This window comes from Acanthaster planci, linkage group LG13 (assembly GCF_054643075.1).
Source record: "Acanthaster planci isolate LZ-2023a linkage group LG13, COTS_SCS, whole genome shotgun sequence".
NCBI lineage: Eukaryota > Metazoa > Echinodermata > Asteroidea > Valvatida > Acanthasteridae > Acanthaster > Acanthaster planci.
The window spans coordinates 1395856-1954869 of NC_141789.1; the positions used below are offsets into that span (position 1 = coordinate 1395856).

The 559014-nt window shown below is 42.9% G+C and overlaps 45 protein-coding genes, 1 long non-coding RNA gene and 2 other non-coding genes across 82 annotated transcripts; 21 read left to right on the top strand and 27 right to left on the bottom strand.

Annotated features, from left to right (window-relative positions):
- The first annotated feature begins 5661 nt into the window (after positions 1 to 5661).
- On the top strand, positions 5662 to 10811 carry glrx3 (glutaredoxin 3). The gene is made up of 8 exons (XM_022236177.2): positions 5662 to 5796; positions 6587 to 6695; positions 7030 to 7104; positions 7259 to 7423; positions 7513 to 7687; positions 8295 to 8422; positions 8540 to 8714; positions 8950 to 10811. Exons 1-8 carry the CDS (start codon positions 5732 to 5734, stop codon positions 9081 to 9083), a joined length of 1026 nt encoding a protein of 341 aa, XP_022091869.2. The 5' UTR covers positions 5662 to 5731; the 3' UTR covers positions 9084 to 10811.
- Positions 9634 to 15253, bottom strand: rnf145 (ring finger protein 145). The gene is made up of 2 exons (XM_022236173.2): positions 14605 to 15253; positions 9634 to 14303 (listed from the first exon to the last, which is right to left on the bottom strand). The coding sequence occupies exons 1-2, from the start codon at positions 14795 to 14797 to the stop codon at positions 12670 to 12672; spliced, it is 1827 nt and encodes a 608-aa protein (XP_022091865.2). The 5' UTR covers positions 14798 to 15253; the 3' UTR covers positions 9634 to 12669.
- A 51-nt stretch (positions 15254 to 15304) lies between these two features.
- On the top strand, positions 15305 to 20858 carry rnf139 (ring finger protein 139). 3 transcript variants are annotated; one of them, XM_022236170.2, is made up of 3 exons: positions 15305 to 15408; positions 16811 to 17086; positions 17323 to 20858. In XM_022236170.2, exons 2-3 carry the CDS (start codon positions 16882 to 16884, stop codon positions 19089 to 19091), a joined length of 1974 nt encoding a protein of 657 aa, XP_022091862.2. In that variant the 5' UTR covers positions 15305 to 15408; positions 16811 to 16881; the 3' UTR covers positions 19092 to 20858. The 3 variants fall into 3 exon arrangements, with proteins under 3 accessions (XP_022091862.2, XP_022091864.2, XP_022091863.2); XM_022236172.2 differs by having other exon boundaries at positions 15379 to 15519; XM_022236171.2 differs by lacking the exon at positions 15305 to 15408 and adding an exon at positions 15526 to 15905.
- LOC110979958 (uncharacterized) lies at positions 19663 to 31836 on the bottom strand. Of its 2 annotated transcripts, XM_022236169.2 has the most exons (10): positions 31683 to 31836; positions 29620 to 29808; positions 29155 to 29259; positions 28808 to 28881; positions 25725 to 28684; positions 25180 to 25592; positions 23244 to 24991; positions 22821 to 22982; positions 22433 to 22650; positions 19663 to 21999 (listed from the first exon to the last, which is right to left on the bottom strand). In XM_022236169.2, the coding sequence occupies exons 2-10, from the start codon at positions 29708 to 29710 to the stop codon at positions 21930 to 21932; spliced, it is 5841 nt and encodes a 1946-aa protein (XP_022091861.2). In that variant the 5' UTR covers positions 29711 to 29808; positions 31683 to 31836; the 3' UTR covers positions 19663 to 21929. The 2 variants fall into 2 exon arrangements, with proteins under 2 accessions (XP_022091861.2, XP_022091860.2); XM_022236168.2 differs by having other exon boundaries at positions 25180 to 28684.
- A 474-nt stretch (positions 31837 to 32310) lies between these two features.
- Positions 32311 to 37569, bottom strand: LOC110979961 (uncharacterized). Of its 3 annotated transcripts, none has more exons than XM_022236174.2 (7): positions 37073 to 37569; positions 36422 to 36608; positions 35772 to 35885; positions 35346 to 35406; positions 34879 to 35052; positions 34585 to 34740; positions 32311 to 34446 (listed from the first exon to the last, which is right to left on the bottom strand). In XM_022236174.2, the coding sequence occupies exons 1-7, from the start codon at positions 37380 to 37382 to the stop codon at positions 33745 to 33747; spliced, it is 1704 nt and encodes a 567-aa protein (XP_022091866.2). In that variant the 5' UTR covers positions 37383 to 37569; the 3' UTR covers positions 32311 to 33744. The 3 variants fall into 3 exon arrangements, with proteins under 3 accessions (XP_022091866.2, XP_022091867.2, XP_087001265.1); XM_022236175.2 differs by having other exon boundaries at positions 34909 to 35052; positions 37073 to 37568; XM_087145139.1 differs by lacking the exon at positions 34879 to 35052.
- An 84-nt stretch (positions 37570 to 37653) lies between these two features.
- ubox5 (U-box domain containing 5) lies at positions 37654 to 41379 on the bottom strand. The gene is made up of 4 exons (XM_022236088.2): positions 41297 to 41379; positions 39119 to 40715; positions 38865 to 38984; positions 37654 to 38151 (listed from the first exon to the last, which is right to left on the bottom strand). The coding sequence occupies exons 2-4, from the start codon at positions 40602 to 40604 to the stop codon at positions 37934 to 37936; spliced, it is 1824 nt and encodes a 607-aa protein (XP_022091780.2). The 5' UTR covers positions 40605 to 40715; positions 41297 to 41379; the 3' UTR covers positions 37654 to 37933.
- Positions 41380 to 41411: 32 nt separating this feature from the next.
- Positions 41412 to 48891, top strand: cfap206 (cilia and flagella associated protein 206). Of its 4 annotated transcripts, none has more exons than XM_022236085.2 (16): positions 41412 to 41540; positions 42025 to 42267; positions 43130 to 43220; positions 43771 to 43959; positions 44302 to 44460; positions 44603 to 44695; positions 45098 to 45210; positions 45469 to 45588; positions 45798 to 45902; positions 46004 to 46090; positions 46438 to 46542; positions 46696 to 46838; positions 47080 to 47179; positions 47276 to 47419; positions 48016 to 48104; positions 48271 to 48891. In XM_022236085.2, the coding sequence occupies exons 2-16, from the start codon at positions 42076 to 42078 to the stop codon at positions 48410 to 48412; spliced, it is 1872 nt and encodes a 623-aa protein (XP_022091777.1). In that variant the 5' UTR covers positions 41412 to 41540; positions 42025 to 42075; the 3' UTR covers positions 48413 to 48891. The 4 variants fall into 4 exon arrangements, with proteins under 4 accessions (XP_022091777.1, XP_087001264.1, XP_022091778.1 ...); XM_087145138.1 differs by having other exon boundaries at positions 41426 to 41484; XM_022236086.2 differs by having other exon boundaries at positions 41437 to 41548.
- rnpc3 (RNA binding region (RNP1, RRM) containing 3) lies at positions 48447 to 54628 on the bottom strand. Its single transcript, XM_022236093.2, has 13 exons — positions 54487 to 54628; positions 53799 to 53993; positions 53458 to 53505; positions 52958 to 53070; positions 52607 to 52753; positions 51866 to 52046; positions 51654 to 51769; positions 51228 to 51481; positions 50570 to 50800; positions 50268 to 50362; positions 50122 to 50180; positions 49643 to 49775; positions 48447 to 49362 (listed from the first exon to the last, which is right to left on the bottom strand). Exons 2-13 carry the CDS (start codon positions 53958 to 53960, stop codon positions 49285 to 49287), a joined length of 1617 nt encoding a protein of 538 aa, XP_022091785.2. The 5' UTR covers positions 53961 to 53993; positions 54487 to 54628; the 3' UTR covers positions 48447 to 49284.
- A 100-nt stretch (positions 54629 to 54728) lies between these two features.
- On the top strand, positions 54729 to 58466 carry LOC110979875 (uncharacterized). The gene is made up of 8 exons (XM_022236004.2): positions 54729 to 54875; positions 55220 to 55307; positions 55634 to 55756; positions 56077 to 56385; positions 56511 to 56790; positions 57014 to 57153; positions 57376 to 57552; positions 57718 to 58466. The coding sequence occupies exons 1-8, from the start codon at positions 54856 to 54858 to the stop codon at positions 58054 to 58056; spliced, it is 1476 nt and encodes a 491-aa protein (XP_022091696.2). The 5' UTR covers positions 54729 to 54855; the 3' UTR covers positions 58057 to 58466.
- A 4-nt stretch (positions 58467 to 58470) lies between these two features.
- On the bottom strand, positions 58471 to 73414 carry LOC110979874 (transcription elongation regulator 1-like). 2 transcript variants are annotated; one of them, XM_022236003.2, is made up of 18 exons: positions 73253 to 73414; positions 71413 to 71635; positions 70873 to 71058; positions 70410 to 70734; positions 69498 to 69851; positions 68921 to 69145; positions 68213 to 68343; positions 67916 to 68007; positions 67492 to 67655; positions 66840 to 67051; positions 66101 to 66309; positions 65549 to 65699; positions 61205 to 61372; positions 60714 to 60884; positions 60199 to 60378; positions 59960 to 60043; positions 59744 to 59844; positions 58471 to 59310 (listed from the first exon to the last, which is right to left on the bottom strand). In XM_022236003.2, exons 1-18 carry the CDS (start codon positions 73384 to 73386, stop codon positions 59106 to 59108), a joined length of 3315 nt encoding a protein of 1104 aa, XP_022091695.2. In that variant the 5' UTR covers positions 73387 to 73414; the 3' UTR covers positions 58471 to 59105. The 2 variants fall into 2 exon arrangements, with proteins under 2 accessions (XP_022091695.2, XP_022091694.2); XM_022236002.2 differs by having other exon boundaries at positions 67916 to 68010.
- Positions 73415 to 74062: 648 nt separating this feature from the next.
- On the top strand, positions 74063 to 115248 carry LOC110979850 (dedicator of cytokinesis protein 1-like). 4 transcript variants are annotated; one of them, XM_022235963.2, is made up of 49 exons: positions 74063 to 74199; positions 78684 to 78790; positions 80036 to 80119; positions 82761 to 82801; positions 84427 to 84482; positions 86471 to 86570; positions 87521 to 87669; positions 88296 to 88428; positions 88659 to 88807; positions 89253 to 89334; positions 89515 to 89578; positions 89825 to 89975; positions 90360 to 90480; positions 90723 to 90804; positions 91017 to 91141; positions 91546 to 91648; positions 91827 to 91901; positions 93008 to 93111; positions 93674 to 93899; positions 94399 to 94496; positions 94665 to 94754; positions 94853 to 94953; positions 95091 to 95225; positions 95563 to 95674; positions 95925 to 96102; positions 96247 to 96374; positions 96626 to 96727; positions 97002 to 97195; positions 97470 to 97649; positions 97830 to 98040; positions 98609 to 98694; positions 99335 to 99494; positions 100206 to 100337; positions 100884 to 100997; positions 101129 to 101218; positions 101337 to 101441; positions 101672 to 101813; positions 102223 to 102304; positions 102811 to 102895; positions 103035 to 103121; positions 103260 to 103436; positions 103835 to 103918; positions 104195 to 104326; positions 104983 to 105149; positions 105988 to 106086; positions 109763 to 109919; positions 110127 to 110217; positions 110537 to 110703; positions 111325 to 115248. In XM_022235963.2, the coding sequence occupies exons 2-49, from the start codon at positions 78748 to 78750 to the stop codon at positions 111442 to 111444; spliced, it is 5694 nt and encodes a 1897-aa protein (XP_022091655.1). In that variant the 5' UTR covers positions 74063 to 74199; positions 78684 to 78747; the 3' UTR covers positions 111445 to 115248. The 4 variants fall into 4 exon arrangements, with proteins under 4 accessions (XP_022091655.1, XP_022091654.1, XP_022091656.1 ...); XM_022235962.2 differs by having other exon boundaries at positions 91546 to 91644; positions 91823 to 91901; XM_022235964.2 differs by lacking the exon at positions 105988 to 106086 and adding an exon at positions 107909 to 107932 and having other exon boundaries at positions 91546 to 91644; positions 91823 to 91901.
- Positions 115249 to 115256: 8 nt separating this feature from the next.
- Positions 115257 to 128454, bottom strand: LOC110979849 (lysyl oxidase homolog 2A-like). 2 transcript variants are annotated; one of them, XM_022235960.2, is made up of 13 exons: positions 128010 to 128454; positions 125125 to 125447; positions 124785 to 124948; positions 122396 to 122592; positions 121500 to 121941; positions 121033 to 121228; positions 120263 to 120417; positions 119997 to 120152; positions 119470 to 119629; positions 118657 to 118888; positions 117957 to 118203; positions 117513 to 117621; positions 115257 to 117109 (listed from the first exon to the last, which is right to left on the bottom strand). In XM_022235960.2, the coding sequence occupies exons 2-13, from the start codon at positions 125411 to 125413 to the stop codon at positions 117087 to 117089; spliced, it is 2370 nt and encodes a 789-aa protein (XP_022091652.2). In that variant the 5' UTR covers positions 125414 to 125447; positions 128010 to 128454; the 3' UTR covers positions 115257 to 117086. The 2 variants fall into 2 exon arrangements, with proteins under 2 accessions (XP_022091652.2, XP_022091651.2); XM_022235959.2 differs by having other exon boundaries at positions 124755 to 124948.
- A 1493-nt stretch (positions 128455 to 129947) lies between these two features.
- Positions 129948 to 134238, top strand: ublcp1 (ubiquitin like domain containing CTD phosphatase 1). Its single transcript, XM_022236204.2, has 7 exons — positions 129948 to 130130; positions 130829 to 131006; positions 131136 to 131251; positions 131340 to 131438; positions 131633 to 131769; positions 132584 to 132697; positions 133100 to 134238. Exons 1-7 carry the CDS (start codon positions 129971 to 129973, stop codon positions 133250 to 133252), a joined length of 957 nt encoding a protein of 318 aa, XP_022091896.1. The 5' UTR covers positions 129948 to 129970; the 3' UTR covers positions 133253 to 134238.
- A 7058-nt stretch (positions 134239 to 141296) lies between these two features.
- On the bottom strand, positions 141297 to 146753 carry tmem129 (transmembrane protein 129, E3 ubiquitin ligase). 2 transcript variants are annotated; one of them, XM_022236192.2, is made up of 5 exons: positions 146597 to 146753; positions 145108 to 145362; positions 143631 to 144102; positions 142984 to 143146; positions 141297 to 142454 (listed from the first exon to the last, which is right to left on the bottom strand). In XM_022236192.2, the coding sequence occupies exons 2-5, from the start codon at positions 145316 to 145318 to the stop codon at positions 142200 to 142202; spliced, it is 1101 nt and encodes a 366-aa protein (XP_022091884.1). In that variant the 5' UTR covers positions 145319 to 145362; positions 146597 to 146753; the 3' UTR covers positions 141297 to 142199. The 2 variants fall into 2 exon arrangements, with proteins under 2 accessions (XP_022091884.1, XP_022091883.1); XM_022236191.2 differs by having other exon boundaries at positions 146593 to 146727.
- A 1012-nt stretch (positions 146754 to 147765) lies between these two features.
- Positions 147766 to 154674, top strand: LOC110979858 (uncharacterized). Its single transcript, XM_022235979.2, has 5 exons — positions 147766 to 148490; positions 149029 to 149296; positions 149864 to 150165; positions 150655 to 150722; positions 151334 to 154674. Exons 1-5 carry the CDS (start codon positions 147781 to 147783, stop codon positions 152374 to 152376), a joined length of 2391 nt encoding a protein of 796 aa, XP_022091671.2. The 5' UTR covers positions 147766 to 147780; the 3' UTR covers positions 152377 to 154674.
- LOC110979856 (potassium channel subfamily K member 18-like) lies at positions 154591 to 164937 on the bottom strand. Its single transcript, XM_022235977.2, has 2 exons — positions 163691 to 164937; positions 154591 to 156571 (listed from the first exon to the last, which is right to left on the bottom strand). Exons 1-2 carry the CDS (start codon positions 164085 to 164087, stop codon positions 155796 to 155798), a joined length of 1173 nt encoding a protein of 390 aa, XP_022091669.1. The 5' UTR covers positions 164088 to 164937; the 3' UTR covers positions 154591 to 155795.
- Positions 164938 to 169351: 4414 nt separating this feature from the next.
- LOC110979855 (potassium channel subfamily K member 18-like) lies at positions 169352 to 184658 on the bottom strand. The gene is made up of 2 exons (XM_022235975.2): positions 182594 to 184658; positions 169352 to 174748 (listed from the first exon to the last, which is right to left on the bottom strand). Exons 1-2 carry the CDS (start codon positions 182985 to 182987, stop codon positions 173844 to 173846), a joined length of 1299 nt encoding a protein of 432 aa, XP_022091667.2. The 5' UTR covers positions 182988 to 184658; the 3' UTR covers positions 169352 to 173843.
- Positions 184659 to 186368: 1710 nt separating this feature from the next.
- LOC110979857 (potassium channel subfamily K member 17-like) lies at positions 186369 to 206337 on the bottom strand. The gene is made up of 2 exons (XM_022235978.2): positions 205560 to 206337; positions 186369 to 187858 (listed from the first exon to the last, which is right to left on the bottom strand). Exons 1-2 carry the CDS (start codon positions 206083 to 206085, stop codon positions 187356 to 187358), a joined length of 1029 nt encoding a protein of 342 aa, XP_022091670.2. The 5' UTR covers positions 206086 to 206337; the 3' UTR covers positions 186369 to 187355.
- Positions 206338 to 214916: 8579 nt separating this feature from the next.
- On the top strand, positions 214917 to 223728 carry spon2 (spondin 2). 2 transcript variants are annotated; one of them, XM_022236139.2, is made up of 5 exons: positions 214917 to 215192; positions 216828 to 217024; positions 220505 to 220719; positions 221058 to 221490; positions 221915 to 223728. In XM_022236139.2, the coding sequence occupies exons 2-5, from the start codon at positions 216829 to 216831 to the stop codon at positions 222202 to 222204; spliced, it is 1134 nt and encodes a 377-aa protein (XP_022091831.2). In that variant the 5' UTR covers positions 214917 to 215192; position 216828; the 3' UTR covers positions 222205 to 223728. The 2 variants fall into 2 exon arrangements, with proteins under 2 accessions (XP_022091831.2, XP_022091830.2); XM_022236138.2 differs by having other exon boundaries at positions 214922 to 215192; positions 216825 to 217024.
- LOC110979923 (LIM domain-binding protein 2-like) lies at positions 223556 to 258942 on the bottom strand. Of its 7 annotated transcripts, none has more exons than XM_087145098.1 (11): positions 258783 to 258942; positions 250737 to 251140; positions 247192 to 247267; positions 239513 to 239615; positions 239209 to 239381; positions 234903 to 235025; positions 232491 to 232580; positions 231989 to 232112; positions 231382 to 231542; positions 229459 to 229557; positions 223556 to 225541 (listed from the first exon to the last, which is right to left on the bottom strand). In XM_087145098.1, exons 2-11 carry the CDS (start codon positions 250775 to 250777, stop codon positions 225284 to 225286), a joined length of 1248 nt encoding a protein of 415 aa, XP_087001224.1. In that variant the 5' UTR covers positions 250778 to 251140; positions 258783 to 258942; the 3' UTR covers positions 223556 to 225283. The 7 variants fall into 7 exon arrangements, with proteins under 7 accessions (XP_087001224.1, XP_087001225.1, XP_087001226.1 ...); XM_087145099.1 differs by lacking the exon at positions 258783 to 258942 and adding an exon at positions 254264 to 254460; XM_087145100.1 differs by lacking the exon at positions 258783 to 258942 and having other exon boundaries at positions 232491 to 232568; positions 250737 to 250870.
- Positions 258943 to 259734: 792 nt separating this feature from the next.
- On the bottom strand, positions 259735 to 262719 carry LOC110977119 (uncharacterized). 2 transcript variants are annotated; one of them, XM_022230960.2, is made up of 2 exons: positions 262413 to 262719; positions 259735 to 261736 (listed from the first exon to the last, which is right to left on the bottom strand). In XM_022230960.2, exon 2 carries the CDS (start codon positions 261665 to 261667, stop codon positions 260363 to 260365), a length of 1305 nt encoding a protein of 434 aa, XP_022086652.2. In that variant the 5' UTR covers positions 261668 to 261736; positions 262413 to 262719; the 3' UTR covers positions 259735 to 260362. The 2 variants fall into 2 exon arrangements, with proteins under 2 accessions (XP_022086652.2, XP_087001382.1); XM_087145256.1 differs by having other exon boundaries at positions 262338 to 262719.
- Positions 262720 to 264224: 1505 nt separating this feature from the next.
- LOC110977096 (protein Skeletor, isoforms B/C-like) lies at positions 264225 to 284542 on the bottom strand. Its single transcript, XM_022230915.2, has 16 exons — positions 284357 to 284542; positions 282409 to 282489; positions 275692 to 275835; positions 275369 to 275441; positions 274347 to 274455; positions 273364 to 273529; positions 272782 to 272851; positions 271845 to 272043; positions 270867 to 271115; positions 269823 to 269958; positions 268977 to 269087; positions 267860 to 268033; positions 267270 to 267463; positions 267067 to 267094; positions 266292 to 266464; positions 264225 to 265901 (listed from the first exon to the last, which is right to left on the bottom strand). The coding sequence occupies exons 2-16, from the start codon at positions 282443 to 282445 to the stop codon at positions 265791 to 265793; spliced, it is 1974 nt and encodes a 657-aa protein (XP_022086607.2). The 5' UTR covers positions 282446 to 282489; positions 284357 to 284542; the 3' UTR covers positions 264225 to 265790.
- A 508-nt stretch (positions 284543 to 285050) lies between these two features.
- LOC110977133 (protein Skeletor, isoforms B/C-like) lies at positions 285051 to 296576 on the bottom strand. The gene is made up of 16 exons (XM_022230984.2): positions 295054 to 296576; positions 294682 to 294740; positions 293524 to 293670; positions 292286 to 292358; positions 292058 to 292175; positions 291431 to 291602; positions 290802 to 290871; positions 290130 to 290319; positions 289639 to 289872; positions 289086 to 289218; positions 288462 to 288575; positions 287809 to 287988; positions 287360 to 287556; positions 286853 to 286880; positions 286323 to 286486; positions 285051 to 286071 (listed from the first exon to the last, which is right to left on the bottom strand). Exons 2-16 carry the CDS (start codon positions 294716 to 294718, stop codon positions 285958 to 285960), a joined length of 1971 nt encoding a protein of 656 aa, XP_022086676.2. The 5' UTR covers positions 294719 to 294740; positions 295054 to 296576; the 3' UTR covers positions 285051 to 285957.
- Positions 296577 to 296716: 140 nt separating this feature from the next.
- On the bottom strand, positions 296717 to 303300 carry psmd4 (proteasome 26S subunit, non-ATPase 4). 2 transcript variants are annotated; one of them, XM_022230989.2, is made up of 11 exons: positions 303195 to 303300; positions 301664 to 301804; positions 300667 to 300778; positions 300433 to 300519; positions 300112 to 300180; positions 299521 to 299582; positions 299153 to 299318; positions 298745 to 298850; positions 298318 to 298455; positions 298040 to 298125; positions 296717 to 297729 (listed from the first exon to the last, which is right to left on the bottom strand). In XM_022230989.2, the coding sequence occupies exons 1-11, from the start codon at positions 303218 to 303220 to the stop codon at positions 297544 to 297546; spliced, it is 1179 nt and encodes a 392-aa protein (XP_022086681.1). In that variant the 5' UTR covers positions 303221 to 303300; the 3' UTR covers positions 296717 to 297543. The 2 variants fall into 2 exon arrangements, with proteins under 2 accessions (XP_022086681.1, XP_022086680.1); XM_022230988.2 differs by having other exon boundaries at positions 296717 to 297732.
- A 129-nt stretch (positions 303301 to 303429) lies between these two features.
- On the top strand, positions 303430 to 308267 carry LOC110977134 (serine/threonine-protein kinase Nek8-like). 2 transcript variants are annotated; one of them, XM_022230986.2, is made up of 6 exons: positions 303430 to 303752; positions 303943 to 304206; positions 304372 to 304525; positions 304664 to 304785; positions 305095 to 305718; positions 305831 to 308267. In XM_022230986.2, exons 1-6 carry the CDS (start codon positions 303527 to 303529, stop codon positions 305998 to 306000), a joined length of 1560 nt encoding a protein of 519 aa, XP_022086678.2. In that variant the 5' UTR covers positions 303430 to 303526; the 3' UTR covers positions 306001 to 308267. The 2 variants fall into 2 exon arrangements, with proteins under 2 accessions (XP_022086678.2, XP_022086677.2); XM_022230985.2 differs by having other exon boundaries at positions 303435 to 303752; positions 305828 to 308267.
- LOC147796909 (uncharacterized) lies at positions 306130 to 316877 on the bottom strand. The gene is made up of 10 exons (XM_087144890.1): positions 316636 to 316877; positions 313888 to 314166; positions 313010 to 313285; positions 312557 to 312829; positions 311860 to 312135; positions 311451 to 311661; positions 310739 to 310873; positions 310300 to 310380; positions 309754 to 309882; positions 306130 to 309340 (listed from the first exon to the last, which is right to left on the bottom strand). The coding sequence occupies exons 1-10, from the start codon at positions 316801 to 316803 to the stop codon at positions 309162 to 309164; spliced, it is 2007 nt and encodes a 668-aa protein (XP_087001016.1). The 5' UTR covers positions 316804 to 316877; the 3' UTR covers positions 306130 to 309161.
- A 622-nt stretch (positions 316878 to 317499) lies between these two features.
- On the bottom strand, positions 317500 to 325057 carry LOC110977131 (uncharacterized). The gene is made up of 11 exons (XM_087144891.1): positions 324651 to 325057; positions 323959 to 324228; positions 323315 to 323590; positions 321039 to 321314; positions 320735 to 320927; positions 320491 to 320628; positions 320117 to 320203; positions 319889 to 319960; positions 319604 to 319651; positions 319020 to 319106; positions 317500 to 318494 (listed from the first exon to the last, which is right to left on the bottom strand). Exons 1-11 carry the CDS (start codon positions 324804 to 324806, stop codon positions 318325 to 318327), a joined length of 1773 nt encoding a protein of 590 aa, XP_087001017.1. The 5' UTR covers positions 324807 to 325057; the 3' UTR covers positions 317500 to 318324.
- Positions 325058 to 325389: 332 nt separating this feature from the next.
- Positions 325390 to 348003, top strand: LOC110977121 (tudor domain-containing 6-like). 2 transcript variants are annotated; one of them, XM_022230962.2, is made up of 24 exons: positions 325393 to 325502; positions 328677 to 328805; positions 329022 to 329129; positions 329380 to 329487; positions 330034 to 330109; positions 330521 to 330612; positions 331116 to 331200; positions 331560 to 331774; positions 332116 to 333722; positions 334199 to 334307; positions 334672 to 334834; positions 335220 to 335369; positions 335586 to 335762; positions 335873 to 336044; positions 336229 to 336523; positions 336660 to 337644; positions 337826 to 338557; positions 338854 to 339678; positions 339882 to 340056; positions 340534 to 340659; positions 341133 to 341237; positions 341605 to 341775; positions 341895 to 342052; positions 342754 to 348003. In XM_022230962.2, the coding sequence occupies exons 2-24, from the start codon at positions 328726 to 328728 to the stop codon at positions 343000 to 343002; spliced, it is 6963 nt and encodes a 2320-aa protein (XP_022086654.2). In that variant the 5' UTR covers positions 325393 to 325502; positions 328677 to 328725; the 3' UTR covers positions 343003 to 348003. The 2 variants fall into 2 exon arrangements, with proteins under 2 accessions (XP_022086656.2, XP_022086654.2); XM_022230964.2 differs by lacking the exon at positions 328677 to 328805 and having other exon boundaries at positions 325390 to 325502.
- A 10-nt stretch (positions 348004 to 348013) lies between these two features.
- On the bottom strand, positions 348014 to 392105 carry LOC110977066 (uncharacterized). Of its 2 annotated transcripts, none has more exons than XM_022230861.2 (18): positions 391710 to 392105; positions 359980 to 360089; positions 359472 to 359610; positions 358938 to 359064; positions 358185 to 358354; positions 357209 to 357393; positions 355162 to 355234; positions 354963 to 355009; positions 354382 to 354536; positions 353943 to 354198; positions 353390 to 353464; positions 352931 to 353010; positions 352552 to 352635; positions 352302 to 352340; positions 352007 to 352126; positions 351350 to 351491; positions 350849 to 350999; positions 348014 to 350403 (listed from the first exon to the last, which is right to left on the bottom strand). In XM_022230861.2, exons 1-18 carry the CDS (start codon positions 391793 to 391795, stop codon positions 350325 to 350327), a joined length of 2118 nt encoding a protein of 705 aa, XP_022086553.2. In that variant the 5' UTR covers positions 391796 to 392105; the 3' UTR covers positions 348014 to 350324. The 2 variants fall into 2 exon arrangements, with proteins under 2 accessions (XP_022086553.2, XP_022086554.2); XM_022230862.2 differs by lacking the exon at positions 391710 to 392105 and adding an exon at positions 361701 to 361851.
- On the top strand, positions 362578 to 384411 carry LOC110977067 (SH3 domain-binding protein 2-like). 4 transcript variants are annotated; one of them, XM_087144892.1, is made up of 15 exons: positions 362578 to 362766; positions 369709 to 369933; positions 370404 to 370623; positions 373245 to 373362; positions 375932 to 375993; positions 377110 to 377315; positions 377854 to 377928; positions 378241 to 378411; positions 378716 to 378905; positions 379363 to 379435; positions 380015 to 380107; positions 380594 to 380727; positions 381224 to 381287; positions 381514 to 381576; positions 381960 to 384411. In XM_087144892.1, exons 2-15 carry the CDS (start codon positions 369807 to 369809, stop codon positions 382086 to 382088), a joined length of 1725 nt encoding a protein of 574 aa, XP_087001018.1. In that variant the 5' UTR covers positions 362578 to 362766; positions 369709 to 369806; the 3' UTR covers positions 382089 to 384411. The 4 variants fall into 4 exon arrangements, with proteins under 4 accessions (XP_087001018.1, XP_022086558.2, XP_087001020.1 ...); XM_087144894.1 differs by lacking the exon at positions 362578 to 362766 and adding an exon at positions 365417 to 366083; XM_087144893.1 differs by lacking the exon at positions 362578 to 362766 and adding an exon at positions 368721 to 368869.
- On the top strand, positions 384549 to 388861 carry LOC110977068 (uncharacterized). Of its 2 annotated transcripts, none has more exons than XM_022230870.2 (2): positions 384549 to 385659; positions 387725 to 388861. In XM_022230870.2, exon 2 carries the CDS (start codon positions 387889 to 387891, stop codon positions 388651 to 388653), a length of 765 nt encoding a protein of 254 aa, XP_022086562.2. In that variant the 5' UTR covers positions 384549 to 385659; positions 387725 to 387888; the 3' UTR covers positions 388654 to 388861. The 2 variants fall into 2 exon arrangements, with proteins under 2 accessions (XP_022086562.2, XP_087001021.1); XM_087144895.1 differs by lacking the exon at positions 384549 to 385659 and adding an exon at positions 386515 to 387047.
- A 344-nt stretch (positions 392106 to 392449) lies between the features above and the next one.
- Positions 392450 to 407059, bottom strand: LOC110977129 (C-type mannose receptor 2-like). Of its 2 annotated transcripts, XM_022230976.2 has the most exons (26): positions 406870 to 407059; positions 406411 to 406446; positions 405935 to 406141; positions 404567 to 404749; positions 404074 to 404244; positions 403613 to 403785; positions 403328 to 403488; positions 402795 to 402973; positions 402478 to 402525; positions 401882 to 402074; positions 401427 to 401551; positions 400950 to 401060; positions 400581 to 400709; positions 400025 to 400182; positions 399322 to 399448; positions 398633 to 398821; positions 397824 to 398066; positions 397079 to 397105; positions 396697 to 396807; positions 396358 to 396477; positions 396007 to 396177; positions 395002 to 395253; positions 394539 to 394712; positions 394199 to 394317; positions 393624 to 393813; positions 392450 to 393291 (listed from the first exon to the last, which is right to left on the bottom strand). In XM_022230976.2, the coding sequence occupies exons 1-26, from the start codon at positions 406904 to 406906 to the stop codon at positions 393020 to 393022; spliced, it is 3906 nt and encodes a 1301-aa protein (XP_022086668.2). In that variant the 5' UTR covers positions 406907 to 407059; the 3' UTR covers positions 392450 to 393019. The 2 variants fall into 2 exon arrangements, with proteins under 2 accessions (XP_022086668.2, XP_022086670.2); XM_022230978.2 differs by lacking the exons at positions 405935 to 406141; positions 406411 to 406446; positions 406870 to 407059 and adding an exon at positions 405535 to 405599.
- Positions 407060 to 409829: 2770 nt separating this feature from the next.
- LOC110977069 (allatostatin-A receptor-like) lies at positions 409830 to 412865 on the top strand. Its single transcript, XM_022230871.2, has one exon. It carries the CDS (start codon positions 410928 to 410930, stop codon positions 412041 to 412043), a length of 1116 nt encoding a protein of 371 aa, XP_022086563.2. The 5' UTR covers positions 409830 to 410927; the 3' UTR covers positions 412044 to 412865.
- A 16248-nt stretch (positions 412866 to 429113) lies between these two features.
- On the bottom strand, positions 429114 to 435346 carry LOC110977057 (M-phase inducer phosphatase 1-like). The gene is made up of 11 exons (XM_087144686.1): positions 435185 to 435346; positions 434899 to 434993; positions 434454 to 434505; positions 433618 to 433828; positions 433289 to 433399; positions 432836 to 432970; positions 431811 to 432146; positions 431423 to 431548; positions 430857 to 431015; positions 430515 to 430751; positions 429114 to 430124 (listed from the first exon to the last, which is right to left on the bottom strand). The coding sequence occupies exons 1-11, from the start codon at positions 435343 to 435345 to the stop codon at positions 429987 to 429989; spliced, it is 1761 nt and encodes a 586-aa protein (XP_087000812.1). The 5' UTR covers position 435346; the 3' UTR covers positions 429114 to 429986.
- Positions 435347 to 435455: 109 nt separating this feature from the next.
- zdhhc16 (zinc finger DHHC-type palmitoyltransferase 16) lies at positions 435456 to 448685 on the bottom strand. 2 transcript variants are annotated; one of them, XR_015427451.1, is made up of 10 exons: positions 448570 to 448685; positions 447449 to 447738; positions 446565 to 446759; positions 445722 to 445839; positions 445105 to 445238; positions 444107 to 444172; positions 443705 to 443929; positions 443384 to 443454; positions 443007 to 443186; positions 435456 to 435566 (listed from the first exon to the last, which is right to left on the bottom strand). XR_015427451.1 is itself a non-coding variant. In XM_022230852.2 (9 exons), the coding sequence occupies exons 2-9, from the start codon at positions 447704 to 447706 to the stop codon at positions 443078 to 443080; spliced, it is 1176 nt and encodes a 391-aa protein (XP_022086544.1). In that variant the 5' UTR covers positions 447707 to 447738; positions 448570 to 448685; the 3' UTR covers positions 441375 to 443077. The 2 variants fall into 2 exon arrangements, 1 of the variants encoding a protein (XP_022086544.1); XM_022230852.2 differs by lacking the exon at positions 435456 to 435566 and having other exon boundaries at positions 441375 to 443186.
- On the top strand, positions 437290 to 442144 carry LOC110977060 (uncharacterized). Its single transcript, XM_022230851.2, has 6 exons — positions 437290 to 437654; positions 438254 to 438379; positions 438607 to 438792; positions 439106 to 439237; positions 439456 to 439605; positions 439982 to 442144. The coding sequence occupies exons 1-6, from the start codon at positions 437437 to 437439 to the stop codon at positions 440625 to 440627; spliced, it is 1458 nt and encodes a 485-aa protein (XP_022086543.2). The 5' UTR covers positions 437290 to 437436; the 3' UTR covers positions 440628 to 442144.
- A 48-nt stretch (positions 448686 to 448733) lies between the features above and the next one.
- Positions 448734 to 453005, top strand: LOC110977063 (WD repeat domain 54-like). The gene is made up of 8 exons (XM_022230858.2): positions 448734 to 448961; positions 449477 to 449539; positions 449891 to 449957; positions 450088 to 450141; positions 450336 to 450543; positions 451007 to 451169; positions 451548 to 451616; positions 451895 to 453005. Exons 1-8 carry the CDS (start codon positions 448734 to 448736, stop codon positions 452027 to 452029), a joined length of 987 nt encoding a protein of 328 aa, XP_022086550.2. The 3' UTR covers positions 452030 to 453005.
- Positions 452455 to 482230, bottom strand: snrnp200 (small nuclear ribonucleoprotein U5 subunit 200). Its single transcript, XM_022230845.2, has 41 exons — positions 482137 to 482230; positions 480439 to 480602; positions 479829 to 480000; positions 479220 to 479412; positions 478872 to 478930; positions 478585 to 478686; positions 477724 to 477876; positions 476926 to 477025; positions 476195 to 476415; positions 475510 to 475683; positions 475264 to 475401; positions 474800 to 474955; positions 474283 to 474453; positions 473755 to 473813; positions 473225 to 473483; positions 472126 to 472275; positions 471744 to 471929; positions 471425 to 471586; positions 470045 to 470326; positions 468867 to 469019; positions 468292 to 468372; positions 467982 to 468065; positions 467041 to 467147; positions 466607 to 466898; positions 465484 to 465554; positions 465000 to 465100; positions 463740 to 463913; positions 463118 to 463278; positions 462129 to 462356; positions 461121 to 461312; positions 460441 to 460680; positions 459925 to 460127; positions 459533 to 459606; positions 458994 to 459073; positions 458545 to 458692; positions 457897 to 458183; positions 457107 to 457250; positions 456300 to 456476; positions 455396 to 455556; positions 454604 to 454685; positions 452455 to 454121 (listed from the first exon to the last, which is right to left on the bottom strand). Exons 1-41 carry the CDS (start codon positions 482179 to 482181, stop codon positions 453858 to 453860), a joined length of 6450 nt encoding a protein of 2149 aa, XP_022086537.1. The 5' UTR covers positions 482182 to 482230; the 3' UTR covers positions 452455 to 453857.
- LOC147796910 (small nucleolar RNA SNORA57) lies at positions 457393 to 457528 on the bottom strand. Its single transcript, XR_015427573.1, has one exon. It is a non-coding gene; the product is annotated as a small nucleolar RNA SNORA57 (small nucleolar RNA).
- LOC147796911 (small nucleolar RNA SNORA57) lies at positions 477317 to 477452 on the bottom strand. Its single transcript, XR_015427572.1, has one exon. It is a non-coding gene; the product is annotated as a small nucleolar RNA SNORA57 (small nucleolar RNA).
- A 431-nt stretch (positions 482231 to 482661) lies between the features above and the next one.
- Positions 482662 to 485420, top strand: LOC110977064 (sepiapterin reductase-like). The gene is made up of 2 exons (XM_022230859.2): positions 482662 to 483041; positions 483534 to 485420. The coding sequence occupies exon 2, from the start codon at positions 483574 to 483576 to the stop codon at positions 484378 to 484380; it is 807 nt and encodes a 268-aa protein (XP_022086551.2). The 5' UTR covers positions 482662 to 483041; positions 483534 to 483573; the 3' UTR covers positions 484381 to 485420.
- ttc1 (tetratricopeptide repeat domain 1) lies at positions 485299 to 491798 on the bottom strand. Of its 3 annotated transcripts, none has more exons than XM_022230854.2 (7): positions 491704 to 491798; positions 489523 to 490193; positions 488705 to 488765; positions 487907 to 488019; positions 487310 to 487346; positions 486958 to 487106; positions 485299 to 486363 (listed from the first exon to the last, which is right to left on the bottom strand). In XM_022230854.2, exons 2-7 carry the CDS (start codon positions 490087 to 490089, stop codon positions 486169 to 486171), a joined length of 1122 nt encoding a protein of 373 aa, XP_022086546.2. In that variant the 5' UTR covers positions 490090 to 490193; positions 491704 to 491798; the 3' UTR covers positions 485299 to 486168. The 3 variants fall into 3 exon arrangements, with proteins under 3 accessions (XP_022086546.2, XP_022086545.2, XP_087001185.1); XM_022230853.2 differs by having other exon boundaries at positions 491604 to 491780; XM_087145059.1 differs by lacking the exon at positions 491704 to 491798 and adding an exon at positions 491394 to 491527.
- A 4057-nt stretch (positions 491799 to 495855) lies between these two features.
- LOC110977058 (cystine/glutamate transporter-like) lies at positions 495856 to 504293 on the top strand. Its single transcript, XM_022230850.2, has 10 exons — positions 495856 to 497245; positions 498692 to 498817; positions 499421 to 499514; positions 499653 to 499697; positions 499850 to 499973; positions 500530 to 500633; positions 501099 to 501195; positions 501739 to 501888; positions 502096 to 502273; positions 502587 to 504293. Exons 1-10 carry the CDS (start codon positions 496732 to 496734, stop codon positions 502646 to 502648), a joined length of 1494 nt encoding a protein of 497 aa, XP_022086542.2. The 5' UTR covers positions 495856 to 496731; the 3' UTR covers positions 502649 to 504293.
- Positions 504294 to 505542: 1249 nt separating this feature from the next.
- LOC110977082 (uncharacterized) lies at positions 505543 to 508944 on the top strand. Its single transcript, XM_022230889.2, has 4 exons — positions 505543 to 505681; positions 506514 to 506601; positions 506914 to 507062; positions 507483 to 508944. The coding sequence occupies exons 2-4, from the start codon at positions 506562 to 506564 to the stop codon at positions 507702 to 507704; spliced, it is 411 nt and encodes a 136-aa protein (XP_022086581.1). The 5' UTR covers positions 505543 to 505681; positions 506514 to 506561; the 3' UTR covers positions 507705 to 508944.
- Positions 508945 to 512927: 3983 nt separating this feature from the next.
- Positions 512928 to 522092, top strand: LOC147796912 (uncharacterized). Its single transcript, XM_087144953.1, has 4 exons — positions 512928 to 513070; positions 519776 to 519863; positions 520092 to 520240; positions 520618 to 522092. The coding sequence occupies exons 2-4, from the start codon at positions 519824 to 519826 to the stop codon at positions 520837 to 520839; spliced, it is 411 nt and encodes a 136-aa protein (XP_087001079.1). The 5' UTR covers positions 512928 to 513070; positions 519776 to 519823; the 3' UTR covers positions 520840 to 522092.
- On the bottom strand, positions 513083 to 519769 carry LOC147796913 (uncharacterized). Its single transcript, XR_015427496.1, has 3 exons — positions 515603 to 519769; positions 514831 to 514957; positions 513083 to 514605 (listed from the first exon to the last, which is right to left on the bottom strand). It is a non-coding gene; the product is annotated as an uncharacterized LOC147796913 (long non-coding RNA).
- Positions 522093 to 525116: 3024 nt separating the features above from the next.
- LOC110977085 (uncharacterized) lies at positions 525117 to 545068 on the top strand. The gene is made up of 7 exons (XM_087145115.1): positions 525117 to 525274; positions 531120 to 531207; positions 531440 to 531588; positions 531967 to 532183; positions 540331 to 540420; positions 540693 to 540808; positions 542852 to 545068. The coding sequence occupies exons 2-7, from the start codon at positions 531168 to 531170 to the stop codon at positions 543074 to 543076; spliced, it is 837 nt and encodes a 278-aa protein (XP_087001241.1). The 5' UTR covers positions 525117 to 525274; positions 531120 to 531167; the 3' UTR covers positions 543077 to 545068.
- A 3029-nt stretch (positions 545069 to 548097) lies between these two features.
- On the top strand, positions 548098 to 554296 carry LOC110977084 (uncharacterized). Its single transcript, XM_022230891.2, has 4 exons — positions 548098 to 548295; positions 550572 to 550657; positions 551036 to 551148; positions 552883 to 554296. The coding sequence occupies exons 2-4, from the start codon at positions 550618 to 550620 to the stop codon at positions 553096 to 553098; spliced, it is 369 nt and encodes a 122-aa protein (XP_022086583.2). The 5' UTR covers positions 548098 to 548295; positions 550572 to 550617; the 3' UTR covers positions 553099 to 554296.
- The last annotated feature ends 4718 nt before the right edge of the window (positions 554297 to 559014 follow it).

Below are 559014 nucleotides of genomic sequence, written 5' to 3' on the forward strand. Positions count from 1 at the left end.
GGCCAAGGGGGACAGCCAATAACGCGCGAGAGTAATCTTGCTCTCAAAGAACCCCCTTCTCCTGCGAATAACGGTAAAGCGAAGAAGATTGGCAAGGTGTTGATCAACTGCAAACCGACGGACTCTTTTCGTTTTCCTTTCCGGCTCCTTATATCTCTTGAGAATATGTGCCGTCTTTGCATCGAGGTCTCGCCAATATAAATCGAGTTATTAACACGCCCCGACTGGGCCCATAAGGAGACGGCATAATGAAGGTCCATTTAGCGAGCACCTGCACAGCAGATTTCCCCACAATTGATGGCAAGGGATAAATGGCCACATTTTCACGCGATTTGTCTATCTGCAAATTAGCTCCTTTATCATGTGTGTCTTCGGCGGGGGAGCGTTTGCACAGTTAAAATAGGTGTGCGTATTATGTGCGATCGAGGCGCTCTGTGTATTCCATCGATTTTCCCTTAGGTGTGGATTTGCGGTACACCACGGACTTGCCGTAAGGAGAGTTGGTCCTGACATCATGCACGCACATGTATGTGTTGTGATGCTTGAGCCTGAAATCTAACCCGGTACATTCCGACTCTAGTCTAGTTTCGTCCATGTTGCTTTCTGCAGCTAGACAAATTCAAACTAGTGAGAGATATCCACGACACCGTATACGCAAGATACAGAGTGCACGTACATGTATTTATCGTTTGCCTTTAATTGTGAACATTTTAGTCCACGTGGTTCATGTTAATATTTATGCATGTATTTTGGTGCACAAGGATTGCATATTATCGACCGCTGACGCATGGATTTTAAGGACCGACGTCAACTATTCGGTCGATACAAACATTGCACCCCAAAAATTGACCAGACCTCGCTATTGCCCCACAGTCGATTTATAATCATCAAAACTCTGTTTAGCTCTAATGAAACTGAAATAGAAATTAACAGCACTTCATCAACAACACATAATTATAGAGACCAGCTCCACAGCAGCCCGAGTATGGTTAAACTACTCAGAGTGAATTAGATGGCGCCTTACCTCTTACTGGCAAATTCAATTAGAAATCAGACCACTTATGTGGTGCGTGGGGCCAAATTAAAATCAGACCTGTTTGCGAGAAGCCTGTGGCTATCCATTTACAGAAAATATGGGTTAGTGGGTATGAAACAGTAGTGTGAGTAGATTTTGTGAAGAAGTTTGGCTTTCCAAGATGTGGAATTCTTAAGACAAAGTTCTTGACATCTAATTCCCCAGGCGACGTTTATGCAATGCTGAAATGAAGGGTGCGCCCTCTCTTGATCGATGGCGCTCAGGTCGTTTGCACTGACGTCCGGTCACTAACAGGGGTAGCGGTTAATTGAAATGGCAACGAAATCGAATCTCAACGTTGATTTAAGATTTCTATAGCGTACCGCGCCAACATGTCCCTTCAAGCAACCGGGAGCTGTAATTTCACCGCCTCCTACAGTCCTACTCCTTCTCCGTCCCCCATTAAACCTTTGACGTTGTCGGTCTAGGATGCCATGATAGCTGAACGATTCATTAGGTTTGTTTTTTTTTTTAAAAAAACATGGAACGGAACATGAAAGGATTCGTAAAAGGGTCGAAAATGCAAATTGGATCCAACAGTCTGACCCGCGCACACGTAATGTTGTATATCCAATTTGTTTTGGGTAGAACTAGGGTGGTGGTGATTTCTCAAAACGTGGAAGAGGACTGAACTGGCTTTTCGCGTTTTAAGGGTTGGTGACAGTAAGACACAAAATGGCATGCCATTCAATTCCTCGTAGGTCAGCTGATCGAATACACTCTAGGTGATTTGCTCACTGCGTCTTCTCCCATCTGGCGTCTCAGTAGGTTGGTTGCAATGGTCGGCTGGCTCGCGTAATTGATTCTTTCCTCTTTCTGCGCCTCACGTGACCCAGGTTCGATTCCCACTCGGTATACACCGCGGGGCTCTTGCTGTCATTTCCTGCTCGGGCGGGTCTTTTTGCAGCCTACAAAACTCTCTCAAGTCTTCCGAACGTACTAAAAGTCCCTCACGGTAATTTTCTTATCTCTCTTAGATTCGAGGGGAAATCAAAGCGACTTCGACCCCTCGAGAGCCGTTTGTCCCTGTAAAGTTTTAAACCGACCCCAGTTCGTCGTTCAGGTTTGGGGCGTTGTACGAAAGAGTCTGTTATGGCTTATCAGGCTCTAAAAGCCTTTGACTTATCCTGCCGACGAGATTCAACACAACCATGAATCACTAAGAAGTTCCTTCCCAGAGCCCCGGCACGTGCGCTTATAGCAACATGGTACACGTAATACATGGGCCGCCCATTAAAAGCCCGATTTGTCTCTCGGTTATATGGCGCAGTATAGCGGCCGAAAGTTGTCGGGATCGGTGCTTCCTTTCATCCAAGCAAATGTTAAACCCATGCACGTCAACATGACTACAAGACCCAAATGCCAATTAATCCACCGGCACACAGCGATTTGACCTTTCTATCTTTTCAATCTTTGGCTATGGGCAAAAACTCTTGAGGAAAACTCACTTCTCCTGAAAAAGCCCCCTGTGCTTAACCCGTCAAATTGTCAACTTCACGCGGCTACACCACTGTCTTGTTCCACTAGGAACGCACTACCCGAACCTTTGCCACCCTACAGACTTCACGCATGGATCTTTCTTCACCCTTTGATATCAGGGGCCGTTGAAAGCAGGAAAGAGAACGAGGAAAAAGTGGGTAGATATTTGATTTGCGTTAAACAAAAAAGTACCGCGTTAATCCATGATCGAGCGCAGCTATCGTCGCGACAGTGCAGCGTGCGGGTCGTCAGTGGAGCGTCTAGAATCCTCACACTAGTTTACAACCCGATGATAGAAAATGCCACCGTTCCCTGTCAAGACACGACTTTCGATAAATAGCCCTACGCTAAAGTGCAGTTGCACTCTGACAAGACCAACAGTGCGATATTTCTTGCTTCGGCTTCTCTTGGAAATTGATGAATAATAATTGCAATGCAAACGCGGAGAACCCAAATCCTGTTTAGTCGAGTTGGGGGCGGCTTGTAACAAAACTGCAAGTTCAATGACCTTGGCAAATTAACTGATCACTTGTATTCATGTTATAAGAGCAAACCTATAGAGGCGAAAAGAATAACATTAGGCCCTATCGTGATAAATTCCACTAAAGTGGGAGGGGTTGTTTTGTTTCAAAGGGGCGTGACCTCAGTGCAGAACAGTTTAAATTGTAGAATCTTTGTGAGAAGCTCACACCTAGAGCCGCATATTGGGTGCATTCGATTAGCTTCCCTGAATACACCAGTGTTATACGCAAGGGAAGCCTCGAAATGAGGCTAATCGATTTCGCCAAGGCATTCTGGGAAAAAGGTCAAGTCCCCGCCACGTTCCTTCCACCAGGGTGCAGACCACTAATCCAAGTGAGAATTTCTGGCCAGCTTATAAGCATTAAAAGTGTCCCCACAGTATCTTTTGAAAAAGGAGATTGTTTGGCCCCCAAAATGATGAGATTGTGTAAATCGTTGCCGGGATCAACTTCCTGGGTCTTTGAGCTTTCATATGAGAGCAGAAGGGCTAAAAATTATGGTTGAAAAATGGTCCTAAGTACCCGAGAATGTTGAGGGTTGCCACTTGAAAAATGGCTGCAATCAGACTTCGGAAAAATAACTTTTTGGGGGGTGATTTTGTTTTGTGGGAATAATTAAAAATGTAATTGGTTAACCCACAAAAAATTGAAAAGAAAGTGAAAGATAAGTGACCAGACAAGAATTTAATTTGTGTTTCAGAAATCTCAGGGATGTAGGCGTGCATGTTATTGGGCCCTGAACGGTGCTGATTTTACACTGTTTTCAATGGGGCTTGAATTAGTGGACCCATCATGTCCATGCTCGAACAGTCCATCCGTGACGTCATTACACTCGGGCAGCCTCCAGAGACCCACTCGCGAGCCAGGGTAATGGTAGCTGACACCAGGGCAGGCACGAGGATCACGTGATGACTAAACGAACGCTCTTGCGTAAGTTTGACTTACACGTGTAAGCTAATCGAACGCACCCAGGGATTTACATGCGTGTGTGAAAACGGCACGCACACCAACAGGTTCAGCGCGTCACCGACTAAATGGCCGACAGGTACAGTGAACCCACTGAGGGCGTCCCACTTCACAAGGTAAATGGAACCACTACAAGATTTTTTTTCCCAAAAATGCAGCTCGAGATTAGATCCGCTGGGGAAATGTTAGGACTTAGAGAATGATCCGTGACTGGAATACCATTATAAGCAAGGAGCGTTTGATTAAAATTTCCGTAGTCACTGTAAGGTAAAAAAAAAAGGGACACAGTTTCCCAGCCAATAACTATCCAATTTTCAAGTGGAGAGGAGTTCAATAGGGCACTAATTTTTGCAACGTGATAATATTGATATCGCCAATGGCCATATGCGCTTAATCACTGGTACAGTTTCAATCACTATGCCTAGGGGCATCAACGCGCAAACACTGGAAAGAAGCTCAACTATATACGTTGTATGCTCGGTGAGTCTGCTAATGAAACGACGGTGAAGTGCTTTCGAAGAAGCCTCCGGAGATCTGGAGAGATTATATGTTCCACTGCAGGGACCGCAGGTGGTTTTTTTTCTTCGATTATGCTCAGCGCGTGCCAGGCTCTTGAACCGAGGAGGCCGTGGCGAATTATTGGCCCGGATTCTGAGAAGGGAAGATGCGTTGACGGAATGCCTGGATTTGGCATGTTGAGCTTTTTGAAGCCCCCCCCCCTGTTGTTTTCTATCGCAAGATTAAGTTGGTCTAGAGTCGGTCTCGATTGAAGCTTGGGAGATGGAGATAAACGTACTGAAATCACATTCCAACCTTATTTCGAGTTCTCAGTGCGCCGGTGTCACATTTAAAGGGGGGCCTAAAGACAGGGACTGTCCGGTAGGTATCATTGGTCTACTGCCACGCAAGAGGTCAAAGAGGTCAGGCTAAAAATTCGGCCTCTAGTGATCTCGTGGTTAGGGCTTTTACTCCTGATCTACAGAGTAGGGGCTCGGATCCAGCCGCTGGAGACCGTGGGCGAGCTACTTTAATCTCAAGTGCTTGCCCCTCTTCATCCAAGAGTATCAATGGGTAAGCCAGATATTCGCTGCTGTTGACTGAAACCTCCAGGCTTGTCCCGGATTTCCGAGCAGAACTAGGATAGCAAACCTTGAGCATCGTGTGGCTAGTCAGGCTTGTACTTGTTACAGTCCACTGATCAAAAGCTGCGACGAGATAATGTCGCAAAATGGGGCATATGTGGCCTAGCCCAGCTGGGAAGGTTGATTATAATACGGCGCATATAGACGTTATAGTATTATGCACTTTATAAGAACTGTTGATTGAAATGAAGCTAAAAGCCGAGGGAAACCTCTCCAGGGCAGGATCTTCACAGATGAATAAAACTTGAGCAACTAAACTCTGTCGTGCAAATTACAGTTCTTTCAAACTGTAATGCCAAATGCTTTATATTAAGGCTAGATTGTTAGACAATTGGCAATAAATCGAAACTGTGCTTAATCGACTGAGCACAGCATTCCCGAGGAGCCGCACCAGAGAAGTTACTGCCTACACATACGGCTCAGACAGTATGACAGAGGCACAGAGTGCACTGAAAGTTGTTTTAATGTGTATACCGCCCTCTTGTGACCGAGAGAGGGCGCGGTGTACGTATATATTGAACTTTTCTCTTTTGCACAAGAATAGAAAGATGTCGAACTTGAGCGACGTGAAATCTCTCGCCGATTTTGATTCTCTTGCTGAGGCCACAGGAAGGTAAAAGCTCTTGTTATTTTGAACGGAGTTACGATCTACACCCTAATCATTATATCTGAGCAATCGCTATTGATTTTCCGGCTATGTTTGGTGTATTAAATTAAATTAAGAGAATAAGAGTAAACTAGCTTCCTATCACGCCTATGCTATATTAAGACCCCCCTGCGTGTGACGTCACGTTAGAGGGTATTTCTTTCTTCCTCAAGGATAGGCTCGAGTAAACCTTTCGTACATTCATTGTCATTAAATCTAAATAACAAAACAGGTCCTCTGGGAGGGCGCTCCAAGCAGGTCCTCTCTAGATTCACCATCAATGTTTGTTCGTGTAAGTTGTATCATGCGGATTTTGTCCGTCGCCAGATCATGGCAGTCTGGTCAGGTTGCAGTGTCTCATTATCAACGTGAATAATATCTATTCATAATATGCCCAGACTGTGAACAGAGTGGCAAATAACAAATAGGCCTAACAGTCAGTGTGATTTTAATGAGTTGAAGCCTACAACATACATGTATGGCTTGCCTAACATTATGGTGTCTTGCTTTCACAAAGTCGTTAGTTAATCATAAATCCGGTTCATGTAGGTTTAAATGTACGTTGTCTACATGCTTGTTCCAGAGTAGCATGAAAAGTGAAAGACCTCAGACTCGGGCTCATGAGTAAATAACGTCAGAAAAATTAGGCATGTGCATGTACGTGCACATGTTAAGGTACATGCACGTAGCATGCACACATCACGTAAACTGTTCTGTGATCACTTTGTATACTGTTATGTTTTGGTCCTTTCTTCAGTGGTCTGTTAGTGGTCCACTTCTGGGCTAGTTGGGCCCCACAGTGTGTCTCCATGAATGACATCATGCAAGAAGTGGCCAAACAATTTCTGAATGTCCACTTTGTAAAGGTGAGATGCACGTCCCGCCAACATAAATCAATAAATGCAAACATGCATAATATTCAAATGTGACCTAGTGACAAAAAGCCATCAGATTGGCCAAAATGCTCAACTTTAAGACCGTTTCATTTCAATTTCACCTTTTCTACAATTTGCTGATGTATTTTATGTTTTGTAAACTATGTTTAATTGATTGCCTTTTGAACTTAGAAAAATAGGTCTGAGTCATTGGATGACAGTTGCACATTTTGTTATCAGCTCTTTATATCACAAATTACATATATGTACATGTAAGTATCCAAATAAAAAGTTCATCTTGCTTTCCCATTTTTTTCATCTCAAGGTTGAAGCTGAGTCTATACCTGAAGTATCCCTCAAGTATGACATTTCATCAGTACCAACGTTTGTCTTTCTGAAGGTTTGTCTGTAGTCCCACTTTTTGTTTCCAAAATGAAAGTTGATTGTGGTTTTCTTTCAAATGGCATCTTTGAGTACTGTACACCGCCCCCTTCTCAAAGTCGAGGCACATCACAAATAGCGATAATTGTAATTTTGTCTGTGTGTCTCAATAGAACAAGAAAGTGGTGGACACACTTCATGGTGCCAATGGGCCAGAGTTCAGCAGGAAGGTCGAGTGGCACTCCAAGGCCGCCTCTAGTCAGGCCCCGCCTCCAAATGTCCCACCGTCCAAGATAGCTGAAGCCCCAGAGGCCAAGACAAATGCTTCAGCAAAAGAGGCAAGTCACAAGAATCATCTACAACCCGGAATTAGAACAGTGTCATAGATTGTCCCTTGCTGTTTACAAGAGACCTCTTGTCTTAACAGGATCTGAATGCAAGGCTGAAGAAACTCATCAACTCGGCGGCTTGCATGCTGTTCATGAAAGGGAATCCAGGAGAGCCACAGTGCGGCTTCAGTCGAACCATGGTGGGGATCCTAAATGACAAGAACATCGACTACAAGACGTTTGACATCCTGGGAGACAGTGAAGTCAGACAAGGTACAGATCCAATACCGTGCACGATATGGGGCCGATGGGTACCCCCTATAAGTCCAATCCCTATACACACTCTAGACTATTGTTACCTAACACATCCCCCCTACAAGTCTGTAAAGCATTCCAGAGATTCCAATCAAACAATGACCAACACAAAGGCAGGGGGATTCTCTTGGCCCCATATCTTGCATCGTATGACAGATCCATGAGGCCTAGTGGTCTGGTGTATCCAAAATGAAAACACCGCTGGCAGTTCTAAGAGCCGTGGGTTCCAGTTTAGTTGTCGCACATGCATTGAAGCAAGATGCTTCTCAACGGAATTTAGCTCTTTCCACTCTGGGGTTAAGGTCATCTCTGACCACAAAAGAAGAAGGATGTTTAAGTTCTGGAAATGTACTCCTTGTGCAAAATGGCAGCAATACATGCTTCCCTGAGAGTTATAATGGCCTGAGGAATACTTCATTGGCATGATGAACAGGGGTAGTAAAGGCATCATATGGACGAGCATAACTGATGGATGATTCACACTACTTTCCTCAATTTTCCATGCTGCCTTGCCTCCTAATTGAACTGTTTTATGTCATACCTGTTAATATTTACTCTTTTGAAGGTCTAAAGACGTATTCCAACTGGCCCACCTATCCCCAATTGTACCTTAACGGGGAGCTTGTGGGAGGTTTGGATATTGTCAAAGAAATGAATGAGAACGGGGACTTGGATGAAGACTTCCCTAAAAAGGTGAGTAAATGGGCGTAAATCCTCCAAGCCTTTTCAAATATTCTCGTTGGCGGTTGAACTGTTGGGGATTGACAATTATTGAGCTCACTGTTCAGGTTTTTCTCGATCTGTTGACAGGATCTGAATGCAAGGCTGAAGAAACTCATCAACTCGGCAGCATGTATGCTGTTCATGAAAGGGAATCCGGAGGGGCCACGATGCGGCTTTAGTCGAACCATGGTGGGGATCCTAAATGACAAGAACATCGACTACAAGACGTTTGACATCCTGGGAGACGATGAAGTCAGACAAGGTACACAAACTTGTAGAAATGTCGAGAGCGTATTAGTTGTGTAAAATAACGAGGTGTTCAGATAACCTTATTTTATGTAACTTCATTTGGTTTTCTTTTCAAAGTTCTTTGGAAATTTTTAAATAATGATTTCCAGCTCTACCCAAAAACTCTGTGGGCTTTTTGTGTAAAGCCAGAGTGTGTCTCAAATTTTATCGTCACCGGTATTTTGGAATTTTTTACTTATTTGCTTCAGGTCTGAAGACATATTCGAATTGGCCCTCCTATCCCCAGCTCTACCTGAAGGGAGAGCTGGTGGGTGGGTTGGACATTGTCAAAGAGATGTTGGAGAACGGAGATCTCGACGAGGGATTCCCAACTAAGAGCTGATTGTTGCAAGATGTTTGAACGTTGAACTTTGGTGTAATAGCAGATGGACATTACAAAGGTCTTATCAGGCTCAACTGTTGACTCAAGTGAGTAACACTTCTTGGATTGGGGATCTGAGCCTGATATCATCGGAGTGTCACTCAAGTCCAGTTGTTCCATTCAGCCTCATAAATTTGTGTTGCACATCAAGAGTCCTCTACCACCGTCCAGCAACTATTTGAGCTTGGAGTCAAATCCCTGCAGATAAGAAGTTGGGAAACGGCAGGACAGAGAGTTTTCAAAAGAATATTTGTAAGTTTTAATTTCTTGAGACAATTGTAGATTGTTACTTCCACTTTCAGCATTTGGGAATTTCGCATCCTTCTAAAAGTAGAATTTCGTTTAAAAGTACTTTATTTCTGTTTTGTAAAAGATACAATAAAACTTCGTTTGTTTCACTAACTTCCAAAGCTTGTCCTATACTGTAGGGGCTGGTAAAGTAGAGGACGGTGTATGTCAGATTTTATCTTGGGTTATTGACTTCGGAATGACAAAACCACTCGGCCAAGAATTTCAGAATTTCATTGCATTGCCACCTTTATTTATATTGCACAAATTTAACGATTTCAATTAGACATAAACTTACACAGTGTCGGGGATGAACACAATCGCAAGAGATCCTTTTAAATGCAACATGATTGGACAGAATGAAATGAATGTGCTGTCTGTCGATGTACATGTCATTCCAAATGCTAAAAGGCCATTACAGCAAAAATGTAATTTGGGAAAATATTCTTAGGGCTTTACTCTAAGCATGAAAGGAATCTCGTATTGAAACAAACTACGTTACTTGGTTAAACTAGTCTTCTTGGGCCAATATACAAGTATTTACATAAATATCACCAAATTTTCTTGCTTGATTTCATGTTTACAATAATATTTTTCAATAAGAACCTTTTAATGCACTTTATCAGTGAGGGCCTTTTACATGTAGCACTGACATAACAACATGTGTTAAACCTGGTCCTTTTCCAAAACCTCAGCTTCGTCAATGATAGTGGCTTCCTGCTTAATTTTCATGAATTAACTCTCCCGAGCTGCGACCAACCAGCTTTGTGTAAGCCCAAGCCTGTACTTTAGGACTACAGTACTTTTGTTTGGTTCCCACGGTAAAACATTTAGAAATCATTCTGCAGCTAGCGGTGAGGCGGACGTCTCGGACAAAGACAAATGGCCCATGGACATTTTTATTAAAGCCCAATCCATTAAGCCCCGCCCACTGTGCACATGGGCACTTGACAACACATTCTTCCCCAATGCCACACTGCATGTTCCATCCACGGGCATCATACACGTGGGCACGCATGTCAAATTTTTGTGCATGCATGTCGGACATAAATCGCAGCTGTGATTGGTCCTAACACAAGGGGGCAGGGTTTAAAGGATCAATCTAATAACACGACAACCACTGTCATTTACATCTGGCTTTACAGATGCTCCATCTACCCTTGGTACTCCATTGAACATGTACATGCAAAATGCATTGCGTATGTGAGCAGTGCTTGAAGTTGTAAACAAAAAGTGGAATTTGATTTTAATCTAAAGAGCCTTAAAGGCAATAAAAAGATGTATAAAACTAATACTAAGTGAACCCAACAAAAAAAGGTGAAGTATGCTGTTATTAGACAAACGTGTATGTTTGAACATTCTTACAAATAAAATTGCAATTAAACAAGCAACCAGGCAGTATGTTGAATGGTGTCATACCTCGTGGTGTGTTTGTTCTAAACAACATGATGTTGAATTTATCATACATGTAGTCAAGAGTAAACAAACTATTGATTTTTGTGCATGGACAGGCCAAATTTACTTAAAGTAACTGTCGAAAGGAATAAAAACTGATCAAAGCGAGTGCACAAGCACTGCATTGGCAGTATGAAGACAGGGAGGTTGAATCTTAAAAACTGATCAAAGTTTGTCTGTACACAGGTGAATGATCTCTTACAACTTTGGAATTTGCACCGTGAGTGAACAGTGACAAAACAGACATGGAAATCCTCACTGAACTGGTCACCTTTGACTGCTTTGAACATAACGTGTTACAACCAAAATGGCAATGCACTTTGTACAGGGATTTGAAGTCTGCCAACACAAACAGACCCAAAGCAATTTGGCAACAAAAATGGAGTTGACAGTGATGGGAAAAAACATGCTAAGTTTTAACTTTAGCTTTAAAATGTACAAGCACAAGTGCGACGCCCAAATGACAGGAAGCTTTCAGCTTGCAACACCTAAATAAATCATAATCATCATGAAGCTACCAGCGTAAAACAGTTGGTCAAGATTCTGGGCATTTTTACAGCATGTGACATGATGTTGGAATGTGATTTGAAATAGTTGACACTAAACCTACAGGTCTATAAAACATGCAAGTCCTTCAGCATTATTATTGAGAGCCTTTTAGAATATTCCACCAATGAAAGGCAGCTTCTTGTCTTTTTCTTTTTCAAATATAAAGTTAGGGGGATCTTTGCCTCCCTAAGTCTAAGTGTTAGCAAACAAGTTCGACAAAATTGCATGGGAACCTGTATCCAATTTTCAGGTGCTGATGAGACAAGTGGTTGACCACGCAAGTGGTGTTCCCATATCAAGACTAGCTAGATGTGGATATTTGAAACTAGCCCACCAAGTGCATATTCCAAAGTCCTCCTACATCATCCACTGTTCATGATAGCCCGACCTTTCTCAATCCTGCAAAATTCTCCAAAACTCCATGATGAATTTTGAAGGACACAAGGGTCTAAGACTCAATAGCAATGAAAACTATTGCCTCATATAATAACAATAATTATGGTTTGGTCCTTAACAAACCTGTTATAAATGTAATACTGTAACAGATCTATATTTTATGACATGGACCACTTAACTTGTTCCCAAAGCTTCAAATGCCCAATTTGGGGCAAGACTTGCCCAAATTCCGTCCACCTGACCGTTTCAATTAACTGGCAAAGTGTACTTTCTTTTACAACCAAATTTCAAGTTAGGAAATAATTTTTCAGCTGTAAAAGAAGACTGTACCAATTCATGCAGGTTCACACATGCATCGAGTACACTGTTACTGGCATAGCACTTGGCATTGTTGGCAAATGTGCTGGAAAAACTTTACAAAATAAAAAAACTCTTTGCTGAACTTTATGGCAATACATACAACAGGCACGGCTTTTCCTGATCACGAAAATAAAATCATACTTTTGACAATCAATAAAGTTTCTTGATATATACACTCTGGCAATTATAATGTCTGGAATCAGACAAGAACCTGCTGTCAATCATCCATTCAAGTTTATTGAAAGAATAAATGAAATGCTCATGATTTGATAGAAGAAAGAACAAAACAAAATGAAGGAATCTTTTTTCCTCGTAGATACAACTGATCATCAAAACAAGTTAGACAAATTCAAACATGCTAACTGTACCCATTAATTGTTTGGTACACACTGATCAAATGACCTGATTTTTCTCACATTCATTTCAGAGGTACATGGAACTTCAGGTGAAAATTTAAAAAGTATGAAAATGCATGAAAGGCATGTTGATGGATTGGTTACTAAAGTGCCATCATAGCATCTCCTTGTCCAAGATCCTGATGTGGTTGCCGTGGTAACTCCTCTTCCGGGTCTCCACCTCCATTAGATGGCTTGGGCATCTCTGGTATGATGGTCTTGTGGCACAGCGGACACTTGTCCTGCACGTACAGCCACCGCCGCAGGCAGACGCTGTGAAAGTAGTGTCTGCAGGGAGTCACCTTGGCAAATGCCATCTCCTCAAAACAGATGGCACAGACGTCGCGGAGGGAGGATAGCTCCTCTTGGGTAGCCGTGGGCAATGACTTGATCTTACGGACCGCATCCCTGCGGTGGAGAAAACTCTGCCAACCGGCTTGGGCCCGTTGGAGGACGTTAAAGTAGCAATGGACGAGGATGACGGCTGCCCCAAGCAGATTGTAGTCGCGATGAAAGGACTCCATGCCGCCGTAGAAGAGTACCGAGAGCGCGATGCCAAACTCCAGGACATGACACATGGCGTGTATGCCATACACCACGTCGTCCAAGCTCTCCCAAGATGTGGAGCGCCGATGATCCGCCATAAAGAGCAGGTAGATGGTCAGTGAACCAAATGTCTGGACAGTGGTGAGCAGACAGCTTGACACAATGATCATCAGCCACAGTTCTGCTTCGAACATGGCGAAAAGCATGTAGCTCAGGTAAAGAGGCGTGGCCATCAAAGCCAAGCACATGCTCAATGCCTTGAAATGTTTCCAAGGGCTACGGTCATTGGATGCAGCTAATGCCAGCAGCACAGGGTCTAAGATCTCGTACACTGACTGGATGGTTGACGACAGAGCAATGTACATTAGCACACTCAGGAGCAGGATTCTCTCCAGCTTCTTCAGCTCCAGGAGACCGGTTTCCATGGCGAGCAGCATCACAGTGATGCCTTCCGTCCAGCCACGATGGAGGAAGGTCTCTCCTCCCAGGCTGTTGAAACCTTTGAGATACATCTTGCACAGAAGCAGCACTAGGAAGGCCGTGTAGGACACTGTGTAGCACAGACCAAGCAAACTCCAAGGGCTTTCACAACAGTCCGCGATAGCTGCAAAGATCACCAACGCCCAGCGCTCCCCAAAAATTTTATGGTCCTTTGTTGAGTAGTACACGTAGAGCCGATGGGCAAATAGCACCAGCCAGAAAATGAGATACAGCATCGGCACAAAGAAGCGATTGTACAAGGCAAAGATGACACTGATGATGCCATAGAGTTCGACGTACTCTTGAAGCGTCTTGTATCCAATCAAGGCCAGCCGGTATGGCACAAGAACGTGTCTCAGCGTGAAGACAGTGACCTCAGCCAGCGTGACAGCTTGGGCCACGCCATGAGCCAACTTTTGGGCGTCCAACGGTAGACCGCTCAGGTTGGCAATCTGAGGAAGCACGTATGCAGCGAAGGCCCACACGTGCTTCGTCCCCATTAGCTGTGCACACATGAGGCTGATGACCCCTTGAGCGAGAGCAAACGTCACAGCTGATGGGAAGGAGCTGTGGGAGTCTGTAGCTCTGACAGACAGGGAGTACGCAGAGAGAAGATGGGCAGCCAGAAGCATGAGACCAACAACAATGAACTTGTAGAGCTTGATCAGCATTCTCAGGGGTAAAGCATGCAAGAGAAACACAACGAAGTAACCTGAAAGTGAAACCAACAAAAGAAAATATCAATAAAATCTACTAAAAAGAGGCAAACACTGAAAGAAGTGATTTAAATTACTGCTAAGAGTTGCGACCTTTATGCCTACTTATGCGTTCCCTGTTTAACAGACCTTAGAGTTTCGTTACATGTTCCAAACAAATGTTTTGGAACTTGCTATGGAGGATTTCGTTTGTGCCACAGTCATGGCTAGAAGTCTACTTGGTTTAGCCGTCTTCAGACATGTCAGATGAAATTTACAACACTACAAAAATAACAACACAACTAAACAAAAGCCTACCCAGATATTGCGATCCAATCGTCACCGTCTCCGGTTCCAGCCCCCAATGGCTGGCCAGGCTCTCGGTCGAGCCACTGAGGCGAGACTTGGACCGTCTCGACTGATGAATAGCCTCCAGTATGAAGACGCTCGGCAAACGAAGAACCACGTTTGAAAACCGCCAAATGCGGAGATTGAGCTGGCTGATTTCCATTTTCCGTTGGTTAAAAGCCCTCTCTACGAGTCAGGGAATGTAATGTTATTCACACACGCGTTCAAATGGCGATATGTGTGTAAATTCTTGGTATATTCCTCCCCATTGATGACCGCTGCCGCTGGTCTCAAGAGACAATAAGCTCTTGTGAAAGAAGAAAGTTCATTGACCTACTTTTATTGCCGTGATTGCGCCCTTTCACTGCACGTAGCAAGCACCAAAACTATGCATGCACGTAGTCACCATTTTCCTTTTTTTCTTAAATTAAAAAAGAAAGAAAAATCGACATGAAGCTATACCTCTTTTTCTTAAACGGTTTATACAACCATAAAATATACAATTTTACAAACGCATTGATCTTATCATATTTCCAGCTGCAGATTATTTACAGGTTTTGATTGCACAGACAAAATAAAGGCGGACGCAACGTCACTGGCGAGGCAAGGCGCTTATGGGCCGATCCGTCTGACACCCTTCAAAGCTTTGCTTCAAAGTGCACGTTGAACAGACCAATGTGGGCCAGGAGACCAGACCAGAAAACCGTGGCGAAATTTCGCATTCGGGAAGTACCTGCTGTAGGCCTGCTGCTAGCACTCGTCATGCTTGCGGAGGTTTGTAATAAGTCGGTTTTGTTTACAGTGAAACACTTTTATGACTTCAGTATATACTGCTTTATCGGTTCGTTTTACATTGCCATGTGAAGCTGTAACGTGTTTAATTTGGTAAGCAGTTGGACTTTTTCTGAGGCATGTTTTTGACCATGGAGGGCGACATGATGGAGGAAGGAATTCCTTCCTCCATGTTTCGACAGACTGGCACCATGGAGGCACTGGCATGAACGAACATGACGAATTCGGACATAGTATTGCCATGATTGTCGGAGGCCGTAGGCATAGCACAGGATTTTAGACCTGTACCATGTGACCATAGAGCAAGGAAACAAAGGACGTACGTCATGGTGTGATGTAAGGCAGATAGTGCTAGAACGGTGGATACAACAATCAGGACATTGACAGTCCGGACAGTGGAGCATGCTTATCGGTTCATGTTGATAACACATTGATTAGTAATGATACTGCCCAGCTGCATTAGACAAGGCGTAGCCATGGTAGGCCTATTGCACTGGCATGACTGGAGAAAGAATTCCATACAAGGATGTCACTTGACATGTTTGACACCCTGTGCATAAACCCTAGGAGATTGTTCTGAAAACTTTAAAGTATTTTCTAACTGAATACTTCAATATTTCTACTGCCATATTTGACTTTTGGGGACATTTTATCACTTTCAGACGACTACTAACACTTCACATCAGGGGAAAATTGGTGGTGTCGATATTCAGGGTAGTTGGAATTCTTTCTTTGACTTTTTACGCCTTATGATACATGTAATTATGTTACACCCCAACTATGACTATAGCATCAGTCCCAACTATAGTTGGTCCCGTCCCAACTAGAGTGCTGCAGTTGGGCCAGCCCAACAACAGCAGAGAGGTCCTGTGTGCATGATGTGCCCAGCATGTGCCAAAGTCATTGTTTACAAATGTCATGTCATTGGTCATAGGGCTAGATGAACAGATAAAGTGTATTAATTAACAGATAATTGTGTCAAGTGTGAGACACATTGACTTGGATAATGTCGAGACATTTCCCACAGACACTGGTCAACAATAGTTGGGCCAGCCCAACTGCAGCACTACAGTTGGGACTGTCCCAGCTATAGTTGGGACTTATGCTATAGTTGGGGCGTAACAATTATAAATCAGTAAAGGCCTGTTATGATTTGTGTTATGCAGCACTTGCCAACACAGCCATGACAGTTTAGAATAACAATTAGTATATTTGCCGAGCTTGAGTGTAACTCCATGCTAAAGATAACAGACAAAATTGTGGACATTTCCCAGAGTCACAGAATAACCCAAGGATGCCATGCTAGTAAGTAGTCAAGTTGTGGGAAAATGTGGGAACAGACATGCTTGATTAACTCAACATTGATTCGCTCTGTGTTGCTCAGTTTCTGGTGTAGTCGTCTGCTGCCCGTTTTGGAATGGACTTCCACACAGCCCTTCCTCGTCCAGCCAAGTAATGATGCACCAACTCTTCTACTATCTTCTCCAATACCCATACGACAAGATGATGTTCAAGCTTGGGAGGAAAATACAAGCTGTGTTGGGCGTGGCCCTGAGGGTGCCTTCCTTGTTTCTGATCGATGCCATACTAAACCTGCGGATTGACACGGGACAGTTCGGGGTCGACCACCCAGTGTGGTGCAGCATTGTTTTAGTCATTTGTAAGTTAAAGAAAACAAGAACATGATACTGTTGAAAGAGCGACAGTCAAACATATTTAGCTCGCAGTTTTGCAAATAATTAATACACACTGTTTTGGCTGCCATCCCGCTAAGGATCGTGCTGTGCTACATGTACTATGTGAGTTTATAAAAGCAGGTCACATCATCATTAAATGACATTTGATGATGTAACTGTTGTCTGTGGGGCATTTATCTTTTCTGTGTCATTGTCGCAGGTCTCTTTGTGGCCATGATGATGTTCTGTCTCACTACCAGGACTCTCTTCAAGATCTACATCCTCCTCTTGTGCATCGGCACCTTGGCCAGCGTGGTCTGGTGGAACAGCGTCATGCTGCAGAAGGTGGATCAGGACAAGAAGGTGTCCGACTGGGACGTCTTGATGTCTGTGCCAAATGCCGGGGAGCCCTCGCGAGTCACACCGGTCCAGATCCTGTTGAGCATGGAGTTTGTGCTCTACGTCCTAGTGCAGATGTTCTACGCCTTTGTTTACGTGGCCTGTATCACTCTTCTGCCAGAGCGCTTCACCCTGACTGTCTGGCTGGCAATGTGCGCCTATTTCATCTCGCCAATGATGATTCGACTCTGCCTGATGTATTACACTCCAGACAATCCACTCTACACAACCGTCAACACTCTGAAAGCATTATCTGTTCTAGTTCCTTCGCTAGAGGTGGCGGCGATATGCGTATCCAATATTGTGTGGGGGGTCATGCGTGTACCACTGTGGTACACAACCTATCGATTCATGCTGCAGAACCTAGGTTTAAATTCTCTCCTGGAGAACGCGTGGGTGGAATTTCAAGTGCCTAACGTTCTGCGAAGCTTTTGGCTGCTCCGGTTTGCCATACACATCGCGCAGATCTTTTTTGCATTTGTGTCCAATGCTGTCCTCCCTGGGGTGATGGCAAGAAGCCTGGGTTCCTTGAATGGTACTCATGTTGTAGGGAGTCACCCAGATGAGAACTTTGCCTGGATGGCAGTGCTGGAGTTGGCAACCCACGGTTGCGATTCGAACCTTGCCGTCCTGGGTCTGACGGCCGTTGTGTCGTACCTGTCATACTACCTCGGCAAGTGGGCCGACCGACTCATGGGCGGAGACTCGGACGAGGTGGCCCACATCGGCACCGTCACGGCCATCCTTTTTTTCATCCTGTCCCTCCAGACAGGACTGCCAGGGCTGGAACCGATGAAGCGCTTCATCCGCCTTTTCCGCAACTTCATCCTACTCATCACAGCCTTGCTGCACTTCATTCACAACATGCTCAACCACGTGATGATGGCGCTCAGCACATCTCACACAGCCTCCCTGTGGAAACACGGCCGTGCACTGGGCATGTCCGTTGCGCTCATTCTCATACCCACTGTAGTCCTCAGTTACCTGTGGATGACCATAGCAGTGGGGACGTGGTTGCTGGCAGTGACTGCCTTCTGCTTGGAACTCATCATCAAAGTGACCGTCACCCTCATTATCTACACGCTGTTCCTCCTGGACACGTACAGTGACCAATTCTGGGAGAATCTAGATGATTACGTTTACTACATTAAAGCCACCGGTAGTACGATAGAATTCCTATTTGGTGTCTTCCTCTTTGGCAACGGTGTGTGGATCCTGTTCTTCGAGTCAGGGGGCATCATTCGCGCAATTATGATCTGCATCCACGCCTACTTTAACATCTTCCAGTTGGGCAAGAACGGCTGGAAGAAATTCCAGAATCGGCGCATGGCCGTGCACAAGATCAATAGTCTACCCGTGGCGACAGACGACCAGCTAAGGCAGCATAGCGACGTCTGTGCCATTTGCTACCAGGAACTCACCACGGCAAGGATCACGCCCTGCCAACACCTGTTCCACGCCCTGTGTCTTCGAAAGTGGCTCTATGTCCAAGACACCTGCCCCCTGTGCCACAAAGAGATCATGCAGAATGTGAAATCGGACAAAGAAACAGGACAGAATGACGAGCATGAACTCGTAAACCAGCACTAGATACATGTACTCATGGAAGCATATTGAAAATTTTCATAATTTATGTTTATCTTGGTGCCTATCACTTGAAGATTTGAAATAATTGATAAACAATGGCAGTTTGTTCTGATCGCACTGCAGAATGAAGACACTTTGTAGGTTGTATATGTATATGTTTTGTTGACTGAAATTTCCCTAAGAAAATTTGATGCCTGTACAGACTGGGCCCATGCTTTAATCGGATCCATTGTAATTTTGTTTTTTCCTATGGGAAATTACAGACCTTGGTTTTGGCAAAAAGTGTACATGTAGTTTGTCGTACATGCAGATGCTTAACGATTAATATGCTTCATATTTTCCAAGGTTATAGAGTACCGCAGTGACTACGTCACACACACAGTTATGTGTATAAAAGACATGAGCATCAAAACAGGCACATGAACCAACTCGTACACGTACTCCATTCGTTTGCACTACACACTACACTGACTCAAAATGACATCAAACTTTGGTACTCTATACAGACATAGGAAGTGACGGCCTTGAAAACCGCACACACACACACAAAATAAACACCAGCGGTTTCAACACCTTTCAGTTTACATGTATGTCTGTATTTCAGAGGGATATTTCAATGATGTTCTACGGATTTCTTTCAAGTTTTTACAAATTTATGCATTACAAAATAAGCTGAACTGTTGGAAAACAATGGTACTATTAAGGTTAAGTTCATGTATGAATTTTCTTTCAGGTTTGGATAAATTCATAATTTCTTGCAGTTGAGCACGAATAACTAGTAATTAATCATTTATCCACCTTAACAGAAGGTGCTATACATCTCAAATGCATGGTCTGTGTGCATACACGTGTACATGTTTATTCATCATGCTCATGAGTATGCATATTCAAAGCCACAGATCACATGCATGTATTTTGTTGCCGGTAAATGTACGTACGTGTATGAATGTACATGTAGCAATGCATGTATCACACAACAGCAGCAAGGCACTGTACCCGAGCAAAGTTCAGTCTGTAAGAGGTGTCTGCTAATGCAAAGATTCTTCCCATTTCTGGCATGGTTAACCTTTAGTCTACTTTGCCGTATAATGTAACCGAGTTCAAACTTCACAAACATGTACATTGTACATGTAAGTACACGGCTAACGGAAAGACAAAAAAATTGGATCGCGGTCAAATGCTGCACGAAATAGCAACAAAGAAAATTATTTTGAAGTTGTCAAGCAATAGCTTCCTTGACATGTATTTTTGTGATCAATCATGAGCCATAGATGTAGACTGTATTGCCAATGATAAGTGAAAAAAATGTCAAGAAACCCCTAGCATGGAATTCTAGGGCTCTGTGAACAAAACACCGGACCGGAGGTAACAATTCAAGCATCGACAACCCTCTCTTCTGTTGCTCAGACGCTGTGCATTGTTTTAGATTTTTCTTTTTTTTGTTTTTGGGTTTTTTTTTTTAAAGTGGCTGTGGTGTATACTTGGTAAACTATCGTATACAAAAATCTGATTTTATGGGAACAAAGCAGATTCATCTGCTTGTTGAATTTTTCAATGTTTTAAATTGAAATGCTTCTATTTTTAATCATATGCCTTGTTTCTTAGAAATAGGCTATCAGATTAATTTAAGAGGAGCTATGAAGGAGTGCAATGATATTTTTAATGGAATTTTGCCAGAGGGCTCACTCTGAATTCCCCATGATTCAAAATTGTTTTGACCTGGTGAAGCATCGTCATTAAATATGGAACATGTCAAGCTGTGACTTCAGAGTCATGAGAGTCCTGTTTCCATCTAATTCAATCAAATGTCCCGTGTCCCCTTTTGGCAGAAAAAGGAAGAGTAGAGCCTCCAAACATACACAAACTGTCTTCAGTAAGGCACTCTTTGGGGAAAAAAACCATCTGGTATTGAACCACACTGCAGTCTACAACCAATATGCACAACTATTTGGCAGCAAGTGGAAAAATAATAGAATCCACATCACAAATAACATGCGTAAACGTGTATCAGATTTCTGATACATAAAAGAATGCAAAGTGAAACGCAAATCTACATGTACTGTACATTCTAGGAATTGATCAAGTTTCAATTTGTTCTTCTGCACTGACCATTAGCAGCCTTTTTGTCTCTTATACAGACACAGTTCATGATACCAAGGGTGATGTTCGGTTGCTTGGATGCATATTACGGCAAATTCTAAAAATTCCTGTTCAAATTTAAAGCTGTGTTGTAAAGTGTAACCCACTGAAGTAGTCTGTAAGTTAATTTTGCTGACTGATTCCTATGTGATATAAGAAAACTAAGAAAAGATTTCACCACAAATAAACTTTCTGCGATCAAAACGTCAAAGTAATTGAGTTATCCAAGCTAAGTGAAGACAGCATCACAATGCTGTAAATGAACATATTATGCAGCAGAGTAAAATGTAAAAAAAAGGGGTTTTTTCACCCCAGTGGCAAGTTAAAGACAAAATATCCATCACAAAAACTAAGACACACGAAATCTAACACAAACAACACAGCACAAAAAAAGGACTGACTGAATATTAAAATTCACCAGAAACTGAATTGGGTCATAATAGTTTCCTGCTATTCAGCAAAATTCCAGTGGGATCCAAATTCCAAGTTGAAACCACTCCATGTTTACCATAAAGCTTTTGTACAAGCACATACATGTACATGTACCTCTGGATTACATTTGAGATTCATTACATGTGCAAAGTCTGTTCTGAGCAAGGTTAAATTACGATGAAACATATGAGCTGCTCTTGTATTCTGTCCCATTCACAAGCTCTGTACAGGAGAGATATTCTCATGAAGTCTTGATGATGTTTCTGTCTTTTACTTGATGCCTTTTGCCTCAAGCTCTGCTCTCACTCTCTGAAGGTACGTAGGATCCGGGTATCCATGCCTGAAAGAAAACAAAATGACTGATGAACAACAGATTTCCAAGGCTCAATGAACTGAAATGTTTCATTAACCATAAATGAGCCAGGCTTTTTTGGACCATCTCATAGTCAGAGAACTAAGCTAGATCTTTTTAAACTTGACGTGCATGTAATGACACTGCATTCTATACAAATATGAAGTTTTCAACTCAATCCAACTCAGGGTGTAGTTTCGGCCATTTGAAGTTCTGATGTCAAAATGATCACAAGATTTTATTAAAAAAACCTGAAGGCTGGGCATGTGAAAAGAAAAGTACTGTGATGATATCAGAGAAAATATCAAGGCACCCTTCCATCCGGCACTCTTAGAGTTAAAGAACATGTCTGAAACTATCACTCTATGCCCAACTGATATCCAGTATACTTCCTCCTTTCTTTAAGCCTACATTAACTTACCTCTCTGGTCCACCTGTCTGTCTAGTCTTGTGGTGTATGTCGTTCCACACAACCCTGTTGGCCAAGCCCGTGGTGACTGACTGGCCGACGGTGAACAGAAGACGGGCATCAAAAGCCCTCTTCAGGAGCGTCAAGACCTCCTGGCCATGTCTGTTGTTGGGCAGGTAGGCCTGGCGTTGAGTGCCGTGGTACCTTTGCCCTGGGTTGGGATGTTGCTCCTGAGTGGATGGACAGTAATAAATGAAGTATCAACTGCAACTTTCCAGGAAAGTATTTGGTCCAAAGAGCTGGGCTACAGGCCAATGTCTGTCTTGTGACATTAAAGCCCTTTTCTTCCTATCAACACTTTCCATGTATTAAAATATTTGGTGACTAAGATTTTACTCACGTCTTGAATTCCATCCAGAAACGTGTAAGTGACGATGATAGTTCCACAGTCTGGGTATCCAGGCAGATCTGTGGAAACTGTCCTACAGTTCATGCTGCCCTCTGGCTGGTCACCGCGTAACTGACCATAGCATGCACCACAGACCGGGCAGATTGGCTTGAACTACAAAAAACGTTGCAAAAAGCTAAAGTCTCCTTTGGCAACAACTGGACAAAAGTTGGAAAAACCTGTAAAGCATTTATTGGCACCAACAAAACTTAAAATTCTATCCAGCATCTTTCTGCATCATTCTTTTCTGACATTTCTGTGCAAAAATGTACAGAAGATCTGAAAACATTCCACTTTACATAAACATTCAAAATACCCTTTGAAATTAACAAAGGGCTTTTTAAGGGAAAAAACTTCAGGAACCTATGGGCTTACCTGAAATTGCTTTTCAATGCAAGGGGTACAGAATGTATGTTTGCATGGAAGTGATTTGGGATCCTTGATCTTGTCCATGCAGATAACACATATTGGTTCCTGTTGCCTTGAGATGGAAGCCGAGCTCTGGCCAATAACTTCAAGATCATCCGTTTTACTAGCATGCTTCTTTGACTGCCTATGGTTGGTCAGCAAGCTCTCTGTGACTGATGATCGACTGCTAACTGTGTCTTTTGGAAAGATCGGATGTCTCGCTTCTTGCTCTCGCGAGAGACGTCTGAGAATTTCTTCGTGAGGGGCCTCCTCAGCCACAAACTCCTTGGTGAATGCCGAGTTCGTGGAATGGGAAGAGTGTGCTACTGCCAATCCGTTCATTCCAGCGGGGTTTGAATAACTGTACGCGACAATGTCCACTGGCTGGTTCAACCCCAACATAGGCTTCCTCCGAGTGCTAGCCGCACCTTTGATGCTTGTCTTGATGCGGTAGTCATTTTTGGTGTCCATCAAAGAGGTTCGAGCTGCAGTGATTGGCCGTCTGACTTTGGGTGGCTTTTTCTCTGCATGTCCCTCAGAAACTGAAGAGTGAATACGTTCGATACAGTTTTGACAGGTGTCCAGTCCTTTTGCCACGCATTTTATGCATATGGCATTTTCACAACCCTTGCAGTTGACAAGCAAGTGTTTGGTGGAGCAGAGGCAGTGATCGCACCTCTTCTCTGCTTCCTTTCCAATCTTTGATTTGCTACACTCTTTGCATCTGCCGACGTCCAACCGTGCACTCTTGCAATCTTCACAGATGAAGTGCTCGCAGGATTTCCGCTTTAACAGGTTCCATGTGGAAGAACAGACAAAGCATTTTTGGCGTGGGCGTGACCTGTCCAGACTCTGGGCGCGTCGAATGGGCCTCTGCTGCTTCTCCCTGGCTCCTCTCTCCTGTTCTGACAACAGGCGATTGAGCTCCCTCTCAGTTTTTCTCGAGAGCTCAGGGGAGGGCGGGGCTTTGGAAAAGGCATCAAGAAGCTCGATGACTTGCTTCTCCTGTCTTGTTTCAGTATGTGAGACGGCAGGTGCAGTTTTGGCTCTGAGTGCCTTCTCTCGTACTCTCTCTCTAGGTAGGTCTGACTTCCTCCCATGTGATGACCGCTCTTGACTCTTCAGTTCCCTACCCTGAGATGCATTCGGGCCCGATGTTCTGTATGCCCAGTGAGTCCTTCTTGGATCATCATCGTCATCATCCCTGGGTAGGTATGGTAGTGAAGCACTTCGAACTATCGCTGGCCGGCTTGCAGGAAGGCTGTAGTCCTCCATCCGGGCATACTTCAGGTTTTTATGAGGTGCATGAACGTCTTCGCCCGAGGAACTGCTGCTCCCCTGCTGTGACTCTGACAGCCTTGCTGATGCTCCTCGTTGCTTGCGGCTGCTTTGGCTCTTAGTCGCCCCGTCTTCATTGCCCACAGGAATGTCTCGTTTCCTTTCATAACCTCCACTTCCACTGGCCCCAGACTCCAACAAAGTCTCCCTTACACCAACCTCTTTCATTCCTTGAGCAACACCTGAGCCAGCACTTGCTTCTTGACTGAGCATTTTGATCATGATGTCCTGTGCCTGCTGGATAGTTACACCGTCCAAGTCCACAATGTGCACCTCTTGTAAGACACAATGAGGGGAAGCTACTCGTCTCCGGTTCACATCAAGCAAAGCCTTGCAGATCTCTTCAACACAAAATTCAAAAGGCACTCCAAAAATTCCTACAAGGACAAATCAAAATGTTAAACTGTCATTTTACTAAAATCTACACGTGACAGGTGAGGTTTCGATGGCAATAAAGCTGACCAGTCATGCACTATACATTTTTTCCCTTTTTTTCTCAGGTTTGTGGTTTCATTATTTCAGTTACAGGTAACAGTGATTAATAAACACATCAGATTGAACCAACCTGAGCTGATGAAGGGCATGGCTAAGGTTGACACTTGAAGCTTCTCATCTGCAGTGCGCAAGCACTTCACGACTGTGGCTCTCAAGGTCTGACGGCACTGCTGTTTGTTTGGGTAGTCTTCCCACATCGGCCCCACAGCGTGAAGCACAAACTTGCAGGGCAGGTTCCCAGCACCTGTGTGGATGACCTTGGCTGGGTACAGCAGGCCATGTTTGGCGATGTAACTGTTGCAATCCGCTTGCATGACTTCCCCTGCAACACGGCGGATGGCACCAGCAACACCAGCATAATTCGATAGTGTCTCGTTTGCAGCATTCACAATGGCATCCACTCGAATCATGGTGATGTCGTGACAGTAAACCCGAACACGAATGCCTGAGGAGAGCTTAAATATCAGACGGCCATCTTGTAACCTGTAAGTAACATTTCCAAGGGTTCCGTTTGGATCTCCAGAATTTCTCAAATGGGTGAGAGTGTCATTTTTATCATGAGAGTTTGCATTCTTACTATTAAAGGAATGGAAATCACTGGAATCATTTAACAACCTGCTATATTCGTTCTGTATCAAGGGCTGCTCCTTTCGCTCTGTATACTTCTGTTCAACAACAGAAGTGGAGGGATGTTGGGAGGGCAGATGACCCTGACCATTTTCTCTACTCAGGTGCTCTTGGCTGTTCAGCATCATCCCACCTGTATCACCAGGCCCATTCACCACTGGAGTATCTCCATTGTGTAACAGTGCCCTCATCTTGTCAGCATCTGGAGATTCAGGAGCGAATGAGCTGTATCTCAGGTGATACAGTCGGTTCACCATGCTGTCACTACTGAGGCTTTCAAGGTCTGTGTCATCACCATGCTGCTGCACCTCTGGAGACAACATCGGACAGCCACGCAGCCGCCTACACATCATGTCTTTGGCCAAGTCAACATTTTGCCAGCCCTGACCATAAATCAGCACCTTATTGTCTGCGACCCTGAACAAGAGGTCACTGAAAGAATGCTCCATCTCTTCAATGATTCCTGCCAGGCAATCAGTGGATAAAGCCTCAAAGTCTCCAAGGCTAATGGCACGATGCTCCAAGCCTACAAACACCTCCTGGTAAAAATTGGCAAATGCCTCTCTACCCTGCTGAGCAGCTGTTTCTGAGTCAGCTGTCACGGATTCCACTTCAACCATGTACACGTCACTGTCAGGGTCCCCCTTCACTTTGAATTTAACACCATAGTTTTGCTCAATGTCGCAGAGAATGGTGTGCTTTTGTGCATGAATAAATGCAAACACCCCTGGATCAACAGGTATAACATTTGCCATACTATCTTCCTTTTGAGAAAAACTCCTCCTGTCTTGCTCTACTGTGACCTCTCCAGCTGACCTTGTGATCTCCCTAGCTGCCCTTGTGCTTTCAGCTCTCGAGTCAGTCATTTCAGGTGATACCACAGGCTCAGCTTCTGAAGCAGTGCTTGGATTCAGAATTCTGGGGCCTCCAACCTGTTGATAATCTGCTGCATCATCTTCAAACCGTGCCCTGGCTCCAGTGAGCCTCCCACTGGGATACGTCTGCTTGAGTCCATTTCCAACTGCTGGCATTTGTGGGGAACTGTCTTCTTCAAGATCGGAAGAGCTTAAATTGAGCCCTTCCCTGATAGTAAATTCTGGCTCATTTTCACGGGCTTGAGTCTGTGTCTCAAGGATGCCATCAATGTTATCTGAGCCACTGTGCTCCCTTCTGGCAACAGAATACCCTCCCTGACCATCTCCTTCAGGGCTGTTCTCATCTGGGCTAACTTCTGAAGTTCGCTGAGCACATGCTAGATCAGCGCTTCTCATGGCAGAGGAATAATCTCTATCATGCCTTCTAAATCCAGAAGGACCTTGTTGGCCTGATGGATCCACTGGTGTTTCTTTCAATGAGTCAAGGATCAACATTTTTGCCAGACGAACATCAACCTCACTTGGTCCATATATGAGGACTTTGTGATTAGTCACCGTCACTAAGACGGTTTCGTACAATTTATGGATCATGTCAACTGTCTTCATGAGGGTTTCTGAATCAAATGCCTTATCTGTCGTTGTAATGGCCCGGTGGTGAAGGGTGGAGAATATAACAGAGTAGAAGTTGATAAACCCGTCATGAGCTTGAGCTATGTCAGTTGTTTCTCTGGTGGGTGTTATCTTCAGCAGGGCACTTTCAGCATCACTATCATTGGTTTCTCTGGTTGCGTGCATTGAGAACTTGACACCAAACCTCTCCTCAATATCACGGATGGGGTCACTCTCCTTTAACAAGATGTAACTGAAGACTCCTGGATCGACCGGCAGGGATCCAATACCTTCCACTATTTCATCATCATCACCATCCATGACTCTATCTTCAGTGACCGTAGAACTTGATTGAAGATGCTCTGTGGAGTTTGTATGCAGGTCATCCCTGGGTGACAGGGTTTCTTCATCTTTTTTACTGACAGCACTCCCAATCCTGAGGGCAGCTGTTTCAGATGATTCTTGGCCATGGAGCTCTGACTCTAGACTGGCCAGAGGTGTTCGTGGGACCCTCACATGCTTCAGGTAATCTAGACTGGAGCCCACAGTTATCCTGTCCTCACTTCTCTCTGAGGACACAGATGCAACAGCTGTTGGACCCAAAGAGTTGGGGGTAATCAACGATCTCCAGTCATCATCTGGTCTCCCACAATCTCTGTCTGATGCAAGAGAAGACGTACTCCCTTTGGCAGTGCCCTCCGCTAGTGGGTCTGATGAAATCCCTTGGTCTTTTGGTGGAAGGGTGAAGCTGTCTCTGTCATCCTCTGTAGTTTTAGATGTAGGGTGTGAGGATTCAGGAGGCTCCTGGTGATGTAGAGAACCTCTGGATGAAGAATTGTCTAGTGGCATCTCATCATTTGACGGGGGTGAGTGGTGACGATCTGTTGAATCAATGCCTTCACCATCAGCTCCAGGACTGTTGTGATCCGACAGTACTTCAAATGAGGCTGCAACATTTCTTCCTCTTAATTTGGGCTTTCTCTCATATTCAGACCCTTCACTTGCATCCGTTGTATCAAGGCCCTCCATGTTGGGTCCAGAAGCATACTTTTCTTGAAGCCCTGTCCTATCGTGATCACCATGTTCACAAGATGAGCTTCTAGTTTCTTCCTCTGGGCTTTCCTTGGATCCACCGATGAATGATGGCAAAGGGACATCTGCTGCTCTCTCGTCGTTTTTTCTCAGAGCTTTGTCATTTAACTGTGCCCTGTTGGTCTCGTCAACCATCCATTCTTGCAGGAATTTACGAGCGTTCTGCAACTGGTACCAACTCCCTGCGAGCACATACTGCTGGTCCAACAGCTGGGTCTGAGAAGGATGCCTCAAGCCACAGCTGTCTGCAGCCTCCATTTTACGGCACTCCACCCCTGATCGTTTCTCCAGGAGTCTGCAGAAGCCTTGAGAGTTGAAGGGAAAGAGTTCTGTGATATCTGGGTTGATGGTGGCCATCACAGAGGTGAAAACCTACATGTATGACAAAGGAAGGAGACACTTACAGGGCATGAGTTAGATGGAGACTAAAACACATTTTGAGTCAATGTAGTTCTTATACCAATATTCACTGTATTAAATATTTCAGATACTTACATGCGACAGGAAGGGATGTGTTACCAAGTGCTCTCCATCAAAGTGGAGTCTCTTCCTCATTAAGGCAACCATAGCTGGTTCAAATATTAAAAAATGATTAAATTTGGCAAATTAATAACAAAAACGTTACGTAAACTTCCTTTGCATTCTTTCCAAATCTTCAAAAGATCTTCCCAAATCCAGCAAAATGAAATACTTTAAAGAGTAATTCAACTAGTACACTGTTGATGACTAAAAAGGGGCATGATGCCCTAAGTAAAAGTGTTAATTGTTACAATACTGAATCTCTCAAAATCATGCAGAATGAGGTGCTATATTTGACAATTTTTAGTGACAACAACACTCACCCTTTTCATCTTGAAATGTAGCCAATGCCTGATGTGGACTGGAGGAGCTCACCGGAAAGATAACTTGGACAAGTTGACCTCTGTCCTGTCCACATGACTCCAACTCTGCGCGAACATGAGACAGACAACAAAACCTAAGTTTTTTTATGCCATTTGCACAGCTGTAACAATAACAAAGTCATGGGTGTACAAACTGTGATACTGGAAAAGAAGAAAGTACCATACACAGTTTCATGACAAACACTTCTTACGACTCAAGAAAATTTCAACTGTCAGCATTGTTCTCACAATGACCAAAATTATCACAACAAAAACTTTCATTGTCGGTATATTTGCGAGACAAGCACTCTAAACTTGTGAGCGGTGTGTTGCCACATTAAGTGTCGCTCCAGCTTTGTTATTATGATTTTTCGTATTGTTTGACAATTTACAATAATTTCTTTAAAAATCCCTTCACTGACCAACCTTGTCGGAGAAATCCCTCCAGTGCTTCTACCGAGGAAGCTGGTGGAATGTTGCAGATGAAGATACTCCGTCGTTTAGCAACATCTGCCATACTGAATCACAACAATTCACAGAGCTAACATGAGCCGAGTGGTTCACTTGTCTGCCCCCACTGAATGACCATACACTTGAATGCTTCACACTATAGGCCTACAAATTAACAAAAACCAAGATTTAAAGGTTTTATTTTCATGGACCATGGAAACTTCCATGAAACAGGATGTGAACCTTTAACTTCTACCAAGTGCTATTTAAGTATTCTCCCAATAATCCAGTACCATTTGCCAAATCACCTTAACTGAAAAACTTTCCTTTCAGTACTTCTATTTTGAATTGCACAGCTTTAACATTAAAAACAAGATACCAACTTAATGTAATTCCTCATGGAGGTACATAATTCCATAGACACAATTTTACAGCTAGGGATGGTCACTGTAGGATGTAAAACTTTTTTATCTAGTCAGTGCTAGTGCAAGGCCTGCTCGTGCAACAAAAGTTGAAAACAAATGTCTTTTGCCCACAGTTCACATGAATTTGATAATTAGACTGAAGCCTGTCCATACATGCTTACATGTCTACAATTGTCTTATACACTGTTGTACTGTACATTGAACCTAAACCAATATGAAATCAACACACATCCAAATAACGCTCTTTAGGTAAACAAGCCTCAATGCCTTTGGAATAGTGCCAAACTACAGGCCAATTGCAAGCACATGACAAGGTCAAAAGGCAATCAGGCAGGCACGAAAGCCAGGCGACTCGTTGATGAAATCCCAAACAGGTACTCCAGACAAGAAATACGAGCCCTGTCTATTGGATCTCCAAGCGTTTTGTTGACACAGTCGATACTATTCATATTTACAGACCATTGTAAAGTGCCCTCTAGAGTCATCATGGTGCACAAGTTGCTATGGATACTAAACAATGCAACACCTGACTTGATTTTTTGTGGCAATAACAGAATACATTTGTACCTAATCTAACAAAATGAAAAATACTTTTACAGTGAGCTTACAATCTACATTTATGCAAGTTTTAAACGTACTTCACAATAAGATGATGAAGCCATTGAAACACTTCCAATTCATTTAGTTAAAAATTGGTACTAAAATACCTTCACAATACAATGTACACATACATGTACATACTGTTGAACACTGTGAACAATTTTAGAGTTGGGAAAGTTTGTCCAAAATTAAAAAAACAGTGGTGTCTGGAAATTGGAAACGAATTCAACTGAGTGTCCTTAACATGGTGCACTTTACACAAATCGGAAAATCTCACATCAACACAGTTCCATTGATAAACTTTGATAAATTATTAACCTTCACTCACATGCCCAACTACGAGTCTGTAAGGAAATTATATTTTCTTATTTTGGGGGAACAATATAAGAGTTCATTGTGCATTAAAAAAAAAAATCACGCCAAAATAGCATTTTATTGGAACTTTGTAATTGGCAAGTAACTAAAAATTTATTAAATACGACCGAGAAAGTTGAGAGCTTGATGAAATTCATTGTATTTGTACAGCAAAATTTGAGGTAAAAATATTGCTCTAAAAGGCTAACATGGCAACGGTATTTGAAAACTTAAAGTGCACCAACTTAGGCGGGGCTGAGCCTTGTTTTGGGATTCATCAAGTTTTAGGGTTAAACTTAATAAAAAGACTAAAACTTTATGCCATTACTTTTTTAGGCCCCCTAATCCCTGACGTACATATATGTACAGTCACATTTCCACTGAGACAGATTTTGCACACTCGTACGTCTCATGTACACCACTCCAGCAATTGGGTCAAATATGAACTTATTATACCAACAGCAATGACTTGTGCTGAGTTACAGAATCTTGCTTTCTGAGTTTCAATGTTGTGCCCCCCCCGGCCCTTCGCGGTTAGGGCCTAATCTTTTTATGACTTGTCCGGAAATTGGACGTCTGGCGCTCTGCATCATTTTTTAATACACTCAATTTTTACACCATTTCGATATGCTTAATGCTCATTGGGTATGTGTTACTTACCTCGGAAGATCTCTTCACATTGATCTTGCGCAAAGCATGAACAATGTCACGAAAAATCCAACAACCAAATGCAAAGTTCCACCGTGCCGCCAAACGCCATTTGAGAATGACAAGGGAATGCCCCTCGCGCCTTTTTCTAATCGTGCAGATGAGGTTGTAAACAATCCGCTGCTGGTGCGCGTACACTTGCGGGTTCGAGATACACGTAGCGAATTCAAAACACTGGTGAGAAAGAGTGTGGTGCGTTCATCTCGAAGTGTGGCGTCTCCAACTACTCCCCCTCATTTGCATAAGTTCGCTGCTTCCCGTGAAAAGTTGGTCTTCTACGCAATTCAACCGTTCGTGCAGTGCTTGTTTCCTGACGTATTTGTCTCAATGCAACCAAAGTCCTCTTCTTACTCACTCATGACAAATTCCAGGTTTTTTTCAATGACCTTAAACCGAAATTTCTCTGCAAAGTTAGCCAGTTCACAACTCCAATCTCCAGGTGTCAATCCACTGGTATTCTGTCTTGAGGTGCTTTTATAGTTATCCCATATATACCACACATTTTTTTCAAACTATTATTGATGCAAATGTCGCTGATCTTTGAAGAGCAAAAACCAAAGAAATTACAAAGCAAAATTGGTAACATTCAACTATCTTTTACTCGACTGAAAGTAAAGTTAAGCTAATCCTTTCAAACAGAATAAAATATCAAAGCAAACATCTTTCACTGGAAATTCAAGAAAAACGTTTAAATTCTGGCTGTATGCAAAGTATAAATCTCAAAAACAAAATGAGGATACAGCACATACATTTGATAATCCTCTGTTACTTCTTTGGCGGCTTGTTAAACCAACTTTGGAAAGCCGTACCTTAAATTTGCTACACAATACAGACCTGTAACCCCAAATTGACAATTCTTGATGGTCAAATCATTTTTCAATAAATTCCAAGCACAAAACTGTAGTCACGGTTATAAAACCAGAATCTGGCATTTCAAGTGTTTCTTTTTAACACAACTGAATCTATTGCTTTAGTCTTCAGCACAAAAAAGTAGTCACAAACACAGTAAAGATATTTGCCTAAATGAAGTCTTGATAAATTTTTCAAAAGCAAATACATGTACGTGTACATATAAAACTTTAAAATGTCCACACATGCCTACTGTAACATTAACAAGACAAACTAGAACAAAGTAAAAAAAAACAGTGCAGTAGTGCATGCAGATTCATTCTGGTTTCAATGGAGACCTCTAAACCTGAAAATACCTACCACAAAGTCATCTTCACTCAAACATTCGCTCAATGTTAGATCAACTTTTTCTTTGTCATCATTCACAATCCAGGTTTCAGCAATTAAAGAATAAAATTTTTACTTCACTCAATTACTTTGTAAAGAACTCGCTTGGCTATTTGCCAGTAAAGTAGCAACACTCTTTGTCTTTATTGCCGATGACATAAAATATTCTGTCTTTCAGTTATCAATTTCAGACCGCATCAAATCTGGAACTGTCAAATTCCAATTCTCATGAAACACATTGTGCTAACGTTTGCATTTGATATAACAGAACGCATGCAACTCTTTACGTAAAATTTAGTATATAACTTTCTCCGTAACTTTTTGGAGAAAAATAGAAAATACAGTTTATACAAAATAAAGCAGTTTGTTCCATTTCAATCTGCATACAAACTCTAATCTCAAACTTCAAAGTTTTTGTTTCTAACAACAAAAAAACAACCAAACTTATTTGGAATAATATAAAGTGAAAATATACGCAAGATTCTTTTTTTCTCTCATACTTTGTAAGACCATGTTCAAAATAAGATGTTAGATATATATATAAATCAGCTTTTACAAAACTAATCTCTTTTTCTGATTCTGAAATGTCATTGTATCTCTCTGTAAACAGATCTGCTTAACTGGAAAACATTTTTTACAGTTTTCACTGCATTTGCCAATGTTGCAGGCTGTCCTGAACTGACACAAAGACTCAAATGTTGAAAATGCCTAGAACATACACGTAGATAAAGGGGTCTCATTTCAGGGGGAACTTTTTTATTCATGTTGGAAGATTTCCCTACTGGGGAGGTAACGGTGCATGCTCATGTGCGTAGGCTTCAAAGGTTGTTTCGGCACAGTGTTGTACGGGTACTACACGCACAACCCGAGGGTTACCGGCTGCGTGGCAATGTGGCTGACTGGCAGGAACTTGTAGGTCATGCATTAATTGGCCACTGTGGTAGGTAGGGCCAATGTACCAATCGTGGTTTAGACTGGCTACATTCTGGCATTCGTGACTGCGATGCAATGGCATGCTTTCTTGGAGGGAGCGGTGAGCGTGATAGGGCAGGCGGTCGGTGCGACGCAGATTATCAGCCGACAGAGGCCTACACTGGCTCTCTTCTGGTCTCACAGAGAGAGGGGGCCAGGCATCTCTTGCCAACGACCGCTGATTATCAAAATCAGCTGATCTGGGTCGCGGAGGTCGGTCAGCATCGAACTTCTTCAGGGGAGGGATCTGACGCAAATCCGGCAGCAGGTGAAGACGAGTGGACACCTTGGTGCTCTGAGGAGCTGCACTTCGGTCAGGCTTGAAATTCTGTAGGTGGTGCTCCAGCACCAACTGCAACAACCTGCAGAGACTCTCCAGCACCCTGGCTTGTTCCTCCATCTTGCCTCGGTCCAGGCTGAGCTGTCTGTACATCTGCTTGGTCTGGTGCAGCTCGTCCTGTTGTTGCTGTTGCTGGCTGTGAAGCATCTCTTGCATGTGATCGTACACCTGTAAAAACAATAGCAGCTCTGTCAATCTACACCTTAAAGTGGAGAGTAAAAGATTTCACAAGTTCCTAAACCAGATGGGCAGGCATTAATAATCCTTCCTGAATCCATCTCAAGAAACATGGATGCGAGAGCCAACCTGCCGTGCTTGATGGGCTGCATACTGCTTCAGTTGCATCTCAGTCCGCTTAACGTGCTGCATCAGCGACTGCTGCTCTGCCTCCTGCTGTAGAACTTTCTGCTGCAGTTCCACTAGATATCGGGGAGGGGAGTTCCCCAGGATGACATCGCCGTTCTGTCCCGAACACAATAAGGGGAAAATGAGACTTCATTTACTATATTATAAGCAAGACAATCTGATGTGTATATGTTGGGTGCATATTGACCGATCGCACCCAAAATATACACGCCAAACCTGTTTCTTCTAACTTACACTTGTTTCAACGAGTAGCACATCACTTACTGACATCCTTCTATGTCTGTTTCGGGCTGCACCATTATCCTGGTGGGGTGGGCATGGGTGGAGAAACGGGCAGGAGGGACGGAAACAATTGCCATTTTTGACAAAATTGAAGCATGGCCTCTGTAATTCACAATCAGTCTGGTCCTACAATCAAAAACAACACTCTAATTTAAAAAAAAAATCAGTAAATGAATATCTAATTTTATTACGGTATGGTGACTGTCACCTTCCCAGAAGAAAATCAAATTCTAAAAGGACAAATTCCCACCTGTCCAACAAGCACAGCACATTATTGGTTTTGTAAATTAAATAACAGTATTGCCTCAATTTTTGCCATCTTCTTGTCTACCGTAAGGGGCAGCAGAAGAAATTATAAACACGAAAGAGTCGCTAGAGACTGATTTTTTAGACAGAAAGGTTACAAAACGCATCTGAACCTGGGAGTATTTAGGTCTGCCAAGCCGATCTTGAAAGGAACCAGCTCGTGTCTTCCCATTCCTTTATAAAAGAAAAACACAAAACCGAGGTAACTTTTGGTCACTTCTAACAAAGTGATGACGGAGTTGTTATACGATGGTGATAAGGTAGAAAACAAAGAACCAATTTTCCATCCATAGAAAAATGAACATTGTCTGGTTTCGATACTTCAAACCTATGATTTAACCCTATCTCTAACCACCCAATAAATCTAACAATATTCTACATGTATATGATTTACATCGAGAAGGTTGGGCTACTTCAACATACGTGTATCACAAATGACTGACCAGTTTTAATTTTCAGGCTGATGAGGTTCGCTTTGTCTTTAATCCTACTTTGCTCAGAGAATGAAGTTGAAGGATTTGGAGCCATTTTTCACTTGCCTCGGTGTGGGAGTCTTGGGCATGGAGCGACTCTTCTTTTTTTTGGCACTTTTAGGAACATCGGCAGAGTCCTGCTTCCGCTTGCTGCTAAAACTGGAAACGGAACTCCAGTCTCTAAATTTCCCGGGTAAAAACAAATAATTTCAAAACTTATTTGACAATAATGGACCGCTTGAAATTCACTTCTGCAACAATAAATTCAAGTTGGACAGAGAAGAGCGAACATTTTGGGTTTTTGCACGATGGCATTTAATTGACTCAGGGAACTTTCAAGTGAAATGTAACTCAAATAGTTTATAGTACAAAAGCGTTCTTGCATGACCTTAAACCTAAATGTTGTCATTCTAATTTATCAAATGTATAATCCTATTTTATGTAATGTTACTCAATTTAATGGCCAGATATATTCAGTACTTGAGTAATGTAAGCATGTTTGGTTGCATGTTTGGTTAAAGAATGACAGCATTGAAATAAATGTTTCATCATTCATTCAGTTTGCCTGGAGTTCACAATTTTCAACTTTTTGAAACTGGCGGAGGTGGTACGTGGGTTATGGACTAGGATGCCAGAACATCTTTAAATCAGAGAAATATTGTACATGAAGATTTCCTACTTAACCTGTGAAAGATAATGCAAGTTTTGGCATGTACCTCTTTTTGGAGGTATCACCCCCATAGAAATCATCGTCCTCGTTGTCATCACACATTATAGACAGGATGTCGTCATTCAGCTCTGTTGACAACTTGTCCCCTCCACTCACTGGGCTGTTCAAGGCTCCCAGCTTGACATCTACCTCAGGTTGGATGTGATTCATGACATCCGGCCCTGGGTTTACTCCTTGCGAGGTCAACGAAAGGAAAAACTTTACGGCTACAAACTTCAGCATTGATAGCCAAATACAAGTGGCCTACATGTCAATTGGCTGTAAAGCTATTGTATATTATTTGACACACAAAGGGGGGGGATGCTAAAAAAGTAGGGTCTCACAAATCACCAAAGAAGAAAAGGACGAACAGCGATAGAAATGACTTAATAACTTATACTATTGGTAGTTTTTGTTTCATTTTACGAGATTTTCTTTATTATTAGATGCATTAATTCAGCAAAACTTTCCGTTATTGTTGAACTCCACTCAACAGTCACATCAAATCCTTAAAAATCTGACTTGTTACTGCAACTGCTTGCGACTGTTATCAAAAACGATCCTTGTTCCCTGAACCGCGATGGTTCTAGGCTGACCTAAGAAGGCGTTTGGGTTGCAGAAGGCTCGGCAACCAGAGAGTAACAAGTCTTAGGCCTACCTGTTTCAATATTCGGTGATTCATCTTCGCACACGCCAACTTCGTCCAGCACCAAAATTTCCGCGGGGCCTTGAACAAGAATATCATTTATCGGAGGCGGGGGAGTGAGCCTCATTAAGTTGAAACCCGCCGTTTGCTGCAACGATTCGGTGTCCGAGTTTGCCACGCCAGGCACAATCACCGTGGCCGAGCGCTGGTCGGCAGCGCCGCCACCGAAGGATGAGATGGATCTATCGTCGGCCTCATCATCGTTTCCAAATTGCGGTCCCGCGCTTCCCGCAAGATTCACGCTGTTAGCGCCCAGGGACATCCTTTTCTAGCAGCCTGCAGTGGCCTGCTAAGTAACTGCTGCTTATGTGAATATTGACAGAGAAAAGGTTCTGGAGTACGAGGTTTTCATCCTCAACAAAAATATTATTTCTTTAAACCGCGTGCGCACCTAATAAATAAGGCGACAGATTACAGCACGTGGCTGAACATCGGCAGAACACAGATCCGACTCAACACGGCCTCAGAGGGCAATACGCTGGGGCTCCAGACACAGGGCTGTCAAAAGGGGGCGGGTGGAATAATCACCTAACTTTTGTCATCACGGTTTTAATGTTCAAATCATCTGTCACTGACAAATTTATTATCACCAGGAAAAGGATGTACAAATACATAACCAAAATATTGAATGTATTTACAGTAAACATTCAGAGAGTTAAACAATTCAATAACTTATTTGGGAGTGGGGGAGGTCAATAGTGGGGAGGGGTCAATTATTGATGCTTTTGAGAAACAATAGGAGTACATAATAGGGAACTCTAGTCACAGTAGATCCTTAAACTCGAGATTCTTATTGGAACAGACAGCTGAAGTTTACACGTGTACTTTTGTCACTTCTGAAGTCAGGAATTTTATGCCGCAAACACTGCACTGGCTGTTCGTCCTCCCACTGCTTGACAACAGACAGTCTCTGCATATGAGATGGGAGCACGGCAGACTGTACATGTTCAGGGGCCCGTTGACATGGTAACCATCCTTGGTGGCCAGTGTCTTGTGGCACGATGAGCATGTCCATTTGTTGTTCGCATCATCTGCCAAAGGAAAATTCAAAAATTCCCCATAAAATTGATGAGACCTGTGAATCTGTTCAGGGATTGCAAATCAAGTAAAAACGCAGTTGGAAAAACGGTGTGTTAGATGGCCTTTATGGACTTTGTACAAAAATTTAACTATTAATGCCCTGTGCTGTGTGGTAAGAAGGCCACGTCAGACCAATTTAATGCCCTTTCTGTAAAGACCTTGTGTTGAGATGATGTCGTCAGATGGATACACCACAAATTTGTACGCATTCAGTTAAAAACTGGCTTTGTGGTGCATGCCCTTTACACCTGTGTGCACATATCTCGTGTCCTTTCATGCCAGGTTTTCTAAATCTTGTTTTTGTCTACATTTTTGACTTCTGGGCTTTCACTATGAACATCTAACAAAAGAAGTACAGTGCAAATAACAATGGACACTCATTGATAGTGCACTGTGTTTCTTTTGTTAGATGTTCGTAGAGTTAGTTTTTAGGAATTCTGTAACCGTGAGTTAATACTGTGGTATGATTTATCATCTCTTTCAGCAATAGGTGTGTGAAATTGATTGTTTTACTCAAGAGGAAGTCTCAGACACGGACAACACCCAGGATTATTTAAAAAAAAGGCTGTTTTCCTCTTGTGAGCTGACTACGCAGGGCAATCTCTGATTCAAGCATTCCATCCATTCCGGCATTTTAGACCAGTTGGGGGCTTGTGTCTCTGACCTGTAAGGCTGCCGAGTTGCTGCAACGGTTTCTTGTTGAAAGATGGTAAGGTTGAGAGGGCATTTTCCAATGCTGTGTCAAGACTCTGAGCTAACAGGTCCTCATGACAGCTGGTGGAAGCTGAATTGGACGAAAGAAATAAATGAGGATCATAGAAAAATTGTGAGAGCAAGCGTACCCATCAAATCAAAGTGTAAGGTGTAAAGCTGTCTACTGACACTAATGACTGATAAGTATAAACTTTGGTCTTGTACCTTGAGTTGATGGTGATGAACTGGAAATGAGAGGTGATGCCTGTCTGTGCTCACAGTTGGAAGCTTCTTGATCGTGCTGCATGCCAAGAACTGGTCTTTTTTTTCTTGGCAACTTTTGGCCGAGTCTGTCATTTTTGGATTTTCTCTTGGCTTCAGAACGGAGGGTCTCTGTTTGAAGCTGTGGTTGTACTGCAAATGGACTTGAGGATGTCTCACTGCCATCAAGGCATTTGCTTTCCTCCTTTTTGTCAAGCTGTGCTTCCCGAAGCCTCTCGGCTTCTGTGTTGGTTGAAGACTCATTTTGTTGAGTTCTTAGTCTAATAAGTGATGCCGGAGCCACCTCTGTCTTGCGGGCAGCTGTGCCGTTTGACCTCCCAACATCCCTTGCAGGAGGGGTGACATTCCCACCCCCTTCCAGCAGGTAGCGATCCAGCCTCTCCTTTAGTTTCACATTTGGGAGCGGCTGCCTGCTCTTCGAAAATGGCACCCCCGTGAATGGGTCATTGGGAGGGCGCCCCCAACGGGCCTCAGCTTCACTGTGCTTGCGCAGGGTCTCACTGTCAACAGTGTGCCCCGAAGGAAGCAGCAAAGGTAAGACGAGCATCTCGTTTGTGATGGGGTCAATGAACTCGTCAGGGCAATCAGGCAGATCTACAGATCTAGGACAACTTTCTGAACTTTTACATCCAGTTAAGGCCGCACTCTGGGATTTTCCACGTTGTTTCCCATCCGCCTCTACGATTTCTTTCCCCTCCTCCTTAATCTCAGGATTCTTGATAGACTCGACCACTTGGAGGAACCAGTGTACAACTGGCTTGGAACAGAACTGCGAAGGCTGCCCCCAGATCTGAACACTCCTGAGTGCGACCGATCCACTCAATGCGCGGTTGACGCGTACAGTCACGTGGCTGACATTAGTCAAAGCACCCGGGCGTCCATAACGCAAAGGTCTTGTGACCACTTTGGGTTTATCCTCTCTCTGACAAGGATCTCCACTGCCCATCTGAGGGTACAGTGATCGATAGCTGTGATTGACAAAACAGAATGTTGATGCATTAGTGTCCGCTGAAAAAGCTTTTTCAATACTTGAAAACACCGCACTCTCTTTCTCAGACAGCATTTGACTGTGGCTGCGCAGAGTGGGCTTCTGGTCAACATCGGACATCCTGGTCTTTCCTCTCCTGGAGGTCTGACCATGGCTTTTTGGGCAGGGAGGCATTGCTAATGAGGCGGTGAAGATTTCGACAGCAGATGACATCTGACCCCCAACTTTGGAGTCGAGCACGATTTTCTGGATCCACAGGTTGAAGGGGAACATGAAAGTGACGTCGATCGGGGGTTTGACAAAGCATTCAGCCACAAAGCCCTTAGGTTGTCCCCACCTGTCAGTAACACCCAGTAGATTCTCCACCTCGTGCCCATCAGCACTTACTGCACCTGTGGTGACGGAGGTGCCAAAGTCCCGACGGCAGACATTCACAGCCATCTCCCATCAATTCTTAAACATCCATTGTTTTAAACACACGTTGATGCAGAAACAGAACTATAGTCTCTCATTAAAGTTCCAAAGGTCATGAAGGTTTTCACCCTCGGCCTTCTGAGATGTGAGAATGGGGGAAAACAAAAGTTAAATGTAATTTTTCTAAAATTAATTTTTGAAGTGTTCATGTCATTAGCAGGCATTGCCTTTACTTTTCCTGGCTAAAATGTTGCATCCTGACTCCACTTTTCTCATTATATATCATCTCAATAAAAGTCGGTCATTACAGAAATACTGGAAAGACACGACTTCTGGACTGAGAAACATTTATTGATGTTGTTGGGAAATACTTAGAAAATTCTCTTCACTCCTCATAGACTTTGTACACAACTGCTGACATGGCTGAAGTGGAGTCAGGATCCAACATTTTTTCCCTTTTCCCTACAAACATGGAATATGTACAGGAAAGGAAACAAAAGATCTTTGTGTAAATTAGGCCACAAATAGCGTGACATTCCCCATGCACGTGTCAGCTTTCCGTTTAACGTTAGTGTTTTCACTGACAACTGATGATGCATGCCAATTTCAGATCAGAGGGGATATCAAACAAAAATATCCCTAAAACTGTAAGCTTTCTTTATACATTAATGACAAACGATTTGGACCTAATCTTTTTCACTACCTGTCGCAACATTTACCTGTGAACATTTTGTAATCAAGCGGAACTCCCGGTCCCAAATCCTTCTGTAAACATGGCTAACAACACCGCCCTCTGTAGTTTCCTGCTTGTCAACTTCTTATTCAGCCAATCATATAACTTGTTTGATGTTTCCATGGGGTTTTGTCGTCTGATAGCACTCGCTCGGATAGCGGAAACTATACTCGAGTATGAATTTTTCCTTTCTCATAATGATTGCGTGAAAGAATTTCTACACTCATCACGTAAGATTGTCAGTTGCTTTTCTCTTTCATTTTTGTGCTCAATTTCTGTTTCTTTCAAAGAAGCCAGCGTTCAAGCTCGCCTTGTCCAGCTTGTCGTCAGTGTGTTTGGTTGCCCAATTTACGGACACATACTAGCCTACCTGAAAATAAGCTAGGCTAACCTTCCAAACATAACATCATTCTCTTACTGTCCTTAGATTTGGCAGCACAGTCTGAGGTAATATCTTTAAACTTTGTAATTACCATCACAATATGATGGTTTAAAATTGTGAACGACTTTGTTTGTATATTTGTTGAGAAATTTTGCCATGTTTGCAGCAGTGGTGCTGATACTGATAGTGGCATTTTTAATTGGCACAGGGCCTATCGTGTTATTCATAACGTTTGGCCTATTCTTAAAATTGGGCCAATATTAATAACAGTATGAGCTAAAAAGGATTTCGTAATTTCTGTATGATTAATCTGTATTATTCTTTCTTTTCAGGTTTGATTGAAGATAACATCATAACAAAGACCCGCCACACTTGATAGCATTATGTCTCGTGCTCAGGCAGAGAGCGTTATCAAAAATATCATCAGGGAGATTGCCCAAGAATGTGCCAGCAAAGGCCAGGCAGTCTCAGAGACACTGGTGGCATTCATGGTCAAGGCAGTGGTGTTGGATCCAGCAAATGAATTCAACGTCGACAGAACCCTGACCAAAGATGACGTGCAAAAGCTTATAAAGGTTTGTTGCACCCTTTCTGTTGAGGGCTGGGAACCCTGCATTTACACTAAGGGTGGGGATTTACATTTAATTTGAAACACGTTTACAAAACCTTCCCCAAACATTTAAACATTTAGCTAACACTTTACAGAGGCCACCGCCTACCTCAGTGTTTTCATGCATAATTATATAGTTCAACAATGCACATAGTCCAACCAATGTAAAAATGTAGATTGATGTTGGGGCATTTAAAAGAAGCAATGTTTATTGCTGTAGAATCCACTTTTTTTCTCAAAAAGTACATGGATGACGAAAGGGAAAAAAACAGTATACATGTAACAGGCATCGTTTACAATAAAAATGAATGCCAGATTGCGTCTATCAAAACATTAAACCTCTAATAGGGACGGTTCTGTTTAAACGTTTGGTAAAATCTGTGAACAGATTTGGAACTTTTTTTGTTTAAACGTGTAAATGTCCAACCCTTAATTTACACATGAGTAATTTCCTCAAGTTGGTCTTGTGGATAAGGTATTTTGTATCCTTTTTGATGACAAAAGGTAACATTTAAAATGCAGAAATGTAGCGATCATATCCTACTGAGTGATAGTAGCAATACAAGAAGTGCTAAAATTGCAAAAAGTGCAAACGGAATAGCCACCAAGCTCAAGTAGAGTGTTTGCGACAAGTGTAAAACAAACAGCCCAGCGAAAGTAGATCACTTCATAATGTTTCTGCAAACTGATCCAAATGCTCATTTCTGTCAGGCAAAGCCTCAAATCTTATCTAATGTAGCATTTTGTTTCAAAGTGAAGTACCTGTTAGGACTTTCAGTGTGGAACTATCTTTTTGTATTTCAAGTGGTGCTTATCTGTTTTCCTAGATCTGTGTGGATCGCCTGTTGGACACCCGATCTGCAGCTTTGGACACAGTCAAAATGCAGGTGTATTTTGATATGAACTACACTTGCCGAGGTAAAAAGTTTTCAACTCAAGGAGGAATTAAGTGTAATAATTGCACATGTTAGATCCCGCACTGATTCACTTGCAGTTAATCGTAAGCAGAGGGTTTGAGCACCAGAAACTTTACATAATAATAGTAATTAATTCATGTACAAAGTGCAGATTTCTCACAGATATGTTCAAATGCCCTATACAAAGAAGACATTCAACGTCGTCGAGCGAATGGCGCACAAGGGCGCCTCACACAACTGCCACTAATCAACCCCAAATCCACTACGTCTATAGAGAGGAGACAATAAGAAGCAGTAGCAGTTTTACATTACCAATGTTGGATAAGAATTTTTTGCCAAATTATAGTCTGCAACCTACTGAACTAACTAATTCCTAGACGAGAATGAGTTTGTGGGAATTGAAAATATTCTCACCCTTCATCTCCTAAGAATGCCCATTGAAATCTGGGCCATAGCCTTTTATCTTCGAAATAAAATGCGGGAATCATGATGTAACGCATTGACCATTTCTCTGGAACCGGTCACTCTCCATCCTTCTCTGCTTGCAACAGCTGACTTCCTGGACGAGCATCGTCGCGTCCTGGAGCAACGCCTCCAGCCGGTCATCCGGGAGATCACCGACAGCCGGGCCCGTACTCGGGAGGAACTGGAGAGTCTCTACCGCAAGATCGTGTCTGCCGTCCTGCTGCGGTCGGGCCTGGGTTCACCTACTGATATCGCTGTTGTAAGAGAGGCAACAGGTAAGCAAACTGGGAACGTCTGTTATCTTATCTCAGATTTGTACATCCATGTTTGTGCATTGTCCAGCCCACAACGGCAAAAATAGTGATACATGCTGTAATGGTTTTCCAGAAACAGCAATGCATCTTGAACTTTTCAAAAACATACACAGTTCGATAAACCATTCTCATATCCTTTGCACCAAGACACAGTTGGGACTTTGAGGCCCTATCTAAGCACAGTCCGAAATTCTTCAGTGTGTTAATAGTTACTACTGCAGAACTAAGTGCTTGAGTCTAGTGGAACGAGGTACTTAAAAATATTTGCAATTTTGATTTATTTTTTTTCTTAACTATTGCCAGCTGCTCTTCAGAGCGTCTTCCCGCAGACAGAGCTGGGGACCTTCATGTCCCTCGTCAAACGAGACAAGGAGAGGCAGCTTGTGGAGTTGACACACATCGTCACCGGTATTCGGCTCTTCAACAAGGAGTGCGGCAAGGGAGGAGAAGGCATTGACGACTGTGAGTCGGGAACCGGCCAGTTTTTTCATCCCAGCATTACCTGTCACTAGAGTTTTAAGTTCTTGTTTTTCTCAACTTATATTCAAGCAGTTTTGAATATGTATGTGGCATGATTTTTCTTCAAGAATAATTTTTTTTCCAGTGCCAGCCATTTTGAACGAAGCTGTTCCAGCCACCACACAGAATGTAGATGGTGCCATCCAGCGCTCGTGTGACATCGCTTTCAAGTACACAGGTAGGGGAAAATCACTCTGCACATGGAAAACTTGTTACATGGGGTTTTATGTTGGAAGTTTTTAACCTACTTATAATTGTTACAGATTTGACCTGGTGACGTTGAACGTGACATTGTGAGAGTGTTAATACCCGTAATTGTTTTATTTTAGAGATTTGAAAGAGTATAGCCCCCTTTATCACATCGTGAATAGGCACTGTATTGCTCATTGTATTTCAAGCACATCCCACCCACAATAACACTTCCAGGCCCCACCCCCCTCCGAGATGCTTCTTCTCTGAAGATGCCATTTAACACCCCCCCTTAACAAATCACTCGGTCTATGCATGTTCCTGCCTTGCAAATCAACCCAGTAGATCCTCAATCAAGGTCTTGTTTTCCCGTTGACTTTTTCTTGAGTAGCCCTGATCGAGAGGATTATGGGAGGAGAGGTCAAGGAGGGGCCCTCCATCAAGGCTCTCAAGGAGGCCTTGATTAACAGCCGTCAGCACGAGTCCTTCCTCCGCATTATCCTGGTAAGTCAGTCCTCCACATCGATGAATATATTACAGATGCCAATAAGCCATACAAGATTTACCCTTGCTTCTGGCTTTTAACAGAGTATGGACTCAGGAACAGTGAACACTAGCCACGTCCAAATCATCTGGTTATGGCTAGGTTTAACATACGCATGTATGGAAAGAAGCTTCAGCCAGTAGCTTATGGCCATAATGTTGACAGAGCCATAGATGAGGCTTTGTAAAATTCATCGCTTCCACGTGTGCTGTTTACAGAATGACGTGATCAGCTGTGCCCAGCAAGTTGAAATGTTAGAGGCTCAACTGGGGTCCAGACTGGAGCAACTGCAGGCTACAGTGCAGTCCAAGACAGCCGTGCCTACAGCCCAGGTCTATGTGAGTATTCTTGGAATCGATCTGCCCTATACGACGGATTGTCCATCCTCACTGTGACAGAACACCGTAACTTGAGAGCCTACAAGAATGACACTGCAGAATTCTTGCTATATATTAAATATACATCTGTGAAGCCATTCAAACTGGACAGCTTGGTCTTCACGTTGAGTTACTGTTTCCAAGCTCTTGTATTTGTTGCATTATTCCAGCCTCAATTCATCAACTTGGCCCACATCTGGAGTGGATTTCAAGACGAGATGGTTCTCCTGAGCGTGCTCAGTAACATTCTAGCAAGCCTGGAACCTTTCACAAAGGTACGCACATGAACATCAGCATTTGTAGAGCTCTGACGCAAGTGTGGATTTTCTCTGGAGCATCAAGATTACATTTTCTGTCGTTTTCTTTTGAATGCCAGGGTCATAAGGAGGTTTTCACGGCTGAGATGATGGCGCCATTCTTGGAGGGGATGCACATCAAATCTGACGAGGAAAGGATCAGAGAAGTAAGAACACCAGGGAAATGATTTCTTAATTCTTTTGCAAGAGTCATTGTCTGCAAACGTTGTGCTCGTTAGCGGTTCATCTTCAACTTTATTTTAAGGGCTTACAGAGCTGCATTATATATTGTGCTGCACTTTTTATCTGAAGAGTAACATTTGAGAAAGTTAGTTTCACTGAGGAACAGAATAGACAAATATGTTTTTCAAATTGACACAAAAGGGAAAATACTGATTTCTAGGAAGAGTGAATGCAGATAAGCCCCATGATCACCAGTGAGAGACAACCATGTAGTCCGATAATGGGCCCTTGAGATTTGAAACTGACCTATTTAAATCACGTTTTGTTATAGACAACAGCCGAGGAACACCGTGTGAAGCCGTCAGACTTCAAGCACGTGGAGTGGCTGTTTCCAGAGACCACCAAAAACTTTGAGCGGCTCCCTCTACAGTACAGGGTAAGATCCAACCAACAGACAGACAAACACATCTCTCCGTGTACAGCCCCCCCCCATCACTTAACCAACACATCTTACAATGCCTGTCACAGTTTTCAGTCTTGTTCATGTCTTGAATCCCCTAGATTCTTGTCTCATTCTCTCCCCTTCCAGGGCTACTGCGGCTGGGCTTTGGTCCACTTTGACCGCCTCTTGCTCCCTGGCAATCCAGACATCGGTGTGTTACGTTACAAAGATCGCTACTACGTCTTCTCGTCAAAAGAGGCAGCCTACGAATTTGCCAGCAACCCTGACAGGTGTGATTCAGTGCACCCATGCAGCATCCACAAAGCCATGTCACCACATCTCTCAGACTTAGCTTAACTATACCGCACTCGTCAAAAAAAATGATTTCTTGGAGGAAGTGATTCGTTGGTATGGATGACCTGTTCATAAGTATCAATGACTAGCAGAAAACGCAGGTAACGTGTGCAGTGGCACGAAGATTTGTTAGTGATGATGGAAGAAGTTTTGTCAAGCCAATCATTATTCCAACAGGTTCATCATGCACGTTGCTGAGTGCGCCAAAGTTTCTCCAGAACTGATCCAGCTGCTCGAACTGCACGCTCAATTCGCCACCATAACGCCGTACACGCAGGTACGTTTTTGAACACGAAACAGTTTGAAACCGGAGATTCTGGGACCTTCTGGACATGACCTAGTTGACCCTTGACCTCTCATCACCACCCCACAGGGCAAAGACCAGGGTCAGATGATAGAGAAGCCCATTACTAAGTGCGACATGGGCGTGCAGACAGAGGTGCACCCCATTGAGTCCAACATCGTCAAGTCCTACGAGTGGAATGAGTGGGAGCTGCGAAGGAAAGCCATCAAGTTGGTAAGAACATCATCTCCAAACTGCTAAGTAATTCAATTCCGTCCCAACGCTGTTTCCACTGGGAGTAGCCAGAGAACACCAGGATCTTTTCTTTTGTCAAATTGCAGCGGTATCTGTCCTTGGATTTATCTTAAGCTTCACAATTACGTACATTTACTGTGGAATACAAACGAACATTCCTCAAACTGTGACCGCATGTTGAGAAAAATCAATATTTATGCAGCAGTGCATGTGGTGTTGAGTTGAGGGATCCCAACCAAGGGACTAAATTCATAAACCTAAAGCCAAAGACAGATTCAAGCCAGAGGTCTGAAAGATCCTTCCGGATGTTTCGACTCGGAATGGATTTTTTTTCCTAGGCTTGTGCGCAGCCTGTCTCAGTTGAGAATACCTTGGAACCACATCTCCATCCCAGAACATGCCATGTGTGCAAGAGGATTATTCCAGTTAGGCAGTTAGACAAGGCATGCCAATGTTACTAGTCCGTTAAAAGTTGATGGGACCAATGTGATAGTGAACGAAGCCTTGTGGAGCTTGTTGAGAATTCCCTGCAGGATTCTCAATAGTTTTTAGTTCTGCCATGTTTGGTATTTCAGACCAACCTGCGTAACAAGGTGACACACTCCATGCAGACCAACTTGAGCAACCTGAGACGAGACAACGTGACCCAGGTCTACCTGCCTAAGTAAGTGACCCCCCCTTCCTGGTACTGTCGGGATTAATGCCCAGGCTTTGTTCTAGTTGCGATAAGCACTCATCCAATGTCCTGTGTCACTGTCGTTTGATTTCTTGGATCCAAGGCCAAGTGGAAGACAATTCATTCTCAGTCATTTCACCTTCTGTGATTGCAGAGATACGGCCAGCCAAACCAAGACGGACGGCGCAAGTAACGTCCCAAAGCCGCAGACATTCCTGGCCGGACTGCGAGGCGGTCAAACTAAGACCACCGTCATGACCAAAGTGGACCTCACGCTGGACGTCGATCAGACCTAAAAAAAAATCCTGAACATTGCCTTTGACACAAGAGTGAGCTTTTCCAAATCACTTGTAATTAATCTAGAGATAACATGAATACAGCATTGTTCCATACCAAAATGCAGATCCGTCCTTATGTAGAAATTGTTGTTTAGGGGGTTATTCAGGGAAAATATGATGAAGTATTTCTTCATTGAGTAAAAGATGAATTTTTTGTTTACTAACAATGTTTTCCACAGCACTCATAAAAAGGATCGATAACCATTAACACTTGATGTCCCTCCACTATGTACATATTATTAAAATATCACATTGACTTTTTTAAGGAAAATAGACAGAAAAGAAAAGGATTGAATTTTTTTCATTTGAACTGCAATGTATGTTCGTTTGTTTTTTCAGATGTATAAAATGTGTGGGCATAACAATAGTCACTTCATTAATGTTGTGTTTATTGAAAGTGGCATATAAATAAAAAGCATGGGTTTATCATTTCACGAGTTCTGGTTCATTTCTGCTGTTCCTTTTCTTCCAACTGTCAAGTTTTCATCGTGCATACAAGCAACAAATCAAAAGATGGCTGTAACATTAAAGAGTAAGTTTGATGTGGGGGGAGGGCTGCAATACATTCTCATGTAGTTTGAATTTGCCATTGGGTAGAGCAGCTTAACTTGTAATCCAACGGTCCAAGGTTCGACTTCACACAACCAGGTGTGGCGTGGCAAGTCCTACACAGCCCTGACAAGCTGTAATTGAGATCCTGTTTGAAGTACATGTATTGGGGATACTGATCATATCTGGTAGAGCCCACTGACTTCCGTTAGACTGGTCCAGAGTTTGAATAGTTTAGGATTCACATTCAGCTTATCCAATGTGCTCATCACTAATGGTCATCAGATCTCCCTCCTGCCTTTCTTCTTGGGGTCTTTCTCTTTTTCTTTCTCCTTTAACTTGGCTGATCTTGCAAATTGCTGAAGTTCATCAGTTAAGGAAAATGAATGCTTCAAACGTAAACTGTAGAGATCTGTCCAGGCATAGGACAGAGGCGGAGCATACAATCTAGGAAACTCCAAAAAATGTACTGGTCTTCCACTTTTGAAGTTATCTAGCCCTATTTTGCTGAAGTTCCTAATCCTATTTTTTTCACTGAAGTCGGAATTTAGAATTCACTAGAATGAGAAGTTAAGTTTTTCCATGAGACGGCTTCCATGAATAAAGCAACCGGACAGTGCCAGAATTAGTTAAGGATACCACAACGATGGGTTTGCCTTGCAGAATGTATGCATTGGTGTCGTGTAGAGCCTTCTGGGCTGCAAATTCACTGGGCAGACCGATAAAGGCCTGGCCCTTCATCCGTCCCTGGGTCATCAGCTGAATGGTGAACCTGCAAAGGGGTTGGACCAACATGAGATGTGAGATTACTGTGAATAGTGTTGATTATGCACTGCTCGTGAGTGGATTGTTGACAGTTAACTTGCTGCATTCCACAGGCGTCGCTCACTTATCCATTTCTGTCGATTGCCTGTGAAGTCCATTTCTAAATCCCTACAACCAACTTACAGCTAGCCTTGAGAATCCACTCAATTTCTCAGACTTATATCCACATTGTTTACCAGTCTATTTTACACACATCTCATGGGTAAACTGCATCGCAGGACAACAGCGCCGTTTTGGTTTGCGTCTGCAGTACACAATCTTACACACCTTTCCAAATAGCTCAGACTACTTACATGTCCCTGTCCAGAGGCGATGACCAGTCCACATACCGTCCATATATGTACTTTAAATCCTGTCATCAAAACATAAAAAAAGAGATTACAACATGAAGTTATTCTAGCTTCAATGAAAGGACCTGATGCTTTCAGCAATTACTCACTTTTTCTTCCACAGTTTTAGCCAGGTTCTTGAGGTACAACCGCGTGGTCGGTTCTCCAGGTTCGTAGTGCTTAAAAACTGGATGCCGCTTGATATCTGTAAAGGATAACAGAACATGAGCTGTGAAATGTCAACACCTGCCCTACAGAGCCAGATATAAAGAATTAACCCTAACACTCCTCAGTCCTCCAACAGGTGAAGCATTGAGGAGGGTTAGAGTTGAGCTATGAAACGTTAGCAACTTGGCAACTCTGAAGATTCAAATGCTAAGGCTGCAGCAAATAAAGTATGTGAGCTACTTACCATGTTCTGGGAGTCGGTTTCTCAGCTCTCGTCGCGAGATGAACTCTGTCACCTTTCCTTCATCTTCATCTTCGTCCTCCTCTTCTTCCTCAAGGCCCTTCATGGGAGGGGCTACTTCGTTCTCCACTGCAGGAGGCTCAAAGGTTCCAAAACCAGACACTTTGATTGAAGATTCTGGGCTGACTTCGGCTGGCTGTTCCAGGCTTGTTTTGTCGCGCACAACAATCTCATCTGCCGTTACAAGAAGGCACATCATTGAGAATGACCAAATTGAGCAGAAACAAGATTGTAATTGCACATCACCATCTTAACCGCAAGACTTCTGTAAAGCTGCTCAAACATTCCACTGATGGGCTTCAAGCTCACTTAAGGCTGTGAATTCAAGATGTGGCATACCTAGGACTGCATACTTTCACACTGACACTGTTCTACAATGAGATTAAAGTAGAGATGGCTAGTTTCCAGCATTTTCTATTATTCTCAGTATTTGAAAAGTTTGGGAAGGAACCACTTTACAAGTGTAAATTTTAGGGCTTAGAAAAGAACACAGACAAATGAGAAAAGTCTGTTAAATGGACAATGCAATCGATATCAACTCATATAATTTCTTGGGACAGAAATTTAGTATCCTTAGTTGTGGTGTGAAACTTTGACTGACCTCTTGCCGCAGCCATCTGGTTGGGCTCCATTGCTCCAGAGATGCCTTCTGTCAGCCGGAACTCGATTCTCTTGCCGACAGGAGCTTGTGGCTGTTCAAAGACGTCAACTGCTTTGGTGGGCTGAGAGGAGGTTGTGGCCCCGCCCGCTGTCGAGACCTTTGCCGGAATGAACGATTGAAGTTTCGGGCGCTTGGGGTGGCGTGGGTTCTTCCTCTTCGTTGGTCGCTTCAGCGACACCTGTGCCGTCTTTGTCCTACGTTGTTGAAAAAGTTTGGCCATTTTGTAAAAAAAAAAATCTGGTTTATCATTGCTTTCATTCTCCTCAAATGCTTTGGTACAAAAAAAAAAATAACTGCATCTTCAAAAAATTCCTATCAACACTTCTCTTTGAGGAAAAGTGGAGAGTGACAAGTTGTGCTGCTTACTTTTCTCTTTCTTCAGGGTCGCTCTCGATTTCCGACTCTTCCTCACTGGAACTGGACATCTCCATAGCTGTGACCGCCTGATTGTTGTCAACAGAGAGCGCCTGCTCATCCTGGATCTAGCATTACGGGAGAAGAAATGGCAGCGATCAGTCCCCCTGCAACGGTTTACTTATAGGGGGCTGTGAGATCGTCCTGACTTCAAGCAAACCTACCAACGGTGGAGCAGGGGTGAGAGGGCCGAAGGGGGCCGGCAGATTCATCTTGTTCATCAGATGCAAGACCTGGGTGTAGAATTTGGGCACCGAGGCCAGGCAATTGACGATGTTGGTCAGGACGCTGACAGTCGGTGTCGGGTAGCGGTAGCGAAGCACTGGATTCAATGGAAAGTCAATCCTGTTGGAAGGAATGAGATTCGGAAAAAAAATGAAACTAAAAGAAATGCAATCAATAACACTGTTACCCATGAATTTCATTAACCTCTCTCCCTTGTCATTTTGATGAGGAGGAAACCCAAAGGTACGTTTCTTGCACCCACACTTTCAAGAGACATCATATCTCCAAGACAAGTTAAAGTGGCTGGGCTCTAACTTCCTCAATCCAACAAATTCCTCCAAAAAACAGTGGATTTTGCAGATTCTGGCAGGGTTAGGGCTAAAGTGGCATCTCCTTCTGGATCCCAATGTTTCAACAAGTTTTCCATCATCAAAATATAGCCACAGACTCAAGATGTTCAACTTACAGTACATATGCACTCAACTGCTACCGAGACACACTGTATGCAAAGTCGAACAGCACTCAATAAACAGCTTCAGGAAGTTTAAACTGCTGCCAGAAACTAGACAGACTGGGCAGAGAGAGAGAGAGCACTACGGCACCATGGGTCAAAAGAGATATTAAAGGTTAGCTGCCTACATCCTCATACAATTGACATGTCTTAAGACGGATCAATTTACCCATGACCAGATGAGATCCTGATATCTTGTTGTACTCCTCTCGCTCCATGGTCAGCCAAGGCCAATTTTCTTGGGGGTTCTGCTGCTGATGAACGTCTTTGGTCCCGATTACAATCCTCAGTATTTGGATCAATGTCATCTCCATTTCTCATGAAAAGTAAACAGAGTGAAAACAGATCAGAAAAAAGCTGCGAATTCAGGATTATCGAAACACTGCAGAAAAAAATGGGCCTGAAATTAAGATGTACGTGAATAAAATGACAAGAACACAGGCTAGAGTCAACACACTGTCACTAACTTTTGGTAACACTCAGGATAGTCCTTATAATGCACTTCAAATGCAATCGTTACCTCATCTCTGTGTCACTAGAATTAGCGGTGATCAGCGATGCAACACTATTCCTTGCATACTCCACCACCAGAGTATGACCCAAGACTTTCAGCTGATGCAGTCGTGCAAGGGCCTTAACAAGAAGAGTGGCATTAATAACACAAAATTAAAGCTCCAATGCCTTGGCACTATCTCGGTAAAAATATTGCGCATGCCATTTGACAAGATGAGTAGATTCAATAACATACATACATGTAGATAAGACTTGAAGCCTTGCATGGCAGAGGTAGACATAAGAGAGGGATTGCGGTAGATCTCTGTTTGGAAGAGGTATGGTACTGATACGAACCAGTGTCATGGGTGCTATGTAGCCCCAGAACTGTGGGTCTGACATCCGTCCCGCTCCCACAAATTAGATGGGTATGTGGGTACGGGTACATGCTCTCATCGTCCTCAGGGTGTTATTATGCAACTTTAGCATTTCCCTAATTTTGATTGACTAGACTGTGTGTATATTTACCTGTGCTGTGGCACTCTGGTCTGTGAAAGTTGCAAATGCTGTATGTTTCTGAAGGTTAAATCGTAAACGAGAACAAACAATGACATTGACACTTTGATTGATGATGTTAAGTTGGTCAAAGGTCCTGACCTCCATTCAAAAGATTTTCACAACTGAAAATGTACAGAAAACAAATTTGTCATTGGCTTCCTTCCCATGCTTGTGAAATTAAACTGTAATCTACTAGGCCTACTAACGTTAGGCCTACAAACATGACAAAGTAAAGTACAATCAACTGCAGACAGTAAGGCAAGCACGTGTCCGGAAACTGGGCAGCATTTTGTGAAAGGTCTTTGCCTTACCATTCGTCCAGAGTTAGATAAGACCCTCACATGCACCGCCCCAAAGTACTTGAGGAAGTCTTGCTTCTCTGCAGAGCTCAGAGAGCTCGGTAGGTGACGGACTATCAGGGTATTCCTTGCAGAACCGCCATCGGCAATTTCGCTTTCCATGGACGCCGCCATATTGGTTGAACTTCAGCTATTGGTGGCGCTGGTCTGACCACAATGGCAAACATTTCGTGGTATCGATTTCAGTCATTCATGAAAATGACCCCAAACAAGTACAAAATATATTTGAAAAAATGAACTGTCAAATGCTTAGGACTCCTTCAATTTTTTTAAACAAGATGAGAGCCGAAAAATTGTCCTTTAGTTTGTTTAAATTTTTTCTAACCGATGGCCCCCCTCCCCCCAAAAAGAACAAAATCTTTTCATGCGGCCAAGGTTCTGGAGGACTGAAGCCTATAATTCATGAACTCGCCTTAGGAATAAGTGGCGACAACAAATTATGGCACTGCAGACGTCTACAGATATTTTAAAATGGCGCTCGAATGCACTATTCATTTAAAAAAAAAACACAAGTATCAAGGTCAATAGTTTTTTATCGCCGCACGCCTGGCCATAGCTGCACTGAGTTTGTTGAATATTGCTACACTTGACTAGACTCGAAGTTCTATACGCCGGTGATGTACATCAATATCAAACGAACCGTAATTCCATACATCTGTGGCACCGAACGTAATCATTTGCATCCCCCGCTATTGGGCCTAAAAAGGGAGTCAAAGCGGCATTTTTCAGAGAAATGCATGTGGTTCAAAGAGCATTATTTAAAAACTTTGCCAGTCGAAACGCGCACATACGCAACAATGAAAGGAAGGTAACGCAAATTGAACACATTGTGACGCATTTGTAGTAACAGCTCAACGCGTTGTTTTTGTTTACCGTGCGCAGCTACGTTGCTGTAGATGTATGTAATAGCCATAGGTTCATTATTTTCAACATCTGAAGCATAAAAGCATCAAAAGAAACGAGGTTTTCCGGAAGAAACTCAGACGGTGCTCTCAAATATTGGAACAAAATGACTGTCACACAAATGAAGTAAGTAGTCAGTTTTAGCTTTATCTTAATCGCGAAATTATCAGCAAAGAAAACTTACGAAAGCTGAAATGACATTTCTAATTTCTTTGGGGGGGATACCCGAGTATTAACTTCAATTTGGCATAAAATGATATGAGCAAAATTTTCATGACCAAAAAAGTTAACCCCCTCAATTGTATTTTTAATTTTTTTCTATAAGAGAGCAGTTCTCACACGTAATTATGCCATTGTGCATAAACCCTCTCAAGGTATTTTCTTCAAGTATCCGTCTAAACTGAAAGATATAGTGATCATTTTAAAGTTACTGCTGGAGTTAACTGTTTCGAATTTGTTTGATTTGGCAGTCGCAAGGTTCGTACTCTGAACAAGGATATCAGCAACATCCGCGCCCGTCAGATCCAGACACAGGTGAAATTATCCGAATATCAGGAGGTAGGCGACGTAAGAAACTCAGTGTCAATTCAAGCTCACTGTGGTAGAGTTTTCAAGGAATATTGTAGAATGACCATCCGAATGAGATCGTCATGTTCAGTCACTGAACAAAATCTTGACCACTGCATTTAGCCTGCAGTCTAGTCTGTGAAGTCTTTTTCAAATTGCTGCAGACTGTCAGACTGCGGAAATTTTTTCTTGAATTTCAAATGTAGCTGAAAACTGTATTCATTACTTACACCAACCCGAGAACATTCACGTGCGTTACAGAATAGTCATATAGTCGTCTCTCACAGCTCAATTAACGACGATTTTCATCATTTTAGGCGTATGTAGCATGGCCATGGCAGCCGCGTCGGGAGAGCATGCGTCCAGTCGCCAAGAAACCGGTCCCCACAAGCCGACCAAAGCTCAAGACCACCAACCAGTGCACCTTTGTGGCTCACAAGGTCTTTTCTGGTGTTTTTAATTTTGTTCAAGTTTACACGAACAAGAACACGATTTTGCAGAACAAGGTATAAGAATATGGAAACTTATTGGGAAGGGAAGGAAAGAAAACAGCAAATAATTCAAAAAAGATGAAGTGGAAAAAAATAGGACTTATCCGAACACCTAGGACCTCTCTCCCGCAAAATTTACCTAAATGAGTGAAGCTGGTATAAAGATGTAAATGGACGTGAAGACCTGGTATAGTTGTTCACGGTTTCAGGACCATTACGGTAGTGTTTTAAAGAAATCTTCTTTATCAATCCACTTTTTTGGTATTAAGACTACGCAGCGACCAAAGGCGACACTGAACAGGAAGGGCTACCATGCCCCGTCCGCCAAAATGCTGACGGAGACGACCTACGACACGGATTTCACCGAGAAAACCGCCAGCCGGCCGGCCGCGTGCAAGCCCAAGGAGGCGGCGCTGTCCGCCCCCAGCCCGTTCGATAGCAAGACGGTGTACGAGAAGACGTACACGGCCTGGACCCCGGAGCAGATGAAAGAGTGTAAGGTGCAAGTGAAAGTAGTAGAAGACAATCTGAAGACTGGAAATCCCGGAAAGAAATTTCAAGCGACCACTACTGTCAAGGTAAGAAATCTAAAGTAGGCCTAATCCTAGGTTAATTTAGGTTACGTCTTACATGTACATTTCATCTTTCACATAAAATTGTATAAATATGTCTCCTTGAAAAATCCCTCAAATTGCTATTCCAGGAGGACTACATAGACCACGGAAATGTCTCACCGGCCAAGTCCACCAAGCCGGCAGAGAAACCTATCCAACCCACGGCACGCTTCGCCGATGAGACCACTCACCGGGCCGACTTCACGCCCAAGGCGCCACCAAGCGTTGAGGTCTTCAAGCCCAAGGAGGAGTACAAATTCAACAGCGCCCCGTTCGACGATTTGACCATCTTTCGGCGCGACTTTCCGGAGCACAGGGGGGTGAAGAAAGAGCAAAGCTACAAGCCAAAGAACGACTACTCGCCCAGTGGTGAGTCTGATGGCTCTTCTGATGAGTGGAATGTCGCATCAGTGTCCCCCCTTAATTAAACAAGTTTACAGACTTTCAATTTCCTCTATCACCTAAGTTCAAAGAATTCTTACCAGCAATGCTGTAAAAAAAAATTCACGCTCGTTGTCTGGAGTGAATTAAACTGTATCGGATTAAGTTAAGTTCTGATGTCGCATCTGGACTGATTTATACATTTCTACAGCTTCAGAATTTGACGATCGCACCACCCAACGAATGGCCTACCAAGCTTGGCCAATACCTAAACGAGAACATCTACCTTGGGCTGAACGCCAAGGCTACATACCAAATCGTGGCAAACTGCAGCTCGTGACGTCATACCAGGTATACAAACTGTGTCATAATGACGTCATATCAAACTATGCAAAAATATACGAAACTATGCCAAAATACACCTAGGACCAGAAAATTCGATTAGGCATTACTTTTTCAAAAATCTGATATACATTAAGTAAGCGAAAGATTTAATGATCGATCGAAAGATCAAATGATAACCATTTTGAGATCTATACCCATCCATTGACTTACTCCTTCCAATGTTAATAGAGTGATTTCGAAGATCCCAGCTATCTTATGCCCAAGGCCCTATTTAAGTGTCGTGCCACGCCCTACAAGTACGACAACAACCTGGGTGCAGGCGAGTCAGGCCCATTCGATGATCGGACCGAGTACCGATCTACCTTCATCGCTTGGGATGGGGTCAAACGACCAGCTTCGTACAAGGTAGAAAAATATGGAATGTTGTTTTCAACCTAGAACTTATATTCCTCGAAGTGATTTTTAAACCTATCCGAAATATCATTTCTCTCTGACGTCTAATACACGTATATGTATTGTATTGTGCATGTATCATTTATATTTAATGCTCATTGATAAATGAATTTGCAGATAATTGAGAAGTACAAATATCCCGAGACCCCGTTCAGCGGCGAGTCGACCTTCACCAGCCACTTCAAGGGTGTGCAGGGCCCGCCCGCCAAGTCCTGCCGCCCGGCCACCCGTCCACACTCCTCCTCCGCCGGTATGATCAGTTTTGACACCACGTACCGCGCCACCTTCGACACCTCTGCGGCCAAGTCCCAGGATAGACCAAAGAGCTGCCCCACGCAGCGCTGCAGCACGGACAGCAAGGCAGCGGAAGATGAGAAGGGGGAGGGGCCAAGTGGGGAAGGGGATGTTGGAACGAAGGACGGTGCATCCGAGGGAACACAAATTGTGGAGGAATAAACCACTGCAGTGAAATTTGACTGGAAAACAGACCAGGATTCGTGATCGAACAAATTCTTTGAAACTGCTTGATTTTCACAATATCTAATGAATGTTTTACGAGTACAGCAACTTGACTTTTCTACAATATATTACTGCAATTCGCGGCTTCGCACATCAAAGTGGAATTTATTATTTGAAAACTCGTGCTTGAGAGTCCAAACTTGAAGAAATTCCTAAAATTTCACATTTACGATTGAATACAGAGAAAAAAAAATATGGAACAGTTTGGTTACATTGAACCAAACCAACTTTACATTTTTAAAACTAGCAAGACATTTTGAAATAACATCATGAAGAAACTCAGCAATTTTTTTTTCTATTAAAAAAGGAATCAATCGCAATGTGATAATAAAAAAGTCAACAATGGGCATGTTCTGTTTCTCCTTTTATTCATTAAAATGTCCCTTGTTCAGCTCAGGTACCGTCCAAGTTACTCTCAAATTAACAAACATTTGATGATCTCATTGACTGTCTTACCTTTGTAAATAAGCCCTCATCACAATGCCATTACAATTACTGTTCACCCTCCCTCCGAAATGGGAATGCTCCAAGATATAGCCTCCTTTTTCACAACCGAAATTAAGAGATAGGAAAGATAAACACACCACGAGAAGTGAGGCTAAAAAAGAGGATGGTGTCTGGTTAACCTAGGGGATTACTGGCGGAAAACAATACTTCAGACCCACCTCAAAATAGGTTGGACAGCGAGTGAACGTAAGGAGCATGTCAGTACAACATAAAAATTCTAATCAAAGGAAGCTGCAGGTGAAATCTCAGAAGGCTTCCTTCTTTCAGAAACTGCAAATATCGCTAACACCATCCAGCTGGCTTTCATACATAAAAAAAAAATGAATTGCTAAATTCTGAATGAGGCTTTGTAAGCTATGTTGGCCTCAGAGCGAAGGAAAACATTTCTCTCCTGAATAAGGCTGTTACTGATTTAGATCATCAAACTTAAAAGTAAAAGCCTCCTGGAACAGAAGTGGGTGTTTGAACTGTGTCGTCCTTTATTTGGGGATGAGTCGGCGGGAGGGTTCAGAGGCCGTAGGGGGTGGGGGTATCCCCTTTTTGTGCAGCTCTCGGATGTAGGACATGATCATCTCTAGACGCTCCTCAGGCACGCAGTCAAGTACCAGGTAGCGCTTGTCCTTCTCCAGGACCTTCTCGATGTCTCTCAGGTGCTGATCCGAGTCCTGGATCAGCTTCTTGGATCTGCACAGGAGAGGTTGGAATAGAGTCGGATAGAAACTATGCGTGATCATAGCTAGCGCTGTATTCAAGTACTTTGATCCTAATGCGAGCCAGACTCTATGCGTATTTTTGTACAGGTTATCATTTGCCACTGTTTGTAGTAAAGTAAGTGTGACAGTGCTTGTGATGATTGGCGAAAAACAAGTCCAGTACTTGTGAGGTACTCGACTGTAAGAAAACTTTGCGCAGTGCTATGAAACTTGGTAGGTTGCTGAGCGGCCTCAAGCACTGCAATTACATTTTTTGAGTGCTATTCTGTACTTTTTAAAAAGAGCAGTCTATAAATGCCAACAGTTGTTACTTTTACAAGAAGTAAATGGTAGACTGAGCCATGAAGGGATAGATTTTGAGACGTACTGTCGCATGGTTAGTCCAATGGCAGGGAGCAACTTACTTGTAGGTGATGATCCTGGTTTCGGTCAGCAGCGTTCTAAAGTCCATCTTGGCTTGAAGGTACTTCTCCTTGATGTATTCGCTGAACTCTCGTTCTCTTTTCTGTTGGTGTGGGAAACAAGTCCAATGATTTGGGTCAAGAAATGTGCTCGCATCACACGAAGGTGCGTATCGTAGTCAAGGGAAGTTTTCAGTTCATTTTACACATTCTACTCACTCTGTCGCTTGACGAGAACTTGGTGTAGCGAGGGTCCTCCTTAATGAGTCGTCGCACTTCCTTCCAAGTGGAGGTCAAGGTCACCTACAGAAGTAAGGATTGGCATGACAATGGAGTTGAATTCAGACTTCAGATGCCCACCAATAATCATGTCTTGAGAAGTCATTCAATAATAATTCTAAAAAAAAAATCATATTCATTCAAAATTTGGACATCCTGCTTCTCATGAAGTGCCTAACCCCTGGGGTCTCATTCAAGAGTTCGTTGAACTTCTCCTTCTTGCGGTAGACCAGGGAGGAGGTGTGGCCATTGAAGAGGCGTTCCCGCTCCTCCTTGTCTAGCAGGGAGGCCAGCTCCCAGCGGTGGTCGCGCTTGAGCTGCTTCCTGGCATCGCGCCAAGTCATCTCCGAATCCCGCACCTATGAGAACATGTCAAAGAAGCCAGTGAAGAATTTGGTATGGAATCTGCCATGGAATCCATTCGTGGAATTATGTCGCTTGCTCTTTCAGAACAAACATCTGAAGATATAGCAGCAATCCGTGCATCAATCTCAGAGGATCGAGTAACACTATGACAATGGTTCCAATCCAATCAAACCCCGTATTCACAGAATCGAACCAAATTCCTAGATCAAGTCTGACAACCTGAACTCTGCACCCTAGTGTGAAACAACACTTTGGCAGAGCTTCAACGTCCCTCCTCTTTACAGCATCGTTTGTGATAGATCTCCAAGTCTGCGGTCAGTGTCCTTACCAGATCGGTCAGCAGGGCCTTGAAGTGTTGCATGGCTTCCTCCTTCTTGAACTGTCCCCTTTCTCTCTCCAGCTCCTTCTGCTGTTCGTTGCGGGTCCGTTGAACCTCCTTCTCTCTCTCCCTCAGGCTGGTCTCTACTCGCTTCTGCTTCTCGGCATTTTCGTCCTTCACCTGCAAGCACAGAGCCGTGCGTTAAATGACCTCTGAAGTGCTTACTGTCACACGGCGGAACACTCTTGTGCAGGCTCAGTGCAGCTGAGAACATAAGCAAGGTACGGGCATTCTGTGCGCACATAGCGTGGCACACACGAAAAAGGTAACCCATGCTGTCGTTCATACAAACTGTGGGCAATGAGGATTGGGGGAAATCATATCACGCTGTCCACAGAAATTAGCCCCACCCTGCAGCCTGTTAGGGTGGTAGAGACGAGTGAGCACGTCACGCTGATTTTAAACAGGAAGGAACCACCAAGTACATCCATCAAGCCTACCTCTGATTTTCTGTTGATGTACTCCTTGAACAGGTCTTCTCGCTGGGAGCTGTGGTGAACGGCCTTGTAGCGGGGGTCGTGGTGGATGCTGTCCTTGACCTTTGACCAGCGCGACTTGCTGTCCAAGTTCTTCAGTTCGTCCAGCAGGGAAAAGAACTCTGTCCTCAGCTGCGAGAAGAGATTTAAGGGAAGGGGAAGGGAGAGGGGGGAAGATATTGAGAACGTTAACCAGATGTATCTAAAAGCTGTCAGACAAAGTAACATACATGTAGTAAAGATGTGGATTAACAGTCACTCTTTTTCACGTGGCAGCCATCTTGGTTTGGTTCCCTGAACCCATGGTGTATAATACATGCAATGGGGTACTTAAACCCATGGACTTCTATAAAAAATTCACACTTGGCATCGATAGGTACAATGGCAAGTGAGCAAACCATTGCCTTTGCATTTGGTACAGTAAAATTGCCATTGGTGACATTTCATCAGTACAAAAGTGATGCAGGTTCAGAATTTTGTAAACGATGTCCATGCTTGGACCATGGTGTATCTGGCTCAAAGTATGCTGGGAAAATAAAGAACAAAATGGCTGCCAAGTGATAAAATAGATTACGGATGTTTGAAAACATATAAATTTACCTTCACATACTCAAAGGCATTCAATAAAAAACAAAGGGTAATAAGCATTCTTTCACATAACTCAACAATATGTTCCCGAAATCTGATTAAAAAGGCTCATCAAATTCTCATGTTCAGTAACCTTTATTTGAAACACACTGTTAGTAAAAGTAACGTTCATTATTTCAAGCAACAGTGTGATACACGGCATTGGCATTTTTTCTCCTTAATTTCCTGGCAAACATGAATGAATAGAAACAATTGGAAGACAGATGTAGGAGAGTGGTTCTGAATTTGTGACGAATACAGCATAGTGAAAATCAAATCATTTCCCAATACATCATAACCACACCAAGCAGTATCAAGTAGAAGACTTTATTATAGTTTTGCCCAATAAATCACCCTAGGAACTAAACAAAATATGAATTAGTCCATTTCAAATGACATGAATCTGATAATTGTGTCCAGATATCAGTGAATCTTAACCCTAACCCTCCTCAATCCTTCACCTGTTGGAGGACTGAGGAGTGTTAGGGTTAATGTCCATAGTTGGCAATTCTTGTAATGCTCCTTTGTGGTTGGCAAAAATCCCTCCCCCCCCAAAAAAAATGAAAATAAAGAGCTAATATGACATTGATTTGAAGTTGGGAGAACAAACCACCCTCATAGTAGAATCTTTTAACTGTTGTAACTACCAAAATGATTAATCTACTACTCCCTAGCCACTCCCACAAAAAAAGAGAAAATATAATCTTAGCGTGACAATCTTAAAAACAGATGTGTTTTTAGATGTAGCATGAAGACATGCCAAGCAGATGGACCAAGTTTTTACAAGAATATTTCAACTTTCAATTACAGTTTTGTTTTAACTGCATCTTAAAAAAAACAACAACCCTTTCTTGTCTATATACTTATTTTGGTTTAGAAAAATGCTAGTCTGTATCATCTATCATCTGATTTTACCGATGCAGTCCCTGGTCAAGATCTTGTATTAGCACTATCTGCTTGTGGCATCCTATGTTGGAAATCTTCGATGAGATCTCCATGGTTACCATCGCTATGGGAGCCAAGTCCTAAACTTGGAGATGCTGCACACACAAGACTCTTAAGTGTCATCTTGCATTTACAAAAATGAAATTACATGTACAAATAGTGAGTCAATTTTTCTTGGGGGACGACTTTGACTGATCTAAAATTTGTGACTTTAGACAACGAAGACCTGTGTTTTAAGGCATCACCAGTTTGCCATTTTTAAACATTTTCTTGGCAAGCTGTCAACTTTAAGAGTCTTGCGTGTGGGAAACGTTAGCATAAAGCACTGTCACAAAGGAAGAAGGAAAAAAATCAGTACCGGCTCAATTGCATCGAAAGTGCCGAATTGGATGAGAGCCTTAAACGCCCACAATGCATTGCACGCTTGCTTTCTCCCCCACAATGCACCTGGCAAGGACAATCCACTCGGGCGACTCTATACACAGGAAGGCGGCTAAGCTCTTTAAAAGGCTTGTGTTTGGATAAAATACACAAAGGAGAGGTCAGAGAGGTCACGGGGAAAGGTCAGGGGTCACAAGTGAGGACAGAATCTGTTTTTTTGGTTAGAAATTGTAAACAAACATTGGAAATGTGTTCTCACTGCAACAGGGAAAATCTAATGAAAAGATCATTGGAATGGCAAAATAATATTCCAGCTTCATAACTTGTTTCTGTAATTGTGACACATGCATTTTCCTTGAATAAAGTTTAATACCATTGCATTTATTGGTTCATTTTTTTCTTCTGTTACACAAGGCATCCTGGAACATGTTGCTACAGAAACAAAAACATCTCGAAATTATTACCAGTTTGACAATTTGATATTCACATGAATTAAATATGAAAACAAAATCAAGCTAATTTATCAGCCAGGGGCATGAACATTCTCATAATTTCATTCAGAATATTCACATGCGTACAAATGTTTGGAGAACCGAGAAGCAAAAGGTGAAAACATTTGATGTTAGAAATGCAGTATTTCACGTTTTGTTTCTGTGATTGGTCATTTTGCCTGTAAATAAGAAAACAGGTTACATGGAAGAACACTCCACAGAGGGACATTTGTAAAAGTAATCTCAACAATCAAATGTGGGTTATAAAATCTGCAAAATGAATAATGGTGGTTAGACACACATCGCAATACATGATTGATCTCAAAGAATTTGCATAAAATTAGCATAACCTTTGAACCTGTAACAATCAGTATACCGGCATTCATCACTAGTAACACATTTTTTTCCATTATTGGGTAAAGCTTCAGTGACAAAACTAAGTCGCACATCCTGCAACAAAGGTAATGTTAGTGGTACTTTTTAAAATGCAACTGAACGAAAGGTGAAATAATTATACATTTTTCAAGAAATCTGTTTGTGTTTACATCAAACAATATGACAGAGAACCAGCAAATATTTGAATGCATTTGACACTGACGAAACCTGCAAAAAATTCTGGGTAAATGAAATTGCAAAAGAAGTTACCAATGAGTTCAAAACTCATCGGTGTGATGAAAAGAATTTCATGATCACACACAATCGTCATTAAATCAGTTTAAGAATGCTGCATTGTGTAAGGCAAATTTAACATGCAACACCAGAGGATATTGAAATGGTCCATTACATTCGTCCGCAGATATGGAATTGAACTTTGTCTTTGAGTTTTCAATCTACTTTCCGCCAGGGCTTTCGTTGTTCCACATTTCTAGGGTGAGAAATAACTCTTGGGCAAATACAGCCAGTCTTTTCAAGCTAAGCAAATGGAATATGTTAAGCTTTTTTTCAACCAATGTAAAATTCGAACCTCTAAGACTGGATTCAGGCGTTGTGAGCAAAAAGTATCTGAAATGTAAGAATCACTTATGGTGGAAACACATTTAAATCGGCCATTTATGAATCCGTTATTACTTCAAAACCATTTCAGTACCCTCTTGAGACAAATGACAGTTTGATGAGCAGCAAACCAGATGGGCCAAACATACATCATTTCAAGTGAACCGCTTGCAGACTCAAGTCGTCGATTAAAACAACTCAACAAGGTCCAGTCAGGCATGAGGGCTCCTTGATGAAGTGGTTACTTGCTCAAGGCCATCAGTTGACAAACTCAGCAGTGTAAGTGCGGCTAGGCCACTTGTTTGACTCCTCAACGCCAGAACAAAATGTTTTATATATTCCTCTAAATTGATTAGGGGTGGGGGAGAGCTTCAAATCGATTGCATAAATGTTTGGCCCACACTAGCTCATAAGCCAATTTATATTCTGTTGGCCGATGGTTCCATCTCAGCGTTTAATCACAGTTTGGTTGAATTATCATTTCCCACTTACATGCAACATGCCCTGCTAAAGCTCAGCTAAATCAGCAGAGTCAAAACAAAACAGACATAAGGATATCTTTCTGAAGCTCTTCAAGTTTTTCTGGTACTTTGATACATATTTGACTTCCTCATTTCAATTTCATAATTAATACAAAGGCCTTGTTTTCAAACACTTAATGAAAATGTCAATGACAAGCCATCGACCACATCAAGTTTGTAAAATCTAACATAACAATGGCATTGTGCTTCTGTTTTTCCCATGTGGTCAAATCACAACCTCTTTGAGTGCCCATGGCACAACTGATTATAAACTGGCTCTCTGCTGCCCAAGCATGCTGAACACCACACATGACACACAGGCTCCAGACAACGGACAAGGGAACGCTTACCTTCTCGGCCTTGTGAGAGCTCTCCTCTTTGGCCTGTTTGCGGAGCTGGACGATGTACTCGTTGAATAAGCTCTCCCGCTCACGCATCTTGTCTATGCCCTTGAATCGGGCATCCTTACCGTACTTCTGGCCAAACTCGCTGAAGGAAGTCCTGGTTTAAGAAACGGGTGTGGAGGGGTGACATGAAAGTTAGATTTGTGGAGGCAAATCCAAACTTCTGACAGGCGAAATGTGAGTCTCCTTGGCAAACTCTTCTTGATGTAAGATGCCCACATCTAAGAAAATTTGAACAAGTTTTGAAGTGATGTTTGCGACGGGATAAGCACACTGAAGAAAGAACACACTGAGCTGGAAACTCCACAAATTGCCTCGTTAATCTGACTTGGATCTGGGTTTAGCATTTTGGCAAACTTCTAGTGACATCAGTCGACTTAAGTCGAAGAAAATCTGGTCAACAACTGCACCCAATTGCGGGCCAGGAAGTGGCTAGGAACACAATAAAGAAACTGCAAACCGGGATATTTAAGAACTGAATCGCCTAGCTGCACTCACTTGGGTCCGAGCTTAGCATCTGACAAGAGGGCCTTGAAGTCTTCTTTGCTCTGCTTGATCTTGGTGGCCCTCTCCTTGCGCTCCTCCTCCGCCCGGTTCTTGACAAAGTTCTCGAATACCTGCTTGCGCTCCTTGGGGCTCAGGAGGAGATAGCGGTGATCGAAGACGATCTTGTGTAGCTCTTTCTCCCAAGTCGAGAAGGCCGACACCTGCGTGAAGACACGATCAATGAGAGCGCTATCTCATCACTTAAAAATGCCATCAGAACATGAAAACAATGATGTAAAAACATTCTTAAAATATGCACAAGCACCTGCTGTCCAGAAAACCTCTTGGACAAATACTAACATCAATATGCTTTTATTTCACTACGGCTCGCGGAAAAAGTGGGATGGTTTACTTTAATATTCCTCAAAATCCCTAAATTTCTGGAGAAACAGTGACCAGTTTTAGCCTTGCAAATTGTCAGAAGATTCAAAACAATTAAAAGCCACAGAGTTCACAACTCCCATTCAATCGCATGTGAAGAAAAGGTACAACGACCAAAAGCCATTCAGTGAGCATTCAGCACAACTGTTGCAGCGCGTTTCCCGGATCACTGGCCAAAATACCAAGCTGCCTTCCTCCCAGGGGGTCCTCAACTGACTTTTCTCTTAACCAATGTGCTCCGAGCAAAGGGTTGTTACTGATCACATCTGTGAAATCTGGCAATAGGAATTGGGAAGGACCGTTAACCTACCCCCTTTTCCAGCAGCATGTCCATGAACTGTTTCATGCGGATCTCCAGCGGGGTGATGGCCCTCTCCCGGGCTGCCTTGATCTCCGCCTCCAGGGCAGCCTCCTTGAGAGGGTCCGCCGGCTCGGGGGATGACTCAGAGGTGGACGCCTTCTTCTTCTTCTTGGCCTTGGGCTGCTGGTCCTCCGACACAGAGTCCTCCGCTCGCTTCTTGGCTGTGGGATAAGACCAGAAAGGGCATGTTTTGCGAGATCAAATGCTCCTCCGCAGCTGCTTCCATAATTGGCTCCCAGAGCTATGGCTACGTCTATGTTCAGTGTCTCCTGATATATTTCCAATGGAGTAAACGCACAGACCTAGCCACACACAACAGATTCAGCTGCAGCCCATCTATCAGAATACTCCACTGAAAAAAATGAAAGACTGACGAAAGGAGCAAACAATGTGGAACCGAAGATGGAGACAAAGTCCACATTTGGAAAAATGGTCCAAGTAGAACTTTCAAAACATGCAAAATTACACTCTTTAGAACAAGGCCTCTGCATTAAAACTCGGTTCAATTTGATAAAATCTAGAAGCTGTTCCATTCCCGGCAGCGGCAGAAAGTGGCAGAACCTAATCTCCCCAAGTCAGACCAACGGAGGTCAGTTTATACCTGCATTCTCCTCTTGTTTCTCCTTCTCCTTTCCCGGCGGGGGCTCCAGGATCATCCTGTCCACGTCGGCGCGGTTGTACAGGTCGTCGGGTCGTTCCCATAGCGACATCCTGGTAGAGGGGTTGAAGAAGAACACCTTGCTGTCGCCAGTCCAAACCAGGCACCTGTGCAGACAAGAGAAACGTGTCCAGCTATGTTTCAGGAAATATTCCAATGCCGCATCCATTGTTGAATATTCGTTGGTTTTCTTGGTCACATAAAATGAAAACCTTGTCTCCGGCAGTGTGCATGATCAATGTTATGCAGATCAGACAGGGACCTTGTTCACATTTGGGAAATTGGCAGGTTTCAAAGATGGGGAGAGTGCTTGAACTTTGAGCTGACCGAGGAGCCTTCCCACGACAAAAATCTCTGAAGAGCTTACCAGGGTGTCCCGGGGATGGGCTTAGTGGCGATGGGTTTGGACTTGTCCACTGGTTCCTCGTCTGTTTTCTTCTCTTCGACGACCGTCTTCTCCTGCTGTGAGGGTTGAGAAAAGCATCACTGGTGATTAATTGCCTGTATCAAAATGGAATGAAATGTGAAGGAACCAGGCACAACTGGTTGGGGCGTTATAGCTTGAGTCAAAGATAGGCAAAGTCATAACCGGTCGTGATGGTCAGAGCAGTGACGGTGAAGACAATGGTGGGAGGGGCACCTGGGGGCGGGGCACATGACACACCTTAGTCTCTGCCTCCTTGGTCTCTTCTTTGGCGTCCTCCGTCTCCATCTTGGTCTCGTCTTCCTTTTTCTCTTCCTGGTCTTCGGCCTCCTCCTTGTCTCCTGCTGCTCTGGCTGCGTCCTTCTCTTGGGCTGTTGAACGGAATAGTTTTGAAGACAAGCACGAAATGAACGGGACCAATTCAGTACAGCACCGGGCCACTGTGTTACTTCACTTTAAAAGTAAATGGGTGCAACTTTATAAACTTTTGCACTTGCCGCTTTCAGGGTTGGGATTGGGTGATGAAAAGAAACGCAAGCATCATGCAACAGAGGAGTTGTAACAATGAAATCAAACATACTGTGTGTTTTCAAAGCTTGAAACAGATTTCAGAGCATGTGTTCTCTCTCGAATAACTCCGATAATACACGTATTTCAATCTTCAAGCATGAACTTGAACTTGGACGAGGAAATTCCGATCTTGAGAAGACTACGTACGGTGTTTTTTATTTTTCAGTGGCATAAGTGTGAAGTGAAAAACAAGGAAATCAGCTGATCCGAGGAAAAGTTACATGCCTGAACCTTGTACTACTTTTGCATAGAGCGTGAAAAAAGTAGCAAAAACCCTGATGATCTTGAAAAATCTTGAAGAATTACGCATCCGAATTTTGGCTTTGTCTTGAGGACCATTTCCAGCAATCTCCCGCAAACCGGACACGAGTGTCTCACCCGGTTCCTTCTTGGCCTCCTCTTGGTCCTGTAGCTCCTTGGGTTTCTCCCATGTCGACTCCATGGTCCGGGTGTTGTAGTAGTAGGGCCGGCCGTCCGCCGTCTTGTACTCCGCCCAGATGCTTTTAGGGGCTGCGGCAGCAGCCGGAGGGCCTCCAACTGGGGGCTGGGCGAAGGGGGGTCGGAACATCGGATTGCCACGTGGAGGGAAACCACCTGGAATACCTGCAGGAAGTAAGATTTCATTCACTGTGAAAATCTTATGGGTCCACAGAATACAAGCATATTGGAAAGGAAGAGTTTATATTAAAAGATTCATTTATCTTTAATCCCTTGGAATTTGTTGGAAACCCTCCCAAACCCAACAAAATATTCAACTAAAGCAGAAGCCAAATAGTACATTCTTTGAACTTTTTCTTTCCACGGCATCATGCCTCATGTTATGAACCAGAGACTAGGCTTTCCTGTTTTCAATCCAACAATATCCTCCCAAAACCATCTCACAGATTTGGAAGGTTCAAGGAGGGTTGGGCTCATCTAAACCAAACTTAGGAAATGAAGCCATTCTGACCAGTACCTGGCAAAGGCACAAGCGGAGGCATTCCAGGCAGGGCACCGGGCACCCTCATGCCCCCCATGTGGGCAGGGAAGAGGTGGAACGGCGGAGGCGGCATGCCGGCTGGACCGGGCCCGGCAGCAGGCATCCCGGGACCCTGGCCGGGTACGATGGGGGGGACCATCCCAGGGAAGGGCATCAAGGGAGGTGGTTGCTGCTGCTGCTGCTGTTGCTGCGGCGGAAGCACTGCCTGCTGCGGCTGTGGTTTAGCTGTTGTTGGTGAAGCAGCGATGTTAGCCACAGTGACTGGGGTTGGGGTGGTGGCACTGGGTGTGGCTTGGGCGGTAGAGGCTGGGGAAGCCTGAACTGGGGAAGCTGTCCAGATCAGAAAAATTCAAAAATTAACAATTCAACTCTGCATCAGTTGTTGTTTCTGAGATGATGTTTCAACTAACAGTTGAATGCTGGTGGCTCCGTGCAGAAGTTTGAAAGCCTGCACGAGTATAAGCTTTCCTGAAAAAAATCTCATTCAAATCTAATTTTTCCAACTGAAATCTTGATTTCAGAAAAAATGTCATGCAAAATTTAGTTTTAAGTGGCTTTTGCTGATCACTTTACGATTACTTTCCTCCATACTTGAGCAGCCCATTATTTCACGGATACTGAGACAAAACATATCAACAAGAAATCATTGTACCTGTTCTGTATCACTTCAAACAAACTTAATGTTTAGTTCTAAAGATAAAGAAATAGACAGAAAGTTAAAAGTTTCTTCTCCACCTTCTTTGAGAGAAAAATTAAATTAAAAAAAAAACTGATTTTGAACAGTCTCTGCACTACTGAACTTAAAAAAAATACAGAAATATTTCAAGAAAGTGGATTTTCAGCCCGATGAACCAGTATATTTTTGTGAAATTTAAACCTTGAACATACCTTGTGGGGCATCTGCCACAGGAGTCACTGTCACTCCTGCCGTCTTTGCCGCTGTGGCTACGGCCACGGCTGCTGCAGCTACTGCTGCTGCTGGATTCCCGGGGTTTGCTGATGCACCAGCAAGAGCCGGCACCGTCCCAGCAGTGCTACTGGTCACAGCAGTCACACCCGCCGTGCTTGACACTGTGGCGGCTGCTGATGTGGCAGTGGTCGTCGCTATCCCGGCGGCAGCCGCTAGCGCCTGCAGGTCGGTCTGCTTGACGATCTTCACATTCTCCGGCTTGGTCCAGACGGACTCTCGCTTCTTGGCATGATAGTAGTATGTCTAAACAAGGAAGGAAAGGCCAAGCATTAGAGAATACTCCCTACGACTCACAGCTGAACCCACGAACTGTCCACCTTCTTATTCCATGGTTGTTCATCAACTCGTCGTACCCAGGTGGAAATTGGTAGATCTACCCACCTTGCCTTCGGGCGTGGTATGCTCCACCCAGAAGTCCTGGTTGGGATCCAAGGCAGCCACGGCGGCGGGACTAGCTGCTGCCGCAGGCGTGGCCGGCTGGTTACCTGCTGATGCTGCTTGCGGCTGTTGGAGGTTAGCCATCAGGGGCGGAGGCATGCCAAACGGGGGCGGTAATAGTGGGGGCCTCTGTACCAAAGGCAAAGGAGACACGTTAAAACTTAAGAAAAATTGCCGCAGTAATCATTGGAAGCAACATGGTTAGTTTCAAAAGTGTTGTTTATTTCAAAGCTGAATAAACACTACAACAATGTGCCACATTTAATGAAAGAACAATAACATATGAAACAGAGCTCCTATGTCTAGAGCTCCTTTGGAAATTACATGTACATTTGGATTGTTTGGTCACGGCAAAAAATTGGTTTTGTTGGATTCAGAAGGTTCAAACTCAGAAGCAAAGCAAAGAAGATGATCAAAACGTGCTCTGGTTTGATGGGCAAAGTACATGTATATTCAATGTGGAGGGCTTTCTTTTTTACTCACATTCATGAATGGAGGCATACCCATGGGGCCCTGGGGTGGGGGACCCCTGGGCATGTTCTGATCAAATGGTGGCGGGCGGTCCGGCCGGAACATCCTGTCCGGCGGAGGCCTGCCAAAGAATGGACGCTGGGGCATGTTGTTGGGTCCACCTCGCATGTGCTGTCCTGGGGGACCTTGAAACCGGGGAGGGAAGCTGCGAAATCTTGGACCAGGTCCTGGAAACCTGTTCAACATGGAATTGGAATGAATGAACCTTTTGTCATCACGATTATGAATTTAATGAAGAATTCATAGATTTTTCTTGATAGATGTCAACTGGAAATATTGATTTGCCTTGTATCTAATTGTAATGGTGACACTAACGAGAATCTGCCTTCGAATACCACCAAAGACAGAGAGCAGTTCTTACTTAGTTGGAAGGCCATTTTTATAGGTTTAATGTAGGCAGTATGACAGTTTGACCAATTACGATGCAGTTCCTATACTTTTCTTTTTATGTCCCTCTCACCCTCAAATGTAAGCTGTGCTATGATTGGTCACTGGCATAGAGACACAATTTGACAAATTGCAGCATGGCCTTCATTTGAGGTCAAGAGGGGGAAAAAAGGTGCCACGTTGTAATTAGTCAACCTGTCTTAACACTGTAAGTCCTTACAGTTAAAAAGCTGAAACATTCCTATGGTGAGCCATACCATTGTTGTCTGTTGTACATATTTGTCTATGTTCGTATAACCTGAGTTACAGTACACTTCTGGAAGTTCGTTTGCCAGGCTTGCAGAGAAAAAAAAAATCATGATCAAAATCAAATGATTGGATTCATCTGTTCATCATGTTCATGCTTCAATGGCAACTCAACATATTCAACTTCAACTTTCCAGCTACAAACTCTTGTTAATGTTATTACATGACCAACTATGTAACCCTGATCATGGCCAATGATGGACATGATGTAGGACAATGACCTCTATTAAAACTTTCTAGAGCCTTAAAGACCAACGTCAACGATGCTAAACTTTCTCATATTGAATCTTATTCAGAAGAGCTAAGTCTAATATAAAAGGCACATATATATCTCCCTTGCAATACAAGTTTCTGTGTGAAAAAAACACAGTTTTTGTACCCATTTTTCCTGCCAGTCCAGTACTGTAAAAATGGACATGTCACGACTCATTAGCATCTAATGAATATTGATGTCTGTGATGTATTACGGTGGAGAGGAAATACTGCATTGCGTATGCTTTAGGCACGCATAGCACGCGTAGCCGCGGACAACAGCACAAACTTGAAGAATGCTCCATGTTCATGAACATTGTATGTACATGTACCTTTGTTGTGAAACCAGTCGTGCCATGGATACCACTTAGCCTAGGAACCAGTTTCAATGTATTCTCCAGAATGACATCATACAAATTTTGTTTTTCTACAGACATGACAGAGCCACCTGTGGTCGGATTGTGGAAATTTTTCATAAAACTCGAAGACAGCGTTCAAAGGTTTTGGCAAAATTACAAAAAGCACAGTCGCAATACGAACATGATTTGGTAATGAATAATGATTTATCACCATGATCACACATTCAACACAATTTCAACACTTTTAAAACAGCTGGAGTTCGTCTTTAATTTAACGTCATACACGTACATGTATGTACATGTATGCAGAAGGGTGTCCCTGCAGAAGACATCTTGTGTCGGAAATACACGTAAACGAAGTTCAGAACACAGGACCAATCATATAGCGCCGCTTCGCGGCGCCATACGATCTCTGCGCCTAAGCCCGAGACGCGCGCAATACAAGTTTCTAGCCTTCCCATGCAAGTAAGTAGTAAACCCATTTATACCTTTGCCTGTTACTTTCTTGAGATATTTCCCTGTTTGCCCCTTCATTGTTCATCGCAGGCTGATGCTGATTCGATGAAAGGTTTGACTCGTTTTCCGCAAGGTTTTCATTTTCGATAGCTTCGCTGTCCGCCATGTTGATCTCTCGCTTGTGCAGCGCTGGTATCCGGCATTCTCATAGCGGTATGGAACCGGCGAATTTGCACCACTCCAACCTTAATCCCAAAGATTGATTGAAGAAAGCCTATGCAAATAATGCAGTTCGCTAGTAAAACCTCATGGGAGGAAGTTTGTGACTCGGGCGGATGGGCCGAGGGCTCGACGACTGTTTATACAGGGGCCTAATTAATTAAGCACTGTCAATTGATTAGTAATTCCATATGTAAAAGAATTTTAAGGTTTAATTTCTTTTTCAATTGTTCTTGTATTATCACTGCTGCATTTACTTTACGGCTAACTTTCCAACGATGACTTTTCGGCTTTTTAACTCCATAGTTTAATCTGATCTAGCTATTTACACATGGTTTTATGCAATCATTCCACCAATCACGCCAATCATGATAGGCCTAAATTAAGGAAGGAAAAACAATCAAACCCAAGATGGCAAATTAAAAACCATTTGCGTAAAAGGTTTTTTCTTGAGATAGTGGCTCAAAGGACGTTACATGATATTTTCAAAATGTTCAACGAAAACAGGTAAATTCGAACAATTACCCCTTTCCCACCCCTTCCCAACTTTGCTTGACTAAACGCTCGTCAACTACTTGTTAAAATACGAGGGGCACGACCCTTAGTCTGGCTACCGGCTCCAACATCTGTCAGGGTTTTATATATTTTTATGCAGCCCGTTAGGGGCAATGGTTACGTCGATAGCCAGACTAAGTGCATTGTGCACATTGAGTCATGGCAGCGGCGCAAGTTGATGATCGACTGACAGAAGAATAACTAGGTAATATTTCAAATCTTCCCTACATTTTCTTACTTATCCTAAATTTTCTGTGGTATTTTGGAAGATGCTGTGGAATTTTACTCGTAGATTTGGGATTCTCCGCTGGAGAATCGGTGAAATCGTCTGTCACATTTTTACCTCCGTGACCGGACCCAGCCTTCGTCAATTCTTGTCAGTGTTTTTCACAATGCATATTTGTGGGCATGCATCACTAGCTTTGCGTGTTGTGGCACTGTCTGACAGTGACATGTTTGTGCGTGCGGTTAGGTTGTGTTCTGATTGGTATTTGGGGGCCGGTGTGCGGAAGTGGAAAATGTTTTCATTTTGAGATGTCTAATTTTACCCAGAAGTTTATAGAATGGTGTGTAGTTTTTAGTTTGATGAATGTACACAATTACAAACGTTGGGCAAAGTTTGAATATTCACCATGTTCACAGTTACGAAAAATTTTATTTCATGCAAAAACATGTGGGCCCACACAGAGGTCCACACGTGAACTTGAGATTAATTTTCCCATCTTTATTGAGAATGTCATAATTCTTAATCAGTCGTTTCAGTCCCTGAAAATATTTTGTCAAAGAAATACAAATTGTATATGTAATTCTCAGCATGCTACTTCATTGATTGTGCACATAATCCATGAGGAATATGGTTTTAAACATAATCTAAAGCATTTCACAGTGAATTTCAAGTCACTTTTGTTAAACATTGTCATTGTATATTCTGTGAGGAATGTTGTTTTAACTGGGAACATTTCTCAGTTTCAATTTTGTTTTCAAAATTCATTGATTGTGTACAGAATCTATGGGAATGATTTCGAACCCCCTCCCAAAAAAGTTTCATAGCTTCAGTTTTGTGTAACATTTGAGTGACTGATCATCAGTTACATGTAGGTCGTGATATGAAATAGTATGTTCTTTCCCAAGTTACGAGACTTGGAAACACCCAAAGGTTGTTAGAAAATAGGCCCGTAAGACTAAGTACACATGTGTTATTACAAAGTGCTGTATTACCCAGCAGCAAGTTAGGTGTCTTATTACTTGGAACGGTACATGCACATGTATTTGTAAACCAGTTGCTGTTAAACAATGACTTTTTCCGTGCCACATTTACCTAGACTTCTGTCTGTCTGCCAGGAAATTTGGGATCACATGAAGGGAATTTGTGCCTGTCAACTTTTTGCACTGGATTGTATAGTGCCTTAGAACCGGTTGACTTAAAAAATCTATACACCTGTCTGGTCCTTCACATTGCCTGCAGCAGGTACATGTATGTGTACATGTACTTCCAGAACAGTAAGGCACTACTCCGTAGGCCTTACTGGGGGCCATGGTTTTGATGGTTCCGTACGCTATGACCTTTTGAAAGCTACCCAGCAATCGTACAATAATACATCCCTAAATTACATGTACATGGAAAACAGAGACTTTACTAGTCTCACAACGTCACAACCGTATCTTTGCCAAATATTTTCACTCCCTGAAGTACATATTTCTCAACATTTTAAATATTGCCGCCCCTCACCCACTTCCAAAATGGTTGAGCCGATATGTGATTAGTCGATCCTCGATCCAGATGAGAGGTGAGGATGGTAGAAAAATCCTCATTTTTTGCCAATAATATTATAGGTTATACGCTACAAAATACACTCGAGAAAGGTATTTCCATATTGGTCAGCTATTATTATAGAGTCTTTGGGGGAGAGTTGCTTTTAAAAGCAAGCACAAACGGATGTTTTATCTGATACTATAACTGGGCAGCTTTCAAAATGCCACAGCGTACGGAACCATCAAAAAGATAGCTCCAGTGAGGCCAGCGGAGTAGTGCCTTACTTTTCAGGAAGTAGTGGACCGGTACATGTACGTGTACCTAGCAAAATTTATTTTGGAATGTTGCCATTGAACTTGATATCATGAAAAGAAAGAGAACTTCCTATAAAGGGTAGATTTATGCTCAGTACATGTAAAGGCACATACATGGTACCTGAATGTACTCTCAGTGGGGTGCATACAGTTGGTACATGTAGAAACTTGGCTATTAGCCGGGAGAATGGTATTCATGACATTGTAACCCTAAAGGGTAAACCCACCTTGACCTTTCAACAAACAACCTGGAGGTTTCAGAGGATTTTGCAGGATTATGGAAGTTGGAGTCCCGACTCCCTTTCCACGTGACCTTGTCGTAACTTCACGGTTTGGTTCACAGAATATTGGCATACATGTAGCTTTCCTGCACATTATGTATGTTTATAGTATTTCAGAAGGTTTCTTGGAAAAAATTGCTGGCTTGAGAGAAAATAGTTCAATTAGCAGCAACATTATCCTTGTAGGTCGCACCGTGTAAAATTGAATTTGTCCGCTGCTTGCGGAAACCAGTCTGTCCAACCAATAGCAATTTCTAAGAAGCCATTTCCAATACTCAGCACATCGTAGGTCTTGAGTTGTACTTGTACTATTGCTATCAATTTAAGTCGCTTAATTCATACAAAGATATGGCATCGAGAGTGTAATCATGTTCACAGCTTTACTGTGAAACAGGTGCGTGTCAAGTTGAGACATCACAATGCAAAATGGCCAACAGATCACAGCAAATGTTTGTACTTTTGAGGACCATTCGGAAGCTGAAAGTGAGATAAAAATGTGGCCCTGGTATAAAAAGTCACATTCATGTTCTTCAGAAAGTTTTACAAGTCGGTGGAGGAAACAGTCACATGTGTAACCTACATGTCTATGTACATGTACATGTAGGTTAAGTGTTTATGGGTAATTCCAGAAATTAGGAGTCCAAAAGTGTGACATTTTTGTGTCCCAGTTACATCTGACCTTTGTTATTTGACATGGAAATATCACCGGAATTGTTTTCAAACTGTTAGTATTCGTTTGACAGGTATATGTACAAGTGTGTTCTGGACTAACAAAATCATATGTCAGATGTAACGGACACGAGAAAAATGGACTTCTAATTTCTGGAATCACCCTTATGCATGCAAATCTAAAATAAATACACGGAACATAAATATTTGCTAAAACCATACAGTGTGCATGTACATGTATGTGACATTTCATAGTTACCGGCACTTGATTTCCTACTGTGATAAAACAGATGCAGATTCCCGAGTGTGCAGTCAACTATTTCTTATTAAAGGGTGTTTCTTTTTAAGTCAGTTGTTATGATAAGCTACATGATTCAGTTTCTGGTATTGCTGCATGTTTTCAAAACACAGTTGTTCTGTGAGTGTTCAGATTAAAAGCTAGGGCATAATGGTGTGTGGTAAACACACCCACATGGTTTTTCATCAGTGTCTCTTTGTCCGCTGCTGCTGGCTGACCAAGTTGATTGAATGCAAATTAAAAAAAATCCCTCAGGCGTGGGATTTCAGTATTGCCCAGACACCCACTTTCCCAGATCCTGAATTGGGTTGTTTTGTTGTCTAACAGTTGTAAACAACTTCATGCTCAAAGCTTCATTATACGATACACGTACATGTACATCGTAAGGCTGTTTGAGGTCAAGCGCATCATTTTCATGTTGAATCGTGTTTGTGCAGTTTTAATTTAATTAATAAAGCCTAAGCTGGGTAGCCTCCTGTCGATTATCAAAACCCTGTTCCATTTTTTCAGGCCGGCTACCCGTAATAAATTCCACATATGGTATAAAATGTTTGTAGTGAACTTTAAAAGTAAAGAGCAGAATCGCAGAAAAATCATTGTGCCACCGAAAACCCAGTCCCGCAGTCGTAACTCCAGTTTAGAGATTGACAGAGCTACTTTTGTTACAAATTAATGGTTACACTTTGTTTAATAAAAGGTAGGGGTGATTCCCCTCAAATGTTGTGAACAATGTGCGACTTCCTTTGTACAATAAAGGGCGCTGTTTTGTGCACATGGTCTGCCGGGATTGTGTTTCTTTATGTTTTAAGGGTACCCAGTGTTGACATAAAATTGGTACCCAGTTCCAGAAATACCTGTAAATGCTTACCCTACTAATATGTGACTTCAGTCAGCGGAGAATTTGGTTTGAAAACTGAAATAATTTGTAAGTTGAATTGTCTGTTTCAAATAATAATTTTTCTCATCCCCAACTGTGGGAAAATTAGCACTTTCTAAAAGCTTGTAAAAAGAAAATTTCAGGCAGCTTCAATTGAGACTTCTGAATAAGAACCTTATTTGTGAGCCTTCTGTTCATGTCAGTTACCTGACGGAAACCAGTTCATGTGTACTAATTTACGTACATGTACAGTGCATTTTGTTTTTAGAGTCAAGTAGGCATGAACGGTAAAACAGCGTCATAAATGTGACTTCATGTGGTGCATCTCTGTCATAAAAGTTTGTTGTGTAGAGTGAGTTACATGTAAATGTGTAAAACGGGGCATACCATACTTGCAGTTGACTGGAAAACATGTTAATGGGTTGACATTCTTTATAGCTTTGGAAATAAGAGTGTTTTGGGTTGTTTTTTTCCCCTCATTCTCTGTCCTTCTGAAGTCCTGCATTGTCCCCACAGTGAGAATGTAAGTGCCACATCTGAGAGTGTATAGGAACATCAGCCATGACTGGTTGGGTGCCAACCATTGAAGCCAAATATGCAGTGGGTGAGTTTTTGTTCCCTTTTTTTTGGGGGGGGGTGTTATGAATATCAGTGTTTGAATGTTTTATCAAATTACGGCATGTAAGTGTTAAGCTCCAACTACAGCATCAGTCCCAACTATAGTTTGGACCGTCCCAACTAGAGTGCTATAGTTGGGCCGGCCCAACAGCAGCACAGAGATCCAGTGTGCATGTGCCCAGCATGTGCCAAAGTCATATTGTTTACAATGTCATCTCATAGTCTTATGCCATATTTTAGATAAATTGTGTCAAGTGTGATATGCATAAACTTGGACAGACGCTATACATGTAGTACATTTAGTTGGGGTCTAACATGAGCATTTGAGTGAGTTTAATAGGAAGGTTTGAGGGAAAATCTCTGTGAAAAATGGAGGGTTTCAGACGGGGGGGTGGATTCTAGTAAACGAACACATGTTGGTGACAATTCACTTGGAGAATGAGCTCTGTGGTTTATGTTCAAGGTGCAGTCTGTCATACATCCTTTGAAGAAGTGCTCAAAATCTAAAGAAGGGTGTTCCACAACTAACCTTATGAAGTTTGAAATCAGTGAAGGCTGTACATTGTGAAGAAAACAAAATTCTGGGATCGCCATTTCAAATCAAAAATTGATGAGTCATATTTCAAAATGTGCCCAAACTCAGCATCTGGGACTCCCTCGCCTTTAGCCGATTGCAGCTATGTAATGTGCACTGAACCTGCCGATAGCAACTGAGCATGTGCATGTGTATCATGTTAATGCTTGCGCATGCTTTGCTGAATAATAAACGAACCACTACTATCCAAAAATTGGGTCTTTAGACAGCTTGCCGAAAGAATTACTTCATAGGGAGTTTTGTCCCATCACTATCTTGAAACCATGCGTGCTTTTCAACAATTATTTTCCCTGGTTACTCTATGGACAGCAACAAATGTCGGACTGTACCTGTGACGTTCCCTGACCCTTCAAAGGGACCCGATACTCCTGAGCTACATGTACATGGAAAATTCCCAGGATGCAAGGGGGAACTGAAATTCTAATTACAATTGAGGAAGTTAATAAGTCCAAAGGAGATAATGGTCAGAGTGTGTACAAGTCACAACCGGATATTTCTGCAGTGTTAATTGTACAGATCCAAACTCCTCGAGAATGGTATACAAAAAATCGTCATCTACCGCTAAACTTTCCCTACAATCAAGGGCCTTTCAGGACTTGTGTTTATGGCTGACACGTTCTTTTTCCTTCCTTACAGCTATTTATAACTTTGAGGGGAGTAATTCCTTTGAGCTCAGGCTGAGCGTGGGGGACACCGTCCAGATCCTGGAGGAGTGTTCAGGTCAGTTGGAATGAGAAAGAGGTTAAAAAGATTCACAGGATTCCTAATTGTCTCTGTCCGTATTTTGGACATCAGATACTTTTTAATTGATTTCAGTTCTCAGAGCAAAAGTTAATGTGCTCGTTCCTAAAACCATCATTATTTTTAATAACATGGAACAGATAGTGTATTGTACAGGTCTAGCCATTGCACCGAAATATTCAAGTCTTTGTCAACCTCCATCCTAATAATTTATGACACTCCTCAAATGCCAGCTCATATCATGTCACCCTGAGATACATGTGTAACAGTGTGAAAACATGTGTTCAAGTATACATACATGTACATGTCCAAAAGTGTGACATTTTTGTGTCCCTGTTACATCTGACCTTTGTTATTTGACATGGAAATATCACCAGAAGTGATTTCAAACCATTACGACAGTATTTGTTTGGCAGGTAATTTGCATTAATTCATCAGTCTTGGAAATTAGAAAATGTGTTCTGAACTTACAAAATCATATGTCAGATGTGACGGGCCCATGAAAAAAAAAAATGGACCCGTAATATCTTGAATTGCTCAATGGCCTACATGTGTATGTACTGTTTTTTTTCTTATTTTACCCTCAGTGCCAAATACATGTATGTTTAAAAAGGGGGTTCTTCTGTTTTCCCTCCTGTGAAGTGTATCGAAGCAAAGTTTGCATTCACTCCATCATTTGATGTTCAAGAATATCAGTGCTGTCTCTGACAACAATTGATACTCGTGCCTTCATTAATAACTTTAAAAGTTGGGGTTTAATCGGTTGTTCTGTATGCCTCGGCTGTTTTTGTTTTTGTCTACTTAAACTTTGCACTGTACACTGTGTTTACAACGTTGTAATTTCATCCAGTACATGTGTTTCAACTGAGAAATCCACTCACTGCGGGGAAGCTAAACTTGTCATTGAGGTGGGCATGCCGTTGTGCATGGCCAGGGATTGGTGCTGTGCTGTCGCATGTGCAGAGCTGAGCTCTGACGAAGAAGATTCACAGGAAATGAATTAAACCATGTGGGCAAGAAATCGACATCTGGGCCAACTGCAGGATATGCAGACTTGCCAATTACACAGGCAACTTTTGCAGGTGCGGAATCGAAAGCATTCCGGTTCCCGGCTGAAGCACACTGCTAACATCAAACATTGAAACTGTACAGTGCATGTGTGGTAAGGCCATGTGTTTCCTATGGTACATGTACGTGCACCTTACATGTACAATGTACATGTACAGTGTACATGGCATATGCATAAACAAGATCTGGGTGCACATGGTGGAAATGTTGGTAGGGCTGTCTGGGACTGCTTGATTTATTCACCAGGGATTTTCTGTTGTCTTGATCACAGCTGGTTCTCGTTTTAAGTGAGAGTTACATGTATACACAACTTGCCTTCTTGTGTACTTCAGATGGGGGTTTGTAGGTTATGTTGTTAGTGGGATTCTACTGCCTAGAATCACAGACCAAATGGGCTCTGCTGGAATGAAGCTGCTGGCCCTAGTATAGTGGGCTTTTTGGCATAGTGTTTCAGGTGGACAAGTACATGGGTTCAGGGAGCACGGATGTACACTGTTACCATGGCTGAAGCAAATCTCGCAAGTTTGATCCCGTCGTCAATCCCTCCCTCCCCCACACCCGCGCAGGTGTAAAGTACCTGTTCTTTTGTACCGACTAAGACATTAGGGGATGGTTGTCATACATGTAGTTCAGATGATTGGTCTCATCGGATGCCTTCATCTCTTTAGGGGGCAGTTTTCATAGTGTGACCAAAAGTGTGCACCGTACTGTATTAGATAAAATACGAAAGGACAAACCAATTTGGAAAGTAACTGTTCTTTGGAGTTAAGGTGCAGGATGTACATTTTCAACCACAGGTCCTCTTTTTTTTTTTAATTAAAGTAGTGTTGATGCGGCCTCAATCAGCTTTCAATATTAAGGGGGCCTAATAGTTTGTTTCTGCCCGAGAAGTTCTAAGGAGAATCTATTTGAGGGCTATCAAGTCTTAGTCATGGCTTACAAGGCCCATTCTAACACTTGCAATCATCCCAGATCTGTCTCTTGTGAATGGAAGCCTGCTGTGAGGTAGATTTACGAGTTCATTTTTAGCCAGACTTGTCATTTGGGGGAGGAACTGGATGTTCTTGTTTTTGTTCAGCAGTTAGTGTTGAATCAACAACCAAGAAATTTTGCTTAGGAAAGTGAACAAGCTCAGTATATGCATGTGAAGAGCTACATTCTTCAGAGATTTTGGCCAGACTATTCTCAGTGGTATTAAATACTACATTTGAATACGTTTATTTAAAATACATATAGAATAGCAATTTTGTAGTAAATACTACATTCGCCTGTGAATTTAAGATACAATTTTTATATTTTAGTAGCCCTACATGTAGCATATCAACTGAGAACCTGTTGTTCAATCTTTGAGCACTTTTCTGGAACAAAGAGCGCATACCTTGATTTAATTTCAAAAAGGCTGTATTTTGTGGGATGTTTATTGGACAGGGCTTGTGATTGTGACATGATGTACGGCATTATATTGTACATGTACGGTACATGCAGGGCACCGTGTGCTCCCACAGTACCTAGAGTATAACTTGTTCATGTCCTTACCCTTTCTTCCTCTCAGGCTGGTATAAAGGTTTCACAACGAGGAACCGGAGGTTCAGGGTAAGTTTCCTTGTGGGATTTCTCTTTCCAAAGCTCCTTGCTAGTTGTATGCACTCACTCATAAATCAGTTTGGCACGATGGAGTTCCATCCTACACACATGTATGGTATCATTTTTACCAGTGCCTGTGAAACATTTGTAGCATGTCGCCAGTATCCTTGAATACCATTTGATGGCGATTACATTGAAGGTACTTCTGTTGAGAGATTCACTCTCTTGATGCCAGATGCAACTTGCCACTTTTTCAGAGAGGGGTAATTCCAGAAATTAGGGGTCCAAAAGTGTGACCTTTTTGTGCCCCGTCGTCGTGCCTTTGTTATTTGACATGGAAATATCACCAGAACTGATTTCAAACTATTACTAGTTGTTTGGACGGTAATTTTCATTAATTTCTCACTCTTGGAAATTAGAAAATGTGTTCTGAACTTAGAAATTCATGGCAGATGTGACAGGGACACACAAAAAACATGGACCCCTAATTTCTGGAATTACCCAGAGGCAAAAAGAATAAAAATTTGTTTGAGAGCCATTTTATTCACATCTGGTTTCCATCAGACTGTGTTTACAATAAATTTATTATAATTTCCTGGCTGCACCACTGTATATGTACGAGTACATTGTGCATGTTCGCAAGCCTGTATTTTCCAGTGCATAAATATAAAGCGCTGAACAGTTACACCATATCTTTGCCACATGTGCCTGCTTCTCTTATTAACTGTCTTTGCTACAAACGCATACATGATATTCACACCCAGACTTTCAGGAACCCAGAAGTTGAAATTAAACAACAATGGAAAAATGATCTGCAACTTGATACAAAAGTAATGTACATGTTTGTAATGTGTAGCCTCCATGTACATAATATTTTTACTTCATCTTCAGTTAGAGTTTGTTCCAATTGACATGTTTGAAATGTTATTCACTGTTGTGTGTTTACATTGCCCATTATGATTTTGTCAGCTCCTGTGAATGTTCATTTGAGCGTCCAGCCTAAAACAGAGCCAGTTTATAAATGTATGCAGAAATGGACAGAATTTCCTGTTGCAGCTTACTCTATGCTCATGGCTTTAAATCTGTTCAAAAAAATCAGTGCAAATTGGTTGTTTGACTATCAAATTTTCTATCATTTTCAGCATTAGATTCCTGACTTTTCTTATAAATATTCAGTCATGTGGTTTTTACTATTGGAGTTTAGCTCTCAAGTCCATGTTAACCCTAACTCCCTAGGGTATGTGCAAAATCATATTAAAATTGGAGGATTCAGGGCTGTTGGGGTTAATACATTCATATCTAAACCTGAAAGAACTCAAGGATGTGTACAACATCCACTTGATGTTCTTGAAGTGTCGTATTTTCCAGGTACCGGCTCCACTTTCGTGTCATAAGTTACCCTACTTCAAATGTGCACAGTGCATAACTACGGTACTTTTATTTTTGCCTGACAAACTTCAAGTCTAACGGCCGCATGGAATTTGGACATAATTGAATCTATTGTGACTAGTTGACTGGAACTTTCCGCGGGCAACTTCAAGACTTGTGCATTTGGGGATGAGTGGTTTCTGACTTAGAAGTCTGGTTCCTGGTCTCATATTATCGTATGTCTTTGTTCACCCTTGTTCTTGCAGGGTATTTTCCCAAAGACTTATGTGCACGTCAAGGAGGCGTCTGTTGAAAACCGGGGGTGAGGACATTGACCTGTTTATGTACCCTTTTGCTCCTTGTAATAAGGGAATAAATACGTGCTGGTTCCGGTCTTAAATGTGCATTTAAGACTGGCTAAGGAGAATGGCGGCTTGGGCATTATCAGTGTTCAGTCTCCTCAGCCGGTCTTTAAACTTTAAGACCAGCCTAGTACATACATGTATTTATTCCCATTCATAAATACCTTGTTTAGTCAGAGTGTCAAACGAAGTCAATATACGTGTATGACTGATTTCAAATGATTTTGTTCTAAAATTTTACTTTTCATTTTCCGAAAAACAACCCCGTCCATTTTAGTTTAGAATCTCCTTACATGGACTTGGTGCGCTTGTGGCGAGCAATGTGCACCCAGACTCTTGACCAATTAGAATTGATTAAACTCTCTTGTATCCGGGCACCAGTGAGTGAATTACGCAGCGGATATTACCACTTTTCAGCTGGCATTATCAGATGTTAATACACAGTCAAGTTGCTAGTTGTTGAATAGGGAGACTGTCTGAGGTATTTATGAATTGCTGATAATTTGCCATGTTGCATCTTGTTCCAGGGAGAATTGCATGTACCCAAACTCCACTCATTAAACATGAGACAAGATTATGTTATTTTAATCAGAACAGAATAATACGTTATCAGCATACATGTGCATGTGCATTGTACAAGGCAGCAGCAACAGATCCACACAGAGTCCACCGTACTACGTGTATATGCAAGTGTAGGTTTCATGCTCAGGTACATTTTCTGTAGGCATGGGGTTACGCACTGACAGATGGCAGGTGATTTCCAGCTTAAGATTTTCCTTACCAAATGAAAGGGAAACACTTAGGTTGTAGGACTTTGCTTGTTAGTTTCGTTGTGATCTGGCAAATGATATATTCTGGCCTGATTGATTGTGGGTGTGTGTGCAGGCGTGCCATACACAGTGTGGACCTCTGCACAAAGGAAGTCCACATAGTGTAGGGCGTGATGGCGTTGTGTGGACTCGCGCACATCCACACAATGTTTTCCCCTCTCTAAAAAACAGTTTCAGAGGCATTTTGGGTCAAGGTTATCTGTGGCAAATGAAAAGGAACAGTCCAGGAAATCATCATCAAAAATCCAGCTCGAAGGAGTTATCCGAGTTGGAGAAAAAGGAGCATTTTCCTCAAGTTTCCTTAACCATGTTAACCACAGGAGAACAAAGGATTGTCCACACTTTCTGTGTAAAGCACGTGTGTGTGTGAGTTTGTTTCTGCATGTAATTGGGGACCCTGAACAATAGAGGACAATAAGGTCCCCGATTGACAGAGGGTCCCCGATTGACAACTGTGTACAAAACATATGGGTGGTCTTCTAAAAAGGTTAAAGTACCAGCAAAAGAGGAACAATAGGGGGTCCCCAGTTGCAGGCGAATACACACTTGTGTGTGTGGGGTCTTAACCACGGGGACAATTTCTTTCGTTCGGCAAACTGAGGACCAAGTTGTAGGGACGTTTCTCTTTCACCAAATTTCCGCGCTTTTTGGTCCCCACAAAATAGATGAAATAACATAAGACGCCCTACAACAGAACAAGTGCACTAACCTTACATACATAGTGTGGCCTTGTGAACAAACAGGATGCGGGACAGGAAGGCATTCTGTGGACTTACCCATGTCCACAGGACATTTTCCCTTCTCTTAAAAGAAGTATACCGGTAGAGTCATTTTGGGGATAAGGTTCATCTGTCATGAAAGGAAGAGGAACCTTCAAGCAAAATGAGTATTTTCTTTAATTTTCTTTTACATCACGTGAACAAAGGAAGGTCCACACAAGGGATGTAGGGTGAGTACCTTGGTGTCTGCGTGTTTAAATTCTCACCCTTTTATTTGTTCTTAATAAATTGTTCTGTGATGGCGTCAGAACTACTCTCAATCTTGTCAACTTCCCAGGGAAGTGTCTTTCTGTCTTCCCTTGTGCTTTATTTCTGGATTATTGTTCACCCATCCAATAGGGATGTCCTGGAGACAGTTACGCCCAAGGAAACACCTGTTGTGCACGAGCTGACGACGGTGATCCGAGAATGGGGTGTGTTATGGAAACAGCTCTATGTGGTAAGTCTGCCCATCATTTGAAACAAATGAACCCTTTTGTCTTTGCACTGTCCAGAGCAGCGGCAGCCCCGCACGACTAACGGTAATTATCCAAAGTTGCAGACCACAAAAGCATTTTCTAACAGAATTCCAGAGGCTTACATGGTGTTCCAGGTTCATTGGCTTGTTGTGAGCACCCCTCAAACAATGACACTGACAAATGGGAAGAGCCACCAACGTTGGACTGGACAGTTCAGTTGGTGGAGCACCGGTATCCCGCACCAGTCAATTTCTTTATTCATCTTCATGACCGCAATTCCTGAAGAATTGAATAGAGCACCATATCACATCCAAGATTTGCCAGCGCTGGCCCCCCTCCCCCACAAATAAAATGTCCAAGACCCATATGTTGGGTTTATTATCCTTTCAATTTTGCATCTTCAGGTAATGACCTCCTTGTCTTTGCTTTTCTGTCGCTGGTACTTTGATACAATTAAGAGGACCATTTTAGTACGCATTTATTGTTACTGTTTTGATACTCAAGCAGTACAATGAGGTAAAAACCTTGTTGTTTTCCAGGGTTTGGGTGAAGCAGTGTCTGCTAATACTTATTAACCCTATTGGCCTAACTCCCTAGGCCCTTTTTGCCAGGGACCCCCCCTCAATCCTCCCAAATCCTCCAAAACTGCCAGAAGGATTTTGGAGAAATGGGGAGGGTTAGGGTTAGTTTGCCTCTTCAGTTTGTAAGTAAAATGATCATCAGCAGCACCTGTGGGGTCATTAGATTTCAATTATTCAAATCGCATCATAATGCCAATGATTTTTAATTGTGGCGAAAGTCCACCGTGCATTTCAAGGAGGTTTTCCATGTCAGGACCAGTCATTAGAACGGCGTATGGATACTGCATCCCGCGTTGGGTACCATCAGACTACAATGGACGTATTGTTCTTTCTCTGACCTCACACTTCAGAAGATAAACAGGGAACTATTCAACACCATCCACAAGATGATGTACGAGCTGATCGACAGCCAGAAGCAGATTGTCTCCGGCACCCTGCCCGTGGACGAACTCAAGGAACTCAAGCAGCAGGTCACCTCCAAGATCGACTGCGGCAACAGGTAGGGTCGACGGGCCTGAAATGACTCCGAGCGCGGTGACTGAGAAGTACAAAGCGAGTGTGCCTGTAGCGTGTCTGTCAGGATGACAAAGAACGTAAAAAATGCAGTTGTGAACTAATGCAGCAGCAGGAAGTCAGTCGTACAAGTAGGTCTTAGGTCCGCAGGTCTTACAAATGGGTTTAAATGTCTCCCTCACCAATCAAATGCTGTGGCCATCCAAACTGCTCCGGGGCCTCAGGCTTACTAAGAACAAGGATAGCAAGTGAAGGAGCAGTGGTGACTAATGTAGTAATGCCATCTCTTTGAATAAGCAAATACATTGAATATTTCTGCTGAATGTCGTTGGTACTCGCTTTCAAAAGCCCAAGGTCCATTTCTGGTCATGTGATTGTGTTAACAGCTGTTTTACGCTTGATTTCTTGCTCATCAAATTGCAATCAACCTCAGACCCGAGGGCTGACCTCATACACAGTCTCCAAATCTCATGAAATGAATCTTTCAACCCCCTCCCCTGTGTCTTCCCGATGTCCTCCACACGGAGATTTACCGGAATGGGCACCATCGAGGAATGGAGAGCCCAACCACAATTGATTCAACAAAGCTTCGCACATTTCTTTGCATTACAGGGCTCTCGGGCTAGACCTGGTCATCCGAGATGAGGAAGGAGGCATACAAGACCCGTTCTCTATCAGCACAGTGGCACTCTTCAAGCAGCATGAGACGGCAACACAAAGGATAGGCCAGCAACAGAACGAAACAGTAAGCATACAAGCACACAATCCCATAATCACCTCAACTCCTCCAGAAACCATCAAGGTATGAATTTCCAAACCTACGTGTAGCATTGGTAAAGGCCCAGTTTCAGCATACTCAAAATGTACCCTAATATCCCAATGTTGAAACTTGTACCAAGCCTTTAAAGTTTCGCAGACTGGGGTTCCTCTCATTTGGGTGAAATAAATGACGATTGTTCTCTGATCTGCCTCCAGTTCAGTCTAGGGTTGCCCAAGATCCCTAAACAAGCCAACGTGTATTCCTACAATCTGTTTGTCAACTTGAAGAACGTCGTCTGCCGAATCGGTGAAGATGCCGACGTCTTGATGAGCCTATATGACGCCAAGGAGCAAAAACACATCAGGTAAAAACCTGTTTTTTATCATCCATTTCAAAGCTGTCAAGAAGAGAATCATTTCTAAGCCATTTAAACAGCAAGACGGGATCACGCTAATTTATAAAATTACAATGTAAAATAATACTCTAACCTTGCGCCAGATTTGCATTTTTTTTCTCCCCCTGCTCATCAAGACAATGAATTGTACTCCTACGAATGCAGGAGTACGTGGGGACTTAGAACAATGGGTCCATTCCTCCAGTGCACTTGCATCAGAAGGGGAAAAATACGTTTGATCCTTGCCCTAAATGTCTTGCTCAAAGACACAAGTGTTTCAGTCTCTCCTAGCTGTCTCTAGTATTTTAAGACTGACACACTAGGTCTGTTGGCCAGAGCGCGGCATAAAAAACTGGTCAAGAGAATTGGAGAGACTATACTAGAAATTTCTGTTCTCACAATTTTACTTTTCCAGTGAGAGTTTTGTCGCCAAATGGAGCAGCAAAGGCATCCCAAGAGATATTAGTCTCTTGTACAGCCTCAAGACGATCTTCACGGTAAGATTGTACAACATGGTCTTCTTCAAAGTTTCTCGAGCCCATGTTCTTCCAGAATAATTACCATATTTTATGAAAGTTTCAAATGCATGAAAACAGCACAGTTCTATCGTTTTACAGGTCCGTCTGTATCTTGACAGGGGGTCATTTATTTCTTCTTGGGCTTCTTTTTCTTTTCAGGATCTTGGTGCTAAAGATCTCCAGAGAGAGAGAGTGTTCCTGGTCTGTCAGATTATCAGGATAGGTGAGGCACCAGAACCAGATTAGAATACAAATTGGCAGTTCTCTAGGGGATGTAAATGCTGGTTCAACTCAAGCTCTTCATAATCCATCCAATTTCCAAATTGCTTGGTTTTGTTGGACCCAGACAACATCTGGCAAACTATTTCTTGCATTTCATTTTCCCCTGTTTGACAAATCTGTCACTGCCACAATTTCTGTCACCTTCCCCCCCTTTACGCCTCTCTTCATTTTGGGGGACACTCTTCAGGTAAGATGGAGCTTAAGGAAGGAGATAACAACAAGAAGTACACCACAGGGTTGAGGCGGCCGTTTGGCGTCTGTGCCATGAACATCAGCGATATACTGTCGGGCCGAATCGAAACGGACGAGGACAAGCAACACTTCCTCCCCTTCCAAGCGTAAGTCAGCTTCACTGAAAGGCTCGGCGTGCTTGAGGCCGCTCCACTCTTGATGGGAGAATGTTTGCTTGGTGGTTAAGGTTGGTGACTCCTGAGCAGGGGGTCCGGGGTTCAAATCCAGCTGCTGGGTTAGCCACTTCACTCCTGCTTGCCTCTCTTCACCAAGGATCATGAATGCTGACCACCATCATAGCCGGGCAGCCACCTGAGATGAACTGGCATCACATCCAGAGGGAATAGAAAATAATGTCCTGCGTTATTTCATGCTGTGAATCTGGCAATAAACATCAACCTGATGGACCACAGCGGCTTGCGACGGTTGCATTGAATTCTTTGTCGATGGTTTCTCCTTAATATTGCATCTTTGGCTCTCCATAACTGCAGGAGTACCGGGGAAGATTCACTGGATAGTATGGTGCGCAAGGTGGTGGTCGCCAGGGAGATCAACCACAAGGGTCAAGGGATCTGGGTGGGCCTGAAGATGATGCCAGGGGACATCAAGCAGGTACCTGGCTAGACGGGAGTTCAAGTCTGAATCATGCCTCACATTATGCCTGTGTGTTTTGTGGACTTGCCCTCAAGTCTTGTACTCAAAAATGATTACGCAGTCCTCAAAAATATTTTCGTGAGGAAAAGTTTGGGAATAATTTGTCGCAAGGTAATTGATAATCTTTCTTAAGCTTGATTTTATATTTGGAATATTCTGGCTTCATAATGGGATTGCGTCTGTTTTTTTTGTTTGATTAGGTCTGGAAGGACTATCCACATCTCATGGACAGCAAGACGGCTATTGCCAAGAAGATGGGCTTTCCAGAGGTCATCATGCCAGGTCAGAGGTCATGGTAGATTATGTCATAGTCTTGTTTACCTGATCAGTATCAAGCTAGATCGATCATGGACTATGGTTAACCTTTATTTGGCCCACCCACATCAACTGCGTGCTAGTTGGCAGTTGTTGGAATAGTCAGTGCCAAGTTTGTCATGCCCCTGTCTTCTGGTGTCAGGTTCGACCTCCTAACGTTGACCCCTTTTGACTTTCAGGTGACGTCCGCAATGACGTCTATGTGACCTTGTTGCAAGGGGAGTTTGATCGAGGCAACAAACCCAAGGCTCGGAACGTGGAGGTGTCAATCGAAGTGTGCTCCAGCAATGGCATGGTCCTTGAGGTGACAGAATAATCATGAGAGTCTATCCTCCGATCTGCCCCAATGTTAGGACAAATCAAAATTGTTAACTGTTTCCATTTGTTCCTGCATGACCTGGTTGACAGCGTTGTATTTGAGTCCATCGCAAGTTCCTTCACAAGTCCAGTCACAAGTCCCTTCACAAGGCCAGTCATAAGTAACGGGGTGAACAATGACAAAGGAATGCTTTTGTCACAGCTCATTTGAATAGCTTGTGAATTGGCTGAAGACTGAATGACTTGTGATGGACTCAAATACAAGACTTGCTTGACACCACATGCTCCTCAGTAAGATGTCAGATCCCTTCTTGTAGTCATTCTAAGATCAGATTTCAACAAGTTATCAAGTAAATTCTCCAATTAACCTTTTATCCTTGATTTCCCCAGGATGTTATCTACACAGCAGCAGGGGAGCCACCAAGCAGTAAATATCAGTCTGTCGTGTACTACCAAGTCAAATCGCCCAAGTTTTACGAGACAGTCAAGGTGGGTCGTCAGGAAATTCCTGGAGAAAGTTTGCATTGGTTAAAAAAAGGGAGATGATTAGATTAAATCTTGAATTGTGCCTTCACTAAGGACAAACTCTTTCTTTTTCATAGGATTTTTCAGTTGTTCAAAAACATTTTTCTAGTAGAGTAATCAGATTATGTTGGATTTTATGCAGGTAGCTATACCCATCGAAGAATTCTGTCAGTCAGACACCCACGTGAGGATAACATTTAAGCAGAGATCCTCATCAGAAAGTAAGCACAGACTCTCCTGCACCACTGTCTTTCTTGTCGTTTTATAGCTGTATAGGTCGCTGTCCTGGTGTAATAATCAGAACTGTAAAACAAAGAAGTTCATTTGAATCTAATGATGTAATCTGTGCAGCGCCAAATCCTAACCTCGAGCTGTGTCCCAAACAGGCTTCCAGTGGCTATGGCTAGGTCTATTGTCAGCAGGTCTCTGTGTATTTCCAAAAGAGTGGATACCTAGACCTGGCACTAGACAAGAGATTCAGATTCAGCCTCAGTTGCCACAAGGAATTTCTCTTTACAAAAACGTTTTTCCCCTTCAGTGGTCTGTACCAGGGTTTACTGTGTTCTGGGAAATTGGTTGCTCTTTGTTCATCCAGTGCCATTCCCAAACATTTACTTTATTTGCTAATCAGTCGTCCGCTGAATCTGGGTCCGTTTACCCAGTGCCATTCCCAAACATTTACTTTATTTGCTAATCAGTCGTCCGCTGAATCTGGGTCCGTTTACCCAGTGCCATTCCCAAACATTTACTTTATTTGCTAATCAGTCGTCCGCTGAATCTGGGTCCGTTTACCCAGTGCCATTCCCAAACGTTTACTTTATTTGCTAATCAGTCGTCCGCTGAATCTGGGTCCGTTTACCCAGTGCCATTCCCAAACATTTACTTTATTTGCTAATCAGTCGTCTGCTGAATCTGGGTCCGTTTACCCAGTACCATTCCCAAACATTTACTTTATTTGCTAATCAGTCGTCCGCTGAATCTGGGTCCGTTTACCCAGTACCATTCCCAAACATTTACTTTATTTGCTAATCAGTCATCCGCTGAATCTGGGTCCGTTTACCCAGTGCCATTCCCAAACATTTACTTTATTTGCTAATCAGTCATCCGCTGAATCTGGGTCCGTTTACCCAGTACCATTCCCAAACATTTACTTTATTTGCTAATCAGTCATCCGCTGAATCTGGGTCCGTTTACCCAGTGCCATTCCCAAACATTTACTTTATTTGCTAATCAGTCATCCGCTGAATCTGGGTCCAAGCATTAACTCAGATGTCACCGTTTTCATAGTCTTTAAATATACTTCGCTTTAAATTGACACCCGTTTCAGCCAAAGACAGACAAGAGAAACCGTTTGGTGTTGCTTACCTCCGCTTGATGACGGATATTGGGACCACCATCGTCAATGGGGAGCATGACCTGTTGGTGTACAAGGTAATGTAAAATCACCTAACTTCAACCTCTTCAAGTTTCTTCAGTATTTCTGATTGTTTTGTCTCTATCTTTCACATCCCTTACATTTAATTGATACAGAGCCTAGTGTGAATCCCTGAAATGTTGTCAAATTTTGGTAAAAAATTTCTATTTCCCTTTGGATAGGTAATCCTGACCTTTTCATCTTGGCCAATTGGGGTTAGCCTGCTCATTAATTTGAATGTTGCCAGCAATGTGGGGGGGGCCCTTTATTCAGTCGTATGCTCAAATTTTGTCTTGGTCTTCAGAGGCTGCCTTAGGTCAAACCAGCAACCACTGATATTCTGTGGAGTAACCCTGGTCACTGCTACCAGTCGAGGGGCTCTCCAGGCATAGATGTGCAGCATTTCGACCAAAACAGAGGCTGTCTGAGAATTAACTTGCTGTGGCTTAGAGTGATACTCAGGTCTATGGCAAGCCACTTGCCAGTGGCTTCCATAGGCTTATATGTTATATCCAGCCTCAGCCATAGCTTTCAGACATGGCCTGACTCTTGTACGACTCTTCTCCACTATCCCCTAAGTGCGACAAGCTGCAGGACACCATCAGCACCCACTACCTGGACCTGCCCTCCACCCGGCAGGAGCTGGAACGACGCCACCAGCACCAGACCAGCAGCGGCAGTGGCGGGAGCTCCAGCAGCCTGGGGAGCACGGGCAGCCTGAGTCGAAGCAAGGGTTACGGCCTGAGCTCCAAGGACTCGCTGCAGATTGCCACACTGGTCTGCTCCACCAAGCTGACACAGAACGGTAAGCACTGGCAATATATATATCAGCCATTCGTCATCTGGTCATCTTTGTGACAGCACTGTCCTTCTGATAAGATACTAGATTTTACACATTGAGCTACTGATGTCTTTTCAAGATCTGAACACACTGACCCTAAAATATTGTAACTGATAAAATCCTGGATGGGTTTGATGTTTGGTTTCTGTAGAGCCTGTCCAGGAGGCGGTCCTGGTAGTCAAACTGTATTATACGTCAGATCAATCTAGTCAACAGATATTTGGAATATGACTTCTTCTGTCTCAATGAAATAATGTGCTAGCCTTGTGTTATTATTAGGAGTGGTTCTGTTGTTAGTAACTGTTTGGGCATTGCTGTTCACTTGTTTCTAAGTTGTCTGTGCTGTACCTCAAACACCAACAGCTTTGCAAACTGCGGTAAGCGAGGGTTTGAACATGGAAACTTAATCAGTGTTTCCAGTTATGGATTTCTGGCACACTGCCTTTTGTATTTGACTTGACAGTTGACTTGCTGGGTTTACTGAAGTGGAAGTCAGACCGGAGTAACCTGCAGGCCAACCTGGAGTCCCTCATGAAAGTGGACGGCGAAGAAGTGGTCAAGGTATACTCACAAGTTGTTGAAGAATTTCGGTCCCAACCGTTTGGGTTTTCCCTGATCCAGCAAATGTATGTAGAATTGAGTCCATTTACCTCCTGCTTAAAAAGAAATCAGTTCCCTGATCGTTGTCTGTCAGATTTAAAGCAGGGATTTTTCTCATCTCTTGCGTAGTTTCTTCAAGACACCCTGGATGCACTATTCAGCATCTTGACAGAGTCGCCACAGTCTAACGAGTACGACGAGCCAGTCTTCAATGCCTTGGTAAGTCGTGGTACTTCCAGTCACCCACATGAATCTTGCGGGGCCGGGCCTCTAGCCACATGCTCTGATCTTTCTCTTCAAATCTTGCCTGTCTTCAGATCTTCATCATCGGGCTGATAGCAGATCGGAAGTACCAGCAATTCCGACCAGTCCTAGATGCCTACATCAAGGAACATTACAGCGTAACCTTCGCTGATGTGTAAGTAGCGGCCGTTACGCTTCTGATGTTATCATAAAAAACCTTGCTGCAGTTCAGCTGGTATTTCTGTCGGTCTGTCTGCCTCTCTTGCTGGGTTTCCTGTAGGTTAATCTACAATACATATTTTGTACTTTCAGCAAGCTCATGAGAGTCTTCAAAAACTACCTGGACAACGCCGGGGAGAAGGGGATGCAGGATCAGCTGCTGAAGACCCTGAAGGCCATGGAGTACATCTTCAGGTTCATCATGAAATCCAGGATGCTGTTCACCGCGTAAGTGATGGGGGGGCTTGGCAGAGAGAAGACCGGTAGATAGGGATAGGACCAGAAAATGCCGAGGGCAGTGCATCCCCAGATTATGAAGTCAAGGATTTTGTTTTAATGAGGAAGTGAAGTGGAGGTAGATACACTGATGAGGATATGGGTACGAGGACGGCCTTGAAGGAGCTGAGGACAGTGCAGCACACCTTTAAATTTCACCTGAAACTAGAGGTGCTGTTAACTGTTGATGTCACGAGGATACTGGTTCAGGAAAGACTTTTGATCCAAGAATAAACAATGAATTCAATCTTTTCCCTGTCATATAGATTTACTTGTTTTTCTTGTGCAGTTTGCACGGTGACAACACCGGAAAGAACCAATTTGAAGCTCTTCTGAAGGATGTCTTTCAATCTCTTAAATGGCTCATGACGTATACAGCCGACAACGTTCTCCTTTGCCAGGTTAAACTTTAACAGATTTTCTCTGTAGTAATCTGTAACCTCACCTGTGCCCAAGCACACTTTGAAAAATATCTTCATGTTCCCCTACTGTGCTGCCTTTATTTATTGAACAAGAGAAAAACTAGACGAATTTGACTTGGGCCATCCTTTACATGAAAGAAAATTTTAAATTTCCGTATGGACGCTTTGAAGATCTAACCTTTGATTATTAAAACTGGGTCCTTCTTTACCCTGCTGTCTTTTCTTTCAGGGTGCTTCCATGAAGTACTTGCCCTCCACGCTGACTGACACCATGACCATGCTGGAGCCAGAGGAGCTGGCCGCACTGGTCAAGGAATTCCTGGTCAGCCTGCCGCCCGAGCGTCTGGTCAAGCAGAAGCTGGACTGCATCCGGGACGTGGTGCACAGCGAACTCTTCAAACTCAGACGTGAGTGGTCCCTTGTAGAGCTCGTCACATTGTCTCGACCGGTGGCGGATAGACTTGGAGCTTGGCCAAACTCCGTCAGGAATTCCCTTGAGGGATTGAAAATTTAGCCCCTCTGGTGACCGATATTCTGTTGTTTGTTCTCAGAATGTCGAGCGATACTAGTCCCCATGATGGCCGAATTCCTCAAGAATCTCCTGACCAAGAAGGAAGACATGCGGTTGGTGGCGGACGTCCTCAGTGACATCGTGGACACGCTGTGGAGGAAAGACCTGGTGAGTGGCAGTTGTTCCAGAGACATGACCTCTTTTTTGTGGGGAAAATTGCACTTCTTACCCCTTTCTCCCTTTTCATGAATTTTGCATTCAAATATTCAGTTTCGGAAAATAATATTTGAAGATTCAATAATTGATCGAATATTCGGCACAGCCCTGGTTCAAATCGATGTTGTTGTTAATCCATCAATTCTTGGTGTCTTATACCTCGTCATATAGTTCGTTACATTTTTTTGGTTGTTTATTGGCAGGGACCAACACACGGGGACATCTCTGAAATCATGCACACGTTACTACGGACCGTCATACAGTCAGTCGTCTTCATGTACATTGGCAACGACGATACTCTTATAGTAAGTTCTGTGACTCATTCTGTTTCATTAGTCCACAAGTTTTAAGCGTGAAATTACCTGTTTCTTGGCTCAGCACATTTCTATACATCCAGGAAATGAGCCCTTTTTCTCACTGCTTTCTTGCAAATGTTTTCGCATCAGGAATGATGATGTTATAACAAGACAGGAAGTGGAAAAGCTTTTGTTTTTGAACCGATTTTTTTTTTTTTTAGTTTTTTATTTTCTGCCCAAATCCCACAGACTTTGTTGACTTGTAATTTTTGTTCTGTCACAGGGCAGGTTAGTCAGCTGCCTGATCTCCATCCTCAACCAGATGACGGAATTCCACTACCAGGAGTACATCAACTCCTTTCCTACCCGCACCGACCTCCTGGACTTCCTGATGGAGATTTTTATGGTCTTCCGAGACCTCATCTCCAAGAACGTCTACCCACCTGACTGGGCCACCATGATCGTGCAGCAGAACAGGTGAGTGTCGTCCAAAATCAACTGGCTGCCAGCCAGCGGCTGCCATAGGGGCGTGTGTTAATTCCAGCCGTAGCCATACCTTGTGGACAGAGAGTCTCAAGTCTTGGCTTAGTTTTGTCCTCAGTATCTGTTCTGCAAGTAGATGGTGAGATGATCAATTCCTGTCAAAGACGCCCAGCATATTTTTGGCACTTCATGGCATTAAAGAGTCATCAGTTTGCTCATCTTGACACTGTTTCCCTCCTCCAATTTCCCCCTCTGCCCCCCCCCACAGAGTGATCCTCATTGCCATGAAGCAGTTTGCCCGTGTGCTGCACCGCTCCTTCGTCCGCATCGACGACTTTGAGTTCCAGCTCTGGAACAACTTCTTTCACCTGGCTGTGGCCTTTGTGACGCAGGAGTCTCTGCAGCTGGAGAACTTCAGCTCCGCCAAGAGGAATAAGATCTTAGAAAGGTGTTGGAGGCTGTAAAAATCTCATCCTCTTGCTTTCCTTGCTTTCTGTGTAGTTTTCCAAGATCAATATTAGTGAAAATTCCCATCTTTTTGCTGTATTGCTGATTCCGCGCTTAATTGCAGTCGGTCATCCACTGAACTCACTTGTCTGGTATCTTATCTCCTCCTTTTGTCTGTCAGATACGGCGACATGCGTCGGGAGGTGGGCTTCGCCATCATCCGCACCATGTGGAATTACCTGGGCAAGAACAAGATCCGCTTCATCCCCGAGATGGTGGGTCCGTTCCTGGAGGTCACCCTGGTGCCCGAGACAGAACTCCGCAAGGCCACGCTGCCCATCTTCTTTGACATGATGCAGTGCGAGTGCAACATCCGTGGCAACTTCAGGGAGGTGAGAACTCCTGTCCCCTTGAAGGAAAAGACTCCTGAATTTGGAGGGAAACCCTTTTTTGAAGTCAGTGTCGTCGCTCAGTTTTATTGAGCCCTGGTGATTCTTTCGAGGGACAGTGTATGCTGCAATTTCTGTCTTGGGTAATTGCTCCTCTACGTAGGCAGTGGTCGTGTTTGTTTCGCACGGATCTAGATCACAATGAGTGATCTGTGGTTGGTTTGCAGTCACCATAACTCACCTCATGGAAGGTGTGAACCAGCATTAGGATCACTGATCGGGATCCAGATCCATGTGCAACAAACTAGGCCAGTTATTGGCTCCATTTCTGTTGGCGCTTTCCTTGTGATCAGGGAAAATAATGATTATGCATTGATTACGCTGACTAGCAGGAATAAGATTAAATGAAATAAATGTTTAATACGAAGATCATTTTTTGGAAGGTCTTGGTTAACGATGAAAGCTCAGGAATCAATCAACATGAGTATTGTGGCATTTTAGAAAGTGAATATGCAAAGGAAAGTGTTAGATAATGAATGAATCGCTCTTTTATTTTTTGGGTCCTCATTAGTTTGAGCGGGAGATCATCACTCAGTTAGATGCGTTAGTGGAAGGAGGCCACGGTGACCTACAGTACCGGGAACTCTTTGGACAGATGTGAGTAGCATACAAATCGAAACTGGCATCAGCTGATTCATCTGGCTGTGCAAAATGAATTTGGATATGGTATCTCTTTGTTTGCTTTAAAATGTTGTCACTCGTGTTTAATTTTCACGAGATTTTATCCTGTCATAGCATAGTACAGTCTTGTTGTTACCGTTTTTGTGAAGATTTTTTATTGTGTAATATTTTACCACTTAAATTTCACAAGTGTTGTGCAGGCCAAGAATGTTTTATCACTGTCGTACCTCTGTCTTGAATGCTGCTTTTTCATTGGACCAGAAGGATCATGTGATGGGGACATAACCGCATGTCACACTCACCGTTAGACATCACATCGGCCGGCGTTTTATGATATCACTCTGCATGCAAGCACGTATGCATGCACCCCTGTCGTGTACAGGATAATGCAGGCACCTGCCAGTGTTCAACAGATTCTTTTGTGATCCTTCATTGCCCTCAGAAAAACAAGTTAAAGACATCAGCAAGAGATGTTGACTGCCGTGATGTGACATCTGACATTTTTAACACGCTCCGTTATTCATGTTCACCTCTCGCACTGTGCATCACGTCTCGCATCACAGCAGTCATTGTTAAATGTTACTGTTGTCAGTTTCTCTGGGTTTTTTTCTGACAGCATTGGTGAGTACTGCACGCAGAACGTTACCCGATTAGGCAACGAGGGACTGACATTCATCAAGCTAGTCCGGGAACTGATGGGGCGGTTGCTGGAGTATCGTGACGTCATCCACGACGAGAGCAAGGAGAACAGGATGAGCTGTACCGTCAACCTGCTGGTAATGCCGCCGAGAGAACAAAGAACTTTGTCAGTGTTCACACGGTCATGGAAAAATCCTGGAAATATCTAGGCGACAAAAGCTGTCCTGGAAAGTCCTGGAAGTTGGTTTTCAGATGTCTGTGGGAACCCTGTTTACAGTTTAACCATTATCACCTGCACTGGACTGTTTTGCATTGCATTAGTGCACTGATAAATTCAGAAAACAGAGTGCTAGGGCAACTCTGGGCAGTTTAAGGGAGTAATAGGCCAAGCAGTTTTGACAGTATAGTGACAAATGAGTTTACCCTAAAGCAACTGGTTTTTTTTAACACTTCCTCCACCAGAGTATTCCAACCTTCTCAATCTTGGCCAAAAGGGGACAGATTGTTTTGAAATTGTAGCATGAACCAAGATATGTTTATTTTTAACCTGCCTTCCAAGTTTCAAGGTCATATCTTTGCTTGAAATTATCTTAGTTGGAATTCGTGTTTGCCTGCTTTCTGCAGTACCGAGAGTTGTTCCGTTACGAGTTTTGGGTTTTTTTTTTAATTCTGTTATTCAGCTTTCAGACTACTGAGGTTGCAAGTTTCCTAGCAGCCCTCTGCAGCAGGGCACATGAGTTGAGTTACTAAAAACTGTCACATGTTGGAGTTCATGCACTGAGTAGCAAAGCCCTGTTTGTAAACAGGACACCACAAAACACTGATTTTTATCACGTCGTCATTTCCAGAACTTCTACAAGGACATTGACAGGCAGGACATGTACGTTCGTTACCTGTACAAGCTGTGCGACCTGCACTTAGAATGCGACAACTACACGGAAGCCGGCTTCGCACTGCAGCTACACGCTGACAGGCTGCACGTGAGTAGTAATGCCTCATTGGCTGTGTGCCTTAACGATTGAGGGCGCTCTCCGTCATCATTGCTTGATTTTCTAAAATCTGAAAGTAGGTTTAAGTTTCCTGGGTTTGGGTATCTGGCTCGCAATCCTATATCTAGAATTTTAGTCTCAAAGGGGTAAAGCTGTCCTTATTCATTTGAAATACCAGAAACTAAAGAATTACATTTGAACATTTAAGAGATGCCATTTTTAAATCTGGGAGTAGATTTCACTGAGCTGCTTAAGTTGAAAATTCTGGCAAGCCACAGATGAATATCACAGCTATAAAAACCAGTCACCTGCCAAAATTTCATTCGATGTCATCCGCTGCTGACTGGTTCTCTGCTTAGTTCGGTGAAATATGTAAATCTGCAATTTAGCAGCTTCGTTAATTCTGCCTTGGTCCAACGAAGACCACAGCATGTCCGAAAGTTCCTAGACTGCTGGAGTCGAGTCTTCACCCATAGTTGTTTGGACACAGAGTTCAGGATTTGATTTTGATATGTTGGGTCTCTGCTTTTGTTTCAGTGGTCCGAGAGACCCCTGATGACACACAGTGACAAATACCCTGAGGCACAGACAGAGAGACAACTCAAGGAGCTCCTGTATTATGACATCGTGGATTTCTTCGACAAAGGAAAGGTAAAAAAAAAAAAAACAGGTGTCTTTCCCTAAAAGGATTTTGATTGGCACTTGGACTGGTGCTATTTATGAATCATAGCGTGGTTTGGATTTACATCAACAACTTAACTTTTTCCTGTGTTGTCTTTCAGATGTGGGAGAAGGGAATCTTGTTGTGTAAAGAGTTGCAGAATCAGTATGAGAAGGAGTTGTTTGATTACATTCAGCTCAGTGAATTGCTGGTAAGTTGCTCTGACAATTTGGAAATTCTCCTTCCGTGAAGGTTTCGACGATTTCTTTTTTGGTCTTGATTGCCGAATTCTAAAGTCGTTTTTTTTTCTCTCCTGATGCGTGATGCAGCAAAGAATGGCCCACCTGTACGACAAGATCATGAAGATCCCTCGCCCTGCCCCCGAGTACTTCAAGGTCATGTACATCGGCTGTAGCTTCCCCCCATTCCTCAGGGTGAGTTGAGCAACGTCAGTAACCCGCAGATGGAGACGTTGCGCCAACTGAAACAAAGTATCACCAGTAATTATTTATCTGCATTGAGAGAATTTACCCACTGAATAGCTTGTCTTAATTTTGTTGCTTGGTCAAAGTAAGTTTGAAATCTCTCTGTTATATCAGGCTCTTTCTAGTAGCATAAACTGTTTGTTTCGTTTCTTGTTACACCCCTCGGGTCGGATCTCCAGAACAAAACTTTCATCTACCGGGGCAAGGAGTACGAACGGCTGGCTGACTTTGTGGCCCGGTTACAGCAACAATTCCCCAACGCATCGATGATGAACAAGACCACGCCGCCAGACAGCGAACAGATGCAATCCAAGCAACAAAGTATCCTTGCGATGATAATTACACGTAGCACCAGTGTCCCTAAGCAAGCCTCTTTACAGTGATATCCAATCACTTCATCCAGATTACACCTGATCAAATAGACTTCATTATAATGTGTAAATTCGTATGGCCACCTCTGATACATAGATGCGTAAAGCAAGTTAATTTTAATATCAGAACTCCTTATTGGCATGCCAGTCAGGGGTAATAAGTATTTCTCAACTACTTTGATCTGTGTTCATGTGAATGCTGATTGGTTCTTCTTCAGAAGAGATATTTCACATGGTGCAACTGCATACCTACTGCTTGCTACTTTCACCTGGAAAAAAACTTCAAATCTCAACATTTTTGAAATTTTATGATATTCTGATTCCTCATTGTCGATCTTCCTTGACCTGCATCGCTGCAGTCCTCCAAGTTGTCCCAGTTCAGCCGCTACGAGAGGAGAGAAAGGAGTTTAAGAACAAGACGATCTGTGATCAAATCTTGAGGTAAGACAAAAAAAATGAAAGGGATCGGCTTCCCCTGTGACCTGATTAAACCCATGTCATTTACTCAAAGATTTTTAGCCTCTGCTTCAGTGTGATTATTGCAAAGATGAAAAATTACTACACCAACCACCTTCTTGACTGATTTTCTGGTAGTGTGTTATGTAACAGCTGATTTCCACAACTTACAACCACTGGGCAGCGTAAACTATAGACTTTTCACCCACGTGACTGGATTGTGCGAAATGTAAACAATACCACCACGTGGCCACACTGATAGCATATATTCCTACGGGCAGCTTCAACAACGTGCAAGCGCACGTGAGAATGCTGCATGCTTGACTAGTTTATCTTGAATAGGTAGATTACCATCACAACACATCATAGGTCCAGCACGATCGTGACATCACTGGAATAAGGTCTATAGGTAGGACATGAACATAATCACTCATGCTCATGCATCACCTCACAAGGTAACGTTCTTTCATTTGGACACTATCGGCGTCTAGTTACTATGCAGTGAATGAGGTACAGAGGTTCTCCTACTCAAGAGCCTTCCACAGAGAAGCGAAGGACAAAGACAACGAATTTAAGGCAAGTACTGAATCAATGAATCCACCTTTGACCTTTGACTTTAGATGATCCACTCTTTTCCGTTGCCCCTTTTGAGATGTGTGAAGGTGAGTTGTGCTTTGTTTCCCTCTTATTCTCATGGTCTCTGGTTTTTTAACAGACGATGTGCATCGAGAGAACCTACTTCACCACTGCCTACAGGCTGCCGGGCATTCTTAGATGGTTTGAGGTCATTAAAACATCCTCCGTAAGTCAGGATACCAAAGATTTTGTACTTGCCATGAGTGTCAAATCTTTGTAGAGGGAAGTTCAATGTCTTTTATCATGTAAGATATTCGGTTCATGAGATATACTGACGTCTGACCCTTGACCTGATCCCATGCAGGAGGAGCTGACCCCCATCCGCAACGCCATCGACACCATGGAGGATGCCAACAGCAAGCTGAAGCAGATGATCGGCCAGTACCAGGCGGACTCCAGCCTTCCCATCAATCCCCTGAGCCTGCAGCTGAACGGCGTGATTGACTCGGCCGTCATGGGTGGGCCGGCCAAGTATGAGCAGGTGAATAACTTGTCTGGAAAGGAAAAAAGCGTTGGAAGTTCTGGACTGAAAACATCCTCGAAAGGAGGCTGAAAAATAGTTTGAAATGATTCATTGTAATAAGGATCTGCAATTCAGACAGTTAAAGAGGGTTTTCTGGCAGTTTTTGTAGGTAGGGGAATCGTTTGGAGAATTTTTATGCAACATAAAAGAATTATTAATGATGTGGAGTGCAGCTAGACAGATATTTAGGGGTCATAGACCTACTTTGGGGCATCAGACTTACTCTTGCAAGCGTAGGATTCACATAAACTAAACTGAGCTCCAGTTGGCATGCTTATATTCTTACCCCTGCTCGTCAAGCCACTAAATCATTCCCATGATGCCTCATGGACTAGATGTGTTTTGTTTGACCTTAGGCTTTCTGCACTGATGTGTACGCTGCCGAACACCCTGAGAATGGCATCCACATCACGAGACTAAAGGAGCTCTTTGCCGAGCAGGTGAGTACGTGATGCCATGCGTTTAAGACCCTGACTTCAGCTGCCAGTGACCCTAGCTTTATTCCCTCAAGCCCTACCCTGTCAGTCAGTCTTGATATATCTGTGAATCTTGCGCTCTGTTTGAAACTTAAATCTGCTATTGCCTTCCCTGTCGCTTCTCCATCTTAAAGCAGGGTCCCACGAGTGAGAGCAGTACTAAAGAACTGATCAGACTCTTCATAAATTTTAGGAAAAGAGCTTTTGAGTTTGACCCTTGTGAATTATTTGCGACACCAGGTAGCGTTGGTGGAGGTGGGTCTGATGCTCCATCGCAACAAGATGAAGGAGGACTTGAAGCCGTTTCATCAGAAGATGGAAGTGATGTTTGAGAGGAGGAAGGAGCAAGTGGAGGAGCGATACGGCAAAAAGGTAGTGACTAGAGACCAGTATTGTAGTGGAGACCATCTCAAGACCAGACACGAGACCATGCGTAAGACCAGACACAAGGAACAGGGTGACTAAGAGACCATCTCAAGACCAGACAAGAGACCATGCGTAAGACCAGACACAAGGAACAGGGTGAATAATGAATAAGGAATGCTTTTGCTGCAGTTCATTTGAATAGCTTGTGACTTGAAGTCAGACTGGAGGTCATGTGGGGTCTTGTGATGGTCTTGTGGGGTCTTGTGATGGTCTTGTGGGTCTTGTGATGGTCTTGTGGGGTCTTGTGATGGTCTTGTGATGGCTGTTTTGGCTGTGATTTTAGAGTGTCATTTGGGGGATGTTTTTCGTGTCCATTTTGCTATACAATAACTGTCTGTTACCTGACTTCTCTGGAAAGATGCAAACTTTGACCCTCTGTGTTTTTGATTTTGGAAACCAGAGGAAGACTCTAATCTGATTATTTATGTCACAGTGTTTGAAGGGATTCAAAATTAACAGTGTTTCTGACTGGGAGTGAGTGTAGAAGATCGTTCCATGATATGAGTTTATGCTATTTTAATTGGAATTTCTTTTTTTACAAAGAGTTAGTAGGTGCTGTTACCAGGTTTTTGATAAGCAACGTACCATCATTTTGTTTGCAGCTTGTGGAAGGATTTGCACTGACCCCTAACGATCGCATGATCCAGTCCTACGCCCGTCGTTTCTCCAGAGGTCGGGCCGACCGGCCGCTGTCCACCATGTCCAACTCTTCGACCTCCTCCGACACCCACGGGTCCCGCAGCAGCATTGTCTCCAACCCGGACATGATGTAAGTCCCTCCGATCCAAAGGAACACCAACCCTCTCACCCCCTCAGGCCTCTGTGCTGAGAACTTTCCTCCGAGGTTCTCCTTTGTGCAGTTTATTTTTGATCCGCCCTCAATCCTACGAAATCCCCTAAAATTTCCTCTTGGATCCTGAGGGGTAAGGCAGGGTTACGACAAACAAGAAATGTGCGTTGCAAGTTGGTTCTTATGCAGACTTCAAAACTTGTTGAATTTCCCAGACATATCAGGTTCATGAGAACTTACACCAACGCAAGCATATTGCGTTTCCCCCATCCAGTCGTGGAACAACTCGAAATAAATTCCTCGCAGCCATTTGGGGAATGGGCATTCTTCTTTTTTGTAGACCAAACAGGATGTTTCCCTGAGAGCAGTGTGATGTTGGACGTTTTGCATTGTCGAAACATTAATAGAGTAGTGTTGGACTAATTATACTGAAAAGTTTATTTTCTGTGTTATGCAGTTTGTATCACACAGATGTCAAATATACATCTTGTTTTTTTTCATGTGTATTTTTGCTTTGTGAGTAAACTGTCTGATATTCAGACAGGCATTGAATTGATGAATGTTTCTATTCAGATTTTCCAAATCCATGATCTCAGATTCAAATTTGAAATCAATTATTCCTAGTAATTTGCATCTGAACTACACCAGTGTGTGACTCGATTCCCCCGTGTGGGCTAGCGAGTTTGGTTAGTTGAGCACCGAATTGCCACTGGATGGGTCTTAGGTTCACATCCCGTACCAAGTCTCACCCGTTTAACCCCTCCCACCCACCCCTAAATTCAACCCTGTGTTCTTCTCCACACGCACCCTCCCCCAGGAGCTACTTGCAAATAGTCAGTTCCTCTGTGTCGCAGCACTGGAATTTTAACCTCTCCACGCCCCGACGCATGAGCGACTCAGCCACTTTTATCAAGGGGTAAAGTGAACCAACAACCAAATCTGCACATGAGACACACACAAAAATTATCCAAATATGCAGGACTTGTCATGCTGTGCCGTCCATTCCAACCACATACATCATCCAGGGCACTTGTAGATGGTTTTCTTTAGCAAACAAGCACTTTGATTGGGTTTCGGACCACTTTAACTTATCTCACACGGGGCTTGATTTTTTCCTAATCGATTGCTGTAAAGAGTGGTGTGTTTTTGTAGTTTATCTGCCACGGCTTCAGAACTAGGCTATTATTTTTCCAGTGCGTTTCCCCTGTTGATTTAAAAAATATTGCCCATTCAAAGGTTATTTCTGTAAGTTTTTGTTTGGGGGGTTTCAAATGTTTGTACAATTAAAATGCCATTGCTGATTATATTATTTAAGGCAGGATGCAATGAGTGTTCTAGTGACTAATGAATTCAAATGGGGTCGCCAACAGACTTCCTAAAGTAATCAATATTGGTCTACTTTCACCCATTTTTGACTCTTGTCAAGTAGAAGGGGGTACCTCATAAAAATTTCTTAATCAATTGCAGTAAGAATTTTTATTTTTTTGTTCATGTTGTCACCACCAGAGTGAAATATTTCCCTATACATCACTTTCTGATGTCTGTCGGCTGATTTCATCAAATGATCTCTAACAGAGAAGAGAGAATAATATTTACAAGAGAACCAAATTCCTTTAAGTTTACCAACTTCGACATTACAGAGGCCTTTTAATAATAATAAGAATAGAGGATATTTAGGCTTACATAGCGCACATATCCATCACAACTGATGCTCAAGGCATTATCATTATCCCTGCGCACTGGGCTCACAACTGAACATTCCTGAAACCATCTCAGCTCCCTGGGGAGTATACTTGCTAATGCTGCCATATCAGGACTACATGGCTAACATAACCAGATCTGCCCTCACAGGTACCCATTTACTCCTGGGTGGAGAGAGGCACATAGGGGTAAAGTGTCTTGCCCAGGATCGTAACATGCTGCCACCAGCTGGATTCAAACCCCTGACCCTATGATCAGAAGCTACAAACCCTTACCACTAGACCACATGCCTCCTGTCTGCCCTCACAGGTACCCATTTACTCCTGGGTGGAGAGAGGCACATAGGGGTAAAGTGTCTTGCCCAGGATCGTAACATGCTGCCACCTGCTGGATTCAAACCCCTGACCCTATGATCAGAAGCTACAAACCCTTACCACAAGACCACATGCCTCCTGTCTGCCCTCACAGGTACCCATTTACTCCTGGGTGGAGAGAGGCACATAGGGGTAAAGTGTCTTGCCCAGGATCGTAACATGCTGCCACCAGCTGGATTCAAACCCCTGACCCTATGATCAAAAGCTACAAACCCTTACCACAAGACCACATGCCTCCTGTCTGCCCTCACAGGTACCCATTTACTCCTGGGTGGAGAGAGGCACATAGGGGTAAAGTGGCTTCCCCAAGATCACAACATGCTGCCACCAGCTGGATTTGAACCCCTGACCCTTTGATCAGAAGCTACAAACCCTAACCACTAGACCACATGCCGTTATTATTTGAAAGTAAACCAAACTTTACTTACAAGCCTATTCCCACTTTCTCTCTGATGTCTAGAATTGCAGTGGTTTTGTTGTTTACATTTTTTCAACTGTCAAACCCTTCCATAAGTACTTTTTTCACAAGACCATCCTAGTTGCGATTTGAGAGTGGGATAATACTGCCATTCCAAGCACCTGTCTAAATCAAGCACACACCCACACGTTGGTAACCTTTGTAATCACTGCTTCTTTTCTCTCACCGTCTCACCTCCTTCCCAGCGACACTTCATGTTTGGATGATGGGTAAGACAGTACTTGGTGGATGAGCTGGTACATGTATGCATTGGAGAAGAACCGGGCTGAGATTTTTAAGTTTTTGTGGTTGATTGGGAAGTCAAGTATGGTTTCTGTTTCGGTACTGTGCTTGTGGGTCTGGGCAGCTGCCATCTGGTCAGAGAACAGTCTATTTGTGTGTGCTTACAGCCAAAACACTTCACCAGGAAAAAGCTAATCCCTTGGACGTGATGTTGACTAAAGTTGGCGCAAAATGCAAACAAATGTCTCTGTTACAGTTAGAGATGTAGGCATTAGACGTGTTTGTAGAAGGGAATTTTTGGTTGTTTTTCTTTTCTCTGGGGAATTTTTGTTTGTTTTTTCTTTTCTCTAATGCCCCCCTTTTTGTTTTATTTTTGTTGTTGGTTGCTCCACTCCTTTGGAAAGAAGAAAGCAGACAAAGTATGGTGCCAGGCTGGTGGATTTTTACCCAAGAAAAAGTCATCATTTAAGAGTGCATACCTAGCTTAATTTCATCTCCGTTCTATCTGCACACCTGTCCATCAAACATGTTTGGATTTTTTCAAACTGTTCATTGACAAAGGAAATCCTACATGTTTATTCCTTTTTCCTTGTCATCACTTGCTGTTACCAGTTCACGTTTTACTTCATGTACTCTTTGAAAGCGATTTTACCAGAGTACGAGAATTTTCATCACAGCATCACGGTCATGATTCATGTCAAGTATCCATTACAGCACTAGCTGCTCTGAAATCGCTGCCTCCAAATCCACCACTTTCCATTCTTGTGAGGTTGTGCACATCTTAGCATCATTTCCATCAATTCAGGCATGAGTTGTTGATCTGTTAGCTCCATCCTTCACGTAAATACTTCAACTTTTTTGTGAATTTTCCTTTTTTGTTATTCTTCTTTGTTGTTAAATTAAATAAATTTATTTTTATCGTTGGAGTGTCAATTTTTTTGCTTGGATTCTGTTACAGAGAACAGCCTTTCAAGTCAGTCAATTTCCCAACTCTCTTATGGTCATCAGCATCATGTCAGACCTCTCTTTTAAAAAGAAATTACCCGCTCAGTTAAATCATTTTGTAGCCTTTCTCTGTGGCAATACCTTTGAATGTCATGCATAAATGGGTTCAAGTGCGTAGAGCTCTTGAAGCCAACATCATTGCTAAGCACATTTCAGTGCCAGGTAAGACTGAGCAGAGTGCCAACCTCAATAAGCTCTGCATGGCACTTTCGCTGGTAACCAGTTTTCCTCTATGCTAATATTTTCAGTGCTTACAAGCTCTCTATAACTTGTCTCTGGTCTGGTAGGTGGGCGTTTACAGTGAGCACTGCACAAAAACAACCACCAAGGTAGTGTGCAGCCTACTCAAGCGAGGTCACAATGCGCCAAATATCATTGTTGTCACTGACATTGACTTTGAGCTCAAGGTTTCTGGCTCCTGTTTTAACTACAGATATGCTTAAAATCTACAGAGCTTAAGTCTGGAGTTTGTCCATTTGGCTGGAGTGTCACTGGCATGTGGTTAATAGACCAAAAGATGAAGTCATAGTCAGAGATATACCAGTAGCCAAGATTTTTAAAAAGCCTCTGACTGTGGGCTTGAGTTCATCGGTTTGCCTTTACCAAACTGAAGGAGAATAAACACGCAGCAAAACTGAAAATGGTAGTGAAGTGCCGTGCCCACTGTATCCATTCCATTTTGGCCTCAAGAGGGCCTGTAGTGCACAAAGACTTGAAGCCACAACTTCCTTTCCCCCTCCTCCCGCAAACTAATGCCGATTCAGGCTCTTGATTTCTTACCGACCTCTCTGCTGGTCTTTGGCCATTCTCAGACAAGGAACGCCAAGCAGTAAGACCGGCCAGCACAAGGAGAAAGGGTCAGGCAGTCCGGCCAAACGGAACAGCAAAGACTTGTCGGCCGAAGACTCTGGCTCCAATGCCAGCACACCATCCAAGGAGGCAGCCAAACCAATCATCCTTGATGAGAAGGTTACATACATAGACACTTCTTAACGTTAGAATTGAATCCCAAACTAAACATTGTTTTTTTAATTTTCAAATGCAGTGTGTCTTCGGAAGTATCATTTTCAACTGTGTTACTCATGGCTACCGCAAGTTTTTACTGTTTGTGGTAAAACAAAAAATCCACACAAACCACTGAATTCAAAATTTCTTGGAATTTTTGATCCTGCACAGATATCAAGTGCCAGGCCTCTTCGCAAGGACATGAAGAAAGCCAACGCCTCTCCCTTACCTAGGCCACTTAAAGCTATGTCCATGCATGTCCGTAAGTATTCATTGACGCCCGTGTCCTCACTCATCAAATCGTCGGTGTTTTACATTCCTTCCAAGCTCAGGATATTTGACCGACGACATTTAAACCCAGAGACAACTTCCGTGAGGTAATGTCAACTCCAAGAAAGCAGCTACTTTTACAGTTTGGTTTGAAAAGTAAAGAATACAAGCCTTGCAGGAGTTGATTTGATTCCAAAGTGATCATGACCGCAGTGTTCAAGGTTGGTGCAGTCATCATCACTTTAATGTTTGAGTGGAAAGCATCTGTAGCTGCTGTTGTTTATCGGTACGTTTCCTTGTTGATTGCGCAGCCATGGTGACAACTTCCCCCAGTGATGAACCTGATCTGCCCCCTAAGCTGCCCCCGAAGCACGCCTACAGCGACTACTCCAGCCTGCCTCTCCTCGATGCGGGGCCCAGCCCGCTCCCGCCCAAGAAACTCAGCCTGCAGCTCGGTGCCTCACCACTCAGGGACAAGGTACAGACGACGACGGTCATGTCATCCAGGGACTCATCAGTGAATCTTTGTTGGTCTGAGAAAACTGGCGTTAAACTCGGCTTTCCTTGGCATGAAACAACTGAGAATATTTCCATTGCCCCCCCCCATAGGATGCCAGTCTGTCGTAGCTTGCTCCCCAGCTAATATCGTCACCTGTTTGTATTCCTGGGTGGAGAGAGGCCAGTCGGGGTGAAGTGACTAACTCAAGGCCACTACTTCTAGCCAGCCATTAGACTCAACGCTGGCCCCTCTGAGCATGAGACACAAGCCAAGCAAGTGCAGATGCAAAACGGGCGTTTCCCAATAGTGCGCCTCCAAAAGTTTGCAACTTGTGGGCCGGTCACAATGTGTGAAATCTGTCAACCCAATGCGCATTTGGAAAGGGTCAACAAAGTTCACGCGTTGCGATTGGCCAATGCGTTTCAAACTCTTGGAGGCACACTATTGTGAATCACCCGTGTTATTGCTGGATGGCTGAGCTTGTCCAACCCACCCACTTCAAATGCCACGTCCAGTTGTATTCACTTGTAACTAACATTCGTAACTTTTGATAAATGCGGTGGTGAAAAAAAAAACACACTCTCTTGATTTCTGTTTCAGCCCCCTCCACTACCGGACAAGGAGACAAGCAGTACCACGACCCCAATGCCTCAGATGAAGGAACCTCTCCTAGTCCACGGATCACCGTCCAAAAAGCCCACCACCAACAATGCCCACTAGCAGTTGACCTTGACCAACCAGCATCAAAGCCCTCCAGCACACTGCTTTGATGAATTGACCCCAATCAGTGAGTCCTTTGGACATCCAAATAGTGCAGGTACAGTAATCTGGTGCGATATGCTAAGTTTCCAATAGTGCCATTCATTCGGTCTACCCATTCCGTAATCCGTACACATTCACCTTGCTGAGGGCAGTGTTGTAACGAGTCACTAAATTTAGTAACTCGAGCCGAGTCGAGTCTTTTTAACATTGTGACTCGAGTCAAGTCATTAGGTCAAGTAGTCAAGTCGAGTCACTGTAGTCGAGTCAAGTACCAAGCTTGAGTCAATATGAGTCACTAATTTTTGAAAAAATGCAGTAGAAACACAACTACATGTAAGTCATATTTTGGTATTTTTTATTTTCATTTAAACATACTGAAAATAAATTAGGGTGACAGGTATCTAGCTAACTAAAAGTTTGCTTTTAATTTTTTTGAGACTCAAGTCTTATAAGCTTGTACTTGAGTCCAGTCTCCATGAAAGATTCGAGTTGAGTCATTTAGTCACAGAGACTCAAGTCAAGCCGAGTCAATACTTGTCGGGACTCAAGTCGAGTCACCATAACTTTTGACTCGAGTCGGACCAAGAGTCATTACAACTCTTGAGGGCACCCTCATCTTTTCACTGTTACACTTGCACTATTGCCTGTACCTGCAGTTGTTGCAAGGTACCGATGAAGTTGATCCTGTCCTGCTCGTCGCACTCAGGAGAGTTGTGTGTGTCCTGTAAAAACCTTGGTATTTTTTGCTACAGCCATATGCTGTAAGATTGTAAGGTTCAAATTATAACTCAATCTAAGAATCAGTGCGCGTTTGTACTTAACACTAAAAGCAGTTACTGATGTGTTGAGGGAAAGGCAGTGATGTACTTGTACATCAGATATCCTTGAGAATTCTGTCTTTCCATGTTTGAATATAAAGAAATCCTATGCACAAATTATTAAATGTCTGTAAGTAATTGCAATCATTGTGATCATGTTAGCATACTGGTGCTCAGTGCTCTCCAGAGGAGCCCACAAGTTTCCATTCAACCTGAGGTAGGTATCAGCCTTTTCTCTCGAGTCCCAGGCAATTAGAAAGGTCCATTCATCACCTTGCAATGTGTCTCACTAATAGCCATGTTGATAACTTGATTCAGTACTTAAGAAATCAGTTTCCGAAATTGATCGGAAACTGTTATTCGCCTGCGTGCTATTTATTTGGGTTTTTTCCTTAATTATTGGATGATTTTGTGAGTGTAAGAGTTGAAGTTGTGTGCAGGGGGAACAGTGTATAATCTTCTAGGCCAGTCGGCAACATTTTGTTGTAAAACCCGGATGCTTGCAATGCCGACAGACCCATTTGGTGAACGTTACAAACTGTGAAGTGTACATCGGCTGTACAATCAGCCGTGTTGCACAGCTGTGTCTTCATGCTGACGTTCATTCTAATTCTGTTATGCCTTCGATTGGTAACAAAAAACGACAGAAAAATAGCTGGACTATTTGTTGCTTTCTGTTTGAAGGTATTTCATTGAGTTTCCTAGGCCGGATAACACGCCACCCTTTGTGATTACGATTGATTTGGCTGCTTGGATTAAGCTTGGCTCTTGTCTTTCCTTTCACAAGTTGTGATACGAGTTTTTCTGATGTAGAGGGGAAAAAAGAGAGAAGTTAGGGAGTAGAAAACAAGATGCACTCAGTAGGTTTGTGTTGCTGGTTTCTGTTGAGAATTATAATGCTAGGGAGTCACTGTTTTTGGTTTGTCAAGCATCTACATTATTAAGGCTGTGTAGGACTCTGGAAATTATAGGATTTTTTTTTGTTTTTACAAAAATGGAATTTAAACAGTCCAAAAAGTAAAATGAAACGGAATGAATTAACCACATGATCAGTTGGTTTGGGTTTCGTTGGCTAAATAAACATCTGGTAAAAATTGTTATTAATCAAGAAAAAAAATTGCTGCAGATCTTTCTTTTCTCTCTGAATGAAGTGTTTGGTTTGGTTTGGTTTCTCTTTTTAATCTGAGTTGTATGTCTTTTTTTCTGTTTTTGGTTTTTAACATAGTGTCTTCTGTACATACGAAAAGATGAAATATACCATAATTTTGTTTTGGTTTGTGTTTGTGTAAATTATTGTAAATCGGGTAGAGACTATGTAAGCGTCACGTATGTGAGTAGTTGCAATAGGTGTGTATAACACTGGATATTGTATAATGAAGTCGGAACACTAGTTCTCAAAAGTACTTGATGATTTCTTCATTTAATACGTAATAATCTTGTTGATATACTGGCTCAGTTTTCTAACAAATGTCCAAAAGTTGTGATTCATAGGGTGTGATATTGCTCTCTCAGGTGTTTGTCGAGTATGATCTCGTGGAATAACATGAGAATTCGAACTCGCCCAAATCCAGTCTCGAACTCAACTGCTGCTTTTTGTGAGGGAAAAGAGCACCCCACCCCCAACTCTTATTGTGCCAAATTTTCCTTGGAGACATAAGACAAAGTGTTCCTTTATTTGACTGAAAGTTCATTTCCCTTCTCCCTCCAGAGAGGAACGTTTGGGGGAGAGATGTTGAGAAATCTCTGGTTTTCTGATTTGCATGTCATTGAAAGTCAATTATATCATTTTTCTCCTCTCCATACCTTTGTCCTCATGGACTGCATGTGTTCTTCTTTTTTAAAGTTATTAATTGGAATAATTGATCAGATTTAGAAATCTGCTGGGCGTGGGGTGTTAAGTGTTGGATGGGGTGGGGGAATCAGTCTTTTTTCTCCCCCTATGGGTTGGTTTTTGACACCACCCTGACTCAAGTCCGTAATCAACTTGGCTTCAGCAGAGATCACTGTGTATAGTAATTTCTTTTGTACAATTATTTATGCTTTGATACTGTGATTATAGAGGTTAACAAGTATAGGATGCAGTTGACTTCAAATAATGCAAAGGGGGCTTGTGGGACAAGTAACAGGTTATGTTTTGCAACTGGTAAGAAGCCAGAGTCATTAACTGCTGGGCACTCAATTTATGCAAGCCCTGTCTACAATTATGCAAATGATACTACCGAAGCCACTCCCACTTGAAATTTACATATTCATCACTCTTGTGTCTGTTTCCTCGTGTCTGATTGTTTGCTTTCCAGTGTGGATTGTTTTCATTGGAATTAGAAATATGGTGCTTTTGTTTTAAATTTGAACCTCTTCACCCGCCATGGATCCTCATTGTACATGTACATGTAAAGTATCTCCCAAAACAGATCTTTGTTACACAGGCATATTTTGTTTCAAAGTTGAAACCAAAGTTTTTATGTTCATTGCAGCTCAAGTTATCCATTAGTAACTGATAAATTTGAAAACAAAACCAGCAACTTTCACACACGCGGTGCTTGTCTTTTTCCCCCACAACTATGCAGTGTATATTTTGAATATTTCTCATTTGTCCTGTTCGTAGGTCCCTTTTTAGCTTTTGCCAAGATCAAAGAAAAAGTGACTTTTTACGTATGAAATAACAATCCATTTTAACTATCCGATCATGAATATTTGCCGTAGGTATCCTTGTTCCATTTTAATGCTTAATCCTACCAGTGTAATTTGACAAACAAGGAAATAGACACTGGATTACGAAAAAGGTACTTCCAATTTTTTTTAAATACAGCCATTCATTGCAAAAAAGCTGTTTTGACTAATTTCAAGCTTTTTGATGACTCATTATATGCATAGGTATTATGTACTGAATGATTGTATTTCATATTACACAATGTTTTATAAAAATAATTGTTCCAGAAACGAAGCTAGAGATGTTGTACTCTTTTTTTTTTCCTTGGGCATTTATTTCTACTTTCTGTATCACTTTTCATGTTGTGACTGTCACGGAGAACAAACCAAGATTCAGAAAAAAATTGGTATTTATTACCGAAAATCAACTAAGATAACTGGATGTATCTTGTGCAATGCCATTGGAGGTTTGCATCTGAAATTGCATCTGATCGCTAGTCCTCAAATTACATCAATTTTATGGGTACTACTTTTAAAATGACAAATTCAGAAGTAAAGATAAACGTTTTTTCATGGCAGAGAGAACAAAAGAACAATCGTTGAACCATGCTTTACAAAACACTGTATGGACGTTGTCAATAGTTCATGCAGGTGGCCTGTTTGCAGGCAGTAAATGTTAGTTACACCACAGTAAAATATCAAAACTACTTTTGGTTTTGAAACATTCAGACTTGCAACATACCGAGAACTGTGCACAGCTTTAATTAATCTTGGATTTCCCTCTGAAAACTGTGAAAATTTCAGTGACATGTCTTATAAAGTTGAGCAAGAGAGGGCGGTTAACGTACATGTACTTTCTACAAAGCTCCACTCTGCACAAATGCTGGTTGCCTCCACCAGTGTATTTAAACTGACATCAACCTAAAATTCTCTCCATGCTAGTTGCAAAGAAGTACTCAAATGCATCAGCAAACAGACTGCTCATCCATGAAGCAGTAGAAATCAAAGAGTAAAAAAAGGGGAGTGGCCCTGTTGATGCTGACAACAAATCTCATCCCCTCCCTCCTATAAAAATCTAATTCACGACAGCAATCTTCTTGGAATATTCTTGGGAAAAAAACCTGTTAGCAAAAGGATAATATCCACCGATTATTCCTTGAACCATGCTTGCACAGACTGGTTTCCCTTATTTTCTCAGCCATAGAAACACTTCTCTTAACTTAAAAAACAGTCATGGTGGTTGCCAAAATTCATGGTGGTTGCCAAACTCCACTCCACCACACTTAAGATGTAGAGGCGACGTACGATTACGCCCCTTCCCTATACACAAGTTGAATTCTTGGACACAAAGGGCTGACGTCCTTGGGCAATGTTCCATTTTGGTTCCATTTTGATACATTTTTTCTGCCCGTTTTTGATAACTGTTTACGACAAGCATCTTTGACGGTGTTCATTTTAACATATATAATCACATTTTATATCAACAATGTGAAAGCACCATACGTGAAACAGTAACATGGCCTAGTTAACACTACTTGGACTACAATTATTGGATGAATTAAAATAGAAATTATATAGTTACATTATACAATTGAAAATTCAACTAAAAGGACTACACGGCCCACTAAGCTTTAGCTACTTACAACATGGCAAAATACAGGAACAAGATGGTAATTCTTATAAAATAACCTATAGTATGTTCATAACGAGGGTACGGTATGAATAGGGATCTGGTTTTAGATGCAAAATCAGAATCAGTCTCTTATTGGATTTGTTTCTTTGACTTGTTGGGCAGCCATACCGTAACACACCAACAAAAAGGGTGCCAAAATGTAGAAACCACCTGTTGAGTTTGACCTGAAAGTGACATCCTGAGATTGATGACCTAAACAACTGTAACACTTCTCCAGGAGCCTATCTTTGTCTTTTACAAGATTTCTCCAAATAACTGCAATACAACCTTCGTATTAAAGATAACAGAGAGCTTTTAACAATCATTCCGTGATCCCTCCAGGTGTTCGGATATTAGTATCCACTGTTGACAAATTTGAATGACGTCCACAATTCTTTCTGTGGGACCTTTTACACATATGTGGAACTTTGTTAACTGAAGCGATGACGTCGTTCAAACCACTAGTTAGTCATTCTGTCCGTTACTGAAAGAAAAATGAGAGATAATGCATGTATTACTAAGACTATAGCCCACTGCAGCCTTGGCGAGAAATGACTGGGATTCGTGTCATTTGTGTTACAAACTGAACTGAAATAACCTGGAAAACTGGGTAATTTACACCTGAATTCTCTCCTTTTGCCGTTTGTTTGAAAATACTGCGTTTGTTTTGGTGTTTGGTTTTTTTAGGGGAGGGGGAATTTAGTTCAACTTTCAACTTGCGCATTAATCTGGTTCGTTGGGTTTTGTCATCCATCTCCCTGTGGCTCTCTGCACGACAGCTTAACTGCTTAGCTGATAAAGTTGGGTATGTTTGTCCGTGAGTTGGTTTGTTCTTGGTAGGTTGGTTTGTTTGCTTGTTTATTGGTTGCTTTTTTCTACAGTCTTACCATACTCGCAGTGGCCAATTGTGATGGTTCTGCCATAGTACAAGTCACACTCGATCAAGTTGTTCTCGTAATCCGACTCTGCCACTAGATTATCCGGATTGATATGTATCTGTGAGCAATAAAATTGTAGGGACGTATATTGTTTCCACAGCCAATCCATTTGGTGTCTGTACAGGTTAGTCGACATTTAGGTGTGGCAGATGGGCACGCCCTTCAACACACCTACCCTGATCAAGTACACAATCTTCTCGATATTATGTTATTCACTCTCTGGCATCAGGGTGGCGCCAGACTTGGGCATGGCATACGGGGCCACACCCTCCAACAAAACCTAGCCTAATCATGCACATTGTCTACAGATACCAGTGCCGTTCACTCACTGGTAATAGGTGGGGCTTGGCTCGGGTGTGGCAGCCAGGAGCCACACCCTCCCACAAAACCTACCCTGAGCGTGTACAGGTCGGTCCTGACCCCGGTGATATCCACCCACTGACAGTCAATGTTGCTGGCGTAGATATCAATGCAGTTGACCGAGATGCCTTGGTCGGTGTTGCAGGAGAACTGGGGCGAGACACCGTCGTCGCAGTGCCCGTCCTCCAGGCAGAAGCTGGCCTTGTGACCCTGGGCTACCCTCTCCCCCTTCCTGTTGATCAGGTCGTAATGGCTGAACACCTCCATGCTGTGAAAATGCCTGAAGTGGGACACAATATGAAGCTGGCCTCAGATATCATCGAATTCTAGGCGGGAAAACCATTTCCTTTTTATCAACTGTCCTTTCCTGCCATTTCTTTTTTGGAACCTCTCTCTTTCCTTCACGTCTTGTAATTGTTTAGACAGCAAATCTAAGGGTTGATGAAAGGTGGTGTGCTGTCTTATTTGAAATTAAAAATAGATAGGTTTAATTTCATTTAAATTAAAATGCAGTTTTTGGTTGGGGACATGTTCAAGTTACACTGGTGTTAATTTTATACATGTACTGGAAAGTTCAAGATAAAAATCGAAACATTTCGTTATCGGTAGTTCTAGGTGAAACCCTTTTAAACCATCCAATTTCATAGTTTGTCCTGTCAATAAAATAGGCATCCAACAAGAATTTTAATCTCTTGTTCATTAATTTCACCTTTAAAACCCCTGAGGACCTTACCTGTGGCAGCTGTGCCATATCCAACTGTACCGAGACAAGAAGGGCCGAAACTGTTCCATGCCTCGGTTCATGATAGCACTGGTGAAGCGAAGCAGCCTTCGCAGACCCCAGTTATTGGGGACATCCGAGAGGCACCCCTCCTCGCGAGCGCATGTCATGAGGGACTCGGGCCAGTCCTGGACCCGGACGGACGACTGCAGAATGTGGAGATCCATGAGGATGTCCGGTAAGGCTGTGTGAGGGGAGTGCATGAATGAGAGAGAGGTTACCGATGGGTGCAGCGGAACCGACAAGGGCTTGCAGCAACACAGGCAGGCAACGTCGGCCGCTTGAGAAACGTGCGCAGCATGCAACTCCAGTCACTGTCGCCTCAAGCGTCAGGAATTGGCACGAAACAGTAGCCCTAACTAGGAGTTCCAAAGCAGCGCAGCTAGCAGTGACGACACGAGCAACGGGACCACATGGGTGTCAGTACCCAGCAAGAGTAATGACAGCTAATGCAACGATTGCCTCAGTCTCAGTCCCTGCTGGCATACTACCCAAAGGAATGACAGCGTGAACCGTTTTATTAGCATGAGCCTTTGCCTCAATCAGCAACACTGTGTTGCTAGGACTAGTTCACTTGAGAGCAAAACTCGGCCCAATTTCCGTCTAAAATCTTTCTTAGTTGAAAGATCTACACTTTTTCCCTCCATTTTCCCCTCTTAAAACTGACTTATTCGAGTCAGTGGGTTTAATAATCACGCCGGTTTTGAAACTCCAAAATTTTCCCGCACTAAAACACGCCCCCATATAATTTGAAGTCGATCTTACTGTCGACGCAGACGACCCCTGCTCGAAACGCCCGTATGCAGGTGTCGGTGTTGGAGGGACGCGTGTACTTGCACTCTTTGATGGTTCTCTCGTTGCCTGTGCACTGGACGTCCAACATGAGGAAATTTCTCTTGGCTGCAGACCCGTAAGATAAAGTACTCTGGGAAAAAGTTTACAGAGAAAAAAATTGTATGTAAGAATGATGATTCCTTCGCAAGACTGCTTTTAAAATGATGAAATAGCCTACGATTTCAAGTAGTGATATTCTGGCTTTATGAGTCTCGATCTGTCAAGTTGTTTAAGATCTGTCTTTTTAGGCTCTTCAAAATGAATAGAAAAGTAACCAATATTGAAAACATGGCTTTTTTTAAAAAAGTTCCTATGCTTTATACGGATGATCTTTCATGTCCCAAATTAAAACTACGGTCACTACACAAAATCTCATAAAACTTCATCGATTCTTAATTTTAGGGAAAGGAAGGTGTAAACACCAGTCTCCTGGGAATAAACTGTTCCACCAGACTCACTTCGGGTGCGTAGCGAGCGTGTCCCATCCCCAGCTGTCGGCAAACCACCTTTCCAGCCAGGAGCCCCCAGTTCGCCCCGCAGATGTTGCCCCATTCCCCGTTGACGTAGACAGCCACCCGCCCCTCCCTCTCGTAGGTACCCCCTTCCAACCTGACCTGGGATTGAGAATGTACAGCATCATCACTCTCACGTGGATGAAGCAGAACTTGTAAGAGAAACTAGTGAGAAGTGAGTGCACTGTCGAGCATTGGTAATGCTCGTGTACCTTGCTGGCGGCGTCGATATCGGGCACCACGCAGCGCACGCTAGCATCCTGGGCGTGAGTGCACCTGCTACCGTTCAGATAGCCGTGGCTGCAGTCAAGGAGCGTCTTCTCGTGTCCCTCACACCGAACGCGCCAAAGCCAGATTGGGCCAACACCTATAGAAAAATAGAAACAGATGAGGCAGAAAAATTGCAAAATCGTGGAATAAATCTTCAAGTCACAAGCAACAAAATGGTTTCATTCGTGAGGAAAGAGGCGTGCATGACAGAAATTGAAGAGAAGAATCATCAATCACCGAATATTATTGTCTTGAAGGCTACTTCAGTATTTTGGAAGGGTCGCTTGCAGATTTAACTGTTTGAGTCTTTCTGTGCCTTACTTCACCATGAAAAAGTCGTAGACTTTCTCTGGGAATATGCTAAGGCATGTTTATTATATACATGTACATTAAACTTGCAACAGACAGTCAAAAAGATGACAATGTACAATTTCATGAAATAAAAAAAATGAAAAAAAAACCAGAAAAATTACTATATACAGAACACTATGATTCCTTTTTTCACATCATCAGAAACATAAAAATAAATTGAATATTATCATAAATTGTTAAAATTGTTGTTAATCTTGAAAACCAAACACAATCGAACAAACTTAAATAAAAGCTCAAAAAGTAGCACGACAAATCTCATTTTTAAGCTGAGAAAATCTACAGAAAAATGGTAAATTAAAATTTCATAAAACACTTTCTTTGGGTATCTGTGTTGGCCTACCTTGTCCGAACTCCGAGTTGGGTATAGCCTCCTTAGCTACCCCGAACCCGAGTTGTCGGCAGGCCACACTGGCGCTAACCTCGTCCCATCCCTCGCTGCAGATGGTCCCCCAGTATCCATTGACGTGCACCTCTACCCGGCCCTCGCCGTAGTTAGCCCCGGACTTCAGCCGGATGGTGGGCTTTTGTTTCCAAACCTAGGTTGTAAAATAACGATGTCTGTATTCACTTCTCTTTTCAAACTTTAGCGATAGGCGTACCGGCACTAAAATGTGACGGTAAACCAAATTATCTGCATTTCCTTAACAGGCAAATCAAATTCAATTTGATTCCATTTTTGGACGTGAATGACCCTACTGTAATAAAACACAAAACACAATTCGGTCGCTTTGCCATTCGTTCAGAGATTAGATGCCGGACGCCGGATGCTTCTAAGTTCTAAGAGACACCTTGAAGAGCAATCTTTACCCTTGGTGCCGCCTGTTTCTTTGCCGGTTTTTTATTCCTCCCCTTTCTTCTCTGCGCTTGCTCGGTATCGTCGTTCAGGACTTCCGGAGCCTCCGTCGCAGGCATGTCCGCTTCGGGTAACGTGGCGGTGGTATTCATCCATTGGTCACCGCCTGAATCCGTGCTGGTGTCTCCTTCATCACCCGCTGACACCACCTCAACAGGTTGTTCTGCCGCTTGCTCGTCACTTTCCTCCGCCGTACTCTCCAGGGGTTCTCCGCTCTCGTCGTAGGGGGTGTCGAGCACAAAGTCTCCGCGGTGGCAGCGAGCGTGGGCCACCGCGTCGGACAGGCAGTCCTCTGCGTCTTCCAGGTCGTCGAAGGGGCAGGTTCCGATGATGACTTCAGATCCTGTGCATTGGAAGTTGCTGAACCGCATGCTTTTTGGCCGCTTGAAATCTTTCCTGGCAGGTAGTTGGAGCGAAAATGTTTAGAGAGTGACATTCAGGTACAGAATAAAATCTTGTGGTTATTCAACAAGCCTTTCACTGCTGAAGTTTTCTTTTCTCGATGAGAAATATTTCCATTTGAGGAAATTTTCCCTTTCAATCCATGGGTAACCGCAAAGCTTGAACTTTACAAAGTAGTCTGTTGATAACCGCACGTTAAGTACTCCAGGTCGTCGTGTGCCTACCTTTTTCACTAGAACAAAATAAAGAGCGTTAAGGGCTGAATGGAGGTTAAATTGTTCATTGAGAACATGCATGTATCTGCTTCACACTGACTGTCGTTTTCTCAGTAGAAACGACTTCACATTTAGTCTTGTAATCAGGTATACTGTTTCGACCATTTATTTATCAAATGCTGGGATCGTAAATAATGAGGTATCTCTTTCGTAGCCGTGTGGATCCTACTTACGACTCTTCGTAACCTTCGTTCAGCGGCAGCGAGTCTTTGAAGCCGAGCATGCCACACACTACCCGTGAGTCCTGGGTATCCCAACCCTCCCCGCACACGGTGCGCCACTTGCCCTTGTAGAAGAGCTCCACCACGCCCTCTGAGATGGGTCGGAGCTTGGACCTTCCCACAAGGCGAGCTTTTATCTGTTTCCTTTCCTGGAAGTATAAAGCGACCGACCGGATTAGCGCTTTGGCAAGGGAAACGAGAGCGCCACGGTGGGTGGAAAACAATGTAGTCATTTTCAGTCTTAATTCAGCGCCATGTCAATTTATGATAATCAAATACAATTCTCCCCACATAATTTTTTTTGTTCTTTTTGACCCCATTAATATAGTCTACTTGTATTAAGCCTAGATACAGGACCATCACTGTTTAGACCCATGTAGAAAGGCACCTGCCAAAACAAATGGGTATGTGACTAGATAGAGAACCATTACTGTGTGAACCCATGTGCAAAGATACATCAATGACTGATGGGTGTGTGACTAGACACAGGAATATCACTAACTGGACCCATGTAGAAAGACACGCCAATAACAGATGGGTGTGTGGATAGACACAGGACCATCATTGTGTGGACCCATGTAGAAAGAGATGCCAATAACAGATGGGTGTACGACTAGACACAGGACCATCACTGTGTGGACCCATGTAGAAAGACGTGCCAATAACAGACCCATGTGACTAGATACAGGACCATCACTGTGTGGACCCATGTAGAAAGACATACCAATAACAGACCCGTGTGACTAGATACAGGACCATCACTGTGTGGACCCATGTAGAAAGACATGCCAATAACAGATGGGTGTGTGGCTAGACACAGGACCATCACTGTGTGGACCCATGTAGAAAGACATGCCAATAACAGATGGGTGTGTGGCTAGACACAGGACCATCACTGTGTGGACCCATGTAGAAAGACATGCCAATAACAGATGGGTGTACGACTAGACACAGGACCATCACTGTGTGGACCCATGTAGAAAGACATGCCAATAACAGATGGGTGTGTGACTAGACACAGGACCATCACTGTGTGGACCCATGTAGAAAGACATGCCAATAACAGACCCATGTGACTAGATACAGGACCATCACTGTGTGCATGGACCGAACCCACATGGAAAAGACATGCCAATAACAGATGGGTGTGTGACTAGACACAGGACCATCATTGTGTGGACCCATGTAGAAAGAAATGCCAATAACAGACCCGTGTGACTAGATACAGGACCATCATTGTGTGGACCCATGTAGAAAGACATGCCAATAACAGATGGGTGTGTGGCTAGACACAGGACCATCACTGTGTGGACCCATGTAGAAAGACATGCCAATAACAGATGGGTGTACGACTAGACACAGGACCATCACTGTGTGAGTTGCCATAATTAGAAATGTTATTTTATCGACAATACGTCGGCTAGTCTGACCGCAAGGGTCTTGACCCTTGAATAGGGTACCGTGCAGCTGCTTCCATGGTGCATCTCCATTTTTCTGCCCGTTTTAAAAATGTACGGTTAATAGTGCGGGAGTCAGCAAAGAGGAGACTACTGCAATTATGGTTAGGTATGAAAAGGCCATGCATGAAAACAAATCCGACATAGAAGGGGGTCGTGTTTTTGGAAACATAAAACAGGATTAGTAGAAACAAAGGCGGTACATCTATAAAGCAGGGAGATAAGAACAAAACAAAACTACGAAAACGACAAGAATTTGGTTCCTCGTTCAAGTGAAGTGGTCTCCAGAAAAATCCAAATTCAAGTCAATCGGCAAAGGCACCGTTTTCTTTTTTTTTTCAAAGAAAAGGACGCATTCCATAAATATCTCCAGTATTGTGCCAGACACGCCCGTACAGTTACGGCGACAGGTACTAAGACTATGCATAAACAATAAATGCCAATAGTGAGGCAAACAGGATAAGGGTTGGAATGGTATGCGCCGGGGGGGTTCGCTCTCTCTCTCTTAACACACTCTCAAGACATTCGTTATCTATGTCGTTAGTTTCTAACCTATCGCAAAAACTCTCAAGTTATTCTTCACTTCGTGAAAATCGACACTTAATGTCATGCCACCATCATCGACATCACCACTGTGATCGCATCTACGTCGCTTTCGATGTCATCGTCGTCATAACCGTCGTAATCGTCACTGTCATTCTTCCTCTCATAACCATCTCCGTCACTGCCATCGCTGTCCAATTATCACCCTTCCAATCTTTTGGCGAGGCTGCCCGAAGTGAGATAAGCTACAGGGTCTTCCAAGAACCAGGATCCAAATTCCTGCCGGTCTTGCCACGGACTCGACTACTTACTTTCCGGATCTTGCTCCTACGAATACTTACGGCGGCCCTCCTTGCCTCCATCCGCTCCTGGATAGTGTCCTGGCTGCAGGTCAGACCGATGTCCTCGCTGTGATGACAGTTGCTGACGCCAAGCTTGGCACGCTGGCATTTGAACAGGCTAGGCTCATCGCCAGCACACCGAACATCGTCCAGTACGATCGTACCTTGGTTTGAACCACAAAGCTTGTTTACTCACCCAGATGATAATTCATCCACACGTATGACTTAACCACTTTTGACATGTGGTAATGACCCCTCCAAATCGTAAGCGTTAAATGCCCAGGTCAATCAGTGACCGATAAGGTGACAGTGACGACTACGTCAGTGACTGGAACCTTACCTTCCCCAGCGCCGAACACATTGCTGAAGTGGTAATTGACCGCGTCGGCGTACCCCATCATGCGACAGGCTACGTGCGAGGCGTTCATATTCCAGCCGTCATCACAGACGGTCCCGTATGCGCGCTGTCGCTTGAAGTACACCTCCAGACGGCCGGACCAAGGGTTCTCCCCGCCCACCAGGCGGGCGGCAGGCTTGGGCTCGCCGGTTACCACGGTGAAGATGGAGGTCACTGCTAGTGAGTAGATCGCCAAGCGAAGTGGATGAACGTAGAGTGCGTCGAGCGTCATTTTGAAACCGGAGCACGAGATCCAGCCACTTAACCTGCGTTAGACAATGTAAATTAAGAGATTATGATGAAACGAAGGGCTTAAGTCATGTTAAAAAGCCTCTTTAGTGTCCTCTTGAAAAAGCCAAAGCCACGCCCAAGGTTGAAAGAACCCTCGCCGAAAGAGGTTTGTGCTCCAAACCACTCACTTCATCAAAGTAAACGTAATATATGAAAACCCAGATGAAATGTTCACTTTTGTTTTGATAAACTTCCATTAGGGCTTGTGTCTAAACAGACAACTAGCCATTCCAAATTTCGTTTTTCATTTTTTGGGGCATGCCATGGCTGTTTTATTTCTGCGTTCCTGATTTTGCCCATTAAAAAAATAACATTGATATAGCCAAAAGGCGAGGGTGCGGATGGTGTTGACATATTTATTTACGGTTTCCACAACGAACACGTGGTAAAACGGTCGATTGGAACGAAATGATCTGGCAGGGGCCACTGGGTGTCAAGGACGAATGGTGCTGTTGAGGGTCCACATGTGGTATGTGTAGAGGGTATAGAGGGGCCACACATGGGTAAAATGGAACGAGAGCTTTGTTGTGAGCTGTGAAAGTTTCGATGTATACATATATACGTCTTTTGATAACGCTATTTGAGCGAAGAGATTAAAAATTGTTCTGGTAAGTCTTTCGAAGTCTCACGGGGAAACAGAGCTACACAAAAACGCTGGCCAGCGTATTCCAAAGAGGTGTCAATTGTCAATTTAGTCTAGCTCCCATCTTCACATGGACGATGAACCATGCCTATTTGACACTCGATCTGAGAAACATGCTTCTTACATACAGCTGGAAGAATGAATAGGACAAACGTTTTAGCAAGTATTTCGATGAAACTATCCAGTATGATGTCAACTATCTTTTTTTTCCAACTTTATGGATAATTTTGCAATGACAGGAAGCAAGTCTGACCGTCTATTTCGGATAATTGTTGCAAGACGTAACTTTGCATTTGTCTTAATTGTTTGTCAGGTACAGGCAAGGCTGAGACGAAAGAAAGCACAAAACGTGAGCCCTCTCATCGCCGGATTGCGTTCCACAGCCACTCCTGACAGAAACATTTCATGGCTTCGCCATCTGTGTTCCATTGACCTTCACTTCCAAAATAACCATCTCCAAAGTATTCCTCACGTAGCCCACGTACAGCGATCCACCACAACCATGCCCTGCGCAGTCGCGACAGCAGGGACGGCCGGAGAAACTCAATGTTCAGGTACCCCGAGTCTAGGTCGTGCCACAGGGGGCTGAGGGCAACCACTTACCGCACCGAAATTCAAATGAACCGTAAATGATGCGCATCAAGTCTGTCTTGACGCCTTTACATCCAAAACAAACGTGACTGTATCGTAAAAAAATAGTTCTTAAGTCAATTCAGAAAACGCACTCGTACTTCTATTGGAGTGATACAGAGGTTTCAACATTTTTTAGACATTACACCTAGGCTATGGTATTGGAACATACAAAAATACCACACTTGTCAAAACATCGGCTTTTGTCTTGAAACACAAAAGCAACACTAAAACCACACTGACCACAACAACTGTGCGGTCCGCCGGCTCAAGCTGTGCATAAACCACACGTCCAATGGCATTCTTGCCCTTTACGTCAGTAAATATGAAACCGGACTTGACTTTCACGCTTTAAGAAACATGCTATTTTCAGTGGCAAATTGTTTTTGTTGGAAAGACGTGAATGGTATTTCATGCGTGGGAGTTTGTATAACTCATGGGAACTCGGATATAATTGGTGTACAAATTGTAGGTGATTTAATTCGCGCCATATTTTTATACATGACATTTATGACATGGCATGTTGGACAAACTATTTTGGTTTGACCCAATCCATAGAACTAATAAGTAATATGCCCCCCCGGTATATACGCCTTTCTCAGTACAAACACACCGCTTAATCATGTGCACAAAAACTACGTTTACATTCGTTTCAAAACCGAAGACATTTACGATCATCAGCTGGCGTTGATCTTCGACGTACCATTTATTATTTTGGATTGTGCAATGTGCATGTAGGTGTTGGTGGGCCTTTGTTACTGAAATTGTGGGTGTGGCCATTGGATATTTTGCACCTTCTGATTTTAAAAAACAGTTTCATAACATTAATTTTGCTTTTGTAGTGACGTGTTATCGTGCTGAAAATAACAGTACATTTGTCTAGGGCAGAACGTCAGTATTTAGCCTATCTGCTTGAAAAATAAACAAATACACAAAAAGACTCCAAAATCGATTGAAAATAATGCGCTTGGAATGACTTTAATAACATGGACAGTTTAGTACCAACAAAACTTTGTTAATCCCGTCGTCGTTGCAAACATGATTGGAATTATTGGCCCATGCGTAGATTGAAATTTATTTGAACTACAAGAAGCTATATCATTCAGTTACAAATCTGAGTAGTAACAATTTTATTGTCAGCTTTTGCAACAATAACAGGTCATCTCAAATGGGTAAACTACAAAGCCAAGTAAGAGATGTGACCAAACTCATCATTTAAGGACATGCAAAGGCAATGGTTTCATCCTACACATCAGCATCTTACCTGATTTCTGTGTAGAGGTCACTCGGTTGGCGTCTTGCAAATGGTGCTGGTCTCAAGTACCGTCTGTCAACTCGTCTCCTTTTCCACGAGGTCGTACAAGTCAATGTCAGTGTACTCAACGTCTACCGCTCAATAGGTGCAACCAAGGAGGAATTCACACCTGACCGTACCGTCAAATAAGCTCTTGGCACCCGTCAACCTGCCTGCCTCGACGCAGTACGGTCTCGATCACCTCTCTTCGACGCAACCTCAGGGTAACCCCTCGAATTAACGGCCTACTGTTTACCTGGTTCCAACAGATTTACAACTCGACCGAGACTGCGATGAGTTGGCACTCAGAAAAAAGTTTCTGAAGTTGGTGAGCCGATAACTCTACCGGGCAATCTTTGCCAACCTGTTACCCCTAAGTCGACGTGAGGAATGTCGCTAACCCGAAGCCACTTCGGAACACTACGATTAAACAATGTTATGAAACTTACCTTCGGTCGATCGTGGCAAAACTATTTTTTTCTTTACGTTTATGGGTCGCTTATAGTAGCCCCAACTTTTTTTTTACCCTTACATTAACCTTCCGAAAAATCAAATTAAAACTGATTAAAAACGACATTCTGTGATTTTGGACTTAGCTAGCTGATTTCTTTTTTGTAAGTATACCAAAGTTATGTCAATTTTTTCTTAGACGATGCCTTGACGAAACATAGCCGACATTTTCTACTCTTGAAACAAAAAGTAATTTTGGAGTGGCCTGGGACTCAACCACTCAAGGACAGGCAAAACAGCTGACGGGGCACGGTTTTTGTGTGGGAAGGAGACAGATGTGTTTGTGTTAAGGTTCGCAAGACGTCGACTGCTTGAACTTGTCACTTTCGGGAGAACATTAAAGAGAGAATTCAGGAAGTCAGATTATAACGCCTTGATTTATTGGCTGTGATGCCGGGTCCAAGCAATGATCAGGAGACATGGACTCGGCACGGATCGAAAATTAACGCACAGTACAGATACAGCATACGAATAGGGCTCAAAATAGGCTTGCCAAGTGCGCGTCACTTCACTGCGCAGAGATAAAAACAGGGTAACGTAAGATTGGCGAGAAAAAAAGAGACAGTATATCACGGAGACTAAATTTCATATGACACTGGACTAGTGAGTGGCCGAGGAAGACAAAATTTAAACGAGGCAATTAATGTAGTCTCTGCGTAATTTGAGTCACCGAAGCGACAGTAAACTGGGCCCTGGGCCGATGCCCTTGTTAAGACATTTCCTGCCTCCCGTTTCCCCATGTACATTCCCTAGAACTTGAATTTGAAAACTCCATATGTAGTCTAACTCAAATTCACTGCACCCCTAACCCTGCTAGGGCTGAGGTCGGCACGTATTTTCGGTAGTCAGTGTGCACGTACGCCGGAACATTCTGGCGATGAAAGGACCCTTCCGCGTCATTGACCAATTTTCAACTTTCATTGACGCAACCTCGATCTCCTGGGAGGCGACCAATAAAATTCTGGATACTCGGTCTGAGGTTTCTGACAGGCGTATGCGAAACTGGGACAAACAGGTTTCTTGATTTTATCACGAATTTTAAAGGTCCAGCATTTCCAGGAGAAAATTTCAGCAAGTTCACAAGGGGGTATATTTCCATTTTAAATAGGGCTTTTTAATCGGGCCGATGTATAATTTTCAGAGACTGACGCCAGTATTCTCCCTTAATCACATAAAAAAAAGTTAAAGAAAAAACTTCCATTTGTACAGTGTACTTGATTGAAGAAGATTAAAATGACTTTGGATATCGATTTAGACTGTGTGGGTTGATCCACAAAATCGTATTTATTAACAAAAACAGAGCATAAACAATCACTGAGTGCTTTTATTTTCAGAAATAATAGGCGCGCTTGGATCAATAATAATCTTCGACCAGTTCTTTGCTGATTGACTCTTGAGGGCGCTTTACTTCTCGCTTGAAAATGGCAGCACCCACGAATGTAGTTGTGAAATGGAATGGCAAAGAATACACAATTTCCGATGTCGGGGAATCTGAGACTGTACTTGACTTGAAATGTATGATATCGAAGCAAACAGGTGTTCTGCCTGAACGGCAGAAACTTATTGGTCTGAAGTTAAAAGGTACGCAAATATGGCAAAGTGGCGAATCTTCATGCATGAAACTCTGTGTTGGCTATACGTGTCCAAATAGGGCTAACTGAAGTCTAACTCTAAGTAAGAGGCATAGGCAGATAGGTTATGCATCAACACGTGTGGAGATCAAGTCGCCAATACAGCCATACACATTTCAATTGGAATTGCTTGTTAGAAACAGGAACCAGATCGGTCTGCAAGTCATGCAAGCGCAACGAATTTAACTGGGACTTTATTTCCCTTTATTAGAAAAAATCTCATGGGGTATGAATCGACCACCAACACTGACCACAGGGCCTACACTGGCGTCATAATCATATGTCAATTGTCATGTATGTACGACACTCATCAACCACTGGAAATTAAAACCTCTGTTCCTTGTTTTGTGGATCAACCATATACAGGCTTTATACGTATGATGCTCATCAACCATGAGAATTGATCTTCATACATCTGATTGCATATATCTCTTCCGAATAAGCCAATTTTCCATTCCCTCACCATGTTGATTTTAGCACCCCTGCACAAGTCTGTGAACAAATTGTCTGCAACAATAATGATCGTGAGCATCCATTCGCCAAACATTACGCAACGCTTTTGTCATGAATTTGTTCCCGTCTGTTAAGTTTTCTGGGGAAAAAATGAAAACAAACTGGCAAAAAGGTTGTCTGTCTCCCCCCCCATAGGAAAAGTACCCCCTGATGACACAGTCATATCAGCCCTACAGCTAAAGGCCAGCACCAAGTTGATGATGGTGGGTACCAGGGAAGAAACAATTGCTGCCGCCAATGAGAAACCCAAAGATATGGACGAAATCATCGACGATTTTGATGTGGAAGATGAGGAAATTCAAACGGAGCACAGGTATTTGGAAACTTTTACGTCCTCTCTGCCTTTTAAGTCAGATGTCGATGCAAGCAACAGGACTTGGATTGTTAGCATTGAGTAAAATTCAACAACCTGTAGTCTCTCTCTGTATTGTGTTTCCTGCAGAGAGGAATTTTTGGAGAAAATTCAACGAAGGGTGAGAGACTATGAGATCAAAGTTCTGAATGATCCGCGGCCGGGCAAGAAGCTACTAGTGCTGGACGTGGACTACACATTATTTGGTGAGACTTGCAACAAATTTGTTTGTGCATCGTTGTTTGTAGACTCAGCTTTCTTCAGCAGTTTCACCCAACTCCTAACTGTCCTCAGACCACAGATCTGTAGCGGAACATGCCCTCGAGTTGAAGAGGCCGTTTCTTCATGAATTCCTAACCTCAGCCTACAAAAACTATGATATAGTCATCTGGTGTAAGTACAGAACTTTTGTTTGTAAATCAAGTAGACACCAAAGTTCCATTCACAATTTATAGTAGGTCCTTTACTAACAAAAAAAGACTGCCGATTGTCTAAAATTCCGTGGCATTTTTTTCTGTTCACAAGTCTGCAAAAACCAAGCCTGTGATCTCAATTTGTATGACACGTTAGTTTGCTCAATTTTCCAGCCGCCACAGGCATGAAGTGGATCGAAGTAAAGATGAAGGAGCTAGGAGTTGCCTCCCACGAAGACTACAAGATCACGTTCATGGTGGACAGTGGTGCCTGCATCTCGGTGCAGACCCCTAAATACGGCATGGTGGATGTACGTTGTCCATTTTCATTCATCGTTCAGTCTTTCCTCGGCATCGATGAAAGAAGCTGAATTTTTTGTGTGCCTTCCGGTTTATCCTTTTCTGTTTAGGATATATTGCAGAAACACTCCACATACGCGCATTCCAAAATTTGTATCCTTGTGGAGACATGGCTTTGTTCCTCACGGCATGATGTATGGTGCCTTGTGGAGACCCAGGAGAATGGGTTGAATAGGTCTCCACAAGGAATTTCTGAAGGTGTACAGGTCTCCACAAGGATTTTACGAAACTGATATTTGGAAATCGCTCAAGAAGGAGAAATGTGAATGTGTATGAATCTGTGGCAAATTGAAGTGTTTCACATTGTAGGGACATTTGGTCAAAACTTCAGCCCAGAAGAGTGATTCATGTTGAAATGGGAACATTTTGAAAATATCATTTCACACGCAACTGTGTTTGTACACTGGAGCATGGTTGGTGTATGCTGATGATATATGGTGGTGTTACTGAGGACATTTCTAATTGTTACTGAGGACATTTGCAGTTGCTTTCCTATCCATGTAAATTCTTTGGTTGCCTCCCCAAATCCTGTCATTTGATTTACATGTGATATCCAAGTTTGGACATTTGGGAAACTGAGGACCTTCATGTCCTCAGACACATTTTGTCTTGTCCTCAGTTCCTAGAGTTTACAGTGTGCACACCACAAGGACTCGCTGACCCTTAACCCAGATTTTTGGCAAAAGAGGCCCCAAAAGGGAGAACCAGCGCACATTTTGTATATTTCAATTGCTGAAAAAGAATGGATTTTGTGTATGTTTGCAGACCAAACCCTTGGGTGTCATCTGGGGCAAGTTTGAGCAGTACACAAGCTCCAACACCATCATGTTTGACGACCTGCGTAGGAATTTCTTGATGAACCCGCAAAATGGCCTCAAAGTATGTTGCTACTCGTTTATTCCAGTCACCAGATTGTTGCAGTCAAGTTCGTTAGAAGTCCCTGTGCGTCCATCATCAGGCATTCCAGTCCCAAGTCAAATCTAACACTGTTCATGTGAACTGAGACAAAACATTCCCAATGTCATTGCTCACTGGTTGAATCTCAAACAGGACTTCATGCTTTTGTCCAATGCCCATTGAAAATATTTATGTGATCATATTTCATATAATAGACATCATTAAGTGTAAAATCTAGCAACTCTATTTCTTACTTACAAGATTTAGTTTTGGAAATGAATGCCGTACGCTCTGTCAAGAGTTAAGTCTCTCAGCGCAAGCATAAGGATCTACCAACATACATTTTTGAACGTTTGAAGCAACTTTTATTGTGATCTGTTGTAGATCCGGCCGTTCCGCCAAGCCCACAAGAACCGCGACAAGGACAAGGAGCTGTTGAGACTGGCCAGGTATCTGGAAGACATCGCCGACTTGGCCGACCTGAGCCACCTCAATCACAAACATTGGGAGTCCTACAGACCACCCAAGCCATCATGATTCGCGCAAACTCAGGGATTCCATCCTTCTCTTTGAAAAAATGAGTATATTTTTGTCTGTACAGTTGAGTGTTAAGGAGAATCTAACTTAACTTACATTGCTCTTTTTTTGGCTGTAGGAGTTTTGATACTTTCAATTTTATTTTTTCATTTTAATTTCCGTGCTTATTACAATCTTAACAAACTTAAGGTTTAAAATTTTATTTTCAATTTTTATGATTTCTCAGACTGACACACTCTGTCAAGACCACAGCAGACATCTGTGAAGTGAGCATTGGGGGATGTGTCTATTTTGTCAGGAAAGATTCCAACAGTAAATCGGCGAATTTGCTCTGGTTGCAAATGATACATTTTTCACATAATGTTCCAAGGCTTACAACTTCTGACAGCTAAAGAGCTGAATGTGCACAGTTTGATTTGAATGTGATGAAAAGTGAGTGTTCACCTCACAATTTGGACTGAAGGACTTTAAGAAAGGTTGGAAAAGTCGCTACATGTACTAAGTCAAGGGTTTATTTTTCTCTTGTGTTGTGTGAAGTGATGTTAAAATAAGTTCCCCTCATTCTGAAACTAGAAACATATTAAATTTTATGGTTCTGATGAAGTTCATTCAGGAGCAAAGCTGTTCTTTATTAAAGGTTTCATCGATTCTTTACAAGAATTTTTCTCCTTTCTGGAATTATCATTTCACTGATTTGCAGCAATTCTCCAATTCACTATTTACAGAATTCCAATCCCATTCACAGCCTGACCTGAACATTATTTCTAAGCTTTGTGCACTGACCTTATTTGCGTAGACATGCATATTTCCCCATGTCCTTATGCATGTGTATATTTTATTTTTTTTTAACATTTGGTTCTGTTTCATTTGCCTGTTAAATATCCCTGGCTTTTTTCAAATTCATGCGCCATTCTTTACAGATTGCATTGTGGAAGGACTGACACGGTAGAAAAATAAATGCAATAAATTTTCTTGTGTGCAACAAAGGTTTCCTTTGTGTCAATTTTTTTCATAATCATTATGCACGCTGAAAATGTTATTGCATTTACAAAGAATGACTGTTTTAGGCCTTCACAAGTCCCGTCACAAGTCCAGTCACAAGTAACAGGGTGAACAATGACAAAGGAATGCTTTTGTCTCAGCTCATTTGAATAGCTTAAGAATTGGCTTAAGACTTGTGATGGCTCGAATACAACGCCACAATAAGGTCATGCTACTATAAAAGGACTAAAAATACATTTAGTATGCACAATCTAGGAAGGGTTTAATGAAATTAACTTTAGACAATCAATATACTTTTCTTCTCAACTCATGCAAATAATTCTTAAACATGACAACTCTGGCCAAAGGCATTTGACCATTCAGCTAGTTTCCTGTCTCGTCTGCTAGGTTAGCAAAGATAAGATTGTCTCTGTTCATCCTGAATGTTGTTTTTCATTCAGAAAGTACATCTAATTTATTTCAAGAGAAGTCAAATTTAACCCTTAATTTGATTAATTATCAATTTTTAATCAAAGTATCAAATCGGTATTTTCTTTTCATTCAAAATGTATTTCTCAGTGTTTTGCAGAAAATGAAAACTTTGACCCACATTTGATTATTTTGCAATGATTACTCCTTGCATATTTTTAAAAAATGTGAACTATGTTTTGTCTGGGAAATTTCAATCAGAATGACTCCTAGACATCCAAAATATGTTTCTTTTCATTCCAAAAGAACTTCCTAGTGATTTGCAGCAAATTCAAATTTTGACCAAAATTTCAATATTTTGCAAGGGTTACCCCTTGCCTATTTTTCAAAAATATGAAATCTCTATTTGTTCTGTAAAACTGCCATCAGATGACTTCCAGATATCCAAAATATATCTCTTTTCATTCAAAAAGGATTCTCGACTGATTTGCGGAAAATTCAAATTTTGACCAAAATTTGATTTTTTTTCCAAGGCTTACCCCTTGCCTATTTTTCAAAAATATGAAATCTCTATTTTTCTGTGAAATTGCCATCAGATGACTTCCAGATATCCAAAAGATATCTCTTTTCATTCAAAAAGGATTCTCGACTGATTTGCAGAAAATTCAACTTTTGACCAAAATTTGAATATTTTGCAAGGCTTACCCCTTGCCTATTTTTCAAAAATATGAAATCTCTATTTGTTCTGTGAAATTGCCATCAGATGACTTCAAGATATCCAAAATATATCTCTTTTCATTCAAAAAGGATTTTCGACTGATTTGCAGAAAATTCAAATTTTGACCAAAATTTTATTTTTTTCCAAGGCTTACCCCTTGCTTATTTTTCAAAAATATGAAATCTCTATTTTTCTGTAAAACTGCCATGAGATGATTCCAAGACATCCAAAATATGTTCCTTTTCATTCAAGACCTATTTTCCAGTGATTTGCAGAAAATCAAATTTCGACCCAAATTTGAATATTTTGCAAGGCTTACCCCTTGTCTATTTTTCAAAAATATGAAATCTTTATTTTTCTGTAAAACTGCCATGAAATGATTCCAAGACATCCAAAATATGTTCCTTTGCATTCAAGACCTATTTTCCACTGATTTGCAGAAAAATCAAATTTTGACCAAAATTTCCTTTTTTTGCAAGGCTTACCCCTTGTCTATTTTTCAAAAATATGAAATCTCTATTTTTCTGTAAAACTGCCATGAGATGATTCCAAGACATCCAAAATATGTTCCTTTTCATGCAAGACCTATTTTCCAGTGATTTGCAGAAAATTCAAATTTTCACCCAAATTTGAATATTTTGCAAGGCTTACCCCTTGCCTATTTTTCAAAAATATGAAATCTCTATTTGTTCTGTGAAATTGCCATCAGATGACTTCAAGATATCCAAAAAATATCTCTTTTCATTCAAAAAGGATTTTCGACTGATTTGCAGAAAATTCAAATTTTGACCAAAATTTGATTTTTTGCAAGGCTTACCCCTTGTCTATTTTTCAAAAATATGAAATCTTTATTTTTCTGTAAAACTTCCATGAAATGATTCCAAGACATCCAAAATATGTTCCTTTGCATTCAAGACCTATTTTCCACTGATTTGCAGAAAAATCAAATTTCGACCAAAATTTGAATATTTTGCAAGGCTTACCCCTTGTCTATTTTTCAAAAATATGAAATCTCTATTTGTTCTTTAAAACTGCCATGAAATGATTCCAACACATCCAAAATATGTTCCTTTTCATTCAAGACCTATTTTCCAGTGATTTGCAGAAAATTCAAATTTTCACCCAAATTTGATTTCTTTGCAAGGCTTACCCCTTGCCTATTTTTCAAAAATATGAAATCTCTATTTGTTCTGTGAAATTGCCATCAGATGACTTCAAGATATCCAAAATATATTTCTTTTCATTCAAAAAGGATTTTCGACTGATTTGCAGAAAATTCAAATTTTGACCAAAATTTGATTTTTTGCAAGGCTTACCCCTTGTCTATTTTTCAAAAATATGAAATCTTTATTTTTCTGTAAAACTTCAATGAAATGATTCCAAGACATCCAAAATATGTTCCTTTGCATTCAAGACCTATTTTCCAATGATTTGCAGAAAATTCAAATTTTGACCAAAATTTGATTTTTTTGCAAGGCTTACCCCTTGTCTATTTTTCAAAAATATGAAATCTGTATTTTTCTGTAAAACTGCCATGAAATGATTCCAAGACATCCAAAATATATTCGCTTTCATTCAAAACCTATTTTCCAGTAATTTGCAGAAAAATCAAATTTTGACCCAAATTTGATTTTTTTACATGGTTTACCCCTTGCCTTTTTTTCAAAAATGTTAAATCTTTATTTTTCTGTAAAACTGCCATGAGATGATTCCAAGACATCCAAAATATATTTCTTTTCATTCAAAAAGGATTTTCGACTGATTTGCAGAAAATTCAAATTTTGACCAAAATTTGATTTTTTTGCAAGGCTTACCCCTTGTCTATTTTTCAAAAATATGAAATCTCTATTTTTCTGTAAAACTGCCATGAGATGATTCCAAGACATCCAAAATATGTTCCTTTTCATTCAAGACCTATTTTCCAGTGATTTGCAGAAAATCAAATTTTGACCCAAATTTGAATATTTTGCAAGGCTTACCCCTTGCCTATTTTTCAAAAATATGAAATCTTTATTTTTCTGTAAAACTTCAATGAAATGATTCCAAGACATCCAAAATATGTTCCTTTGCATTCAAGACCTATTTTCCAGTGATTTGCAGAAAATTCAAATTTTCACCCAAATTTGATTATTTTGCAAGGCTTACCCCTTGCCTGTTTTTCAAAAATATGAAATCTCTATTTGTTCTGTGAAATTGCCATCAGATGACTTCAAGATATCCAAAATATATTTCTTTTCATTCAAAAAGGATTTTCGACTGATTTGCAGAAAATTCAAATTTTGACCAAAATTTGATTTTTTGCAAGGCTTACCCCTTGTCTATTTTTCAAAAATATGAAATCTTTATTTTTCTGTAAAACTTCCATGAAATGATTCCAAGACATCCAAAATATGTTCCTTTGCATTCAAGACCTATTTTCCAGTGATTTGCAGAAAATTCAAATTTTGACCAAAATTTCCTTTTTTTGCAAGGCTTACCCCTTGTCTATTTTTCAAAAATATGAAATCTCTATTTTTCTGTAAAACTGCCATGAAATGATTCCAAGACATCCAAAATATATTCGCTTTCATTCAAGACCTATTTTCCAGTAATTTGCAGAAAAATCAAATTTTGACCCAAATTTGATTTTTTTACATGGCTTACCCCTTGCCTTTTTTTCAAAAATGTTAAATCTTTATTTTTCTGTAAAACTGCCATGAGATGATTCCAAGACATCCAAAATATATTTCTTTTCATTCAAAAAGGATTTTCGACTGATTTGCAGAAAATTCAAATTTTGACCAAAATTTCATTTTTTTGCAAGGCTTACCCCTTGCTTATTTTTCAAAAATATGAAATCTCTATTTGTTCTGTAAAACTGCCATGAAATGATTCCAAGACATCCAAAATATGTTCCTTTTCATTCAAGACCTATTTTCCAGTGATTTGCAGAAAATCAAATTTTGACCCAAATTTGAATATTTTGCAAGGCTTACCCCTTGTCTATTTTTCAAAAATATGAAATCTTTATTTTTCTGTAAAACTTCAATGAAATGATTCCAAGAAATCCAAAATATGTTCCTTTGCATTCAAGACCTATTTTCCACTGATTTGCAGAAAAATCAAATTTTGACCAAAATTTGATTTTTTTGCAAGGCCTACCCCTTGTCTATTTTTCAAAAATATGAAATCTGTATTTTTCTGTAAAACTGCCATGAAATGATTCCAAGACATCCAAAATATATTCGCTTTCATTCAAGACCTATTTTCCAGTGATTTGCAGAAAAATCAAATTTTGACCCAAATTTGATTTTTTTGCAAGGCTTACCCCTTGCCTATTTTTCAAAAATGTGAAATCTTTATTTTTCTGTAAAACTGCCATGAGATTATTCCAAGACATCCAAAATATATATCTTTTCATTCAAAAAGGATTTTTGACTGATTTGCAGAAAAATCAAATTTTGACCCAAATTTGATTTTTTTGCAAGGCTTACCCCTTGTCTATTTTTCAAAAATATGAAATCTCTATTTTTCTGTAAAACTGCCATGAGATGATTCCAAGACATCCAAAATATGTTCCTTTTCATTCAAGACCTATTTTCCAGTGATTTGCAGAAAATCAAATTTTGACCCAAATTTGAATATTTTGCAAGGCTTACCCCTTGCCTATTTTTCAAAAATATGAAATCTTTATTTTTCTGTAAAACTTCAATGAAATGATTCCAAGACATCCAAAATATGTTCCTTTGCATTCAAGACCTATTTTCCAGTGATTTGCAGAAAATTCAAATTTTCACCCAAATTTGATTATTTTGCAAGGCTTACCCCTTGTCTATTTTTCAAAAATATGAAATCTCTATTTGTTCTGTGAAATTGCCATCAGATGACTTCAAGATATCCAAAATATATTTCTTTTCATTCAAAAAGTATTTTCGACTGATTTGCAGAAAATTCAAATTTTGACCAAAATTTGATTTTTTGCAAGGCTTACCCCTTGTCTATTTTTCAAATATATGAAATCTTTATTTTTCTGTAAAACTTCAATGAAATGATTCCAAGACATCCAAAATATGTTCCTTTGCATTCAAGACCTATTTTCCAATGATTTGCAGAAAATTCAAATTTTGACCAAAATTTGATTTTTTTGCAAGGCTTACCCCTTGTCTATTTTTCAAAAATATGAAATCTGTATTTTTCTGTAAAACTGCCATGAAATGATTCCAAGACATCCAAAATATGTTCCTTTGCATTCAAGACCTATTTTCCAGTGATTTGCAGAAAATTCAAATTTTGACCAAAATTTGATTTTTTTGCAAGGCTTACCCCTTGTCTATTTTTCAAAAATATGAAATCTGTATTTTTCTGTAAAACTGCCATGAAATGATTCCAAGACATCCAAAATATATTCGCTTTCATTCAAGACCTATTTTCCAGTAATTTGCAGAAAAATCAAATTTTGACCCAAATTTGATTTTTTTACATGGCTTACCCCTTGCCTTTTTTTCAAAAATGTTAAATCTTTATTTTTCTGTAAAACTGCCATGAGATGATTCCAAGACATCCAAAATATATTTCTTTTCATTCAAAAAGGATTTTCGACTGATTTGCAGAAAATTCAAATTTTGACCAAAATTTCATTTTTTTGCAAGGCTTACCCCTTGCTTATTTTTCAAAAATATGAAATCTCTATTTTTCTGTAAAACTGCCATGAAATGATTCCAAGACATCCAAAATATATTCGCTTTCATTCAAGACCTATTTTCCAGTAATTTGCAGAAAAATCAAATTTTGACCCAAATTTGATTTTTTTACATGGCTTACCCCTTGCCTTTTTTTCAAAAATGTTAAATCTTTATTTTTCTGTAAAACTGCCATGAGATGATTCCAAGACATCCAAAATATATTTCTTTTCATTCAAAAAGGATTTTCGACTGATTTGCAGAAAATTCAAATTTTGACCAAAATTTCATTTTTTTGCAAGGCTTACCCCTTGCTTATTTTTCAAAAATATGACATCTCTATTTGTTCTGTAAAACTGCCATGAAATGATTCCAAGACATCCAAAATATGTTCCTTTTCATTCAAGACCTATTTTCCAGTGATTTGCAGAAAATCAAATTTTGACCCAAATTTGAATATTTTGCAAGGCTTACCCCTTGTCTATTTTTCAAAAATATGAAATCTTTATTTTTCTGTAAAACTTCAATGAAATGATTCCAAGAAATCCAAAATATGTTCCTTTGCATTCAAGACCTATTTTCCACTGATTTGCAGAAAAATCAAATTTTGACCAAAATTTGATTTTTTTGCAAGGCCTACCCCTTGTCTATTTTTCAAAAATATGAAATCTGTATTTTTCTGTAAAACTGCCATGAAATGATTCCAAGACATCCAAAATATATTCGCTTTCATTCAAGACCTATTTTCCAGTAATTTGCAGAAAAATCAAATTTTGACCCAAATTTGATTTTTTTGCAAGGCTTACCCCTTGCCTTTTTTTCAAAAATGTGAAATCTTTATTTTTCTGTAAAACTGCCATGAGATGATTCCAAGACATCCAAAATATATTTCTTTTCATTCAAAAAGGATTTTCGACTGATTTGCAGAAAATTCAAATTTTGACCAAAATTTGATTTTTTTGCAAGGCTTTCCCCTTGCGCTTTTTTTAAAAATGTGAAATCAAGGGGTAACCCTTGCATTGTTTTCAAAAATATTCAAGCTGTATTTTCTGGGAAATTTCAATCGGAATGACTCCAAGATATCCAAAATATGTTTCTTTTGTTTCAAGGGTATTTCCTAGTGATTTGCAGAAAATTCAAATTTTGACACGAATTTAATTATTTTGCATGACTTACCCCTTTTATATTTTTCAAAAATGTGAAATCTTTATTTTTCTGTGAAATTGGCATGAAATGAATCCAAGACATGTAAAATATGTTTCTTTTCATGCAAACACTATTTTCGACTCATTTGCAGAAAATTCAAATTTTGACATTCAAAAAGTGTATTCCGAGTGATTTTTGCACAAAAGTCAAATTTCACACCAATATTATTGTTAGGCAATGCTTATCTCTTTTTTTAAATATGGAATCTGTCTTTTCTGCGAAATTGCATTCATAAAGCATTTTTAGTAAACTGGAGTGAAGTCCAAAATTTTACCCACATTTACTTGTTTTGCAAAGCTAATCTCTTGAAGTTTTTCCAACATATAAAGCTGTATTTTCTGTAAAATTTTGATCTAGCTGAATCCAAAACATTCAAAATATTTCATCAAAACAGGATTTCTGAGTGAATAACACAAAAGTCAACATTTGGCCTAATGCAATTTTTTTTCCAAGGCTGACCTTTTATTTTTTTTTCAAAATATGAAATAGGTATTTCCTGTAAATCTGAGATCTAGATGCCTCAAAGGCATTCAAAATATTGTTGCATTTCATTCCTAAAGTATTTCTGAGTAAATCTGACGATTTCTTTACTTTTCAGTCCAAGCCATTTACCTGTTAATTTTCTCTGGCTTTTTCCAATTCCAGTGTCATTCTTTACAAACTTTGATTAATTATTTGAGAATACTAATAATATTACTGTTCTTACACAGCACATATCACCATTACATCCCCGTGAACTATAACAAATAAACCGTCACAAATGGACAGCATGATGGAAAAATCAATGTAATACATATTTTTTTGTGTGCATCAAAGGCCGTCTTTTTCTCTCTTTTCATAATTATTGTACAAGCTGAATACGTTATTGTATTTACACCTGTTTTAAAATAAAATTTACAAGATAGTACATTGTAGAGTTGAAGGTCGTCGCTCTGGGGAATGAGAACAGTTCGTGTCACTCTGGATGGATTAAGCAGACATCCAGCATGCAGAATTTAGAGCGGCACGTCGGGCAGGGCGACTTGCTCGCCATCCATGACTCCGGTTGGCTCTGGTTCTGCCGGCTGGCGAACCACTTGCACATGCACTCCAAGCACCACATGGGCCGACAGAAGCACTGGATGCAATCGCCCTGCTGCCCCTCCGCGCACTGCTTGACCAGCTTGATGTCGGCTCGAACCTGCAGGCAGCCGATGCAGTTGTCGGGTGCCTGCGAGACAATGGCAGACAACAACCAATCTTCAAACTCTCTCAATGCCAGAAACCTGCATCCGTGCTCCAACAACTGAACATCAATGCCTCGTATTGCTTTCAAGGAGTATTAAAGAAAAATCGTCATGGATCTTCATTCCTTAGTCTGGTGGATTTTGAAGGACATGGGAACAAACTTTCAACTTTGACAGTCAACATATTTTAATTTGCAAATACTGCAAGTAGTTTTTTTAATGACAACTCGGGCCAAAGTCAAGTGGTCATGCGGCTAGTTTTCTGTCTAGTCTACATGACAAGGAAAAAATCATATCCTTCCAGCCTAAATGGGATACAAGTCCATCCTTGGCTGCTCTCCTGCTAACGTCGGCCACCATTTTTTATTCCAGGACAGAAACTCGACTGAGGATGAAATGATTAAACCACATCGCTTACATCAAAAGCATAACATGAGAACATTGAGGGGAAATTTTACTAAAATTTAGAAGGCCCCTAATTTTTTGAGCTAAGATTTTATTTTTTTTGCTTACTGGGGATCCCGGGGCAGGGACAAATAATGGATTGCGGTGAACTTGTTCCCTGAATGCTTCCAGAAAGCGATCTGTGAGGGTCTGTTGAATGACCACATTACGGGCGTTGACCACAGGGACGGTCAGCTTGTCTCGTAGGTCCTTGTAATCTGACGAGAGTAACCTGTCAAGAAGGGGAAAACTAAACGAGTAAAAACCTGAATTTTTTGGCCCTTGGTAGAAGATGATGTATAAATCCAGCTTCCAGTAATGGAAATTCAGCATAGCGTGACAGTCAAACGCAAAAAAACTTGCTGGGAGTGTGCGCCCATCCTACAGGAACTATGTTGGGGGGGGGGAATTTGGTTTTCTTTTCTTTCTAACTGGGTTTCACTACTCAAAGAAGATAATTTGGTTCTGTGACACAAAAGAAATTGTTGCAATTGACAAAGCAACATTTTTGCCATTTAATGACTGATAAAAATTGAAAAAGTAACTTTGACTTCTGATTAATATGACATGCACATATCTTTGTGGTGAACATCAACTTAGGGAGACTGTAACTAGAACATTCAGTGTGTTAGGTGCAGTTAAGTGACTTACATGCTTGGCTGAATGAAAAGACAATTGGAAGCTAGTGTCGGAGTGTATCAACACAGGATACATACCTTATTTCAAATGCCTTGATGTGGGTGTTGGCGCTGATGACTTGCATGGCCAAGTACTGGACGCCAGTCCTGCTCTCGTGCGAGATGGCATGGTCCTCAGTCCGCAGGAGGTTTAGGTGGCAGTCAGCTTGGTGGGCCACATTGACCCCATACGCCCATGTCTTTATCACCCACGAGTCCGTGACGATGACACGAAGGTCCGGCGGCCCCGTGGTGAACTTGTCGATTCGCCGGAATTCCTCATTGATTCTGGCTGCCACATCCGTCCAGGGGCTGTTGTTACCTTGGTGATGCAGGGCCCAGGCGATTGGATGATTGCCAAACTTGTTTGTCACCCAATAGCAGCTGAGCGCACAGGCTAACAGGTGGATTGCTGCTGCGATGCCTAAATAGGCAAGCCACCCATAACTAAGTTCACTGATTTGAAAGAGGTTCAGTTTAGGACAAGCAAAGCCAAGACCGATGTAGTAACCTACCAAGAAAAGGTCAAATAAGCAAATTAGCAAGCCATTGATGTCTGAATGAAGATACTACAGTAATAAGTACAACGTTTTTACTTCAACAAAAAACTTAGGTTCCAGTTAGTTCTGAAAAAAAAAACCAGATTTCAATAAACAAGGATAATCTTGACATATACATTAATTTCCTGCAAGTTCATAAGTCATCACACAAGTCATCCACGATCAAATTCAAGTCACTAGCTTTTCAAATAAACTGTGACAAAGGAATTGCTCAGCCATTTTTCATCCTGCTACTGTACTTGTAGACGGTCTTATGACTGGCACTGCAAAAGCACTTCTTGTCAGCTTGACTACGACTCTGAATTTACTATCAAAGAAAACGTAGTTGATGTCTTATTTTGTTTAAGTCGTTTTGTGTTGCTGTTCTCTTTCAAGGGAAGGGGGATCGGTGGGTGAGTTAGTTTTGGCATTTATCTGAGGACCTTGAACAATAGAGGACAAAAAGATTCTCTGAGTGACAAACGTGTACAAATTAAGACTTAGGTCCTAGGTCTTCAAAAAGAGTTGAAGTACAAGCAAAAAAGGAACAATAAGGGGGTCCGCTATTACAAGCAAATATTCACTTGGGTATGTGGCTGGGTGTGTAGCTGGTTGGATATGCCAGTTTGTTTTTGCATTCAATTGGGGACCCTGAACAATAGAGGACAATAAGGTCCATGATTGACAGAGGGTCCCCGATTGACAACTGTGTACAAAACATATGGCTGGTCTTCTAAAAGAGTTAAAGTACAAACAAAAGAGGAACAACAAGGGGTCCCCAGTTGCAGGCAAATACACACTTAAGTGGATGTGTGGTTAAACAAGCAGGTTGTTTAGTAAATAAGGATATTTGGGTGTGGTATGGAAGGAATAGTTGGTAAAGCACAAAAGTTCCACCGCCTATAATCAACACTCCAATAACCAAGGTTTGGCATCCATCCCATCCACTTCTGCCACCATCACTCCGTGCCTCTTACCTAGGGGTAACAATGAGTGGAGCCAGGCTGCCGCCGTGGTCCTCTTGATGTGGTACTGGATAAACTGCATGTCTTCGCTGCCCAGCCAGGCCGACAGCACATTCTGCAGGGTCAGTCCTGCTGATCGGACCTCAGTCGGAGGGAAGATGAGGCATAGGCAGATCAGCAGGTATACGAGGGTGAAGACAAACTCTGACGACATTTGTACCATGTTGGCAGCCTAGCTCTGAACACCCCTGCTCAGTATGCGTGACACTTAAAAAGAAGACATGATATTTTATGTTTATGACTTCAATATGGATTGGAAAGCTTTCTAGCAATAGCAGCAAAAGGGAGAGACGTTAACATTTCGGTTTTAACCCTAACCTTCCTCAATCCTCCAACAGGTGAAGGATTGAGGAGGGCTAGGGTTAAGCTAATAAAAATATGAGCCAAAGCACCATGTCATCGAAAGCAGAAAAGTAGCCTCTCCATAGTTCTGAATACAAAAAGCTCTATACATGTATATCACACTTCTCAAAATTTTTTTTAAGTTCCATTTTGTCATTGTTTGTCATTTAAAACCCTCCAATGCTGAAGTCACTCTTTGGGTCACTTGGTTAACACCTCAAAGAAGCACAGCTGTGTTGTGCACTGCACCAACATGCAAGAGAGTGACCTTGGGCACTTGTGCATATTTGTGCTGTAAAACCAAAGGAGGGTTGAGCAGCTTATTTGGACAATGCACGTAGTAATGGCCAAATTTTCTTAGTTGGAGGATATTTTGAAGGATGAATTTTTCCACTTTTTCATGAGCGTTTTTGACAAGAAATGCCCTGTATGACTAAAGCAACAGAGCGCCCTCTAAAAAGGAGCGGTGAAAGGGTTTCTACCCCCCCAAGTACCCCCTCTTTGTCACGTTCAATAAAAAGAAGTACTTAGATCTTGGTTTTGTTCTGGAAATGAGCAAGCAACTAATGTACATGAAGCTTACAAATTGAGCTAAATGTATACTGTCTGCTAGTCAGTTTAGTTTAACTGCCCTGGTTGCTCTCTGCAACCAGGGCAGATCTACTAGGGAAGGGGAGAAAAGGGGCCATGCCATCCTTATCTCAATGAAAGAGCCTTTTGTTTTGAAACATAATGAAAGGAATTTTTTTTTTGAAATATTATATTGTTCTTCCTTCAACACCATGTAAAAAATCCAAAAGCATTGCTTTGCCTCTCAGAAAGGCAGTAAAAGGTAACATGAAAACATTTCCAATTCCCCTGCCCCCCAAAGAAATTTCACTTGCAAAGCAGAATCCCTCCTATTTTTGCAGTTTAAAAGCTCAGCATGTCGTTCTGAGTTAATGATGGTAGTTTGGGCAGAACCATACATGCCATAACTACTCTAACGCTCTAGGCACTGTTAGGCCTACCATTAATGATGATAATCCAGTTAAAAATATTCATTCTCCAAAGAGAAAAAGAGATCCTAAATAAAACTAATGCCGAGGATCGTACCTACATGTGCAATATTCTGTCACTCTTGCCTGGCCTTGGTCGAGAACTACCTTTTTGTCGATGTTTATTTCGCATAAGAAAGACACGTCACTTGCATTTCCGAGCTCGATGTGCGCTCGTATTCTACAGGGCGCCCTCCTTCGGCAGGTGGTGTGTAACATCTTTACTCGTTGAAGTTAATTAACGAAGCTCAACTGCCTTTTCTGAAAGGTTTCCCTCCTCTCTTGTCAAGGCAATGACCAGCAATAATGCATGACTTTGGACGCCTCCACTTGCCGCTAATCATGTACTACGCTGACAATGCTCGGTCTCTAGTCCTGATGAGCGTGTTCGATGATTCGGCGCCTTCGGTGTGAAGACAGTCCTCCAAGATTTCACCTCATCTATTCCGGCTTGTTCGTAGCGAAGACACGAAGCCCTTTTTTCTCACGGTTCGAGGTGTGCATTTCGCCACCCTGGAATGGAAGGGTGTGATCAGGTCGAGAGGGCTAGGCGTTGATTGCACCCCACAAAGAGTCAATAAGTAACACACGAGGATTAAAATACAAGCAGGTAAACACCAAGAAGACAGAGGGAACTGTAACGTCCTGGAGAAGACACAATTTGGACATCCCCCAGTGAATAAATAAATTTTCTCAAACAAATATAATGTAATAAAATTTCGCTATCCATGATATTGTATTTTATTTATCTTTTTTTCTGTGGTTTTCAATTTGTTTTACCATCACTGATCGTGTCTCTCTCGAACTGTACTCAAAGGAACCGTCCTTACAACACACTTCTTTTTCTTTGAAATTATAGCTTAACCTCCAAACATCTCGTGCCTCAATCATTATTATAACAAAACTGTTGCCTGTTACTTTTTTCGGTTGGAAGACATAAGGTTTCATTTCCCAGGTCCAAATGATGATGAAGCGACATAATGGGAAATGAAGGTTTTCGCCTTTAGTGTGTGGTCCCACGCACATGATAATTAAGACAAAGTCCTCGAGAGACGGAGTACAAAATATCCCGATGGTGTTGTGAGGCATCCTCATTGGTAGCAATGGTGACAAATGACATAAAAGCTGCAAGTATGCTCGACCTCTTTCAGCATACCGACTGCATGCACAGTGTTGAAGAGCCATCTCAGACTTTGGGTTCAGTTGGTACTTACTGGGAGTGTTTGACTCAATCGCTACTGCAGCTATGGAACTGTCGGAGAAGGCGAGGGCATTTTCCATCGAGTCTTTGATGTCAGGTTCCTCGCAAGTGGTCAGAGATGATGACAGCAGCTGTTCACCCGTGCCCAAGCCAGAGCCTCCGCGGACGGACAGCATCGATGATGGCACCGCTGCCACCAGATTCACGCTCTCTGATCCCGTGGTTGACTCCAGCGCTCAACGTGCAGCCTCTCTCCTGCGGAAAATCTCGATAAAAGGCAGTGAGGAGCCAGAGAACGCAGAGGCCACCATCGCGTCATCCTCGGGGGCTTTCCCGGAGTGTCTAGAAAATCTAGGCATTGTCGGACAGCAATCTGTCCGTCCGAAAATCAAGAGACCAACCGGCGTGCTCCCAGACGAAGGGGGCGTAAGCTTTGGCTCTGAGCCGGACGTTGGAAGCATTTCTCCCAAAGAGAACCGCAAACGCCCCGAAGATATGCGCCTTCTCCTCGGTGCCGACTACATGCTAACGGAACACCCAGCTCCTGTCCGAGATTCACCCGACAAAGACGCGGGTCCATTATCGGGGAGACACGGCTCGGCGGCAAGTGTCATGGAAACTAACGAAGGTGGTCTCTTGTTAGACGAGCCTATTTCGCAATGCGTGGACGGCATTCAAGTTACCTTAGAGAACTCAAGACTTTGGAAAATGTTCAACAAATGCGGCACCGAAATGATCGTGAACAGGATTGGGCGGTAAATATTCTCACCTTAATAAGGAAACACTGAAAGATTTGTGTGAGTTCTGCTTGTACAAAAGTTTTTTTAAAAAGGAGCTAATCTTTTTTTGCATAAGTGCCCGAAAATCGTGCGTCCTAAAAAAAAGAATTGTGTACTGACAGAGTTTCTTGTCTAGATGATAACATATCTGTTATCAGGTTTTTAGGCCTTTGATGAACTTTGCAAACATGAAACTATTTTTCGACGGTGACTTTTTAAAATTCGGTGGTTTTGTTTTCTTTGAATATCCATTTATTCTCGTTTTAAAGGAAAGATCCTTGTGGTAATTAAATTTAAACAAGAAATGAAAGCAACGAATACTGCTTGTTATTTTTTAACAATGCTAGATTCAAAGACTGCAGCGTTGAGAGAATGTTTTAAGTTTCAGATATGGAGCAGCATAAAAAGGTGGGAAAAGCCGAAATTTCCAGAACTGGATTGATTCAATTCTCCCCAGTAAGGAGGAGGTGACCAAATATAGCATTACCCAAGCAATTCTTTTCTTTAACCACAGGCGAATGTTCCCATGCATCGTGACAGCGATACGAGGCATGGACGCGACCGCCATGTACCGCGTTCAGATGGAACTAGACGCCAGCGACCGTCGACGCTACAAGTTCATCAACGGCAAGTGGCTGCCCGTGGGTAAAGCAGACCCCGAGACCAGTAACCAGCCCTTCGAACACCCCGATTCCCCCAACCTGGGCGCCTTTTGGATGCAAGACAGGGTGTCCTTCGCCAAGCTTAAGATCACCAACAACAAGGAGGGTGGAGGGGATAACGTAAGTGGCAAGTCGGAGACCAGTCAATCGTCGCATTGTTTAAAAAACAGGTTGAAACTGAAAATCACGAGAGCGTTGGACAAGCATGACATTTACTAGCTCTGTTGTATCTTTGGCCGATCAGAAAATTTAATGAAAGATCTGTTTTTGTAGTTATAATACCTGAATTATTTTACTCTCGCCATTTGAGAATTTAGATTCAAAGACGCGACTTGAATCAGTCAGTCATTGTGCCTGTCCTTTAATCGGAGAAAAACAAAACTTGCCGGTTGCCATTTTATTCTTTGGAAAATTTATGCAGCTCTCAACACTAATTCAGTGATAATGTAGCACAGTGTTCCTCTTGTTAAAGATGACTAAACTAGGCTATTCAGCATCTACAGAGGTACAAATTAACAGAATGGTTTTCCATTTGGCCGAAAAAAATTTAATTACGTAATTAGAAAAAATTGGATCCCCAGTGTATTAACTCTGACCGCCGCAAGGTTAATTTCTGTACACATTTATCTCTCCTCCTGCCCGACCAAAACTGAGGATGAAACTTTTTTCTGTGAAACTTCCACACAGACTGTTCTCCATTCGATGCATAAATACACACCTTGCATCATCATCAGCAAGTTGAGGCGTTGGCCGGCCAACGTGAGGGGCATAGGGGCACCGTGTTCCGATCCCAATCTGCCGACGGACGGCAGTGTTACGAAACACCGTGAGCTTGCGTCTTTGCCCCCTGTTGGTGGCCGGCCGGCGCGCTTCGAGTTCAGGGAGACGTCGTTCATTGCTGTGACAGCCTATCACAGCGAGCAGATCACCCAGTTGAAGATCCAGAACAACCCGTTCGCCAAAGCGTTCCGTGATGCTGACGTCACCGCGTGAGTATGGTTAGGATTCTACTCGTAGTGGCATGAATAAATGGGGTGGGCAACGCCCCAACTCGTAGTCTGTGCTGCTTGCGTCCTCGCTCAGATATTGGAAGTTTACACAGAAGATTTTATTCTTTGACAAAACACACTGGGTGAACATCTTCAGAAATTGCCGGCCCTCCAAGTCCCCTCCCCTGCGAATGTGCCAGTTCGGTATTTCCAAAAGATAAGGTCATTCGAGAACAAAGCATGCGTGCAGGCCAATGTATGGCCGTACTGATAGGGCAGACCTTACGCGCACATACTGCTGTTCCCGAATGACCTCGGACGCGCTTCATTTTGGGCATGCGCTGTTGGGATACCAAACTGACTCATATTCGACCCCACACCTCCAAATGACCTCTCCATCACATTGCCAAACAAGTCGCGAACTTAAGGTTTTCAGTGTCAAACCCCTTTGGTGTCACGGCTCATCGATATGTCTGCTTATCTCAACAGGATCTTGCAAGGTGCATTCATGCTCTCTGAACCCAACGAACTACACTTTCCATCGATGTCCTCTGGAGGTAAGCGGTTTTGTTTTCACTCGTTTGGTTCCGCGGCTCGTTGTGCTGGTCCATGTAGGAAACACGCAAGTTTACGCCCGTGACAGATATCAAAGGTAACGCTCTAACGAGCAATATACATCGCGCACCATTTTGGCTGATGGGCAATTTTTTGCTTAGCATTTATCATTCCAGCTTCAAAAACTCAATTCTTAAAGATTCCGCCTTGAGCAGAAGCACCCCCTCATAGGTTGAAAAGAGACATATTGGTCGGGAGTGTTCGTATTCTTGGTAGCGATGCGACCGTAACGCGTGCGTTTCCTAGTCGTTCGTGACCCATGCAGGGAAGTACAGTTCCAACAAAAGGAGCGTCTGTTGCGGAGAAAATTGCGCCCCCTCTTGTTCCAGCTCGAGGCTCATAGGCCAGGAATATGATTTCTATGAAAGAAACCAAAGGAACCAAAACAAACCCTTTCTCAGAGATAATCTACGGTGTTACACTCACACAAACAATATACAGCCGGTCTTGACTATATGCCAGACGTGCAAAATAAATATCACAAAGTGTTATTTCTACACCATAGTCTCGATGCAATGCACGGAGTTTATGGGTGTTTACATCTTCCTTAAAGGTCTGATGCCATCAATGCATCCGGGATGCCACACACTTCCAATGGACTGGCAGACTACATCCTCTCCTTGTCGAAACCAGCTAGACCCCAACATGGCCGGGTACGGGACATCTCTGGACGACGCCCTGTACTGGCGCGGGGGACACGTCAGGGTTCCCGAATTCTCGGACTCGCCCTGGAGCTTCGATAACGTGGCTGCCTTGCACCCGTCTGGTACCCACCCTCACGATACAGACTCCAGCGTTAGGGCCATCAATCGGAGACAGGGACTCTTGCCGTATCGATCCCACCCTACCATGGCCTTTGACGCGGTGGGCCGAACGCCGATGACGTCATCGGGCCTTTCCAAGAGACATCGACACAGTATCGGAGCACTTCAAGACGCCCTGCAAGTGCCGAAAGTCAACCGAACCCTATCCCACCCAGAAATCAAATTTGAGCCGACGGCCTCGGAGCCCCTCGCGCTCCCAACGACCAACGCCGCCTTTGAGTTCTCCGAATTCAGGCAGACCCTCAGCGAGGGTACATACCACCCACTCCGCCGAGTCTCTTCGGCCGCTGTGAGCCGCTCCATCAAGCGACACTCGCTGCCTTATTTCAGTCAGAAGAAAGCTGCCACTATCCCGCGGTACCGGTCTGCGGAAGACACATTCGGGAAATCCCTTGACCTACACGGTCACGTCCCTAGACGCCATTCAATTGTAGAAGGTTCTCCTCTGTTCAGGGCATCTACCGGAAATCTTCGCGGCAAACTGGAGACGGAGCCCACCGTTCAGGTTTCTGGCGATTTCTTGTTGTCACCGAGCAATGTGTCAGGGGTAGCTGCTTCGCGGGCTGACCACATTTCGGGATCTTTTCCAGCGGTTACCACTGACGCAGTCTCTGCTGGCGCTTCGTCCTCGACATACGCTCCAACTTGCCTCACTCGGCCTCAAAGAGAAAAAAAGAACACATACAAGACCAAAAAACAAATTAATGAGCAAGATTCCCTCCAGCCCGACGTGAATCCAGGCCCCAGGAATCTCGAACTTACCAACCCTTAAACCAGGACAAATAATCAATATCATGCAAAATTCCAGAAAGCAAGCGGACTGTTATTGGTTGTCAGGTACGGAGCTCTTGCAGTGCCAACTGACCCATAAGATCCCGAAACATTTTATCATAGAATATACAGGCACGTTCTGTGACAATTTATCAAAGGGAGACGACACCCTCATATAATTTGGGGGGGGGGGCAGTTTGGTGTAGATCTCAACAAATCGAACAGACTTGAATCAAGTCGGACTTACTTTGCTCTTCCCAGTCAGCCATCCCTTCAGCCTATATACAGTACACGTCCGTCGCGCTCGGCAGTTCGCATATAACCCTTATACGGCGCCCTCATTTGATAGCCCTTTTTGTACAACTGTGTCCCATGTCAGCATTTGTAGCTCCCGTCAGCAACTCACAGTAATAAGTAGACACAAGCGGGCGCGAAGCAAGTAACGCCGACAAATGTCACAGAGGATCCCGACTTGGTCAAGTCTACAAGTCGAATGGCACTTTCAGAGCTCCGTGGTCAAGCTACAGCTGACGTCACTGCGCAAAAGTCACTGACACAGGATGCCTAATTCGTGTCGTTACAAAATGAAAAACGCCTACTATCCCTCGTGATTCCATCCTCAGCATTGCCGGTACAGTCTATATTACCCACAGTGCCCACGGTGAGGGCGCTCTCTATATCAACAGACCACAGCTCTGCCGCAGCTACCCGGTATGCGGGAAAAACAGTTGGTAAGATCACCGCATGGTTTGTAAACATTCTTTTTCAACGAAGGAGTAACAGACGGAACCTTTTCAGGCAGTCCTGTCTTCGACAGTGCGTATCCTCCGTTCTTGTGAACAGTTTTGGCTGTTTACTACAAATATTAATAAAAATCTATTTGTTAAAAATGGAAAAGGCAGTGGTAATCTCGCAAGGGCAGCGAGTCAAATCCCAACCTTTAGATTCAACGTGTTCATATCCCGTCAGCATATTTATTTTCTGTGTTGATCATACAGGCGTTTTACACTAGTGCGCCTGCAAGAGTTTGCAACGCGCTGACCAATCACGGTGCGCGAAATCTGTCGACCCAATGTGCGTTTGGAAAGGGTCGACAGATTCCACGCACTGTGATTTGTCAACGCGTTGCAAATTCTTGGAGGCGCGCGCAATATTGTGAATCGCAATAGTCAAGGTATTTCGGTCACCAAGAGGATCATCTTTATAATGTTCAGGCCTCCATTTCATATGAATCACCAAAAGTAAATGATTGAAAAGTAACATGGAATAAACGTTTCCAATCGAAGTGAAAGCTGGAAACTTAAAACTCGGTATTAAAATACTGAGATATGTCGATGGAAATTCAATGTCTTGTGTAAACTGAATTCGTGTTGATAAAATGTAGTTTATTCTGTATAATCAAGTTTCGTGAGAGATCCAGTGGTGCCCTGTGCCAATCAGATGTGCCCACCTTTTTAAATGATTGTCGAGTTTGAATTGTATTAATGCGTTGAAAATGACATAAAAAATTAGACGTTCATAATAACAAAAATAATATATGTAAGGGCACAGCACATAAATCTTCGCCCATCGGTCTAGCTGTAATTTAATTGTAATTTAAGCATTAGGGCAGTCATTATCACGGTGAATGTTCTCCACGTTAACAAAGGGGTTTGAATGAATGGACGAAGAACTTGAACAAAAAAAGGTACAAACCCGACGCTGTCGAGACTACCAAAAATACAAGAAACGTCACCGGATTTTTTCACGGGATTGAAAGTTGATACCTGGGGGGGTTCATGCTCATGATCAACAAATTAAAACGGACTCTGCGACTCGTGATGATGTGATCAAGATCCCTGGCGTCTTGCTGTGATCTAGTTGTAGCCACGTTGAGTCCAGCCTGCAACCTCACCAGATGTACCGGTGACGCTTCTGAAAATGCCCCGGGGGAAAGCGGATGTTAGCCCAATACGAGTAATCTGACATCAGTGTGTGTGTAATAATTAAGCCTGCCGACTACGTACCAAGACCATGAAGACCATCTGTGTTCTCACTGTATAGGAAGCAGAAAAATCGGTTACTGATAACTTTCAGTCTGTTTTCCGAGATGGTTGGTTGATTTTTAGTTTTTTTTCTGTTGTAAGTGGCATGGGGTGAACAATGACAATATTGTGAATCCATTCGAAGATAATAAAATCCATTGAGAAAGAAATGGGAAGACAAGTACATTAAATAAAGGTATTTGACAGTTCTCTTTGAATTTAGTTTGAACAACTAGAATAAAAAGAGGAAGAAATAACATAACTCACAATAGTAATATTAATGAAATTTGTGTACAATCTTTATGACTGAAACTGAGCAAAATGGAAATAGTCACAACCTTTTAATGTACATTAAAATATGTATTTATGTACATTGTGTAACGTCAGAGTCTCAAAAGCCTCAGAAATGTCAACATTTTGGTTCCACATTTCCCGCCCAAACACCGCAGAGTATCAACAGCTCATTACGCTCGGGCTTAATGTGAGCACATCGGTCTTCCAGTTCATTTATATAGGATAGGCATCTCCCTTGGAATCTACTTTTAGCACTTGAGTACAGTGACGTCTGGGTGGCAGTTCAAATAAGAACAAATACTATCGGAAACATAGATCAAAAAGTGGAACCATTTTGATTATTTACAGCAATTTCATGAATGAATTTTGATAACACATGTTCTACATGACGCAATTTCTCAAAAAGATAAAGGAACATCCTTGTATTTCCAAAGTATTCCTGACGGTTTCGTTAGAGTTCAAAATAGTTATGATCTATACAAGATTAAGAAGCACTTTGCCGCAGGTTTTGCAGGGCTCTGCAGCTCGACGACCCTTGCATCCCTATCTAAGGCGAACTTTCCATATTCAGAAGCCCCTTTAAAATGTCAATTTTCTTGTTTTTATTACAAAGCCTCGGCGAACTGCCATTAGTCACGGCCAATGGAAGTTATAGCGTGGGGAGATAATGTCTTGACTCCCCTGGTGAGTCTTGCCCGCAACGGTCAAGTCGTATACTTGCTCACCGGGCTGCGAGCCGGTGAAATGATTGATACCGCTTATAAATCGCCTCTCTGTCTGGTCTACCGTTGATGACTTTTCAGTTTGACATCCCGCAATATTGTCAAACAAGACAGTGCGTACTCCTTTCTTATGTTTTGTTTTCTTACTGTCATAACGATCCCTCTTACTCTGGAGAGTTTGTTTCTAAGAGACTGGGGCAGGTTTTTTTTCCGAGAATATTTCATAAGAAAGCTCAGAAGAGCTCCAAAAACACTTGTGTTTTATGGGCTCCAGAAAGATCCGGGAGGGCGATTTTCCTTCCACATGGTTCCGCATATCGGACTTGTTTCCCGGGTGTGGTTGAGTGTACAGTCAGGCAGCGACCGCCACTTCGAGTAATTTATCTCTGTGTTTTGGAGCTACCACAGAGCACCTGCTTGATCTCCTTGGTCTTCTTGCCAAACTGGCTGATGACGATGGAGATGCCCGCCGACAGCAAGATCATCCCTAGGACGGGAATGACGATGGACAGACAGCCGACGAAGTAGTAGCTTAGCTGATTCACGTCCGGGTCATTTCTCGTGGTGACCAGGTCCCCAAATCCGATGGTGGTGATGGTGATGATGATGAAGTAGAACCCGTCCAGCACGGTCCAAGTCGGTTGGCTGAGTTTCATGAGGACCGCGAACACACAGGTGTACAACAGTACCAGGAACACAAACACCCAGGCCGGGGAGTCCTCTTCATGTAGGGCGTCAGCCGAGGCGTCGACGTCTGTAGGTGCCGTGCAGGACCGACCATCGTCCCCTTCACCGTCCCGGTGCGTCCTGGCCGGTTCTACGGTCGACGACGACAAGTCCCGATGACCCCAGTCTGTGAACTCACTGCTGTATGACAGAGTGCGTAGGTGCGTGCGGCCCCTTGAGCTTCTTTCCCCTTCCCCCTTCGACTGGGTCCTAGGCGGGATCGAGCCGCCCGTCTGGGGCCCCACTTTCTTCCTCCAGAAAGCGCACCTGCCGAAGGCTCGTTTCAGCCAGCCATTGGCGGACCGACTACCCCGCGCTAAAGCCTTACCAGCCGATGCCATGACGATGATATTCAGTGGAATACCGACGAGAGCGTAAAGGATGCACAGACCTCTTCCCAGCTGTGTCTGAGGTGACAAGTACCCATAACCTACAGAACAAAATACAATGGAGTCACAAACCTTCCTTAAAAATATACTTGAGCCGCACAGAATACCGAAGTGTGACGTCACAGTGAACCAGAATGTGCAGTACAAGCGAACGGAGTATGCGCGCGCGTTGGTTCACGCGCTGGCTCTCGCGCTGATGCCTTTTACACAGTAATTGTGCGCGTGACGTATTCGCTTCGGTACACTCTATACTAATGTCACTGGTCCCCACCCCGTTAAGGTTCAAAAATATTGTCACGATCAATAACAACTGAATCGCCGCTGAGTGGCTGTTTAGCTTACCACGGCCCGAATGAGCCGTAAAATTATAGGTGGTCGTGCAAGGACATTCATATAGACACGTTCAGTGCATATCGACCTATGACCAGTCTGTCTCCAGTGTTATCAGTAAATGAGGTGCACGGGTAAGACCCTTAAGAGTTGATAACTGAAGGATCTTACATTGCAGGTTATCACCTTTTTGCCCGTGTTTCTACTCAGAGTAAAATCTTGTATTTGACCCTTATAAAGAGAAGGGGCCGGAATCCAACTCAATGCAGCGCACCTTTTTTCGATATCGTCATCTTTTTTGTGTATTTCGTGCCAAGCTTTTAATTTGGTATAGAAGAACACCTTCGAAGGCTTTGATACTGATTATGCGAAGCACCACGTGAGAACGAGTGCTCAACCCGCCCCCCCCAACACATTCCACTTGGAGGCGAGACCGAACTTGTGCGTGAAGACAATTTCTTAGGGGGCTTCGTTTATTGAGAACAGACTATAAGACCACGGCTCCGGCCGTTCACGATTTAGCTATGTATGGCAACCACGGCGTTCGGTGGCGACGCGTCGCCCCACCGAACGCGACGGGCCACGTCGTGCGTGGACTGGAATTGCTTGGAGATTCCACGTGATTTATAATGTCATTTTAGATAATTTACAGCGAGCCATCTCTCGCGGGAGATCTGGGAAACATGAGAAGGGTGAAGTAATCAAAGCAACTCGGAATCCTGTCAGTGTCTGAGACAAACAGAGATCATAAATAACGCATCATCGGAAATGAGGGGAATATCTGTCCGCTGAATAATGGGTCCGGGCGATTGCCGGTCATACCAATAAAGAAAAAATAGCAAGGTCTTCTCGGCAAATGAGATATCAAAGCAACTCATTGTTATTTCCTGCAATGCTAAAGAAGATTCAAACGAAAAGAATCGTGAGCGTTTATTTCAGATTTGATCAAGGAAGGTCTGAATAATGAAAGGCTTGATAAAGTTTGTAAAATCTCAACCCATAGCTCATGATTAAGCATCCGTCACCTTGCAAGAGCTTAATAATGGGTAAAGGTCTACATGATTTTGTCGATATTGAATTTTTAACCGATAAACACTTGCCAAATTGTCGTTCAAACCTATTTTTTTTTTGGTTAGCATTCACGAAAAGAAAGGTGAAAATACATGTATACATCCATAACGAGTAACAAATCTTCACTGTCCACTTGAATGACACAAATGATAACGTGCATGTACGTGCAACACTGAGCCCAATCAGTGCAGTTTCATTATATTCTGAGCATGTTACCTCGAAAGATCTAATTATCATTAATGGAGTCTACCCTCACGTCGACACGATGGATCAACATGAAGGACGAAAGGATATTGTGGTTATAATGTCTGTAATGAACAATCGTCTGATCTCCTTTGTTAATTGATGAGATAATGACAATGCAGTCAAATGACAGCGTCCTTTCGTTTGCCGAGTTTTGTTTCTCTATTTGTTCCGCAGTGGAGCTTTGAGATCTGTGTTTATCATTAACCAATCCAGTGGTGGCGGGCTTACGGTGTCGCACGATCTTGCCCCGTATGTGACGGCATTAAGAACATGCCCGTCTCTTGGACGCCACTTACTTACGTAATTAGGGCTCAGCCAGCCTACCTTGCACATTAATACCTAAAACTCCCGCCTGCCGGCTGAGTGTTCGACGGTTCGATTGGAGCGAACTAAGCGCTCGTTACGCCAGTTTACCCGTCAAGATTGTCCACATTCCAGATAAAATAACAAACCAACTAGTTCTACATTAAAACATTTTCGTTTGACTTGTTCAGGTTATGTTTTTAAGCTAATAGGGCAGTTGGTTGCATGTTTTGGCATTGATCTCTTAAAATTATGATCCACCGTTATCAGGAAATGATAAATTTTTGACGTTTTGACATGACAAAGAGGGGTTTCCACCCAAAGTAACTGGCAAACGCAGCGTGTTCAAGGCCAGGACCCAGCAACATCAACATCCGACTCATCTTGAGGATTTTTGGCGACGTTATTCTGGACACAGAATGAGATGCGATTCCATGATTCTTATACAATTATGCTTAGCTTTGTATGACGATTGACCAGTAGGTATACAGCAATCAGTCGCATGTGCGTCGATTGTCTGTCATGTTGGAAGGAAATCAACGCCACTCGACAACTTTTCTTACAACTTAAACTGGACACTATAGTCGCAAAAAAGTCAATAGTTATCCGTTCTCGCTTGACGTTTCGAAATGTTGGAACTCCACACCTTTTTTGTTTGCCGACGGTTAGTGGTGTTTGAGGACTGTGGGGAAAAACACACACACAGTGTTCTCGTGTCAATCTCTCTGCAGGAACAAACGCAAACCACAAAGCTCGAGAAAATACAGGTTTTAATTCATTGTAAAGGTAACAAAAAACCATTTTGTTGTGAATTATTACGGACAGTGCCACGTGTTCATTGCTCAATGAGTTCATGGCGCACTCAAACGGCTGTTTGCCTAACCGACGCAGCACAGTTAACAAAAATGCGTCATCTGGATGAAGGGCAAATATTTTACGGTCGTGCCAGCTCAGAAATCATTTACTTCTCAAAGGCCGAGCGGTTTGTTGGATGGCACAACTTAGTTGGAACAGACTCCCAATCAGCGTCATGTCAAGTTTGCTATGACAGGTCTATTTACAAACTCTGCCGAGGCGCACGGTGTGCATGCATGCTTGGTGTTGCTGCGCATGGTGCACGCGGGATTACATTATGGTCTCGACGTGGACCCACTACAAACATACATGTACAAATCCCTCACGAATGAAGGATGGGATATATACGGACATCAAAAGGCTTGCCATCGGGAGAGTGCTGCCCTGAACAATACACATAATTGTCAGCTTAAGGTACTCGACTGAGGGTTGAGTGAGACAGAGTGAGCCAGTCACCCAACCAACGACAAGTTGTGACCCTGCGATCATTTTATTTCCCTTTCAAAACGTTTGCGAGCAAATGTGCAGGCGGTTGACATTAATTGTGACATGAAATGACGGAGGCCGAGAGTGGTAAAAGAACAAAACGTAAGCAGGCGCAACCGGAGAAAGGATTTGAATGATTCGAGGTTGTGAAATGGCGGATGATGCACAGAATTAGACATATGTCTGGGGTTTATTGGCAGAAGAAACGTGTAAAGTGATTAGAAAAAAAAGATCGAAAACGTAGTAAATGAAAAGAAAATCTTTGTCATCATTCAGATTGTTACAAGCCAGTGGGAGGAGCTTAAGAAAGTAGGGGCGTATACTTGGCTTTAAGATTAGGTGCCCCAAGTTGATTATAAAGAGACATGTGACGAATTCGTAGAATAGACATTAGACAGATCAAATGGTTTTAAATTTGATCCCGCTAAGAATTTGAACTCCTATCCTATGCAACTCAGCATGCGCGCGCAGCTGCCAGAAAAGAGAGATAGAGGCGCATGCGCCCCTTTACGCATTCAGCACGTCACACCAAATCAGGCACACTCGTGCACCTTACAAATGTTACGTTATGTTCATACATATACTGTTCAGGCTTTGCGCATCAAATGAAAACAACCTTCCATCTTGACCGCTGGAACGAAATGCAATATAGCGGTTCCTCTGCCCTGTAACATTTGCATAATTGATTAAGTAAACTTAGTTTTAAGGACGACTAAATATGGCAAAGGTTGATCGATACGTCTAAAAGCGACGACAGGAAAGCTTGCAGAAGAGACGCGCGTGTTTCTGTCATTAACCGATGAAGCCTGTAGGCCTATGTAGTTTACGAGAAAAACGGCTTGCACACACATAATACGAGACAGAGAAATGGCGTTTTATTGCTCACTTTGATGGAAATCAGAATAGGATTATAAACCTGATCGAAATCGTATCGCCATGTCAAATAAGCTGATAGAGCGAAAATAATCCAATATTTTCGTTTGGACTATTTGGCTAAAACCACGGGCTTTGGTGAAAAGTTGTCTGCAAACATTGTTGTTACGACAAACTGTGGCTGAAATTTCGTTGTCACATTCTGTTTCCACGATCATGAATAGCGAGAAAATCATTTGAAAACAGAACGTAAAATTACATTTTGTTCATAGCGATTTCGGTGATCTTTTCAGTTTTGACGAGCGACTCTGAAAAGAGGAATCTCTTCTCAATAAGCAATCTGCACATCAACACTTGCGCCAAGTGTTGCGTATCCGTAAAATCGCTCCTGGGGCGATATTGACGGCTGAACGCAATGCACACGTCTGTTATACTAATCCTAACACTCCTCAATCCTTCACCTGTTAGAGGACTGTTAGGGCTAATGGGGTCGATTTTGGTGTCCATGAAAGTGAAATGCAGGAACGCATCGCGTACACAACGCACCCCAAAAACATATCTATGGAAAGGCGCCTTGTAGAGAGTGGTTAATATTTCAAAGCGCCTTAAAGAGACACGGGTAAGTGGTTAGTGTGGCAAAGCGCCTTAAAGAGACACGGGTAAGTGCTTAGTATGGCAAACATCTAATGACCCAGTGAGGGTCCAATAAATAGCAAGATAAATTGAAACCTTTTACGGTCCATGGAAAACAAGAGAGCAGAAAGATCCAAAATGTGGAGCCACACTTCGGCAGTTGTGATACGATGATGTGCCGCAGTTTATGTCACGTACACTTCGTAAGCCGTACATGTACAATTTATATCTGTCTGTAAATCTGTACACGTCCGATTCGGAATGCGTTTGGTAACTTGCCACTGCAGCTTTTCGCATTTATTTTCAATGAAGCGAGACAACCTTTTTTCTTGCCGACGACAAATTTCGTGCACTGAATCTGGCGTCAAGGAAAATGTGGTTTTAACATTTGCATGTTGTTGCCAAATACACCCTCAATGCGATCAATATAAAACTTCAAGATACATGTGCTGGCGTCCACTTATAACAGGTTAATTGGGGTTTTCCAGTGCGGAATCGATTTCAATGACAGTATTTGCAGACGGCTATATGGAAATAATATACAAACAAAACATGATAAAGGACGACAATTATAGACTTCAATCATTCTGCTCGTAGAAAATGTCGAGGTGGATGCTCTCGGTTTTCACATCACAAAACTGTTGATAGTCATCACAGAAGAAACGCACCAATTAAAACGGCGGACGGTGTCCTCATTGCCTGTACGACAGATACACATGCACGGAAAGAGGCCTACTTCAGCACGTCGCGTCAGGCTAACGAACCTGTCATTTTCACGCGATCGGCCTGCGCATTATAGCAGCGGCCGATGGCTAGGCAACGCGGGAATATACCCCCTTCAAAAGCTAGACAGCTTGGTCGAGTAGTCGCTGCCGCGGTCCATAGTTCGTTCCCAGTAAGAGAGAGGGAGCACACGAAATCTCCATTCGACAATCCATTTCACGGTAACTTAACCACAGCTACATTACGGGGCTATGTGCGTTCAATTGATGTCTGCAGTTCTTTGGCAACACATTCGTGTCGATCCACACTATATTAGGTCACGCGTTACATATTGCCCATAATCAGCTCTCGACTTTGGGTTCAATTTCTGAACGCCAAGGTATTTCAGGTACTTGCAGAGTGGAGAAAAATTTGTTGCTCAACTGTTTATAGAACACAAGCCACATTTACAATTTGTTTAGGAAGGCCTGGAAATAAAGGGCATTACAAAGAAGCTCCGTCTTGTCTTTTTGAAAATGGAAGTAAATAGCCAGGGTTTATCGTCCTACGTGATAGTTTACAGTCCGTCTCTAATGTCATCGATTTTTAAAAAAATACATGTATTTATTATGTTTTTCCTTTTGGGGCAAATAGATCGAATGCCTGAGCCAATGACAAGCCGGAGGGAGGGAGGAGATGACAGGTAATCGTTTGAAGCAGAGCCGGACTTGTGACAGCTCAAAAGCTTGCTGTGTTTGACCAGCTTGCCATGCCGCGACCTGCGGCGAGACTTTACCGCAATGTACGGGGCGGACGAAGGCCGTTCAAATATGAGGATGGTCGGCGTTGTCCGTGGGCTTTCGTCTTACGGGCACATTTCGGAAGGTAGACAAATGTCAAAACAGGCATTACTGCTTTTCTCCGCGTAAAATTGATGGTGTCCCCCGTTTTCTTCCCGATAAAACAATCTGTCTGATTCAGTTTAGTTTTTCTTTCAAACATTTCTTCATTGAAAATTTACTTAGCCTTTACAACCTAAAGGCCTTAAAGGCCTTGGGGAACACCATGTACGGTAAGAATACGCAAACGGTAAGGTTATATTAGCGCAATTCTTAGACCGATTAACACGTTAAAAGTCCATGTCGTGACTGCTATATCAGGCCTCTCGACCTTTCTTGCCGAAAAGCAGTTTAGCAGCTACGTTGTAAACTGATTCTAACAATCAGTTCAACAATGAAATGAAAGAATGAGTTCCTGAGTAGCTTCGGTCGCTATTTCGGCCTTTGGGTTCCTCACCCTCTCTGTCACACGCCACAGTGCATTTTCTACTGTTGCTTTCACCCAGCAGAGAACGAATTAATGGCGGAGGAATTGTACGGGTTGTACACTTTGAGCTCGGCGTTTAGCCCGTGATTTTTCTGTAAATCCTTGAATTTGTTGGTGGCACACAGAATCGTGAGGTGCAGATTGGAAATACTACTTCAAACTGGGAGTCACTGAGATTCTCAGCTCCTAATGCGCCCGTTTCATCCCACGTTCCCCCTTAAGTTTACCTCCGCAAAAGAGGCTCTTGATTCACCTAATTTCGATTCACCTCTGGAAACTCCTGTCAACCTGGGACCCCCCAATGGATTCACTGAGGTTTCAAGCCTTGGTCTTACCAATAGTTGATACCACTGTCATGCAGAAGAGCGCAGAGTTCACAAAGTCCCAGTGGGTTAGGTTTTCCGTGTTGTCATAGGACCTTATCTTCAGAATCGTCAGCAGATCAGTCAGCATCCTCTCCTTGTCGGTGGAGTTCATGGTGTCTGTCTTATTGTCCAGGAGATCCTTGAAAAGCCGGATGATGGAACGATTGGTGGTCTCCGTCAGGTTGGCCTGTATCTCCCGGCGCAGCTCGGCCTCTGGGTGCTCGACAGCCTGGAAGATGGCCGCACCTATCAGGAGGTACCCGGTCCACAGCAGCACCGGCAGCGAGCCTCGTAGCCAGCGGACCAGGCGCGGTGCGCAGCAGTTGGCCACCACAGTGTCCTCGCAGACTGCAGAGCGGCTGGACATGACACTAGACTGGCCAGACACGGCCCGATGGATACCTCAAAGCATCAGTAAGGTCGGACCACCCCCCGGGTTGGTTATATCTGCGACCAAATCCCTCTGATTAATGACGTCTCAGACCAGACAGCATGGCCAAAAAAGAAAATACGCAGCAATGTACCGATTCTTCTCTCATGACTACAGAGTCCGGCCCAACCCTGCTCCTACACTCGGATGCCCCTCGGGAAATTAAACTCCAAAATATTGAAGCTGAGGTTTTAAACGCTTCTCGGCTGGCCGATTTTTTGTGCATGTGACGCCTTGCTCTACGCTAACACGACTGCGATCAAGCGAAGGGCTTTTATCGAGGAGAATGACTTTCAACTTCCACATCACCGACCTGCACTATGTACGCATCGTCTTCCACCTAAATGTACTGGCTGGGCCAGTGATTGGAGAACCGTGGAGTTACCAATAGCTCCATAGGAGAACGAACGTAAACTCTCTACTCAGCCGCGGGCTAACGGGTCTACTGCTGCTACGTGTAGTGATAGTAGTCTCTCCTCCAGTCGCTGCAGCACGCAGCAACACTTTCCCGAAAGAGACTGCACAGCAATTTGCGCATGACGCCATCAATCATTATCCTTGACTGCACCAAAACCTGGAACTGCGGCTTTCACAGCGTGTTAATTTTAGTCCATGTCCAATGTTATCACTCCACACGCGTGATGACTGGTTAGCCCATATTCACGGTTTATTTATTTTGTCTTTTAAAAATTTTCTCAGCAGGGCTCACAGAAAAAAATTAATGGATCGGGCGCCATTAGAAATGCATTAGACCGGTGTGTTAGCTCAGCACGCAGATCGTTAAAATGAACAGGAAGTCGACACAGATATATCTCTTCGGTTTTCAGCGACTGAAATTAACAGCGACAGGTTTTTTGTTTTTTTTTCCGAGGAAAATGGGGAGGGTAATGCTGTCGGGTTCAGCTTCAATTATCCATCAGTGAGGACGTCTTGGCCATAAATAACCTGTCTTTGTTCTGAACAGGATGATTTATGACCAGAAAGAGAAAAACTCTACAAAATGGAAAAAAAATCATGTCATAGGTCTTCAATTTTCTAAATACTGACGAAAAGAAACAAAGAAAAACCAAACAGGTCGCTCCGTCTGTAGAATCAAAGTGCCTCGAGAAAATCAAATTTCTACCATAAATCTCAGGCCGACCGTCTACAAACCTAACGCAAATACCCTCCACTGCACCTGCTTGAATAATGCCAATATCCCCTCTCACATCCCTTACACGCACTCATCAATGGCCACCTCATAACTACAGCCCTGCATACCCCACTTCATTTTCATCCTGTGAACAACATCAACAATTCGCGAGGCAAGAGCTTAAATTATCTGGGCACAAAAAGGATAGCACATCTAAAACTGGAAGACAAAATGAACATCAAAGCAAAATGTAGGCCTACTCTGAAAAAAATCCACATTCCTAAAAGGTGTGAGGCATTTCGTATGTGCACGTCCCCGATAGAGATTGACATGGCCGTGGACTCCAGGAAACACGGCATCTAGTTTAACCTCTCCAAATTCTGCTGGTAGATCATTATGCACTGTATAACATGCAGAAGATGATTAATAATTATAGACGGTTGGTATGATAATAGATTCAGAGTCAACAATATGACGACGTATCCCCCCCGCAAAAAAAAATGAGAAGCAAAGTTCTCAGCATGATGGCGTTTTTCCACATGTACGTTTTTGGGTGTGTTGCGTACACGATGCGTTCGTGCGTTTCTTTTTTACGGACATTAGTATAACACCATTATAGTAAACACACGTGTGGGTTGCGTTTGGCAGTCAAAATCTCTCCGGGAGAGATTTTGACTGATAAACAATGCTTGGTGCAAGTGTTGATGCGCATACGCATATATGGAAAGGCGCCTTCACAGTGCAGGACCAACTAGACTGTATGTTTCTTTTACCGCACACATTAGGTGCTAGACTCCACGCCTAGACCAAAGTCTTCAGTAAATGGCTTACAAGCGAGGCCTTCTAGCAGAACGGCATAAGTGAAATAACAGTACGTCAGCAGAAATGGAGAAGCATCGACTTATAAAGCGTTCTCAGTGATCCGACTAATTACATGAGTTCCCATTTGGGACTTGAAAGCAAAGTTGTGAGCGGAAAACTAATCATAACTATGGTATGCTGATATTAAAAAAAAAGAACGAAATGTTAATGTTATTTCTGCTGGTATGGGTAATGCTATAGCTTGTCAAGCATATACTTCGCGGTAATACTTTAAGGTTTACTTTGTTTTATGATTATATTTCAAAACGAAGACTGTAAATATTTGCAATTAGTAAGGCCGGTCCATACCTCGCGCGAAAGCTAAAACGAACGCGAATTTGTGACGTCAGAACAAACATTTGCGTAACTGGAACGCTTTTGCATTCGCTTCGTCTGTAGCCCGTGATGAACTGGCTTACATTTACGCAACGTGCTTCAAAACATAAAAAGACGGGCTTTTTCCTATCACTTGGCGCTTCATATTGAGTAATCCGACAATTAGAACTACAAGTCATTACTGCCGTGGCACAACGCTTGTAGACAGGTGACATGCGCGCGTCACATGCCTTTTCAACCAATAGCGAGTCGCGATTTATCAAAAGCTTGCGCTATTCAAGCTGACGAATGTGCCTGTAAGTGCGGTGTTAGAGCGTCAAATCGGATCAGTCTATAAAACTCGTATTAGTTTGATAGTTGCTGATCACAAGAGAAAATAAACGAATGCGGAAAATAATCAACTCGGCTTTTTGGCCAGAAACTACTTAGCAAATATTTCCCCATTTCCCCAGCTGAGCACATTTCTGTAGTAAGCGAACTCTAATCTGTTATCTAAACTGTAATCCCGCCGATTTGGTACCCTTTAAACTCATCCGCATAATTATCAGGCATGCGAAATAACCAGACTGTTCTTGATGAGAATATCAGAAAGTTAAAGATCATTTGTCAGCATGGAATCTAGTAATCAATGCACCTTTTTGAATCTTTCGTTGCGCTATGTCTATGCCAAGGATGATACTGAGCTAATCTAACAATCCAATTCATTTTCCAACCTAATTGGAAAGTCACAGGTATGAAATTTCAGACCTTCTCGTGACACTAACGACCGTAATAGTAAATACCGCTCTCATGTCAAGATCCTCGTAATTAAGTCAGGAAAAGGCGCATGACTTAATGGATTTCGCGACTGTTTTTTTTATTTAGTTATTACAATAACATCATACAGTGACTTGTAATTTTCTTTTTCTTCATTTTTTGGGTTTAGTTGCTGAGTTGGGCCGTAGCCTTTATTTTCCGGCCATTTATTTTTCGAGTTCATTCAAGTTTACAACTCCATCATCGATTATGAAAATTGCGCCAGAGCAGCAATTTGTCTTTAGTAACCGCGATAAACAAAATAACCAGTCCCTAAACCCCGACAACCCAACATAAATAAAAAAATTGGTCCAGGAAAGGTACAAGAGGGCTTTGCTCTCAGAGGAAGGCTAAGGATTTCAGTATCAAGCAAGAGACAACCAGAGAGACGTCTTTTCCTTTTTGTTCACATTTATATTTTGTGATTTGCAAGCTGCCAGGCAAAAACTGATAATATGAAGTTCAAGCAATGTCTGGTGCGGCTTCTTATAGGGTAGTCTTTCCCCACACAGAAGCAACGTAATCACTCCAAGACATTTTTTTATAAATTGCACTTAAAACAAACAAACTGGCGGAGGGTTAACCCCCAACTCGGTACAAAGAGACAAGCTGGTGACAACACTGAACATCCAATTTGTCTAACGAGCAACGCTGCTGCCATCAAGGCTCTACGGTTTTCGAGTTCCAATTTGAAGGTTCTCACTTAAATTCCAATTTGTCGTCGGCGGGGTGACACGTCGGAGGCGCTGGGGATGATCGGTGTTTGCGCCCGGTTGGACATAGGCTTGCTCGCAGTTACGCACGGACTCCTTTCCCCATCCTCGTCCCCAGTACACGTATAAAGAAACTGGTGCGGTCGTTGTGTCGACACCTTCAACCATCCGGGACGTAATATCTACCGCTGGATGTAAATATTTCATTTTACTGAATGTCCCCTGCGCGCGCGGCAGCCGCGCTATTCGTGTCAAGGGGCGGCCGGTCCTTCGCGTGAATTGCGTCACTTGGCTTGTATCTTACCGCATCGCTGTCCCCATGGAAGCCCAAATCAATTTGAAACCCCATAGTATCACGACAAAAACGAACTGATGCGTGTATGTTGCTGCCAAAAGTAGCATGCTTAAGAACATCCTAGACTGGCTACTTCAGTAAAGTCTACTTTTCAATCTCACATTTAGTTTCCTGTTCGCGGAGTTTGTTGTAAATGACATCGAGATTGTCACGTCGTGAAGTGATTCCTACAGGAGATAGTACAAGAACTCGTCAGCATTGGTCTTTTTCGGTCATAAATGCATAAGGGTATTCTCGAAACGCACACAAACAAACGAACCCGACTATGCAGCTAAGCTTGCCCAAAACGCCATCACAACATGCCCTCATTAGCCTCGTCTGCCACTGGATTTTGAAGCTCTGAAACCCAAAGGGATGACGGAGGGATATTCCGCGAGAGCGCAACGGCCATCTGTCGAAAACGACGTGAGACAGAGCTGAAAAGGCCAGCCAGAATATCACGGCAGACTCGCCGACAAAGACGCAAAGACGAGTCTCATTCAGTTCCAACAGACAACCGCCTTGTTAAATTTCTTCACATCAAGTTTGATCGAGGACCTCCGAGTGTCGCTGGAGAGAGAGACACTTTCGAACGCGTGCGCTGAACGCGTTTCAAATTAAGGGCTGGCAGCCACTGAAGATTAGTCGGTTGGTTGAATCGCACAGAATGAGGATCTGCGGGGGTAATGACACGGATATCTAGGATGACCAAAGCTCCTGTAAGGGGGATGAAGTAGGAAATTTGGGATGCGAGGAGACATCATGCTCGCCAGGATTAAAGGTGCCCCGAGACTAAAGGATCTGGGTTTATATTATGGACCCTTGCCACTCAAGTTGAGTGTGTCTTGTACATTTCGTGTTGGTGCGATGTCCTCCCTTTCATCTGCTATTACTTTCGCCTCGTCCCCATTATTAAAAGGCCTTCATTTGCATCATTTCATTTAGCTGAAGCAAGGTATGAATAGGTTATACAAGGTGTTGAAAATTTTCACTGCAAAAAAAGGTACACAGCAGAGGACCATGCCAACACTTGTCACCGGTGTTAATTGTTTGGTGTTATTTCAAGACTGTTGGTGGTACTTTTAACAAACTCCAGTGCACTGTAGCACTTGTAGATGTGTAAAGTAACATTAGCAATGTTAAAGCAACACATTTTGGTGTGGTCATCTTAGAACAGCAAGAAGTGTTGTTTTTTAACACCAAAGGGCGGGGTTTCTATGACTGCCTGTAGGCCTAAAGTGAGAAAGTATGACAAACCATAGATCATTTACACAATGCTTCACACAAAGGACACATTTACACACTCGAGCGGTAACGAAAAGCGGTTTATACAGAAAATGGTGCGCGACACGATATTACATAAATACACACAAGGCGGAAACCCGGCCGCACGGTATGCAAATCGTTACGTCACTGACTCATTAATAATAACAATTACGTCGCACAAGAACAATAGTGCTTCACAGGGAAGAGTCGAACTCAAAATAAGGAAGCGCTGAATCACGTGACGTTATACCTAACGAGAACGTAGATTGGCTAGAATGACAAACCTCAACGCGGTTTCTTTGAAAAAATATCACTCTGGTTGCTCGCTCTTGATGTCGGCGACCAACAGAAAACTATGTGTTCTATTTTTATAGCACGGATTCCGTCAATGCTCGCCTATGTAAATGAACCTTCAGCGTCAGGTGGAGCAGTCACGGTAACTATGTCCGTACACTCACTCAGGTCCCACAAACCGACCAGTCGATGGGAGCTCGACAATCCTGAAGGCCACGAACCAAAAACATTGGAAGGCGGGATTTGAAGGGGGCAGACGTCACGCGCAAACCAATTAAAGGAAAATTAAATGACAGATGGCACACTGATTTAATAACAGGCTGATTCTTTTTTTTTCGATACAAGATACAAGTCAAGCAATGCCGTGAACCATGCTAAAGTGGACGAGCTCACACTTGCCGGCAAAGACAGCTGGGAAGTTCAAGTGTAAGTCCTCCCCGGTCTACATACCTGGACCCGCTTACAGAAAAAAACACAGCTGGTTTAGTGGTCGGAATGGATAAATCTTACACTAACAAGAAACAGGGAGCGAAGCACGCCAGCAACGAGTGGAAAGTTTTCATCGAAAAATTCCTTTTACTGTAGTGGAAACATATCTGAACCAAGGTTAAAACAAGACTGAATTGAGTATTTCTTCTTCAACCCCCGTGCAACCGACTGCGCATGTACATGTTCATGCGAAAAAAAAATCATTTTTGTGTGTACGAGATTTTTTTACAAAAGTGTTTTTTGTCTTCGAGTGGCACTGATCATTGAACTTGTTAAGGACATTGGGCCTATAGGTTTCCAGCGTTTAAAAAAAAAATCAACTTTTTATTGCCTGCAGAGTGTGTGCGTACGGGCGTCATGCAGTCTTCGAAGTTGCGCCATGATTTTGCAGACAATTAATTTCATAGATGCGCGTCATGATGTTGGCACGGCATATTAAAGATAATCGTCAACGCGGTTGCCCTGGCAACTCCGTCTCGCGGTCTGGGGGGCATTGGTGGGCCTTTGTTAAAGAGCACCTCTAAGTGAAGCATGTTTTCTCTGATTTTATCTGTTCAAATAAATATGGAAGCATCCAAATCGAATGCAGTGTCATTTGTCTTCGGAGTTCAGCTATAATAAAGGGGTTTGTTTCATGCCAAACAATGGCTACATGCATTGTTTGGCATGCACAAGGGTTTATCCACTACCAACACAGGGCGAGGATTCCCCTCGTTTTCCCTGCTTTCTCAGAATGACGCAATCTACATTCAGAATTCGCATCTTGGCATGAAAAAACCCTTTAAGCTTGTTATATTTGGGCTATAAAGACAAATGGCACTGCATTCGATTTGGATGCTTCCATATTTATTACAATCATCGAATATGCACAGGGGCTATACTTAAATCATGCGGCACAAAGTTAAACCGACTCCATCCATTTTGATTCCAGTGTTGAAAATCATAAGTATGCAGTCTTACGTCATTTGACCATTCAAACGCCCATTCTGATCACAAGAAAAAAAACAGGAACACGATTTTGTAATTTTTTCTTTCTATACATGGGACGCGTTTGTCCACTGTATTCACCGTAGGCCGTTTCTAACGAAGAGATTTTGTTCTTTAACGGCAGTCAGAAAAGTTCGGCTAAGTACTCCCCTAGTGCTATGATACATGTATACGTAAAAACCGGTTTAATCGACACTGTAGCGGACACACGACTGTTGACGACAACCGACTTTAGTCGAAAAATACACGGTGATGCGCAGACAAAAAGGGCAACCCGTAACTCTCAAAGCCCGTTCCGGACACTGCCTGAAGATTTCGAAGTTTGCCGTCTGCCGCGCGAAGTGTACCGTACCGGCGAATATCGTCTGACAAACAGCGCCCTCGTGTGCCTTTGACCCGGACAAAACCTACTGCTACCCTGCGCGCAGTTCAGGGCGTAGTCCACTAATTCCAGCCCCATTGAAAAAAGTGTAAAATCAACACTGTTCAGGACCCAGTATCATACATACCAACATTTCTGAAACACAAATTAAATTATTGCCTGGTGCCTAATCTTTCAATTTCCTTTGAATTTTCTGTGGGTTAACCAATTACATTTTGAGTTATTCCCACATAACAAAATCACCCCCCCGAAAAGTGATTTTTCCGAAGTCTGCTTGCAGCAGTTTTTCAAATGGCAACCCTCAACTTTCTCAGGCACTTACATGTCTGCATATACAGTGTACTATAGGACCATTTGTCGACAGTAGTTTTTAGCCATTCTGCTCTCAGATGAAAGCCCACAGACTCAGGGAGTTGATCCTGGCAAGGATTTACACAATCTCACCATTTTGGGGGGCCAAACAATCTCCTTTCTCAAAAGACACCTTGGGCAGAACTTCTCACTTGAATTAATAGACGGCACCCTTCATCTAGCCTGACAAAACAATTGCCATGGATACACATTCACACAAACGGGGGAAAATACCAGAAGGCCCCACTTCCAAAACAAAGCCTCCAAGGTTATGTAGTGGGTATCGAGAAGGTGAATTGACTAGCCATTTTTGCTCTACTTGCTTTTGTTAGCTTAATATGTGAATCGCTATTTTATAATTAAGGGTGTCTGATACATAAAATAATAACCACTCGAAAAATTGATTTAAAAATGTACTGCAATAAATGACAATTTTAGTTCAAATACTAAAAATTCCCCATATCCAGCAAATCCTTACAGAAGCTTCTTAACCGCTCATGAATATGATAAATCTCTGTTATATCTTGACGGCACAGACTTAAAATCACAAGCTATTTATTACAAAATTCAACGTGAACAGGAAAGTTTTTATCAGACATCCATATGATATTTGACCTCTCACCTACTCCAAACCTTTAACTTAGTTGGAACTTTTACTAGGTTACGCATGGACCTCATAATTTATTCACATTTAATAATTAACTCAACTTCACCCTCAACTCACCACTTTTCTGAGTACCAAAAGCGACATGCATGTACTTTTTTTCGGTTTGGCAACCACCGTACAAAAAGAACTCGCCGAAAATTGGCAAGTCTGTTCAACACTGCCAGGGAATAACAAAATAACTATAACATATAAATGGCACACAAATCGGAACAACACACCACGTCGGAATATCACCCTGCCACATTCGAGTGTGAAAACAACAAAAGCGACGAAATTTATCTTTGGTGCGATAAAAAGAACATCAATGTATTGTCTGAAAGCACACAGTTGTACATTCGTTACAGCACAAATTTGCTGTTACGAGGTTTGTGATTTTTAAGTGATAGTTTATCAATAAAGAAGTCGATCTCATATAATTTATTAAATCAACACTAAAGGAATAATCGTGCCAAACTCGTTGCTACATTACAAAACATAGCGTTCTTAAGCTCGGCAGAATTTAATTTAAAAAAAAACGCTGTAAGAAAGAGTATATTACAAAAATTATAAAATAGAATGTGATAAAAACATTTCTTTGATTTCTGCTGTACTGGCTAAGGTCTAAATATATAATTAAGTGCACATCGACATGGTGATTGTCAATGGATGCGAAATATTTTAAATGGACTAAATATTTAAAACTTTGAGGCACTATCGAAAATACTTTGCCATCTTTGACCAGAGAGCCACCAGTGGATAATCGACATGCACCAACGGTGTGACAATTAACACTGGCTTTATTTTAGTCCCAGTTACTGCTCAGACAGGCGATTGGGGTTGCCTGATACTTGGTAGAGCAAGTCTGTCCACCTTGGGTGCACACACCGGTTCTAAGAGCTCACAGTGAGTCTGGGGACCACACAAACCGACACGAAATGGATAGCTAGCTGTAGCTCCAAAGTCGACAAGGCGAGAAAAAACGTGCGTGAAGTTCAGCCCTGAAGCTGAGTTTGTGACGACTCGTCCAGTGCACTTAGTGCATAGTGTGAAAGGTGAAAGATTGGTGACTTGGGGAGTTCAGAAACACTACTTTTCCGGTATCTAGTTTCAAAAACCAATTTTACCGGCTACTTTGGACATCACGCTAACAACTTTGGCCTGCACCAGAGCAATGCACATGGACATCACAGACAGTCCTACGATGGTGTATACCAGACACCCGATGAAGGACGGGATATCCATGTAGTGTTTGACGGGCACGAAGTCACCGAAACCAATGGTGGTCAAGGTGACGAAGGTGAAGTATAGCGCCTCCCCGTAATACCACTCCTCAACATAGGCGATCATGAGAGCACCTAAGAACGTGTAGATGAGCAAGATCGCAACTACCAGGAGTACGGGGACTTGACGCTGCATCGAGTCCGCGTAATCCGTATCATCCGCTGTTTCCTGGGCGGTGTTGTCCGTGTTTGCCCCTGGACCGTTCGGAGTTTTCCTCTCCTCCTCGTGGGGACCGTCGTCCGGGGCAAATCCTAGATTCGTACTCCCCGCAAAGGTGCCGATGCCGCGTGGCGTGGCGGTGCTGGCCCACTCCGTTACTGCCTGCTGCGTCGTCTCCACGTCCAAGGAGTTCCGCCTGGAGTTGGGCTGACTGCTCCTGACGGGGTCGGCCGAGTCCATGAAGACGCCCAGGGACAGCCGCATATCCGTCAGGTTCCCCTCGTCTTCGGCTGGCTCGTGGACAGCGGGAAGGGAGTCGGCTGACGGGATGGACAGCCCGTTCTGCCGAGGAAGTTGATCCGTCTTAATATTGTCTGGAACGAGCGATTTTTTCCTCGGTTGCGATGATACCTTAGGCCGTGTGCTGCATTTCCTTGCAATCAACTCGACCATACGGGCCAGAATGCCGCCAATGTCAGCCAAGAAGGTAAGGGTGAGCGGTATCCCAATGAGGGAGTAGATGACGATGACAACTCGTCCCCACGTCGTGACAGGCACAGCATCGCCGTAGCCTAAACGAAGGAAACAACGACACAGACAGCTGAATTAGCGAGGGTTTCGCACGCTGTAATACCACAAGAGGGCGCGCATTGACAATTGTGGACAATGCCAAAACGAGAGATACGGCGAACTGTGGTCCAGACTGTGTTTGGATGCGATGATCGCGTGCCTTTTTGCCTTGGGCTGCATATTAAACTGAATACAAGAACACTTTCGGTAAGTAAAAGCCTTACCAAACTTGGGGCACGTGCTATATCCAAACTTGGCCCGAATGTTATGGCTGCGGCTGAACCGTGCATGTATGGAAGCCGCAAGAGTATTGGCGACAGTAGACGCGCGTGATACTATCGCCTGGCCACAGCCAGTTGATTTCTTCACACAAGAGGGCGCTCTTTAATATCCTAGTCAAAGAGCGACTACTATGAAAGAACATTAAAAAAACTACATGAGCACACGCGAAGTGCTTAATGATGCAAGATATGGGGCGGAGAGAACCCAACCCCGCCTTTGTGTTGGTCATTGTTTGATCGGAATCTCAGGAATTCTTTACAGACTACAGATGTGTTAGGTAACAATAGTCTAGAGTGTGAATAGGGATTGGACAGCCCCATATCGTACACGGTATCGCGAAGTGAATTCACCCCCACCAGACCCATAAACGTACACTTGCATGTCAGGCAATTCTCAAAGGCCTCACAGTCTTGTGTTTATGCAGTGCACTTTCCGATACCATTTACAGTAGGCATAATTCATTTAGAGTCTCTGCTTCGTCTGATATACATGTACGTTACTATTTTTAGCTCTAGCTTTTCATTCTGTCGTCAGCGTGCAGGCTTTACAGGGAATCGTATTCCACACATAATATGAGCGTGAACTTATACAAGCTGAGTGAAAGGGTTTTGTTGACACTCTTTCCAGACGACGGAAGGTTTTTTTTCTCTCTCTCTCTGTACATTGATCACCTCGTTTATAGGCTCATAATGGGACTTGCAATTTGGAATTGCATTTCAGCCCCCAAGTGTTTTGACTCCATTGCTTGTCATTCGTGAAGATGACAATTACGATGTCTTTGGGGGATGCATACGGACATCAGTGGAAACGTTTATTATTACAGTAACCAGCCACTATTGGGTCGTTATTCTAGCTGGTCAAGGTGAGATCATCAACTCAATGGGTCTTACGTGGTCGTAGTCAAATTGCGTGTATTTTACACATTTTTTTTAAAAACAGAACACAACGCCTGCGGCTAATGAATCAAAAGAACAGATGTTGTGTCTGACTGGCGTCAGAAGTGACACCTGTCAGCATTACAGAATCCCAACATTTGCGGTTTTGGTCGTTAATGAGAGTGCCTTGGAAACAGGAACGTCATCAAACCCAAATTAACCGCCAGAAATGATGAATTTATTAATTGAAAGTATCGACCGACCAGCCCGCACTTTTTTGATCTGAACTGAAATCGCTAGGTACATAAACCCCGATGAAAGGTTTATCGTTATGCATGACCGTTGTGACCGCAGTAGTGATACGCGTCAATTCTATTGCAATTTAATTGAAAACACCCACTGCCGTTTCAAATGACACTGAATAATTGTTTCATTTCGTTTGAAGGTACAAATTTAGTCTCGGTTTTGCCGTCTGATTCCTCTAACCCTACAACCTGCCTACACTCAGTCACATGGGCAGCCTTTTTCCTTCGTTTGTTCGATGTGCTTTTATTAAATTTTCAGGACTGCTTGTCTGAATCTGGGAACGTTCTGTCCTCATGCGGTTAAGGATTAACACGAGACAAATTTAAAAGGTCAGAACAAATTGAAAAATAATACAGTGTCCAGTACCAGGGAACACAACCAGACGACAAAAAAGGGTTTTTTATTTATTTTTCAAGAAAAGCACCATACCGAGAAATTGAAAGGAAAATTACAATGACACAGATGAGTAAATTATTTACATGTGGACAAAAATGGCACTGCAGTGCACCAGCATAAAGATTGAAGATTCAATTTCTGTATCACGCTCCACGAATCCGAGTGAGTTATATATAATACTTTGAAATGGGAAGGCGCCTGATGACTATTTAGCAAGAATTAAAGACAAAGTCTCAAATTGGGAAATATTTTTATATACAAAGTAACGATGATAATTTCCACCTCATTTGCATCTGTTACATCTTCTTCCTTCCCACATTTTTGGTATTATTTTAAGGGATTGCCTCGCTTTCAATTGAATATATAGCCGACCTTTGAATGAGGCCAGTGGCACAGAATTGTTACGATTATTCAAACTACTTTGGCAGTGTCTGAATTACGTGGCTGCGGCTTGAGCTTACGCACAGGTCAACGTCGATGGCTGCTGCCATTTCCCATAGATTCCTGCTTAATTTCAAGCCACAACCAATTCATTCGGCAAGGCCTGTGAATCGAGTGAAAACGCAGCATCTGGCAATAATGTGTGAGATATTGACCAGTCCCCCACTGTGCCTGAGACTACAAATTCGTCAATTGTTCACAATTCATGACTGATGGCACACTTCCATGATCATGATAACGGCGGCCTTGCACTGAATCACCAAAGGGAAGAAAAAATGTTCACCAATATATAATAAAAACCGCTCGAAACTTGGCCTAAATATATAATGCACATGTTGCGCTCTTCCATTTACGACAGGCCCTTGCGACCTGAAAAAAAAAATGAACTATTTATCATGGCAAGCGCAGTCCAAAGAAAAACGGTAAAGCGGGAGACACTGCACAAGTCCATGGGCGAGCACCCGAGAGTCGAGATTCTCATTTCGAGGCCCCCCCCCAAAAAAAGTCAACTGCCAATTATCGGGCGGTAGACAAGTAATGAGGATCCCCTTGAAAATATCGAACGTCCAACAGGGCGTTGCGGTTACAATGAGCAAAATGGTTTGGGCCTGGAAAAACTGAAGGATTGGTCAAATCGTATTATAAACGAGTTAATTGTGTGAAACCATTACAATGTATTCACCAACAGTGCGACAGGGGTCGCCATATCGCTATCTGCACCAGCTAACAGGTTAAGCTTAGATTTCAAAACACTAGAGTTCCCCCTCACATTGCAAGGGGATCCCCTGTCTGTCTGACAAGAAGAATTTTGATCAAAGTATTAAAGAAACAAGTCAATTAAGACGAGCACTGAAGACAATTTAGAGGGGCAGTCCCGTAAGCATATTCGGTGTATTTTTCCCGGAGGATGACTAGATTTTCACGCCTTTTTGGTTCATAATTTTGTGTCATAATATATGTTGTCAAGAAAATAAATGTCAAAATACGACGAAACATTATCTAAAAAGGAACGAATTTAAAAGGGGACAAGACAAGAACCTTTTACATGTTTTTCTTTCTTTCTTTTTTTTACTCGGCTTTATTACGGGTTCGCTGGGAATCGGTAAGCTTGGTTTTTTATTATTAAAACACAATAAGATTCTAAAATATTGTGGCTTTCCTATGAAAACACTCCAGGGACACACCCAAAGCTGCCAGCGTAACAAACAGGGTGGAACTGAATTTTACGAATAATGAATTATAGTCGTTTGCTGACTCACAGAACGGTAGCTGGCGCGTATACGAGTCATTGGCACGTATACACAATGTTATTTACGAGAAATATTTTCAGCAATGATAATCGATCTTGCAGAACGATTTGATAATGCTGGTGACAATAATCTAAATGGTAGTTCGGGTAACCTCTAGGGAGATTGACTTTGTAGATTTCCTTTTACGAGTATCAATGATACAGGCAACTTATAAGGAATACAAGTCATCTTGTAAAATGAGAGGGCATTGCTCTGTATAAGTGTTGCTGTACATTTTAGCAGATTTTAAGTAAGGTCGTTGGCAAAAACTGCAGTAGTCTAACTTGGACTACTGCATCCACTGAAACAGTTCGGGTTTTACGACTGAGAGGCTCTGAACATTTTTTTTCCAAAAGGAATGTTAATTCATTGTGACGATGACCAATGCTCAGTTGCTATATACCCTATTTAATAAACACTTTGTTCTAAACAACTTTGCAAAGAGCAGGGAATATAAATATCATTAGCTTCTTGGCGAGACATGATACTACAAGATCGAACTACGATAGCAACACTACATAACTAAGTTTTGAAATTACCGGTCCTGTTCAGTATCCAAGAATATTGAGCATACTACCTTTGCGCGTAGCGATCACTGAAAAGATATTCTTTGCGAAGGTCAAATACAGAGCTGTTGGGATTTTCTACTGACACAATTTCAACAAGGATATCTATTTCAGTTTCGGCTGCCACTAAAGCTGCAACTTGATACCTCACAATTTAGCAGCAAGTATTTATTACTGGGGCTCAAATAAACCCATGTTCGAGGTATGTATCCAGATGCATGAATGTCAGAACAGCCGCGTGGACGCGGCTACACCGCTATCACTAGAACTAATGGTGGCGCATTTATATGCGGGTCGTTCAAACGCCACGGACATGATTGGACCCGAACATTATGCATACACGTGAGTGCGTCTCTGTAAAATAATCTCGTCGCTTGGTCTGTTTACATATCTGGAAGTCAGGGATGTTCGTTACAGGACCTCGTCCGAATTCAAGATAAAACAACAAACAGATCTGTGTAACTTCCTCGTACAGGGTATTAAGTTGGCATTGTATGTGACAAAATGTGCCAAGATACTTCCTCTTTCCTTTTTTCCCCGGTTGTTTAAGAAAACCCTTCCTGCAGATGTTTACACTGTTGCGTTCAGGTCTGGGTTTCGCTTTACAATGAAGGAAGAACATTGGAGTGTTAAGATCTGTAACTTTGAATGGTGTAGGCCAGACTATAAGAGAAGGTTTGCGGGTCGATCATGTGGATTCAATCTCTTCTAAGTAAAAGTAAAGGTTATGAGAAGAACCGGTAAGTGTGAACTCGACGTTTCCACCAGGATGCTGTGGTCGCCCTGACCAGAGAGAAACTCTGCGATACTGCAAGTATTGATAGATAAACAACGTTTTGTTTTCGGTTTTTCTTTCGTTTACTTCATAATGGGCAGACAAAATTGGACAGACAAAAGCCTCGCATGTCAAGAAATATGCCAGTTACTACAAACACAATGGTTACAACGAAAGGTCAAAGTTGATTTTGCTTGCGCCATTATAAAAGCATGGGATTCTTCACCAAGTGTACTTGAGAACCTCACGGAGGGGTCTTCCTTGCCGCAAACGCGCCTTTATAAAACGGTTCGTCCCAAAATCTAGACAAGACTAGTGTATGAAAATTGAGCAAGTCCTCCCAGTGATTGATTAAACTAGACTATGGTCAATGTTTGCCATTGTTTGGCATTACAATAATAGGAACGGTTCCATGTTCCGTTGTTTCCGAGTGTACAGTGTTCGATAAGAGCTGAGGATTGAATAAAAATGAAAGTCCGTCATCAACATAATGCTGCGTCAACCGTTCCGCAGTTGGCCGTTGCTACTTTTTTTTTACCATGATCGGGCAGTCGCCGAGCCGGGTGCCTGTTTCCATAACTACCTTGCATAAAATGACATTTTCATGCATGTTGCTAAAAAAGACTGAAGGACATCATCGAAGATTATGCTTGCGCAATTATTCAGTCGTTATTATTCTCAATACTAAAAGAATACAATGGATTCAATACATTTGCGATATTAACCAAAACGGGTGCCACTGCATTTATTTCAAGAAGATGGACGGTAAGGTGTAAGTGGATAATAATTTACCCTTGAAAACGCAACTAGCAACAATCTTTCTTTACCCCAAGCCCCCGAGATACGAGACTTTTAATGTTCAGGGTAGTGAAAGGGTTTCGGTCACGTGAATACAAATATTCAATAGCTGTGCGCAGACTTCAAAATGTTGTTTACTTTGCTAACCTATGAATATTCCAACAGAACATGGCCGCCCAACCTCCTCCAACATAAAAAAGAATTGTATTAAAATCGAGGCAACAGAACCCACATTAGAAAGTATTATAAACAAGTGCACCGCTATTGTGGTGCCGATCAAGCCAGAGAGCCGGGCTAAGTACAGGAACTTTGCGGAGTTCCGGACTTGAATATCTCGCTATGAGTATGTATATTGCTGCTGTCTTGCCCGATGAAAGGGTCTTCCGTCACGAGTCAAAATGTATCCACTAGGTTGGCGTCACATACAGCAGAAAGGAAACGGGGGAACGACGGGGATGCTGAGTCGCCTTAGGAGTGTGTTCCTGTGACAGCATCTTCGTTAAAGACGGCAGACCGTTCCTCGCCCAGTGGGGACATCTAACGCTGGCTTGTCTGGATTGAGTTAGAAAACTCCCCTCGAAAATTACAAAGATCGACATATTAGCCCGAGCTACCAACAGTCGTTGTTTCACAAACAGTTGTAAAAACACGTTGTTTCACAAACAGTTGTAAAAACACAACCTCCACATGACCACGACAAATAATGATCGAACCAACTCTGGAAGTGTTTTTTTTTTTATCTAGAACTGGTTTTTTTTCTAACAACCTTCTTAAGCAGCTCTCAGATAAGACACGATAAGGGACAACTCTTAATTACACAGAGTCATGAACCCCAAACTGGGGGATTGCATGGCTGCCATTTTGCAGGTCAATGCTTTTATTCCACAGGGTGTGCACAACGGGGGTTTCCCTGTGGAAGAAAAGAACTGCCCTGCAAGATGGCTACCACAAAAAGCCCCCATACCCTCAGTAGCGTGACAAGGCGTGCACAGTTGGGGGTGAAGACTTCTAAAAGTAATATCGCAACGCTGATAGCTGCAAAAACGGGGACGGTGAAAATGGCCGAAACGGGACGAAAATCTTTATATGTTTTACTCGGCAAGGCTCCTGAAAGCTACGCGCCTCAAATCCCCTCATACAATATAGGAACTCCAGGAGGACGGGCAATCAGTTATGGAATGAATTGTGGTGGCATATCTTGAAGCCTAAGAAGCTAATTAAATTATATGCCCTTATTTCCATAACTTCAAAGTAGTACCGACAATTTGGAGGTCACGTACATTGACAGCCATCTCGAGATATGCATCACCACCCACACAATCTACACACACAATACAATACACGAGTGATCTTTTGAAAAATTTAAACGCACGGTTCGCGAGCGGAAGAATTATTCTAAGAAAAAAAAGCACATTAAACTTAAAAGGAATCACGCAATGACAATGTTCCAAACATTCCGAACAGGGCAATAATTATTCTGAGGAGAAAGCAGTGGGTGGCTCATTAAATTGGACGGACAAATCGATAAATTATCTTCCCTCCATACGGTTGACCTTCGTCACCTCATCATCAGAAAAAAAAGCTGGTATTTGCATTGATATGGAATGGAAAATTACATGTCAATTTAGGGAGATACAACAAAATGATGACCGAACGAGATATAACAAACACTGCGATTCAACAATGGTGAAATTTATTAATCTACCATTTCGATTTGATTTGGAATTACTTTTTTCACCATTTAATATTTTCGTAGCAACAGTGCAGGGGCCCGGTGCTTCAACGATAAAATTCACGCGAGAATATCATTCCAAGTTTCCAATGAAAACCCCTGAGCAATGCCTCCAGCGTTTATAATTCAAGTTTAAAAAGAAAAGACAACAATCGCATTGCAAAGCGCCACGAGAGGAAGTTGACATTTAATTTCAAGCAAAGTACCTGGTTGATCAGCCAAGTACAATTTGGAAATTCTTGCAATGTGTTAAATCTACGATTTCAATTCATTTTTTAAAGATAACATAAGTGATATTATAAAGTAAAAAGGGAGACCGTACATCTAAAAGTGTTGGATAGTTTGCACAAATGATAGTTTGTAACAAAAAAAACTAAAGTTACTCACCAATTGTGGCGATACTTGTCGCACAGAACAGCACACTCCCAGTGAACGTCCAATCCACTCGGCTCAAGTAGGTCAGTTTGTCGAGGTAGGGAGTGTTGACCAACGCCGTGTACGTCTCCCAGAGCTCCGTTAAGTTCCCTACCGTCACCTCACGGCCCTCTGTGACGTTCCGGACCGCTCCAGAGATCTGGGCCTTCAGCGCCTCGTACTCGGCCACCTCGCGGGAGAAGTCCGACGGGCTGCCCCCCTCGAGGGCCAGGAAGATCCCCCCTCCAATTCCCAGGTAGGCCAGGTAGACCAAGAGCAGGACGAAGTGGGGCCAGGAGGTGCGCAGACCCCGGGTCAGACAGCCCTCCTTGGGCTGGTTCTCCTTGTTCGGCATGGCGGCGATCATGGGGTTACATTATCTCCTGCGTTCGCTCCCAACGACATGAACTTCATACAAGTTACACCCTGAAGTGTAAATACAAAATGCAAAATCTTCCCCAGCTGCCAACTGTGTAGAGAATTCGCCTGTTTGTCCTCTCCCGAAAAAAGGTAGTTTATTACCTTAAGTGACAGCTTAAATTCTAATCCAATTTGTCAAGACATGCCACGATTTCCGCGCGGTCATTCTTACGCATGAACAATGCACCGCCGAAAATGCGAAATTCGCACGTAGACACTAAGCAAGGAAATGACTCGACGGTTCTGAAGCCCGGCCTGTTTTGATCTAACAGGGTGGAAAGTACTTCGTCTAATCATGGAGGTATACCTATCCCAACGATTCATATGTGCGGTAACGGGCGTAGCCGACTAGTTTATTGCCTTCATCGAAAATGATCCTTATTCCACGTATAACGAAGTTCGTCCGGGCAATTCGGCTATCACTCATTCTAATTCGGGACAGTCACTTGCCTCAAATCAGCACTGGACGGTCAATGTACTCGACGTGCGCTCGTTGACGGGAGCCATGCATGTGCGCTTACAAGCAGAACACAAAGGCATTCCAAAAATCGATCGCACGGTGTTGCATGTGCACTCGTCCAACCCCTTGGGTGTTTCCGGGTTGAAGTACATCCTGCCATCCATCCATTGGTTTCGAGTAGACAGCTTCAAGGGTTGTTGGCTTCTGACGAGGAAACCGTGGAACTGTTTTCGGACTTACGAGATAATGATTAATGATTAGGTCAGATTAATATTTGGTGGTTTTCGAAAGAACGAATGAACCAACTTCAACAAACGCAGCAATGCAACCAGTTTGATTATAATGATAAAAGAGAACAGCTTAGTCATGCGTGTGCGTGAATCTTGAACCAAGCACGCGTTTCTTTTCACATTGGTTTGCTGAGCAAGGACTTGTAGTTGGCTTTTAGACAAACAACCTCAAATGGTGCAGCTTAATACCAAACGACAATGGGTTATGTGCAGAGATTGTGTTCGTGGTATGTGTGATGTCCCCGGCACACGGAAATAAAATGTCACAAAATAGTTGGTCATAAGAATTATTGAAGCCGTCTGAACTTTTCAAACCCGCCAGAAATTGTCAAACTATTTTGGCCAGCCAAATTTGACATTTAGTTTCTCGAGGGAATCATCATTTCATGCGATAGGGACCGTTCCTGGAATTACAGCGGAACAATTTAAGTTTCGAAGATAAAAGAAGTGCAAAGAAAATGACTCGATTTGGCAAGATTCCTCCGCACCTCTAACAATTTTTCCCTATTGCCAGAGTATTGTTTCCTGAGGAAGTAGTTGAAACAATCTGAACACTGCAACCGAACTGGGTGGACAGAAGCAGTGCATGCTCTTCAAAACACTGAGCAAGCCAAAATTCATCACGTGACAAACACTGATCGAGACTGATTCCCATCAGCTTCGTCAATACAAACGCTCGAATCTCCACGAAATTAGATTGCACCGGTGGGAGCGAATCGTCCAGCAAATGGCAGTCTAAATCCTCGTACATCAAGACATCATCAGCCCATCGGGATAATGAGACACCAAGCCAAGCATACAAAAGAAATGAATGGATGAAGAGTGGAATTCTCATGTCGCGCCAACGCCTTATAATAGAGAGCAAAGTAATGATATGCTTCTCTGTGTACAGATATATGCTTTAAGCAAACGTGAAGGCTATGCTATCTTCAATAGTGCTTTTAACAAAGTAATGAACAAATCACCAAGGTCTGGCCTTCGCATTGTCCGTGGGAAAAAATTAAAGTGAATATATGAAGAATTTGTTATTCTGCTGAAGCGTGTTCACACATTACCGTTTACTCGGCTGAAACAGACTGATATAGTCTTGAGTGTTTATACCAAAATTACTCACGTCACATGGGAATAATTGACTTTTTTAACTTTCACTTTTTATTCTGCAATAAAGGGTATTAGCAAATGGTACAGTTCTCTGGACAAACCATGCCTTTACGGCAGTTGGAAGCTTATTCCAATGGTCGCTTTCATTTCGGTTGGTCTTGCTTATAACACCAAGGGCTTTACTTGGGTCAATCACCATGGTAGTAAATAGCGCTTACTTAAAATAAAAAAAACACTTGTGCTCTCCATGTGAATGAATTCAGTGAACCGTATTTTAGTGGAGGGTACGTCAACGGTAGCCTTGGACTGCAAAAGCGAGATTTTTTGACAAAACAGTGAAGCCGCCACCCTTATCACAATGAACTTTTGATGACCTGACCGGTTTTTAAAGTTCACTTGCAGATTTAAAAGGGGGTTTGAAAACATCAATTTTAAACACCGAACAGTGTATTCTGACCAGAATAAATTGGATGTAACTTTCTGACACGTTTCTTGTTGCTTAATTAATGAAACGATCTAAATTACAGTGGCGACCCTGATGCTGTATTTCCCCAAGTAAGTCGTAGATTCAATCGGTTTTTGGTCGTAAACAATCCAATCCTTAGAATTAGCTCCGACTTACTGGGTACTATTGGTCCATCTTCATTTTGCCCTTCCCGCCAAATCCAAAAATTCTTGATTTGTTTCTCTTGATTCAGTCATCAGGCAAGAGGGGAAATATGTGCTAAATCGCTCATCGACGAAACAAGTTTTTGGGCTATCCTTGGCTTGATAATTAGTTTTTTATGTTTTAGCTTGCCCGTGTTGTTTACATTTCCCGAAATAAACAAATGAATAAATTTAAAGGGGGTGAATGCTGAGAAATGCACGTATCGGTCAGAAATTAATTGAAACAGACTCAAAAGTTACAATGATGGACGTCCGTTGTTGGTGAGGATGCCTCAAGGGCGCGCGGCCACCTGCCAACTCTCCGAATGAGGACATCGAGTCAAATGTACAAATCTCGGCGACTGCGAGAGAGACTGCGTCCGCTGAGACAAGTTCAAACTTGGCCTGCTGAGGGCGCCATGACTCCATGTTGGGTGGTACATGGAGCTTCACTGCTTCACTAATCATTTCTGTGAAATTTTTGTAAATACAGTGTAATGTTTTGGCATGTGCCTCGACACTTCAAGACCCGTCACTTGACTTTGCCTATGAACATTTACAGGTTACTTAAGTACTTTTTTTCGAACAGCGTCTTGAAAAATGATTATCCTTATCGCCGCACATTTGAGTTGAAAACGGGAGCTTTGAAAGCCTGAAAAACGCTGTCAGGTCAGTTTTGGTTTGGATAATCACTGGCGATTTCTTGCAGAAGGTTGCCAAGAAAATTTCCACGTCTATATAGGTAAGCCCCTCTATACGTAAATCGTGAGGAAGCGATCAAGCTTATGTGGGGAAACAATATTCCCTGAAATCAAACAATAGGCTCGACTTCCAAAACCACGTCCTTTATTTAGATTTGAAATTTTTCTGATTTATTTGGTACATATCTAAGAAAAAATGTCTGTCTAAATAGACGAAACACACCTCTGTGTGACTTTATGTTATCAATTTTCAAACAAAGCTCGAAAGGTGACCCCAATGTTAAAGATTTGGGGAAAACTTTCGAAATCTCAAATAGCAGCAATAAGGAGTGAGGCGTCGTGTTGTAAAAAAAAAAAACTGTTTTCATTTTCTAGAGAAGTTTTCTAGAGAACAGATCCGTTCATGATATATTGAAACTCGTGCATATTGCTGACGAATGGATACTATTTAATTTTGCCTTAACTTCCAAATCACTCATTTTCAAATCAACAAAGGCACTGTTTGGTGCCTGTCCCTGATGACAGTTTCATTACACACATTTCACGCCGTCTACTCATAGCTTTTTCATTGCAGCATTGCCTTAATTACAAGACTATGATCACGATCAAAAAACAAAAGCAGCAACAGATTAAAATGCAACATTTGTTAAAATGTGGGGAAATGATTACACTGGTGAAAAAAACTTCGAGATTTGGAAGAATTCAAAAGGTGAAAAGTTAGATCCATATTACCTACTACGAGTAAATTGGGATTAAATTCATAGCTGTCAATCTGTGACAGATACGTGACAGGTCAGTAAGTGGCGCTATTGACAAAACACGGATATTGCATTTGGAGGTACTGACGCCATAAAACTATACAAACAAAATAAATTACAAGAACTACAAAACGCTGAAATGTTTACTTACTCAAGTTTGACAATTTCAGACTAACCAGGTGGCTATGTCAAACTTTGCCTACACTAATTAGTAACTACGTGTACTTCAAACTGTCCTTAACACCTCAAACAGGTATAACTGTAATAATTAAAATGCCACAGTGTGGCTTAACAACCAAATTTTTTTTGGGGGGGGGGCTCTGCACCTTCGCCGATTCTTTTCATTTGCTTTTAGTTTCAAAATCCGGCTTTCTCGGCCACCTGATGGATCAGCGCCATGACTTTGGGTAGCAACAGGACGATACTCATGGCGACCAGAGAAAAACCGAACAGGAAAAAAAGCAGGAGGATGACGAATGACGGCACGTGATCGTAGTGGCTGACGGGAACAATATCCCCGAAGCCAATGGTCGTGAAGGTGATGAAGGTAAAGTAGAGGGCGTCCGGATAGTACCAGCCCTCGATCAGGGCTATCACCATGGCCGCCAGGAGAAAGTAGAGAACCAGGATGATTAGGACCAGAATGGCTGGAGCTTGGGGCTCGGCTGGGTCACTGTCGGTGTGTCTCTTGGGGGCTCCTCCTCCCCGGTTGCGCCACTTATCGACCAAGGAGGCCAAGCCTCGGGCTAGCAGTTTACCGATGTCGGCGTAGACCAGCAGGGTCAGTGGGATGCCTACGAGCGACAAGCAAACCACGAGGACCTTCCCGCCCGTGTTATTCGGTACAGAGTCGCCATTACCTAGGGGAGGCACATAAGTGACTTATGGTTAACTTGTCGGTTACAAGTAGACAAACGAGGACACGATTACGTCTAACTCAGGAGATTTGAACTACGGGCCACGGTTTTCCCTCCAATATATCCAACCTGTCCCCGTCCTGGACAAGTCACTTGTCACTTCAGTTTAAGTAATGAGGGCGCTCTTTTGAGATAAGAGTAGTAGAGAACTGACAGTTCTGGATCACACGCCCTTTTCTGCCGTTTTCAGCAAAAACCCCTGGGTAGTACATCGACTCAAAAAATCGGGGGAATCCCCTAAAAATCTGGAATTCCAGATTTCCCCCGGTACCTCATCGACCCAAAAAATCCGGCTCTAAAATACCAGGCGAATATTATACATTTTGAGCCAAAATCTCTTTTACCCATCACACGCAGTATTCCCTCCGGTCGTACTCGCTACGCTCGCTCACCTTTTGACCCCGGCTGGCTAAACAACTCGTGACTGGTACTGACTTACACAAACAAAAAGGGATTTCCCCTTGCGAACAAGTCTCGACTTGCCCGATCTGAACTCGTGACTGGCTTATACAAAATTGGATTAATTATTAAATATGACGCTGACGTCGAAATCCCGCCTGAATAAAAATGATAAAAAATTTAAAAAACCTAATTATAAATAGAACATGTCAACTCAAATGTATATCGTCTCAAATGACCACAAACGTCTAAATGCCGGCAACAAAAACCCAAAAATTACCTACGGTCCCTTTGACCCTGAAAACTTAGTCATTTTAAGACCCGCAAAGAATTCTTCTAAGATTCTCTATTCTCACGAGGGCCAACATAAACGATTGTTGATTAGGCTCGAAGACCCTTGTTACGGTATAAACCCGGTTTACAAATATGGTACTAAGGAACCTACTGACCAAAAACAAATTTGTTATCAACTGTCTCCCAATACTGAATCGCTGCTATTACGTATAAATGATTCAGTTTACAGACATTTTGAAAAATTAACAGATGAGGCCCTGGAAGACCTCCCCGTGATTACGCGTAACTCTTTTAAGGTGTCTCAAAAACTAGATGACATACCCGATCAAATTAATTACTTAGTTAAGCCGGCTTATACCGATAAAAGTAGGATGTACGTTAAGACAGCCTATGACGCCTCTTTGGTGGATAAATCGTTTAAAGAAATTGATCGCTCTCTTTTTGCTAATAAGAAATGCCAAGCGATCTCTTTGATCTCTCCTAAAGATATTTACTACGGCGCCCACGGTTCACTTTCTTGTGGAGCGAGTGTTAGGTATAGAGTTATATCAGCTATGCTAACGGTTGAAGAGAAACCTTACCTTTTGGACGCGTTTGATTAAAAGCGAGCAGAGCGAGCGAGTACGACCGAAGGGAGTTAAATAAAAGTTAGTGAAAGTCAATTTAACCTCGGTTATCCCGGGGTTAAATTTTTTTTTTTTTGCTTTAAATAAATAATCTCTTTATATAAAATGACTGATGCGGAACTTTGCCACTTGCTGAATCTAAAGGAAGTACACATAATTGGGGCAACGAGAAATGTACAACCGAGGCCACCTTGCGATCACCAAATACTTGAAACGGGTGAAAGATACACGTGTAAACATTGTGGTCAAATTTTTGGGTGGGTTTCTTCGTTTGACGCTGCAGAAGTGGGAGATCGGTATTACAAGCATCACGTTTGGAAAAAACCTAAGCCGCCAAAATCGAGAAAAACGTTGCAGAAGTATAATATCTGTTTTCAAAACGGTGAAGCGGGTGAAATAGAATATCGATTGAACCAAGTTTTAAATGGTAATATCTCTCGAGGTAAACCGTTGAAGGCTTTAATTGCAGTCTGTTATCAAGACGTCACTGGGGGAACCGAATCTAAAGTTAAAGAACTTTTTGGTGTCTCGGATAGGCACTGGGAAAACGCTATGGAGAAGTTTAAAAATAGTTTAATTTAAAAATGGAAACACATACGTTTTACTTGACTGAAAATCCTCAAACGTTTGAATTAAAAAACGAGATTAACAACATTAAAGGCGATAAAGTAGTCCGAGTCAAAAACATTCAGTTTGAAGCTGAATATTTATACGTGGCGCAAGACACCGACATTCAATGGGATACAAATTTGGACAGAAACGAAAAAAGAAGAAAAGAGACGGCTCTAAAACTTATTTTGACGGGAATGAAAGAACCTATATATGCTTTGCTAGCTCCAAGTTTGGCTCAACCGTTGCCCGAGTCGCAAAGAGGAAGCATCGTGGTGTCTACCGGGTACTACGGAATCGATTGGTTTGATTTTATTTTAAACGCCATCCCTGGAGTAAGTTTTAAGGTGCACTCGGAATCAAAAAGGGTGACCTTAACCATTACGGATCCCAATCTCAAATTGCGGCTCAATAGAGAGGTGGCTAACTTGCTAAACTTACCCGAAAACAAACTTTCGCCCAACGTTATTTATATAGGTGAGTATAACTCAACTCCTATGTTTATTCACTGCCAGCAATTGGAGCACTCTGTAAATTTTTATAACGGAAAGTCTTCTAACCTGCTCGGCGTTATCCCTTATGAATCAACGAATAAAACACCTAAAAAGCTATTATCTCGGAACATAGACGAACTCACCTTTTCTTTGAGAAACGAGCGAGATGAACTCTTAAACAACGTCGGTAAAATTTTGATTGAATTAGATATCTATTAATAAAATGGAGAAAGATATTGAGACGCATACATTTCACTTGACTAATAATCCACAGACATTTAAACTAAAAAACGAGATTAAAAACGAAAAAGGGAGCAAACGTATCTGCGCCAAAAACATTCAGCTAGAAAAAAAGTTTTTTAACATTATGAGAGAGACAGAGATTGAGTGGGGGGTAAAAGAATTATCTAACGAACCCGGTGATGATGGATCAATCAATCAAGCCTTGGTGCAAAAATATAGTGATCTATATATAGGTGAAAAATATGAAATTGAAAAACCAAGTTTACAATTAATAGATGTTTTTTTTGGATTTTATTTTGCGACTCAAAATTTTTTAAGAAACATACAAAAATACACTTTAAATTGGGAATATAATGTTATACGAATAAAAGTATATAAAGCACACATGTTATCTATAATAAGTGTAATAAAAGACAAATTTACTGATTTTTCTTCTTTTTATTTTGGTGCACATTATAAGCCTTTATATTTTAATCTATTATCTAATGATACTTTACGACAAGAAATGGGAAAAAAGTTAAACCTTCTTGACAGCGGTTCTTATGAAGACGAGCTTTTTGTAATACAAATGCTAGATGACTTTTTTTACCCAAGAATGATTACTGAAATAGATGTAAGTTTGATCATTTCTTTGTCTTTTCAAACGACACTAGCGGGCATTATACACGCCCTCAATCAAATTTTTGATAGATTAGACTATGCAAACCATCTAAAGGGCAGGCCACCACCGACAACTGAAGAGAAACAATTGTTCATTTGGGATACTACGTCTTCTACTGTACAATCTATTTTAAAAGGCCAAGCAAAACCCATATTTAACCAACTTTACACAAAGCAAGCGTTTGAGTCTATAAGTATCTCTGGATTGACTGGCAGCATCACCTTAGAACCCGGGTATTACGGAATCGACTGGTTTGATTTTATTTTAAACGCCATTCCAGGCGTGAGTTTTAAAGTATATGAAAAGTCAAAATCGGTGACTTTAGTCATTTTTGACCCTTATTTAAAACTAAAACTAAACACGCACGTGGGTCAATTGCTCGGCCTGCCTTCTGTTGAATTACAAAACTTTTTTATATACAAAGGTAAATATGACATCGATAGTATCAAATATCTGTTTATACACTGCGAGCAGCTCGATCCAAATTATAACTTTTATGACGGGAAGTCTTCAACTGTACTCAGCACCAGAGACACAGCTCTGTGCAATTTAGAGGTAAACCCAACCTGTAAAAGACTCGTAGATCGGAACATAGACGAACTCACCTTTTCTTTAAAAAACGACAAAGGTAGGTTGGTAAGCGGTGAAGGAGATGGAATTTTGCTCGAGGTGAATATCGTTTAAAAACTCTTAATTATAAGATGACGACTAACATATATCCTGATTTAAACTCGGTGGAAGCGAGCGAGAACGAGCGAGCTTCAACCGAACAAGCGGAGACAAAGATTTACAGACTCAAAAAGATCGAAGAAATTAAATCTCAAATCCAAAGAGAACGCGACGCGCGCGAAGCTAGTTACAAAAAGATCAAACGACTCTTAACCGCGCTCGGGTACGTAGAATATGGCGTGGAAGCACTAGGTGCCACATCGGCAGCCGTAGGCATTCCCGCTATTTTGGGAGTGATCACTGGTCCCGTCGGGCTCGTGATGGAAGGCGTCGCTATCGGTGCGTTTGGCGCTTATGCGGTTCTAAAGTACGCATCTCGTAGACTCACCCACAAAACTAAAAAACACGATCAAATTCGAATGTTGGCAGACGCTAAATTAAATACAATCGAAGAATACGTATCTCACGCGATTGAAGACGGCGACATATCCCAGGAAGAATTTGCCCTTATTTTATCTGAGCTGAAAAAATTTAACGAGATGAAAGAAAAGATTAGATCGCGTACATCTACAAAATTGGAATCGAGCAAAGCTCACAGCGAGCAAGAATTTGAACGTCGAGTCAACGAAAGAGCAGAAGCGCTAGCGGCGGTTTTAAAAAAAGATCTTATGAAAAAACTTGGCGAATAAGTTTTACAAAGTCGGTTGGGTATGAGCGTAGCGATCCACCCGCGTACCAAAACTTGACCCTTCCAACAGCGCCCGTAAAAGACTGGTAAAGATTATTTTTAAAATTCTTTTAAAATAAATGGGAACCAACTTTAGTCAGTTAAACGTTGTAGTCAACAAAGACAATTCTTTTATGGTAGACCTCCTTGACATGACAACACCTTATAAATTACCTAAAATTACATATGAAACTAAAGAGCTGATTGAACGCTGGAAAGAAGACCAGATGTCGTTTTATCAAAACCAATTAAATTTTGCAATCTATTGCGCGACGGCGGCTTGTGGAGTCGACTTTGGGAAAATCGTTGTCACGGATCCATATATATCCGCCTTGTACAACTTTCACATATATTACACGGTAAGAAGAATCTTTAAATCGTGTGATTTTTGTTTACCAACCGAGAAAATCTTTGATCTGGTTAATAATTATTACGATCATGGGAAGTTTTTAAAGGTTTGCAAAGACTTTGGAGTTGACCCAAACCATAACTTTAGGCAAACCGTTGACCCCCATACAAATGGCCTTGGCACTGCTTATTATTTTGACCGAGCTGGTACTGGTAGGTGGTTGCCCGTTCCAGGTGGTAACTTTGATCTAGACGCGCTTTATCCTATGGGTAAAAAGTATGGCCAATATAAAGTTGTAGAAGAGATAGCGGAAACCGTGGGTACAACTCTAGAAGATGCGCTGGGTTATAAGGTTAGCCTCGAGCCAGAAGATCACAAGGTAATGAGTTGGCATTATGCGCCAGTTAACTCTGGCAAAACGGTACAATATGTAGTAGGTTATATCGAACAAGACCCAAAAGTCGCTACTACAGGATGGTGGGGTTTTATACCTCGCAAAAGGACCCAGTTGACGGACGTGGGAATTAGAAAAGTGAATGAATCTATTCGAGCTTACGTCTACGCGTTACTCGGGGCACAGGCAAAGACCAAGACCAGCGTTTTAGCCGGCAGCACTGGATTAGACGCGCAACAACAATTTAAAGAAAATATACAAGCATTATTTAACGCAGCTCCTGACCTCGGAGAATCGATCAACCAATTTCAAGATTCGTTACAGAATGCTAAAACGCCGTTAGATTATGTAATAGCTCCGGGGTTATACCTGGTGCCCTCGGACATGGACTTACGCATCGGTGCGTTTGAGGGATATAACAACAAATTAAAAATCGCGACAGCAGACATGCAGACTGGATACGTACAAGGTCTAAACTTAAACCCGGTGGCTGAAGACAATTTTAACCCGCAGACTACCACCACAACATCCCCAACCCCAACCTCAACCCCGACCCCGACCCAGGCCGCAGCGACCAAGCCGCTCGACGCACACAACGAAGAAAAACTGTCCTTAACCATCGGAGCCGTTGCCGTGGGTGTCATCGGTTTTACGCTGTATAAAATTTTAACTTAAACGGTTTGATGTAAGGCATAAAAAAATTCACCTCAAATTTGGGGTGAATTTTTATCTTATTTTAAAATCTATTTTTACCCTTTTTGCACATACGTTAAAAGCAAAACACCCAAGCCTACAAACAAGGTCCATAAATGTTCTGCCACCCATCCAACCGCTTTACTCGCTACGTTAAAAATCCAACTCAAAATGCTACCGATGATCCCGGGCAAAGCTCCTAATGCGCTCAACCCGAGTTTCTTTAATACGTTGGCTAAATTTTGTAATTGACGTTTGATCCAATCGGTGACCCCGCCCTTGGAAGGAGGAGCAGGCGTTGGTTTAGGTGCGGGTTCAGGCGTTACGCTAGGAGTTCCAACAGCTCTGACGCTAGCCACGATACTACTAACGATGGTGCTCACAGCTAAACCAATAGCCGTTAAAATGCTCACGACCGTGACGCCTTGCTCTCTAAATAAAATATTAATTCGTTCGCGTAAAGTCAAATCTTTACCTAGAGCCGTTTGGATCGTTTCTTTTAACATTTTAAGTTGGTTTCTAAATCCCGAGGTTAAATTTTTTTGTTGGGTATTCAATGCTTCTAACTCATCTTTACATTCTCTAAGAAATTTAAGCTCTGATTCTTTTTGTTCTTGAGTGATATCTGGTTCTTTTAATGCATCTTCAGTTGTCTGAATATTTTCTTTTACACTCGCGATCTTAGCTTCTACAAGTTTTAATTGCCCTCTTATTGTTTGTAAGCTTTGGTCGAGTCCTCTAATCTCTCTGAGAGTAAATTCTGAATTTGTATCTTCTGGGTCTAAGTTATGAGACTGTCGTGCTATTTCTTGAAGTTGATCGAGTGCCTCATCTAATTTGTCTACAGATCCGTCTTCACTCGTGATCTTTTCCATATTTTCTGAAACAGCTTTTGCCTCTTCAATTAATTGAAATCCAGGGTCTTTGTAGCCTTTTAACCCTAAAGTGTGTCTAATAAAATTTCTACCAACTCCTTCTTGTTCTAAGCTAGACAACGCGAGAAACTTTCGCCCACTTTTATCTGCTGTTAATTTAGTCAGACGGATTTCTTTGCCGTTATAGGTTGCATAGAGTCTTTCTTCTGAATCGAGGCTAAATATATTTGTCTTTTCTAAGTCTATGGTCGATTCAAGTCCAGTAGTTTTTTTAATCTCGTTATAAAAACTATACACCTCCTTTTTAGTTTTATCGCTAAGCTTATCTTCATCTACCTTCTGTCTTAATTCTTTGAGACTAGACTCTGGTCCAACTACAGGAGGGTTTGGGGCGTTTTTTAATATACCATCATCAAAGGTACCGTCCCATTCTCGTTCATCTTGGTAGTCTTGCTCAAGTTCTTCTTGTTCACGTTCTTGGCCCATGTCGTCCGTTTCAAGTCTCCCTTCTTCCATTTAAAATAAGAAAACTTAACTCGGACTGCCCATAGGAAACGTTGAGGGTAAGATACCCTGCCCCACCAACCAACCTTGGGTAGCCAATGCGCCGCTGGACAAAGCGGTTAATTTTAATGCATCTTCGGCAGACAACTTATTGAAGTCCGGTGGTTTAATTTTAAATAGCTTACTCGACAGCATGGCGTATCCGAGTGAGATTCCTGAAACAACTGCGCCGTGGTAAACCGTATTGACGATTCCGTTTACGTCGATTGATTTAGCGTTACTCATATTTATATATAAAGAACTTTTAAATAAAGCGAGCAAAGCGAGCTACGACCAAAGGGAGTATTTATTCCATATCTAAATCCGGTTCTTGTTTGGGAATATTCGAGCTTTGCTTTGGTTGAACGCTAACTTGTCGTGAACTGGTCGACTTATTTTTCCAAATTAAGTAGAGAACCACAACACCAGCGATACCCAATCCACCGAGTATCAAGCTTCTGTTTTCAAAGGCCGTTTGGGTAAAGCTAGATTCTTCACTCGGTTCGCCCGCTAATTTCATCTTAACGAGTTGTTGCTTCATCTTCTTGTTATGTTCCGCCAACTTCTTACCTTGTTCTACGCGCTTCGGATTTTTAGCTCGCTCTGCTCGCTTAGTAACTGACTTAACTGCTTTCTGAATTTGGTTGCTCGAGTTCGCTTCGTTGTTGCTCGCTTCTGTTGGGTTCACTTCGTTTGTTGACATCCTCTTTTATAATAACAGAACTTTTGTTAAACTCCAGGTGTTTTGTTGTAATCAGCATTGTTGTAAGTGGAGAAAGATAAACTCCATACTTGTAACAGACCTCTGTAAGTAGTCTACCCATCGTTTGACTGATGATCGGGTCGTCGTTGAGATCCTTAGTCAGCGCTTCCTCTGATTTTAAGTTGACGTTGAATCCGAGTAGATCGATCGGGGTAGCTATTCCTAGTAGGCGAGAGTAGAGGTTCAAAATCGAGTGACCGAGAGTTTTGACAATTTCTTTGCCAAACTTAACTTCGTAGAGGTTAAACAGTTTTTCTTGTTCTTTTGGTGGTAGAGCTTCGATTTCTTTTATCGTGTATTCTTTCCCGAGATACTTCTTACTTTCGCCCGAGGCAGCTATCGCGCAAAGGCGGTCTTTTACGTTTGAGCTGATTGCTTCGCTTTTTGGTTCAGTGAATATGCTTTTTATGTCGTCCATTTTAATAATAAGTACTCTTTAAATTTGTTGTAGGTATGCTTTAGTCGTATGTATTCAACTGTATAATAAGTCAAGTTAGCTGCAATAACTAGCTGAATAACTAGCTGGACGTATTGTAGCATTGTTATCTATTTACTATAACTAAATTAAATTTTATTATAGCACAGCTGAATTAGCTATGCTCAAGCAAAGGGTAAGTAATTATCAACAAAGTAAAACAAATAAATAACTAGCTAAAACGTATTATAACATAGCTGAGTAACTAGCTAAAAAATATTGTAACTTGCGGGCGCTTCGGTATTTAACACCAACTTACTAAATCTCACGGTGCGTAGATGCCTTTTAATTTCCCCTCTCTTTTCGTCTGGTACAACGTCGTTTTCATCCAAACATTGATCAAACGAATTACGATCTTTACAGTGGAATATTGCGGTCCAGGCAGTATTCTCGCGAAAATCTTTTAAAACTGAATTGTACTTTTGCGTCAAAAGCCAGCAGCTGTGAAGGTAATGTCGACCGCTAAAAGCCATTTTCGACAACGCGCAAACTGAACCACTCTTAGACTTCTTACGATACTTGATGAATTGATCAGCTGCACAATCGTCGATAATAAACAATGTATTTATCCCGTCAAATACTCTCTGATAAAGTTCTATTGCCTCATTTAATTCTAGTCTTTCTCGATCCAGGTCACATAGGTAAACGTTTTCATCGGTGTACACCCACAGTCGTTCTAAATACGTTTTATTCTTAAAAAGCGTTGGACATATAATGACGATAGCTTCAAAGGTGAATCGGTATTCTGTCTCTAAAAGATTTAAGATCCAGTTAGTCTTCCCGCTGCCAGTTTTGCCCACGATCAAGGCGCAGTGGGGATTCTTAAACATTTCGTTCTCGCTTCGCTCATAACTCGCTCGCTCGTTCTCGCTTCGCTCGTAGTTCGCTCGTTCCACTCGCTCGTTCATTTTTAATAAACCAGACTTTTAAAATTTCCGTCCTCCACCGTTAGTTGAGAATCCATCACCAGGAATACGTACATCGTCAGCGGTCCTGCGGTTTCGGCCGTTCGTTCCATCTGTATAGATATGTCCCCGCCTCCACCGAGAGGTCTGCCCGATCCATGGGCGGAATTGTCGTCAGAACTTCGGAAGTCGAGCCAAAGCCCGTATTTATCTTTTAGGTAGTCTGCTAGGTCTACTCCCAACAAGGATAAGTCCGAGACGACTCCTCTAGCCAATTCTTTATCCGAGTCTCCGAAATATTTTGTAACTTCGTTCCAGTGTTGATATTCAAACAGACCCTGTGAGTACAATTGATTTGGTTTTCCTTCGACCGTGACGACCGTTTTAGTGATGTGCGGATTATAAAATTTTTGTGGGTTCTGGGTCGTCGGGTCTTTAAACAGGATCAAAATTCCTTTTAGACTTTTAATACTCTGGTCTATGCTTATATTCCATAGCGTATCACTCTTGTTTACCGCTTGCTTCTTCCACGAGTGAATACGGTCGAATAGATAATACATCGTCTTCTTATTTCTCAAGGTTTGGGCTAAGTCTCGGTTGGTGACTACCTCGTATTCCAGGGTCAGATCTGAAATTTGATATTCAGCCGCGGTATCTGACGAATTAACCACTTTGTCGTGCCTGTTAAAAGTTAGTTGATACGTTAGAGGCTCTTTAAACCACGAAGGATAGAATGGGGTATGGTCCGTCAACATAGGCGTGTCTAGTGGAATCGCGTACCTGTTTTTAAAAGCGTCAGCAATTGCTTTGTCCTTACCATCGTTTGCGGCGGCATTAGCATCGTCAGCCCCTAGACGTATCTTAGCTACGTTTTCTCTTTCCAAACCAAAATACGCCATATTTTTAGCCTGCGACGGGGGTAACCAATTGTCCTTGAAATTGTGAAATACGTCCGCGTCATAGTAACTTACGATTTTGTTTCCCTGGAGACTCACATTTATTTCTGACACCAGGTTTCTCGCCACGTTGTTATAGACCGTCCTGTTGTCGTCCGAGGCACCGTCGAGATTGAGTTTAAAAGCCAACTTTGCAGTACCGGGTACCATGACTTCGTCCATACCTAAAGAGGGGAATTTTACGTTTAACGTGTGACCCGCGTCTACGGTACTCGGGTTGTGCGTAATGGTGACTTCACGCCGCTCACCTTTGATCGCGCGAGGAACTTTAAGTCTGCGACTCGGGTTAAGCTTTTTGGTATACATCTTACTTTTATATAATACAATTCTTATTTTATAATTTTAAAAAGAAAAGAAAACACGACTAACGTTAAACCCGCTGCAAAAAACAGATCTTCATATTTTTCACCTTCTAACATATGGGCGATTTCGTCGATCTTTAGCTGAGTTTCTACCTGTTCGGTTTGAATCTCGATTAATTTATCTTTAATTTCGGTAACACTCGCTTCGCTCGTTGCTCCCTCTGGTCGCTTCGTTGCTCGCTTCGCTTCGCTTCGCTCGTACTCCATATTTAATTTAACCTTATTTTAAAAATGGCTAGTGCTTTAATGATGGTTGGAGGAGCGATAGTAAACGCCTTGGCCTTCGCGGGCTCAAATTTTTTATTTGACAGTTTATCAAAAGATAACAACGTCGACGAAGAACGAAAGCGTCACGACCGCGCGTTAGAGCAACTGGAGCGAGCAAAACAAGAGTGGGAACAAAAACGCACGCACCTGCTAGACTTTTTGAACGAACGAATGCTACAAGAACGCGCGAGTCAGCAAACATTTGTAAATGTGGACGAAGCGTTGCGGGAGTATTCAGAATTGACCGGTAAGAGTATTATCCCGTTACCGCCAGAGCCTAAGTTGTCCGATTTTTACGAGCCTTCCGAAGATCAAAAAATTCGCGAGTTTGTTTGGATTATAGGTGGAACTGCGATAGTCGGGTTGTTGGCTTACCGGTACTCGCTACGGTAACACTCGCTTTGTGTAACTTATTTTAAAATGGAGAGAGAATTTTCAAAATTGTTTTACAGCCCGCAAGGCTACTGGCGAGGAGAAAGTGCTGTCGATCGTCTACACGAAAAGACCGGTGCGGACAAATCAGTTATTAGGAAGTGGCTAAAAAAGCAGGCCGTTTGGCAAATATACTTACCCGCACCACATTACGTACCCAGACCTACAATGTTGCAATCAGAATCGGTCGAACCTAATTACGCGCATCAAATGGACGTTTTGTATTTACCCTGGGACCGAGTTAAAAGGAAAACGTTTAAGTACGCTTTGACCGTGGTAGACGTGGGTTCGCGGTATAAAGAGGCAGAACCGTTGACCAGTAAAACCGCCGAACAAGTGAGTGAGGCAATAAATAAAATTTTCAAGCGATCACCTCTGACCTGGCCCAAAGTCATAATGGTAGACTCGGGATCTGAATTCAAAGGCGAGTTTAAAAAGTTAATGACAAAAAATAAAGTACAAATTCAAGTGGGTGAACCTGGGGTACACAGATCTCAAGGAATTGTAGAAAGGTTTAACCGTACTTTAGCCGAAAGGTTATTTGGCCACCAATACGCTCAAGAAATGTTAAACGTGGGTGTGCGTAACGTGGAATGGGTGGAACGTTTGCCTCAGGTCGTGAAATCGTTAAACGAGGAAAAAACGCGGTTAATAGATGCCGTTCCTGCAGAAGCTATAAAATCAAAGCGAGTGAACCAAGAACCGAGTACACCTGTAAGAACTACCCAAAGAGAACTTCCTCCAGACGCAGTCGTCAGGTACCTCTATTACCCGGGTGAGCAAGAGGGCGGCACCGTCAGAAGGGCAACAGATCCGATATGGTCCGTGGACGTCTACCAAATTGAAAAGCGAACTAGTCAGTTTAAACGAGTGAAAGGAAAACGCGTCAAAACGGGCCCAACATTGTACTACCTTTTAAACGGCCCGAATAGGAGTTTCGTCAAAGAGGAACTTCAGGTAGTACCCGAGGACACCGAATTACCGGAGTAGCTCGCTCGCTTATGCCCGTAAGCCAACGTATCGATTCCGTTCGGCAATATGTAACGCTTTGTGTCCAACGGCGACAAACTAAGTTTATTTTGTGAAATAGTGAACACCCGATGTTTATCCGATCTAAATAGTTGTTGTTTATTGAAATGAGAAACCCTTTCAAATAGGCATCTTTTATACATCTCGTGGGTCAATCGTTTCTCGGTTACTACCTTGGAGACCCCTTTCGCCTTCTTTAAAGAAAAGTACTCGCTTCGCTCGTTGCTCGCTGGCGCTCGCTTTTGATCGGTAGTTAAGATTGAATACATTTTTGGCCTAATACAAACGGCTTCTAAAATTGTTTTACCACCAAACTCGTCTTTCATTTTGCCTATGACTTTTTTATTTTTGACGCTGTAAAGCGGATGACCCGGTGGATAATTACTAAAGTCAAACAAATGGCGCTTTTCGTTTAGGTAACCAGTTAAATCGTCGGAGCTTTGCTCGATTTGAACTAATAGAGAATCAGTGTCCGTATAAAGTAAATTTACTTTTTCACCAAAAGTTGATTTTAGTTCGTTGTAGTAGAAATCGTACATTAACGTTTTTGAGATATCGAGAATACTTACACCGCAATAGATTGGCTTATTTAATTTTGTTTTGGTTCGGTACATCTCCACAAACGAAAGAGAACAGTCCCCAAATGGCACCGTCGATTTGTAATTCGGTTTATACGTTAATTTTTTGTATTTGGCGGCGTCTTGTTCGTCCCTTAGGAGGTGGCCGTCAATTCGATGTCTTACATTTTCCATCGTCTTGCCAAATACCGAATTGTTCATCAATTTGAAAAAGTCTTTCTCAAAATCATTTTTTGCTTTCTTGCGCAATTTTGTGTTTTTATCGATGTAGCTTTTCATCCACGGTTTTTGACGAAAACGCAGTACCCGGTGAACTTCTTTGATCCACAACCCTAGTTTGAGATATTTTTGTAATGTACGATAGTGAACCACGTATTTTCGTTTGGTGTCCAAAGTAGCCACGAGTTTGTCTACCGAGGTCACTTGCTCGCCATTACCAATTAAATCCTGTTGGTAACTCGAAAACCATTCGTTCGGCACCGACATGTTTTCGGGTGCAAGTGGAAAGTCATTATGTTTGTCATGGTGACGTTCCGGGTAATCTAAAGAGATCTCAAACATGTAACCGTAGTCGTCAGTTAGCCGTAACTCTTGGATATAATAGTAATTAAATTTTTCTAAGTCTGTTTCCCAGGTAAATTCCCCTACGGGTAGATATTTGCTCATCGCCCAGCCATATAAATTATTTGCGTCTAGGTACATGATCTGTGACTCTGGCTTATCGGGGTCGTAATCGGGTAGTTCTGGACTATTAGCTTTCGCATATCGCTTTGCGCCCACACTCGAGATACCGCCTCTTTTTGCCCTTTCAAAGAACAAGTGCTTGTCGATGTCTGTCAATAGTTCCAATTGTATACCCGAATGCTTTAACAATGCATCCCACGACAGGCCTGGCGCAGTATAATAGTTGGCTGGGTCAAGGCCGTAGTTCTTCTTGCATACCTTCCGGAAGTTCTCAAATACACCCGCTAACAATAGCACGTCCGTTTCCACGTATAAGTCGTGGTAGTCGCCTAGGTTTTGACAGCCAAAGGCTTCCCATACTGTTTCCGCACGAGCGTATTCTTGCTCGGTTATCCCTCCCTGCTTCAGAGAACTATAGAAAGCGTCTACTGGTGGGAGTTTTGTTTCTTGAAATCGATCAAAGGAATCGATATACTCATAAGGATAAATTCCCTTTTCCAAAAGTAAACTCGTCCTCGCTGGAAACCTTTCACAAAGTAATTTAAAATCATCTGGTGAACAATTTTTAACCAACCGATCTAGCGAAGCCGCCATGAAATGAAATGAGTCTAAAAATCTGAGTTGGCCAAAAGAAAACGAAATGTAGTTCTCGGTATTTTTAGCGATCAACTTAATTGATTTCCCATAAAATTCGTGAGCACCCTGCATAATCAAGTGCGCATCGTATTTCTCCAAGTTGTGTAAGATAACCGGAATAGGTGTTTGGCCGGGCACTATTCTTAACTTGAGATTACAACTAGCGTGCGCTGGGCCTCGGTACTTCCCCGTCACGTGACAATGATCGCGAACTTTTCTAAAATTGTTGATGGGCTTTTCACAATCTAAACATTTCCACTCTTTGAACCCAGCTTCATTTTTATGACAGAAAGCAATTTTGTCAGCTTTTGTCTCAGGTGGTTTTGGAATATCACATTGACAGTGAGATTCATCCGCTTTTGCTCGATCTATCAACTTTTCGCAGATCCAGCATCTATTACATTTTTCGTAAATTTTTTGTAATTGATCGTCCCAAATCAACGGCTCTTTGTTTTTAAACGTTTCATTTATTTTCTCTGTTTCCTGAGAAAGTGATTCTACAAAATCTACAGCCGCGTCTTGGCCTCTATATGTTTTTCGGCTAGTGCAAACTCCATCGCATCTGACGACTGCGTATGAGTATCCGCAAGGCCTGTGAATCTGTGTTTTCACCGTGTTTGTGTCAGTCAGCGGTAATTTTTCTAAAACAGACTCAAAATCGGCGTAAATGACAAAAGGCGCGTCTTGCTTATTTTTATAATTTTTGAACTTGAGTATATTCTCGCCTTTGACTGGCATTTCGACTTTACATGTAGGAACGTTTAAGCCTTGACAATCTTCTTTGTGGCTGGCTAACTTTTCTTCAGTTAGGAAATGTGTCATGCACTTGAAACACCAGTATTTTTGACCGTCGTGTTTATTGATGTCACCCGTCAACCGAGAAAAGTTTTTAATCCAACAGTAGTGATTATCTTCATCTCGGGTAAAATAAAGTAAATTGATCGGTTCTCGCTGCGCTCGTAGTCCGCTCGCTTCACTCGCTCCTTCTTCTGGCCGCTTGCTTTTGTGCAGAATGTAAATACCGTCTTTTTTGGTATAACCAAACACATTGATCGCCAAGTTATTTTGCGATTCGATACGTGGAATTTGTGAAATCGGTGTTGGAAAGCTTATGTTTGTAAAATTTAAACCATCCGATTCTGACCGGTAAGTCGAAGGTCGCTCCTTATTTATTTTATATTTTGGATTTGTTTCTAGCTGACTTTTGACTCCGTCTGAATACAGCTTCAAAGCTGCTCTCAACGCCCATCGGATACATTCTTGATCTTTATTTTGGACGTTTATGATTGCTTTTTTGTCTAACAGTTCCTTAGGCAACGGAATGTAAGAAGAACCCACTGGATTATATTTAACCACGTTGATGTAAAAAGCGACAACTTTGTCAAAGATCCACCCCGAGCCTTTTTGTGTATGGGCCTCCACCTGTTCGATTTGTTCTTCGCGTTGCTTAGCGAGTGCATTTTTAACGCTTGGTTTACTCGTTACTACGTCTTGATCACTCTGAAAGGGAAAGGTGCCGTAGTCAATCGTTCCGTCAATTTTTTCCAATCTAAACTGCACTTTAAGATGTGTTTGTAATTTGTAACTCCCGATTTCTTTGAGTTCAACTAACGCTGTTTTCTCTATCAACTGCTTATAAAAATCAAAAAAATGTATTAAATCGTCTTCATAGAAGCGAGGAATCAACTCCCAATTACGAAAATTATCTTTAAAACGCCTTATACGTTTAATGTCTACTTCCTCCAGTTCTTTAGGTTGTGTATAAGCTTTAATCGCATCAATAAAGTCCTGTTTGACGTATCTGTCTTTGTTTGCATAAGGAATATTATATTTTTGTACCGTTTTCAACAGCTGCCGATATGACTGACGCGGGAGATATCTAAATTGTTTTTGATCCTCTCTGATAGCTTTTATTAGCTCTGATCGTGTATGATATTTGCGCCTAGGTGACGGTAATGGGATCTTATACCGTTTAATAAAATCTTCCAAAAACACCTTCTTAAATCGAATAAAGTTCGTTAATATAGGTCGATGTTGTTGATAGCTCATGTCTCTTTTTATATATAGATTTATAAAATTTTTATCATTTTTTCTGACGCCTTGACTCGACATGTTTTTATATATAGACCATTTACTTAAGGCGGTTGTAAACATAGCGTGTTTTGCTTTGAACAGAGCCAAGGTCACAAGTTCAGATCGGGCAAGTCTCGACTTGTTCGCAAGGGGAAATCCCTTTTTTTGTTTGTGTAAGTCAGTACCAGTCACGAGTTGTTTAGCCAGCCGGGGTCAAAAGGTGAGCGAGCGTAGCGAGCACGACCGGAGGGAGTACTGCGTGTGATGGGTAAAAGAGATTTTGGCTCAGAATGTATATATTCACCCGGTATTTTAGAGCCGGATTTTTTGGGTCGATGAGGTACCCAGGGAAATCTGGAATTCCAGATTTTTAGGGGATTCCCCCGATTTTTTGAGTCGATGTACTACCCAGGGGTTTTTGCTGAAAACGGCAGAAAAGGGCGTGTGATCCAGAACTGTCAGTTCTCTACTACTATAAGGCAGTTGATTGTGACAGTTATTAAAATTGGGTTCATGGTGCAACGGAAGATGAGTGCAGCAACAGTGCATCTGTGTAATACAAAGGACATATTTACGATACTCGGTAGCATATATAGAGGATACACGTACAGGATTTTACTCTTAGAAGCATTTGTTTATTACCAATCCCAGGCCAACTTTTATCTCCGAAGATCAGTGACTGTCGTGTTTGACAAGATAAATTGTCACCATAAATCGGTAAATCCCGAATTAAAACAGAGCGCTTGACTAAAGTCCTGTGCATCGCTTTGGTAAAGGAAACACTTAACTTATACTAAACTATACTAAAATATAAAGTTCTTCTCCTACACAATAGAGCATGTTTCTTATCTGTATCACACCAACCATAGATTAACTGCCTTTTCAAAATAAAGACCAGTCCTACTCACCGATAGTGGCCATCGTTGTTGCACAGAACAGAACACTCCGGCCAAACGACAGCTCGTTCTGAACCTTATGTCCAACTTTCGGGTCGAACCCAAAGCGCTTCTCCACGAACTCATTGAAGGCACCCCACAGCGCCGACCAGTTCCCCGTGGCATTGGTCCCTTTCTCGGTCAGCTTCTCGTGCTCCAGCGTCATCTCGATCTTCGTTTTCATCCACTCATACTCCGAGTACTCTACTTCCTCACTCACGTCCAAAGCAACGCCCAGCTTTCCCTCCAGGAGGTAAAAGAAACCGCCCCCGAAGAGGAGAAAGACCAGGTAGACGGTGACGAGGACCACGTGGGGGGCAGCGGCGCGGAGGCCCCGGGAGAGGCGGCCAGACGCCCGGTCACTGCTACGGCCAGAGTACTTGACCCTCCTGCTCGGCCCGTACTCGTCCGACGGACCGGTGTAAATATCCGCGTCATTCTCCAGTACAGAGTACGACAGAGCAGAATCGACAGTTTCGCCCCCACCACGATCCGCCATTCTTTTCTACTCTGTGAAATACTTGTCAGTGTTTCAAAATAAGCCCGCCAATACCGTTTGAAACAGTCCACGTAACACCTGAAGGACTTCAGGCTCAAATCGCCACCATGACGGGCATCAATAGTAACAATACGCTTTTACAGCACACGGTTACATAACACTGTTTAATTCCGGGGAAAATGTTTTATGCTCTTACATGCATGAGCGACGCGGTATAGTGGAAAGTGCTTTTATATTCCAGCGCACATTATTTATGCACAACACCGCCCATCAATTCTCCCAAAGGGACTGCCGTTGCATTGTTGTGAGGATTGGCCTCGCTGCGACGATCCACTATCGTGTTTTTTTCTCACAGTGTGCGAGAGACGGGATGCATAATTCACTAAGCCAAAGAATCTGAAATATAGCTCCTATAAATGGTCATAACTATGCAAGGAATATCAACCGTCAAGGTTATATAAGGACCCAAAGTACACACTACAAATGCTCAAATTTCTCGTTCTTTATATGTCGGCAATTTTCAGAGCGATCAGTGCGAATTTAAGTATAAGGTTTTAATTGTAATGTTAAAATAACCGCCAAGAATCCTCCAGATCTCATGCAATTTTTCATCGACTTTGTTTATTTATATAGCTATTTTGTATCTTAAATCTTCAGATATAAAAAATAAAAGACACACATGGGACTTGGAAGTAAAAAATTAAAAAAAAAACTGTTATCCAAAGAAGTCTATGACCAGACTCCGTGACAACAATATATAAAATAATAATAACTTAAAAAAAACAGAATGTGAGATGTAGATACAAAGCCAAAAATACGAAAACAGAAAACAAACCACCCCCAAAAAGTGAACAGAAAAAAAATTAATTAAGCAAGTCAACATCCAAAAGAAAAAGGGAAAAACAGCTGACAAAAACACAAAACAAATCGAAAAAATAAGAGAAATGAAACCATATAAACTGTTCGTGCAGTTCGCAACCCGCGGAATGCTAATGTTGCCTATTACTTGAGGTGACGTATCTTTTTCAAATAAACTGCGATAGTAAAAATAACATTCTTCGTATAGGCCTATATGCAAACTTCGGCCGCCCATACAAGTTGTAGGCAAAATAAGAGTCAACAGGGGTATTGTCGCCTGCGATATCAACAAGGGCGCCCTCTGTTCGAGACAACAAAAATAATAATCGAGAAAGGATGAATATCCCTAATGGCCCTGAAGGGACATCACCAATTGTCAATACTGACGCCGATATTTGTGACCAATTTTACGACCCGCTCTTCGGTCGCGAATGTTGACGCCAGTATTCACGACTTAGTTCACGACTCGCTTTCTGGTCGCAAAAATGTAGATCATTCCACGAGCGCGTCAATGCTTCATTTCCGCCTAGCTTGCAGGAAAAAACACTTCGCGGCAATATTTGCGACCAGCGATACAATGAGTCGTAAATTTAGTCGCAAAGATTAACGTCAATATTCGCGACCAGAGAGCGAGCCGTGAATTTTGGCCGTGAATATAATATTGACGTCAATATTGACGATAGGCGATGTTCCTCCAGGGCCACCATACCCTGCTCGACGCAAATCAGCAATATCACGCTGCGCTATCAAACGATTAATTTTCCAATTTTCAAAACAATTATTCACTTCCGTGAATTTGAAAGAAAAGGCTACTGATGGATAGATGGCGGAATTTTCGGCAAATCATTCGACAAGATTGATATCAGAGTTATGGCTACAGGCTCTTCGTTCTATGGCCCTCATCGCAACTTTCTTTTATCTCGATTTTTATCTTCAGCTTTGACGGAAGCTGCTTGTCCTAATCCGTCCCCCAGCCCTCCCCATCCACGAGTATAGGGCCGTTTTCCAATACTCAACTTCCTCTCCGCCATGGTCTTCTTTGCTGTTGTGAGTTGATCAGGCTCTCTTTGTCCGTGACGAAAAGCGCCCTCTTTTGACCCCAACTGAACAAGAAAAAGTTTGCAGTTCAGACCAATTGGTAAAATAATGGTCCGTGGTAAAATTGAACGCGTACAGCACTCATGATATTAGTGTTGTGTATAATGGTGGAGGCTTGTCAAATCAGGACTGTTTTCCGACATAGTCCAATTGCAACCATGCTAAACGTGAATGCCCTTTTTTCTTTACACTGCGCAACCGTAGAATTTTAAGCGCAAAAGGGCAAGCCTTGTCACTCAAATCTCACATTGCAGACCACGTGGGAACACTTTCACCGATCATTCTGTGAATAGTAGGCCATACAGTCTGTATCTCTTCTCTCCAAGTAGAGGGCCCAATCAAGTCCAGGCAAGCGCACCTCCATTTTCTGTCTTTCTGGTCCCGCCCCCCTGTAGCGGATCCCCTGGGTGGCCTGAGCCCAAATCGAAGTACTTTCTCAATACGCAAAACTCTCTCCTCAGACTGCCAGTACAAACTGATCAGAAGAAGTAAAAGGTACGACGTGGACCTATAGTGACCTGAACCCTGGTTAACAAGCAGAAATGGTCCAATTGCGGCATCGCTGTATGCATCACACGGGAGCAAGGATTGTCTTTCATCTGAAACAGTTTTTTGTTACTGGCGGCCCAATTACGAGGAATTAGGCTGTCGGGGGTGTTTACTGTGGGTGGCGAGTGTACGGACTTTACAGTCACCGTGTGCCTTGCCGCGTCCGCCGGGGCTCGTCCCCACCGTTTGCCGCTTGGCTGCCGCTGGGCCTGCGACTACTCAGTTGTCCGGGCCGATCAAAGTGGTCACCTCCAGGTGAATTGGTTTTTCAGATTCAATCAAAGCCAGCGGGCATTTGACCCACTTTAAAGTTGGGAGACCGCTGCTAGGCCCGATTACTGTGGGGCAAAGTTGGTGCTTAGTGTGAGCAAAATTTTTCTCTTCAAATGTTTGAAGACTAAAATGACAAATTTATCTTACCACTACAAAAAGGCCGTGACAACTTTTAATTCTCACAGAAAGTGTGTCAAATGGAATGGTTTTCAACCATATTTTCCCAAGGACTACATTTTTAAAGTCACCTTTCCAAAACTGTGAAAACTCGGTGGAAGTGTATCACGTCAGTACAGTGTCCTGGTGGTCGCAGGTTCCAAATCATTTCGAATCGCTGTCTTTCTTCGTGATCATTACATATACGCACCTAGCCATGCAGTTTCCCTTCATGGGTTATTTTTGACGAAGAAGAGCGTCAACTCGAGTCGAAGTTTGCAAAACATTTGCAGTAGAATTTATGCTTGTATAACAAGCTGTGTACAATCACAGCTCGAATATCGGAGGTTTTACAACTCCTTCAGGGCATAGCGAAAATATGGGTACCGGTACTTGGTTCCTAGTTATGTCAACAAAGCAGGGGTGAAAGTAAGACCAGTTGGACAATTGGAGGCATCACCTGTATAAATGATAAGCTTTGATGGGAAAACACGCTCCATTTTTCCATCCGACAAGCACCAGCTTCCGATCCGCCCCTCGAGGTCTTCGGAGAGCAGGGAAGTCTTTGTTTATATTTTGGTGCGGTGTTCGTGTTTTCTGTGGTTGTTTTTAGTGGGTGCTGCTATCACCTCGGGTTCGACCACAAACAGACCAGCGGCATCGGAACCGCCAAAAGCACGTGGTGGGCGGCGGTCGGCCGGGCGATGGTGCGATCCCGCTGCTTCCAATGACGCACGCGTCCCTGGTCTGCTAACAACTTTCACACTTTCACACCTCCATCACCAAGCGATTTGGCACGCTTCCAAACTCTGAGTCATGAATCAATGTAGCAAGTTCTATCAACGACAAATTGTCAACCAACGGTCGATTTTGACTACTAACCTATGCATAGCGCATGAAATATGTATCGGGCACCGGGCAAAATTGACCAGTGGTTTACATTTGTCACTGATTGCACTCGTTTCTAGCAAGGAATGTACATACGTTCCTTGAGCACAATAAAGCGATATCGGCAATGCATGGATGAGGATTCTTCTCAAATTTCTCCAACACCTCATGTTAAACCACCCAAAAGGCAAAAGAAAATCTGCTTCAGGAGGCATAGCAAGGTCGCATGAAGGTCACATCCGGGCTTTTGTTTCACTCACCGGGAAGTATCTTTAATTAGCCACGAAAAACTAGTGACGCATCTGTGACCCGTTTTCGTGTATGCAATCAAATCAAGAATTTCCCTCAGAAACGTTTAAGAGAAAAAAAATCTTGACAGTTTTTCTCCGAGGTGTAATCAACCATTTCCTGTCCGATCTTGGCCTCTGCCTGGGACACCCTCGGTTGTCAGCGCAGGGGTACATCAAGTGTATCTGTCACTCAGCGCGGCTAACCTTGGTATAATAAAACAACTTGGCGCCCAAGGGGATGGAGTTGGAATGTAAAGGTACAGCTGGGTTCATAACACCTCCAAATATGGCTATACAGGAATAAAATGATGTTTTATTCAATTGCAAATGACAAACGCAATGAGTCATGTTGAGGTCATAGTCATTTCCTCGTGCCAAACTAACCATGTGTGTTTTTACATTTTGAAACAATATACTCTATTAGGATGCATAGTGTTTGCCTAGGCGAGAGCCACAATTAATTCGGGCCGGAAATATAAGCAAGAGCAGAAGCTTTGAAAAACAACGGCGACATACTGTTTGCATGTTCAACTTTGAAGACGAAGGATAGAAAGAATGTGGCGAGGGTTGTGGCATCCCACCAAGACCGCGGTCGGCGCTGAATGAACCCTGCGGTGTCGCTACTCAGGCTAAAAATGTCCAAAGCGGTTACCAAAAACTGACAAGAACTTCACTGACTGGGGTTCCCAACCCCCTGCACGATTGGTGGGGAAGAGGTTTGAATCAAACGTGTAGGCTTTATTTGTTTACGATACCACTTCGGACCCTTTCTTTGCTTCTCCCGAGCAAGGGAAACAACGCTGTCCGCTTCGGGACACCAGACCAGGGCAACGCTGTTACGACAAACCTTTTGTGACATTTAAAAGACTGCGCTTGCGTAAAAATAGCTATACGGGCTGGTTTACATAATATTTGTGGTTAAGAATTCAATTCACATCCAGCTTTCAAAACATCGTTTCAAACCCAAGTTATGATATCGCGTGAATTGACATTTAGGCCCAAAACCCACGCAGAACAACTACATTCAGCGAGCTGATATTCAAATTATTGTTACAGCTTTCGTGAATGGTGATCCCACGGTTTCGAAACCCATTTCGCGGTACCCAGTTTAGGTATAATTCCAGCCTAATCGGGTTATCCAGACAACCCTCCAAGAGACCCCTAAAAATGGGTATATACCCAGTCCTCATGCCAATTAGGGCCGGTGAGCGGTCCGTGCTCGGACGAGGGAACCCAGCCCGGTGACATTTCAGGGCCGCTGCCGCCCCTTCTTGATCCCAGCGGTGGCTACGAGGGGAACAGGTGGGGCGAGCGTGGGGCGCATCGTTCACACCGTGAAAACTCACCTCTTCCCCTGCGACCCGGCTGCCCAGCTCACGGCGGGTGCTAAAACCGCAAAGTTCACCGGATCGACGCGAAAAAAATAATGGACCCATTACGCGAACGCCCTTATATGACAAGCTGCCAGTTAACACATAACTTTTTCAAAATATTACACGAAGATAATAGTTCTCGGATTAAGTGAGCCAAAACTTCACCCTGCTGAACAGCGATAATTCGCGTCTACAATGTCGCAGTCAACGATCCAATATGTCGTGTGGAGTACACGTATATCACGTGTAAACATGTACTTTGCTAAATTCATTCATATCAATGAAAACCAACCAGTGATTGAAGCAAGTTACGGCAGTTTCACATAGTATACGACACAGAATAAGTAAACGAAAAACGTAAAATCTGATCTACCAAGAATCCAGCAAGATTCCCGCACGAAAAAAGGACCACTAGCCCCAGCAAACCTCTATAGTGTCAAGCCATCGTTTCCCCAAAATGTGAAGCTAGCAGGCACGCATAATCTTCGACCTGTACAGAGTCTAAGAACAGGTGGATCTTACTGGTGCCCCGACGGCCCCGGCGGCGCCCTTTGATGTGTCAAATTGGGCACCGTTGATGCTCGCTTTCCCGCTTAGTCTACACGTCAGTCCTCGCTACGTGACGGCGGCTGCAGCGCTCCAACTACGAACCTGTCCCACGAACACACTCTACAGATACCTACAGCTGCTAGAGCACTGACTCGGCTTGTCATTGCAGGCCGTTCGACAGCTCCATGGTAGGACATAAAAATCTTCATGACACAAACTACTCCACTATATACCTGTACATAGACTGCTCGAAGAAATGGCAGAATGAGGACAGATCGCCCCATTTCGCCACTCAGTCAGAGTCTTACAGTTTCGTCTGCAACGACATTCAGAAGAAAAATAAAACTTATTAAGAGAAAATGATAGCTCCATATATTTGAAAATGACCACTTTTAGAGCGGAAAAGCTTCGAAGCTGGTAAAGTGAATGTGATTCTGCAGATAACGCCCCGTTCAATTCAAACCTCGAACACTCAACTCAAGTACAGTTTGCAGAAACACTTCAGGCTCATTGCTCGGCAAATAGCAATAACCATTATCAGTGTATACGTTCTGATAGTCAAAGAGCACTTCGTGCATAACGCAAAGAGTACAGAATTAGTCTTATAAGTACAATCCGTCACAGGTATGAAATTGTGTCTTTGCGAATTAAATACATAAACTCTATTTCGGGAAATTCACACAAGCACAGCTTTCAACACCAAAAGCCAAGGTTCTTGCACACCATGGCTTTCCGCCTCCATTTCCCCATACCCGGGACTTTCTCAGGCCAGATGAACTTCAACTTGACCCCAAAACTATCACACTGATATGTCTACAAACGACCCAAGTGATTGCTAAATTGCCACTAATCTAATAAACTCTCAACTTGAGGTAGAGCCTATGATCCCTGCCGTACTAGCCTGGAGCTATAGGCCTATAGGTTTAGTGGTAAAAATGTAGAAACCGTCAAAAGGGGGGTCTGCGCGATCCTTTCCAAGTTCTGCTGATTTTTCCTCCGTGTAGCTTACCTTTAAGAACTAGGAATTCTTTCCCTGCCAAAAGTCAGTTTTTATCAAGTGACACTTTTACTTGAAGTCTGGTTATATGATACATGTGGCAAACAATGCTTGTGAAATCGCCGAATCTGAACCAGTTAAAAAGAAATGAAAGTCCCATTGGGCCGTGGTTGGCAACAATAAACCATTTGGCAAAATATAACAGCTTCCACATAAGGTTAGTTCAAACTAAAACACTAAGAGATTCGCCCGGCTTGAGATAATGTAAACATAATTTATCAAAGGTGGGTAGACACTGTGGGCGGAGCTTTGGAGCTTCTAAGGGGGTCTTTTGAGGACCTTCAACGGCCCAAGCGGCGATCATTACAAATCTCTAGCTGTGCCTCTTTTTTTCCTTTCATTCTATGGGGAGTACAATCTCAGAATTTTGGCACACTTTCAAAAACAAACGACAACATGTAATTCTTCGATACCAACGACGCAATAAGTTCCTAAGGAGGTAGGTCAGACTTCATGCCGAGTTCCTCCTACAAGCCCAATTCTAAAATCAATTACTGGAAATAATTCTTTGTTTCTGTTGTAGCGATGGCAATGCGTGCGTGTGTAAGTTCACGTATGCATCTATTGGGAGGCCATTTCCATGTAGTGAAAGGTTGAGCAACTTGAACGATCTGGTTCAATTACCATCAAAATTAGCACGGTGTATTTGAAAAACAAAATCCCTTGCTTATACAACTGCGTCTCGACACAAGAATAGGCATGGGTGCTTTATTTTGTTGGTATTACTATAACAGCCAATACGTAAACTGATGCACTGCGACCGGGAATGACGTCATCTCAAGATGCAATGACGGCTTCGAGTGGCTTTGGTCTTCCGTCAGACGGGTTCACCGCGTCGCAGGCTCCCATCCCTCCTCCCCTGAAGACACGAATCGAAAACGAAATCTCAGAGCTGCACCAATGGCTGAACTTTTGAATTCCGAGTTCTTTTCGATCTAGGGGAGAATTTATTTGCCTACGGGCCCTGGGGCCAGTTGGTTTTTATTGCAGTGAGACAATTTCTCAACAAAATAAACAATCAGCCATCAATCATTATAGATGGTGTTCTAATGCCGAAGAGAATCCTTTGTATAGATATTCAATCTATAGTAAGGTTATAACGCCTCATAGTTTAATTGCATGAGGGAAATAATCCAGACCATCCCAATTTCCCCGTTTGTTACAAGCGTATAGTATCTAGCACAGCTATCCCAGGGAATTGCCAGTAAACCACTGCAATATTTATCGACGGTCTCAGAGAATCTTTCCTTGTTACGGTTGTTGTTTTCTTCTCGTCGCAACTCTAGATCTCTGCTACTTATTACTTTCGAAAGGATTCCATAACAAAGTTTCCACGAAAAATGTGCACTTGTTTAAGCTGGCAATTAAAAAGTTCTGGTTGTCCTCAACTGCGTACAGGAAGTTTTGAAAACAGCGGCCCGTCGCTTCCTCTTGTCTCGTCCCCTTTGAACCCGGACTCTGGAACATGCTGCACTCTTTCCCAAGAACCTCAAAAAGGCGAAAGCGATCATGAATGCACCCCGATATAATGTTACCTCATCACGTAAGGACCGCCCAGTCGATGGGCTCACCCACCCCATGAGTTCTTTTGAAGACCGGCAGCACCGCTGCGCGGTAATGATCCCTTCGATTACGACAAATTTGATATTATAGCAATCCTGCCAGCGCACCACGGACTAGCAGCAAGTCCACATGCGAGGCGAAAGAGGGTGTAGGGCCAATAAAGACTGAAGTTGATGTACAACGAGAGCGTCCCTGGATCCGGCCGGCCGATACGCGGCTTGACACCGCGGGTGGGCGTAGCGAGTTTAGCATAAAGGATAGACGCGTCCGCACACCAGCCTCAGACACCATCACAACCCCTCTACCGTCCAGACGAGGTCCCTGAAGCCGGCTTCCTGTTGGTTATCAAGCTCGACTTCGTCTCAGATCCAGTTTGAAATCGACTAGTCAGTCACAGTCTGAGATTTGCAGTTCGTGACACCGTTCATCCCACGAAGGCAATCTTCAGAGCAGGTAAGCCGTAGTCAATATTTTTCCTCCATCGTTCCTACTTTTCAGCCAGATTTAGACATTCATTTCTGGCTAGTAGATCTGATTTCAAACATCCCAAAGTGCTTCACGCATAATTTGAGTAAACACTCTTTTCCCCTAAGTATCCTGTTCGGAACGTTTAAAATTTAGCCTATCCCGAAATCAGTTATATGTCACTCATAAAATACAACGCCATTCTGTCGTTTTCCGTTTTTCCTGTGTCGTACGGTGACCATTTATAATGTAGCTTTTTCACTGCAGCTATACTTAATCAAAGAAAACTGTCCAGCCAAGAATTTTGACATAATACTACCGATGAAGTTTTCTTTTAAACTTTGTCTCGGTGGCCGCAAACGACCTGTAATGAAAGCCACTCATTGTGTGAACTTTGTCGAACCGTGAAAAGACGCGAAGGTGGTTTTGTTATAAAAATATCAAAGGAAGGAGAGACTTCGGAGTTCACTTATTATAAGTATGATCATACTTATAACTTGAAGATGGTTTCCATGGAAACCGTCTTTGCAGATATCTTCATCGGTTGATACTTTGGGTTATTCAACTCGTCACACTACTTCAAGTTGTGCTTTTGAGGTTTTTGTTAGTGATACTGGATTTATTTCTTGACATTAAACGAACAGACTGTTTCATTTCCTGGGAGTTAGTTTAAGTCTTTTTGGCTTAGGTCGACAACATACGCTACTTGACTAATATGCAAACTCCTAACCTTCAGGGAAGGAAAATCCCGGCTGTAAATGTCAGGTGTGAATCCCAATTATCGCAAATTAATAACGCAACGGCCTGGCCATATCAGTGACGTCAATTTAGTAATCGAATACCTGACGTCATTCCGATGGCACTAGTCTCGTACGAGCGATTTTCAGAATGAAAGTGACTCGAGTGGAGACTACTGTGTTTGTTGCTCGTGGTGTGGCTTACATTTTGCGCCACCTATGCGTCACAGAATGCATATTCTGATTATGATATTAGGCAAAGGGTGAGCTTGGATGTCGTGAGCGCTTGCGGTACACCGGCTGAGATGCGGCCAATTTACTTCGAATCCCCGATGGCGTGTTGGCCCTACAGTCTCGAATAAATTGAGTTACTTAGCCACGTACGGTACGACCACACAAGGGACAAAATTTAACGCCCACGGGTGTTGGTCAGGGCCTCACTTGGCGGCACTTTTCAAAACGTTGGCAAGGGATTTCATTAAACGACACTATTACACACTATTTTATTAGTGTTCGACTGTGGACAACGGGGCTAGCTTCGTGTTTCAGTCTCTCACTCAAAACGGCAACTCAGTTTGAAATCGCTTAAACTAACAACAAAAAAGGCGCTATGAAAACCAAGTCGACAGGAGATCTGAAAAGGGTTGAATATGGTTGATTACAATGCAAAATTATCCCGTTAAACGTTCGCCTGTGTGCAGAGTGGATTGGTGCAAACCATGATTCCTAAGGAGTCGTCAAAGTATATATACAGTTAGTTGTAAGAATAAGAAGCCAACTCGGCAGCAACAACATCCCTAACAGACAAGGCTCCACAATCGGAGTTAAGCCAAACTGATTCTCACAGGTAGAAGTTAATGGTATTCTACCCTCCCTCTGATAGCAGGATGGCCCAGAGAAGCAGACTACAACTGGTGAGTTTGCTGGTGTTCGTCGGGAGCTTCCAGGTTGACGTGACCACGGCGTGTGGAGGTGAGGAGAGGGCCAGCTATCGGTTAGAGTTCCAAGGACTATGGAGTGAGCGATCTTTCCCCAAGAGCTACCCGAAATACCGCAAAAGCGCACAGTGGTCTACGCTGATCGGTGAGTCAGACATTCATGAGCTCCTGCGGCTACACTGGTTCTTGGGGATTCCTCTCCGATATTGCTTGATGGACCCTCTTAATGTGGCTTTATGAGTGTACAGTAAATCTTTGACTATATGATTTTAGGATAGGCTTTGAGGCGAGTCTGTAAACCTCAGAAATGCTTCCCGAAATTGATATCCGAAACTGGGGGCAGACTGGTTCCAGAGCAGTCCACAAACTTTAAATAAAATGGACATTTAGGTGTACGACCTTAGAATAATGAAGTAAACTTTGCTTGTTCACCTTTCAAGAGATTATGCAAAACAATTTTCGTATCCTCTTAGGCGGTAAACGAACCAAAAAAGCTACATGACACAAGATCAGGCCTGTTGTAAACAGTGTTTGTTTCGTGAAATGTCAGAATTACTCGCATAGAAACACCTGGGCATAATCCTGACGAGGTTTGCGAGTTATAACCGATTGTAATTGGACACGTTTGAGTTCCAGATAAGCGACTGCGCATCTGCAGATCTCAGCCACGTGCGCCAATTGTTGATCAAAACTCCCGCCAAAACTCATAAGCGTGGCTATGGCGTGTCACGGATAATACAGATCGCTGATGATATCTACCTGAAGGCGAACATGTTTTGCAAATACCAAGAAACTTATTGGGCATTTTGTTTTTCAAAAATTCTCAGACAGATCCCCGGTACCTTATTGGCCTACAGGTTCCAGCTATCTCGTATGTTCAGATCTGTCATGCCTAAACTGGTGGTCTTCATCAACTTGTCCCTGAACAATTTTTTTTTATTAGGCACACACCGGGGTCACGTCTGGTCTAACTTCGCCGAATGCACCCGATAGATTTGCAGGGAAACTAATACCAAACACATTTTGCTCATCCAAAGTAACTTCAACTCAAACCGCATGCTCTCGAGCGTCCCTGTACGCGCTCCAGATCTCGATGGAGTTGTGGTCGGCGGTGGATGGTCCGGGTCCGTCGCTCCATGCACTGGAAGCGATTCGGGGTTTCCCGCTGCGTGCCTTAATGCGAACTTGGCCTTGGACCTACAGACTCTCTACACGCCTTGAACTTTCGCATTGAACTTTCTTGTGAATGAGAGTGGTTTTCCGGGCTAGATGCCCAGTACCATTAAAACTTTACAAATGATATCGTTCATTGCTTTCGTGTTATGAGCGTCTCAACTTAACTAAGATAATAATGGAAATCACGTGGGATATCAATACCAAAGTTTTTACATTATGGCCGAATCCAAACCAATAATGCAAAATTAGGGTCCGAGGGAAATCAACTAATCTACCTGAATGAAATTATCTCATTCTTATTTTACAGTCACTGATTTTATGTAATTATTTATCTTACTGCGATCTTTTACGATGTCTGTCTTTGTTCTCTCGGTTTCCAAGTTGACTGTGTAACATGTATTTCTAGCTTGTGCAACGCTTTAAGTATTTTTTTTTTCTGGATTGTGGATGTCCTGTTTTTCCTTCCACACGATCGAACCCAGTCTTGTCACATTGCGTTTACTGGTAGATCTTCGTCCAGCCTCCGTCGGGTTCATTCGCGGCCATCGCTTGCCGCCAGGAGCCGATGGCATTTGGGACTCGACGCAGAGGAGTCGAGGGGCGGGCAGCGGACGAGAAGACAATGCGCTGTCGACATTTCTAGACGGCCTACGGCAGGGTGAGACGCGGGTCCAGGCCAGACAACGCGCCGCTCGACGCTTTGCCCATCTTCATCGATACCCTGTCTGGGCAAGTTGAGAAATGACAGGCTGTTAGTATCGTAGCGGGTTGCCGATTTTACGGCATGATGATAGCGAGACGCTCTGTCCGGTGTAGAATGTAAAAGGCGCGGCGATGAGCTGATGGGAATGTGCAGGGATGAAATAGACACCGGTTGAATTATTATCATTTCATTCCTAGTCTTTATACTATAGGTTGGACGGATATGATATGCCTGTTACACGCGGTGCCCTTCACAAAGTGCAGTCCCGGGACCCGCTCAGTAGCAGAGGTCAGAGGCTGGAAGACACTCGGTACCCGGCAGGCCAGCCAGCCTTGCTAATTGTCGGCGGAACGCTCAGAGAATCACCGTGTTGTTCTACCCTAATTTGATCATGTCGTGCCGGCCCGGCGCGCGCCAGGGGGACTTGGCAGTCGGTGCAAAATCGGCAGGGCCCAAGCCCCGGCCAGCCCCGCGTATTTGTGACAGAGAGTCGCACCGCTACGCTGTTGTGGCGTCCCCGAAAAGGCTCATAGGTACCGTCGCCCCTTTTGTCTCTCTCTCACATCTCACACGCACCCTATCCATTTCATCTTAAAACAACTCTTTGTTTAGGAAGCCCCTGTCAAAACTTCGGCCACGTCTTATGACAATCGCCCTGGGGCTCACTTAACTCACCCTCAACCCCTTCTGAGTGCAATTGGCGTCCCTGACAAAAATACCCGATTCCCCTGAGAACGAGCGAGCGATCAGGGGCCCACTGGCTGCCGTATCTCCCACAAGACGGAGACACGGTTTGAAGCTAGGATTTCCCACCGTAGTCAAATACAATTAACCCCTCGGGTAGGGGGAGAAAGTTTCGGTGTCACCCTGTCCGGCTACCGCTGCTCTTTCCACTCTCGTTGAGCGATGTGTGCAGACGGCAGACTTTCACAAACACCGACCGATACCCGCCAAAATTAATATGAAAACACTTTCCTCCCTTTTGCTGACTTCAATTCGCTCCCTCGAAGTAGGAGCTTGTTAACAGACCCCTGCTCACATCTGTTGCGACTGTGACGGCAATCGAAATGGACACCTGCAAACGGTGCGGTGAAAATGACCAGAAAGGGGAGAGGCAAGTTTTAACTGAAACCATCGCATTGCAAAGCTCGCGGCGCGACTGATCGAACATTTGGTACAAAAATCTAGCCACATGTATTTCTGCGTTCCAATCACTGGCACTTCTCCAGTTTCGTCATAAACATCCATTTCAACTTCGACAGCGTACCCTAAATTAATCTCAAATAATATTATATTTAGGGCCTACCTAAATTATGGTAATTACGGTCCATGACGGTACAGCCTGCATCCCCAAAAGCCACAGGAGATAACGCTGCCAGGGCGCCCTCTGCGGAGAGGTGTCCTCTTCTCATTTGCCATCTGGACAATCCTGATTACTGATGGTTAATTTCTATTCATCTAAAAATCATAATCGCTACCAAGGGGTCATCAACTCCCCACACTAGTAACTGACATACCTAACGGTTTATAATGCGCAATCGTAGGCAGAGGGGGATGTGGTCACAGCCATTTTATAGTCTTAATGTACACCTCTACCGGTTGAAAGCAAAAGGCAACAATGACAGCAGGAACATGAATGGTCCCTCATCACAACCACTTCTTGGGCGCCTCCGATCGGTCCATCCACCAATCGCTTTCTGAGCGACACTATGCTCACTTGCTCCATATTTTCTCCCTCCTGTCCAGGGCTATCCCACAATGACCGCTACACCATGTGGGAGCCGGGCCAGTTGGTCAGCCAGCCCTTCAAGGACTTTGCGGAGGGTGAGGACCCGTCCGGCAAGCAGATGCAAAGCGAGATGGTCAAGCTACAAAATGGGTCTGTCTTCGCGGCCAAGTCGATCGGCAGTGGTACTGGACGGTCTACCACCACCGTGTTTGCACACAGAGACTACACAAAGGTAAGGACAAATATCGATTTGAGAGCAAACTGGTCATAAGGAACTGAGGATAATTTTGTACACAAATTTGTGCACAAGAGAACACTACTGTACACTGCACGACCCAATGCACTGGACAAAAGTTAGATTCAGCAAGATTTAAAATTGGTGAGAGTTTAAGAGTCTCAGTTGGGAATGGGGGGGAGGAGCCAACAGAAGGAAGGCCTAATAATATCCCCCAACAGAGAATTTGGTCGTCAAGCCAACACTGTGTTTAGAGAAAGTCTACATCAAACAAGGATGTATACATGTAGGAGAAAACAAACCACAGCATCACAGCCTGTCCATATTTCTGGCAGATATCGTTTGCAGTTCGGCTCATCCCGAGTCCGGACTGGTTCGTCGGAGTCAGTGGCTTAGACCTCTGTGAGGGGGGCTCCTGGCGCAAGGACCCCCTGCAGTTGGAACTACAACCCTGGGACGCAGGCACTGACGGTGGGTTCTCCTTCACCTCACCTGACTACGTCACCAACCCCCAGGAGCCCATCACCCAGATCACCTCGCAACGCCCCAACCACCCGGCCAACTCTTTCTTCTACCCGAAGCTGGATGCACTGCCGCCCATCGCCCGGGTGACACTGGTGTGGCAGCCAGTGGGCGACGACAACAGTGCCTGGATGGGCAAGCTGGTCCCCGTGGCTACGGGGCTGGACAAGGCTGGAGAAGATGTTCAGATGCCCGGTGACAGCCCAGAATATGTCTTTCCAGGGATAGACCTCCCTACAGAGCCAGGTGGGTGTAACTAACAACCGAAGACAGTCCCCTAGCTTCTAGGGTCTTTCTGGTGTATCTCATTCTACCGCCGTCAAGTTCTTCAATTTGCCTTTCTGTGGTCTTGTGCATGTTAACAAATGGGTTCACTGCCAAACCACAGAGGGCGCTATGTAACAAACCAAGAGGGGTGCATGATGGGTACTTCCATTTCACTGGTTTACACACACCATTGAACAGTTTCACATTTAGAAACAATGTGTACCAGGGCATGCTTGGCTTGGCCCAAGTTGTGTAAATCAACTGAATGTAGCCTGGAGTAAAACATTCCTCCGTGAGACTTAACTGCAGGTGCAAGCCAGTGGTATTTTCAGTCACAACATTCCGAAGCGGCCTGGTTCTAAACTCCGTCTTTATTTCTCCCCTTTCCCGTCTCCTCCAACAGAAACAGTCATACCCTACGACTGTGAGGTCACACCCTGGGGGTCATGGAGCCCCTGCGACACCCTCTGCAAAGTGGGGCTGCGACGACGCTTCCGGTTGGTCATCCAGCCGCCCAAGAACGGTGGGCGAGACTGCCCAGACCTCATCGCCGTGGAGGCCTGCCAGGCCAAACTGACCAAGCCTCAGAAGAGGTGCTCCAAGGCCCGCATCAAGAAGGAGATCAAGAAGTACATGAAGATCCAGCGACGGAACTACATGGGCAAGAAGAAGCGAAATAGGTTCATCGTCTAAAACAAACAAGATACAGAAACTTTGCCAATGTGTCAGTTAACACAGCTTTGACCAGGCAACTTCTGAAATAGAGAGACTTTTTTAAATTTCTTATTAAATTTTTTCTCAGTTATTGACGTCTAGTGTCTGCAGTCCGACTGGAAAATATTGGACACATCAAATCAAAACAAATTCCAAATAAAACAAGAGCTGTTTGGGCTGAATTGCTGGAACAGCTAATTATCAGTCATAAATTCTTGTAAGAGCAGCAAAACAGCGGAGACAATAGAAATAATTTCACTGCTTTGAATTTTAAAAAGCCAACAAGAAAGCAGGCAAATTGTTACTCCATCCCTTAGTCCACCTATCTTAGCTCCGATTGAATTTGTTGTCTTTCTGCAAACTTAACAATTGTAGCTAGGCCCCCTAATGGCCACATTTTTTGTATTTTTTGTAAAGTTTTAAAATTTAGTGCTGAAATTGTGGAGATGGTGATTGCACTTACTTTCTGTGGTCTATCCGGCCTTCTCTTGCCCGTGCACAAGTGAAAATGTATAATTTAATGTAATGTGTAAATAGATGTATATTCTTAAATGTTTGTTGCGATCGCAATAGGAAAATACGCCCAGAAAAACAATACAAAATGATCAACAAAAATACAGTTCTACTCCCGTGCATAAAGTGCGGAGGAAGTTAATGGTTCTAGTTTAAAACACACAAATTTCAGAAAATGACAAAGGTATCGCACTCCATATGAATTTTTATTTACGAACTCTTCACTTTTTGATTGAAGACATTTTTGTCTCGCAACAGGAAAAACCCTCTGCACATCCCAATTCATTCATACAAATACTTATTCTAGCCTATACTGTATAATATATACAGTAAAAATAACTGAGGTGTTTGTCAAATACTCGTCTAAGCTAGTCCAATAAAACTTACAAGAATCCCTTTGTTTTGAAATATAAATAGGAAACGGAGACCGGCAGGGGGAAAGGAAAGATATAGTTATGAAATATGTACAAAGGCTGATGCCACGTTTTGTTTTACAAAGGTTCAAAATCTGGCATTGTCAAATTCAGGTTTTTAAAGAAAGAACAGTGACCACGTTTCATGTTGCTTACAACACAGTTAAAGTCCAGGTCCTATGAAGTCTGCTTGATTGCCGACTGGAGGTTATCAGAATGTTCCACAAACAAAGAACTTTAAAGTTAATGCTCTGCATTTGACAAGAAGACTCTCTCTATTCAAGTTACCATTGTGTCTTCTGGCTCTCAAGCCGACACCAAGTCTGAACCAGTGTGGTAATTAACGCTCTGTAAAAATACCAAGTTACTAGATTTAAAAAAGGAGAAAGAAGGTGAGACAGAAGTTTATAGTTCTCTTTTGTTTAAAGTTGGGTTGGAAGTACCCATAGAGCTGCATGACGTGACTTTATCCCAAAGTACATGCAGTAAGTGCAGTGTATATAGAGAAATGCTTTCAGTGGAGTCAATGTACATAGGTGTAATAAACAGAATCCCAGCTACAGTGAGAGTAACAGAATCTTTTGTGTTTGTTCAGTTTGTTCGAGGAAATGTTTGATGCTTGTATTAGGATTAAGACCTCTTCTGCAGAGCCCACCAACTTTCACAGTCCAATTACAATTGAAACTTTGCAGTACATGTAACCACCAAGCACAGACCAAACTATCGCAGACCCACACAGATATCAGTTTTTAGTCTAGGGATTGGGTAAACTAGCTTTGGTTAGGTTTTTCATTTGCCCTCCCTCATACAGGTAATTTTGATATTACATGCTATATGTGAGAACAGGGTAGGAGGGCAGGATTTTTCTTCACTGTTTTCTCTTCTTTTTCACTTTTTTTTGTGCTGGCTCAGTGCGCAGCGAAGAGCAAGAAAGGTCAGGTGGCACGTGTTTTCAAATGGACAGAACGACACTTTGATCACTGGCAACTGATGTCGCATTCAACTGGTTTCCACTGACCAGCATGTATGACCAAAGAGTCCGGTACACATTCTCCCCCAATCCCCTCCAATCAACTTCAGAGTTGCGCTGTTAACCAGAAACAGAACATTTCACTTTCCCTTTCCCTATCCTGAAATGCGATGTAAGATTCAGTAGAAACAGACTTTGCAGCAAAGCCCCAAAATTAAGCATGCAGACTTGGAGCAGGTGGATCCAAATTTGGGGGAAAAAACACCTCTTTTGATACAAGAAACACACACAGAAACACCCTAGAGAATAGACAGAAAAATAGCAATAAATCCAGGAGTAAAACTAAACTTACATAAACTATCACCTCAAGTATAATAAATACGAAAAATGATATACGCATAAAGTAACGTTTGGCGCCCTCTGTTGACACCTATATTTCTTCGGCAAAAAAAAAAATAAAAAAATTAGCAGGCTACAGAATGTCTTTACAGCAGTTTTGCCCTACCCTTGCCCTAGAAGCTTTAAGGTTAGAAGAGACTAGGCACTGTCAGATTTCTTAAACAAATACACTAATGTTTCGAAATGCAGCCCACCAATGCGCAGTGTACACAAATGTATTTTGTACGCCCACGATGGTATATTCAAGCCAGAGGGCAGCCAAAGGTGGGTAATGGGTCAAGAAAAAAAGAAACAAATGAACAAAAGGATAACTTTCTCTTCTTCCATTTCCTTCCATGGCCACTCTCCCTCAGAAGAACAGAGATTGAGCCTCTTAGGTTCAAGGTCGGAACTTTCTTAGGTTCAAGGTCGGAACTTGACTTCCAAGAGTCCAGGCTTTCAACGTTAAAGAGACAGCCAGGTGATGCTGGGCAAAGGAAAACTCGCATGCGACTACTCCCACATCTCTTTGGCAAAAGACCTGCCCACTTAACCATGCGGGGATGTCTGACATTGAGGAATCCCACAAGGTACTGCTACGTTCAGGGTTTTCCCAGCAGAGAGGAAGGATATTTTTGAAGGATCAAACACCTGTGAAAGTGCCATCCATTTTAGCAGCAACAAAAAAAACCTCAGAAAACGAAAAAGTGTAAAGTGAAAGATACTGGAGGGGTCCAACTGGCTTTTGTTTTTTTTTGGTTGAAAACTTTTTGTTTAATTTTTTTCAGTTTGAATTTGATGGGGTTGCTTTCTCGTCTTGGCCCTGGGAGACAGGGGGAGGCGGCTTGACATCGGCGGGGGCCCAGGACCCCGGCCCACTGGAGGACGATGGTCGCTTGCCGCTGCCAGCCTCGAAATCTTCCTCGTTGTCCATGCCACTGTTGGAGTCAAATTGCTGGTTCTCCAGGCGCGTGATCAGGCGCTCATCCTCGTCGCCAAACTCTCCGCCCATCAGCGAGGGCTCCCCGACAACCATCACGTCCTGGGTCAAAGGGAGGAACAGACAAGCATTGCAAACAAATTTTATCACCTCCATGATGCACTGTTGGCTTGTCGAGCGACTAATGCCTCTCAGTAGGCCAATGTTTTAATTCCGTTAATTGTAAGGGGTCTGGCGTGAGTAAAAAAGGACAACGGATGGATTTCATCTTGGTTGGAGGAAATTAACAGGAAAGTTGACGATTAGAAAACAATTTGCAGTAGATAGAAATAAACCACGACCCCCAAGAGGCAATCACAAGAACACTGAACATTGTTGCATTTAGCACAGTCAAGGTCAAGCGGCCACAAAAAAAACGTAAATAAAATTGCACAACTTAAATTTACTGAAAAGAACTTCTGTATGTATGTGCATACAAGTACGCTTCCAAAACAGGCTAACAAAATAAGGTATCACTTGATATGCAGTGCAATTCCCATTACTTGCAACAGCATTCAAATTGACATTGACAAACAAGTTCAACCAATCCAATTAAGTTGAACCATGAATGATTCATCACACATTAGCAAATTGGAACATGGACAGATAAAAGAGAGGAGGTGGGCAGGAGGGGGAGGTGAGCGATTCATGAATTAATGAGAGCGTCGAGCCAGCCAAATCAATAACACAGAGCAGTTGTCAAAATGTGATCGTACGCAGACCATCACAAACACAAAAGCCATCACCGCCACCGCATTATCACTGTATTATTCACACAGGAGAGAGCAAAACTAAACACTGCAAAGTAGAGCAAGACACTCGAGAAAAACAGGTGGGAAGGAGACATACAAAAAGAAAAAGGACGACAGACAGAGCCTGGCAAAGAAATTGGAAAGCAAGCCCCAGAAAGTAAGCAGATTAAGAACTGTTGATGAGATCAAAAGACAAAGCAGCATGTACATGTACCATATTTTTCTAAGTGGAAAAAAAACAAATCAGGACCAGTGTTCAAGCAATAATGTGACACTGTAGGTGATGTATTTTGTGGTTCCCAGAAGTCTGCTAGACACATTTGTGTGTGCGCTTCACAGTTCAATGAATCTAAACCGCACACACATAAAAGACACGCTGTATGCTTGGTAACTCTGTTTTTGGTTAAAACGTGGACAATTAATTTGGGGGGGGGGTTTTCTCACATGTGCAAAATACATGTAATTGCAACTTCACAGGCACAAATTGGAATTTATTTTAAGTCTCCGAACTGGAAGGTATCTACTCAAATTCTTTGCAATGGACGAAACTGTATATCTGCATTAGTTTTCGTGCACACAAAGCACCCCTCTCTAATCACTAATATAGAGGATTCGTTTCTCAGTGGCAGGAAATTAATCACTTCCCAATTCTCCTGAAATTCTCAGGTTACAGGGGTTTTTTTTTAGGGGGTGACAGCACAAGCGAGGCATGTTGGGTACCAGACAAAATGACAAGCCAGTGGACCAGACAACACCAGCCCTAAAGGAGCGTTCTACCACCATACCACCACAGCATGACACGGCACAGCAATCAGCACAGTACGATGCTGTGCGAGATACTCATGTATCCATCAATACTAAATTTCTCTTTGAAAAGCAGCAGAGAACACTGCTTCAGTCTTGCACGGAGGAATTTCAAGAGAGAGCTGAGCTCACAGTAAATTTGAATAATGTGTGCCTCAACATCCCAATATACAGATACCACTGCGTAGAAAACAGTCTTTGCTTTTAAAAAAAGATCTGGTGCTTGTACTTGAACTGCTTGTCTCTACCAAATACTAATCAAAATTACTAAATAGAATGCTCACTTTTCTAAAATGTTCTCATTTTTCGGCATTACAACTTCCTAGAAATATACCAGACTGCCACGTTTGACAAGGCAAAGCCACAAGTCTCCAACAAGGCCCAAGCAAGTGTAAAGGAAGTCAAATTTAAGAAAAATAAAAATCCAAATAGGGAGCAATTCAAAGCCTAGCATTCCGTTACCGAAAACCCGGCACCCCCTCGAGGGGAAAAAAAAAAAAACTCAATCGTGTGGGGGGGAAAAGGAGCCAGTGCTCAGGTGAAGTTGAGTAGTGAGTTGTGATTGAGCAGCCAAAGGGCAACTTTGTAGAGAGCCTTCGGCCCACTCAATTATCCCCTTCGGTCCACCTCACAGAGGAGAATATTTTACCTGTCAATGGTCATGCAGGAATAGGATAAAACAAGTAATTTTGAGGTCTTCAAATGGATGTGATTTAAGACATGACAAAAAGTCCACTACACAATGTATTCTCTCATTTAATTTGAATGTTTTAAAAAAGGTAAAGGGATTTTAACTGGAAATTTTTTCCCTTGAATTCTGTTAAATGTGGTTGCTGAAAAAAGACAGTTCCTTTAAAGACAGATAGGGCAGTGTCAACGCCTTTTCTTCTTTGTTCGAGTGAAGGTCACTGCTACCTTGACCAATGATATATCTATTTTTTTTCTCTGTATAACCTAGGACAGAAGAATGGACCAGGCCAACACACATGGACGCATCTGGGTGGATAGACCAGGCACGGCGGACCCAAAAGAGCAAAAAGTAACAGGGGAAAAAAAAAAAACCGACTTGTTCCTTCGGAGGAGCTGTTCCTGTACACTGCATGCAAGGCAGCTACACATCGGCATCATGCTAGAGGTTAGTAGGTGGAGGGTAAAAGCAAGGCATTACAATTGGCTGTTTAATCATGTCAGAGAGTTAGTCAGCTTCAGACGTACCGGTACCTGCCTGCCTCCCTCCCCCCCACGTTTCACTGGTACCCTCCTTCAAAGATCTAACAATGGTTTTTTGGCTTGGCTCCGCATAATCCCTCATCCGAGCAAAGGTGCTTGTTCTGGTTCAAAAATGTTACTTCCTTGATCCCTGCTACAAGGAAGAAACTTTTACATGTACCTGCCATACTGAGGCTTCGCGTATCTATGCTCTTCGCCCTATTTCTGCGAACGAGTCCATGTTAACAATCAATGTTAGTTCAATATCAAGCTTACGTTATTATTAGGCTCATGTTTATATTTCCTTTAGTTTGTCAAGATGCTAGAATTGAACAAAACAGAATCCAACTGCCAGACAGTATGGGACTCAAACTAATACACCGTGCTTTTTTCAGTGGAATTATGGTGACTCCTTTTTCCACGATTTATTTTCTTAACAGAGCAGTGCTATTCTGGGTCAACACAACCTCGGGTTGATTTGACTCTGTCATCTTCTGAAACCTAGAAGATGCCAAGATTCCTGCCAAACCCAATCCATTTATTCAACCCCCTTGACAGCATCGACCTCCGACGCATGTGACGGTTTGCAGGTTTATCCAATGGCTTTCTGGCAAAAGCCAGTAAAAATTTCAACTCCAGCACGTCCAGTTTCTACAGTTTTGAACGGATGTCTTCTTGTACTGGGGAAATCCCCAGAGTAGGGTGAGAGATGTGTGACTCCGACAGGTCAGTCAGTATACGTTTCACCTTTCTTGTAGTATTTCCTTGGCAAGTCTGCCCGTTGTGTTGACGCTCTGTTGGTGATTATGTGTTTGAACGCTGATGGCCAAAATCATTGCAAATGCACCCGGAGAAAAAAAAATAAAATCACAGTAAAAAATGGGGGTCCCATACTGTCTATCTGGTCAATTCATGCATGGTTTGTTGGGCTGCTGCCGAACTTCAAAGCACAACACCAATACCATGCAGACATGCAAGCGATCATGCATGCATAAGAAAATAAAATGCCATCACAAATCATCCATAGTTAAAAGTTAAAAACAGAAAAAAATAGCAACAACAATGAAAAAGACAACCAAAATCTGGAGGAACAAGTCGTTTTTTTTTCTCTTCCGGTAACTTTTTCAAAATTGTTTGCTGGCCGTCAGGCTCTGGGACAGAACGAGGCAAAGAGAGAGAGAGACAGAGAGAGAGAGAGGTGGTGAGATTGGCTACCTCCGAGACGGACTCATGAATCCAAGGTGGCATGGGAACGGGCTGAGGTGAAGTCGGACGATTACGTTTGCTCTTGTGTCGGCCCGCCGGCCCGTTACGCTACAGGAGGGAAACAAAGAAAGCATTCGAAGGAAAAGAAGGAGGAACGGGGGGGGGGGAGGAGGAAAAAACAAACAAAAAGAGAGAGCCCTGAGATGGTTTGTCGCCGTCGGTGATGGAGGGGGAAGTCAGGGATGAAAGTGAGAAATTTACTTCCTACGGAGAGTCCCAGGAAGCTAAATTTCTTAGCGGTCGGGGTAAACAACATGTCTAACTTCTTGTGCTCTGTTTGTACTGGGTATGTATCTCCCTGTCAACAATGCAAGTCCACTTTTAAAGAATGAACAGTTTTTTCCTCGAAAAACAGAAATATCACGGCAAATTACCAATGAAGATCAATGCCAGAAATAGCTGGTTTTGAGCTATGGAATTGTGGGTCTAAGGAGCATTCGCTTCAAATGTCTTCACAAAATGAGGCATCTGTATCTCTGGAGTGCAAGAGAAGAAAGTTTGAAAGTGCCTTGCTAGAAATTTTCTTCTAACTTTTTTTCTTCCAGAACTTGAATATTCATACATCAGTTTTTTAAAACTGACGAAAAAGTGTCATCTCTAGGATGGTGGATGGAGCATGCAAAAAAATGAATGAATGAATCGAGGACTTGGTGTAAACACGGGGAAAAATTCCTCTTTCAAACACAGACGAGAGTGTTGACATTCAAACGACAAACGAGAGACAACTGCATATCTCCAGAACTTTTCCACATCCACAGCTGTGACATTGTGGATGTTCTTGTTGAAAGGACCTTGCTTTGAGGCAAAGGCTCGGCCTCCAAATTTGCAATGAAACGCCTTAGTCCTATTGACACAAGCCCATTTGGGAAAATAAACAAAAACAGTTCGACAAATAAAATATGATTTTACCAGGGGCAAGATCGGGATAATCAGTGGTTAGATCAAGCTAGTCGGACATGCTTGTTAGTCCATGCAGAGGCTAGGCGGTGTGGGTTACCAGTGGTTTTTACTAATCAGTGCATTCCTCACACTGAAGCATGCTTGAGTACATGTAACTTCAATGCAATCACTGCTGTATCCGGGGTGTATGGGGACCAGTGAACTACCATAGGTATGTTGCCTATAGATGTGGATAGAGGACCAATATTCCTACAATGTATTCCTCGTATCAAATGGTAGGTACGTTATGTCACCGGTGATGACTATTCTAACACCCAGAAGCTCACAAGAGGGGAAATGGAGCAGGATTCAAAAAGGTCTCCCAAGGGATATTAAGGCTGATCGAAAAGTACATCTGGACAATTTGTTTTTCAAATGAAATCTGGGCCACATGAGCAAAATGATTTTTTAAAAAGTAGGGTGCACGAATAATATCTTGGAAAAAAGTTACAGTTGTACTATACATGTACATTTTTCAGAGGCGTGTATCTTGAGCGTCCGTGGAGGGGTTTGGTGATGGACAGGATTCCTGATGTACATGTACGGGTATGGTGTGTCTATTTCAATGACACCGTTCACTAGTTGAAAGGGAACCAGACCAAGATTATGCGGCCAGTGCTGCCACAAGATGGCAGAACACGAGTAACATATTTCCCAGGCATGTGTTACGAAACCTACAACTCAACATGTCGTGGCCAAACAAATGCAACATGATAAACTGAAGATACTTGTATTCAAAATGTACCCCTGGGTGCACTTTTTCCAATGATCAAAGTCTACAATGCTGGAAAATAACGCAGAAAGAAAACCTCATTTTTAAATCAACATTTTGAATACTTCATACGTTTGTTTCAGATGGAGTGGGGAGGGTGGTGGAGTGGTGGTGGGGGGGTGTGTGGAGCCATCGGGGGAGGGGGCAGGTTGGGTACTTACCGTGGGCACACCTTCCGGCGTTGTGGACATGCTGTAACTGCCAGGAGAGGATTTCTTCTTGGACCCGCCCGACATGTTGTTGGGCATGCTGCCGCCCCCTGCAGGCAAGCTGGTGGAAGATTTACGCTTCCGACGCTTCGGTTGTGTTCTGTTCGTTTCGGCTAGAAATGAAGGTAGAAACAAACTCTCGGTCAAGTGCCAAACGTGATCCATTCCGTGTCACAATTTTTTTTATGTTCTTCATTGGTAAGTGAACTGTCGACGGAATCTACTGGTGTGTGGGTATAAAAAATCAGTCAATCAATGTACTTGCAGAACTCTAAATGCCCCCAACTCCCCGGGAAATGTTTGGAAGAGGCATCTCACATTTAAAAAAAACCAAATCTGGCCAATGACAGGACGGCACTATTTTGATTAAGAGAAGTGAAAGGAGAAATTCAAGCTCCCCGTAAAATGATCAGCATTGCTTAACATTCCATTAAAATTACATATATGCCCAACCCAACAAACCTCATCTGGAACTTGTCCAAGTTTAGAAAGATCTGGTGAGGAATGCAACAGTTTTTGCCAATGCCATTTTATCTGAGTGTCTACCTTATGTACGTACCGGGAGGTGCAACCATTCGCTGCCATTTCTGGAAGAGGGTCGCTTTCAGACAGTCCCTGGGATTGAGGTTGTAGGCCTTGTGACGCGACATCAGCTCCTGCATGGGCTCCAGGATCACACACAGCTGGAGGCACAGACAAACCAACCAACCCAACAAACCTGAACATCAGACTCAGCAGATATAAGCAGCAAATTTGAAAACGTGCACAGACAGGATTGGCCTTGAACAAATTTCTTTTTTTTTTTTCTTTCAAAATTCACACACGGAGGGAAAAGGTGTCAGCAACAGACCGATGAAAAAGAAATACCTGACAAAAGAACGGATCAATTTATATCTTGCTTAAATTTGTGCAGCAAGTTTGAAAATCCATATTCATCCGGTGTTCAAAACTGGAAAGGTCTATGTACCGGTAACTTCTCTCTGATGGAATGGGGATGGGGGTCAGGATCTTGACAGATGTGGTGGGGGAGGAAAGGGAAAGGGGGTTAACGACAGACTTACCCTGAGATAGTTGAGGGTGACGTTCGTCAGCCCTTGTCTGGTGATGTTCTTGGACAGTTGTTCCATCATGCCAGGGTCCTGAGAATGGTACTGCCGTCAAAGGAGCACAGAATGGAACCGGGCCACAAATGGGGATTGAATCAAAGAAAGAAACACGGAACCTTAGCTAACTTGTCAAAGGTAGTGCCAGTTTGGAGGCTGGGAGGGATAATGTTTACCTCTATTTGTTCAGCGCCGTTTTCCAATCTCAAAACGGATGTTCAAATATGTCCTGCATTGGAACAGGTACAGCACAGAGCTGACACCCTAATATGCAGTTTCAACAAATTCCAATTGTCAGAGGTAGTAAAATGCATTCTAGCAGGCACACCACTATCCACGGTTTGGACTGTGTGCCCAATTGCACAAGGGGGATCATTTCCCCGTTTGCAATTGACATTACCCAAGTACAGGCACTTGGCCCACCTTCAATCTCTTTTTAATCACGTTGAATGATTCAGGGAGGTCAGTCAATTAGCTTGATGCCCACCACTTAGGAAGATTGCAAGGAACTCCATCGATACTTGCATTCACTCTACAGGTCCACTGATGTTTGTTAACCTCCCCCCCTGCTTTCTCTTTTTTCCCTGTTCACCTTAAACTCCAAGAACAGACGTTTTAATCCAATAAGTCAGAGAGAATCCAATTGTACCCATGTTAATACCCAATGTAAGGAATGAGGTTTTTTCATCACTGAGAAAGCTGGCATGATCTGACTGTATTGTACTTTGTGCCAAATTACATCACTCCCAACCAGGGGATTTTTTTTTTTTTTACGTATTTTAACAGAGTGCTTCAATGCAGGAATTGCTTTAATCACTTTAATGCAATGAATTTAACATGGTGAAAGATGCAAGTACATGTATACTGTTAAGAAAAAAAGCCTTGTGGGACATTGTCTAGATAATGCAAATCTACAGGGGGCCTGGGAACATTGGACAAACGACTTTTGAAAGGAAGCAAAGCCCCAGCTTGACAGGAGCTTCATGTTTGCAGCTTACTGCTTCTAAAATTCAACAATTTTCATCACTATTTTATAAAAAGAATCAATTTCCTCAAATTACTCAGATTTTTTCATATTAGGTTCTCATAGTCAGTTCAAACCTGTTCAAAAGATTCACAATGCCCAAACCTTTTCCAATTTTTCCTAACGACTGGAATCCAACAAATGCATCATGATCAATGGTTGTTTTGGTATTTTAAGCACCTTTACGGGAGACGTGCCCTCAAGGATTGTGATTCTCCATCAGAGAAAGAAACCAATGACTTTCTATGCACACAAGACCCAGTTGAGGAAGTTTGCATTTGGTTCCAGTCTTGACTCGGTACATCTTCAAGGTGGCACAACTTTTTCTGGCAATCCCTGCACTCTATTCACCCGCCATTTTCACCCCTCACGTACGGGGACAAGATCAATCAAATCTGAAGAGGTGCATTTGGGGGTGTTCTCGTCGATATCCCTGCGCTCCTGTGCACTGCAGTTTAATCCCCAAATAGAATTCCTCTGATTTGATTTCCCAGACTTGAGGGAAGCAGAGAAGTACATCAAATATCACTCCATTTGATTACCGCGGTAACGGAGAACGAAGAGGCATAAGAAAAATGAGAATAGAAGGAAAGAAAAAAAAAAAAAAAAAACGGCACCCACAGGAAAGCAAGCCCCATTGATTGTGCGAACTCATCTCACTAAAAGCTCACCAGTTTCCAGTAAGTGTTATACAGGGGGGGAAAAAAAAGTTCCTTTCTCTTCTCGATCATCGACTCCCCTTGTCTCCTCCCCCCCCTTTCCCTATGTCTACATAATGTATGAAGGCCAGCTTGTTACTGGATTAGGCTCATCAAGGCAAAATGGACTGCAATCAAGAAATTGCCGCTGATATCTCCCCAAGTGGTGAATGCACACGCGTCAAGAGCTTCCAAAGTAAATGCCGAGTGCGGACGATCCTCGTTGAACAAAAAAAAAAAAAAAAAAAAAACAACTAAAGATTTGTCATACTGAGGGTTCGGAGTCCCAGAACTTTGCACTTCATTGCTGAATATTATACATCACCATCTCTGTCCAAGTTGTAAGGTTACAATGAAGCATCTCTTCTGACCTACTGTCTACACTGCTCATTTGACAGACCATGTCAATTCCTGATAGGCAATTTGAGAGAAACCTACATGCAACTAATGGCAGTTCTTTTCCCGGGGGGGGGGGAGAGTGCATTCACACGTTACCCTTTACTGACGCTTTTGTTTGTAAGCAAATATTGACCGAGTATTACCACAAAATGTAACACTTGTAAATTCAATCAAGGATTTAATAAGTAACACAATTTTCAAACTGAAAATGGATTCAAGAAAATGTACAAATAGAACAGGGTGAGATACCTGCATCGCCACCACACTTCTGGGAATGAGCTCTCTGTGCTGGCGGATGAAAAAATGCCAAGAACGTATGCGCATCAGGTCATCAAATGTGAACTCAACAACCAATCGACCCTCCGTGCAAACCTGGCACCAAAACAAATCAATCAATAAATATTATTATAAAGATAGCAAGAAAAACAAGACGAATCAATTATTTATCTAAAACTGTGAACAACTTGGAAGGATCTTGGTTGTCCTGTAACTCAAGCACGTGCAAACATTTTTTATTTCAAACTTGGGCTTGCAAAAAAAAAAAAAAAACAACAGGAAATGTGCCTGTGCTGTGATAAGGCCAGTCTAACTCTGCCAAATTCTTCCAAGTTTGGATTCTGACAAGCTTTCCTGCTGATAAGTTCTTCAAATTAAAAAAGTACATTCCAGAGATATGTGCGTATATCCTTCAGACTCGCGTCTCTGTTTGAATTAATTCACTTAGAAAAGGAATTCCGACAACGAATCAAGCTTTAAAGAGGTTCAAATTGCCGGTAAAGTAATAACATGGGCCTGTCTGCTAGCTCAAGTACAGTGTACATGTACGGTAAACCTCACTCACAGAGAGGTCTTTGAGATGGCAACACCCAATACAGACTGAACTAGAACAATGGCAATATACTCCAGAGGCAAATCTAGAATTTTATTCTGGGAAAAACGGCTCATCGTAGTTCCTCATTTGAAGGAAAAAAAAAAAAAGTAAAAATCAGTGGTGCCAGCTCTTCAGCATAGCTCGAGTCTTTCTGAAAACTCACAGGGTACACACAAATCAATCATCTCCACTGCGGTTTCTTGAAATTCATGTGTGTGAGATCAAATGGTAAGGGCAAACATTAAGTCTCCTTTTTTGGGGGGGGGTTACATATGGGGCACAAGGGGAGATACCAGGATACTAGATCCCTTAATACAGAACCCCTCCCCTATAGTACCGGTACATGTACATTTAAGGTTAGTACTTGACGTTATCTCTTTGGCACATATTACCCAAAAAAAAAAAAATTCAGGAGGGAAGGGAAGATAGAGATGAACAAATTTGTAGATCAGGGATGCATTACCCCAGGGATGACTAACTGTTGATTTGTGACTACTTCGGCCTTTTTTCCGCAGCATGCTTTTAATGTAGGGAAAGAGTTTACTGTGTGGAAGACTTGAGAACCTAGTACCATAAGTTCTTTCCCTTTTCTCTTGTAATTGCAGGTTGGGGCACTGTCAGAAGTCTTGGCCTTGAGTGGTTTTTGTCTGAAACATGAAATAAGTCGCTGAATGAAATTGAAAACAGTTGAATTCCAATGCCACACAGGATGGGTCGGTTTTTTTTTTTTTTTTTTTTTTTGAGCGCGGTGAATAACATCCCGCGTCCGCAGCCCTTATCTCTCTCAACCGGCTGTACAAGGCAAGTCCTCCCCCCCCCTCCAAATAACCAGGATGCACCTTGTGGAAACCGATAAATTGGCTGCTCGATGAGTCACCAAGTTATCAATTAAGTATCGTTATTCGTTAACCCCCCCAAAAGGAACACTCATTGAGCGTGCCTTTGTTTTAAGCCGTAAATTGGGCACATGTACCTTTCTGGTATTTTTTCGTTAATTTTGTCACCACACATTTAGGGACGACAACAATTCATGTAACGAGGACAACAATATAAAAGTCGCACTGCATGGTGGGGATTATAACAGAAAGTCTATTTTAAATTGGCAAGTAAAAGGATGTGCACAAGAAGATCATATTCACTCAACAAAAAGTCCTCGCTTATTTTTTTTGGGGGGGGAGGTTAATAGCTGATATCTGTGTACTACTTGAAAGCAAAACAGTGAAATGAAAATCACTGTTAAATGTCTAAGAACAGTTTCAGATAACCAGCAATGGAGGATTAGGCATATCTGAAATTGGAATATTCCCGGTTCTGCAATTTCTAGTCATGTCAGGCGCAGGCACGTCAAACTCACTGATGGATGAAAACGCAATTAAGCGTGCTCTCTAAATCCACAAAGTCGCCTTAAGCACCCATTCCCCTCCTCCTGCAAGACCTGTTAACTTTGCTCCTTACACACAGAGGGCTGTCGACTTCTTCTGGTGACCCTCCCACCCCACGGCCTTAACTCAACAGGACTCCAAGGGATTTAATGTGATTAATGCGAGTTCTTCCTTGCTTGTTCATATTTGCCTACTCTGGGAGATGAGCGCGTACTGCTTGCACAGGCCTGCCGGTGAAAATCTCCTGACAATTTATCCTTTTTTTTTTACAGCTCTGACCTTTTGGCACGTAAAAAACAAGCACTTTTCTCACCTCAGCCAAAAAATGAAACAAATTTCCAAGCCGCTTTTTTTGAGTTGATGTAAAGTATCTTCAGAACATATGGTTTCACTTTTTAACCCTGACAACCTCGCAAGATACACATCACATTGTCAAACCACTTTCCAAAGAAGTTCCTACTGACCTTTTTGAGCAAAGACACCGACACTGCAAGCTTCCAAAACTGATTCTGCACCCCAGCCATATAAAGTGACATTCCAATCAGGTCTTCGTACATACTGGCTTTTTTATGTGGCATGTCTTCTGCGCACGTACGCAACGGGCAGCCATACAGAGTACCGACATGACCGATTACGTGCTTTCAGGATCGACCAGGAACCTCTTTTCTCCTGATGTGCAGAGCATTACACAGATTTCCCACAGGATTATTTAGAGAAATTGAAGAAATATTAAGTTAAGCATGCATTACGCTGATTACGTCGGAAGGCATTTCAGCACCACAGCTATATTTTAATTTTTTTTTTCCTTTCCTTTTTTTTTGGTCACAAGAAGTGGGATAATAAACCACTCATCTTGACTGTCCAATCACTTTAAGTGACGGTCCTGAACTACCGTCCGAGGATTTGTCAAAAACAAAATGATAACTTCACTGGAATTACATTTTTTAAGAAATTTCTCCAGGAAGTCAAATGACAAAATTCAGGCTTGGAATGATTCAATGTCAGTGTTGTAGCCGAGTCCATCACAAGTCCCTGTGAGTCCATCACAAGTCATTCAGTAATAAGCCAATTCCTTGAGTCGTTGTTCACCCCAGTCTTGTGAAAGGACTTGTGATGGACTCAAATGTCATACTGCATTGAATGCACGTGCATTGTACAGTACTGCTAGACATGTAGCTGGAAGAGTGCGAAGGGTTTCTGTGCGGAGAGGATGGCTAAAGCTCTGCTGAAAAGTTCCAATTGATGTTTGGATAATTCAATGACTACAGATTTATTTTCCATGTATCTACAACTACCTGTGCATCGGTGACTTATCCACGCAAAAAAATAGGCTTTTTCTTAACCGAAATGTGACTGCCACTCATTCTAGTTAATTCCAAGTACCCATGGAAACACGTTTTGGGCCCTTCGTTGCTTTTGTTTTGTTTGGGCTCTTTCTAGGCAAACCTTTCAAGAGGTCAAACAGGCCAGCACATGCGGGCAGCCCTATCTGACAATTTTTTGTCTCTTTTGGGAGAAAATATTAGTCCGTATTTTAATCTATTTTTTCCATGCGGATGCTTCTAAGAATTACATTACCGGCAACCTTTAAAAGTCCGCATATTTTCCTAAGCATTTACATTTCACTTTTACGCAGGCCCCAAAACACAATTTTAACAAACTGCAGGCTGTCCACATCGCAACAACTGACACTGAGGGTCATTGAAAACATCTGGGGAATTTCCTTACTCTGCACCTGTATAAAATGAAGGCAAAAGAGGTGCTCCGTTGGCTATGTTTTACAAGGTACGAGTACGTACATGTAACTCGGCATCGATCATGTGTTCTCACAGATGTGGCTGAATCCAACAATACGAGTCTTCAATCCACTGGCTGAGAAGATTTGGGGTTTTTTAGCATCGGATGGAGAAAAATAATTACTCAATATGGCGTACTGATGAAAATGGGTCCTATGTAGGTGAAAATGTTGACCATACCCATATACCAACTCGCACGCAAGCTTCATTCCCATGTGACCTTGCCTTTTTAAAATACCCAACTGGCTTGCTGCAAGAAAAATCCTTTTCTGAGGGTGTTTCTGAGGAATTTTTATTAAAGCTGGAAAAACTTGTGAAGTTCAGCAACTCCGAGGAACAAAGTGAATACTAACGGTCAAGTACACTGTACATATATAAATTTCCAAGCACCAACATCGAAATTTTTGATTAAAAAAATTAGCCCCTGGGTAATCAATGCAAACCTAGGCAAAACTCTACATCCACTGGTTTTGGGGGTGGGGATTGAAGCCTTTGTGGGGATGTACCTTTGTGAACATGGGTTTGCCGTGGTGTGTCACCATGGTTGTCTGATCGCAGTCCAGCGTTATGGTGGTGTTATGGAACGACTCCTTAGGGTGCTTGAGGAGGTAATACAGATCGGTGACCCCGCCCTCAAACACCGTGCGGAAGTACCGCGGGATGAGGGTCCTACCAATGGCTGCAGTGGGAACCAAATTAAAAAAAAAAGAAGCCATACGGTACGGTCACCATGGGAACTGTCTGACAAGGCATTATTATCGGTTAAGACAAGCGTCTGCCAAAAATTGGCCAGAAGTGGAGTGAACTTACCATATTTCTTGGGACCATCTTCTAAACAGAACGAGAGAGTGAGACTGGCGTCATCTTCAAAAAACTCGGTCGCAAAAGCATCCCACCATAAATTGTCACTTTCCTGTGGCCAGGCAAACCAAAGCAGTATAGGAAATCAATCAATACCTGGAATGGGGATTGGGTAAGTCCCGAAATTAGGAGTCCACTTTTTTTCGTGTCCCTGTCACATCTGACATATGATTTTTGTAAGTTTAGAACACATTTACTAATTTCCAAGAGAGCTGCATTAATGCCAATTACCTGCAAAACAAATAGTAATAGTTTGAAATCAATTCCAGTAATATTTCCACGTCAGATAACAAAGGTCAGATATAACGGACACAGAAAGTCACACTTTTGGACCCCTAATTTCTGGAATTACCCAGAAATAAGATGTTGGATTCAAGTGAGCTGTGCAATGAGTAAAAAGCGCTGAGCGCTGACTCACGTACAAAGTGATGCCTGCTTGGCGCATCAATGCTTGTGCACAAACCTATGGAAAACTCAAAATTTTGTACGGCTTTTGTATGGCTCTTTGCATATCTACAGTACATGTACATGTATGTCTGTATTCTAAAACAATACATCAACAAAGCCAATACACAAAAAACAAATTTGCAAAATCAGTAGACGAGCGTTTTATTTTGCTCTGCACAAACAACGCAAACGTGCGGGCGTATGCGCTTCAGATTATTTTGCTGTGACTTTTTAAATCAGATTTTATTGGTACTTGATGCGCATTGCAGTCAGAGTACATAATTCGATAAGCATTCTCTCTGATTTTGAATGTTCTGCAAGCAGGTACATGGATTCAAAATGTCTGCGCCCAGGACAGCGTCGAACTTTGTCCATACGGAAAATGAGAACTCAACATTCTAATAATTAAATACAGCTCTACCCATGGTTTGTATACTGTCACAGCAGATATGAGTTTGTCAGAACTCAGCTTGTAACTAAGCCTGCTCCGACAAGTTGAAAAAAAACAAATTCAGCGAGAACACAACCTTCTTTCAACCAGGTGTACCAATCTTGAGTTTTCCCGGACCATTACAAGTTAACCAAGGGGTTGGGGGGGATTTTGAAGGATTGAGGAGGGTAAAGCCCAGGGCCATGATGCCCCTTGAAAGTCCAAGTGCAAAGAATGTCAAACGAGTTTGGCACATACATTGTAAATTTTACCCAAAATATTCCTGGCAGTTAGGAAAAAACCTTGAATATTGTAAATTCCTGACAATGCCGGATGGGTGATTTAACATCACCTAAATTACCCTTAGGCAAAGTTGTGAAATGAAAATATATCTTTGATTACAGATACCAAGGGGGAATTCTTTATGTTGGTTTTTTTTCTTGTCTACACCAATCACAAAAATCTCACATTTCACTACATGAACAGATCAAATTTACAGATCAGATTTTGTAATCATTGTTTTACAACCCTAACCCCCATGGGTGTATGTAGCATCCTATTGAAATTAGAGGATTTGGGACTGTTAATGTTAACCCTAACGCCCTAGGGTGTATGTAGAATCGTACTGAAATCAGAGGATTTGGGACTGTTAGGGTTAACCCTAACGCCCTAGGGTGTATGCAGAATGTATTGAAATTAGAGGATTTGGGACTGTTAGGGTTAAACCTAACCCCCATGGGTGTATGTAGAATCCTATTGAAATTAGAGGATTTGGGACTGTTAGGGTTAACCCTAACCCCCATGGGTGTATGTAGAATCCTATTGAAATTAGAGGATTTGGGACTGTTAGGGTTAACCCTAACCCCCATGGGTGTATGTAGAATCCTATTGAAATTAGAGGATTTGGGACTGTTAGGGCTATCACCTTTGCTAGAAGGATGTGATGTACATCATCAAATCCCAACCCATCCCCCCCCCACAAAAATGTTCGGTCCTTTGGGGAGGGGATGGTATCTTATGAAATCATTCTGTACATGTACATGTACATGTATACTTCAGCCATTCTGGCCTACCTGCAACTCTCAACCAGTGTCATCTGTGGGAAAGAGTTGCCCGTGCTACAGGGTACCCACATATTGTGATCTAGTGTTATGCTACATGTCACTTGACCTTTTACCAGAATTTCAGGCAGTTTTGAATCGAATAGGCACGTTTTCTATCTACATGTATAAATGCACATGTGTGTACATGTACATAAATTTATAGGTACAATATACGCGTATACACACACGTACATTCTGAAAGAACACAGGCTCTCTCACTGGAAAATGTCAAAGGGACGTGTCGAACAAAACTAAATTCTATGCATGAGGATAACAAAAATTTTTAAATGAAGAGACCCCTGAAACCTACATGTAAATAGACCGTATTGTGTGCCCGCAAGTACTTTATGCAAACACACTGTGCGTTTGGCCACATCTCAGGTCTAGAATCATCTTCAGACGGTCTCATGCATTTGTGAAATGACGCCGGGCCGGCTGAATCTAGAACCAGACTGCATCTGTGTCAAGGACCCTTGAGTTAATTCGTGCATTGAGCTGGACGAGGAAGGAGGGAGGGAGGAGGGGTTCCATACCAGGTGTTGTATAACGGCTCGTAATCAAACAGGTGGCTGATCGTATTGCACATGTGCAAATACAACGGCTCTGTAATGTCATCTGCATGCATTGAAGCTGCCCCTCCATGAAACCTGCTGACTTTTCTCACTGTACACGCACATCTAGTAGGCCTACCGGTACATGTATGGTCTTTATGTACTGCACTGTGGTACATGTAACCTACTCCAACGAGCTTCAGTAAACTTTGACCAAAATCATAGGTCACAGGTCATATGTAAGTTTGTAAACAAAGTGTACATAACACTGCATGTATGTGACAAACTGAACATGCCAGTACATATATATATACAGTACATGTACGTACATGTACATGAACTTTCACAGATACGGTACGCATTGGGACACTCACAGATAAGATTTAATACACGTAGGAAACTGCACGTTTAATTAACATTCCCCTTACCATACAGGGCTAGCAGGAAGGAAAAGGTTATGTTCCATGCATTTTGAGAAAAAAGGTTTGTAGCAGGATTGTACATTATTTACATGTACATGTAGGTACATGTACATATACAGTGGTGTGAAAACTTATTTGAACACTTGATATATAATAGGTGCTTTTGTTGTTTGTGATCTAATGTCAATCAATGTAAATGTACATGTACCCATCAAATGTTTTGCACGTGTGCAAAATTATTTGAACACTTGGCACATGGAGACCTGAATGAAGTTCTTTGTAGTCAAACTAAGCCATTTGACCAATGTTTTTAAATCTGTGGACATTTTAGATTTCATCCAAATAACCCTAGTTACCAGCTATCCGTTCATCTCTCACAATTATTCGGTAGTTCTTTTGGAATGGATAGTACACAACATTTCAGACAGTATGCTCTGTCCGTCGTCAGGAGACTGGCAAGGTTTGACAAGCTTTGGTGGTCATCAGCGGTAACCTTTTGTCAAGAGAGTAGGCAAAAATTTTAAATACATTATGAAAATCCCCTATTTAGGGGAATGGGTACATAAAGCAACCGAAACTAGCCTAGAGTACAGATCACCACAGCTTGAACAGGGTAAGAGCAAAGAAGGAACTTACATCCGAGCAAAGGGCAAAAATGAAGACCCTCTCTGGTGCTGGATGGAGCTACATGTACCAATCAATAACCAGGGACATAAAATGCAGCCCAAGCTTTGCAAAACACACTTTGGACAGGTTTAAGGTGACCGATTCATGCCCCAAAAAATGCTACGGGGGAAGAAGGAAGAAGAAACTTTTGGAGAGACATGTGAATCACTTATAATTAAGTCTTGGAGACCTGAGAAAAAAAACTAAAGAGAATTTTGAGATGACATTAACACCATGCTGACTCATGGTGTTACAGTTTCTTCAGTAACTGTGCCTTGGACGTTGATAGAAACAGGACTTGTAAACAGAGTAGCATCTAAGAAGCCATTGTTGAGGAAGAACATTCAGAACGACAGAGTGAAGCATCTGAATTTGGTAAAGAAACACAAGCATTGGACAAAGGAGGATGGGTATCACATGACTCTGCTTACATGTAAGTTGGAACAGTTGGGAACCAAACGGTGAGTGTAAGTACGCAGACAGGTGAAAGGTACAGGTACAAGACTGAACACCTGTTACCAACTGTAAAGCATGGTGGGGGAAGAACATGTACGCTATTAATGTGAGCGACGCTCACAATTTCGTTTTATTATTCAATACAAGTGACAAATGTAAACCAGGCAGTGTAAGGGATTGGATATCAATTTCTTCAGGAGTGTTAAGTGTTGAAATACTTTTCCACGTGTGTAAACACTACATGTATGTAATGTTGAAAATAAAAACATTTCATGGATAAAGACTGTTTTGATTGCCATTTCATCACAGGGAAGTCAAGTAGGCCTACATGTACATGTACCAACAAAATATGTCACGTCCATATAATTTTGCACACGGCTGTACGGGTGTGTACTGGTACTTTTAAAAATGTGAGAAGTTCCTGTGTTTTCTTTGAAATTCATGTCCAGATACTTGTAGGAATAGTCGGAGCCTTCACACACTAGTACATGTATCCGGTGACATAATGTAAAACCTTCAGTGTAATTCTACAGTTTGTACAAACTGAGTGTACATGTTCATGAACATGTGTATGCACTGCATGGCACATGTTACCAAACCAAGTGTATACATGTACATGTGTAACGGTACTTTTTTTCAGCACTCTACTCTACACATGTATATGTATGTATACTAACATGCATGTGTATTGAACATCAGAAACCAAAATTCGTTTCATCCCAGTTTGACTCAACATTCCGAATTCAGTCTCCATGTACCGGTAGTCCATAGGTCAAATAATGGCCGCTGAGAGGTCACTCTCTTTCTCTGCCCCTAGATTGTGGAATGACCTCCTATCAACCCTAAGGGAGCCCGCAGACATTCAAGCTTCTCCTCCAAACATGCCCAGCTTGGTTGATCTCTTTGGTTTGGTTTCCCTCATTTTTTTTTTTAATCTGGTAAATTTTTGCTGTTACTTTTGTGCTATTAGTAGCATTTTCTTGGAATTTATCTGTGTCAAATGCAATGATTAGTACAGTGGGTTAATCTGTGCGAAGGGATTTTCCTGATTAATAAGTTCACATACTGTACTAGGTTTACGGGAACAGATGTGGATATTATGGGGGCCAACAACTTTATGGGGACAAATGTTTGTCCCCACAAGGCAGCTTTGACTTTCCTGACGAAAGAAACTGTCTCCTACAATGCCAGGAACAAGGGAAGGCCAACCCTGTACTGACCTGTAAAACGGCTCATATTAGTCCATACATACTGTACATGTACATGTACATACATGTACCGGTACATATACATGTACCAACGGAACAAGGACTTGTCTTTTTTCATGAGCATCTGACTGCCCACGAGTTGTTAAATTATTCACCAACCGAGTCTACATTATTCACATTTTGTCCACCTTCCAGATAATAGGTTTGAGTGCAAGCTGGTGGCATCAGTCTGATTCTGGACACTGCAATTGCAAAGGTCAATGTACATGTATACTTAGTGCCGGTACCTGTTTCATTTGTATAAATCAGTCACCAATTTGAGGCTTTCTTCTTGAGTTTTGTAGACACACAAAACAGAAGACCTTTAATATCATCAGCTGCAATATATACCTGCAAAACCTGCAGAATGTACATGAAAGTACAGTCAGTATAATACTTATGGTGAAGAAAGGAACTTCTTTTGTGCACATTCACATGAATTTGCATAAATTTTGCATAAACTGCTTTGCTCCCCCTGGATGTACATTGTACATGTAATTAGAATCCTATTGAAATTGGAGGACTGAGGACTGTTCTAAAACAGTGCATATATGTGTGTGCAGTACCAGCCATACATGTACATATACATTGTACATTGATACATGTACCGGTTCCCTGTACATCTATATGTACATGTACACATGAATAATATCAACGGTACTCTTTTGTATATATACATATGCCAGGGCTTCCGTTAGCGTGGGTATTGGCGTATTTTACGCGATGAAAATGGAGAATACGAAAATAACTTCCCATCGCATTCATTTTGACCCTAGATTCTTTAAAATGTTTTTACTGTAGGAAGTCAAATACGTTGTAAGGGAAACTGTTTAGCCGTATCATGCCACTAAATCAAGCCGGTACTTCGTCCTCACGCTCGCTCGATGTCGCTCAGCAAAAAAGCACGGCGACGTGCACGATGTCTCACTACAGCGCGTGTGTACGTGTACATGTGCAATAAGGTGTGCTGCGGCGGTATGGAATGCAGCTGTTCATGTAAATGGCGCCTGCGCAGTGTGCACGTTGGATTCGATTACATCAAATTGGTACCGATCAAAACATTGTTACGCCATGCATGTAGCACAGGCCAGAGCAGCATGCAGCGCTGTCCGATGCATTGATAAAGTGATCGATGGTTCGGAAATAGCCCTCTTGCGGCGCACGCGGCGGAATTAGTGTTGTCAAAACTGTCGGAGCTCTTCAGCAAAACTAGCCATGACATCGACAATGACTCGCCTTCCAATGTCGTAAGGAGCATCCTCGCTGATCTTATTGAGAAGCTGCCCATGCAAGCTCGACCTAACTTGTTTTATGTTTAAGATGACAATGTAAACCAAATCTCATGTACTGAGTTTGATTTCATAATTATTTACTAGAAGACATAAAAATACTCCTTGCTTTAACTCCAGGGAGTGAAATACTTCCAGATTTCTTACGTCAGGAGTTGCAAATACTCCTTTTTACAAAAGAAGTGAGTACAATACTCCTTTGTCAAAAAAGTTAATGAAAGCCCCGATATGCTTGAACATGTACATGTATGTGTACATGTGTGTACGATGTATGTACCGGTATATTTAACTAATGGGACTATCTTCCTTGTTTCCCTGTACAATGTGTGATGAACGAACAGTCCTTTTCAGAGAATGCACTAATTAATTTTCGCGAACAGTTTCAAAGAATAAGCACACAGAGGATACCGCAAATTATGCATAAATGCATGATAATCTAGCAGTGAAATTTCACTTGCTTGACTTCACAGCCTACATGTACCCCACACAAGAGCAATGGGCAGTCATGTATGGGGCATTAACATTTGTGTGACCTTTACTGCACAGTAAATATGCAACTACATGTATCCGACTATGGAGACTTCACACATCACAAAGACAGAAATGAACGACATTTTACCACATATATGATCTACAAAATTTTTGATTTTTGATCTAAAAAAACTAATAATACATGTAGGTGTATGGATTAGCAAATGTACCAAAGAAAGACAGTGCAGAATGTTGAAACTAAGGAGGCCTTGGTTAGACCTGAAAATTTCTCCAACTTCAGATTACTGAGTATGACATCATGATAAATTATTGCAAATTAATAAGAAAAAAACAACACAAAAACTCTACAATTTCCGACTTGAATCTCACAACAAAATTTATCACAATCCGCACTGGTTTGTGACCACTCGAATATCGAATCCAATAAAAAAGATCCTTCCCTGCCGTTCCTTATAAATCTAAGCAATGACTACGGTTCATTTGACCATCCCCCCTTAACTAACCCCCCTCCCCCCCTTTCCTCACCTCTGTTCGCTGCTGTAGCCTCTTATTCAGCTCATAAATACGGTAGTCCGGTTGGCTGACAAACGGCGTGTGCCTCCTGTAGAAGGGGAGAGAGTTGAACATGGGTAATTCGGGGCCGGCCATGCCGGGAGCGCACTGCATGTTGCAGGGGGTTGGCGGAGGTGGAGCAGTCGTGGCCATGGTCAGGGAGACAGAAGACGGAGGGACAAGACGACAGCAGCGCCTAGTGTCAATACACCGTGTACATGTGTCACTCAAACTAGACGCACGCACACACACACACACACACACTGTAACGCAGAGACTTTTTTCTGCTCTCCCCTTTGCTAATTACACATATTTTATGTCACAGACGGTGACCCAGAGTGGGTAGTGCAATGTGCGTACAGTTATGCTCAGCTCTAAATGTACAGTGACTACACTACAGCCTCCATATAGTGCATGTATTTAACAGGTTGTGTGATGTGCTCATGGAACCAAGCCATGCAAGCACAGACCATGACAGCTACAGGGAAAAGGAAATAACAGTACAAGTAAATATGCTCTAGTGGAGCCCTCGGACCCCCAACCACTGACAAAAATCCTGCGTGGGAAATTTCTCTGCAAATAATTTCGTGCGCATTTTTATCCTCGAGGATAATATACCGGTACATGTACAGTTTTATGATCAAGATTCATAATTGACACTTTCCAAGAACTGGGATTGGACAACAGGGAACGTGTCCCCCTTTGAATACAATGAACTTGCCCACTCAGCAAACCCCTACCGGTACCTTCAAATGGCCACACAGGCCTCTTTAATATGCCGCTAATAAATCATTTGACAAACTACATGTACATGGTTGTAGGAAATAATGTGGTAATGTTACTCTCCGACGACAATGTGTTTTATACTGTACCGGTAGCTCTGGTATTTTTCTTTTGGTTTTCCTCCTTTGCGTCTTTCATATCGTGTAAACTATGTACGTTCCAAAGTTGGGACAGAGGTAGAAGTAATGTGCCTGTTTTGTAATGAGAATTGTAGTTCAGCTAATAGGTACATGTACACCTGTAACAGTGTGTATGCACTTAAGCAATATACTCAGTACACGTAACATGCTCTTGGCACACTGGCCATTCCGTGGGCATACTTTCAATTTACTGGATCTCCGTGCGCAGTCTGGGTAAATGTCATTATGCTAATTATGCTAAGCTATTTTGCAATAATCCCGTTTGTAATCAACACAAGTACTGCTCCCATACATGTGTATGTGAAAGTACCGTACATACATGTACATGTACAATACCTGGCCAGTTTGACTGATACATGTACCATCGGTATCTCCGCCCACTGACTGCACAGTAGCTGGCCAAGATTTAAAAAAAGAAAAAAAAGCAGCATTTACATACATGTACGGTACTTGACTTGTGTGATTTGTTTATGAGAGGAGAATAACACTGCAAATCGCATACATGTACATGTACCATTAGTTTGTACTGTGAGATTACATGTACATGTACCATTAGTTGGTACTGTGAGATTACATGTACATGTACCATTAGTTGGTACTGTGAGATTACATGTACATGTACCATTAGTTGGTACTGTGAGATTACATGTACATGTACCATTAGTTGGTACTGTGAGATTACATGTACATGTACCATTAGTTGGTACTGTGAGATTACATGTACATGTACCATTAGTTGGTACTGTGAGATTACATGTACATGTACCATTAGTTGGTACTGTGAGATTACATGTACATGTACCATTAGTTGGTACTGTGAGATTACATGTTCATGTACCATTAGTTGGTACTGTGAGATTACATGTACATGTACATGTAAACCCAAGTCAACTACTGGAACTAATTGAAAATTCCCTTTGTGTGCATAGTGCCAACACTCTGTAAAATGTCATAAATATGAGGACTTGTTCTTCAGTTAAAATAAAAGAATTGCTAGACAAGACACAGTTACTGGCACTTGCTTTACACAGTACATGTGCAGTACACCAGTGATATGCCTTTAACACAGTTCAATATATGTGTATTGTACAATTATGCTATCTCCTCGTACACCTTGCTGCACAGTCACAGTTTGGCCACATGGGATCCGGTAGCCCGGCGAGATTCAATTAAACAAAGCACTATCGCTGCCTCACAGGTGAACTAACAAGGTGAATGGACGGTTAGTCAGCGACAGACGCCCCAATCGAGCCAAACGGCATACAGAAGTTGGCCACCTACTGCAACCTCCCCCCCTCCTCCCGTCCCCAGCAGCCTCTCTCCCCCACCCACTCCCCCCCTCCCCTAACCGACCGACCAACCACCAGCTTCGGCAGCGTGGCTGTCAGGTGGAATGAATAACTTCTTATCTCCTCGGCCCGGCTTGATGGGGGGCTTCCTGACCAATATAAGGCAAAGGCGGACACACCCTGACGCAATGATCACTTATTAGAATCTGTTCAGCTGGAATGCGTTGGGGAGGGGGGGTGGGTGGGGGGGTGTTTGGGAGGGTGGGAGAAACAGAGCCGATGCAAGGGCGCACAGATCAATTGGCCAAAAAAAAAAAGAGCTACAGTGAGGGAAATATAGTGTACTCATGCATTGTCATGCAATAACGCAAGCACACCATGGAGCTACACGTACATGTATATGAAACATATACGGTAACCAGTGCAATTCAATACATTGAACTAGTACATGTAGCTCAGAAGCACTACCGGTTCCATTTATGTACCGGTGCATGCAGTTCATTCAGAAACTTAGTGTGGCTACCGACACAAAAACTCATAATTAACCCCCTCCCCCGGCCCTTTTTGCTAGGGACCCTCCTCAATCCTCCAATTTGGGGGATGAACAAATGGGATTCTCCCCTCAATCTTCCAGAATTTTTTGAAAAAGGTTACTTGGAAGTGTGCTTACTGCCTCAATCCTTCGAAATCCTCTGACAATTCCTGTCTTTACATGTACATGTATGTTGAGGCAATGCAAACGGCAATCTTGAGCAGTGCGGTTGATTCAAAAGAAATATTGGGCTGAATTTATGCATGACTAAGCAAAAACAACACAAGCTCTAACCAACAACCTTCATGCATGGCATCCTTCGCAGTAAGCCATCCACTTTTGCCATTCACCCTCAATCCTCTAAAATCCTCCAAAACCGCCTGAAGGATTTTGGAGGATTAAGGAGGGTTAGGGTTAATTAATCCATTTTTAACTCCATTTGGATGGCAGACCGACGTTCAAGCACACAATGTATCATCCACTGGCTAAACTGTCATTTTGGCCTGAATAGGATTGAAGAAATTTGATTGATTTCAAACAGTAGAATTCAGCCATTATCAGAGGTGTTTCATGCCAGGATTTTGCAATATGGTGCTTGTAAGAAAAACTTCCTTGCAAAATTTGATGCTTGAAATGTGAATGCATGTGCATGTAAATGGTGAGCGAATGCGAATGATGTCACATGCATGCAACATGTACATGTACCACTGTTGCACAGTGACAATGGTTAATTTTTCAGTGGATAGTGAGTAAATATAATGGGTGGTGACTTACGGCATGTAGCCCTGCTCTCGTCCATCCATTGGGACCGGCATTCCGGGTGCTGGCACGCCAAAGGGGAACCGTGGTCTCTCCCCTGGACCGTCCAGGTTTCTGCCTTGAGCCACGGCCTGGGAAACGCAGTGGAGCTAAGCAGTGGTGAGAACAGCCTTCCCGTGTTGGAATGTCGTCACTTCAGCGTCTTCGGCCGAACCACTGGACTTTTTCTTCACCGGGCACAGTACCATACGCACGCAGTGGTTCCCGATTTGGAGTGACGGGCACGACAAAACTAGCTTTTTTCCCCCTCCTAGTTGTAATTTTGCAAAGTGCTCTCTCGCACGCCGAGGGGCGGTTGATGATCTGATGTCCGGCTCCAACTAACTGTATTAATGTACCCGGGACTCTCTGGCTCTTGGCTGCAATGATATTGAGAGATAGATAATCACGATTAACGTCAATTGATGGTCACGTAGGTGCAGGAACAATTCCGGCTGAAGCCCTGGAGAGGCAGCATAATCTGTCAGCACAGCTCACATTAACAATTGCTTGAACTGCAACTGGACTGAGCTTCCAGATACGTAGCCGACCAACATGACAACTGGTTTCAATCTATCAAGTAATTGTAAACGGTTGTGAATTTAACCCCGGTAAGCCTCATCACTTTGCTACTTAGCTTAACTATCATTTGAATAGGAAAATGTCTAACTCACTCCATGAACCACCGAATACTGTAAAAGTATTCCCCAAGTGCACTGTGCACGCAGTGTGTACTGGTGTGAATACCAAAATGTGTACACGTAGGAAGAACTCCAGAAAAATCTAACCATTCTTCTTCTCAACAAACAATTCTTTATTGAAAAATAATACATGTAATTTGCTTTCAATAAAGAATTCCATTTCCCTTTAGCAAAGAATACAAACTGTATCATTTGTTTTATCATGACTTACAGAATTTTAAAAATATGAATCAACATTTACTCTTTGAAAATGTTCAATTTTTTCGCTTTTTGCAAGGAGCATCAGTTGTCTGACTTTTTTTGGTGACATGCAGAAAACGAAATCACATTTAAATTTATGAATCACTGCTGGGTTTTGCAAGTGATGGCAAATTATGCACTCAATGCATGTAATATTTGTGCAAAGTACAACTTGGCAAAATAACCCTGAATGTGTGAAGTAGGGCTGAGTCAATTCAAATAATTCACTATTCGAGTATTGGACCTCCAATTCGATCGAATATCCGAATATTCGGTTGTACCGATACAAACATGCAGGTTGTTGATGGACAAACCATATATACAAAATCAGTTGCAGTAACGTGCACAATTGTACATTATGATCAATATACATGTAATAGCTTTTCACATCTGGGAGTATCTCCAGCCGCGAAGTAGCAAGATTTAAGGGATCAACAATACTTCTTGCCCTGTTGAAAATTTGTGTTCCTTATGGAAATTGTTTAATGAATAATTTACTTTTTGAATCATTGCAAGATTTCTGTCACTTTTCATTTGAATCTGCTTGAAACAGGCCTCTAGAGTGTAATGTTTCTAATTTAAAACAAAACAAAATTTTCCCTTCCTTTTCATGAATTTTACATTCAAATATTTAAATTCAGAAGATAACATTCGAATATTTGATAATCGATCAAATGTTCGATTATTTGGATATTGGGCACAGCCCTAATAGGAGTCTTAAAAGGCTTAGTCGATTTTTGTTTGCAGTTAATTTCCTGTGACTCTACATTATAAAGGGGAAAATCTACAACTGGAGTTCTGAATAAAACCTTGTTTGTGGTGTCTGTACCGGTAAGTCAAATAAAATTACCAGATTAAAAAGGGAAAATACATGTACAATGTACATGTAAATGCATGAAACTGATCACGCTCTTGCTCTTGGGTATATAGTATCGCATAAATGCACCACACTGTCATCTGAATGTAACAGGTCAAAGGTGCCGCTTGCCTTACAGTGCCGACTGCCACGGTAAATTTCCACTGCCAGAAGAGTACTTTGGCAAGCACACAACAACTTGTTTACAGGATGAGGGCAATGAATTTCCTTAACGAGACACGGAAAGCTTGCAGCAGGACTTGGGAGTTCCTTCCTCATGCTGAAGCTACAATGAAAGGAAGCGGCCCTTGTCCAGAGATAATGATGGTCGTTTCCCAAATAATGAAACCAAACAAAACCAACCCTCCCAAAAAAAAACAAGAAATCAGGTTGACGTAATAATATACCACACTTTCAGTCAGTGGGCCTGGCACAGTTCCATCACTATTTCATAAGCATTTATGATGGTCCTGCATATTGCTCGACTATTCGGTCAATAATGGAATATTAATTATTTTCGATTTTATGTAAAACTTCAAAGATGAAAATCGATCAAATAAAAAGGGAAATTTCAAAAACAATGCGTTGGTTACAAAACTCTTTTCTAAAAGCGTATTTCAATTCCTATAATGTGAATAAACTAAAAAACACATGTCTGACGAAAAAAGGCCCAAAACAACTTTTCTTCACAATTTTTTTTTTACCACTTTTTGTCCGAACTGGAATATTTTATTTCTGCTTTTGGGGGGAATAAAGTGCAACGGAATACATGTATTTGAACATTCGATAAGATGGAAAGTCAAATATTTGAATATTCAATCATTCAAATTCACCTACAGGTACATGTACATACATGTACACCCTTGGCTGACTCAGTTCATGTACAGCACCACACATGACCACAGTACATGTATGGTTCCTGTACATTTCCACACTTTTTTTTAAGTTAGCATATACACCCTGTAAGTAAAAAATAATATGGACAACAGGCAGAACTCACCAGATGTAAACAAATGTGATCTAGTCAATACAGTCAGCAAAATATCATTTGCATTTTGTGCACAGTAAATGTAGTCACATCACGCACCAAACTGACGATAATTAATCATGCAAGTTGCATAAAACTCACGGTGAGGGTATACATGTATTGGGCATTGGGTCATCAAGGTTCTTTTATCCCATGTAGTGTACATGTAGTGTACCACAGAGCTTCAGTCTGCTACACATTAACCCATGGTCTTTGTTTCACCATGTACACATTATGCCACTAAAGTGTGCATAAGCCTATCTTTAGCATGTACACTGTACATGTACAGTACATGTCATATTTGCAGATGCATATAATGTACAGCACATGTACATGTACATTGTACAGTATACATGTATACAGGTACGCACTGTCCTTTTACACGTCCACATGTCCACATGTACCAGGCCTGAAAATGCCAGACACATGTATCGGTAAATTTACAACATGTACATACAAAATCTACACGTCCAGTGGGCCCCTAACTCTATGTGCATGCTGTCAGCCGAAACCATGCCGGTGTAACATGAAATTTGGACCAAACGAAAAAAGGACTCGTTAACTATACTGTGCAATGTGCATGACTGCATGGATTACACTGAAAACGGGCCAACGGGAGGCCCGAGTCCCTGTGGGAGAGACCGGTTTTCAGGGAAGTCTAAATCATGTCACATCATACCCAACAAGATCACCGCTGGAGTCTCCACTGGACCTTGCAGACCTCGACACTCTTTTGTCCTAAATCTCCAATGCTGTTTGATTCAGCAGTCCTCAAAACCTCAATTGCTGTAGGGTTAAACTAGATAGAGACCCGAAGCTGGTACTGGCAGACACAGCAAAACATGGTTAAGGCGACTGGGTATAACTACTTGACAGCCTTTACGCTAAAACTGAGCAAGCTGACAAGATACATATATACAGTGCACCTGTACATCACGGATACCTGCTGGTACCCATGATTTCTGCTTTGTGATAGGCCATAGATGATCGCTGACCATTCCATGCAGCTTCTTAAGGCCTTATTTGGAGCACAATCAGCCATCCACATCCATGAACAATGCTGACCACTGAATGATATTCAGTGGAACAACTGGATTTTGAAATTTGAACTCCAGTTAGAGATTCCTTTCCCCGAGCCGAATGCACTGAGGATCCCTTTCTAAGCGCAGCCTGTAGGAAAGTCTCCTCAAGTTTCTTAGTGTAAACAGTACTTTTTAATAAACCATATTTACATGTATCTATGGATGCGGGCACAATACACACTTCTCAATGCCCAAGTTTTTTCCCTCTGTCAATAAAACGTGAGTGACAGTTTTCTTATCGATGGGGGATTCTTTGCAAATATACCTGAACAAGCACTGATTACAATGATAAGAGAAAATGTCTTTAAAAAGGGTGGCTCAGTCTCTTTGACCTGGTTTACAGTGCTTTTAATAACAGCAAAGGAGGGGACAAGACACAATCTACAATGTACATGTACTGGTACCAGGCAAAATGTACACATGACGTGCACTGCATATCAGTAAAGATGTTTGACAGGCCTGTATGCAATCAGTATGCAAAAAGATCCCTGTTGCACGAGATACACTTTCCGATAAAGGCTTGGGTACTCAAACATGTTTAAATTGGAGCAATTCTGCTGGTATTAGTGCTGCATACAGCAATTCAAAATGTCAATGAGACCCACCGCAAACCCTTGAGCTTTGGAAAGCTGTAGACAAATCCATGGTTCAGATAAATGGGTCACGGAGTAGATTCAGAGGGAGGCAAATGTACCTGTTACACCAGGATATATGAATGTTTAGGTACAAACATAGATCAGGTGCAATGTCAGATCCTGGTAAAACGTTAGCTCAGGTACAACATTGGCTCAGGTACAACGTTAGCTCAGGTACAAAGTTAGATTCGGTACGACGTTAGCTCAGGTACATGTACAACGTTAGATCAAGTACAATGTTAGCTCAGGTACAACATTAGCTCAGTTACAACGTTAGCTCAGATACAACATTAGGTCAGGTACATGTACATATACAACGTTACATCAAGTACAACGGTAGCTCAGATACAACATTACAGCTTAGGTACAATGTTAGATCAGGTACATGTACAATCATACATGTATAATTTTAAATTAAGTACAACATTAGACAAGGTACATTAGATCAAGTAGGTTTGATCAGTTACAGCATTACATCAGGTCCAATGTTGAATCAGGTCTAAAAGTCCGAGGATGGTGCGAAAAATTGTGAAGTTCTAATTCTTGGAAACAAATGAGATACTGTACATCTAAATCAGAAATAGCAAAAACGTGATTTTTATGACTTTGACTGAAAACCTGCCAGATTTGAAAACAAAAGACCAGTGAGAAAAAGTGCAGCTCAAGTTTATTCATTTCCTTTCAAGATGTAACACTTTTTTTGACTGTATACACTGTATGTCAAATATTCATTTATGTCACTGGTGCCTATAATGATGCACAGTGATCATATGAAGAAGGTCCAACTACCCAAATGGATCGCGTCTGAGGTCATTCAGGAAAACCAATCCAGGCGTGCCAGCTCTGCCCTGTCAGAGTGGCCACATGCCCACTCGCCTTTCTGAAATATCAAACTGAATGAACTAAGGGTAGGACGTTTACACATTTTTTTTTGGCAAACGATGCCTGCAAAATGTAATCTGATTTTCGGAACACTTTTCCCTTTCGGCATCCCTGTACTTTTTGAAAAAAAAATGATTCTAAAACAATAAACACTGCTTGTTTTAAATGGCCTGACATCAACCTACATTTTTACAATTGTTGGACTATGTGCGTTGTTGTATTTAATTATGCATGTGTATAAGAACACTGAGGTAGGCGGCGACAACCTCTGTAAAGTGTTGGCTAAACATTTAAATGGGATGGGAAAGTTTTCTATATACATTTTTCAAATTAAACGTAAATTCCCACCATTACTAATGCTTTGTTTACAGGATGGTCCCTTTACATGTGATCTTAAGGAATTTATCCCAAGAAACAAGCTCTGAATTTCAGAAGACGAGAGGCCTACTGTCAAACTGTACAATTAACCTACAAACAGACATAAACAATATCATCTGCACATGCACTGTTCCCTCACATCCTTTATTTGTGTCAAGTTTAATGTGAAACTAGTGCGGGTACGAGTGAGTACATGTAGTCTGGTTAGCGGTCCCAGTATTACCGGTACCTTATACGCTGCAGGGACGGGAATGAGTCTGTTATACGAGTCCGATCATTGATCAAATTTCCTGGCAGCCTATGCACAAAACGTATCATGGGTACCACACAAAAATGACTAAAGGAGCAGAAATGTCTCGAGCACGTGCACGTACTATCGGCAGAAAGAGAGAGCTCACGGTGAGTGTGATATGCAAATATATCGCCCTGTCATGTGATCCTTCTGGGCCAATAAATGGTGGGCTTAGGTAAAAAATATCCACATGCTATTTTCGTTTTTTCCTCCCATATTCTCCGTTCATATTTAGTTATTTTATGAACTTTGTACCATGTTACTTGATTGAATATATCATAATAAATTGATTTTCAAAAAATTGTTTTGATGGGGTCTTTTCTCCACCCTTTATTTGCCATTGTAGACTCCTGCTTGTAATCCTACAAGTAAACAGTATCATTTTTTCAAATGGCAGTTTTGAGTGGTTGTTTTCTGCTGAATCCAATGAAACAGTTACACATATCGTTTGGATTACAGCACTCAGTACTACAAAATACTAAGTAGTAGCCTGAGCCTGAAGGACCTAGCGCTACAGATTACTACTTTTGGCTAGGGCACCCTCCATTGTTACTTGTACAGAGAACAATAAAGCCATGCATTCATAGTGCCACAGCACTGTATGGTACATTGTCTTATCTATTGTATTTTATGGCTTCAGAGAAAACAAGGTCATGTCTTCTTACAGGTGACAGCAATGAATAGTACATGTTACTATAGTATTCAGGGCTGTTAGGGTCAAGGCATTAAAAGGATCCCCAGGGTAATGGTCGGATCCCCCGTGCTCCCTTGAAAAAAAATTGTCCCTATATAGAGGGGCATTCTCTCTTTCCGGGGACTGATTTTGTCCTCGAATAAAGGGGCTTCCCCAAACACAAGGACAGTCACCGAGTTGAGATGTGCGCCTCTACTCTCTACTGATTGTGTGTTAACTGATCACATTTGTCTGGGATACACTGTTTTTCCACGCGAGTCACAAATTTCAGGTAGGGGTGGTGTACAGATTGGTTGCTCGTAGCTTGCTACTGTGTGGAATAAAAAAGGTTGGCAAGTACATGTCAAATGTAATTCTCATTTTACAAAGCTAACGTCCATGATGGTATAAAATAGGCCCTCTTACATTGTAGATAGTCGCCAGGCCCCTGATTTCACCACTTACTGTGAAAACCAATCAAACTTTACAAAAAGTGTCAAATTAGGGACCTGGTGACTACCAATACCATCAAGGAGGTTCGGTCATGTATCACATGTTTGAATTTGAAAAACCATCAACTCTTTTGCCAAATTCCAAAAGATAGGCCTATGGCTCCATTGGAATGGACTTTTGACATGTTTGATGAACGATTTGATTGAGACTGCAACCTCAGATGATGGTAGGCATTACATACATGACATGTACATGTAGGCCTAGGACTCCATCCAGAATAGCTTAATTAATAATAGTGGGGTTTGTCATCCACAAGCATGGCGGACGACAAACCCCACTGCACGGACTGGGCGGGTAGTCTAAACCTTAGCCTTCATTTGTTCGGCTAGCAAGTAGCACGGCTAGGCTGGATTAAAAAACCAGTCCATTGACAGCATCAAAATTTAAATCAGCATGATCAGTAAGACTGCATACGAGTTTGGGGTGCCATCTATTCAAGTCATGCAAGTTCTAAAGGAACTTCTAGTTTCTTGAAAGTAAAACTTACTGCAGTGCAATTTACCCCCAGAACTACCCCCCCCCTCAGTTCTTGGAGTCGGCGACTTACGAACTTACGATTTACACAGACATCGGGACAATTACTGTACATGATGCAGCCTACTATGCGTCCGGAAATTGGGCAATACCCTTACAACACTTGTGCACTTGCAGATTGCCCCCACTATGCCGTTACAAAGCTTCTACATACTACCTTTCATAGCAAAATGAAAACATTTCTTTATGGGCCTTGGTGAGTTACCCACCTGAGGATTAATTTCAACGGCTTTTGCTACCGATCATGGCCACAATATAGCTCAAGATTTGTCCTCTTCCGTTGCTTTTTGTCCGCTCCTCCAGCGACCGATATTTACACCGCCATGTTGATAACTAGTTCGCAATGATGCGGCGGCAGTAAAGAATCAGCTGGTGACAATACCAGTAATTTGTTATTTATGCAGGGGACCAACTGTGCCTTTTCACGTAGTTTGCATGCCGTCAATATGTTATTCATCCGCTTCTCAACGTAGCTAATAAAACAGTATTTTAGCTAGATTAATGACCCTATATGAAATATATATTAATTTGGAAACTATGTTCACGGCTAAGAGGATAACAATTATGTAACTGTTAATTTCATAGCCATTTAATATCACTGCGGCCGCTTATATTTATGTGATGTTTAAGAAAAAAGCTTCAACAGAGGGCGCCATCACGCAGGAGTGGTAACCACTGGGGAAAAAATAGGCGCGTCTGTCCAAAACATTTTTCAAATGAAATAGACATACATGTACTTGTGTGGAGCATTGATGAAACTTTTGAATTTCACTACACCGACATTTCAATATGTTTGGTGATAGGTCGATAATCCAGTATGGATCGCTCCTTCTTGCAGATTTATTATACAGGTATTATTGTTTCACACTGGCAGAGCACTTTCCGAGAAGCTTAACTTAAAGACAAAAGAGTTTGACAGTAGTGAAAAAGGTGCAGATAACAAGTAGATGACGAAGCATCACAAAGAGACAGTTGACGTTTGGTGGGATGTTCCATCAATATAGAATAGGTCCGATCCTTCCGTTGCCATTTTTTCCTTTCCATTGCACGAATGTGAAACATTCACTGTTTGTTTTACCACTGTGACAATACCTTAAAAGATACCAGCATGTATCACCTAAATAAATATGAGCAGACTTCTACTTCACCTTTGAGTTTTTATTACTTCATGAAATCGTTGAACAGCACGTTCCATTTACCGTGGAATAGAGCTAATCAGATGATTGGATTAATACAAGCTTGTACAAAGCAAACATCGTACGTCTTGTCACAGTTTTTCATTAACAACCACCAACTACAGATGGTATTTGGTGCATGCTGAAAATTTATACTTATACAAAACCCTTTTGTTAATTAACACTCGTGTGTAAAAATATCTCGGACAATAACACTATTACATGATGTGAAAGATTACTGAAGTGAAATCATCTACTTTTACTGAAACGTGCATTATTCTCCAGAAATTTTCGTTTCAAGCTTTCCATGGTTCATCTAGAGAGGAGTTTCAGGAGTATCACAGTTTTTGCCCTTTTAGAGAACAAGAAATGTTCAGTTTCCCCAATCCGTATCATGAATCCCAAATATTAGATTTTCTTTATTCATAAATATTTAGAAATTATATATACATAAATTCAAAATCTGATTCCAAAAGCTCATGAATAGTAAATGTTTCGATCATCTTTAAACAGTCTTGAACCAGGGAGTTGCCAATTACGTAGTGTCCAAAATATTACCACAAACATTTTTCTTGCTGTGTTTGTGCCATTTTTACATGCTGTGGTGTTCGGACTTATCGAATCCAGTAAGGATGGTGGAGATGAATGGGCCTACGTCTCTCGAATCTCGGCTCCCAGAAACACCGTATGGCCTTCAACAAATCTCGGCTCTCGGATCTGAACTGCCTGCTAGCGACGGCAAAGATGACGATATTGAGAGCAGAATTGACCACGACTAGATGGATGCACATTTCCAGCCAGACGTCGAGGAAGCTGAAAATGAAATGCTCCAAAGTCATGAAGATGATTACTGGAATCCAGGTCAGGGAGAACACGAGCATCTTTGCGAACATCATGCGTGCCGTATTGGAATCTGAAGTCGTTGGTGACGATGATGATGGTGAGGAACTTGATGACTTCAGCCCGGGTAGGGGATTTTCGCTTCGTCGATCCGTCCGCGACCAGGGGTCGTCAAATCGCACCTTCTTGGGCGGGGCCATTCCATCTCTCAGCTCGTGACATGCCGCACTGCTAGTTTCTGAAACTAGATTAGCAGCCTTCGAACCGGAACTAGAACTGCAGCAAGGGGGTTCGTCTTGGGATGTTATTGCCACTTCCTGGTTGTAAGCGGAGGGCCTAGGTGGAAGTGCGGGTGGCGGGCTATCCATCAGACTTGAGATTTGCGGCACGGTCAGGCTCACTTGAGTAACCCCGCTTATCAAGCTCAAACAAGATCGGTTGCTGCGCCCGTCATTGCCGACTCTCACGCGGTGCTTGATGGCTCGAGAAATGCCAACATACAGCCAGGCATTGACAGAGAAAGCCACAGCGCTCAGGCCAAGAAGAAAGTAAAACCTGAGATCGCTCAGCCATCGCAGTGAAGTTACCCGGCAAAAGTGGCTCTCCTCGACGAGTTCGTATGTGGCGAACAATGGCGTGGCGGTCGACAGTGCCAGCGCTGCCAGGAAACACAACGCCAGGAGGAATCTTGTCTTGGGGACAGTGACCCTGAGTTTGATGATGGGCCTACAAAAGACGGCATAGTGGTCGAGGGACACAGCCGTGAGCAAGAACATTGTCGTGCAGACGGAGAAGAAAAGGGACCCATCTGAGATGCGACAGCGCAGAGCAGCCAGTCCGTCTTGGAGACTAGAGTTGTGGGCCAGGGAGAGGTACAGGATGACCATGCGGCACAGACAAACAAGCAAGTCGGCAGCCAGCAGACCAACAAGCAACACATGGGAAGGACGGTGGGACTGCCTGTCGGAGAAAACACGAAGAACCACAAGGTTCCCCGGGAGGCCTATTGCGAACATTAACCCATCGAAGAACGGCAAAAGCCATCCGGCGAACGCATGAACGGCGCCTGATTCGGCCATAACGCCAGAGCAGTGAAACGGTTGGATTGTTGTTAGTTGCTAGCGCTCAGTGGGGTGCTATGAAGAATCCTGCAATGCAGAAATAGACATAATTATGGTCGTGTTTGAGATGTAAGAAAAATATTACAAAATCCTCGAGCGAAAAAGGATTATAGAGTTATGGTTCACCAAAAGACATTCTTTACTGGAACTTACTTCGACACAAGTGTTGAAGTCCAAAACAGAGCAAATTGTGTAATCTCCTGACGTATCAGCTTCATGAACTTAGGGCCATGAATGTTTAAAACAACTTAACCCTAAGGATGCTACAAAGCCAGGAAAAGAACGCACAAGGGTACTTTTTACGGTTTCGTGAATAGTCATAACTCGGGTTCATCTTTTAACGACGCAGCGTTCTATTATTTACCGGCTGACGGCCAGGTACCTTGGCCAGACTTCACCGTGATCCCGAGAATCTCACAACCATAGCAAAAAATGGACGGACTAAATTCACGTGACACTGTCGAACTTAAAAAAAAACTCCATCGCGTCATGCAGGCCTACCGTGCATGTTCTTGTTATTACATATTCGTGTTGTTACGTGCGCGATGTAACTTCAAGAAACTCATGCAAATAATTTTATGTGCAGGATGAAAATCTGACTTTAGCGAAAAGTTCACACATTACTCACGCGACGGTCAACTTCTGAAGGTTCTGCTATCAATTCACAGTTTTCGATCTTCCAGGTATGTGGGAAAAAACGTACCTCATTCATTTGCGGCGGCTGCGCAGGGCCTGTAAGCAAATCCTCGCCGCAGATCTTGATGGTACGTTTAGAGACGGCGCGAGTCAAGCCGACAATAGCGATCTTGCATGCCGATTATTATTTCCAATTGTGTTAGGGGCCCGGCGAGATCTGCCTTCGTCACTATGACGACGAGGAATCTAATTATTTCCACTGGCTTCTCGCGGGACACTCATCAGTACGGGAGCGCGCCCGTGAGAGATTTCCTTGTCGAGAGGACGGACGGGGATGACGGTGCAGCCTGAGTGAGTTGTTTGAAGACGAGGCTGACAAGACGACGGCCATGATAAATTTAAACACCATGCACATGATGGTTTTTTGTATTTAATAAAAAAAACTGATGAAACTGTATATGTACAAGTAACCGAAATTTGGTCCGTTTCATTTCCTTCCCCTCACAGGCAAAATTTGTCACACAGTAATCGAAGTCTTTACCATCTATTTTGTACCGTATTCGGGGGGGGGAATAGCTTCTTATCAGCTCTAGTGTTGAATATTTTCCAAAGGTAACAAACACACTGTACCGTACGGCACGAACTGAAAAAAACAAACAGTGGAGGATAATGCCTCTAAATTTTGGCATTTTCTGCGTGTAGAGTTTGTAACATAAACTTCCACGCAAAGGCGACATTCACAACACAGCATCAATTCCCTGCGGCTATTCCTTAAGTCACGGGGAAATCGCCGCACACGGAACAATCTAAAAAAACAGACTTTTTCACTTAAAAATTCATGATTTGCACGTATGCGCACAAATGGCCTTGGCGGCAAGAAGTGTGCGCTGTCCATTGAAAACGGATAGGGGTGCGATTTTGATCATTTTCTCTCGGGTTTTCTGGCTTTGTTCATTTTCTTTCTTCAGAAAATCCCATTCAATAGTTTTTTTATATGAAACAGCACGAAAGGAGAACGGCTTAGATACAGCAATCTCGTGCGCCCAGGAAATATCACGACTGTAAAGTCTTTAACAGAACACTAAAATCCCGCTTAGATTAGAAACTAACAGCAAACACGATTTCATGGAATTTTCTAAAGATAAAACTGAACAAGGACAGAAAACCTGAGACAAAATCGCACCCCCCCTGTACGTTTGCAATGGCCCGTTCACGCTTCTTACCGCCAAGGCCAATTGTGCGCATGCGTGCATAGTTATTAATTTATTAGTAAAAAGTCTTTAATGCCAAAGATCAATAACCTGCTTACTTCCAGCACATCATAATAATTCTCTATATACCGTCAAGTCATCCATTAGTATCGTATTTTACTGAAATTCAACGTCAAGATGTTTACTTATCAGTTCACAGGAAACCTCTTGAAAATGCTAGTAACCTTACAATTTCTGAATACCAAAATAAGATACGTATATAGGCAAGGACTCTCGCACAAGTAGAAACAACCCTTCGTGTCGATTGACCGTATAGTTTTCACAGTGACGTGTACTGGCACATGTAGATTTTCACAGCATGTGCACGTACATTATACATCGGCCACATTCATGTACATGAATTCACAGCACGTACGTTATCCATCGAATGTTTACGTTCGCTGATGAAAAAAAAATAGCAGTTCTATGCGGGCTTTTTTGTACGCGTTCCTAGTCATACCCGGAAATAATTGTGCACTCGATGTATTTCAAGCGTAAAACCGGCTGGGAAAATAACATACAAACAGTTCTAAAGTATCCACAATGTGAAGTAGGTTTCGAATTTACGGGGACAGAACACATACACACTCTATCTGCAATACTAAAGAGGCAATGGCGGGAACTGAAAATTAAAAAAAAACTTTTACAGGCTTCTTTTTATTTTGTGCAATAAGACATATTTTTATTAGTACTGCTTAAATCACACAAAAGCCCATGGGTCTCGCGACACAAATGAAGTGAACTCTATCTTATCGATCTTACTGGTGTTGATAGTTGGAAATAAAATCTTGAGTACATTAAAATATTCTCATTCTAAGAAAAACACACACACACATAAAAGTCATGAGGAAATATAAAAAATATAGAGATTCTAGTCAGTCAAATACATTTTTGCTGATATGTACCCGAAGATAAAAACGGATTTAAACATTACAGATGGTACCCGAGAGCAGGAAATTCAAATATATACAATTTTCAGTAAAGCACTGATTCTCTTTTTCAAAGTTTACTCCTTTTTTCATCATCCATTACCATTCTACTCAGAAAATTAAAGATGTCCACCAAAAACACATCAAGAAAAACCCCTAATTCTACCCAGGCAGCAGTGCAGTTCAACATATTCTACCCAGGCAGCAGTGCAGTTCAACATATTCTACCCAGGCAGCAGTGCAGTTCAACATATTCTACCCAGGCAGCAGTGCAGTTCAACATATTCTACCCAGGCAGCAGTGCAGTTCAACATATTCTACCCAGGCAGCAGTGCAGTTCAACATATTCTACCCAGGCAGCAGTGCAGTTCAACATATTCTACCCAGGCAGCAGTGCAGTTCAACATATTCTTTTACTAAAGGTACCAACAAAATAGATACAGGAAAGTGCCTTTCATGTCAATATTTAAATGTTAACATACTTTACAGACAAGGAAATAGGATATGTAAAAGAAGTTATATCTCAGCTCCAATGATAGCTTGATGCTAAAATTGACAGAGGCAAAATGAAGCTGAAATTTAGAAAAGTCAACACGTATCTTCTCACAAGCTCTGGTACAAAAATACAGTATTCTGTTACAGCTATCAAAGCTAAATACCAATGAAGGAAATGTACACGTCTTGGTCTACTTAAGACTTGTAGAAAAACATGAGTGAGAAAATATAGACTGTCAAAGGACGCATATGAAAGACTTGATATCATAAAAACGTTACTTTCAGACCTTGATACTTTAAAAGGTTGCATAAAATGTTGGTGATAATGTGGGTAATAATAATCCTGAGTTTGGCATAGTCTGGTGCCAAGATAACTGGACTCACAAAGGTAATGGTTTGCACAAGACCTTCAAAGGGTCTAGACAAAGATGGCCGTGACATCAAGGGCCCAACCCAAACTCATTTGCACTAGAAGTACTAGATAAAAAATCAAAAGACTGTTGAAAAACAACACACCTGTGGGAAAATAAAAAATGGTGCCCAACTCGCTCAGACCACAACTATTAACGTCACAATCACCACGCTACGATTTATACTACAATTTTCCCGATTTCAGTTATTGCTTGTCAAAGAGACATTCCACATTTCTCTGAGTTTTCTACATTTCCATGTTACTAGTATAAAACAAAATGAACCGAGGCACTAATGCACTTCTGCATGATTCATGTAAATTTATCAGCAGTCACCGTTGGTTCAAATGAATCCTGTGAACTAGAAAAACTTAACAAGGCCCAGCATGGCCAAGATGAGGGCCAAGGATGTCTGAAGTCCACTGGCGGAATTGACGTTGATCTTCCACCCCAGGAAACGGTGAGTGTAGCACTGTGATGAAAGAAAAAAACAAACACCAATAATAGATCATGTATTTTGATTGGCAGAGAGCCAGTCATGTGACATTTACTAATTTTGCTATCTTACTTTTCGCGGCCAAAAGAACCATACCTGTAGCAACCAAAGAACTATACGCAAGATCGCTGGCAATGTACGCAAATGCATACTGATGAGTGCACGGGGTGCATTCAGAGGTATTCACACGACAAAGTATTCGTGAGTAAAATAATCCTCACATCCTACCTAAACCCAAAATCTGCTCGCAGAGAGATACAACTTGGTTCAGCCTAACTCTGCCCAGCAGAAGAAAGAGTGAGCCCAAAACCACTTCCCTCAATCTTCAACATTCAATTTCCCGAGCCGAAAGGCTGAACTCCTCACCTGGTAGTAAACCACGTTCGGTGTGCTGTCATCTGGGGTCCAAGTGAACGTGTTGTTGTTTGCGCTGGTTTCTACACATGTGCGCTCCAGTTTTGTCTTGTAAGCCTCAAAACTGTCAAAGTCATCTGCGTTGACTCCCCGTTCGTTCTCCCCCCAGTTGCAGAAAGGGCCCTCTGCATCAATCACGCAGGAAAATTGAGGTGAGGGTCAACATAGGAGGAATAAAGCCTTCCTGATTATTTAAACAAAATGCCGGTGGATACCTTTGAGCAGTTTTTAGACGAAAGCTCAGGTAGGAGACCTATTTGGCATGCAAAACACTGGTGAGTTGAGCTCTGAACTTTCAAATTTTGTTTTGGGGATTTTTGAAAAAAGTACAGCGACACGCTATGTATTGGAAATTGCAGAAAGTCAGCCATACTGAATTAAATCAGAAACCTGAGAATAAGAAAAAGAACAATGCAATAAAACTCCTTGAAAATTAATGCCATTTATGCCAATAAATGATTTCAAATTTGTGATTAATTGCATCTTACTGTCTTAAAAGACGCAGGTTTCGAAAACTGGAACTGAGGCTAGGGACCAAAATGGTCTGGCACAACCCCATCGAACAGATTACATTGAATAAGATAGATTCAGGGAACCTAATAAAACATGGCATCCCTGTGAATAAGGCAAATGTAAAATTCACTTAAAAAAAGAAAAAGAAACAAAACATTAACAAAAAAGAAGCAAATGATGCCTTTAAAAATGACGCATAAGAAAGATTACTCACCGACTGGTCCTGCGTATATAGTCACCCCCTGGTATCAGAAAGTAGGAGGGAGGAACAAAAAAATTACAACTTTATCATGAACTCCAGAACCCTTCAACGTGCAACTTTGAAGAAGAGGGAATTTTTGCTCTAAGAAGTGATCTATATTGAAAAACAGAAAACCCACAGCGTCATGTGAATAATGGACCATCATTATCCTGTACCACTTTCTGTGCGTCCAGTTTCTGGGCGTAACCTCCCTCGGGATCGTCAGTGATGTAAAAGGGATGATATTTGGCCGAGTCCTCGCTGTTGTCCCCACCGTAGACCTCGAAGGTGTACTGGACGCCCCTCTCGACGGTGATCTCTGGGATGAGGAGATCGTTGACGTACCAGGCAATGCCCCAACCTGTCTTGCCTGCCAAAGGGGGGGGTGGGGAGATTGGAGGGGAAAAGAGCCGCTTGCATAATCCGGTCAAATATGCTTCCCTCCTCTTCACCAATACCAAAATAACAGATTCTTAAGAGTTTGTTTTTCAACAATGCCAGAGTCTTTCAACTATAGACAAGAGGGTGCCCCATTCACAGGGTGTCCTTGATTGACAAAAACACATGGGACGTCTTCCAAAAAAGTGAAGTATGAACAACAGAGCAACATTAAGGGGTCCCCAATTGCAGGCAAATACACTGCTAGGAGGGTACCCTTTAAGCATTTGAGATGGGAGAAAAATAATTCCCTTATTATACGGGCAAACAAAGAGCAAAAACTGTGTTTCTTTTGTCTTGTCGAATGCGAGTACAAGCAGTAACTTACCTGTTATGCCCGTGTAGCCGCGTTCTCCCCCAGATTGCCCGATCTCAACTCTAAACTTTGTGGCACCTCTGAGAGTCGTCGGGGGCCATGGTGGCAGCCTGTTACCCCCACCGGTAGATTCCTTAAAGGCCGGGCAGGTGGATGAGCCGCGGCCAAAGTTGATCTGGACGTTATCTGGAAAGGATTTGGTGATGTGCGCAGGTGAGACAAGAATCGTGCTCATTAAAGAGAGCATGACACACAGAGTGACGAATGGGAGGGCCTGAGTTTGTTTCTGCATTCAATTGGGGACCCTGAACAATAAGGTCCCCGATTAACAGAAGGTCCCGATTGGCAACTTTGTACAAAACATATGGGTGGTCTTCTAAAAAAGTTAAAGTACGAACAAAAGAGGAACAATAGGGGGTCCCCAGTTGCAGGCAAATACACACTTGAGTGGGTTGGTGCAGTGATTTTTTCCTTGCTTTCCATCTCTGTGACCCATGGGCTGGATCCAACCTAGGTTGCCATCAGTGTCGTAGTCAAGACCATCACAAGACCATACTCAAGACCCCGCACAAGATCATGTACAAGACCAGTCATAAGTAACAGGGTGAACGACGACGAAGGAATGCTTTTGTTGCAGTTCATTTGAATAGTTTGTAACTTGCAGACTGGAGGTCTTGCGTTGGTCTTGTGTGGTCTTGAGAAGTCTTAAGTGGTCTCGACAACAAAACTGGTAGGCATGTGGATTGGGTTTCTCTGGTCCCTATGTGGTTCCTGTGATTTTCCTCATTTTTTTATCAGGGATTTTTCTCCAACTTCTAAAACTGAATGTTTCTTCCCTGTGTTCTTCACTGTCACTTGTAATCATCCAGTAACTGACACTCAACAGAAATAAATACTGATACGTACCCACACTTTACAGTTCAATCATTTCAGATTTCATGGGCTAGTTTGAAATCGTAGACATTGCTTGCAATACGAATTTCTTCACCCATTCTCTTCAGATGAAGCCATCCCCCTCTCAAAACTGGTACAGCCGTGCATTCTGACAGGTCAAAGTACCTATACAAAGTGGAATCCATGGTTTTGTTTTCTAGAATCTGCAGGACAGGAAGACACCAGTGGAAGTTACCTGTCGGTGCCATGATGTGCTTGGCAACCCGTCCATCTTGGTTGATGGGTCCAATAGCCCAGGAGATGTAGACCAGACGATCTGTAGGAATTACTTGGTCGATGGGATCACCTACAGAAGACAGACATTTTACCAGAATGAGAAGATTCACTGTTCACAAGTTATCAGGGATGAGATTGACCAATGATAAAAATAGCTGAAAAAGACATAAAGAAGCTGAACTGTGAAAATCTCCTCTACTTTTGTACACAGCCAGTGAGGAAAAAACCTGAAATCCAAAACCAAAAAAAGCTGAAATCAGCTGAATAGCTAAGAAATCTCACCCCCGAGTTATCATAACCCAACTACTTCCTTGTTTAGATTAGACGGATGCTCTCTTTAAGGAAACTTTCAATTTGGGAGAATTTCTCTTTCTTAAATGTGACGAGAAAAAAATGCAAGAAACCGACAAGACCGAATGACTTTTGAAACTTGCTCACATCTTCTCCTTTATTTAATGCCACAACAATCCCAATGCATAGTTTCCCAGCTTTTGTCGAGTCCCATCCTGCCCTGCTGAAGAGACCTAAATGCCAGAGGTTTTGGAAATCAGACAGCTGGACATTTAACTTGAAGACGTCAGTCTTGCATGTGATAGCCAATGCAACTGATGAAGCTCTCCCTCAAGACAAACATTCTCATCTTGTGAGCGCAGTAACAGCTTTGTGCCCCAAAAACCTGTGAGTGTCGGGCCTGGATAAGCATGGGAACAAAAACTACTGGACTTCCCTGAAGCGGGTAGAAAGTAAAGACGAGACCGGCAAAGAGTGTCGGCATCCTGCACAGCATACTCAGGCTGGTACTCACTAGTGTTGAGGGGCCGCGTGTAGGAAATTCTGGTAATTCCATTGCCAAACAGAACGTCTCTCAGTTGGACATCGTTTGTTCCTCCCACAATGTTGAGGTCATCTGGGCATGCCCCTCGACCATCATTAGTTGAGCACTTTGAACATAAAGGAGCAACGTGTTTGAGTTTGACTGAGCATTAAATTGTCAACAACGGGGGACAAAGTAAATTTATGAAAGAACGCTGGTGTTACAAGACACAGCCCGTTAACAGGACTTGGTCACTGATGGAATGGTCTGTTGATTACTCAAAAGGCCTCTCCCCCTCAAAAAAATGTCAAATTCAAAATGTCTACAAGTACTCAAATAAATACAAAAGGAAGCATTCACTGATAAGAACAGCTTAGAAATAAGGCTTGTCATAAGATTAAAATAGGTATCTATGGCTGAGATGGAATGATAAGCCAGCTCCATATTCAAACAGCGCACACCGTAGCGGGGCCCAAGGCTATTTGGGAACAGAGGCACCCACAACTCAGTGCAGCAACATGCCGACTCACAGAAGTGCTTTGTTCCCGAAAGATCATCAATTTTACAAATTATGGAACTAGTTCACATCCCCTTGGTCCTGATCTCCCTCGGATCCTTCTGGTTGAGGGTCGTCCATCCAAGCAACAAGAAAATTTCACATGGTGCTGGATAAATGGTCCTAAGGAGCTGAAGTCCAGGGAGCGCGCTGGCAAGTTTGGTGGACCCTGAGCGAACCCAGCAAGAATTTAGGATAATACTGATAAGCTTAGAATCTTATATGGCTCCGATTTCGGCTCCAAAGTATTTATTGAGCTTTCCTAAAATATTACTAGCTGCTTCAGCAGACCAGATGCATGAAACAATGTCCCTAAACTATAAGAGAGTGCCCAAAATGTCTGTGAAAAGTGAGTTTGACCTCAACGCCGAATGCACTGAAAGATTGCGTGTAACGTACTGGTACTACATCCCAACCTAAGGAGAGTGTTATGAACTATGGGAGATATCCAGTTATTCCTGAGAGTAGACGCCACTCACCTGTGCCTTGGACTGCAAGTTGTAATCCACCACCATGGGGCTCATGCTGTTTTCGTCCATCCAACCCACTACAACATCCGAGCCGTCCATTAGGGTCCGGTCGGATGCCCCACTCAGCCCAAATGAAAGGTAGTTGCCGGCAGTGACGCGACCAGCCAACTCAACTGTGATGCTGTCCTCCTCGCCAAAGTCCACCCGCCACTGCACTTGGAACTGGTCGTCCACAAGAACCTCACAATTTGGGAAGGTCTTTAAAAATACAGGAAGGGGAAGGGGGTGAATGGAGCTTCTACGTAAAACTCTAGCTCATTTCAGGTTTATTATGCTGATTCAGACTCATTTCACATTCATATGCTAATTCAGACTCATTTCATATTCATATGCTAATTCAGACTCATTTCACATTCATATGCCAATTAGACTCATTTCACATTCATATGCTAATTAAGACTCATTTCACATTCATATGCTAATTCAGACTCACTTCACATTAAAGATGCTAATTCAATCTTATTTCATATTCATGCCATTTACATAAGGACACAGGAGTGTTATTCTTCGTCCTGATTTCATCTAACCATGACTTCTAGCCTCCTGTTTCAATGGGCAACTTGTACAATAATATTTCTTATTTTTGAGAGTTGGCTCTGTGACGGCAAGTTAGCACTAATACTTTTGAACCCAAATCAAGTCCACCAGCAAACAGAAACACTGATTTCAAACTCACATTTACCTCTTTTGTAAGCAATATGCTTCTGTGTACGTGCAGGCAGAAATAAGCATTAGTGGTTATGCATGAACTGGGCACTGAGTTAACACACAGCATGAACACTGCATGTTCCACGCACAACCACCTAAACAATTTTTATCTTTTTTGACTAAAGGTCTCACTGTCAGACAATGGAATTCCACTGGCCGAGGCAAATTAGTTACTGAGAGATATGCTTGTTACACTTCAATGTACAACAGTTACATTACCGGTGGGGGTTCCAACACAGCTGGGACATTGATGGTTGCCGGGTCAAAGCTGATACTGCCAAAATTCTGTCTTGCGGCAACACACCACAAGCCAAAGCTCTGGTAGTCGTAGATGGTCATACCTGGTGGCATGGTGACCGTGAAGTCTTCCCCGTTAAAGGGCCTGTCAAGTCTCTGATTTCGTCCGGCATTTGTTAGGCTACAAGAGATCATAATTACTCACTCATTCAAAGGGTTTGATGGTAGACTGTCCAGAGGTTTGCTACATTTCTCACTACAAAAAGTCTTCCTGTTAAAAATGTTCTAGACTTGAAGTACTGAATCTTTGGGTGAAAGAAGACAAGTTTGGAGGTGAAAACGTCTTTGACTACAACACCACACCCAGGACTGGATATCTGAGAACTTAAGACTGTTTTTTTTTTCTGGATATATTTAGACCTGCTTCAGGCTGTCTTTCTTACATCCATGAAGTTACATGTAGCTTCTATAGATGTAAGCCATTATAAATAGATGGGAGAGTCACTAATTATGGAGACCCATTACCCATTGTGTTGCACAAACTGGCTGTCAACACACAAATCCGGACGTGTTTTACGGTGACTATATTCGACGATTTGGAAGGTTGCGACAGAACTGCTGGTGAAGCAGAGCACATGTTGAGGAACACTGTGACTGTTACATTGCTACAGACGGCAGAGACATTACTTGAAGAGGAATAGGACTGAACTGTGAACAGTCCATCATGTGGGTACAATTTATATAGGTGTGAATATACAAGGAAAAGGACTGAATAATGCATCTAAGAACTGGCAATTAGGACTAATCATGGCTTAAAAGTTCTTCACCTTAAAGTGATAACTGTGAGGTGCTACTTGACAACAAATTAATGATACATGAAAGGTTGAAGTTACTGTTTAGACAATGTTACACCACATACCCCGGCTTCCAAATGAGCTTTGTCCCCTGAGATGTTAGGGATCGTCCACTGTTAGCCCAGAAATATGCATCTGATCAAATGAAAGACAAAAAATGTCAACCTGCAAACCAAAGGCTCGACATTTCATTCTTTTCTCTTTCGGAGTCAGGGGCAGTCGTAGTTTTCAATGGTGATTGAAAAATCGTCAATAGAACCAATCTCCAGCTGCAATGTGGGAGATTGATCAAAGATGGCAGACCGGGGGGGGGGGAGAGTACAGCAGGGAGGAGTTTTAGAGGAGGTAGGGGAGACTGTCTTTCCAACAAATCGGGGGTTTAGTAGAAGTACTTGAAGTTGGACAGGTGCTTTTTAAAGATAACTTGACACAAAGTTCAAATGAAGATCGTTTGTGTTTTCCCATGACCACCAATCATTTCGAACAATTATATACAAATCACATGCGGTAATCTAAATAATTCTTGACCATGTCAAAAAGCAGGAGTTGTAAAACTTTTCACAAGTGTGAAAATAAAGGATCATATACATGTAGTTAAAGACCTTACAATCCACAGCCTACATGTATGTATACATGTACACAGGTACCTGGTCCGTTGCCATCATAAAACAGGTTTGTAAATTGGAGGGTTCTGGCGTCTACGATTCGCACGTTGTCTGCCTCGACATCATGAGCAAACATTGGCAATTTACCCAAGTCGTGGGGGGCAGGGTTGGCAAAATTGCCAGGAATGAAGACCTCACCAAAATTGGCCTAAGGACACAAAGAGAAAAAAACGGCAATAGTCAGAAGGTAATATACTGGTTTTTGCTGACAAAACTAACGGGGTGATTCCATTAATTCAAGATCCAAAAGTGTGGCCTTTTTGTGTCCCTGTTACACCTGACCTGTGTAATTTTACACGGAAATACCACTGAAATTGACTTCAAACTTTTTTTTTTCAGGTAATGGGCATCAATTCATCACTCTTGGAAATTGCAGGATGCATTCTCAACTTACCACATCATATGCTAGATGTGACAGGGACAAGAAAAAAAACTGGACCCCTAATTTATAGAATGACCCTAATAGACATATGACACTGGAATACAACCTGAAATGTTCACACAAACTCAATATGCAAATAGTGAAAGGGGTCCATAACTGTTGAATAAGTTGACCGCCCCATGCAACGAGCACTCTGCACAAGATTAACTTCACCTACTCATGTGTGCCAGCAACAACTCAACGACCAAGTATTATTATTATTACATGTTATTATTAAATTATGGTTTATTTGACTGTCCATAGCGGCCAGCAAGCTGAATTAAGAACAGCTTACACAAGATAATATAAAACAACAAAGGTTACAATACGTAAATTAATATTCATATACCTGTAATATTACCATAAAAATTGTCAAATAAAATGCGATTGCTCATAAAGAAATGAAAGAAATACATTTACAGTGTTACGGGATCAGAAAGTTAATATTCAGCTGGATCCAGTGATGTTAAAAAAGGAATAAAATTCACTTCTCACAGCTTCAACTTGATTTTGCAAGAGTTTAATCCTCTTCTTTTAGACTTACAGTAGCCATTCGACACCAGATTGAGATCCACTTGTAGTCCTTTATGGTCATGGGACCTTGTAAATAGGCGACCAGGTTGCTTCCCCTGTATTCGCCCAGCTTCGTTTCACTTCAAAGGGGTTCATGTTGGAGAGAAGAGAGGGAATCACACCAAATGAAGTACTTGTAACTCTGTGGTTTCCTGTTAACACATTCAACCACAATGGAATGGAGCAGTCCACACAAATCCTAACAACACGTGGTTCTTTGTTGGAGAAGTTACATGGAGTTGGCAGGAATATTATGATACACATGTAGAGAAATTGAAATGATTTGTTTTTATTAACATGACACGCTGGAAATAGTAATGTGCAATTTTTCAGGAAGCATTCTGAAAGTTGGAATTTTAACGACATCCTTGTGTGGCTTCCTTGTGGCCGATGTTCGGCTTGCACGGGCAGTGGGCACTGCACGCACTGTAGTAATGCCAGCAGGCGAGGGGCACCTCCGATTCACTGGTCAACACAGACAGCAATGCCTGTTCACATTTTGGAGGGAACTGAATGGTTACCTGGGGGAAGGCTTGGCTCTGCCTAACATGAGGTGAGCAGGCTGCAAGGTTGCCAATCCCTAAATTCGACACTTACAAAAAATGGGCGGGAACCAGGCCTTACTTGACACCTCAGCATGCTCTCAGTGGTAGCATCGTGAGTGCTCATATCAGGCAAAGGTCCAACAGGGAAAAGGGTAGAACGAAATTACTGGGTTGGGGGGAGGCAAACTAATCATTTGGAGAAGGGGCAAAGTTTGGTTTCATGTACCTTTTACGGACTTTCTGAGGGGTGAGGCCAACTTTGAGGGCTTTCCACAAACTTTTGAAAGGAAATGAAATGCACCAGAAATATCTTTGGGAGAGAGGGCATGGCCCAGGATCCCCCTTCCCTGGATCTGCCCTTCAACAGAGAGGAGTGGATAAGTGACACATCTATAGACACCAACGTCCCATTTTTGTCAGATAGTTGGGACACAGTAGCAGAACTCACCTTCCAGGGACAGTTGGGACAATGGTACCTGTTGCATCAGGTTGAGCTGTCATCCCAATCCAGACAAATGAATCTGACCAAAGAGGAATAGTTCATGAAAATGCATTACTGTAAAACACAACACCAACATGTACATGCAGTAGTCATTTTTGGATCACAGTATGACATTAAGTAGTGTTCCTGTTTTCACCTCGGCAAAATAGTGCAAACTCAGCGATAAAGTGAAATCAACTGTGCTGAATATGGCGGGTCTATTGTTAACTGGAGTCCATGCTTTGGGGAATTCTTAGGGCTTGATAGTTTTATCGGATGAGAAGACGAACCTGGTGGAGTGCCATCGAAATGGAAATTTTCGATGACAATTGTCTTAGCATCTGCAGCTCTGACAGTCCCTTGGACGTCATGACCTCGGGATGACAGGTCGCCAATCGTCCGACCCAAGTATGGTGCAGCCACACTGATGCTTGCTGCCAAGGGGAAGGGGAGACAAATACCAGACAAATGATGTCGGATCCAGTCTAGACAGTAACACAGGTTAAAGTTTGCCTGGTCATGGTATACCCGTGCAGTATGTCCCGGGTACCAGGGACATAATTTACGCACGGGTTACCCAGGTTCAATCGAACAGAACAGTGTACGGTAGTTGACAAATTTTTACATAATGAATGCGAAATTGTGAGGGATACTGCGACTCCCTGTGACACCCAAGACCCATCCCCCCTCAAAATGACTGTCTTCAAGCAGTGATGAATCAACTGACTCTTATGTTGGGGTCATCCACCATTAGTTAATTTAGTTGGCTGGTATACCCGATTCATTTTTTGCAAACTACCGTACCACGGACAATGAGCCAGTGTTTGATGAACGGTAGATGACTGAATTTATAGCCCAACTACTGTACGGTTGTACGGTACATGTATTTGGGAAAGAGTGCACCTCCTCTTGGTGAGTCCTGCTCTAAAAAAATTCCACTGCTTCTGCCTGCTGCTGTAGTTTGGCTTGGGGTACATGTACAGTATGTACGATTGTAATACAGACGATTCATAGAAGTGCACTTCCAAGAGTTTGCAATGCGCTGACCAATAACGTGTGAAACCTGTCGACCCTTTCCAAATGCACATTGGGTCGACAGATGTCGCGCATTTATGATTGGCCAACGCGTTGCAAACTCTTGGAGGTGCACTACTGTAAATCGCCCACATTGCTAGGATATTGCTGCCACAGAGGTCACATCAATTATTAAATGAGTAGAAATATAAATGAACAAGTGTACACATGTACTTGATATCAGGGACCACAGTGGGAAAGTACCACTTCATTGGGAATATTTCAACCCTTCCAAATTGTTTTATGGCATTATAATGCCTAGATCTTGGAAAAAAATCAACCGAAACAGCAAGCAGTCAACAGAGATACATGCACTTTGTTTTCTATAAATACATTAACAACCCAGGACGTTTTCAAGTACATACATGTACATGTAGGCTTTATATGCAGAGCCGGGGAGCCTGGAACTGGGACAAAAGAGTTGGGCTTTATAACAAAAGACCGTGCTCAGCACAAAAGACTGAGCTGCTGGGCATTACCGACATTTTTTCACTCTCAATAGTGGAGATACATGTAATCCAGCCTTGTTTTGAAACAGTATACCACAGTTTGAGGCATTTAGAGGAGCGGATTACCACCGGGGACAAAAGTGGGTGAGGGGGACAAAAGCTCTAACCACCGCAGGGATGAGCCACACAGCACCGCTGCCCGCAAGTCTGGCCCCTATTGAAAAGAGGTCAGCGGTGCAATGTGATGGTTTCGGGAACAAAAGAATGTTACGTAATACTGCACAACAATGGGCTCTTTTTCCAAGGCTGCAGACCTGGCTGAAATAGTCAAAGGTCAATTCATTACTGTCAGCTTTAGAGTAGTGCCCAGTATAAAGGGCCATTAAATGAAATGATGAATTTTTGAAGAATTTTGAAAACGGAAAATCTTGAAAAGGAACCGGCCTCTTGTCTTGCTCAAGAAAAATCCACCCGGCAGCAAGTGGTTAATGGCATAAAAGGCCCGAGGCAGATAACCTCCAATAACTTCCTTGTAAAAAGCAGGCGCTGTAATTGCACACACCAGTGTGTTTATAAATGTATCTTGGGGGTAAACACGAAGGCCTATGTACGTCATAAAGCTGTTTGTGATTGATTCCAGGTTTGACATAATGACAGGCTAAGCTTGAATTTTGTTTGTTTGTTGGGATGTGGTGCATTTCGGTTTTTTGTTTGTTTAACGAAGTCTTCTTCCAATTCACTGGTGCATGTCAATTCACACAAAGTTATGTACATTATGCTGACAAAAACAGTCTAAGCAATACATACACGTATATTGAACACTTACATAATGTACATGTACATGTATATTGTTCAAGTAATTACGCATACATTAACGGAAGAACCAGTCCAAGGAAACTACACATACAAAGGCAAATTACGCCCACGCTAAGCATATTTAATCATAAATTGGGAGGGGGAGGTGAGTGGTAAACAAGCTTCCTGTTCATAAGCAGGTGTCTAGCTAGTCATGCATAAGGACACTGACTTCCTGTTGTCTCAAGTGACCACTGGCAAAAGCTGTCTCCGGACAGCTCCTCAAATCAATTACGGTGCCATGACTACCAACTGGCTTGTCCTGGCAATGGTTCTTGAGTTGTGAGTTCAGTCATTATTATTTTCGGTTACTCAGAATTTCTTCAGTGAGAGTTTTGTGGATTGAGTAGTAGCATTAGCAATATACCGTATCCTACTCAACGGGGCACTTTGGCAACTAACTGCAAGATGTACATGTACGTACATGTACATGCCGGTACATGCAGCGCACTTTAAGTGGCAGCAAAGTTTCACTTTCATTCAGTAGTGTTTCCGCATCACAAGTGGACTCAGTCAGGATTTGTTTCCACATCAATTAACAAAATGCACAGAACTCAATTATCACTCCAAAGAAAAAGTGCCCAGACTCTCATTCTCAAATGGTTTTCATGGTGCTCTTCAATGGAGAAACCACATTTTTTTTCCTATGCACGTGACGCATGCCCGTGGCCGACAGAGCGTAAAACACACAATATACTGCCAAGGATACGGCAAAGCGCACTGCCAATGGAAATGATGTTTGCCAACTCTGCACACCTGGTACCTGGTGGCACAAATAACCTGAACACTGGCTGTGCATTATGCCACTAGACTTTTCTTCACCTCACTTTCATGTGCTTTCAGTCACTGAGAAGATTGAATCGTCTCTCAAACTGTGATAATTCACACAGAACGCAAAGCTGCCTTTGAAATCCCATTTATAAATGAACTCCCATCAATTCCAAATTCACATCTAAAAATTAAATCAATGCAATGGATGTCCATTACATCTGGATTGTTTTATGAGTACTAAATTTTTCTGGCCAGAATTTTTACTTTTGATAAATAATGGAAAAAAAACTAAGTACGGCAATTCTTAACACTTCCTGACATGCTTCCCACAGCAGGATTATGCCCCAATCACCTTGTACATGTATGTACTCTACTGACACTGATAATTAATGCACGAATCAAATAGGTTTACACAGTACCTGTAACTCTATGAACTATCCTTGAACTGTCAACCTTTTCATCCATAGCTCTACAGTAAAGACGTCATGGATGTGGCAATGACAAATCTCCTTTCCCATGTCCTTCCTCCGCTAAGCGGCATTCACTTCGCCATTTCAACCAAAACATACATCTAGGGCACTGTTCACACCCTTTGTGTGACATTTCTTTGCAGCATGTTGGCAATTTATGCAGAGGTCAGTTTGATCATTTCACCAACAGGTAGTCCAAAAGTGGCACTACATGTACTTGGTCGTTTTTCCAATTGACAGTTTTTCAAAATGGCTGCTTTTCTAGGCAGGGAGATTTATTCATTTTAGGGGTGGTCTGCTTCTGGTAAAAATTTCTCCAAAATTCATTGGTCAACCCCCTGAAAAAACTGAAACGATCATCGTTTTTCTGTGCAGCCTGAACACTTGTGAGAGTTGTGAGTAGTTTTTTAAGTATTTGTGAAGTATTGGGATTTATCTTGCTGTCTATGGGAATTTATTTGCTGTGCACCCATAAAAAGTGTTTCGTTCATTTCCTTAACAAGGAGGAGCCAGAACTAATATACAAAAGGATTTGCTGGCTCTTAAGCAGACTGTATATATGTCAAGTCTCTGTGTTTTATTAAGTGTGTAATTAATTGGTGTTTATTTTGATGTTAACATTATAATGATTGTAACCTGGAAGTCAAATTTCCCTTTTTTATCAATGTGACGTGACCAATAACAAGTTGAATAGAATTGAAATGACTGCTGAATTCGAAAGATTTTGAACCTCCATTTAGAAGGCTTTAAAATTGGGTTTATAAGAGATAAAATTAACCAAACTAAAGGAACTATAAACAAGAAGTGGACTTGGAAAAAGAATGCAGGCAAGAACAAGAAATATTCATTCTTTTCTTGGCCTGGGGTTTGATTTCATTAGAAAGAACTGCTATCATTAAAACCATGAAGAATTTTGTTCCTGAGTTCCAATGAACTTTGAATGATCTAATTCATGCAGATAGAATATGTCAGTTTTCAGGGGGGGGGGGAAAGGACAGCTACAACGAAAAAAGGAAGAGGAAATAACTAAGAGCTGCATGAATTCAAAGAATTGCTTGTGAGCATGCGACGGTCAGACAGGAGATGAAGTGTTATCCTTGGACTACAGGCACGTGCAGTCATCGAAAGCATCATCAACGTAATAAAGGTACTGGGGATTTCCAAATTCATCGGTGCATTTTGCAAAAAAGATTTACTGGCCTTCCAACATGTACAGACACATCCTGGAAAAAAAACGAAATGTTTTATGCCGAGTCATCAACATGCGCAGCACCGGCTGGTACAAACTTGGTTTAAAGGGACTATGAAATAGAAATATTTTACTAAATCCCTTGAAATTGCACCTTTCCGTTTCCGTTTACCTCATTTCAAATGTTTGTTTTCCAATTTTAACCCATATTTTGGCACTTTTCAGGCTTTTATTCTTACGACATTTGCATATTCATGAGCAAAAACTATGAAGTCATCCGAGGCAATGAGCCTCAATGTTGCACTGATTTGTGCACAGGAAACTTCTACTTTTTTCTATTTCAGTCCCATTGGCAATTTATTGTGTAAATATATGGCAACAAGCAAGCAAGCAACATTTTCATAGAAATCATTTCAAATAGCAAATTTTGAGTTCACAATGTGAATATAAGACAGGCAAACTGAACCATGGTTTCCTGCATTTACATCAAATCAAAAGTGACCTCACTTGTCCAGAAATGCCTCAATTTTGAACGTTTACAAAGTGCGCTTTCAGTTCACAAAACTCAAAGAACGGTCACACCGTCCTCATACACTGAAGAAGAGTACAGAGAAACATAAAAAGTGATTCTAAGAGAAATTCATTTCCTGGATCTTTGGAATCATAACCTCTCTACAGTTGGCATGTACCAGTACACACCGGTACAAGTAAACACATGTAATCAAACAAAAAGATGAACTTTGTCATTCTCAACCAAATGTACAGTGTACATGTACTTCGTGAACCGTGTTGACAATGTGTCATCAGTATTGGCAGTAAATGCCAACATCCTTGATGACACAGATAAAACGTGAAAATGTGAAAAAAAAAACCTAGTAACTACAGGTAACTCGAGGAGTGTTAATATTTCATGAACGCACGTAGCTGGCAGCAGAATGGAGCTAAAACCTTCTGTTGAGTGAGAGTTGATTTATTCATTAACAACAAAGACACCCATTTTTGTTTACTTGAAAATACTTTATTTTACCTAAATTAATATGTTCAATCCTTTATATAACCAACATGTAGTTATCAATCTCTTACAATGTACCATTAAAATGTATTGATTGGAGTTTGTTTTGACTTTCAGGGATTTATAAAAATAACTGTTAAACAAACCAAGAGTACAGTTACATGTACATTTATGCTCTATACTGTCAATAGATACATGTATTTCTTTTGTTTATAAACATTGCCTTCTGGGGGCCAAAGTTTGCAGAGATCACCAAGACTGGAAAAAGCTTTTGCCCCGGGAGGAATTGAAAGGCAGATATTTTAATTTCATATTTTAGGTCTAGTGAGGTTTTTTTAGAACACTTTATGTACAATTTTTTGTGGTTTCTGTAATAAGGCCTGATAGAGCAGAACTTTGCTCATGACTAACGGCAGGCAAAAACCACAAGAATGACACAAGCAATAATAATACGTGTACTTCACCCAGAAATTCTGCATCTTGGTCGGCCAAGATCCCGTCACATGGCGTTTGCCGTTTTTTCTATCTTGCTTTTCACCGCCAAAGGCTTTATTAAGCATGTACAGGTAAACGCAGGAAGGTTTCTTTGTATGAGCACGCCTCTGCCAGAAGATTTCCTATTGACCGTCCTATTAATGTCAGGTACCGAAATCGGGGCAACCAAATCATCCTACATGCAACACATTATTGTCCATGCAGGGCACCCACAAAGGCCCAAGAGTACCGATAGCTCCTGTATTATTTCTCTCAGAGTCAAAGTACTTTGCCCACAACAACCAAATATACATGTATATAAAGATCATTACTCATGAAAACCAGCATTTCAGGCCTTTTGAAGTGCAAGCACAACAGAACTAGGTTGCAAACATTTCATGAACAGGTTGTTTGGAAGACTGCTGGTAAATTATCCAAATAAATTCTTATTCAAATAGATGTACACTCCCTTTCAATGTACTGAGATCAAATAATACAGTTATTATTTGCAAGTGTGGTGTTATCAAACAAATAGTGACTACTGCATCTCGTGGTATAGTCAAAACTAACCTCCCTCGGTGAACCATGGAGCAGAATCTAGTTTCCCTGCACTTTGCCACTGGAAAAAAGAACAGTTTTACTGCACCACTGGAAAGCAGTCAATATTTGTTTACTAGATAAGGGTCTAGGTAGAAATATAACTGAAGGCTTACCATAAGCAAGCAACAACACCCCAGCAAACCACTGCATGACTGCAACACTCGATGCTCCTCTTCAGAATTAGGCCCTGATGTCTGAACAAAATAAAATGTCCGAGAGAAGCAAACCAGATTAATTGTCAGGTTGGAAGTAGCAAATGCGCTTTTCTGATTCAGTCGGCAGCTAACTTTTGGTATCGGTGTTCTGTCTTGATCTTTATGGACTGAGCGAAATTATGTTTAAAGCAAATACTATCACAACATGTTGATTGGAAATGAAACTGATGGCAAGTTGAAGCCTGGGTAAAATCTCTCAAGTGGAATTCTCTTCTCAGCATTGAGAGATTTCATAATGCAACTGCATCACGCAGTCAAGTGGTAATATAGGCTCATTCAACATCATGAAAAACACAACCTTTTGCTTTGAAACTGTTCATTTTTTTTGCCTTGACTGGCCACGCGTTTTTTTTTCAAAACACACATTGATCCAACATTGACCAAGGGAACACGGGGGGGGGAAACGGTTAAGAGAACAGCCTTGTCAAAACATGATGTCACAATTTTTTGTAATCACTTCAACTTTTTTCCTGCGCCATGATTATGCTTATTATTGTTTTCAAATCAAACCCACAGATAAATTACAAAATTTTTCACTTGTTTTCGTAATCCATGGCTCTAGAGGAATTTTTAATGGAAAAAAGACTAAAATTGCACAGCATATTTACACAGTCCTAAGTTATATCTCATGAAAATGAATTCAAAAAGACAAAGTAAGCATGGCATGATGGAACAAGAGAAACATTTGTCTCGGCTACAAATAGAGTATCCAAAACACTTCACCTGTGCATGGTTTGTAGCAGGAATGGGCCATGATTCAATGTTCACTGCCTTTAGTTTTACCGACACCGTGAAGTGAGACACCCTCGAATAGTCCCCGTACTCTTAGAGCCAGTCTGAAAGACTACCTCCATATCCTTGGAAACAACCTGTAGACCAATCCATCGGACTGGTCGGGGCCAGTTGGGGACTAACTCTCCACAAACTCAACTTCCGCACAGAAGAAAAACAGTGGCTTTGTACAAGTAGCTAGTCCAGAAAACTCCACAAATTGCCTCTTGGAGAGTCTCAATTCCACATAGGTCAGACAACATGTACTTTTCCCATAAAATGTTAACACAGTCGTCAGAAAGTGATACATGTATGTCTTAAACAGTGAAATTTAGCTCAGAAAATTCCAAAACATTTACGTAGAAAACACTTGGCTTAGACAAGTCTCATAGGTTTGTGCACTGGAGCATCAAATGATACTGTGATGCTGTTTTTCTTTGCCTCTTTTGCATTGGTCACGGTCAGGCAGTTGAAGATCATGTAAAAAGTGATTTATAGATGCATGTTCACACTGTACATGTCATTCACTTGCAATGCTCGGACTAACATTAGATTTCAGCCATATAATTTCATTTCAATCTAGTATAGGATCCTCGAAGGCAGAGTCAACAATGCTCAATACATGTGATGCAATTTGCAGTTAGCACTCAGTAAACCCATGGATGTAGAAACAACCTTAGCTTTATCCATTTGACATGCTCACAGCTGATCTGGTGACGGCATGTCATTTTCAGGATTAATTTATTTCGTCCATGATTGCAGCGATTAGGCATAGGCAAAATTAAAACACAAAATCAGTCTGCAGGGCATTTTTATTTTATTTATTTCATTTCTCGGGGAAACACAGGTAAACAAAACAGACGGTAAAACATAAATGTATGATGGAAGAAAGGACAAAACCCAACCAGTCCCCGATGGATTGCCCAAAAGAAAAAGATCCCAATTTCCAGTCGACTGGCTCTCTCCAGGCTGATATGCCGGCTTGTTGCTGTACATAAAACACTTAAATATTATACTAAAATATAAAACCCTACAATTGTTTTTCACTGGAGAAAACACAACCTTCTCTACTTACCACGCTCTCCAAAACAGCCACAAAAGCGAGGATACCGGGTGACAAGAGCGCAGCACCAACTATGACTTTGTTTGATTTGAATCAGTAGGCGAGGCGCGTCTACCCAAATTTTAATCCAAACCTGACCGCAAAAACACAATAAATGAACGTGACTAGGCGTTCGAGTATGTTCAGTCTGGGCGCGGCCCCTCCTTCCGGCTCCATTCTCCGTTCAACTGTCACTGTACTGTGCGTAGTATATAGTATGGGTTCGGGTTATCGTCATCACGCGGTCGCGGTACGCGTGGACGTCATCAGAAACCGCGCTCAAGGACGAATGCCGCTGGCGGAATTGACGATGTCCTTCGATGACTGAAACGGACAATACTCAGCGAAAGTGCCATTAAATTTTACAAAGCCCTACAGACATGCAGGGGTGGGGCGATGAAAAATACATGAAATTGAAACACGAGACCTTGTTGAAACAAAAACCAACTGATGTGCTAGCAAGGTCTAGCACGTGCGTGCCGATAGGGGCTTTTCCGGCAAGTGCAGGTTATTTGGAATCCGACTGAGCGTGAAACACTCCCCCTAAAAACTGCTGACAAAATCCGTGAGACAATTATTTCCCAACATTTAATTGATGTGCGCATATTTTCACCCCAGCATTTAAAGGAAGACTTCAGAAATAACGACTTCTCTGTTGGATGTACAATTATTGACAATATACGATGACTAATGCCACTTTTTATTTATTTAAAACTCGTGCAAAAACACACTAAATATTTAAAACAAAAAAAATAATACGAATAGGATTCATCCCTGGACTTTCATTTCACATCCACAAAACGGGATTGCTTCCATTAAAATTTTAATCCTTAATGGGTAGAAATGGGCCATCAGGAAAGCAAATAAATGACACTAAAATGAATTCACCATAACAAAAAAGTAGGTGGGAGTTGAGCCGTGCAGGTGCACTTCTAGGCCAAGAAACATACTGTGATCTTCCTAGGTTCAAGCCATCATGTACAACACAGGATTCCAAAGCCTATTTCAAAAATACAGTACTGTGAAGATTACATTAAATGCTTGCAACGGAGAACGATGCTCAAAATCTCAACTGCTCATTAGTTAACTATGATAAACACTTCCAACCAACTTGTACATGTGGCCCTTTCAATGCAACAAAATCTTCAAACTGCACCACAATCAACATTGCTTCAATGCAATTCACCTTTATCTATAAAAAAACCATTAAAATTGTGAATTTGTTAAATTTTTGTCATGTTCTTGCTTAACATTTCAGCATTGAAATACATGTTAGTCAGGTGCAGATCGCCGGGGGGGAGGCAAACCTCCTGCATTAACACCAAAGTCAAAAAAAAGTACGAATAAAAAAGATAATTAAACATCTGACAGGCCTGACCCCTCCCTCCCCCAAAATCCCTGGATCTGCCCCTGTAAAGACTGTAATATTTGTTTTAAAATCACTTTTATATAGGTAGTCCATAAATATATGTAAACTACATAGTTTGTGTCAAAAGAAAAATGTGGGCTATTTGTGCTAACATTTGGTAAACTTTATGCCGCTTGTAAGCGCCAACGATTTTTTTTGTTAGTAGCTATTTCAGCGTGGCGGCCAGAAGCAAACCTATCACCAGCCTAACAGATACTGTGGGAACTGTTGCAGAGGAGCTTATGTCGATCCTGAAGCCCATGCCAAAGTGGGTGTAACTCTGCAAAGCACAAATCATCCATGCCAGCGTTACTTCAAATCAAGATCAAGTTGCAATGCGTTCGAATTTAACCAGTCTGATTTAAGAATGAAGATCAGTGAAGTGGGCGCTTCTTAAGACAATACTTCCTGACAGTTCCAAGCAAGCTGTCTATGTTTAATTGTGCCATAAGTCTAGTCCCTTAACTTTTTCGGCTTGAACAGAATATAATGGGGACCATCTGTGTTCCATTCTCTGAACGGTCAGCCTACCTGGTAATACACGGTGTCTGGCGTCGAACTGTCCGGTGTCCACTCCAGAAGTCCCCCGATGACCCTCTCATTGCAGTCCAGTGTTAGGTGAGCCTGGTACCCCCCAAAGCTCTCAAAGTCGTCAGGGTGGCTGCCATCATCAATGTACCGACACAGTGGACCAGCTGGGGAGACAAAACTTAATGGTGTGACTTTCTTCTATCTTGGACGTTAGAGCGGGGTGAACCGATGAATCGTCAATGTGCTTTTAAACTCTTGTAAATTGTGATGAAAAGATGAACAAATTACAACCCTCCAATCATGACTTCAACAAGTAAATAACTCTGCATTTGCACACAAATGCCACAAAAGTAGAACGAGTCCACAAATACAGAGAAAAATCTGTAAAAATGACCTGACAGATACCAAGATGCCATAGTTTGTATCTTAGAAGCACATCACGTACAATGCTCATATACGGAGCTTAAGGAGTTGATTTGCATCGATGAACTGACACCTGCGATACTAAATAAGTCATCAGTTGTACTTACTTTGTTTATCTGCATATATCACCTCTTCCTGGGGGTGAAAAAAGAAACACAAATAAATATAGTTAACAAAAAATGACCTTCAACAGATCATCAAACGCTTTAACTTGACACCCTAAAAATCTATCATGTTTCAGGTACCGAAATGCTTTGCAACATTTCTTAAAAATTTAGGCAGTTTATATCCAGAAATAGAAAGCATTCATGCAATATAGTACCAAGCCCACTTCTAGGTCCTCTGTATATTAAATAAATGCCTCTCCAACTAAACATTGATGATCACAACTTGTAAAACTGCACAGACTAACCTTAAATTAAGATTACATCTCTTTGCCATCTAAGTAATTTATTTTTCAGGTGTTGAGAACATTGACCCTTTACGGGACCCAACATCTCGAATTGAGAGACCTGTGTTCGCTCATCAGGGATGCGTTACGTCATTCGTCTTATTTTAAAGGTTGTTTGTTTGGGGGCGGAGGGCGGGGGGCGTTGTTTTTGCTATTCACCAACCTTTTTCTCTTCCTCAGAGAGTTGGGTGTAGCCCCCTCTGTCGCTGCTAGTCAGATACAAGGGATGGTAGTGACCTGGGTCTGTCGGATCATTACCCCCGAAAACATTGAACACATATCTCTTCCCCCTTTGAAGCTTGATAACGGGAACCAGAAGGCCGTCGACGTACCAGGAGTATTTCCAGCCACCTCTCTTTCCTGTTCAAACGGAATCCTAGCGATCAACTCCCCTGACAAACAACTCATGATGACCCTCTTTACAACAGACGTCTTCACTAGCTGCAAAGCCACTTTGTGTCGACAATACACCCTTATCTATGATTACAATCATTGTAGCAAACCCCGTCAAACGACCAGCATTACAAAAACACAGCGTTTGGTATTTGGATGCTGGACGCTCACATTTCTTTCTTTTTTTTCTGGTGAGAATGGTGACCTATTAAAACTGACCTGTAATCGCGCTGTATCCTCTAACGCCACCAGCCGGCCCAATATCCAACCTGAACTGGTCTCGGTCTTGGATCTCCAGGGTCGGCCAAGCTGGTGGTTCCTCAGCCCCATAGGGAGGAATGTTGATGAGTTCAGGACAGGTGTCGCTAGGAGTACGGCCAAAATTGATCTGTGTCGAGGCTGTCCAGCAAATTTCAATATGGTGTTATCATGAAAATGGAAACATGTGAGATTACATAATGACTACAAAGGCTCTTCAAGTCTATGAGATAAAAAACTTGTCCCATTATGACAGTCCTGAATGTCTTCATCAAAACGAAATTCAGGACAAATCTGGGTTTGACTGAAAAATAACTGTGTCTAAATCAGTGTTTTAGCCATGTCCAACACAAGTCCATCGAAGACAGATGAAGCGCACAAGACGAATGTGTTTGTCACTGTCCACCTACAAAGCCTATGACTTTACTTGAGATGACACAACTTGTGAATGACTTGCAAGGCCCCGTGATGGCCTGACTAGCAACCTGTGCATGGCTGACCAATGTTCTTTTCAACACCTAGGTTGAGGACTATTATTTTACAGTTCCACTTTGAAGATAAACGGCTGAAGCCCAATTTTGAGCAGAACATAATTAAATCACTCACAGCCTTACCTGACATAATGGTGTCTTGGTTAAAGAGAGCAGTGTGACCGTCCTTGACTGGTCCAACGGCCCAGACAACGTAGACAGACTTGTCTGTGGGAATCACCTTATCCAGGGAATCACCTTTCCCAAACAATTCCAAAACATACCACATGAATTAGAATTTGATATATTTATCCCCTCAAAAGTCATACAAAGAGATTTACAATAAACATCAATGTTGTTTCTTACAAATAACATTTGTCCAAGATTCTGATGTCCTGCTCCAAACCAGTAGGCCTACAGAGACTTTCAATGTCCCACGGTAATGATCTGTATACTACTTATGGTACCCCAATATTAATTATTAAACTAAATGTTCCAGCTGTTTATCTTTTGGGAACCCAAACAGCTTGAAATCAAATGAAACCTGCTTCAGAGCTTTTGCACTAGGAGTGGCTCAAGGGGAGTGGCTACACAATAAAATGGGCGTATACCTCCACAGCCTAGTGGAAAGAGGTTGTGTCCATGCTTTCCCCCAACGTGACTTCTTTTCACTTTTCGAATTTTGATATCCCTAAGGTCGTCAATCCCTGTATGTATGTATGTGGGGGGGGGCTACTCTTTGTCCTTGTGCGTGGCCGGCTGACCTACCTGTGTCTAGGTAACGGGAGTAAGAGATGCGTGTGACTCCGCCCAGCGTGGAGGATGATGTCAGAGCGACATCGGTGGTGCCTGCAGTAGGTTTAGCGACATTGTCTGGACAGGCCCCAGATCCCATGGAACACTGCAAAAAAAGAGACACCAGACATAACATGAAACAAAACTTTACAGAATTGGAAAATTGTGTGGATAGATGTGAGTCAAACGCATCACTCAAGCAAAACACTCTTAGGTCTGAATTACACAGACACACAAAAAGAAAGACCAAGTTTGGCAAAAATTAATAAAATAAGTGCCGATAGCTAGTTAGGAGTGGGGAACTTTGATAAAAATGTAAAAAAGACAGGAAAGACCTCAAATATTCTCCGGGGCATACTTGAAAGTTCTTCTCTTCGACAGATACAAAACATGACCTTGATGATCTGGGCAACCAGACCAGACGGAGGCCTAGAAAAATCGGTTGCATGAAGAAGAAATTTCTGATTTCAGTCTATGACATTATCCAACAACCTACTCTCCAAAGACCAGGATATCTCACTCGTACCTGTGACTGAGTCTGCATGTGGTAGTCCACCACCGTTGGTGTCATGTTGCGTGAGTTGACCCAGGCCACGGCAACATCGGAGCCCCTCACTTCAGGAGTGCCACCACTCACACCGAACGCCATAAAGGAGTTAGGGGGAATCTTGCCGCTGAGTTGAACCTCGATGACGCCCCCCTTGACAGACCAACGGACCTGCAGATGGTCCGCTGACAAGACTTGGCAGTTGTCATAAACCTAGGAACAAGTAAACTCAGTTTGGGGAAACAAATACTCACCCTCAGTGTTCAGAGAAGCCAACTTAATTCCCTCATTTTATCAAGTTGGTTTATTTTTGCTAACTCCAAAAAGTCACTGGTGGATTTTGTCAGCCCTGTAATTTATGACAAAAGTCAAAAAGAAGGTGAGACTGTACATGCTTGGCGAAAACATGACAGACACATTAAGAAAAAGGCTGTTTTTTTCTGTTGTGATAAACGTTTGCATATCTATACCCGAATGGTGTCGGTCGATGGTGGAACGTTCCAGGAACTGGTGTTGACAGGAGAGAAATGCCCAAAGCTGACGTGGAACTTGCTACACCACATGCTGATGTAGGAATAATCAGGGATAGTCGGGTTGCCTGGCAGGAGGCTTACGGTGACGGTCTCAGCACGGAAGATCTGCTTAACCAGCTGGCTAACGCTGGCGAGGTGAAAACAAAAGCGACTTTGGAACTTCTCAGGGGGACATATAACAGAAATGGATAACACGGGGGACAAGTAGATGACCCTGTGTGGCTTGCTTTAACCCTAAAAGAGCCGGACTTTTTGGACCATCTCATAACCAAGGGGCAGCACCCCCTCCTTACGTATTCAGCTGTCCTATGCACGATCTTTTCGAAACTTGACATGCGTGTAAAGACAATCCTTATCAGTACATCTACAAAGTTTCAATCCAATTGGACATCTTTGCTTTGTTGTTTCAATCGTTTGAATCCAATGCTTTACTCGTGTTGACCCATGTGCCTGGAAAAAGGATAGAATTTTGGCTGACCTGGGCATTGCGCAAAAACGGTATGTCCAATTTTCACAAAATTGGCACCAAAATGACCGTGGGATGTTACTAAAATCTCTTTTGAACTGCAGTAATGATGAAGGTTCTTTTACTGTGCCTACGATACGTACGTATCTCTCCACAGCAGAGCAGTTCCATTAATGTCTGGCTTGGCCGCGTGACCCGCCCAGAAGAAAACGGCTGAGGAAGGAGAGGGAGCAGATATGAATAAAATAGACACAATGGACTACGGGAATTGGGACAGGCAGATTGGGGAGGAGAAAAGGTGAGGGAAAGAAATCATAAATGGAAAAACACAATAGAAGTAATACATGAGGCTCAAAGTAGACAACGAACGTTGAACAGAGGGCAACAAATACCAAATAGAGAGTGGAATAAACAGAAAAAAAGAAAAACAAAAACAAAGCCTTAATCTGAAAAGAAAAGCTCCTGGCCAATTTGGAAGTAAATGTAGTAATATAACCAACCAAACGTATACAACACAGAAACTGCTTTAAAACTGCACTGGTACGGTATTCCAGGGGTCGTAGGTTCAAATCCCGCTTCTGTCAATTTCTTTGTTCATCTTTATAATACACTGTATATACAAACACCTAGTTAGTTTCCCTGTATAGTTTGTTTCATGGTTTATGTTCAAGAAGCCGCACCCACTCTGAGTGATCCCCGTTCGCCACCTCCTAAGTTGACAACATCTACGCCCTGCGATTCACGGAATGACTTACGCACGGTCAGCACTAACCTGGGCCCAGTCCATCGTAGGATAACCCAATGAAGCTGACCGTTTTGGCGTCCTCCACGATGATGTTCACCACTGACATCTTGTGTGACTTCTCCACCAGGACGTCATCTCCCAGGGCATGAGGGGCAGGGGGAATAAAGTCATCCGGGATGGCGACAGAGCCATAACTCTCCTGGAGAAGATGGCGGTGTTAACCCTTTTCACAAACTTTTCAAATCAAATACAGAGACACCATGACTGGGTTTCTGTGCTTTTGCTCTGTCCACACACAGACGCTGCTGATTTTCCTGTGCAGTGGTTTTTAGTCATCAGAAAGTGATGGCATATCCTAAAATGTCAAATTTAGCAATGAGCACGTTGAAGTGTTTACTCAGAAATGCTTAGCATCCTTGACCACATAATCGCCAGGTCCCTTATTTCATCACTTACTGGGAAAACCAATTAGACATGACAACGAGTGACGGAATTAGGGCCCTGGCGACTAAACAGCCAGAGATAATTGAATTTCTCCGACCAGTCTCATAGGGTTTGCCCACAGGGTTTCAAGTGATGTCTACATATGGAACTCCTTCCAAACCTCAAATTCACAACATTTGAAGTTACCGTCTGCCACAAAATCATACTTACTCCCTGGTTGTCTCTGTTCCAGACTGCAATGTACTTATATTCAGAGATGAAGTCAATGCCTGGAATGACTAACACCAACAAGTCACTGAGGTATTCTCCTAGGTCACCAGCTGCTCCTCTGTAAATCAATAAAAGTAAAAAAGAAGGTATACTGGATATACAAAAATAAGAAATTTAAAAGAACAGCGAGTTACAAAAAGACCATAGTGAGTTGAGACTAATCCTTACCCAAGGGGAACGACGGGAACCTCGGTGCCGTTTGTTGAAGGAGTGGCTGTTTTGCCAATCAAAAACACAGTATCTGAAGATTTAATAACATGAATACACATACAAGAATTACTTTTAAACTTTTTTTACATGCATCACCAAGAGTTTTAACAACAGTGGTCTGACTGTGCTATTTGCTATGCAGCCACGTGACAGTGACAACAAAAGACCAACCTATCTACGACGGCAAATAAAATTGTCAGCTAAAATAATAGGGGGGTCCTATGTAACTAAGCATGCTAAGTGCTGAGTGAAAGAATACGTCCAACTGACATTAAAATCAGCGCATATTCATCTGCAGGGGGCTGACATTGACAGCAGTTGAGCTGCAAGAGTTCCAATTAATATTACAGACTGTGCCAACCACTTCACACCATTTATGACGCTGGGCACAAACCCCATCATGCCCACGAGCAGATGAGACTGGTTCCGGTCTGACATGTCTGTAAAATACTATTACTGACCTCCCTGATGGTACAGACTGAGTTGCCAAGTCCCTTATTTCACCAATTTGGGCGAAGCCCTAAAAACCAATCTGACTTGACAGTGGTGAAATTACAGACCTGGCCGCGACGGTTAACAACAATGCAGCGATACAACGCATTAAAACATAAGGAAGGTAAGAGTTCCACATACGGACAACTACTAGGGCCTAAGTTTCCAAAAATGTTATAACAGCCGTTGGCATGGTTAGAAAGGGATAACATTAACAGGCTTAAAAACTGAAATTTAGGCCCTAGATAAGAAAATTCAAAAGCATTAACTTAGAAAACTGTTTTTTAGACAAAGTGCACAGGGCCTCAACTCATTTCCAAACGTGAACTAAGTAACGAATGCCACCAGCCAATAACATCATTTATCAAGTAGGTAATGATTTTTTTACCAGCAGAGGAACTGGAAAGTAGGCCGTGCTTGGTGCTAATTGCTGATGAGTGTGCTAAATAAACTATGCGATGAGAGGCCGAACTAAAACCGCCCTCTATTGGTAGAGGTCATGAAAATATTGGGCGTGGTTTGAGCGATTAGTGGGGGTAGTAGTAACCTTGTTAATTGAACAATGATTATTGTATATTTTTATTTCCATGGTTTGGTATAATTAGTTAAGGTGTCAACGTGACTATGACGGTTGGTCTTAATCCCCCGAATGATGCTTTGCCGGGCCATCGGCTTTCTCACCAATAGGTACTGAACCTACTTACTGGCGGTTCCATCGAATGAAAATCGCTCAATGACAATGGTCCTCTTGTTGGCAGCAAAAACTGTTCCGGACACGCCGTGGGTTGATTGGGTTCCGAATTCACCAATCCTTTTCCCATATTTGGCCCCAAATGTCGAAGAGATCAGAGCTGAATCAATAATCGAAAGATATGTCAATTATTGTAAGCAGTATAGCTTATCCGGCTTCCGGGTGTGTGGGGTCAGTCTGTGTTGGGGGGGGGGATTCAAAAGTGAATACGGCTTCGGGCTGGCCTTAATTATTTGACATGATGTTGGGAGAGAAAAAATATCTAAAGCCTTACTCACGGTCCCGAAATCCTAGCTTTTATTTCATGGTGTTGCTTTCCTAGGGTTTTGGTGCTAATATTTGATACATAGGTATCAAAATAAAATTTGATAACTAAAATTAAAATGAAAAAAGTGAACAAATCCGGGGGGCAAGTATACTTGCCTCCATGCCCCCCATACGCCACTGATTGTAAGGCTAGGTTAAAACTGAGGTTTTCCCATAGAAAAGTTACGATTTTTTGCAAAATTAATAAAGACATAATTTTTGTGGCGAATCGGCATGGTCCCATCTGGTTTTTTTTTCCTGAGATGACCTCCGTACTAAACTCCTAATTGAATTGGATTGCATGTATTGTGTTTATCACCTTAACCTTGACTACAATTTTCAATTTTAGCGCTTGAAGCACTTGAAGTGCTTCTTGAGCGCTGCCCCAACAGTAGATCTCCCCTTAAGTTCAGAAATTATTTATTCATTTCTCATTTTGTGCTTGAGTGATGTTTCCAGAGCTCCCACGTGCACGAATTCCCTGGAGGTGCACTCAAGCCTCTTATAGAACTCTGACCAGGTGTGAACGTAATGACATTATAAAACACTTTGATAACAGCACGGCCCACCTCAGCCGTGCTACGATCCACACTTCCTTACATCAAAATATTATCACAACTATTCACAAAACAAAAAAGTACGACAACGTAAAAGCTTTTCAATTCATACCAAATTACTGCAGCGACTGTGATGTCTTCTAAAAATTCCACCACGGAGGTAAAGGTCCTTGAAAGGCGTAGGATTTATTTATTTATTTTGGGGGGTTTTGGAGTTTAACCATAATAAACATCACCAAAGAAATTACCTGATAAAACAATGAATGTTATCCACGTCTTCGCCATTTTTTTCAGTCGTTTATACAAACTGTTGAAAAGAAAATTTGGGAGGAATTATGTGCAGGAGAGCTAATAATTATAAAAGATCAGCAGTTGCTATAAAAGGACCCTATAAGCCAAGAGTCTGCAACGATTGATTAAAGAAAGTAGATCTTCGCTAATTAAAAGGTAGACCAACCAAGGCACACAAACACTACAATAACACACACACACACAAATACCGACAAAAAAGAGAGAACAACTCATTACAAAAGCTAAATCATCTTTTTCACCTCAGTTTCAAGTGGTAGGAAGAGATTTCGATAAAATAGAATTTCAGATGAATAATTAAAACCACCTACCTTTCCCTGCAGCTCTCTTTTCGGTTCGTTACTGTTCCCTCGATCTTCGGTCTGTCGCGAAAAAGAACCCCATGAGATCCACTCACTATTTATAAGATTTATCTCGTTTGTGAGCAGTGGAAATTAATTCAAACTTGCAATGCGATTGGCCAACGGTCGAGGGATGGACCCCTGCGAATGATCATTACATCTACTTACCATTGGTTGATGGTAGTAGTTATAATTGCAAAGATTTGCATATACCCGCTGATTGGTGATGCACAGTAGTCCAAAGGGTGGAAAAGGGCTGGGCTAATAGCGCGCTGGGCCAAGAGAGGCACATCGACGTAAAGGTTTCCTGATGTAAAGGCCTTGACTCAGGACACACCTACCGTATCGCAATTAATGTGGACGTGCCGTTCTCGCATAGTGTCAAACCAGTGGGCGTGAATGCTGGGGGATGGGATACTATCTCCCCGCTTTTTGAGATGGGGGATGGGCTATTGCATCATCTCCCCTTTTTGTGGTGAGCAAAAAACTAAAACAGATTTTAACTTAAGTTTCAGACTTTTTGACGACTAAAATGCATTCAGTATCACTCAAAGAGGGAAGACAATTTTTTTTAAAGCCATAAATACATGTATGTCATTCTGAATGCATATCACAGATGTACATCACTGTCACGAACATCGACAAAATCGAGTCATGCGGTGTCTCACACCCGTGCGGGCCACAATGTCAAATTTTGAGGGCCGGGCAAGTTAACCCCCCCCCCATTTCCGGCACAGATTTACGCCACTGTGTCAAACAAATTCAAACATCATGCGAGTCAAACTTTGACTCGGCTTGCCAAAAAAATTTCACACTTTTTCAGGAAAAAGGGCTGAGCCTAATTGACGAACAAACGGTGTGAAATAGAAGTCTGTTAGGGTTAAATAAAAGTGATGCCGAATCAGCAGCTGCCTCGGGAGCGATCGTAACCTAGGCCTTGCAACGTGCGGGTTAAACCCTCGTTAATTTACACAAGTACATCTTGAAATCAAAAGTCGTTCCCGACACGATAAGCAGGTTCGTGTTCATCGAGGATTGTAGTATACGTTGTTCTGCTATGTCCCTGAGGCAGAGGGAACATAATGCATTTTGGCAGGTGAAAATCAATTCTTCAGAGAGATGTATGAACTTTGTGTAAAAAACAGGTTTTAACAAAGACGTCTGCTATACGCAATCCTGTCCTGAAAACGATACAGAATACCGCCTCATAAGTCAAACACAAATCATCGCAAGTGACTGAGACCAAGTGGCCGGAAATATATTTCACCCCTCCCTCTCGAAGGGTGGCGCTTTGTCTGAGCTGATATGCATGTATATATTCAGAAAAAAAGAACCACGATGTGCCCCGATTTCCAGGCGACCCTTTCGGCCTGAACACGCCACCACAAAGCAGGATATAACAAACACTTTAAAATGTGGCGGCTCTGAAAAGACTCCTTGTGGTCATCTGAAAAGATAATGCAATTATAAAATTGCACTAAATTGGTTCATTCTGGCGGTTTCAAAACTGTCCAAAATCCCACCCTTTGCAGGCAGTACAGAATAACTCACCACGGTCATAATTTCGCGTTTATTTCTTTTACTGAATTAAAATAGGCGAAAAGAATTTCCTGTTCAGACTACATGAAACGGATTGCCTGATCCGATGCACTAAATTCGTCTGTTATTTTTTTTTCTGCACGAACACCAGTTTTGTCATCACATTAAATACAAGCACGTGTAGTGTTTCATGTACAGACTAATACTAGACGGGAGACATTGTGCCTTCCTATGCTACGAACATCAACTGTCTTCGTCATCAGCACGACTGAACTTTCTTGGTAGTTTTGATAAATGAATGGCATGTTTGTAGAGCACAATGTATACATGAAGAACTGCATGTCGATGCACCAAACCTGAATAATGTACAGCTTCACTGGGAAACACTGGAAAAATGCGTGTTACATCAAGTTTACAATCTAGCAAAGGGGAGACAAGGTTATATCAAGATGAGTTTCAAACTTTCTACTCTAAGAAGTCTCAGACTTGGGTTATCCTGGAAATTTACTACCCTTCCTTCTTTCCCTAATTCTTGCCGCCCAAACCCTCTGTATCTTGTTGCATGTTCGTAGTTTACTGAAATAATGATTTCAGGTACACAAAACCTGAAGTAATGGCCATGTGGCAGATAAATGAATGGGAACTCTGGAATGAATTGTCTCTCATATCACATGTACTAACCAGAGAAGAAACCGACTATTAAATGACTTTTAATTTTTTTTTCTTCTACCTTTGATTTTCCACCAGTTACACACCAATACAACACAGTATGTATTGCAAACCGCAAACTTCCCCATTCATTGTTTAGTGTTATTCTGCTTTGTTTTTTTTTTAACGGAAGGTAACCACTCATATTTTTACTTGAACCAATTTTTGCTATTTTCAACTCTTGTTAATGCAGACCCTAGCAAGTGAACAGCATCATTTCTTCTCGGGCGACTTGTTGTCTTTCTTCTTCTCTTCTGTCTGTGGTTGCTGGGTCAGCGTTCCCATGGCGTCGCGGACGGCCTCGCTGGAGATGTCCACGCCCGGTAGGTTCTCCATGACGCTCTGAAGAAACGCCGGATCCGACATCAGCTCTGAGAAATCCTCGCTTTCCCCTTCAGCCTGCTGAGGAAACAGCCAAAACAGGTTTTGTTTTTCAATTCTTCAGAATTCATAAAGAATATGTATTCAAATAAATATTTTGAAATCTACGCATTCAACTCGAAATCCAGATGAAAGTAAGGAGGAACTTCCAAACTCTGCAATTTTCAATTTGCAAGGAACTGGCAATCAACTGACACTCTGAAGATAAACCACAATGCCTGCAACTCGAATGCTTCCATTCCGAGGGTTTGAGCACAGCTCAGATAACTGAACGCCGCCAAGGGATAATGAAATGAAAGTGGGACGGGGCATGGTAAGGAGGTGTTACCTTCGAGTCTCCTCCCTCCATACTGGCGGGTGTGTCCGTCTCCATAGGGATCTCACTGGCTGCACTGTCACTCAGTCCGGAGAGCACTAGGGAAGAAAAACAAAAACCACAAATCATTCAGGTTGCCAGTCTAGGGCTGTGTCGAAATCCGCCGGTTGTGGCTGAGGGTAACATATTTATCTATGCACAAGGGCCTCAGTCACTAGCCAGTGGCTTATATGGACCCCCATGTTACGGTTAGCCGCAGCCATGACATTCTCCTCCAGAGGTTTCATTACCTGAGCTTTGGGCGAGAGACATCTGCATGGCGAAGGCAATCTGTTCCTCTTCCGTCATGGTGCTGAGGTCCGGCATAGGGGTCTCCATGGCGCCGGACATGGCCAGAGCCTGCTCTAGTAATGCTTCCTCCGAATCAGCTGTATCAAACACAACATCTCATTAAACAAACCCCAGCTGTGGTCAGTTTCACTTATCAATAACAGATTAATACCTACCTCCATCTCACTGAAAAAAGTACGCTCATTTGGCTGGTGCTCAGCTTTTTAACAACTTCTGAAGAAATTAACCCCTTGAAACAGCTGACTGGATGACAATCTCATCCACCGGCATTTTCTCATCCAGCTGCTGCTTCAAAATGAGCCTCACGACCGAGAAAAATAGTCTGGCCGTCTTTTCAGGGGTTCACAATCTGCGTGAGATTCTAACCTGGGGCACTGGTGGGCTTGGGCGTGGCATCCGTGGTGGCCGACTCGGATGGCTGTGAGGGCGCCTCTTGCCTCTGTCTTTGCTCTTCCATGGATATACGTAATGCCTGTGAGGGGTGAATAAATAGCCGAATTGAGAATCATGCCCAATTGAGAATCAACATCAAGCAAGATGGTTGGCACTTTTTTGGGGAACAGTTTAAACAGTAACAATCAAACACTGGCTGATCTCTTCAGCTGTTGATGACCTGTTTCCATTTTCAGACAGGCAACTGCAAGTCGGAAAAACACAGGGCAATTCCAACTTCCACGAGACTTTGTGGCATGTGGGAGACTCAATAACAGGAAATTGGCTGATCCCCCCCCAAAAATGCATGCCTGTGTTTGGTCTTGGGATATTATATATTACCATGGCGAGTTCTGGATCCGTGGACGGGTCAAAGCCAAACTCGAATTCTCCCCCTGTGCCAGGTAGGCCGGGCACGGCTCCAGTGCCATCCTCACCGACAATGATGGGCGAGTTCATCAGGGCGTCGGACAGGAGAGTTCCTGGTGGGATCGTCACTAGATGAGACCTGCCATCGAACCAAATGGTGTAAAAAATGCAGCGTTACTAAACAAGAAGAACAACTGTATTGATGTGCATCTCCAATTAATTTGCCAGGAGTTTGTAAATTCCTGTAAATATATTTTCCAGTACATAGTGGTATTTCATTTACAATTTAAACATAACTTTGGTCGACACAGAAAGGCAAGGTGTAGTTTGTTCAAGCTTACCCTGTGCCATCGCTACCATTGATGGTATCTATAAAAGCAGTCAATTTCTCAGTGTTGAGTTTCTGCAGAGAAACAACATGGAAACTGTGGGCGATCTACGTTCAAAAGCCTGACATGTTTCTGGCAACACCGACGATGACATTCAGACGAAATTTAAAAGGGAAAGGAGGGGATTTAGAGTGTAAAGCTTTCTTCGTTATCCACCCCGAGTTGAATTGCACCTCCAAAGAGCGAAAGAAAGACAGAGGGTTGTAAGTTTTCCAAGCAGGTTCTTGCATGTGTTCTGCTTGTACGCAAGGATCATACATTAAGGAATTAATTTGTTACGTGTACTCAGCGTGCTCGGCATCAAATGTGCCATTGATCTCCATTACGAAAGTGTGCTTATGCAGTGAGTAGCAAAAAAACATGCCCTCTCTTGTTGCGCTCGGAGCGGATTGCTGTCAACACGCTGCCATCAAAAAACCTTCAGACCAACATTTCTCAATGTCCTAGCCATGACCACAAGCCCCAAGCCTTCCTTTGATAAAATAAACATTTTCTCCCCCTTTTCATCTTAATGAAGCCATTTTGATAGGTTGACTGTCTTACATCTTCACCAAAGTTGACGACGTCTACGTTGACTTTTTCCTTCTTCAGTTTTTTTGCTAGTTTGACCAGCTGTAACAGACAAAATGTGAGAGTGAATAACAAGATCAAGAACTTTAAATCAAACACTTAGATCTTGACACAACAATTCAAATTTCCTCGGTGCTTCACATCTCACACTTAATTGTATAGGGGAAAAGGAAACTCCCTTTTTATCTATTCTCAGAAAAAAAAAGGGATTTCCCTCCTCAAAGATGAATGATTTCACATTGCTGTCTTATAGACTTTGACAGGTCTGCCAAAGGAAAGACTGAATGGACTTACCTCCTTTTCTTCATTTGTAATTGGACTTCCTACGAAGGCAATGATTCTCATGCGATGGTTCTTACCCATCCGATGTTTTAGGGCCAACTGAGAACAGACAAAGATCACCAAGTTTGTTACACCTCTGAGTGAAACAGGACATTTCTGACCCAAAACGTAAATGAAACGATTGTCACTTGTGGTAATTCTCGGAGAACTTGGCTAGCACTGCCAAACAAAGAGGGGGGTGCTTACATGTGCCACACGAATGCCTGTGATGAAAGTCAGATCGCCGTTGGGTTGGGTTTGGTGGAGGCTAGCCAGAATGCGACCGACATCACTTGACAGCGTAACCAACACCTTGACACTAGAGGGGCACCAAACAAGTAAAACTGTTACTATGAAATCAAAACTGAACAAGGTTTCCAGCCATATCATGCAATGGGATCACTACATGACAAACTACTAAATAGGCTCTTCTGCCTTCAAAAGAATTCTTACAGGTTGTGGGATAAGTTCAAGAAACCGCATAGGTAAGAACCACAGACTAGTAAAATCTGCCAACTTTTGCTACTGTGACTAAGGCTGTGTCCGAAACGGGATTCCAGAGCTACGGCTAGGTCTGTTTTCTATGCGTCTCTACACATTTCCAATGGAATGAAGACCTAGACCTGGCTCTAGACAACAGATTCAGATGCAGCTTTAGTTCTTTCAGTATTATTTCAATTTGATGCAGTGGCAGGCTCGACAAAGACAGCACTGAGAGTCTGTCACATAAAGCCAGACAAAAAATTAGTTGTGTTTCCTATTACACTGAAAAAAAAAATTAGGATGGTTGGTTGGGTAATTTTTTTTTTACTCTAAATTTTTATAGCCCCAAAAAATTGGGTCGGATGATGGTCTGTATATTTAAATTTTTTTGGGGGGGGGGGTTGAAACAGGTACTAAGTCAGTGTTAAATAAATACTGTACATGTGAACGTCAATATTACATATCAGCACTGTGATTAGCAGCTGGTTGTTGAAATACAAACACACAAGAGCCATCCATCTCATTCAAAAAAAAAAAATAGAACAATACAAAGTACAGGACGATGTACACAAAATATGACTTGGGGCAAGGCACCACAAGTTTTTATATTTTATTGATTTCCTGAATAAAAAGATATAGGTTCCGCTTGATTTTCTAGGTTGGGTCGGGTAACCGGAAACACGGCTATTTTTTTGTTTGGCCTAAGAATCAAGCAACATACTTGGATAGAGTGATGAGTCCCACATTGTTCTCGACGTTATTTCGTGTCTTGGAGAGGCAGATGAGATTGACAGCATCCTGCTGAGCTTGGATGCGGGTCGGTATGAAGTCCCCATTCCTCATGTATTCACTGGTGTCAACACTATCAACAACGACAGGCAGAGAAGCAAACCATTTTTTTAAAAAATAGGCCCACTTTTTTTGCTTCCAAAGTGTAACATTTGAGCAAATTGAACCAACCTCTCCCTGGACCTTCCTCATGCAGCTCTGCCAAAGGTCTTCACTGAAAATCTCCAAACTCATTCAGTTACAAATTGGTACTATTACCTTTGTTCATCGCAACTTTGTTGAACTTCTGTGAATAATTTCAACATTAAAATTCATAAATGCTGAAAGAAGTCTTGAAATTGGGCACATTGTCAACAAATCTAAGAAAATCCCACATTTACTTTTTAAAAATTTTATTAAGTTGATAATGCCTATAAATAATTATCACAATTCATTTACAAGTAAGAAGCCTACCCAACTAACAGTTTATAAGGAAATTGCATTTTTCAAAAATTTTTGTGCTGCATTTTAAAAAGTTCATAGTGCACTTCTGAAACTGAAATGGAAAACATCAGAAAATGAAACCAAAATAGGAATTCAATTTTCATTGGAACTTAAAATGTACTTTTTCGTAGTGGTCAGAAGGCCTGCGTAATACCCACCATAGATAAACCTTTTCGACGTTCGTAATGCATTATGGGGTTTGGATGACAAACAAGCCATGCATTTTTATGCATAAACCTTTGGGGGAAGTGAACCAGTCAAAATCCAATTTACAGTTTTCTTTTCAATATTTTGTATGTATCTGTTCATCACAGATGCATGCGTATTATACAAGAAACATTTTCAAAATAACAAATAAGTTTTCAAATGTTTGTAAAAAGAAGAAATCACCCTGAATTGTCTTTTTCAAGGGCATCAGTCACTCTACAGGCTGAAAATGAACGTGACTGGTTAAAATATCCAGCAAGAAATGAGACCGTGGGGTACCCCCCCCCCCACATGTCTAATCGCTATACACACTCTAGACTATTGTTACCTAACACATCCTCCCTAAGTTTCTGAAAAGCCCTGGAGACGTTTTGCAGGTAGGCATGGTAGCCTAGGCCATGCTGTAGGCCTACACACAAATGTTTGAGGTGCATGTAAAAATATAACTCTAGCAAGGTAATGAGGGCTAAAACTCAAAGTACGCCAAGGCCGCGTCAGGGGCCGCGCCACGTTAAGGTACATAAACAACAAATCATTGCACATGTATCGTTGCATGTGCAATCCGGAGTTCGGACATTGTCCGAACATGCATTTTTTGTTTAGTCACACTTATGACAACATTTAAGTTGTTGTTTATGGATACAGTAAGAGCAGTAATGACACGTTTGAGAAGACATAGTGCAAATTGATATTGTTTATTTGTTCCGATGTAAATAAAATGCAATACAAGTCCTGTATAATACGTAAAATTACGAAAATAAGCAACAACTTACCACACCATCGTACTTTCGAGCACCATTTTGACTGCTGAATTTATAGACAGGTTCTCTATACACTATCACCTCCAATTTGCTAATAATGACGGTTAGTAACAAGACCATATCAAGTGGCTATGATTCTCCCTTAACGCAAAGATAAATATTTCTGATTGGTTCAAATCCGGGAATATTTCAATAGTTCCCCAATTATAGCCAATCAGAGTATATGTTGTAAAAAATACTACAAGCAGCCCATCATGCAACTCCAACGGAAGTAAACAAACTAGCAGACGACATAACTAGTGATTAACAGATGGCTTGTCATCATCGCAACAAAATAAAGTACCATGGAAGTCTTCGGCTGTGGATTCAATGGTTTTGGGCAATTACTTCCTGAAGTATCGAAACGGTGCCTTCTCTCTCCTGTTAAGATTTTTCCAGATTGTCGAAAACTACCAAGAAAATCAGCCAGCCATGCCAGTGAACACGTTGAAGAACCCCGATCTTCAAGATGTACTTCAGATAATTTCAGAACATTGGCTTCATCGTGGAGTGCAGTATACGTCATTAACGGTATAATAAGTTTTCTTTTAGTGTTACTGTTCGGCTTTGTAAGTTTGTTGCATTTGACGAATGCAAAGCACGTCATTTTGAAAGTTTTAAACATATTAAAAGTCGAATTATTCTATGCAAGATACATTTCATTATGGTTTGCTACCGCTCTTCTCCTGACTGTTGCTTTTTTCTTATCTCAAATTTTCAGATTCAGACATCTGGTTGCAAGGATTCTCCATTGGACAGAAGTCTGCATTTCAGATTTTGAAAACATCGAATGAAATGCAGTTGCCCCCTGTAATGGATATGGACTCTGCTGGTGAAAAGTTATATTACACAACAATCGCGGGGGAGTGCATTGAAGTGGACATAGGAACAGGTCAAGAGATGAAGGTCAGAGGGAATGAAACTACAGCAAAAACAAATTTCTTGAAGGTCGCTTCTGGTGACTTGAGTAAGGTGGCTATCACAGGTGATTTTCTTTTTTCTTAACTGAAGAATAGATCTGTATTATTACTAGTTTGGTAGTTCCAGATCTTTTCCATTTTCAGAAATACATGTACACGTTTTGAAACTCGATCAAATTGGTATTTTGTGTAACTTCTCTGATCTTTTGTTTTCAATTCACTGTTTGCAGGTGAGTTTTCAGCTGGTCTCATTTCGAGTGAAAATGGTAACCGTGTCTTTCGTCCTTTTGACTGTGCTGTTAAGTTCTCCCAAGTGTGCTGCGGTAAAGAGCATGTGATTTTGCTCTCTGAGATTCATCAAGTCTACAGCTTTGGGCTTGGCAGGTACAAAGTACAAACTTTCTCAGCCAGATCACCAAATAACAAACAAAGAATTCTGTATGTCCTCCTGGCTTTTCATCGAGCTCTGTTTCCCTGAAGATGAACATTTGACAAATTATTCAAAACTCTTTTTGCTTGTAGTCGAGGTCAGTTGGGTCACGGAACAACAGATGGAGAAAGCCAGCCAAGACTCCTAGAAGCCCTTGGGTGTGTTCCTGTGGAGTCAATTGGGGCAGGAGGATGGCACTCAGCAGCAGTCAGCAGTGAGTTGGTTTCTCGCTCTGGAGCAAAGCAGGCTTGATGAATTGGGGATGGTGGGCCACGGTGTTAGGATGATTTTTACCAGTTTGTGCAGCTGTGGATCAGATAAACTGGATTTGTTCTCTTTTTGGGGGGGGTGCAATGGGCCGAGATAACACAGTGGATACTAGTCTTATACTTACCTGATCTATCAAACCAAACAGGCCAAAGTGGTGCAGAAGTACTAATTTGACCAATTTTTGGAAAGTTGTTGGGTTTATCCTGTGAATCGCTTAGTTCTTGAACTTGATTTTGTCCTAATATCATTTTAGCTATTGGAGATCTGTACATCTGGGGCTGGAATGAATCTGGTCAACTAGGATTTTCCATGCAGAGAAAATCACAGTGTACCTCTGGGGGTGTCTATCAGGATGCGATTACAGGAACATGTGAGAGTCACCCCGGCCAAGAGAAAATGCATCCTGGAATGAAGAGGGCGTTTCAACAAGACACAGGCCAAGAAAGAACAACAAAGAAGAAAGTTCCATCTTTATCATCTTCTGAAACTTGCCAAGAGTCAACTCAGTCGCCAGAACAAGAAAATAATTTTCCTACAGAGGATACAGAAAGAGAACAAAGATTAAGGGCAAGTCAACTCCATCAAGCGGCTGGGACTTCCCTGGAAGATGCTCAGCATCAGGAGCAACCCTCAAATCTCCATTCAGTACAACAGAGAAGTATCCAGAGAGGAGAAGCTGGAAAAACAGAAACTCTCACTAGAGAAGCCGCTGGTCATAAATACTCCACAGTTGGAAGTAGTTGTCTGGGGAGTGAACACTGTGGCAGAAGAGATGATGTGGTACTCTTCCAGCCATTACCTCGCATACTTGACCTCCCTGACAGGAAGGAGGTGTCAAAGGTCAGCTGTGGGTCACGTCACACAGCTGCCATCTCTGGTAACCACTGGGAAATGTTTACTTTTCACAAATACTACATGTTATTGTCGTAAAGTTGATTCCTTTCAGAACTTCTTACAGAAACTACATTTTTGTTTGGTTGTTTCAGAAGATGGATGCCTTTACACCTGGGGTTGGGGCCAGTATGGTCAACTAGGTCTTGGCAACACACAGACAAGGGATACCCCTACCAAAGTGAAATGTTTCAGGGAAGATAGGCAAGTGGTGGACGTTTCGTGCGGAGGTTGGAATACGCTGATCGTGATCGCATCCCGTCAGTGACAAACAGTCACGCTCCATATTTTCCAGCTCATCAAACCCCCACTGGATGTTACATTCGATACAGCTCTTCCATGGTGGAGGTCAAAACCGTGCTGGAGAACAGAAAGTTAATAAAAAAAAAGCAAGATATCCTTTTCTGGACTCTGTCGTTTTAATCTGCTTGCAGCATTAAAATGCAAACGAGTCCTGTAGTGGTTAAACAGTAGTACTTAAGTTTCCAAATGAAAACAGACACAACACAACGGGTGGGAGATACCAAGGGCGGATCGGGGGAGGGGAGGACAAGGGCCATGCCTGAAGCAAACAACTCTAGCCACGGTGGGTGGCGCCGGGCGGCACAACCCAGGACTGTAAAGTTCCACCTGGCTCTTGGGTTCAAATTGGCTGTACCGCCCAGCACAGATATTCCAAAAAATCAACTGAAATATTGCTGAAAATGTACCAATTTGATCATATTTCAAGCTTACAGAGTCAGAGTTTTACAATGTTTTGCAAATGTTAACAAGTAAAGACATAAGAAATATATTTCTCCTTTTCTTCGTATCAAATCAGCCGCATTATTTAAACATGCCTTCAAGATGATGTAGGGAGAAATCCCTTCTGGGATTCCCCTAAAAACCCAGCTATGGGCTGCAAGAGCTCCGCTCACTGCGCTTGGTACGCTTAGTAATCCAAAAATGTTTACCAGACACTAAAATGGTCCTAGCTAGAACACTGTTTTTTATGGTCTGTGTCCTTTCCCTAAATATAGCTTTAACCCAAAGAAAGGGCTTACAAAGTTTCACGTAACAGAATTCATCCAATGTTATAGCCCTCAAAGCAATTCCCCCCCCCCAAAAAAGGTTCTGGATCCGCCCTTGGTTAGGATTGTTTAATAACCAGCACTTCAATGATCAAAGGACATAGAACATACATTAGAGGCTGAACCACACAGTGTATGAAAATATGAAAATACAGACATGTCTGGAGTATCTAACTACATTTTGAAACAGTTTGTTCAGAAATTCTTCAGTGAAACAAACGCAGGGAAGTGCTGGAAACAACCAGTGCTGTCGTCAAGACCCTTAAGACCATCACAAGACCCCTTAAGACCATCACAAGAACCCGCACGAGACCTCCAGTCTAAATTAAGTTGCAAGCTTTTTATAAAAAATGAACTGCCAAAGTCAAAAGCATTCCTTTTTAACTTCTCACTCTGTTGCATGGGTGTCTGGTCTTCTGAGGGTCTCAACAACAGCACTGCTGTTGAACCTAACTATACGGAACGCATACGGTGAATTTCTCATACGATATCTGCAGGAATCGTATGAAGAATTACATATTACATGGCCACATATACACGTATCTGGGACTAAAACGGACCTCAAATTGCAGAAACTGATCAACTAGATTTGATAGTTACTAAGCACATCAGAAGCTTTTACCTCAAAATTTTTTTTTTTTTTTTTACAATTCAGTTTTTTAACAGCTTGCAACCCAACTCTGCAAAATACAGTATATGTGTCCATTATACAGTGAGCTGAATGTCACAGTCTGACTTCTCAATATTTTCTGCAAAATCTCTTGTAAATTTTCTCCCTGAATCAGTCACATAATTACAGTTGAACTCCGTTAACAAAAGCACTGTCAATACAAGATTCTACCTATAACAAGGAAATTTTTCGGTCCCAATCTTTTCTTCTCCCGTTTTCATTCCTGATAATAAAAGGTTCCTGTTATAGCAAGGTAATTTGCCAAGTCCGAAGGCCATCTCATCAACGAGGTTCGACTGTATTATGTGGTGGGCTGCTAGATGAGGTTTTGGTGAAAAATTTTGTACATACCACACAGTTGTGATGTAAGTGACACTTCGCCTCTGAGAGTTCATTATAACCAGAGCTTCAAAAAACTTTACCAGCTCTCTAAATACAATTTCTAGTCAGAGTGGTGTCTGTTTCATCAACTTACAAAACACAAGATCACAGGAATTAGAAACATTATCCAACTTTGCAGTTTTGGTCTGGCAAGTCGCACTGTGCACGCTTTGTTCAAACAGAACTTATTTCTTGTATTCTTCAAAGCCCCCTCGCAACATATGTTGACGTCCAAATAATGATTAAAAAATGGTTGGAATGATGAAGACATCAATTTTGAATGAATAAATCCTTTCATTTAAAACCTGGGTTTCCCAGTCTCAAAACTTTGGGTACTGCAGTCCAAGCAACGCTTTCATGTTTGGAGCCCATAACTAATAGTTTAACAAGAATAAAACATGGACTGGAACTGTCTGGGTGAGGTCTATTGTCGTATTTCTTGTTTTCCCCTCTGCTGTATGGGACATACTCTTTAGGTTCTACAACACCAGGTACAATTTCTACAATCTACAATATACACAGATTAAAAACACAAACAAGGGTTTGTACATTCTATGCTCAAGTCCCAAACCTATCTCAAACTTTTGTCCCATCCTAAAAATTCCTGCGTGAATGCAAGCGACGGGAATATCATACGAATTCTGCATGTTTCACCAACCATCACGTCACTGCTCATAAATAAAATGTAAACCCTTGTTGGAACACGACACAAGCCAGAATTTCACAAGCACGTTTGGCAACTGGAATCACTCATCCTTGCTTTCCCTGTTTGAAAATGTATTGATTCTCTCTCTAAAACTCCCGTCTTTTCCCTTTTGCTTTTCAGGCCAGCATATTTTCTACCGTGATCAATGAAATGATCTTGGAGTTGATAGAAATCGTACAAATAACAGATGGCTGGTATAAATAGCTGTGAAAACCTGTCACTAGTGTTTCATTGTGAATGCAGCATGTGTTGTGGCAAAAGCAGGTAACCATGGTAATAACGTCTGTGATGCAATAGACTGATTTCCCGGAGAGAGACGCTCCCAATAGTTTGCGATGCTGATTGACGTGCAGAGACCATCAGTGATGTCGCTGTAGCAAAGAAAGTATTCTTTTCCCCGACGCAAGTTCTGCTGCTTACTTGATGTTGCAACCAATTCGCTTCAGCTGATGTGACGTGGTACCGGAATCGATCGCAGGCCATCGTGAAAGACGACTGAACATCTCCGGCGTCAATAGTACAACTCTCTGTCCTTCATCACTAATGCACAGTCCAATGGCACTTTAAAGTATGCAGCTGACATCGATGTCTGGGTCGCATGACTAATACGGCCGGCCTCTCGGACCCCCTCTCCCTCGCCATGGAGCTCGGGGGCCCCTGCCCCAGCCGTTACCGAATCCTCCTCTCCAGCCGTTGTCAGCGTAGCCGTCACCCCATCCATCAAACCCCCCACCGCCCCATCTGTCGTGATTGCCAAAGCCTCGACCGCGCCCTCGGAAGCCTGTTTGGAGCAAACGTAACAAAAATTGTGCACATAAGTTGACCTCGGAAATGTACACGACTGTGCTTGGATAAACGAAATGCTGGCTGTATGTGAGCCAGGTCTGTTGATTGGACAAGTTCACGGAACAACTCCTGAGAAATAAACCTGGGGCAAAGAAATAGGGAAATGAAATGTCCTGAAGAAAACACCGCCAGCTCTGTCGGCTCTTGTGTAAAGGCCAAGCACTGATAAAGAAAAACAAAGGTTAACTGGAGGTCACGTGCAATGATCTAACCGATGAATTCTGCTGAACCCACATGCAGTTTCGTATACTGGTCTCCTTTTGAATTTGAACCCAACCAAACACCATGGAACGAGTACAGGCTGTGGACAGCTCAAGTAAAGACAACTAAATTCAGTCAGCTTCTCACCTCTCATCGGGCCGCAGCTGGACTCCCAACCCTGGTAATATCCATCACCATATTCACCAAAGTTGTCCCATCCACCACCTCCGCCACCCCTCCAACCACCTCGACCTCGACCACGCCCCCGAACTTGACCTAAGATACACCGCATTCAATGAGACAAATTTTGTGAGGTTGCATTTTTGGACTGAAAAACCAGAAAGTTGTTAACACAAATATGGACAATGGGCAAAAGAGACAGTGACAATTAACATTCCTACTTCCTAGATCCCACTGGAAGTTTGAAGAGCGTTTACAAACCATTTTAAAGTTACATCAGAAATTCCAAATTCAGTTGGTCATTCTGATTAAATTTTCACGGAAAAGAAATTTTGCATTCACGGGAAGACGTGCACAAAAGATACCTTGACGTTCCCCCCACTTTACTATAATATCCCTCTGGCTGAATGGTATGATCCTCTGTTGGTGTCTCTACACAATTACTGTGCATCTGTATTGAACTTTGAAATAAGTGTTTGCTATCATCCGTCTGTTCTTCCAGTTTGCGCTTACCTCCTCCCCTGTTCCACTGTGGGTGGCCCCTCCCTCCACGAGGGGGACCACCGCCACCCCGGCCACCACCCCTTGGGAAACCTGAAGAATACGAAGAAAACGAAAGCATGAAAACATCAGCGTGTCACTGCGACGGGTAAAACGATGGAGATCTATGATCAATTTTTGATCACTGGGGCTATTTTGGTGAGAATGCTGTCTGAGGGCTTATGGTATTCTCGGCAAAACTTACATCTCCATCTGAACCTAACATGAAGATCTGCCAGTTATTAACAGGGACACCCCCCAAAAATCACAATTTTAAATCTTTCACTCAACGGACTAAGAGCATCTCTCAAAATGGACTGAAGTTAAAGAGCTGTCCCCTCGTGCAAATGACAAAGAAACAAAACTCCTTCCAACTTGGACCCCAAACACCCTCCCAGCAATGATTCCCTACCTCTTCCCCTTCCTCGGTTGGCTTCCTGCCTCTTCTTTCTCTCCTTCTTCTTGAGCTTCGCTCTCTGCTCCGCGTCTTTCCTCCGGAACTTGGTCACCACACACCGGTGATCCCTGATATAATGCTCGTGCATAACTGGAAGACACCAGCGAGGAAAAAAACCCAACAGGTTTAGTTTCACAACTGAATACACACTTACAACTGTCTTTGGCCAATGAGGTATATTTGTGCCGTCTTTGTTTTCCTCCCTTATTTTGCCCGTGCTTATAAATGTTATCCCTCTCAAGGTGAGAACGCTTAGGTCACCGTTATGTGAGGGCGTATTGGTGTAGCCTTCCAACATGCCAAAACGTCTGAAATTTCCACGCTAATGGTCTGAACATTTTTGGCAAGAACTTTCTTGAATGTTCTGAACTCTACCAAAGTCTGAAATTTGCGGATGCATTTTCCGCCAACAACCTTTTTGAGCCGCATCAAAGCCCTACGTAAGATCGGAGAGGATCTGGGAGGGTAAGGGTTGGACGGGGCTGTTGTTTGTTGCAAGTGAAATGTCTAGTGTAGGTCACTTCACTAACCTCAGTTTGGCACTCACCAACAAGACCAGACTGCCCCAGAAGGCCATATACTAGCCTACGCAGAAAAAAAGCCAGCACTAACTTAGGCTAAGTATGAATGTTACGGGCCAGCAATGGCCAAGACTCTGTGATCTTACTGGCCAGTTTCTCCACGTCGTGATGGCTGCCCAGCTCGATGACGGCAAAACCCAGTTGCTTGCCTGTCTTCCTGTGAACGGGTAGCTCGATGGACACGATACTGGTGTGGCGGCTGAAGTATTCCCTAAGGTCATCCGCTGTTATTTCCGAGCCCTTAAGGTTTGTGACATTCATCTTGGTGATGCGCTCTGTGATCATGGCACGATGTAACTGTTCAGAAGAAAAAAATGACAATGCCATCAATCGACTCATCTCCGTGGCTTTTTATCAAATTTCCCAACCTTCAAGTCATCGAGCCAACATCCAGGATTTCAACTGAGGCATCATTTCCAACTTTGTCAGAATCACAAGAGATTCTGAGAGGCGCTTACATAATTTTAGAATTTGACTCGGACTTTAGCAACCTACTGTGTGTGGGGATGCCCTGTTGACGACCAGCTCTTTCTCATGTAGGACGTGGGGCTTGGGATGCTTCAAGATGGCATCCACCTCCTCAATGGAGGACATTAATAAGAAGGCGTAACCCTTGGATGCGCCCTCCTGACCTTCGACCTCCGAGGTCTCCCGGACCAGGGTGCATTCTACGATGGTCCCGAAAGTACCGAAGTATTCCTTGAGGTCAGTTTCGGCCGTCTTCTCCTTGTTCAGGTCACCAACATAGAACTTGCATAACTTTTCATTATTCTGCAGTTTTTGAATGGCAAGAAAATTTGACAGATGCTCTGTGTTAGAACTCAAGTCACAAACACTTGATTTCTGAGTGATGAAATGTAATTCTGGTTCAGTGAAGTGTCTTGTTAGAATACTGCATCGTACCAAAAATGAAGAGATGAAGGTGCAACTCGCAAAATTTTCATACGCCAAAGAAACTGTAAACAACAGCGATCTTGACAACTAAGTTTCTAAACAACAAAAGTGCATCCTCAGTTTCAAATGAAGAAAATGCCAAATAAAAAAGAAGCAATGACATGCATACTAAAGCTCGACTCTTGATATGCAGGAAATAGTTCTATCACTCAACATTTTCATTTGCAAATCCACAATGCAGAACTTGTACAGCTCCAGCTAATTTGACTGGTACCCTACATTTTCCCCGGTCCCTCACCTCCACAATCCCAGCTCTCCTCACGTCCAGGACCCGGTCGTTTATCTTGTGCTCATGCTCGCCCTCATGGGACTTGATGACCTTCTCGTAGTCCTCCTGATTGCACATCCGGACGAAGGCATAGGCCTTGTCGGCCGCCTGGGTGTCCCGCCCCTTGCGGGGCATTTTCAGGTCTTGCACGGGTCCAAATTGACTGAAGTACTCCCGGAGGTCCGCCTTGGTGGTCTTCTCCGGGTCCAGGTTGCCCACATAAATCTGCCGCCTCTTCGCTCTCTGGTGAAGTCACAAGGAAACTCTGATAAAGAACTTTGGCTGCCGTGAGAGTCGGTCAAATTTATATCAGAGCTCAAACAGTCGACGGAAAATATTTAGTATTAAAAAGCTAGCATGAGCTCAGCAGCCAAAGGGGCCGGACTGCACAAGCAAAGCTACTAGGCATCAAGGCTCACTCACACTCAGGTCGACGTGGACCTGTTTGACCTCCACCTCGGTGCCGTCGATCAACTGCCGGCCGTGGGAGTTCTCGCTCAGGATGGTGTCCACTTCCTCCTGCAGGGCCATGGTGACGAAGCCGAAGCCCCTGGACACCATCCGGCCCTCCACCTCCTCTTTGCTGATGGTACAGCTGGTCACGGTGCCAAAGCGGCTGAAGTAGGCCTGCAGGGACTCCTCCGTGGTCTTCTCCTTGTCCAGGTGCGACACGATGAGCCTCAACTTGCGCTCGGGGGCCTGCCAAACAAACAAAATCCTAATTGAGTGGAATTGGCACAGCCTTCGACAGCTTTTGCAGGGATGTTCAGTTTAGCTTGTCACCATCTATGACAGGATTTGTCAGTGCTTTTAAAAGCAGATCCTAGCAACTCTGTGCCCAACAAAACTGGTCTCCAACCACTCTCTTCTTCAAAAGATTCCAGTTTCATTCAAAGCATTTCTGCACAAAAGAAAACATATCCCTCTCAATCAGTTAGCAGAAAGGTAGTACAAAAAGGTGACTCCCTGTCTTCTGGAAATAAATGGGATTTGCTTGACATGTGTGTGGATTCTCCGTCACTGTTGACTCAAGTCTTCTCAAGAACATTCCCTTGAAAATCCCTTTAAATTGCCAGCATTTCCCAATATTTTTTTAATCTTACAGCAACTCACAAAGCAGTGCTCTTTGACATAGAGAAAGGTTTTTCCTAATATCAAGCTCTAAAAACAGTATTTTATTTGGGTAACAAGTTGTTCGCAGTACAAACAATTGTGAAAATCTTACCATATTATGAGTAACTTACATTTCAACTTGCAGCAAGATCGTACCCCCGGTACCTAGACCAACAACGGCTACTTACGGTCAATGGCTTTGATATCGTGACAGCCACCGATCTCCCATGCAAGGTGTGCTTGTCCTTCAGCACGGCTTGTGCCTCCTCGGCAGATGACATTGTGACAAAGCCGAAGCCCTTTGCTGCAGAACCCTTTCCCTTCCTGTTGGCAAACGACTTGTCTTTGGCAACCACGCAGCTCTCCACCATCCCGTAGGCACCAAAATGCTCCTTCATGTCGTCCTCTGTTGTCTTGGCGTGCAGGCCGCCAATAAAGAGTTTCCTCGGATCTTCAATCTCCTCATCCTATGGGAGAAGAGAACAATTATTTCTGATTAAGATGATGGTATGGTAAGAAAAACCACAGAAATCCACAGGGACAAGTTCTGTGTCAGGTGACCATCATTTTTGAGGTTGTAATGCCACAAACAGTTGATTTATGTCGCTTTCCATTCGAATCTGCTTGAAACGTGCCAACAATTTTACTCATTTAAAACAAATGAAAATTCTGCCTTCCTTTTCATGAATTTTTACATTCAAATATTCAAATTTGGAAAATAATATTCGAATATCAATATCATCGATTATCTTTTTACTGTAACATTCGAATATTCAGTAATCGATGGAATATTCAGATATTCAGCCCTACTCTCTCCCACATTTGAAGAGGCTTGTAACACACTCAAGCACTAATGGGGCGAAGTGGAAATAGGCCTACGCCCATTTCCCGTTCCGTCACCATGTTGATTTTAGTGCCCCCGCACGAGTAAGTGGGCAAAGCAAGAGGGGAACATAAATTGCAACGTTGTTGTCATGAATTTGTTCCCCTCTGTTGAATCCTCTGAGCATGCGCGCATGAAACGTGAAAAGGCTTATGCGGATGAGGGGAAGTGACGGTGGGGCGAAGTGGCGGCGGGGTGAAGTGGAAATGGGGTGACATGACTGTAAAGCGTTAATTAGCATAGCTTTCGGGAAGAGTTCTATTCTATATCCTGATGCCAGTAATTCTTCCCTAGGTCACCTCATTTTTCCTTTTTTCCCATGTGTGCATGTTGCTGTTTCTATTTCTTATGTGTTTTTTTAGCTGTCTTGAAGTTGTACAAATTTGTGGCGAGAATATCTGGTCCAAATCTGTATCAGGGACGGAAGAGGCTACAAGGGGAGTACCTCAAAAATCATTACCTTCCACTGTTGCAAACTTATTTCCTCAGTGATGAGGATACATCATCATCTGTCCTCGGGGAGTAAGTTTTTCAAGAAAGTCATCCAGGAGTGTAATCAAGTAGTAATGTTCTTTGTTCGCTGTCTGTTGGTGACACTGCTTGTCTTCCTAACATTCGTTGTGATGTACCACAGACATACAGTATGCTTGCTGCTCATATCAAACACTTCCTTTATAGGCATGAGTGGTTGAACCACAACCCCTCATTGTGTGATTGCATAGAGTAAAAGAACACGGATTTGGTCCAAAAGGGATCACATGAGTCAGTTCGATAGGCCTATACGAAATGACTACGTTGTTAACAATTAATAGTGTTGCAGAAACACATTTGCTACAATCTGAGTTTGTTTTCCGAACATTCCACACACTAGAGTATACGTTCGTGACATGCAAGATCGGAAACATGGCAGATGTCTCCACATCGTTATCAACCTGACTGAAAAAGTAAAATATGTGAAATAGCTGAAAGGAACGTATAAACCTTGTCTATTCCATTTCAGTGTAGTTTTCATGGTCGAGAGTCACCCATTTGCCTCATGACGGTAGCTATTTTCTCTGTCTCCTCCGTTGAATGAAAAACTCTTGATGGGCCCGCCAAACTTAGTAACAATTAAACTTCGGGCAAAATGCAGGGACGAATTCGCTTATAAGTGAAAGCCCTAGTAAAAACAGCAGGCAAGCCGGAACTGTTACAATAATAAAGTTTCTTTATGGTGAAAGAGGTTTTTTATTTGGGTTATTTAGGTAAAAATCGGGAAGTATTTTTCAATGTTCCACACACTGACTTGTAAAACTATATCATCCCAGTCTTCCCAGTATAATAACGTCAGGATCAGGTCGACGCAACATAAATACTTGAAACATTGTCCGATTAATAATAATAGACACATAATATAAAGACTAGATCTGCCATAAATAAAATACGCACATTATGTGTGGGACAAAATGTAACTCCATTTCTGTGGTCTGCATGAATGTGCCAAATCTGCTCGTGCACAAGGTGTTTTCCGGTATTTAGGGTGTTTTCCTTTGTTTAGGGTGTTTTCCGTTGTTTAGGGTGTTTTCTGGTGTTTTGGGTGTTTTCCGGTGGTTGGGATGTTTTCGGTGTTAAGGATTTTTTGGTGTTTTGCGGTTGTTTTTCGGTGTATTCCGGTATTTTTCGGTGTTTTCCAGTATTCCAGTACGATGTAGTACAGTGCACTATACAGTGACTTAATAAAACTAATATTAATAATAGCCATCAGAAAGCAAAAACATGTCTAGAAAAGTTCAATTTAGGAGGAAAAAAACCAAGACGTAGGCCTATACTAAGAAGGAAAAAGGGTCAATGTTTGCTCCTTTTTCCTTCCCACAATGCCTTTCTACCATAAGGCTGATAAGGCTTATAGGGTTTGCGTGCCATATGTACAGGCTGACAGGGTGTCAAGTGGCGTCCGTATACATCATCATGATATTGATTCTTGTTATCTTGTTATGGAACTCTTTCCTAATCCTAGCTTTCTTTGTTCATCAGGTAAAAAAAAATAACAGACATGACAGAGGCTCAAAATTACCAGCTCGTCCCTGTCTTCGTCTCCTTCTTCACCATCAGACTGCCCTTCATCTCCAACCTCATCCTGATCTGATTCTTTCTCAGAATCGACGTCTCCTTCTTGCATGTCATCTTCCTGGAATTCTTGTTCCCGTCCGTCATTCATCACAACATCTTCTTCCGACTCCATGTTACCGAGAAAGACCGTGAAAATGAAGGGCAGTCTGGTGTCCTCTCAACCAGTGCACAAACAAATTATGATATACGCAACACGCAACAGGAACTGGCTATATTGAAAAATGAATAGCGTGTAGAGAGGGCGCTATACTAAAAATGCAATCAAAACGGGATGATCTGCATGCATGGCCGTTTTCCAATACTCGACTTGGGCTCCGTCATAGGCTTCAACTGTTTTTTACTTCCCGACTTTGAGACTATAAGTGCAATAGTTAGTCTGATAGTGCCACAAAACATCAAATAAGATGCAAAAGAGCTAATACATTACAGTATTTCAATTTAAGTTAAACGCTTCAGGCCGACAATCGAGGATTGGTTTCCTACACGAAGCCTCAGACGCAGACGAAGTAGAGCATTGGAAAACGGCCCTGGTCGTCGACAAGCCTTGTCAAATAACAAGCACTACTTTTGACAGTTTTATCAAGTTCCTCCCCAAAACAGACTGTTCTAACGTAATATCAACTCTGACTCAACAGACGCGGGACCACGCTCGATGAGAAAAAAAATGTATCAGTTAATTCTTATATCAGACTTATAATGATCAGTTTCAGAGAAAACCCTTTCAAAAACTTAAAAAGATCATTTTTCTAAAATCAATATACAAACCTCAAAATGAAAATCACAATCAGAAACTCCAATAGAAACACAATTTCAAGACAATCAGTTTTTTGTGAAGTTGTTCTGCCTTTAATTTCGCTTTCAACCAGTGGCGTAACTAGGGTGCTCCCTGAGGGGGTACCTTGGGGTGCGCAATTTTTTTCAGGGGGCACTGAAAATAATTGAACTAGGTGCCTGTCTAAATGCCTACTTATATCAACCTACCTACCACGGACGTAAATGCCCATTTCAAAATTTCAAATGGGGGGGGCACGTACCCATGGGGGGGCACAGGCCTCCGTTGGGGGCACATCCCCCCCCTCGTAGCTACGCCACAGCTTCCAACAGTACGGTGCTGGTACAGCCCTGAAAAAACTATGAACAATTCAGTCAATGCGGTGCAGCCTGTGAAAACTTTCTATCTTTCACAATTTTTATCAAAGCTAAAATACTAGGTTTTAAAAACATACATACGTCAACCATCCAACCCAAACATTTGGTAACACTAAGCCCAGAGTAAATCTTTTTTCACCTTTTTCAAAAATCTGATTAAACAAAACATTAACATATGTAACTTTCAAAAGCAAAATTGGTATCTTCAAATAAAAAACAAACAAATGTTTCATTAACGACATCTCACTTTTTTCATTTCCCGACTCGAACCTGACCTACACAAAAAATGAATTAAAGAAAGTTTTGTCTTTTTGTGATGCAATCGGTGTACAAAAACTGCTTGGGGCAAAATTTAAGTAAAGGTCCCTTGTGTAGCTTGTAGATATGCCAAAACATCTGAGAGCAAAATGGAATAAACTGTCACCCAACTGTAAAGGCTGCATCAATCTTTTTCTGCAAGGTTCAATTAAGATGGTTCCTGGTTTCAGTATGGCCACCCCCTACTATGGCCTCGGCCCCGCCCCCTCCTCTTATTCACAGGGCCTGTCTCCCCCCATTCGTCACTGTATCCCCCACCGAGTCCAGCAGCATCTGTGAAGCGGCCCCCTCCCTGGTCACTGTAGCCTCTACCACGCCCCTGCTTGCCTCTGAATCCTGATAAAATTGGAAAGGAAGGACTTCAAATCAGCAGCAAGAGCAGCAAGGAATTGCATATCGTGATAGTTACTTGTCAGACAAGTTCCTTTACAAGTTATGGAAATCATTTCATATTATGTCTTGTCAAATCTTTCAGACGTATCTTCAAGAACACTTTCCTTGCATCGTGCTAAAGCCATAAATTCCAGAGGAAAAACCAATACATTTGAGAGAAATGTACCCCAAATCAGTTTCCTTGGAGAAAACGAACCGAACACAAACTGTAGGACACTTTGATTTTTGGAGAAAAATGTTAATGAAGTCAAGAATATGAGGGATTATGAGAAACCAAGAGAAATGGGCCAACTGTTTACTGACTACAAGTTGGGGACTTAATTATGGCCATTTTTTTTTCAAATTACTTATCTGTAGAAATCCCTATCATTTCAGCAAGGATTTTCAGTCTCCATAATCGCTCACAGGACGGTGACACTCAAAGGTTTTTGATGCAAGGTTTGGTCAAAGTAGAAGGTGACACCCTACCTTTGGGTGGGCGCTTTGGGTAGAAGTCTTGCTCCGACTCTCCATACAAATTCTCCACAAACACCCAGCCGCCAGTGTTTCCACCACCTACAAAACAACCATCCCAGCCCTTGTAAACATTAATAGATTTTAAGTAGCTCAGTTGAAACGTCACCTGTATAATTTCCACATGAACTTACTTTGTCAAGTAGACTCCTACAGATGAGACACGTCTTAACATGTCTTTATCAGATGGTAATACTACAACACATATCAATATGTACCTCATTTTACCAGAGATAAGTTGACATGCATTCCAAGAAGCATACCATGGCATTCCTTTAATATGTAAACGACAAGTGGCCAGCCTCTATTATCATTTAACGCACTGTCCAAGTCACTCAATTTGGGGATTTGGTTCCAAAAAGCCAGCTTTGGCATTCTCCAATGCACCCCATGTCACCAGAACTGTGGCGTCTGGCTGAGGCTGACTGGCGAGAGTTGTTCACTCAAAATTAAGAGGGATAACGTAAATTACTCTCAGTGAGCAGGGTTGACTGATGACAAGTACTTTTTTTTAAATTGTGTTTTTATTAACTACTCACCGCTTCCTGGTATCCGTCCCCTAGGAGCATGATGCGAAATTCCCCTCCCTGCAGAAAGACATATAAACGTAAATCCAATGGATATATTTACACTGTGACCGGCAATGCCTCATGAACTTAAACTAGCTGCATGTCTGAATACGCATTACAAACCACTATGTCATTTGTGTTAATGCTAATTTCCACATGCATGAGCAAAACACTGGTATCGCCAACACCAGAAGCTGTGCATCACAGTGCAAACAAAATAAAGAATTTTAAAGTTCAGTTCAGATAACAGCCCACCTCTGATGGGTCCAAAGTGAGACGGCTCTTCCTCAAAGTAATAATCTTCCATCGCTCCACGTCCATACCCACCTTAAAAAAAAAACAAAAAAAGCAAAGGAACTCAAGAGCTGAAAGGACTCAACAAAGTTTTTAAGGATTTACTTTGTTGGTCAATCTGAGTGAACTAACAACCTCCATGCAGGGTCTGCATGTAGCATCAAGTCTATCAATTTATCTCTGACACACCTTGCCCTGGTCGCGTGCCTTGGGATGGATGCGATCCTCGTAACGGGGCTCCACGGCCTCTGGGATGATTCAATTTATAACCAGAGCCTGAAGAAAAAAGAGACCAGTGAACACAGAAAGCCTATTAGGTGAGACTGACTTTTGAAATGAGTTTGTCATAAATGACTCTGGACATTTATTTGAAAGTCCTTCTGCCAAATGTTTGTCTGATTCACGACAGTATGGCCACGTTTCAGTCTTCTATGGATTGAGGTTCACAACAAGAGGTAAAAGATTTCACAAGAGATTTCTCTTTTCAGACAGACCTTTTCCCAATGAAGAGAGCAAATATCTTTGTAGCAGGAGCTAACAGTTACCCTTGCAAGGTTTGGTACCTTTCTTTTGAAAGCTCTGCTTCAGTTTGGCGGTGTGCTTCTTGGACGGGTCCTGTTTCTCAGACTGAGGCAAGGGTGACGGCTGGTCCACCATACTCACAGTCAACCAGTGCCTCTTTATGAAGTGATCGTGCATTTCTGGGCAGGAGAGGAACAGTGGAGAATTACTGAACGAAAGTTAGAAAATGGCAGCATGGGGGCCTGTAAGACGGGTCTCTGGCCGTGGGATGGTTTGATGACTTACGTGCGAGTTTCTCAGCATCCTCGGCATTATCCAGCAATATTCTGGCAGCGCCTTCTGGCCTGATCATGGTGATGTATTGCACGTTGGCATGAGTGTTGAAATAGGCTCTCAAATCATCCATCGTAAGTGTGGTGTCTCGAAGTCCAGAGACATAGATTTCTTTGATGGGATGGGACTCCAAATGCATCCGTGACTGTGGAAGAGAGATGATTTCAAAAGGGTTAAAATAACATGTCTGGAGTATGATAGAATTTGTAAGGATCACAGAGGTGTTTTTATATCAAGATTTATTCATTTAACTCACTGGTCGGTGGAACACACGGTTGAAGACCATTTCTTTGTCGTGGATCCTGTGTGGTCCCTGATGATTCAAGATGGCACTGGTTTCGACAATGTTAGCCATGCAGATGAAGCCATAACCTTTGGACTTGCACTCTCCGGCCTCCGTCGCAGGCGGGTCTCTGATGATGACGCAGCTAGTGACGGTCCCGAAGGCGCTGAAGTAGTCCTCTATGTCAGCCTCCGTGGTTCGGTCCTTGTCCAGCCCGCCAAACCAAAGCCTGCGAAACTTGTCGTTGAGCTGTCGCAAAAGGAAGAACAGGATACGAATGACAGTGGTTTCGCTCATTAGCAACAGCATTTCCACAACAAAATGAACAAGCAATCGCGGATTGGCCAGGGTTATTAACAGTCAAGTTTAACAAGTTCAACATGACATATTTCTGGTGATTGTTTTTTTCTTTTTGCTCTGGAAGGCATAGAGATTTTAGAAGGAATATGTGGGTCACGGTAATCATTCTTTTCTGGTAATTAGCCAAGAAAATAGGCAGGACCTGTTAACGGAAGAGAACAATGAATCACCCACAGTGTCGGAGGGGGGGGGAGGCATCCCCAATAGCAGTCAAGAGTCTCACGAGATCATGACTGATGACCACTGAAATCAACAACACAGGATGGCAGGGTATCCAACCATTGGAGGGTTTGAAATCTTGCCTTCAAATGATCTTAATCTGTAACGTTGGGCATGGAATAAACCCATAGTTGGAACAGCCAATAAGACCAGACTCTCCGACAGAATGGAGTCCTCTCTCTGCGACAGAGAGGGCAATGGAGTCCTCTCTTTGCGACAGAGAGGGAGAATTGAAAGAGCAGACCTGATCAAACAGTTGCCGCTAAAGAGGCAATGCCAGCTAACTCGCTCTACTCAGTTCATGCCTGGAAAACCAAGCGCCATCTTCACATCTGTTCAGGTTTTACAGACTACAATCAGAGCACAATTGGCCTTGGACATGGACCAGACATGAGAGGTAGTGATTGCACTGTTGTGACTCCTTTTATAGAGTCGGCAGTCACATATCTCTGCCTCAGCATGACTGAGACGGAAACCACTTGTCAGTATGCTGGAGATCGTTGATGATGAGGAAAGCAAGAACGGATACCCGCTCTCACTGCCAAACAAAGTGAGCGAAGTAAAAGGCAAGTGGGTGTTCCAAACACCCCTGTATCTGTGCGTCAGTTGTGTTGAGGAATCACCTGCCAGGAAGCAATTATGACTTGTTTCAGTTTCCCCTCGTGCACATGTCAGAGAACACACTTGAATGCATAAGTGGGCCGCAACAGTTTCTGGCATGGCTGTGAGTTATTCAGCACAATAACTACTATATCACCAGGCTACGGCCAAAACTGCCAACAGAGAACCAGTTACGTTTGAAGGAAACAACAAACCATGGCCAAAAAAGGCCAAGAAACTGCGGTCTCTTCAAGCCAACACCTGAACAGTTTGCCAATGCTGTCTCATTCTTCACATCACTGGATCAAATCCATGCTGCAACAGCTTGGGTAGTAGTGTCCCTGGGGTGGACACTTTACTGCAATTTTGCCTGCTTGCCAGTGCGAGCATCAAGGCCCACGCAACGCCAATGGGGTCGAGCTTTGTAAAGCCACCATCAGGTCCTTGATGGATTTAGTCTCTGCGTGAGTCAACCCTGATCAATTCAACTATTACCCTGGAAATCACACCCTGGTCAGTCCAACGCCATCCTTCACCTTCTGACAACCTTGACACAGTTCCTAAGGTTCCTTGGCGCTTTTCAACATGAATACCTGCAAATTTCATCCACAACAAAATGTATGAAATCTAAACTACATGAGGAAAAGGAGTTACTGTCATTTCGGCTTTTTTTCACCAAAACTAGCAATTACAAAGAGGGCATAAGAGAACAAGATCGAACCACGACACTATTACTTAAAATACCGCGCTGGTGATTGCTTTAATTGGTGCGGAAATGGTGCTTGTGACCAAGCCTATTTGAACCAATAAAACTATCATCAGCATTGTTAAAACTTGTTCCCACTCAGTTTCAAAATGTGTTCATTGATGGAAACATTCAGAGTTGACCCCCGATATAATGCTTTTGAAATTGAAAAGTCTACAAAACATTTTAAGATTATTTTATCACAAAGCTTCTCACAATCAGAATTATTCCTCGATCAAAAATTGTAACGAGGTCGAGATGGGCATGAACAAAATTCCCTTCACAGCTGGAACGATTGGAGAAATCAAAATGGAAAACCATTTACTTGCTTATCGCTAACGGCCCGTTTGACTTGAACCGATTTTCCGTCCACCGTCTGACGGCCGTTGACGCATGCATTCAAGACGGCCTGTACATCCTCCTCCGTTGCCATAGTGACAAACCCGAGTCCCCTGGATACCATCTTGCCATTCACCTGCTCCTTGCCGATGGAGCAGGAGCTGACGGAGCCAAACTGACTGAAGCGAGCGGCGAGGGTCTCCTCCGTGGTTTTCTCAATGTCCAGGTTGCTGATGCAGAGGCGGAGTTTTCTCTCTGGTGCCTGATGGATGGAAGGGGAGGAGAGAAAAACCAAAGGAAAAGATCGAGAAAGGTTGCGCTGTAGATAAATAAGTCCTTCGATCTACCCTGGCAAGCCTGAAGTTGTAGTTATTACAAATACAGAACAGTCCATCTAAAGACAGAACAATGTTTTGTTTTAATAAACAATTTGGTGGTTCATCTCGACAACAGCAGTCACATTTCTTACGACATTTCTGAGAAGTCTGTGAGCACACGTATACATGTAAGTCGGATGAATTTTAATCATCACAACTTTTTTTCCATCTCAAAATTTACACCAAAATCATCTAAGACTTGGTCAACAACAGTCTTAATTAGAGTTTCAACATGACTGCTTTTTCTACTCACATCCAGCGGTCGGGAAACGTTGAGCGAGACCATTTTGTCGTCGATCATGTGGCTGTCTTCCAAGATGACCTCTGTCTCCGCCATGGTCGCCATGGTGATGAATCCAAATCCTCGAGATCTACCCTCCTTGCCATCTCTTCCCTTCTTCCTGGTGATGCTGCATTCAGTGACCGTGCCATACTTTTCAAAGTATTTCCGTAGGTCACTCTCGTTTGTCTTTGCGTTTAGGCCACCAATGAACAGACATGGGCCAACATCAGATGCCCTGTCCTTTAAAGAGAAATATCATCTTTTTTTTTACTTTCATGAATATCAGCGAGTTTAAAAAGGGGTCAGACATGTCAAAAATTGCAGGTTTGCTGTTCCCCTTGCGTGCCCTGGGAATGAACCCACTTTCCTTGCTAATTCTCCCCAAAATAAAAGAGACACATCTTAGACTTTATACAGTCTCTGGTGTTGATAAAACTTGACAATCATGGCAGTTGAATGCAAAAGTCTTTCAAAAAAATCAAACTGCTCAGTTTACAGAATTTAGGGGCCTAACATGTACTTTGAAAGAGGGTCTGAAAACAACTTGAAAATAAAAATCTTCATGAAATTATGTTTGGCTTGTTAAGTCAGCCATGCCTATTGTTGGCCATAAAGGAAGAGCTTGTCTGCTTGTGCATTGCAATTCAAAAACTTCAGCTTACTTCTTTTTCTTCATTTCCAGCCGAATCATGATCTGCTTCTTCCCCTTCCACTGGTTCAAGTTCTTCGTGCTTGTCTTCATCATGTTGTTCGCCCTGTGCGCCGGCTGAACGTAAGTTTTCGTCGTTCACTTCTGCCACTTTTGCTTCATCCATCATTCCCTCTGCCGTAACCAGGACGTAACGTCTGTCAGCAACTGGCTGCTCCAAAAAACCTCCTTAACACCCGCCCCTAAACAACTCTTTTTTCACTAATACAACAAACCTCTTGGAAAGCAGAGACCTTCAGAGCTCAGAGTCTGAAATATAGATGCCAAGACAAAGAGCTTAATGCAGCAAAAACTTATCTTCCTTGATACTTGCACTGATCAGCCGTCTCGTCAACAAGATTCCACCAAAATAAATTGCGCCCTCTGTTGACAGTCTCATTTGTTTACAATCAAGCCCGCCGCGCTTGCATGCTTGCCTGGTATCTTTTACGCTATAGTTTAAAAACATGGTATTATTTTCTATTGGGATTCAAATTTCCCCTCATCTACCAACTTCAGTCGACACGTTTGGGTTCATATCAGATCTAAAGCAGACTATTTTATTTAATACAAAAATAAACAAATTTAAAATATTTTACATCTTTATCCTCATGACGTATTTCATTTTGCTGGACTATAAGAGGCGCGATAGAGCCTATATTTTGAAAAAGGCCTAGATTTTTACCAAACAGCACTTGCGCCCTCTGTTGGTATTTCCTCTAAACACGTGTCGAGTCTGCGCAAAGCTAGCTAGCTGAAGTCATGTCTCGTATTATCGTGAGTTCACTATCAAGGTAAAATTAAATCCATCTTTTCTGCAGGTTAGGTAAGTGCATAATTCTACCGTCTTATCCCTAACGATGGCTTTTTGGCTAGTTTGCAACTATCCCATTTTTCTTGACATTGTCACGGAACAGGTTGGTCAGCTGGCTTGCTAATTGTTGCTCACTTTCGATGTCATAACTTCTGTCCGTCAGCATGTGAAGTCAGACACACTGTCAAAGCATGTCACACTCACAGATTGTTATGAAGTTTAACCATGCCGTTAGACAACAGTGTTAGACTCGTAATCCAAAGGTGCACAAACATGACAAGCCGACACTTTAGGCCGTACAGCTTTAACACTAGACCTGATCCTGTTTCCTGCTGGGAAAAAAAGATGAGACCTGGGGATTATAGATCTTCCAACAGATGTGTAGGTCCATCTCTCAAGATTCTCTAGGCTGTGCATGGCTGTCAGAGAGACTTTCTTAATCTTAGTCATGCATTTGTGTCCTTCCTCCATGCTCTATCCACCTAGTACCTAGGCCGGAAAGAATTCCATATACGAAGTTCACTTTTTAGGAGAAATTTTTGCTCCAGGACAGATTTAAAAAGGGGCGACATTTATTTTTGGGGGATAGAGATGTGAAAGGGGGTTCAGTAACTTAGGGGGACAGGTTTAAAAAGAAGGGGCCCCACGCAATAAAACGGCAAAAAAGTGAGTCCTTTTGCCGTTCTTTTTTTCCCTACTATATCCTCTACAGTTTCCTCTTTCCTTCACTATCCCGTCCTATTATTTCTCCACAGTTTTCCTGTCATTAGTACAAGGATTATTACAGTTAGTATACACATTTAAGACATTTAATCCAAATTGTGTCGTAAAGGGGAAGCGAACCTGCAATGAAGAGAACTGTTAGGTATAGAAATACAGCAGTCTAACTGACCACGCCACACGAGCGCTTGTTGCCGGAGAAAGTCGATATGTTCCATATAAAGTTACGGTTGAATTAAGGAGAGGTCAAGATGAGGTCAAGATGAATATTTAAAAAAATTAAATATTTATGAAACTGAATATGTAATTATTCACGAATATTTGTATAAATTAGAATATTTAAATATTAATAAATGTGGCTATCCGTTGTTAATATAAGTAGGTTGTGCCAAAGGAAATCAACTAGGTAAGGTACATGTCTGAGCACAATTGACTGTATGACGTGAGTTATCTCCGTACGTCGTATTACGTAAACCAAGAGAGAAAGAACAAGTAGAAATGCAGTCGGCCGTACGAAAGAAGGAATTTCAGTCCAATGCTGTATAAGAACTCAGGCTAGGTGGAGTGTTGCTTCATCCATTAGCAATACATGCACTATGAGCGAGAATTGGAGTCGCGCAATTGGTGAGAGAGGTGACTATCCACACCATACAGTGGAAGCGACCAGTTTGGGTTCTACCTGGCCGAATACATGTGGCGCTGCCGACATGCAGGAGTAAACCACTTCAATCAAATCCTTAAGGATGTTCTTCTCCTGTACAAGCCTCCCCTCACATTTTAGAGCGCAGATAGCCACACAATAATCTAAAGACAGGTTTCAGCTCCCTTTTCCCCTTCCCTCTGTATAAATATAGAAAAAAACTCCTCCAACTGACAAGCACTCTCTAAAAGACTGAAATTTGCCCCTTTTTTCCTTCTAAACAAATTGTCCAACTTACAAACTGTCTGTAAAAGAAATTGGGCCCATTTTTCCTTCTAACCAAATCCTCCAACTTAAAAATTGTCGCAAAACACGCACTATTTTCCCCCAAGTAAAAATTGTACATGTACAGTAGGGCACATTGCGCGGCACCTCGTGAACTGTGTAGATCCATCCAGACAGATGACGGCCCTCTGCACTCCTCGTGTTGCGGATTCATGCATAAAATTACCTCAATGCTTGTGGCAGCCCAACCCCTTCCGGATATGATTCGGTTCATGCGCACACGTCGTGCGCATTCGCCATGTTCTTCAGAAGCAAAGATGGCCGCCTGTCGATGTAAACCTGGTCCATGTGTAGCTCCAAAAGTGTGCCCAAAACTCCACATTTCTGTCCTATGATGTTCAGCTCTTCAATGCCTATTGGAATCGTCTTCATTCAGCGATCAAAGTAAGGATACTTTTGTAGTAATTACGCGATATTACAGTGGACTTCGTATGTGGAATTCTTCCCCCTAGGCCTACTGGAACTGAACTGCAGTGCACTAGCACTGCATGCCAATGCAATGGATGTCAGCAGGAATTCATTTTTGGGGGCATGTTGGGGGTGGGGGAGTGGGAAGGAACCACTTTTTTGAGGGGGGTGTTTTGTGGGGGGACACCAAGTACTCAGTAGCTAAAATGTGAAAAGTACAAGGTCGGTTTTGAGGTTTTTAAGCTAATAAGTAATTGTTATCCCTTTTCATCCCTTTTTAAAATTTTGTTTGCTTTTCTTTTCTGTATTTTCAAAATTTTTGGGGGGAGGGACAAGCACCTCTGTTAGCCTTGACCCCCCTTAGGCACTCAGGCAGCGTGCCCTGTTCAGTCTGTAGCATAATTAGCCGATTTTTTCCTTTGTTTTTATGCCAGTCTTTGCCTTGCAGGTATTGGGACACTCTGTAATGTGATTAAATGGAGTGGATTTTGGAAGAGCTTGGAGAGTTTAGTTCAAACTGTTAGCAGTTTTGAAACTTTCTTGAAAATAAATCAGAAAGAGTTCCGTATATGGACATCACTTGACACCCTGTGCACAAACTCTATAAGCCTAGTCTGAAAAAGTGTTTTCTAAGTAAGTAAATGATTCAATATTGTCATTGCTAAATTTGACTGTTTGGGGCATATGATCACTTTCTGATGGCTTATTAACCACTGCAAGGGAAAATAAGCAGTGTCCGCATATGGAACTCTGACCAATAAATCTGCCAAACAGTAACTTTGAAAAGTGAAAAATGCTTGAAAAGTGGACTTTGCTGTTTGAACTAAAAAATTCGAGAATTGGAAGAGAATGTGGCAAACAACAAAAGAGCAAATGGGATTCAAAGTCAGGGTTGCTAGCTCAATGACTGTCCTTGCTTGCGCTAAGGCCATGATTGATGCTTGCCATAATGGTGATAGCTCTTGTATAAAACTTAAAATCCGCTGACTGCTTGTTGAGAGGAAGTGCTAACTCCCTTCTCCTCCTCAAAAATGAGCCTGAAACTTCAAACTTATTCGCACAATTCTCCGCAGGCCTTGTGAAAGGAGAAATACTCAGTCTAGTTCCCAAGCCTCTACAGTTATGGCATCAGTGAGGTCTGGTTCGGGGGTGAAGCCCAAATGGCCAGGCAGGGAATCTCACCTTAGCACTGAGAGTGAAAGGTGAATGCACTTTTTGGTATTAAGTAGAAACCATTATACTTTGTTGCACTTTTCTCAAATTGAAACTTTTATCTCTCCCCTCCCCCCATTGTAAATTTCATTTTTCTTCATCTAAGGCTATATGCCTCAAATCATTAATAATGGACCGCACTGAGTCGTAGCTCTCTTTTCGTGACTGATGCCTGCCTCCCCTCCACTGTATTCTTGACATCTCAGTGAAGTGAAGCTAACTGTGGATTCAAAGGCTCCTCTGGAATCATCCAACCGCAAGTCGCTCGGTGGAGCCCAGGCACAGAGTCAACAGGTGGCCCCGCCCACCAGCAGGTTAGTTTCCAATCAGCACCCACAGAGATTAGTTACTACGACGGCTAGACAGCAAAAACGGACAATTGTCCCTGATGTGCTTGCAGTTTCTAACCATGACCATAAGTAATACCATAGGTGTTAACCCCTCTCACAAAAAATCCTGAACCAGGAAGCGAGTTGATTTAGCCCGTACCCATTGCCCTTTCAGGGCCTGATGCATGTATGTAAATATCTGATCTGAAATTCTGCGTATGGTTCATTGCCACAGATCCAAGACAGAGATCACGTTTGAAAACTGGAACCCAATGGAGCAGGATTACAATGACGCGTCCTTCAATAGCTACAACAGGGGATCGGCCGCAGGAATAAGCGGAACGTGGGTGTCCCTGTCATCGTTGGGGTCAAACCCCTGAAACACCCTTGAGAAATATCGGTCAAGCCCTTGGAATCCCAAGGCACCTTGACCAATTGGTCTCATGGCTCATTTTGTACAATTACACACGTGCATAAAGAAAAACAGCTGTGAAGAGGTTGTGCATGGTGGCCATCCAGTGCTTTTGTTGTGGCGAGATGGCTCTAAAGCTCTTCTGTGTATCATTGTGGAACACAGCTCTGACCAAGAAGATGGTGTTCATGCATGACCTCCGTACAGGAGTTTTCTTTGACAGATTTTCAAGTGTTTGGTTGATGTCAGCTTCTTGTTTGGTTGTGTTTTGTTCTGAATTGTTTTAGCTGTATCGCCTGCGATTGCCGTCCAAACAGGGAGTTGTTTCTCTTGGAATTTCTCAGTGGGACAGAAGCGATGAATTCGAGTTTTGTTCTCCAATTTTCAATCCTTTTCATACCTGAAAAATGGTTGGTCGGATGAATTTGAAATTCCTGGCAGGATTCTTTTGAGGAAGATTGATGTCTCTTTTTGCAGAAATGCCAGTCGCCCGGACAAAAGGAGCGGCAAGCTCACCCTGTTTGTCGGCAATCTCCCCACAGAGATGACAGAGGTAGGTTAGAAGTGTGTCACTGTTGAAACAGCCTAGCAGATGCTTGTCCCGCTGCTGCTGGTGATGTACTCAGTGGTGTGCTGCAAGGGAGACAGTGCTGAGCGATGGATGGTGCTGGACACCAGTCCATCATTGTGACACAGTGATAGGGTTGCCCTTCGAACATGTAGATAGATGACCTTGCGTGAGACCTTACAAGATGACTTGCCCCTTCACTTATCTTGGAATTCCAGCTTCATTAAACAGTCAAATGAAGGGATTTTATTGGACCCGTAAAAACAAGTGACTAATTAGTCATGGTGGAGATGCTTACCAGTATATTTGACTAAACTCTTCAAAACCTGCCATCGCAGATTTACCATTTAAACAGGAAAGCATTTCCACTCTGAACATGTTTGTTGCCCGCTACAGGAAGGACTTTCAAATTTGTTTGGCCATGTTTGCGACACAGTTCACGTGAAAGTCTGCCAGCCCAGAGACAGAAACAGCGACACAACGTTTGGGTAAGACCTTGTTTTTACTCCCTAAAAACAGTTTTGTATCTTTTCCAATCCCCCACGGTGCATGGATCCAATCCGGCATTAACTTTCCAATACAGAAGTCACACTTCGGGTCAGTTGGTCTGCAGCACAGAGATACTCAGCTGTGCCGTTTCGTGTACTGCAATACACAACCCTTCCGAGGGCTGTCAGGTTACAGTTTATGCTGTCCAACAACTGTGCTCCACTCTTCCGTGGGAACAATCGTTCAGTAAACCAACTAGAGTGATGAAGACTGCGCAAAAAGCCATACGTCATTTTGTGCCGGGGAACAACCTTTCAATGGGGATGTTGATAGGTCTTGATTAAGAGTAGGCTTATTTGAATGGCCAACCACTCCCAGGAAGCTGAAGACTTCTATTTCTTACCCTCTCTTGCAAATTCCATGAAAATCAAAGGATTTGGGACTGTTTAGTGTGGAAGAGCTGGGAAAGCAATTACACCTTGTTCCTGTGCTTCCCCTCCAGATTTGTGGACGTGCCATCCATCAAAGACGGGGAAGAAGCTATCAAAAGACTGGACGGGCACACAATTAGACACCGACGGATAAAGGTATGGTCCCCTCCCTGAACTGGGATGAGGGGGGGTCAGGGGGCTTCCTGAATGACAAACTAAAGGGCACAACAGGTAGGCTGTCCACATAAATGGACGGGGACACAGTAGGCACACTTGGGTGGTCACAAAAATCGCTGAGGAAAACACTGAAAAATGCAGGTCAGGAATATTTTTTTTAATCCACATGTCTTGAAGTGAGGATCCGAGTTTTTGATTTTCAGACGTTTTGCCCTCAACGAAATTTGCATTCATAGAAAAGTACAGAAGTGAAGGCTGGCAGATTCGTTTTTCATCGGATTCAAGGTGTCTGACATTCGGAACCTTTCCTCTTTGGTTTTTTTTGGGGGGGGGACAAGGTTGCATTCAAGCGGGAAAAAGTGACCAAGCCAGTCGAGGCGTCCAGCTGTGATTCCCCGGAGGAATGGGACCCACCCAGTAATGCGCCCAAACGCATCGGCAAGACCCCGCCCGCCAAGCAGAGCACACACAGCACCAAGCGACAATCCAGCGGTTCAGGCCGGACGTCCACAGGCAGTTCAGAGGCTGAAGAAGACAGGACAAAGGCGAAAAGGTTTTGTCGCAGTCGTATCTCTCGAGTCCCTGGGTTTGGTTTGTCATATCTGACTTGTACTTCACCAAGAGCTCGTTCACTCTGGCATGGAGCGATTTCTTGGTTTGCAATTTTTTGGTTTGAAGATACCTGCGCCAGCAATCACAGAGTACTAGATGTCGCAACCCTTCATCAGAAGCTATCTGTCTCGTTAAGATTTTGAACCAACCTATTTCAATTTGCAGTTGATAACTATTTTAAGTTTAAGATCTTGTTTAAGTTTTTTCAATGTGAGACCAGACAAACTCAGCCTCAAACTTTCAAGATTTCCTCTTTGTTGATTTTCGTTTTTGTGATTTTAGGCAGACAGCACAACCTCGCAGAATGGAAGATCGCTATGGCACCTCATTAAAGCCTAAATCATTTAAAGAGGCATCGGTGGTTAAAAGCTCAAACGGTCCTGGTGGGGGTCAGACAAAGAGTCCTCCACGAGCAGACGAGACGCAGGCAAACGGGGCCGACAGCAAGCCCCCTCAGAGCCCTCTCCAGGCCCTGCTGCAGAAGATGCGTGGCACCGGCAAGAGCAGTCCAGAGGCCTGCCAAGGCAAGGACAAGACCCAGCAGGCTGGCATTCTGAGCGACGGTCAGACAGTCACAAGCCCAGGGTTCAAGAGTCTGGCAGGGGGCACAGGACAGGCCGGTAGGAGCCGCGGGAGAGAGGCCGACTCTGACTCTGCCCAAGAGGACGCTCCTGTCAAAAGTGTGACACCGGCAACTGCTGAGAAACATCACCAAGCAGGAACAACATCTCAAAAGGGTGAACGGCTGGGCAGTTCACCCTCAGTCGCTGATCAGAGTGTTAAGATTGAACAGGTGACAAATTGTAACTCAGCTCCAACTAAAACTGCTCCACTACCTCTCTTGTCTCTCAGTCATGAACCAATCGAAGGGCAGACCGACCGTGTAGGAGGGAAGGAGACACGGGTCCACGAGATAGGACAGAGTGATAACCTCTCAAGGAGCCAGGGTCCCAAACGTAACAAGCAAGATGGGATTCTAGGAGCAGCACCGCAGTCACTGTTACCGCAGCCGCACAGCCTAGCCCTTTCCAGTAGTCAGAATTTCTGCTTTGAGGGTGGGGCACATGAGCACCATGAGGCCAACCGGCACGGACTCCTCGGCCATCACCCCCACCACCATCATGGTCCCGTACCAAAGAACGGCCCCTTCACCAGGGCAGATTTCTCTCCTACGTACCGGGATGATGGCCTAGCGGAGGGCGGATCTTATCCCCTGTGCCATCACCAGTCCAAGCCCCATCGGCAGATGCAGCACTCACATTACGCCCTTGGGCCCAACTTTCCCCAGGAGCCCCCCTACAGACCTGCACACCCTTATGCTAGTCACTCCCAATATGGTAGAAGCCCCTTACATCCTCTTACGGGCTATTCGGTGCAACACGGCCATTACAGTGGCAGAGGCATGTATCAGATGGGATATCCACAACCGAGTCTAGGTTCGGCAGGATTTAGAAGTGGCCGTCTCCAGAACAATCGACCCAAATCTTCTCCAAGATCCTCAGCAGCGCCACCCAAGGCTCTCCCCAACCCGGACGGCGAAGCCTCCCATTCAGCCAAAACACAACAACCCAAGTCACCCTCGGATAAAAGCCCTGCTGGAAAAAGAAAAACCCCAAATGAAGAAGAGCCAAAAGCCAAGACTGTTGGTGAAGGACCAGTTGCTGGGAACCAGGGCCGAGACACCAAGGGTACACCGCTCAATGAAACGGCCCCAGTGCCAGCCCAAAAATCACCAAAATCTGGGCTTCAAACTCCAGAGGGACAGCCCACAGCTGTAGACAAAACCCCGACCAGTAAATCATTGGCCAGTGCTGAAGGTCAGAGGTCACTGCACAAGAGTCCGCAGGGCTCAGAAGACCCTAAACCCTGTGTACTCTGTGGTAAAACAAGTGAGACGATCTAGTTTTGTTCGCTTGTGATTGGTGTTCTTCTCTCAGTCTTCTTGTAGATGTTATTTTGACCTCTCCAGACCTATTCCCAGTCCGTAGTTAGGCCTACTGTCTGCCGAGCTTGGCTGCTCTTAAAAGTCAAACCAACAAAAATCTAATCTTAGGTTGTTGCACAAAATTCTCATGTGTCACAGAAATTGGATTTCTAGCAGCTGATAAAATTGAAAAACTGTACACTTTTCATACCAGTGTCTGTAGATTTCCCCAAGTAACTTTAATCGATTGATCCTTCAAAAACAGTTGAAAACAACCCCATAAAATTGAAGGTTTCCGACCATAGTAATTCTTCACTCTTTTCTTTTACCCTGAGGTTGAAGTGATAACGTCAAGTTCGTGGCCCACCATGCCTTTGAACTATCAATTTCATAGCAAGCCTTGAGTGGGTCAGTTGACCTGTAACTTTTGACCTTCCCCAGGTCTCCTCCGCTGCAGTAAGTGCAAAAGCAGTTATTGCTCTCGGGAATGTCAGAAGGAACACTGGCCCACCCACAAGCACGAGTGTCAAAAGGTCGCCAGCGCCCAAGGGTAATTCAAAGAAACGGTTTAATTGGACAAACTTTTATTGGTCGTATTCCTGCGATGAGTGGAACACCTGTGAGACACTTACCTTGCACACAACGGCGTTTCTGTTGGTAACCAGTTACATGCATTAGAGTGTTGCGAATATTACAGGATGATGGGGTTTGTTTGGGGCGGATGCAAGTTGGGGTGTGCCTGGTGGCTTAACACGTTAGCCTTGCCTGTGTATACACATAGCTAGGTCCTAGTTTACATGCCCTCCTTCACAAACTGGCTGATTGCGGTTGGTTTACCCTCCCCCGATCTATAAATATTTTTACGTGGTACAACAGCAGTGCATCAAGTCCTCTCTATGTCTTGGCCTCTACAGATTAACTGCGGCGTCCAGCGCTTCTAGCAAGGACCCTTCCCCTGCCAAGCCTCAGTCCACCACGCCTCCAAGGAAGACCACCGAAGTTCTTCACGGTGGGATCGAGGGGCTGTTCATGGCCCGCAACCTGCCCTACGAGATTCCTGAGAAACCAGAGATGAGGGTACATTGATCCTAAAATATGACAATCAATCTCTACGGCGCATCTTTCTCTTTTGGTCGTGGCTCAGTGTTGAGCATGTTACCCTCAAGAGACGTCTTACAGTGCATTGCGGCAACAGGCCTGTGTTACACAACCGAAACGTAAAGGGATACTTTGTAGCAATATATTCCTCATGTTGTCAGTCATACTTGACTTTAAAAAAAAAACTGATTACAGAGCTTTTGATGTTGCTTACAGTGTTGTAGTTGAGGTGTTGCTCGTGACTCATCCGTGCAAATGGTCTTGTCATGAAATCAACTGCATCGCTGATGACAGTATCTAACACCTTGTCAACCCTCATTCTAAGGAAGCGCACTCTTTGTTGACCTGTTTTGTTTGTGCGTAGGTTTTGGTGACGGAGGTTTACAGTCCCGGCGAGCTCTGGGTGCAACTTGTGCAGGAACGCAGCATAGGCGGGTTTGCTGACCTCGTTGAACTTCTCGACAGTGTTTACACAGACCCTTCCCAGGCTGAACAGCTGACTTGCACTGCTAAGGTGAATCGTCCGCAAAAAATGAGAGGAAATGTTGCTAACATGTTTTAGGGGAAAAAAATTAAAAGGCGAGAAAAAAATCAATGAATTTTTAAAATAAGTGCCAATCTTGTCTTAGTTCCTGTGATCATCAAACATTTCACTCGGCTTTTGTTTGAGAACTCTGCACCTCGTTCTTAAATGTTGTCTACATGAAGTTGCGTTTTCATTATCCTTCAGGTTGGAGGCATTTGCGCGGCCCGGTACTCTCAAGACGCTCAGTGGTACCGCGGAGAGGTGGTGTCCATCAACGGGGCCGTGTGCACCGTCTGCCTGATTGATTACGGGACAGTGGATGAGGTGCCGGTTGATGGGCTGCGTCGGCTGCAAGATGCCATGCTGAAATTACCCAAGCAGGTGTGACTGAAAGGAACAGAAACGTCACTTTGAAATCCCCCATGTTGTAATAAAGAAAAACACCAATGGAAGCCTGAGACATAACAGGCCGTGTTATTCCTTTCCTTCAGGCTCTGAAGTGCCACTTGAGCGGTGTCAAGCCCCCTGGTGGCTCATGGTCCACAGAAGCCACCGAGACACTCAAGTCCATGATCAACAAAGAGGAGAACTGCACTAGGGCAGAGTTCAAAGGTCGGGTATCAGAAGGTCAAGAGATTGAACTGTACAGCCCAGAGGATCCCAGTAAGTACTTGTGCCAGTGTGAACTTTTTTTCTCTGAAGCTTTGACTAATATTTCTGAGTGGATGGTGATGGCTGAATATGATCAAATATTCTAGTGCGGGAGAAGAACTTCCAGAATATATACGCCATTATGCAATGACGGTTCAAACTTTCACAAAGTTTGTTTCTGTTTCTGTGTCCATAGCAAAGACTCTTTCATCAATCCTGATTTCGGCTGGCTTAGCAGAAGCCACTAGCACCGCCGGCTCTTGCCAGCCAACGAGGAGCCTCCCGACGGTGTCTCCAGGCCCCTCCCTAGCTAGCCTAGGCTCAGCCCTGGACGGCATATCGGCAGGCCAGCAACTCGAAGTCATGGTCAGCCACGTGGACAACCTGAGCTGCTTTTACGCCAACCTCTTCAATAGCGCCCAGGCATTGCTGGAGTTGCACCACAGACTGAACGCACACTATGCCAAGATGCCACCGAGAGCAGGATTCAGGTTGGCAGATCTGTTCTGATATGAGAGATAGAAAACACTTGGGCAATTATTTAATGTGAGCTATCCATTTATAAGGAAAAAGCTTTGGTGATCTAAGAGTTTCCCGTATTCATTTGCTTTTTTTTCCTGCATGTAGACCTGGCGTTGGTATGCTCTGTGCTGCCAAATACAGCATGGATGGTAATTGGTACCGAGCCGTCAGAGATCAACAGTCTGGACCCGTGCCCAACAAAACATCCTTACCAATCACCTTCATCGATCACGGCAACAGTGAGACAGTCAGCCTCGACGACTGTCGCCCCCTGGAGGCACAGTTCACCATGCTGCCTAGACAGGCCCTGCTGTGCAGCCTGGCGGGCGTCAAGCCGGACAAGTCCGACTGGCCAGAGGAGATGATCGCGGCTTTTAAAGAGTGGTTGAGGGACGGCTACACCCGTATTGAGATCAGAGCTAAGAGCGGCAGTCGGCTGAACGTGGAGATGTTCTCCCTCCAATCTGGAGCAGGACAGGACATCCAGGATATTTCCTTCAATGCGCTCTTGCGGCATTCCGGCTTTGGCGCTGTTGACGAAGTAGGCACCGCCGAACAGGTGTCGACAAACTCAGCCGATCGGACCCCAACCAACGAGATGGCCACACCCGCGGAGGAAGCAGTCCCTGGCAAGAAGAGCAGAGGCTTGCCTGTCGTCGAACCTCCACACAGCGAGTTCCATGGCTTCGTGACTGTTGTCAATGACCCCAACAACTTCTACCTTCAAGTTGACAGCGAGGAGAATAGGGAGATTTTCCTCACCTTCACGGAGCATCTCAACACAAGATACACCCTGCAAGACCTTGCCCCGCACAAGCCAAGCGTAGGGGAATACTGTGCCGTCATTTACTCTGATGACGCATGGTACAGGGCCCTTGTTGTGGACCAGGTGGCCCCGGGACCAGCATTCAAGGTCCTGCTAGTGGACTACGGGGAAGACGCAGTGCTCCCATTGGACAGAATCAGACAACTGGAGGAGAGGTTTTACGACCAACCGGCAGTGGCCCTCCATTGCAGTTTAACGTGTACAGCGGCGCCCTCTAGTGACAGAAAATGGACTGAAGCAGCAATAAAACATTTCAAAGAAAAGGTATAGATTTTCATAAGTACATCATTGTGCTCTTCACTGGATAACTAAACTTGCAGATGTTTGAAACGTTTCCTTAAATCACCTCTGATACAAATATGTTTCTAGATCTTCAATCACCACGGTAAACAGTGATGTCTTTTTACTGCTTGTTTTGATGAAACCAATGTGATTTTTTTTTTAGGTCCTCAATCAGTTGTGCCAAGTCAATATTGCGACGTTTGAGAATGGTAAATGTGAGGTGGAGCTTCTTTATCCAGGAAGAGGGATGAACGAGCTGACATCCATCAAGAGAGATCTTATCCAGAAGGGATGGGCAGTGTGCAAGGGCACACCGTCATCCAATGAGGAGCATGCTTTGGGATCAGGTGACCACCAAGTGTCCAATCACAGTGCTGCTTCCAGGGGGTCTCCCAAAGTTGATAGCTCTTCCAGCATGCTGCCTCATTCTCCATCAGTCAGTCAGAGTGTTCCATCTTTGCCGGCGCCACAAGTGCCTACAGAAGACTTCTTGGGATTGGTCACTGTGGTGAGCGACATGGGGGATGTATACGTTCAGGTTGCCACGGATGAAAATGCATGTGCCGTGCAGTCGTTGGTGCTCAATCTGAACCAGCATTATGCGCTGGCCCCGCTGCGCCCTCACAGGCCAAGCGTAGGTGAATGCTGTGCCTCCAAGTACAAGATGGACAATTTGTGGTACAGGGGTCAGGTCCTGGGTGGTGGCTCGAGCCAAGATACACCCCTGGAGATCTTTTTTGTAGATTACGGGAACACGGAAACCGTTTCCCCGGAGGACGTCCAGAAGCTTGAGGAGAAGTTTAAACATATTCCCGTAGCTGCCATCCACTGCCGTTTGAGTGGCCTCAGAGTGCCCTCCAGAGATGGTGCTTGGAACAGTGATCTTAGAAAAGAGGTCAGTGACACAAGACATCGATATTATAACTGAAACGCTGTTGTCTTGTTTGTGCTTGACCTTTTGTCAAACTGACTTCAAAAGTAGTAAAGGGATTTCTGTAGCACTGCTATGAAAATTATTTTGCCTTGTAAATAGTGAGCATCATCACAGATGACAGAAATAAGGGCGTCTTTTATAGTCAAAAGGTACGGTTATTTTACCCGTTTGTAGTTTGACCCAGGCCAAGATTAGTTTTGAGTTTTGTTTCTCAGACAAAAGGGAATTAATTACTTTCTGAATTTTTCTCATATTAGATCCTGGAGAAAGCCTTCAAGGTTCATGTCACAAAGTATGATGGGAAGGTTTGTGAGGTAGAGCTTCTCTACTCCAACGATGACAGTAATTGGTGCTCCCTCAACAAAGAGTTGATTGCCAAGGGATTGGCAGAGCCAGTTGCAATGGAGAATCACTCCCCGGGTCCATCAGGTGATCACCAGCCGGCCAATCAGGAGCAGCAGAGGAAAACTCAGCCTGCTTTGTCAGCCAATAAGAATGAGAAGTCATTGTCGCAGCTGCCGGTGTTCGACCGGGTGATCCTGCCCACAACCAGTGGCGTTCCCGAAACATTGGCCAATGAAGAGATGGAATTGAAGTCAGGTGATCGTGTGGAGGCTGGACTTGCTAAGCTCCCCGACGGCATCCCACCTCCAGCTGAGTTTACCGCAATCCTGACCTGTGTGAGTTCCCCATGCGACTTCCACTTGCAGATCAAGAGCAACGATTACATCCAGCTGAGTCGGCTGCTGCGAACGGAGCTCAACCGTCACTATCCCCGTGCGGGGGAACGCCCCCACCTGCCCCGCGCCGGCGATCTGTGCGCGGCCATGTACAGCGCCGACGGGGAGTGGTACAGGGCCCTGGCATTAATGGAGGTGGCCCCTGAACAGGCATTCAAGGTGATGTTTGTGGACTACGGCAACTGGGAGGTGGTGCCCGTTGAGCGGCTGCAAAAGCTGGAGGGCGACTTTCTGGAAGTGCCGCGTCTCGCGCATCGGTGTTCCTTGAGTGGTGTGATGGCACCCTCAGGAGATAAGGAGGCGCGACAGTTTGCAGAGGCGGCATGTTATATTTCAACAGAGGTATGTGTGACTAAATTCGGCTCATAAAGACAAAGTACAACTGAAAAGAACTTCATGGCATCCACTTTGTTAATTATGCATAATACATAATCAATGACATTTCTGAACACAGGTGGTTTGTAAGAGGCTGATGATGCTTACACTTTGTGAACTGAGCCAAAGATTTGCAACTCTTGGTTTTCCCCGTTTCTCAATAAAAACAGTTGATTGAGAAGGACAAGGATTGCCAGGTCAAGTTGGTGAAGCATGATGGGAAGGTTTATGAGGTGGAGCTTCAGTACTCCAGTGATGACGGCTCTGAGATCCACAACCTGAAGAATGAGCTCATCAGACTAGGCTTGGCTAGGCCGATGACCATGGCAACCACTCCAAACAAAGGTACCGTCAAAAAAGGATCATAGCCTGTGTCGTGCAGAATGTGGCTAGATATCGCACTTTTCAAAACTAAATAGTCCGGGCATAATCATTTCAGACTGACTTTCTTCCACGGGGGTAACTACCTCTAAGTCTCTTTCCTCTGACTTGAGTTCGGAACATCTTGGAGTTGCAGCTTGCCTTGAGAAGTGATGGGCTGTTGTGCTTGCTTGTAAATATGGTCACTCTCAAGAGGAAAGGGGTTGAGGCCCCAAAAGTAGCAACTTTCTGTCCTCATAACCAGGGTTGCGCTTGTCTGAGTAGATGACGAAAGAGGAAAGTCGAGATTGTCTTTCTGTATAAAACTGCATGCGCAATTATTTTGTATTGAAATATCGGGAAAATGGCCATGTCACTGTTAGTGATCCATGGTCAGTGATGAAATTCAACCTTTTTTTCATCCGAGACTGATATTTTACTCTTGCTACAATTAACTGCCAGAGGGTCGCCTCCAAGCAAGGACCCTGCAGAAGGCCATTCTGCCCACCAACACTCAAGTTGCGGTCACGGTGACTCACGTAGTCAATCCTCACGAGTTCTACTGCCAGCTGATCATCCGGGAAGAAAGTGAGTTTTGACGCTCGGATGGGGTTCGGTGCCAATTCTGCACCGTCGTTGGAATTAATTGTGCATTGGGATCTTTGTTGGCATAACACAAGTGATGACAGAGGTTTGCTGTCAATTGGATGCAAGGCTGTAAGATTACCCATAGACCAAGAACAGAAAGAACATTGACAATAAGTTATACATTCAGAAGAAGTGCAGTGCATTTATACGAGGTTGACAGAATTGTGTGATAATCCCAAATTGCCGAAATAAATTAGCAGCCATCTGCTTCTCTTCATTTGGAGTTTTGCCTCAATCCAGTCTGCCCACGTGTTTGGTCTTGGCCCGGGAGGAAGCCCTCTGTTTTGGTCTTGATACTGAGCTTGCTTTGAACAGTATGCAACACAACGCTTCCTCTTTTATCACTGTATGTCATTCTGGCCATGTGCAGATCGGAAACACCTCTCTGATTTCTGTCTTTTTGTTTGTGGTAGTCGACAAGCTGAAGTTCCTGATGGAACGAATTGCCCAGGAAGCCGTCAGTCTACAGCTCAGGGGCCCGCCGATGGTTGGCGACCTGTGCTTAGCGAAATACACAGGTAATGAAGACTCTAGGTACCAGTGAACCTCGTTACCCAGTCTTAGCAGGAACAAAAGGTGGCGTGTTTTTACATAGAGAGGGTGTCCCTTTTCTGTGACAGTACCACGTGCGCACACAAATTAAGGATTGCAGGTGCGTTGTGCACCAAGTTGAAATTTTTTTTTCCACCAGCCTGTCCCCTTGTTGCAGCAGCTTGGCTCTGATCATGACCGCTAGAGGGCGCTGTGCAATGGTTGCAACCGGGAACGCAAACAATTGATGGCGAAGGTGCTACTTTACTGGATGGCGCCCTCTTGCTGTCTACGATGCCTCCAATTAAAAAAACCAACAGGTCACAGAATTTCTGATTTCTTCTTTTGCCCCAGATGACTACTGGTATAGGGCGGAGGTCCTCAAGATCAATCAGGCCAAGGAGAGAGCCCTCGTTTACTATGTCGACTTCGGCAATGAGGAGCCCTTGCCATGGTCACAATTGGTGACCCCTGAGGGCCAATTTGCTGAGCTGCCCATGCAAGCCATACGGTGCGGACTACAAGGTGAAGAATGTCTCTCAGTTTTCACCTCGCATTGGAAACGGGGGTCATCAGGCAGGACTTTTGTGCGGTGAAATTTTGCCATTTCAACTGGCCATTTATTTTCCATGTCTCTTCGCTAGGTCTGCCGCGCGACATCGCCGTCAACGAGCAGACAGTGTGCGATTTGATCAGAGAGCGCACCGACGCCAAGCGAATGCTGGCCAAGATGAGTGGCACGACGGACGATGGGACATCACTGATCTCGTTAATTGACGAGGATGGCACAGACATCGGTCAGGTAAACCCCAAATCCTTCAACTACAGATCAATTCCCCTTGGGGCATATCTTATGGAGTTGATCCAGCTATCTCTGAAGCAAACTTTCAGACCTTTTGCAGCCGATGAAGACGTAGCTCTAGTTAAAAGATTTGGATGTGGAACAAGCCACCAGATCACTGGGCTATGGCAGGAAATTACTCACAACTCTATGGGAACTGGCTGTGACCACTGCCTTAGACTCGCGAGTAATTTCCAGCCCAGCGAAGTAATTGGACACGGCCTAAGTCTGGGAAAAATTTTGCCCAACAAGAACAGGATATCAAGCAAAACCAGAGTACCGACCAGAAATGCTAGCGATTGGACATACGGTACTTTGGTTCTGGTTGCCAACTTCACACATTTTTTTCTAAGCACATCCGTTGCTTTATACCCACTTGGTGAAGTGAAGTAGAGGTTTGGGGAAATATTTGCTACTTAGATTGCGCCATTATGGACAGAAATTTGCCATAGCTGTGTTGATGCAACCCGACTTGGTTCTATATATTGTGCGATCTCTTTAACTCTTTTGTGCCCTTATGTGGGGGAAAGTTACTTGTAGCCTAAATTCTTAACCGCTTTCATTTGTTTGCCAATAGTGTTTTTCATTTCCACAAGTTTAACTCGTGTTTGGTGAAATCCGAACGAGTTTTCATGTCTGTCGTCTTGATTCATTTGTCACAGCTTGTCAAAGATCACCTGTCCGGGGCTGCCAGCCCCGCTGCGCCCAAGAGCCCCCTGCCAGACTTGCCCGTCTCCCCCTCGGGCTCGGTGGCATCGCCTGGTACGGCGGCCTCCGACCCGGCCAAGCTGGACGCCCTGAAGCGGGAGATTGAGCTGAAGAAGAGAGAGCTGGAGGAACAGATTGAGGCGCGGCAGCGGGAGCTGGCCGAGATGGAACGAATCAGGGCCAGTCTGGAGCAGGCACTGTGAGAAGAGACCAAAGAAGTCTCACTAGGAAGAAGGTAACCGTTTCTTCACCACCCGCGGCTCGAGGCAGTCTTGTAATCCTGTTCGTAGGCGTCGGGGTTGGTGCTTCTTGTTTTCCTCCCCCCCCCCTGGAAAAATAAGAGCAAAGACAGGGAAAGGAGATAGAAACGAAAATGTGAGAAGGCAAGAGGATGAAAATCACCAAGTTGTGTGAAAATATCTGGGAATTGACCTTACTCCATCATTGATCGTTTGCTGCCAAGTGGTTCTCCTCTTACAAAGTGCTTCCTCCCCCTTGTTGTCAACACCCCTGGTCATTTCTACCACAAGTCCCTGCGATTTCGAAACTGTACGCAGTCCGTCACAAGTCGTCAAGTCATGAGCTAGTCAGATGCACTTTGATTGTCACCTTTGTCAACTTGTGTGGTGACCGAACTTGTGACTGGCCTTGTAAAGGGACTTTTGAAAGGGTTTCTGAGGGACCTGATTCCAACGCTGGTTTGAGGACCCTTGAAATGCCATGAGACACAATGTGCTTATGGTTTGATTCAAAGTGAAGGATTTTCCAGGATTCAGGACTGTCCACAGCAAAATGGACGAGGCAGTTAGCATTTATTGTAAGCTGATTTTAAAATATGCAAGAAAGCAACAGTTGACTTGTTTCCTTCCTCTGATTATTTCCACCGTTTCAAAATGCAGTCAAGAGGAGAGCTTGTTTCCTTAAACCAGTTGACTTTAAGCAGAACCTGTCAAATTGCAACAGGAAATATGTTCTTTTGGATATTTTTGTAGAAAACAGCCTAGATATTTCTTTTTTAAAAAAGCCTTTCGTGACTGTTCATAATTTATTGGAGAACATGTGACTCAAAAGATTTCTTTTCATTGGCCAAGAGCTAGCCAATCATAGATTCTTAAAGATGCGACCTATGGGGTTTAAGATTTTCCTTTATTCTATTCGACTTGAATACATTCTTGTTTGAATGTCTGTTCTGGAGAGTTTTTTGTGTTAAGTTATTTATTGGGCATTCTAGAACTCCCCTGAAAATTTAATTTTCTTTTCATTTTTGATATCATTTTCCACTGAGAAAAAATGTGAAACAGTATTTTAAAATCCACGATTTTCCACGACAGTGGTAGGAATAATTTCATGAGGTGACAATGTTTGATTCTTAGACCTGCAGATGAATCAAATTACTGTCATTATTCTGATTATATGATGCCTTAATAAACCCTAAATCCTACGTCATTTGCAAGTTCCAAAATTCTTCAGCCCTTGGAAGAAACAGTGTGTGGCATTTGTCAAATACCAGTGGTACAGGAGCTTTGTGAGAGAACAACCCATGGTGTGACTGTGCAACGGAACTTCCATTTATTGTGGAATGGAACTTCTGTATTTGCGTTGGGTTGATGGCTTCTATGAAGCGATTACCATCCCACCGACAGGGACTAATTCAGGGATTGTGTAGTAGTGTAGGTTTTTCTTTACTCTTAATTTGAAGCATACGTGTAGAGTGTAGTTAACGTTTCGTCAATAACCTAATTTCTAACAGATGAAGTAGATTAAGAAAAGAAGTTCAGCCAATTTTTTGCCATGAGTAAAATATATATGCGTTAACAATATGTACTGAAAATCACAAATTACATATTGGAATTTTGATATGTTGAGGTATAGTCAAGATAGCTATGCATTGAAAAATTGTTTATGAAAAAATGTGTATACCTAGATGTGAGCTGTGATAAGCAACACAACGTATCTAACAAACAACCTTCAAAAGTGCTTTAAGCGCTTCAACTTTAATTCGGACATAAGGCCGAAAGAAAGTTCTTCTGGCTACCCAAACTTTAGTGGTAAGTTTTAAGAAGCACACATACACATAACAATGCTGTCAAGTTTGTCAAAGGGGCCAAAAATTGGCCAAAACATTTTTGAGACAAAATGTCCCATTGTGGCCCCCTTTCTCAAAACCTGAATGCACCACTGCTTCGGTGCAGTAATTATCGAATAAACCTTTAATAACCAGTTAATGCCAGAGTTTCTTACCCGAAAAAGTGGTCGGGGGCAGGTTTTTCTCCTGCAATTTCTTCCAAATTGCAGTTTATTTATGACACAACCAAGCACGACATATTAACCACTACCTGCCGGGTGGATTTTTCTTGAGTGGGATGAGATGACGGGACCTTTTCAAGATTATCCGTTTTCAAAATTCTTCAAAAATTCATGTGTTCATTTACTGGACGTTTACACCCACATGAACGACTGTCTGGTGGCTACTCTAATCTGACAGGCAACCTTCATTGACGCCCAAGTGCTCAGCCCAGGCCTGCAGCCCTGTAAAAGAATAGAGAGGTGTTGCGTAACTTCCTTTGTTCCAGTGAATGCCAGTAGCGTCTTTTCATACGCAGCTGGATTAGTGAGCAGCGGCGCTGTGTCACTAATCAATGGGGCCCTTGGGCACTTTTGTCCGCGGTGCTTATCCGCGAGCGCGCTATGCCCAAAACAGTTCCGGATTACCTTCGAAAAATGAAAGTCGAAAAATGATTGCAATTCCCAGCAGCAGGTCCTTTGTTCTGAGCACAATCTTCTGTTACACAGACCAGCTCTTTTGTCCGAAACCGCGCACCCTGGCAGGAAGTGGTTAACGGTTAATGCATCCACCGTGGAAATGATAAGTCTTAAATGAGTGTACTCGTCCTCTGTGGAACAAATAGGGAAAATTGTGTGTGTTTACGCGTCATTCAGCATCAACTGGTTAAACATTCTACACAATTTGACGAATGTCGTAAAGGGATTTGCAAGTTCAAATCGTTGGCAGGGTCAAGCCTTACCCTGCTGGTCTGTCCAAAACACTCTGGCATTTCATTTACATGTAAGTCTGAGGCCTGTCGCAGAGTCACACAAAGCTTCAAGCCAGTTTGAAATGTGATGAAATTATACTTATGCACCATGAAATTTTCAAAAATGGAGAGTTTCTCCGATGTCGAATAGGCAGACCGGTCCAATCAGTGTTGTTTGAAAATATCAAGGACAAGAAAATAATGTCAGTGATTTCCTTAAAAATATTTTTGATGATTTTGTTGTGTGTTCATCTATTTTTGTTAATTGCCAGAGCTCAAATTTTGCAATGAAAAAAAAAATAGATAATTTTGTAGTTTTGTACCATATCTGTGCAGAGGAAAGAAAGGGAAAGAGTTTGAAGAACATGTTCGAATTTTCGTTTAAAAATAAAATATTGCAAGAGTGTCAAATGCAGTGTTGCGGTGGAGTCCGTCCACAACAGGTATCCAGTCTTAACCCTAAAAGAGCTTGGTAATTTTGGACCATCTGACAGCCGGGTAGAGACTGGAGATTCTGCCTCCAAAGAACTTGGCTGTCCAATGCCCGATTTTTCTTCAAAGTTGGCACACATGTAGAGAGGCTCCTTATAAGAATAAATGTGAAGTTTCAACTTCACGTGACATATGGTTGTGTTGTTATGGTCATTTGAAGTGCAAGGCTACCGCTAGCGTGCACTGAGCATGGCAACGGAAAATTATACATTTTTTGGCCGGCCTGTCTCCGAAAAATGGGTGTTGTGCGAGAACGGTGTACTTGTATTCAATTATCAAGAAAATGGTGTCAAAATTACCAAAAAGAGTTACTCAAAAAACTCTTTGGGCTCGCTTTTGGAAAAAAAAGCACTGTGGTGATATTGGGGGGAAATAATATGAGGGGGGCAGATTCCAACCCCCCCCCCAGCTCTTTTAGGGTTAAACCAAAGTGGCAAGCTTTTCATATGAACTGTGACAGATGCTCTCCTTGGTCACATTGCTACTCCTCTGGCTGATCTTGTGAATGGACTTGAGACTGGACTTGACTACTACATTGGTCATACGCACCGTTTGTAATCATGACTGCTTAAATCAAAGCTTTGAATACTCACTTAGATACTTACCATTCACTTGAATTGATTAATTGCTGACCATTATCCCTACCCTCAGGATACTCTGTATCCCTCAGTTTTGTACAATTCTTATGTAGGGTTTTCACCAGGGGGCCATGCTGGGAGTACAGTCATTTTTGTATTGTATAATGGCATGATGTTGAAGCTTTTTCACACAGCATAGGACACAAGTCTAGTTCCCAGCATTCTCTCAGGTGGTATTCCTCTCTCTTGTTCATATTAAGTGTGACGTCACTTCAGTTTAAACCACGCCCACTGCACATGCACTGCACATAGAGTTACATGCATTGATCGCCGTTTACATGGAACCATGGGACCGGAAGCCAACGCGCAACTTCAGCGGTCGTCCAATGGGAGCCTGCAAATCGTGGCGCCTCCGCCTTTGTGACGAAGTCACTTATGAACGGGATAGGCAGGTGCACGGCCAGCATTGCCTAGTAGAATGTTCTTCCTATTTTACCCATTTTCGCCTTCCTGGTTTTGCCCTATCGGCCTCTCAGCATTTCTTCTAAAATCCTCATTTTGTCACAGTCTGCCACCATGTGACAATGCAACGGTCCTAGTCCACAGTCCTCCAACAGGGTGAAGGATTGAAGACTGTCAGGGTTGAGATTTTTCTTCCAATGCAGTCTGTTCTGCACTTGAAGTGAACTCATTTTTTTTCCAACTCATACTCCCCAAAATGAAAATGAATGTATGACTTGTTTAGTACCTAATGGAAGTAATGGGTGTGGATATGATTTTCAGTTGATCTGTTCCAAGTACATGCAGCGCTGTTTTCAGGGAGATCACAGATCTCTGAACCAGCTCTGTTAAGTCACTGAGTATACATAATTATGCATCATTTGCTAGACATTTTGGCTAGGTTGAAAGATACGATTACTGTTTACTGCCTGAGCTTGATAATTAAATGCACGAACATCAGCGATTTGAAAGCTAGTTACGAGTATTCCTTGAAGTATCTTTTGTTCAATTTATATTTCATGTCTTAAAACTTGTAACTGTTAACTAACGTTTCAGAGGAAAAAAAATAAAGTTCAATTTTTTTGGTGTTCATATGAAAGTGAAATGTCTTCCTTTGTTCAAGTGTTTCAGCTTTAATATGCGCAATCATGCGCTCAAACAAACTATTTCCATTGGGCCATTACATTATTGAGTACTGAATGTTTCCAACTGAACTGAATTATAATTTGAATTCTTGCTCAATATTAAGTCATGCCATCTGCAAGAGGTCAAATCAAAGTAAACGATTTCTCTCTCTTTAAGAATGTAGACATGTAACAACACACCAACGATATTACATTGTGTGACAGGTGAAATTAGCAAACGTAATGAACCTTGCTTTTTTTTTATTACCTGGCAAAAGGTTGATATCAAAAATGGCTTACGATTTCTATTTTATCGAACAGTAAAATTTACTGTGTTAACAAGGAAAAGATGAAAGGAAAAGATTAAATATACGCCTCGCCAAACATTACTAATTAATCAATGACCCCTCTTCTCTAGAAGCCAATCCATTTTCTTTGGTGTATATTTTTTTGCTACATTTCAAACCACAAATTGCTCTTCTTTATAAATACATCAGTGAACACAAAGCTTTTCAAGAAGGAATGCATTTACGACTTCAGTCATTTACTGACTAGGGATTGAACTTATGAAGCAAAAAGGCACTTTTAAATAGACATCAAAAATAGACATTTACTTGTGCAGCTTCTAGCAAGTTTTTAAGAATCTACAAGAATCGTTTGAGAAGGTCTCTTGCGTGCTGCAATTAATGCTAGCTGAAGAGTGAGCAGTTGAAGATGAAATGGGGTGCTCATGACCTCTCCCGAAATCTTTGCCCATCCTCTTTTTGCCGACACCGAACGCATGCAAAAACACGGTCAGAGCGCCGTAATGATTGAATCCTATGTACATGTGCGTACGTGCCTACAAATCTGTGGCGGCATTTTTCAGCGTGTACATAAAATTTGCATACTAAAACAGCATCCTGGGAGCCATCCGGTCATTGTGCTATGATTGGTTGCAAATGAAACATCAATATTCATATGTGTGTTGGTGAAACTCGTTACCGCTGTCCTGTGTCTGCACAAGCAGTGACTAACAATCTCCACTACAACTTGCAGTAGCACACATCTCACTGTGAATTTGCAGCTTGAAATTAAGGTTAATAAATTTTTGATCACCCCGATAGAAGGCTTTGTGACAATTGGCCCACATCAATATCACAATCAGGTTCCCGAGTCAACAGACGGAACCGGAAACATCGTGACTTGTTGGACCGGATATGCCAACACATACCCAAACCTGACCAAAATGGTATTTGCCTCACTGAGCTGCTTCCACTGCCCAGCGGTGGAGTCATCTTTCCGCATCGTGAAAGATGTCCTAAACAAGAAGAAATCAACCTTACAAGTTGGCAGCTTCTCTGCAATCCAGACCGTCAAGTGCGAGCTTATGTCAAGAAAAAGGACAGCGGTGCGGTACTTTGACAGAGCAGTCCCATCCCGTACTCTTGTAAATGCCACCTTGCGCAGAAATATGAGAGTGGCATATCGCACATGCTTGGATCTCAAAGAGAGAGCCGAGAAGAACAAGAAAAGAAGAACAGTTTCATTGCTCTTGTTTAATATGGGTTTGATGTTATGATGTTACAACCACCTACATGTACATGCATTTTGCTGCCTGTGAAGTTTGCAACAGGCAGACAACATGAAGCTAGCAAGTGTGAAAAGGGCCAACTCACACTACAAACTACGATTTTTACAATTTTGGTATACCTTTTTCTGGTTCATTTTAGCCTCCAGGAAGTGTCAGGCAAATAGGCCCAAGTTAAATTGAAAATATGCATAAATTACAAGAAAAAATGACCAATGGTTGTCCCAGGAAGCTGTAAAATGCACCACGGAGCATCTACTTTTCAAAATGTTCCCAGGACCCTACACCTTAGATGCTTCACGCTTGCAGCTCCACTGACACGCCAGAATATGATTCAGGTTTCTCCACAACCTTCTGGTCCCAGGTTCAAATCTGTTATGTTTACAGCAGATGAGGGTCAATGAACTAAAGCATTTGGTCAGATCTTGGAGTTGAAATACTGCTCAACTTATCTCAGGAATGCCGTCAAGCCAAGTCACGGGGATAGCTCTCTCCACATGGTAGAACAACATTCACAGGAACTAGATTCGAACCTATAACTGCCGGAGTGCCACACAAGAATGCACTCCGAGGTGAGCCGTCACACTGCAAACCTACAGCTAAATGTGTGCCACTAACAAATGATTAGTTTCCTACTTAGCTGTACTGGATGGGGTGGAAATTAGCCATCTCATGAAGACAGCAGATGAAGGAGATATCTAGGCGGGGCAATCTTGTGTCTGTGCATCACTGCTCAATCTGCTGTATTCTCAGGGAACTCTCTTGGGTCGCCAAAGTGCTGGTTGCTGCCAGAAGCTCCTGACACCTGGAGGAAACCAGAAGATAAATGAAGTCTTAGGATCAATGACAAAATGCATCTTTAAAAAACAAAATCAACTGTTGTAAGGCATAATCATAATCTGGCATAATCCAATTATGTTCTTTTGACATGGAAATTAAAATGTAGAATTGGAATGTTGCCAAAATCAAAAGACAAGTCAATTGACAAGATAAATCATCAGTACCGGCGTGAAAAATCGCTTCGTCAGAGCTCAGTTGAATACCCTTTGGCGAATTGCCAGTGGGTGATTTGTGACAGGCGTTTTAATGCCTTTTCTAATTATGGTCTGAAGTTAAAAGTTACCAAGGAAAAGATGCAGTGAAATAAGCGGAAGATATACTACATCCAGTACAAGGAGGCCACGGCACATATGGACACTAGAGACAAAGGGAAAGATGAAGGTTCCCTCATTTTGTTGCATGCTTTATACCTCTTGAGTTCCTTGTCTTCATTTTCGACAGCTTTCTGTAAGGCGTGTATGGCACTCGCGAACGAGGTGACTTTGGGCTGGTGAGTCCGAGTAGCGGCATTAATCTCACCTAGGAGGTTCTCACTCTCGGCCAAGGCACTGATGAGCAGCTCTGAAGATAGCGAGACAGAAATAAAAACCTTGGTATGTTCCATCTTTTTGGCCTCATGTTGTGACAAATCTTTCGGATCCTTTCAGTTTTCATTTTGTACATTTATTCCAGCTGAACCCCACTTATGTGATTTTTTCTTCAGTGAGATGTGAAATCAAAAACGTAATTGAAAAAACGTCCTCATCCTGTGGTGTTATCTCGCATCTGAATAGAAGAATTTGACCATGGCTGCCAACAGGGCGGGCTTCAATGGATACTTCATGAAGTCACTAGGTAGTGGCTCTCATGGACCCATGCATTATATCTAGCCCTAGCCAAGTCGTCTGGATGCGGCTATTTCATACTCTCACCGTGGTAACTGTCCTCGTCCTGTGGTATGTGGATACCGGCCGTCCCCAGTTGGTGTCTGGTCGTGTCCAAGGCGTGAGCCAAGGTGCTGTATTGTTTCTTCAGCTGATCAAGATGGGCCACAACCGGGCCGAGGCCTCCAATCTAAACGTCCAAAAAATGAAAGGGATGTCTGGCAATGGAAACCTATGATTGTCCAATCAAATCGAAGTTGGCATTTTGCTCTCCAAATTCAGTTATACTCTAAATATCGACAGTTACGACTTGAAAATAGTCTAATCACCATCTCGAGGAGTGCTTGGTTCATCTTTGTCCACTTCACAGTAAACCGATTTGGTGAATTTTCGTCGTAATGGGTAAGGTAAAAATGTAATTTCAGTGAAAGGGCAAAGCGGTTTGTTGATACACCTGAAGTGCAGAAGTCATTTTGCAGAACCCAAAGAAGTTTGTTCACTGATTACTGATTGGCTGTAAAACTTTTGAACTGCTAAGACTTATTTCTGAGCAAAGAAGGCATGCTGTGAATGTCCAAGTGCTACAGACTTTGTTCTGGACTTACTAGGGATTCCTCTCTAGCCTCCAAGAAATTAAATTAAATTGGTTAATCTGAGTCGCCCTAGGTTCCAGGAAAAAAGAAATGCAGTGACTGACACACTTACCTGGACGTCAAGCTGTTGATCGAGGCGGTTGGCATGGCGACTGCTTGTCAACTCCAGCTCCAACTCTTGCTTCCTAGCTCTCAGTTTTTCATTCTCGTGCCACAGGCCGTACATCTGAGACTGGAAAATCAGCGAGGCAATTTTAGGACAGGTGTGAGCTTTGACGGTCAAGCCCACTCTATTTTGGAAGAGGGTTCTGTTTCGAGATTATCACATTCATCCTGAAATGAAAAGGTTCTGTTCGAGAGAAAAAATGAAGCCACAAATGCAGGGGGAACAAGCAGGAACGACTCACCATGGCTTCCTTCTCCTGTTCCTTCAGAGTCTTCTCTACCTAAGAAAGATGGAAAGAAAAACGGAATCAGATCTAACAACCAGGTCTTTTATACCAGCAACAGGAGTGACCCCGCCGGAGTCTACAGGGGCAATTCATCCTCTTGTTGTATCTTAGCACAGGAAAACTGTCTTGGAGATGTCCAGGGCAATTTGACATCATCGTGGATCACACTGTTTTGGTTTGCATTTTGCTTCTGTCATAAGCTCACCTTGGAATCTAGGAAGAGGGCCTGTGTGTAGCGAGCATACGACCGATCCAGGTAGTCCTGGGTGATATCAGATGCCCGCTTCTTCTGCAAAGCGAATCAGACCGGCATCTTGGGATTAGCACAGAGTCAATGCCAAACAGTGGCATCGCTAAGCCGTGTCAAAAACAACTGCAAATGTCTTCCTTCGGCACCTTTTCCAAACAATTTCCCCCACTGATTTCTGTGAATGTAAGTTGAAATACCCTTGGTTCAATGTCTCAATGCGGCCAAGGCAGGGAATTCTCGATGGTACTCTCTGGTGAGGAGATTTGATTTCAACAGTCTTCCCTTGCCACCAAGTGGATCGGATCAAGCAAGTCCGCCAGTGGCCAAGACTTACCTTGTGGGTCGTTGGGAACGACGCATAAGCCGAATCCTGCCCAGCGGTGGATGACATGCCAGACTGGAAGACGGATGTATCTGGAAATTCAAATCAAAACGTGCCAAAAGGCTTGAGAAGAAGCAGGAGGTGGAATTTATTGGAAGGAAACCAAAATGGTAGCTATATGTAGGAGTTCGACAGTAAATTAGACAATGAATTTTATAAGAATGTCTCAAAGTTCATGCACTTTTTTTTATAACAAGTGCATTACAAAATTTAATGTCTTCAATATCTCAAGTCCTGATTGCAAAGGTTTGAAAGAAAACATTGTTGAAATTGTTGGAGGGGACTAGCCACTTTGTTTTTGTGAACTTGAGGTGAGGAATGACGGTCCGGGCAAGCATGAAGATGAACAGTTTGGCGGACAAAAATTTTGCGATGACGATCTGAGGACGTCTTGCCGACATGCTCAAGTACCTGCAGCAGAGAGGTCTTCGTGGTGGGACAGGCTCTTGGCACTATCCAGTCTATCGGCTAATGACATAGCAACACCTGCAGGGGAGAATAACAGGCACCTCATTCAAGGTTGCAGCCGACAGATTTATGGATAGTTTTGCAACCTCTCACTTTTTTTCCTCACCTGTTGTCCCGATTGTATTCGCGGTTCGCAAACATTTGCTCTTTGGTATCTGAGAGGTGAACTATGCTAAGTAAGGTCGATTGAATTTTTTAAAAATCTTACTCCGTTACTGAAATTTTGCAAGGAATTATACAGAATTGGAAAACAAGTACAAAGGAAGAACACACGTAACCAAAAAAGTCCAAGTACACATATCCTTGATATGTTAATAAATTACGTTATGGTAAGTGGAAAAGCCACGATTAACATGAACAACAAGGAATGTAAAGTGAAAGTCAAATTTTGCTTTAAAAAATGAAAAAAAAAAAAGTGAAAATAACGAGGTAACCACAGGTTGCGGCAACTGTAACAGCATACACAGAGCCAGTAGTGTGGATAAGAACAACTAACCTGATGCCGGGGCCATTGCCATGGATGCATCAGGGCCCTGGACCATGGATGCCCCGATGGCCGATGCATCCAAACTCCCAGCCGGAGGGGGAACAGAGGCATTCACGGCAGGCGTGGAGGTGACTCCGCCCCCTCGGTGCATCCCACGAGGCACCGGGGTGTAGCTGTAATGCGATTGGCGGGAGGATTGGCTGCGCTGTTTGCCGACTGGCTGATGGGCTGCCGACACACTGACTGTCCTCTTGGGATGGGACGACTGCTTGGGGAAAAACAAAAGCTCGGCAATTTCTGTTAAATTTGACAATTCAACCAAAGTGACTTTTAACTCAAAACAGATTCAAGTACATGGTTTGTCTTATTATCCTCTCTAACAAATTAATTGAAATCTTCCGGAGCCTAAAAAATGGAAAACATCTCCTTTCGAAATACATGTACTGACCTTGACTGCTTTTTTATTTGGGCCTCCTCTGGAAGTTGCAGTAGACGAGCCGTATTGTGGTCGAGGAGGGAATGTGGTCGATTCCCTGACTGAACTGGATCCAGCAGATGTGGTCTTGGTAGCGGCTTGCATGTACCGCGACGGCACGATTGTGGCTAGGAGATGACACGTGGGGGAAAGAAATGCTCGTGACGGGTGCGAGGGGGCAGGAATGTGTAGTCCGAGCAACACCAACTGATGTATTTGTGTTCCTGAGCAAGGCATTTTGCTGCAGTTGCTTTGTCCCAACCCGCGGGGATATACTAAGTGTGCTCTCAAGGGAGTTGATAAGATTTCAAGAAAGTCTGCTTACTCACAGGCAAGAGAGAAATTAGAGTACAACGGCATTTATTGGAACCCTTGACATATTTTTTGCAGTTTTCAGAATTGCCCTGAAGTTCATTGTTGAATAATTTAATTTGTTGTAATTTGACATAAAATGGGCCATCAATGTTTGTGTCAAACAACGGTGGCTGGGCTTTTCAGTTCGGCAAGCAAAAAAAAAAGAAGTAGCTTCAACGGACACAACAAAGAATTGTTACCTTTCTTTTTCTTCTTGTCCTTCTGGGTGGATTCTGTCTTAATAGTCCTGAAAAAAAGCGAATCGGCATATAATGCAAGAAAGAACTGTACAACGGTTCTAAGTCTCCATTAATACTGGCATGCAATTCGGTGACAACAGTTTGTATTCGGAGAAACCAAACATTGCTGACTGCTACAGAATTCAACATGGTTTCTCACCTTGGCACAGTCTCGTCCTCGTCTCTGGAGGCGTCATCAATTCTCAAGGCCGAAGTCATATCCTGCGCAATGCCTGCAGTGGAGAATGGACACAGAGCCACAGGAATTCAACTCAATGGCAACTTCCTTTGAGATCATCACTGTCTTTCACATACGTGCATCCATTAGGAGACATACAAAACGTCTTGTAGCTTGACATCCATGGAGTCTAGTTATTCTCTTCCAAATTTCCGAATGCTCAAATTCTTAAAAAATTCACTCGATTTCACATTACTTTTCCCAGTAACACTCAAGATTTTATTTTAATTCAAAAAATTGAATTATTTGTACAAAAACTGAGATCAATCTAAAGAACTTCCACACCTTCCACAAAGGCAAAACTAGGTTTTATTATCTCATTTGTTTTTCTGTAATTTATGAGATTACTTTGTCAGAACTACGGCTGGGCCGAATATCCAAATAACCAAATATTCGATAGATAATCAAATATTTGAATATTATTTTTTGAATTTGAAGACTCGAATGCAAAATTCATGGAAAGGGATAATTTTCTTTTGTTCTAAATGAGAAAAGTTGCACTATAGAGGCTTGCTCCAAGCAGATTCAACTGAAAAGTGACAGAAACCTTACGATTCAAAAAGTAAATTATTCATTCAAAAATTTGAAACAAATATACATTTTCAACAGGAAAAGAAGTGTTATTCGTCTCTTAATTTTGCCAAATTGTGGTGGGAGATACTACTAGATGTGAGAAGCTATTACAGTGGTTTGGTTATAATGTACAACTGTGTGCATTATTCCAACTGATTTTGTGTATGGTTTATTACTCAACAATCTGCCGGTCAGTACAACTAAATATGCGGATATTCCATCGATTTGAAGGCTGAAAATTCCAATAGTGTGAATTATTCAAATGGACTCAGCCCTTGTCAGAACTTGAATGGGAGAATGGGTCTTGTTATCAAGCACATTGCCACAGTTAAAGCTATAAAATGCAGGGTCACTGAAATGATACATGGAAAACTGTAAGCCAATACAGCTCCCATCCCATGGCTTGAGAATCATTCCCGAGCTTAATTGAAACAACAAAAACAGGAACTAGGCTGATGACGGCAAGGTTGGATCATGAGCCTCCTCGAGTTGCAGACGCTAATCTCCCGGGGGGGGGGGGGTTATGAAGAAGCTAACCACATTGTCCGGTTGCTCTCAAACTGACAAAACAATTACGAGGCTTGACAAACTGACGGGCGTGGGATCAATCAGACACAGGGTCCGTATCGGGAAGCGACTACTGAGGTCAGAGGCAAAGGGGTTGCTGCATGGCCCAGAGGTCAGCTCACAGCAAGCGCGATAATGTCAACAGGATATTGGGTGAGCGTCTATTCATTATCGGCGACTCCTATGGCGTACAGACCAAGAGCTCACTAACCCCTTAACTGGTGAAAACCAACCTCCGTAGATGAGTAAACAAAAAGAGGATCCAAAATGACAACATGCAACTCTAATTACCATATGCGTTACCGGTGTATTCAGGAGACACTTCTGAGACTAAACAGATCACCATCTGATGACCATCGATGGCAATGGGTCAGAACGGCTAGCTTAACCCTAACCCCTAGGGACCACTGAAATCCTGCATAACCTTGTTGGGGTCAGCATGGTTAGGGTTAAATTTCGGGAACTAGGGCTGTGCTGAATATCCGAATTTTCCGAATATGAATATTCAAATGCAAAATTCATGAAAAGGAAGGGAGAATTTTCTTTGTTTCTAATGAGAACAATTGCACTATGGAGGCTTGTTTCAAGTAGATACTTTAAAAGTCCATTTCACGGGGCTGCCGAACACATACGTGTACATTTTACGCAGACATCTGCTGGGTACCAGTTACACTGGACACAAACTGCAAGATATCTGGCTGGAGACCACTTTTAATAATCAAAGTCAAATATGATCGCAAATAGTTCAGGTTCATGAACTGTTTTGCAGGAAATATGGAAAAAAAGGACACCCGGGTGAAGCAAAATGTGACTGTGAGTCAAGGGTTACCTGCTAGTGCGTTCCCCTTGACAACCAGCGGGGTCCTAGCTCCGCCCTTTGACGCAGATACCGCAAGGGGAGCCGATGACCCTCTGTCACCTTTGACCTGTGTCACATCGAGGTCACCCAGCAGGCTGACCGTCGGCACAGCATCCACTTTGATCCGAGCTGCTTCCTGAGTGTAGCCCGAGTCCCTATGGTGTGAATCGGGACCCCCAAAAAAAGGACGTCAATATTGCTTACGCAAGAGAAATCCTTAAAAAAACAAACAATTACAAGGGTACCTAATCGAAGATTCCTTTTAAGGAACTGATGCTGCCTGTTCCACATGCAACGAGTCGCACGGGAGACAAATTTGGAATTTCTTTTTCCTTATCACAATTGACCTTCTTGGCACTTTCAAGTGTTTCTTGAAGGAGACTGGCCCAGTTTAGAGTTTCCCTTTTTATCAAGGAGGGGGCCCAATTTCTGGTGTGAGAGCGAAATGTTAATTCAATTAAATCAGACAGATGGCTCCAGTGTCACGGGGCAGGTGAAAATAGCCCCATAATTTGAGTAGGAAGGTTTGGCAGGGATTAGCGTACTTCCTCAGACTAGGTTGACGTAAGGGTAGGGTAGTCGGCTACTGACTACAAGTACTTGAAAGAAGACAGTCTCTTTGAAAGAAAACGAGTGATCATGATGGAGAAAGCTTACATTGCAAGACACCATGCCGCATGTAGTTCTCAAGAGTTTGTGTCCATTTTTGCTATGAAAACATTTAACATGTAATCCTAAATTTGATCTTACATTCCGTTTCTATGTTGCCTTTTTCTGAGCCTTCATTGTAAAAGGCCTCAATTCACCAGAACCAGTTGCCTACAGAATACAAAGAAGTTCTTGAAAGGACTGTGATATTTTGTAGGATAGTTGAGCTGACTGTGAATCTTGCAAACTTTCTCACATTTTCCAGAATAGATTGTTACAGGGAGCAAAAGTGATTTACCTCAGGTCGCTCTCGACCACGGCCGGGGCGTGACACACGACCTTCACCGGTGAGATCACCAGACCGGTGTTGGTTTCAACTTCTGACCTGTCTGGGTCAATGAGGCCTCCCGAAGCATCCACGTACAGTACAGGAGAGGGAGTCAGATGTCTCACATGCAGAACAGGGGACTGTTTCAAATAAAACGCAGGAAACAATTACTGTCCACACAGAAAATATGTCAGGGAATCCAGAAAAGAAATCGGCATGGTACCATTCAAAGATAGGCACTGCAGCCTACCAAGGCAATGTCTGAAACAAGCTTCCAGAGCTACGGCTAGGTGTACTGTCTCTGCGTATATATTTAATGGAGTGAAGACCTAGACCTAGCTCTCAACAACAGATTTGGATGCATCCTAAAAGAGGCAGAAGGTAAGCTGGTTCCCAGGGCGTCATCACCCCTATTGTTAATTATCCAGTAGGGGTGAGGTTGGAAACCAGCCCAGATTTGAGATAACATACTTGTTGGGTTGAATGTAACGGTTATCAGCAACTTAAAATTACTGAATGATTCGCATCTTCATCACTGGGTGGGGGCTTGTGAGTAGAGCCCACTATCACGCAACTAAATTTTATATGGGTGATTAATTTCTTGGAAGAATTGTGAGAGGTAGAACTTTGCCCCTGAGTCGTGGAGATAGAAAATCAGGGGATGGGTTGGTGTGTGGAGATGGAATTTACATAATTTATGCGACGATCTGAATGTCTGCTGACCTTGGATGCACTTCGGCTCGGGTCAATTTCGGCATCTGACAGCTCTAGTGATGCAGAGGGCGTGGGCTTTGAGGGTGAACTGGGCGCAGCTGCTTCGGCATGCCCAGACTGACCATTAAACACCGACCTGCACATACAACAAATTAGCACCTCGTTAGAGGGGAGTCAGGCTGGCGTAGTGGTTCTTTCCTCGCCTGTCACCTCTGCGGCCCGGGTTCGAATCCCGGCCAGGTCCACGTGTGGATTGGGTTTTCAGTCCCTACCTGATTTCATTGGTTTTACCTCTGGGGTTTTCATGCCACCTCTAAAACTGTAACTTCTTCTCATCTCTACAGATTTCTTCAGGCTTGCGAGCTACAGTGCCCAGGGCACTTTTGAGGAATCCTTGGCGTCATAACCAGAAAGACTTAATAATAATAGTTACAATTACCACATTTGGACTGCCTAATTTTGTACAATCAAACAAAAGAAGAATTTCTTTCCAAAATAATCTCTATCGGTTGGATGGATTCAACAAATGGGACGACAGCTTACACTTTGGATTGACGAGGTGAGATGCTGGCAGCCGTCTGGGGCCCATGTCTGGTCTCAACACTTGCCAGCAACTGCCTTGGAGGGGTGACAGTGCCCTCTACTGGGTAGCCGCAGTGCGGTAATGTCACTGATACATCAGCTGAAAGTACAATATTCCTCACATTTGAAAAACAATAGCTTTCATTTATTGCGGAATAATTTGAAATCACTTCCATAGGTATTGCTAGACATACATACAAAAGTAGCTGAGTCTCTCTTTTGGAAACAAAATAGGCTTTGCTTTTGAATAATTTGAATTATGAATTATTCACATTAATTACTTTTATTTGAATTTAAAGATAAATTCCTTATCTTCAACACCTTTGGTAGCAATGGTAGTTGTCTCTGACCTAACAAAATGTTCTAGATGGGTGTAATTGATAATTGATGAATGATCAACAGTTCATTTGGCAGTTAATTCGAGTGGTTTTCCAACTATAAATATAAAACAGACCTGTAGATCTATTACCTGTATCCGTGTTTGAAGTATTCGGATTTAAATCTCTTGGTGAAGCAAACACAGTCATTGAGTCTGGCAAAACTGGTTTACTAACGAGGCGACCTTGGGCTAACCCCCGCCTGTTGAAAATTTAATTTAAAAAACACCATAAATTGGACATTTCCATACAATGCAAGATGATGTCTCTTGGATGAAATTAACTTACATTCTAAATTATGTTTGCAAAAATTGCAATGAAGTTTTTAGTTAATTGATTCTATTTGTGCCTACTACATTGCCATTTTGAACATGCTGACGGGAATTTTGATTTATTATCATCTTCTTATCAAAGTTGACTGACTTGGAGGAAAGGACGTACACAGTTTGGGAACAGTGGTCTAAAGTGGAAAAAAGGCACGATCAGTTCGCAGCAAAATAGTTAGGGAGTCCGGCACTTTCCAGGTTTTTCAGGTTTAGCTCAACAGCTGTTAGTATAGTGAAGTTATGAATTTTTTTGTTATTAAAATTAGGCGTAATTAGTCCGTCACTTTTTGGGGGTTGACACAAGTTTTTTTTCATCAATGTATTTGAACCACATGGAGTCTTGTTCCTTATTGGTTCCACTTCCAGACATGCCAGAGTTGGACAAAGATCTGTAGTTAAGTCACAGAGGAAGTGTAAAGTAAACAATATCTTTCATAATGGAGAACTTTATCAATAATAAACATAGGATACGCGTACATGTATACAGTAACAGGACAGTTGAGTTGGGCTTGAAATATTTAGTGATGCGTGAAAGATCACTGAGGCATAGTTTTGATATGATAGTTTGTCATCAATAAATAGCTATAAAATAGGGGACCAAGTCTATCAGGTGTCATAAGTTCCTTTAAGTCTGTTCGTGTTTGACTGGATCTTTTGATAACATTTGACTGAAACAACATGTGTGGTTTATGCGCTTGTTATTTGCATCTTGCTACCCGTGCACCATGCATCAATCTGATGCACATACATACACCATATGTGCACAGTTGCACGACAGCACCCCCATACAAAAGGGCTGTTCGGCACCAGTTTGACATTGATTTTTGACATTTACTTCCTTTTCTTAATGAAATTCCAAGCTTCCAAGTAAACACCATTTCATATATGTTTCATCAACTCCTTATACATGCTTTGGGGGATTTTCAACAGAAAAATGCACACTTTTTTGTTACCTTTTTGTAGTCTTCACAAACCATAACAAGGCTTGATGGTGCTTTATTCAAATGCCTTGAGTCGTACATCAAATGAAAGTGTATTTTAAGCTCTACAAGATGATGAAAACGAACACTTTTAGCCTACACGCTTTCAGATATAACATTTGGACATGTTAGGTGCCATTTCGCTGGACCATGACTCCATAGTGCCGGCCCCCACTTCTTTCTTGTCAATGGGTGGTAAGTTTACCAATCAATGACAGTACGTGCAGTGATCATGTGTCACGTTATACGCATAAATCATGACATTTTCTTAGCCATGTATCATAGTCCGATGGCTGGCCATTACTTCCTTGACAGTAAGTCACTACTCTGGGCTAGGCCTACGGCCATGTTGTTGGCAACTTTGTGGCTTCGGTTTTAGGCCTACTCTACTGTAAGAGAAATTACAATATTAACACGAAGCCACGTTGGTCCTCCAAGTCTGGAAAGCCTAACCTTATATTTCATTTTGTATTTCTTACAAATATGGCCGAAATTTTGCCAACAAACCTCTGTTCATGACTACCAACTTCTTGCAAAGTCGCCGGTTTGTAGAGTGCCCTTTTTGACGCCATCTTGAAACTCCCGCGACGTCGCCAACCCTAAAAAATCATTTGGCAATGTGTAGTTCGCATTCACCCGAAAGCTCAAAGCCCAGAACCGTGAACATTTCGTCTTTGTGGATTTTTTTCTGTCAGGATATTCTCATTGATCTTCACTGCATGTTTAAAGTACATGTAAATGCCCTATTTTTGTTTTTATTCTAAATGTTACATTCCATTGCCTTAAACTGTATTTTGTAAGGAGAACTGTGATACTATAGTGTGAGTGGAAATTTATTCGACCCATTTTACACTTTAAAAGAGTCAGTTACACGATCATTGTTTCCCCCTTAAATACTGAGCACTTGGTTCAAACCTAAACCTTGCTGTTCGAACGTTCCTACTCCTTTCATGAGGAAAACTCCCTTGTTTTAAGTCACTATGATAGTTTATCACTATGATAGTTTGAGACAAAATTAGATTTTAACCACAATTTAACGTTTCAAAAGTTAAATCAAATGTGGCTCATCAACAAGTCAAAGTTTTTATATTGATGAGGAAATGTGTGTTTTATTCCTCCATGATTGATAGCAGCCCCAAACACATTCAGTGAGTTTGTTTCTTTAATCAAAAATTATCACAAAACCTAATCAAATATAAATCGCAAAAGTGAAAAAGATTATCCCCATTTCTTCAGTTTCAGTACTATGAAGGATTTTTAACAGGCGAATTATGCATGGTCCTGACTCCCGACGCGCCATTCTGTTTTGACATGAAATACACGCTACTCACTGTGAAAAAGTTGAACTTTGTTTTGCTACAGTCTAGTCTAGTTCCACTGCCAAGCATCATTCTCGCTCATGCGGCGCGTGCGGGTGTCATGCAAAGTGAAACCTGTTGATCTATATCTGCAGTCGTGCAGTGTTGATGCGAGAGTGTCAGTCACCAAAAGCATTTTCGTCCCAGGAATATTTCATTTGGTTCCATTTTACTGAGAAACCTGCATCGGATTCGTCTATTTTGCCGAGACCAAGGTAAGTGTATAGATCTTTGTTATGCGATTGCTAGCTTAATGGCGTTTTGAGCCCAGAGATTTTTTGTTGAAATTTTGATGAAAGTTTGACTTCGGGAGTAGCATAGGCCTACCGACAAAATGACCGAATTGGAATAGGCCTATGCGTGGTTGCTGGAAATTATAGGATTCAATGATGGATCATGCACATGCATGACATGTATATCAATTTTGTAATAACTTCCTATTGCTCATATTTGAATTTAATTGCAAAATTGTTGCCATAAGGCCTACTTGGTGTTTTTTATATTTACATGTAGGCCTAGGCCTACATACATCCAATTTGTTTTCCTGGAAAAAATGAATGCCATCCTGTTAAAAAGTGACTTTATAAATGCCATTTGAAATGGTATTGGCCATGTTTATATTCAAACATTCGCTCCCCTGTTAAACATTTTTCTTGAGTTGCAGTACTTCTTGTTTTTTTTTCAAATGCCTAGTAAGGCCTATCAGTTTTTAACTTTGATTTTTTAAAGAGTCTTTTCGTGTGAGCACAAACAGTTGTGTTTGGACTGATCATGATACATATGTACCTGTACTATCTTTTGATGTCTTTGTCAATACTGTGTTACACAGTGTGTAAGTACTTGGGCAATCCTCTCTTGAGACAAACCAACTAATTTGTTTTGCACGAATGTTAATGTTACACCCCAACTACAACATCAGTCCCGGCCGAAGTGTAGTGCACAGAGGCCCATTGTGCATGTGTCCAGCATGTGCCAAAGTCATATTGTTTACAATGTCATATCATAGATGAAGTGTCATATATGAGATGAATTGCGTTAAGTGTGAGATGCATAAACTTGGATAAAGTTGGGACATTTTTTACAGAAATTGGTCAACAATAGTTGGGCCAGCCCAAATGCAGCACCACAGTTGGGACTGTCCCAACTATAGTTCAGTTCATTTTATTCCCACTTATATGTCAAAAGAGTGAATCCATGAACACTTTTAAATGAAGACAAGTAATCGATAATAAGTGGAAGAGGTCTCCAAAAAGCAGGGCTTGTAAACCGGGGACCCCCTTGGAATTGTGTACATGTATATGGATTGTGATAGTTGGGACAGATGCTATAGTTGGGGCGTAACAATAACTTCATATTGGTCCTAAATTACCTTTGCTGGCCCAGCAGTTATCAGTGTTTGTTGGCCCAGCAGTTATCAGTGTTTTCTTAGACTGGCGTTGCTTTTTTGTTTCTTTTTTTAATTTCTTGGCAGCTCTTTAATTGAACATAGTAAATCTTTACTTACACATACTGTACATATATAGCGTTTGGAGTTGTCTTTTTTTGTAATGCACGATTGTACGTGTACCTCAGTAGCGGTTGCATTAAAGTGTAAAAGTTAGGACTGTCGAAATTCACATCATTGTGTAGACAGAAAGTTGCCTTGTAATGGAGACACATTCATGTAACCACTCTTGAAAGAACCAGTTTTCGGCATGACTGAACCTTTTCAGCTGTGCTCGTTTGGTATGCATACGTAAATGCATTCTCATTTGTACAGTACATGTTTCAATGTTCGCATGGTTCAGAATCCTGCTTCCGATATGTCTGTCCCCAGGCCTTGCATATTCTGCAGTATTCACAGCAAACAGTTCAGGTCTTGCTGCGGTGGATTTCTGTCACTCGAGTTAAAGCGTCCCACGTGCAATCTTGAGGTCATCGTTTTCCCCTTTCCCCTGCTGTCTTGACAGAGTCTAATCAATTATTTCCTGACGAGCCTGAGAGCTTCAAAGACCACTGTGACCTGCTTGTGAAAAAAGTCAACATTGTGGGAGCTGCTCGACCCAAGGCTAATCCTAAAGAACAGCTTTAATGCTGAAGCAAAAGTAAAATGTTCTTTGTATGCCTCCTGTTTCCATACATACGTGGACGTGTACCTTTTGGAGAAATTGTGGGAAAAATGTGTACTTGAAAAGAAAGAAAAAAGTGTTTGTTTTAGTTTGAATGTTGTGCAAAAGTTTCAGTCGATTTATTTGCATATGGATGTGTGACACCCTTTAAAGTGTTGTTGAATTCATTCGAAACAATATACCAACAATCTCTTCCTGCTGGCAAATTTTATAACCAGTTAATAGCACACTGAATCTGCATTAAAAAAGGGAGGAAACATTCCTTCCAAGAATACATGTCGTTACTCTGTTTTGAAATGCCATGTTCAGTCATGGAAAGCAGTTACGAACTAGTTTGCCAACACATAAACTTACATACATGTACATGTGCATTTACCGTACAATTTTTGAAACAATACAAGAGTTGCTTAGCAATGAAGGATTATCAATATTGTAATGCCACGTGATGCAAATTGGAGGTCACTGGCTTCTTGGCTGAGTTGCTGAACTTTTTGCCAGTATTTGTCAGCAATTCTGTGCAGTGGGGCCAAAGGGAAAATCCCGCTCACAAAACAAAGTTAGGAAACAAGCTCTTTCCTCCCCCACTTACACAGAATGGCCCACAACTTGCGACAATGGTACATATAGGCCTACGTACCTTCCTTCCTGTCGAAACCACTGGATGTATTAGCTCACCCAAAATTGAAACGTCTCGTATTGTTCTGGCTAAGCTTTCCAAGTAATGGATATTTGGTATTAGACACATTTCAAACTTTCAGGTCAGTGACAACATTAAGCATCGGGTCAATTGTCACAAGGTGATTTGTTTGAGTCACGGTATTGTGATTTGTCTCATTTTCTCACGGATGCCTCTTGAGAATGGGAACACAAACATGACAAAAGACCACCAGACACAATGGCCATTGGACATTCCGGATTGTGACCACGGTGAAGCCAATCACTTTAATAAATAACCAGCTTACCAATTTCCTTCTTTTGGTGTTTACTTGAGCACTCAAAATGAACAAATTTGTCAGGCGCCATGTCCTTGTAGTGTGTGCATTTGTTGGACACATTAATTCGTTCCTTGTTGGAATAGACATTGCGTACTTCTTTAACATCAGACTATTTCATGGGTGCAGAAAATTGTTGGCAAGAACCCAGATGATCTGTCTGGCAAGGGAAAATGTGCATGTACGAATGCTAAAAGGGAAGAAAAACTGGGCAAAAAAACCCTCAAGAATTAACGGCAGCGTCTGTTCCGCGAACTGACGTGGAGTGTGCTGGCATTATGAACATCCTGTTTGTTCGAGCTAAGTAACCTACAGTACCGGTGCATGTACACGTATAAAAACATGTAGACTAGTTGGACTGTGATGTACATCTTGATGCAGTAGAGCTATCCAAATCACTCAAGTCTGAAAAGCTCCTGCTCGTTACAAAATGTAAGTACTAGTAGTTTTTTGTTGCTGCTGAAAATATTGTGGGTTAATGGAAGTGTTTTGAAGGCAAACAGCTCGGTTGATGAAGTAAACCAGCCTTGTTGTGAAGATTTGTGATCACCGATGCAATTTAGAAGTGCTGTCTACATAATGCGCTCTGTCATGTTGGAAGAAGGTGGTGCCCTGCACATTTGTCAAGGAAGGCATGGAATAAAGTTTGCAATTTATGGGGGGGGGGTTACCCACCGGGCTTGATGATGCATAATCAAAGAAGGTGGCAAAATTGAGTCATTTGTTCCAGCACCTGCCATTCACAAATCCACCAGTGCAGTGTTTTCACTGTCCAGGCAATCACATTACTGTCAGTGATTTCACAACTGAGTGACGCATTTCTGTACTGGCTAGGGGTCCACCATGGTCCATCCACTGTGTAGACAGGACTTTCTCTGGGAGAGTTACCGGTAGCAGTCACTGGTGTTGTAACCGTGTATTGACCCCTGTAGACAGGAAGTTGCCCGGAACATTGGCAGTGTATAATGAAATATACATGTACATGTACATGTATGGAAGCCCTTATCAAGAATGCACTAACTCCTACCCACAGTTCACAAATATACACCTTTCTTATTTCATTTTAACGTAAACTCTGGGGACTGCATTAGTTGAGTCTGCAGGGTTTCTAAGAAAGCATAGATCTGCCGTATTGGCCTGTGATTACAAACTTCATTGTGAGGCAACAATATCCTTCAACAGGCAGTGTGCTTGGCCTCACAAATTTAATTGATTGTGTTGAATTCTTCACTTGATTCATGTAGCTCAAAGGTGTACATATCCGTATGTACATGTATGTCCGTGCGTATTTGTTTAACTATTTACCCTACCATGACTCACTGAAGTGTTCTTCTCAGTACACTAGCCTCATTTCTTTCACTTTATGGAAATTCTTTTTACAAAGCCTCTTCTCAGAATTCTTATCCTCTACCTGTTGGCCACTTGTGAGGCCAAGGTTATGAATTTCTTTTGTTCTGATCACATTTCTGAAAAAGGATTGACGGAGCTGTTATGTAATCTTTTGACTGGCCTTCCTGTCCTAGGACTGTGGGAATGTGAGACTGTGTGCATTGATTGGTTGCACTGTGGGTGTGGAAGTTGTACATGAACGTGGACGTCATGAACGATCAATATCGATGGACATAAAAGTGTCCATTTACTGCTTTGCCTCATTCAGGATAATGTTTTGTTTATTTATATCAAGTGATAATCGTCCACCTTTGTGTTTGCCTGACAAATTTGTTTCAGTTTTATTGTTATGGTACATGTACATCACTACATGTCAGAAATCACGTGTGCAACTACAAGTGACATGCTTTCCACAGACGGCATACATGCACTCTGTGCAGTGTTCATGCAAACTTGCTATAGGTGCGGAGGTAGGACTTGTGTATGGGAAAAAACGAAACACTAGTCACTGCGGCAAACATACAGTCATGACAGTACATGTAACTTCCCGTTCGTGTCCAGAGCCCCAGTCAGATCCACATGGGGGGAAGTTAAACCTTGAAGTTGAACTTGAGAATTATGCGGACTGACTTCCCGCTTGTAGTTTTGACAACTTAGCATACATGGACGCATGGGTATGCCAGCTGGCGTGCTTGGCAGTGTGTGTGTGATTCAGGCTCACGTCTGTCATGGGTTTGTTGAACTCGAGAGTGGCCAGGAAGTCAACGAAAGCATGTGATCTTGATGAGGAGTTTCACATGGTTTCAAACATATTTTGATACTACTTTTTTTTTATCCGTGCATGCTTGCTTTCTCAGGTATTCTTGTCTGCTGTTCTTGAGGAGTGTACATGTACATTTAATTTATGCGGTCAAGCAATTTTCTAGGAAATGGTTTTCTACAGAGTAGAATTTACATGCAACACCTTTTGTGATTTTTTTCCCCAATGCTGGCCTAAATTGTAAATACATGTTCATTCTATTTGTTTTGTCAAGTAAAAAGAAATCACAGACACCCAGTCATGCCTCAAGAAAATAATTGTGCTTTTGAGCTATTTATTCCTACAGTAAACCGGGTAAATTTGAAGTAAGATATAAAACGGAGACCCCCCTTTTATGTTGGTCATTGTTTTGCTGGAATCTCAGGAATTCTTTTCAGGCATCTAGGGGAATGTGTTAGGTAACAATAGTCTAGAGTGTGTATAGGGATTGGACATGTATCGGTGGGGGGGGGGTATCCCTCTATCCCATATCTTGCCGGGTACCGGTATACTGGTATGTGCTATACATGTACATGATTGCAAAATTGTCAAGTAAATCATGTGTACTGTATTTTTGGCTGAGTACAAGCCAGGCTTTAAAACGAAAGCCACAGGAACATTGTATAGTACACGCATTCACATCACGTGTAACTGTGTTTGAGGAGTCTTTCTGGAATTTTTTTTTCTTTACCAACATGTATTACTTGAAATATGTGGAGTTACCCATCAGGCGGCTTGAAACAGATTCTGGGGAATCCCCTAGTGTGCAATGATGGCAGTAGCCTCCTTGGGAATGGCATAGCACTGAGGGGTGCGCCCTGCTTGAAAATGCAAATTGTGTTGCCAATGGTAGCAGAGGATTTCCCATTGAATGTACATACAAAGGCAGAGCCAAGTGCAAGCCAATGAGTCAGTTCAGTGGACCGTGTAAAGTACTAAGTACAAATGGAACTATGCACATTGTACTAGTAAATGGAGTAAAGTACAGTTTGAGTGTGCCTTGCTGAGTCGTATTTGTAACTTTACAATGGTAAGTGCCGTACGGTACATGTACAGTATGTAGACTACGCGTAGGGATATGCCATGCAGAGACACCGGTTGGTGAAAGCCTTATAGATGTACAAATGTATGTAACACGTACACAGAATATTTCCAGTGTGGTACATACAGGGTGTAGCTGGAATGGAAAGTTACAAAATGCTTTGCCAATTCTCCAGGTTTTTTTAAAGTTGTGTGTATATGAGTACATACATGTATTGTGAATTATTATAAAGTCAAGGTACATTCCTCCACAATGTACAGTGTACATTGTAAATGCAGTGGTATTACCTGTATGAATGTACCTTTTAGACTTCAGATGTACTTGATACATGTCTGTGTGTTCCTGATACTTTGAATCCTCTGGGGTGAATGATGTACATGTAAATCTCTGTGAATTGCTGGGAATGTCAGCCAGATTTAGAGGAAAACCTCTGTGATCGGAGGAAAAGCTGTTGGCTCACTTTGAGGTTTCTTGGTACAAGCGCTGCCCGTAGGTTGAGTCGCAACTGCAGAGCAGGAAGTCATTTCCCTGACGCGGGTCTGATAGGATGCACCGTGCTTCTGCCAGAACCGTGTGCAGTAGGTGACGCACGGCAAAGGGCAATATTTGCGATAAATTTGAATTGAAATCACATGTTATGGAGGCATCAATTCCCTTTAAGGAGACCTTGTATCCAGATATTCAAGCTATACAGTTGTGGGATTTGAAATGACACCGTCGGTTTATACATGTATGTACTGCTCAACTAGGCATGTAATGTAAGTATTATTTTTCCACTGATGGATTAAAGAAAATTCTACATTTATATAATTATTATTTTCTACAAGGATAATGGAGTAGACTCCATGTCCGTGCGACCACACCCAATGACCCCACCCACCCTGCGTCATCTTGTACCCCGCCCACCTCATCACCACCTACACGCATGGATCCTCACTGGCAGCCTGGAGACTCTCTGAGGTCGGTGCTTCCCTCCTCCTCTAGCCTCCCCAAGATGGACGAGGACAATAACTACCTGCAGTGCCTGCCGCAACAGCAGCTGGAAAATATGAGTAAGTCAGTGACGGGTTTTTTATTCCCTGTCCTCAGGACAGGTACGTAGATGGCTAGATGAAACATTGCCGGGTACCAGACAGAATTGAACATGGGTACCTGGGTACCCGTAAAACCCAGCTTTACCCTAGAAATTCAGACAGTTGGTTCAGGCATGACCTTACTGTTATCCTAGGACTTAGAATCCCAAATTGGTGTACATTCGGATGAAAAGTAACCATGTGTCCTCTCTGTCGTATGCACAATTAGACAGTACCATGCTCCTCTGCAGTTGAAGCAAGGAGTCCTCAGTAAATCAGAAAAGTAACACCTGCTCATTGGTTTACAACTCTAACTGATTTACATGTAGCTTACATGTACAGGTTGCAGTCTATGGATATGAGTCCAAAGTCACCAGAAAACCAGTGGTAGGATACAGAGGACACATCTGTACCAATCTTTTCCCCAATTCATTTCTTCTACTGTGAAGGTGTGCAAGACATTCTCAGCAGAGACTATGAACACAACGGCTTCCTCTACAAACGGGCCCAAGAGAAGATGACCGACCAAATCACGGAATTCATCAGCCCGTCACTCCTGTCCAAGTGGCAACTCCGCTATGTCATCCTGTACCACGAGTACGTGCTTTACTACAAGAACGAGAGGTGTACCCGTCCCAAAGGGGTGTTCTCGCTCAGGGGATACAACAGGTGAGCGCTGTAAAGTGTGGATGAACGCATGTAGGTTTCACTTGACTGCATGATGAGTGTATGGTTTATGGAAGCCATTGGATAGTGGCTACAAACCTCTTCCCATAGATGCGATTGCTACTGGAAGCCTCAGCCAAGACTGAGGTCATGGCTGAGGCTGTCTTCTTGAAGTAGACTTTTCAAACGCCTCTAGGAGGTTTGCACCCAGTTTCTGCAGCAGGTGCACCTCTTGGAACCAGACCAAGAAGCTTTGGTTTACTTCTTATTTGTACATCATACTTCAAGTTTCATAGAGAGAAGTGTATTAAGAAGTGTACAGAAAGTACAGAAGTTTTAAACAGTAAAAAGAAAAATGTAAATTTGTCGGCACACTGCATCTTGAATGATTTGATGAGTGAAAGCAGAATGGAGCACACTGAAGAATTTCCAGACGGAGTTTTCCTTTAACTTGTTTGTCAACTGCACGCCAAGTCGGCCGTGAGTCACGTCAGTTGAAGCACAGCCCGGCCAATCTAGGGGGGTTACCTCTTAATTGATGAAGTCCTATATGGTGTGGTTCTTGCTGTCCCCTAGTCCGTATGAATCATCGTACCTACGTCAACACAACAACTTGCTGGCAAGCCTTGCCAAAAGTGCAGAAGCCGTGAAACAAGAGGTTCTGAATATTTTGGCATTTGCTTGCCTCCATTTTCGGATTTTTAATGAAGTGCTTTGATTTTGAGGCTTAAGTAGATAGTATATTCCGGAGCAAAGGGATCACACATGCATTAAAGCAAAGTACAAGAATTTCCCAAACTGTTATCAAATGAAATATCAAACTGTTATGAAATGAAGTAAAAAATAAGAACAATATTACTTGCTAGATGTGTAACTTAATCTAGCTGAAGAGTCAAGTTTAAAGTAGCACGCAGCATTTAGAAAATAGAAATGTAGAAAATACCGGTAGATATGGATACAGATAGAAATAAATACAAATTATACCAGCCAAGAGTATATTACAATCAGCCAATTGCGCCATTTTAAAAGGAATGCATTGCTGGCTTGAGTGATATGTTTGTGTTTTGAGGCAGTCGACTTGGCCGTGGTGGATGTGTTTTTAGGGCAGAGTTTCCCTCGCCGATCACACGCTGATATCAGGGGGACACAGCGATCAAAAACTTCCTGTCAGAAAATTGAGTTACGGGATTAATAAACAGCCGGGCTGGCTGACTCGCTCACTTAACCCCCCCTCCTTTTCCCACGCTGGCCGGGCCGGTGAAATGGGCTTGACAGCAACAGGTGCGCAACATGTCCTACAAGGACATTTCTTCATTGTTATGGGAGGAGGGTGGTTTCTTGGAGGGGGGGGGATAGTCCTGGAAAAGTTGTTGGAAGTGTCTGCTCTCGGTGATGACTGTAGATCTTGAGGGTTTCAACAGTGTAGCCGGAAAGCCCCAATTCTTGCACAAGTTTGCTGTTTTTAGGTTAAAATGGCTTGCATTGCAAATGACATACGTGTACACATCTTTTTGTGAGGAATAAACATGTAGACAAATTGCTCATACATAGTAAATGTACATGTACTTGTGTCCTTTTTTTGTTGAAACAAAATCCTAGAGGTTACAAAATGACGACCACACCCAAAGATATGATTTGTAAAATTACTGATCGTCATTGGGAAGTTGGGGGAATGGGACTTCACGGCTCAACATTACCATAGCTCAGCAGGTGGTTGTCATGAAAATTTGGCTGTCTAATCATCAGAAGCCTTGTTTATGCTTACTTTGAGGAAGTGACAACAAGACCTCTCACTGTCATGAAATGATAGGACTAAATAGTGTCAAAAAGATGGACCACTTTCTGCTGTAGGGTGAGAGAATTGTTTCATTGTAAATTGTAATGTCAGGTTAAATAGGACTGTTCTGTTGTTGACATGCACATCGGACAGCTTTGCTACAGAGGCCCAATTGCTTACAGTCCTAATTAATGAGTTCCAAGGAGGAGCCTCAATCAACAGTCCGAGAAAAGGGAGGAGCCGTGTTCATTCGTCCCCTGGGGAGGCGAACCTCATTGAAACCGAAGAGAATGGCTATATAATTGGGTTCTGCTTGTCTTAATTTGATTAGTAAACCCGGGTTCATCCTCAATCTCCAAGTAAAAAATGAGGTCATCCTGTCGTTAATGAATTCGCGGCGGTTTGTGCGCATTGCCAACCTGCCTCGCCCAAAAAATCTCACCACCAAACTTGCCCTAAAAGGAAGTGGCCTTTCTGAGAGGTAGAATTTCATCGAAAATTGCCTTGGCAGAAGATGTTCCAAGTATGAATGCAGTTTTCGTTTTGCACCATTCGCTGAAAAAAATCTGACAAAAACCCAAAGAAACATAATTATTCTTTTCTTCCCTTGGAAACAAAATCCAAATCATTACTCATTCTTAAATCAAAAAATGAGAAATGTGTTGCTTATAGCATAATATATGTACATACAATCCAGTGGGCAGCATCAGATGTAAAATTCATCTTTATGTAAGGTAAATGTTGTCATTGACAGAGGTTAACTGAATCACAGCCAGAAACCTCTGTAAAATATCATTCTCTCAATCTGAAACGCAGAGACTGATGGTCGCTTATTGTTGCCTTGCAGAGTTCTCAGGGCTGAGGACATGACCTCGGCCAATCAGCAGTGGGCGTTCAAAATAATCGGGCTAAGGTCGGACGACAGAACGTGGTACTTCGGGGCTGCCTCTGAACGAGAGATGAGGGTAAAGCTTGTACATTTCTGAATGATTCACGCTAAAATTGTGGTTTACATGTTATACTTGTAGCTGGTCATAATAGACACTTGTTTCTTGTAGGATTCTAGATCATTGTGCTTTAGTCTGAAAACCATGGTCATTCTTGCTAAAAAAACCTCAGAGTCCTCCCCAAAACCCAACAGCATGTAACCAATTGCACAGTCTATCTATTGAAGCCATCCCAGTGTGCAGAGCTCTCTACTTTCATCAATCCAATAAAAATCGAGCAGTGTACGGGAACACGGGACAAAAACCCATTGAAGCAGTCACCTACGATGCTTGCGTCAAAAATTCCAGGAATGATTCTGGGGATAGGCCGAAGTATTTTAGGTTTTGTAAATAACTTGTATAGCATACTAATAGTCTATCAGTATGTTATATACATATCAGTATGTTATCAGTGATAGACCACATCCTTGGAATCATTTAATGCATATCAGCTCCTGTTGATACCCTCTATTGAAACTCATTTATGACAGAAGTATCATAAGTTAGTCATTAAATGGACTGGCACTGACACCAGCACATGTTTTAGAATTTAGGACTTTGAACGATTAACAAGGTATATATGTATGCCTTGCTCAGTGTTTAACATTAACATTATAATACATGTATATAAGGATGCTTCGATTTCAAAGCATGGAGATCAGTGTGCTTACAGAGATGCACGTATTTAGGATGTGGGTACCACTCTGGAGACTGTAATCAATTCCTGGAAAAAGCTTTGGTGCTTACAAATTGGTCATTTACTGTGGCTTCATCAGCGTGTGTAGCAATCAACATGAATATGTCTTCATTTGCCTCCTTTTGGGTCAGAGTCCACCCTGTATTGTAATTATCAATATTTATTTGGCCCAAATACAGTGTGTAATTAAGACAATTGAACTAAAAGGGTGGTTAAAAATATAGTTTGGAGGGGGAATTGGGCTGGGAAGGGTGTTTGAAACAAGATAGAAGGTTACACATATATACCGGGAACTGAACAATTGACGATACTTCATTTGAAGTGGGCCAGGGGAAACAGTAACAGAAAGTGTACAGAAACACTATAGCACCATATGCAGGAATTCACAGATCTCCTGGGTAGTCTGTAAGTATGTTTCCTCATTGCACAACTCCCTGTATAACGGACGGGGACTTTCCATCGTAAAGGAGCTGGCTCGCAGCCACTCACCGGGCGGCACATTTGTCTCCAGACGAACGCGGGGAGATCAAATACTGCACGCATTTGAGCAAACTGCACTTTGTGTGCGCGGTGTGCTGTGGTACAGACATGCTTTGAGAATAAATCACTTCTCTGTGAACTGTTGATACACCCACACAGGATTTGCGTAATGGCCTGAACTTGTAGTAATTAGGAAATGCAAGTGCTCTCCAATATTCAACTTGCTCTAATCAACTTGTATGAACATAATACATTCATGAATGTGATAGTATACAACATGTGTTCAACTTCTGCAATTTTTCAGCAGGAAGGGACAGAATATCAGATGACAAGCAGCGTCAAGGTTGCTGATATGGATAGAAAAATTGAACAAGACCTTTCAATAATGTGTAGACTGCACATATGTGTGTACAGAGCACATACATGGACACGAAGTTAACACCTGCAGTAACAGCACAGGGTTGTTGTTTTTTTTTTTTCCTGAATTGTGCTTTGAGGGTCAGGAAGCAGTCACAATACAGTGCAGTTTGGATATTATTCACATACACGGCTCTGTGTAAACTGGCAGACTTCAGGAAGTTATTGTTTGATTTCTACCATGGTCCCATGCCATTTGCCCTGTTTGTACAGGCGTCAATTGTGCAAGATACCGGGGTACATTTACATGGCTATAAAGTCCCACAGTAAACATGTACACATAGCAAAAGAAATGCAATGAAAGAATTTTCCTTATGACCCCCCCAAAAAAGAATTTATTGCCCCGTCATGCTGAATGGTGCCATGCACGAAGCCTTTTTATGAATATTTTATAAACACGCATGTACATGTACTGTACAGCCTGACTGGTCTTTTTTTTTTTCAGTGGCAGAGTTCAATGAAAGACAGGATTTTTTTCTCCCATGGGGAATAGCTGATTTTGACACAGAGTACATGTATGCCCAGGGTTTTTTCTAAGCCTTTTCGGTCTCAGGGTCTGTCAATAGGTATTGACTGTCACAAAAATACTAATTATTGCGTAGATTCCTAGTTTCTGACACCAATTTCCAGCTATCCAATTGTGTTAGATGAAGGAGCATTTGTGTACATTACACCTATAATTTATTTGTCTTCTTGTTTGTTTGCCTGTGGCTTTCTGAAAGGGAGTAACAGGGGCTGAGTTAATCAAATATTTTTTGTATGCGTACTCAGAATGAAGTAGAATGTAGCTATGAAGAGAGCAGTTTACGTAACGATGTCTTTCATTTTTAGAAACTGCTCTTCTGCACAGTGTATCTCAATGTGCATGCGCTGAGGACGTTTTGGATCTGCAGTAACATCAGGGTTGTCATCTATTGAATAATTGACTTTAGTTCTTTTTCACTTTGAATCTAGCTGTGGATGGCCTATTTCAAAGTTACCATGGAGAAAGCTATACACGGCAAAGCAAGGGACAAGTAAGTCACCGATTTGGTCGCGAAAATTCAAAACTGTTGTCTCAAGTTGGTATTATGTTATGGAAAGTAAATTCCAGCCTGTGGGTTTTTCTTGGGTCAGATTCCATCACAGGTTTCTCTTGGAAATCTGAACCATCCGCAAGGTTTTTGTTCTCATGAATTGGAAAGTGAAACATTTGTCCGATTATACTTACTTCCACCACAATCTTCAGGAAGTGCTATCATTCTATTTCCCCTTCGGACAGTCTCTAATGGAAACTTCTTCTTGTAGAAACTTTGTCAGAGCAACCAAACCCGGCAGAAACTGTCGGGTTTTGGGATAACATTGGATACAACAAAATTAGGGTTAAGAAACAAAAGCAACCTAATGCAATGCTCAGGGGTGAGATTTCTCTGGACTTTTCCTGATTTCAGGATGTTTCAAACAATCTGATGTGAAATCTGGAAATTCACCTTTGTGGTGTTATTCATAACTTGATATAGAACACACAGGGTGGGCATTTTAAGGTATGCCTACACTGCTGTGGGGCTATGATCTAGTTTCTTAATTATGCTGTGAATATTTCATTTTCTTCCAATCTCAATCCTGAATGCTTTTGGGGGGGGGTTGTGGTTAAATGGAGGAAATGGTTGCATTGTTGACTTTTTTCAGTGTTATTTCTGTGAGGCTTCTTTCATAATTTGCTGAGACCTTAAACAGAGAGTGGGTGCCCTTGACATGGTGCCAGAATATCAGCTGATGAAGTATTGAAAATCACGTGCAGTAGTGACTCATTGCACATTAAAGGAGAACTAGGTTTGTGTGTCAATTTTTTCTTTGAGATGAATATTTTTAGGAGTTGGGTCGTATCTGCTGTGCAGAAAAGGAAACGGGTTATTTTGGCAGTGTCTCGATGCAAAGTTGAATATAGGTAATTCAGAAGAGAGAATTGTCAAACCTTTTGGTAGCTTTGTGCCTTGTTATTGTCTGATTGCATTGTTTTTATATCTTGGAGGCTGTGATTTTTAATGTCCTTGGAAATAGTTTGAAGTTGCTTCTTGACTCCCTTTGAATAGATTTAGTGCCTGATGAGTTTCCTCAGTGAACAAGTTCTTCCACAACCTTTTCGTCTTCAGGTCCCTGAAGATTCTGAAAGACCTGAAGTACCGTGAGACAAAGTTCCTGCAGGGCGGCAACGACCAGGCCAGCGCATCCGCCACCAACTTTGAGCCGGGGATCTACGAGGACATCGAAGAACCCTTAGAGGAGGCGGATTACCTGCCGCCCAAGCCAGGCCCTTCCGTTCTTAGACAGTTGCCACCACCGCCGCGCAATGAATCACGTAAGTGCAGTCACCAGCCACAAAGGCAGAACTAATGGGGGGGCTTGGATCCCCCTCCCATATACACTCTGCACCGCTCCCCCTCCAGAAATTAGAAAAAGGAAAAAATCTGGTGATTGTCTGCCGAACCCGTTGAGTTCCCCCCCCTTCAGAAACTGAGGCCCAAAGTGCCCCCCCTTGCAAATGAACCCTAGGCATGCCACCAGCACATTTTCTGCAGAGGAATCCAGCAACACTAATTAGATTAGATTAGATTTGACTAGATTCAATTAGATTTGTTATAAAGATGATCAAAGAAATTGACTGGAGTGGGATTTGAACCTGTGACCTCCGGAATACCATATTGGAGCTTTACCAACTGAGCTATCCAGCCCTATGGTGGTGGCTCTTCCCATTTCTCAATATCGTTGTTCGGGTTGCACTAGTCATAAAAATTTGAATTCAAATTTGAATTTCTCAGAAAAATCAGTGCTGGGTATTATGCATTCATTAGTAAACAATAGTCAGATACGGTAACATTGTATTGTTTTGTGCCCAGTGGACAGAGGAGGTTTTATGACCAAGAGGGGTCCGTTACCAGTCCCGCCCCCGAGACCGGATCCAATCCATAGAGGTGAGGGAAAAGAATTACAGCACTGAGGCTTTGACATTGTTTGAAAAATTGTGTTAGTATGGCACTCTTGTCTAAAAGATCAAATCAAACACATTCTCTTATTCCTGTGGTCCATGCTATGAGGTAGCCAGTTGTTTCCTTGTGAAATTCACATTCAGTCATACTTAGATTATTTTTAGCTTATTCATTTTTTCTAAATTAAAAGGAGCCAATTGGATTGGCTCGGGTTGGTTCTCCAATTTACAGCAGCAGGTACGAGACGTGATCTGTAGGTAATCCTGCTCAATGTTGACCCTTGACCCTCCCCATCAGGTTTAGGCTCTCGGACACAGTCCGACCCCACCCCTCCGCCCCAGCGGAGGGAGAGAACAGTCAGTTGCGTCAGCACCCCAAAGAGTCGGCACCGGAGCAGCGCCCCTGCCTCCCCGGGGAGCAGGCCCAAGTTTCCCGAGCCGTCGTTCGGGATATTCCAGCCCGAGTGTGGTCAGTGTGGCATGTCTGTGCGCATGCACTGCCTGGTTCACTGCATGGTAGTGATGCAACCACCTGACTTGTTTTTAATGATTGTCTCGCGAACGAGTAATGTTACGTACAGGTTTAGCCCCGTGCATGCATTTGGAGTGTTCCTTTTGATGCATGATGTGTAGAGCTGAATTTATTGATTGGAATATTCATACCCCGGTTTTTGTTGAAGATTCATGTGTTCCTCAGCGTCTTTAGCGACTATTCATAATCATTTTGGGTTCTTGTTGAATCTTCACTGGGTCTTTGTGCGTGTTTGTGACAGAGTCGGCCCTCTCCACGGCCTCTACCGAAAGCGAAGATTACATCCTACCACAGGAGGCCGACGCTCTGAAGCTCGAAGAGTTCCGTAGCCAATGCGGACAGCAGAACCAATTTGGAGACATGAGCCCCCCAAGACAGCTGCCAAGTCGGCCATGCGTCTTGCCCCCTCCGCCAAACAACAACAAACTGAGGTGAGGCACGTCGTCGGATGTGCACCAAGCCTGAAGGGACTCGTTCTTCAGTTTGTTGTCTTGTTGTTCTCTGTCCCAGCTTGAGGTGTGGATTTTTATTTCATCCCTATTCCAAGGCCGTCGGAAGCCACTCGTGGCAAGGCATACAGAAAAAACAGAAGGTGAACATTGAGGACAGAATGAAAGCGTTTCATGTTCAGCGTGAAAGGTGCAGGATCAGGTTTCTCTTGAATTGGGATATGTATGTCGTAGGCGTTTTAAAACTGATGAAGACAGAAATTCGGAGTCAAACAGTCTGTAGAAAGAAATTGGAAGAGCGCATCGCGCCGTTGGCTTTGGGCATTGCGACAGTATGATTGTGACTTGATAGAGATCGACGTCAAATGTTTTTTTTCATCAAGAAGTTGTTATGCTTATTTCAGACCGCTTGTTAGATCCTGTGACTTTTATCCCACAGGCAAGGCCCAGAGGGAAACAGTTTCAGGAAGAAGCCCTTTGTGGAAGCACCTCCAACCACAGTGGATGTTAAGGTGAGTCATTCAAACCTAACTTATCCTGGATCCACTGAAAGTCATTTCTTGATATACGTCAAACAAAATAAGGTTGTGTAACTCCAACATTGTAAGAGAAGAATCCAATAAAGCATACCCTTTCCGTTGTTTTGATACTAGGATGCAACAAGGATTCTTGTGCATCTGCTTTTCGCCGTAGTAATTGACTGTTAACCCTAACCCTCCAGGGTACTTTGGTTAGAAACCCTACCAGACACATCTGTTAAAGTGGCTTTTCTGCCCAGTGTGGCAAGATCCCACAGGCCAACTTTCCCCAAGGCCACACGGCCTCGGAGTCTGTGGTTGCCAGTCACCACAAGATCCAACAGTGGCAATTGTTCAATGGGACTAGCTCCCATTGTCTCAACATGGCCAGTTTGTTTGTCTGCTGTCGAGGGCCCAGTGTAACAAAGTGCACCAGACTTTCTACACCTGTTGCACCATGTTGCATCTGTCAGGGTTAGTAGTCTTAATTACCCCTAATGCTTATTTGTGAAGCTGACCATTGCCCTCTCATTTGTTTTTCAAAAGATGTGTCCACTTTTTCTCCCATCCTAGGACATGAGGGCAGCTTTGAAACCAACTGTTCCCCATAAGCCTAAGATAAGTGCCAAGCCCACCCCGCCTGCCAAACCAGAAACACCATTAAAGGTACATCCATGTTAATGTGTTTCACTCATAGGTACAGTGCGGACCTGAACTGCATCCAGGGTGGTGGGGGGGGGCTGTAGTTGAAACATTCCATGATAATTGACAGCTGTGTTTCAATATTATCAAGTCCGAATCTCGGTCCGTTTTCTTTAAACCCGGGCTTCCGCTGTGGCTCAAGAATTTTCATTTTTCAAACATTTGTCCTTGGAACTACAAATTACAAAATAAAAGAAACACCAGACGTGGGCTATTGGTCAGACATCTTAACATTTCTGGGGGAGAAAATAGAGTTTCATTGAGTTGGAGGGTTTCATCACTGAATATCTGCAATAAATGAATACGGAATTAATCCAGGAATGAATGTACCCACTGATCAGCATTATCAATACCAATCTCCAGGATTCCTTGCCAAAGTTTTTCTCAGAATTACTCGGCAATTTTGCGACGAGCACTTTAACACGAATATGGTCTTTGTCATTCACATAGCCAAAGCCAGCAGTCAGGTCGCCGGTTTCAAAGGAACCACCGGTCAGGCATTCAGGGGTACAGGAACCGGCTACGCGAAACCTTCTCCCAGCATCATGCATCTTTAACTCATCAGACAAACGAGAAGCTGAAAGGTGAGATGGTGGCACGGGACCAGTACCAGAAAAAGGGAGGTTTGGTCCTACATCCATCAAAATGCTCGGTACAAGTTAGTCCAGCCTGTCCATCCTTAAATGGGTACCGAAACCAAGACCAGGTGTCCAAATTCCTTTTTAATCTAGGGATAACAATCACCAATAACTTGTGAAATGTTCATGCAGAAAAGGTTTGTTTGGAAATCAAGACTGTTAATTACGAAGTTAATTTTACAGCTATGAGGTTTTTGGTCACCTTTGCTGAAGTTATTTATTTTGAAACCAGTAATAACAATGTGAAGTACACATGTGCAGGCCATTGGTTTGGATTGACATGCATTGACATGTGGTATCAGACATTAATGGTAGTTATCAGGTCTACTCGAGCTGAACAATCATAGTAGCCAAGCATGGGAGATTTTAAGAACGCCCAACACAATCAAAAGCTCAAATATCCCCAAGCATGAACTCTCTGTTACTCTTATGTTGATGGCAGGATGCTGTGCCAGTACTGTGTCGACGGAATGTACCTGCTGCGATTGAGTGCCGGCCCGGGAAAGGTGGGTTGCCCAAAACTGATTATTCCCTGTTACCAGAACAGGATTCTCTAACACTCTCAAATTGTCATGACAGTGAAACAGGCCTGACACAACAGTGCCATTTTAATTTGAAGCTGGCAAGTATGTGACTCTCAACCAAAGTTTCAATTTCATTAAGTGCCTGTGAATTGGAGAACATCAAGATCAAAGTGACTTTTTTGGTTCTCGTTTCTTACTTCTTGGCCAGGTCTTAATGGTTTATCACAAGAGCCTGGATCAGTGCAAGCATTACAAAGTCTTTGGCAATGAGGTAAGCAAGGTGGCAAGAACTTCAAGAACCTGCTGCTTCAGAGTTAACCAGAGTTACCTCTTCTGATGTTTCTCCTGCGCTAATATTGTTCTCTCTTTAAATGTCCTTCAGTCATAATCCTAAGTGGGTTTGAATTGCGTTATTTTGTAATAAATTGTAGTTTCTTGTAATAATTGTAAAAAATATTAAATTGTAGTAAAGTTTGTAAAAACGTGTTCCATCTCAAAACTTATATTTTGTGTTGAATTGGTTTGGTTTTGAAAATTTCCTACATAGGTCCACGTTTGATGCTGTCTGGGACAAGTATTAGTCATGTCGATGTAAGAATTCTTGTGAAATGTTATTTGTTTATTTATTTTTTTTTTGGCGTTTTTGTTTTGCAGGTGAATACATTCTCTCTCACCACGGAGCCAATTTTTTCAAACATGCAGGAACTGTTGCAACACTACTCAGACTTCCCACTGCCAAACACAACCGTAAGACTAACGCAACCATACCTGGGCAGGCAATGAAAATAAGACCATTACCGGCTTCCGTTTCGGAGAGGTGGTATGAGACATTGTCAGAGCCAGAAGCCTGGGACTTGAGTGGATGGGAAGGAAAAGGCTAAACTTACGTGAACATTGCGAGCAAGGAAACCCCTCCTGTGAAAGGGGTTGGCACTCTAAAGTTAAACGACTCAGCACGAGTGGATGCCTACCGCAATGTTTTGACCAACTCTGTAAACGGGAGTTACTCTCAACTGACGGGTCTCAACATCCCAGCTGCCAGACGGAGTGAGCCACCCTCGACCTCATTGAGTATTTTGCTTGGATTCATGGAGGCCACAGACAGCAAGGATGACTGCTTGTGATCTGTTTGGCTAGCTCGCCAGCTTCAGAAGTCGCCCTAACTTAAGAGATCCAGGGAGGTGATATACATAAAGTTTCCACCAGGCACAGAGGCGCTCAACGCCCGGTAGCTCTGTGCAAATACCACAAATTCCATGGACAGCCACTCCTGGCTGAACCCATCTCAGTCTGGCTCAAAATACCTCCAGTTTTCAGAGCTTCAATCCCGTTTGTGATGAGTCCAACTAGATCCACAGATGCACACGGGAACCTTTACCGGAGGAGATGCCTAGCTACGAGGTATCTCTGTATGGCAGGATCAAAGACAGTAGCAGGTCTGGGGAGAGAGGGCTGGTAGAATTTTTGAAAATATTTTGGAGGAAGTGAAAGTGCCAACATTTAAAAGTAACAGTGCCTTTCTTAGGAAGAGGAAAGCCTCACAACCCTAACCCCAATCTCACAAGACTACTCAAGGTTAATGATATTGATACCCGCAGTCTCGCACCTATGCAAATAGAGAGCTTCCAGTGAGAGATTCCGAAATGGTGGTGTTGGTTATCGTTGGCATCTGAACAGCCAAGAAACAGTGTATTAAGACAAAGGAGCATGTAGTCACCTGGACATTTGGATGTTAACCTTTTACACAAGGTCAGTCGGGGTGCATCTGAGAATTTCTGCTCAGGAGAGCTCAAATCTCAGTTTATAAAAGTTGTCCCATTTGGCTAAGGAACAGGTTGGGCAGCAAACAGTCACCGTGGTTTCATACTGAAATAATGTGGTATTAATTGCATTCATTTCTTTGAAATGATCAATGCAGATTGTATCCAGGATCTTCCAAGCTATGGTGAGTTAGCATTCCAAATCACTTGTGGTCAGTCGATCATTGTTTTTTAAGCATGGGGGGTTTTCCCCGTGTGATATTTGAAGTCACACAAAATAATTGTCACATTTACGTTTGATATTTAAAGAAATGCTATTGTTTTGTAGCAGCAGAATATTTTCGGTAGTATATTTACTCGAATTATTTTTTTTAATGGAAATGATTGAAATTTGCTATTTGTAAATAATTTGGCCTATGCAAACAAATAATGGTAATTTAAGATGTAGATATTGCAAAGGAATGTTGATATTCTGAGTAAGAGATATACGAATACGAATTAAATGTGAGGTTTGCAAAACATACAACTCGGGTTGCAGAGAGCGAAGTTCCAATTGCAGGGTTTCCTTTCCAACCCTGAGGAACTTGTTCAACTGTATTTTCCACCCCATCCAAATTTCTCAGAACGGACGAACTCTATCTCAACGTTTGGGTCCTTAAATGTTGTCCACATCATAAGGATAACTAGTTTCAATTCTCTATCGAAAAACGGCAGTCGACTTGTGTCCCACATCCATGCGCACACATACTTACTAACATTTCCCGGCTGCCCCTTGTTAGCGAGTTTACAGTGTGCCTCATTCAAATAAGTACTTAAGTTCAAGTGTTACACAGGGTCCATGTTAGCGACAAGTTGTGACCGTGTATTGAATAGGTGACTTAAGCATGTGTAAGCGACAACTCTCTTTTTTTTAAAAGAATGATTTAAGCTGTTTTTTCTTTGGGGGTTGATGTTCTCTATCTGAATTGCATTTGTTTTCAAACTTCTTAGTTACATTTGAATCAACTGACAACTTTGTTGGTTAGAATGTGGAATGCACTTTCCAAGTCGTGCCAACGGGGCCTACTTATTCCGCACTCCTTTGTCTTTCCAATAACCAGATCAAAGTGTTTTATATTTTCAGTAGATTTAGCGGTGTTCCATGCCTACATGTACATCGTGCACGGACAGTGTGCAATAATGGTTGCTTTTATGTACAGAAGAGCTTGGATGCATTCGTGTCTGTGTGTATTTTAATGTTCGCAGACATCGCGGAGTATATTGTCTTCCAGATAAGTGCGAATCGATGGGAATTGTGTATATAGCTGAACTTGCCTCAGTGTAAAATAAAAAAGATAGAAAATGTACTCAGGAAAGTGTGACGTTTTACTTAAATAGTGATTTGAAGGCCAGTACGGTTTGATGAGTGAAGGAAGTGATTTACTTTAGAAGTTATATCTTGTTTCGATAATCACCGCTTACTCACAGTGTGTGTGTGTACAAATTCCTGGTCAAAATGGTTGGGGCACCTACCGGATCCCTCGTTCCACCCCAGTCAGAGTTATCTCCAGCTAGCGGGGCACAGCCCGCTCACTGAATGAGAGACAGCACTGACTAGGGAGCATCGAGATGTGTTCAGCCGACTGGTTTTGAACCCGTTTGGTATACAGTTTTTATTGTTACACATAATTTTCAGTCCTTGGACGCCCCGCCTTTTTGGAAATATGCAAAGATGTTCATAGTTTTGATTCATCGTCCTTTCCAAGCCCAGCGCCGCGGTTACTGCGATTTCATTACCATGGTGAAGATATCTTCGTAAGTTGTCATTGTTACGCCCCAACTATAGCATAAGTCCCAACTATAGTTGGGACGGTCCCAACTGTAGTGCTGCAGTTGGGCTGGCCCAACTATTGTTGACCAATGTCTATGGGAAATGTCTCAACATTATCCAAGTCAATGTGTCTCACACTTGACACAATTCATCAAAAATGTGGCATTTAGCTCAATGACCAATGACGTGACATTTGTAAACAATATGACTTTGGCACATGCTGGGCACATTATGCACACGGGACCTCTGTGCTGTAGTTGGGCCGGCCCGACTGTAGCACTCTAGCTGGGACGGGCCCAACTATAGTTGGGACTTGCTATAGTCATAGTTGGGGCGTAACATCATCAAGGATGACCGGAGACAAAAACTAATCTATGCCTGCCCCAGTACACGTACCTCCAATGACATACGTCCTGGCTTAACACTTTTGCTAACATTTATCTTGACTCGAAAAGCGGACCTGCAGTTTCCCCGAGCGACCTCGTTTTAGGCGGTCCGAGTATCACCCGTTCTTCGGAGCCAACCGCGTGCTCCGTACGACCACGGCCGGCTTAGGTGGAGGTGATAAAAGCGCTATGTTTCTTAGAAAAGTTTTGCTGTCACCAGAGGGCGTTAGACATAGAATTACGTAACCATTTTCGCATACCGACGAAGTCGCGGGCGCCACTTTGCCCACTACATCTGCCAGACTCCGCGTTGGCTATTACATTGGAATACAGCGGCCTCGTAACGAAGAAATGATTGAACAAATTTATTTTGTGAGCAAAAAGTGGAGGACGAAACTGTAAGTTATTGCTAGATATTTCCTAAATATATTCCCAACTTACATGCTAGCATTGAAGAAGGGTCCCATGATGTTAATGACTTTGGGGAATGAACAACTTTCGGTTACATTTTCGGTATGCTGAGAGGACATCGCTATGAAAGTAAGTTGCTAACTGTTTCAGGGACATTTTTTCGTATTGAGTCCTTAGGTGTATTTTATTGAAAGTATATTATCTTTTTATCATCTCCTATAGTGTGATTTTAAGTGCTTTAATTATTCATATGTAAAATGCATTAATGCAATATTAGAGCCGATAAATATGATATATTGATCCTACCCCTCGAGGCCTGTTGTAAATCACAGTCTGGTTGGAGTCCACGTTGTTGGGGTAAAAATATAAACTTAACACTGGGATAAGGTTTGAGGACTACGAATTTTAATTTTCTTATAATTCAATCTTAGGTGGTAACCACTGGATGAAGTAACCTGGTTTAATTGCCGAAAAAATGACACCTGGCTGAAATTTGTATTGTGGAAATGATAATTTCTTAATCTTTGTGCCAGTCGCATGTGGTTAAAATGGTAACAAAGGCCTGTAAATGTGAAAACGAGTGGTATTAATAGGTGTCACGAATGCGAAAAGCGTTTCCAAACAATTATTGTATGAAGTGAATTTAATGTTTACGGTAATATAAATATTTTAGATGAATTGTTGAGTTGTGAAAGTTAGGGGCCGAATTATGATAAAGCAATTCACAATACTTGCAGTACATAATACTGCTAAATAAATAAATATAAATAAAATTATGGTACATAATTATATTCATCCAAGATTTGAAGTCCTGTACTCTGTTTCGCTTTCTCATTGTTTGCGGGAAGCAAGACTACACTCTTATTGATAGGGGTTTCTAACTGAACAATGGGTGTGTTGACCGAACAATGAAACACAATGACGTGTACAAATCAATGACAAAATGCTGGCAGAGTCAATACATTCAGGAACCGACCAGTTCATTGTTTACGTGAGCCTTAATCAATACGCGGTCAATATTTGTAGTTATCGCCCATGCCAAGTGGTTTGAAGTGGGCTACACTTTTAAATTCTTGCCCCAAATTGAAGCCGACAGCGGGTTGAGGAGTGTGACGGGATGGCAAATAAAGGTGGCCCTCAGAACGCACTTATGAGCCTCAGCTGCTGAAGGGAATGAGTCGCTTAATCCAATATTCAAATTGTCACAAATCCAGCTCGTACAAATGGACCGTACACGCTATCTGAGTTTCTGCCACTTGCCGCATCAATTTTTTCCCTAGCTGTATGCAGAGTAAACATTCGACTCTAGTACCAAAAATATTCGCTGCAATTTTGCGACGATTTGGGCGAGTACCTGAGCCATCAAATTAATCAGGTAATAAACTGATTTTGAAGGTTGCAGGGGTTTTCGCACCAATGCCTTAGATCATATAAAAAAACAACATTTTCACAACTTCGATTCGTCACGAAGGCCTTCTCCACTCACCGACTGAGTTGAATAGTCGACCTTCGAAAAATCCCGTCCCATACTCATTTCCCCACCTTCGGGTCTTTCAGGGTATCGATACCTTACACAAGTTGCCCCTTGTGGTCAGATAAGGTGAAGTACAGGTCATATTAGCCTAATTATGCAAGGGAATAAACGCCACAAGGTACTCCCCCCCAGGTGTGACTCTTGAAATGTCTGATCGATGGACTAATCCCTATCACAATCGATAAGTTAACTGTGTCCCGTTATATTCAGTCCCCGGTTAACATATGGAATACCGGTACGCTGTATTGAACAATTTAAAGACCACATCAGTAAAGACCAGTATCGTAATTTTCAAACAAGTGCCAATATGCTTATACCCTGAGAATCAAAACTACACAAAAAAGGCCACACAAAAAATAAATACAAAAACGGCAATCCTTTAAAATATGAAAAGTTGTTCAGACGGTTTTAAAAAGTGGCTTTTGCCCCTTTCATACAGATGACATGTTTAAGCAATTTTGGGTTATCATGAGGCTGGAAATGACTTACTTTAGTGCCGTTGTTTTATTCCATTACAGGACAGACTATATCAACAATGCGAACATTAAAATGGACGTTCATACGGAAAGACAGAGGCAGGGGAGAACATAGCCAGATATTCTACCAGCGCACAGTGACCATTTATGAAATGGAATCGAGACGATAACGTGATGAACAGTTTCGAAAAACAGCAGATAAAGACATGGCTTCCTTTCGTCTACCCAAGATCGACGACTTGAAGTCGACAGTGGCTGATCAACAGAATGAGAAACGCAGACGGATATCGACCGGGTCTATGCACAGTGGTCGGTCTGGGAGCCTGGAGCCTTCACCGCCCACGATCGACAAGGCCCGACCCGCTACTGTTAGACGGACTCTCAAACGATCCATGTCGGTACCAGGACTGCCGTTGAGTGTCAGTGATCGCTCTTCTCTCCAGGACACGCACGCCCAGCGAGGAGCGAATAACCCCCGTGGGGTGGGGATAAGCAGACTTGAGAATGAGCATCTGCTGGAGAACAAACGAAGGGACATAAGGGTCCGCGCCGAGAGGGAATTCCGCGCCGTGTCGGCCAGGGTGAGCGATTTCTGCACACGTGCCGCTGCCGCCAGCGTCGACCTGCGAGATGATCGACTGATCGACACTGTCGACTGCATGGAAGATGCAAACATCGCAGCCGAGCGCCTCTTCCTGAATAACACCACGCTCCGAAAACCCAGACGGAGCGGTTTCATGCCGAATATCTACCAGAGTCCAACGGGGACTTTAGCCCATCCACAACAAGAACTCCAGCCTGATCACGGGCACGATGCTTCTCACAGCCTCCCCGGACGTGACTTGGACGACGAGGAGGCAGCTAATGAGATGGTTGAGAGAATAAGTCGATGGTTAGAAGATGTGGAGAGACTAAAAAGAGACCCATGTGAAGATTTAGCTGCCGGAGTATCACTCATTGCTCTCACGTAAACACGACTCCGATATTCTAAGTTTTATTGTTTTCATTTGTACTAATTCAAAGATTCTTCGTTTATTTTTTACTGTGATATGTATTTGGAATGATTACACAGAGTACGGGTACTTTGTTTTAAGTCGAGCTGAGTGTCTTTAAATGAGATGTATAGCCTATGAAGAATAACAAAATCACAAAGTAGAATAAAGGAATACCTGCTATGTTCATGATATATGAAAAAAAGAAGGTTTCTATACGTATATCCTGTGTCCTTCCTGTATTTCGAGAGAAATATTGCCAACAGTAGAAAAGCATTTTTATAATTAAAAATAGGTACATTTTACTATCATCACTGTACGGAGAAAATGGGTATCTTCCGAACAGGGCTCGAAACTAGTCGTTGAGACTCTATCAAGATTCCAAATCAAGACGTATTGGCTACCAACGTCTATAAAGCGATATTGTGTTGTTACAGTACGTGTGTTCTTTTCAATGTCAAGATCCCATGTACAGGCGTTGGAATCAAACTGTGAGAAACACAATATTTCAGTTGGTATTTGGGATTTTTTTTAAAAACACAATCACTATAGAGATTATGATCGCGTCCAAATCATGTGTCTATTGGTCTCCACTGATTTTTATCCATGATCACGTGCTAACAATACACAGAGCCGTATCTCTCACTATCAGCGGCAAAATAGTTTTGGAAAAAAATTAATAATAACAGTAATGTACGCCCTCTTGAGTCGAATTCCATGATGTTCGGTCAAAAGTGGTGTTCACTCTGTCGCCCTCTAACGTTCCACGTAAGTTACGACAAACTTTCATTGATCAAAATATAGTGCACCACCTTACCACACTCATTTAAAAATCAATAACTTTAGATCTCTTTTTTTTCTCATGCGTATGTACTTTTAAGTGAGTACACCTTTTTGGCTGTTGCAGAATGGGTGGAAACGATTGCATAGTGAGCCTATAGTTACAAACGTGAAAAGCTGGCGTACGGGAATCTGCAAAACGCCCTCCCCCACCTCGACACATTGCCAGAGCGCAGTTCGCTATTCTCTGGAATGGGGGGAGGGGATCGATCTTGTCAATATGAGCTAGTTACAGTTGCTAAGTGCCACTAGTTGTCAGTATAATCCCTACCGTAAGTTTCTCAGCACGTCCAAGCACCGTAACGAGAATGAATCGATAGTGAAGTGTTTATCTAATAAATAAATAAATCATTCGTTTCACGGACACCGACATTGAAGCATTCGGATGGATGGAGTATGGGTGATTAATAATTCTGTGCAAATTTACTAATGGCGCCAAAATGGCGGCCTACGTTGAATAGTTTTCTCCCGTTTGATGGCAGTTTTCCCATTGCTGTTGATTGAAGATCAGCGTTTTTTCGAATTTCAAGCCTTGAATAAAACCGCGCTGGCAATGAGGTGGATGGTCATGTAACGTTTTCACCCACATCTGATCCGAAAATATGCCTCAGTGAATTTGCGTTAGAAGAAACGGGTAGAGAAATTTCGAAAGACATAACGAGCTCGATCAAACAAAGGACCCGGGGAGCCGCATGAAATACAATTTTTAAACATGGATGTACTGAGAATGGCCTATGAACAAATGCCAGACAATATCTCCAACAAATATGCCCGGAGATTGAGTGAGATCAACAAAGATGAACTTCCAACCTCGGAGAGCAGCAACTCCAAGAAAGTCACCTTTGCGGATTTTCCAGAGGAGGATAACGAGATGGCGAGCCGGCAGCCACCACCTGTGGGTGAACTGAACCAGCTGCACCGGCTGACTGAGCTACGGGACGCGCTGGGTAGGCACGCGCTCACCGAGAGAGGCATCAGTTACCTGCTTCCCGTCAACGAGAACAAAATATCCGTGGAGAACGTCTACAAGCCCAAACTCGCCGCGGTGTTCGGCAAAGATCTGCCGAGGAAAGGCGCGGCTCTCTTCAACCACCGCCCCGGGGAAGTGTCCCCTAGAGATGTACCCAGACTCTGCCGTGACATCTCGGAAACTCGGGTAAGAAACAGCAACTTCATAAGCCCACGAGAGGAAAAAGTACCTCGTGAATTTTCTCTAACGAAACAACGCCAACTCAACAAGGGCTACAGCCAGCAAGCCGACCCCTTGGACGTAGCCATTTTGTTACCAAGTTCATCATTAACACAACAGCGCCTGCGCAGGGCCTCCATAACTATTGGTCCGCGAGTCAAGAATTTATTGGAGAGTTTCTCAAAGTACGCTGACGTCACGGAAGATATGGACGGCGTACCGCCTACGCGTGACACTTACAGAAAAAGAAGAAATCACGAGAATAAAGAAATTGAAATCCCGAAAGTTTGTGGACAAGATCTGGACGGGGATATTCTAAAATGGATGGAAAAAGGAGACAAGTCTGTAAGAAGGAAGTGATTCTGTTTGCCATCTTTAAGCCCCCATGATTATGTAATTACCTGTAATGGTTTTGCCTAAAACATTACAACCAAAGTTTTTATATCATGGTTTGATTAGGATGAGCAAATAAATCTTAATCAGTTATTGTAACGACATTAGTGGTTCCCGCGAAGATTGATCTGTTGTTTTTTAGTGTTCGTGCGTTATTTCAAGAACCGCGTGTTTATTGTGACAACGGATTAAAAATTCGGACAAATGTTCAAGTCGAAATACCGAAGTACCGATCAAGTTCATTTTTTTTTAAAGATATTTTAAAGTTTAGACCATAAATTTGGGCATATAGGTATTTCTGTCTGATATAAAAATTTTTAGAAATGCATGGGTTTCAACATTAAGTAGGCGTACCAAACTGGTCTGTTCGTTAAAATTTGTCGGTCAAAGCTTGGCTTAATAATCGACCACGACGGGCCTAGATTTAGGAAAGGTCAACTTAGCCGCTGAATCTGTGTGCGTGATGACTCAATACTCCTTGTTGGGTGAAGTACAAGGAATTTCATGGGACTGTGGAATGTGGTTCATTCAAAGAAGTCTTCGGGAGTCTGGGTGCTCAGTTTTAGCAAAAACAAAATAAAGATCAGAAATATACAAATGTTAACAAACTTACGTGTCTTGTCGCATGTGTTGCACGTCCACCTTGCTCATTAACCAATACACGCACAGATAGAAGTGGCCATGTTCTGTCGGTGTCATCCTTGCAGCAGACGACAGGCTTCAGCTCCCCCGAATTAAAACGATGACAATTCGACTGTGTTCCAGTATCATCTAGTGTGGATCAGGCAAACGCATTTACCAAAGTTTTATGTGAAACGAAACTGTCATCGAGTTTGCCATTTTAATCGTCACTGGCTACAGGAAAATCGCCTCCAAGACATTGGTATGAATCCGTCCTCGTCTCCAGACCTCCTTTCGGTGGTTGGGAGTCATTTCACCGACCGAAACGTGAGAGCCTTGCCACCAGCCCGCCGCCCGCTCTAGAGCTCGTCAGAGACAGACACTAGCCAGCCTTGTGCTCGCGTTTGTTATGTCGAAGGGAGGGAAAATAACCACAAAAATGCTAGGAATTGAAATTCCTTGTATTCGAAAGACACTGACTCGAGAAAACGCCCAGGCCGATTTGAATAAACGGTGCGCACGTGGTTTCTCGCAGAGAAAGAGAAACATCCCACTTTGATTCGAAAGCCTTACAACAGTCCTCAATTGAAGGGTGGCATTTCACGTCGGCATTTGAGGCAGAGAATTATCAGCCAATCTATGTTGTCTTCGTCCGCCAATCAGATATGAACAATTTGAAATTTCTAGAACAACCGAAAAATGGCAAGATGAAGTGACCAGTAGAGCTCAATCTATCTCCTTATTCTTTATTAAATAGTCACTGACAATTCATTGCTAATTTTCATTGAACACAAAATTAATGCTAAATAGGAGACCTTTCCAATTTCTAAACTCCGTACAAATATTTACAATGAAGTCAAGGCTTGTTAAAGTAATAAACTGAATGTCAAACGAGACAAGATCAAAGATGATCCGAAGTAAAAACTCTCACAATTTTTCAAAATTTATTTTCTTCTAATTGAAAAGCATGCTTTCATTAGCAACTCTTGCTAATAACTTGGTTTATTGTCAGTTTGCTACAAAATTCTAACTTCAACAGAACACCTACGCTTCATAAAAGAAGGCAAATTATTCATATTTTAGGAAGAAATTTTGATGACAAATCAACACATTATGATTATGGTATTGAGGTTTCACAGGGCACCGCAATCATTTTCTATCAACAAAGTCTCTAGGATCAGTTAATCTGATTTCACGAGAATGGGAGTCTGCAGATTGATTCTGATTTGGCCCAAGTCTTGGTCTGTTAGGTAACACGATGCAAGGTCAGCTTCCTCTCCGAGCGGGACCGAGCCAACTTGTTTAGTACCCTTCCACTGACGCGTAGATGTACTCGCGGTCCGCCTCCATGTCCCCGGCGTTTCCGGTGTGGGTGTCACCGTTCAGCTCACACGTCTTCAGCGCCGAGCGCGATTTCTCGTGGAAGTTGACCGAGAGGCAGCTCTCATCGGCCGTGCAGGCGTTGGTGCACTGTGAGAAGCTGGCCATCTGGACGTCAGACAAGGCGTGCTGACGCAGTCGCTGGCCTCTCTGGATGACATAAACCTTCAGACGCCTGGTGTCTGTCCTGATGACTGGTGAACAAGACGCAAGATAAAATATAACTTTTTTTGCTTCAAGCAAGGTTAGATGTTAAACGATTACTCAGCGTAAGGCGTAAGAGATGAACAGTCATAAATATGAGTTTGAAAATCATGCATAGTTGGGAAGCACAAGGTTCTAGGTTTCTTATGTCTCACGTTGAAAGTAAGTAATAATGTGGAAAATGACCCAGTCTCACTTTTCAAGTAAACAGAAAGTAGTCACTGTGTCCCTGTGTAAGTTTTTGGGATGTTCCTACTTTTAGAACTCCAAATCTAGGCTTGCATGTGACTGTGTGGAGAGCCTGTCTGGTTCCTTGACTTACCTGCGGCTTGAGTCGTAGCCTCTACAGGGGGGTCCACGCTAGGCCCCTCCCCTTGAGTGGTGAAGGCTGTAAGTGTGAACTCATAGCTGATGCCGGGCATAAGAGTTGAAAGGATATAGCGTCGCACGCTGCTTTCCACGGAAAAGTTGGCCTGGGTGGCGCTCATTTGATCGGACACCCAATAATAGATCTAGAGTTGACAGGAAAACAATTTTGAAGAATTGATTGCCCTAATCCTCGATATCATAAGGTACAAGTTGTGTAAAAAAATGGCCACAATTCGATTGAAAGCACACTTTCAAAATCTTTTTCTTCGGTTGAGAAATGTGAATCGGTTGGAAATGAGGTTTTTTCTGTAGGTGCGGATCACCTTGAGAGTACGTATTTCTGATTGTGGATTTGTAAACAAATCCAACTTGGCAATGGAGTTACCACAGAAATGACAAAATATAAGTCAAAGGCACAACTTCAGACAAGTGGCCGAAAATTAACTCCTGTTAAAGAGGTAAGTAAGTTTTGTGCAGTCGGGCAGTCAGGTGCCATTCCTGATAAACCCATCAACTGCCACTACATACCCTGAAGCCTGCGATATCGTGATCCTGGGCGCCAGCCAACATCGTCGTGTCCCACGTTATCTCAACTTCCTTGGTGCTTTTGACCTCAACATTAAAGTTCTCCGGGCGCGCAACAGGATCTGCGAAAAAAAAAAAATTCCACTGTCAAATCATTTCTTTGACTGCAATCAATTTCAAGAATCTGACCAATAATGCGTAATTATGAGTCCAAGTCAAGTCAAAGTAAGATGCTGTTGAAGTGAACAGAGACAAAAACATTCCGGGGAGAGTTAGGGTTAGAGGGGCGGAGAGAGGGGTGACAGGTGCGAGGGAAGGCAGCCGATAATGACAGTCAACTCACACAGATCATCTTCGCATATGTAGTACAGGGAGGCGCTGCAGTCTGCGTCGTTCAACTTTCGGTTGGTGTTGAACTCCACGCAGTCTTCGTTGGAACCGGCGTCGTCCGGACTGCCGGTATCCCACACGGATGGATTCAGTGAGAAGGCGTCATCGTTGAGCCACAGGAAATCTCCTGTTGGGTCAGGAAAACAAGACACTAATCCCAATCGCCTTCCTTGATTTGGGATATTCAGAAGTTGGTTCAATCAGTTGTCTTCAAAACAAGTACATGGTGGCAAGTTTACCTTGGTGTAAAAAGAGTTGCCTGACGTTCTCATGATAAAATAAAAGTCAAGGGTTCAATGAACTTAAGAAGCTGCCCAAAGTTTGAATAAGCTATCTTGCAAGTTCAAGGTAATTTGAGGTAAGTGAGACTTTGAGATAAAATGGATTCTAGGAGGAAGGTTGAAGTATTCAGCGACCTTCACTGGCCGAGTCGGTCAGCCCGACCCAGAACCGCTGGGTGGAGTATCGATACCGCCACAGGTCCAGCAGGAAGTTGAACTCTCGCATTGTGTCGATGATGGCCAGGTCAGCGTTGGAGGACTGGCAGGCTGATCGGGCTCCGTCCCAGCTGGTGGCGCTGCCGGAGAAGGAGTAGCAGCTGTGGTCATCGTGGAACCAACCCGAGGGGCAGAGGGGATGGGTGGTGGGTGCAGGGATGGCGCTAGCACCTGCGAAGGGGGTGACACGGAACAGAATGGAAAACATGGTTTGTATTGGCACTGTAACAACCATCATTTGTAAAATAGTGGAGTTTTATCGTTCAGGTACTTCCGTCAATTTTTATAAATTTATTGATTTTTATTAAAGTGTTGATGGAATTTTTGCAACGGGGGATGCCAATTTGAATATCACAAGTCTGTCATAAGCTTGATCAGCGTAAGACTCCAACTTTGATACAGACTTCCCGTCCAAACCAGTAAGGTTGTGAAGCCTTTCCTACGAGCTCTAGGAAAAAATCCGCGAGCCAACACAGTTAAATGAAATGGCATTGGCGATTTTTTTTGAATTGTTGTCTTGCATCCTGATAGACCTTCTTTCAATGATTTGACAAGAAGAGTCTGGTTTTGCCCTGAAACCTCATTGACAAACTGCTTAGTTGGTTTGAAACTGACAAAAGAAACGGAGAGATTGACGCTATGGGATTCCAGTCAGGGTGGTGAGAAATGAAAGGCAAGGAGAAAGTATCTGCACTCTTCATCTGGAGGAAATAAGGAAACCGTCACCTTTGAAACTGTTGACACTGTATAGGTAGAATATGGGGAAGTCTTGGCCTTAGCAAAGTAAGACAACTTAGGAAAGTGGACAGTTTGGGGGAGTGGGCCAGCGGGGAGGCAGCTGGGAAGAAAGCAAAGGCAATCCCTGGTATTCTGATGTCTGTCCAATGCTGTGCTTGAGATCGAGCCACAAAGGCATATCCTTACCGACTGTAGCCTCACAAAAGAAATGATAGGTCCCGTCCACGCCCACATCGATCCAGTCGTAGTTGGTGTACACAGACATCAGGACGCCATTTTCGATGGCGTCTCCATTGGGCTCTCCCGATCTCCATCGACTGTAAGTGGTGTTTGATTGGTCAACATTTACCCACAATCCTTGAAAAAAAAAGAGCACAAAGTGAGATATCCATCACCGAGCAAGTATTCGTCTGACATGTCAGTGAAGCCGTTGATTTAAAACACCAGACATGCAGAGACTCTGTGGTATGAATTGGGCCTTTTTTCCAGTCGCCATTGTGGAAGTTCCACAACACCTTGCAAGAATCTTATTTTTACCTTCAACTTCGATATCGTTGGTTCCAATCCAGAAATACTCCGTCGAAGGGTTGGCCCATCGGCCTATCTTTGTCAGGAATTCATGCTCCGCATCATCGTCCACAGAGACCAAAGCGCCACCTAAGATGAAAACAGTGGACGATAATTCCTTTAAAAAAATTTGCTTCACTTAAAAAGAAACCTTTGGCAATGTTTGTATTAATAATTATCGTTACGCTATAAATGCCAGACAGAGGCCCACTGCGGCTGCTCAACTCCAGGACAACCAAAATCTGCGTGGGTCCTTCAAATTTCTCAAGTAATTTCTCACGAAATGCAGGCTTACTATAGCGTGCTCACCTCCGTTTGTCTCACAATAAATCTCGGCATCGTACCACGTCTTCGAACTGACCCCCGCATAGTAGCAGTGGGAGTTATACTCCGCCCATCCACTGGGACAATTATTGGACTCTGGAATGGAGGAAAAAGTATAACCGTGTTTATAACTCTGGTTCTCTCTTCGTGACAAGCAGGTGTGACTTTTGATGGAAAGTTGGATTTTCTTTGCTCTCTTTTGAAAATCAAGTGATGCCAAATTGTAATTTGAACTTTCAAGGAAGAAGTAATGGCGCCAAATGTATAAGTCTCAAATCTGGACACTTTGATCAAGAGAGTTCATGTTTTGTGGGAACAACGTTTTCATTAAAATGGTAATCATTACATCAAACAAATCTAAACTCACCTCTGTTGGGGTTTTCCTGCCTTGGAACTACGCGATAAGAAATAAAAAAATGCAAAAAGGGAACTTTTTTCACATTGAATTGATGGCAGAAAAGTGGAAAAAAGATAAGCAACTGTCAGGACTTTTAAGAACCCGCCTAACAATCGGGTCGACAATTTGCCCTCAACTTGGCAAAGCATTATCTTCCCCTCTAAAAGTGTTACTCCGCCCATCCTGAGATGCCTGTTATCTGCTCTCTGTTTCAAGTTCATTCAGGACAGCTTGTGCAAGCATGGACCCCATCCTGTGCACAGGTGTCAAATTTGGGGGACTTATTTTTTGGCTTCTTGCCCCGACACTGCTGGACATGGTGCATCCCATGCCCGATGGGTGGGTCAGTGGGCGATATGGCAGTGGTACAGACTTGACCATTTTGAGATTAGGGAGCTAGCCCCACTGACCAGTGTCCGCATTCCGATTCTGTGGTGGACTGGCGGGTGGGGACTCTGAGATTGTTTGCTGATAGTCGACACGTGGAATCTGACTGTGACTTCTCATTCTTACAAACTCCGTTTATTTTGTTTGGCAAGAAATCTTTTCATGAACGGTGTCCAAAAGGGTATAGACTTGACCAATTTTGTCTTGGCAGCTGTCACTATATTCTGCCTAGCAGTTCCAAGCCATTTTCCCACAAACAAATCGTTCCAAACAAAAGAATAGCAGACTTTCTCATAATCTAAACAAACACCTCAAGAATCCTACGTACACTTTCGTTTATAAAACACTGCTGAAGTGCTATAGGAGAGACCCACTGTTTCGTCTGTTTCGGTGCTCAGGTAGCAATTATTGGTGTCTAGATTGAAATCAAACGAGACGCACAGGAACGAGGTGCGTGCCACGCACTGGCTGGCGCAGTTTGAAATTGTCGTGCTGGTGATCGTCTCCTGATTGTTGCCGCTGATGTAGGCGTTCACGGTGGCAACAAAGTCGGTTCTGTCAGTAAGAATAGCTGGAAACCGGAAAGAAAATAGGATATTGACGAAATTGATATCAATACAGGCGATGCACAATAGTGCGCCACCAAGAGTTTGCAACACGGTGGCCAATCATAACGCGCGAAATTTGTCAACCCTTTCCAAACGCGCATTGGGTCGACAGATTTCGCGCATTGTGATTGGCCAACGCGTTGCAAACTCTTGGTGGCGCACTATTGTGAAACGCCCGTATTGTGGAAGTGACGGTGATGATGTGCGGGGAATGTTGACATGAAAGTGATGATGGTTCCTATGACAAGAAGATGTCCCCGGAGTTGACGGTGACAATGTAACGGAGACGAATGTAATGTAATGTGTGTAATATACGTTGGGTAAGGGTAAAACCTGTTATATATAAAGGAGACAAAATGATTATCCGGAAAAACCCTCCTTATTAATAAAACACGACATTGGCAGCACTGAGAGTTACAATAAGGATTACAATAAAAACCATTAATCAAAGAAAAACCATTCATAAAAAAATACCAGCATTGTTTTAATCGGCCAAATCTGAGCGATGCTATTTTCCCCGATCACTTACTACTCTCGTCATATTTGCAGTACAGCGCGCCGATGGTGTGGTACGCCTGTTCGCTCCCGTCTCCAGTATCGCCCACCCTGATCTCAGTCACGGGTAAATCATTCTTGTCAGTCAGATAGCCTTCATCCAGCCGCCAGTTATAGTCGTTCACCTCGCAGTTACAGCGAGAATATCCCCCGTCACAGTTACCTGCAGGAAAACGGTACAAACATTGTAAAAGGACAACAATATGGCAAAAGTGACCAGAAAAAAATGTAAACAAGTTGACAAGAAAACTACAGCAAAAACTTCCCTGCAGGGGCGTAGTGAAGGCCTTTTCTTGAGGGGGGGGATGCCAGAGTCACTCTGCCGACTTGTAACTTGTTCGCCAACCTCGTATCGTGTAAAATTCACAAAGTGCGGGAAATGGAAATCCGTTGAACGCTGCATTTCATGCTTCAGGTGAAATGCCGACGGGCAGCATACATCATTTATGTATCGATTTTGGATTCATTTGCCAATCGAAGCTCTTTTCTCGCAGTCGGCATGACAGCAAAGGGGCAAATTTACCTTTTGTGCTAGTCAATAATGTACAGAAGTTCCCAGATATCCGACCACGAGAATCTGCCAATTGGAATTAATTATTGAGGGGGGGTGCCATACAATTTTCATGGATTTTTATTGGATTGGGGTCACCGTTTCAAGCATACCTTGATACCCGCATGCGCAGAGGCTGGTGCTAGAGGGCGCCCCACCCCAGTAAGTGGCCATGGAACCATCTCGTGTGTACCAGGCTGTGTGGTAGCCAGAGTTCATGCTCATGCCATAGCATTCAATCTGGAAAAAAAAAAAACGATTGGAAGGAATGTAGTGCATGTATCGAAGTGAATACTTCACTTTACTTTGGGGTTTGTGGTTCTTCGTGGCAAAAGTGAGAGGAACAGTCAAGAAAACCATCAACAAGAATCCAGTTTAAAAGAGTCTTTACACTTCAAGAAGAGCCACTTTTTTCACGCTAGGTAAGTCACATGAGCATCAATGTGTTCTGTGCAGTTTTCAGAGGTGTTTAGAAAAATACGACGAGGGCCTTGGTTGCATGCTGGTCAGCAAAAGCAAGAAAGTGTGATTGTCAACAAAACAAGAGCAGTATGATAAATAACAACATTCTACCAAGAGATCACAGCAACGCCTCAAGTCGGAATAACGAAGATTGCAACCACATCTCCCCCCCCCTTTTCTAAGCTGTCAAATCCTAAAAATTTTGACCAGAAGTGGGGCCATTATCACGAGGCCAGAGATAAATCACAAGATCGCGGTGGCTTTCACATCTTCTGGTTGTTGCTAAAGAAACGAATACGTGTACAGCACGGCCCAACAATCATCTCTGATTTCCTACCAGCTGGGTCTAGATACCTTAATGTGCTGGTAGCACTCGCCCGAGATGTCAGCCACTGCCGAGGCTTGGCTAACGCTGACGGGTTGGTAGCTGAGCGACCGGATGTAGGACCGCGAACTCTCATAACCTTTAACCCATTGTCGCATCTCCTGGTTGTGGTTGATGACGGTGATGCCTACGACAAGCCGAAAGAGAAAGAGTTGCAGGAATTCAATGAAGTAAAAACATCAAGCATGAGTGCTTGGCAGCACCCAAAACAAAAAATATTAAGCCAGAACAAGTTAACAGCTCAATATGAGCCAGGACAGTTTTATTGTCCAAAATTGTTGTTGGGTATCGAGTTGACAGGTGTTTCTTCTGAGATCGGTGAAGATTCAGATCGATTGAACAGGAAACACATATCAAATTAGTACGGATTGAGGAGAATGGGAACTTATAGAAAGAGTGGATTGAAGTTGATGTGATTTGAAATATTCTCAGAGGGGCTCGAGTCTTTCGGATGGACAGGAGCAGATTGCAAAATATCACACCTCTAAATCCAAAAACGGCAAGATTTGCCGGAGTTGGTCTTACCCGTGTTTCCGTCAGAGGTCATGTCACAGTAGATCCGGAATGGATCATTGCCGAAGGCTGGCCCATCCGGATCGATGGTGTAGTAACCACTGCTGGTATAACCCTGGCGTTTCCATTCGGCGCAAGAGACTGGATTTGGCCCAAACAAAGGAAAACAGAAGCAGTTACAACTAATGATAAAACATGGTGCATGCCTTCTATGTGAAGTTGTTTTTTTTTGTGTCCGGTCGGGTTGGATGATCTGAAAAGTGTCGAAATGATCACTTTTACATCCCCCACCAACTCTCAAGCTACCATGGGTATGAGCTATTAACACTAATTGGCCAATCATGAAGGTGCTCTGTTTGTGTAACCTCTTTCTTCACTTACTGACGTTGAGCGGATACTCGCAGATGTAGCGTTTGCTGTTGGCACAGTTTGCGTCGTTCCAAGATCCATCAGTCGACCATCGGATCACGCTGCAGTGCTCTTTTCCACTTGCTGGGGGAAAAAAAAAGAAAAAACACAGACATGATGATTGATTACTGAAATCCCAGACCTTAAGAGTAAGATTTCACTATTTCATTAAGAACGGAATAAGAAATAATAAAACGTTGATGTTCCTTTGACAGGAATCCCACACATTAATAAGAAATATATCAAATTTGGACTTCTTTTAGCATTTTCATTCCCAAAAGAACTCATGAACAGGATTAAGAGGAAGCTGGGTTGGTTTTAAACTAGTGCTTCTAAAACAGGACACTGGGCCTGAAGATGACATTGGATTGAATCAAAGGCCAGGTCCATCATGGCATTATCCCAGCTAGGCCCCTGTACTGTAAAGTACTCCCTTTTTAAATAACTCACAATCGTTGGGTTCTGACGACGCCCAGTTGGTATAGGTGCTGTAGGTGCCGTCCGACCACTCCCACGTCCCCTCTACGGCAAAGTCGTTCAAACCGATCCAGTATTCGTTGTACGTTAACGTCCGGCTTGAATATCCAACGATTCCCAACCGTTTCATTAATGGAGGATCGTGAACAAGAATAAAATATGTTAAAAATCTGGAAATCAGACCACATGTTTGAAAACAAATTTAAAAAGAAACTCAAACCACCAACAAACAAGCTACCGTGAAGACAGAAATTTGGGGGAGCACATGACAGGTTACTGGCTTACTGTTATATCTTATATTATTAAACACAGTCAAATAGTTAAAGCGTAAAAACAGGAAGAGAAATTCTTCAGAATCTTGAAAAGTAAACATATGTTCAACTGAAGGGCAAATTCCTCTTCAAAGACCCCACTGTCTCACTCCTTACCGCGACATGGTCAGCACAAAAGCATTCTCGTCGGCATTGGCGATGCTGACGAGGTCGGCATTGCTACGGAGACCGCGGCAGGCATCCAGGGCATCCTGCCAAGTCACCGTCGAGTCCACCACCCGGTAGCACGACCTCCCGCTGTTGCCCAAGTCCCAGTCATCGTCACAAATGCCTTGGTTGGTCGAGGTATCTGCCAGAGAAATGAAAAGCCATGAAATGCCTGACTGGAGTCACTGTCCAAGTCTTGTCTATGCATGAATTCCTTTAAGCAAAAGTGCAAGACAAGAGAGCCATTCAAGCATAACAATAACAACTGAACGTTCTACCAAAAAATTGTAGTGAAAGTTTGAGGCGATGAGCTCACTGCAGCGAAAAATCAAATTGTCACATGGATATCCTAACTTGTGGCGAGACAGAACTTCAACATATTTCAACGTACTTAATTATAATTCACTTCAGCGAGATAGTGACTTGACAAAGTGAAATAGTAACTCGCCAAAGCAAGATAGAATACAAAAGAACCAATTGTGGCTCTTCCAGGCTTCCATAGGAAACGAATTCAGATAAGGAAGAAATGAGTTTAAAATTCTTACCATAGTACTTATAGAAAATTGCCATGATTTCTGGAAAGGCAAAATGTCCTGTACAGAAAGAAAAACAAGGTGACAAACTGACAGACCACTAGTCATCAAACAAACTTCAACAAAAATTATCAAATCAGATTTTGCACGGAAAACTCAGAAACACATTACTCACTTTGAACAAAAACACTCAACCCACGCACATCCATCACTTGTGGAAAAAAAATCCCGATCTTTCAATCCTTAAATCTGACATTTCACCGGCTCGAGAATTTGGCACGGAGTATGACCTGCACGAGGGTGAGTCTGCGGATAATTTGGCCACTCACCGCTCTGAAATGCCTGCAGGGTGCCGGCCGTGTTGTAGGTGAAGTAAGGATAGTTGTAGTAGCTGTCGTAGGTGCAGGGGCCGGCATAGCCCGTGTCCTTAATCATCACCCAGCCCGCGTCACCCCCACAGCCGTTGTAGTATGAACACGCAAAAAAACACCTCCGAACATTGTAATCCCTGTTGAGAAACGACCGCATCGATTGTTGGATTTATTTCCAGTTTATCCCTTCAATTGCCACCTTGGATGAGCAACCAAACCGACACCGGGAAGATTACCAGAAAACGCTATCAACGTGGAAACTGATCTCAAATGCGTAAAATGAAGTACATGTCAAACAGAACAAGGAGTTTTGTTCCGGACAATTCGTATGATGGCAAAATCAAAAAATGATGTTCTTGGTTATGAAAATTGATGCAACGAATTGTTTCACGCTGAATTCACGAGTCCAAGGCGAGTCCTGCTGTGTTTATTCTAGACAGGAACTCAAAGTGGTTTCTGAAACAGTTTCAAAATGAAAACTGTAAGCACACCCATCCATTGAGAAGAATCCTTTGCTTGCAGTATAGATGTCTGAATACGGCGCATAGAGAAGAGCGTCGTAGGAAAACCAAGAGTTCTTATTGGTATTTGCAGCGTTAAAGGTCATGGACATGACCTCTGACCCGCCAGAGGTGTAGAACGCCAGCTTAACCTGCATGAAAGAAATGCAAAGTTTGAAAAGATGGTTTTTGTTTCTTTTTATTTAACAATGAACATGAGGCGTCGTGTGGTAACTATAAAAACTCCACTTGGTCTAGAATATCTGAGCTACTCACGTATTGGATTTGGTTGGTGTCGTAGTGGTTGGCCGTGCTGCTCTTGTAGTGGGCAGAGGTGGAGGTCACTATCTGTGCATCGGTTGAGCCATCATTGTAGGTGTCCCCGCCCTGCCACAGGTCACGGATGTTGATCCCGGAGGAACGTATGTGCTTGAAAACGAGTGTCCACTCTACAAAGAAATCAAAACACATCTCTCAACAGAGGGCGCTCTACATGTACATCCTACCAATGCAGGAACACTCGACATGCAGCGAACAACGACTGACATCACAGAATCAATGCACACCGACAAAGGAAGGATTTTGACCAATGACAGATAAGTCAAATAATCTGATGTGTCCAACTCAAGTCGGCAGGGTTGACTAACTTGTAAGCGTTACTTCACGCTTCACTGAAGATACTCATGGCCAACTGGAATTTTCTGAATCATCCAAATCTGTTGGCCGTGTGGCCTTACCCTCCAACGGTTCCACTTCGTCGGACGTACAATCCCCGCCGCAGCCAACGCAGCGATCGGCGTAATCCGCACCACAGTGGCAACCTCCGCTGTAGCAGCAAGCGCAGTCGTTGCGCGTGGCATCAAATGAACATGGGCAGCCGGTGGTCGTAGCCGTGTACTGGATGATGGCTGTGGAAGGGTTGGGGACAAAGGTCAAAGTTCAATATGAGGTGGGTCTCAACAAGGGGCTGAACATGGATACCTACAAATGGCTACAAAAAGAGCCCAAAAGATACAGGTAGGGGAACGATCAGTTTTCATCCAATGCACATCATGCATGTCACGTTCCTACCTCCCTGTGTCACGTGTGTTACCACGCGAAAAACTTACAATACGTAGCCTACAGACGTCAATGCTAACGTTCGTGACTGTACAGACACAAGGTCCCTAATTTTGCCACTTGGGTCCGGTGGACTATTCAGTCACAGACGTCTAATAGGCCTCGACCTACTTCTGCAGACGCTCGCAATCTGGTTTGTACAGGAGAAGTCGTCCCACCGTCCGTTTGACTTGTACATGCCGGCACAGTTTCTTTCATGGTCACCGTTAGGTTCCCCAGAGTTCCAGTTTGTGTAGGATACGCTGGCACCATCTTCCCAAATCCACGACCCATCGCTGTCAATATCCTGGAAAGCTGCAGCGAAACGGAAATGTCAAACAAAATTACTTAGCCTTAATGTTAGGCTCGCTAAAGAAACATCTAGTGCTATTCAGGTCATGTCTTGAGCTACGGGCCTAGACCCAGACCAAGAGAGGGCGCTATTTTCTCATTAACTGAGGTTCCTTTGGCCTGAGCTGAACATCACTGGTTCAAGAACAATGAAATGCACACGTTACGGTTGCATGGCTACCAGCAAAATTAACACTCCCAACCAACACGGCTCTTTCCAACCGATGATGAGGGCGCTTCTGCTCGAGGCGCACAGGGTCATGTCTCCAGCTATAGTGCTAGATAATGCTAACTAATGTTTCACTGTTAAGGCCTAAAAAAAAGCTTAGGCCTAAAAAGCATGATGTAGGCAGTAAGTGGCCAAAAACAAACCATGACAATAAAGCAGCCATGCATGAAAAGAAATAGCGTAATGTTTGAAAAAGGCCGTAAAATTATTTCACAAATTATTTATATATCTTTATCATCACGGTATAACCATAACTTGGACAATTTGCTTTGCGACTTGCAGTGACTCGATATCCAACACAATGATACGACATTATGGAGGTCTCATCGAGCATATCGACGGAGCCTTGGTATGCTTGGAATCCATTTTATTCGGGATTTTCGACGAACACGAAAGGCCTTGCGCCAGTACTGACAGATAAGCCAGTGAACAAATAGCAGATGAAACGTTAATAAGCCTATAGTTGGGTAAAGCATAAATCGTTGTGTTCTTAAACTTTTGGACTAGCTTTAAAACTTACTTATTTCAACAAGGCGAACAGCATGCAAGCACTAAGCCTCATTTTCAGCTTCGCGCGGCTGGCTCTCATTTACACTTGTAAGAGCGCCCTCTCTCGTGAAACAAAACAAGAAGTTTTCTTCTTTCGATTGAATGAATGACATAAGATCTCGCGGAGGACGCTCACAGGCAAACTAAGATTCGATCGGGGAAAAATAACAATCCGGTAACAGACGGTAAATTTGTGGTTCAGAAAAATGCTATTTTCGGTTTTGCTCTCCTTTTTAACCTTGAAAGGACAACGCCGAGGTTTTGGAGTTTTCGAGTTTAAAAGTAGGATTGATGCACGCCTATTATTTATTTATTTATGAAAGTGTGAACCCCGACTTCGAACACTTAATTAATTAAGACATAAACCTCACCTATGTAAGCTTTAGAGCTTGAAATGCCTGATATCAGCGAGTATATGTGACTGTTTACACCACTGTCGGAAATACTGGCAATGGTAGACCCTCCGCCATAGGATTCACAGGCGGCTTTCGCATCGGTGTAGGTTAGATGTTGAGTGTTGACGTAGAAGCACTGTGTCCCATATTGGCTCCAGTTCTTACGGCATTGTGACATGCCATCTAAAAACGACAAAACCTTCCTGCTAAAAACATCACTTTGAAAAAACTCTTTATAGTTACACACAAAAACATCAACAAAACAACGACAACAATGATAACAAAAACAATTCGAAAACTGTGGGTTTTTTTGTCAAAAGCATAGAGATGTACTGGTAGACCGACGCAACCCCCCCCCGATAATTTCCCTTTTTTGTCTTGGGAGGGCTTCTTCGTCCAGGATAACTTTCATTCAATTCAAACTTATTCCAAAAGGGGAAACAGCTACTTACTCGATGTTGTGGTTAGCGCCAATAACAACAGGAACCCTGTCAACCAAAAGAATTGGATTATTTCGGGAATTTATGATCATTCTTCTAAATAGCTGGATAGTCGAATTAGGCACAGCGGTTGGTACCTTTATTTGCCTTCCACACCCCTGCGCCGGCTGGGGCTCACATCCCGCTCAGGTCAGCATGTGAATCGGGATTCTACTCACTACCTGAATCCGTTGGTTTTCCTCGAATAAATCAATCGGAAATGGTCGTTCTAACCTAAAACTCAACATTTTCTTCCTTGTTTTCTTCCAATTTTACGAGAGACCCGACCAACGAGTCGGGATTTACACTACAGCGGAAGACAAACTCTCACTGCATCTTGAACAATGACCATACATCAGGTTGCACACAGGCTCGGCTGGAAGTCAACAGTGGACAGTTTTGTTGGGAAAGATTGAGAAACGAATCACTTACTTGTTACAGAAAAAGGCTTTACTCCCCTCCTCTTCATAATTACATCTCAAGGATGAAGAAATGACCGAGAGGAAAAAGAGGAGAGCCAATTTCCGACAGTTTATGTCGTCTATAATGTCCCTTTCCGCGATTTTCCTTGACGCAAAGCCACAGGCTCGTAGTGCCTACTGGATGGACAGGACGACGTTCGTGAAAGAGAAGAAAGCGCACAAAAATCGATTTTGCCCCCCTAACGCTACGAGGACTGTAAACGGAAGGATGGGAACAACAGAAGTACCACCCTTGGGGTAGAAACCAAAATCGCTGAAGGAAATCGATAGGATTAAGGGTTGAGATAAAAATAAATGGATGTCTCGTATAGTGCCAAATATTCTTTTCACCGTCGTATGGTTAGTTTTAATGATGTGTTAGTTTTTCGTTCAACAAATTTGGTATAACAATGGTCCAACTTTTCATTTTCAGACTGCTTCAACTTTCTATGCCCTGATTCTTGAACCAGCATTCATGTAAACGCGAGAAACACCCATACGCCAGGTTGGTCTTGCATGTACATGAACTGTGCTATGCACATTAGTTAGAAAAAAATAAGGACCACAAAAATGCTCATCGTGCACGTGACACAGTAAAATAAACGAACACTACTTCAATCACTTGATCAAATTCCACCTTTCAAAGCATTATCCAACTAAGTTGGGCTGTTGATATGCAAGAGAGACACAAGGAGGACTGTTCCTTTAAAATTATTGAAGAGACGCAAGGTAATGGACGTTGAATTCAGCTAGCAGCTTGATTAATTTCGAGTCGAGTAATTTTTAATCGTGTTGAGTATTAACATCGGATACAATGGATGCTGCGCGCGCCCCACGGTTTCCAATCACTGGACATTTCAAGCACCGGGGAGAATTTATGGCAGGAAGAACTTGGAAATTTCCGTTAGAGATTTATAATGATTCAGGGCACCGGACCGTTATACGAAAACACTGAGTGATTGGGGTACATCGCTTGAAGGAGATCCCTCGGATTGAGGGAATGCTCTTGGCTGTTCTTTTAATTAAGCAGCAGTGTAAATTTACGATACCGGAAATGGAGGTGGGGCGGGTAAGGTTTGTGGGAGGATGACTTGCCCTGCAATGAAAATTTGAAAAGCTGGGGTGGGGGGGGGTTGACACTATGACTCTATAGAATGACATATTTATGGCTTTTTAAAAATTGTTTTCCCTTTTTAGAGTGATCTTGATTGTTAGATTGTGAAAAATTCTTCACAATCCGCTTTGATTTTCTCGCGCACCACAAACAGTTTGTGTGAGGGCGCGCGCGTGTGGGGTTATTCACTAGTAGCCTCCCCCCTCCGAAGGGGGCTATTATCCCTCATACCCCCAGGATTTACGCCCATGCATGCCTTTAAAGGCCAGATAAGGTCCCTACTTGCAGCTTACACGCAGGCGAAGGACATCATCAGCGTCCATTCTCAGCGTCCACTGCGCAAACACAAGCGTTGTGAAAAGAAAACGGGACCTAATTTCCCACAGGTCTATTTCATGTGACGCCGGAACAGTATTTTTATTACTTATCAGCGAGCCGGTGCTTTGTCAACCATGTGGAGACGTCCTCGCGACGGGCTCCTCACCAATAGGAAGTGTTAAACTGTCTGAGGTATTTGTGAGGGAAGAATTAAATCTGTTTGGATTCATTTGGATCAAACAACACTGATTGAATATTTCGGTTGGAGGCCAAGAGCCTCCGGCTGCACCAAGAGAGGGCGCAATTTTCACTGCAACGCAGGCTCCTTCGGTGGGTACTGCACTTCGTTGGTTCACGAACGACTATGAAGTGTACGCGCTGCGACCGCGTCGCTACCACCAAAATGAACACTCTCCACCAACATGGCTCTTTTCAACTGCAGAGGGGGTACCGTCTGCTCAAAGTTTTATTGCTTCCGTAACCAATGATAAAAAACTAACGCCAGGACTTAGACAGCTGCTACAGAAACGTTTTTATGACGTCATTAAAATCCCCTAAAATTGATTTTTTTTTTCTTGAAACGGAACTGGTTTTTCAGCTTGTTGTGTGTCTTAAGGTCTACAATTTTTCTGAGGATAATTTAGTTTCATTTCCAAGTCAGGGAGAACATGCGCATGGCACTCAATGAAAGTGACATCGTTGTAGGCCCTTGATACTTTACGCGCCAGCGTCTGTATGTGTTCGTAGATGGGCCTGCTGTGACGATTCACGCAGACGTAGTCGGCCAAATTAACCTGACCTAACTTTGCCGACTGTCTGCGTCCGTGCTTTTGCGTCAGTCCCTAAAACATTTCCGTATGATCGTATATCATCGCAGAATGTTCAAGGATGATTGCTCTGTCCCTTTATGCCAATGTGAATTCTACAGGATTATGTCTTTGCACGGGACTCGAAAACCCATCATTTTCCTGCACAGGTGTAATGGAATGCAATCGGCCGCTTCCCCTGCCAAAACCTGACAGACTCAAAAGAACTGTTGTATGATAGCCCCGCACAAAATCGGACCCCTTGCAGCTGGTACTTGGTAATACATGTAGTTCCTTTAACACTCAAGGAACCATTGAAAACATGAAGTGCAATCCCCCATTATGAATAAAGTATTTGGTGATCGGCGTGGCGTTATAACAGATCATCACGGCAATTCGAGTGGCGTCAGTGGTCCCACACCCAACAAAACAATAAAGAGTGTACACACTGGACAAGCAGGAGCCAATGGTGATCTGCAATTTGAGTGGGAAAAAATGACAGCAGAACTACTTAGTGTCAAATCGCCACTTCATTTTGATACTCTCGCTTACCACTACGACGAAATTAATTACAAACTCGGATATTTGCCGGTGTTTGATAACGATGCGATACAAGAGCATGATATTACGTTTCACCAGACCAGAGGCCCGTGTTTAAACGAGGAATCCAAATTTGTTTTACAAAATAACCATCGAGGCACACAGGTCCAAAGGGCTCAAGTTTGCTGTCGAAATCACATTAGGGTTTTTTTTTTTGCTTCCTAAAACAGTGTTCACTCGCAATTCCGTTGGCATGGTAGCAGCAGGGTGGTTTAAAAATGAGTTTTCTTGTTTGGAATCGCACTTGATTACTTTGAGACCTTTGAGAAAAACGTCGATGTGCGACAGGGAGGAATAGAAACAGTGAAAATCATACAAAGAGACTGGATTCACAGCACTGAGACATTTAAGTCTGGTCGCGCGGTCTTCATTCGTGGCAGTTTTCAATTGGGGTTGTAACAGGCGTCCGTGGTATGTACATGTACGTCCGATAGGCTAGCCACACAAAGCGATCACCAACATTATTTCCAACGACCTAACCAACTGGAAAGCGACTTGTATCCTTTAATGCACGCTGTGAATATTGGTTTCTTGTTGTCAACTGAGGAAGAGCTGCTGAATGCAAGTCAAAGAGGCCCGTTAAAAGGCAAAGGTTAATGGGAAATGGAGGTGGGCGAATTTCACTTCACGAGTTGATTGATATCACGATGCGTCTTCCGCATCGTCAACGCCAGCTGTTTTGTTTCGGACAGCGAGCGCGTCTGAGTCTTTCTCCCTTGGGTGAAGTGCTTGGAACCGGCCCGTATCTCGATGTGGCAACATTCACATACGGAAGGTAAATTCAGACAGCATTGACAGAACTGAAGTCGCGGTAAACAAGATTTGGTTGGACTACCGGATTAATTCGTTATGGCCGTGCGACATCTCTGGAGGCGCGTCCGACTGAGTCAACATAGCCACGCATCACGTGCGTCACTGGTGAGTGGTTGGCAAACGTTGGCCCAGAGATCAGAGTGATCTAGGCTCCTTATCATTAACGCAATTCGTCACTTTTAAGGTGACGTCCCCTGATGTAATTTCGCGTTATCCTTGGGTGGTGACGGAGTCGCCATGTTAGTTGGTTGCTGACCGAATGGAGCAGCGATATAAAGTGAATAGACATGCGCAAACTGACGATACCTTCAGCGGATAATGCTTCGAGGTAGGTCAGGCTCTGCATTGATGAAGTAGGCCTACAATAACGTGTACCATATGATACCGATTTCAGACATGGATAACGCTACAGGTGTTGGTTTAGTCAGGGACCTGGATTCTATAAATGATTCTATGAATTCGACCGAGAATTTTGCATACGAATCTACATCACAGACAGTGTTTCTTCTCATCGTGTACGGCGTCATAGGAACGCTCGGTATCATCGGCAATGGTATCGTTATCTTAGTCTATATATTTTCACCCTCGTTCCTTCGGAATGTTACCAGTTCGATTGTGTGTAATCAGTCCGCCATAGACCTGGCTATGAGTGTCATTTTCGTCGTTATCAACCTCGGACCCCAGTTGAACCTACCCTCCGACCCAGCCTTCGCTGATTTTTTATGCAAGGTGTGGCTATCGGAATACGCCATCTGGGCCCTGGGTGCAAGTTCAACTTGCAACCTCGTGTATCTGACGATAGAGCGACATGTCGCCGTGTTCCATCCGTTCTACTACCGATCCAAGTTTACACTCCGTAAAGCCAGGCTTATCTGTGTGATACCATGGATTGTAGGTCCTATCCATGAGTTAGGCTGGGGACTGACCAATCGCGTCATTAATGGCACGTGCACGTCACAGTGGCCGTCGGTGCAAATGGGCCTCGCCATTGGCTTCATTTCTTTGATCGACCATTACGTCATCCCGCTGTGCATCATGGCGTTCGTGTACTCCCGCATCATCTGTAAACTCCGCCATGCCTGGCGCAAAGCAGACATGCCCAGGAGTGGGGCTAGACGGCGCCTTGTGCGGCAGGCGTCTCGTAATGTTATTATCACTACTTTTCTGGTGTCGTTGACCTATCTCGTGTGTTGGGGCCCGAATGAGATCACATATTTCTATGTCAACATGGGAGGTGACGTCAACATGAGCGGCATGTTCTTCAGATTCACCGTCGTCGTGGCGCTGGTGAACATGTGCATTAACCCCTTCATATACGCCATGTGCTACAAAGATTTCAGACGAGGTCTGTGGCTTTGTCTGCGCCGAAATCAGGCCCATAACGCCCCCTCACCGTGCCCAAGCCACTCCCATGACCATGACGTCATAAGTTCCACCACCCAGGGGTTCCATGACGCCAGGAAGATGCCTCGATACAAAAAAACTGTCTGTTGAAGTGTACAGTCGATTTTCATCAAATTTAACTACATTTGCTGGCCGAAACCTGTCCAACACATGCATCCGTAGATCTAAACGAAACCATGTTGCTACATTATGCAGCTGTATCCGAGAAAAAACCTCATACTGCATCCATTGATTGTCGTGGTAACAGTTGGCAATCCATAGAGATAATGATATTAATTGCTAGTGATCCGTAACTGAAATTCAGCTATGTCATCTATTGTGACAGCAAATGTAAATTTAAAATTTCGACATATGTGTAATAACTTAAAAGAAGACGCAAATCACGTAACTTACCGCTATTGGGGAGAATTTTGAGCTTTTGTCGCGAAAATCAACATGGCAAATCCTACCCTTTAAACTGTTAATGTTATGCAATATTTGTCAAATAAAATCAACGGATGTTGATTTAACATCTTCAACGAAATAACAACCGCCCTATATTAAGCATTTGTTGGCTTTGATTTGAAATGCATACACACATGCGTGCATATGTTTTTATCTGCTTGGATCCCTTGAAACACTGCTCTTTGCGTAGTCTCGTCGAGTCAGTTTTGGGTAATGGATTGAGTGCATCGACCTGACAAGAGAAAAAGACCATTAGTGTGATGACGAGCACAACATTCTTTGAATGTTTGTCTTTGATGTCATATGGACTATTAACTAATTTACCAAGTAGGAATCTGAATTGCAAAGCTTAACCGAGTAAAGAAGCTGTCTTGTCATGGGGCTCCATTAAAATTGTTTTTATTTGTTCCAGGGGAAATGACGTTTGTCCCATTTTATGAGACACGTTTTTCGTGCGGTGTCCTGATGTTTCTGGGTCCAGTCCACTAATTCAAGCCCCATTGAAAACAGTGTAAAATCAGCACCGTTCAGGGCCCAATAGCATGCACGCCAACATCCCTGAGATTTCTGAAACACAAATGAAATTCTTGTCTGGTCACTTATCTTTCAATTTCTTTTCAATTTTTTGTGGGTTAACCAATTACATTTTTAATTATTCCCACAAAACAAAATCACCCCCCCAAAAGTGATTTTTCCGAAGTCTGATTGCAGCCATTTTTCAAGTGGCAACCCTCAACTTTCTCGGGCACTTAGGACCATTTTTCAACCGTAGTTTTCAGCCCTTCTGCCCTCATATGAAAGCTCAAAGACCCAGGGAGTTGATCCTGGCGACGATTTACACAATCTCAGCATTTTGGGGGCCAAACAATCTCTTTTTTCAAAAGATACTGTGGGGGCACTTTTAATGCTAATGAGCTGGTCAGAAATTCTCACTTGAATTAGTGGTCTGCACCCTTCTGCTACACACAGCCCCATATTGGATAGTGGCCGTTCTCCAGCAGATCAGGAGTACACTCGCGCAGATATTGAAAATCGTTCATACGAGGAAAATTGGAAGTAAAACCTTTTTACTTGGAAATCGGCTGCAGCAGCTCTACCCTGACTTTCCCGACTTTTAAAACAAAATACAAACTGATGTTTTGATGTTCGAAAATTCGAAACTACACGTATTATCGCTAGGGAATCACATCTTATGCTGTCACTGTCAACAATCATGCCATGAGCCACTGGCCTGGTGCTGCGACCTGTTAACACAGCGTACTTTCAACAAGACAATTTGTAAACGCATTTATTCCCCAACTCTTTCTGCCTCACTTGGTGAATTAATTACAAAAAAGGGTATTTCTGTCACTCTTTGCAGAAAAAAATCACTCATCCCCCAAACTTTTTGTCAGCCCGTGGGAAAGTACCCTCAGGAAAATTCAGCCCTGGTCTTAATGTACAATTATCGCCCCACCTGAACCTGTGTATCTAACCGGATGACGCATAAACCTAGTGCATCGTATGCAATCAACGCACTTAGACGTATTCGTGCACAAATTTTATCGGCCTAATCAATCAAGCATGTCAAGTGAACTCCCTTTGGACCGAAGCCATACTCCTTCGATGTTACAGCAATCTGATGATACTTTCTCGTGTTGAAGTCACGACTGCTATCAGCATTGTCTTACAACGAGCAGTTGGGTAAATATTTATATTGAATTTCGTGAAGGGCGAGTTTTTTGGCGATGGCTTGCGCGAAATGAGCATGGGTACATGTATAATGCGCCAGCGAACGACCATGGATTGGTTTACAAGTAACCATCACCTTAATACCGTCAAGAAACAAGACACATCGCTCTTAATCCCGGTTTGAGACAGCACAAAATCGAAAGCTGAACCAGTGAATGGTAGGTCTGCGGTCAGTCATTAAGTCCGACAGAAAGGAAAAGAATCGTATTATTCGACGTCTGTTTTACTGTTATGACTCAAAACACTACAACAACTTTGAAAGGTTCTTATCATCCTAAATGTCAGTGGACGCCGTGGACGTGTCATTAAAAGAGATGGGATTTTGGTCAAGGGTCTACGGCATGCTTCTGTTAATAATCATCATATGCCAGACGAGCTTCCATGATGTCCTCTCGCCTGCCCGGGTCTCGTCTGTGAAATGGCGCCCCGTGGCACCCGCCGCGTGACCAGCCTGCACAAATGGACACGCGGATGTTGCAAGAGCTCTTCCATTAATAATAATTATGTGACTGCAGCATTTCCTTTGCCGGCTACCTTGTCAACAGGAGAATTTCATACAATTTTAAAACGGATTTTATCGTTCGATGCATGGAGAACCGTTTTGGGGTGACACGTATAGGCCTATCATAATCTTTCCTTATAGCTCTCACAGAGATATAATTATATAGACACAACACCGTCTCTCTGTGAAACATTCTTTGGACACGGATATTTCATGGTAAACATTTGGGGTTTGTTTGCCTCGTTTTCGTCCATTTTCGGTAATTACAATGATTCACTATCATTCATCATGCTATGGTTCGTGTGATGACGGATGCATGACAGTAAATTCTCTCTGGAAAAAGGACACTGCCTATTTAGGAATTGCCCTTTTCAAATTACACAAGCCCGTTTCGGCAGTGCTGATGTTTTCTTCTCTTTGAGAATGCCACCATGTCTTCAGGGGCACCAACCCCGCTGGATGCATGACCGCCTGCCGGCCATGGAAGATTACACTGGGGAAAAAGTGACGGCGTGACGCGTGTGATAACACTCTACACCATTAGCGTGAAAGTGTACAGCCAATACGACAAAATGGGACACAGCGTAGAGATACAAGCAACGGCTGATCCAGTAAGCGGCGGTGTATTAATAAAAAAAGACCGTTGCCTGGGGAACAGAGTCTAGAAAGCGAGCTCTGGGTGTGACCAACGATCCAGCGTATAGGAATCGGAGGACGGAAAGTATGGAGGCTGGTCGTGCACGCATGCGGCCATGAATGTGGAGAGCAGAAAATCATCACGTGACTGCATTTTTAATCAAGGCAGAATCGGCCGAATCTGGATTCTAGGCAGATCATGCAAACATCCTGCTAATTATGGGCAGGGAGGGGGCTGTGTATAGAAAAGGGGCCTGCGTGTGGGGGTGGTAACTGGTTGTATAAAGTTCTTTGATGCAATGTGGGACTATATGAAGTTATTGATAGCTCCATGGCTGGACACGGGTTTCGCAAATCTGCCAATTTCGTTCTGTGTCCGTAATTCATCAACCTTCGAGATAAATAGACCGATCGCATAAAACGGTAAAAGTGTTTACGGAATACAAATATTTGACATCCATAAGATATTTGCATTTGAACTTTAAAGTGTAGGATTACATAAGCTAAAAAAAAGCAAGGTGCAAACAAATATTTTGCACTTAGGAAATGGCGCAGTTTCCAATCTGACCGTTCTGTCGATTTAAATTTTCTGTCGCCCGGATATGAGGTATGAATGAAAGAAGTTTTTATAACACGCAGGGTAATAAAAACTTCTGGTGTGTCAACCCCGCGGGCAAATGCGGGGGATTTGGGAGGATGGTGCCCGGTTGCTGTCATTTGAGGCACACGGCTTTTGCTTTCTGATTTCCCATGGGAAGTGACAACGATTGGCTGCGTGCTTTATGATGTACGCATCACAAAACTTCACGGAGTATGAAGTTAACAGACGATTTATGGTGCACAAACACCAAATTAAATTTCCACATGATGAATTTGTCTCCCGCATTCTACAACCGACAACAACATAAGAGAAAGTCGTCACGTGTTCCTCAGTAAATGCATTAGGCGTGGATCCAGTGGGGGCCAGCCCCTGCTCTGACACCCACACACACACCCCCACACACAAAATAAATAATCCAAAAAAATAAAAACTAACAAGTAATAATAAATAAAATAAAAAACCGACAGGCCTGTCCTCCTTTGAGAAAAATCTTGGATCCGCCTCTGTGCATATACCACGCCCGTCCAAGTGACATTCAAGATTTCATATTTAAAAAAAATAGCTAGATGATTTCATATTTTTGAAAATATAATCTGGGAACTATACAGGGATCGGGACCAATTACAAGGCCGCTTCGCCGTATATTCTACCTGCAAAAACAATACGGTCGATTCACAATTGAGTGCCTCCAAGAGATTGCAACGCTTTGACCCATCAAAGTGCGGAAATCAGTCGACCCTTTCCAAGCGCGCATTGGGTCGACTCGGACACGCGGGCGCTGTGATTGGTCAACGCGTTGCAAACTCTTGGAGGCGCACTATTGTGAATCGACCGTATTCAGGGAAACTTGAGATCCAGATCTTGTTTGGACGGTTTCCAGGATTACTTGTGAAAGTTGTCTCAATCGGTCATTGACCCATGAATTGGAACTGCAGCGAAGAACACTGACATTCTCTCATCAAGTACAAACAACATTTAGCACACAAACGACAAAAGACCTGCAGTTGTTTTAGTTCCTACTATGTGGGAGATCCATTCTTTAATTAAAACTTTAACCCGATAGTCGTTGTTTTTAAAACAAGCTCAAATCAATGTGGTCATAAGAATTATGTCACTAAACGGTTACAATACTCGTTAAGTGGATTCGCTGTTAAGCAATATATATATATGTTCTTAAAAGAACACGACAAAGGTAAGTGCATGCATCTGCTCATTTCCTGTCCAAACTGTATGATATCGACCGCGTGAGGGCAGCAGGCAACTTTACCGTGTTCTTCATTAGTAAACCCCAGTTTTTACAATTTCCCCAAAAACGTGTAAAACAGAGGGAAAAGAGGTTTCAAAACTCGGTTTGAGGTGAAATATTGGAAAAGGTTATCTATCATCCAGGTTATGGGCCTATAACCTTGAGTAGGGCTGATAGTGTATAATTGTGTTGCCGGCCATTAGGCTGACGTATGTAAATTTCAACCTTTTTCAACTCACTGGATGGGCAAACTAGGGTTAATTTCTGTTGATCACTGTTCATTGGGGTTAGGTTTGGCCAACGATAGGTTCATATTTCACACACAGGGTTTGCCCCTGGGGGGGTGCAGCAGGCCTATAGTACTCGTATTTTGACACTCAGAATCTATGCTGGACCAATAAGACCTTCAAGTTTCAAAATTCGGGCAAGCAGCCCCTCTCCTATCTTCTAATACCACATTACATCCACTAGTCAAAATATTTGAACTGGCCAAAAGTTTTCAGGCAAGCCAGTGTTTCCCACTCCATCAGGCTTGAACATGGAGATGAAGTTAGCTCGAGTTACTACATGGCGCTAACTTGCAAAGAAAAGGAATTTCATCTATTATACGTTTCAGAATAAAATAGAAGATTCCTCATTCAAAGCATTACACACGTGTATGAGAAAAGATAGTTCTGAGTGGATTCTAAACTTGGGTGAGTGCCAGTATTGTAAAACTACTCTTCGGTATATGTACGTGATTACTTTATTGCGGACCCGTTTACTGACTGCATGAATCACAATCCGACAAAGCAGCAAAATCGGGCAAGATCGAAACAAAAGACAGTATTCTCCATTTTATTAACTTTTACTGCCCTTTTTTCAAATTTCCATTCATTAACCGATGACTTCTGAAGATATTTATTTATTTTCACCCACCGATTTCTTCCAAAGCTCACTCAGACGCAAGCTGGTATTCTTTTTTTCTTCAAATCTTCAAGTTTATAGGCCACAAAATGCTTTATTTCGTAGAGAATCTCAGTGCAAACAAATAGTGATTTGGCCGGCGCAAGCAGTTTTCGGCCTATTTACTCGCATGCATCCTTCACGATATCCTTGCACATTGATCTCAATTCTTTTTTTTTAACTGGTGGGTGCCACTTTCTCGTTTCTATCACAAAATATCGCTGGCGTTCAGTGTACGACACTGAACAATATAATTCGAGGAAGGAAACATACGTGAAACGTAATTTATTTGGAAGCTTCGGGGAATCCCGGTTGCCTTGATGAGAAGCGGCTCTATTATTCTCACCGTCACCGGTGCAAACAACCAACAATGGCCCTACTGAAATAGAAAGTGGCCTGTTGGCCCCCTCACCTCAAAATATGGGGGAATACATACCCCTGTCCCTTCGGAATTTACACCTGCACCATATTTTCAAACTGAAGAACACAAGGTGCCATAGCATTGCAGGGTTAGCGTGAGGAACGCAAAACCAGTATTTTAAAAAATAAAGAGCTGCCCTCTACCGACCTATATTCCTGATATTGTGCACTTAGTACCGGGACTGTTCGCCAAAACACATCAAAACCCACAAAATCTTGATCTCCGTGCAAAGTATATCTTTGGATATAGTTTGATTATCCTCAAGGTCTAAAGTCTTTTTTCGGTGTGTTTACTCTCAAAATTACCAACTTGTTGGCTTGTCTAAAGAAAAAAAGATCTCTTGCTGTCTAAACGATGAGCTTACAGTAATTGGAAATCACATTAAGCACGATAAGGTAGTTATATATAACAGGTTTTGCCCTTACCCAATGTATATTAATAAGCACTGTATGCTCAGTGCTTGTCCGAGAGCTTGCGAAAAAAACCTCACAAGCTTACTCGAGTGGGACTCGAACCCACGACCTCCTGCTTACTAGTGCAGATGTCTTAACCACTCGACCACCGAGCTTGCCGAGGTTGGCTGGCCGGTCGGAGTCAAATGAAGCAGCGGGTACCGCAAACTATTTTCAAGGTGTATTTTTGCGTTGGGGAGATGTTAATTATATATAACAGGTTTTGCCCTGTTCGTGGGTTCGAGTCCCACCCGAGTAACCCCCGAGTAAGCTTGTGAGTTTGTTTTTTCGCAAGCTCTCGGACAAGCACTGAGCATACAGTGCTTATTAATATACGTTGGGTAAGGGTGAAACCTGTTATATATAATTAACATCTCCCCAACGCAAAAATACACCTTGAAAACACGATAAGGTAGAGTTTACTTCCCAAACGAGAAAGATGTGTGGATCAATAGAAAATATATTACATTTACCACAGGAAAATGTGGTGACGCTGAATTGATTACTGGTTATCCCGGATAGCAGTGCGATACCAACAATGGTGAATGAAGATGGAGCCACTTTCTATTTCAGTAGAGCTATTGTTGGTTGGTTGCACCGGTGAGAGTGTGAATAATAGAGCCGCTTCTCATCAAGGCAATCGGGATTCCCCGAAGCTGCCCCAGTAAATTACATTTCAAATGTGTTTCCTTCCTCGAATTATATTGTTCAGTGTCGTACACTGAACGCCAGCGAGAGTTTGTGATGGAAACGAGATGTCCGATGGAATGATTTTGTTTTTCAATAATCTTATGTAATTAAATATGCAGTAGCCTTTCTCGAGCATTGGAAATTCTTTCATCCCTCTCTTCCTGTAAACCAACTTGAAAACATTATATTCTTGCATACAGGGTTTTCACAAGAATGCGAAACATATTATGAAGCCAGCGCTGAACCAAAGGTCATCCTGATGGTCATTAGCTTACAATCGATTTTAAAGCCAGATTCACGAACTAAAACAATCTGGTTCGCTGTGATTTATTCTGTAATTTTATTTATTACGTAACCGAAAGTCCAGTTAATATTCAAATAGTGTAGACTAGTGTTGTGGGGGTTTAATGGTGTCGATAAAAGTCGGTTATGATATGTCAAGGATCGATACTGGCTTCTAATGACGATGTTGAATAAAATGGCTCAATATCACTTAAAAACCCTCTCTACGTTTGGCTTTATCATGTGTGTCATTACAATACAATCCAATGTACGTGTATATTTTTGTATTTACTAAACTGATACACCGGCGCTGCTGGGTGAACGTACGTGATTTCTCAACGGAAGGAATGCAAGCTCCGGACTCCATTTACACATGGCGTCCACACTAACGATGTTGGTACTTCGGGTAAAAACTCCCATTTTGAGTTGGCAATGGTTTTCACGAAGGCAAGCCCACGCAAGACAGAACAAAACTTAAACCTTCTTGCTCTTGTGAATGGAACCGGATTTTCGATGAAGCAAGGTGGCTTTTTATTTTATTTCAGGTTCCTGAGGACTCGTATGAGGCTGGCTACGGCTTAATTTAATGATTTTGTTGAATAGCATTGCTCATATTTTTGGTCAACTCCAGACCCATTTTCGGCAACTCGCTCCAGATGAAAGTATTTGTGTTATCTCAATATTTCTCAGTACCACCATATCGCAAACGGTTGTCTTACGTTACGATGCATGTGTGATAACCCATACCAGCGTCCTGTGCATGCACACGGTTCAGCGCTTATCTTTTCTGATCCTAATTTGATTTTTGTTTTCCACGCATTACGGAAAACATATGGTCACTTACTCCATCACCGGTGCTTAACACGGGCAATTCACAACAAGGCGGTTACTAACGAGGTGTTATTCCCTCCTTTTTAATTAGCTGTCTTTACATAGCCTAATTATATTCCTTTTCAATTTCCCCCATTTTCATTTTTTAAGGGACCTGGAGGGATCCATGAGCTTTGCTCAGCGCTGGCAACATCTAAAACAGGACCCACCGAAACCGAAATTGGCACCAACCACTAAAAAAAAAGAAAAGAAAGGGCATTGGTCCTAAGCATGCATTCCGTCTGTTGAGAAGAAGCCATAAAGTTAGGAAAACCCCTCGCCTTGATGGGAATCGGTGCTCCATTGTGTTTACACTGAGCCAATTCACCGGTGCCAATAACCAAAAATGGCCATTTTGTGAAGTGGAAGTTTCATAACCACATCGTCATTGTTGATAACGCACTGGAATCCGGGTTACTAGAAAATAAGCCAGGGCCATCACATTTTCCTGAGCGCTTCCTGTAAGATATTCACAAATCTTTCTCGTCTGAGAAGTAAAGTTTGCCCTATCCTGCCAGTCATTATTTCCACTAGGGCTCTAGCTTATCGTTGAGACAACGAATACCTTTTCTTGGGGCAAGCCAAAAAGCTGGCAATTTGGGAGGAAACAATGCAAGGGTTGCGTGAGCAACGTTAACTTCGGAATACTGTAGTCCTGAACTCGTCTGCTTCAGTTTGAAATTAGATTTGAATACTGTGTTTCATGGACGTGTCGTAAAGCATGACTTAATTTCAATGAACCGAATTGCACCTTTGTTGAATACCATTGTACAAGTGCAAGTTCCCGACAATTTGACAAAGGCCTATTCGATTGAACTTCAATCTTGCTCAACTGTGGAATTCGATATCGAGTCATGCACCACACAATGTTTGCAGTTTAACTGCAGTAAAACTCACGATTCTTAAAATTTCCCCATTTTTAGCCCACTCTATTAGCTGAATTCTGTCTTCTCCTTCATTGGGTCGGGGGAACAGAAGATGCAGTTTTTATGCTTAGCGACCCTTCAGTTCTCCTAGTGTTTAAAAATACTTTTAAAACATTTAAAAGACATCTGTGTTTTCAAACGTCAGGAGTATTTGCGTCAGGAACCGATTGCATCATGCCGCCATTTAAGAATGGTTCATTCTATTCATCCATAAAGTACCATCCACCTTCGACGGGAATTAGAATCTCCGAATTCTTTGTTCACAAAATGCTTTCGTTTTCTCCTGCATTTACGCTTTCTAGTCATGTAGCTTATGGTTGGAATCGTGACCGACTGGTCCAAAGCACCAAATTTGGCAGATACATTCTTTGGGCCATAGAAAGAAATCCTAGAAGGGATGAAACCTAAAAATATTTTGGGAAGGGTACCTAATTTGCATGTTTTCAAAATGGCTGCCACGCGCCATGAAAGAGCATATATTTTAGTACATTTTTATATCTTGGAAGCAAAACACAGTCTGAAATCTGTATTTTTGGGGGCTGTCTTTACACATCCGGTACTTACTTGCCCTATAACATTACTTCATGATTATTACAGGTCAAAAATCCAAAAAGGCCACTAAAACATGCAGTATGTTGGTTTGAAAATTGGCACAAATGACGAATCTTCTTACATAGGCCAACTTGAAAGTAATGTCTGGCTCTGCGACGGCCCCCAAAGTGGAAATGATTACATTAATGATTAATATTCGGGATTTGGGCAGCTTGCACCGCACTTGCAAAAGGGCTGTACAAGAAAGTCCAGCTCTGAGGCATTGGCATGATCTTCTTGAACATCGCGGCTGTGTTTGGCCTTGTAGATTGCTCCAGACTATCTGTCTTGTACATATCCCACACTATGTCTACTCGGTCACAATTTCTCAATTGTTGTTGAATCCATGGGAGAAAAACATTGTCACCGTATTCATTGAATGTACTGGCTTGATTAAAAAAAATGATTCATATAAACGGTGCTTAATGCCTATATAGACCAGTGCAGCTAACTCACGAACCTGAAAGCTGTTGGTGTAACAAGTAAATGAAATTCGCCAAACACTCAAATGACATGACAAGCCTTTACAAAGACTTAAAGGTGTGTATGAAAATAACATGATACAAAATGTTAGCATATGAATGTATAATTATGCAAATAAATAATTGTTTACAATCCGTGATAATCTCATTTTTCATATAATTCATCATCCTCAATGTTGTTATTACCTGGTTTGACTTCAAAATCACAATGAGTAATCACAATAAGTATTTTTAAACAAATTTAATAATTATATAGGGTGGATTAAAACCCTCGTTTGAAAGTAAAAATGTGATACAGGCTGTAATTTTAGATTTATGCAAATTAGGTACCCTTCCCAGATAATTTTTAGGCGTCAACCCTTCTAAATATCCTTTCTAGGTCCTAACCAATGTGTCTGCCAAGTTTGGTGTTTTGGACCAGTCGGGCACGATCTTATCAAAACCTAAGCCACCTGGCTATTCGGGGAAAATTTGAATACGGGCGGGCCGGGGTGGGGACAAATATCGCTTGACAGCAACAGGACTTTGACTACTAATCCGCCAACTGCAATATTCTGACCAATCACAGCCGTGATTTATGTCCAAAACTCCAACGTGGGTGCACGAGCTTACGATGCACGAGGCTACGCTGGGAGACGCAAGCACGTGCTGTATCTGGTTGGAAGTGACTTCGTCATACACGCGCACGCACCACGAATTAGTCGCTGTCATTGGTTGAACAGACAAGTTGCGCGTAAACTTCCAGTTCCATGTAACTCTATGTAAAGTGGGCGTGGTTCTAAACTGAAGTGACGTCACTTCGTAGTGGGCGAGGCCTACTGGATCGGTCTAGGCCTACTGCTCGTGCGCTCCGCGATTCCGTAAAGTCCAACGAAACTATGTACATGTATATGCAAATCAGCTGCACGAAATTGCGCCCACTGCGAATTCACGTGGTGAAGTGTATGTATATTTAAAGCCCGCTTCATCACCCAGTTGTTATTCTGCCAGAGACGTCTCAACGAGTAGGAAGAACCATACAGCCAGAAACACACAGAACCCATCGAACATACTTGGTGAGTTCAAATCTTATCCTTGTTTCAACCCGTGACAGGAATGTCTGGACGGAGTAGCCTGTAAACGCACTGTGCCTGCGAACCACGCATCATCTTCGTTTGACAACTCGAAACTCATCTCTGAAAATCGCTTAGTTTTGACACTGCGTTGAATTTTCGATGTGAAGATTGCACGAGAGCTGGAATCAAACTACACTGCCAAACTATTTTATTTTTTTTTTATTTTGTTTTTTGTCAATTCGGGCGATTCACAATAGTGCGCCTCCAAGAGTTTACAACGCGTTGGCCAATCACAACGCGCGAAATTTGTCCACTCAGTGCGCGTTTGGAAAGGGTCGACAGAATTCGCGCGTTGTGATTGGCCAACGCGTTGCAAAGTCTTGGAGGTGCACAATGGTCGAGTTCGGACGGCCTGTTCTTGACATGGTTTTCTTGTTCTCGCGCTCGAACGGCGGGAACACGACTCGGAAGAGGATCACACACACCACCTCCTCGTCAGGGATTTACAGGAACAGATGGAAAAACTTGTGTGGTTTTTATTTTTGAACAGTAGCCAAAAATATACAGATGGCTTACAAAGCCGGAGACAATAAGAAGTTTTCCAAAGTTTACATTAATTGTTTTCCATAACACAGAAATGAATTTCCCTGTTTAAACGGAAAAGAATTCAGCCCAGTTTAATATCCAAACATTAACTCTTAAATAACCTACATGTACACGAACGCCGCCATGTTGGATGTTACTTCTCACTGAAGGATAACCAGTTGTACGTTCCTGGCGGCGCGTTCGAGCGGCCGACACACGCACAACACTATCGTGCTGTTAGTGAACATACGAGAGCTCAGCCAATAATTGTGAACCGCCCGTATTACAGTAGACGAGCCTTTACTGCAAATATCTTGCACGTTCTGTGATCCATGCTCCACCAGTTATGGTCTCTTCATACATGCGCAGTTCACTTCAATCAACACATGGAATGCGGCCATGAAAAGGCTGTTACATTTATAGAAGGACTATCATGTTCTTATTTTTGTTACGATCCACAGCACAAAGTTTGTAGTTTCATCTTCACCTGGATTTTACAGACACGTAAGTATGGTTTCCATTTTTCTTGTTTATTTTTGAATTACAGAACTGCGGTATCTCTGGTATTTAGTAGTTTCTCAGAAAAATGTTGCAACAACGTTCAAAAAATATATGGCGAAGCATCAAAAAAGAACTCAATGTTTGAGGTTGTCTTCACTCATGCGCGGCGTTTGGATCGTACAGCTTGTGTCAGTGAGTTCGAATTGACAGATCAGACCCCCCCCGTCGATAATATGTGTTTATTTATAACTGAATATGAACAACATGGTCTTGTATAATTTATACGGAATTTTCACCAATCAAAGTAGTCAGAGTTAGCATTTCCACCAATCAAAGAAGTCAGACTTGTAGACTCGTTCGTTATAATAGAGGTAGGAACGACGTAGAAACAAGTCCAGCAATTTGATTGGCTGCTACCAGGTTCGGTCCATGAGCCCATACGCTGCGTACAAACGGCTGGCAGATTCGTCAAGTCGGGATTTCTGAACTCACAGTAAAAACGTAGGCCTATAGAGGGAGCAAAGCGACGCGCGGCCTCCGACCGTATCCAAAGCGTAAATGCAGACAACGTTACGGAAGATCCCGACCATAACTGTTTGCAGGGCAAGGGGAGCGGATGAGTTGAAGGCCATAGGCCCATCGCCCATTTTTTTCCCCTAATGATAAAAGTTAAATACAGACAAGGGAATATCAAAACATGACGTGAGGGACAGATTACTTTTATTTTTTTTCAAGGTGGGGAATGTTCATTATCGGCTGTAGTGTCCAAGTTGGGAGATATGTGCACGTACGTATCTTACAAAACAGAGAAAAGTACCTGGTGCTCGATTAATGCTAGAGCTGATACCTTCAAAAATTCAATTTTTCTTTACACAAACCTCTTGGCCCACAATCCTTAAATTTTAAGTGATGCTGACTTTTGCCTATAAATTCTCAATCTTATTCTGAGAGAACCCTGTGTTGAGTTTCACATTAACCAGTGAACAAGAAAACAGAGGTCGCAGGCCATTGCACATTCCGGGGACAAAAGAATACCGTACGGTTAAATGAATGTTGACCGAATTCCACGTATTCACGGTACGGGTCAGTGTGCGCATTGAGGACTGCTGCAAAATTTGTTCAGCGCGCAGCCATTCAAACAGCTCCAAAGCTTGACATGCCACACCCAACAAATAAAAAAAATTTCATGAAATCCTAGATACCACAAAATCATTATAGCGTCCTTGAAATTATCCTCGTCACTGTGTATGTTCTGATCCAAGCGAAAGAACAATCAGTCAAAAGCGATCACATTGTTGGGGTCGTTATATAATCAGATAATAGGCTATAGGTTCATTATTTTCATCTGTTAATTCCAAGACTTCATTGCGATCCATTCCATGATGTAAGAAATATTCATCGTTTACCTCCATCGTCATTGTTTACAGGAACACATTTCATTTTACAATAAAAAACAAACCTTCGTTTCGGTTTCCAGGTGTTTGGAATTATGAAACATCACATCGTCGTGGTTTCACTGGCAACGTTGATCTTTTCCTGCAGCCCGGTCAACTCGGGCGTTGCGATAGCTCCGCTAGCGGCATCAATATGTGGGATATGGCTGGCTTTCGGCGCTGCTGGGACGGCAGCCATAGCCGCTCTGACAGGCGGAGCTGCGGCAGCAGCCCTCATACCGGTCCTTGAAGCGGGAGCCGCGAGTTGGTCGTCTTGCATGATACTGGTGGGTGGCATCGCGACCATGACGTGCTTCGACACGAACGCCATGGTGCAAACTCCGCGGGGCAATCTTCCGATACAGGCCCTGGCTGCTGGCGACGCCCTTGGAAATGATTCCTTCGTGACGGATATCGCAGTCGAAAAGGGCAACTTCACGTTCCTGGAAGTCAGCTGGCTTGATCGCGGTCGTGAGGATGCAATCAACGTCACTGCCAATCACCTTATGCTGGTTCAGAACAGTGGCGCACTTTTGATCAAACCCGCTATGTCTCTGGGGGTAGGCGATAAAATGGTAACTACTGACGGTGCCGGTGTGATAATCACAAAAATCAGACCACTAACTAAGCAAGAAAAAATCATTCTACACACTTCTAATGGCTTAGTTAATGTGAATGGCATTCAAACCACGGCACTTTGCGACAAGACCCCTTTCGAAGGTTCAGATATCTCTGCTATTGAAATAGACGAATATTTCACAAAGTATCACGAAAAACTCATTTTTCAGTAATTACTGAAACCTATGTTTTTACAGAAGCAATTATACTGCTTTGTTTTCACGAGACTTAGAACGGTGATAGCACGCAGGACAGTGTCAAATGTTAACCTAGTTTTACTGCGATACTTTGAGAAAACGAAGTTCACTAGTTTGTGTGAAAATTTAATTGTGGGAAAATCCATTGAGACAAATTACACTTTTAAAGCGAATTTTAAACCTATCTTTTTAATGAAGCATTTGGGATGTTTTGTTTGAGGTTTAATGTGTACGGTATATTACGTGTAGTTGTAATGTTTTGCTCATTTTTACTGTATTTTAACTAGTATTTTGAATATGAAGCATCACTGACAATTCAGTTTTAAATGATATTATAGAAATTATTATCATTATTGAAAATATAAAAAATATTCGGTGTAAGCATTACTAACAAGAAGTCAAGATGTAAAATTCTAAAATCACTTGGTGAAACATCAAAATAAGAGTTCATCAGCAATCGCTTGGACCATCACATTGAACTCGAGCATAAAGCAGTGCTGATTTCAAGAAATTTTTAAAACTCTAATCTTTTAAAAAAGTAATAAGGCTAAAAGGAGTGAATAAAAATGACAACATGTATTTGGTCAACTAGCCTTGGAGCTTCAAAGAAACATGTACCTAATAAAGGAATCTGAGATTAATAACGTCCTTATCTCCACAGAATAACTTCGCAGATGACTTGTAACAATTTCATTAAATGTAGTCTCAACATGGTTGCGGCTTTAATAGTTAATGGTTAATTTCTTTCCATAGTATTGTTACAATAAAATGAAAAATTGTCTATAGTTTCAACACTGTTAAGGGCTAATGTCTTTGTATATTATTAGCCGTTGCTATTGTCTCAGCAGGAGATCATTGTCATTGCAATCACAAACTGCAGCTGGATACAAGTTGTGTGCCCTGCCACGCCTACAGAAAATATAGGTAACATTGGATAGTTGTTGGCAGACCAGGAAACTCAAGAAGGGCATTTGGAGTTACGATATGTTAATATGCCTATGCGGATTTGTGGTTTAAAGTGACCAGTTGTAGTTTTGGTTTGATGTGATATCCGTAAATATTTTTATGTTGTATGTGGGCGCCATTAACACGTTTATTTGTTGAAAATGTGGAATATTTCCGCACAACATGTGTAGTATACTGCATTTAATTGCTTTGTAAAAGAGTGTTTAACAAGTTTTACTTTGATTTGACGGGAATTATGAACTGGGACAGAGATTCAGTAGTACTGGATGATGAACCATGGTGTATTTTATCGGAATTACGGGCGATTCATAATAGCGTGCCTCCAAGAGTTTGCAGCATGTTGGCGTGAAATCTGTCGACCCTTTCCAAATGCCAATTGGCCAATGTGTTGCAAAATCTCGGAGGCGCACTACTGTGAACGCCAGGGCCGTTATTTGTAGTGTTAATAAACTGAGTGGGGTGATTACCTTAACTACTGTCTGTGTAATGCAGTCTATCGGTTTATGAAATCAATAATTCAACTAATATTTTACCCTCCCTTCCCTAATGAACAAATGGTACAATTGTGCCTTCCGCAAAGGGGTACAGCACTGTGTTAGGCCCCCTGAAGTAGGGTAAAATGGGCAGGTTGAAGCCGATAATCCACCTGCTGTTCTTTCCTGATGAGTCAGTCATTTTCAGGGCTTTCTGGTGTCTGGCTAATGCTCTTGATGCTGCTAGAACAAAGAGCGATAATCTACAATCGTCATGCTTCATGTTACCAGTAAAGAAAGAAAGACTTCAGTCAAGTTTATGTCTGTCCTCCTCGAATGGAATCCACAAACAAGCTGCGCTACAATAAAAGCTGTTTGTCAAAGGCAACCAAAATGGAGGATAACATTTGTAATGACAGCTTTCAATTCATGAGGGAAACTTGGCTTCTCACACCCTGTCAAGCCCTATTACAAGACACAAACGTGAAGATAAAATGGTCATTGAAAATGTCATTACATGTTAATATAAATGTTTTATTGACTGAAATACTGGAAAAACAAGAAAACTACACCTTGAACTAATTCTATCCCAGTAGTAATAATCTGTCGTTACAAGGACGAGCAAAATACGAGGCCCTAAACACCAGCCCAAGTTGGTGGTGTAAATATTCTTACCATCCCAAACACCCAACACAGGCTGATAATCATTACATCATCACATCTTCAAAAGTTACAATTAAAAGTCCACCAATTCAAATCTTTGGCCCACTTAAATTAAATTGTTTTAGCAGTGAATTCGATACATCTTCTTCACAGACAACTGCGTTTTCATCTTCGTGCATGTAAATTTCAGTTATCGACTGGACCATGTTTTTCTTTCACTATATCATCTGGTTGAATTCATATGCATTTCCCTAGAATAAATATGTCGTACATCTGATCATTGCAATACGTGTGCTCCATCTTTTCACAGTTTAAAACTGGGCATGATACAATAAACTTTACTCAATTCAAATAAATTTCACCGATTCTCTCTTGTTATCCCCAAAATCCAAGTTGTGGCCTTGGCACACAGTGAAAATCTGACATGATCGCAGAGGATTGACTCTGCTTGCAATTTTTTGGCGTCATTGGAGTAGGCTCACTCCGTGATCTATGACTCATTAATCCGTTCAATCTCTAACTTACTCCAAATCCCAATCTCAAAAGAACACAGAAAAGGATACAAAAAAGTCAACTTTGAGAAAAGTCTGCAGCCCACTTCCAAAATAGAAAATATACAAAAGTAACATTTCATTTCTTGATTCCATTTAGGACAGGTGAGCTGGAACAATTTATTATTCTTTTCTACTTCCCTGAACTATCCAGTCGTACCGTAAAGGGCCATCAGCTGACAGAGGTCTTGCGGTGACCCAGACGGCTGCGCTCCCCTGCCCACGACTTGGACTTGGCCTTGAAGTGCAGGCAGTCCTTTCGGTAGCCCTCGTGGTCCATCGGTGTGTAGGACTGCGGCTCGCACATTGTCTGAGAAACGACCAATGCGGGAAGAGAGAGAGAAATTCCTAGGATGTGAAATCAAATGAAACTGGGACACTTCTTTAGTCCAACACAACGGTTCTGTCCATGTGTTGTCAGAAGTTGGTGGCTTGACGCCAAGAAGCAGATAAAAATTGACAGCCTGACGGAAGAGCGCCCTCAAAAGTTATTACGCAGAGGCTGTAACAGACAAAATAGCAGTCTAACACAAATTGAACAAAAAAAAAAAGAAGCAAGACACGAGCATAGAGACCAAGATAAGGAATAAATAAAGACCGATACTGAAGTGGGAAGAGAGTTACGTCAAAGTATTTTTCAAATCATTTCAGGACTACGTCAACATTTCGTCAGATACCACCTATCGTTATCAGTGCCAACCTTGTCGTGCTCGTAGAAGGCCTTGTAACCCCCCTGCAGGATGTAGAGCTCTGGGTAGTAAAGCTCCGGGTACGGGTTGGCCTCCCGATCCTTGTTGCGCAGGAAGCGCAGCAAGTCGGGCCCCCGCTTGGAGGAGAACTCGCAGTGGAAGATGATGACACGACCGTCCAGGGGCTCTAAAGGCTGCTCCAGGAAAAACTGACTCACCAACTCTTTGGTATACAAGTTCTTGGCACCCTTAAAAACGAAAAGACAAAAAAGTGGCCGCGAAGATCACTAAACATCTACAGTGTCAGAGTTCACAGGCAGCCAATAAAATACGGTGACCTGTTTACTACTCACCTTGATGTGCCCACCGTTGTACTCATACGGATAGCGGCAATCCAAGATGTAATGCTCCTTGACCTCAGTGATCTCTGACCTCAGGACTTGGCACACTGTCTCCGGTGTGATGCTCTGTAAATCTTGATGTTTGCCTTTGCATACAGGTAGAGCATACGGCTACGAACAAGGGAGAAAGGGGAAAAGAATTTATTTAAGTCATGCTACACCTGTCGAGTATTAACTTGAGCATACTCAAGTTTGCTTTTCTTTGAAATGATTCTTGAAACGTATCGAACATGGAAAAGTCATTATTGACTCAAACAGAGTATTCAGATTTCACCAGGGGGTATTGAGTCCATAATGAGAAATGTAACACATAAGACAATCTCACCAGAGTCCCAACTCAAGCTGAGTCTAAGTCTAAGATTGGCCGTGGCTTGAAATTACACGAGTCCATGGCTGTGGCTGCATCCACTTCCCATAGGTTGGTGTGAAATTTCAAGCCGCAGCCAGGCCATTCGGACATGGCATCAGCCAGAGTTGTGATGTGAGAGTGCTCAGGGTGGTGCAGATTTCTTTTTTACCTTTCTGAGGTCCCCGGTCAACTTTGTGCAGTCCACGTTGGGCATCAGTGCCATGGCGATTCTTGCCTGGTACTCAGTACTGTCATCCATGGAGTGGGACCGGCTAAGGGGTCGTGCTCGCGGAGACTGACAGGAATTAAAACGGGGAAATAGTTTAGGAAAAACTTGATATGACGAACTCACACTCATTAATGATTAACCCCCTGAAGATGGATCCTCTATGCAAAATGTAACATGAAACTTACACGATTTCCACAATTTGGGAAAACTTGGGAATTGTAGTTCAATGTAAGGTAATGTTTGGTGTTGAATTCTTTAAATTAATGCAATATTTTGAAAGATTAGGAATGATACTATCTAACACTGAGGAAGGCTATTGTAAACCGACCTTATTCGTTTGTATCGTTTCTTTGCCGACATCCGAGGTGTTAGCAATAGAGCAACTCCGGTATCTTTTGCTCTGTACTGGGCTGGGCGTGTCCCGGGGTCTGTCTGGCCGCTTCAAGTATGCCCCGCGCCTCAGCACGGGCTGGCTGGGAACCTTGAAGATCCCCCGTCGACACTTGGGCCCCGGGGTGTCGGCCAGGGCATTGCAGTCTAGGTGGGGTTGGGGCTGGTCCAAGGGGAGACTGGTGCCGGTGGGCGTGGGGGTAGGGGGTGAAGTGGTCAGCAGGGGGGCATTCATGAGGGAGCTCAGACCCTCTGAGATGCCCGAGTCGGGAGGCTGAGAATTATCAAAAGTGGAATCGGGAGGAGGGTATCGAGAGCTTTAAAATGTATTCAGTGAAATAAAATTTGAGACCCGCTCAAGGAAAAGGGGATCTAAGTCGCACTATGCCTTTCCATGCAACGGCCCTATCGAAGTTGAAAGAGTAAAAAGAATTTCAATTTTCGGTTTTTGTCACAAATAACAATCTTTGATTTACTAAAGTTTCAAGCTGTAAGGAAGAAAAATGGTTGCTAGGAAAACTTAAGGTGAGTCTTCTGTAGTGGAACTTTCTCAAAGCCTGTTTTCTCAGCTGTGTTAAGTTGAACCCTGTAAAGCTACCTGATATGAAAAAAAATGTTGTCTCCTGAACAACAAAGGTTTTTGAGCTCTGCCATGTACCAAATGGAAAATTATACTGTGGGCTTGTCAGCCATACTCAAGCTTCATTTTCATGACATACTATATGGTTTCTTTAGAGCACGTCACAAATAGCAAATGGATTATATATTACTTTCATATTTGCATATATGCATCTTTGCCGAGGGCAGAGATCGAAAACAAATATGGCAGTAGATTATAAACCTTATACAGCAGGCCATAGCTTCTAATCCCAATCTTTAGGTTCATGACACAAACCAGTATCATTGGATACTTGAGGGGTGAATATTCAGTGATTTATGAGACAACATTTGTGATTGGCTCACTTGATTGGCATCTCCAGCGAAGATGTCTGTGAAGCCGTCCTCTTCATCGTCGTCGTTACTGCTAGCCAGACGACAGTGCTGGAGCTTGACCGGAGAATTTATGATTGTCATCTGTGGTCTGGATGACTGGTCAAGCTGCAAATGGGAAGCAATTGACTGACCAAGCAATTCATCTCGGGTAATCTTTTACACTTGGTTTGCAGCAGGCATTACGAGGCATTTTCGCAAGCATGCAAGTTGACGAGTTACAGTTGAACCAAAGTCACATTTGAAAAGTTGATCTGAGAACAGGACATGTGTTGTTTAAGAATCAAGTTTCATTAATCAGTAACATTTCTAAAATGGAAGGATAACATAGAAACTGGTAACCAACCAATCAAAATAGGCCTGTGAGTCACATGTTAACAAACTGACCAATGGGAGCTCTTTCCACACATTCAAGGTGGTTCTTACCAAGGCCGCTGGAGCAGAGATGGGTCTGTCCTTGCCAGAGGCATCTGATGTGCCCGACTCAATGAAGGATATCTGCCGCGGTCTTCCGGATTGATAAGTAGCAATTTGATTCTGTAATGTGAAAAAAAGGAACAATGAGAAACCCTTGATGAGATGCCACAAGAGTAGTTCTCTTGTCCAACAATGCCAGGAAGAATTCTTGCTTTCAGGAAAATGCTCTGGCCACCAACACTAGAAAGAGTTTAGTTTTATCAAGAAAATGTGAGACTCGGAATAATTGCATTGTAAATCCCAGGTCAGATTTCCGAGTGGTTCTCTGTTTAACTAACCTGTATATTTATGTTCTCTTTATCATTGCACGCTTCCCACATGATTGTTTTGGACCGATTCCGCTGCCCCTCTGCCCCCTCTGGCTCGGTTGCCAGGCAACCAGACCCTCCCTCATCATTCTTGAGCTCTTTGGACAACGAAAACACTGGTGGCTGCGGAATGGCCTGACAACTTGGTTTGGAATTGACTCGTCGGAATGCACTAGGTCCTCTGCCGGAGAAGAAAATGTAACAATATTTGAGGGGAGAAAATTCCCTCTACCAGGAATGAAAACAAACAAAATTTAAATTTATATGAAATGAGAGCGACGGACATCACATTCTTCCTTTGACACAATTACAGAAATGTAATATCAGCTCGTTAAGTATATTAATTGTGGCATAATTATTGCTAAGGATTTATACATAAGAAATCAACCTTGCTCAGTAACGATTAATTACTCACAAATTCCGTTGATAAATTTCGAAATAAAATTTTGCTTGGTTGAGAGTAATTCTGAGACACATAGTGATGAGGCACATGTCCATGAGGAATTCCCACTGCATCCTGCTTGTGTGTGCGACACGTGCTGAAGTCAGGCACGAGGGCCTCAACATGCCAGAGTTTATGCTAATGAGGTGGGTTTCTGGTCAGATGTTGGGCTTGGCACTGAATTACAGCACCAACAAAGGGACCAGCTGTTGCCACGACAAAAGAAGCTTTGTCAGAGGAAAAGACTTTTTAAATGACAGGCGTCAGAGGGGAGGGTTTATTATCAAATCAATAAAGGCTAGCCAGGTGGGGTTTCCGACTAAGATATCCCCCAGGAAATGCAAACAAAGGCTTGGTGACTTACTGGTCCAGGAATGGGGAATCTTCCTCATCAGCAGGCGAGTCTAGATAGAAGACTGAAATAAAGGCACAAGCGCAAGCTTCAGTCATTACGAGTTATGCTTTGTCACAAAATATATTTCAAGCTCATTTCAGATTATTTTTTAATTAATAAAGTGTACTATCTTGAAGTCAGGATGCAATATAAAAAAGGAATCACAACTAGACCTCAAATTGGAAACAACATAAGATAAGGAGAGACTGTAGTGGGCAGTTTACTTAGGAAATTTGGAATAATTTCCAGTGAGCTTGGCTCCTTGGTTGTGACATCACAAAGACCGAATGTCCAAAAAAGAGGAACATCCGACAACACCGACAATGGAACGTAAGTTCCACATGGTGTCCAACTTTGCTGTACTTTGAATTATACAAAGGGCAGACCAGGGAACATAGCGGGGGTTTTTACTGACCAACACTCTCGGAGCTCTGTGATGATTCTCTTGAGCTGGCCGGTGTGTCCCCAGTACTGGACAAAGACAGTCGCCTCTTGGGAGTGTTGCCAACGCTGTGATAAGATGAATGACAAAAACTGCATTTTGAAGGACGACGGACAAAGTAAAACACTGCTGAGGCATTCCACAATCTGTGACAATGGTTTATAACTCTCAACATGCTCCAAGCGACTTCGTAATTGCCACGATGCTGAAGCAACAGTAAAATATGCAACACAAGAGGAGGCGTAACCCCTCGTCTTACCAACTCAATTCGCCCATGTTGATTGACAGCGATGTCATGGGAGAGACTCCGCCCATCTTGGGGAAAATCGGCGAGAAAGGGGCTTCCTCCTTCTGGGCCAGAAGCAGCGACAGACTCCGCCTCTTCCGATGAAGCATCTCTTTAGTCTTGTCGGCGGCCATAGTTGCGGCGGCTTCTTGCCCCTGATGGCTGCCTCTAGCCACCGAGTTTTTCCGACTCGGACTTTTCTCAGAAGACTGACAGGTTTTTGAGGTAAAGTTTTGTGAGTGGCTTCCAAACGCTAGGCTTATGTGTGGCTGGGCAACGCGCAGACTTTTTCACCATTGGCTCTTCTTTCATTCATCCAAACAGGCCATGCGATGCACACAGAACTTGGACAAGGCTGAACCAAGAAGAAACGTGGGAAACATATTACGATATTGTACTATTCAGTCAACAACGACAGCCAACAATTTCCTATTTGATGCTGAACAGAATAAACTAGCCAAACAAAACATCAAAAGCAGCTGTGCGTAATTTAGAGTAGTACTTTTTCACATTCACGAATGTGTGACAACCTAGTACCAGGCCTTTTAGAACTTCCTTCAGGCAAGCATTTTATATTTACAAAAGAACCAGGCATGGTTAGATGGTAGAACACTGTCTTCTCTCTAGTTTTTACATTTTTGGGTGGGCTAGCTTGCGTAATGTCTGTGCAACAGTTCCAGCGGCATGGCACCACTTCCAGAAACGGCAAGGCACAACCCACTGACATCGACTATTTGTGCACAAAGGATTGACTGTGCCTAGCACTGCTGTGGCATGATAGGTCCATCATTCCTTCTGCTGCCGTTCTTTTCTGTTTTGCACGTCGTTGAGTTTAATTACCACCAGAATTGTGGGGTGCGACGTCTGTTCTGCTCAACTCGTTGGACCCCACAGTTCTGGGTATTCCACATTAACTGTCATCAGTCATGTCTGAGTCATGACACTTGACAGCTTTTGCAAACGAGGCAAAGCCAAAAAAGTTTTAAAATTCCTCAACACCATGACCATGCATACAACGATCCACAAAAAGCACCATTATGGATGATGGAGGAAGGACATGAAGGAACACGTGTAACGTTCCTTCCTCTATGGATATGTTTCGATCGACCAATCGTGCACAGACCGATTGCATCCAAAACACCACCAAACCTTGCACTGTGGTATGTATTGTAGCAGAATCACGAGAGTTTTGTGGACAGAGGAAAAGAACCGACATGACCGGTCAGTTGGGTACAATGAAAAATGTGGCATCACTATCGCCTCGCGCCTAGGCCCTATCCTAGCTAAGCCGTGACTCCCGTGTGAGTTGATAGGCCTACTTTCAACACAGCGTTCAGAAACAAATTTCAGATAAAACAGCTACTTACATATCACACTTTACATATGAGCACTAAAAATGTGAAAACCACAACCACAAGATCCACCAACCATCGACAATTCAAAGGGATTTTCGCAGCAAGCAATTCAGAATTACCGCTTCCTCAGCTTCTTTGAAGTTTGAACCAAAACAAAATGCCTTATGTTTGTACTATGGAATTAAGGGGGAGGTTCAGTGGTACAAATCTTTATTAAGAATCTTTTCTTCAAAATATTTCTATATATTGCTACAAGCGAGAGACAATCCCACAAAAAATTGAAGATGTTAATACTGTTCTATATCTTTCGAGAACTGACCTCTTTTTTGAAAAAAAGAGGAAAAAAACTCTTAACATCTTCCCTATAAGTAAAATGGCATAGACCGACACCAGCTGATTAGTAGAATGGTACTTTTATGCTACGTGCGATTGACTATGCGCTTACTCAGGGGCTCCGACAGCATTCTCTATTTATTCTTTCGATTTGTTGCGATAAGGTCTTCCAAACCTACAAGTACATCATATTTGACTGTATATTTGAAATCGGCCACGCAAAAAGTGATTTTGAGATCCCAAAACCATACATTTACTTGGAAAGATGTAGACAAATCCAGGACTGGGAAAAGAAAACGCAACTCAAGATATCAAGTCTTTGTTTAATAAACATGAATATTCATCAGATACCGCCAAAGCTATTAAACGCTCATGCGCAGAACTAGGGCGCTCCTTGTAAATTTCGCGCGAAATCTAAAATAACATTGTCCCCGTTTTTGTGGTGCTCGCAAGAGGCATTTCGTTCCTCCCCGTCCCCCTTCTATTCCATAATTTTAGCTTTATTTATTGCACTTCATTTCTCGAAAATTGTAGAATATGGCCTCCGTAAAAAGTAGAAACCACAGAGGCAGAAAAGATGAAGATCATGACTTTCGGAACTGGCGATCGCCTCATCACAAATCGAGTGTAGCAGATCACTCTCGTTACGGCGGCGGCAGAAGAGACCAAAAATCAAGCCAAGACATGTCGCGAGAACATGGCGGTATGGACAGAAATGGCAGCCACAGAACAAGATATCGACATGACAGAGAAAGGTAATTTTAGTGTCAAGGAATACTGATCAATAATATTATTTAAGGTGGGTTTTGCCTGATTCGGCCCTACATCATGACATAAGCATTGTTATTAAGCTTTAGCATGCAAATGATGCATTGAAACTGATTGACATGACTGACGGATCTCGCAAAACGTAACTAATAATACTAGGCCCTAACATGCCTAAACATGGTATTATTAAACTCAGTTAATTTCAGCCCCCCCAAAAGTCCCCAAATATTTCGCATGTCAAATTCAACACCCAATTATTCAAATGATAGGCCTAGTTGCACTAATCATAAATCTGTCATGTCAGTGGGACCCTACGGCCTAACTGAAGATTTAGATGAAACAAGAATTTTACCCCTTTTTGGTCAATAAATTGATAAATTGAGTAACTGATATTGGAGGTGGAAGGGGTTGCTCATTCCAACCGCAGATGACTTTGCAGCGCATAGTTTCGTACAGGCTAGGCCTCCCTGGACAGCTACTTTTTAAATGTAAGCCGTCGGCTGAGAAGTTTCAACATGTTCACATGGTTCTAGTTAAAGTGCATGTACTAGTGATGATGTATTTCATTTGACTTTTTCATTTTCAGCAAACATCATCGTTGGTCGAGTGACAGACGGGTTGAACCGCGGAGCAGAAAGCCTGATGTTTTCAGCAGCGTCGAGTTTCCTCCCCTCGGGGCAAAGGAAACTCCTAGCACTAGTAGTAACACATGGTATGAACATCTCCAATGTTTTCATTGGAGAAAATCTCAATAAGAATTTCGCTTTGCAAACTAACGTAAGCTTTTAACTGGTTGCTTTATAGAAGTTAAATAGAAGTTAAAAAATCGCATTAGTATTACTGTGTTTGTTTTTATTTCATCAACAATTGTGAGTCTTTTTCGTGTATCATTTCATTTGTGTACCCGTTTATTCTCATGAAATTTCTTTGTTCTCCTAGGTACACACCAGACCCTGTCAGATTGACCAGCCAACGTCACAGCAGCTCATCCAGCACGGATTGGGCCACACAGATCGAACAATTTGAGAAGGACAAGGAGCGGGCACTGCGGGACATGATGCGCTACAAGCGACGACTGCTCATGTCCGAGTCCAGCGACGGCAGCAACGAGGATCAGGAGAACCTGTAAGTGTCAAAGGTCATCGCAAAGAACCAGCCATCTTATAGTTGGCCCCTATCGGTGCAAACTTGTTAAAATGATCTTTGGTTCTATTTTAGACATCTTTTTTTTTAAAGTCATCTGTGAGCTCAGTTGCCAAGAACTTATCCGAAACAAATTCTGTTTAAGGACTTCCACTTTTCTTATGATGGAAAATCAAACTTTGGAAGTCCGAAAAGCTAGCACTCTGCAGATTAAATTTGAATTGCTGAATGTTCAAGCTTCATGTTAGTGACTTCTGACCTGATATTAAGAGCTTTAAAAAATGTTCTTACACAGAAAGATCAACACGAATGCTGAGCCGAAGAAGGAGTATGAGACCGACGAAACTGTCATCATTCGCCGCCAAAAGCAGATCGACCTCGGCAAGAACACTCTTGGTTATGACAACTATTTACGACTAGTTCCAAAGTGAGTTGGTTTTGTTTTAATACACCGGATGCATGACATTTTTCACCATTAAGTTGGCCAGACATTTTGAGTTTGGATGGCCCCTGACTTCTAGGCATGCAACTTTAATTAATGATGTTAGAGTTGCCAAAACGGTAACTTGGGGGCTGAATCTCCGAATCTGGCAAGGCCTTAATAGACTTAATGTACATTTAGAACTTTCCTCCCTAAATTCTCAGATATAAGCGAGTGAAGAACAAGCACATTGCGACTCCCAACAAGTTCCAGAAATGCAGCCGACGAGCCTGGGATGGACTGATAAAACTGTGGCGCCGAAAACTCCACGAGTACGACCCTGAGGGCACCTACAAACCTGAGAGAGTTGCTAGGTGGGTTTGGACAGAACAGAGTCCAAATTTGGCAAATATCAGTTCCGAGTTCAAGAAAATGAAAATTTAAATATCGGTAAAGATTGAAAACACCAACTTAAGTCTTCATTCCATTTCCATTTCTTGTGTGGTATGTAAAAATCAACCTCCAGCAATTCGAGCACGACAAACAAAACAATTCAAATTTACTCAAATTGCAACATATGGTGAGGTTTCTTGGAAGTTCTTTGTGGATATCTAACTCCAACGTTGGAGTTTGTCTCCTGTAATTTCAGGGCAATGAATTTGCTTCAAAATCTCGAGGAAATCTTAGTGATCATTTACGGAATGAGTATCTTCTCATTTTCTGGTTTTTCTTTTTTTTTCTTTCTTGCAGGAAGGAACTGCATTTCTCTGACTCCACCTCTGAAACACCCTCCGAAGCTTCCTCGGAGCAAGACCCAACGATGGATGTTGAGCTCAACAGCTCCATATCATCTGCCATCAGTGACTACCTGGCCAGTAACGAGAGCAGTCGCCCCGACACCCCCGACAACGCCAGCCGGCCCGAAACACCGACGACTGAGCTGAAGGGTCTGACGGTCAGCGATCAGATGAACGGCAACTACCGGACAGAAGATCTGGCGATAAGTAAGGTCATCTCGCAGAGCACAGATGCCGCTACCCCAAATGCAACGCAGACCCCTAGCGTGACCCCGGCTGACCACGAAGTTGAAGGTCAGGGCCTCATCCACACGATGCAGGTCAACCCAAGCGACCTCATCGCTGCTCTGCGCCAAGCCGCGGGGGCAGCTCAACCTCTAACCCAGCTGACCATCAACCCTCACATGTACATTCCCCCACAGCAGACCTCTAACCTCAAGTCCCACTCCATTGCCGATGTGCCCATCCATTCATTCCACTGTTCCCATGACGACAATGCCAACAGAAAGTTGCAAGAAGGGGGAAGGAAGGAAGGGGATATTTTCGACCATTTCGATCTAGACGAGTGCTTCATGAAGGACAGCGACGTTATTGCATAGGGCATTGGTGAGTTCAGTGAACTAAAACCGATCGAGCGCTCTACCTTGCTCGGTCTTTTTGTTTTTGCCAGTGGCCAGAACGGAGGAGAAATACCTCCACAATACTCATGGTCATACAGTCAAAAAGGCCACGGGAAGTGCTTACTTTACTTCTCACAGAACGCCATTTCGATACAAACCTGTGTTGTGACTTACCTCAAGTAGTAGGTAACTGTGACTGGCTGCTTGTTGAAGACCATGGCCTGTGGACTTACAGTACTACATAATTGGGAACATTTCACAGACTTTTCTGCTTTGGGCTTAAACTTAACTTTACATCTACACAAAAACAAATGCTTTGAATATCACATTTCATAATTTTTAAATGACTGAAAGTTTTAACAAGAAGAGATTTGAAGTTTTTTAAATAATTTTTTATCCACAACAAATGTGGCTCATTAAACTTTTTAATTTTGTTTTTTTTTAATCAGTAGTTCTGAAAAAACTAGTTTACGAAGTTGGTACAACTAATATATTTTGGATAATCGTACCCTTTGGGTTGATCTTTGCATGTTTGGAAAAATGTACAGTTTTGGGTCTAGTTTATCTCTTTACCACAGATCAAATATTTCCGTTGTAACATTTGATATTCTGTGTTCTTGTAACTTCATTAGCATTGAAACTTTAGCATGTGTACTTGTAGCTGAATGAAAGGTCTAAAGATTTCTGTTACGTCCAAAGAGGATTTCGAGAGATTTGAGGCAGGGGCCATGCTTGGATTTTATTTTATTTTAAATTTTACATGTACCGTAAAAAAAATTTCTTAACACCATCATGACCAGTTACAATGGGCCCGCTGGTATGTTTGCTTACTTATCAGACAGTGTTGAAGTGTATTTATTTCGAGATAAAGGTGTAAAAAAAAACAGCATGGGTAAATAGGAGATCAAAACAGAAGCGTTCAGTGCCTTTGACATCCTGGGTCAGAGGTCACACCTCAAACTCAACAACTTAGATATCATGCAATGAGTTCTTACGGTGGACCGAGTACTAAAAGGTCCTGATGAGGAAGAACGACTTCACAATCAAAAGCTAACGGTACAAAAACTTGGACACGTAGATGTGAAGACACCAAAATGTAAATACTGAAGAAAAATTCCAGAAATCTTTTAAAAACCATTGTACAGTTTACCACCCATTTGTCCCGCTATTTATCTTCTGAATGCCAAACTTAAGTTTTTTCAACCTATTCCCCCCCCCAAATTAATGTTGTAAGATTCAAACACTTAAAGTTGTAAATTGCTCTTTCAAAAAATAACAGCCTTTCACTTAATATAACTTAACAAAGTTGATAATTTACATGTATATCCAGCGATAAGGAGGGCACAGCTGCGATGACTATCCCTATAAAAAGCATTTCTTTTCATGATTTTATTTTCCATGATTTACATGAGCGTTAGATGGAAAATTAAGAGATGTACAAATTGTGGTTTCTAAAAACAATGTTACATCAGACTAGGTTCTTTCTTGCTGTTAGTGTTTGTAAAAAAAAAAAAGACGATTAAATTAAGAGCTAAAATTCCTGTGATATTTCCTCAGCTGTCATTTGCCATTACTGATGCCCTGCAGTGGCATGAAATGTCGTCCTTAAAACTCCTGAAGTGAACACCTGTAAAAAATGAGCAACCCTAGATACGCCCCCCCCCCCGACAGAAGTTTTACCTCGACATGATACTTTGATGAGCGTTCTCTTGCTCTGGACGATTAAAACCAACGTCTGCCCATGGTGACTACTTCCACCAAAAAGTTACTAGTGTCCTTCAAATCCATCCCCTGAAAAACCAGCTAACCTGCCAGGTAGCAGGCCACAAATTTAATCACATTTACAAATAAATGTACATGTTGCCTATTATTTCACTCTGCCCGCTGCCTGCTTTGCACTTGATAATTCTCCCGAGAGAATTCAGCGTTTGCATAAAATGCAAAAAAAAAACCCCAAAATGTCCAACGAATATCAGCACTTGCCTATTCATTTCATTCACGTTCCGCTGTAGTACTGTCAGCTAATCAGAGAGAAAAAATATATATACACTGAAATTGAAGGCTTAAATTTGGACGCCAGTTGAACACGTTTCCCCCTTTACTAATACTCATAAAATTTTTAGCAATGGTAGAAATCGTAAAACTCAACCTTGACATTTTTTTCAGCTGCAAGGAGCACACGTTAAAAGCAAAGATAGGAGCAATAAAAATACTCTCTTACAACTGCCAATCACGAGTGTGGTGAAAACTACGAATGACAGCTCCTTATACGCTACCCATGACCGCAAGGAATGAGAGATACATGTTGGCAGCGTTCCTTGTCCGAGTAATAAAAATCCGGACAGAAAGGATACCTACTTTAAAAAGCAGAAACAAAACACTTTTCCGTCATCTAGAAAGACGACAAGCATCGTCGGTCACGGCTGCTGTCATGCCAACTCAGTGGGAACATATCCGGGTGTCACTTGCGACTCCCAGCGCGTCCCATCATGCTCGGGGGGATGGGAGGAGGGCAGCAGGGTGTGTCGCCAAAACGACCTGATAAGAAGACGAGGGCAAATTTCTTTATCGAGCAAAATATTGTGTCTCTCCGACAGAAAGCTGCTTCTAAAATTCTGCTCCAGTTTTATACTGGCTAGCAATGTACATTCAAGGGAAAAAACGCCATCCTTCAACAAGTTCTCTGAGAAAAGAGCCCCCGTGAAGAATATGCATAAGATAAGGTCGAATCTTACCTGCCACCATACAATCCAAGTAGCTTTCGCCAATTCTCTTTCACACCAAAATTGTATGGATTCCTATAAATCTGTTAAAAAAACAAAAAGTGTTCAAAACAGCATCCACTGAGGGTCATGCAGAAACAAAGAAATTTCACAAGAATTGTGGCCAAGACAACTTCAAACAAATGTGCAGAAGTCTGAAACTACCTGGCGAGAAGACGACTCAATATGACAGACTGGCTGACTGAACAGAAGTTAACAGACAACACTGATTCCTGAGCCCCACCACAGTGACCCCATTCTCGACGACAAAGCCAACCCCTCCCGTCAACTCACCACGTTGACTTTTTTCAATCGCGCCCGCTCCGAGTCGTTGATGTGCTTCTCGATGCTGGTCTCTCCTCGGCAGATCAGCCGCACGTGCCAGGTGGTCAGCACGCCCAGGGCTATGAGCACGCTGAAGCAGACGATGAACTGGAAGACCACGGCCTTGTGGTAGGCAGACTCAGAGTTGGACAGCGAGGACACTCGCTCCAGCAAGGCATCTGTCTTGTTTTGTTTCTAAGGGAAGGAATTCACAAAGAGTAAAAGTTGTTTTTCTTCTTCAGTTTAATCGGTTGATGAAAAGGACAACTCACACAGACCATCTGTGGCTCTACTGTAAAACTGGAAACAAAAATGCGTTGTAAGCTGGGAATATCAACATCAAGAGAAAAAGAAAACTAGATTCAAACTCACGGCAATATTGTAGGAGTGCAGCATAGTAAAGAACAGAGACCCGGCTAGAAGGCTATCAAATGTTTTCTGTAACAAAAACAGGGCGTGTACATTATAAGTCGTGGCAGGACCAAACATAAATCGGCATTTAATGAGGGAATAAAAATGTGCTTAGCCGGTCTTAAACGTGCGTTTAAGATCGGCTCAGGAGAATGGCCATGAGTAATGACTGAGCCCCAGGCGAGGGCACGTCTCCTGAGCTGGTCTCAAATGTTAGTTTAAGACCGGCCAAGCACATATTTAATTCCATTCATAAATACCTTTTTTTAGTCAGAGAGTCATAAAAAGTCAATATATGATGGATTTCCAATGATTCTGTTCTAGAATTTTACTTTCATTTTTCAGAACACCCCTGCCGATTGTATGGTATATTAATTGTGCAAGTTGTCAAAAAAAAATCCAGATTCTTGACCAATCTGAATCGATTAGACTGTCTTGTTTCCAGGTGCCAGTGAGTGATTTACGCAGTGAGTGATTTACGCAGTGAGTGATTTACGCAGTGAGTGATTTACGCAGTGAGTGATTTACGCAGTGAGTGATTTACGCAGTGAGTGATTTACGCAGTGAGTGATTTACGCAGTGAGTGATTTACGCAGTGAGTGTTTTACGCAGTGAGTGTTTTCTCTTCTCAGCAGGCATTATCAAATGCTAACACATGTTCAAGATGTATGTTGTTGAATCGAGAAACAGTCTGTGTTATTTATGAATAAGCTCTATAATCGATCAAAGAAATGGCTAAGTTAAAGCACCATGTTTAAGCTGGAAACAACGCGGCGACTGTGAATCAATACACTTGTCACATTCTTGACCTCAACGGACCACTTAGGACCGAGGACACACAATACTAAACCCCACGGCACATCTGAGTAAAACACGGGGCCACTGCACAGAGCTGGTTGCCGGTTTCAAGACAGTAAGCTCTGCAGGTCTTTGGAGTTCTCCGTGGCAATCCTTAATACCTGAGCATCAAAGAATTCCTCCCTAAAAAGTGGCCAGGCCGAGACGCAGATATAGAGTGTTCCCACCCACATGTAGATACAGAACATTATGAAGTAACGGTAGTTGTAATGACCCACGCAATTATTTATCCAAGCTGTTAGAAGTGTGTTAAAGGAAGCAAAGACTTTCTGGGGGGACAATCTGGCAGGGCATTTAGGAAATTTCAACTGTTTCGTCTCAACCCTGAAAGCTTCAACAATCAGGCTTGGGGTTAGGGACTGTTAGGGTCAGAAAGAGAACAAATGATTGCAAAATGATCTCTGAAGTGCCAGCCTGAGATCATGGTGACTTTGACAAATTATGACGACAATAATTCCAAAAATATGACAGGGTAAAGAAAACTTAGTTTGAAGACCGACCTAAGCCTCACTTTCTTGGCTGATGATAACCAGGACCAAACTTGAGAATCTACGTGTCTACTCATTCACCATAGAGGGTTTGCACGGCTGCCATCTTGCCGGCCGGTGCTTTTGTTTCACAGGGTCTGCACAAAGGAGGTTTTGCTGTCGAACAAAAAAAAGAACTGCCCTGCAAGATGGCTACCATGCAAAGCCTCTGCAGATGATTCAAAGGATACGGCAGTGATGGTCCATCTTCAAGATGCACTTGTTACATATACTGCAGTGGTGTGTTCGCGGAGGCTTGGGGGCGATACACTTTTTGCATATCGTTGCCACGCCAGTATCCGACACGATCTGAAAACGGGAACAAGCAGGACGACACAAGAGCTCACACATCGCTCTGAATTCTGACAAGACCCCCAAAAAATGAGTTGCCTCTTTGAGGGAGCCACTGAAGTTGAAGGCCTTCAGAAAAGAATATCTTGTACAAAGTGAACCTGCAACACTATGAACTCACACAAGTGTCTTTTTTTGTTCGGACGCCAACCTTAGTGATGCATCGAAACACTCTATCTTCCATGGCTCTTTCCGATGATAAATGAACAAAAATACTGGAAACACACCCTCCTGAAGAAGAACAGAGCATACTGTTCGGAACGTAGAGTGTTCACCATCGGTTCTTCTCAGAGGCAACCGCAAGCCTTACCTAATTTAACACACAATATGCAGTCGCAGAAAAATTATCACAAGTAACAAATGTCCAACGGCAGCTCCAGAACCCAATTTTCGGTGTGTACAAACCTTTAGGGGGAGGAGTGGGGAAAGTTTGAAATCTTGTGTAACTTTTACAGCCTTTCCGAGGGGTGAGCCAACATTTACTTTCACGAGCATTTTGAAGGAAGAGAAATGAAACAGACCACAAAAAGAATTGCCTTTCGCTCGTTTTTCCAAAACAATTTTGTGCTCTTTGTCGGCGGTGGGGCCTTGGCCCCTGCTGGCCCTCATGATTCACCCACGTGTACACTTGGCACCTCTCTCAAGTCTGTGCGAGGGCCTTGATAGTGATCTGGAGTTAGTACCTGAGGAGGGTAGCCTGGGGGCGTCCTCACGCCTTTGTAGTAATGGAAGATGATGTTCACGAGCAGCCAGTGGCCGAAGGTCAGGTGAAAGGCCAGCTGGAGGTAGGTTTCTTGCGCCAAGCAGCGTGGCAGGATGCAGATGTAGACCACGCTGACCACGGTGGAAGTTAGGATGATGACGAGGATCACCATCAGCTGTAGAGAAAAGGGGAGACAGGGGCGCTAAGACGGCAACTATGTGCTGACGTGTTCACCCAGAATGCCCAAACCGACTTTCTACACCCTCTTACTTCTGTACACTGGCTGCATGATAGATTATCAAGATTATCAAGATTATCAAGATTATCAACAACTTCCAAACCTAGCTGCAGATTATCTGCCCTTTCCTCGTTCCTCACACTGTTTCCTATTTGTGTGGGTCAATATGGGAGGCCAAACTTTTGAGAAATTCACCCATGGCTAAAGATGCACAACGACTGGCACTTTTAAAGAGGAAAGTAGCTCCATCTAGCTTTTAGTAAAAGATTATTGATACTTGTCAGTCGTAATTTGACAGCAAGGTGAAATGCTTTAAACACTTTGTGAATTATTGTTTGCTTCTGTATCCAACAGCCAACCACAGGTTGTCAACCAACGGCGGGCAAAAGTGCGACTTTGAAGTAGCAAGAGAGATCTAGAACGGAAAACTCTACCAATCCATTCATATTATCTAAAGGCTTATGTACTGATTTTGTATGATTACATCATCCTTTGCGCTATCCTACGGAAGCAGTGCAGGCCTACAGTCTACTGGGCACCACAGGAAAGTACACAAGTAAACAAAGTGTGGTGTCACTGGCACAGATCGATGAATTCGGTAACCAAGAGAACAACGTGACGCGTACCGGTCCCATGTATCTTGTGACGTGGTTGACCAGCCAGAAGGCTGGCTCCATACAGGTGTCCACCACCGTCCCGCTGTTGGTGAAGTAGTTATAGGTCAGGCTTCGCAGGCAAAACTTCACGTATCGGTACTGGTCGCACAGGCGAGAGCAAACGGTGCGTCGCCGGCGTGTCTTGTCCCTGTCATAGTCCATCTCGCAGCTCGTGCTTCCTGCTGAAGTTGTTGGGATGGCGAGTGTCAAGTCTGTTGCACCTTTCATGAGTTGCTCATCATCCGCGGTGGTAGGAAAAGCTAAAGTACGGGGGAAAAAAGGAATGGAAAATAAATGCCTACCGAGTACATACATCTACAGGTCGTTTCCTTTGTCCACACGAAAGGACTGTTCCCAATTATTTTTTCATAAAATATATTATAAATAAATGCAAACATGAACTACTTTATCAATTGTTCATAACAAATTACCAAACAACTTTGAACTGATGTTTTTCCAAATTTTTTAACCCACAGTCCCAACAAACGAACATCATTAATTAACATAATTAAAAACACGGGCATTATTGATGGGGAAAAACATGCATGACATAAGCCTTATCGCAAATACTGCATGGGTAATTTTGCACAATGGTAGAAAGGCATTGTGGGAAGGAAAAAGGCTCATTTTTCATTCCCACAATGCCTTTCTACTATTGTGCAAAATCACCCATGCAGCATGCAATAAAAAGGCTTATGAAAAAGTGCTATCAATAAGGGCAGGAATTATTGCATTCTCTCCCATTTCCCTTGGCTCTGTTGGCTACTGTTGATTGCCCTCGTCGTCCTCTGTGGCTTGACTTTGGACAGAGCCTTTATTAAATATGGTAAACACGTGTCAAAACGACCATGGACACATGTACCCCCAGAACGGTGGGGTCCGACGTCCGCTTTTCTCCCATGAGGAGCGGACGTCGGACCCCGGGGGTAGGGCACATGACATGATGGGATGGAAGGAGTTCCATTGTCTCGAGCGCACGTGTATTGAAAAAACATGCCTAATCACGTTACCTATGTCCAATCTCCAACTCTCTCTATAAAAACATACAGGACAAGTATGGAATAATCCATTTGGTTTCAAAGAATACTCACTTGTCTTTTGAAAGGAATCGAAAATAATCAACTCAGGCAATACAGGGGCTTGGCTTGTTTAAGACGAGAGCACGGCACACAGGTGTAGCGCCCTCAAGCGGGTTGTTGCGTCCAATTCAACATTTTTCGGGAGAAAGAGTTTCCCCGGTAATATTTCGACCAAAATGTTCCAAAAATCGAAGCCAATTCACATGAAAGGTACAGCCTCACTGCTGTACAACAATTTGACGGTTCTAAGCAGTCCGGAAAAGAACATGACGACGTATGCTGTGGTGCACAAATCCGTGATTTGTATGGCGAGCTGTGCCAGCGATAATAATTCCAATGTCAGCCACAAGCAAGTGACCTGCAGGGACCCGTCTCCGACGCCGCAGAGCACCATGATTCTGCAGGTAAAAAACACTCGCATTCGTCAACTAGGCCTAACTCTAGTTTATTTGTCTGAATGTTGTGTTTTCTGGAATTGTGGAAATGAAGTAGGTTCAGCCAGGTGTCTTCGTTGTTTTCAGTTTTTGAGAATTGAGTTTGAGATGAGAATTGAACATGGGCGGTGAAAAAAACATGATAGTGATCAGTCATCCATGAATCGAATGATGATGGTTACTATGGCAATGATATGGATTTTTTTTGCTAAAGCTGCCTTTGGCTGGTTACATTAGCTTCCTGTTGAAATGAAATAAATTGACATGATTAATAAGATACTGACCTCCATACTCTTGGTTTTGGCATTCCTCCATCCGTGGTTTTTGTGGACATTGTGATTTTTTTGGGGGGGGAGGCGGTGATGTGAATTTCAGTGATGGCGAGCTAGATGGTGCACGGTGTCAGCTGAGAGAATTTGGGTAAATGGTAGCTTGTTGTGCTATTGACTAACTTTTGTATAAACTTTTTCATTTTTTGGATACAGGCTAAGTTTTGTCAATTACCGTCTCGGACGTTGCTGGTGCTGTGCTACCAAAGGGGAATACAGGTACTGAAGAGAGAGAGAGACCCACACCCACGAACCCTTCTAATCCCCTCCTACATTTTTGGAGGAATTTATTGAATTTTTCTATCCCATCTCATCAAAAAAGGAATGAAGACATAAGTACTTTGCAGCGATTTTAGTATAAAGAGTGACTTATAAAAATTCTGTGATTTGAATTTCTAAAATTTCTAATTTTCTTCTTTGGCACATGAAGTGCATGTCAATTCACGGAAACACTTGTTGATTCACGGAAACACATGTTTTATTCACGGAAACACTTGTTGATTCATGGAAACACATGTTGATGTACACACCATCTAAGAACTTTCATTTTCCCGTTTTGACATCATTCAGATATTTGAGGCGGACGGTTCTGCCCTTGTTTTCTGGCACGCACTTGTCCACATTGATCCGAGCGTTGGTGAGTAAAGACATCTGGACATTTTTCCAGATAGAGATTATTGGCAGTGGTCTATTCCCATCAGTCCCAGCCAGTGGAGTGTCGACTTGTGAACAGCGATCTCGATTTTATTTTTTCTGTGCATCTGTAGGAATGGCATTTGCAAGGGGAATAGCGGCAGTTCATGACAGCTACATTGCAGTAGGTAAGCAGTGGGTTTGACGTGCGCCCTCACTGGCAAGGATGAGCCAGACGGGGGTAGAGGGAAGTTTTTCAGCGATGTAAGATATAGCTGTAGTGTTTTCTCAACATGCTACCAGCAGGGTTAATGACCCAGGAAACTTGCTAACAGATCCTTGTTTTTTCCCAACAACAAAGCTGTTTTGGTTATATCGGCAGGCACGTCCACAGCTCAAATTCTAGTCTTCAACATCCCGGGTCGTGGAACCAACGTGACTTTGTCGGAGTCCCTGACGGGCCATCCATACGCCATCAGTGCATTGGCTGGGGACGGTGCCATCATGGCCTCGGCCGACGACTCTGGGTGTATCATGGTGTGGCAAGCAGGTCAGAGCTTCAAGAGGGTCTGCCGAATTAATGGTGGCGGGTAGGTTCAATTCAACCGAGGTGGTTATCAGTGTAAAAAGAACAAAGGAAAGTTTATCTGGTTCCCTTGGCGTAAAACTGTCGAGGGTGCTTCTGGTCAGTTGTGGCGAGATGCTTGTTCATTGCAGGTTATTCCCCAGTTGATGACAGTACCTCAGTGGAGAGAGGCAGATGAGGGTAAAGTGGCCTGCTTGAGGACACAACACAATATGGCCCACAGCTAGGCTGGAGCTACTGACCCTCTGATTTTGGAGTACAAACCCTAAGCCAGACTCTCCGAGGAAACCAGAGATAAAGTACAGGCCTAATGAGCCATGTTGTTTTTTGGGTGGGGAGGGGATTGTAGGGGTGTGGCATCAGATGGGGCGGGGGTGGGCGGGAACTTTTGATGAAGCTTTACTGCCTCGAGACGTCTGTCCAGGATCTATGATGTCCCTGATGCAAACCTCTCCTTCTCTTTGCAGGGTGACTTGTTCCTCGGTGTGCTTGTACGACGGCTTAGTGATCGGGGGTTTTGGGTCGGGTCACATCAGGGTGTTTGATGCCATGAAGGGGACAATAGTGTCAGAGATCTGCGCCCACGCCAAGTGGATCCACGCCATTGACATAGCACCCACTGCTGGCCTGGTGAGATAATCTTCCTTGAGACCAATGTCACATGGAGTGTAGACGCCCGTGAAATCTGGCCCCCTTTTCCTTATGTTGCATGTCAACTTCATCGTTGGCATATTAGTTGACACAGTCCTGTCTTTTGCATTACTGTAAGTTGATCTTCACAGACTCCAACTCATTGCAGTGGTACTCAAGTGTGGATATTGGCTTGCACAGCGTGTTTAGGGATAGCAAGCCCTTGGTGTTAAAAACTTGTGTTTTTCTAACGTCAAGCCATCCCAAGAGAGTTGGGAAATTTGTATACTCTCCATCAATTGTCAATCAGTGATGGGATTTCTCTTGATCACGTTTATGACAAATTCAGGTCTGTCTGTTTTTTTTTCTCCCCGTCAGCTGCTGTCAACATCCGAGGATACCTTTGTGAGGGTGTGGTCAATCTCCAAAGATGGCGACGTGACTCAGGTATGTTGGCAGCAATGCATCCCTAATTATCACTTGACATCATTTATAGTGGAGACGGTCAAATGATTTCCCTTTTTTCAGGTTGTGCTTATGCTGTTTTTTTAACAAGTGGTAAAATGACCTTGCCCGACACATTAAACAATTTGATGTTGAACCTCTGCCACGTGCAGTAACATTTTAAGTTCTTGAGCGAGTGTTACTTTTCCCTGTTTGACTGGTAATGGGTGACTATGATCGTGACAACTTTGTCAGTGCTTTGTGCCGTGTTATGCTTTCAGATCCAACTGATGTTCAGCGAAAGTGTGACCGACACCCAGCTGACGGGGGCTCAGTTCACCAGCAAGAGTGGGCGCGGCTTCACCCTGTCCGGCTACGACCTGAACGAAGTGGTCTGCTACAACCAGAAGGCGTGACGGACAGATCGCTCCACATCATTGGCCAGCAAGTGCAGAGTGCAAGCTGGGAGGGACAGTGCAACAGTGGACCAATGACATTGGTTCCTCAGTCAGTGTCCCAACCTGTGATGTATTGTGCCTTATGTGTCAAACTTCTCTTCGGGCGGACGCACTGTTAAACGCACTCGTGAAATTAGCTCTTGTGGGGTGTAGGTTGATAGTATGCACAGCGTGTACATGCATTACCTAGACCCTAATTTATTAATTGCCTCAAAATGTTTAGTTGGGTCAAAAACCAGTCACCTCGTAGGGCAAACAGCTGTTGATGTTGCAAGAGTATTCTAGTTTTAAACAGAACTATTTATATTGTATATTTTGAACTTGTGGCAGTGCTGTTGTATATTTCTGTTCAATATGTCAAATGAAATTCGCAAACCAAACTATTCCACCGTACAAAACATTAGGAGGCAGTCCATACGTTTATTTTCCTATCCGATTTCTAAAGATGCAACAAAAGATAATTCACTGAAAGGCTGGAAACCTGAAATTTCAAGTAATCCTGTTAAAAACCAACCGAGAGCAATTTTTATTCAACTGTGGCAACCTTTCTGTGCGCTCACCACTCGTGTTCAGTGTCAAGTGAATGTATTCTAGATTTATAGCTATAACGAGAGAACAAACTGGTTTTGTTCAAAGGACTGATAGCTCTTGAGTTTAAGAGCCTGGGGTAAAGCTCCGTTATGTGACGTGTCCTCCAGAGTAGATTTGAACATGGATTGGATTTGAATGTATTTCAGGCGTATCTGTTATAGATCCCGGACACCAAGTACACTAGCGATGAGACAACACCTTACTCCGAGAGCACGTTCTTTGGAACAGGGCGAAGCTCCTTTCCTTCATCCTTGTCATAAACAGAAAAGCACGACGGAAATAAATGTGGTGGTGTAACTCCACAATCACCGCGTTCTTGTCTGTGGTGATAGCCGATACACAATGCTTGTATACCACACTCTCTCAACGTCACTCAGTCGGTTTAAGTCTACAGGTAACTTTGTCTATCCTTATCTCCAAATTAATCTTGACTTACAATTTCATAAATTCGTAACACAACAAAAGTTTCTTTTACAAATAGGAAACCAAGAATGTTAAACACAAGCAATATCAACGGCAAATTACAGTCAGTCCTTAACCATTTACCTCCCGACAGATCCCAAACGTCGCGGTCCGTGTGCCTCTAAATGCTGCCTAGAATGCAGTAAACTATCCAAGGAATGTTGCATTACCAAACAACGAAAACAGACCGGTCTAACATGACTTGAACCTTATTTACATTGTCCATTTAAAAAAAAATTCCACCTACGGTTTCCCTTTCCCCACATAATTATGTACACTGATCAAAGAGCAACAATTTCTTTATCACTAGGGCACGGCATTACGTCAAGCATTATTCTTACCAAGTCTTCCTTTGTAGTGCCTTCAACAATATTTTTAATGACCTTGTACATTTCTTTGCTTTGCTCCTTGTTCATTACAAGACCAAATGGTTAGATTCTCACAAAGTGTGGGACAGAATATGAAAATCAGCTCACCAGATTAACGTTTTTATCATTTGAACAACAAGAAATTTATCTTTTAACTTGGTTTATACAAAAATAACGGATGCTAGAACTGACTGGGAAACAAAGTAGTCCGACGCTAAAGAAACCCACTTGTTTTTAGTGCGCAGATTAGCGCTACGTCCCCATCCTGGCGCCACAATCAACCAAGTTCCCAGCATGACAGATCTGGACGTGAACCTTGTCTGCACTGCCGCTCAATCTGCGACTCGGCCAATCCACTTGCCGGCCTACTCGTCGTCTGAGCTGTCCTCGTCGCTCTCCTCGCTGCTGGAGTCCCGGGCCTCCCGGACCTCGATGCCAAACTTGTACTCCTGGTCGCAGCCCATGTAGGAGTCGCTCATGAAGTAGATGGTGTAGTTGTGGAGGCCCGGGGAGGGGGCCACAAAGTCCAGCTTGACCTTGGCCTTGTGCTGCAGGGTCAGCCGCTTGATGGAGATCAGGCTGTTGGTCTTGGTGTCGCCAATCACCACCCACCAACCCTCCTCGCGTTTCTGGATGAAAAAAACAACAACAAAAAACAAAACAAAAATGGAGAAAAAAGAACTTGTTTTTAAAACCTTGCAGTATGTGCCTGAAAACCTGGCAGAGCACATTCAACAGTCCTGACCTTCTTGTAACCAAAACCTTTTGATAAAATGACCGGGAAAAATTCAACAGACCTGGGGCTCCAGAATCTGCTATTTACAAGAATGTACTTAGGAGAGCTCTCTGAAAAATCAATAGAATTACACAAGTGATCCCCACACCAAATTCCCCCCTCCTCGGCTGAACGACGGAGATAAGGTTGAAATTACTTCAAGCTGAAGTGTTAAAGTTTGCGGTTTGCTGGCAGACACTTTTATTCAAATTTAATGTTCAACTCAGTCAACAAGCTAAGCTATTAATGAGTCTTTTTTTTTTTACAAGACACAAGGGTGACAGGGAACACCTTGTAACAAGATTCTTCTGAGACGATATTCAAAAACGGACAAACCTGTGGGAAAAAGGGGGCCACGACTGGTCCAGTGACTTCATCTTCTCTCTCCAGAATGACATTGACAACCACGGGGGAGCCACTGAGTGAGGAAGGAAAACAGACAAACAGGTCTTATCGAGTTCAGTATCCTTAAGTACAGACTGCGAGACATTTAGTATCCCACTAACAGCGGCAATGTCTCACTTAACCCTCCTTTGGTTTTACAGCACAAAGATGCACAAGTGCCCACGGTCACTCTCTTGGATGTTGGTGCAGTGCCCAACACAACACAGCTGTGCTTCTCTGAGGTGTTTACCAAGTGACCCAAAGAGTGACTTCAGCATAGGAGGGTTAAACACTTATTAAACTTGGTTTTAGGCATTCAAAAAGAAATATGAAACCAAAAACTGTGTTTCTTACATCATTAAACATTTTCATGGAAATTGCCACCTTGATGGAAAGGTCTTAGGTAGGACTAAATCAGGTTGAGCTTTTTGTCAATGTTGTTACTGACCTTTAGTCAGTAAAAGACAACTTCAAAAATTTCAATGACTGCTCCGAAATGCATCTGTGACTCAACCCCCAAAAATGAGTCATGCAGTCAGTTTTTCAGTACATTTGATTTTTTAAAAATGTGTTCTCTGTTTTGATCTTTCGATCAGTTCGCCATTCCGGGGAAAATGGGCACTGAGTTGGTGAGAATGTTGAAGGTTCTCTCTGATATAGATTGTGCCAGATTCTATAAAGTTAAAATAGTTCCCGCCTCTTCCAATTCTTCTCGTTAGGTACGGTTATAGTTTTAGTTTCTACCTTTCCAGACTGTCCTTTTCTTGCACCTCGTAGGTGAGCTCGATGTTGGGGTAGCGATTACAGAACCTGGCCACGTCGGCCATCTGGGCATCAGCCAGCACGAGAAGCTCGTTGCGATCGTCGTCGTCCATCTCCATGATGTCGAAGATGCTCTCGACACCCTGAAAAAAAAACCCCAAAAATGAACAGCAAAATGCAAAACTAGGAATACAGATTAATTCTGAAGAGCTTGGGACAGTCTTAAACAGCCTTTTCTTCACAGATACAACTTTGCCAAACATTTTGTTGTGATGCAGTTCGCGTGTAACCACTGGACCAAATATACTTGATATCCCACATAAAAAATAAAAAGGAAATATCTGTGAAATCAAGTAGGGAGAACATTTGGTCTTCAAGCTTGCCACCCAACAAAATGAGACCAAAATACGAGCCTCTGTGAGAATCTTGCACAGTGTACACAAATAGATACCCTCAACTTTTTTCACCCACATGACGACCATATTCATTAGGATGCCACTCAGAGTAAATCATGCACATTACAACGAGGAATTCAAGTGTCTCCTACTGCTGAAAACTATAAAGAAAGCTGATGAAAATACTGAAAAAAAATTACTTGATGACTAATTTTGTGGGCTCCGGTGACATGCAATTGTTCTGGTGTACCTGTGTTATTAATAAGACTGTTGCATATGATTGTATAAATGTTGACATAAAACTTTTCATCAATAATCATTCAGATCACCTGCAAAAAACTCCATCCAAATCCCCCCCCCAGAAAATCAACAAACTACAAAACACGATGCAAGGCACAAAATTCACCCACACCAAATTCGTAGCTTTGCACGCTCTAAAAAAAACAGAGCTGAGGTTGAGAGGTGTGTGAAAGAGAAAAGATTCGCCGTACCTTCTCCGTGCATTTCTTGATGAGGTCCGAGGAGAAGTGGGGCAGCTGCTTCAGGTAGGAGTCCTTGTTCCACATGGCCTGGGTGACCATCTGAGCCAGCTCCATGGCGGCCAGGGCAGGGGACAGCCAGCCGTTGCTGGACAGGACGTCCACGCAGGCTTGGATCAGCCTCAAGGCCTAAGGGGGAAGACGGGGGTCAGAGGTGTTGGTAATGCACTTTTAATCAGGGGTGGGGGCTTGGGAATCCCACAGAGGGATTGGAACAACACCAAATTAAGACTATTTCTTTTTCAAGGCCTCAAGAGCTGGAAGAGAAACTTTCTCATCTACAGGGGGAATGATCGTGCAACTTTGAAGCATACTTTGGGAAGGAATACAAGAGAAGCGGTTAGACATGGATCATTTAACCTCCAGAAATACCGACCTGTGGGTCCAAAAATGTGGAAAAATCCTGACAAAAATCCCACCGCTGGGTAATGCTACCCAGAAAAGCCTCCGAAAAGGATTCCTCTTTAACTTTAATTTCCCTTTCTGTGTAAAGACAGGCTACCATCCCAATGAAAGATGTGCTTGACAAGCACACTTCCACAAATTATTAAATTTCATTAAACTTTGTTTCTCAAATTAGGTTTCCCCCTTTTAATGTAACTTTTAATGGTCAGATGATGTCAGCACAAGTCCATCAGTTTTTAACAGGCAGGCATGCTTTATAAAAATCCATCCATACATTAAGCCAAGCTTCCATGACCTTTGGTGGAGCAATCTTAGAGAAAAATTTGAGGAGCTCTTTTGACTTGCAAGACTTACTTTGCCCAGGATGTCCTCGGTGTCCGATTGAAGCTCGGCCGACAGCTGCATCCGTCCGAGGTGGGCCTGGATCAGCAGGTTGGTCTTGACGTGGGGGTCGTTGAAACGAGCATTGGCCAACTTGTTGGGAACCCGGCTCGACAACTGAAACGGCAAAGAAAAACCGCTGGCAAGATGTTTGCAATCATTCCGTCACTGTGCACCTGACCTAGGTGTCCGAATAAGGAGCTCCAAGCAAAACACTTGGGTTGGTGACTGTTTAAACTTGTCACAGTGGTGACACGGGATCTGTAATGCTGTTAGAGGATGGCAGTGGGGTACCTTGCAAACCCCAGCACCGAAGGCTTGTCAGCATTCCTTGATCTACCTTCATTCATACATCCACTGTGTACTGATCAATACAGAGATGCCAAGATAGAAGGAGCGATAACAGACGGTGAGACAGGGGGGGGTGGGGACTGCTCATACATCCACTCTGAACTGATACAACACACGTGCTAAGATCAGAGGGGTGATACGTGGGGTAACACACCTAGTGAGACACGGGTAGCCAAACTGAATGACAGATGAGAAAACTGGATGGCACGCAGTTTGCAATCATTCCCTCGACTTCCGTAAACGTGGATGACATGATTAAACAAGAGATTGAAAACTGAATTTCAAAAACTTGTAGTGCCTCCTTTTACAGAAAAGAGGAACATCGCTGGCGAAGTATGATGACACACTGAGAAACCAGCATTGTTGAAACATGAGCCCAGAAGCGCAAAGTTAGTCGACTCAATCCACCCACCTGCTTCATGACGGAATCCTCGTGGTGTCGGATGGGGATCTGCTCGTACTCGGCGGCCGAGGCAATGATCTCAATCAGCCCCTTGATCTTGGTGCGGTTGTTGAGCGACATGCTGAAGAGCTCGATGGTGGTGTAGTTGATGTAGTAGTAGGCGGCGATCATGCCCAGGTTGAGCGGCGAGATGTCCATCTGGTCCTCGATGCTGACGCACTTGGACTGCTCCAGGTCCTGCAGGGTGTTCTCCACCAGCTCCGAGAGGTGGTCCGACAAGTGGCGATGGGTCACGCCTGATGGCGACGCACACATGAAAAAAACACATCAGACATCAAATCAAAATCACATCAAAAACATCATCAAAAACACATCAAACCTTATGCTTGAGTTGGCCGTATTGAAATTAAAACAAAGTTAAGTTTTCATTTTTTTTTTAACTTGAGCGCATCGGTGAAGGAAAGACATCAAATTTCTCGACAACTTATTGCTTGTGTACTCCGAATGAGTTTAAATCTTGCAGAAAACATATAACATATAAGTACATGATATCAAGGGCCACAGAGGACACCCAAGGGTCTGCACATTGGCTGAGGCTGTTGAAGGCTAACATTACTTTAACTGGACGGAAAATGGTAGAAATCGACACATTCATACCTTGCAAGTTGTAGTAATTCGGGTTCTGTGTCATGCGTCGGTAGAGGAACGTCCAGGTCAGGTAGTCCACCGCGTCCTGCTTGTTCTCAATTGTCTTGGTCACCACCTCTGCGTTGAAATGGTCGTGGAGGCAGTGATCCAGATGAGACTAAAAAAAAACACCCAAAAATCAAAGCCACGTAAATGAAACACTCCCTTTCAACTGCTAGCAGAGAAAGTCAAGATAATGTACTGGCCACTTGGTACAGCACATTTTAAGTGTGCCTTAAAGTTGAATTCCTTAGTACTCGCCTTGCAGACGACAAGGACGTGAAGTAAAGTTATACAGGTGATATATCTCTTGATCTGAACCAAAAAAAAAACTGTGCTAGTCCAAGACCCACATCCGTTCATCTGAACAGAAAACGGAACAGGCAGAATGAAAATATGGATTACTGGAAACCTCTTACCTCCACCGGCAACGGCTCGTACAAGAACTTCTTGTAGAAGTCTTTCTTGGAACCTTGGCACAGGATGACGCACTTGCCGACTGCCAAAAAGATGCATGAGAAAAACAAGACAAATTGATCCTAACCAATTTCAAAAGCGAATAGCCGACAACGGGTGTCGACTATAAGGGCTTGCTCTGATTGGCATGGTGCTGGGCGTGTACAGAGGTCGACAGAAAAAGTGTTGCGTCATTGTAATGCCCGATGACTGCACTGCCCGTTAAAAATTCTTTGGCTGTGGAACTCTGGGAAGACAGGTATGATCCCAAGACGGACCAACAGACTGGCAGGCAGACACCGAACAGACCAACAAACAGCATCAGAGGTTTCTCTCATCACAATTCAGGATTACGTCCCTTGAGAAACTTTTGCTCATCACGTGCAAGACACAACCAAGAAATGGATTGTTTTAGCATCCTTTCTAAAAAGATAATCAACATATATATGAAGACCTTAGGATGGTTGGCAACAGGGCAGTTGGATGACAAGAAATGAGTTACCTTCTTGGTCTATATCCGGTCTGTTAGCGCGTCCAACCATTTGTAAGACATCAGTCACTGGGTAGTCGACATAGCTATGTAACAAAAAGAAATGAACAAAGAATTTAATTCACACTGTGTGCATGAATTCTATTATAAGCAAACTGCAGTCTGAGTTCCTAGCAGATTAAACCAAAATTGGGTTAAAACTGAGTAACCTTTTCTTCTAATTAAAAAACTTATTCACAAAAAGTTAGAAATCAACATCACCACTTACAGTCCCGCAACCCCTACTGCAAGAAATCTGTCAGAATAAGCATGCTTTAAATGGGCATTTAAGCCTACAACGTCCACAGAGTAATATCTAGGATCTCAACATTAAAAAAAATTCGCAAAAACACTCGGTGACTTACGCGTGGATCTTCCCATTGTAATACTGCGTGTCCATGACGACCACCAGGTGGGCGGGGAAGGTCATGCCCCAGCACATGTTGCGAGCGGCGACGACGATCTGGACGGCCCCGGAGGTGTAGAGCTGCTCCACGACCTTCTTCTCCAGCTCGGACAGGCCCTCGTGGAGGTAGGCTATGCCGTTCTCCAGCATCTCGCACAGCGTCTGCCGACAAAGAAACAAGGGGGGGGGGGAACAAGAAGGAATCAGTCGGGTGCTTCACTAGTACTCCGGTGTAGCAGTGAAGTACTTTAAATGTGCTTAGCAGTTTGACAAACTTATCGTAAGCACTATTGCTTACTGCTGAACAAACTTGCAGGAAACAGTGGTCCTTATCTTGAGGTCTCCTTGATTCAGTTTCAGTCTCTGTACCTTTCTTCAACTATCCTGAAAAATGCTACGGAGCTTTACAGATTACGAAGTTGCAGCTGGCAGGTCATTTCTGGAATGCCAGCTCCGACCCGTCTTCGGGTCTTACCTCGTCGTTGACCTTGCTGATGTGGCCGGCCAGGTCCTCCTTGGGCACGTGCAGAAAGCGGCTCTCCTCCGTGTCCTCGGCTGAGGAGTAGGTCAGCAGGTCGATGGCCGTTAGCTTGGTCTGCTTGCGGGAGGGCACGAAGACGATGACCGGCTTGTTGGGGGAGTACTTCAGGATGGCGTTGTAGGTGGGTTTCACCATGGCGATCAGGCGCGACGCCGTGTGGGTGATGTTGAAGCCCTGCGGAGTGAAACACAGGAGAGAGTTCAAGACAGATCAGACTAGCACGGCCCGTCTGGTGACACGACGTGATACTGTCATTCACGGTGCATTAACAAAAGGTCCCCATCACGCAATACTTGTTATAACCTGTTCCACTCATCAGGGAATACATACAGCTGCCTAAAAACAATCATCCACAATTAAGGACTTCCAGGAAAGTAACTACCTTTATTTGTTCTTACAAAAATAAATTTATGTCTAGATCTGGTCATGCTTTTCTTGAATCATTCCTAATAAAGATATGTTTACCTTTAATAGTTTCTATTTCTATAATCTAAGTTCGCTGTACTACATTGTATGACATTTCTGGTTATTCAAATTCAGCCTTGAGGCTCAGCTTCTGTAATTGATGAGAAATTACGACAAAATTCCAAGAGGAAGCTGATATTCGTCTTGACCTGTATGTGCAGTTCCAGCGGTACCGGTCGGACGTTGGGATGGAAGTTGAAGGTGTTGGTGGTGCTGGCCCCCAGCCACTGGGCGATGTCCTTGGCGTTGGCCAGGGACGAGCTGAGGGCCAGGATGCGGATGTTGCGCTCGATCTGCGAGGAGATGTATCGCATCCGGGAGCAGATGACTTCCAGCACCGGCTGCAAGACAAAAAGAGATCGAGATGCTCAATCATCATTGTAAGTCTGAGAGAAAAATGAGAAACCGCTGCGGGGATTTCAACTGATGACAGTCTGATCACGAGCACCAACATCCAACCTGTCGACATCCGGTGCCGGTTTGTTAAAGCACATATTTGCTGACGTAGACACAGGCTGCCAGCCAGAAAATAATGCAATGTTTATTACATGTGACTGGTTCCCTGCAAATTTTTGCTTAGCAGATAAATGTGTCATCAAGCGAGTTTCAATAACAACTTTATGAGATGGGCTCCGGAGGCTTGAAGGGAGAGAGTTCCAAAACCTTCCAAATTTTCATGCCAATTGTTGATGCTCAATGTTCTGACACAGGTCCAAATATTCTAAGTGTGATCACCGAGCCATTTTGCATAGTTTACCCAGAATTCCTAATAATTCATTCAGGCCACAATTGGAGTGTAATATTCCAAACTTTTGGAGGGTAAGATGTTTTACAATGAAGGTCGGGTGTTCGTGCGACCACTATAGTTCAGCACATTTCCACCAATATCACTTTAAAGAGGGATGGTTGGACTGTCTACCCGACCATTTCAGAACCAGGCCCTGGGGCATGCTAGCATCGCTGGTTACCAACATCCTTTTTGGAGTTAAGCACAGAGCAAACTATTGGTCTGAAAGTAACTGGACGTGAAGGCAGAGACTGTGAAAGCAGGGAGAGCGGCAACCAAACTCAAACCGTGACGACGGGATTTTTTGTAAAACAGATTTAAGAGTCGTCGCTCGACATTTTATCCCGAGAACGAAGAGCAGTGAACTCACGCCGTTGTCCCCGCCGATCAGCTGCAGTTCGTCCACGACGAAGAGGTTGACATTCTGGACGTTCTTGCGCTGCTTCCATCGCCGCGACAGCACGTCCCACTTCTCCGGGGTGCTGATGACGATGTTGCCCTTGGCCAGCAGCTTCAGGTCCGTGCTGGTCTCCCCCGTCAGCAGGACGACCTTCTTCCCCAGCTGCATCTGGAACTTGGCGTACCACTCCGTGTAGACCTGTGAGGGGGGGGGGAATAAAGCACACGCTCAAATGTTTGGTTGTCAAGGCTTTGCTCACGATCAAACAAATCACTGGTCTACTGGTAAAAATGACGCTTCTTCGTTTCTTTGCCCTGCTGGATTGGAAACCCTGACCTTATAATTGGGAGTAACAAACTGCAACAGCTAGGTTATACATCCCCTATAACATCCCCGATAACACGTGAACATTTGATGGCAGAAACGTTTGCAGGAATTAATTTGCCGTAGCTGAAATGAAGCCAAATTACATTATGTCCACACCAGGGCGACTTGCTGCTGACAACAACTCTTCACTGACTAATGTAAGACTGACCCAGGCCTCAAGGAAAATCTTGACACATATACGTCAATTGTTTTCCTCCCCTGAAATGCGTAAAACGGGCATGAATCCACAAGCACAGGACGAGTTTTTGGAGTGTCCGCCAACAGAGTTCACGAAGATTACAGTTCCAATCGCCGTGCTCTTTAATTGGCATGTTACTGTACCTCCCACAAATGAACAGTCTGGAAACGGACTCCCCACACTGCTGGTAAGTCAGGGAGGATTCAACCATGCTTAGTCTGTTTTGATCACTACACTAAAGACCACCGTTGCAAAACAGAAGCTGCGGTCCCTTGAATAGATATACATTTAAAAATCACACTAACTGAATAATTTAGATTACAAAACAGATGTAGCTATGAAAATTATGACAATTTCTACAAATCAATTTGCAAATGAGACGAGAGTGGATCACCTGTTCAGCCAATGCCTCCAAGGGAGTGACGAAGACGCACCTTCCCTCAGGTGCCTGGGTCAGCATACGCAGGATAGCAAACTCAGCGATGATGGTCTTGCCGCTACCTGTGGGCGCTCCTACAAAGACGTTCTCGTCCATGTTGTATACGGCGTTGAAAACTGTAAGATGACAAACAGGAGAAGATTCTCTTTCAAAGTTTACCGCATTGCACTGCCGAAACATGTCACCCTCTGCATGCTGACTACTATAAGTGGCACAACGGTTCTCACTAAGAGTGAATAAAGTACAATTTGAAAAACTATTAAACCGAAATCATTCTTCTGCAGAGAATTACGATGTGGGTACCCAATTTTCCTAAAAACTGTGCAAGTTCTGCCAAGTAATCTTTTTCTTCGAATTTTTATCATTATCAATTTAGTAATTTGTGTTGCATCAGCGATTACAAAAATACCATCTGTAAATCAGTTTAGAGCTGTCATTTAATCAACTCTTCACGACGAGGATGAACATATGTCACACGAAGACAGCTCTATTAAAAAAAGAAATTGAAGTCTTGGAAGAATTACTTATTCCATTCTGGTTGTGTGCTGATGAAATCATTTCCAAACTGCCAACCTACCTTGGGTCTGGATGGGGTTGAAGACGGAGAACTTGCTGCTGTAGAGGGCTTCAAAGGAGGGGTTCCTCAAAGCTGAGACGGGCAGGGCCTGAAGGTCAAGGAGCTCTGTAGGGGGGAGGTTCTTCTCGGGCAGGATCAGGTGCCGGAAGGATACCGGGAGCTGTGTCTCAGAGGCTAGGTCGGGGGGGGGGGGAACGGTATACCAGATCATTTATTTGACACTCAATAAGCTGGGAGGGGAGAGTCTTCCCCGGAAGTTTCTTCCAAACATTGCATTTTTTGTAGCATGCCAAGTGTTGTGTAGTTTCCTCCCAGATAACTTGTGGCTATTTTGACGTCATTTTTAATGAAAATCTGACAAACCCGTCTCGTGAAATGTTTTTCTCCAAAACGGGTAGGTCAAAAAGGTTGACTTCTCCTACTGACGAAAGCTGACTGGCACGATGCATGTGAGTTTGATGACCCATCAAAACCAAACCCTACACATTGTTACATTTAAACGTCACAGAATGCAACGGATGTCTTCAATATGCAAACTAAGCTTTCAAAAAATTGGCCGAGTCAAGTTCTGGGCTGGGAGCTCAAAACTACCCTGCCCCTGCTGGAGGTGAAGAACTAATTTCTCTTCTAGGTTTGACTTGTAACTCGAGGAAGTTGTTCCACGAGAGAGCGTTTAAACCATCAATTATAATAATAATAATAATAACACATTTCTTATATAGCGCATCACATAGCACATCTCGATGCGCTTCACAGTAATATTAGGAAATAAAGCAATTAATGAAACAGGTGAGTTTTAAGTAGTGACTTAAATTCGTTTTCATTTTTGACAGTTCTGATATGGTGTGGGAGAGAGTTCCACAGCGATGGTGATGCATACTTAAATGAACGATATCCATAAGTCTTAGTGCGAGTGACAGGTGTACTGAGCAGCAATGTTGAACTAGAACGAAAGAAAGAAAATTATTTCCAAAGTGGTACGGCAACATTTACCAGGATCATGGTAGCATGTCTGCCAACAGAGTTCATGAAGGCTACTGATTCAACAAGCATGCTCTTTCATTGGCTTGTTTCTTTTCCCTCCGATTGTTACGCAGGCTGGCTACGAGAGAACCAGTCCTCAAGTAAATTAAAGGAGGCATGTCAAGCGATAACAAGCGATAAGGTTGAAGCCTGTCCCATGTTGTCCCCAGCCTAAACAAAAATATTACAGGAAATGAGCGAATAAGAACGAAAACGAAGAAAGGAAAGGAGACTTACCGATCCATCTGTCGGAGACAAGACGGATGAAGTATTGCGGAGGGAGGGGTTCAAAGACTGGAACGAAGAACTTGACAATGTGCTCATCCTCTGCAAACTTGCTGTTGAATTGGAAAGTTGAAAATGCATCTTGAATTGTAAAAGTCATTTCTGAAGGTAAAATTCGGTTCATACATGACTGACTGGTAAATGGTGAGGCAGCTGTACCAGCTACTATGGGTTTTGAGTAAACTTCTTTCTTTCTACTTCAAAGAATTAAGTTTGTTTTGTAGATTATTTGAAAACTTCTCAAGATAAACGGAAACACGATTGAGAACAGGCTGTTCATAGTGAAGTGTATGCCAACATTGCGAAAACGAGGAGAACATTTGTCATGACGACTGCGAAAACTTAAAAAGTCACTGCTGTGATGGAAATTTTTAGAGCAGAGCAAGACTGAGCCGTTATTTTCAAGATGCAAATGACAAAACAAATGGACAAGTACCTCTTGAGCAAGAAGTACTCGTGATGCAGGATGATTTCGCTGTCCACGTCTTCCACGAGGATCCAAAATGCCTGCAGAGAAAAGTTGGAGCAAGGAGTTCATTTGTTCCAAGTGGCTAACAGTACAAGCCTATGGGTAGTGACTCATAGCCGCTAACCGGCCGCTTCCATAGACATGTGCATTATTCCTAGCCGTAGCCGTAACTTTTGGACCCGATGGTGTGCTTGAGGCATGAGTGTCGGTAAGCTGAGTACACAGACACCATGCAGAGGTGCATGTGGTCTTTTGGCCGATCATTTCATGTGCCTCCAATTATTACGCAGTCCGGCTACTGACCTGAGCCAGGCTGAGGTAAGCATATGGAGGGTGACTTCACGATTTCTTTGTCCGTTCCTTATCCAATCCGAATAACTGATCTCCAAGACTAGGTAAAAACAAAGCTTATGAGCAAAAGGAGTTGAAAATGAAAAATATGACTCTTTTTCCATGCCTCAGCCCTGGAGAATAATTCAGTCAAGACGTTTTTCTTGATCAGGAGAAAAGAAGATAATGAATATCGAACTCTGATCACTGCGGAATAATCTGAAGTGTTTCTTATAAAGACAGCTGCAAGGCTCTCTAATCAAACCAATCAAACTCGTCAAACTATTAAAACTAAACAAACACTACTACATCCTAACAAGTGCTGTGAACATGCTTGAACAAGGTTTGGCAACAGTTTCTGGCATTACAGAAGTTTATAATCACAATTGGTGGCCACGTTATGTCTAAACTTTTGGAGGAGAAACCAAAAATCAGGGAAATGGAGGGAAGTCTACAGTCCTGCATATAATAAAAGAGAAATAAACAATGCTCCCAGTGGGAGAATTTTCAGATGCTTGATAGCGGCACAACAAAATGCGAGATCTGTATGACTGATCCACTGTTGTTAGCGTCAAGTTTGAGCTGATCTTCACTAAGATGCGAACTAATTTGGCATGGTCAATCGGACTGCCATGCCTGCTTCCATCAAGCATTTTGAAAGTCTCAAATTTAAAGTGCTGAGCTAAAAAACAAGGGTCTTTCTGAAACGTAAATGCCCCTCTCAAAGAGTACAGATTTCTCTTCTTTTCTTTTCTTTTACCTCGGAGTTGCCGTGGATCTTCTCGTCCCACTGGAAGTCGGGCGTGACGGTCAGCTCCACCCGCAGGGTGCTGCGGGTGATGGGCTGGATGTGGGTGGCCAACTCCAGCTTGGGGAACTGGTGGACGTACTTGTGCAGCGTCTTGCCCAGCTTGGGCAGTCGGATCAGCTCGCCGATCTCGTTGGGGCCCAGGTCGTAGAAGCGCTCCCAGGGGAAGCTCTTCTTCTCGATCTTGCGCACCACCTCCTCCGGGATCTTGCGGAACTGCCGCAGGGGGTTCATGGACTGCCACCTGTCCAGGGAGAGAGAAGGGGACGGTGACGTCATCCATTAGATTTCGACACAAAGCTGGCCATGACAGGCCATGTTATGCCAAAAGGTTCCATGCTGGGGGGGGGAGTGATCAAGGGAAAAAGACTGCTCCATGTACTTACATGCGCTTGTCTATCATCTTGGCCAAGGAAAGCGTTTTGTCTGTGAGTTGGGCCCATCCTCGGTGAAGAACAATCTCGAAGATGGCACGAATCAGCCGCCCAGCAGACTGCCAAACAGAACAAAACAGACACCCGTGGGCGCCAACTTTAACATGCGATCTTCTCCTCTTGACATAATGTCGGTACTTTGCTGGCATTCAAGCCTTTTGAGTCCTGTGAGAAATCATTTGAGTCCCTCGAGAAAAGAGACATCAGAGCAAGGAGTCTGAAGTCCAGCATCAGAGGTTTCTCTCATCAGGGTTCAGGATTACGTCCCATGAGAAACTTTCACTCATCACATGCGAGTTAAAGCCGAACCAACAATACTTCTCTAAGCAAGACATTCTTCAATGCGAAACAATACAATATGAAATTGACGACTGACTTCAACTTGCCTCGGGGCTTTTCTTCTAACATAAGATAAAAACTTTGTTGTCCCACCTGGGCAAATTCCTGCGGCGTTTTTGACAGAAAAATACACGACAGTATTACATTTACAGCAAATTTAATAAAATTCAACGGAACCAATAAAAGTGTCATTACTATACAAAAAAACATCAAAATAAATACAGTAAACCACCAAAAACCACCACAACTTTACAAGTTGGCGTTGGACATTCTAATAGCCGAGGGGACAAAAGAATTACTGTATAGCGTTGGGCGCGAATTCTTCGCTGTATGAGCCGGCCTTCTCTGCTATTCTTGACAAAGTCTGGATTTAGAGGGTGGGAATTATCGGATAAAATACTCTTAACCACACTGCACAATTGAGTAGAACAGAGTGCCTCTGTACTCTGTTGGCACATACCAGTGCTTTCTGCCTGTTTGATTCACCCAACTAAATTTGGCAACTGAGAAATTCGGACAGTGCATACGATTTGAAGTTAACCTTTTTTCTTTACCTGCGTGATGTAAACCATGTCTGACACCAGGGCAAACCCATCTAGCTTGAGCTGTGAGATGTACGCTTGAAGCAGCACATTGACCTGTGACGCAGAACGAAATCACAAAGACATCAGCTCTGAGCACAACCCGTACGCAACGGCAAGTAACGTCGCAACGAACCAAGGAGGGCTGACTTTATTCACCTGTCACTTACTTTCCACTTAAAACCTTGATACAGCCATCCCAAAAGAAAGGATACTGATCTCAAAAGTTGTTGAAATTCAGAAAACCAAGACGCTACGATCCTAACACTGTCAGAGAGCTCACCTTGGCACTGGGCTCTTCGATGCTCTCCTTGATGGGTATGGGCACTCTCTCCAACAGCTTGGTCAATTCCAACTTCTCCTCCTGATGTCAAATGACGTTGAAAACAGTCATGTCTTACAAATCTACTATTGCTCTGCTATTTCCAAATTTAACATCATTTCCCGAAATAAATATGACAAACGATATAATTTCTTGAGATGAAAAGACACTTCGGCAAAACCAAACCCATGAAAGTTGTAGTTTTTAACAATGCATCGATCTACACTGAAAGTTTGGACTGTGGGTAAGTGGAAGAAATGAGAACAGACACTGACTGCAAAAGATTTTGAGACATCTCTCGTAAGACGTCAGTGTCACATCCCAATGGAAGCAAGAACTCATTGCTCACAAGAAAACTAAATTCACGGCTCTTTTCCAAAGGAATCTCCAACCATCACAAAAAACTCTGATGTGGAGAGCTTGCTATCTGCAAAGGTCAAGGGTCAACAAACCCCAACCAGATGGAAAGCGGGATCTTGTAGGGTTTTTGGCAGTGCTGTCTTGGAATAGGGTGTTGGTGGATGTCTCTGTCTTACCTCTCTGACTACCATGTTCCTGAACTCGCTGGAGAGGGAGAAGACTCGGAAGAGATCAATCTCGCTCAGCGTGGGCTTGAGTAAGCTGTTGTAGGTGGCGATGGACTCGTTGGTACAGTAGTAGTGGCTGGCGATGCGGCCCAGCTCCGTGACCTGGGTGCGGACAGGAGTGGTCACCGAAACAGTAGGGTCAAGTTCTATTCCCTAACTACATTTGTCAAACCCTGGCAGATATCTGCCTGGCAACCGACGACTGAGACACGTGAGACTTGCATCCCTCGCTCTGCAACATTTGTGCATATGCGAGTTGCCAGCTTTACAAAAAGGGTGGACATTTGGAAATTACAGTTCTTGCTGGGGCTCGATGGACCTTATTCCTGAGTAAAACCATTTCTGGTCTTGTTTCTTGCTTCTCTGCTCTAAACTGTCAACTGGTAAATGGGATGTATCAGACAACTGTATGATTTTTGTGGGTTCCAAGCCTACCTTTTTTTTCCATTCTTGCATACAAAATGAAGGTTTGTTTTATCACAAATTTCAATTCATTCATCACAGTAGACAAATAACTTGTCAGGGAATTTGAATTTATTCCTTAACTGGAAATGATGAAACTAAACAGCAGAGTTCAAGACTGAAATCTGGAAATCTTGGGAAAAGGTGATTTTTGTCAGAGAATGGTTGAGCTGTCAGTCAGCCGACTACAGGTACACCACAGAGAGATACGGTGCACATGTGGTATTTTTGCCGATTAAGTTTTTTTGCTGTTCCTCCAACTTTTATGAAGCCTGGCTACCGATCAAGCCAAGCTACATTTAATAGTCCGCGGAGGGCGAATAAACATGACCCAGCTGGTAAATTTACAAAACAAACCCGAATTCTTAGCTAAATGCATACATTTATGGCATATTTTTTCTCACAAATTAATCTTAAATCAATTTAAACATTCACCAGTTGGCAAAAATTGGAAATGACGGATGCAACCGCAACCCTATACAAGCTCGAAAAGACCGCATTGTTTCGACTGATATTCAGTCAGGATTTTGTCAATTTGGTCACTGAAGCTACCAAGTCCAGTTTTTAGTTTTTACAGTGATTTTTTTTAAAACACGAGAGTTCCTTTAGAAGTGAGGAAGTCATGACTGCATATGAACGATTAATACCGAGAGGAGACCGCTCACCTGGAAGTGGCCCGATTTCCGGTCGTACTTGGCCAGGTTGTTCTTGTCCAGTAGACAGCCGGCGGCGTGCACCAGGTTGATGCGGTGGCTCTCCAGGTAAGGGTCCGTGTCCTTGGCGTCCGCTGGTATCCCGTAGAGGGTGGGGTTGCGCATCATGCGGATGTACAGGTAGGTGTAGCCCAGCCAGGTGACGGCGTCCTTCATGGTCTGGATGTTGCCCAGCACCACCTCGGCGTTGAGGTTGTCCGACAGCTTGCAGACAAACTGGCTCTCCACCGGCAGCTGTTTCAAGTAGAAACAAAGAGCACCATTTTCTCGGCTGCCTTTTTGTCATTCTAGGAGAAGGCTAAGAGAGCAGATAGTTCGGACTGTTAGAGGTACACACTCTGGAGAGGAAAGAAGCGACCCCTGTCTGACGGAGGTATACACTCTGGAGAGGGAAGAAGCGACCCCCGTCTGACGGAGGTATACACTCTGGAGAGGAAAGAAGTGACCCCTGTCTGACAGAGGTATACACTCTGGAGAGGAAAGAAGCGACCCCTGTCTGACAGAGGTATACACTCTGGAGAGGAAAGAAGCGACCCCTGTCTGACAGAGATATACACTCAGGAGAGGAAAGAAGTGACCCCCGTCTGACAGAGGTATACACTCTGGAGAGGAAAGAAGCGACCCCTGTCTGACGGAGGTATACACTCTGGAGAGGAAAGAAGTGACCCCTGTCTGACAGAGATATACACTCTGGAGAGGAAAGAAGTGACCCCCGTCTGACAGAGGTATACACTCTGGAGAGGAAAGAAGCGACCCCTGTCTGACAGAGATATACACTCTAGAGAGGAAAGAAGTGACCCCCGTCTGACAGAGGTATACACTCTGGAGAGGAAAGAAGCGACCCCTGTCTGACAGAGATATACACTCTGGAGAGGAAAGAAGTGACCCCCGTCTGACAGAGATATACACTCAGGAGAGGAAAGAAGCGACCCCTGTCTGACAGAGGTATTCACTCAGGAGAGGAAAGAAGCGACCCCTGTCTGACAGAGATATACACTCAGGAGAGGAAAGAAGTGACCCCCGTCTGACAGAGGTATACACTCTGGAGAGGAAAGAAGCGACCCCTGTCTGACGGAGGTATTCACTCAGGAGAGGAAAGAAGCGACCCCTGTCTGACAGAGGTATACACTCTGGAGAGGAAAGAAGTGACCCCTGTCTGACAGAGATATACACTCAGGAGAGGGAAGAAGTGACCCCTGTCTGACAGAGGTATACACTCAGGAGAGGGAAGAAGTGACCCCTGTCTGACAGAGGTATTCACTCAGGAGAGGGAAGAAGTGACCCCCGTCTGACGGAGATATACACTCTGGAGAGGAAAGAAGTGACCCTTACCTGTTGGTTCTGCAGTGACAGGTAGTACTGTAGCTCACTGTGGCTTGTTATCAGGATTCCTTCTCCCTTGGTGTCGTACTGAGGGCGTCCTGCACGCCCCAGCATCTGCAGGACGTCCAGCGGGCCTAGCTCCACCCACCGTCCTTTCTCCGGATTGTAGATCTGTGAAAGAATGCAGCCGCTCGTCATGTTAAGGTACGACAAAGCCAATTTCTGACAAACGAGAAACCTGAGTAAACCACAACTGCATCTGGACTGAGTTCGTACGGTACAGTGTGACACAGGCAACGGCGAGTTAAACTGGAAACGAGTGTCTCACCTGCGTGCCTTTGATGATGACCGTGTGGGCGGGCAGGTTGACACCCCAGGCCAAGGTTGCCGTCGAGCAGAGCACCTGGATGTGCCGGTCGGCAAAAAGGTCCTCCACAAGAGCACGGTCCACCCGGTTCATGCCGGCGTGGTGGATGGCAAAGCCATACGGCAGCAAGTCCTTCAGCTCCAGGTTCTGAGGGTCCAAGGCAGAAAGACTTCCGTCACTGCGGCAAAACATGACGGTTAAATATCGCTCTTGAAACTCCCAATTCCTTTGAAGTTAAACCACAGGCTTCACTGTGCTCTGTACTTCATTTTTCACGGTGCTATGCTGTACTTTGTTTTAATGACCGACAAATCCGGCGCTGCTGATTGTATTTTTGGATTACCTCTGCCTGCTCTGCTTCTGTGCGCAGGACTTCGGTGGAGGCCGACCCCTCTCGAAGGAACTGGCCCAGGGTGTCATGCTCCAAACACATGTCCCTGATGGCACGGGCCGTCTTGCCGGTCTCCTTACGAGAATGAACAAACACCAGCACCTAAAACCAAAAAGAACCATAAACCAATGAGCTCCGACTCAATCCAGCGTCGATAGGCGGCCCGTTATCTCAACTGATACTCGGACTGCCCTTGGTAATAATGGATTTTCATTACATGACCGACGGGGTATTAAGATGTCACATCAAGTCCTTAAAACATCTTTCCTTTCAAAGATTTGGTTTCAGCATGTTGAATAAGCCCATCCAACCAAATATCTGAAGTCTGTCAATCGGGACCAGTGGTTATAAGATGAAAATGTTGAGAGTTTGATCGACTTGTACTGAGATTTGTGTTCTGGATTTGTTGCTGGTTTCTCCTTGAGTATTCTGTCACAAAGCTTGTCTTCTCAGACACAGCCAAGGAGGTGGTCCTCATCGACACCGCCTGGTGTCATATGGTAGGGTTTAAAGATGCATCATCACAGTTGACAGCATTCGTGACAAGGTTATCCCCGAAAGCCTGAACTCTTAAATACCACAGATATTCATGACTACGACAGTCGTATACTTTTAGGACCAATTTCATCGAAGAACAGAATTGTTGCCGACAGATGAGGGATAATCCTCACTTCACACCAAAAAATTTGCAAATATTCACCAGTACTATTTATAATGTGAGAAATCATTAAAATATGTTAAGTCCATCCTCAAGTAGTCAAATCAAGTATTGTTCTACTAAAATGTTCACCCTTTTCTCAAAACACTCAGTGTTTACCCATAACTGACAAGCACAATCGTGGATGCGGTTTGACCACAACTTTGGTGTGTAGCTAAGCCTCAGTAATGACAGGTGATTTATACGGCAACGGCATAAGACACGCAGCAATTTGAGTCAGGAGAATGTTCCTTCAGAACGGCAGATTCAGGATGCAATCGTGCCAAAGGGGATAGGTTTAACCAACTGCGAATCCCGCGACGAGACCTCGCCACTTTGAAGATTGGGTGTTACCTGGTTCTTGCCGGCGTGCTCCATCACCTTCTCGTAGACAATCTCGTTCATCAGCTGGAAGCGTTTGATGGCCTTCTTCTCGGTGATGCCAATGTACTGCTGCTCGAGGGGCACAGGCCGGAAGCTGTTGTCAAAGAAGAAGAGTCCCCGGTCGGTGTTGACGCGCAGGAAGGTGGCCACGTCTTGGTAGTTGGGCAGCGTCGCCGACAGGCCGACCAGTCGTACGTCCTCTTGGGATGTCTCTATGTTGCGGATCGTCCTGAGGAGAAGAGAATTGGCTAGTGTGACCATGCTGGGCCAAACAAAATTGTCCCCAATTTGTAAGCACTGCAAATGCTGAACACCGTTTCCAAGACGCACAGGGGAAAGTTCGTCTGAACTTCATTGGTTCAAGCAACTGGAAATCACATTTCACTCAGGTGAGATAAAAATTGAACAAAACCTGACGAACCTTGTTCGTGACATGAATACAGAAATTTCCTTGTGAGAGTATTCATTTGTGTTTTCATTGGACGTTGTCTACTATTCACCTTGCAATGACTGCCTCGAGAACGGGTCCTCTGTCGTCGTGGAGCAAGTGGATCTCATCCTACAAGCAAGACAAAACGACAACTGGTCACTGTCTGATGGTTGTGCAAATTACACCTCAGAGGCAATACCTTACTGACATGCCTTAATGGCTTTTTCATCTCTTTGTTAGTTATACTGTCGTAGGATGGCAGTGGGTCGGGTTCAAACCCCTACATATAAGGCTGGTCACCATCAAGTGCTCTCCCCTTTGTTTACACATCCACTGCATATGGAGCTCACGCAGCGACGTCAACAAAGGCGGGGTGCGGGCAGCTGGTGAATGCATGGTGAACTGATGTAGCATTGTCACCAAAACGGAAGGGGGTGATATATGCAGCAAGACATACCCACGCAAAAATGTCACAGTTTACACTCATGCAGTACGTAATTTAAATACTAAGATTACAAGGGGTCTCAGAGATGGTGAGACACTGGCAGAAAGAAGGGGTGGGGGCAGGGGGCTGGAGGTCGGGCTTCCATCCGCTTACAATGATTATCAGCCGCACGAGCTGAGTGTACGTCTTCTCTCCGCCTTTGCGCGTGATGATGTCCCACTTCTCCGGCGTGCAGACGATGATCTGGGTGGCGTGGATTTGGTCCTTGGTCAGCTGGTGGTCGCCGGTCAACTCCGAGACGGTGATGCCGTAGGAGTCCAAGCGCTGAGCACACAAAAACCACAAAGCGGAAACCCCACCAAGTTATTGTTATTTGCTACATGAAGGTGTGTTACAACACAAGCGCTCTTCTCGGCGTTTTTGAGCCATGTGCACTTATGAAAAGTCACATCAATCCAATAGTCCAATAAGCATTTCACGTACACGTACAACCTTTAATTAAGTGCGATACAACCCAAGTAATAGCTTCTAAAAAAATTCTAATATACACATTAAAAAATTGACATCTTCTAAAACCGGTGGACAGATAAAAATAGCCATAAGGGGAAGTATGCAATAACGCTGTGGGCGAATTGACCGGCTGTGGCTTCTCCAATAACACGTCACTGACCTTCTTGAAGTTGCCAACCATCTCTTGCACCAGCGAGCGCATGGGAGCGATGTAGATGATCTTGAAGGCGTCCGTGTTGATGGTCCCGTCCAGGTTGATGTTCTTGCCGATCTCCCTCAGGATAGTGAGGAGGGCGACGTTGGTCTTGCCGGCTCCCTGTGGAAAAAAGTCGAGGGAAGTCAAGCGTATCTGTGTTTCGGTTACTGTCTGACGCCTGCCATCTTGTTTAAGGGAGTATCTCAAAAGTTCTAGTTGGTAACGCCAGTCGTTCCAAATGACAACAAAAGGGTGTTCCTGGATGGAAACAATGGAAAATGCCTTTGCATGCCTTACTTAGGAGCCCATTCCTCATAGGAACTCACAGAATTCCTCAAAGGAGTATTCCAGTAAGTAAAAAAAAACACAGGATTGTTCCAACTTTTGAAATGGTCCCTAAATGGCATGTGCTGTAATTTCCTACTTACGGTCGGGGCACACAGCAGCAAGTTCTCATCGCTCTCCAAAGCCGATTTGTAGAGTCTGCTCTGGATGCGATTCAAGCTCTTGAATCCTTCGAAGGCAGGCTGTGCGTACTTCGGAAGTCTGTCGATCGGAACCAGTGCCTTTTTAGGGAGAGAAAACCGGCAGTTTTTTCATCAACAACTGCACAAAGCTTCATGTCCTGGACTCATTTTTCCGAGATGGATTAAATAATGACACAATCCACCCACCTCCGTGTCGTCGAAGGGCTTCGGTTTGAGAGCGGGAACGTGGACCTCTTCATAGCCCTTACGCTGCCTTCTGAAGGAACCGTCGGGCAGCTGGCATCTCTTGTTGGCCATCAGGTGACCTCCTTGGGCAAAGATGAGGTCATCAATCTCCAACATCTCTGTAGCCTGCATTACCTATGCAAACCACAGAAAGACAAAAGGCCAAATCAATGACCAAGGAATTGTGCACAAAAACTCTTGACATCAAAATGTTGCTGTACATCAAAGTGGTCAAAACAGGTCCATTCATTAATATTTTCCTCCAATGCTGTGCCAAGAGGAGTGAACTGGATTCACTTGTAAGCGTGGGTAGTTTGCATTATGTCAAGAAATCTGAACAGTCCAACACATCTGAGGAAAGTTGCCAATCACTGAACACCATCTGGAGTCTACTGTGGAAGACACGTCAACACAGTTGCAAATTTCATGACATTCCAAAGCCGAACAACCCCCTAAAAAGACTTTCTACTGATGCGTTCAGGAGAGCTAATTTTCTTAAAAGAGACATGACCAACACAGAGCAAAAGTGCACATGTACATTCAACAAATCAATTCTCCTGTCTGATTCACCGTAATCCACCTTTTAAACTCTTGATATCCCCCTTCGAGAAAAACCACACTGCGCCAGGTTGATGTTTCAACTTACGTTCTCTGGTTCGTCCGTTTCCATGGCGTCCAGGTCTGCATCCACCTTGGACTGCCTGGCGGCGGCCCGCCTCGCCCGCTCCTCTTTGATGATGTCTTCCTTGTCCGTCTCGGTCAAGGCGTGGAGAATGGGAGCCAGGGAGGGGTCAAAGCGCATCTTGTCCTCGATCCGTTGGCGCTCGGCAGAGTCCTGGGCGCGGTTGAGCAGTGTGCAGTAGAGAACTGGGGGGCAAAATGGTTAACATTCTACATTTGACACGGGTGGGGAATAATCAACAGACCTCAATCCTGCTGTTCATCTCGTTTGGGTAGAAGATCTGTAAGCATATTTCAAATAGCAATTTTAATCATCCAAGACAGCAGTCTTTGTGTTTTTGGGTGGGGCAGAAGATTTCATCACCGATACTCTATATCTCAGAAAACCTCCTGGTTATTCATGGATAGCGGCCATGTTTTGCTGACTGTTAACTTGGAAAAGGGCCTCTCTGTGGCAACCTCCTGATGGCCCACTCTATTGTGAATCATCAGTCAAGTATTGAAATTCAGGAAGCAAAAGAAATTCATACATAAAAAAACAAGAGGTAGCAGAGAAGTCATTGCATCGAAGAAAAATAACTTCCATTGGAGAGACATTTAATACGCTCTCACAGGCATGTAAGTGACCGACACTGGCGGAAACATAAGACCCAATATCGACATCAAAACAGACAGACCATTTGGGAGAAGGCTTACTCATTTTACGATGTTGTCTCAGGATCTTGATGAAGTCAAACTGGTTGGTACCCAGAAGCATGACCAGCTGGTTCTCCACCTGACCGTCATCGGCGGCCGTCTACCACAAGAACAGCAAAGTCAGCAAAAGTGTGTCACAAATATCGCCCGTCACGACAGCTGTCGCACAAGAGCAAGCCAAGCACAGCATGCCCTCTGACCAATGGCCACTGGTTTATCTCATCAGTGGTGAGAAGGTCAGAAGGGGATGCGTCCCCGAGGCAACGTTGAAGAGAGGCGTTGCCAGGTTGGGTCCTTAAAACTAATTCGCAAAGTGTTCCCCAAAATAAAAGAAATCACAGGGCCTGAGGTTTTGATCCAAGCTCTGGCAAGAGATGGAAAAGCTGTGAATTTTTGTAATGCTGTTAGAGGATGGCAGTGGGGTACCTTGCAAACCCCAGCACCGAAGGCTTGTCAGCATTCCTTGATCTACCTTCGTTCATACATCCACTGTGTACTGATCAATACAGAGATGCCAAGATAGAAGGAGCGATAACAGACGGTGAGACGGGGACTGCTCATACATCCACTGATACGAGGATGCACGGGCAGAGGGGAGCTAATACGACCCACAAGACGTGGGAAGACAGAGAGGGCGAGGGCTGCTTGCAGACGGTGTTTGCACCAGTACAACAATGATACGCCACGGCTAACACGGTGACACGGAGACCAACGTGGTGAGGCACGGGGACGTACATAAGGTGACAGACGATTAAAAACTACAAGTCCACAGCTTCGACCAATTCGTTGACTCCTCACCTTGAGAATATCGAGCACCTCCGAGGAGCGCGCCTGCGACACGTTCGGATCGTCGTAGAACTTGCTCAGCTGTCTCTGAAGCCAGAAAGCGTCGATGTCGCGCGGATGCAAGTCCTTCTTGGCCATGCCCATAGCAGCTTCACTGCCTCCAAGCTGGCAAATCAAGGTAACAACAAAAACAAAAAAACAATTTTTGGTCAAGTAACCACCTGAGCCCATTGAGCTTAACTCAGACAATCTATCAACCATTCACTATCAATCACTTGTAACAGGAGCGTTGTTAAGGCAACCTTGCTTTAACCCTCCTATGCTGAAGTCACTCTTTGGGTCACTCGGTAAACACCTCAAGGAAGCACAGCTGTGTCATGTTGTGCACTGCACCAACAGTCCCTCACAGGAATATCAGATTGCACTTTTGTGCTGCCCAACAACTGTGCTTCACTGTTTCATGTGCATCATTGTGCAGTAAACCAAATGCAGTGAAGAGGACTGCACAAAAGACCCTGGGTCAGTTTGTGCTGGCAACCAACTGCGTACACACTGAACCTGTGCATGTTTGAGTTCCATGTAGAAAACACATGCACGAGAATGACTGTGGGCACTCGTGCACATTTGTGCTGTAAATTCAAAGGAGGCTTAAGGAGATCAATTCGAGGTCCCAAGTCCTTCGTCTTCTTTGTTTCTGATACTGATCATGCAAAGTCCCTCATATAACAAAGTAATTTAGCAAGTCCCAATGACCCTGTTGTAAAGGTGTTTGACCGTATACAATCTGCAAAGCAAAAGAGCTGAAACTCTGTGGGGAGTTAAAATTGAATTCATGGAGTTCAAATGATTACCAGTGTGGCCAATGGTACTTACACTGGTACTCAGCGTGGCATCGTAGCCGGTGTCCATGCCACCTTCGTCGTCGTCATCCTCTGACTCCTCACCTTTGACCTCTCCACAGTCATCCGGGTCATCCTGCAACAAAACACACCTTGTTACTTTAACTAACTTCAATTTTGATTCGTGGAAGTTTCTCCGTCTACATCATTAAGCTTTGCTCTCACGATCTTGCGCCCATGGGAAAAATATCTCAATCATTTTCAGACATTGATAGTTCAGTTCCCATCTATTAAAAGGATATTAATGAATGTGAAACTTACGTCATCGTCTGAGGCTTCAAACTGCACGTTGACTCCAAATGTTTCGTCTATCTCCTCCTCTGAAAACATAAATTCAAACTAAGTTTGCATTCTAGGTGGTCCAGTTTTTGCAGTGCATTTTTAAAGCATTATTGTCCAGTGGTAACTAATTGAAGAGAATCAAATTCTGAACTAGTACGTCAGATTTGAAGTATGATTTGGAAAAAATTATGGAAAGAAATCCACTTTGTGGCCACGAGGTTACTGAAATGTGACTTTCTTTAATACTGAGCTAACACACTGCTGTGTCAACGACATCAAGTCAACTTGACAATCACAACTGAAGCTGCCAAGTTGTATGCAACCCACCAATGGCTTTCTTTTCCTTCTCCGATCCGTAGTCGGTGATCTTCTTCCCCAAGTTGACCAGGAGTGCAAACCGTTCTTCGGCCAGTAGGCCCAAGAGAAGTTCCAGCTCCTTCTTCTTGTCTTTACTCTTGCTGTGCTCGTTCTTCAACGTTGCCAGGACTTCGTCGGCCGCACCACACAGAATATCTCGCGGCTGAGTTGGGGGGGAGGGAGGGAAGAGAAAAACAAAGAGATTTGGAATGAAACCCCGCTGTCAGAAATTTGCTGATGACTTTTTAAAAAATTACTTGCCATTTGGCAAATCTTGCTTTAAAGTGAAAATGAATCGCCAAAAGAAAAGAAATTTGGGCTGGCAGAATAAACACTTAACATCACAATTTTGCTCATGAATATGGAAATGCTCATTAACATGAACATCAAAAAGATACCACAATGCCTTTTAAAATATCATAACAAATATGGAAACAAGAATAAATGTGACACAAAGGGGACTTTTTTTTTAAAGTTTGTAGGAAAGAAAGCCACAGACCCCTTAAGCAGTTACGCACAATTGGTCTTCATTTCAAAAATCCATTTCTGAAACCCATTTCTGCCTGAGAATATCCCTACCTGGTCGCCGATAGCTGCTTGTATGAAGCTTAGCAGGGCCTCATAGGTGTTCCTGGTCTCCTGGGTCTTAGGCCTGTAGTAGATGCCCACCATGTCTTCAATGCCTTGGGACAGCAGTGTCTGACCTTTGAACTTGTTCATGTCGTAGCGAGCGTCGTCTCTCTTCTGACGCCTGAAACAAACATGCATTCCTAGTTTTCATCTACGGCCCAGTAAACAAAATCGTGGCTCTTTGTTAAAAGATCACTTCATTATCATCAAATCTAGTCTATGATGGCAACAAACCACCGGATTTTACAAAATTTATGCCCGCTGCTAGAAGCAGCATATCTTGGAAATGTCCCACACAGGTTTTTCTGCTGTATTACGACAATTCCTAACCAAGGTCAGATGATGAAAAAAAGGAAGATAAAGTTCAATATTGGCTTTTTCGTAAGAGTAAAACCCACTCAAGAATAATTCAATTTGCTACGCCTGGATGGACCTACAACACCAGGCAAATGATGTCAAGGCAACAATATGACTCTTAGCAACTCGGATGAGATTCTTAAAAACTCGGAACCTGGACCTGAATTTACGACTTTGACTGATGATTATCAAGTGAACGTACTTGATCTTTCTTTCTTCCTGCATTGGCGGCTTGGTACGCTGGGCTCTGTCACCCATCTTGCTTCCTTCAAGCTTGCCCACCAGGGACATAACCTCTCCAGTGGCTTCATCTCGGCCTCGTCGCTCGATCAGTGAGCGATCAACTTGCAGCACAAGATTGGAGTTCTATATACAAATCAGGGGCAGTTGGTAAAAGTCAGAAGTAACCAGAGGTAGTCAGAGGTAGCCGGAGGAAGTCAAAGGTAGTCGGAGGCAGCATTTAACATTTAAAAAAGCACATAAAATGTCTACTCACTCACCCTGCTGGTACAAAGGACCACTTTCTCATCGGGCTTGTCCTTTTTGCGGCTCATAAACTTCCCCAAATGATTTTACCGCGTGCCAAAATTAATCCCCTCATACATGTGTACACGTACGTGCATTGTACCATCTCTACAGAGGTGGTGAGTGAGAAGGCAAGTGCTTTACTAAATGTTAACCCCTTCATGCCGGGATTCTTTTGACCGCGACTGCTGAGCTGCGGTATGCCCAGTATACAAAGCCCTGTCCAGCAGCAGGCCCACATTGAAACTGCAGGTGCATGATGAGTAGAATGTATGTGTGGTATGCACTAATCGTCATACAGAGCTGCAGCAGTAGCCGTCTCCTAGGGTAAAGGGGTTAAATGCTACCTCCGGCTACCTTTGACTTTAACCAACTTCCAACTGGATACACAAACATCTGCGCTGCTTACCCCAAGCGAAAAATTCTGCGCTTACGCCGAACATATTTCACAGGTTAGCAAGGAATTTTGGCTTGCGCGCACGTGTACATCCAGTAACTATTAAGGATTCTGTGCTTAAAGGGTTAGCGCAGAATTTTTCTGCTTGCGCGGTTAGCGCAGAATGAAAATTGTGAGCGCAGAATTCTGTGGTAAGCAGCACCATAAAAGTGGGCCCTGAATACAAGGGTTGTAGGTCAACTCGACTCCTGACCAATTCGACCATTGAACCAACTCGTCCGTTGACCAACTCGACTTCAAAGTCGAGTCAACTCGATCATTTACCAACTCGACCGTTTGCCAACTCGATCCCATGATTGATGCATGTAACTAAGCTAACGTTACTGGTTGAGCTTGAGGCAACAACTCGACATGAGGTGCGTGTGTGGCATTTTCGGAAAAATGCATTCCTTCTATGCCCTGTCCCTGTTGCACCGTTTGCAAGGTCGAATTGGTCGAGAGTCGAGTTGGTCAAGAGTTGAGTTGGCCTTTACGATTTAAGGAACAACGGCCGAGTTGGTCGAGAGTCCAGTTGACTCGAGTTGAGTTGGCAACAAATGGTCGAGTTGACCTGACACCAATACAAGTCTAACTTATCAATCCCTCTCCTTAAAGCTTAATTTAACTTCAATTGTTTTCAATTTACCAATTTCCTAAGATCTGCCCATACAAAGACTGCACACTACCGAAAGAAATCACAAACCTTAAGCAAACAACAGTGGGCACATGTGGTAGAAAAACAAGATGAAAAGCGCCCTCATCGACACGCGACATAGAAAATGCCACAATTGTGGTTGAACTCCTAATGTTCCCAGCTTAATCATGACATGTCATGATCTTTCCTGGCATCCAAGTACACACACTGATGGAGGAAACACAGTGCTTGCTAAAGTCAACTTTATTTGTAAAAACATTCACATCTTTAGGAGAAATACCTACCGCTTTGTACTCGTACTGCAACGAGCGAGCAGTGGCGTCAGCCATTTTGTTCGCTGCTTCTGCATATGAACGTGAAAACGCGTGGTCTACGTTTCGCACTTACACAATGCATATGCAGAGCAGGAACACGCACATTTGCATGCACGTACGTGCACGTGCGTGATGTGCGTGTACACGTACGGGTGAACATACACATTGTCTGTGCGTCCGTCGTACACAGAAGTTCTTAAGGCTATCATTTTGCTTTAATTTATTAAATATGAACTGCGTGGATTCAGAAATAAAATAAAAGTTTCATCTTGATTTTGAAGAAACTGTCCAGGCCAGGATTGCAGATTAGTGGTCTTTTACTGACGGCTGGAGACGTCGCTATTAGCTAGCTCCGCAAGGCCCTGCTAAGTGCTAATTGATGCAGGCTGGTCCAGCTACAATGCATCATGTATATGCATATATGCAAATTTTACATATGGCGAATAATTCCGGTTTCACCTCGTCCCCACAAACTTATTTGTTTACACACGGCTAGGGTCACGTCGTGCGCAGGTACAGGTACGGTGCCCCGTTTGTGCGCACTCATGCATAGCTTGTACGGGCGGTTGATTCGGAGTTAATTGTTCGGATAATTGATCACTATGTTTATTTAAACCATATGGCATATTGTTAAATTAGGGGACTGTTTGTTTCACACGCATCTGGATCTCGACCAGTGATCTCATCCGAACGCTGGTTCACATCATCCACTATGCGGGTTTTGGTGACCGTAAACCGACGACGGATAGCTGATCGTAGTTCGTACGCGTCGCGTGATCAAACGACCTGAGAGCAAAGACGGCTGGTCGATCGGTCTTACACCCTCCGTCCGAGTCCTGGCTCTTCCCGCTATCAGGCTAAAATTAACCTTCTGTGTAAGTAAATCATTCACATTGATTGCATGAATACTGTACCAATGTTAACTATCTGACATTGGCATTTACATGGATTTCAGCAATGCCTGTGGAGACAGAATATGCTGATTCATGAAAATTCGAACGTGATGAACTTAGTGAAGCGACCTCTTTTTAACCATCTGACCACGGAGGAAGGAAAACAGGATTAATGATCAAACCAAACTCGTATTGTATATTTCGACTTAAAGAACCCTTTGTTTGAAAAAAAAGTATCTAGGGCCAGTGTTTTCCAATTTGAAAGGAACTCCCAGGCTAAACTGCTGCAAGCATGACCAGGCCAATATCGAGTACTACGGACGAAAAATAATGCAACTTGATTGTATCGTGGAGGAAGCAAGGGCATTGTACCAGCTTCGGTACTTACCAGCTTATTTAGTAACAGTGATACTCACTGATAGACATAAAACAGGTAAAAACCTATCCCTCAACTTTCTTTGCTTTTCATTTCAGGCATGTCAGGTCATTGTTTCATCATCAACAGCCTTTCATCATGTCATCTATTCCTGTGTTCGGGATTCCGAGTTTCTGTGTTATCACTGGGGCGAGCAGAGGTCTGGGTCGAGAGTTGGCGCTCAGCCTGGGCAGTCGCCTTGGGGAAAACTCGCTGCTCGTTCTGACTGCACGGTCCTCATCTGATCTGGAAGACACACGCAAACAGGTGTCTACCTGTGCCCCTGGATTAACCGTGAAGGTACTCGCCGGAGACCTCAGTGATGAATCAGGAGTGGAGGAAACCGCCAGGCGTTTGTTTGAAGGGGTGGACTGCTCGCAGTACCAGCATGCGGTGCTTGTCCAGAATGCCGGCTCACTAGGAGAGATGTCCTACATTCGCAACCTCAGCCCCAGACAGCAGACCCTGCAGAAATACCTCTTGTTGAACCTGACGTCCTTCATCACCTTGAGTACCAAGTTCCTGGGCGCGTTCCCTAAGCGGGAAGGTCTCCGCCGTAGCGTGATTTCCATCTCGACCCTCTGCGCCATTGAGCCCACGAAAAGCTTGAGCCTCTACTGCACCAGCAAGGCCGCACGAGACATGTTCACGAAGACCCTGGCCGTCGAGGAGCCGGACGTCCGAGTTCTGAATTATGCGCCGGGTGTCCTCGACACGGCCATGAACCAGGAGATCGTCACGGAAGCTGGCGATTCAGAACTACGGGAAATGATGGCCAGTGTCCGGTCCACACCTTATTTTCTGACTCCAACTGCAACCTGCAAAGTGCTCCTGAAGGTGCTGACAGAAGACACCTTCAAGTCTGGCGAGCACATCGACTACTGGGATGTGGAAAAGCCTCAGTAGACTAGATTTAAATAGCAAAAAACATGTTTTATCAAGAAAAGAACAATTTTATACAAGTAGGTGCGCATATTAGTAGTGAGGATCGTACTCCCCGATGTATTCGAATCTTTTTCATCATTTTGCAAAATTGATTGTCACAAAGACATTGATTTTGTCTTGCCACAGTCCAAAGGCTTTAGAATCTTTTACATGTACTCTTTTTCTTTCTGGTGTTCAACTTTTCTTTTGCCTATGTATTGCCGATAATTATCCTGCATTCTACTGTTCATGCCGGTTTCTTTTGCCTTCATTTATATCTGTTCTGACGCAGCAGGGTTAGGGTTGATGAGAATGGAATAAAAAGTTATACATGTAGCTTTAGGATATCAAATAAATTACAAATGTTGGAAAAGTGGTAAACTGGAAGAGGTCAAAATACCATAAAATATTCACAAGTCTGAAAAGCTTCAGAGCTCAACAGTACAGCCAGCGATGTAAAAGTACTTCCTTAAAATAAACACCGAGATCCTCAACTTGCTTCACTTCCAAACATCTCTACCATCCATGAGGAAAACTAGAAATGCGAGCAGCTGGTATGATATTTCCGTATTATAAAAAAATGTTCACATTGGGTTTGTTCTTTTCCATGAGGTACGTCGGGTTCACTTTTAATTTTTTTCAATTTGGTTTTTTGAAATTGAGATGTTTTGGGCAAGATCTTTACACTCGTATTCAAATTTCGCTATGTCTAGTTGATCATTTATTTTCACTAAAACTATGTTTCACTTTTGTTAAATACGCACATCACAAATATTGCCAAGTTTTCAGGTCTGTTAAGTAAGTTTTTTTTAAGAATCAACAACTAACATTTCTGAGGACTTTTTATGAATTTTGTTTTTTAGTTTAAGGATGTCAGACAGGTCAACACATACTGAGGTATTCATTTCTTACTATAAATAAGATTTTAATCCTCACCATAATTCAAAGACAAAGTTTAAAAAGCTACAGAAATGTGATCTCATAAGACATATATGATAGAAATAAATTACTACTCACCAAGACTTCTGTATGCCATTGACGTTTTCGTGTTTTTACAGTAAAACATTTTACGAGCACTGTGCGGAGAACATGCTTTGTTAATTTTTGATTCGTTTTCTATCAGAACAGCTCTCTGGTCGCATTAGGACTGACCACCAACATGATCTCATCAACTCACGAGGCAAAAAGGGCAAACAAGCAAGAACAGCAGAATATCTAGAGTTTGGTATTTTAAACCGATCAAAGCTTGTATCAAGCGCAATGGCCTGCGCACTGAATGAAGTACGCGCTTTCTCACAGATCACAGAAAAATCCTACAATGTTGAAGACAAATCTTTGGTTGAATTTTCCCTTTAAAACAAACCATCCCTCTTTTGCTAAATGAAACTGCTTCATAAAATATGTTATAGTCCGGAAGTTCCTCACAGAGGAAAGACCATCACAGAGGAAACCTTTCTTGCCCTCACTGGTTATAAGATAACCGGTGGAGTGATAATATCGGTGAATCCCATCATCCTGGTCGACAAAAAAGGTTCGCTAAGTCAACAATGCACTGGTTTCTCACATGTAGGTCTTCATGAGCAGTTCCGTGGTTTAAATTCTAATGGGAATTCACCTAGCTTGGGCTTGACAGTGGACTTTGACCAAGCTCATATGTTCGCCTAGATGGAGGTTTCGTCTAATGTTCCACATATTTGTCCCCCCCTCAAGAATTCTGTGTAAAGTTGGCAAGAGCGGGAGCCAGTCAAAGTACTGATTTTCTGTTTTCTTTTATTTTCCATTGTTTTCTTTTGCATTCTGCTGGAAGTTCACCGAGTACGAGCCGGTGGCCGGGTCCTGGGTGAACTGGAAGTTGTCCGTTGACAGACCGAAGGGTCGTAGGCAAAGGTTCCCTAGATCTTTCAACTTGGACATCATTTCCGCTTTAAGTTTCTCGTTCCGTTCCTGGATCTGGTCGGGGAGGCGCTGCAAGAACGGACAGAATAAAATTGATGAATGAACTAACAAAGGAATCCATTTGGACTAGAGATACACACTACATGTAGCAAAAACAACATTTGCCCATGAGTAGCAAACAAGAGATGAAGACTGAATGGTGAGTTTATAACCAACAATTAGCGAACAATCTTGAGGCCACAAGTGAAAACCTTTCTTGAGGGGAAATAAACTCGGCATCTTTACCACATTCAATGGGGATAAAAGTTGCACATTTGCATCAAGGCAGAGGATCTTTAATCTCTTTTCCATCTGGGGACGGCAATAAGACCAATTTAATCAGCTCTGAACACTTAAAACCTTAGTTGGTTAAGATCACTTGGAATGATTTACAGGTTCTCCAAATTGCTGTATTCCTATCAATTTAGAAATACTTGTAAGAATAAAAATTAAAAGGCAGCAAACTGCCCTTTGAAGTAAAGCAACAAACAACTGAAGCGAGGTTGACCGAGATACAAAGGCGCGTTTTGAGGTTTTTATTTCAAGAATTCCCTCGCGGCTACCCTTTCAAATAGGACAAGAAATATGTCTGGGCAGCCCCACAAATAAATGCTGGTAACTCACCAGACATGCTGCTCTGGCTTCGTGGCACCCTGGGTCCAACTCCAATGCTCTCTGGAAGTCCTTGAGGGCGTCCTCCAGCTTGTCTGTCAGCTCATAGGCCTGGGCCCGACGCAGGACGACCTTCAGATATAGGGGGTTCAAGTCCAAGGCTAGAGAGAACACCAGCAAGGGACCGGAAAAAAAAACACCCCCAAAACAAGACGAATGGTGGGGATTGAGCGATATCTACACAAACATGGTATCCAATTTTTGAGATTCCAATGTCAAAGGTATGCCAAGTTTCTATTTCTGGTGTCGTGGATCCATTTCACAAGAAATTAACCAAAAAACAGGATATTCTAGCATAAATTACCTTTAGTGCAGTCTGTAATAGCATTCTCAAAGTCTTCCTATAATTTGAAAATGAAAAGATGCAAGAAAAACACTAGTTTATGAGTTTGGAATTTAAATTGGGAACAGTACACACCCAGGGAATCAGTTCTTTTGTTCCAACAGCAGGAAAAGTCAATGAAACACTATCAAAGACATCTGTGAATAAAGCTGTCATTTTTAACATCCTTGTTTTTTTTTGAGGGGCATATGGTTTTGTCCAGGATGGGAGTTAAAAAAAGATAGCAACTGTCACTTTTATACATTTCTACTTGTTTATAATGAACAATCTTATGATCTATTGATTGGGCACAGAAAATAAATGGAATGAAAACAAACTGAATGAAAATAGATGGAGAGAAACAGACAGGGGGTCGATCAAGGCAATTGAATTTAAGCAACAGGTTAAATGAAATCTTTCAAGTTCAACTAATTGCTTATTTTGGCTTCCTGAAGAAACAGGAGGATTTAAAACAAAGTACAAGTGAAAAAAAAGTAACACACCAGCAGACACAATGGACTGAGGCAGGCTGATTTTTCACAAATCACTGTTTTTTTTTTTTTTGTAGCAGTGACTGACCTGTCTGACTCTACATGCTGCTCTGTTGGCATACATGATGGACCGGTCTTTCTTGAAGCAGAGCGGACAAAGCTGAAGCGCTTGTCCATACTCGTACACGGCGTCTGCATACTCTGTGGAGGATGCAATGATGGCCAACCAATCAGTTCAATGATTTTTAGGTCACAGGGTTTTCAGGATGCTATCAAGCGGCTACCCTCATTGTCTGTATTTTGACATCGGGGGAGGGGGGGAATTCACACTAAAGTAGGGGGGCTGACTGGAGGTTGGATTTTGCACTTTGTGTAGGCCTAATCAATGACCTCCCAAGGACTAGGAACATGGGTTCGAAAAATGTTTTGTTTCAGAAATGCAATTGGGGGCGACGATTTTTCATGGAGGTGGGTGTGTCCCCACTTAGCTAAGCCACTGCATTGGGGAATCCCTTCCTGTGATGACATACAGGTTTGATGTCTTTTGAATTCCATCTTTGAACAAATATATCACGAAATGGGAGGAACCACCAGCATAACGTTGGCAAACTCGGTTGACGGCATGCTCCAGAGGTCCGTGGTCAAATACAACTTCATTTCTTGGACTTTAACATCATTGGATAAGTGCCGGTATATGGGTTTGATTGATTCTGTCATAACATTTTGGACCAAACAACTTTTCTCTACCTTGCTCTCAGTGACAATACAAAGATGTGATCATCGGCTTCACACAAAAAGATTTCAAATTTTGCGTTGTGTCTTTCTTAAAGATTGATTTTCAGCATAAAGTTGCACCTTGCGTATGATAACGCCTGGCCATACATACCTTCAGACTTAAATAATTCATTGCCTCTTGTCTTGTGAGTCTGGGCTTCTGCTCTTCTTGCCTTTGGAAAAACAGAAGGACAATAAAAAGGGGAATAACCATCACCATATTTAAGTTTTTCCTTTGCTTTCCTGGAGACGAAGGCACAAATGAATTCATATACGAAATTCTGACATCAGATCAAATAAGTGTGCTGGAAATCTGCAGAAGTTACTGCAGACACATTTGAACTGGGGGATCTTCAAAAAATCAAAGTGTCCCGGCACAGAGGGTAAAGTGATCGCCTAAATGTGGTAGGTGGGTGGGTGGGGGGAGGGAAGACACAAGGAGGTAGAAGTTTACAAAGAGACAGAGGTTGACTCATTTGAATCCAGCCGTTGGCATCGAGTCCTGGGTGGGTGCTTTTCGATTATATGAAAATTTCAATAAAGGAAAGTGGTGTGTCCCTGAGCAGGCCACTTTACCATCATTTTAAAATTTCGTCTTCATCCACCATCAGTAACTGCAAAGTTCTTCCCAGGATGAAATTAGGATTCGATGACTAAATCATGCACCACGCACTGAGGCTAGAAGTCGGGCTATGTCAGGTGCACGAGGCCAGATTTAACAAGGGTCTCGCAAGGATCTCTGATGAATTGACATCCACTCAGTTTATGAATGAAGCCTGTCCATTTGATATTCCGGTGCAACAGAAACACAGGAAATATGTGTCCAGCAAGTGGCAATGTTTTTTTTGGGGGGGGTTCCTTCATGTGTAAAGCTGTCATCAGTGAGGAAACAGCGCCCTCAACGGGCTGCACACTGATCATGTCACCAACCTGTTTTTCCTCTTCCGTCATCTGCTCCTCCAGCTCTCGCATCGCTTCCTCGTCTATGACAACACCTCGTCCGTTGTCCTCGTCGTTCTCCGACCTTAAATTGTCTTCTTCCTGCTCCGCTCTGAGCCCTTCGTGAATTGCCGCGTCACTGAAAGGCTCACTGGTCTCCTGTATCCTGTTGGGATACACTCCCTCATGTTCTGATGGTTCCTTATCAGGTTGTTCATTTTCCGACGGGCTACCATGCGAGCCATCATTGCTGGTATCGTCAGCGCCTCCTCTGGGGTCCTGATTTGTTGCATCCACTGTTTCACCTCCGCCGATTTTGGACTGTATCAAGTCATCGACGATCCTCGTCAAACTGTCATCGGTAGTCGTGTGCTGTTTCTCCTTCTCCTTGCACTGCGTATTTTCACCGGTAGCAGTGCCATCATTATTGTCATTGTTAGCATCGCCAGCTGCCAAGGCATCAAAGAACTCATCGTCAGAGTCACTCTCGCCAATCGAAGGAGTTCTTCCCTCTTCGGGAGTCTGTGCCTTGCTGCTAAGACTGTCAACGGCATCCATATCGCTTCATGAAGCACGGAAATCCTAAGGCTTGCTGAGATGTGTCTTGAGAAATCAAGGGTTCATACCCTTGAGAGCTACGGCTTATTTCTCCACTGCAAAATCTGACCAAAAAAAAAAAAAATCCCAGATCTGAAGTAGTACCCGGTGTGGTACTCGGATTTCTGAATTTATAAATTTTCAAAATTAAAACGGGTATGTTCAATGAAACAATACTAATAACCACACACTATTCTCACAGAATGCCGGCTTAAATGGCATGTACATGTTGATTGGCAAGTTGAGTCAAGGACCATTAGTTAACTAGCGGTTGGTTCCTGATGTACCCTGTGCCTAAGGCATATGCAGTGAAGTTGAAGTTTGAACGACCCTAGTCAACTGTGGTCAGGTCATTAGGCCGAAGGGGCGAAAAGGTGGCTACAGGAAGGACAAAATAACAAAAACAAAAGTGAAAATGGTAATTTACTAGTGACACACTGTTTTTCTGAGAATTTTTTTATAACCGGTCATCTCTGTACTGTGCTATTATTAATATTAAACAACGTTTACGGCAGCCAATGATGCGGCCAATCTCGATAAATAGTTGACCAGATGGTCCAATCGTTTTCGACTAGCGTGAGTTTGATCAGCGTAGGTCAAACTATGGTCCTTGATCGTACTTTCCCTATGTATCCGTACTGACTGTGGTAAAGATACCCAAGCGACTGGCATAACAAGGCATGCAAATACTGCACTGTTGAAGATGCATCTGAATCGACTCTTGAATGTTTCCCACATACAAACATCAATTCAATCAGACAGCAACACATGAAACGGTTCAAGCACATAGCCTAGGCTTACATCATGTACATGATAAACCACTGCAGCATTTCGGTTTTTTAGCCTACAACTTTTTACAAGGTCAGAATTTGACATTTATAATTGTAGGCCCATTTCTTTTTATGTTGTAGGCATGGTAGGACCATTTTCCTACCTCCATGGTAGGCCCTAGCCCCACTAGTGTGGGACGGATCACTCCGGATCTATCCTTATCCTTAAGGATAGATCGGGAGTGATCCGTGCCACACTAGTGGGGCTAGGTAGGCCCATGCACTGGTTACTGGTGACAGGCCTACCAGCTACTGCACCAGTTAATTCCGTATGAAGTAGTTTCATTTTATTTCAGATGTGGATGAGTTGAGGCTGGTCCATACTTGTGGGGAAATGGCAAAAAAGGTAACATTTTTTTCTCCAAACGAGGATAAGGCAGATTTTCTACAATTAGCAACCTAGTAGAAAGTTTACACCGTAAGTAATGAACATACCGGTGCAATTTCAGCTCATAAAATCAAGAGGATGTTCAGTTATGCCCCCGGATATCCAAGATAAACTTTCTGAAAGAAATCCCTATGAATCGGGACAGGGCCCAGTATACGACGGAGGAGTATTCGTTGGGCCCTGTTTACGGGTCTAGGACAGGCCCAATGAAACGAAACATAAAGCTTGCGCTATATTTTGTGATATTATCTTCCTACCTGTACTTCTATGATACAGTTTACGTTAAAATGTTTTTACAGCTCCATGAAAATAGCGGAGAACTTTTTGTCATGACTGTAAGCGTAATCGTTAACACACCGTCTGCCAGTACAGTCTGCAGTTGGCTGGAGGCTAGGGATGCGGACACACGACAGGCCATCCAGATTCGGACAAGTACACATGTAGACCTATCTCACGAGGGCGCCCTGAGACTAACACGGATGGGTTTCCAAAAAAAAAATAAAAAAAAATGGGGGCGCCCTTACTACCTATCGATTTGGAAGAGTGGCTTCCAGTCCCGATATTCACCTTATTCGTTGGAGGTGGTTGTTGGGGGAGGGGCGGGATGGGGTGGAAGCAATAAAAGCAGTTTCTCATCATGTTGTTACAATTGACCGCATGAAATGACATCCGTGTCCGTACTAGAGCGTTTTCAGTAAAATTTGTACTGAGTAGAGCGCATAATATTATAAAAATCACCGATGGTTGCACTTGGCAAAGTACGCTCCATTAGAAACAGTGCAAAATCTGACCGAAATTGCGCCGCCTGTCGGCTTTCGGGAAGAGGTTGGTCTCTCTTTTTTTTCACTGGAAATCCAAGACTATAGCCAGAAGATCATTTTTCGTTTTAATTTTACGAGGTTAGCCACGATTTTTTTTATTAGCCTTTCCCCGAAGATACCCCACAATAGTAGTAAAACTATGCGCTCAGCTCTGAATGTAGCCGCCCGCCTCTATCCAATATAGGCCCGCAATTCAAGGGGCTTTTGGGGAAAGAAATACCCCAAACTGGAACCTATCAGTCCCAATTTCGGGATATATAGAGATATTTCTATGATCCCCCTGATTGTGGCATGTCTTTTATTGCAAAAATCCAGTGGGATCACAAAATATTAATGAGCTCGCACGCAGAAATACGATTTGGTAGAACGCACCCCGATGTCCGAATGAATGAAAATACGGGCGATTCACAAGAGTGCGCTTCCAAGAGTTTGCAATGCGCTGATCAATCACAGTGCACGAAATCTGTCGACCCAATGCGCTTTTGGAAAGAGTCGCCCTGGTGGACGCTACTCTCTTTGGAGTCAACAGTTTTCGCGCGCTCTGATTGGTAAACGCATTGCAAACTCTCGGAGGTGCATTATTATGAATCGACGGTATTAAATCGCCAGTTCGGTCGCTAGTAATCATGATAAGTAGCACATTGGTGTAACATACAGGTAGGCTAGTCTTTTTGTTTGACTTGACAAGACGATGGCATTTTTAAAATTTAACTTAACTATGCGATATACCTATATGAATTTCAATTCCTCTTCCCGACCGTCGAATCAGGTAAACCTGTTCTTCGTTTCATTGTCTAATGTTGTGACTTTCTTTTTTGAGAAAAAACAACCGAAAATGTTTGATTGCTACCATTAGCCCAAAACCTTGGTGTATGATCCTAATTGGACCTTGCTAATTAGTTCCATCCGAGCGTAAAGCTCCTGGTGACTGCAGGTAATTGACTGCACCGTCATTAATTTTCCATCCATAAGCTACCGACCAATTTTCCCCTTTCTCTGTAATTTATAGGAACCGTACTTTCTCCGAGTCACCTTAGCTTCCCCCAATTTTTCTGACATTTCTTCAATCAATGATGCCCCCCCCCTAAAATTACGTTGACCTGCATAAGTTTAAGTATAGTCGAAGGTTGTAGCAATTGTGGCGCCAAGTAACGACGTATTGTCGTCGCCTGTGCCGGTGTCTCATTATTACTAGTCATTTCTGGCATCCAATTTAAAAAAAAAAAACTTACACTCGGCGTTTTCTGTTTACCCATCAATAAAAAAAATGCTTGACCCGCCGTCTTCATTCATCCGTGACGTTTGATTCTTGCGCTGCCTTTTTATTGTGTTCACCTCCCTGCTGAGTTATCACTTTCATCTTTGCTGAGGGTGAGATTATCGATCGATTCACCGCCATGATCACCGTGTGCTTGCTGGCAATCTTCTCGGGCGTAGCAGGCTGCAGCACGTGCTCCCCACCGGCTGGGGCCTGCCCAGCGGGCTGGCTCAAGTGGCGCTGCTCATGTTATCTCCTGCGTGACACCTTCGCCTCATACGACGACTCCCACAAAGCCTGTCAGGAAAGAGGCGCCGAGTTGGCTGCCCCTCATTCCCTTCGGGAGAACGAGTTCTTCGCGAGCCTTGCGTCCCGCACGCAACCTCAGCAAATGTGGATAGGGTGCAACGACAGGGAGGCTGCATATGACTGGGTCTGCGAAGGTCAAGAACGGGGAAAGGTATTCACAAGATGGGATTCTGGATCGCCAGACCATGTACACGATTCTCCCACATCAACAGATCACTGCACCATGATGCTCGCATTCCGCGGCACTGTCAATTTCGGGCGGTGGTTCGACGGCCGATGCATGTCCAAGTCGAAATCGCTGTGCGTCAAGCGTATGAAGGTGCTCAGCCATCGTCTCTTCAGTTTCGTCGTCTCGAACCCGTCGCCTAGGTGCCTCCTCGATCGTGTCATCGACCAGTCTGTCACCAAGAGCTACGCCAGCTGCGCCTCAGCCTGCATCGCGACCCCCGGATGCCTCTCCTTCAACATCAGAGTCACCGAGCAGGGTGGACGCAAACTGTGTCAGCTGAACGGGGGTTACCAACCCGACGACCCGGCCCTCAACATCCAACCGCTTGGCTCCACTTGCGTGCTGTACGAACCATACATTGAGTGAGATGTCCCTATAGGAAGACTAGTCTCAAACGGTTGGCTGGAAACGCGGTCATAAAGGTGGCCACAGACGGATTGAGTCTGATGTGAAGTCGAACTGCAGTGATCGACATCGTCTTTACGAACAATTAAATAGCACCGGTAACTTATCTAATTACCAATGGTCAGTGAAGCGAACTTTTCATTTTAGAACGCGCATGCTGAACATTACTTCTTTTCTGGTTTTTATTTCGATATTTCTTAAATGATGTGTATGCCTCCTTTTGACCACTGTTATAATTCGCCGTCATGATTGGCTGTAAATCAATATGAGATAGTTATGTGCATTTATGATGAGCGTGATTACAATGCGTTGCTAGTTGTCTCCAAAACATATTAAAAAACGCACTTGTCATTCGAATGAATTGTTTTGTATGAAAAATTAGCTCTTGAGATTTAAAGCGCTCTTTTCTGGATCCAGGCAGGAAATGGAAATCTGCCATTGCAAAGTATCTAAAATCGCTGCGACATTGAGGCTCAGTGCTCTGGATAACGTCACAGTTTTGCTCATGAATATGCTAATTTATATTAATTTAGTATTAAAAACAAAGAAGCTCCCAAATGCATATAAAAATAGCAAAAACAAATGGGAAAATAAGGTTCATCGCACCACAAAGGTACAATTTGAAGACGTAAAATATTCTATTACGTATCCCTATAACATTTGATGACAGGAACTATACAGTCATGTGGTTGGCCTGACCACATCGGTTTAATGTAGGTAAAGTCTTCGCAACGTAATTAATGAGCCCCGGGCTGGACCAAGAGAGGGCGCAATTTGGCTGGTTCACAAACTAAGAAAGCCCACTAATGCCATAAAGTGTACATTTTTCAACTTCGTTTTTACGAGATATATTTTTCCCAGTTTGTTTTTTTCGAGATTTATTTTCCATTTTGTTTTTTCGAGATACATTTTTTCCAAGTTCGTTTTCATGAGGCATTTTTTGGAAGTTTGCTTTGTCGAATCTATTTTAAGTTACTATTTTTGGAAACGAAAATTTGAAAAATATTTCTCGAAAAAACAAATTGGGAAAATGTATCTCGAAAAAACAGAACGAGCAAAATCTATCTCATAAAAACAAATTTGAAAAAATGTACACCACATGGCACTAGTGGGTTTTCGTAACAAACGACTATGAAACGCAAGCGTTGAAGTCCATATCGCTACTAACAAAATGAACACTCCCGGACCAACGCAGCTCTTTTCAGCCGATGTGTGCTTCTGTAGTAAGAACAGATACTCTCCGCTTTCCTGACGCGTGATGTGAAAGTTCAGTCCAGTTAGAAAAACATTTCTATTACACGGTCCCTTAATGCCCTTGGAAGGATTTCCTATAACATATCCAATGTGCTTTTTTCAGCACAGGCAAACATGCTCGTACGTGCATCGCATACATTTTTGGCTTTTAATTTCATCGAATAAGTGGATGCATCATAAGCTTTTGGCTTTCCGTTTACAAAAAGTACCAGCATATTTTTAAAAAAATGTTTATAATGATTACAATTCATGTGGAGATGGGCCTCCATTGGGCTCGAGCGACAACTATTTTAGGTGGAGCCAAATCTAAGGAGCTGTCTCTGGAGACAGCCCCCAGTCTAACCAGTCTAAAAGTCTAACCGCTGCTCCATATAGTTGCATTAAATGGAAGCACAGAGGCCCTGCCCGCACAACAGCTGCGGCGCCTACAACTGCATTTATTGTCAACAAGTGCCTACCGCCTAGTTTGCAACTGGTGATGACCCAAACTCTCGATGAAGAGACGGAAAATTCATTGACTGCCATTGCCTACGTGTTACAGTTATCGGACTCTCGGCAAGAAAAGCGGCTGGTTTTTTTTGCTAAGCTGCAAACACTTCCTCCAGTTCCAGCTTCAGTAGTTCCAATTCGAATGGAGTGCATGAAATTCGCACCAAGTTTGACACGCGGTCAGATTTAATCGAACAGCTTGACATCAGATCCGCAACCATGCACGGTGGCGTTACAGTCAACTCCGAGATTACGGCCGAGGTATTTGGAGGTCGGTGGTTTGGGCGTGCGAGGGTTGTTGAGATCATGGAAGAATCATAGTGAAATGAACTTTGCCCTGAGGAAGGACTGAATACCATTCGGCAGATATTTCTAAACACAAGTACGTGCACATATAGTTTACCAGTAATCGTGCACTTTATTGCATGTCATGCCGATAAATCCGTTTATTTCTGTTACGGTTCACATATAAAGCGCGTGCAACTACATGTACATTCGATGCAGTTCTTACGTCGAGGGAAGCGAGAAGTCGCACAGATAGGCCTATAGTCAGACGCATCTAGCTGAAATGTAATAAATACCTATAGTCGCAGTTTGTACTCACAAATTTTACGGCAAAAATGGTTCCTTCAACGAAGGGACAGAGGGGAAGCGTCACAACCGTTGGAGATGACGGGAGCTCCCACTCCATTATTAGCAGCCTATCCTCTTCATCGCTGGTCCGCCTGAGGCGCACGATTACCCTCTTCAGCGGGGTGTGCATCAACCTGGGCATCATCATCGGCTCGGGGATCTTCGTCTCGCCGAAGGGGGTCCTGGAGGGCGCGGGCTCAGTGGGGCTGACCTTGGTCCTATGGAGCGCCTGCGGAGTGTTCTCCCTCTTGGGCGCCCTGTGTTTTGCCGAGCTGGGCACCACCTACCCCACCTCGGGGGCGGTCTACACCTATCTCAGGATCATCTACGGCGACCTGGTGGCCTTCCTGTACCTCTGGATCAGCGTCCTGATGGCAATGCCGTCTTTCTTTGCCATCCTAGCCCTGACGTTGGGTGACTACTGTCTGCAGCCCGTCTTCCCGGATCCCGACTGCCCGCCCCCTCGCCTGGTGGTTCAGCTCGTGGGCACGGCAGCCATGCGTGAGTGTCCAAATTTTAAGGCTTACCCATCCCTATTACAATCCGGCTTAAATGTCCCAATCGCGTCCAGTGCCAGCTTGGGCATGCGCAACTCAGTCGACCGTAAGTTGGGCATGCCCAACATTGGTTTAGGGAGATGAAAGTTTCATGAAGATCGGACATCGATATCCAAGTGGCCGGACATGGTGCTGAAAACTTATATACATGTATTAAGAAAATGCAACTTTGTGAAAAAAATGATGGATTGGAAGAAGAAATGAAAAACAGGGCAGGGGAGCTAAATCAGCAGAACGAGGTGAAATCAATAATACATTTAGTCAACCTACACAACGTCATTAAACAAGTAAAAAGCTCGTAACAACGTGTCACATCCCAGGTGTTGCAGGTTTGCTTTAGCTTTTCCTAAAACGATTAGAACCTAAAAGTTCAGACTGAATATTTTTTTACCATGAAAATAACTGATACAGGTTTTGGTTTTCGATAATCACCGTTGCCAGTCTTTTATCTTTTTTTTTAAATCAAGTCATGAACATTGGTCTCGCCTGAACGATGTTTGTGGAAGAGGTAGCCTAGTGCATTTATCGTACTTCAGATAGAGTGCAAACAATGTTCAAGTGCTATGGTTATAAAGCTGCGCTATAAACCTCGAAAATATGCTCAGAAATTTTTTTTCGTAGGACGTTTGTCTCCGTAAAAGTACCAGGCAAAGGCATCATGAACACGCTTCCAGAGGAATTTAACTTTCTACACTCGAACACATAGAGGACAGGAGATACAATAAGATACGTCTCTTCGTCGTGGGCTTGGCGTACGATCAAAAAATCAAAAGTCAAAGTCAAAACCGAAGCTAGTTTTTGACGTGAAAAAGTCGATTAGAACCATATTGGAACTCGTAAAATTCACCCAAATGTGGCGGGAATCTCTGTTTCTTGAAGGAAAATATACAGCAACCATGCTCAATGATAAAGTGTCGCATTCCCTTGCCGTTGATAAAGTCTGAATTGTTGAAGTCTGAATTGTATTAAGGCGATATTCTTAATTTCAATTTGTGCAACACATCTCAGACAATGGTTTACTCAATTATTTGAAAAAATGGTTCGTTTGATTTCAAGGAATTTCCTCTTACACTTCCTTCTGTCACTGCAACATGAGTTCGATTGTCTTACACTCACTGAGGAAACTCGTAGCTGTTTATTTCCAAATGCCACCATGTGATTGACGAGCTTTTATCGTTTGCAATTGCCTTTCATGGTGATGGTAAAAGACTAACTGGTGCGATTCACAGCGCGCTGCTGTCATTGCGCTAGTCTTGTCTCAAGCGGTATGAGTGACGTGCGTGGACTATTGCCTTGAGCAAAGACTAGGCTCTAAATTGAGTGATACGTATGACAATAAAACGTGACACGAGTGGTACTAATCTGGCGTATTTTTGTTTGTTCAATGCAGTGCTACTTGGGTTGGTAAACACGGTGAGTACCCGCCTATCCACCTTTGTTCAGAACCTGTTCAGCATCTGCAAAGTGATTGCCCTAGCCATCATCATAATCGCCGGCTTAGTGCAACTGATCAAAGGTAACGCCTGCGTTCATGGCACCCTACAGTCAACATACATGTAGGGCAACACTTAACGTCGTCAGTGTTGAATTAAGGCATGAACAACGTGCATATGCACGTGTGGGTGTCATCACCCAAGTTCCAGGGGTCACGTAAATGGTGTAACTGTCCAAGTTGGTTATTGAATTACAGTTGGCCGATGTGACTTATGAACATTGAGCCAAAAAAAAATTGAGAAAGTGCCTGTACCGTTAGCAGTGTACTAGTCGCACTTATCCATTTCGTAATTTATTAATCGCGGACTCCAGACTGTACCGTGATAATGCTTTTGGATACTATCTTTGGTGTGTGTGTCTGTGACTTGAAGACGCCGGTGACGGCGCCACCTGGCATCATGTTGTGTCCAGTGCCCAACGTCAGCAGCGCCACCTGGTGTTTGCTACCCTTACCTGCCAGTGGTTCGGCACATATCTAGATGTGTTTTCTTAATTAAGCATTTGTCGAGCGTGACTGCTATCACCAACGACACTTTTTACAGCGACCTTGACGATTAAAGGACCAGGAGAGATATGAGTCATCATCACCAATTCACGGGTTAACATCACCCCTTGCTATTCGCAGGTCAGACTAAACATTTTCAGAACGCCTTCGAAGGATCGACCTTCAGCGGTCTCGGCTTTGCGCTTTACGCCGGACTTTACTCCTACACGGGATGGTAGGTGCCAATTCCTTCGTTATTAAATGTTTTTATTTGCTGAATTCCATCTTATAAAAAGTGTCCCGTCAATGTTGTGTGATCGGCGTATAAACCATGTTATCCCGTTATGTACTCGTCATTCATATTTTCTTGCAGGGAGAGCTTAAACTACGTTGCCGAGGAGTTGAAGAACCCGATCAAGTGAGTGAGAATGCACCTTAACAGTCACGCATGACGCTACTGTTATGACACAATTATGAAATTATGTTATTTCTTTACTGACCCTTCCGATTTCTATTAAATTCCTAGCAAACACATGGACTGTTTGATTTCACTGAACTTTTCATCTGCAGAAATCTACCCAGGGCGATATTTATCAGTGTGACTGTCGTCACAACACTCTACGTGTTCACCAACGTGGCGTACTTCACGGCCATGGCACCGGAGGAACTCTTGGCTTCTAATGCCGTGGCAGTGGTAAGCGGGGGGGGGAAGTGTGCTGCAATACCTGCCGTTTCAATCCGGCGTGTGAGTCTGGCCGCTGCACCAAGCGCTGGATGGTGCAGCTACATTGTATGCGTGCGCATGTATTGTTGATAATAGAGGGATCCGTAGCTTTCCAAGCCCGTCTCCAGAAACGGCTTTGGCTCGACACAGACCTGTAAATCCCTATCTGACATGGGCTTAGCTGGCAATGGGCCGCCGGCTTGGTGTACGGCTGGATGCACTGGTCCAACGTAAAGAAATTTTTCACCGTCTTCAGGGCAAGCTCCTACTTAAGGAAAATGTGAAAGCGAAGCAAATTTAGGAGTCAGGTAACGTCTGCAGCGACATCGGTTCGAGTTGACATTATTTTGTTCAACTTTTTTTTAACTTGAGGGGGAAATTGACGTCACAATTTTGTCTTTGTATTGGGATTCGCGCTAAGTTTGAACTGGCCACATGCAGATGCTGTCTGCTTGGAAAGGCTCGCGTTGTCGCTCAGGTCAGATAACTCTCATTTTGTAAATGATGTTGCTGGCGTACTTTCCAGACCTTTGGAGATAGGCTGCTGGGTGGATTCGCATTGGTCATGCCCATTTGCGTTACTCTTTCTATGATTGGCTCCATCAACGGCAACATCATCATCTGCTCGAGGTATGGAGCTTTCTTTACTTTGGCATTTTTGAAATTCAACATAAAAGGAAATCATTTGACGACGGCCTAGCTTCTTCATCTCGAATTTCATAGGTTTTATTTAAAATGAAGGCTGGGGTTATAATGAAACACAGCTGCTGAGTCCACTTATTTAATTTTTTAATTAAAACCCGAAAAGCAACGAGTGACAAGCTTGAATCTATCCGCTTTGAGCAGAAGCACCCCCTCATCGGTCGAAAAGAACCATATTGGTGGGGAGTATTATTTTTGTTGGTAGCGATGCGACGTTAGTGAACCTTGTAACCATGTGCAGTTCCCACCAAAGGAGCCTCCTTTTCTGAGGAAATTGCGCCCTCTCTTGGTCCAGCTCAAGCTAGTAGAGGCTTTGTTGCTGTTGTTTCTTTAACAGATAGCGCACCGAAAGTGTGGAGTGGTTCTTATCAGTGTCGGCATTTCTTTTTACAGGATGTTGTTTGTAGGGGCTCGAGAGAAACATGTGCCCTCGGTTCTGTCCATGATCCACATCAAGTTTCTGACACCGCTTCCCGCCATCGTTGTCATGGTGCGTATCGTTTTGGCTTTCTTCCGGTAGCACCACCCCTTTGAGTTCTGTTAGTTTCAGGTTGCATAGCTCTCACTTTCCAAAATTCAAAAAGCAAATACACAGTAACTGGTAACCGCCCGTGATGCCTGTGTACCACTCCCCTCCCGGTGTCAAAAGTAAAGGAAACTGGCGTCAAGACATCAACGGTGCCAAGCTGGTCCCCTTGTTCCCTCTTTTTAAACTCAGGCCTTGTCCAAATTACTCAGCGAAGGCTTGAAATCACAATCGAGTCGACTGATGTGGCTGCACCCACTTCCCATATAGTCTTGTGCAATTCCAAGCCTATTGCCACAGGAAATTCGGACCTGGCTTCGTTAGGATACACTGCAGGAAGTAACCTCCTTCTAGTTTGCTGTCGTTGCTAGCCTCCATGAAACCTGACGTCACTTGATTGGCAAACATTAAGTTTGTTCTTTACATATGCGTTGCAAATGATGATCGAATGAATATTCTTCGAATTTTTAGGACTGATCTCGTATTCCTGCATGTATTTTATTTTAGCTGGTGCTGTCGATGTGCTACGCTTTCTCCAGCGACATCTACACCTTGATTAATTTCTTCAGCTTCGTGGCGTGGACGTCCATTGGGGCCGCGGTAGCGGGATTGGTGTGGAAGAGGTGGCGGGAACCAGACATACCACGCCCTTACAAGGTATTATGAGGAGACGGAGGGAAGACTAATTATGTTTTCCTACTGGTTGTCGTCTTTCATGGACTTTGCTTTTCAATTTGAAGAAAAAGAAAGAAGAAACACATGATTGTGAAACAGGTTGAGGAGATAAGGGACTCTTCTGATAAAATGAAAATGAAATGTGATCATTCGAAGGAACTAAATATCCTTCCTCTTTCCCCCTTCAAGATTAACATCGTCGTGCCCATCCTCTTCGTGCTTGCCGCCATTTTCCTGGTCGTCATGGGAACTATCGACTCTCCGATAGATACGGCAATTGGCGTTGGTATCACGCTGACCGGATTGCCGGTTTATTTGGTGTTCGTCTATCCAAAGCGTCTGCCGAGCTGGTTGATAGAGTTTGAAGGTATATATGTATATCATAGCACTTTACCAGAACTATGATACCCATTTTTTGGTACGTACTCCTGCAAACACCGATCGAACATTTTAATTTTTATTAAGACCCACGGAATCACTCAGCATTTCCATTCCTGATGAAAGAATAAGAAGCTGTCGAGAGGGTAAACTTTGTGCATGGGACTTCTCAGAACGTTTTGCCCTCTAAATGCACCCAATCTATTTTTCGTATTTACAAATCTTCAACGGTTATTTTCGAACAGGCTTTAAAAAATCTGATCATTGGTTCACTTGTTTTCATATTTTCTCCACCAAATTAGGGAGGGTGACGCGTATTTTGCAGATGACGTTGCAAGTAGTCCCGGAGGAGACGAAAGAGTGACGACAGGAGACTCACGTCGCGCGAGTTCAGACCCGATCTCCAAGACTATGAATGACGAGGTGCCAGTAATGAACTGAGCCTTCTCTTCCGGCGTTATCGTACACAGATCTCTGTGCTCGTGCATTTGTTTTCACACCACGCACTTGAGATCGAGAAGGTATTAGTTACGCTGCGAAGACTACCTTCGGATTGCTGCGTACCAGGGGTTGCCAAACTCAAACATATATGAAAACATCAATCATTGGCCAATGCATGGAATTATTTACATGATTTAATTAAACAAAATAAACCACATAACAAACAAAACAATGTGCTTGCATTCAGCGAGATAAGTTAACAAACGGCCAACAACACATGAACACACAACTCGGCTAAGCAACGTAAAACATTTATACATGACAATAACTTTAACTTACAAACTAAAGACCGCTGCCCAGGCGGTACAGAACGGTGAACACAGCCATCAAGGCCGCACCCCCTGCATGATAGGATCGCCACACCAGCAAGGACTCCAGCCGTCACCAGTATCAACCACCAACCGTAGCCCACAGGTAGATACAACACAGCCTCCTTCAGAGCTTGGACGAGGCCGAGCAACCTACTCTTCCCAGCTTTAAATGCAAAACCAAACATTCCTATACCCAGCAAGAAATGAGACCGAGGGGTCCCTATACACATTCCAGACTATTGTTACTTAACACATCCCCCCCAAGATGTCTGAAAGGAATTCCCCAGATTCCTGCGAGACAATGACCAACACAAAGCAGGGGGGGTTCTCTCCGTCTCATACCTTGCTGCATATGAACATTCCATACAAACAAATGGATTATGCAGCTTTCGCATTCAGCGAATGACAACAAACGTAGAGGCGTTATGTAACAGGTGTATTCCAGATTTAGCTGGTCTGGCCAAGCGTGGAGGAAGGAACACAAGTATAGTTGTTGTAGCCAAATGTTCATTTTAAAGGAACTACCTATAAAAAGAAAATGTTCTACTTAACTCTTTGAAATGGCACCCGTATTTCCCGATCTTTATCTGCATTTTTGGACTTATCTGATGTTAATATACATTCGTGAGCAAAACTGTGATATCATCCAAGGCACTGAACCTCGATGTTGCACTGATTTGCGAAGAAAAAACTGCTAGATTATCTACAACTTGCTATCGAAGATTTCCCGTTTGGGCAATTTATTGTTGTATGCGCAAGTGGCAATTAGCTAAGCACTAGCGAGCGATCTTTTCTCAGAAATGTTTTGAAAGAGCGGATGTGGGGCTCAAAATTTGAACATGTAAACATGGCAACTGAAAGGGGTCTTCCTGGATTTACATCACACTAACAGCGCTCTCTTTAGTCTGTAAACCAGTTCACTTAATGGACTTAACTTAGAGATTCCACACTGATTTCATACTTTAATGTAATTTTTAACAAAAAGAAATTCAAGAAAATTACTTCACACTGTTCCTTTAATTAGATCAGACATTTGGAATTTTTTTTCACAATGCCTATATTATTCCAGTAAATTTATTTCAAAATATTGTAAACCTTTTGATTCAGTAACCAAGTTGCTGTGCATGTCAATTTCTTCTTTGTTATAAAGATAATCACTTGCTTTTGGGCATGTGATTAGTAAGGGGTATTGCAGCATACCTGTGTACAAAAATTGTTTATTTCTATGGAGTGAATTTTTATGTATGGCCTTTGACAGAAGTGGCAAGTTTCTTTTGCTGTCCAGTGTACATGCCAACAGTCCGACCGGGAGATTACTATGGGAGTGCCTCCAAAATAATGGTCAACGCTGACCGAACCACGACAAAATGGTACAATGACCTCGTATCCTTTCCTTTGAAGGAGTTTGTCCGTGGGACCCAATCTTTTGTTGGAAGGTTGGAAATAGTGAACAGGTCTAGTGTACTCCGGGTAAATTTGGATTACAATGGCTTGAGAATGCTTTATTTTGCAAGGAGAGGAGGGCACCAACCCCACCCCCCAAAATAAAAACTGCCGATCGACCTAGGACGACTGATTATCGAAAACTTCTCCGAAAGTCATGGGATCACCCACGACAAAATAACGTAGTAGAAACCGAGAGGTTTCGAAATAAGCTTTCATTTGATGTCTAGGAAGTTGTATGTCTGCAAGTTGTCCGATTTCGTGAAAGTACCATGTTTGCTGTATACTTTCACAGTTGGTACCGGTGGAGTAATTCTGTGCAGACTTTTTGGGTGATCACACAGGACAAGCAATAACGATAGGGACTGTCCACGACGGCACTGTAGATCACCCTTCGGGTTCTATTTTCTTCCTTTTCATATCTGTTATCAGAGAACGTGTTTGAGCAGCAACTGCCTAGCCATTTGTACACGTTTGTAATTGCTATGACCCCTTCGGTGATGATACATCTTGTGAACCGTACCGCCATTGGGTGAGTCAAACGACGAAAGCGTACAAACTATTTATTTCCCCAAGGCTGAATATGCTTGTGCTCACTCAGGTCAAGGATGTGCATGTTTTGTGCTCTACCAACCATCACACACTGGGAAAGAGCGACTATGAGGTATTCAAATAGTAACGAGTTTTTTTTCAACGCGGTCCTTGCTAAACGCAACTGATTTGCATAATCTTTTCAGAATTCCCTTTTGAAGTCAGAAAAGATGATATACCGGGTATCAACATAACAATTTGAATAGTAAAACACGTCAGCCATGCAAAACGTACGTGGATGCCGAACCTAATTTGCATGGGCACGTGATCTTGCGACGTAGCAAAACTGCCGACTGCATAACAGATAGTCAGACCATTTACCATCTACCTACCGATCCACAAACTTCGCCCGGCAGACAATAAGCCAAATAGACACAGGTCAAAGTCTACAGATTGTCTGCGACCGGCTTCAGACGTGTCATATCGTTGTCTGTGCCCACGCAACAGTGACATCCCACTGGAAGTGGGTGCGGCTGGGCCCTCACTCAACTTCTACAGGCGCAGGCTTAGCAGACGGTTGAGTAGGTGTTCAATTACTGATCAGCGTCAAGGTAAGCCGATGCCAAATTTCTACCACTGACGCCCAATCGTATACTTACAAACTAGTTGCGGGTGTTGGATATCATTTACGGGCACAGAATTTGAATCTTGGAATGTCAACCAGACGCCGCTCGCGAGAGTTTTTCCCGTTGTAAATTGATAAAGTGATAGAATAGTTGTCCCACTTTAAAAGTGTAGCATATAAAACTTATTACGGATTTGTTACTACTCCTCGGGCATTATTCGGTGCCACACAAACAACGAAAGTCACAGCCAAACTTAGTGCTGTACATATGTAGTGTTGCAGTCGAGACCACTTAAGACCTTCGGAAGACCACACAAGACCAACACAAGACCTCCAGTCTGAATTCAAGTCACAAGCAAAAGAACTGCAACAAAAGCATTCCTTTGTCATTGTTCACCCTGTCACTTGTGACTGGTCTTGTCCATGGTTTTGTCCATGGTCTTGTGTCTGGTCTCAAGGCTTGTGTCTGATCTTGTGTCTGGTCTTGTGCATTGTCTTGTGTCTGGTCTTTTGATGGTCTTGACAACACTGTGTACATGTCTCCATGCAAGTCGGTTTAGGCACACATCAGAATTATCGTGGTACGGCCAGTAACACATTCAGCGGGGGAGGTTTCCCCTGGGAAATATACATGTCACCGATAATTTCTTTCATGAAGGAACTGAAAGCGCTAAGACTTTTGAAACGGTGCCATCGCCCTCCAGGGGTGACTTATCAGAGTTGCTAGTCGCCAAATCATGCCTACAATAATTATCTGTACCTCCAAAACTTTCGCCATAGTCAGGTCAACCTGTATCAATGCTTATTAAACCACACAGGTTTGCTGTAGTGACTATACAGCTGTGTTTGTCTACCTGTGGTACACCATGAAGCTTCTAGAAGTTGCCATCCTTCTAACCTCCATTGGTAAATGTTGTCTTCATTAATTACTCATCTCACTGCAGAAAGGAAAGACAAACCAAAAAAGAACACATTGCAGGGCAGTTGATATCATCCGTAGTGCAAATCGTCAAAATGGTGCTCCTCGAATAGGATTCAGAAGCTGATAATTACTAGTACACGTCAAGTGAAGGCATGATTTAGGAAATAGTGTCACCTCACAATGGATAAAAACCATTTTATCTCATGATTTTTGGGAAATAGTGTCACCTCACCATGGATAAAACCATTTTATCCTCCGTCTAATGAGAATAATAACAGTAACTCTTTCCAATGCAGGAGGCATCATGGGGTTGCAGTGTTACACCTGCACCAATGGAGCTGGTGTAGGTACCGACACCAGTGCCTGCGATGACCCATTCAATACCAGCACCACTGATCCTAACGTTCTGAAAACCACTTGCACAACTGGGTTCGATACCTGCGCTGTAAGTACCTATAACACAGGAATACTGTAAGCTACTGAGGTGAAAAAACAATGATTATACCTTAAGACTTAGAATTCCGCTATGAGAGAAATTAAATATATTTCCACAAATATTTTCTCTTAGCTCTTTTCAGCTAGAGAGATATGCTGGACTTTGCATTTAAAAACGCTGTCGCCAGTTTCTTTTTAATCCTTGAAAATTAGTTCCAGAAAACTCTTCAGGAATAAATATGACTCAATTTTGTGTACACTCAAAGTGTAACCACATGCAACAAAAGACCATACCTGAGTCCTCACGCAACCAGTCATCGTTGCAAGTTTTTGTATAACTTTTGCACTCAGCGCATTTTAATATTTTGTCTGTTGCATGATTTTCAAGTTCTTATTTTGTACCTGCCCATGTCTTGTTTCGTGCACACAGAAAGCAACTCTATCCAGTGGCGGATCGAATTTAGTGGCGAGAACGTGTTACTCCAGTCTCACCTGCCCAGCTCAAAATGGATGCGCCTCGGGCGACTATGGCGGCCAATCCGCCACAGTCTGCTGCTGCAGCGGCAGTCTGTGCAACGGAGTTGGGTCGTTGGCCGCAAACGTCATCGCTACTGTCGCCATCATCTTCATGGCAATGTTTCTCGCTCGCTAGGAGCTAGACGAGTAAGAACGAGACGCCAGACACTTAGTTTAGCTTGGCACTGAATTCTACCTCCACATTTTTGAAGTTATTTCTGAATAACGAACGCGCATCGATAACCTGGGAAATCTATCTTACAGAAAATTTGGAAAAAGAAAAAAGTAAAACCATTCAGAAAAAACAGTGCGAGCCTCACTTTGACATCCAACGTTCCTGCCCCCCCCCCAGTTGAGCATCCTAGCTTCGCCTGTGGTATATACATTATATACCAGAAAGAACCCACACTGAATTGTCTGTAAATTGTGGTTGCTCGGTTTGAAAACAAATCGACGCCTATACAAACTCCATAATAATGGAAATCCAGAAAAGAAATCCAATGATGAGAAATATTAGAGTTCCAGCCAATTTGAAATTTATCCATTGAAAAACCACTCTTCAGAATGTATACTTGATTGAAACCTCAGTTTAACAGTTGTGCAAACCGGTAGCGAAATGGTCCTGCGAATTGTAATTTCATTTGTGGAGTACAAATATGTCAAAGCCAAGTTCTGTTATTGAAGTACACAGACTAGCACGGTTAAGGTACACATATTGAGGTAGGGCCTACAGGGTTTTTGTATTGATTGTTCATACTAAGATTGAGTATTAAAATACTATGACGTCTTGAATACATAAAAATACTATAAATCGATCTGATATTCATGATCTAGGCCTAATACATTCATAGAGCAACCGATAGGTGGCACAGCCGCCTATATTTTGACTTAAAGCAAAGAAAAATGAACTACTAAAGCAATACGGGAATTTGGTCAAATAAAAAGCCTCTTTGTGATGGGTGGATCTCAAGCTTAAAAAAGTTGCAATTTGAGCAATTTTAGTCGATTAATCAGTCAAAGTTTAAGTTCACAGTAGCTTTGGCCATTTTGATCTCAATTTAATTCCTAATTTAACCATCCTTGATTTCAGGCGTGTGAATCTGAAAGTGAGGTGGGGCATCCTTGCAGTGACGAGAAATGAAATAATGCTTTGAAATAATATCATTGATGAGTGCCTTTTACATAAGCCGTGGTATTGTTTAAAAACAAGGAATGAGAATCATATGACCACCTTTTTACGAAGAGTTTTTGTCAGAAAATACTTTCTGTAAACCACAAATACGGCCAACTATTTTAATATCAAGCTGGATATTACAAAGGGAAGTTTAAGTGAATAAATGGAGGCCATCTAGTTGTGTGCACTATTACATGTGAATAAAATGATGATCGAAAAAAATAAAACATTTCGTGGAGTTTTCTGTTGTTCAGTTCCTTTTACAGAGTTTCCACGAGCATCATTACAGGAAGAAAATATTTGTGAGGCGTTTGGGTGGCTGCAAAGAAATAATTCCTTTCTCTCACCTTTGAAATGAATTGGACCATTTTTTAAGTCTTTTTTTTTTAAACGGGCGAAGTGGCCTGTATTGGCTCGGCCATGATATTTTCTTCATATGTATGCAGTTGGCGTCCAGCAAAAGCGCCCTCTTTTGATCGAAGAGGGATTTTTATACAGCTGGAAGAATTAGCCCTATTTTGAAGTATGGAAGACACATCAGCAGGGAGACTTTCGGTTTGGGAAAATATTTTCAGTTTACTCTCAATAGACGGGTGAGGGCCAAAGTAAACTTCCGCAGAAAACAGTGATACATACCTGAATTCCAAAAATCAGGGAAAATACTCACGAGTTTCTGAGGCATTCAAAATGCACATCAAATTAAAGTTCATTTCATGATGTTTCATTTTCTTTTGGAATTATCATGAATTAATTAACCGATGACTTTTCGTAGATATTTTTTCCCACGGAAGATCACCCTTAAAAGAAGTCGTAAAGTCGATGCCTACATTTCTCGAAAAATATACCGTTTTCAGTCACCAATTTTTTCCAAATCTCAATCAGACACAAGGTGGCATTCGTTTTGTTGGTTTACACCTGTCTTTCCTACAAATCTTCAAGTTCATGGGCCACAAAATGCCCTATTTCGTAGAGCATCTGAGTGCATACAAATTGTGATGGCCGGCGCATGCGGTTTTGGGACTATTTACTGACGGCACTACTACCCACTTGAAATAGCGCCCTCCTACTGTGTCTGCCATGCTTTAAATAGGCCATTGGCAGCCGGTAGGTCACACTAGATTTTCTTCTGTCATATTACCTCTGAACATAATCAGTAAATGTGAATTCTTTTGACGATCACGGCCGACTCTCTCGCTCGCTGTTCCTCGAATGTCCATTTTGATGGCAAGACTTACGAATATTTTCCTTAGGCTACTGGATTGACTTATCTTGATTCATAACTACTTGCAGATTCGGAATTAAACACCAATGATACGAAATTTGCTATATGATTTTTAAGCAGTAAAGTGTCGCTTTAAAGAGAATGAGACAGCCTGAGACACCGGTATCGATTCAGCTGTGTCACCAAATCGCCCGCGTCGGCGCGGCTTGTTCTCGTATGCTCTACAAGCAACAGGAGCCAAAATGGACGGCATCACCAGCAACATCTTGTAGGTAAGTTCGACTTCAGACTTTTCTGTTCAGCACTCATCGATTTTCCATGATGATTTGCGTACAGAAAATACTCGGGGTACCAGCGAAAACTAACCAGTATTTGACAAACAGTTTCTCGAACTTGCCCTGTCGTGCACTGTGAACTGCGCTCCCAGCTGTTATTCGATTGCTAGTCACCCAATATTCTTCCCTCATCACCAACAGCTATGGACGTGTGCAGCATTATGGGTTACGCACTTGCTATCCTTACTTGCGCTTATAGGTGCATTCCCCACTTAAGATTAGATTTCTACGCGCGAGCTCTCTATCGTTTATCCCACGGGCAATTTACAAAGTGTCATAATTCGGGAGCGATCATAGAGATATTTTCATAAATCACGACTTTTGGACTTGTGGCTTCCAACTAGTGGTATTTCGTTCACAAAAACCTCCAACTTGTGGGCCGTAGTACGGCGTGTGGGGCTACTCCTTGGGGGTACGGCTAGGTCTACTAGCAATGCGAGGCTACAATTAAATGACTTTAAATTATATCATGGGTAATTAAATCCACAACTGAAAATGACATACCCCGTCGGGACTGTTTTGAAAGCAGTACGTGGCCTAACTGGGGTACATTTTTCTGGGGACACTCCAGGGCGCCCTCATTTTCTGGTTGGGGCCCTCCACGGTCTGGTCACAGTTAAAATCCTAACCAAGCGGACCGATCACCAGATTTTTTTTTTCCTTCTAAGTGGAGGAGGGAGCACCCGGGGGACAGAGGCCTCAAGTGGGACGTGCCCCAATCTTTACGCCACAGTGTAGTAATGCCTGATTAAGCACCGTTGACACAACATGTCAACATGCACGTTATAGTGCGAGATGTGGAACACATTCTGTATTCACTGAAACGTAACACGACAACACCCAATTCACGTGAAAGTTGGCTCTTAAGAACTCTGATGGCGACGACAGGCTGGGACGGACGACGGCCGGACACTGCATGCAAAAGGAGGGGTCAAGGTGGCTGAATGGGACGTGCGCCGCGGTCGCGCGCCTGACACGAGTGACAGCGGAAGTCAGAGTTACGCATTGGGGTATTTATAGGCAAAGTGAATACGCTCATTGAGGCGCAAGGTCACGTAGGTGTCGCGTTGTGCCATGTTGCGTTTACTCTTCTGTTCAGGAGCTCGAAGTCCATGTGTGAATGTTGTTCAGGGTTGCCTCGGTGAACAGGATCAATAACAGTGTGTCCTGCTACGATGGGGTGATGCTTCTTATCGGTCACACAATATTAGTAATGACTGTGCGTCAGCACGTTTGCTGTTTCTTGTTGTACTCAGTGTGGCAGTGAAGTGTACGGACTTTCAACCCAAAAGTGTTGGTTATTGAACCAGTCGTGTAAGACATGATTCTCGGTATGGGAACTTCCAAGCATGATATCTTACTCAATATTCCAATTACAATTCGCCGAGCGAACAACCCCATGTTGCCCAATACAAATGTTGATTGTCCAATTTCATACCTACGTTTTCATTTCTTCAAAACCTGCGCAAGGATATGGACACAAATTTTGTACACCTGCCCCACCGTGCTTACTGTCAAAAGAGCCGCTAGTGTAAGGTTGTGTTATTTTGAATGTGTGGGTGTGTGTGTGTGTGGGGGGGGAGCACACGGGGGCAGAGGGAGTGAGAAGGAGTCCCCGTTTCCCATTATATATTTACGCTACTGTCTAGAAGTGCCCATTTCGTTGTGATTAGAACTTTTGCGCAACGTTGACACAATATGTCACCATGCACTTTACGGGTAACATTCCGGGCTTTCTGAACATTTAAGGGATATTCAATTCACTTGCAAGTTGCTCTCCAGAAAATAATTCCAATGTTAAAATTGATGGCGATGGCAGACTAGGACGGGTGACGGCCCGACACGACTGGCAAAAGGAGGGACGAAGATAGAAGGACGAGACGTGCGACGCCGATCACCTGACACGAGGGACGGCCGAGGCACAATGGGTCGTATGAATAAAAACTTGCAAATACTATGAAACAGTTGGTGACTTGCCCCTGAGCCACGATAAATATTGTTGAACGTCTCAGCTTCTTCCACTTTAACAGCCTTTTCATTTGGGTATGAACAAGAACTTTGCACATCCAATGTGCCTGCACGAAAGAAATTACGAACGTTCACAAGGTTAAAAACAGGCCACAGGGAAAGTCCCAAAACGAGTGACCTGCAAGATAATCAGGCTGTGCATCGTTCTGCGTTGCTCTCCGCACCCAAACACCGCACGTGTGATCTGGAGAAAGGCGAAAGCTGATTGGTTAGCATTTCTTCGTTCATCATACGTTGCCTTATATAGTCACAAAACTGGCCCCAAGATATCATATGCCCCTCCTTTTTGCACGCAAGTGGTTTCCACAAGTTTTTCAGAATGCCCTTTGACGTCAGGAAAGGTGAAATATCACCATAGAAACACGACACGACAAAGCACATTAGCTATACAAACGTCAATGCCTGATAAACCTCATTTGCATGGGCACGTGATCGCAATGACGTCACCAAAATGCTTCTAACAGCGCAACAGATATACATATATTCACAACAATTACCACAAACTGTCGCAAGTCACAGTCAATAGACACACTTGGTTCGGTAGACAATAAGCCAAGTCGACACAGGTCAAAGTCTACAGATTGTCTGCGACCGGCTTCAGACGTGTCATATCGTTGTCTGTGCCCACGCAACAGTGAGCTACCAGCGACCAGCGGCAGTGGGTGCGGCTGGGCACTCGCTCCATTTCTACCACCTTTGGCTGAGCAGACGGTTGGGTTGGTGTACGACTGATCAACATTAAGGTAAGCCCGTGTTGAAATAACATGACCGACCCCTAAGCAGACAATCAATGGTTGCCGTTTAAGACTGATGATTACAAGGATTCCTTTCTAGCAATCATGGGATCACTAAAACGATGTCAACACGCAAGATTAAACACACTACCAACTCCACACATCGATGAGATTTGGGGTTGAATCATGGTCGTGGCTCTCATCAAGTTCTTTTGACCATTTTCAGTGTAGCAGTCAGACCTGCTACAGGCGGCGGAGGGGAAGTTCGATTCACCAATTATTAAAGTATCCAGCTTACCGACTTTAGCAGGATTCGAACTAAACAAACCTGTCTCGGTTTGCTCTTTAGGCCTATTGGTTGATGTTTTACTGAGATGATTTCGGCCTATAGCATGAAGATAGAACCCAATCAAAGCGAAAAGGATGAACCCCTTCAAAATCTAGAATTGAAAAAAAAATATTTGAGTAATCAGACAATATCGACCCTATTATTCACCCCACTATCCAAGTTTTTCAGTCTCGCCTTAATAATGTTGTCAAGGCGGCGCAGTATGCTCTGCATGTATAGTCCACTCACAATCACATACAATGAAATTGTACTTCATGGGTTGAAGGCTATATTTAATCATGACAATTGGAGCATTGGAACTATTAAAAACCTTTCTTACTATTTCGATAGACTTGGTGCCAAGTTGGTAATTGTTGGTTTGGTAAGAATTATTTTCCAAGCTCAATAACGTTGTGATCTACAAGTGCATTACTTGATGCGATGTGCACATTACATCTACTCGTTATAAATGTATTTCTGTCTTTGCACGAGGATTATGGAAATAGTCCGGGGGAACAGTCTGACTGGTTTAGATTTTTTCGACTCTGTCCATCCAACAGCGCATTAAGCCAATTACAAGATGAAGTGATGATTCTGAAGATAAGAAATGTTCAGTTTTAGAGGCAGGAGGAAAACCCCGGATAAGTATTCGAGGCAAAACCAACAGAATCAAGCAAGGACTGAAAACCAAATCCTCATGCTGACCTAGGTGGGACTCGAAACCATTCATTATAAAATGCATAAAACCATATGCTTTCATATATTGAGTAATTTTATTGAAAACCAACATGCGGCATACGGAAGTGTGAGAATATTTCTGTGAGCACAAAGTGAGCGCAGCTTTAAATGAGCAACCAACTAACTTACTACCGTTTTTAAAACAGACACTTATTAATCAGCTAAAAATTGAGTTCACAACCTTACTTAAAGATTTACATTTAACAACTTCCGGCATAAAACAGTCAGTTTTAACTGAGAACGAATAATTTTGTTATGTAGACAAAGTTTCTTTCATTGCGTTGATTTTGAATTCCCTTGTTTGTAACCTTATTCAACAGAACGTCAGCACTCTGCTTCTCACTTTGCTTTAATCTCTGCCCCGAAGAAGAATTCTGTCACTCATATCACATCGTCTGTCACGTGATTTGGGTTTAGTGCGTCTTTAGATCCAACAAACACAAATCATGGCTGTCTTGAAGATTTTTTCCAGTGAAATCTGGGGAAAATAAACGACAAATTAGTCAATCAGTTTTTAAAACCACTTTTGCCAATAAGTAACATTTCCGACAGTCCCAACTTCCAGATAATGAAGTTTCGTATACGAAGCCGGATAGGTTCGATAGACTGTCATCAGTTTCTTACGAGGCCCATATAGACTTAAAGTTAAGCATTATAAAGTACAATTTGAGGAAACTTTCTGAAACAAAAAAATGTAACTCACATTTCCGTATGTTCCTTCTTCCAAACTTGACGTTGATCTCCAGTAATTCACTGCTGCGTACACCTCAACCATTATTCTTTCCAAATTTATCCATTCCCAAGTGCAGAATTCAGTTTTTCTTCGAAATCTGACGATTGAAGCACAAAAACCTCAACCGGTTTTTGAAAAACTCCATTTGAAAGTACACGCAACGAAATACGGTCGTTTCACAATAGTGCGCCACCAAGAGTTTGTAACGTGTTGGCCAATCACAATGCGCGAAATTTGTCGACCCAATGCGCGTTTGGAAAGGTCGAGAAATTCCGCGCGTTATGATTGGCCAACGCGTTGCAAACTCTTGGTGGCGCACTGTTGTGAATCGCCCGTATTCGCGACGCTCGTTATTTACCCTCCTGAAAATACGCATACGGGGACGCGTTTTGGACGCGATGTCCTATCCAGTCTATATAATGGAGATCAATGGTCAAGTGCAGTCCTGTTTGTGTATTAACGTATGCGCGGCATGTACATGTTCCTGTATACATGACTGTGCTGAGCCGGACGCAACGACGTCTACGTCAGGGTACCATACCAGTTATTACCTACATGTAAATAGCAGTGGAAATGATAAACACGAAATATCTCTAATTGAACGATTCCACGTCATCAAAATCTTTCTATTTTGACTCAAGAAATAGTGGTAGATTAATAAAAATAAAGAATACAAAGGAATCATTCACACTAATTAAAAAAATGAATATGGAACAAAAATATTGCCTGAAGTGTGAATCACCTTTAAGCAGATTTGACATCGGGAAAGATTTGCGGGAAAATGTCGCTGGAACTGTAACGTGTTCAACTGTTGCCAATTGGCAGCGTGAATATTTCATCTGACGTCAGAAATTCGCGTTTGTGTTCACTTTCGCGACAAATATGAATCGGTCTTTTTGAGGAGACTTTGACGATGACAACCACCTTGTTTCTGCAGGAGCACAGAGGTCCTCTGAGTAAGGAGGAAAATTAATGTAACAAAGTTATGTCAGGTTTCTGATTACTTCATTCGGTCTGCTGAGAAAGCTGCCTTTTGAAAGAAAAATTCTTTTAGAGGCTTTCTGCGCCGGCCCCAAACGGAAGTGTGAAACGTGCCTCAGGAAGTATATTTTTCGAAGTTAGTTTTCATAAATTAAATTTTTTGAACTTCATTTTCATACAAGATAAATCTTTTGTGAAGTTCGTTTGTACAAGAGATATATTCTCCAGTTCGTTCTTATGAGATCAATGTTTAGAATCACTGTTTTTGTTTTTAGAAGATAACCGTTTTTATGAGTTGTTGTCCAGTTTGTTTTATGAGATAAATATTTCTCCAAGTTAAGTTTCAAGAGATATATTTTCAAATTGGATTCTATGTGTCATAAAAAGAACTTCACAAATTTATCTCATAAAACGAACTTGACAAAGATATCTCGTAAAAACGATTTGTTTGAAAAAAAGGAAAAAGGTTTCTAAACATAGATATCGTAAGAACGAACTAGCGAATAGTTTTCTCGAACACACAAACTTTAGGAAAATATCTCTCAAAAACCAAGTTGGAAAGAATCTTGTTTTGCTTTATGTCACAAACTGTCAAAATTCCTTCCACTTGATTGCCACAGAACACATACAGATAGGGGCTACCTGACTGATTTTGACGGAGCGGACAACTTTATCAAGACTGTTTATATGGGGAGGCGTCAAACTTACTTTTGAAAAAAATATACTTACCTGTTGAGACGTATTCTTGAAGGCACTGTTTTCCGTAGACAACACTAGATGGTTTTCAACCAATTGGTTCAGTCAAGACCCAATTGGTTAAGTAAAGACCGGGAAGAGTTCCATATACAGACCCCAGTCCTACCACCAATTAGCTGTCATTAAGCAAAACCATATCCAGAAAGAGGTGGGAAAATACCAAGTCGTTTACTTAGAACACACTTCGAATTTTTCAGACCCGTCTCATAGGGCTTGTGCACAGGGTGTCAAGCGGCGTCTGTATATGGAACTCTTTCCATCATAACTACACATATAACACTCCAAACGCTTGACTTTTGGGAGTCAACACTTTTGACCCTCGAAATTCCTTCCATCATGGCAATAACACAACGGCACATTTTGAGGGTAGCCCCTAGGGCCTCATTGTGGCTACTGTAAAAGGAACCCCTCTATAAAGCCACGCCCGCCAGTTGAAATGGAAATCAAACAAAACAAGAACTCGAAAATGACTAGGCCTAACCCAAGCAACATGACTAATTTCAATTTCGGAAGAAATATAACTACATGTATAATACAAACTTCTTTTCAAATTGTTAGCCACCAAAACAGTATGTCTTAAGGGCCATTGCAAATAAATTTGAAAGGGTCAACAACCACTGTTTAATTAAAATGAAGACTGAATCAGCCTAGCTTCGGGCGCTCCACAAGACAATAAAACATATAAAATTTTTCAGATACAAATGGAACAAACTTACGAAGAGAAGGCGAGTCGACGGACAGTGGACAAAGTTACAGAAGTTGCACAGACTGTCTCGCAAAAGCACTATCAAATAAATGATACCCACCGCCCGTCTAGATCTTTCTCGATGTGTCCTTGGCCAAGCAGTTGGAAAAATGCCCCCCGGATAAGAGCATGGCCTAAGGTCTTATTCTAGTGGTTACATAACATTGGTGTGCCGCTCACGGTATTTCAATAGGCCCGTATAATCAAGCTAAAGCTAACTAACTAAAGCTAACTAAGGGCTCCGTTGCACGTGAGCTAGAACCGTAGGGGCCTTTCAGGTCCTTGTTACATTACTACAAAGCAGGAATATTTAAACCATGGCATTCATGTCTCTGACTCAAACAGTTCAATTGTAAAGAAAAAACACTGCACTATTAAGTGTGTTCATCGCTGTAGCTACGTATCACATTAAATTTGGATAAAAATGTCGGAAAGAAAATGCATTCCTTTCAGCCCCCGTTATTTCCATCTACAATTTAGGTTGAATAATACAGGAGAATAAACAACAGACTTTGTTGTTTAGAAAATGTCGGGGCTTAGAGTCTGTACTAAACACCTTATGTGGTGGGGCTCACGATACTGAAACCTGCTTTTTGAGAAATCAGTCAACCTTATAATACGCGAACATGCTCATTAACACATCTGACATTTTGCCGGCTCTATGGCAACGATAGGGATCCGTTATCGAGCGAGGCTGTTCTTTAAACAAGATATCAGAAATGTTGGTTATATTAGCCCACGTATCATAGTTGTTACAAAATTTATATTTTTCTTCTATAATATTAAAGAGGATGTACCGCACCTTTCATCTGGTGCAAGTTAGCATGAAGTTTACTTGAAAGCATTTGTCCCGCCACTTTCTACTCTCCTAAAAGTATGGAAACTATTTGGAAACGACTGTCCAAGTCGGCCTTTCTGAAATTTGGCCAGTAAAATTCAGCTCGTAGCCATTGCACCTGATGGGGCGGGGGAGTCAGGTTGGCAACGGTAGTTCTTTTCTCGCTTTCCACCTTTGTTGTCCCAGGTTCGATTCCTAGCCTGGTCCACCCGTGGATTGGATTTTAAGTCCCTACCTGACTCCGTGGGATTTACCCAGAATATTCCTCTGGGGTTTTCCTCCCACCTCTAAAACTGTAACTGCTTCTTACTGTCGCCCCTTTACTGATGTAGGTGAATACAAGGCGCCCTTGTAAGCCATCGGCTCAACCGTGTTTAAATGTATTCATTGTTCCACGCTTAATGTCTTCATTGTACAGCCCATTTACATATCTATATGAAATTTGCGCTTTATAAATGAATAGATTATTATGCCCCTGTTCGGAGCGGGGTCAAAATATATTATTGGTATTACCTGCTCGAGAAAGTGGTTAAGCCAGCCTTTGTCTTGAATGTAAACTTCAAGGCTACAAATTTGGGCAGCTATTGTAATAGCCTTTGAAAATGGATCTTTTCCAACAGGAAAGAACCTTAAAAAACAAAAAATACCCTCTGGGATTTAAACCAAGAACAATATCAAACCTTTTCTTTACCAGCCTCGCTGCGCAAGCCAGTTCGACCGAATTTCTTTTCCCTTCAGTTCAATTTAAAAATGATCCTGTTACAAGCAGATTAAATGGCTGTACTACTCGGCATACATTATTCGATTCATTTTATTCTATGCTCCAAATCTCAGTTTTTCATTCGTCGTCCATTTTTCTGTCCAGATTTTGCATGTAGACTGTCCCAATTCGATTTAAATTTTTTTTGTCAACTTGAAAATTTTCGTTCGTTTGCTGCGCACGAGGGCGAGCAAAATCAATAGGGTTCCGTTCTGTGTGAGCTATTTTCAAATGTTGCGATACATTAGGGTACCATTCACCATTCCCGGGCGACGACGTACGTGGCGGAACAAACCTAACCCAGTCTGAAGCTAGCCCACAATTCCCCTTCTTCAGCTTTTTATTTAGCGTGTAGTGCAAATGGTGCATGGTACCCAGAAGTACATATATCTACTGAATTGGATACAGTCAGAAAGGAGCCCTGTTAATTTCTTTTGACCCCTTGCGCTCAGGAAGAACGCAAAGACTGCTTTTTTCCCTTTAGTCCAGTTTAACACCCTTTTAGACCAGAAAGTAATAGCTATAATAATCTTGGAGGGTTTTCAGAAGATGGAAGTTAAAATGGTGTAGTAGCTAAGAGAAAATGACGTTGAAAATCGTGCCCCTGTACATTTTCAATGGGCCGCTCAAGCTTCATGCCTCCACATGCCATTTATGCGCATGCGCACATAAATTAATTAGAATTATTAGTGGAAGGGGTCTATGGGAGGGTAATTCGTGGTGCGTGCGCGTGTATATGACGAAGTCACTTACAATGCCTACTATGTTCATCTTTACTTCCAAAACTTTCGCCACACTCATATCAACCTGTACCAACGCTTATTAAACCACACAGGTTTGCTGCAGCGACTACACAGCTGTGTTTGTCTACCTGTGGTACACCATGAAGCTTCTGGAAGTTGCCATCCTTCTAACCTCCATTGGTAAATGTTGTTTTCATTAATTGATTAGTCATCTCACTGCAGAAAGGAAAGACAAACAAAAAAGATCAAATTCGACACACAGCATTGCATGCAGTTGATGTCATTCTTAGTAGAAATCGTCAAAGCGGTGCCCTAAATAGGTTTCAGAAGCTGATAATTACTAGTACATGTCAATTGCAGGATTTAGGAAATAGTGTAGATGACAATATGACAGTCTTTCCAATGCAGGAGGCATCATGGGATTGCAGTGTTACACCTGCACCAATGGAGCTGGTGTAAGTACTGACACCAGTGCCTGCGCTGACCCATTCAATACCAGCACCACTGATCCTTACGTTCTGAAAACCACTTGCACAACTGGGTTCGATACCTGTGCCGTAAGTACCAAATCTCAACTATAGTATAAAATAACCCATGTAAACACTGTAAGCTTGTGGGCTAAAAAATTACAATATACCTTGTGAGCTTCTTTGAGAGAAATTAGATGTATTTTTCACACATTTTGTCTTCAATCGTTTCAGCTACAAAGCCACTCTAGAATTTTAAAAACATTGTCGCCAGTTTTCTTTGTACTGAAAAAAGTACTAGAAACCACTCCAGAAATAAAAACAACTCGCCTTTTGTGTACACCTGAAGCGTTACCACATGCAACAACAGGCCATGCTATCGCCCCCACACAAGCAGTTTGATCGTTGCAAGTGTTTGTGTATTTGTCAACGCATGTATCTGCCTATGTTTTGTTTCGTGCACGCAGAAAGCAACTCTATCCAGTGGCGGATCGAATCTAGTGGCGAGAACGTGTTACTCCAGTCTCACCTGCCCAGCTCAAAATGGATGCGCCTCGGGCGACTATGGCGGCCAATCCGCCACAGTCTGCTGCTGCAGCGGCAGTCTGTGCAACGGAGTTGGGTCATTGGCCGCAAACGTCATCGCTACTGTCGCCATCATCTTCATGGCAATGTTTCTCGCTCGCTAGGAGCTAGACGAGTAAGAACGAGACGCCAGACACTTAGTTTAGCTTGGCACTGAATTCTACCTCCACATTTTTGAAGTTATTTCTAAATAACGAACGCGCATCGATAACCTGGGAAATTTATCCTACAGAAAATTTGGAAAAAGAAAAAAGTAAAACCATTCAGAAAAAACAGTGCGAGCCTCACTTTGACATCCAACGTTCCTGCCCCCCGGTTGAGCATCCTAGCTTCGTTTGTGGTATATACATTATATACCAGAAAGAGCCCACGCTGAATTGTCTGTAAATTGTGGTAGCTCGGTTTGAAAAAAAATCGACGCCTATACCAACTCCATAATAATGGCAATCCAGAAAAGAAATCCAATGATGTGAAATATTTGAGTTCCAGCCAATTTGAAATTTATCCATTGAAAAGCCACTCTTCAGAATGGATACTTGATTGAAACTTCAGTTTAACAGTTGTGCAAACCAGTAGCAAAATGGTCCTGCGAATTGTAATTTCATTTGTGGAGTACAAATATGTCAAAGCCAAGTTCTGTTGTTGAAGTACACAGACTAGCACGGTTAAGGTACACAGATTGAGGTAGGGCCTACAAGGTTTTTATCTATTGATCGGTCATACTTTCTAAAGATTGAGTATTAAATACTATGACGTCTTGAATACATAAAAACGATCTGATATTCATGATGTAATACATTCATACAGCAACCGATAGGTGGCACAGCCGCCTATATTTTGACTTAAAGCAAAGAAAAATGAACTACTAAAACAATACGGGAATTTGGTCAAATAAAAAGCCTCTTTGTGATGAGTGGATCTCAAGCTTAACAAAGTTGCAATTTGAACAATTTTAGTCAATTAATCAGTCAAATTTGAAGTGCACAGTAGCTTTGGCCATTTTGATCTCAATTCATTTCCTAATTTAGTCATCCTTGATTTCAGGCGTGTGAATCTGAAAGTGAGGTGGGGCATCCTTGCAGTGACGAGAAATGAAATAATGCTTTGAAATAATATCATTGATGAGTGCCTTTTACATGAGCCGTGGTATTGTGTAAAAACAAGGAATGAGAATCATATGACCACCTTTTTACGAAGAGTTTTTTGTCAGAAAATATTTTCTGTAAACCACAAATAGGGCCTACTGTTTTAATATCACGCTGGATATTACAAAGGGAAGTTTAAGTGAATAAATGGAGGCCATCTAGTTGTGTGAGCTATTACATGTGAATAAAATGATGATCGAAAAAATAAAACATTTCGTTGAGTTTTCTGTAGTTCAGTTCTTTTTACAGAGTTTCCACGAGCATCATTACAGGAAGAAAATATTTGTGAGGCGTTTGGGTTTCTGCGAAGAAATAATTCCTTTCCCTCACCTTTGAAATGAATTGGACCATTTTTACAGCCTGATTTTTTTTTCACAACGGGCAAACTGGCCTGTATTGGTTCGGCCATGATATTTTCTGCAAATGCATGCAGTTGGCGTCCAGCAAAAGCGCCCTCTTTTGATGGAAGAGGGATTTTTCTACAACAAGTCCCATTTGGGGTCTAGCGGACACATCAGCGGGGAGACTTTCGGTTTGGGTAAATTCTTTTCATTTTACCTTCAATGGAGGGGTGCAGGCCAGTAAATAAACTTCTTGATATACGCCGATATTAAGTTCTGTCACAAATTAGCTTGCGATCTAATAAGCACAATTTGCACAATAAGCAAGAAAAGCCATAACGGATGAAACCACCAGTAATCTGTTGTATATGCAAATTCGACCTTTCTGTCGACCACTGATCGATTGCAATATGCCCGGCCGACTACGGATTCAGATTGTTCCTGATACCAGCCAAAAAAACCTGCAGTTGACAAACAATTCTTGAACTTGCACTTTCATGCACTGTGAACTGCGCCCCCTGTTGTTATTAGATTGCTAGTCACCCAACACGCTTCCCTCATTACCAACAGCCGGCATGAAGAGCTCATTCGTATTTATCCCGTGGGTTGTCTAGGGGTCACCGTAGTTTATTTGGCACGTCGCCCAGCCCTTTGAAATGTATGACAAATACCCGCGAAGACGGTATGTTGGGCGAGTGTACTAACAGTTAATTAAAATTCTAACCAAGCGGACTGAAGTGGGGGGAGGGGCATACGAGGGGCAGAGGCCCCAAGTGGGGGGTTGGGGCGTGCCCCCATCCTCTCCTGGTTACGTCACTGTCTAGTTGCGCTCGATAATGCAGCGTTGACACAATATTTTAACATGCATGTGACAGTACAGGTTGTGGGACGTATTCTGGCGAGGCTTTCGGAGTGTGCGATGTCCGGAAAAATTCACCGAAAAGTGACACGATGTGACAGGTGCTGAAATCACGTGACAGTGGGGGCGATACGGATGTAGGCCTACATCTGCAAAATGTATCACACTTCTGCATAACCTTAAATCAAAATAGCGCATTTATGCCTTTTTCAAAAATTGTTCCCTGTTTGAGTGCCACTGAACACATATTGGCTGTTGGGAGGTGGAACAATTCTTCACAGTCTTTCTTAATATATTCTCATCGGAATGAGTTTGACGGAGGGATGATTCAATAGCCCATCCCCTGATCAAATAGTTGGCGGGGGATACATATTCCACCCCCAGGGATTTACGCCCATGCGAAAATCTGTTGTAAACTATATACTGCCAGTGAAGTATACCGATATCCAACCCACTGTAAGTGTGAGTTGCTCGAGCCAGTTGTCTAAGGCACGATACCCTCATGAGAACATGCAAGCATGATTTGCTCATGTGCCCTGTCACAAATAGTTGGTGAGTCTGCTGATCTGCCCTCGACACACGAAAATATTGTTGATCTTCCCAGTCTGTTCCGCTTCGACAGCCTTTTCATTTTAAAATTCGCGCAAGGAAATGAACGAAAACTTTGTACATCCAATGTCTCAGGAAAGAATTTATCAATGTTTACTTTCAAAGCGTGTTATTCACACTCTACTTAGTTTTACATTATTGTTCAAGGCCGATCACTGAACGCCAGCACAGCTTTTATAATGGAAACAATATGTCTGGATTTTGTCATTCACTGATCTAATGCAGCAGTAGCCTTTTTCGAGAAGTAAAACTCGTTGATTTCCTCGGTTCCTATTAACAAAACCATGATATTCTTGCATCCAGAGTTTTCCCAAGAATTGAAACCCATAAAGGTGAAGCTAGCGCTGAACTAAAGGCCATCCTGATGCTCATTAGCTAGCTACATTTTTTAAGAACCCGATGCAAGGACGTAAAATTGGTTCACGCTGTGATTTTATTCCGTCACAAGTCATTAAATAGCCAAAGGTCGAGTTGATATTCGAATAGTATAGAATTCAGTAGGGTTAAATGGTATCGATTTGAATTGCTTTATGATATATATAGGATCGGTACTGGCTTATATAGAAATGGCAATGTTGCATAAAACGATTTTATATCACAAAAAGTAGCACTTTCCGCTATATCGTATATATCATGACTAATGTCATTTGTAAATATATGTGTGGGGCATACCTTGTAAAAAACTCCTGTGAGAAATACTTGCAACGGTTTATGTTGCACACTATGTGTGCTATATGTTGGCAACATGCTGTGCAGTGTCTCCATGTGAGACTACAACATCCACTAGTATCGAACACTCGCTACGGCTCTTCACCAATTGATCAAAATTGCCAGTCACGACTCCAAAAAAAACCCCAGTATATAAACTCAGTGGTGTACCGGCAGCGGTGGGTGAACATACGTGTCTGACTTTTTGCAGCGAAAACGGTTTGCAAAGAAAAAAGGGAAAGGTCCCAATCGAGTAACCTGCAAGATAATCAAGGCTGTGCATTGTTCCACTGTGCTCTCGGCACCCAAACACTGCACGCGTGATCTGGAGGAAGACGAAAGCTGATTGGTTAGCATTTCTTCGTCCATCAAACGTTGCCTTATATAGTCACAAAACTGGCCCCAATACATCACATGTCACTCCTTTTCGCCCGAAATGAGTTTCTACAAGCTTTTCAGAATACCTTTTGACGTCAGAAAAGGTGACGTATCCCCATGGAAACACTGTTTGGCAAAGCACATTAGCTATACAAACGTAAATGACTGACACACCGAATTTGCATGGACACGTGACGTCACCAGAACATTTCAGACCCTGGCGCAGACATATTCCGATTATCTACCACCGACCTTCGCAACACACAGCCGATCGACGCTCTGAATTGGCAGACAATAAGGCAAGTCGACACTGGTTAAAGTCTACAGATTGTCTGCGACCGGCTTTAGACCTGTCATATCGTTGTCTGTGCGTACGCAACACGGCTACTAGCGACCAGCCTGAGAGGCACTGCAGTGGGTGCGGCTGGGCACTCGCTCCATTTCTACCACCTTTGGCTGAGCAGACGGTTGGGTTGGTGTACGACTGATCAACATTAAGGTAAGCCCGTGTTGAAATTACACGACCGACCTATCAGAAGGCAATTAATGGTTGCCGTTTAAGACTGATGATTACGAGGATTCCTTTCTGGCAATCAGGGGATCACTAAAACGATGTCAACACGCAAGATTAAACACACTACCAACTCCACACATCGATGAGATTTGGGGTTGAATCATGGTCGCGGCACTCATCAAGTTCTTTTGACCATTTTCAGTGTAGCAGTCAGACCTGCTACAGGCGGCGGAGGGGGAGTTCGATTCACCAATTATTAAAGTATCCAGCTTACCGACTTTAACAGGATTCGAACTATACAAACCCATCTGGGTTTGCTCTTAAATGGTTGATGTTTTACTGAGATGATTTCGGCCTATAGCATGAAGATAGAACCCGATCGAAGCGAAAAGGACGAACCCCTTCAAATTTAGAAACGAAAAAAATATTTGAGTAATATTTGAGTGTAGTCTGCATATATCAACACAGTTACAATAGGCAATGAAAAATGCCGAAGTACGAACCATACTATGGTGTACTTTTACGACAAACATTTCTTTCTCTCTCTCTTTCCTCCCTCCAGGCGACGCAACCATACGACGCGACGGCACGACGGCTCCCTTGCGTCGTGCCGTCGGGTCGAACTGTCGCCTTCTTGCCATTACGTTTGTACACACACGAAGCGTCGCGTCGTGCGTTGCGTCGCCCGTCACGTCGTGCTGTCTGAGGTCCTTTCCTTGTTGCATTTTTTTCTGCCTAGACGTCGCCCCTTCTGTCGCCCGTCGCGTCGTGGGTAGCTTCGTACGTCGTGTCGTGCATCGTGTCGCCTGAAGAACGACGCGACGCACGACACGCACGACGCGACGCGTCGTGTGCTGCCGCCCTTTGCTTCATGGTGTTTATAGAGGGCGCCTTTACTGTTTTTTTTTTCATTTCCTTCCCCCGGCCCGTGCTAGCACAGTACATGCCATAGGTACCAGGCCTTGATTCTGTTGTTCTTTTTCGTGGATTCTTCTTTCTAACTTTGTGTTATCATTCAGAGAGAGTTGTTGAAGAAAACTCTTCTCCTTTTTTTTTAATCAAATGTAATCAGAAAGAGCTTCGCGACTAATCAGCATTGTCTTCAGGAAATATATAACATTAACGTCAGCCACAACAATGTTTTAGCTTTTCCTGATCTAATTCTGATTTTTCTAATAATTATTGTAAATCCATTCTATGATACAATACATCAATCATTATTACGTGCTGGCAGAAATGTAACATGCGGATCTGATGAGAAATTAAAGCGCGAGGCCAAACAGAGAGGAAGAAAAGACACCGCCACAATGGCAGTAGGACTTTCTACAGTGTTTAATTAAGAAACAAGGACTAATATCATTGAAAGTGTGGTGCTGATGAAGTTAACGGGGAAGACTAAACTGAAAGAAGACTGAATATTCTAAGGGTAATAATATAGAGCAGGCTGGGTGGTAACTGCCTGGGCCCGTAGTCAAACTTGCGGTGGTACAATTGTAAACAAATTGTCTGGAGGAGTGGGAGAACTACTTGGAAACTGATTGCATGGACCACAGAAAAATATTTATAAAGTTACAAATCTACCACAAATGGGAACTTCATCAACGGTTCTAAAAAGAAATTGGACGGACATTTGAACAGGGATCAGCCGGGTAAATTAAAAAGTGACGAATTCTGGGCTTACACTTATTATGTGAGAGCACCTACATACGCAGACTTTCTTTTTGCTCGTTTTCATTTTTTCCCGATAAAATATGACAAAACTAATTCAATTTGATGAACGGATGAAACACCCCCCAAAAAATCAACGCCTGCGGCTCAGGGCATGTATTTTGCAAGCGTGTTGGACGGAAATGAGAGAAAACAAAAGAAACCATTGGCTGGGAAATTAAAGAGTGACGAATTCTGAGCTTGCGGTTTCCACTTATTTTGAGAGAGCAGTTCCAATTTATTGGGATTTTCTTTTGCTCTTTTATCATTTTTTTCAATAAAATATGATTGAAATCAATCCCAATAAATGAATCGATGATACAAAAACAATGAAAAATCAACACCAAAGAGCGAATTGCATGTACTTTGCAAGAAAGGTGGACGGAAATGAAAGAAAACAGTAAAGGCACCCTCTATAAACACCATGAAGTAAAGGGCGACAGAACACGACGCGTCGTGCGTCGCGTCGGGTGTGTACACACGAGATGGCAAGAAGGCGACGGTTCGACCCGACGGCACGACGCAAGGGAGCCGTCGCGTCGTCTGGTTGCGTCGCCTGGAGGGAGGAAAGAGAGAGAGAGAGAAATGTTTGTCGTAAATAGTACACCATACGAACGCCCTGTTCGTTGGATAAAGGTTTCAAATGGAACGTTTGGGACACTTCTCGCTTCAGTCGTGGAATCGGGGGCTGATTAAGTGTTCTGTCGGCCTAAGGCACTGCTAGTGCGCATAGGAACTGTAGTGATGACCAAGAACCTCCAATGTCATTGAGCAGGTTGCAGCAAAGCCTCGTGTTTCATTTTGAAAAAGCTAGTTTGAGTGTTTATCGGAAATCTGATAGGCATTGGAACTATTAAAAACCTTTCTTACTGTTTCAATAGACTTGGTGCCAAGTTGGTAATTGTTGGTTTGGTAAAAATTATTTTCCAAGCTCAATAACGTTGTGATCTACAAGTGCATTACTTGATGCGATGTGCACATTACATCTACTCATTATAAATGTATTTCTGTCTTTGCACGAGGATTATGGAAATAGTCCGGGGGAACAGTCTGACTGGTTTAGATTTTTTCGACTCTGTCCATCCAACAGCGCATTAAGCCAATTACAAGATGAAGTGATGATTATGAAGATAAGAAATGTTCAGTTTTAGAGGCAGGAGGAAAACCCCGGATGAGTATTCGAGGCAAAACCAACAGAATCAAATCCCCATGCTGACCCTAGTTGGGACTCAAAACCATTCATTATAAAATGCATAAAACCATATGCTTTCATATATTGAGTAATTTTATTGAAAACCAACATGCGGCATACGGAAGTGTGAGAATATTTCTGTGAGCACAAAGTGAGCGCAGCTTTAAATGAGCAACCAACTAACTTGCTACCGTTTTTAAAACAGACACTTATTAATCAGCTAAAAAAAAATGAGTTCACAACCTTACTTAAAGATTCACATTTAACAACTTCCGGCATAAAAGAGTCAGTTTTAACTGAGAACGAATAATTTTGTTATGTAGACAAAGTTTCTTTGATTTTGAATTCCGTTGTTGGTAACTTCATTCAACAGAAACGTCAGCACTCTGCTTTTCACTTTGGTTTCATCTCTGCCCCGAAGAAGAATTCTGTTACTCATATCACATCGTCTTGTCACACGATTTGGGTTCAGTGCGTCTTTAGATCCGATAAACACAAATTATGGCTGTCTTGGAGATTTTTCCGGTGAAATCTGGGGAAAATAAACGACAAATTAGTCAATCAGTTTTTGAAACCACTTTTGCCAATAAGTAGCATTTCCGACAGTCCCTACTTCCAGATAGTGAAGTTTCATATACGAAGTCTGATAGGTTCGATAGACTGTCATCAATTTCTTACTAGGCCTATATAGGCTTAAAGTTAAGCATTATAAGGTAAAATTTGAGAAACTTTCTGAAAAAAAATGTAGCTCACAATTCCTTCTGTTCAAGTTCTTCCAAACTTGACGTTGATCTCCAGTAATTCACTGCTGCGTACACTTCAACCATTATTCTTTCCAAATTTATCCATTCCCAAGTGCAGAATTCAGTTTTTCTTCGAAATCTGACGACTGAAGCACAAAAACCTCAACCGGTTTTTGAAAAACTCCATTTGAAAGTACACGCAACGAAATACGGCCGTTCCACAATAGTGCGCCACCAAGAGTTTGCAACGTGTTGGTCAATCACTATGGGTGCGTTCGATTAGCTTACACGTGTAAGTCAAACTTACACGAGAGCGTTCGTTTAGCCATCACGTGATGTTCGTGCCTGCCCTGGTGTCAGCCACCACTACCCCAGCTGGCGAGCGGGTCTCTGGAGGCTGCCCGAGTGTAATGACGTCACGGATGGACTGTTCGAGCATGGACGTAGATGATGGAATGAGGCGGGGACTTGACCTTTATCCCAGAATGCCTTGGAAAACACACTGCAGCGTTCGATAAGCCTCATTTTGAGGCTTCCCTTGAGTGTAACACTGGTGTGTCCAGGGAAGCTAATCGAACGCACCCAATGTGCGAAATTTGTGGACCCAATGCGCGTTTGGAAAGGTCAAGAAATTCCGCGCGTTAGTTGTCCCAGGTTCGATTCCCGGCCCGGTCCACCTTTGTTGTCCCAGGTTCGATTCCCGGCCCGGTCCACCTTTGTTGTCCCAGGTTCGATTCCCAGCCTGGTCCACCCGTGGATTGGATTTTAAGTCCCTACCTGACTCCGTGGGATTTACCCAGAATATTCCTCTGGGGTTTTCCTCCCACCTCTAAAACTGTAACTGCTTCTTACTGTCGCCCCTTTACTGATGTCGGTGAATACAAGGCGCCCTTGTAAGCCATCGGCTCAACCGTGTTTAAATGTATTCATTGTTCCACGCTTAATGTCTTCATTGTACAGCCCATTTACATATCTATATGAAATTTGCGGTTTATAAATGAATAGATTATTATGCCCCTGTTCGGAGCGGGGTCAAAATATATTATTGGTATTACCTGCTCGAGAAAGTGGTTAAGCCAGCCTTTGTCTTGAATGTAAACTTCAAGGCTACAAATTTGGGCAGCTATTGTAATAGCCTTTGAAAATGGATCTTTTCCAACAGGAAAGAACCTTAAAAAACAAAAAATACCCTCTGGGATTTAAACCAAGAACAATATCAAACCTTTTCTTTACCAGCCTCGCTGCGCAATCCAGTTCGACCGAATTTCTTTTCCCTTCAGTTCAATTTAAAAATGATCCTGTTACAAGCAGATTAAATGGCTGTGTCGCTTCAATTCATTAACAAAGTGTAGCATATAAAACAATTTCGATTTGTTACTACTCGGCATACATTATTCGATTCATTTTATTCTATGCTCCAAATCTCAGTTTTTCATTCGTCGTCCATTTTTCTGTCCAGATTTTGCATGTAGACTGTCCCAATTCGATTTCAATTTTTTTTTGTCAACTTGAAAATTTTCGTTCGTTTGCTGCGCACGAGGGCGAGCAAAATCAATAGGGTTCCGTTCTGTGAGAGCTATTTTCAAATGTTGCGATACATTAGGGTACCATTCACCATTCTCGGGCGACGACGTACGTGGCGGAACAAACCTAACCCAGTCTGAAGCTAGCCCACAATTCCCCTTCTTCAGCCTTGTATTCAGCGTGTAGTGCAAATGGTGCATGGTACCCAGAAGTACATATATCTACTGAATTGGATACGGTCAGAAAGGAGCCCTGTTAATTTCTTTTGACCCCTTGCGCTCAGGGAGAACGCAAAGACTGCTTTTTCCTTTAGTCCAGTTTAACACCCTTCTAGACCGGAAAGTAATAGCTATAATAATCTTGGAGGGTTTTCAGCAGATGGAAGTTAAAATGGTGTAGTAGCTAAGAGAAAATGACATTGAGAATCGTACCCCTGTACATTTTCAATGGGCCGCTCAAGCTTCATGCCTCCACATGCCATTTATGCGCATGCGCACATAAATTAATTAGAATTATTAGTGGAAGGGGTCTATGGGAGGGTAATTCGTGGTGCGTGCGCGTGTATATGACGAAGTCACTTACAATGCCTACTATGTTCATCTGTACTTCCAAAACTTTCGCCACACTCATATCAACTTGTATCAACGTTTATCAAACCACACAGGTTTGCTGTAGTGACTACACAGCCGTGTTTGTCTACCTGTGGTACACCATGAAGCTTCTGGAAGTTGCCATCCTTCTAACCTCCATTGGTAAATGTTGTTTTCATTAATTGATTAGTCATCTCACTGGAGAAAGGAAAGACAAACAAAAAAGATCAAATTCGACACACAGCATTGCATGCAGTTGATGTCATCCTTAGTAGAAATCGTCAAAGCGGTGCCCTAAATAGGTTTCAGAAGCTGATAATTACTAGTACACGTCAATTGCATGATTTAGGAAATAGTGTAGATGAGAATATGACAGTAATTCTTTCCAATGCAGGAGGCATCATGGGGTTGCAGTGTTACACCTGCACCAATGGAGCTGGTGCAGGTACCGACACCAGTGCCTGCGATGACCCATTCGATACCAGCACCACTGATCCTTACGTTCTGAAAACCACTTGCACAACTGGGTTCGATACCTGTGCCGTAAGTACCAAATCTCAACTATAGTATAAAATAACCCATGTAAACACTGTAAGCTTGTGGGCTAAAAAATTACAATATACCTTGTGAGCTTCTTTGAGAGAAATTAGATGTATTTTTCACACATTTTGTCTTCAATCGTTTCAGCTACAGAGCCACTCTAGAATTTTAAAAACAATGTCGCCAGTTTTCTTTGTACTAAAAAAAAGTACTGGAAACCACTCCAGAAATAAAAACAACTCGCCTTTTGTGTACACTTGAAGCGTTACCACATGCAACAACAGGCCATGCTATCGCCCCCACTCAAGCAGTTTGATCGTCGCAAGTGTTTGTGTATTTGTCAACGCATGTATCTGCCCATGTTTTGTTTTGTGCACACAGAAAGCAACTCTATCCAGTGGCGGATCGAATTTAGTGGCGAGAACGTGTTACTCCAGTCTTGTCTGCCCAGCTCAAAATGGATGCGCCTCGGGCGACTATGGCGGCCAATCCGCCACAGTCTGCTGCTGCAGCGGCAGTCTGTGCAACGGAGTTGGGTCGTTGGCCGCAAACGTCATCGCTACTGTCGCCATCATCTTCATGGCAATGCTTCTCGCTCGCTAGGAGCTAGACGAGTAAGAACGAGACGCTAGACACTTAGTTTAGCTTGGCACTGCATTCTACCTCCACATTTTTGAAGTTATTTCTGAATAACGAACGCGCATCGATAACCTGGGAAATTTATCCTACAGAAAATTTGGAAAAAGAAAAAAGTAAAATCATTCAGAAAAAACAGTGCGAGCCTCACTTTGACATCCAACGTTCCTGCCCCCCCCCAGTTGAGCATCCTAGCTTCGCCTGTGGTATATACATGTACATTATATACCAGAACCACACTGAATTGTCTAAATTGTGGTTGCTCGGTTTAAAAAAAATCGACGGCTATACCAGCCCCATAATAATGGAAATCGAGAAAAGAAATCCAATGATGAGAAATGTTAGAGTTTGAGCCAATTTGAAATTTATTCATTGAAAAACCACTCTTCAGAATGTATACTTGATTGAAACCTCAGTTTAACAGTTGTGCAAACCAGTAGCGAAATGGTCCTGCGAATTGTAATTTCATTTGTGGAGTACAAATATGTCAAAGCCAAGTTCTGTTATTGAAGTACACAGACTAGCACGGTTAAGGTACACAGATTGTGGCAAAGACTACAGGGTTTTTTTGTTGATCGTTCATACTTTCTAAAGATTGAGTATTAAATACTATGACGTCTTGAATACATAAAAACGATCTGATATTCATGATGTAATACATTCATACAGCAACCGATAGGTGGCACAGCCGCCTATATTTTGACTTAAAGCAAAGAAAAATGAACTACTAAAACAATACGGGAATTTGGTCAAATAAAAAGCCTCTTTGTGATGGGTGGACCTCAAGCTTAACCAAGTCGCAATCTGAACAATTTTAGTCAATTAATCAGTCAAATTTGAAGTGCACAGTAGCTTTGGCCATTTTTATCTCAATTCATTTCCTAATTTAGTCATCCTTGATTTCAGGCGTGTGAATCTGAAAGTGAGGTGGGGCATCCTTGCAGTGACGAGAAATGAAATAATGCTTTGAAATAATATCATTGATGAGTGCCTTTTTACATGAACAGTGGGTATTGTTTAAAAACAAGGAATGAGAATCATATGACCACCTTTTTACGAAGAGTTTTTTGTCAGAAAATATTTTCTGTAAACCACAAATAGAGCCTACTGTTTTAATATCACGCTGGATATTACAAAGGGAAGTTTAAGTGAATAAATGGAGGCCATCTAGTTGTGTGAGCTATTACATGTGAATAAAATGATGATCGAAAAAATAAAACATTTCGTTGAGTTTTCTGTAGTTCAGTTCTTTTTACAGAGTTTCCACGAGCATCATTACAGGAAGAAAATATTTGTGAGGCGTTTGGGTGGCTGCGAAGAAATAATTCCTTTCCCTCACCTTTGAAATGAATTGGACCATTTTTTCAGTCTTTTTTTTGAAAACAGGCGAAGTGGCCTGTATTGGCTCGGCCATGATATTTTCTTCATATGTATGCAGTTGGCGTCCACCAAAAGCGCCCTCTTTTGATTGAAGAGGGATTTTTATACAGCAGGAAGAATTAGCCCTATTTTGAAGTATGGAAGACACATCAGCAGGGAGACTTTCGGTTTGGGAAAATATTTTCAGTTTACTCTCAATAGACGGGTGAAGGCCAAAATAAACTTCCGCAGAAAACAGTGATACATACCTGAATTCCAAAAATCAGGGAAAATACTCAAAAGTTTCTAAGGCATTCAAAATGCACATCAAATTAAAGCTCATTTCATGATTTATTATGTTATCATGAATTAATTAACCGATGACTTTTCGTAGATATTTTTTCCCACACAAACACCCCTTGCACAAGGGGTTTGTGCACAAATCCTGTCATACCTCAAGTATCCACTCCTAACCACGTTCAATGAACTCGGCAGCCACAGGGGAGTTCAGAGTCAGTGACTGCTGCAACCGCAGGGTATGCTGAACACACTATACAGTACATGTGTTTATGCATGCTCACAGTGCACATTGATTATGTCAGTGACCAGGATGGTATCAGAATGCCGTTTCAACCTCTTGTCGTTTTAACCCTCCACTTTTCTGTCGGTTGTAAAAATGTAAATGCATGATGTTTCGTCATGGGTGTGGACAGTTACTGTTAAATAAACTTCATGCAGCGGGGATTTTTTGCCAACATTTTCACCAGCTTGATTGCCCCAACCTTGTTTGTCACAACTCATCCTGTTTGTTTTCGTTTAGTTGTATTTATAAATTTACAAACCGTGATCACAGAAATTTATGAACATTATAAGGCCAACTTTATTAGTTCCTTATCTCATTGTGTTGTATACTTTCTGCTTCACCAAAAGCTGTTTCCTTTGTGGAATTCGCTCACTTTGGAAAGGGTTACAGTTTGCGACAGTGATCTAACCTTCATGACCGTCTTTCGTGTTATTGAGTTCAGCTGGGAAAGACCTATAGCGGATCAATGGGCATAATAATTGTTTGAAAATGTCATTACTTTCCATGGACGACTGAAATTACTGGTGTAATAATTTCGATGCGGAGCCCATAAATGGATCAACACTCACATTCCTTGATCAAGATCGAAGACGACGCAAAAAAAGGTTGGAACCATTTGACACTTTGAGAATCAAGGACTTGTTGCAAGGGAAATTTTTCTTATTTAGGTATGAGAACGCCAAAGACGAGCAATGTCGCTGACAGCCTTTCTAAGTTTATTGTTTGGAGGTAATTCCCTCCGGAACGATAGCAGCGTTGCAGGGTCAGAAGACGTTAAACAATGCTGTAAAATCAAGATGTATACGTCTTCTTTCATTTTCAAATGAGCCAGAAGGTAGAGACTTTAATATATAGCGACCACGAGACAGGCCTATGAATGATAAACCAGCCGAAAATTACACTACGCCTAACATACAAAATAAGCAAGAACAACAAGGTAGAAATAAGACTGATCAGCTGGTCACCTCCGGACAGGAGAAGCACGTGATGGTGAGCAGCCTGCAAGAGAATTCCCCGACAACAATCCCCTGCTTGCAGAAATAGAACATAATCCAGCCATTCTTGACAGCTACAGAGTTCCAAGTTGGAAATGGTGCACTTCCACATCACATCAGAAAGCGAGGCGCAGAGAGGAAAAGCAACAAGTCATTGCATAAGACAGTTACCAGCATTGAAAAAACAGATGTAACAACCCAGATCCCCGAAACTGTGACTGCCGATCCAGAGAAATTGCCAAAAGATTACGGCAGCAGAGGGAGAGTGTCATGGGCATTGCACGCGACATTAATTTTGGTGAGAAAGAATATCTTTTACTACGTATGGCTGTAGCCTGCAGAAAGGGGAAATAAATGAAAACGTGGCTTCTTGGAATGGCCTTCACGAAATGAGACATAATTTCTATCTTGAAGATGATAGAATCGAGAGATGGATTTTCTCTGTATGATGACATTGTCCAGGTTAACTCTGCACGGCATTTCCATGTTTCCATGGAAATAATCGAGCATCTCCGACAACTATTGCCTGGTTTCTTTGCTCCTAGAAGACAAACTGTCACTGTGAAAGTTGAGATGAATGCAAGAGTTAGCTATTCTTCATCCTAAGCACAGAGGCAGTGTTGCATCTTGTTTCAAACTTATGTACTGATTGGAGGGTTGAGTATTGAGAGGACACGCTAGAACAATTTCGTGTCGCAAATAAAAATATGCTAAGCCTGTAAAACAACGCAGGATAATAAAAGCATGCGCAGAAATGGAAAAATATGCCAAGGGATACGACCCGACATGCATCGGTGAATTCAAACAATACTACTTATTAATTCCCCACTTGACTGATCGTGTTCATGTACGGTGGTATTGTTTGATAATAAATAATAAAATAACAAATAGGAGTGGGTTTCGGTTCGTTGATTTAAAACCCACGCTTTCTTTAATAGAAACCCTTAGGCCTATTTCGTGGGATGGACTGTGTACAAACATATGGATAACAAAAGAAAAATGCTGAAATTAAAATTTCATTAAATACATTTCGATGGAACGTTGAATATCAGTACGCATGCAACAATTGAATTACAAGCTAAGATGTAAGAAACGTTGAAAAGAGAGCATAAATGAATATTGCTGTCACTGTTCAATGATTTTGTCATTTAGCAGTTCAAGCATGGTCATCTAAAGAACGGACTTTTAAGACCAATACAAAATAGGGATGTTAGCGCTAGTGCAACCATTGCTGGATAGTGTTTGCATTTCATTTATATGAAATGTCACAAGTGTGCTACTAAGTCTGAACATTTCCTGTTTCGTGTATCTGGAGGGTTGTTTCATTCATTTTGAATCTGAATGATCACAAATGATTTAACAATGTTGACCGTGACAGAAAAATCAGCTGAATTCTATGTCAAACAAGAAGTTAACTTGAAGAAATCTTTTATCGCTGTATCAATTTAAACTCTGTTTAATTTTTAATTCAGTTTGGAAATGTAAATTCAATAAAAACTTAATGTTTAACCTTAACAATCCTCAATCCTCCAACAGGTGAAGGATTGAGGACTGTTAGGGTTAAGGTGTTCACTTTTGCTGTTCTATATTGATGTAACAGTTACCGATAATTTTCAGTATTTGGCAAAGGTAAACTTTAAGTGAACTTTATTAAATCGTTTTCCCAGTAACAACATTGAAGTGCATGCTGGCGATTACAACTACAGACATCTTGAAACCATCTTCTTATCTAAGATGTTATAGCGGCGTCATCATATCTCCTTTATATCAGAGGTATATTAAGCATTATTTTCATGTGTAGAAGTGAATGTAATGTTAGAAATAATTGCGACGAAAAGGGTACTTCTAAAGGTTCAATCGAATTGTCACCTCATATTAGGCATGCGCCCCCTACTGAATAGAATGAAAATTCCACCCCAAACTCGCATTCCCTTTTTTTCACCGGCAACCAGCCCCGTCTGACAAGGTTAATCCGGCGAGGCAATTCACTTCCCTTTCTCAGCCCACTCGCATCCCATTTTTTTCTACCGGCAACCAGCTCTGTCTGACACGGTCAATTCGGCGAGGCAATTCGCATCCCTTTCTCAGCCCACTCCCAGCCGGTGAAAAAAGGTGAATGTTGATTGTCCAATTTCATACCTACGTTTTCATTTCTTCAAAACCTGCGCAAGGATATGGACACAAATTTTGTACACCTGCCCCACCGTGCTTACTGTCAAAAGAGCCGCTAGTGTGAGGTTGTGTTATTTTGAATGTGTGGGTGTGTGTGGGGGGGAGCACACGGGGGCAGAGGGTTCAAGTGGGAGTGGGAAGGAGTCCCCGTTTCCCATTATATATTTACGCTACTGTCTAGAAGTGCCCATTTAGTTATGATTAGAACTTTTGCGCAACGTTGACACAATACGTCACCATGCACTTTACGGGTAACATTCCGGGCTTTCTGAACATTTAAGGGATATTCAATTCACTTGCAAGTTGCTCTCCAGAAAATAATTCCAATGTTAAAATTGATGGCGATGGCAGACTAGGACGGGTGACGGCCCGACACGACTGGCAAAAGGAGGGACGAAGATAGAAGGACGAGACGTGCGACGCCGATCACCTGACACGAGGGACGGCCGAGGCACAATGGGTCGTATGAATAAGAACTTGCAAATACTATGAAACAGTTGGTGACTTGCCCCTGACCCACGATAAATATTGTTGAACGTCTCAGCTTCTTCCACTTTAACAGCCTTTTCATTTGGGTATGAACAAGAACTTTGCACATCCAATGTGCCTGCACGAAAGAAATTACGAACGTTCACTTTCAAACGGTTTTATAGCTATTCACACTGGCTTTTGTAGCCAAAGGTTAAAAACAGGCCACAGGGAAAGTCCCAAAACGAGTGACCTGCAAGATAATCAGGCTGTGCATCGTTCTGCGTTGCTCTCCGCACCCAAACACCGCACGTGTGATCTGGAGAAAGGCGAAAGCTGATTGGTTAGCATTTCTTCGTTCATCATACCTTGCCTTATATAGTCACAAAACTGGCCCCAAGATATCATATGCCCCTCCTTTTTGCACGCAAGTGGTTTCCACAAGTTTTTCAGAATGCCCTTTGACGTCAGGAAAGGTGAAATATCACCATAGAAACACGACACGACAAAGCACATTAGCTATACAAACGTCAATGCCTGATAAACCTCATTTGCATGGGCACGTGATCGCAATGACGTCACCAGAATGCTTCTAACAGCGCAACAGATATACATGTATTCACAACAATTACCACAAACTGTCGCAAGTCACAGTCGATAGACACACTTGGTTCGGCAGACAATAAGCCAAGTCGACACAGGTCAAAGTCTACAGATTGTCTGCGATCGGCTTCAGACGTGTCATATCGTTGTCTGTGCCCACGCAACAGTGAGCTACCAGCGACCAGCGGCAGTGGGTGCGGCTGGGCACTCGCTCCATTTCTACCACCTTTGGCTGAGCAGACGGTTGGGTTGGTGTACGACTGATCAACATTAAGGTAAGCCCGTGTTGAAATTACACGACCGACCTATAAGACGGCAATTAATGGTTGCCGTTTAAGACTGATGATTACGAGGATTCCTTTCTGGCAATCATGGGATCACTAAAACGATGTCAACACGCAAGATTAAACACACTACCAACTCCACACATCGATGAGATTTGGGGTTGAATCATGGTCGCGGCACTCATCAAGTTCTCTTGACCATTTTCAGTGTAGCAGTCAGACCTGCTACAGGCGGCGGAGGGGGAGTTCGATTCACCAATTATTAAAGTATCCAGCTTACCGACTTTAACAGGATTCGAACTAAACAAACCCATCTCGGTTTGCTCTTAATTGGTTGATGTTTTACTGAGATGATTTCGGCCTATAGCATGAAGATAGAACCCGATCGAAGCAAAAAGGATGAACCCCCTCAAATTTAGAAATGAAAAAAAATATTTGAGTAATCAGACAATATGGACCCTATTATTCACTCCACTATCCAACATTTTCAGTCTCACCTTATGTTGTCAAAACGGCGTAGTTACTCTGCACGTAGGCCTGAGTTGAAACGTGCTGTATGGGTCGGAGGCGATAATATTATTTAAATCATGCATGAGAATTGTTAACCTCACAGGGAAATCCCCAGTCCCCTGCAATTTTGTACACCTTGATAATTCCAAAATATCAATAGTATGTAGGGTATGTCGACACAGTTACAAACGACAATGAAAAATGCCACAATACGAACGCTGATTCGTTGGATAAAGGTTTCAAGTGGAACGTTTGGTACGCTTCTCTCTTCAGCCGTGGGACCGGGGTCTGATTAAGTGTTCTGATTTTGTGCCCTGTGTCAGAAAAGTGATGAAAAGTCTGATTTAAATATCCCCCAAATTATCTTTTTTTCTCTTGAAAAAAAGGTTAGTGTTGCCAATTCTGATCAATTTCTACTGAAAATAAGATTTCCTGGTTATAAACAGGAGATTTATATAAGGTAAAAGATTGTCCACATCGGTTGCCTGCAAAAATTCGTAATCCGCCAAATAGAACAATCTGTAAAATAAGTTTGAATTTGAACCAAGTTTTTGCGGCAAGTAGTGAAGATCCTGACAATTTGTAACGGAAAAATCCGTCACAGATCTAATTTATAATGTATAATTAAAATGAAGACTCAATCAGCCTAGCTTTGGGCGTTCCACAAGACAATAAAACATATACAATCTTTCACATACAAATAAAACAAACTTACACAAAGAAGGTGAGTTTACGATCGGCGCACCCCTTAAACATCACAATTACAAAGGCTGCACAAACCGTGAACGCTTCCAGCAAAAGCAATATGAAAAACATGATACCCACTGCCTGTCAAGATCTATCTTGATGTGTCCCCGGCCAAGCGGATGGAAAATGACTCCCTGATCAGTTGTACCCTAGTAAATCAAAGAGCTAACAAAGGGCTCCGTTGGGCTTGGAGCTAGAGCCACTAGGGCCTTGTTACATTAATATGTTCATGCCTCCCGCTCAAGTAGTTCAATAGTAAAGAAATAATGAAGAAGGTTGCATGGCCATTCAGCTCTCAATTGTAGGCAAGTATCAAGAATGCAGTCAAACCAAATTCAGATACATTTCAGGTTTTGGTATTTTTTCCCTTTGAAACAGGTCAATCCGTGAGGTACCCGATTGCTACCTTGTTTGGCTGTGCAGCAGCTGCAGTTCACCATGAAACTCTTGGAAGTTGTCCTCTTTCTGAGTTTTATTGGTAACGTCCGCTTACATTAATTTGTCCAAACCTGCTCTAAAACACATAAATAAAACGCCTATACTCCTTTACACACATCACTTTATTGCAAAACAGAAAAAAGGCATTCTTACCAAAGTCAATAAGCCAACGGACACGCTACCCTCATAAAATATACATAAAACTCAAAACCGTTCATACAAACAATGCAGTGTGTCGTCATGAACTAAGAACTATATCTGTAGTAGGTTATATATCATTATTTGCTATTTGGTTATTTCCGTCTATTCCAGGAGGCATCATGGGCCTCTCCTGCTATGAATGCAGCCTTACCAACAGCTGCTCCGATCCATTCACACCCAGTGACTCCCTGAAAAAAACCTGTTCGTCTCAGGACGGTGTCTGCTACGTAAGTGAATTATTTAACCAAGACTCACTTCGATGATATAAGCTATTGAGATGGCTATCCTTTTCTTTTCAGGAAAAAATACCCAAAAAACAAAAGTAACATTTAACAGAAAGCAGCAATAAAGGCTATCGAAACATTCCCCTGAAAGTAAACTCAGAATAAGCCAGCTGTTTGGGGAACTTCGTCCATGTAGGTACATGCCAGTTATAAATGTAGTCGAGTAAGTCGACAGGAACACAGCTATTCTTAACAGTGCGCCAGAAAGAGTTTGCATTGGCCAATCACAATGTGTGAAATCTGTCGACCCTTTCAAAATGCGCATTGGATCGACAGATTTTGCTCACTGTGATTGGCCAACACGGTGCTCTGCAAACTCTTGATGGCGCACTACTGTGAATCAGCCGTATTAAACAACTCGAAATATGAACCAAATCAAGGGAGAATGAGTACCAAAAGCTAAGTAACAGAAACAGGAACCTTTAACCCGCTTGTTATCTAATAGTTCCGCTTAATTTCTGAGCGCCCACATAGGTAATATTTCTTACTGATTCTCACCTTTTTTAAAAATATGTAATGGCCCTTTTTCGGAAATGTTCGCTCCACAGGGTGCTTCAAGTAGGTAACTCCCAGATAACGAATCGGTACAATCAATTCGGTACTCAATGTTGTCTTATACGGCAGTAGGGTCAAGATGGGATGCCCCGTCAGCCGCTTTTAAGTATTTGATTTTTTTTTGGGGGGGGTGGGCTTTTCTTTTGCTTTGTTTTGTTCTTAATTGGTTACTGTACAACATAAAAAGCCTGAAAATATCACTAAAAATATGCCTTGCTTGTACTGCCGGGTGCCCCCTTGTAAATGCTGGATCTGTCATTGTACGGAGCCTTGAAAGTGCCATCAGATTCGTTGAGATCCCTCTTCTCACGATGACGACGTTCTACAGGCAGAATTTGAGGCAACTTATTACGGAGGTTTTACATACTCAGATTAGGATGCCGATGCTGAGCACGCTAAGATGATCCATCATGAATGCAGGCATCCTGCACTGAAATAATGTGTCCACATCCCACTAATTGGCAACACCCTAAAACTCTGCGGATAGCATCCCACTTCCAAGATATCATTATTCCGTGACTACATATATCCAGATATCGACAGGTTGCCTTTCATAACGTCGTCATCCATAAGTAAAACACATCATGGTCTTTGCTAGTCTGCCATGGCACGTCCACAGTTCCGCACTAAGTCCATGAGTTTACAATCACCTTACTCGCCTCCTGACAATTGCGAACATATATTCACGAGCATCATGGATTTAAAATAAACAGAATTCAAGTCAGCAAAATTGGCCTGATTGATGAACAGGATGGGGCAGGACGGTTAAATTTCAAGGTTTTTTGTTGTGCCTATGGTCTTACAAATTTCCTTTAGGGGCCGATTTGAAGGACAAGGGCGGCGATTTTTGAATGTTGTTTATCAATAAGTGTAAACGACATGAACACAGACCAATTATTTCTACACGGTAGGGTCATTATGCGATACAAGACTCGGAGGCCCAAACACTTGGGGCATTATAAAATGATATTAGGTGGGGGTGTGTCTTCCTATTTGTCCATCCTCCCCTCCCCCAAAGATTGACGTGCATAGCCCAGAGCAGTGAACACAAAGCAACTGAAGTACGATTTTTCTCTTTCAGCAAGGTTAGTCGGTGATATTGTTGGTGGCGTGTCCGAATAATCGTACACAACTATGCGAATGTCGCTACATTGATCTGAAATTTATTCATATCTGTTCGTCCTGCCAATTACAGGATGATAATGGGTGACTAAGACAATGAAGAAATATTCATTTTGAAAGGTGGGAGGAAATCCCGGATAAATGCTTCGGGGAAAACCCACGGACTCAGAAAGGGACGGCAAACCCAATCCATGTGTGGACCGATCCGGGTTCGAACCCAGGGCCCCGGAGGTGGAAGGCGAGGAAAGAAACACTACACCAACCTGAATCCCCTAATCTTGTGCTTTATTCTTTCCGTGTTCGCTGCAGAAACTGAAGGCCGAGGGCAGCGGCGTGAGCATAATTCAAAGATCGTGTGCGCCGGCTGCATCATGTGTTAATATGAATGACTGTTTCAGCGCCTCGTATCAGGGCGCTACGGCCACGGCTTGTTGCTGCACTGGGAACTACTGTAACGGAGCCAGCTCGCTGGGGGTGACGTCCGTCATGGTCACTGCCGCCGTAGGCCTGGTGGCCATGGCCATAGTGGTGTAAAGACAGAGACACAGATAAGAATCTGCCATGATAGCTTACAGTTTAATCAGCTGCAGCCTATAGAGTGCTTTCGCAAAATTCAGTGTTTCGTAAATCACTGTGCTTTCAAGGGAGCGATCGCGGGCAAATAGCCCACGGAGCGCTCGGCCATTCATGAATTTGTGTCTCCTGTTCGGGTGTATCCTCTGTATGTTAATTCAAGACGCAGGCCAATTTTTGAAGCATGGAACGTTCTATTTCCTAAATGATGCCAAAAAATCACTGCTTTCCGAGAGTCTCATTACACGTGCAGATGACACATAGGGAGACCGTGGAAAAATAAATAGTGTGGTAAGACAATGAAGCAGGAAGAATCATAGAAAATAAAGATGCGCCAATAATTACAAAAGGCACATCCTCCTGCCACAGAAGACAACCATGTGAAAAAGGACATTATAAGGATGCACTTCATAAGAACAAATCTAAAACTTCAGACGACGCTTGATAAACATGGCGATCAAAAACCAAAAGTTAAAAAAAATCAAACCAGTTCAAGAGCATTTTCCTGAAGTGACCTATCGACCCACTCGTGCCCTGTAAATCGTGCGTTGTAGACAACTTACGAAACTGGTAAGAGCGATTTGCGAAGTTCATTGACAACAGTTTGGCAGCCCCTTCCCTCCAAGCTCGAAAAGCTTTTTACACTGACGTTATGAAACTAACCACACAAAACACAATGAGGGGGATATAGCTAAATTGACTGGCAGACAATGACAGGTTGCCAAATTAATTGGTAGATGATTAGGGGACCCAGCAGTGTTGTAGTCGAGACCGCCACAAGGTTATGCGCAAGACCATACGCAAGACCATTCGCGAGACCAATCCCAACTTCCCTCGGGACAGTGTGAACTATGACAATGAATGCATAATTGAATTCAGACTGGAGGTCTTGGGTTGGTCTTTTTGTGATGACCTTATGGGTAGGTCCCGTGGACCTCTCAGAGATGTTTCGACTACAACTCTGGTCGATTGGTGGCAGCATACATGACACCAACTGTAAACGGGACTCTATAAAGGCAGCCTATAGTAGCCACAGAAAAACCTACCCCAATACGCATTCACACTTACCGTAGGGGAAAAGTCTGCTACCTTCGACAGTTAAAATTGCCCTTCTAGTTTGTGCTTGTCATCCACGTTTACCGGTTAGCATTTCAACTACAACAAACAAATAAACCGAAAAAACGTTGGTGTTTGAATTAAACAGCTTTTCCATCAGTGTAGTGTGGTCCTAGTCCGGCCTTGTGGATACAAGTGTTCAGTATCCACTGCATGTTTCTGCCATGCAATACAGTTGAAATGGGAAGAGGCATACCCAATTCCTTTCTTCTCTTAACTTGCCTTAGCAAAAGTAAAAAAACAAAAAAAGCAAAAAAAAATCTTCTCCTTTAGAGTCTTCGAATTGCATTGCTCAAGGAAAAGGCCTGTTAAAAAAAATAACACTCGTGTAATAAAGCAGCATCATGTAGAAATCGGCTCGTGTGGTATTATGAAGAGTCAAGGCTGAGTAAAATTGCTATGAAGTCTTGAATGCTTGTGAATAGCGTTGAAAATGAAAGGTCTGACATTCATGATGTAGCTATCTCCAATGCACTGGGGTATATAGGTTCGATATAGTGATCAGTAAAGAGGCATGAAGAAAGATACATAAATACGATGGCCTTGATGTGCCAATTTTAAGAAAATCAAAGTGCGGGTTAATTAACTTTTAAGTCGTCCGAAGACTGCCACATCAAAACCAACGAAGTTCTGGTCTCAATACAGAAAAAGTTTAATCTTCTAGTAAAAACACTGAAATATGGATTATTATAATAGCTGTCCCAGATCCATTTTGTCTAAATTATAAAGTAAAAATGTGTTTGTAATAATCAAACTTTTGTAAACTGAAATCATTTCTACGTTTTATGCGGTATGTTGCAGATGAGAACGTTACACATGAATAAATGATGACAAACATGTCTGTGTTTTCTCCGAATTTTTATCAGAAGTGTGTGTTCACTGTAGCAGGGGGGCGCTTTGGTTGCGGTTTCAATAAAACATTGAAATTCCTGGATTAAAAGTTAAACGCCTTTATCGGTGAAATCCAATTTCAAAACTTTCAGCTCCAATTTCAAATTTCAAATCAAAGGGGCATGGGGAGGGATAGAGCCTTTGTAACCCCTTGGGCGGTGGCTGCTCTATTTTCACGTACAACACAATTACAAAATTTTACTTGACATTTTACGTGAAATCCTCATTTCTCCATTATAGATTTTGATGTAAAAAATCACTACTAAGAAAATGCTGATTGGAACTAGTTTACAATGATAAGGATAAAGAATCAGGAAAAGATCTTATATAAATAAGATGAAGATGGAAAGCACTACAGTGAAGAATGCTGCACTCCACAGATGACGAAAAACAGTTGAGTCCTTGACGGTGCAAACAATGAGCTGCAACGGGGACGAAGACCACGTCCAATAGGAATGACCGGGCTCGAGACGAAACGGCGAGGGCGTGATGACCGTCGGAAACAGTATGAGAACTTGATGATCCCACACACCGGAACTGGGTTCAGTTCACAAACTGTCCCTTCCGGAACAAAATTCAGCTCTGCTCTTCACTTGGTCTGGACGAACTTACAAAGTGTCGCTCCACAGACGACTCGCCACCACGGGTTGCAAATGGTGCGGAAGTCAACAAGTCAACTTCTCACAGTCCGCGGACGGTGGAACTGCCTTCCAAATTTCCTTAGCTGTGCGTGTCTCTGTCTCTCTCTCTTTGTCTGCCATAGCTCGTTTTTTAAAGCCTACAAGTCTTCAAGTAATTTCTTCATTTTCATTATGTATGTTTCATGAAATAGACTTTTTAGAATTGCTTAATCTTACAAGAAACCTCCGGAACATACACCAGAAGACTAGAAATAACCGTGGAAGATGTCCTTATTGCTCCGTGAAATAACGTAGTCTTATTTCAGGAAACCTACAGAACGCGCAACTTCAACGTTCTAGACTACAGTGAGGTCATTCACGACATGGCGCACGACGCGATGCGTCGTGTGCTCTCGCCCCTTGCTTCATGGTGTTTATAGAGGGCGCCTTAACTGTTTTCTTTCATTTCCGTCCGCCGTGCCGTGCATAGTAGCCAGGGCACAGTCCACTTATTCAAGCCCTATTGAAAACAGTGTAAAATCAGCACTGTTCAGGGCCCAATAACATGCATACCAACATCCCGTAGATTTCTGAAACACAAATGAAATAATTGTCTAGTCCCTAATCTTTCAATTTCTTTTCAATTTTTTGTGGGTTAACCAACTTACATTTTTTTATTATTCCCGCAAAACAAAATCACCCCCCGAAAAGTGATTTTTCCGAAGTCCGATTGCAGCAATTTTTCCAATAGCAACCCTCGACTTTCTCGGGCACTTAATTATGACCATTTTTCAACTGTACTTTTTAGCCATTCTGCGGGACCACGCAGTTGATCCTGGCAACGATTTACAAAGTCTCACCATTTTGGGGGCCCAACAATCTCGTGTTTTCAAAAGATGCTGGGGGCACTTTGAGCTTTCATTTGAGAGCAGAATGGCTAAAAACTACGGTTTAAAAATGGTCCTAAGTGCCCGAGAAAGTTGAGGGTGGCCACTTGAAAAATGGCTGCAATCAGACAGACTTCGGAAAAATCACTTTTCACTTTTTGTTTTGTAGGAATAATTAAAAATGTATAATTGGTTAACCCCCAAAACTGAAAAGAAATTGAAAGATTAGTGACCAGATTGGTGACCAGACAAGAGTTTCATTTGTGTTTCAGAAATCTCAGGGATGTTGGCGTGCATGTTAATTGTTGGGCCCTGAACAGTGCTGATTTTACACTGTTTTCAATGGGGCTTGAATCAGTGGACTGTACCCTGCATGCCAAGCTAGACCGCACGCAACCCGGTCAGAGGTCATGGAAGCGCGATATACACTGTGCAACATAGGAAACACGTGGACAACTGGCTTATGATAGGATTCATGAGTAAGTCAAAGAAAAGCTCCCCATTCTCATATGAAAGTAATTCTAAAATGATTATAAAAGGAATACTAACTTACTTTCCTTGCAGACAAAGATGAACGTACGTCAGAACACCTTCCCTCTGACAAGGCTAATAATATCTAACAAACAGACAGAACTAATGTGGCTGACTGGCCCTCGCTCGCTCATGTCTTCCGAAAGAGAAGAAAGGCGGAGCGCGCGTCTAAAGACGCACAGTGTAAGTTGCTTGAGCCAGTTGTCTAAGGCACGGTTCCCTCACGAGAACATGCAAGCACGATTTGCTCATGCGCTGTGCCTTGTCACAAACGGCTAGTGACCTGCCCCTGACCCCGTACGATAAATATTGTTGATCTTCCCAGCTTGTTCCGCTAGGCCACTACAAGTTCGTTTTTAAATTTGCGAAAGGGTATCAAAGAGAACGTTGCACATCCAATGTCCCAGGAAAGGACTTATCAAAGTTCACTTTCCTAGGGTTTTATTCTTACTCTCATGGACCTTTTGCAGCCAAAACGGCTCGGGAAGGAGCATCCAAAACGAGTAACCTGTAAAATAATCAAGGCTGTTCAATGACTCCCCTTTAATACTCTCCACACCCAAACACATCGTGATCTGAAGGAAAGACAAAAGCTGATTGGTTAGCATTTCTTCGTTCATCATACGTTGCCTACAGTCACAAGGTTGACCCCAATATTATACCGCATTCCGAGCTTTTCGCGTGCATCGAGTTTCCATAAGCATTCCAGAATGCCCTTTGATGTCAGAGGTAAAGTCAAAAGGTGAAGTATCACCATAGACACATGAATGACGAAGCACATTAATTTTGCTATGCAAACGTAATGGCAAACCTTATTTGCATGGACACGTGATCCCAATGACGTCACCAGCAGAACGCTTAGTCAGTGCTGTGCAACCGTGACATTATTTACCACCGACCTTCGCAACACACTGCCGATCGAAACACTAAGCTCCGCAGACAAGCCAAGTCGACACAGGTTAAAGTCTACAAATTGTCTACGACCGGCTTCAGACGTGTCATATCGTTGTCTGTGCCCACGCAACACGGCTACTAGCGACCAGCCTGAGAGGCACTGCAGTGGGTGCGGCTGAGCACTCGCTCCATTTTAGGCTGAGCAGGCGGTTGGGTTGGTGAACGACTGATCAACGTCAAGGTAAGCCCGTGTCGAATATAATAAATTTGTGCCCCGAAGAAGCTTGTCGGTGGATACCTTTGAGACGGGCAGTATTATTTTTCAATTAGCAGCATGAGAATTGACGTCCTGCGTCTGATTAATCATTTTGATGATGAAATTGCGTCAACGCAAACGATACAAAACACGTTTGGAAACGAGTGCCACTGGATCAGGGTTTTCGAGGATGCCCCGGCCGGCTGCGGCATTCTCAGACCCAATAAATTGTTTATTCTACTCGTACATGCCTTAATCATTGGGCAGAAGACCAGTTGTCGGATCCTGATTTTGGATCAGGTGGGGATGGCTGAAAATGGGAATTTCACTTTGAATGATTATCTGTTTTTCTCCACCAGTACAAGACCCCCCCTCTGCTAATGCGCTAGTGCCGTTCCTAAAAAAAATTGTTGGGGCTTGTATACGTCAACACAAAAGTTGGCAAATTAGTTACTTTTCGAGTTCACGCCATTTTACATTCGGATGAATAAACACAATGAGCACACAGAGTGGCAATTATGTACCAAATGCCAGGCCCAGAAGTGGCGTCTGTGCTGAAGCCGTGTGTTGAAGGGCGTTCCCAATCAAAACAATTTTTGAGAACGAGCTCAACGACATTCCACTTTTTCTAAGGCTACAAAACTAATAGGTTGTTTTGCAGACTGATCTGAAACCGAACTGACCTAGAAATGCCCCAAGAATAAGTCTTTATTCAAATCGTCCTGTCTGTCTGCCATTTAGGGTTGGAGTGCAGAAAGTGAAACCGTGTGGAAATCTTTGTCATCTTACAGTGAATATCTGAACCCTTTCGTTTGACCCGACAATGCCAAAACGCACAACAGACGCCCAACTCACCCAACTGAAATGACCCAAAAGTTGGGTTCAAATTCTGGTTAGTTTCGGTTCGATTTTGCACAACATTCTGTAGCCTTGTCCCAGGCGGTTTACGCGGCTGCTAAACCCCTGCAGAGATCCAGGCCGTACGCACCCAAACCACGGCAAACGACCTGCCATCCGTACGGTACAACGGCGAACCACAACAGATCCCTGTAAACAAACTTACAAACCGAACCACCGCAGACGCGTGTGCGTGTACACACACCCACGTACGGACTGGGGCTAAGCACGCACGTGAGCAAGTTGGGAGTCGCGCAACGGCTTCACCGTCACTCGCAAAGCATAACAGCCCGAGTGCAATGTACCGTACGTGTTAAAAGCAAACCTACTGCAACGACGGGTATTGCGCAACACATCGTGCAATGTTTCCGCCACGTACGCACAGCAGGCTTGACGGCCGGGGTTGTCAAGATCATCGCCCAACGCCTTGATCAAGGCTATACATTCGTCAGCCTGAATATTGATTCCCTGTGGCGCGCTTTGGGGAACTCATGGATAAGAAAAATTACGCTTAACAATGTTATAATTTCGTTCACTTCTTTAAGATCACATCAGATTAACGGCATTTGTAAAATATTTGCTAGCTTCGAAATTTATAGAAACTGAAAAATACCGGACCTGAAAGAAAACTACTTTGCCAATAATTCAACTTCTAACTTCCGAGAATCTAAAATACACGAAGACCAGTAAAATACAATGGTATCATTCTTGTAAGGTAGCCATTGAGGCTAAAATAAATAATTCAGAATATTTTAAGTCTTTGAAATTTACAAGGAAATAAACTTGAAGGGATATTCTGCGATTACAAATATTCCAAAACTTTATCTTACCGTTGCTGACAAGAACGGCGTCAGATCAAGTCGACGGAATCTAGAAACCATCGACTGCAGGTAGGTAAATATTTGCAGCGTTGTTACAACCTCGTTTACAAACGAACGTGTCTATAGGGAGACCTTGGGACGATACTGTCGGAAGTGAAAGGACTTTTTTTTACCCATCTCCGGGTGACTTTTCCAAAATACTACTTGAGGAACACTGAGGTCAAATTCCGACAAGAGTGTTTCTTAGAGTAGCTTCAATTAGGAACGACTCTTCAGAAAAATAAAATCACGTGACAAGACGACCCTTTGTAATTTCCCCGCAGGCGGACCGCGCGAGGATTCCGGAAGCTCGCTTCAGGACCTTTTACTTTCAGGGTCTATTTGTGGCACTTTATCTTTCAGCGGTTGGTAGAAGCGGATCACATTAATAACTTACCTGTGGTTGAAAAAAACTTCGGATTGGTTGCAAGAAATTTATGTTTCTATAAGATTTTCCAAACAAAAGCTTATTCTTTTTCGGAAATAATGTCACTTTGTTCCTAGGATTGCTATCCTGTGTTTGACCGTGTTGCAGTAACTGAAGTTCACCATGAAACTCTTCGAGGTTGTCCTCTTCCTGAGCTTTGTTGGTAATTTTTTATTTTTAATTTTCTCTAATTAATTCCTAATGCAGTCTGCACTTTACAAAACGAGATCCCAAACGGCTTTGAAATTTGTGATAAAGTTTGAACACAATCCACCTGGAGCAGAAGGACCCCTCATCGCTTGAAAAGAGCTATTTTTGTCGGGAGTGTTGATTTTGTTTGTAGCGATGCGACCGTAACGTTTGCATTTCTTAGTCCTTTGTGAACGAAGTGCAGTTTCCACCAAAGGAGCAAACTTGCGCCCTCTCTTGGTCGAGCTCGAGGCGCACTATCCAAAGTCCAAATTGCAATTACTTAACTCCCTATTGTGACAGGATATTTTGAATGATTTTTGCCTTGTCTTGGCCGATTGGTCTATTCTAGGATATATTATGGGACGAGAGTGCTATGTGTGTGGCCCCGGTTCCAGCTGCTCAGATCCGTTCACGGGCAGCGACTCCCTGAAGCAAACCTGCTCGTCGGAAAAATACTGCTTCGTGAGTGAAGCCCAAATCTCTCTTTTACTTCTCTTGTCTGGTGATGCACAACGGCAATCCGACACTGACAGTTGAAGTAGCTCCGAAAAAGATCGTCAAAGTTACGCCCAATAAATAGTGAAAGTTGAATAATTGGGGTCATTTGTGTGAACAGTTGATGAGAGAGTTTCACTCAACGGCTTCGTGGAAGAAAAGAGCCAAGCACAGTCATAAAAAAACTAAATAATCTTGGCTGCTGGAAGTTTATTCAACCCTGTGTTTTGTCTCAACCTCTCTCTTTAAAGAGTGGCTCTCAAATCAACCATCAAAATGTAGTCCAAGTGTAATAACATTACTTTTTAATGGCCGTCCATGCACATGGGCGATAAAAGAAGGACAAGTGATTTACCCCAGAAATTCTGTTACGGCCCATTAAAAGTCCAACAATAATACATCGACCAATAATGTAACAACATTGGCCAATCATGTAATATCGAGTGATGATGTAGCAAATATTGACCAGTAGTGGGGGGGACTGTTTGGTACAGTTTGACCTTTCGACAAAAATGGCAAAAGGTCACATTAATATTCATAAGTATAATAATAATATGATATTGATATGAATAGGAATGAGGTGTAGGTTGAAAAATGATAGTACAGAATGACCTTTGGTAAGGGATAGGCATAGGATAAGGTCAGAAAGTTTGGTACAGGTTGACCCTGGTGTATGGGAAAATATAGGAATAAGGCCTAGCACGGGGTAAAAATGTTTTGCTTATGAAATTATGGCACAACATGATGAAAGAGGATGAGTCATATAGTGTGTGATGGTATACTGGCTGGCCCACCAGGCAATCCTAAGGTAATCAAGTAGTAGGAAGCGATAATCCCTGCACAATAGACAGCTCGTGCCGCCGGTTAATGAGAGGGATAACCCCTAGATAATGGACTGTATGTAGTGCCTGAGCTGTGTCGGCAGACTATTGTGTTAATGATTACATTGTGTACGTTGCAAGTGAGCGTTGGTCTGACTTAACCGTTGGACACTAAGGAAGAGAGGGCGCCCACATGCTAGCGGTCTTGGGTTTGGCTTACTATGGCTACCGAGATTTGACCGAAACGGGAAGAAGACTCTGTTGTCCCTAGCCGATTTTTTTAATCCTTTGAACTGGAGTGTTTTACGTCCTGTTACCCTTTCTAACCTTATCCTATGCCCATCCCTTACCAAAGGTCATTCTGTACTATATTTTTTTCACCCTACACCTCATTCCTAGTCATATCAATATCATATTACCATTATACTTATGAATATTGATGTCACCTTTTGCCATTTTTGTCGCAAAGGTCAAACTGTACCAAACAGTCCCCCCTCTACTTTGACCGATAATGAATTAAACCATGCAACTAACAATGTGGTTAAAATTATTCGATAATGAAGTGACTCCAAAATACCTATAATAAGAAAAGACTAAAGACGCCAATATTATAACACCCACAGCTAAGCTAAGCTAATATTTCGAAACATTTGGGGGGACTTAGCCTTTTGTTAGAGTTTTCAGGGCCGATCAGACGTACTTTAATGCATTTTCGTTTCGCCATGAAACAGCCTATCGGTTGTGGAGCTTTTGTTTCTTTTCCACTTTCTTCTTTCTTAAAAAGGAATCACTACAGCAAATTCAAACCTTGAGCAAGATGTGCAAATTTTTTTTATGAGCCTGAGCCTGTTTTTCTCTTTCTTTTTGCATTTCCACGCAGAAAGAAAAGATCGAGTTCCAAGGCACCAGCTCAGTGACCAGATCATGTTCAGACTGTTCTCGGGACGGCTGCGTATCGGTGGAGGCTGCAGGCGGTAGTGGTGTAGGCTGCTGCTGCAGCACTGATTACTGCAACGGGGCTGGCTCGCTGGGCGTGATGTCCACCCTGGCCACTGCAGTAGTGGGCCTTGTGGCCATGGTCATTGCTAGGTATTAAGGGCAAGACAGATGGGAATGATGCCACGATAGCTGAGACCTTAATCATTTGTAGTGCTGTGACAATGTGTAGTGTTCTGTTATCCGTCGAAGTCTTTCAGTTACGAGCAAGGACAATGCAGAGGGCGCCCGTTTTTGCACACAACCTAAATATGTAAAGGCCAATTTACAGGCCTACTTCACGCGAACGCGGAAATGCAGCCCATTTAGTGCCACGAAACTTTTTTTGTAAGAAATTTGCTCCAGCCGTTAAGCGTTCAACTTTTGCGAATTTGCAGTACAAATATTTGATTGAATGTCACAATGTCGCCGCACTTGCTGCTGCTTGAAGTGAGCACTGGCTTTTAAGTGACGGAAATACACTCATTTATCTGAGATGTTGTGCTATACACTTATTGTTTCGGCGACTAAAACATTCATCCACAATAACTGTGATCCCATCCACACTTACCTGTTTTCGTCAGCACATTAACGAGTGCACGACCTGCAAAAGGTTTGGTGTAAACCTTATCGTTCTAAGTAACCGAGTACATCTATGGCATGGCATGCAGCATTAAAAGAAGGTCTGCAGGTTTCGCAGTCTCATCAAATCGTTTTTCAAAATGGTCGAACCAACAAACAAGCACGTTACGGGCCTAACGATCCTCTAGGTTGAAGCCTTCCGAATCATGTTGTGTAATGTTCTCAATGAATAATCTTTGAAGTGACTTCTCTTGAAAAATTAGTGTGACACCGTCAGAAAGGAACTTATAATCAAACAAGTAGAAAATTCTAAGAGTTGGGACTGAGTAAATACACTATGAAGTCTTGAATGCTTGTAACTAGCATTAAAATGGGTCTGAAATACATGATGTAACTATTTCCAGACTATTATTGGGATGCTTGGGAACAGCTTTTGTAATCATAAAATGCTTAAGATATGCATAATGAAAAAGAGGCCTTGCAACTAGTAAAGGATAACAGAAATGCGACTTCAGCGCAGGCCTAAATTTGGAGGACTTACATCGAACCTCATGAAGTTTTGATGGGAACAAGTTTGCTCATTCTATAGCAAACGCGGGAAAACAGTCTTACAAGTCCGTTCTGTCTGAATCAACTTTCAATTATTCTGTAATATTGTAAAACCATGATGTCTCTCATGATGTTGTACTCAAGATAAAAACGTCAGTTACGCATGAATAAATGAAGACCAAGAAAAAGTCTTTCGTTATCCTTTGAATTTGTTTGGACTTTATTGTGAGTGTGTGCCAATAGAGATTGAGAAGCCGAAGCACATTTTTCAAAACGAATTCCGTGAAGTATCTTACCACTTGTTGGTGTTATCGTTGAGAGCGTTACAACACGAAAAGGGGCTTGGTTTACACAAGTGGAGGAATGATAGGACGCTATGGCTTGAAACCAAGTGACCGTGAAGGGGGGGGTTGGCTTTTCTTACACTTGGGCACTGTTTATAGTTTACTCACGGACGTAATATTAGAGCCCCAGTTAAGTAGTCTTTCTGCTGGGAATAAATACATAGGCCTACTCGTGTAATTAATCCTACTGGCCATCCAGCCCCCAAAAAGCCGACTGGATGGGGCATATTTCCAATACCTCGCGCTCGACACCTCACTCTCACGCCGACAAAAACACGTACACATAATTTTGGTTAAACAGACGGGGTGTGAACAGCGCCACCAATCATGGAAAAGATGTCAACGTCGCGACGTTGACATCTTTTCCATCGCGACGGTATAATACACCTACGCGTCGGTGTATCATAGCGTCGCGATGTACAGCTATGCTGTTGCTCGCTACCCGCCGCCCTCATAGGGCGCGGGGAAAGGGCAAATCGTGATGTAATTTTGGGAGCCCTCAATAGGACAGCATTCATTTGAAACAGTACCGAGGACCAATTTACATTTCCACTTACGCATGAGACGTGCGCACCGTAAATACAAGCGTTGATCAGGATGACAATCATAACCCACGATACTCAATGACGAGCGTCCACTCCTGTGCCACATGAGATCAATGGTGATTAGCAATCGTGCTCTCTGAACTGCGCCCCTACTGTCGGATGATTACCATTCCCCACAGCCTCCATTTAAATTTACCCACTTCAATAGCGCTCTATACATCTACCCAGGTATGTTCCAACTTGCCAGCTGCGCATGCTAGGCAAACATGGCTGCCCTTTCTGAGCTGCATAGCGGAATCGGTTTTTTTTTCATATTAAATCAAGTCACAACAGTTAGATATCATGAGAATCTTTTACTTTGATTTGAGCATTCGGCGACTTGGGCCATATTCTGATGTAAGTCCTGCACACATATTTACCTGTGACTAATGATTCTTGGTCACGTAATTAATTGTAACGTCCCCCGAGTGGGTCTGGTGTCGCGTTTGGTAGGCCTACCCGGCTCACTGAAAGAAACTCCCATGAACTCTCGTCCTCAAACAGTATGGCCTACTCTCACAAAGGACACTGAGGGCACAAGCCTCTAACTTGGAACTACATGTGTTCCATTTCGAACAATAAATGAGTTATGATGTAAATCGTTACTCACTCTCTCTCCAAGGCCTGCGTGAGTTGCCTCGTGTTTCTATGCTAGCTCCAAGCGCCCAATCCAAGGAGCAAATGCGACACAACATAAATCCTGAGTTTCCTCGTTTCCGCACCGTGTCCAACTGTGACTGTGTTTTTCGCAATCGCCGCGCCACCTCCTATCTTGGCCAGAGAAACCATGAACCTTGTGTTCTTCTGATTTGCATGTGAAGACAGGCTCGGGCGCTGCGCCAACTCTACAGACCTTTCCACCCACCTGTCTGGATTGCGCCAAATGTAAACAATACGTCCACCACGTGTGGACCGCCTTGGCCACAGTGATTCGCATAACTCCTACCGCCAGCTTCATCCACGTGCAAGCGGACGTGCGAGCGCTGCATGCTTGACTATAGATTATCCTGAGTAAGTGAATTACCATCACAACACTATGCACTCATCACCATCAAAATACATGGCGGTCCAGCTGGATTGTGACATCACAGGAAAAAACTCTAACGTCTTGTCCCAAAACTGACTTTACTGTTTCGGCAGGTACATCGCGCATGCAGGCGTCACGCGCTGGCGAGCACAGCCGAATAGAACTACCGGCAGAAGGCTCTACATTCACAAGAGACGAACTGGGGCCGTTTCGCGTTTTCCAATACCCAATTCGGCTCCGTCTCAACTGTTTTTTTTACTACCTGACTTTGAAGCTGTAAACGTAGTAATTAGTCTAATAGTGCCACAAAACATCAAATAAGATGCAAGAGAACCAAAACTTACACTAGTCCAATGTAATTTAAACGCTTCAGGCCCACAATCGGGGATTGGTTTTGGGAGCGAAGCCTGAGACGGAGACGAAGTTGAGTATTGGAAAACGGCTTAGTTTTCTGGCAGTTCGTCTCACAGAGACCTCCAGTCTTGCGCGTATAACCGTGATTTTGAAAAGGGTGGGCCATTGATTTCCGTCTTTAAAATAGAGATCAATGGTAGGGGCAAACAATGGGTGCGTTCGATTAGCTTACATGTGTAAGTCAAACTTACACGAGAGCGTTCGTTTAGCCATCACGTGATGTTCGTGCCTGCCCTGGTGTCAGCCACTACTACCCCAGCTGGCGAGCGGGTCTCTGGAGGCTGCCCGAGTGTAATGACGTCACGGATGGACTGTTCGTGCATGGACGTACATGATGGAACGTGGCGGTGACTTGAACTTTTTCCCAGAATGCCTTGGCGATTGCGCTGCAGCGTTCGATTACCCTCATTTCGAGGCTTCCCTTGGTGTAACACTGGTGTGTTCAGGGAACCTACTCGAACGCACCCAATGGGTGAAGCAATGGACGGCAGCGCATTACGCGCAACGCATTTACTGTGCCTGTGTTTGTTTACATGTGCTCCAGAAAAAGTTCACTTTTTTGCTCTCGGGCACTGCTATCTCTTATTATAAAATACATGTATTGCAAACGCATCGTTCTGAATCTATATAGGCCAGATTAAATAAATTGAGGATTTTTTTCACCTTGAAAAACAGCTTCATGGAATTTTGGGGCTGAAATTCTTAAACTGTGCGTAAATGCCCTACCGTGGATTTGCCAATATTTTTAATTTTAGTCAATAATCCCGTAGTTTTTAATTGGATCACATCCAACTCTATGGCGTTTATTATGTCTGTGGTTCGTCTCATATGAATATAGCGCCCTCTACTGGTAGCGCTTTTCGACTGTGCTCGTCAGCACATGTCGCCTGTCCGGTGCACCGGCCAAAAACAGTGAAACCGGTTATGGGGCAAGACTACACCCACTCTGGTGCCGCGCTCACTTTTGTAATACATAACTCTCCTCGATTTCCGGCATGTGAACGTCATAACGAAGCAGCGCATATCCCTCCCGTTGCGGGAAATGAAATGGAATAAAATGCACTGAAATACGCACGATTGAATAGTGCGCTGTTAGTTGTGTAAGTTATTCACGTGTGAATAAAATGCTGATAGGCAGTAATAAAGAACGGATTTCGTGGATATAAATACATGTATTTTCATTACTTCAATCCCTTTTCAGACTTTCTACGGACATCGTAATCAGAAAAACATTATGTGGTTGCAAATAATGAAAGACTTTTCACGCACGTAGAAAATGACATATTGATTTGGCTGTTACAGTTCGTCTTTTGCAGCCAGCAGATGGATTTAGCGCCCTCTTATGACTGGTAGGATAGGAATTTTGTGCAGTGAAACGGTTGGAAGCCAACATAATACAGAAAATCTTGAAGTCTCCTAACAGTCAAGTTGAGTCGCCTTTCTGCGGACAAGTCTATTTGATAGCAAGGTTGCCAAATATTGGCTGTATTGGATGCATTCGATTAGGACGTGGCAACCCTGACCTGGGAACGGTCGTGTGTGTTGTGCCCAACAAGTGAGACGATGGGGACGAGGCTAAACCAGGTACAACCCACAGACGTAGAGTTTCGATTCTGAATTTTATTATGCAGTACTGCAGCGAAATTAATTTCAATTTCCCAGCGGTAAAGACCGAAGTGTCGTTAAGTACAGAGGATGTGAGAGGGTGACACCCATGATTCTGTCCCCAAATCGATCGAATTATTGTGCAGAGTTGGAGCAAATAGAAACCATTATGAATAGCTCCCCCAGTAACGTCCGTGATAGAGAAGTTTCAGCTCAGACCGTTTTGCCGGTAACTGGTGGATTTTCCCCCGATAATCTGTGCAGAAAATTATAATTCTGGGTTTTGGACAAAATCAACCTGTGCAAATGATCGTTCATCGAACTCTCGTTGTGCAGTGTGAACAGCGCCCTTTGTAATCGGTCAGTGATGCCAGTCATACCATCACCAACCTGTTAGTTGGTTACATATCCAGCAATCAGTTATTAAACTTAATGGGACCCTTGTTTCAAATCGGTCTGCAGGAACTTTGGGGTACACATTAAGGCCGGTTTGTTTTTTAAAAAATGATTGCAGACCTCCTTGCCTTAAGTTTAACACTGACAGAGACAGGCGGGTGTAAACGGTAAAACTGTCCGCCCTGGTAAATGTGTCCCCCCTCCCCGACACTTTAACCGGATCGCCCCGGTATTGGTAAATCTCTCCCCTTTCAGGAAAATTTGTGCCCCTGCTCAACGGTAAATTTTTCCTTCCTGGGAAATGTGTCCCCCGTGGAACAGCACAAGTCTATCACCCATAATCAACGCACAATACTCGTTACGTCGACACACGGCGATTGGAGGGCTATCCTGGACCACCCTTCTGTGTTTGCATACACAAATGTTTCTTAGTCTCTCCGCTTTCTAGTGACCATTATTTGAATGATTTCACTCACGTTATTCTGGTATTTCCCAGTCTTTTAGCCTTTGCCAGTTCAATCTCAAGGTACCCACTC

Excerpts from the sequence above, each read along its gene's own strand:
- glrx3 (XM_022236177.2), top strand. The coding sequence starts at position 5,732 with ATGTCGAACTTGAGCGACGTGAAATCTCTCGCCGATTTTGATTCTCTT. Across the intron at positions 6,696-7,029 it reads TGAATGTCCACTTTGTAAAG|GTTGAAGCTGAGTCTATACC; the intron begins GTGAGATGCACG and ends TTTCATCTCAAG. Across the intron at positions 7,105-7,258 it reads CAACGTTTGTCTTTCTGAAG|AACAAGAAAGTGGTGGACAC; the intron begins GTTTGTCTGTAG and ends GTGTCTCAATAG.
- rnf145 (XM_022236173.2), bottom strand. The coding sequence starts at position 14,797 with ATGGAAATCAGCCAGCTCAATCTCCGCATTTGGCGGTTTTCAAACGTG. Across the intron at positions 14,304-14,604 it reads GATTGGATCGCAATATCTGG|GTTACTTCGTTGTGTTTCTC; the intron begins GTAGGCTTTTGT and ends TTTCACTTTCAG.
- rnf139 (XM_022236170.2), top strand. The coding sequence starts at position 16,882 with ATGATGCACCAACTCTTCTACTATCTTCTCCAATACCCATACGACAAG. Across the intron at positions 17,087-17,322 it reads CAGCATTGTTTTAGTCATTT|GTCTCTTTGTGGCCATGATG; the intron begins GTAAGTTAAAGA and ends TCATTGTCGCAG.
- LOC110979958 (XM_022236168.2), bottom strand. The coding sequence starts at position 29,710 with ATGGCAGATGTTGCTAAACGACGGAGTATCTTCATCTGCAACATTCCA. Across the intron at positions 28,882-29,154 it reads TACATTTCAAGATGAAAAGG|CTATGGTTGCCTTAATGAGG; the intron begins GTGAGTGTTGTT and ends TATTTGAACCAG. Across the intron at positions 22,983-23,243 it reads GCATTGAAAAGCAATTTCAG|TTCAAGCCAATCTGCCCGGT; the intron begins GTAAGCCCATAG and ends CGTTTTTTGTAG.
- LOC110979961 (XM_022236174.2), bottom strand. The coding sequence starts at position 37,382 with ATGTCCCTGGGCGCTAACAGCGTGAATCTTGCGGGAAGCGCGGGACCG. Across the intron at positions 36,609-37,072 it reads ATCACCGAATATTGAAACAG|GAGTAAACCCAGGGCCGGAT; the intron begins GTAGGCCTAAGA and ends TGACCTCGCAAG. Across the intron at positions 35,053-35,345 it reads GCAGACCTAAATACTCCCAG|GACCAGACTGATTGTGAATT; the intron begins GTTCAGATGCGT and ends TTTTGATTGTAG.
- ubox5 (XM_022236088.2), bottom strand. The coding sequence starts at position 40,604 with ATGGCTGTGAATGTCTGCCGTCGGGACTTTGGCACCTCCGTCACCACA. Across the intron at positions 38,985-39,118 it reads TTCATCACCATCAACTCAAG|CTTCCACCAGCTGTCATGAG; the intron begins GTACAAGACCAA and ends CGTCCAATTCAG. Across the intron at positions 38,152-38,864 it reads GCAACTCGGCAGCCTTACAG|ATGATGCGAACAACAAATGG; the intron begins GTCAGAGACACA and ends TTCCTTTGGCAG.
- cfap206 (XM_022236085.2), top strand. The coding sequence starts at position 42,076 with ATGTCTCGTGCTCAGGCAGAGAGCGTTATCAAAAATATCATCAGGGAG. Across the intron at positions 45,589-45,797 it reads TGCCTACAGCCCAGGTCTAT|CCTCAATTCATCAACTTGGC; the intron begins GTGAGTATTCTT and ends GCATTATTCCAG. Across the intron at positions 47,180-47,275 it reads CCATAACGCCGTACACGCAG|GGCAAAGACCAGGGTCAGAT; the intron begins GTACGTTTTTGA and ends ACCACCCCACAG.
- rnpc3 (XM_022236093.2), bottom strand. The coding sequence starts at position 53,960 with ATGGCGGCGTCCATGGAAAGCGAAATTGCCGATGGCGGTTCTGCAAGG. Across the intron at positions 53,071-53,457 it reads ACCAGAGTGCCACAGCACAG|GCCCTTGCACGACTGCATCA; the intron begins GTAAATATACAC and ends CTTCTTGTTAAG. Across the intron at positions 49,363-49,642 it reads AAGGCAAACCCATCGTTGTG|CAATTTGCAAGATCAGCCAA; the intron begins GTATCCTTAACT and ends GATGAACTTCAG.
- LOC110979875 (XM_022236004.2), top strand. The coding sequence starts at position 54,856 with ATGACTGTCACACAAATGAA. Across the intron at positions 55,757-56,076 it reads GCACCTTTGTGGCTCACAAG|ACTACGCAGCGACCAAAGGC; the intron begins GTCTTTTCTGGT and ends TTTGGTATTAAG. Across the intron at positions 57,553-57,717 it reads AACGACCAGCTTCGTACAAG|ATAATTGAGAAGTACAAATA; the intron begins GTAGAAAAATAT and ends ATGAATTTGCAG.
- LOC110979874 (XM_022236002.2), bottom strand. The coding sequence starts at position 73,386 with ATGGCGGACAGCGAAGCTATCGAAAATGAAAACCTTGCGGAAAACGAG. Across the intron at positions 69,852-70,409 it reads TGTGGCAGATGCCCCACAAG|CTTCCCCAGTTCAGGCTTCC; the intron begins GTATGTTCAAGG and ends TGATCTGGACAG. Across the intron at positions 60,885-61,204 it reads ACATCAACAGAAAATCAGAG|GTGAAGGACGAAAATGCCGA; the intron begins GTAGGCTTGATG and ends CTGTGCTTGCAG.
- LOC110979850 (XM_022235963.2), top strand. The coding sequence starts at position 78,748 with ATGACTGGTTGGGTGCCAACCATTGAAGCCAAATATGCAGTGG. Across the intron at positions 89,976-90,359 it reads CACTTCCTCCCCTTCCAAGC|GAGTACCGGGGAAGATTCAC; the intron begins GTAAGTCAGCTT and ends CCATAACTGCAG. Across the intron at positions 102,305-102,810 it reads ATCTGTGATCAAATCTTGAG|TTACTATGCAGTGAATGAGG; the intron begins GTAAGACAAAAA and ends ATCGGCGTCTAG.
- LOC110979849 (XM_022235959.2), bottom strand. The coding sequence starts at position 125,413 with ATGACGCTCGACGCACTCTACGTTCATCCACTTCGCTTGGCGATCTAC. Across the intron at positions 124,949-125,124 it reads TGTGTTCGGCGCTGGGGAAG|GTACGATCGTACTGGACGAT; the intron begins GTAAGGTTCCAG and ends GTTCAAACCAAG. Across the intron at positions 120,418-121,032 it reads CAACTCGGAGTTCGGACAAG|GTGTTGGCCCAATCTGGCTT; the intron begins GTAGGCCAACAC and ends ATTTTTCTATAG.
- ublcp1 (XM_022236204.2), top strand. The coding sequence starts at position 129,971 with ATGGCAGCACCCACGAATGTAGTTGTGAAATGGAATGGCAAAGAATAC. Across the intron at positions 131,252-131,339 it reads CGTGGACTACACATTATTTG|ACCACAGATCTGTAGCGGAA; the intron begins GTGAGACTTGCA and ends AACTGTCCTCAG. Across the intron at positions 131,770-132,583 it reads CTAAATACGGCATGGTGGAT|ACCAAACCCTTGGGTGTCAT; the intron begins GTACGTTGTCCA and ends GTATGTTTGCAG.
- tmem129 (XM_022236192.2), bottom strand. The coding sequence starts at position 145,318 with ATGGTACAAATGTCGTCAGAGTTTGTCTTCACCCTCGTATACCTGCTG. Across the intron at positions 144,103-145,107 it reads CCACTCATTGTTACCCCTAG|GTTACTACATCGGTCTTGGC; the intron begins GTAAGAGGCACG and ends TTTTCTTGGTAG. Across the intron at positions 143,147-143,630 it reads ATCAAGGCATTTGAAATAAG|GTTACTCTCGTCAGATTACA; the intron begins GTATGTATCCTG and ends CCTTCTTGACAG.
- LOC110979858 (XM_022235979.2), top strand. The coding sequence starts at position 147,781 with ATGGAACTGTCGGAGAAGGCGAGGGCATTTTCCATCGAGTCTTTGATG. Across the intron at positions 148,491-149,028 it reads ATCGTGAACAGGATTGGGCG|GCGAATGTTCCCATGCATCG; the intron begins GTAAATATTCTC and ends CTTTAACCACAG. Across the intron at positions 149,297-149,863 it reads AGGAGGGTGGAGGGGATAAC|ACTGTTCTCCATTCGATGCA; the intron begins GTAAGTGGCAAG and ends ACTTCCACACAG.
- LOC110979856 (XM_022235977.2), bottom strand. The coding sequence starts at position 164,087 with ATGTCCAGCCGCTCTGCAGTCTGCGAGGACACTGTGGTGGCCAACTGC. Across the intron at positions 156,572-163,690 it reads GACAGTGGTATCAACTATTG|GTTATGGGTACTTGTCACCT; the intron begins GTAAGACCAAGG and ends TTTGTTCTGTAG.
- LOC110979855 (XM_022235975.2), bottom strand. The coding sequence starts at position 182,987 with ATGATCGCCGCCATGCCGAACAAGGAGAACCAGCCCAAGGAGGGCTGT. Across the intron at positions 174,749-182,593 it reads GACAAGTATCGCCACAATTG|GCTACGGCGATGCTGTGCCT; the intron begins GTGAGTAACTTT and ends TCCTTCGTTTAG.
- LOC110979857 (XM_022235978.2), bottom strand. The coding sequence starts at position 206,085 with ATGGCGGATCGTGGTGGGGGCGAAACTGTCGATTCTGCTCTGTCGTAC. Across the intron at positions 187,859-205,559 it reads AACAACGATGGCCACTATCG|GTAATGGCGACTCTGTACCG; the intron begins GTGAGTAGGACT and ends TGCCTCCCCTAG.
- spon2 (XM_022236139.2), top strand. The coding sequence starts at position 216,829 with ATGGCCCAGAGAAGCAGACTACAACTGGTGAGTTTGCTGGTGTTCGTC. Across the intron at positions 217,025-220,504 it reads ACAGTGGTCTACGCTGATCG|GGCTATCCCACAATGACCGC; the intron begins GTGAGTCAGACA and ends CCTCCTGTCCAG. Across the intron at positions 220,720-221,057 it reads CACACAGAGACTACACAAAG|ATATCGTTTGCAGTTCGGCT; the intron begins GTAAGGACAAAT and ends TATTTCTGGCAG.
- LOC110979923 (XM_022236104.2), bottom strand. The coding sequence starts at position 247,371 with ATGGCCACGACTGCTCCACCTCCGCCAACCCCCTGCAACATGCAGTGC. Across the intron at positions 239,616-247,191 it reads GGCTACAGCAGCGAACAGAG|GAAAGTGACAATTTATGGTG; the intron begins GTGAGGAAAGGG and ends GCCTGGCCACAG. Across the intron at positions 229,558-231,381 it reads CGCCGGAAGGTGTGCCCACG|CGTAACGGGCCGGCGGGCCG; the intron begins GTAAGTACCCAA and ends TCCCTCCTGTAG.
- LOC110977119 (XM_022230960.2), bottom strand. The coding sequence starts at position 261,667 with ATGGCCGAATCAGGCGCCGTTCATGCGTTCGCCGGATGGCTTTTGCCG.
- LOC110977096 (XM_022230915.2), bottom strand. The coding sequence starts at position 282,445 with ATGCAGTGGTTTGCTGGGGTGTTGTTGCTTGCTTATG. Across the intron at positions 272,044-272,781 it reads AAGCTCATTTGGAAGCCGGG|CCTAACAAATGCCGGACGAA; the intron begins GTATGTGGTGTA and ends GATCTCTTGTAG. Across the intron at positions 266,465-267,066 it reads TATATACGCAGGACCAGTCG|AGGGCCCTTTCTGCAACTGG; the intron begins GTGAGTAATCTT and ends TGATTGATGCAG.
- LOC110977133 (XM_022230984.2), bottom strand. The coding sequence starts at position 294,718 with ATGGCGAAGACGTGGATAACATTCATTGTTTTATCAG. Across the intron at positions 287,989-288,461 it reads CCAAGACACCATTATGTCAG|CCTCGACACAGATCAATTTT; the intron begins GTAAGGCTGTGA and ends TTTGCTGGACAG. Across the intron at positions 286,072-286,322 it reads CAGACACCGTGTATTACCAG|AGTTACACCCACTTTGGCAT; the intron begins GTAGGCTGACCG and ends TGTGCTTTGCAG.
- psmd4 (XM_022230988.2), bottom strand. The coding sequence starts at position 303,220 with ATGGTGCTCGAAAGTACGATGGTGTG. Across the intron at positions 298,456-298,744 it reads CAAGCCCACCAGTGCCCCAG|CTGATTCGGAGGAAGCATTA; the intron begins GTTAGAATCTCA and ends TGTTTGATACAG. Across the intron at positions 297,733-298,039 it reads TGGAGGGAGGAGACTCGAAG|CAGGCTGAAGGGGAAAGCGA; the intron begins GTAACACCTCCT and ends CTGTTTCCTCAG.
- LOC110977134 (XM_022230985.2), top strand. The coding sequence starts at position 303,527 with ATGGAAGTCTTCGGCTGTGGATTCAATGGTTTTGGGCAATTACTTCCT. Across the intron at positions 303,753-303,942 it reads TGCAGTATACGTCATTAACG|ATTCAGACATCTGGTTGCAA; the intron begins GTATAATAAGTT and ends TCAAATTTTCAG. Across the intron at positions 304,207-304,371 it reads GAGTAAGGTGGCTATCACAG|GTGAGTTTTCAGCTGGTCTC; the intron begins GTGATTTTCTTT and ends CACTGTTTGCAG.
- LOC147796909 (XM_087144890.1), bottom strand. The coding sequence starts at position 316,803 with ATGGAGTCGGAAGAAGATGTTGTGATGAATGACGGACGGGAACAAGAA. Across the intron at positions 309,883-310,299 it reads ACAGTGGAACAGGGGAGGAG|GTCAAGTTCGGGGGCGTGGT; the intron begins GTAAGCGCAAAC and ends GGTGTATCTTAG. Across the intron at positions 309,341-309,753 it reads CAGCTGCGGCCCGATGAGAG|GCTTCCGAGGGCGCGGTCGA; the intron begins GTGAGAAGCTGA and ends TGCTCCAAACAG.
- LOC110977131 (XM_087144891.1), bottom strand. The coding sequence starts at position 324,806 with ATGATGGATGAAGCAAAAGTGGCAGAAGTGAACGACGAAAACTTACGT. Across the intron at positions 320,928-321,038 it reads ACCGTGTGTTCCACCGACCA|TCACGGATGCATTTGGAGTC; the intron begins GTGAGTTAAATG and ends TCTCTTCCACAG. Across the intron at positions 319,652-319,888 it reads TCACTTTGGACCCATCAGAG|GGAGGGGAATTTCGCATCAT; the intron begins GTGGGCTGTTAT and ends GTCTTTCTGCAG.
- LOC110977121 (XM_022230962.2), top strand. The coding sequence starts at position 328,726 with ATGGCATCAGTGAGGTCTGGTTCGGGGGTGAAGCCCAAATGGCCAGGC. Across the intron at positions 330,613-331,115 it reads AACAGCGACACAACGTTTGG|ATTTGTGGACGTGCCATCCA; the intron begins GTAAGACCTTGT and ends CTTCCCCTCCAG. Across the intron at positions 334,308-334,671 it reads AAGGTCGCCAGCGCCCAAGG|ATTAACTGCGGCGTCCAGCG; the intron begins GTAATTCAAAGA and ends TGGCCTCTACAG.
- LOC110977067 (XM_087144892.1), top strand. The coding sequence starts at position 369,807 with ATGGATCCTCACTGGCAGCCTGGAGACTCTCTGAGGTCGGTGCTTCCC. Across the intron at positions 373,363-375,931 it reads CCTCTGAACGAGAGATGAGG|CTGTGGATGGCCTATTTCAA; the intron begins GTAAAGCTTGTA and ends CTTTGAATCTAG. Across the intron at positions 379,436-380,014 it reads CAACCACAGTGGATGTTAAG|GACATGAGGGCAGCTTTGAA; the intron begins GTGAGTCATTCA and ends CTCCCATCCTAG.
- LOC110977068 (XM_022230870.2), top strand. The coding sequence starts at position 387,889 with ATGGCTTCCTTTCGTCTACCCAAGATCGACGACTTGAAGTCGACAGTG.
- LOC110977066 (XM_022230861.2), bottom strand. The coding sequence starts at position 391,795 with ATGACACCGACAGAACATGGCCACTTCTATCTGTGCGTGTATTGGTTA. Across the intron at positions 352,341-352,551 it reads CCCTCTTCCTAGATTCCAAG|GTAGAGAAGACTCTGAAGGA; the intron begins GTGAGCTTATGA and ends CATCTTTCTTAG. Across the intron at positions 350,404-350,848 it reads GAAGACAAGGAACTCAAGAG|GTGTCAGGAGCTTCTGGCAG; the intron begins GTATAAAGCATG and ends GGTTTCCTCCAG.
- LOC110977129 (XM_022230976.2), bottom strand. The coding sequence starts at position 406,906 with ATGAAGAGGAGGGGAGTAAAGCCTTTTTCTGTAACAA. Across the intron at positions 403,489-403,612 it reads ACACCAACCAAATCCAATAC|GTTAAGCTGGCGTTCTACAC; the intron begins GTGAGTAGCTCA and ends TCTTTCATGCAG. Across the intron at positions 396,178-396,357 it reads CAACGATATCGAAGTTGAAG|GATTGTGGGTAAATGTTGAC; the intron begins GTAAAAATAAGA and ends TTTTTTTTCAAG.
- LOC110977069 (XM_022230871.2), top strand. The coding sequence starts at position 410,928 with ATGATACCGATTTCAGACATGGATAACGCTACAGGTGTTGGTTTAGTC.
- LOC110977057 (XM_087144686.1), bottom strand. The coding sequence starts at position 435,345 with ATGGCCGCCGACAAGACTAAAGAGATGCTTCATCGGAAGAGGCGGAGT. Across the intron at positions 431,016-431,422 it reads TGACCGGGGACCTCAGAAAG|CCGTATGCTCTACCTGTATG; the intron begins GTAAAAAAGAAA and ends CCTTGTTCGTAG. Across the intron at positions 430,752-430,856 it reads ACAACGGTGGGCACATCAAG|GGTGCCAAGAACTTGTATAC; the intron begins GTGAGTAGTAAA and ends TTCGTTTTTAAG.
- LOC110977060 (XM_022230851.2), top strand. The coding sequence starts at position 437,437 with ATGGCCTCCGTAAAAAGTAGAAACCACAGAGGCAGAAAAGATGAAGAT. Across the intron at positions 437,655-438,253 it reads TATCGACATGACAGAGAAAG|CAAACATCATCGTTGGTCGA; the intron begins GTAATTTTAGTG and ends TTTCATTTTCAG. Across the intron at positions 438,380-438,606 it reads AGCACTAGTAGTAACACATG|GTACACACCAGACCCTGTCA; the intron begins GTATGAACATCT and ends TTGTTCTCCTAG.
- zdhhc16 (XM_022230852.2), bottom strand. The coding sequence starts at position 447,706 with ATGAAAGGTGCAACAGACTTGACACTCGCCATCCCAACAACTTCAGCA. Across the intron at positions 444,173-445,104 it reads AGGAATTCTTTGATGCTCAG|AAAACATTTGATAGCCTTCT; the intron begins GTATTAAGGATT and ends TTTTTGTTACAG. Across the intron at positions 443,930-444,106 it reads TGCACTCCTACAATATTGCC|AAACAAAACAAGACAGATGC; the intron begins GTGAGTTTGAAT and ends TCCTTCCCTTAG.
- LOC110977063 (XM_022230858.2), top strand. The coding sequence starts at position 448,734 with ATGTTCCAAAAATCGAAGCCAATTCACATGAAAGGTACAGCCTCACTG. Across the intron at positions 449,540-449,890 it reads GCTACCAAAGGGGAATACAG|ATATTTGAGGCGGACGGTTC; the intron begins GTACTGAAGAGA and ends GACATCATTCAG. Across the intron at positions 451,170-451,547 it reads TAGCACCCACTGCTGGCCTG|CTGCTGTCAACATCCGAGGA; the intron begins GTGAGATAATCT and ends TCTCCCCGTCAG.
- snrnp200 (XM_022230845.2), bottom strand. The coding sequence starts at position 482,181 with ATGGCTGACGCCACTGCTCGCTCGTTGCAGTACGAGTACAAAGCG. Across the intron at positions 471,587-471,743 it reads TCATCATCAAAGGCACGCAG|ATCTACAATCCGGAGAAAGG; the intron begins GTGAGACACTCG and ends ATTCTTTCACAG. Across the intron at positions 463,914-464,999 it reads TGTCTCCGACAGATGGATCG|CCTCTGAGACACAGCTCCCG; the intron begins GTAAGTCTCCTT and ends CCCCCGACCTAG.
- LOC110977064 (XM_022230859.2), top strand. The coding sequence starts at position 483,574 with ATGTCATCTATTCCTGTGTTCGGGATTCCGAGTTTCTGTGTTATCACT.
- ttc1 (XM_022230854.2), bottom strand. The coding sequence starts at position 490,089 with ATGGATGCCGTTGACAGTCTTAGCAGCAAGGCACAGACTCCCGAAGAG. Across the intron at positions 487,347-487,906 it reads CAGCATGTAGAGTCAGACAG|GAAGACTTTGAGAATGCTAT; the intron begins GTCAGTCACTGC and ends TTCAAATTATAG. Across the intron at positions 486,364-486,957 it reads AAGCCAGAGCAGCATGTCTG|CGCCTCCCCGACCAGATCCA; the intron begins GTGAGTTACCAG and ends CCGTTCTTGCAG.
- LOC110977058 (XM_022230850.2), top strand. The coding sequence starts at position 496,732 with ATGGTTCCTTCAACGAAGGGACAGAGGGGAAGCGTCACAACCGTTGGA. Across the intron at positions 499,515-499,652 it reads CTTTACTCCTACACGGGATG|GGAGAGCTTAAACTACGTTG; the intron begins GTAGGTGCCAAT and ends ATTTTCTTGCAG. Across the intron at positions 501,889-502,095 it reads ACATACCACGCCCTTACAAG|ATTAACATCGTCGTGCCCAT; the intron begins GTATTATGAGGA and ends TCCCCCTTCAAG.
- LOC110977082 (XM_022230889.2), top strand. The coding sequence starts at position 506,562 with ATGAAGCTTCTAGAAGTTGCCATCCTTCTAACCTCCATTG. Across the intron at positions 506,602-506,913 it reads CATCCTTCTAACCTCCATTG|GAGGCATCATGGGGTTGCAG; the intron begins GTAAATGTTGTC and ends TTTCCAATGCAG. Across the intron at positions 507,063-507,482 it reads CTGGGTTCGATACCTGCGCT|AAAGCAACTCTATCCAGTGG; the intron begins GTAAGTACCTAT and ends TCGTGCACACAG.
- LOC147796912 (XM_087144953.1), top strand. The coding sequence starts at position 519,824 with ATGAAGCTTCTGGAAGTTGCCATCCTTCTAACCTCCATTG. Across the intron at positions 519,864-520,091 it reads CATCCTTCTAACCTCCATTG|GAGGCATCATGGGATTGCAG; the intron begins GTAAATGTTGTT and ends TTTCCAATGCAG. Across the intron at positions 520,241-520,617 it reads CTGGGTTCGATACCTGTGCC|AAAGCAACTCTATCCAGTGG; the intron begins GTAAGTACCAAA and ends TCGTGCACGCAG.
- LOC110977085 (XM_087145115.1), top strand. The coding sequence starts at position 531,168 with ATGAAGCTTCTGGAAGTTGCCATCCTTCTAACCTCCATTG. Across the intron at positions 531,208-531,439 it reads CATCCTTCTAACCTCCATTG|GAGGCATCATGGGGTTGCAG; the intron begins GTAAATGTTGTT and ends TTTCCAATGCAG. Across the intron at positions 532,184-540,330 it reads CATGGCAATGCTTCTCGCTC|GAGGTACCCGATTGCTACCT; the intron begins GCTAGGAGCTAG and ends AGGTCAATCCGT.
- LOC110977084 (XM_022230891.2), top strand. The coding sequence starts at position 550,618 with ATGAAACTCTTCGAGGTTGTCCTCTTCCTGAGCTTTGTTG. Across the intron at positions 550,658-551,035 it reads CCTCTTCCTGAGCTTTGTTG|GATATATTATGGGACGAGAG; the intron begins GTAATTTTTTAT and ends GGTCTATTCTAG. Across the intron at positions 551,149-552,882 it reads CGTCGGAAAAATACTGCTTC|AAAGAAAAGATCGAGTTCCA; the intron begins GTGAGTGAAGCC and ends ATTTCCACGCAG.